Genomic DNA, 565,169 nt, shown 5'->3' on the forward strand with positions numbered 1-565,169 from the left:
CACGGAGGAAGGAAATCAAAGGCACACTCCCATAGCCCATTTGCATTTAATTGCTCTCGTCCTGTCATTGATGTAATTTGTGTTGTAACTTATAATATTTATTCTTTTTTTCTTGGTGTTCCGTGTTTTTTAGCGTAGGTCTTTTGTGGCCTTTGTGTCTTTTATATATCTATATTTTTCAACATATTTATTGTAATTCAAATACATAAGCGTTTTGCTGTGACTTTTGAAATAATAAAAACCATCTCTCTACCGTGACGTGCCACGTCTAACTTTGTCGTGACATATCTTCAGACTAACTGGACCAAAGCTCACAGTGAGCAATCCTATCACAACACTCCGAAGTCGTGCATCCGGGATTGCGCTCTCTTTATAGCTAAGACGGACGCTGGAGGCGCTTTTCCAGTATTTATTCAGGTCTCACGAAACCTTCCGACGTTAATTCACGCCTCTGCGTCTCGTCAAAGAATCGTCATCGTCCGGGCTGTTGCTAGGCAACAGTGAGCCGCACTTTTCATTCAGCTACTAAATCTCACCTTTGGGCTCGGTATTTTTCTTGAAACAAATCGTCAGAAACAATAATATTATATGATTTGAGCGGCTGACCAGTTTCAACAAAAGCAACGTGGTTTTTGTTGCATAGCAAACTGGTGTGCTTTGAGCACCACGATGGGATTACGCCCCCTGGCGTTTCACGCAAATTGAAGCTTCGCCTACCGTTCTATGGTCTCTGGGTTTGGCGTTTGGCTTGAAAGAGCTTCATTGGCCCATAGAAAGGACAAAGATTTGGCCAATGGAGCTATCATTTTTAATAGCTCCATGATAGGCCCAATCTGACGTTATGCGCTGGAGATGCTTGCAACTGTAATAATATAATAGACTGGTATACGTCTGGTAGTCTATTTATCAGTATTGAAGACATTTATCCGACATGTTGTCACCATAGAGCTTCCTCCATGCTCCAACGAACCACACTTTGAACCATTTTGTCCGACATGTTGCCACTCCATCGAACCACACATTGTACCTGCAGTGACGATCACCTGGTACTATTTTAAAGCATGGTAATTGACGGGCCCACAATCTTCTTCAAGATGAGCGCACTGCAGATAAAAATGTATCTAATGGTGATTGAAAACAGCACAACAACCCAAAAACCTCCAGGCTCATCATTTCATTACATACTTTCAAAGACTCGACGAAAACTTCGATCAATAGTTTGCTTTATCTGGTTTAGATTCTAGTACTTTGTTTCAAGCGTTTCGGTGTAGCCTACTCTACTTGCCCTTTTTGCCTTAACGGGCCCCGGGAGTCATACCCCAAAAAAGTACGCTAAATAGATCAGCCGTTGTGGCTATCACGTTTTGTCAACGCACCGCCGCCACTTTGCAGCAAGTCACGTACCACACGGGGAAGTGTGAACCGAGACAAAGAAAAGAAAGCAGATGGGCCAGACTCTACGTCACTCTACGGCTCTTTCATGTTTGTTCGCATTCATGTGATTTGATTTTCATTATTATTAAGGTTCTTGAACTTTAATATTTTGCATTAATATTTTGTATTTATTTGAGCGACGTATTAAAGGAACACGTTGCCTTGGATCGGACGAGTTGGTCAAAACAAAAGCGTTTGTAACCGTTTTGTATATAATGCATATGGTTGGAAAGATGTTTTAAAAGTAGCATACAATGATCCACACAAGTTTGCCTCGAAATTGCGTGGTTTTCCTTCTACTGTGCGAACTATCACCGTCGGCCATTTATGGGAGTCAAAATTTTGACCCCCATAAATGGACGTGTTAGTCGACGAGGTAAAAGGAAAACTACGCAATTTCGAGGCATGTTTGTGTGGATCATTGTATTCTATTTTTACAACATCTTTCTACCCATATGCATTTTATAAAAAACGGTTACAAACGTTTTTCAAAGACCAACTCGACCGATCCAAGGCAACGTGTTCCTTTAACTATTGTATAATGATACTTTAGGAAGAGTTCTCGAAAAAGTGTACGTTTACGATAATTTCATACTTAGCGTGTAAGTACATGATAACTCTCGTGTATGTACATAAAAACTTATCGTGTACGTACACGCTAAGTTTGGAAATATCGTGTACGTACACACAAACTTGTGCATGTACGTACAAGAAAAGTCTTAAACTTATCGTGTACGTACATAATACGTCCAAAAATGGCGTGTATGTACATCAAAAAATTGGACTTACTGTGTTAAGACTATCGTTTACGTACATAGTAAGTTATTGTATACGTACACGACCATTTGTTTTTATTCGTCTGGCGGCAAAACCCTTCCGTAAGAACTTGAAACAACCAAGTTGTTTTTTTCTTTCAAATACCACCCCCCCCCCCCTCCGCATTATAACAGTTTAGATTCATACTAAAAACTAGCTAACCAACTATAGATTGTAATTCAGACAATCCCAGGGCACCATATAATCACGAACTACATCTTCTAGTGCTTAGTCTAATGATCTGGTCCATGATTACATGAGCAGAATCCGTCCACTGCTTGCACCGTCTACTAAACCACGCTCAATCAGAAACGATCTGTCCACACGAGCCCTTTTAGCATTTAATTGTATATTTTAATAATGGAAGCTAAAAATCATTATGGTGGTAAGAAGAAGCAGATAGAGAAAAAAATGATCCTGTATTAATCAGGGAAGAAAATCCCATCAGAGACTAAATAAAACGAGTGCTGATTTGGTTACCTTTCCCCCTCCTTCGGAAAGGGGGGGGGGGGAGTAGCAGGGGGTGGCAAGGATTATTAACTAAAATTACGAGAGTCGAGTGCATGATCGGTTAGTGAACCGTAAGAGCTTTTACAGTGGGCCGTGGATTTATTGAAATGGACGGCCACGCTCTGGCGAGATTAACTCACTAAATTCAGGTCATCTCTCTTCGTAGTTTTGCGGTTTACTTTCATGACATTAAACCCTAATAATGGTGATTTATGAAATCATGCTACGGCAGATTCGCCCCGGCGTGGGTTTCGTTCCCCGTTGCTCTGCGGGTAGTGTATTTAAAAGCGAAGCGGTGTGCGAATCCGATACTCTGCGTGTTGGTTTTTGTCACTACACCGTACTGAAATGAGATGGAGCGAGCAAGAGATAATTCGTATACAAACATTGTCGTTTTACGGACGTATTGATATGGCTAGTAGTGGATGTAATGCAAAAGAAAAAAGTGTTTTGTCTTTAAAGGTATTGTACAGGATTTGTAGAGCTGACATAATACAGACAGTGTTTATGTTTTGTGTGACCGACCACACACGATTCAACAAACCCGGGAAAACCAAAGAAAACCATTAAAATTTACGAATTTTATTTTTTTAATATTTTTTATTAAAGGTAAATGAGTGAGTAATTATGAAATATGAATGAGTGAAGCTTAATGTTGTCATAATGTTAAACAAAGAAAACAAATTGTATCTGTGTTAACGCTGGGCAAAAAACGCAGAGTTTCAAGAAAAGCCTTTAAAGGCAGTGGACACTATTGGTAATTTTCGTTCATAGTTATCTCGCAATTTTGACGACCAATTGAGCTCAAATTTTCACAGGTTTGTTATTGCATGCATATGTTGAGATACGCTAAGTGAGAAGACTGGTCTTTGACAGTTTACCAATAGTGTCCAGTGTCTTTAAGTGAATAGGCATCAAAACAACACTGTGATGTCATACCGAGGACTCATTTTTGTTAACCCGTCACAAACGTGTTTACGTGCAAAAAGCCTCTCTGAAAATTAAGCTGATCAAAATGTCAGAAAGAAGAGATTCGTGATGGGAATATTACAGAATTGATGAGGAGAGGTTTTCTTTTCGTCAAATACTGTGGATGGGAATAACATCAGCTTGAGTGACCAGGGGAGTTCTCGAGAAAGGGGACAGGACACAACCCGATGGAAGGGGCATAGCAACGGCGACTAAAACAAAAACACTAGTTCACAAAATTTGAAAATTGAGCTAGTTTTTCTGGTGACATTGCAGCAACATTGCAACGCAATAAACTTCAAACTTACGACAAAATAATAACGAAACACATAACGACAAAATATAAATGGTCAAGTTTGTTTAAGTGATTTCGTTCAAGTTGATCTTAAATGTTAATATTCTAGTGATGGTGATCGAACAAAAGGCTACACACTTAAAAACAACCAATTGGCAGCCACTCACACTACACCATATCGTGTGTATTTGTGTTGCGCGTCCGAGCAGCTGCGACAAACTTGTGCCGTTTGTGACGATCCACCACCTGAGCGTATGGGTAAACACTATTGACACCGTCTTTGTTTTCGCATAAAAACATCTCATATCTTATCGTAAGTCAACATAAACTTCGTCATTTTTTTTTTATTCATTTTTTTTATTTTTTATTATTGTTATTGTTTTTTTTTTTTGGTTTTTTTTTTTGGGGGGGGGTTCTCTGTCTCTCTGTATTGTGAAAATATCATTTCGGTGTGATATTGTGAGATTAAAATCAGACTATTGGACGATATTGTGTGGAATTATGGTGCAGAAGTTTTTGAAGGGCTAGGGATAAAAAAATAAACTGTAAACCACTGATCGGAGCCAGGTGGACTTTGGTTGCCGTTTTGTATCGCACTTTCTGATAGACGTCGTAGAGGGTTTTGTTGATAAACTATTGACGATAACTTATTGATTGTACAAACAGTGGACGAGGTCAAAGTTAACGAGGTCAAAGGTCGCACTGGCAGAAATCATCTTAAAGGGAAAGTATAACTATTATAACGCTATGCCGAATTCTGGCTGATTTGCTCGAAAATTCTGATTTAAAATATACATGCTATTTTCATACAGATAAAGAAAGTTATAAGCTTTCATTGGTGTTGCAAGAAATCAATCAACAAACAATTACTGGTATGTTGATACAAAGAAACTGGCCAAAATTGTATTAAACCCTGATGATAAAATAAAATACAATGTTTTGTATGTCGATTGTGAAGCTTTCATTGTTACTGACAGAAAGTGTTACAACAAATTTGGTGACCTACATTTGTTCGTCAGAAACGTTTGCGATGCATTGATATAGTCAACGTAATTCCATGGGACAAACTGTTGAAAGTTGACGGCTTAAAGTGTTCTGGTTCATTTGCATTAATACGGAATCGTATTGCCACCACATGAACAACAAAGGTATTTCTCTTATCGTTTACGTAGTATCGTGTACGTACACGATAAGTCCATACGTATCGTGTATGTACACGACAAATTCAATATCGTGTATCATTCTTTCTAACGACGCAGTGAGCGGCCTCGGTGTTTAGGTCTTCACAGCAGAGAAACTGAAACTTCTCCGGATGCAAGATGCTATTCTTATCAAGACACTTCCATTCAAAGATGTCATGTCATGATAGCTCATACTAAAATATTCCCACGCACAAATTGCGCAGGTCACTTTAAATAGCAGTCATTTGTGTTTCAGGTTGAGATAACATTCTTTCCATTGAGCTGTCATCAATCACATTAGGAAGTATAGCTATCAGTATCGTCATATAGCAGACAAACTGACACCATTTTAGAATAAGGTCGCTACCTTTTTTGTATCCACACCTTTATTAGGGGAAGACGTTTGGTACTCACTCCTAAAATAAGGATAAACACAACTTACTTTGTGCAGCAGCTCTCGATAGTACAAAATGTTTGTTTTGACAACCATTTAACTTCGAAGTAATGTGGTTATGGAAAAAGTTATATCAGTTTGTATGCCCCAAATTTGAAATTGAGAATCGTTGCTGTCACAATTGTTTCTCTCTTATCGTGTATTCTAATAATACGGATTATTATCATTCCTGCGTGGACTAAATCACTCCGGATTCTCGGCGATATCTCAAAAGCGCTGCCACATTTTGAAATAAAATGTTCACGGGTTAGTTTTGTTGTGTTGTTTATATTAATAATAATGTGGTTTTAAAAAATCGAACGGTTCCAAAGACCAAGGATATACTTTGCCTTTAGGGCGGTTGCAAGGGGCAGCTAATATAGACGTAAATATTAATGTTAATTTCTTGTCCATGTTCACTGCAATGTCCGTGATGACGTCAATAGTTACTGACGTAACTTATAACGTTGTCGATTGTGGTCAGTGAGTCATAAAACCTGATGTGAAAGTTTAAGAAAGCATTTCAGTCCTGTCTTGAATGTTTCCTTTAAGCAACAGGACTTCGTGGATAGAAATCATTCACAGACGTATTTGGCAGCCGTCACGCAGTAGCAGAAATCCCCCACTTGTTTAATTTCCCGGATGTTCTGTTCTACATCTCCGTTGTGTAAGAATGAGTTAATATAATAAGAACAAAAGCCATGCACCTCCCGCGTTGGATACCCGTGTTTAATTTCCTACCGGAAGTCAAGGGGCCAGTCTAGGATGGTTAAACATCGGTTTAAAGGCTCTGGACACGTTTTGGTAATCACTCAAAAACTATTAGCATAAAAACTTCCTTTTGGTAAAGAGCAATGGAGGGCTGTTTTAGAATAAAACAATGTAAAAAACGACTCCCTCTGAAAAACGTTGTTTTTTGAGAAAGAGGTAATTTCTCACTAAAGTATTTGAATCTGAAAGAGACTTCATTCAACTCAATATAACCGAACCGAGGTTTGAAGTTCAAATAGTCTGACTCCTTTCTCATACAATGAGAAACACTGGTATTGGTATTGAACACAAAGGGAACATGACGAAGATAGTGATACCAATCATTAAAGTTCTCCCCAACATAACGTTTCACTTCATTAAAAACATTTAGCCTTGCTGGAAATTGTTTTTAAAGTAACAAAACAAAAACAGACCATTACAAAAAAACCTCTTCCCCCAAATCTGGCCCGGGCGTACCTACGACACAGTGTCCAATAACCGAGTAAATCGAACTACCAGGCCCGTGGGAAAACTCTTCAACGATCACGCCCCTTCCTTCGATATGCCTGAAATGAACACAAAACAGCAACTTGGGGATTGACTTTGGGATTTCGAACTATACACTGGATTTATCGAAACGACGAGTCGACACGCGAGCGTCTATTTTCAGCGGTGTAGTGATCGGTCACTCAATGGTTTGTAGGCGAAGGTGTTATCGTCGACGGTTGAGGTAAACCATGGTTTTAAACCCCGTCTCTTAAGATGGTGGTGATGCCTTGTCTAGACAAGTCACAGCATTGTAGTTTGTTCCAGTTTCAGGCCTCAGTGAAACCGGGAACACGTCTTCTTCATGTTCTCATCACTCCATTTATTCACAAGTCTCATAGACTACAGTCCAAGTCGCTCAATTACATCCATTCGTTTCATTACGAAAACTAGACCAGCCGGAGACTATACACGTTCTAATTCATCTCTGTAGATCATTATCTCGGCAGATTGGGCCAAGTTTAGGGATCGACAGAGCACGCGACACCGTACGTTAACCATTTAACTTAAACGAGTCGAACAGAGCATTCTGATTCCGCGCTAAAGATTGTACCAACAGACCAGGGGCCGATTTAACGAAACTTTACGCAACTGCGTAAGTCCACTTGCGCAACGTTTATGACGTAAGTTGCGTAAGTCCACTTGCGCAACGTTTATGGCGTAAGTTGCTCCATATACGTTGCGCAAGTGGACTTACGCAGTTGCGTTAAGTTTTGTTAAATCGGCTGCAGGACAACTGACAAATCTGCAGAGCACACGCCACCGGCGTACGTTGACCATTAAACTTAAAGGCAGTGGACACTATTGGTAATTGTCAAAGACTAGCCTGCACAGTTGGTGCATCTCAATCTCAATCTTGAGCTCAATCGGTCATCGAAGTTGCAAGATAATAATGAAAGAAAAGACACCCTTGTCACATGAAGTTGTGTGCGTTTAGATGGTTGATTTCGAGACCTCAAGTTCTAAATCCGAGGTCTCGAAATCAAATTCGTGGAAAATTACTTCTTTCTCGAAAACTATGGCACTTCAGGGGGAGCCCTTTCTCACAATGTTTTATACCATCAACCTCTCCCCATTACTCGTCACCAAGAAAGGTTTTATTCCAATAATTATTTTGAGTAATTACCAATAGTGTCCACTTCCTTTAAACGAATCGAACAAAACATTCTGATTCCACGTAACACCATGTTATCCCAACAGACCAGGACAAGTTTATGGATCTAACATCCGCGGCCATGATGACATCCCCCTCCCGTTTTAGACCGTTAAATTCAACCATCATCAATTATCCCGGATAGAGACAGAAGGAAGAAGTAAGAGAGAGAGAGAGGGAAGAGGAAAAACGTTTTTCATCTTGAGATTAGGTCAGAGTTGCAATCAGAGACTACCGCCAAATATCATCTTTCAATGTTTACTCTCTTTTTTTTGTGGGGGTGGGGGGTCGCGTCAGTTTTGTAATTTCCTGAAGATATTTCGCTGTGGTTATCACAAATAGGTAAATGGTTGGTTTGTTTTAGGTTTGGGGTCTTCTTCTTTTCAATGTTTTTTAATTCCACTGGTCTCGTAAAAGACGGCTGACTAGACAAAATTGCCATTTTCGAAAAATCTTACGAGCGATTTTTCCGGTTTAACGAAAGTGCCTGTATTTCATGAAGGGCAATACGACTTGCCTTTGATTTTTATGTATAAAAAAATATATATATATATATACAGAAATCGAAAACCAAATGCATTCCTCACCGCAATTAGCCGTCGGCAATCAGCTTTTCCCAAAGCCTTCCACCGATCTCATACATCACCACCTCATCAACGTCTCAGGCGCCTTGACCGGGTCACGTGACAAAGCCACACATTCAACTACGGGGCGGTAGTTCGGTGGGTGGGAGGGGGGAGTAGGGGACGTTCACGACCGCGGAGGTTTTAACGAGCTTCGCCCTGGCCTTCTAATGATCACATCTGATGTAATACTAAGAGGACAAAAACTCCACTATGCGTCAATATATCCACACACAAAAACTCCCCACATCACACAGCTTGGCGTCAACATTGCCAAGGTAAGCAGAACGAATACGATTGTTTTAATCCTGATAAATATAGATGTACATGTACATTATATAATATTCATAAATACCTAAGACAGTTTCACTATTCCTATTGGTGGAGAGCGCGTCACGTGGGGGTGTTTAAACCTTATTTCTTTTTACATGATCACATTATTTGGCAGCAAATGTTTAGACATGTCTATAAGGGGTTGGGGCAGGTAGGGCAAGTGCATTTACTAAACCTTCACGAGGGTTATTAAGAATATTGAATATTTTGGTCCCATTTTTAGATCTAATTTGGGAGCCAAGATGGTTAATTTTTCTAAGCGGGGTGCGGGGTGCGTCTGCTCCTCTGGTTACACCAAAGCTATTATCGACGAGCTCATTCTTCATTCGGAGTGAATAACCAATCATGTAGTATATAGTGCCTTTAAATCCTGCATATCACAGTCAGAGTCCGCAACCCGGGTAGTATTGTTATCCTTCTTCACACGTCACGGGTTGTTTCCCTGTATAAACGGGTCAATATTTTTTTTTATCTGCTTGATGGCGTTATAACACCTCCAATTTTAGCGGGGCCTCTGATCGTTAAGACCGAGTTAATGGAGGGGGGTTTTCGGCTCAACGTTTTACGGCTGATGCTCTGGAATCCTGAAAACTCTTGCCCGTCCGAGACATGGCCGCTACCCATGCATAATCCGTGTAGGGTATTAATACCGCGCAAAGCCGGCTCTACCTTCCTGCCGGTAGGTATGTACCCCCGATTAACCTTTGGGTAACGTCAATGTTGTTTTGTTTTGGGATGAATTTCGGTTTCAAGGGAATTTTGTTGTTGGCAAGACTGGTTCTAGTTCGCTATGTAGAGAGCGTGTATTTATTCTCTGTGCGTGTCGTGGCCGAGCGGTCTAGGGTACCAGACTCAAGCTCTGGTGTCGTCAGCAGCATGCAAAGTGTGGTGGGTTCGAATCCCGGTCGTTGGACTTGTGCCCTTCAGCAAGACGCTTGATCATTATTGACTCGTAAAACAATGGGCATTCTGCTTCTCACGTGGTGTATCTGAACACATGAATAAAATAACAAACCTGTGAAAATTTGCGCTCGATTGGTCGTCGGAGTTGCGAGATAACTATGAAAGAAAAAAACACTCTTTTCACACGAAGTTGTGTGCTTTCAGATGGTTGATTTCGAGACCTCAAATTCTAAATCTGAGGTCTCGAAATCAAAATCGTGGAAAATTACTTCTTTATCGAAAACTACGTAATTTCAGACAGGGAGCCGTTTCTCACAATGTTTTATATTATCAACCACCCCCATTACTCGTTACCAACGGAGGTTTTGTGATAATAATTATTTTGAGTAATTACCAATAGCGTCCACTGCCTTTAATACACAAAGACCTGCCATAATCACGAACGCTGTTTACTAAACGCGTGTACGCTCCTTTAAAAGTTTCCTTTTATGCATTGAAAGTCAGAGGTACGTGCGCGGAATGGCATTTCGTAGATGTAAAAGAAGTAATAAAAAATACGACTTAATTTTTTTTTGCAGGGGCCATTACTAAATTGACCTTTGGCCCACGTTGGGCGTTGAGCTGCATTAGTGATAAAGATTTGCTTTTAATAATTCAGCAGTGAATAATCCGTCTATTTAATGCAGCATTTCAGTGGTTCTAGTGTTGCGGTGGCTTTATCGGTGTCTGAAAATGGCTGTGCACGTATTACCGTTCGACTCACCGTCGGATCTTTTAGGACTGTCTGATTTGGATGAACGAAACTTTAAACATGTTTTGAATCCGATTGATGGTTTAAGTTTTCCAGATAAATTTGTTAAAAATAGAGTTTTGTAAAAAGCAAAAGTGTGTCTTTTTGCTAGAAAAAAAGGAAAACTAAGTTTATAGTTGATATGCATTTTGAAACTCTCATTCGGAGGAATAGGGGCCAAATCTGACATTGTAAACTCGTCTGAATCACCACCCCCCCCCCCTCCACTCCCCACCAATTCATTTGGAAAATATTTCCAACCGCAGCATTCCGTGCCCTTGTGTGTGGTTTTCTACATCAATATTTTCTTTCAACCTGTAGAAATTACTATATTATTCATAAGGACCGTCGACATGGCTACATTAATCAACCGCTAAAAGTTCGTACCTTCGGCGGTAAAACAAGTTTTCTTGGAAACAGTACAATGGAAAAGCGCAAATATTTTCCACGCTATTGCATTTAATATTATTGTGTGAGCGACACGGGGTGTCTCGACCCTTTTGTGGTGAATGTTTTAGTTTCTCTCGATGCATCAAAAACCTTCGTTAAAAACGGCTCTTCAAATAGAAAGTAAGCACAGAAAAAACTCACTTAGCAGAACTAGATTACTAGTGAGTCAAACTGCAGCAGTGTTTATACCGTTACCGTGGATAGAGCTACCGACGCACAAAGGTAGCTAAGAAAAACAAAACTATGCTTGACAGAATAAGGTTAATTAGACTAATTTCTGACAGGTATTTTGCCATTTCTGCTGAACAGCAGTTGCTAAGAAGTATTTTCTGCTTAGTACGAATCTATAATTTTGCGCCTACTTTAAAGACACTGGACACTATTGGTGATAATTACCAATAGTGTCAATTATTGTCAAAGACCAGTCTTCTCTCTTGGTGTATCTGAAAATATGCATAAAATAACAAACCTGTGAAAATTTGAACTCAACTTGGTCGGCGAAGTTGCGAGATAATAATAGAAGAAAAAACATCCTTGTTACACGAAGTTGTGTGCTTTCTGATACTTGATTTCGAGACCTCAAATTCTAATTCTGAGGTCTCGAAATCAAATTCGTTGAAAATTACTTCTTTCTCAAAAACTACGTCACTTCAGTAGAGGGAGCCGTTTCTCACAGTACTGTATACTAGCAACCTCTCCCCATTACTCGTTCCCAAGTAAGGTTTAATGCTAAAAATTATTTCGAGTAATTACCAATAGTGTCCCACTGCCTTTAAGGTATTTGGTTTCCTTTTTCTTTTTCTTCTTCTTATTATTTCTTTTTATATCAGTGAACACACTCAGTGACTACAAGGGTTAGCTTAGTCTTTGATTCAGTTCCACGCCTTTACCTTTTCTTTAACTATCGAAGACAAATCCATCGCCACTTGATGCAACTATCCGTTTCATCGCCTGTAAACTAATCCCAAGCGGGGACCCCCTTTATCCCGTGATTTCCGGCGCGAGAGTTAAAAACCCGTACGAGGTTTCAGTGTCCATACAGAGACACCGGCCACGTCGTTCCCTGAATTTCGTCCGCCAAACAAAACCACAAATGAAAAGGGGTTCAGAGAGCAAGGGGAGAAAATTCACCTCTGCCAAGCGGATTTATCCAGTCATCTTTGTTTCAAATTCCCCCCGTGAGGGTCCTCTTGATTTCAGAGGTTGCGTAAAGATCTCTCGATGGTCCGTTTTATTGCCATCATACAAAGGGGTCTTTGCAACCATCTGAGAAGGGAGGGAAGAAAAGCCGCGAAGATGATCCTGCAACGGCTTTGAGGGATTTCAATGCGCATCACTTAAATGTTTCAAGCTCCTATGGTTTCAAACGAAGAAAGGCATTCAAATCTTCAACTACGTATTGCTGGCCAATGTCCCGGAAAGATTATTTTACTGACTTCTTTCTTTCTCTCATTCTTTTGATCAATCTCGGAGAATAGAGGGACGGAATTTTTGGTGAAAAGGGATGGTTCAATTTCGTTTGATATTGATTTGCACCCAGTGAAAGGCGTCATGGGGTTGTTTGCAACACGAGCTCCCGGCTTTGGTGTCCGTAACAGTATCAAAGAATCCCTCCGGCCCGGGGTTTGTGCTGCAATTGAAAAAAAATATCCCCTTTTTCCCTTCGTCTTCTCTTTCTTCTGAGCTATCTACAGCATGGCCGCAATTCAGAGAAAAGAAAGCCGTCAAAATCAATCTGATGTGTAGATATATTAAGCACACTGTATTAATGATAAGCGCACATGAATTGGTCTTTCTGGGAATGGTTTGTGTACTCTCTATGCTTGCGACTTTAGAAGTCAGTTTAATAGTTTAGTCCTTATACGTACGGTATATGCAAACTCTTAGCCAATATTTGAACCGACATGCTTTCTGCAAACCGTTCAACACTTAAAGGCACTGGACACTACTGGTATCACTCAAAATAAAAAATTGTTAGCATAACAACTTACTTCGTAATGAGAAATGGGGAGCTGTTGGTAGTATAACACATTGTGAGAAACGGCTCCCTCTGAAGTAACGTAGTTTTTTTATATTAAATGTTAAGAATACACATAGCCCATTGAGTGCACGACTTGTATAGATGGCCAATAGTTCACGAAATCACACATCAAATGCAACTGCAAAATTGGAGTGGAAAATAAGAACACGATTTTGCAACTCATTGAAGAACTGGTTAATCAAATCTTCCTCCCCGTCCTCTTTATTTGCCGCCATTTTTCACATAAAAGGCATACAATCAAACGTAAATTTTCATCTCCAGCATTTCTAATTAATTTCACGAGATGCATATCTCTGGCCGGTTTCATTGAATTTTGTTTGAAAATTGATTTAATCAATCAAATTGCTCTTTTCCCATTCCAATATATTCGCTTGGAAATTTTAGAGGCACTGCGAGTAAACAAAACAATCACAAGGACACCACAATGGCGGGGGTTAGGCCACGAACAACCACCCTTTGCACCCACGGAACACACTGCCACTGCGCGGTGAAATCCTTTGACATTGAGTTTTCGGTTCGTTGGAGATATCCCCTGTGGTTATTGTGCTTTGGGAAAAAGGGGGGCATTTGTGGCCGAGAATTTAATTTCATTCTTTTACACAAAAATACTTTATTTGATCTTGAGTATTTCCAACATTAAAGGTAATGTTATTTGACAATATATGATTTTACATGTGTTCAGCAATTGACGCTTGAATTTATTTACGGGTTTGAGAATGTCAGACTATGTACATGTTAATCTTCGTAACCCTTTCTTCTAGAAATACCTACAACCAAAAACACCTTTTCTAGATTGAATTGACACATTTCACTATTTCATCGGCACAAGTAATCATAAACAATGATCGTGATGCCGTAGTGAACTGATGGATTCACAACTGAATGCGAACCGTATAATGCAAAATGTGACTTCAAAACACCGCGTGGAAAAAATTGCGTCAATGATTGCGAATGATTCCCACAGATCAGCCCTTCTCAATTAGACAAGACATGCGTCGCAGTCGCTTCAAAAATGTCTTTCGGCTGGACATTTTATCAGAGTGAACCGGGATGATATGTTCGCGTTCGTGCCCCGGTCTCGCCACGTTAATTGGCGCGACTAATTGAAATATGCACACATCATTTTGGGCGGTACTGTATACAGCAATAACTGTAAACGTCGGTTGCGGTACGGGGACTTAAAACCCGTGTTCTTCAATGTAATGGTATTGGTTCATTTCGTCAGAGGCTCCGGTGCGACGTCCATCAAATCGGATGCCTCAACAACATCAAAATAACAAGCAGCACACAAACAGTAAGACGTCCTTCTTGTAAGGAGTCGTGTCTTACGCGCAAATAACCATGATCTTGCTTGGATGTTTTTTTACACGCGAACGTGAACCAATATTGGGCAGCTGTGGGGTGAAAATTGACGGGTTTTTGAGATGTAGTATTTTTATTAAAGAAAACAGGGAACATCTCCAATATGGCTACAGAGTTGAGATCTGACTCTGATACAGCAAAGCTGACGACTGTTGCAAACTACAATTTTGACACAACTAATACACTCTCCCAAAGTATGTATTAATTATAAATATTCATAGGAGTATGCCTTAATGGGCCGGAACTTTGATTATCAACTGAGCGTAGCACACCACCCAGCCAGAGCGGGAATAAAAATGTGTTTCCAGCGGGAGTGAAATCGAAATACGGTTAACCGACCTTGGCCCAATTCTGCGCGGAATGCTGGCCGTAGATTCATGGACTTTAACGGTGACATAAACTTGCCCCTTTTTAGATTGGGTGCGTTCGTTTAGCTTCCCTGGTCTACCCCGCGGTAAACTTGTCCCTTTTTACATTGGGTGCGTTCGTTTAGCTTCCCTGGTCTACCCCGCGGTAAACTTGTCCGTTTTTACATTGGGTGCGTTCGTTTAGCTTCCCTGGTCCACCCCGCGGTAAACTTGCCCCTTTTTAGATTGGGTGCGTTCGTTTAGCTTCCCTGGTCTACCCCGCGGTAAACTTGTCCCTTTTTACATTGGGTGCGTTCGTTTAGCTTCCCTGGGTCTACCCCGCGGTGCTCACTCGGGTGAGCCCCTTGACAAGAGCTAAACGAACGAATACTCACCGCTCTCGTGGTGACGTCGTTTGCATGGGGCCAGCCCCCAAGTAAACCACTCCACAAGCAGATGGCACTGGGGCTGTCTGGGGTAAATCTAGCCGTAGCCGTAACTGTAGTCGCCAATTCGGACACAGCCTGAGCATTACAGCCTCCCAGGGTTCGGTAGAGCTGTCGGGAGCGCATTATGTTTGCACACAATGGGTTTGTGTTGTGTTTTGCACGTTAACATGTTCACGTGACTCGAAGTAGAAACTACACCCCGATGTGTTTCTACGCCGCCTGCAACCGTGGACCTCCTATTTTCTTTTTGGTAACAGCTCCCATTGGTTTTATACACGTTACCCAACTGTGGACCTTCCCCGACCTGTGGACCCGGTTTGAATGTGTATACCTACTCACGCTCACTTCTCTTGTAGCGTTGCCGTGGCGATCATTCGACCTTATGCTCCTTTCGCGCTCAAAATCGACAGGTGTTGTATAATTAGGTTGAATCGTCCCTTACACGCACTGTAGTAATATCCGATGGGTGAACACCACAGTAAACCGTTAATGAAAAAAAATCCCGTTCATGTATTGTTCCAGCTCTTTTGTTCAAAGCTCAATATTTGCTTCTTTTTTTCTCCCTCCCCTTATTTGCTAGTTATTGCCATTTTAAAGCGTGAAGGGTTTGGTCATGAGGCTGCGTGTATAAAAAGACTGTGCGGCTGCGGCACGTTTTTTTTCTCTTCAGGTTTTTCTGAATACCTCTTGTTTGCTATCAGGCGACACTCGCGTATAAAGTTCAGCTATATCAGGTTCTCAGAACGGTTTCGGTGTACAATTCTGTCCTATAATGATATTCAGTATTATAGTGACATTGACACATTGTGAAACTATCGGGTTAATAATCGCCAGGTCGACCCTTGGGGTGTCGAGCTGTCCTGCTTTGACTGACGGGTACGGCCACGCACTGCCCTTGCTAACGGGAGACCCTAGAGTTGTATCTAAACGTGGTATACAGATTACGAGGTGGAGAGGGTCGACGGTTTTTTTTCTCTGTCTTTCTCTACTCCCCCCCCCCCTTTCTTTCTCTCTCAGCAGGTCAACCTTTAAACTGATTGTCCCACTGCGGTTTGTTTATACTATGGGACGTGTACGGACTTTCTAGTCGTACCACACCGAAGAGCCTTCTGTTTCGTGGTTAACCACTGCTCAAACACGGTCCAGCTTTTAAAGTGACCACGCGGTTGTTGTGACTCTCTTTTTGAGGGCCGAACTCGGTAAACATGTGTTTTCGTACCACTCCCTGAAAGTCGAAGGGCACAGAAGTCAGCAACTAACCATTTGGTTGTGCATTCCATTTTATGTTTTTCGATCTTTTTCACGCTTGGGATACCGTAATTTATATCCATACAAATATGCCTCGAAATTGCATGGTTTCCCTTACACGGCATGCCATTTTGTGGAGTCAAGTTTGACTATAAAATGGCCGGCCATGTTAGTTCGCAAAGTAAAAGGAAAACCACGCAATTTCGAGGCATGTTTGTGTGGATCGTTATATTCTACTTTTCAAACATCTTTCTAATCCATATCGATTTCGAAACCAACGGTTTGCGTTGAGCACTGAAAGTTCAAATGTTCATCAAAAACCTTAAAGGGGCTGTGTCGCTGTGGCAGGACTGTGGCTGTAAATGAAATTATGAACCCACCCAACTACACGTACACCCCACACCACTAACACACCCCCTGTCGTATCAAATCAGCAGAAACGAAGGTCACAATTTCATGTACAGCCACAGGCCTGCTTTGGTCATGACGACACAGCCTCTTTAAGTGTTCTCAGAAATGTTTGAGTATTGGAAAAAAAATCCGAAGGAAAACATTTTGGAACATAAAGCATACCCACCTTTAATATTGTATATTACAATTCAATGTAAACAAGATCACAGCGCGCTTATGCAGACGTCGACCACTTATGGGTACAACAAGCACCGAACGTTCCCAACTCTGCCTTTTTTTTTAACCAGCCAAAAGTAGGCCTTTAAGGGTCTATATGTGGAACGGTTTCCTGAAATCCATAATGCCCGCATTCGTAATCAACCCATTACGGAAGTAGTCTTTGTGTATCCACCGGAACTTGAAATTTACCGGTTATTTATATAAACTTTACAAGCTCTCATATTGCGCACGCGCAGTAATACTCGAGGAACATGATCAAAGAGCGGCCGACCTTTTCATATAACAGGTTTTCCAGACCAGGAGAAACAACAAGCGTTAAAGTTGTCATTAAAGGTGAAGATGTAAAATAGCAAATCAATAAAACGTTTACCGTGATAATCTGTGTGTATGAATGAGGGAACCCGGTGTTGGATGAGCTGTGTTTTGTGTATTAGTTAGTTTGTTTGTTTGTTTGTTTGTTTGTTTGTTTGTTTGTTTGTTTGTTTGTTTGTTTGTTTGTTTGTTTGTTTGTTTGTTTGTTTGTTTGTTTGTTTGTTTGTTGTTCTTTTACTGACAGTGTTTTACTGAAAGTCAGTTTTCGTCTGCCCTTTCAAGAACGAACTACGTACGCGTTAGACCTGCATCGGGCACTATGAATTATCAAAGGGTACCCCACAGCAACATACTCTACATTTACCTTGAGAAACCCTCTGGTAAACCATTAAATTCTATGGTAAACCTTCAACGGTCCTTGACGGTCATCGATTAACCCGCAATGGTATTTTGATTGCACGTGCTCCATTTGTAAACGATCAGCGAAAAGATCATTTTTGATACTTTGTTACCACGGTCATAACAGCAGCATGCACTGTACTGTCACATGTGGGGGCTGGGGGACACCTGAGGAGAATTCTGACCCTTTACTTGCTCAATTTGTAAACCACGGGTAAACTGACCAATGAAAAAGCCATTTACTGTGAGTGACAGCCAACCAAGCTCGGTCATTAAAACAGCGGCGGTACTTCACGGTCACAAAGAAACTGGCGAGGAGACTTCGGACAGTACATGTACATGCTCAATTTGTAAACCAGGGGTAACCCGTCCAGCGAATATGCAATATAATGTGAGTGACGGCCGCGGTCATTATACCTGCGGTAATTTACTGTCACAAGGGGGACCTTCAAGGCGAAGTCTGACCGTCCTTGCTCAATTTATAAAAGGTAAACCGTTTTGGTGAAAAGGGCAAGTTTCATGTGAGTGACAGCAGCGGTCACTTTAACAGCGGTACTTCACGGTGGCAAAGGGACCTGCAAGGATGCTCAATTTGTAAACCATGGGTAAACCGTACATTTTATTTATGACATCTACGGTCAATATGTGTGGTATTTTATCATCATTTAAGCAGAGTGGAATATTGATTGTGGCAAACTGTATGCACTTGCCATATTACTGTCAGTGGGAATGTGACGTCACAGCAGGTAGTAGCGCGCATGCAAGTTCAACGTCACCAAAAGCCGTTTTAAAAATTACAAGTGATGACCGCTATAACTGGAATGAGATCATTGAGCTAAAAGTGGGATTAAATGTACCACTGCATTTATACTCTATGACATACCATGTATTTTCTCACTACAATTAACCTGAATTGGGTTGTCAAAATGTTGACTGTCATTCGGCTTTTGCCTGCCAAGCTGTGACCTTTGACCCCCCCCTAACCTTTGACCTTTGATAGTCTATTTCGTAAACAGTTCACGTTGCGTTCACCATGTGCATGATAATACCGAACCACACCGGAGGTAAAGAGCACGCGCATGGCGATTTTAATAATGAAGGCGAGCTGTCAGTGGCTTGTGCATCATAAATGCATAGGATTAATAAAGATGCCGGGCACGGACCCCTTCTTGGTCCGCGTCTGTGGCGGGAGTGTGTAAACTCCCCCGTCCCTGCTTCTTCCAGACTTCCTCTCCGTCTTTTAATGCGATGTGTCATCTCCTTATCTCGTGTCTTGAATAGCAGCAGTTGACACCTAGCAGCTCGGCATTAAAGGGGCGGTTGAGAACGGTTGGTGCCGAGTGGCGGGGGTGGAGCTCCAATCTCTCCCAGAAAAAAATTGTCAAAATATCACCATCTTTATAGATTGGAATTTGCATTGGTTTTACCCTTATACACAGATGTGTGTTAGCACTGTATACTCGGTACTTTCCCGAGCTCTGTGGACAAAAAACACAGGCATATTACTCGGGTTGGATTTGAACCAACGACCTATAATAATACAGTGACGGTGTTATGGGCACACACCACCATCTAACTTTACAGCATGCTCAAGCACACAACACAAACGGAATTGCAACACACCCTCTCCATGACACCAGCAATGCTTAGGACCTTACGACATGAAAGATGCATTATACAGCGCTTGCAGTAAACGGGCAACCAAAACCCAAAATGACGAAGCGCACTTGTGTGAAAACCAGACAGGATCACTTTATGCCGAAGCCGCCAATCACATGACAAGACCCCTTTTTCGATTGACACACAAAAATAATCACTTCTCTGTGTGCCGAGTTGATCTTGTGTACACCCCCGTCACTATGTTTATGAGCACTTTAAACTGCGTGGGAGAGATACGGAACTAAATAAAGGAGTGTGGCCACGTGGGGACGGGTATCCTCATCAAAACTGCACTTTGAAAATTTTCGCACGTACCACCGTGTCCTTTATTGTAATTCACGTTATGTTTGTAGGGGAATGTATGTCGGTTAAACCGTGGGTTTTTAAATGGCAGGAATCCGGTTGTTTTTTTACCTGACCGAGGGCGTCCTCGCTTCGTTTTTGTGTAACTTTATGTGGACTTTATACACGTCCTCAAAACGGAGTCCGAAAATGTCAAAATGATTTCATGAGGGAATTGAAGTGAACTTACACACGGCCACACACAGTACATAACAAAAATGGTCCAAGTAATGTAGGAAATTTAAACACTTTGTGGACTTACACACGTCCACACACACAATTCTGTGATACTGTCACTCTGTGGACATTATTATGTTATGTGGGGTTGAACACAAACAAAAAAATATATCCCGTGCACATAAGACAAGTGTCGTTGCGGACGTGGTATACATTAATACAAGTCACAAGAGTTTATTGTAACTGTATAATAACAGATTATTACCTAAGCACTTGCGAATACGTTATAAAATACGTGAAATATAGTCACCGTTCATCACAATTATATGTAAAAGGTGTGACGTCATGCTGGGAATGACTGGCTTATTCCCAGGGGATGGTTTGCGTGTCAAATACAATACTAACTTTGACTAAAGACAAAAAACGAACCTTAAACAAACCTGAAGCAAAACTGAAAGCCTGGCCATGACAAACATACATTTTGATGTTATCAAATATTTATCTTGGTCTGTTTTTCTTTTCAGCAAAGCTCATTTTAGTTTCTTTGTGTGTCTACCCACTTGTCACATTGAAAGGAAAGAAAATTCATGCTTCTTCAGAATTTATTCTTTTTCTTTAAACTTAGAGTAAAAAAAAAACCGTACATGACAAACTGATACTATCGTTGGTTTGAGTCCGAGGAGGCCGGTAATAACCTGTGCTGCAGCCGACATTGGAACGTTATCAGTTTGCAGTGGGGCGAGATATTATTATCCAACCCCGCTCAGCTCGACCGGATCGATTACCGACCGGCCAGGCAGGTTTTTTTTTTCTTTCCTTTCCCTCTCTCTTTCTCTCTTCACACGCGGTAATAATACCAAGCAAGGTTGTGTCTGCTTTTACCGCATGTAGATGTAGGTCCCTCCCCCTGTCTCGTTCCCTCAGTGGAGCCTCTTCTTTAACGGCGCTAGGTTTTTAAAGCCTAGCCATTGCCGGACCATCCCCCGATGGCCTTTACTGTTTATTAATATCGAGCCATCGTGCCAGAAACCGGGGCTCTGTCCTCATGCAGTCGGCACGCACGCTCTCCCGGTCTCTCTCTCTCTCTACTCTCCCCCTTCGTCTCATGCCATAACGACCACAAATTTATTACTGCCAGGGGCGCTAGCGGAAGTGATGAGCGTGCCATACCGATTGAAGGCAGTTATGTTCGCCACATTGCCGCTATACCGCTATCGCGCAAGTGTCATTGCCACTGCCTTTGCTTCGTATAGTAAGCTCTCCCCCTCTGCATCCACCCGGCCGGCTGTGGAGTGATTGCGCTCAAGTGCTACAATCGATAAACAACAGCCGCAGCACCGTGCGCTCGTCTCAGCCTAGGCTCGGGATCCCTTGGTTGGTCCATGGTTGGTCGAAGCACCGCTCCCGGGCCTGACTTCAAGGAATGCTTTGCGATATATATATCACCAAGCAGCCCGCACTGTTTTACTATAGAAGGGGAAAAAAGAAAGAAATAAGGGGAGAGGGTAAAATGCTGTGTGCACACCGTTCCAACAGTTAGGGAAAGAGGAGATTACGCGCTTTGCCTTAATTCGTGCCTGCAAGGCTCGGTTTTCCCGCGCTCGACGCTTGAGAAGGCCCGCTGGCTCGAAACCTCGTTTACAAATTGATCAGGGCGAATCGAGTTACCAGGCCCCGTGATCGCACCGCTTGGTACCAGGGGACTGACTGATCAAGAGCCGGGACCGCCTCGGCCAAATCCCCCAGGCGACTGGCCTCGGTGAAAAGACGAGACGGTTTTCAAATCCACACCAAGCCGACACAAAATGTGGTCTCCCCCCCCCGACCAAAATGAGGGGAAGAAATAAATGGACTATGGACAGACAGCACACCGTATAACAGCACTGTATTCTCCTGGCTTGTTGACACGCATGACCGGGGACCGCGCAACGAGGGGCCGGTCAAACCACCCTTCAAGTTAACGCCTTCTCTCGTCAGTGGCCATGAAAAGCCAACAAGGCATGCCACCCCCCCCCCCCTTCCCGAGAACCCATGAGAATGGAATCAGTTTGTGCACGAGAAAAACAAACTGTGATGTTTGTGTGTGGTGATGTTACTGTGTGTTTATATAGCTAGGTAACTTGTCGAAACAACTAAAGTGAGAGTACAAAATGGCGACCATTGCGGTAATAATTTTAATTCTGGTAAACATCACAATGTTCAAAATGTGTTTTTTTTAATCTCACATCCTCGATTAACGCAATACCTTATAATATCTCTTTAATGTCCCATTTTAAAAATTGACATTGACGGCGAATGCTCAGACGACGATAATGAGAAGATGAGAAGACCATGAGACCATGATGAGACCGATCCGAGGATGAGCTACTCTAATCACTAAAACTCATGGACAAACAAAACACACGCTAATCTAATCCAGTATTACGCAAAGGTCGAGCGAGTTTATATACAAGCAAGACATACAGAAAAGGACCCCACTTCTGTTTTCCTATCGCTTCCCGTTTATATGCTACCCACCATCAACACTCACCTAGTGTTCAACGCTTATCACTTGTTTTTGTATTTTTTTTCAGTGTGTGTGGGAGCCCTCCTTCTTAGTGATTACATATTCCACATGCAGCGGGGCGAACACGGAATTCACAACATACAGTGAGAGCTAGAGTAAAAGAGAAAAGAAAAAACGGAGGGATCGCAGGGTTTACGGGCTCTCTCAAGTGGCTATCGGCCTAGCGCGCGGGTTCAGTACGCGGTCAATAGAACGTGCTTAGAGAACACAGGCCCCTAGTTCATTGTGTTTGCCTGGCATATCGACTCGTCACCACTATAACAACCGCCTGCCTACGTGCCCATGAAAGCCGAGTCCCCTGCACAAAGGGGACACATTTTATTTCCCCAGCAGCATTGCTAGGCGGATGCGTGTCGCGGCATTATTACAGACCGGCGATTGAGGGACGTACCATTTTGCGATCCAGGGGTGGTTTATCCCAATCACCCGTAACAATTATAACCCGTAAAGCTGCTGTTTATTTCTATGCTGGATACGTGATAGCATGGACCTTGCCTCTATGGTGATAATGTGTGCGCGGGCAGGGGACGGACTTGACAGCATGCACACATCTCCTTGTACTTTGACCTACTAAATAAAAGCACACAGTGTATAGTATTTACATAAGAGGTAGAGTTAGATATCCATGGTATTTATAAGCCGTGAACTTCTACCTCCATGGTGAAATGTATGCATGCCTCCCCTTTGGAGAAAAAAGAGCTGATGTTGTTCCTGCGGTCTGTTGTTTCGAATCGATTATCCACGCATTGTAACGTGACGTTTCTTTCATGTAATCATTAACAAATTCAAGTCACGTGATGTTTTGTAACGTATTCAGTTGATTAATCTACACATGTGCTTTGTTTTTGTGTGTCATGTTCCACGGATGGCAGTTTCTTTAATGGAACATTCTGTAATGAATGCCGCACTCTTCGTTATTGGAGCGTTGTCCCCCTCCAGTTCGTGATGATATTTAAACACCCCTGTCTTGTAATGGTACCGACCCGGCACGTCTGCACGATCCGGTAGTTCCGCAAGAGTACACACGCGCCTAATCACTATTGATGGACCACTTTGGGACTTGGCCAATCGCACGGCGTGCTACATAATCGCGCTGCCTTGCAGTTCACAAACCTCGCTCTCATTTCAATACCGGCTCATGCTGCACGGACGATCAGCAGTGCGCGCAATCCTGACAGAAGTGCGTAATATCTGACGTCATAACTTCCGCGTTTAAAGGATTATCCCGGATTTGGGATCAACCCATTGGAGCTGGATTCTTCGAGATTTATACCCTGTAAGAATTTTTGGAGTGTTCCAAGCGGAATTCCTGCGGCGGTTCGTCAAAGAAAGTGTCTCTTTTTTCTGGAAATCGTTGTGCAGTTAAACTGTAAGGCGATTATTCCCTAACCACACGCCAGAAAAGCCATCGGAGTGCGTCATTTAAGGACACGGACAACACCTTTTCGTGTCCTCAATCTTCTAGAATTTTGCAGGATCTATACTCGTACTATCCAAGTTTCTTCTCGTGGAATTTTAGGTTTATGGGTCAAACATCTCTGCAGTTACGGCCTCTCGAAGACGGGGCACCCGTTTCAGACATCGTCAGAACTGCACATCTACACCCCGTATGTAAACGGTGAATAACTGTGCGTTGAATGTGTGAAGGGGGTATTAACGTTGCCTGCATACAGCGGTAGCAGTTTGCTGGCGCATTTAGACTAGATTTATCTTATCATCTGTTTTCGTGGTGGCGAGCTCGTGGTGTGTCTGTGGCGTGAAATGGTCACGACTCCGAACAAAGTATTGGCCGTGAATGCTCATCACCGAGTGGCCACGACTTGTGTGGCAAAAATCCTCAACCCAAAAATGGATTTCGTACTACCCAAAAAGTAACGCCTGCGTCACGTTAGTAGTATCATAGAGCAAGGACAGACTCTATGGTAGTATCCTACTCGTGTCACAGTCTCAGTTGGAGTGCCCTAGATTTTTATACTCCAGCGGTACCCTCCTTCCAGAGTGAGCACACCTACCTTCCATCCCAGCCGTCCAGCTTTTAGTCGACACGGACCTATATATCAACAGGAAAACATTCTTGCTTTTAGTTTATTTGTGCATAGACAATCGTGTACCAATGGATTTGCTTGAAGATACTTTTCTTGGCTTCTCTCTCTGCATTGATCTTTACGTTAACGTGTGACTCGCCAAAAGTGTCCTCGTAAACAACGGCAAAACTATTAAACCAACCGTTAAAAACCTGCACCGGATCTTTGCTCCAAGTGAAGGCCGACCGAATCAGCCCAAAACACAAACGCAACGAAAGCAGGTAAGTGCTTTTTCCCTTTATCTTTGTTTTTTTCTCTATCAGTTAGCTGTCGGAAGGTTTGAGACAGACAGATGATGACTTGAAATTTCATATACATGGTATTTCCATGGAGCTATTTCTACCTCCATGGTATTTCCATTCGAAGCAGCTTTGTTCACAAACAAAACTGCACATTTCCCCAAACTGCAATTGCTTATGACGTTATTGAGGACTTTATTTATTGTTTATCTGCAAACATCAGTTTCGTTTAGCAATCAAATATTCTGAATGTTTTTGTCTTGATTTCGGACTTTGACTGGACAATTCCTCTAATAAAGGAATAATTATAACGCAATGGAAGCAATACGTTCATTTTTAGGCAATTTCTTGATGGTTTGGAGAAAATCGTTTAATTGTTACTACGTTAATTATATTTAATTTCTGCTTCTGAGACTGACAACTAAATTAAGTGTTATACTATGGCTTACTTTAATGGTTTTGTGAAAGCATTCAATGAAGAAGTTGTTCCTCCTGCTTTGAAATTTAACGCAAGTACCGGACATGGTGAAGCAATACATAACCGCATGGCCTTTGATGTGGGCTGAATGCGGATGAACGATTTCGAAACGTGATGTGAAAACATCGCTTCTGCAAATTTATTCACTGAGAAGGAGACCTAACTTCGTGTCTTGTTAAAGTCTTCCTAGTAAACCATTGCTTTAATTGTTGTGTTGTGCAATTTTCAAGGGTAGTTGTATCATAGAGTTATCTAGCTATGAGAGTTACGATCTGACCGTTATGTAGCGAGAGACAACCGCATATAACGGTATTAAATGAACCATTGTATGACACAAGCCCATTCCAGCATACACTGCGCGCAATATCTAGCATCTACCGATCTAAACGCAAACGGACGATCAAAGTGTTCTATGTATTTTATTTTTAAGGGGAAGGGGGGGGGGCACAAAATTTCAAAGTGGTGTAATCTTTGACATTGCAAAGATCAAGCAGGGACCCAGGCAACCTACATGTCAGTTTGGATTTAACATAAATCAACGTCGTTATCTAAAAAAAAAAAAAAAAAAGGCTACATGAAAGATATCAGAAGTCGCTGAGGCAATTATCATTTTGTATCACCACGGTTTTATCACGCCGCCACTAGAGAACGTCCCCAACCAAAAACAGTAATATAACTACGTCACTGGTTGTACAAACAACAAGAGCGCATCATGAACACACACACAGACACGCCGACAGTACACGTCTAAGTTTTAACTTTATCAAAAAGCCGATGATAATACATAGAAAAAATAAACAAACTCAGAATAACGTGCGATAAACACTTGGTGCGCAGTGCCTCGAATCCAAAAACAGAAAAGCCCGTTGGAACCGCCCCTGTACACTCGTTAAGGGTGGTACTGAAACATAGTGCGTTGCTTAGAACAACAACGCAAGCCAGCCAACTCGGGCGGTCGTTGTAGTTATTAGGCAGGCGCGAACGTGGCCCTGAAATCTACACGAAGAGATACATGATAGTGCGTGGGTGTCGACATTACATCCCCTACACAGTGCCGGGCAAACTGATTGTTTTAGAACGAAAAACCGGGGTGAAACATTTTAAGAGCGCCCCACGGACTGCAATTGACTGTCGTTGTACATGATGAAACCACTAGGCGTACACAGCCTCGAGCGTTGAAATGAATTTAACCAAAAGCTTGACTCTGTTCGTTAGTAGTCGGCGTATGCACAGTTGAGTAAGTCTGGCAGGCGATTGCCTTTTTGGTACACGAGTTATACAAAATGGGACCCATGAATTTAATTGACTTCAAAACGTGGCACCGCAAAGATTTGCGAGCCCCTTTAAAGGTGATCGGGACGCCTGTATGCGTTTTTCTTCCTCGATTCCCCACATGTGAAGTCTGCGTGTTGTTGTGTGTGCGTGGCGAGGCAGCCGAGTCTCGACTGATATAAACTAGGTGACCGAAATGGCCGTTGCGTGGTAATAGCATTAACCGCTTGAGGAGTATAAGCGGGGCGTCTGGTGTTGGGCCCGTGGTTTGCCCACGGCGGGTGTACAACTCCAGTTGGAAAAAAGAGAGGTTTGTTTGGGTACTAAAGGGAAGGAAATGCTATGGGTCGGGTCATGCACGTGCACTGTCCGGGGGTCATAGGACTATAGGTGTGGGACCGTTATAATGTATGTTGAAAGGGAAACCATATTTTTTAAAGAGTTTGATTGCTAGTAATTCTCAGATGGCCTCAGATACTATTTTAAGTATTATGTTGTTTGTTATGCTCCATGGATGCTACATTTTGTTGCTTGGGAATGGTGCATCATGCTTGGTGAAAACAAAATGTCAGCGCTTGTACATACTAGCGTCTACCATGTATTGGTCATCGGGGTTTCTTCTTGAACAATCTATTTCAACGTCACAGATGAAGTATTTCTAATTCGAGGCTATAGGAATAGCAAGGAAATAATAGCATATAGGAAGTTATATACCTACACATGCCACGTGCTGCATCATTTCTTTTTCCCCAGTGGCGTCTTAATGGGGAGTACTTTCGTCTATGCTTAAATCTATGTTACAGCCATGGGCGGGTTCGCAACCATAGCACGTAGTCAGACATTCATTAGAACACAAATTCAATCAAACAAATATATTTCCGGTGCTATTTAAAGGATACAGCGTTCCTGAGCAACGCGGCTGAGTCTAGGAGCGGTTAGCGCTGTCACGTCCGTACTGATTGAGTTCAAAGAGAGAGAGCGAACCAGTTGTTCTTGATCAGATATTTCTGGGAGCGGTTATCGCTTTCACGTCCGTACTGTTTGAGTTGGAAGAGAGAGTAAAACAGTTGTTCTTGATCAGATTCAGATATTTCTGTGAGCGGTGATCGCTCTTACGTCCGTACTGTTTGAGTTGGAAGAGAGAGTAAACCAGTTGTTCTTGATCAGTATTTATAACAGCGGTTAGCAATGTCACGTCCGTAACTGTTGAAGGAGAGAGCCGCAACCTTGGTCCAATTTCACACAGCTGCTGGAAGCACAAAAAATGGCTAAGCAAAAAATTACGCTCACCAGAACAAGGTTTACCTAAAATACAATTACATGTACAATGTGTGACTAGTTGTATCCTGCTCATTTCTGCTAATCAGACAAAACTGTTAAGCAATATCTCCTGCTTACGAGGTTGGGCCCGATTGTTCTCGATCATATTCTTTACGCACTGTTCCCGCGTTTAATATAAAACAAGAAGGAGAGGAAATTCCCTACCGTCTGCTCGGCCCCAACGCCATTACAATTGCCACTGTGTTTGAAGTGACGTTACTTCCGTTCATTCATCCCTGTGGGTCGATTGGGATAAAAAGCCAGATTCATCCTAGCTTGTAGTCCAGACGTTCAGTCCACTTGGCGTGCTATCCTTGCATGAAACACCTTTTTTTAGTCTGCTCAATGTTTTTTGTGGATGTGTGGTGTGTTTGCGATGACTATACGGCTCCGGAAGTAGACCCAGTGTGTGTATATTTAGAAATGCCACATTTTGGGACTTTCGTAGGATGGAGGGTTTGGGATATCTCAGTTGGTGTTGTTGTTGTTTTGTGTTTTGTTTAGAAGAACTTCCGTCGATTGTTATTGATCCTTTCTAGGAAGAAACAATAATAGTCTCATGATGATCTAGTTCGATGGCATGTTACGGAATCCTGTTGCTGTATGAATATGGTAACGATATAGGCATACAGGCTAAAATAGCACAGCGTCTTAAAACAACTTTACAGGGTCTGCCACCCAAAGACAACAGACACTATTGGAGATGACTCAAATTAATTGTTAACGAAACTTATTTGGTGAGCAATGGAGAGCCGTTGGTAGTTAAAACATTGTGAGAAACGGCTCCCTCTGAAGTAACTAAATTTTGGTTGTTTCCCATTACGAAGCCTTTATTAGGCATCTGAAAGCACACAAAGCAAGTCAATGCAAGCAATGGTGTTTTTTAATTTTCTGGCAAATTTGATGCCCAGTTGAGCCCAAAATGTCACAGGTTTGTTATTTTATGCATATGTTGTGATACACCAATTGAGAATACTGATCTTTGAAAATTACCAAAAGTATACCCTGTCTGTGAATTAACTATGTCGTCCAACTGAGAAACTGTTACTAATAACAAAATTAAAGTAACTGGTTTAAAAAAGGGAAGTATCTAGACGTCGTAATGCCAGCTCTTGTGCATAAATATACGGCAAGCATTTACAGATTTATTCACGAGTATAAGTTCAACCGGGAATTATCAAACACGTGCAATGCCCCTAATCGTAATCGATTCGTACAGAACAAACAAACACAGAATATTTTTTCAGACACTAGAGGATAATTTCTCTCAACATCCCCCCCCCCCCCAATCCTGCTTTTGTTACGGAGAATAATGTAATTTTCCCCCTCTCTTTCCCATATACTATCTTGATATTCATTTATTCCACAGGCAGCACGTGGGCAGCTGCAAACCGACAATGCCCAGAAAAACTCCCAACGGGGACCGTTTTTTCCTTTCCGCAAACAGCCAGCCAGGGTATCACAGAGGTTCGCGTAGCCCGCGCAAAAACAGTGGCACGGACAGGGTGAAGAAGAAAGAAAACACAATCAAGACAGAGCTGACGTGTTTTTAGTCCCCTTATTAATGTATTTTTTTTTTTACGGATCTTGCCACTTTCCTCGATCACGAATCAATTTCTCGTCTCTCTCAGATCCGAGGTGGAGGAGGGGGAGAGTGAAGCGCGGGAAAAACAGAAAAACACAAAACTCGTTGATGTCACGAAGCGCACGCGGTGTGTACAAACCGCCAGGATGTTTATTAAATTGTCCCGGCCGAATTACCAAGAGTAATAGTGACTGCTGGAAGCCATGTATTTTTCTCCCCTCTCTCTCTTTCCCATTTTAAAGGGACACGTTGTCTTGAATCGGGAGAGTTGGTCTATGAACAGCATTTGAAATGGCATATACAAATTTGAATCTCCGAAACGTTAACGCTTCTCAGATTGTGTTGTGTATTCCTATTACTCTTCGTCCTACATGGACACATTCATTCCGGATTTTCGGCAAAACTCAAAAACGCAACTACCTTTTTGAATGAAATACTCACCTTTTATTTTGTATACATCTACATTTATATAGGATAAATAAAATCGAACAGTCCATAAACTGAATAATATGCTTTGCTAACGATGACGCACTTGACAGTTTATTACCAACACGCCAACTCGTCCAGAGAAAACACAATATTTACCCGGAAGGACGAGCCACGCCAGCAAAGAGACACGGATGGTGGACGAAGGGGTGTGGGGGGGGGACTCTCATCTCCCGAATCGGACAAATGTCACGGGAACGAAACTATTGGTGTCTGGCCATCAACCAATGACATGACCGCAGTTCGAATGACACATTGAACTTCAGCCAATAAGGTCCTTCCTCCTCCTCATAGACCTTTATCATGGGAAGCCATCTTGAATTTCTTATATTGATATCAATGTAACCAAACCGAGGCTGGAGGAACAAAATAGTCTGGTTCTTATTTGCAAAATGATTATTAGCATTCATTATTGTTATTCGATATGAGAAACAAGACCAAGATGGAGGAAGCATGATTCTCTTTCAACAAGGTGTGCACGACAGCCGGAAGGGCATGAACAATTTGAGGTGCGGAGTTTCAAATTCGAACTAAATAATTAGTTAAACATTTTAACAGCAATTTCATTCATTGAGGGATTCGGTCCCATAACAACATTGTCTGTATTTAGGTCTCTTTAAAATCAGGCTATACAGCCTCACGCCCGAACCATTGTTTACATTCATAAAACAGCCGTCAAGCACGGATTTTGTTTAAATACTTTTTTCTTCCTTCGTCTAGAAATGGTTGCACGACCGTACACGCTCTGTCAGATTCTTTATACATGCCGATCGTGCTATGGGCCCGGCTGAGTGTGAAAGCCCCAGGCAACATGGGGGATGAATAAATCATTATCGGCCAATGTCAAACCCCCTGTGCGTTCGGTTCGAGAGCGCCATGGTTCGAGCATCTATTTCTACCTCTCTACCTCCATGGTTCGAGGTTCTAGCTGGCTGAGCATGGGCCACGTGGCCAAGTAGCCCATAAGCGGCACACAACAACTAAACACCTACATCGAAGCCTTTGGAAAGTCTACTTTTAGCCTTGACAACGCAGTGATTATTGTTTGTGCCTGAATTATTTTAAGTTGTGGAGCGGTGCTTTTGTGTTGTGGGCGAGATTCTGATTTAGTGACGCAGTCAGGTTTTGTTGTGGTTTCTAGACACATGTTGTTGTTGTTGTTGATGTTGTTGTTGTTTTTGTTGCTGTTGTGTTTGGGTTTGGGGTTCTGCAAAAGTTATTAACGATGGTTGATTGGTTTGTCCTGTATTTGAGAGGACTGGTGTGGATTTCACAAAGAGTTAAGACAAGTCTTATCTCGATTTAGGACGAGTTGCTCATCGTAACTTAGGACTAGCCAAACGTTTTTAATATCCCCTAGGACTATTCCTGTAGTTAGGACTGGTCCTAATTCTTTGTGAAATCGACCCCTGGTTTATGACATGTTCCTCATTCGATGCCCACTGCATCGGTGGTAGGCTCAACACCAACCTCTAAAAGCAATTTTGGTTATTCACTTTTGATAAAACCTGTGTGTTTATTTTAACGCGTAATGTTTTATTGCAAAATAAATACAGGAGGATGTTGTTGTACCGTTTTTTCACCGCTTCAAATGTAAACTATGGTTCTATGTTGCCTGACTTTCTGTGTCAGATGTCGTTGTGGCATTTTCAAGGAAGCAACAAGAACAACAAACATACAGTTTTGCTGTAAATAATGTAGAATCTGGGGAAAATTGGAGGGGTATCATTTCCGTGGTGCACGACAAAAGTTTTAATTGCTAATCCAGCAACATTGACATGCACGTAACCCACGCTGAGCAGTCGTAAGTGTTTTTGAGAAGGTGTTTCTTCCATGATGTTGAGGGAACTCTCCAGACTGGGCACAGGGTGGTCTGTGGAGGAGGCAGAAGTGGCAGCTCAAGACCGGTCTATTTGGAAGCTTCTCACCAATCAGGCAGCCGGTGCAGAAATGCATGATGCTAACAGATGATGATGTCACCTAGCACTGAATTCCTTGTTTGTGTCACATTTTGTATACTTCAAACATAGACTATGGAACGAGTATATGCTCTTGCAAAAACCAATGATGCTGTCACCAACTAACAAAACAGCGTGTATAATATCATCAACGACTCTAGACCGACCCTTTAAAAAACATCTACCCGTTTTAAATTTGTATTTGCAGACCGACAAACCAACGAGATAACAAGACCCGGTAGATGCGCCGCCCTGAAATAACTCAAATTTGCTGGCGAATTCAGCCGCCGACGTGACATGGCGAACTGCCAGCGGAATAAACACACACGAGGTGTTCGCGCTCGCTGAAAAAAATCTCCGGTTTGCAATTTTTGTTAAATTACCACACAGTCATTTTAATAATTTCACAGGTAAAAGTGCAAAGTACAACGAGAACGATAACGAATACAGATACAAACACATTGGAGAAAAAACAACACCTTTGATGGATTAAAAAAAAACTAAACATTACTTTCAAGTTAACTGTCGTAGTGCTTTTCAGTGGGAATTTTTTTCTTCTCTTAAAATCGATTTTAAATAGGGAATATTTTTTTGATGGCAATTTTAACTTACAGAAAAAAATTGCCCCGGTCTATCTCGCTGCTCTCTGTCTCTCGATTTCGATTTCATAGTCGGCGTGTGTTGTTTGTGTGCTTGTGACCTTTGACCCCACAGTCTCTCAGAAATCGATTGCTACGTTCGCTATCTTCCCCATGACGACCGCGGGAGTTTTGTAATGTCGTAGTTTTTCCTAATTTCTCATGATTTTTGAGTACTAATTTAAGTAGCGCGGGTCACTGGCTGTAGAGGTCGTATTATCTGACGTTGTTTTAACGTAAATATGCTATTTTTGCGGTTTTTCATTTTAACGTTCAGCAGGGAATTTTAAACTACTGGCCGTTTTAAAAAGTTTCTTTGTGTAAATGTCGTGCTTTGTTCTAAGTGATATGTCGTCTGTTCAATTCATTAAGTTCACCAAACTACAAAACTACAGCGTCAAGGAAGTTGAATAAGTTTCACTCGCGGAAAACCTCCCACGATAGTTCCACACTTTCTAATCCGTTCTCGTTTGCAAATCGAAACAAACAGTGAATTATTGTAAGGTTGTTTGTGTCTCTGGCCTATAGGTTTGGGTTGTTGGGAGTGTTGTATTTTTTTAGGTTCAGAAATTATGTCCGTTTTAAAGTAGTTTTTATATTTTTTTGATCGACTCAGGTCGAATGATTTATTGTAAACTTTCTACTTCAGTTTATTTGGAACCTAAGGAGGTTTATGATCAGAAATGCATTAAAACTAGTTCAAAGTAAAAGTACACGTAACAAAACCACAACCTGTATATCAGTTTCAGGTCATTTCAAAGAATACCATTTGGGTAAAACCGCAAACAAAAATGCATGCACACACAACATGTTTAAAGGGGAATCTACTAGTTTCATAGAGCTGCAAAAGCAACATTAGTAGCTATAACCATAACAAACTAACGCTTTCTAAAAATAAGGTTAGCAACCAAACTACCATATTTCCTTTTTGGTTACGCCCCCCCCCCCAATACACATGTGGCAAATTGCCTTTTTGTGTACTGATAACCATCTTTAATGACAATTATTCCAGTGGAAAAAAAAACAAGTTTACTGTCTGTTGGTGCACCGTGAAGTTCCCTTTAAAGGTATAGCGACTAGGCCATAGAGCAGTTTCGTTGAATTATATTTTTAAAATGACGAATCAAAACAGGCTATTTTTAGATGAGCAAATCGTTGAAATTCTTGGATCTACATAAAATAGTTTTTCGCGCGGTGGGGTGTTTTTATGTTTCCGCCGGTTTTCCTTTGTAAAGAGGTTGTAATAATATTGAACTCATAAAGCAGGCAACTGTATTTGTTTGCGAACCTGAATCTTTTTGGGAAATCGTTTTTGTCTATACGTGTTTGTGTTTTTACAATGACCGGCGGTAGATATAGTTTTTGCAATCTGTAAAAACAAGTTCTTTATTATTTGTTTTCGTCCACAAAGTTTGCCAGTCGTTTTCATTTACCTATCGTTTTGTAAACGTTTTTTTTTAAATGGCTTTCCCTGGCCATTGGGGAGAGGGGTACGAGAAACAATGAACCTGGGCACGGTTCGGTTGTTATGAGGTATGCGTTGCAGTTCGCAGCGGGGTCATCGACAGGGGATCGAGCGAAAAGGACGCTAGGTCGTCCGTAAACACCAAGCCAAAGCCCAGGCAGGGAGGGGGCGTCGGATCGGGTCGCAGCACCCTGGTGTGTTTACCTCTTCACGCCTCCCGAGTCCCCCGGACCGCGCTGTCTGCTATTGCCTTGCCGTGGGTTTTAGGGCCTCGACATGCTAGTTTCACTCCGTGGTTTCACACCCCTTGTCGGAAGAGGCTTAATCCCCCCCCCCCCTTTACAGGATCGATGACGAGCGTGATGTACTTATCAGAAACGTCGTCGTGCTGCGGTCGTTGTGGAGCCTTATGGCACGGCTTTAAAGGGGCACCTCTTTTTGAGGGTTTTCCGATGATGTAGATACTTTTTGTGGTAAATTGTGGCGTGGGGCGTATGAGGGGTTCACATGTAGGCCATTACTTCAGACTCTTGTTGATGTATCACAAACATCATCACTCTTGTGTCTTGTGTTGTTGGTCTTCGTATAAGGGTTTTTATGTGTCTCTTTTACCATTGTTTTTCTTCTTCATTTTTTCCCCTTTAAAAAAAATATTATTTACCTTATTGTAGAACCATGGTAGAACGGTGTTCTTTGCATGCTGTACAACAAAGTAAAACCTTGTGGTATCTTGCGGTCTGCAGCAGTACACGACTTCTCTGTATCATTTTACTGTCATCGAATCCAACAATAAAAGAAATTTTAGAAACTTCTACTATTATATTGCGTGACATTGATCCGAACCGCTGCTTGATAACACCACATTACGTTCGTGATGGATCGAGGATCCACATTCGTTTACGGTCTGTCGGGGTGCACTGTCGTCATTGTCGTCGCCACTAGGTCGGAACTGTCACGGGCTAGTTATTTCAGAGAAAAAAATGATCGTGCTTGATTCACGACTGTACAGATACCTGTTTTAATAAGCGGTTGCTGCTATTGTCTGGATTAAAATGTATGCCACGTGTATCGAGCAATTAAATATTTCTTAACTTTTGTTCCATTATTTCTATTGTTTGTTTATTAATTTAAATTTGATTGTTATTGCAAACTATTGTGATGTGCGGGACAATTAAAACACCCACATGATTTAACGGGACCAACTACTGCAACGAAATAAAAACTAGATGTTTCATTGGCAGCAATTCCATAAACATTTTCACTAAATCATCACAGTTTCGGTTTGTTGTTTTACTCCACTTCAGCGTATGTGCTCCTTTAAAGTAGTGATCAAAGTGGAAATAATTATTAATGACCCACGCAGTATTTGATACACGCTTGCTCTATGGCGCAGACACAGAATGCATTAAAGGTGCAACCTGATATCCTTGCGATGGACACATTATTTTGATGTATTAGTGGTTTACACGCTGTGGGAAGAATGTGTTTATTTGTTATCATACTTCATTTTAATTTCGTAAAGGACCAAAAGTATATACTGCCTTCAAAGTTGAAATTGATTCTTCAGCAAATCGTCGTCAATTTTATTCTGTTCATTGCGGTGAAACGTTTAATAATTCACTTATTTATTGAAATCCAGTTTAATACTATTGATTCACGGGCGCACATAAATTATGAATTGTGGTCATTTAAAAAATAAACACGTTGACCACGCAACGAACTTGAATTTGTTTGCAGTTCAGTTTCGATATCCATAACAAAAATTGTGAGGCTTTTTCCGAAGCTTATTTTGCACTAGGTATAGTTTCAGACTCGTATATAATGATTTTTATTCAACCATGACGTCGTGACCAGTACCGCAAAACACTTGATTTTGTTGTTCTCCCCGGTGTTGGTCTTTGTTTTCCTTTTCTGGAACCTCACACATAAGCTTATGTTAGGCAGTCAACCATAAAGACGTGAAAGGACAAAGGATCAACCAAGCTGGTTGAAGAAGTGTGTCATTGTCGGCACATTTATTCTATACGACCGGGTGTTGAGCCAGTTTTGGAGGCGTGTTTTTTACCCTTTCTGAATAGGCCGACAGATTTTGAAGCTCAACACTTATAGAGAGTGTTATAAATAATAACAGCAGTATGAGTTTCACCGGAAATAGTTGATGGATAAACATATTTCATATTTTTAAGCTGGGGTGAAAGGAGTTTTTGAAAAGTTGGTGATATTATTTGAAATGTTGTTGGGTTTTTTCTTCCTGGGATCGATCAAGAATTGATCCAGTTTCCTCCATTCAAATTATTGTTGAGAGATGGATACATTTAGATTACGGCGGGAGTTTTCACGTTCTTTGCTAAAACAGGAGACATTGACACTTCCATAGCAACATCAACAACAAACAGCAAACAAACAAATAACAACAACAACTGAGATCAGGAACACAATGAATACACGATGATAGAGGGATCTACCTACACCATGCCCCATATTGAGCACTAAATGATAATATTATTGTATGCTCAATATTGCAGATAAGAATAAGTCTACCATTCACGCACTCAAGTCATTCTTTAGACCCAATTACTTATAGCACACCCGTTATTTAACCGCGGCTTTTTCAGAGTGTGCCGTCGGTAAAGAAGTCAATAAATTAAATTTCCTAATAACCTTCGACGTGACAGCACCATTTAGTGTGTTTTGTAGAGTTTCCTCATTAAAAATGGACCAGAAAACGTTTTTTTTTTTTTTTTTTTTTCGCAGAACATTTATCCTCTCGTTCGTATATTAATTCACAACATTCCAACTCACGAAGCTGCCCGGATCTCAAACACAAATCTGTGATGCGCAATTTGCGTGACTGAATTCGGCCAGCCACAACAGTTAATAAACGGGCCGATATGCGTCACTTTAAAGTAAGCGAAATGGAATGTCTCCCAACCATGATATTGTGGCTGATGCTCTCCAAACCAGGGACAGTGCCTCATGTGTGTGCCGCCAATATTAGATACACTCTCTCCCGTAATAAATTTATTTTAAACGCAAATAAATTCTGCAATGATTGATTACAGCGGCCAGAAATTGGAACACATAATAGTCGGTTAGAAAGTTAGGGGGTTTAAAGAGCGAAGGTACGGCCCGAGTACAAAGGGTGAATTTGACTGTCCCTTGGGAAACGGGAAACGTCTCCTCACCGAGCGGCCGTCGCACGCAGAAATTGAGGGGAGAGATTGAAGTAAGGCCAAAGAAAGAATAAAAAACATGTTTAGCGTCTCCGCGCACTTCCTTTTGAGGGGGTGTTTTTTTATTTTTATTATTTTTTTTTCTTTTCAAATCGGTAAAAGGGATATATATTTTCTTTTCCCCACTTTTTTTTTTATTAAAACAAATTAATCGGAAAAGGGGATATATTTTTATGATCTCAGCAAAAAAAAAGGTCATTTGGAAAACTAGCCCACCCGTTTGTATTTTAAAAAAATATGTCGGACGGCCATTTTAAAAAAGTGTTTTAAAAATATGTCGGAAGGCCATTTAGAAAAAACATATAAATAAACAAAAGAAAGAGGTTCTCCTAACCATGTTTTTATTTTTATTTGGCCAAAAGAGAGACCAAAAATATGACGGCATTTCGCACACCGGGAAAAGGGAGAATTACGGGGCTTGACCTCAGTTCAACCGCCGCGCCGTGAGTCTGTCACCGCCGCAAGCCGCGTCTGCCCCCGGTACGACAATGCTCAATCATCCTGTCCCGAGCCCCAGCGGTCTTATAGAGAAAGCTAGCCTGGCACTTGGCTGGGATACATTTCAAAGGGACGTCCCCAGTCAAATGGGAAAGGATGGCTCGCAATAACTACAGAGACTCGATGCGGTCATGTTGAGTTTACGCAACCCACAAATCTAATGATGCGATCCACCCTTGTGACGTCATTGATAAATATTATAAAACATACGTCGATTTCTTGTTTTCACTTCCCCAACCCTGGACCTAGCTGTATAAAAAATAGGCTACGTACAATCCCGATGTGATTCTCGTTCAGAGACCGACTTTTAATTTAGGAATAATTTCTTTTGACTCTAGATGATGAACCACGTTGCCTTTTTTCAGTGGCACACCTTGAGCATGTCGAGTCAAAAAACAGTAATTCGGTTACTCGGTTTTCTGTAAGCGTTTTCAATGTAACGCGAGTATCGGTAGAATTACCCACACGCATTATGTAGTGTTTCAATACATACGTTTATAGTTTACTTTAAAAAGATATAAATAGACAGGGGCAAGTAACATAGCGAGTAAGCCATACAGCACAGTATCTTTTAGTCACCTTTAATCTCTTACCCGACGTCACACAAGCATCACAAAAATACAACAAACAAAACTATCCTCAAAAATACTCAGAAAAAGTCTGACACGACTTTTTATTCCAAGAAATAAATAAATCAATTTCCTAGATGAAGTTACGAGTTTTTCTGTGTCGTGAATTCCACGCAAGAATGTAAAGCAACACTGGGTAGTCGTTCACCGACGGATCGTGTACACACTACGAGACGCGGATTTCTTCTTAGAAGAAGTAAGACGTTTTTCCTAAACCCACTGTGACCTTTTGGAAATCGATTGAGTGAACCATAAAGAAAGTACGTCACACGGGTAATGCCATATTAGAAGAAAAAAAGCGCAAACAAAAAGATTACGCCATGTAATCTTTAAGGAATTTTTAAAACAGATCTTACAATGAGTTCCTTTCTTACGTAGCCGCAACTTACCGCAACTTTCTACTGAATTCAAGTAGATCAAAGAATCACCAGCGAGGAGCCCCTTTAAAATAGAAAGCGAGAGCCCCTTTAAAATAAAAAGCGGTTTGTCCGTCTCTTCTTTATAGACGAGGGAAGGCCGCGACGCTCGAGATTCCACGCAATTTAATTTAGATTTGACGACACACACGCAAGACAGTAAAACCATGAGGCGAATTCACGGTGCACGAAGACGCCAACATTAAAGGCCGGGTCCGGGGGAAATTATACAAGCAGGCCCCGTCTATTGGGTCAATTTAACGGCGGTGGTTTAGAGAGAGAAAGGGAGGGAGAGGTTGTGGGTAGAAAATTAAGTACAGCACGATGTCGGGCCTTGCCTGAGGATATCACCCTAAGAAAATTTACCCATTTTGTCTTCTTCATCGCAACATTGAACGCGCTTTGGTGAATTTATATACTTCCCTTCGCGGTGCTGTGCCATTAATGGAAGGCGGCGTGTGTTTTTCTCAGCGCGAACATGAAAAGAAAAACCTTTGAACATTACGACTGTAGCCCGCGGGGGTATCAGTTTACTCTGGGACATACTGTATATGATAATAATGTGCGAGGTATGTTGGGTTCTAGATTCCGGGGAACAAACACACAATGGTGTTTTAGAAGAAAAAAATGGGTAGGCCTATGACTTTGTAAAGTGATATGGCTTTGGGAACGGCAAGAAAGAATTTTTCGAATTCTCTCTCCACCCCCCCCCCCCCCCTTCGTCTCGTCTCTGGACTAAAAAGCGAGAAGCCGATTTTAAAGATAGCGATCTATCCACCACTCGATCACCACCATCTTAAAGGAGCAGTGTGTGGTTGAAGTAAATCGACCCAGTGTTGATGATTAAACCTGCTAAATGGCTATAGTTGGCAGGGTGCCAGACACAATATAAAGATTTTTTGTTTTTTTATAAACGCTCTTCACTAAAATTTGTCACAAATTTCTGCTTTTGACCCTCGCCTGCATTGGACCCGTGCATTGGACCCGTGCAATCGTTCACATTATTTGTCTTTCACAGATATTATTCACGATTTATGTATATAGCGGTATCAAAATCCACTTTGTTCTACGTGCAAGACTTCAATGTCGTAAACCTTTTAGAGAGCGGTGAGTTTTTGTTCAGCGGGTGCTCTTAGTGAAAACAAACTACACCGTGTAGAATGATGATGGCGAGTAACCGCGAGTTGTAAACAAAACTTGGGTGTTGAAATTGTCACCATGGGTTTTGTCACAACAGATACCAAAGAGAGAAATGATTATCTCATGGTGTTGAAATAACACCAAGGTAATTGTGTTGGCAGACATTAGTGTTATTATAACACACTATGGTGTTACTTTTGATTCCCTATTTCGTGTGTACCGACAACTTTAACACCCCAAATATAGGGAAGGGTCCTCTCCTATGATAAACTTAAATCATGGAGCAATAAACTAGTTTATTGCTCCATGCTTAAATATACAACAATTCTTTCAGACACTCGCCAGTTAGAGATATGGTACAGACTATTAAGGTACAAAACTTGGCGTGTTTACAATTTCTGTTCCAGTTGGTTTGTATGGTTTGTGTACACATCCGTGCGTGAGACAGTCGCTTTAAACAAAAGTCCATAATAGTCGGCTTATTTGAATAAGTGCCAATAGCGCTACGGTTGTTATCAGATAGATTGGTGATACGAACGCCATGTGGCGACCGGTTCTCGCCCGTTAGGCCCAGGCCCGAGTTTCTCAGCAGCATACCCCGGGGGACGTAATTACTCACACGCCACGTTATTGGTGCACCGTACGTGCTTTACGCACTATCACCAAGGGGACGACCGGGCTTTGGCCACGACGTGGAGCGGACCCACGTAGCATACAGCTTTGCATTCTAAAATGGTTAAAGCATAAATACATAAATCAAGGCACGTAGAGTCCGCATCTTCTTCAAGGCAGTAGCGGATGTGAAATCCCCCCTTCTTTCTTGGAGGTATTTGTGAGCCGATGAAAGAGGGAAGAAAACAGATGAGGGAGAAACGAAGATTTTAACATTCATAGGCTGTACTAAACCCCTGAAGCATCACCGAGTCGCATGCTACACATCTTTTACAGTGTTGTGCCACTGTGGTGTTTGCGGTCGAATCTTCAACTTGTACCTAGTTTTACATGAGATCTGTTGGTCTAGAAGTATATGCGGATTACACCCTTTTTTCACACTGTAGCATACATGTTTGTTGGAAAATCTTCTGACTTAACAGTGAGATAGTGCTTAACATAAACGGGTTTTCTTGTACTGTAGTGTTAACATGTGCTCAGTAAATTCTTGTTACGTACGCCATTTTGTGCGCCATTTTCTGGCGTGTTTCCTGCTGTTAGTGTTAATTCTATACACGGTTCTTCTTATAATTTTCTACATGTGACAAATTTACTCGATAATATCTTCTCGACCTAATATTTATTTCGTACGCCATTTTGTTTGCTATTTGTGAAGAAATAACTGGTAGACGTGTTTTGCTAATGCCCTAGTTCGTCATTCAATCCCGCACGTCTGGTGTACATCCAGACTCGGACACCAATTGAGTCGGGCTCTTCAGCAACGCACACAGACCAAACAATGAACCGAGAAACAATTCATTGTCCCTTTCACTCATGTGTATAAAGGGGCTGGACTTCCCTTACCCTCTTGTACATAGCGGCTCAGGGTAAACACAGGGTGACCTGACGTGACCTACAAATCTGCCAGTCGGCTACGAACCACGGTCATATAATATACAGTACAGTGTGTATATTTGAACAGACGTATTTAATAGAAACACTAGAAACACCAGGTGTTTCGCTGTTGAGGCGGCTTGTTTATTCGATTGTGCGTTTATCGAAGTCGGATGGCTACATCTACCATAGAGTAAGCATCTACATAGCGAGGAAGGGTGTCCCAATTCGTCATTTCATTTTGACTGATGACCGTTTGCGTCAGCGTAGTCTGCGCACTACAGAAAGTACCAGTTGCTATGAAAAATAAAGGGCTGCCCGGTCAAGTTTGCATGGTGCAAACACTACATTACGCAACTTTGAGGAAGTTCTTAGACCATGTTAAGACAAAAATAATGTGTGCCATCCACACAATACAGCATTCACGGAAACGAAATTAGGGTATTTAGGGCCAAAACATGTTATAACTATTAGGTTTTTATGGCCCGAAACATTGCATGCGACAGCACTTTGTAGCTTCGACTTGGCATTAACCGAGTTTGCGTATAAGAAAACGACGTTTCGATCACTATAGTTTCACCATGGAGTATGCAACGAAAAGCAATGTTGCCCTTCGAATGCGTTGAGTACACTTCAGCCCCCATTAATGCAGATACATAAAATAGAAACAATTCTCTTTGAGCCACTGTCAGACCCATCCCAACACGATCTACATCGTGTTAAAAAACTTTTTTTCTCCATGAATATCATTTATATCATCGCTCTTGTTTGCAGTCTAGAAGAGAAAAAACACTCTCTGGATCATGAAGCGAGTTCTCACGCAGCGCACGAAGCGGCGTGCTCAGTAATCACGATTCCTGGACCCTAGGCACGACTCGTGTGTTTTGTTCTGTTCAGTTCTGGGGTGTTTTTTAGAGAGAGGGGGAAAAGGGTGGAAAAGCAGTTGGGCCTGAGCGGTTGTTTGCGTCAATTTGCGTGCGCGGCTGCAAACCAGTCGCCCTAGAATACACCGTGTGGTGTCTATAATAACATTGCAATAGTGTTATGTGCGTATACATATATTCTACTAACTAAGTTCTTCGCATCATCGCGGCCTGCTTGATGATTCTATATTAAAGAAAAATCGGCTTTATTTCGGGAGTAGGTTCCTTGGTTAATTTGTGTGTGCCCCTATGACTCACGTTAATCACGTATCCTCTGATAGCCCGTGCATAAGCCTACTCTTTGCAGATCAAAGGAAAGTAAGAAGACACTCTGTGAACACGCACGACGAACTAATATAGTGGTGACATTGAGTGACCTACTTTTAGTTTTGCCCCAGTTTTTCAATTCCAAGAACAAGAGATTGAAACAACACACAGAGTAAATCCCCATGGCTTTCAGACGTATCGTAAGGGAATGTTTGGTACAACCAGAGTGATTGTTGGGTGACACTATAAGTTCGTCCTGTGGAACTAGAAACAGAACTTCGGTTCAGTCCACTTGGTTGAGTTTTATTAATGTTTTTAAATATCAGCGGCCCACGTGTGCCCCTTTAAGGAGTCCAGCGGTAACTGTTTGGCGTTATCCCAACTGCGGCAACGGACAATAATCGATCGGGCGTAAAGTTCTGGATCCATGGTGCGTTGTCTAGATTCCTATAACCAGGATATGGGCAGGTGCGGTGTGATCTAACGGGAATGGATCGTGTGACATTAAAGGGGCTCACTTATTAAAGGGACTGCTGAAAGGGGTTCTAGAATCTGGAATCGTGTCAAGCTCGTTGGTACGTAGGCAGTGACGGTTGTTTTGGGTTAACGCGGTCATGGAATCTGGAATCGTGTCAAGCTCGTTGGTACGTAGGCAGTGACGGTTGTTTTGTCCTTGATGTTATTTTTGGCAAAGAGATTTTGTATAATGGATTTTTCTGCAAGATTCGGGGTCATTTTTATGGGAATCTGAACTATGAATAATACACAGAGTCAATATTTAAAGGTTTTGGACGTCTCTCGAGTCGTGATATCTGACGTTGTAGACACCTTTGCACGATAACCTCATTATCTGTGCTAGCTTTTGGTTAATACAGACTAGAGTGAGGTTATGCATGTTGTATCAACTTTGCTATGACGTCATCAAGCCCGCAATCTTAGAGGTGAAACGATGATGAAAACTCACATTATGATTTACGCGCTGATTGCACGGGATAGACCAATCGCCAACCTTGTTTTGATCACTTTAGCCGAGGGCGCCCTTCTGCAATGACGTCATGTGCATAAGCTGTTTCATCAAACTATGTATTCAACTTGATTTCAAAATATTGGCTGTGCAAGTTTTATGTTTTTAACACCAACCTTTCAAAACCCCCATGAGGGATGTAACACTTTGTATCCAGTGTAGGCCACCTTGTTTTGATCACTAGCCGAGGGCGCCCTACTCAAATGACGTCATAACCTGATTTCAAAATTGACGGTGCAGGTCTTAATTTTGAACATCAACCATTAAAAAACCCACACAATCCTTCTCCCTCCCCCACTGTCGGCCACTCTTGCACCGACCATAGAATAAAACCCGTTTCGTCACGATGACGTCTAGAAATTCAATTACCTATTTCGATGAGGTCGCACCAAAAACAAGCGACAGCATTTCCTGATGGATGAACGGTATTAATTGAACATTCTCTACTACGTGTGATCTGATGGATGGTGCGATTGCAAACAACCACGGGAAATAGTGCCGTGTCTCTTATTAAAGGCCCTAAACACTATTGGTAATTACTCAAAACATTGTTATAGCATACAAACCTACTTGGTAACGAGCATAGGAAGGCTATTGATAGTAGTATAAAACATTGTGATAAACGACTCCCTCTCATGAAATAAAGTATATATTTTTAAAAAGAAGTAAATTCTCACTCAAATAATAAAAGACTTCTGCCGAAGCCTTTTGATTTATGCATCTGAAAGTACCAAAGTAATGCAACAAAGGGTGTTTTTTCTTTCATTATTCTTTTGCAAATTCGATAACAAATTGAGCCAAAATTTTCACTTTGTTGTGTTTACGCATGTTTGGATCAAGTGAGAATACATGTTCCTTGAATACCAAAGGTTTCCAGTGCCTTTAAACCACCTAGTATACAACCATCGTATGATCTTCAATTAATGTTACGTCGATAATAAACCCACAACAGAATAAAGGAGAAATAAAAAACTGCAACAAGAACTATCCGGGTTCAGTAAATAATAAGTGATTGCATATTCCGTTGCACGAAGCCGCACAATTTGTTGTTTCAGAGCTCGATGGGGGAGCACTGTGCCGCAATAACGTATTGACTCAGACGCGAACTCGCTGGCAGAAGGGTCCGATCCCAGACATACTTATTTGATTAATTCCATATTTTTTGACGCGATCCTGAAGATTAAGGTTACTTTTATATTTATCATAATCAGGAAACGGTTAGTTTGAAACAATTAAGTAACACCCCACCCCCTTGTGGGAAACTGCATGGTATTTATAAGGGGAAATCTGTGCGCGTGCTGGTTAACAACAAAAAGCGTAAATCGGCGAACGTTTTTGAAGTGCTAGTGTAGTAATGATAAATGATCATGTGTATTGAATGTGCGTTTTGGCGCTATTTTCTATACCAAGACGCACGTCACGCACACACACAAACATCAGCGGCAGGTGCATATCCCTTCGAGTTAGAGGGGGGTGTATGCAACGCCTACTTTCAGCTCATTGAGTCATGGGTATTTATTTATTCATTAAATATTCTTTGTTCATAATCATAATCAGACTATAACCCGAAGCAAAACCGGTAAACCCCCCTGGATTTTTTTTTTTTATATTTTTGTTTACATGTTTATTATGCAAACCAGCAAAATCAGTTGAATCAACTGGGCTACCGGGTTATATGGGATTTCTTTCTTCCCCCGCCGGGTGGGCACGCACGACGGGCCGTCGCGCACGGGCTTTCGGTTAGGCATTTTGAGGTTCCGTGAGTGCTGAAGCACGAAAGCATTAAAACATGTGCGAGAGATCTCTTATAATAAACCGCATTGCCGACTTAAAACTGCAGGCGCCACCGAATTGCAATTCAAAGTCGTTTGGGATTGCGTAGAATAATAGTCCATCTCAACTCAAGACACATTAACACACAGAAAAAAACTCAGAAGATTTAAGGATAATACTAATGCAGAGGCATTGCAGAGGCGTGACCGGCACTGAGTTTACGCGATTCTCAAATTATTGTTTGTAGCTGCGGTTTATTGGAGCGGAAGATAAAGTTTCATCCCCCATCTCTACTGTCCGTTTGACGAGCCCCCCCCCCCCCCCCCACCCCAACCTCTCGCCCGACCATTTCGATTTCCACGCTAGGTACACCCAGGCAACGCATTTCGGTCGTCTCTCCCTCGCCTTGCTGGCTCCAGCAAGCGGACCCATCGCCAATAATTCCCTCTGATTCTACCCCGTATTTATTGGCTTGATCGTGGCCGACGGCAAGGTAGCCGCGCGATAGCGTGAACGTGATGTGACAACGCAGTTTGGGCGACGACCGTTTCGTGTATGATAAATCCATTGCGTAACTAAAAAGTAGGATTTGGGTCAATAGTTAACCAATAAACCAGTGATGTGTGGATCATTTGAGTGGAGCAAAATCGCGGGATATTTTATAGTGGTATATTATAGGAATCTTTGAAATGTCTGTGCCAAAATCAAATTCAAACTCCCATCAACTTCCCACCGTATGCGAGTACCTTTTGAATAGTTATTATTCAGGAGCCCACAGATCGGGAATTTTGTTTATCTTACCAAAAGAAAATAGAAACATGCCATGAATCAGCCGTCTACATTTCCTATTAGTAACGGGATCGTTGGTGCGAAAAAGCCGTCAGCCAAAACCAATGCTGCAGTTGAGCGCCAGGAATGTGTCTGCCTATCCACCAGCTCATCAGGGGCCTGAAAGCTTGGATTTATGGCTGAAAAAATTATGATTTGAAAGAATATTACATCGCGGCGTGCTCCTCAGCAGTTTAGCAGCGGCTGTTCGAAGACTCTAAAAAACAGACTTTGAAAAATGATTATAAGTACAACTTGGATTGTTATTGCACTATTGTGCTTTCCAAGAATGGAATCAGTCATATTTTACAGCGTGTTTGATGTGTAAAAAAGCTTCGAGACCGCACCGAAAATCGTTTGGCCTGCTGTTTGTGTCACTCCAATTTTCCTCAAAAAGAAGACACTAAAAAGGGTTGATTAAATGATCATAATAGTTGGACGGGTTGTTTATGGGCGCCATAGCAATTAATGTGCTTTCCGAGAACGAAATGAGTAAATAATTTTATTCGCGGTGTGTGATTTGTATCGTAGAAGCTTCGACGGCACCGAAAATGAAATCATCTCACTTGATTTTTGTGTCACTCCAGTTTTCCCCAAACGGATCTACCACCTCATTTTAATACTCTACCTGTGCCTGCTCCATTTCGTACACACTCAATCCCTACCCACCCACCTCTCATAAATAAACTTCATATCAGTTGAATTTAGTACAGGTCAGCCACGTCCACACTAAAAAAAAACCTTTGATACAACGCAATATGATGCCAAATATTTGATCAAAAATTAATAGTTCGCTCCCCTTACGAACGTTGCCTGTCATTTTTGTAAAGGCTCACAAAACAGTCGTCTGGGTGTAGAGTAGATTAAAAAAAAAGGTCCGGAACGACGCGAAAATTCTGCTCTTGTGCCGTCGATCCGATCCTCTCTCCTGCTCGCTGTAGTGTGTGCAGTGGGCTTGAGAGCCGCGCGGCAGCCAGAAAAAAACGGTAATAAGACGATGATATTGCCGCTAACACACGATCGGCGGTGAACTCTAAGCCGGGAACAAAGACCGTGCACGCGCATTTCTGACGGATATTATCATGGGGCGCACCCCCCCCCCTTCTCCCCCGGGGGAGCATGGTGCTTGCAGGCCGTGGGTTAGGTGTGGAGGGAAAGAGAGAGACAGAGAAGGGGGAAGGGGAGAGTATTTGAGGCTTCTAAGGTTTCCCCGCTCCGTCGAGAGACGGGGCTAGAGAAGAAAATGCACTAACGACAGCGGGACCGGCGCTTGATTGTCGCCGGCAGTTTTGCGTTACACTCCGGATCCGCGACGTGTTAAAAATGCGTTGTAGTCACGTCTGTGTGTTTGTGCGTACGTGGATCTAGCCAGGTCACGAGACCGTCATGGAAACTCCACCCCCCCCCCCAACACGCCCCATCCTCCTTACCCGGTGTGGCCGCCACACCGGGATAAGATAAAATAGACCTATATACAAATGCACGTGACCAAAACGAGGCTGGAAGGGGGAATACCATCTGGCGCCATTATTTTTTTGTTGAGAAGATTTATGGGTAATATAGTACAACACATTCAGTGTTCTCACTACAATATTTTGGTGTCAGCGCAAGGCAGGCAAGCTGATGAGATAGGATCTTTGGACATATATGTGGTTAGATAAAGCATGGATATAGCAAGGAGGTGAAGGGTCGGCCGGTTGTCAGCAGACCTACGCTGCACCTGTCATTCGAACGCACTCCCTGTCCGCATGACATTACCCTCATCCAACAGAACAACCCCCCCCCCCCCCTATACAAACCCACACCAGTGCCATAGCTTACGGTGAGGGCAAAATTATCCAGCGTTGCGTAAAAGCGTTAAGTGAGGCGTTTGTTAAATCAGCACGGGCCCTAATGACTGTCATCCTTCCGTCTTTGGGACCGGGGCCTCCGGTGTTGCGTTCCCAATCCCCCCCCCCCCCCCAACACTCTCAGACGTTGTTTGTGTTTAAAGGGATTATTATCACCAGCTCTTGTGGTGGGAATAGCCTTGGTTGTGTTTTTCTGCTGTCTGACCTCATTGTCACTCTTGGGGGTTCCTCACCCTTTTATGAAGCCGAAAAGAACGGTAAATCGTTGAAAAGGGATCCTACTTGGAAAATGCAGAGTAAAGCCCGGTGGAGGAACCTTTGATGGATAATATAGGCGAGTAATGGATAGTACAGTGCAGCTCAAAAATAAAACGCCGCTCGGACGTTATCACTGCCCCGCGTTTCGTTTATCTTTTTTATCGCGACCGTCGCACGAAGAAGTCCATCTGCGTGAAGTGCGTGCTGCACAACATTTTTGTTCCACAATTGGATCATAGTTATTCAAATGACGTCTGGAAAAATATCTTGATGATTTCTTCCAGTTGAACTGCCACCCAGACATGTCTTGCCTTTTTTTACACACCCGTTTGACATTGATGGCTCGTCTCTCTAATGAAAGACTGGGGTAATCTTCGCGTTATCGTCTACTGCATCGTGGCACATTAAAGGAACACGTTGCCTTGGATTGGTTGAGTTGTCTTTGAAAAGCTTTTGAAACCGTTTGTTATAAAATGCATATGATTAGAAAGATATTTCAAAAGTAGAATATAATGATCCACACAAGTATCACTCGAAATTGCGTGGTTTTCCTCTTACCTTGTCAACAAACACGGTCGGCCATTTATGGGAGTCAAATTGTTGACTCCCATAAATGGCCGACCGTGTTAGTTCGCAAAGTTACAGGAAAACACCGCAATTTCGAGGCAAATATGTGTGGATCATTGTATTGTACTTTTAAAACATCTTTCTAACCATTTGCATTTTATAACAAATGGTTACAAAACGCTTTTTATAGACCAACTCGTCCGATCCAAGGCAACGTGTTCCTTTAACGCAAAGCAAAAACGCGGCACATCACTCTGCGTGAGTCTCGTAGTTGTAGACGTTGCTGACGATCGCATTATCCCGTTTCATTTAGGCCATTTAAAAAACATAATGTTTAGCGTCCTTGTCAACTTCTTTTTAAGAGGCCGTCTCCTTTTTTCTTTTCTTTTTTCTTTTTATATTTTTATTTTTCATAAAAAAGGTTTTATTTTAACGATCTCATACAGTTTTTTAAAGCCCTGTCGGTTGTCTGTAAAATGTGTCGTGCGGCCGTTTTTGGGGGAAAAGGTCCTGCTCCTTCCTTTTTTCAAAAAGGTAGGACGCTTAACGTGTTTTTGTTTTGCCCTAACCACCTTCCTTTGGAATTATAGCTGCATCTACGAGGAGGATGCCGTAGCACCCCCCCCCCCCCCCTTCCACGCGATATGTCGTCGCCAGGTTGTCGTAATTGGGCGGTCAGACCAATTGAAATGTTTGCGTTGTCGTACCACAATCTTATTCGGCTACACGGTGGGGAACTAACTCCTCGACGGTGAACTACAATAGCAAGCCCGTATAATGTGATATAGCAAGGGGAGAAAATCTTGCAAATTCGGCGGTTTATTTGACGAGGGATGTTGAGATCGGAGACTTGTCTCTCAATATAAATAATCACTTTAAAAATGTTCTTTACATTGTGCCGCGTGTTGAGCACGATTATTGCTTCATCCTTGAGGTAGCGTAGTTGAGATTTTCTATTCCATCAAAAAAACGCATAAAGGCAGTGTCACAGCAGACAAAAAAAAACGCTGATGAAATTCTTTAGCGGCACTGTAAAAGGTTCGATGGCAAGAGAATTGACAAATTGAGGACGAGGTTTTTCCCCTTCTCAACCTCTATTCAGTGGTCAAAGAGCGGCACACCCCTGATGAACTCATGCCCTTCGTTCCTGCAATTTTTATTGTTGCACACCTAAATTGCCGACGTCGTAGTGCTTTTCAACGGGGAATTTTTCCCATCTTGTTTTTCTTAATCCATTCAAAAAAGGGAATCCTTAAAAAAAACATCAGGACCATTTTTGACGATGGCAATTCTAATGTGCAGAAAAATATTGTATCAATATTCAAGCCCAATGAGACAGCCGCCCCCTCCAAACCCTAACCCCACCCCCATGAACAATGAGCCAGTCACCGTTCAGACAGGGGCGTCCTGACGTATACGTTTCTTACACAAAATTGCAGCTAAATGCACCGTCGGCCCATGGGTGATGAGAAGAGAGTGAACACTCATACGGAGACCTCTCCAGATTCTCCTCCAACTACCCGCCCGAGGCTTAAAGTACTGTTACCCTGGCACCGGGGACCGCGTGTGAGCTAGCGAGCGCGGGAAAAGATGAGAGCGCGGGAAAAGAAGAGAAGGGGAAAAAAGGCATAAATACTTGATATCACTGAGGCTGAGCCGTGACGGATATGACAAGTAGCCGAGTACATCCAGAGACGCTCTTGACCAAAGTAGGGCAACAAACTGTATAGAGAAAGGAAAGCTTTAGAATGGTGATGATGAGGCTGGTCACGAGATCGGCAAGGGTTGTTGCGGCGCGTGCCACATTCGCTCTTATTATACAAAAGTTGAAAGGGTTTATGGCGATACGGGGCATGTACATGTACGTGGGCATTATATAAAGACGCAATGCCCCTTAAACCACAGAGGTGTCTAGGAATAGGCAGAAGCGTCGTGGTGTACTTAAATAGCGGGATCGCCTTTTCGTGTCCGTGTCACAAGCTGAAGATGTCCAGCTGAGTGCATGTAATACTAACAATCCCATAAAGAAATAGGTCATTAAGAAGCTAATGTGCGCTTCCTGCGTGCCTTCCGCAAGGCGTGCGCGCATTAATAATGAAACAAGGGTCCCTTTAACACAGGCAATTAATTGCTAAAACCGTTCCTTCTAGTGTGGACGGCAAACATATTCATATTTTTTGCATTTTATTCACGATGCACTGGGTGTTTTAAAACCTACATACTAAGTGGTGGACCTGAGTACAACAGAAGTCCACATGATGTGGGGAATAGTGGACTTTTTAGACGCTTGGTGGCAGCAGACTTACCAGGTAAAATTAATTGTTCTTGGTAATGTGCGCATGCTCAGAACTACGTAAACAATTGAAATTTACCTGGTAAGTCTGCTGCCATCTAGCATCGCAAAGTCTCCCATTGAAACAATATGTGTGTCCACACAGTTTCATTTACAATGTTGAAGACAAGTGTACAGAACAAAAGGAATGTCCACACAGTGACTGCAACACAGAGAGCGGTGTGTGGGTGTCTGCCGGTCGAAACCGAGAACTTTGACAAAAAGGTATCCGGGTGTTTTGACAGAGCGAGGACGTCATTGCTTCGATTCGTGCACAATGAAAATGGAATTGTCATTGCAGACTTCATTGTGAAATTCCAAACAATGGAAAAACACAAAGAAAATTCATTGACTTTCTGGATCGACAAAGGAGGTCCATACAATCATAAATGTAGGAACTTGAAACACTCTGTGGACTTCCACACGTCCACAAATTGAAGAATAGAAACAAATTGGGAAGCTATCAACTGACGTTTTCTCGAACTCATTGTATTGCCATAATGCTTGAAAACCCTATGTGAGTTTGTGAAAACAAGTATATGGATTAACGCTTTGGTCGAAAGGGAAAATATTTATAATTTATTACATTGCAGTTATTTTTACCTAGTGTTGATTTAAAGGTATCATATGAAAGTGCGACCTAGTATTTCCAAAACAGTTGTAGTCTGGTCCCCGTTGTTACACAACCATGTTTGATACTGCAAAACAGGTGTGAAATGTGTAGGCAGGGACGGGGACTCAGACTATTAAATACTCTTCGATTGTAACTTGACAAAATGTCCGTGTAGCAAAGACCAAAAATAACCAGCACTTCAGAACGTGCGTGCTGCGGTCGCGAGTGAATTTATGGTTGTGTATTTATTTTGGCGCCAAGTCAGTAACGCACTCGAAAAAAGGGAAAGCAGACACGATATTGTGCACCCGTGACTTTCCCATCAGTTTCGGCGGAAATGACGTCACTGTTTCGGTAGACTTGTACTTAATCCTCTAGTCGTATAAGAGGACACGAACGGTTTCAAGCTGTGCCATCTCACTTGGTTGTCGAAGCTGTCTGGATTGATTTTTAGCTCTCGTGGCTTCGATTTTTTCTCTCTTCCCTGGCACAACCTCTTCCCTGGGCCAACCTCTTTCATTGCTGCCAGTCTGGCTAAAGCAATGTTTGGCAACGTTCCATTGTACATTGAGATATTGGATGTTTCAACGTATCAGATGTTGTCTTTATTAGAGAATCTGAACGCACTGCATGCGCGATGTAAAAGTGGATGGTAACAGAAGTGGCGAATCGAGGGGTTATTTTTGGGGTGCGGCTTTGACAAATCGCAATATCGCGTTGTTTATGATTCATTCATTCATGTCAACGGCTTCTACTGGATTTTTGTGATGGCTTTCCCAAAATGTTTCTGTCCTGCATGAAAATTGCCTATGTCCTCACATATCAGTTTAATTGCTTAATGTATGGTTTCAAAGTTAAAACATTTAAAATTTATCTTGGATGTATGTGTGAATATATTTAGCTTTGGGATAAGTGGGAGGCTGACACACCCATCAATGTTACATGTTTCATGAAGTCTTCATCTTCAACGTGGCAAGGATCAATCCTCAAGAAATATTGATATCTTCTTAAGGGAGTGTTTTAATAATAGAATGCGCGTGTTTCGTATACCGATCAAAACAAAATGAGGAGGCAGTGTTTTAACAGACACGTTCGGTGTAACACCTCTACGCCTAGTGTATGTCCAGTGTGACACCTATAACGCTAAGTAACACATTGGTGTTGCACATTATTGGAGCATCGTAGAAAGGTGTGGGTTTTGTATGTATTGCTCGTCCTCCGAGTGTGGTTAAGAGTGGATGGTTTATGTGTGACGCACGTTGGAGCTGTATTCATCTGAAATTATTGCACAATAACAATGAATTATGTATTTTTATTCTCTCGTCGGTGACTGCATATATATCGGTTGGATAATATGAGTGGGCAATTATGAAGGGAAATGCCAGATACATCGCACTGCGTTAAAATTGTATTGATTTCACATTTCAAAGTTTCATATTAAAGGGTTTGCTCAACGTTGTAGAGGTTGAAATGTCACATCGTGCATGTATGTATTATTTGATAAGAGGAGTTATAACAATAACTAGACATAAATTGTTATGTTTTAAATATTCCGCACCTGTGCCCAAGTTCAAGTACATCTTTCTGCGTACAATTCGGGAATTATTTAAGATGGACGATTGAAAGTGTGAATTGGTGGCGGTAATGGTAAACCTCTGAGTATTGGGGTACTTTTGTCACCGTTTTTATTGGGAATAATTTGCTATACATTTATAGACAGATATGACTTCATGTGACTTGGCTTGCCCCCTTCATTGCATCTTATGTATTTGTTTAGTTGTTACCATTTTTGTGCTAACGTGGATGTTACGTGGATGTTACGGGATGAAACAGAATCTTGACTGGCGTGCAAATTATAAAAAGTAAGGTTGCAGATTGAAAATCGATCAAACGTTTTTTATTTTGAATATTTTTTTTCTTTTTTTTCTGAGCTTTACTTTTTATTTATTTTCATATTTTTTGTTAAAAACAGTGGTTTATACAAACCCCTTAACCGTTCACTCTGACTCACTGGGTTGTAACGGGCTGGGTAACATTGAGGCTACGGACCTCCTTTAGGTAAACCAAGGGACCTCTCAATCACGTCTGGTTAACTCACAATGACGTACACCCCCAGGGACACCAGACTACCGTGAAAGGGGGACCCGAGATAAAGGTAGGCCTAAAGTATGCCTGCAGGCCTCAAACTTCTCGCAATTGTGTGGGGGAAATTGTGCAGGTTTTGTTCCTTCTCCTGGCTCGGACAAAGGTTGTGTTTTGATTTGTTTTGTTGGCTTCATACACGTGACAATGTTTACATGTGATTGCCCCAACTCTGGGAGTGCCCCCAATTTCACTCTCGCCAAACGCCCTCACCCGTTCTCGACATCGAAGTCACAGATCTCCTTTAAATTGGGGAGGTTTAGCTGTACGTTCCACGTGAACGTGAACGTGAGCGTCAGAAAATGGTGTCGTTAAAACCTCACGTTTTTAGCATACGTGAAGTTGCCATTTTTCACGTCCGGTACGTACATGTGTGCAGACGTCATACGAGAGCATGCAATGAGCCCAAAGTGGCTACGTCACCCATAAACAACACAATTTTTCGACGTTCACGTTTACGTATTTGATCCCGTAACGTGCCACTAAACCTCGCCATTGTCTACGGACTTTGCCACGCAGGAACTCGTGAAGTAATAACGATATTACGACTTCGAGTAACTGATATCGTCGACGAAATTGCACAGCCATCTTTCTTCTTCTTCGCTGTCTAGTATAAACGGGTCGGTGACCTGTTGAGCTGGGGGAGAAATAGCGCCGTTTGCCCGTCGGCATCAAACGGGGTTGGGTGAAATCTATGCATGGTGAAAGCTCTCGCTGTGTCGTGCCAGTTGCGTGCTGAAATCAGACCGAGGGAGAGAAGGGGGGGGGGGGACCCCATGATTGAGGGTTTTTATCCATTGTGTCAACAACCCACGCGAGGTATGGAGGGCGGATTCGTCAATAATGTTTTTATATTTTTTTTTTTATGAGGGATGAGGGGTGATTGACTGCTACTCAAATGGCCATGTTGAGGGAATGCGTTCTTCCTGTACTGATTAACCCACCAGGCTTTGAAGTCGTGGTATGATAACTGTATAACTAAATAATATTGTGTCACACTCAACATTAGTTCTAGCGAGTTTGACTCACACTTTCTATAGTGTTTCATTTTCACATTAAAAAGAGTGGTGGTTGAATTATGATTTGTAACGTAAAATCACACTAGTTTGTGAGTAACAGTCCATACGTTAATGTTGTTTCATAGTTTGAGAAGACGGAGGGGTCTTCTTCGAAATAAGTGGTCAACATTTAATTTGCTGATTTGGTTCCATAGCAAGGCTACGTTTCGAACACACTGCTTCGGAAAAACTTCGTCATTTGTCTGATGATTGAAGCCAAATACTAAAGATGCATATTGAATTGACCGAGTTTTCGACAGAGGCTGTGATCATTTTGCTGCCATAGACTTCTATCAAGCTTTTAAAGACAGTGGACACTATTGGTAATTGTCAAAGACTATTCTTCACAGTTGGTGTATCTCAACATATGCATAAAATAACAAACCTGTGAAAATTTGAGCTCAATCGGTCGTCGAAGTTGCGAGATAATAATGGAAGAAAAAACACCCTTGTCACACGAAGTTGTGTGCTTTCTGATGCTTGATTTCGAGACCTCAAATTCTAAACTTGAGGTCTCGAAATCAAATTCGTGGAAAATTACTTCTTTCTCGAAAACTACGTCACTTCAGAGGGAGCTTTTTCTCACAATGTTTTATACTATCAACCTCTCCCCATTACTCGTAATCAAGAAAGGTTTTATGATGATAATTATTTTGAGTAATTACCAATAGTGTCCACTGCCTTTAATTATGACTCATATGGAGACCCATGTCTGTAAGTTCAATTGAGGACTTGATCATTTAATTCAACTAGGCTTTGCACGTTCTTATTTGTGTCCATATTCGGCAAATGTTTTTTACTTCTTTTTCATTACCGTCTGTCGCGTGCCGTACGTCAACTGTTGTTAATGCGTTAGCCTCGCTGCACCTTTGCCATTTTGACGTATGACTAAAGCTTCGCTAAACTTTCTCTCATTATTTTTTTTCTTCTCTCCTCGTTTTCTTTGGTCCCGTTTCCTCATCTTTCATCCACTTCCCTCAGTCGTCGACCGAGAAACGGTTCGTTTCTCCCCTTCAATACAACCCCCAGTCTCGCTATTCAGCGTCTCCCCTCCTCGATGTTTCCGTTTCAGCCTGTTTCGATCAACCCCCCTCCACGGCTTTCCTCACAAATTGTCTTCTCCTCCCCCCCCCCCCCCCCCCTCTTTAAAGCTCTCATATTTATCTCCCATGCACCCTTTATTTTCAGCAACGATCTATTTTTCCCTCCCTGCGTCCGCTCCCCACACTTTACAACGCGCTTCCCTCCCCGCCAAGCACGTCCGGCTATTCAACTAAACTCGCCCCATAGTGCAAAGGTGGAAAAAGCGATCTCGCTCGCCCTCAAAGAATCGGGCCCCACGCTGGCAAAATTCAATGGGAGCATTGTGCACAATTGTCGGGATGCATCAGCAGCCAAGCGAGCGAACCATTCACCCTAGAGCATACAGAGAAGGCTGGGGACGAGAACAGAGACGGGAGAGAAATAATAAATATTACAAAAAATCGAACGCTTTTTAAAGTTATAACGAACTTAAAAGCAAACCCTAACATTATGCGTGTTGGGAACAAGGCCCTTTATTTTATTTAAGAAGTCTCACACACTTTCCTTTTTATGATTAATTTAAAGTATAGTCTGATTGTACTGCTAACAGCAAATCCTTTTGACACCAAAAAAAGGTCGTGTTGAATGCAGACGATACGATCCTAGTTTTACAGGAAAGTTTTAGGGTTAAAGGTGTAGGCTATTATTGTTATCAGGAGCAATCATGATACCGCAGTGTCGTTTACTCCGTGTAGACTTCATCTCGTTACTAGGACGCTCCGGTGATGTTCCGGTTGTGTTAACTTTGAATGGCAATGAAGTGTTACCGCCGGAACGCATGGCGCTCATTTTAAGGGAGCAGTTATGCTGACACTATCTTCGTCATGTTTCCTGTATGCCAGGAGCGCCCATATACGAAGAGAAACATCACATAAAATAGCACCAGACTATTTATTTTATCGCTACCTCGATATTCATGGTTAAAAGAGTGGATAACGTGACATAGGCCCTATGTTTAAAGGAGACTATTGGTAATTACTCAAAATATTTATTAGCATAAAACCTTTCTTGGGGACGAGTAATGGGGAGAGGTTGATGGTATAAAACATTGTGAGAAACGGCTCCCTCTGAAGTGCCACAGTTTTCGAGAAAGAAGTAATTTTCCACGACTTTGATTTCGAGACCTCAGGTTTAGAACTTGAGGACTCGAAATCAAACATATAAACGCACACAACTTCGTGTGACAAGGGTGTTTCTTTCTTTCATTATTATCACGCAAGTTCGATGACCGATTGAGCTCAAATTTTCACAGGTTCATTATTTTATGCATATGTTGAGATACACCAACTGTGAAGGCTAGTCTTTGACAATTACCAATAGTGTCCACTGCCTTTAAAGGGCCTGGGTCGTGATGATCAAAACATTTATGCATAATGTTAAGGATACATGAAGTGAGAAAACTGGTCTCTGGCAGTTACCAAACGTGTCTATTGCCTTTAAACCACGAGATATGGAGCCTGTAAACCGCAAAGACAGGAAAATGTGCTGACAAGGTTCCTGACGGTTCTATTCATCGCATGATATCCAACAAACTCATCTATCCATCGCATGATATCCAACAAACTCATTAATCAAAACAAATTTATCCAGATCCGGACAGACAGGTGAACGAGACCTTGACCTAAAGTGCCATTTATTTTTGTATTTATCTTTTTCACAGATTGGTTGCGTGGTTATAGAGTGTCACTTTTTACACAGGAACCGTTGCGATGACAACGTGCTATATTTAAACATTACGTCATCTTCCGAATGGCGTGAACAGTTGGGCGGGGTGTGTGACTGTCACCCCAAGCACGCAAGGGTGTGAAGACAAACACATTAAAAGTAAATTTTAAACGTTTTCTTTGGTGTACCTATATACTTAAGTCAGTTTTTTTCGTAACTTCATCAACTTTGTGTCTGAAATAACTCACTTTAATGCAACACACATCCCAACGACTTAGTCTTGTTTCAGATAATGAACTATACTTCAACTTGTTTTTTAAAACGCAGCCTTCTTGTGTTTCACGTATTTGCTGTTAGACGTCTACCGTAAACTATACCAAAAGACATTGTTGCCAGTCTACCTCCTTCTATTACAAATGCAAATAGGCTTTTATTAGGGCAATATTTGTCTAATGTACTTAAATTACACTGTATAATAGCATGCATTTTACGGTATTGTGGCCTGTTTTTGTCCTGAAATATCTACTTTTGTTACACCGTAAGCTGTCTTGGATTGTGTAGTCGTGTTACGGGAGAATTCTATTTTTTTGTTAATATAAAATTGTTTTCCTCAATGTTTTTTTTTCTTCTTTAAGGTTTCCTGTTTTAAATCGATTTAAAAAAACAATTTCCCATTGAAAGGCACACCGACAGTGGCAGTTTTGATGCCCATAAGAAAGTGTTTACGGGACGGGTTGCTCCGGTGCGAGACACCGGCGATGCAGCGTGACGTGACGCATCGATGATACCACTCACGCAGCATTGTGCCCCGGTCACATCTCACAAACCTCCCGGGGTTCGGGAACGGATCCACCGGGGTCATCTGCTCCCAACAACACCAAGGATGGAAAGAGCGGGCGTAGAAACGCACAGAATAGCTGATGTACGTCCACGATAGCAAACGGTACATTTTGAAGCGCATTCAGCTTTAGAGCGAGATACCATTTTTCTGCGCACAACACAAATAATGTTGGAAAGTGCGTGCATATAATTTATAAACCTAGAGAATAGCTAATACATCCACAAAAACAAATGGTACATTTTGGCGCGCATTTAGTTTGAAAGCGATTTTTTTTTTCCTGTACACCAAAATAAACACTCGTACTGCTTTACAAAAACGATTTTTGTTTTCTTCTAAACCCATTCAAAAAAAGTGAATCCTAAAAATAAAAAAAAATCTGGAGAATACTTGAGGATGGCAATTCTATAATACGGAAATGCGTCCGGATCAGCCCCCCCCCCCCCCAATCCAATTATGAATATCAACGGACTTTTTTGTATGAAGTGTCACCCATTCATAAAATAATTATCAACACAATTTTGCCAACTCTCATATTGTATGCATTTTATGAAAGTCCACATCGCTATTATTAACCCCGATTGAAAACCCACATTACAACGACTACGTCCCGGGAGTTATCCTCTATTCTGTCAACGCACGCACAGGTCCTTAGGTCTATGGCCTTTTGTGATGGGGCAACAATAGGCGACAGATCAAGGACGTTTTGATTATAAAGTGGCACTATGATCGGAGGATACACAGCAACGCCACTGTCCCGTGACCCAGTTTACGGACGCACTCGACGGCCGCGTAAGTGGAGCCTTTTACGGTGACCATGGGTTCTAGTTGGGGAGGGGGGGGTGGTGTGTAGAGTGACAAACCATTTATTACGATGTACGGTGGAAAAGGGGCATCAATAAGCGAGGAATATTTCAAAGGTGACCATTCATTATGAAATCTCATCTGTGATACCTTTTTACAAAAACATGAGTTGAAAAGATTTATAAATTTATATTATATTTTAACAAAATTGAAGTGTCATTTATGTTAGCTTTTACGAAAACATGACCTGTAAAGATATCTTTAACTCATTTAATTTTAAACAGCAATATGAATTATTAATATTTCTTAGAACTGTGTGTGTTCTTGTAAACTCAACAGCTGGTTTTGATTACACTACATCGAGCTGTTCATTGTATAAAACATTTCCACTTCACTGCTTATGTTCCTCTTGGTTACCTGTTGATGTTTGTTGTGTTGTCATTTATAGCCTTCGAGAAAGACTCTGCTAGGGTCGAAACGTCAGGCCATTAACTATGTTATGCATGTATAAAATGCATGTATAAAATATTGTGAGAAACGGCTCCCTCTGAAGTATCGTAGATTTTTAGAAAGAGGTGTTTCGTGCCATTAAGGATATCCCAGGCTACAAAAAAACATATTGATTTGTTTCCTTCTCGTAAATATGAAATGCATTTACGGATTTGCGAACGGCTGCTTTAAGGGTAAAACCGCCAACGCATCTCAGCGGCCAATATCCGGTAGGATTTATACCGTCGATCGGTCCACTTGACAGGCGTGGGTTCATCTGCTTGACGCGGTACAAGGCAAACCCCTCTAGGAACCCTGGAGTGCGTGACACGAGGTGCTCTTCTTCATATCATGCTGAAAATTACTTGGTTCCGCCATCTTTTAAAGGGACGTATATGCAAGTCAACATTTTGGTTTATAACTGGGTAGTCTCGGCTGTATTCAATAGACCCTTCCCATGAAATACGTAAATTGCACATAGCTCGTGCGCACTAACGTTTTGGTTGGCAAAATGAGGGAACATCGCGCTGTTTTGTACATACACGGCTAATGGGTGCGTGACGCAGAGGCGATTGCGCGTCTGCTTAGTGCACAACTCTATGGTGTTTGCCAACCAACAGGGTCTGTACGCATGCGTGAATGTAATTAGCATATTTCATGGGAAGGGTCCATTCATTTCAGATGTTTGTCCATACTGTACAATACAACCGCATTACATATTGCATATACCATGTAATATAGAGAACAGAGTTGTTCAAGAATTTTACAGTCAAAGAAAATTAACAGAATGGAGGCCAATTTGATAAAGATACATAAAACACATAATAAAAATGAGGGTAGGTATAAGACTCGATAAATTAGTAGGTTTAAGACTCGATAAATCTGAATTAAACACGCACAATCGCGCGAAAAGATACCAACGCCAGACTAACATGAGTAAGTCTGCGCCATAACGAAGTCTATGGTGTTAACACTGTCGTCAGTCGGACGAAGCAAGTCAGACTTCAATGTGTGGTAACCTGACGTGCCCGGTCAAAATGTGAACGTTGACTAACGAGACCTTTGCAAGCTCTCTTTCAGGCGGGCTGACTGGCTCGCATATTACCGGATGTTGTTTGCTTTTTGCGACACTCGCTTCAGGCGACATTCGTGATTTGCCTTTCAACGTATTTTGCACTATTTTTCTCTCTCTCTTTCCCCTTCCTTTCTTTAATAGGTAAACTCATGTTCTGTGTGATTCTCGTAGTAGGGCATACTCGCTTTAATGCGCCATGCGTAGGCTGGACCACGGTTGAGTTGACTTACACGAATCCGTTCGTAACGTGAGGACTTTAGAGTTGCACTTTGCTTCCCTCGCAGGACTTTTTCCTCATCACGCCTCGGCCATTTTGTTTGTCCTTTCTGTCACTCAGAAACCTGGCCACTGGTACTTTGTGCCAAATTAAAGGGAAGGTACACGTTTGGTAATTACTCAAAACAAATATTAACTTAAAAACTGACTTGGTAACGAGCATTGGAGAGCTGTTTTAAAACATTGTGAGAAATGGCTCCCTTTGAAGTAACGTAGTGACAAAGAGGTAGTTTCTCACTAAAATATTAAGACTTCTAGCTAGAAGTCTTTTATTTCTATCTGAAAGCACACAAATTCGTCCAACAAGGGTTTTTTTTTTCATCATTTCTTCGCAACTTTGATGACTAATTGAGCCCAAATTTTCACAGGCTTGTTATTTTAATGGTTATGATGGGATACACCTAGTGAGAACACTGGTCTTTGACAATTACCAAACAATAACGGTGCCTTTAAAGGGACACTCGTTTTGGTCCATGTCATATTTGAATCACTTATGAATCAGAAACGATTTCAAGAAAGGCCGTGTCCGAATTGGCTACTTCAGCTACAGCTACGGCTAGGGCGCGCGCGTCTGCCAATCTTCAACACTGACAGACGCGCTCATCTAGCCGTAGCTGTAGCCAAAGTCGCCAATTCGGACACGGCCAAAGTTTTGGCGCTAGATGTAATAGTATCAAGTATATTCGCACGTCGGGACGTCAGGATACCAACGACTGACTGGTCTAGTAACAGACTCTTTAGTCTGCCAAACGTACATCGTCTAGAACTCGTTGTTGCTGTTGTTGTTATGCTCTCCATTGTTAACTACACGTTTCAAATGGTATTGCTTTGGAAATTCATAGAAATGGCATGCGAATAATGCTGAACCACATTGTGAGGTTCGGACACGGCAGGTCCTGTGTGAGAGTGACGCAACGGGTTCACCTCACTATAACCTCGCTAATAAATTCAGGTCCCAATCGCTGGTCGATGCAACACCAATCATCCTGAAAGTGCACGGTGTATCATATTCAGTGACCCTTGTGTGTTTTGTTGCTATGATTTTCAACTCTACAGGGGCATTGAGCCATTTAGCTTATTAACCAATTTAGACACCATTAAGCTGCTATGATATCCGATTTCATCGTGTCTCTGCGTGAATCACAAGGTGAGCTGTACCAGTCAAATTATTACTGAGGTCAGTCAGGTTCTCCGTCTCAGTACGAACTGAAATCTCGTGGAAGTTCATTGAAATGGGACCAGGCTATGTTTGTCATACCTGCCTCGAATTGGTTAAATTGGCGACGCTAGCTTTTGTACAGGTAACCGGTAGAGGGCGTAACATCAACTGGCTTGGAGGGACTTTGAAAGTCTACGAATCTGGATCAAACTTGACAGAAATCTCTATTCCAGATTGATAGAGCACTGGTGTCTTGAGGTTGCGGGCTCAAATCCCGTTTTACAAAAATGCCCGTGCTTACTCAAAATTAAATTAAGTGTACGCAGTCTGTTTCCCTCGGGGTTTCTTACTCGATATCTGAAAAATATGTTCTGGACAAAATGAACACTTTGAACGGTCACCGGTTTACTAGTCGACATACGCCTTTAAGTGACATCGTTTGAATAAGAGTAACACTGCAACATTCTCTAACATAACAAGGAGCACCAAAATGAGAACCAGACTTAAAACCACACGTCACAAAACTGTACCATCCGAGAAGCTCGTTAATATTATTTATAACCCTAGCTTTTCCCCCGCCTCTATCGAGCGGTGTGTGTAGACTTTAAAGCTTGTCAACAGAGAAAGCGCGGGATCTCAACGGGCCCAGCCATGCGTACGTGTCGTGTCGTCTGCATCCAGCGATCTCTCTAACTCTCTCTCTCTCTCCGTGCCGACGACACGACAATCTAAATGCCAGATGCGAATACCTCTTCGTCATCTCTCCATCTTTTTTTTTTCTATTTTGTTTCTCGCGCTGACAGCTTCTACTTCCAACAGGATGGAATATAGACATGGATGGGGTTAAACATAGGCACTGAATACACAATATTACTACGGTGCAAAGTGTAGTACGGCGCCCTGCTTAAAACACACGGACGCACGTCATGACAGTTAACTTATTTCTTAAACCCATTTGTTTTTAACTACGACGATCACGTCCGCAACAACAACCTCGAATTTAGAAATAGGAATGGGTAGACCCTACATTAATAGTTCTGTGTCTTGCACGATGTTGTTGGCTCATACTTCTACATTTGAATATGGACCGATCCGGCCTGTCAATCAAACTGTGCGCGTTCACCCATTTGACCAATCGCAGCAATGATTGTGGTCGGTCATGCGTGCGCGTATATTTGGCACGCGCGGCAGAATCGTGCAGAATGTCATTGGGAGTGCTCGTACACGTGTCTTGCTCACGTGCGCTGTGGGCGGAGCTTAGTGGAACGCCGGAACGGTCCATTCTGCAGTATTTGAGTCTTCTGTTTTTGCATATTCTGTAGTTTCTTTTATCGGAATTTTATCTGTTCTCTGTATTTGAGTTTTCTTTGTTTCAATGTTCTTCAGTATTTGAGACTTCTGAATTTGCCATTTCTGTATAAATTATTAGAATATTCTGTACAATGTGTGTCTGCTGTATTTGAATATAATGCATTAATTGAGTCTTGTGGATTGTAATGTTTGATGGGACTTGAATATTCTGCAGTAGGCCTATTTAAGTCTTCTGTTAAGATTAAAGAGCCTTTTGAAAAAAAATTGGTTTAGGCATCGCAAAAGCCTCTCAGGTCCTCAAAGCCGCAAAGAGTCACTGTCCAGAATGTAAATATAAATCACAATCAAACTGATATGGTTTTGATTTCTTGTTCCCCTGGATTTATGACATTAGCCGATAATTCCTTTTGTCGTTCTCCCATTATGCACGTGTCTGGAAACGTCGGAGAGGGACAAGGGTGTCTTTATGTTTTGTCAGCCGCGCAGTCAAAGATTACTGGAATAAAAGTTTCCGGCCTATGTTTCCCTACCATGGATATGAGTCAAGGGTTTTGGGTTACCCATGCGCCTTGTAACCTCTCCGGTTTGGTCTTTTTTAACCCCCGGTATCTCCAAACGTGCTCCAACATCGAAAATGTCTTTCACACTGCGAACCCATTTTAAAGGCTGCCATTACCGAGGTTAAACAATGGATACCACGCAAGAGTGTACTATACGCGCCCTGCTGCACGACTCTCCGACAATGATAGGTCTGCCCTTTGACCTAAGAGAGGGCGCTATTTGAGCTTGTGACGTCATTGGCAAGGGCCTATTGTTATCGTGACGCCTCTTGTATCTTTTAAATTAGTGAAATTATATCAAACTACCCTCCATGTTACTTTTTGCCGTTTTCACAAAACGTTTGTTGTACAACACTCGAGTGCCACTGCAAAAGCTTGGTGGTAAAAATGACACCATGGGTGTCGTCACATGCAATAGAAAGAAAGAACCCAAATAGTAGTAGTGTTGAAACCACACCATTGTATTTAGTTTTGTAATTAGTTTTGCAGAGGTGTTATTTTAACACCCTATTGTGTAAATTTGTATTTATTGGGGTATCTTTATGTGACAACACCAATGGTATCAATTGTAACACCCCAGCTTTAAACTCTCTCTTTTTTGTAACAAGTATTCTTAAGTATTACAGTCATCTTAAATGATAGTGAAGGGATATACGTCAGTATATACCTCTTCCTTTGACCAGTCAATACGCCGCCGAAAATACTGTTCGTTTAAATCTCTACGCGGTTGCATATATTTTAAAAGGGAAATGGAAGGCTTTCAGACTCAATGCCGCTTTGTTAAATGAACCCGTAATCGTTGGGGTCGACGTTTGATTCCCTTTTACCTTTTTTAGTACCCGTCAGTTGAAACGAAAAAGCCGCTAATCTCGGTGACTTCGCACTGAAGATTTGCCCCCAAGGTTGTGGGTACGTGGGCATGGCTGCGTTAATAAACGGACTTATGTTTTGCATTTTACAGGCTAAATAAAAAAAGAAACGTGTTTAGCGTCCTGTCTTTGAAAACATGAAAAGGAATATTGTTATAAATATATATAAAATGGCCGCCCGACACATTTTGAAAGACAACAACTGACTGAGCTATTTTTATATTTTTTCGATCGTTAAAATGTATATTTTTTTGTTTTTTAAAGGAGAACAAAATAAGAAGGCGTCCTCTAAAAACGTAGCTGGCGTGGACGCTAAACATTGTGTTTTTGTTTGTGTTTTTTGTTTTGATTTACACGTCGGGGGCCTTTTTTCGTGTGGACGGGAAAAGGTGAAAATCGTGTGTGAGATCTTTAACTCTTTTTTGTTCTTCTTTGGTGAGCGAATTACTTCATGGCGCAGTGGTTACGTCATGTTTCTGGCCTGGATTTTGGTTGGTCATGCCATCAACGTGACTCGACGTCACTCAGTGGTGTGATTTGGGCAAATCGTTGAAATTGTCTTCCAGAAGGGAGTATCGGAATTTACAGAAGTCAGACTGGATGGACATGGGTATCAAATGGTTAATTCACCGTAAGTGGGCGTTCGCAGCCGTTACCGTGAGAACAAAGTATTATTTTGCGTTCTGTGATACTTATAAAGAACTGTCTGTGTTTGTAATTATTAGTTAGGCCTATAGCAAAAAAAACACTGTCGACCCTCGCAATGTGTCGATAATGTTTGAATAAAAGGGGTTGCTTTGTCGATGTTCTCGCGTGAACGTTGGACGATTGCTACTATTTATTGATCTAACTCGGCTCGGTTGCTTTCCACGCTGCGGTGTACTGAAAGTTTATATCTATGTGACCCTCTCAATACTTAAGAGAGTCGGATAAGGATAGAGGCTAACGGCAAGTTGTTTTCTTTACACTCGGTGCACCATTTTATTTCCTGAAACAGACGAAGACAAAATACGTGTTGTCAGGTCTTCGCTGGAATCATTATCTTAATTAACTTATAAAACAAATAATCACAGAACAGTATTTATGTACAAACAGTATTAAATGAAATCGTAAACGGCTTTAAGTAAACAGGTATGTCTCAAGATCATGACATGTGATTTTCACATCATGCGCCATCTTGATTATCGATGGAAAACAACAACTTAAATGCAAATAAAACTTGGCCGATGCTCCTGATCGGAAATGTTTTAAAGAACAAATACTTATAAATAGCAACTCTTGTCAAATAAACTACAAGGGTATAGTTCAACAAATAAATAATTAACTTGTATTCAGAAAACTAAACCGGGACAAATCTTTAGTCCGGCAATCAATCAATTCCATTAAATCTCTAATAATCTCGAAATGAATAAAAATAGAATCAATAGTGGTTGAAGATAAACACCAGTTTACAATAATGTACATGAATGATGATTTTAGAGGGAAAATGTATGAAAATAAACCAAAAGATTATTACCTGAAACAGACGAAGACAAAATACGTGTTGTCAGGTCTTCGCTGGAATCATTATGAGGGTGGCGGAAGCGCGCGAAATTGGAATGCTGTCCAAGAGAGGGCGCTTCTCTTGAATAATTAAATGTTACATAATAAGTAAGTGCAATAAAAATAACAGTGGGGGTACAATTTCTATGACCGTCACATCTATATATTGGATATCCAAACTGCTCGGTGAGGCAGGGCTGTTTATTTTCTTCGTGCTCCACTCCTCACACTTTGCTGTTATTGCTAGAGTCAGTTGGACTTTTTTCAAATTACGGTTCTGGTGGCATAAGACGCCATTTCAATTTATATCAATAATAAGAAGGTTTTTTTTTCTTTTGCTGAACATGGCTCGTTTATGTCATCCGGTTGTCTGGTTTCGTGACTGCTTTATCGAGCATTGCCCATCTGTGGTAATTAATAGCTTTGTTGGTCTGGACGACCTTTTCGTTAAATCGTATCTGTCATAAAAGATATTGCGCACTGAATAAAAAATAATACCGCCCGGGCATCGCGCCATCTGCAATAGCGTTAGCCTCCGCTCCAACAGTTAAACGCATTTCCACGTGAACTCATACAGTCATCATACTATTAAAACAGCCACGGGGAAGACTATAGAAGAAAAGAAAAAAACGTAACCCGCGCTAAACCGCTTCAATCAGCCCGTCCCCGCAGTAAACTTTGAAGAAAAAAAATGTCAACTTTTCATCTACACTGATTGTTGATACATCATCTTGGTATTTCCTTCCTGCTACAAGACGCGGGATTACGAGGCGAGGACAGCCCAGAAAATGAAATAAACCGACTTTAGTTTGGCCTCGGTTTTCACTGTCAGTTCGCGGCAAATGTGATTCCTCTCTCGGCAGCAGACGGCTGTTGTGTGTCGTGAACTTGCTTCTACTGAACCGCCGGTCCAAATACTCTCCAAATATACTGATTGCTGAAGAAAAGAAGTGCTTTTAGCATATTGCGTTTTTGATATACCAAGTAGCTTTAAAGGGTTTTGTTCCTGGCCATTACATGAATCCCTACTCATTGTGAATGATGTATAGTTTACCTGTAGAAGTTGCAGCTTTAATGAGTCGTCAAGTTTTTGCGGGAATAAAGGTGAACATCACAGAGCGATTTTTTTTAAGGAGCGATGCGTTATACCATTACTAGTAAATACGTTGTACGTGCTAACAAAATCTCCCCAAAGCGAAAATTATTCTCGTGACATTGTTATACCCATTTTTTCAAAAACTACAGCACCTCATGAAGTAATACTTTAAGGGAAGCCTTCTATCGCCTATATCTTCAAACCGTGTAGGTTTATTGAACATTTGTTGATATAGTGTTTGTGTCCTACACAAAGTAGGGGCCCCTACACAAACCCTTTAAAGAAGGATGGCTCGCCAAATTCATTTGTTTCATTTCCGATTACGCACCCTTTAAAAAACTTCTCATCGGAAGAGGCACGCCGGGCCAGTTATGTCACTCACTCCCTCTGTGGTTGAAAGCGATCCACTCCTAAACGCTCCATGTTATTTAAAGGATAATTTAGACTGACGTCTGATATGACCCAGCGTGATTGGACTATATGTACTACCCCCCTCTCCTTCCCCCTGTCTGTCATCGTCCCCTTCATATTTACCCCCCTTCCTGCTCCCCGTCCCTGGGGGTGACGTGGCTCACGGGGGGACTTCGTGAGGTGATTCAAAATGACATGGTTAAAGGGGTTTGTGTGGAGACAAACAGTGTGTGCAAACTGCCTCAACTACATTCAAACTAAGAAATATAACGGTGTGGGGTACATATTTCTCAAAAGTGCATCCGTGTGTATAGCACTCAGATGTTCTTTCCCTTTTCCCATACTTTGTACACACATTTCCTTGTGGGGCACACCAGTCTTTGAATGCCCCTATGGTTATTATGGACTTCTTATGTTGTCGTTTGTTGTTTTGTCCATGGTCACCAAAAGGTACCGCATGTGCGCCCAATTTGAATCACACGACAGGGAACAAATATCCTTATGCTGACACCATCTTCTCGTATCCAGTAATAGTATAGTTGGAGCTAATATGCACTTGTTCAGACTAAAACTCCATTTCAGCCTCGGTTTTGGTTACTTTAATTTGGATGGAAGAAACCAAGATTGATCATAAGCAGATGAAAAATTACTCCTATGCTACCAAAGTGGTCCAGCCCTGTTACATGCACTGCAGTTGGTTATCTCTATTGTTCCGTGGTTGTCTCCAAGCATGCTCCAAGTTGCCAGTAAAGTTGCCTCGTGTGAATGACAACAAGGCCCTATGAGTTCCGAACCTCTCTTTAATAAGATGCAGTGAACTTGCGGTTATTATTGATAGTCTCTCCTCATCCGGGTTGCGCCTGGAGACGGAGTTTAGGCTTAGTCTTACCTCGGGACGTGACGTGCATTTTTAAAGGGCGGTGTGTGTTTGTGTTGTATTATTCATTGTGCCATGCCATAGTGACGAGTAAATGTTTGCCCCTTTAATGTTATGATTCACAGCCTAATGAAAATACGGGCTCTTTATGTATGATGATGGATTTGATGCATTTTTCCCTTTGCAGTTGCTGTTGTTTTTACTTTTAGCGTCCACAAACAGGCCTGAATATTCTAGGAAAAATCTCCCAAGAGAACTCCATACATTGACGTCATGTAGGCCCCCCCCCCCGTAGTCACCATCACTCGTCTAGGCAATGTATCTGATAGGGAAACTGTCACTGAGCTGTACCTGATAGCACTGACACCACACCTACCTGCAATCTGAACTGCAGGCACGCCGACGCCTACAATTTCCCGATGATGCATTTTTAATAGACCTTATATATACTATTTTTAAAGCTGAACCATAAAGAGAAAAAAATAGGTGTGGAGAAGGGGGACGGCTATTTCATTTAAAATCAGAACCGCCCGGGCTCTATAGTAGACAGTCAACCCTCGTTATAAATGAGCACTGTTGTGAAGAGGTTCCGCTTAAAGGCACTGGACACTGGCACTGGACAGTATTCTCACTTGATGTATCCCAACATACGCATTAAATAAGTACAAACCTGTGGAAATTTGGGCTCAATTGATGTATCAAATTTGCAAGAGAATAATGAAAGAAAAGACACCCTTGTTGTATTAATTTGTGTGCTTTCTAATGCATTACAAAAGGCTTTAGCTGAAGTTTTTCATTATTTGGGTGTGAAACTACCACTTTCTCAAAAACTACGTTACTTCAAGGGAGCCGTTTCTCACAATGTTTGATATTATAAGAGCTCTCGATTGCTCGTTAAGTAAGTTTTTATGTTATCTATAATTGTGAGTAACTAACCAATAATGTAAAGTCCCATATCTCATTTCTGCTTATTTTTTCGTTGTTTTGCAGTCCTCGTACAACGTTCCTGTTTATAACGAGGTAATTGTTGCCAGTCCCAGACCGAAGTTGACTGTTCACCGAGGGTTCCCTTAAAACGACGGGCCCAGCTTGCGGGGTGGCCAGGCTTGCCGCGGCGGTTGACCAAGGCGCGCAGGTGCGTGCTTGGACTTTTATTTGTTTGGACTGCGGATATTCCTGGGTCCCCTGTTCGCAAAAGGCTCAGTCACCAAGGCGTGGACCCGCAGCAGAACGAGTTGACTTGTCGGTCGACGGATTAACGGGTGCAGCGGTGGGGGACTGGTGGTGGTGCTAGAGTAAATTTCCACCCGCATGAGTGGGGCTGGGGATTGGGGTCAATAGGTTACGTTTGGGGTCCTTTCTCTACTCTGGTTATGGTTGGGATTTACGCACGTCATTCTCGCGTTGTGACTGCAAAGTTGGACCATAGAGCGATCCAGCAGAGTTGGCTCAACGACCCTTTGATTTTTTTTAAGCGCGAACTTGAGTTGAAGGTAGTGTCTTGATTACAATTCTGTCATCAAAGTATGCCACCGTCCTAGTGCTCTCAATGGGGAAACAAATGTTGTTTTCCAAATTGATTAAAAGAGGGAATCCTGAAGGACCTGTTTTGAGGATGGCAAACCTATACCACAGAAACAAAAATTGCGTCCCAAATATGTCACTTCTGACAGCGTGTTTTGGGGGCTGTATAAAATAGGACCTATATCAGTTTCGTTAAAATATTGTTTACAATTATTACCGCCTTTTCTGCGGTTGCAATAAAAACCGAACACAATACCACAGCGTCATCAACCAAGAATGCTGAACAAGAAGAACGAAACTGCCAGGCAGTGAGACTCGTGGTTTCTGTTCCCTATATTCCACCCCTCCCCTTCCATCACCACAAAAAAAAAAAGTGTAAAACCGTCTGATTCTATTTTCAGAATTTATCCCCCTGGGTTTTTAAAGCAACAATAATAACAACAACATTCCCCGCAACAACAAGCCCATTGAGTCTCTGCTGCTTGTGGTGATTCCAAACGGTGGTGAAAAAAAGAGGAAAGCAAATCACACTTTCGTTACTGTTTTTTGCGCACTCAAAAGTCGTCTACTCAGAAATGTTTGTGAACTGTTTTTGTTTTTTTTGTGTTTAAAAATTGTCAAGAATATATATTACTTTTGAATGGGTTAGGTTACGGTATTCCTTGCCATTCACGGGGCTTGGTACTGAGATTGTGTCCTTTGGCGCCTATAAAGCGACCGTGGTGGTCTCTCTGACGGTTTAAACATCTTCTCCGGGGAGGTGAAGGTCAGGTCGTGGGTGCGATTCCTGCCTTGGCAGACCGTGGTTCCAATTCTTCGTATGAATGGTATGAAGTACTTGGGACGCAGAGTGTTTTAGCATACTTTAGTGGCTAGAAATGTATTAGTTCAACACGTACACAATGTGCAGAGAACAACAGTTCTTAAACTTATTGTGAGCATGTGAGAACTTAAGCACGTACACGGAAGCGGACAAAAAGACCCTCTCTGCACATGACGTCACTGCAGTAGGGCGCCCTCTCGCGTGGTGGTCAAAGTTAGTTTGGTCCTCTCGGTGTCTTTTATCGGCAAATAAAACAAGCCTCGAGGCTCGAAGAAGTTCTGGCAATAATGGAGGGTTGCTCATTGGTCCATTCTGCGCCGCGCGAACAAATCTATGCGTTTTGAGTGGTCCATCATCAGGAATAACGCTATTAAAGATAATGGCAGATGACGTCAATGCCTAGGTGGGGAGGGGGTCCATTAGAGTTAACAGTTCGACAGTGGTTCATTTCTGCCCAACATTGATGTACTCATCGCGAACCCTCTGGGACCTGTTTATATCCATCACATTGACAGCAGCGATGCCCTTCATCAGCTGATACCCTCTACCTTACCCCAGTTTCTGTCACCCCCTTCAAATCCCATCCTCCCGACCAAGCCGGACACTCCCACTTTTCGGCAATCTACGCACGGTTTTACAAACAAAATAATCTACAAGAAGGAACGTCTAACAATTTTGTTTATCAATTATCTTCCCCTGCTCTTCCGGTAACGATACCAAAACGACATCGACACCTTTCCACTGCGCCGCCTGGTAAATAATTCTTTTCCTCGGGGCCTGGTCCCTACGGCTGTTTGATGTACCATTTCCATGTGGCACACACACTCTCAAAATATGCATCCCTGTGTAAAGACATCTTTTGTTCTTTCCGTTTGTCCCTGTACTTTAAGATTTTCCCTAGACTATGTAAACAATATTCCTTGTGGAGTACCCCGGTCTTTAGAATTTCCCTATAATGAGGTCATTTTAATTTCCCTTTTTTATTTTGTCCTTGGTCTCAAGAAGACTGAATAATAATCACACTTTTTGTGAAGAAGAGCAGAGTATACTGCTTGAAACGTTGAGACCAAACTGTCTTTTGTCAGAGCCAGCACTCACACAAAAGAGTTTTATTGCATAGGTTGTACCCGCAAGTTTACATATATTTATACCTCTCACATTGTGTGTGTTGCATTTTTTTAAGCGTGCGAGCCCCTTTAAAATTGCGGCTCCCCCCCCCCCCCTCTCTCTCTCGCTCTTTTCTTGTTCTCTACCTTTTCCAAGTCGAATTATTGGACGCAGATGGCGCTGATGGATTTCGTACCCGACGGGGTTGGTCTGCCAATAATTTTCACGCAAATGGCAACCGTGTGCGTCGATTGCTACAAGTAGGTATGGCCAGCCATTTACAAAACTTGAAGACGCGGGTTTGGGGCGCGGGGTATCACTGCGGTCGGGCGTGAATGTCTTTCCCGTGTGTATAATCGATGTCTTATGGATGGGGTTGTCGGTCTGTGTCAGAAGAGAGTTTTGCAGACGGGAGGAGCTTTTTCGTCGTTAATGCTCCTAACAAGACGTCTTAAATGCAGTGTATATTTTGCGGGGACAAGAGAGATTGGAAATATAAGTGCCCGTTTAATTATAGAGATCTACTTATGAAAGTGTTATGATGAAGCAAATCATACATAAATCATTTTTATTTATTAATGTGAACGTTGCCTTTATACCAGGCCTCGATTTTACTAAGAGCTATTCTATTAAATCTTGATGTGTTTTATCAATCGCAATGTGTGATATCACCTATTTCATAGAACTGCTTAAGCAGAACCTATTGCTTAAATATTTCTGCTTAGCAAAAGTAATCAGAGAAGCAGTCACAAACTGTGCAGTTGACATACTTTAGCTGGTGACTTTTGTTACCCTCAATTAGTTATGTAATTTTTTTTTGCTAGACCTGCTTTTCTGATTGTAAAAATGGGTGAAAATCAGCCAAATTAATTCTTGGTCGATGGGAAATACGGAGTTTGTGTTCGCAAACTTTGATTGAACTGTCATGGTCATTGTGAAAGTGACGCTAATTTCATCACAAAGAAATACTGCGAGTTGCCACGGGAAGTTATTAACAGAGGCTTTCAACGTTCTTGGAAGAAATATTGATCCGACCCAGAATCGAATAAAAAATTCTTTTATATGTGATTTTTTTTCTTTTCTTCTTTTCTTCTCGTCGTTTGTTATGCTGTCGTGTATTTTATATGGAGCGTCGTAAACATACCCACGTGCAATTATAATGCATTCGCTCGTCACACCAAGGCTAAATTCATCCACTTCTAAGCCATTTTTTTTAAGGACGATTTCATTATTATTATCCTAGATATTATTATTATTTATTTTTTTACTGGTCTCGGAGTAACGTGGCATGCGACCACGGTCTACCGGTCGGCTGTATACTCGGCTCTCTAGCCCGGGTTAACGACAGCCACAGGCTGGGCAAATATGTCAAGGACCGGCAACCATAAATTCCATCGCGAAGGCGGTGTTGGGATGACAAATTGAAGGAGAGTCCGACGCCGTGATCGCTAATGACTTTATCGTGTCTTGTTTTGTTGGACTGCTAGAGCGATTGCAGCTAGCCGCGGTGCGGTGTGTGCGGCATTTTGCCGACCATGATCGGGTTCTAGTTTGTTTTGCGCTGTGTTTACACACTCATCCGTCATAGTGAAGGATGTCGCTGAGGGCGCTATGACACATTAAAGTGCAACTAATTTGTATTCCTGTTTGTTAGGGGAGCCCATTGAGAAAGGACGAGGAGAGAGAGACGATGACGATATTTTTATAATGGGTTTCGTCGATTCAGATTTAAACACTTGAGGCAAAGTACAGTATATTAGTCCTTTTTGGTCAATTGTGTATGGTGCACTATATTGTTCAAGCTGGTGGTTTATTCTATGATTTTGTTATAAATTTTAGGATGTGCCCTACCGTGTCGTTGGGGAGTTTGTCCCATGGTGTGCCCCCTCCCGGTTTGGTCAATAAACATGAATTGTGGAAAGTTGAGTGAAAAGAGTGTGTGCAGATGAAACTTTTAAGTTCTATACATTTCGCCGATTGGCGAACATTGGCCACGACACCGGAACAAGACAATTTTTTAAGAATATGGAGAGAGAAATTGGCAGGACTAGCGGTCAAACACAGACAGCAGCTTTGATTTTAATGAATATTCATTTATTGTTTGCTTTTTTGTCTCTTGTTTATTTTCCAGAATGCTGAAAGCAGGAGAGGGTCAGGCATTTCTACAAATGGCATCCGGGAACCTTGTAGAGGCGCTCATCCGCCGGACATTGCTCGAGGACAACGTCAACACCGACGACAGAGGGCAGTCCGCTGATGAGAAATACCGCCCTCAGTCGACAAAAACAGGCAATTGCCCAAAGAGCGATCCCTGGGAAGTGGATATAGACAACGATGACGTCGAGGTGAGGGTCCCCATGCCGACGAAGACGATGGGTGTGGATGCTGCTTCAGACGGCAAGAGGACCGGGTCCAAGGCCGGTCAGAACAAAAAGGACATCGTGAAATTTGACTCACGGAGGAAAGTGAAAGAGGAGAGCCGTAAAGAGGCTCTTCTGAAGGAGTGGCGAGAGGCAGAGAAGGAGGAGGAGAGTCGGAGGAAGAAAAATGCAGCTGTTTTTAATTCGCGAGTGTCGGAGGAGAGAGACTCTAATGATAACAATACCACCAAGAGAATGGATACAAACGACGGCACCACATTGCCTGAAATACTTGATCAAACTCCCATCAGACACCCGAAGGAAAGAGGGAAAAAGAACTGTTGTGGGAAAAGCAAACAGACAACAAGCTCGACTGACGGACACGCGAATGGCAAGGAAGAAGCCGGACCCACCTCTAAGAAGGAAAAGAGGGAAAAGTCAACGGGGGGCAAGCGAAAGCTTGGCAAGTCGCCTAGAGATTCTCCCGCCGTAGCCGTCGGCGTGGAGCCCGAACCCAAGTACACCAAATTTGATAAAAACTCTAATGCTTGTAGACACAGCGATTCTTCAGTCTCGGAAAATATTGATGTTGGATGTGCTGTGGGGAGCAACTCCATGGCATCATCCCCAACCGATCACAAACCAGAAGTGTTCAGGTATAGCCACGTCGAGGAAAACGGCTCAGAGAATAGTTGTGATCAAGTTGCCAGGAAAGCTGAGCCCAAACCCAAACGGCCGAAACCTGGCTTAGGAATGTCCATGGGTCTCACCATCGCGAGCATGATCGAGAAAACACTAGACGCCGGGCTAGGAGCCTCGTTGAAGTCCTCCAAGGCGGTGCCCAACTCCCCGGGGACATCCGACTCTTCCTCCCGGGACTCCGAGACCAGCAGCTCGGCATCAAAGAGAAAGGAGCTGCGTCACGACGCAAACTCGTCCGCGTTTGGCATCGCAGTCCCGAAACTCCGCTGGGCTTTAACCGGCCAACAACAGCAGCAAAACATTGACCCGAAATCAGGCCCGGAATCGGGCATGGGCGGTTCTGATAGCAGGATATTTCACTCCTCAGGGCGCCCTCAGTCTCTCAAACAGACATCGGGAATACCACCAGCTGGTCCAGCAAGTTCGAGTGCAGGGCAATCTCAGCTCTTCCAACCCATCTTTCCAGTTTCGCGACTCGGATCCTCGGCTCCGATTAAGATCGACATCCCCCGCTCCTGCCCCTTACCGAGCTCCAGTTCGTCCCCAGGCTCCCCCAAGGACAGCTCCATGTTCTCCCCTACCCAGAGTGACGGTTCCCTCTCGGCGAACCAGAGTGACAATGGTGCCTGCAGTCCAGGCAACATGGCGGACGGGTCCAGTAGTAGCGGAAACAAGAAGAAGAAGCGAAAGCGATGTGGAGTCTGCGAGCCGTGCATGACGAAACAGAACTGCGGGGACTGTTCCAGTTGCAAGAACCGTCGAACGGGACACCAAATCTGTAAGATGAGAAAGTGTGTGGAACTTCGAAAGAAAACACAGGTGAGAAAAAAGGAGGCTCTATTTTGGTATAAGTTAATAACCTAAACTTCAGGCTGAAGCTGAACAAATCGTCTGCACAAAGCAGGGGTTCAATTTCATCGAACTGAAAACCACAAAATGGGTTTAACAAAAGATTATCTTGCTTTCCAGAATCTAGCAACCAGTTCAAATGCCATACTGCCATTCTTGCAAGGCAAAATTTACCCTGATGTTTAGTAGAAAGTCTAACTCATCAAATTTATCGGCAAAGTTGAAAGTAGAAATCAAGAATTACCTTAACACAAAATGGTAACCAAACATCTGGCTTTTTAGGCTTCATATAATATTTTCATAGTTAAACCACACGCTTCCAAAATAATGGACAGTCAAAATTACATTTCAGTTTTGACTATTTTGTTTTTTGGGTATCAACATTTTTTTAATTCTAAACCAGCTCTGAAGTAATGATGGGCTCGACCCTTCACCCTCATACTGTCTGACCATTGGAAAACATCCATTGTGGTTTTGATTATTTGAAAGGTGGATAAACTACTGTCAGCCTGCAATGACAATATTAATTCATTTTTGTTGACATCATGGTTCTAATGCATACTAGATACACAGTAGGCATAGTAGGGCCTACACACATGTACACTGTTTAGTTTTGTGCCACCTTACACAATCCCCGCAGTTGAGTGGTTTCTTTTGGTTGGTCAATTCGCTAGAAATGGTACAAAGAGTAGGAGGGTTAAGTTTGTTTGTTTTTTGTCTTGTATTGTTTTAAGTAGGATTTGAAACTTTGCAGGTTGGGAGTATAATAAGTTGAGGTTTGCAGTAGCACCATGTGTAAATCTCTTTTGAATAGTGTTGGTTCTGAAAAGAACCGGTAGTTGACAGTTGAAGGTTTTGATCAGTATGCAGTGATCATTTGATCAGGAGAATGTTGGACTCTGTTTGCTGGATGGTGCCTCATCGGTACTGCCTTTGAGATTAACTGGAAGTTTGGCTTGGCTCAATGGTGCGCAAAGGTGGGAACAGGATGAGCTGGGCTTCAGCTCGGTGAAGAAAAGTTTTTTTAAACAAAAAAGTTTTAATTAGAATGCCATCTTTTTCTTTGGTACCTTGTCATGGGCTTTTTGCTGTTCACAAACAAACATGGTTGAGAGACATGGGCTGTTTGGTGATGAGGGTCGGGGATTTGTTGTGTTTCATGTAGTCTCTACTGGTAGATGTTCTCAATTTTACCTCTTTGCTGTGGAAAATGTTCTTTTATTTCACTTTTATTTTGTAGCGTAAAGTCAGATTTGGTTGTGCAGATTTCTGTCTAGAAGTTTTTTAACTGTTGCCTTTTTTGTCTTTGCATAAGATGTTTTTAACTCTGGCAGAATTGTAAGCTACAAACTGCTGAATTTAAAACCTGCATATAAAAATGTCCATAAGCACACATAAAAAAATAATTGTACTAGTTGAAAAAGGTCACCATTAAAGTTGAATAGCGCCCTCTGTCGTCGAGCTTGACACCTTTACAAAAATAACACTAATCATGAACAGCGCCCTCAATAGTAAAGCATCATACCACCACACATGGTGTGACTTACCCGGTTGGTGGTACTGTTGAGTGTTGGTTTGGGGCTTAAAAATAGTCGCTTTTTGGTGAGGATTTTCTATCTTTTTCTTCCCGGAGAGAGCTCTAAAATGTGGTCTACATGAGATGCTGAAATACACTGTAAGATTATTTCATTATTCTTAGCTTTGTAATCGTATAAAATGTTACCCAAAAAGCAAGTTGAAAATGTGCGACACGGAATTTTTTTACTTACTTTTAATTTTATAGGTTGACTTGTTTTTGTGCAAGTTGTGCTCTAAAGTTTGCTAGTGCGTGGTTGGTAGACAAAAGTAGGCCTCTTAATTCATGTACCATGTGTACTCCTCCATCGTGATGTACCTGAGATTAAGTGGGTGAAAGTGAAATATTGGTGACTGTGTTTATGCAAACATGGCTCTTCTAAAATCTGTCTCATGCTTGTAATAAGAATTTGATTTTGAAAAATTGAAGCTTGACTTTTTGAACAACATTCAATGATTCATTTTCAGATCAATCATCAATCAACATTCAACTTCTCATTTTTCTTGACTGAAATTTCCACAATAACCCAATTGCATAACACTAACCCAATTTCACAATATTAAATAATTTCTTTTTTTCATAACGCCCTATTTTGGCCTTTCGTGCAGTAATAAAAGGAATGTAGAAAGCTCTGGGATTTTTTTAAAAAGTTATTTACACTGATCACTGATTGTGTTTAACTCTTTAGCATGCACGCAATATTTAAACTTAACGCACACGCTCCTCAGTGCGCCATGAAAATTCAATTGATTTCCGGCCGTATCCAGAAATCATCGGATAACTGTTGGTGTGATTATTTTCTCGTGTTACACGTTGAGTTTATTTTGTAGAGGATGTAATTATCTTTTGAATGATTTTCACAGTTGTTTTGTTTGACTTACCAAATTCAAGCTTTCAGGTTGGAAACATAAGAGAGATCAACAAAAATTTGAAAACATTGTTTGCGTTCGAAGTGAAGGTTTGTTTACGTGGAAAGTTGTGCACACAAGTTTTCTCAACTTTACTGTCAACTGACAGGAAAACAAAGCTACGAAAGGGTTAAAAACAAGCACACATTTATTATTTATTTTTAATGTAGGGCCCTAAATAATTGTATTTATACGGTCCTGTTGTCTAATCTCAGATTGTATTGTTATTTGTATTTATGTACTCATACTGAAATGCATTCGTGAAACTTATGCCGACCCCACCATTGAAATTCAGTCTCAAATCACAAAGTAGTTCCCCTCAAAATAAAAAGTAACCTTTTACTTTAAAAAATGTTGCCGATAAACAACACAACATCAACCGTGTATGTATCACTGAATCATGTTTACAGTTCCCCCCCCCCCCATCCCAGTAAGCGTGCCTTTCCTCCCCCTCCCTCCCCCTAGTCGCTATAATCACATTAAGGCAGTTCTGCGTCACTCTTCCTGAAGCTGGTCAGAGCTTCCTGCCATCCACATCGTAATGACTTGCATCAGCTGGTGTGGCCAACTGAGAAATAAAGTAATTGGTTGGTGCTGTTTATCGTCCAATTTGCAAGCTTGGGGAATTTGTTTTTATCTTTCCAAAGATAATTTGTTTTTCTGTTTAACATTGAATAAACAAGAATTTTTTATCTCGAGGCTAAACCTACTCTAGTTGGGAATTTGTTTGGCCGCCAACCAGTTGAAAATAAAGACTGGAAGCAAATATTTTTTGCTTACAATTTGTACAGAGAGCAGCCCTATGTTTCATAACTTTTATCCACTGCTTACCGTAAACAAAGTTAAAGGCATGCTTGATGACAACTCTTATTAAGCAAGAAACTGACCCATCGATGCATTCATTGTGAGTGTGCACATGCACTGCCAGGGCTCTTAATTGTGTTGAAATTACGTATAATAAAAAAAAATGCAAACTGTTCTACTAAGCACACAAATTTGCTTACCAGTAAATGGTAAACATGTAATTTTGCCACGCAGTGTTAGCAAGTGGGTCTGTCTGTCACTTAGACTCGCCACTTTATCTGTCCTAACATGTATGTGAAAAGGTTTAAAACTGAGCCATTCGGAAACTGTTATTTTCTGTTTAGATTCAGACTAACTCTCTGGCTAGACAAGCTGGTAGTCACAGGTGTGTGGGGTGTTTTTTTAGGCACAAAAAAAGCACTGGACATAAATTGGTTTTGACATTTTTTGGGGGGGTGGGGATTTTTGTGTGCGTGTGTCGAGTACGCATGTGCAGTGTTCTTTTTTCAAATAAAATCTTTTCAAAACCCACCTACCTAATATATCATCATCAATTAGATGCTTTATTTTTGTGCTTCTTTTTTCCTAATAAATGTTCCATTTATGAGGTAACAAATATTGTCCTCTGCAAAAGTTCAGTTTCAAACAATTAAATTAAAAATCTAACTTCATTCGTTATCATCTTTCCTTCAAATGAAACAAATCTATTTATTTGAAGATAATGTACTCTCAATTTGTTTTCTCTCAATAAATGAATCACTGTTGACTCACAACCTTACCTAGTAAAAATGGTATCGTGATCCATGTAAGTTTCGCTTAATTACGGAACAGACACGAATCGCTGTTCCAGAATGCACTCCCAATCACAATCCATACACCGTAGTCTTTTGGTAATTGAAAATGAATTCCTCGCTCGACAAACCAGCATATGGCTTCTCTTATCATGGCTTCATTGTTTAACTTACAACACCATCTACACCCCCCCCCCCCTTCTTTCATTGAACATTAAAGGTTATCCCTTAAGCAAAGACGCAATTAAATCCCCAGCACACGTATCCTGGAATCGTGCCTCCTGATACGGCACACGGTCGGTGTTCACGGTCCGGGGGTCACATCACATTCAGAATCTATTCCCTGTTAACGGATCGTGTGAGCGTGTTTATTCCCGTAGGAGACTTCGCTCTCGCTGTGCTGGACCCCGCTGTCCATCGACGATAAAAAAATCGAGAGGAGACTGGGGGGGAAAAGTATAAGTGCTGGTTTTAGAAAGAGAAAAAAATGATATCATTAACATATGAATAAGAGTAGTCACACTTTGTGCATTATAAATGTACCGTGGTCTTTTGTGAGAATTCGGACTGTACCATTTGTCGAACGTAGGGGGATAAGATTTTGTGACTGGGTATTGTGACATGGTTTGTTTACCTTTTTTTCTTCACACAAGCAACTGAATTTTGCGCATCATGAGGCAGATGCCACTATCAATTAGGGGTAGATAACATTTATAACATTTTTTATTTGGGGTTAAAGTTTTCCTCAACTTAGTTTTTCGTTTTACAAACAAGTTTTTTCTAGTAAAGTGTGGGTAGAAGATTGTGTCTCCAAAGTTGTGGCCATGACTTGATTCTCATTGTAATTGGCTGTATAATGTTGCTGTGTTTGTGCGTGCCACTAGCGTCGTCGTAAATTCGCTTCAAATTGGAGATCGTAAAAATTGTTTGAACTCTAATTTGCAATCTGACCTTCAGATTTTCTAGTTTGGGGAATTTCTTGTGTAAAGCTTGTCATCTGTAGGCAAATGAGATCAATATTTTCTTAGTGCTTGTTCCAGAAATAGCTTTGAAACTGTTTTTCTCACATTGATTCACGTATTGTAAAAAAAAAAATGCTGGTCCAGTGAAAGTTTTGAGCTATAAGCCCTGCACTGCTGTAAATTTGAGTCCAAAAGAAATCTGTTCTTCCTCCATGCTGTACATGTACACATCTAGGCTGTTTGGAACTATGCACAAGTCTTGTTTAGTGTCAGTCAGGAGTTAATTAACTTGTGAATGATCACCATAAGAGTGTGGTTAACAATTAGCCCTCAACAAGATAATCATCCAGCCAGGCTACTCTCTAATTAGCCCCCAATGCAACCACTGATCCAATTAACCAGTAGGTTAAGAAGTGCTAGCCTGTATACCATACACCCCCCTTCCCACTTTCCATGGGTCACACTTCATTAACCATTACCAACCACCAGTCAATACAGCCAGTTTGCCAAGCAGAACCCTTCTATTGTTATGTAAATTTAGCTTGGTGGTGTAATGGTGTACAGTGTGTGAATATTTAGTTAGTTAGAGTTAAGGGATCTATCAAGGGATCTCCTAAACATCTATTACTAAATTTTATTTAGAAAATTCTGTTGCTGTTGAAAGTGCTTTAAAATAAAATTTGAAACATGAGGGGCCTATACAAAAAATAAAAGATAATATTAATCACGTGAGCTGCAATTATAGCAATGACTTTTGTAGGGGGTTTTAGGGTTTTTGTGGTCTTTTTGTATTTTTTTCTGAAGGTTACACAACTAAGTAATTAATTGTTGGATATAAAAAATGAAATTGCAGAACTTGCCAAATTTGGGGACAAGCATTTTTATGCCCAATAATTTTGTGTGCATTTTGTGAACCTTTTTACTTAGAGTAATTGTCATTTATTCCATTCAAGTCCCACCTCAGACTGGAGCATGGTATGTGGATTGGGTTTTCATTCAGTCCCTGCCTGACTTGGTTGGTTTGTCCTTCATTCCTTCTACTTTAGCTAAAAACTACTACTTCTTATAACACAAACACTCTGTGGTCGGTTGTGTTTTCCTGTGTTCAACATCCATGAGATTTCACCATACCTGTGGTCAGGTTATGCTAAACCAGAATTTGTCAAACTGTCATGGGCAGATAACCACCATTCACAAACATTTCCTTGTGGTTGTAACTGATAAATTAGCCCCCACCCCAAACCAAGTTTGATTTCTAAAGATAAAAGTAAAGGCCTTATAAAGCGCGGCTACACTGTCACTGTAGAACCAAGGAGCAATAGTTCATGGTAGAACTATGCTTGACCTTTATAAAGGTTCCAACACCGACCTTTTTCAGTCAGGTTTTATTGAAGCTTGGTCTTTATTTGGTCAGGGGTGGGGAGAGCAATGCATGGAGTTTTATCTTTTAAATGGCAAAGCAATTTTCATTTTGCAAAGGGCACTTCCATTAAAATCTTATGAGTCAATGAGAAACTTTTAAAGGGGCACCAAGGCCAAGACCAGGGCAATTCTGCCCATCGCCCCAGTGGCCTTCATGTTATTCCTTACAGGCCTGGTGGACACACTACAAGCCTTGCGCATGCATTAAAACTTCCAAAAACCTGGAATTTCTTGTGTTGACAAAATATCACATTTTTAATAATAATAATAAAAGAGTATTTATATTGCGCCTTATACGCCTCTCTTAATATTTATGCATGACGTCATAATTCTTACCCAAAATGAGGCTATGGACGCACGTCCCCCATCACTAGCAGTGGCTGCGCCCGTCCCCTCGTTTTGGATTGGCATTGTGACGTACCTCATGCATAAATATTAAGAAAGACGTATGCCAGGCCTCATGTGACACTCCCATCGTCTATTGCCGTACCTTTATTCAAAGTCAAAGTTCAAGGACTGTTAAAAAATACAATCCAGAGTTTGATTGAAACTGCATGGAAAAAAACTTTATTTGACCTTGGAGTCCCTTTTTAATCGAAGAATTCTCCCCCTAAACTTTGTCGAAACTTTAACGTTTTTTTTCTACCAGGACAAAGCAGGAAGTTTATTTCATAGTTTAATTACTTTATTCAAAAAGGGGGGATTTACTGTGTCTACTTCCGTTTTCTAAATTTAACCACTCCACATTTAGAATAAGCGGCTTAGAAAAGCTTCCTGTGTTTAGCTAGCATGAGCTCAGGTTTATAAAATTGATAAAATTATGTTTTTAAAGTTCTTGAAATTTGACCTACGCTGTAAACTGTTAATTTTAGCTTCTTTTTTTGGGTAGGAGAGAGGAGCTTCACTTTTTCAAATTACATCCCTCTGTATCCTTCAGTCTGGATTGCTTGAGCCTGATAAAAAAAAAATCCAGTGATCATTTGTGCAATTATTGCTGACAAATGGCCAATGTTTTCTCTCCTTTTGTGTGGTTTAGGTCGTTGGTGACTAAAATACTGCGCAGTGAATAAGCCAAAGTTGAAACAGCTGCCAGTTTTAATGGTGGTGGTGTTTTTTTTTTAACAAGGGTAAAATTTATTGGCAACAGGGACAGTTTCTGTTTCTTGTGGGATTGCCCTCTTTGCAATAAGACAAAGCACATAGTGTTCAGCTCTGGTGAATGTTGTTCTATTTATGTGGGACAGGATTTGAATCCAGAGAAGGGATAGCTTCGATATCGTCTGGAAGTTGTTGTTTTTTAGGAGTGGAATTTGTTGGAGTGTTGGGTGTGCTAAGGTTAATTTCATTTGTGTACTTTGTTTCGTCATCGTTGTTTTTACAACAACCAGTGCTGTTATTTTGTAAATTATTCTTTTGAGGTTAACTTCATACTGTGTACTTTTCTTTTGTTTCGTTGTTGTTGTTGTTTTTTCAACAACCATTGCCGCTATTAGGTAAATTATTCTTTTGATGTGGTCTCTCCTTATTATAGTTGGGTCTCCCCCATGCTCTGAGGGTACTACTTCCCAATGACCTAACACCTCTTTACAATTGCTCTTAAAGGAGCCATGCATTCTTAAAGGAGCCATGCCTCACTGGGGTTCAGTAGTTAGCCTTTCACACTTTTAGTATGCCTGCTCTCTTTATCATGGCCAACTATCCCTCCTTGTTCCAGGACCACATGCTGAACTTTTATATTCACAAAAGCATGGAGGAAAAGTGCACCTTTTGAAGTGAAGTCCCCCTCAGTGGTTACTTAAACCCCCTATGACCTCCAATGGTAGAGTCTGTCTGGTGCTTGACAGGCAGATGAGGCCAGGGCTGAATGGCAAGGAACAAAGCCTGACCAATCAGAAGGCCTGGTATTGTGTACGCTTCCCCCCTCTATTGCAGTCCTTGGACTCCGGGCTGATTATGCATGGAATAGGTAAAGAGAAACCTAGTAGTAGGCTTGCTGAGCGTGCACACAGCCTAAGCCTAATGCAGAGCGCTTTACTTTTTTGTGGTTGAGGGAATTTTCTCTCAGTGTGTTGTGTGTGTATGCACTGTTTGTGTGTACGTGCTATTCTGGACGGCTTTGTTTCGGTGGCAAAGCAGATGGGAGACCCTAACAAGGCCCCGTACCGGCTATAACAGCATTACAACAGTAAGGCACGTTGTGTAGTGTGGGACCCAATGTGTACCCCGGTTCCGGAGCGAGCAAGTCATGTTCCACACCGCCTAAATCGCAGGATCCCCGTCCGCCACTTCAACATGGACATTCAAAAATTCTTGTGGATTTTTAAGTCGACGCGCCCGGTTTCCTGACATTTGCTGTGTTGCTTCTTGTGTTTTCTCTCTCTCGTTTTTTTTTCTTCTGGTCACACGTGGGAGATCAGAAAGCTTTCCGGGACCGTGCTAAGGAAGTTTTCAGCAATGGCAGTACGCTCTCTCAGGAATAATCAACGTTAAATTCTTGACAGAAGAACAAAAAAAGCGCCAACTGATACTAATCGTACACGTGTTTCTCTCGTAAGAAAAAAATTATGTTTTGAGCGGAGCGTTTATCATTCATTCATGTTTCTGCCTGTTTTGGCTTTGGTCCAGGAAATACGTTTGTAGTGTGTCCATGGAAGTTATCGAGAGAACCCACGTGCGTAGTACACACATAATCAGCTGTTGATGTTTAATAATCGCATCAGGCAATGGAAACATAAGGACTACCAACCTCACATGGAATATTTGCCTTTTTCATAGGTGTAATCTATGATTTTGTTCACACCTCGACAGAGACTTTGTTGATTTCTTCAAAAGGATTATAAATTCATTTAGGGTTTTTCGGTTTTTGGTTTTCTTGGTTTGGACAGGGACCTGACCTGGTCAGTATGGATGGCTCGACGAATCTGAGCAGGGCCAAGGCAGGGCACCAGCCGTTTCCGCAGCTTACAGCTCCCCCTCCAAAGGTAGGTATCTGCTGAATCTGTTGTTGCCAAATGTTTAAATTGCTCCCAAACAACCGTCATTTGACTTAGACTTGACAAGATCAACAAGTACAAAGACCTGAAGTCTGTTATTTTGTTTTTATTTACTTATTTGTATACAATTTTTATGACGAGTGATTTTGTTTACTTCTGTAATACTGAGCATTTGATTTGGTGCATTTGTTTTTGTGTTAATACCAGAAATTATTGGAAGTAGGTATCCAATTTTGCTGTAGCCTAGGCTTGAAAAATCAGGATTTACCAAATCGTGTTTTGGCTTTAATTCAAACATTATTGCCAAGAATTCTGTCCATGTTGCCTGAAAAGCTACCCCTGTAAGCGTTGTTTTGTTGTTTAGTGTGTGTGTTTTCTGTCCTTTTTGGTTACATGTAGACCTGGGGCCAATTTCATAGAGCTGCTTAAGCAAAAAATTCGCTTTAAAAGCACGAATATAGCTAGCTCATTTTACATATCTTACTGGCTGAAATTTTATGCCATATATACAATGCTTGTGACTGGTATTTAGCTGTTGTTTACTTAGCATAACAAGTGACTGGAGTCTTGGCCGGTAATCTGATTTTACTAAGCAATGAATTTTTTGCTTAAGCAAAACTTACTGCTTAAGCAACTCTATGAAATTGGGCCCAGTACCTTTGAATGAATAACACTCCATGCATAGTTCACCCACCCAACAAAATATGCTCTCAGTTGAGTTCATTTATTAACAAAGAATTTCCTGTTTGTTTAATGAGCACCCATTGCCATGCTCTGTGATTTCTTTTTTATCAGCACGAAACAAACGGTTAAATGTTTTTAGAGACAGGGTCAGGGTCCTTTATACTCTTCTTGAATGAGAATTTATTGTATTGGAACATGACTGATTTTTGTGAAATGCTTTCTCATATTCATTTCTCATTCTCATATTCTGTTTAGCCTTTTGCTCATTTTCAATTAATTGTTTTGAACAATGACCTCTAGGCTATCTTTAAAACTATTGTTTCGAACAACGTTTTATAATAATATCAACATCTCTCCAGTAGTTTTTACAGTTATCTTTTATGATCGTTAATTTTTGGAGTAATTACCAATCTAGGTAAACCCTCCCGTAATAGTTGGTCCTGCTTCCACAGGTTTGTCCAGCGTGGAGTTTCGGGGTAGTGGCTGGGAGACCCAACCTGGGGAATAGATTCACCCTCTTGTTCAAATGTTGAAATTAGAATTTCCTTCTTGAAAATTCATTAAAAGATAACAATTTGTGGGACCTGATATATCTCGAAGGATATCCTGCAGGAAATGTTTGATAAAAAAGTCAATTCTGCGCACTCCCGTTATCAGAGGCGATGGTTGGGTGTCGATTTGATAAGAATGCTACCGTGGCTACATTGCTATTACTCTCCCTGCTTCTGCAGAAAGTTCACTGAAAATCAACCAATCTTTCCATAGTCTGATTTTTTTTAAGCAAATTTGAAAATGTCCCCGAGTATGAAAACTTTTTCCCTATTTGGTTAAATGAAATTCTATAAAGCTCGTAGTTGTGAAAAATAACTCTACTACTGAAGAATTTCGAACAATTTCGAAGAAAAATTGAAATTCGTTATCACTGACTGCTGAATGGCCCCTACATTTGTAAGTCACTCAGTGTGCCCTTTTGGCTCTATCATAGCTAACTCAGAGAGAGGGGGGGAACTTGCACCCATCTAAATACAACAGTCACCAATTATCGCTTCAGTCTGGGAGGTGTCGCTGGACGAAATGTAACAGGCAGTTGTGAACTTGTCCCTCTGGGGTCTTGTAGGAGCAAACAACCTTTTTGGAGTAGAGGTGTTGCAGACCTTCAACCAGTTAGTGGTTGATACTCATTATGAAAGCGCTCCTTATTTCATAAACAAGGTCCTCATGTACGGGCACGATATTTCCATCGTCTCAACATTTTGAATTCCGAAGTTTTGGTTTTTAGACTTCTGTCAACTGGTCTTTTTGGATTTCCAAACTTGAAAATAAACCAATCTTTCCATATTCTGTTGAACGAGTTGGAAAAATCTCCCTGAATATGGAAACTTGTTCCTTGCTTTGTTAATTAATTCTTAACATCTCTCTGATTGTAGAACAAAATCTCCCTGTTGCAAATGCAAATGTTGGCAGCTCTGGTGAGAGAAAGGGTCGAAGGTTGTTTCCTGTTCTTGTTTGTTTGGGTGTGTTTTTCTTCTCTCTTTCAAAGTTTCAAGTTGCAGATCTGTACTTTATTTTATGATAATTTTTTTGCTTAAATAACTTCATTCAAGGCTCGCTGGAAGTTTTCAGTTTCAAAAAATTTGTGGGCTTGCCGTCGGCTGTCAACACCCAGAGTTGTTAAATTCTCAGGAGGTGTGCCTGGGTGTGTGTAACCGCTACTTTAACAACAGTTGTTGTCATGTTTGTTTCATATCACCATCTGTCAGCCAAAAGAAAAAGCAGTGCCCCTTTGGAACATGGTTGATACTCTGGTTACATGGTATAGTTAGACCCTATTGGGGACTTATTATTTGTGGTACAGTAGTCAAATGTGAACATTTTTAGAAGTGTGCCAGGTTTTTTTGTTTTCTTCCCTGTGGGTTTTGGCCAGGCAAAGGGGAGCATACAGTACTTTAAGGTCTGTTAGGGGAAACATTTAAGTCATTGTTGTTTTACCACAATCCGGTTAACTGTGTTGTGTTGGTTTGTGTGGCCAGCATCATAAATAGCCAGGACATTCCTTGTGAGTTTACTTTAGTGTTTAGTATGAAGTAAGGTGTCTTCTAGTTTGTCCTCAGACACAAAACATTGGACACATTGTAGTACTTGCAATAAATTAATAAATAAATGCTATAAAGTTATATAAGAGCGCCCTAGTCGGACACTACCTCAAAAGCACTGACCAAATTTTAAAAACTAAACAACAGCAGATGAAATCAATTCCAGTATAGAAAAACCGCACAAAATATGAGACATATCTGAAAATGATTACCCTGCTTCCGTTAGTTACTGTTACAAACTCTGAACAAAACAAAAAAGACTTGACGAATATAATCTATACATCAAAATATAATATTACCCTGCCAAAATTTAGATTCAAAAGAAAACAGATACATATGTGCTTTTCAAAGACTCATTTATCATGGCAACAAAAACAATACAGTTAAAACAAATACGATTATAGTGCTGATATATTTAGGAGATAATATAATATTTTGCTTGTTAAATTCAAGCTATTCTTTGCTTGTTAAATTCAAGCTGTTTTAAAAGGCTGTCGCAGCAGGCAATTTTGTTCTGAGATGAAATATCCTGAGTGGCTGTACCCGTCCAGGCAAGAGGGAGATAAAATTGATTTCTTTTTCCTCTTCCCCCTTCATCTTTTTGTAATTTCTAAAATGGCCATCACCTTGCTGGCATCGGTGTTGCAGCACTACCTTCAGGCTAGTGTAGTGTACCCTTCTTGTGAATAATAGCGCTGGGTTAATACTGTCATGAATCACAAAGTAGACTCTTCTCGCGCTATATTTACGCTCCTCGTTCAGGGGTCATGTCCCCCCAAGGTCTCCTCGGCCGAGGCTTGACGTCATCGAGAGTTTATCGAGATCCGATAATATTGTCTTCTCAATCAAGACTCCAGCGCTTATGTTTGCAAGGAACACTTCAAGGGGGAGTTGCAGTCTGTGCAGACCATATTTTTTTTTGGGGGGGGGGGGGGGGGGGTGGTAATGCTCTTTTTCGAATAATGCACAACATTTTAAGGGTAATAACAGGCTTCTTGTCTTGTCAGACTTGGAAACATTTCTTCAGAATGTAATAACCTCCGTCTAATATTTTTATATTTTTTATATTAACGGTCCCAATTCCTGCTATATACAATTATCAAAGTGAAGGATTAAGAAGGTTTTGGACCAGCAGGCCCAGATCACCATTGCTAACCAACAGGGTCAGATATTCCATTAAACAACTCTATGAAATTGGACCCAGCTTTGTGTACAGATCATAAAATATGCAGGCTATTTTTGGCTATTTGACAGCGTATAATATTTACATACAGGCTGTTTACATGTACGGTACCCTCATCTCTCCTGCATGTATTATGAGATTTTTTTTATCCAAACCATAACTGCATTCCTGGAGTAGCATTCCATGCATGGGTGGAGGCAATAATCAGCTCACAAATATGTATCCCTGTTATTGAAAAAAGCCTTCTGCGTCCTGTGGTGTTGAAGTCATTGCTATCTGCTGGTCAGTGGAGTGTAGGGCTATGGGAACGTTTAGTGTGATTTGATTTGGTTTGGTTTGGGTTATATTTTATTTGATTAAATTAAATTGAATTGAATCAAAATCAATTTGAGTTTGAATTTGTTCGGATAAAATACTAGAATTTGGTGAAAATACACACACAGCACCAGGATGTTACAAAGAAATAAAATCAACCACATTTTTTAGAAAACAAGAAAACTGCACAAAATTATCCAAGGATAGCCCTAAAAAGCCAATTACTTAACTTATTTCAACTTGGGTTCTAACAGAAAAACGGTAAAAAAAAACTAAAATAAAAAGAAATAGAAAAAACAGACAGACCCAGTGAGAAAAAAAAATTAATGATTAAAATCTTTAGTTGAGAACATTGAAGAAGCCATCTTTTGGACCTGGAGTCTTTTTTTCCATAGTAAAATTTGTCGTCAACATTGGATGCGCAGCTCAAAAATCTTAAGCGGTATGCTGCTCAGTTACATTTGCCTCCCAAGTTGCAGGCCTGTAAGCTTTGTTTTTGAAAGGGAAAGGGCACTCTACTGGAGCATTTCAAGGGCACCAAGCCATTGTGATCGGGGGCATGGAGGCAATCGCCTTCGTTGCCTCCTTGAAGTATCAGGACTGAAGTTGAATGTAAAACAAATGCATCATGTAACAAGGCCCATGTATTACATGAAGGCCTACATATTGAACCACTCCAGACAGTGCACAGACTTCCACTAACACCCATTAACACCCGGTTTCCTTAGGTACTTACACCCTTTGTTCCCCTGAACCCATCAAGGACCCCTTCGGTGTATCCAGGAGGAACAGACAGACCTTCCTTGTCCTCTGTAAGTTACCGGTTGAGTTCATTTGGGGTCATCATTTAATGGAGCCAGACATTGCGTAATGCAGTCCCTTAAGGTGAATCCTGGGTGTATTAATGGCCTTGTGGTAATGAGAGAAGCTAGCTTAACCCTCCCCCCCTCCCCCCTCCACTCCAGTGACAAGATAATTGTAGCGATATATACATGGTAACAGAAACAGTTTTGTGCTGCATTTAGGCGCAACCGGGACCCAATGCGTGCAGCTTTGTGAAGTTTCTTCTAAACTTGCATCTAAACTTTAGCTATCTGAACTTTAGTTTTAGACACGTCTTAACTGGACAATAAGGTTAATCAGATCAGATAAATGTTTTGTCATGCTAGTAAAGTTCCCCCCCCCCCCCATCAAGTGGGTGGGGCGGTTTAGCATGTACATGTAGAAGAGTTTAAAGAGTTCATTAATTTTAATGCTCTGACAGAGAACTGTCAAAATGTTCTACAATGTAACTCTAATCTTCTGTGTTGTGGTTTTGCAGAGAGAGTACAAAAAAATGGCAGCCTGCCCAAACTATTCCATGAGAATTTGTTATCGGATGTTTCTTTCTTTGCCGTGATCCGTCTCAAAGGAAAAGTTACAATAGAAAGACCGTAACTTCTCCCACATATCGATGACAGAAATCCGAGTGTTTTGACATCTGAAAGGTTCTGCCCTCCATCAGATGGCATTGATCTTGCTGTCTCCTTTTTAGACTCCTAAGACGGCCCTCCAGAGTCGGAGTAAAAAATGTAACGACCCTAACCTCATGTCAGGGTTTTCCCCAAACCTCATATTATTCCAGACAAGGGTTATCCCCCAAACATGCGGTGGCCCTTTGCCAAAAATGTGGGTCGATCACTACCATCAGAGAAAGAGATTCCTGCAACTTGTTGTGAGTCTCCACAAAGTCTGTAACAATCGCTGTGATTCTTTGGCCCAGATCAGCTGATCATCCACGGTCATAGAGATCCCTGCAACTTGTTAAAAGTCTCCACAAAGTCTTTAACAATCGCTGTGATTCTTTGGCCCAGATCAGCTGATCATCCACGGTCATTGATGTTGATTGTAGCTCATCGTCATTTTTCATTAAAGGTGGTCTGCTGGCCAAATGCCACAAAAGACAGTACTCCAAGTAGACCGGCTAGCTAGTTCATTGTTGAAAAGCATCCCTGATGATTATTGACGAGTGCAAAAGTTGACAGACCAGTAAAATGAAAAGCTAACTAGTCCTGCCGGCCAGTCACTGAACAGGTTTAACAGCAAACACTGCTCATACACATGCCGAGCGTGAGCGTTGCTGTGAAGTATGAAAACAATCTACGCCAGCGCAGTGTCTTTGATTACATAATCACATTAATCAAGATAGTGACCAGAACGAGATCGGGAAATCAGCGCGGCTTCGTAAAAGCTGATCCGTCGGGGGTGAAGGTCAGGTTATCAACTCTCAAAGCGCTTGTGAGCAACCTCAGCTAAAGTGGGGGTCTCGATGATTCCGGCAATGAGTTTAACCCGCAGGGAGTGATGTAACCGCAAACGTCTGTCGGACAAACACGTCTACTCCCGATTGTATCCAACATATTGAAGGGGGGGTTTCCCCATTTTGCACGAGCCAGATAAAACTGGGTCATTAATAACATATGTTGGGCGGCACTGTTAGATCAGAAGCGTAGGCGGGTTATTTTGAGACGTTACGTTGTCGGGAAGTATGTGTTCTTGTCGGTTATTTATACCGACTTAAAAATATCTGGGTTGGGAAAGCCCAGCCAATAGCTACGAATTGTGTCTAGCATGACGGACGAGATATTTTAGGTTTAGGTTTACACTGACAACTCTTCTTTTTGTCATCTCCTTTCCTTACTCATATTATTATTAGTTCATATTTTTTACAACTTTTAAAGATGGTTTTAAAACACTGTTAGTCAAGAGGTCATTGTCCATGACATCTACAGCAGTTTTCTTTTTGGGAATGATTTTTGTCTGGTAATCCTTTTTTGCCAATAGAGGTATTTCTTGTCTGAGCTGATTTGTTGGCATTAACATGCACTGAAACACATTTTAGCACATTATGCAAGCAGTCGATCACATTGGAATGCGTTTCCAGTGGAGACAAAGGGCACCTATATTCTATCAAGAATATTTGGTTTGCACAAACAAGGAAATGAAATGCAACATAAAGTTTACAGTTAGTTTAACTATTTGTTCTTGTTTGGATTGTACATTGGTTTCGTTTCTCCAGCTTTACAGTAAACATCTACCTGTACTTTACAAATGAATGTCAGTGGATGATTTCCTGTGTACATAGCAGAGCCAAATTCTACACAAAATGTTTTTCGATTGCTACTCAAAATTCAGGATTTGCTGCTCAATATGAGCATTCAGTGTGCAAAAGAAGTTATGTCTGAATTTTTTGCTATGCAAAACTGCTGGACGAAATAATCCCCTGAACATCAACATTGCACATTTTCACTGTTTTCCTGCGGACTTGTCATGTTGTGCTTTCATGTGTAGAAAAGGCCAAGGATGCATGATGCAATTCATGTGCACTTTGTGCTCCGCTTGTGTCTTATACTTTTTTCAATTTCAAGAGTAATTTTCTAGTCCAGTTATTTGTATTAGCGCAGCATCCTTTCCCTGCCGGCATTGGAAGGCCAATCAATCCAATGAAATTGTAGAGATGGTGGTGGTGAGGGGGATGGAGATGTGTCAGGGCCCAATTTCATATAGCCTATAAGCACAAAGACTTTCTAAGCACAGAATATTGTTGCTTATATTATAGCAGAAAAGGGTTAACATCTGTAGTTACATTGAGTTGGCCTTGATGTGGCTTGTGCCCAACTGAATATTTGCTTAGCAAAGAAATTTGTCAAGCAGTATTTTCTGCTTAACAGCTTTGTGAAATTGCACCCAGGTCAGCCTTTACTCTCAGCCCAAGAACGTACACGATCAAGTATTTGTATTTGCTAAAGGTCGAGGGTTATTAATCAGCTAGCAGGTGTGTTGATGTATAAAACCCGAGGGTTGTCTGCAGCTGACAACACGTTTGTCTCTTTTTGTGGCGCTTAGGCTTTTGGGAACCACGGTGATAATTTTGTTTTGATTGGTGCTGGAGGAAGAGATTGAATCATGCGGAGCCTCTGTCGATATACCCCCCCCCCTTTTCATCCTTAAAGGCCAAGGGCCATGGGTCAGCAGCAGGGCACCAGTGGGTTGTCCCTGTGTTATGCTGTACATGTAGGAAGATTTAGCTGGTAGCCAGGGTGATGAGAATGGTGCACTGACAGTTTCAGTGACTAGCCAGCAGGACAATTTAGCTTGTGATTTCACTAGTCCTCACTCCTCCGTCTCCTTCACTTTGTCCAGCTTAGTATTGTTTTGAAGCTTTGCATGGTGTTGAGACATAAGAAGAAACTACAAATAAATAGTAAACTTGCGGGTACAACCATGTGTAAATCTCTTAGGGTGAGTGTTGGCTCTGAAGACGAGCAGAGTATACTGTTTGAAACGTCGAGATTCAACCGGCTCTTTCCAGAGCCAACACTCACCCTTAAAGAAGTGCACATGGTTGTACCCGCAAGATTACTATTTATTTATATTAGTTTTTTCTTTTGTCCAGCTTTTTCGCTTTCTGTACTTGATATTAATTGGGACATTTTCAAAAATGAGCTAGCCAACCGAATACTTGAAGAGAATATTGACTGGTCCTCGGGTGTTTTAACTGGCATTTGGCCAGCGGACCAGGCACTGTTACAGAGAACACTGGATTGCTGCTCGTTGTTGTGTCTGGTGTAACTGCTGTCTAGCCATCTCGTTAAGGAGAGAATACCCTCCTGGTCCAGGCCAGGGTTGATGGGGGTGCAAGTGTCTGAGTGTAATCTCCCAGGGGCATGAAGCATACATTGTCAGTTGTGGATTGCTCGTTTATTGGTGGTGTGGGACACCATTTTCAAGAAGGATCATGTATAATCTGGATGGGGAAAAAAAGGAAGGTTTTCCAAGAAGTTGTGTTGTGGATGACTTAGGGAGCGTCTCAAAAGTCGGAACGGTAGGAACTTTCTTTTTGGATCGCAAGAGTATCCCCGCCGCTTTTGTCCGTACCACAGGACCGGTCTTTTGGAACGCTCCGCGTATACTTTGTCATGATGTTGCGATCCTGCGGGCATATGCCCGCAGGAACGTTCTTTTGCGCTAGGAACGTGCCCGACTTTTGAGACGCTCCCTTACTGTAAGAACCGTCCAAAGTTGTTCATTATACAAAGAGTTTGGATGGGTGCGGGTTGCAATCAAGTAGAACTTTAAACGTAAGGAAAATATTGATATTTCCGACGGTATTTATTCAAAGAAGGAAACACAACTATTATTACTTACATTTGTGCTTTCTTTGCGTCATGCACTGTTGACAATACTTGACGCCAATTAAAATAACTGTTGGAAAGCCGATATCATCTAATTATTAAAGATGATCCCCCCCAAAAAAAAATTGGTTCTGGCATTTAATATTTTTAAAATGATTAGGCCTACAATAGCTTGTTGTATTTTTTTTTTTTTTCTTTGGGGGGGGGGGGGAGGAGGTGTTTTAGGACAATTTAGGAGAGTTGCCCACAGCTCTTTCAAATTGTACATTTGCGAATTTGTTACATCGCATTTGCAGGAAGTACGAACCAAGCTTTAAGTACAAATACATGTTGTAGGACTGCTCTCCACCAAGAGTCATCACATGACAGCAGTTTAGCAGGTGTCATGTACTTCGTTTTAGCATGGTTGTGACATTTTACAAATTGCACTTAGTGTGAAAGGACAACTTTGTTTGGACTGCCCAAGGTCCCTAGTGAAATCTTCTCACAAACAATCATTAGTCTCTGCCACTTGAAGGTCGCTTTCTAAACCAACAGTAAGTTGTAGCATAGTGCCAACATGCTACAAACACACAATTATGTTGTTCCCTGCACACACACAAACAAAATTTTTTTGAGAACTTAAATCTGCTCATTAGCTCACATGAGTTGCGACCAAACGAACTGCAATACCAATTAATAAGAATGTTATCACTGAATTACATAATCAAAGCATATTTAAAGTTTACTTAAGACTGTTTGTACAAGCTCACTCTTAACATGTACATGTATGCAGTTCATGCAGATATCAGCGTACATTATAAACCTAGTGCACTCCACGGTTTTCCCTGTGTTTTTTCTTTCAGGATTCTGGACACAAATTATGGAAGTTTGGCCTTAATTTTTGCCGTGCTCGCCATTGTGGAAAGTCTTAAATTGAATGTCAAAAATAAAGTCCAAGTAAGCGTGTAGCTGCTGCGTCGTAGTTATGGTTAGAGTAATCCTACTGCATTAACTCCCAAAACAATCACACATATTGTAGGCCTATATTATTTTCATATATTGTATATATCAAAATAAATTTGCTATACAAACAGATGTGGGACAGCAGGTCTTAAAAGTCCCAGTCAATGCTTTCCTTAATTGTTACTCCAAGTCCATCGAGAAGTGTTGTTGCACTGTTGTGCCATAACAGCTGAATATTATAATAATAATGTGAACAATCTCATTATTTTATGTGGTTTTAAAATTTTGATTTTAAAAATAATCGATGGCAGTGCATGGTTGAATATAATTTAAGTGCAATTCGCAATGTGTGTGTTGACCAGGAAGGAACATAGATTAATTCCCTGGCTTGTCCCAACCGGACACAACACTTTTACCGACAGGAAGTTCCTTATTTTCAACACAGCAGTGTCATTTTCAAACATGCACAACAAAAATGTGTGATACTGATAGTGAATTTATAGTACCCTCATAACAGGATGATTATGTTGTGTGTACATTATGCATGCAGCTGGATTGTATTGATTTAAGGTTTGCATTACCTGTGATTGGGAATGACTATCACATCATTTGAATAAATTTACATAACATTATGTGGATTGTACCATGTAGGTCTTTAGGGGTTCAGGATTATTAAACATTGTTTGTGTTATGTACATATGAAGGTCCTCATGTACATGTGTAGTACACTTGAGGCCCATTCACACGAGCGCTGCAAACGAGGGTCCCGTGCGATTTCATAACATCGATGTTATGAAATCGCAAATCCACGTCGTGTGAATGCTATGTATGTTACGAAATTACCTGGGTCCCGTGTTGTTCATAACACAGATCGAGACCTCCTACAAAAAATCGCATCGATGTTATAATCATGGGGAGCCATCGTCTGAACCGAATGCCTGCGATCGTAACGAGGGACCGCTGCGTTGACACGTGTAGAACTATGGAGGAAGAAATGGGCGAACTATAGCATGCATATACATGTACATGTACATACACGTGATGTATATCTGCTCAACGCTGGACAACGATCGTTTGGCTGGTGGGTTTTGTGGCCGGATGCTAGACCAGTCCAAACCTTGAAGCAAAAACATCGTTCAATCGGGAGCAGAATACGTCTTTTGGCAAAGCTTTTCGATGTTTTAATTCACCATTTGTTATGTTTCATCAATAATTCCATATCTACAAAACATTTTCATTCAACAATGTAGCGTTTTTAACGTCAAAAACTCTATTTGAATCGTGAAATTTTGTGTTTTTCTTCGACTCGAACATGACTCGACGTTGCTGGATCGCTGCATTTCAAGACAAGCTCAAACCTTGAAGCAAAAACATCGTTCATTCGGAAGCAGAATACGTCATTTGGTTAAGCTTTTCGATGTTTTAATTCATTATTTGGTATGTGTCATCAATAACTTCATATCTATAAAGCATTTCCATTCAACAATGTAGCATTTTTAACGTCCAAAAAGCTATTTGAATCGTGTTTTTCTTTTTTACGCTTCGAAAACGTAACCCCCTTCCCGCCGGCCGCCGGGATGAGAGTTACGTTATCGCAAATGTTTGTAAAATATTCTACATTTTATGTGACTTAAATGAAATTGATTTCAATGAAATTGTATTATTTTATTCCTTTTAACTGTAATCGCTTGTAGACTTTAGTCCATGCAGTCAAGCCTACCCAAACGAGGGACGTATGTTTACATGTGTGTGTGTGTGTGTGTCGTGTGAATGCTCGCTAAAAAATCGCACGCGGTAAAGGTGACAGACGGCTGGCGCCCTTAACCAGGGACCCTCGTTTGCAGCGCTCGTGTGAATGGGCCTTTTTATTGTAGCCATGTTCAGGTGAGGCTTAAAGCCATTGGACCCTCTCCGTACAGAAAAAAACATAAAAGTTCACAGATTTACAAATAATTTACAGGGTTTACAGAAGGTAATGGTGAAAGACTTCTCTTGAAATATTAGTCCATGAAATGCTTTACTTTTTGAGAAAACAGTAAAACAATATAGATTGTTATTATTATATAAGTTGTGATACACGAAGTGTGGGACTTGGACAATACTGTTTACCGAAAGTGTATAATGGCTTTAAACAGAGGTAGGCTTAATGCTAAAAAAAAAATAATAATAATAATTTTTACAAAATTCATTCTGAGCATAAATGGTTCATTCATCGGTTTCACCAAACTGTACCTAACTTTGGATTAATCTTAGGACTTAGGATGAGTTAAGTTCCTCAACCCATAGACGTTAGGATGCATTGAACCCATCCTAACTTGAGATAGGATTAATCCTAGTTTATGAAATCAGATGCAGGTCCAAAGGATATTGTACAAATGTTTTTCCGTGAATGAACAATCGGATAAAAAGAAGAGGAAAAAAAACATCAACTCTACTGACAGAATAGTGTTTATGTGCAGGACAGCATTGACTTGTAAACCCCAAATTTGCGATAGTCCGATCAGGTTATTATAAAAAATAATATCACCATCATTTACTGAGCACACACATTTGCACTCCCTTCATCCACAGTGCACATATGCAACACGCATCATCTGCGTGGATGAACACACACACATAATGACAACAATTTTCTCTTCTATTTATTATTATATTTTTTAATACCAAAGGTCAACTTGCTAAGCCGACCTCATTATGCGATTCTTTTCCAGCGGAACACACACACACAGCGGCACAGGGGTATTAATAATAGCGTGTTACAGCTCATCATAATCTCTAGATCGGCAGCTTGTTTCGATGGTGAAGCTATATAGCACATGTTTTAATATGAGTCACGGAAATTGCCAAAGGCACAATGACAACAGAGCGGGAGCACAATGAATATTTATATATATTTTTTATCTCCAAGGTCTGTCATAGTAGTGTAAAATTAAGCTGGAGGTTTAGTTGTGTGTGTGTGGTTTTTTTTTTTATCCTTTGTTTTCGGTTTTCCATGTTTCCAGGTTTGGATTGAATAATGTCATTTAAATTGTTTTAATTTTTTTTTCATTTTTCAATTTTACCCCAATAAATGAAACTAAATATTTTTTACACTTTTCAGACAACAATTTTTTGGTTCAAGCTGGATGAGATTTTGTTCCCTTATTTCAGTTTGTTGTTGTTTTTTATTTATCTGTCTTAACGTTCAGATTTTACTGAAAAAAGTGAAAAAAATATGATTACTGATGAAAACAGATCATCTGGAAGTAACAACAATTGTGATTATATACATGTAAGAAATCAAATATCTAACAAAATAAAAACAGTTTAGAATCCAGATGGACTTTTATTTAACGAATTACATTATTAACATGCATAAAGGATCAAACAATTACAATTGAGTACAATAGCAACGTTTAAGAAACCCGCCTATTTAGTAACCCAAGGAAACTCTTACTGCATTTTTGACCATTTTGCAAAAAGATAAACCTTTACATATTGACAACCATGAGTGGAGGATGAGATTCACCGTCGCCTCTTGCCTCTTGCCTCATACAGTCGTTTCCCCTCAAGGCCCTTCTTAAAAAAAAGATAGCAGGTGATTGCTTTGAGAAAAGACGAGCACACAAAACCGATTACTCTCCCCCCCCCCCCCCCCCCCGAACCCAAACCCTTTGCCATTTCCAATCTCATCATGTTCCATCAATATACCTCCTGCCTTTCCACTCTTCTTTTTTTCCTCTCCCTCTTCACTTTTTTTTTTATTTCTTCCCTGGCTCCCCACCTTTTCTTATACCGTCCCCTTCTCCACGCCTGCCCACATTTTAATATCAGTTCGTACTTCTCCGGCGATTTAGCGACACATTATCGATGATATTAATTGGAATTCATGGAGGGCTTAATGCGAAACCCGAGCGTGATCCTGGACTTAAAGGGAAAGAGGAGGGGAGAGTGTGTCGTTTTGAGTGGTTGCACCACCGAAAGGACTTTGAGATGGATAGATTTCTGTTGGGTTTTTAGAGAATTTATCCGTTGCCCTTTTTTTTTTTTTTTTTTTTTGATTGGTTTATCTTGTTATATATTTAGAATTCGGCTGGCCTTAAAGAAAGAGAATGCAGGATTTGTAAATGTCAAAAACAAAACGATTAGATTTAGTTGGTTAGCTCAGTTTTTTAATTTCCAGCAAAATTGGACACCCTTTGACAAAATCCTAGTCCTAAAATTTTAATTGACTTTTTTAAGAATGTCATCCTGGCATATGAAAACAATTGTAAGATCTGGATCCAGTTTTAGACTTTTTTTGTTAGCAGTAACCCTATATTTTACACAAACATTTTGTTAGTGCACAGAGACCTTCAACTAAGATATTTTATGTCTGACCAGCATCTTAAGTCATCGTGGTTGTTTTTAGCCAGTCCCTGAAGATGCATGTCTGCCATTCCAGGAATTTTCTTTAAATTCAATAAAAGATTAGGGACTGCATCTCATGATGTAACTCTGGAAATGTACTTAAAATGTACAACAAATTGCCGCAGCACAACTAAACTATTTTGTCAGATCCATGGGCAAGCAATGCTTTAAATTTACTTTATAAACTCTGGTACTTGGAGTGCTGTTGAAATTTCAACTAAATATCTGCTTTGCTTTTTTTTCTTCCCATGCAGAATGGCCCTTCGGAGAACCACAACTCGCCAACCACCACCCTTCCAATGCACAACAGTACCGCCCCGGACTTCATCAAACAGGACCCCTCCGGCCAACCCGCTCCCAACATGAACTGGCCCCCCGCCCCTCCCCTAGTGAACGGGTTCAGCGGGACCGAAGGCTACCCCAAAATGAACCACTTCCCTCAGACGGAGCTGTCAAAACCCAACGTAGGGGACAGGTTAGGGGAAGGCCGGAGGGAGCCAAAGGAGGCGGGGAGCGACGGACCCCAGGTAAAGAAAGAACCCGGGGAGCCGATGGGTATCCCTGTTCCCGCCCACCCACTTCATCACCACCACCCTCATGCAAAGTACGCCTATGCTGCAGCTGCAAAGCCAGACAATGCAATGACCAACCCGCCATCAGCAAAGGGTCCCAGTTACCCAGTGGCACCCATTACTGCATCCAGTAAGCCCACTGGAAGCCCATCGCCACCCATGCACGGACATTACTTTGACAAGAAGCTCCAGATGCAGAATGCGGCCGCCAAGGAAGCACAACCACCAATGCTGAACAGCGGTCACCCCCGTCCGACCAGCCTACAGTCCTACCCATCTTCCTTCACCTTTCCAACCCTTGGTTCTTCCAAGCAAGCCGAGTCAGCAGCTGCCATCAACCACACTCAGGACAGGAGTACGCCTGACCACAAAGGTAACAGCATCACAACCCCTGTGTTATCGCAATCCCCCTCCATGGAGAGAAAAGCACTGTCTCCTGCAGATGCTGCTGAATCCCTTCTTTCCCTAAGCTCCTCAATATCAGCAAGGCACTTTCCCTTCCCACCCACGCACTTCTCAGGGAATCACGAACCGCGACTGCACGAACAGCGCCCTCATGAAAAGCGCTCACTACCAACCTTCCTACCCAGTAGCGGCCCGTCCTCGGAATCGCCATCCCCATCGGTCTCAGCGGTTCAGACGCATACCAAGTCTGAGCCGTCGGAGAAGAAGCACAAGTCTCACAAGTCGGACAAGTCGAAATCAGAATCCAAGCTTCCCAAGTTGGAGCAGAGTAGACTCGGGGTGACGTTACCTCCGATTTCCATGTGCACCGGTGCCTTCCCAGGCATGCCAGTACCAGGTGTCATGCCATCAACCTCACAGAGCGGTATATCAGCTTCGGCCGGGATGAAATCCACCGGTAGGTCCCTATTCCCTCTTCCCAGCCAAACGCTGTTGGCGTCGTCGACGAAGCCCGCGCCCAGAGAGGAGAAGACGGAGATCAAACCCACGGACAAGGACTTGACGCCGCGGAAGTTGACGCCGGCTGAGTTGCACCGTAAGATGCTGGAGGATGACCAGAAAGAGGAGATGCCTGATTGTGGATGCTTAGGTGAGTTCAACTTACACTTTCTGAATATTCTAATGTTGCACATGATGTCATATCAGTAGGGCGCCCTCACCTAGAGGTAAAAAAAAGCAGCCGTTCACTGGCCAAACCTGTGCGCCCCACGTACACATCTGTGCATTTTATTGTTTTGTTGAATGTTTTACCTTAAACGTCAGAGGACCAGTCAAATTTAATGCATCAAATTCTAGTAAAAACTAGAGGAAAAATCTTTGAAGAATTTTTTATTAGTTCTACATATTTTCTAGATATGCCCGTTTTGAAACAAGAAGCTTACAACCGTGACACTAAACTCGGATTGTGTTTTATTTTGCTACACAGAGAATGATCGCGATGAAGCACCGTACTACACACATCTTGGATCAGGACGGTCCGTTCAAGCCATCAGAGAACTTGTCGAGAAGAGGTAGGTGGTTGTCTCATCTCGCTCTTTCTCTGTGATGGGAACTCTTTTTTCTTTTTCTTTCTACTACAGCAGTTATAGAGAAGTCTCCCGGACTCCAAAGCCTACTCTGCACTAGTATACAAATATTTACTGCTTCAAGTTATTTACTGCTATGGTTAAAACTACGACTCCCGAGGTGATCCCGGAGCGTTCTATTTGGAATGGTCCGGGGATCACCGAGGGAGCACGAGTAAAAGCAGTCAATATTGGTTTTATAACACCCCAACAGACTATTTGGTTTCAGATACACAGATGCACAACTGATTGGGTTCTGGTTGGGTAAAAAGACGTCTGGGTACTGCACGCCGTGTGTTTGTCGTCAGACTATCACACGGCAAACGATGCACTATCACACGGCCGGCGTTTATAGTAAAACTAAGACATCATGTGGCGCGCTGTAAACCAATGAAAAGGCAGAATGTTTGTAAGGGGTATTTTAATAGAGTATAAAGCAAGACAAGTTCTCAAAAGAACATAATCTACCCAGCAAGTAGAAATATATGTGGTATTACCGCAAGCCAAATATACATTGATGCATCACCATGCAGTGCTTAAAATCTCATATCCTTCATTTGTTATCCATTCTGGTTTGTTGAAAGGTACGGACACAAAGGTAGCTGCATTCGCCTGGAGAAGCTGGTCTTCTCTGGAAAGGAAGGCAAGAGCAGTGCGGGATGTCCCATCGCTAAGTGGGTAAGACCAGAAACACGTTGTAAAAATCAACGGTCTGAAAAAATAATACCGAGTTCTTATACAATGCTTCATGATCCCTATAGGTACATCAGTATATATTTTTTACTGCAATGTATGCAGATCATTGTTTTGGGGTTAGTTTATTAAAAACTAGCCAAACAAAGTACTCTTCATAAGCCATTTTGAGATATGGTGGACACAAAGTTAAGACATTTTTAGGTTTGGGTAAATCTGTCCGTGTCCACCCAAACCAAACAGTGCACTCCTATAGTGTCCACCATACCTCAAGAAGGCTAATTGAGGTGAGAGACGGTTCTCTTTCCCAGAAGAGTAAAGAAAGAGAATGAGGATCATCCAGGTAGAAAAAGATGAGAATATTTCTTGATTTACTTTTGCAGATCTTGCGGCGTTCAGGCCCAGAGGAGAAGATCTTGGTCCTGGTGCGGAATCGTCCCGGCCACCATTGCGAGACAGCCTACATCGTCATTGCGCTGGTTGCGTGGGACGGCTGCGCGAGGAAGGAGGCAGATGACACGTATGACCTCCTGACGCGGATGCTACCCAACGGGGCCATCCCGACAGTGCGGAGGTGTGCTGTAAATGAAGAGTAAGTGTTTCATTTTTATCCACAGATGTCTAGCCTTGTTCGTACTCCATGGAATACGAAAGGAATGTTGACGTCAAATGGCTGTTTTCGCTGCGAATGTTTTGAGGAGTTGAACACAGCTCAACTGTTGCGAATTATTTGTTGCGATTTTGTATCGCATTAGCATGACTAGTAGATGATTTGATGAAGGAACAGCACTCTTTTCCGGTCAGCAATGGGATTTTTTGGGACAGATCTTTTTCGTAGTCCAAGCCATTAGTGCGCTTGCTCAGAATTACCTGCTCAATACTGAGCATGTATGCGTAAGCTTAGAGCTGCGTACGCTAAGAGCCGCAAAAAAAAGAACCAGGATGACTGCTTTTGCCAGCGTCTCAAGAGCCACCTGTGTTCGCTGATCAAAGCACACTTCCAAAGCTCATGTTAACTTGAAGCTTCACGTTGCTAATTTATCTATTTATTCATCCTTTTTTTTTCTTCTTCACCCTCATAGGAGAACCTGTGCCTGCCAGGGCTTTGATCCGGAGTCTTGCGGGGCGTCATTCTCGTTCGGCTGTTCGTGGTCGATGTATTATAACAGCTGCAAGTTTGCACGCAGCAAGACTCCAAAAAAGTTCAAGCTGCAAGACAACAATGACAGTGAAAAGGTACAACAGATGAATCAACCTTTGAATCAAAATGTTCTTTACAAATCCCAAAACCATGAATCTGAATTATATAGTCGGCAAAGACAACGAAGGAATTTTAGTCTTAGAAGTGGGAGGAAAATTTCCTATAGGGGAAACCCATGCAGTCAAACCTGGCTTCATTTTAATAGAATGAAGACAGGGAACCAGCCTAGACTGGAGAATGTTTGACTTAGTAGTAGCATCCTTAACAATCTAATTGTTATCAACTTTGGTTTTACCCATGTACACTGATGTGTGTTAGCACTGTATACTCAGTAGTTGGTAAGACACTGCTCTAGATTTGCCAAGGTCGTGGATTCCAATCCCACCTGAGTAATATGCCTGTGATTTTTTCACAGAACTCGGGCAAAGTACTGAGTAAAAAATGCTAACACACATCGGTTGTTTATGGGTAAAACCAAAATTAGTATTCTTTATCCCTAATCCAATTTTAACATCTATTAAATCTAACTGTTCTTCTCTCGTTATCTGGTTTTGTTTTTAGGAGGAAGTACTTGAACACCATTTCCAGCGATTAGCCACCGATATATCCCCGCTGTACAAACAGATTGCACCCGATTCCTACAATAATCAGGTACGTGTCCAAAGTATTCAGTTATATTAGTTTGGTTTCACCCCCACACCAACAAGTGACATTTAAAGACACTGGACACTATTGGTTATTGCAATCTCAAGGGCCCGATTTCATAGAGCTGCTTTCACCACAAAAAGGAGCGAATCGCAAAATAATTATGCTTGCTAGCCAAAATACCATATTACATAATTAATTTGTGATTGGTGTCCTCCTTAATGGTGCTAAGCAGGGATTTTTAAGCAGTATTTGATGCTTAAGCAGCTCTTAAAATTAGGCCCTGGTTTAATTGATGTGGTCCCCAGTTCCCTCATGCAACCCTATTAACTTGAATTATTTATGTATTTTCCTTCACATTTTGTTGTTCTAATAATTTGGTGATTTCACCAGTGGACTTATTTATTTGTCCACTCACTGTTCATTGTTTTTTGTATTTCCTCTTGAAGTTTGATATTCTCAAATAATATGTTCAATGTATGTATGGCGTAAAATTGTACTAACCTCACTGTTCAAGCTCCATTTGTAATGGTACAGGAAGGTTTTACCTTTAGCAGGCCTAAAATTATATTTATGAAGGTGTTTTAGAATTTGCTCTAAATTGTGTCCAGGCTTACTTGCTACAATCTTTTCTTTCTTATCTTACTTGTGTGTCTATTCTTAGTATGTATTTTAGTTGTTTTATTGTAAGGCGCATTTGATCGCTTTGGAAAATAGGTGGTATTGAGCATTGTTTTTGATATTATGAATTATACGGAGGCCACAGTCTCTTAACACATTTCCTCTTCCATTTATCTCAGGTTTTGTTTGAGAAGAAAGGCTCAGAATGCCGTCTTGGAATGCGTGAGGGACGGCCGTTCTCAGGTGTCACATCTTGCATGGATTTCTGTGCGCACGCCCACCGAGATCAGCAGAACATGAACAACGGCTGCACAGTGGTAAGTCTTTGAGCTTGAAGATCACTTCAAGACTAACTTCATAGAGCTGCTTAAGTAGAAAATACTGCTTAAAAAATCCCTAAGTAGAAATGAGCAGGATGAAATGAAATGAGCAGGATGCCAGTCACACATTGTATATGTGACAATATTGCCTGGTAACCTTATTCTGGTAAGACTAATATTGTCAACCACCGGTTCATTTCAGAACCAACACCACTCAAAAGAGATTTACACATAGTGCTACCACAAGCCTCACCTGACTATACTCTCACCCTGAAAAGTTTCAGATCCTACTTAAAAAAGATCCAACTGCAGGAAGCTAATCGCAATCTGAATGTTCCTTTTCTTTGTGCTGCAGGTGGTGACATTAACAAAATCAGAGATACGTGACAGACTGCCTGACCCTGGCGACGAGCAGCTGCATGTGCTGCCTCTTTATTACCTTGACAACACCGACGAGTACGGCAGTGTCGAGGCTCAACAAGAGAAGGTGAGACGTAATGCCATTGAAGTCTTGACACACTATCGCCACAAGGCGAGGATGAGGCCGAAGCAGGATCCTGTCATTCCAAAGGGAGCGCAGGTCCGAGGCAATCGACACAGTCATGGTGATAAGAACAGTCCGAGTAGAGGAAAGGGTGCTGCAGCCGCTGCAGCAGCCGCTGCAGCCGCAGCCGCCAGGGCAGCGACGCCTCAGGGTAGCAACCACCAAAGTAATCACAGTGCGAGTTCTAGTTTCACGCCGACAAAGGAAGCTGCCGAGGGGAAGAGTTCTGGGAAGCCGACCAGCAAGCAAGAGGCGGCGGCATCATCGGCAGCTGTTCAGATCATGCAGATTCCACCACATCTGTGGTCACACTACCAGCAGAGTGTAGAGCAGGTTCGGGCAGCATGGCCCGGAGTGGAGATGACGCCTAGTGGGCTGGCCGCTGCGGCTGGGCTGAGGCCCGAGATGCATGGATTACACCCCATGATGTATGAGAGTATGCAGCGGGAAGCCATGCAAATGAACGCTGCTGCGGCTCAGGCCGCCCAAGCAGCGGCGATGCATCCTGACTGGGCACGAATGTACCCACACCAGGCGAGGATGTTCTTACCCCAGTACGCCCATCCGGGCATGGTCGGGCTAGCAACTCATGAGCAGCTTCAACAGAACCCTGCTCTGGCACGTTTCATGAGCCAGTACGCCAATGACCCGTACATGGCGGGTGTAGCGCATGCCTACATGAGGTATCCACACTATAGCGGACTTCCAATGGAGGATGTGAAACCTGATATGAACCAGTTAGGGAACTTAATGAAACAAGGACGGAGTGAGCGAGACGCCATGTACAGTGCGTATGGTATGAAGTACGGCCCTCAGCATCCTGCTGCAGCTGCAGCAGCTGCTGCGGCTGCTGCAGCATACGGTAGCTCACGGGGAGAGCAATTGGACTTGAGTAGAGACCACCATACACCGCGACCAAATGCAGCCACCTCCTCAGCAGACTCCAAATATTCCCAGAGTCTAATGTCCAACGGTCTGAGGCAGGATCTTGGACATCATCCAACCACCACCCACTCTGGTCCCAAAGATAGCATTTGGAGGCCGCCAGTCTTTCAGAACAGCCCCTCTCGGGAGAGTACCCCTTCCCAGGAGCACCACCCCTCCTACCCCAGCCAGGGGACGCCTCCGTTTGGGTCTGCGTTCCACGAGCGGGGCAAGTCCTCAAGTGATCCAAGAAGTGCATTCCCGCCAGAAGCCAGTCACCAACATCGAGACTATCCCAACTTCAGTCACCGTGAAGGTGGGCAAGCTTCGCAGGGCAGACCGCATGATGCACAAAGGAATTCATCAGACAGCCACAAATACGCAATGTACCAGCAGCAGCAGCAGCAACAGCAACAGCAACAACAGCAAGGTCACCCAGACCACAATAGCGCCCGCCGTGACCTCTCCCAGAGCTATCCACCCCATGATACCAAGCCTTACCCCAGGTTACATGAAGCCTCGGCCTCAGCCTCCGCTTCCCAACAACAGCAACAGCATGAGAAGACCAAGACTATAGCGGAGCATCTCCGGATGATGGAAGCGGGGGGTTCAAACCCAAGCACCCCAGTCCCAGTTGCCTCAGCTCTTCTACCTCAGCCCTCTCCTAAACAGGAAGAGCCCACAGAAGTGGAGTGCACCTCGGACAGCGAAGAGTGCTTCCGAGACCCAACAATCGGAGGTGTGGCTATTGCTCTCACCCACGGCTCGGTCCTCTTTGAAGTGGCAAAGCGAGAGCTCCATGCTACCACGTCACTCATCAAGCCGGTGCGACAACATCCCACCCGCATCAGTCTTGTCTTCTACCAGCACAAGCACATGAACTTCCGTCACCATGGGCTGGAGGAGTACGAGCGTAAGATGCAGGCGCGACAGGAAGAAGCTGAGGAAACGGCGCGTCTCAACGGGGAGACCCCACCCCCGCGTAAAGGTCGCAAGCGGCGCCTCTCCACTAGCGACGACACTGTGATTCCAGACAAGACTAAGATTAAGTACAACACAGACTCCAAGAAGGTACCAACGAAAGGCGCCCCTACGCCGTCCACGAGCACGGTCACCACCCTGACATCGACAGCTTTCCCGACTGTCACGGGTCCGTACCAGAAGTGGGTATAGATAGCTGGAATTGTAAAACAAAATTTGTTACTCCATGCAGTTGGATATTTGTTCAGCCTTCGCCCTATGCACTAACCTTGCAACTTCATTGCTATGCACTTTAGATCTGAGTTCACCCCAATCAGACAAGATTTTTTTTTTTTACATCTGATTTTAGTTATTTGCCTTTAAAAAAAAAACAATTCCATTAATGAGATTGCCAATCCAGTTTCCTGGATAACACACTAAGGTGATTCATCTACCAGGTTTTGGTTCATTCTAACTGTTCACCAACCAAATCTGGCGTAGTTTCTGTGAAAACAATTATTAAAATACTTTTAATCATCAGGTAAACAACACAACTCGCCATTTTTATATCAAATTTTTCATACCTCAAACTGGAAAAAGAAAAAGTACTCTTTTGGTGCTATGTTGTAATTCCAAAATAAATTGTAATGATTTTTTTAATCTGTACCCATCATAGAATATATTACATGAAACAAGATAATTGATGTCTTTATTCCCTTACATAATCCAGAAGGGAATTTTAGAAATTTTATTTTGAAGTAAGGTTTTGTTTTAAACTGGGGAAAACTTTCCCCAGTTGTTTATACTAAGTGTATATTCTCTGTTGGGAATTGTATCACGAGTCAGGACATATGTGGTGTGGGTTGAGCCCCCTTCAAATCTCGGCTATTTTGAACAGCAGCTCTTCCCGTATTCCCATATTTAGCTTTCTGTTGAATAATATTGGCTTGTGGCTTTTTAAAAGGTCTTCAAGATGGCGGGATCAATGGCCGAAGCCTGAGCTATGACATTTAACTGGCCCATTGATTTGGGTTCATCAAAGAATGATTTTGATTGGTTGATGCGCTATCTCACTGCCAGCCAATGAGATTAAATCATGAATATTCAGCTGACCAATCAAGTGACGAAAGGACATTTCCATGAGTATTCTGTCACAAGGGTCTCGCGTGATTGGACCAAGTTTTATAGAGTCTTTAAATTTTATTGGTGTTTTTGCCTGATCTTTTGTTGAGGCAAATCAAAACAATTTGTAAAGGTATTGTATTGTTTTTTTTAAAAGATACAACTGAAATTACCATGACAAATAAATTTTAAAATAATTATTGAATAATTATTAATTAAGTAATTTTTCTTTGGTTTCTTAGAAACAAATGAATAATGGGTTGTACAAAATGTTTTTTAAATGAGTGTAGACAATTAATCACTTTTTTTTAAGTTATAATAGTGTATGTGTGTGAGTAGGCTTTAACATGTTTGTGCTTTCTGTGATAAGCTATTATTTTTTAAAGTTTTTTGTTTTGGACACAATTGTTCCTTGTTTTGTTTTTTAAAATGTTAATATGACATAGAGTTTGGGTTGTTTCTTTTACACGCTTGTTCTTAAACCTTGTTCCTTTTTATTCCTGATTAATCAAAAGGAATGGTTTTGTATATTTTATCTGAACAACAAATTATAACAAATTGTGCAGACCTATTTTTAAATCCCCTCAAACAAAAAATTCAATTTTGTTTTTCGCTTTGGAGAAGAGGGTTGGAAATCTTTTTAATTGTCTCTCAAAAATAATCTCTAAAAGGGAAAAATCCGATTTAAAATATTTTAAAAATTATTCTTGTAGAGTTTGATGAAATTTGAAATGTGTAGAGAAGATTTGTTACTGTCTTGTGTTTTAATGTAAAAAGAAAATATAGAAATTTTAGACAAAAAAGTGTAAATTTTTTCACCCAGGTAGAGTCGTTGTATATAATGTACAAACTAATGTAATTGAGGCATTACAGAATTTGTAGATGATTACATGTATTTAATTTGGATGGTGTATACAAAACTAGTTCTAATGTGTCGAATGTCTCTCTCGGCAAAATGTGATAAAAATTGTCAAAACAAATCGCTGTTGGAGAGAACTATTTCAAATCTGTTCTGCTGCAGTTAAAAAATCATATCCTGATGGTTTATTTTACTAAGAACTTTTAATTGTGAGATGGTACAGCATTCTGATTTTCTATTTAAAAACACGGAAATCATAAAGTTTCAATGTTGAAAGTTTTGTGATCATGAAATGTGTTCATGATTTGTGTAATTTGAAGCCACATCATGCATACTGCATGTACATCATGCATACTGCATGTACATCATGGTACCTTGGAAGAACACATTCTTTCATATACCCTTGTGTTCTGAATTATCTTCAAGTACGTGCTAATCCTTCAATCAGATCTGCAGAATGGAGTGGTGATAAAAACCTATATTGCACGGCTAATATCACTACCTGCGTCTTGTGTGTTCTATGTCACGCGCCAAGTTTACTTGAAGATAAATTTGTTATCACATGCCCGCTCATGGAAATACGGAAAATATAGCACGTCTGCGTACGTCCAATATCCAACTCTGCCTTCGGCCTCGTTGGATATTGGACGCCGAGGTGCTATATTTTTCCGTATTCCACTCATCCTAATACAACCAATCAACCGCTACAAACACAACTGTCCAAGGACTGGCATATTTACCTTTTCATAACTGAAGAATTGTTGTAAGAGGACTGCATAACAAAGACACAGAAAGACGCAGAAATGAGATATAGGACTTATGGGGCCAACTTCATAGAGCTGCTTCAGCAGAAAATATTGCTGATCAATTGTCTGCTAAGCAGAAATGAGCAGGGTACCAGTCACAAATTGCACATGCGACATGGTAGTTTAGCTGGTTACCTTATTCTGGTAAGCATAGTTATGCTTAGCTACTTTTTGTGCTTAAGCAGCTCTTTGAAATTGGGCCCTGAGTGTACAACTTTGTTACAATCCCCTTTATAACAAGTGTCAACTGTAAACCAACTAATTTCAAGACATTGTTGAAGTTTTGTCGGTAGATTTTAGTGAAATATTCATTAAGTGGTCGAGTCAATACCTGGCAATCGAAATAATACCCGAGTGCATGGAGAGAAGTTGTCTCCCACATGACATTGTTTCAGTTGTGGACCATAAGATATTATTATAGTGCCACTTTTTACAAGTCGTCAAACAGTTTTTAAATTCAATCATGTAAAGATTTTCGTGATTTAAAGAAGACAAAATTATCCACTTTTGGAGCATTCTTAAACTATTTTGTGTGAGGTAAATGATGGTAGTAACTACCCTTGTACGTTAACATAAGTTATTCATGTAGCAAGACAAATGTATATTTTTGTGAGTTTCGAGAGAAATATGGGGGGTGAATGATAGCAAAAATGAATTACGTCGTTAATTGTTCAACAAAAGTGTGTACATTTTTTCCATGCAATTTCTAATGTCATATATGATCAGTGATAGATAATTGGTTTTTAAATGCTACTTTTGCAATGTGTGCCGAGGTGTGTTACTTGTTTTTTGTTTTCAATCAATCATGACTTTGGCGTTATGTGCAACATTTAGACTAGTCTTCAGTCAAGGCGATCAAATGCTACACCGCTTGATAACAACAACACAAGTATGCATATAGGGGATTATTGCTCTTCCAGCGTGGTGCCTTGACCAAAGACTACTTTTAGACTATAATGCCATGATAAAATAAGTGTAGAAACTTTATACATACTTAATGTTTATATTATGTATATTAAGTGAATCTTAATCTGTTTTCGTCTTTTTACTTCCAAAAAGTAATAGCAGTCGTGCTTTTGACTTTCAGGTGTCTATTTCTGCCTTTGAAGAAAACGATTTTAAAAAAATATCTATAAGTTTTTTTCTTGACTGTACTCAATCTACGGCAATACATATCACTGAAATATTTATCTGTAGGTGTGCACTGCTGTTGGGTCGGAGACTGTTGATTTTACGACTGTAGAGGGCGGGCTATTAGTCCAGCCGTTCTACGGAGGTGAAACAGAAAACATCACTAAGTTAAAAAACAAAACAAATAATACTTCTTTTTGTTAAGCTGTAAAATGAAATTGCTTACTCGTATTTCTTTGTCATCGGAAATGTGAAACATTGTTAATTTAATAATAAAAAAATAAAAGAGAGAAATGGTTCTCTACTATGTACAATAATTGATATCTGTTGTTTTTTATCTGTGTCCGTTCGTAGTGGTTTTCAAGGGAGGGCAGGCCTTTACCTTTGGTAATTACTGAACAATTAATAACCGTATTATAGCACCATACTTGGAAATATGCACTGCAGCTGTGGATTTTGTAAAACATTTTGAAAAACAATTACCTTCTGCTGAATGTGGTTTTAGCGAGTGGGAAAATTTGTATAAGTATGTTTAAGTCTCTCAATCGGTACTAACATCAGTGCCAAAACATGTTACTTTGAAGTTAATGAGTTTTTGTTGTTTTTGTTTGTTTGCTTATAGTTTTTTTATTTTATGCAATTTCGATGTTTTTTATTGACTATATCGAGATACATTCCTTTTCAAGAACTTTCTCGTTCCAAGGCGCGTTGTAAAGTAAAACAGGAAAATGAGGCGATGGGGTCAAAAGTAGAAAACGGAACAACTTTTGTATGCAAATTACCAACCATGTGAGTTTTCCAGGGTCGTGGATAATGTAGTTGGTCTTCAGGCTGCGTTGACCGCGTTAACACTGACCACTGATTACGGTCAGTGTCTGGTCCAAGGTTCGATCTCCCCTTGGGGGTGGGACGTACCTCGGGACCCGCGGCAGTGATGACCTTTATAGGGTCCATCCGAACAATCTATAACTCGTGACAGCAGACCGCTCCACCCAAGGTCGAGTTGTCTGATTGTGTCTATTTGCATTATAGACTGGTCAATCGGAAGTAACTAGGAACTGAATGGCCGAGTAGAGGAATTTAGGTATCTTCTTTTTTTGGGGTTACTGAAGACGACCAGAGCATACTGCCCTTCCCTTAATCCCCCCCCCCCCCCAAAAAAAAAAAAAAAAAAAAAAAAAAAACTTGTATAATCTCATAGGGTTCTTACAGGAATCAAAGAAGTGACGGAAAATCTATAAGAATCCTATATTTAAATTCTATAGGATGCTATAGGCATTTCACATATAGGACTTTTTTGTAAGAGTGATCGAAACGTTGAGATATCAACCACTGGTTTTCCGAATCAAAGTATTCAGTTAATTATCGAAAGATCTGTAAATCTCTAGATATAAAAAAAAACATTTGTTTTGCACACCGGCCAAGTAGACTTTGCTTCGGTCCGCTCCCCTTGGTTCATGGTCCGTCCTAAAGTATGAAATTTGTTTTTGTATTGTCTAGACCTAAGGAGCAATATTCATGTCAAAGATCAGACGTTATATTTTACTGATCAATCTTACGATGTTGTTATTATTTGGTGGTTTTTGTTTTTAGAAATACATTTTGTTTATAAAGAGTTAATTCGTCGGCGTCATCTTACCACACTGCAGAACCGCTCCGTTTCAAACGTGAACAAGTTTTAAAACTTCGCTGAAAATAACTCATCTGTTTGATTTATTTTCCTTTTCCTGTGCGCTTTAGGACTTCATTGATGAGGTGAGACTATAATAAAACTGTTTATCATTACGGGTTTTCTCACTAGCCAATTTTATCAAAATATATAACTCAGTTTCATGATAGGCACTGGACACGTTGGGTAATAACGAGGAGTTGCGGATAACAAATTACGAGAAACGACTACCTTTAAAGTAACGTAGTTTTTGAGAAAGAGGTAATTCTCACCAATTCTTACTTTATTTGAATATGAAAAGGACTTTCAATGGCATTTGAAAACACACAAAATGTGCAACAAGGTTAATGTTTTACTTCATTATTTTCTTGCGACTTCGATGACCAATTGATCCCAAAATTTTGCAATTACCAAACGTGTCCAACGCCTTTAAAAACGCATTCGAATTAATTCAAAAGGAGTTTCGTTTTCCATTTGGGGTTTGTTTCAGTTGTTCTATTTCATAGGCATTAAAGACTAGATACATTTTCACCATTCCTCAGTTGAGTTTCTACTATAAGTCTACTGTATAGGCCTATACCGTGTGACCTATTTTCTATAATTGATTAAATTGAACGACTGACCAGCCTACCCTTTGTAACTGAATGATAATTTGAATAGTTTTTGGGACCTAATGAGTTTAAATGGTCCTATTTGACTAGTAAATACTAAACTGTTTAATACAGATCACTCTTATAACTGTTGAATGCTGATGGCATTCCTTTGCTACCGAAACTGAATGAGCTTTGTGTTTTTTGAATGATTTTTTTTTGGTGGCCGGGAAACCTAGTTTTACTCAAACCATCCAACTAAACCTGGGCCTAAACGTAACCATGCCACCACGTCCAATGAAACGTTGCGTACATGTTTATTAATTGCTTAAAACATAGTTTTACTTAAAGGCAGTGGACACTATTGGTAATTACTCAAAATAATTATCATCATAAAACCTTACTTGGTAACGAGTAATGGGGAGAGGTTGATAGTATGAAACATTGTGAGAAACGGCTCCCTCTGAAGTGAAGTAGTTTTCGAGAAAGAAGTAATTTTCCACGAATTTGATTTCGAGACCTCGTTTAGAATTTGAGGTCTCGAAATCAAGCATCGGAAAGCACACAACTTCGTGTGACAAGGGTGTTTTTTCTTTCGTTATTATCTCGCAAACTCGACGACCGATTGAGCTCAAATTTTCACAGGTTTGTTATTTTATGCGTATGTTGAGATGCACCAAGTGAGAAGGCTGGTCTTTGACAATTACCATTAGTGTCCAGTGTCTTTAAATAAATTAATGTAGGCATATTTATCTTTTTATGAGCAACTACAGGCCTATAAAATTTCACCCCCGATGAATACTTTACAAGGCTGGTGAAAAGTGGTGAAAAGTAACAACAACTAGCGTCAGGAAAAATAATCTATATGCCTATACATTATCCATTTTCGATATCTATCGAAATAATCAACAGTGACAATGACGTAAACATCTTGTCATTTTTGGTACCATGAGCTTTCAGATTGGAATTTATTGTTCTCAAAATCACCAATGCTGTCATTGATCAAGCTTTAACTATAGGTACAACATTTTTTGGCGTTTTTCTATTGAGACGAGTTCAAAAGAATAAGATTTCTTCACAATGCAGTCACCGAATGTTATCGTAAACACGTATTGTTGACGTTCATTGTGCAGCTGTTAAACGGTCATGGATTGGCCCCTTTTCCACTGGGAGTTCTACATGCCCTTTCGTTTTCGCCTTATTCGGGTGTGGGTTTACAAACAGTGTTTTTTTTTCAATGGTTTATTTTTTACTTCTGACGTCACTCTCTGTAGTTTAGAGATTTGTTTCCCTCTGGGGTTTAGTTCAGTCATGGAAGTACACTATTTGCAACCACAGTGACGTGCCTACTTCTTGCAAATCGGCCATGTGTTTGGAGTTCAAAGTTTGCTGTTCTGCACGTCGGAGTTTTCTACGCTTGGTGTTTAAAATGAAAAAGGGGTATTCTACAATAAAGCACTATAAATCGGGTCAAAGAAAATGTGTCCCCACTCCGGAAAAAGTGCGATAATAATAATAATAATGCCTAGATTTGGATTGCATGAAACGTGCACAGTTTTTAATCGTTTTGTTTTGAAAAGACCATGGTATATAATAGAACAACACCAATGAAAATACCGACAAGGGAAAACTTCGGTGTTTGAACCGCAATTGGGTGCCGTCAAATCGCACCCCCTGAAGGGCACAGCACACTGACCCAGGGGACCTACTTCCCCGGACGAATTTCTTTCCCCGGTATGAGAGCCGCATGCTTTTCACACCCCTGGATTTTACACCATTAGTTGCTGGGTGTTTTGCACGTAGCACCAGATCCTCAAAAACCCTTCGATGTTTAGTGTGTGTGTTTTACACGTTCAAAGTCCGTTGCTATATAGGTTCAAGACCATCGGGTGACCCCCCCCCCCGCCCCCTCCCGACATCTGGTGACGTTATAGGTGATCTGCTGATGTAACGCTCGAGTGTTTGTGTAAATAGACAGACATGATGATAAAACATTGCAACCAATACTGTACGATCTCTAATTATTATTCACCTCCAACACAGATTCTACATAGGGATGATGCTGATACCAATCAGAAACTCATGGGCTAAATTTAAGGGTGGCACAATGGCACAATGTTATTGTTCATTTTTCTAACCGATGACTAAATTAATTTGTTCTTTTTTTCTTCAATGTCATCTGTTTGTTTGTCTTGATGAAACTATACGTGGGGTTTTACGTTGTATTCAAATCAGTTATGTGTCTGCGGTTCGGGGAGTCGAACACATATTAAAACATGACCAAAGTGTGTGAGACATTAAATATTAATCGAATATTGAAAGGAATCAACATTTTTATGAACTTTGTTCAGACGACAGATAAGAAATCTTGGCCGCCAGTAAACCCACACAAACGCCCCAGATTCAAACCACGAGACTTTGTATATACGACGATTGTTTTGTGCATAAGTAACTGTTCTTTTGTAGAACGACCGTTTCATGCATAAGTTTTTACAAACCATTTTTCATGATAACTCGCTATTTGAATATATAAGGCACATAGCACCATTGGTATTTACTCAAAATTATTTTTAGCATAAAAATTACTTGGTAACGAGAAACCCTAACGTAGTTTCTGACAAAGAGGTATAATTTCGGAGGCCTTTTATTATGCATCTGAAAGCTCAAAATTATTACATACCACAAAGTAACGTGTTGCATCATTGTTTCTTGCAACTTCGAATACCAATTGGACCAATTTCTTTGTACAGATTTGTTATTTTAAGGACATGTTGGGATATACACCAAGGGAGCACACTGGTCTTTGACAACTTTTCCAGTGCCTTCAAGATAAAAACTAAACATGAAACACTCGTCGGTTATCTGAGGCACACCTTTTCTCTTAAAAGCTCTGAAACTGCAAAAAGCCACAAAAATAAACTTGGAACACAAGCCTAACTTTACTTGTCCTTGTAACCGATTAGGACACCGTTCAAGTTTTTATTAACCAACCAAGCAGAAACTGAGGGAAGGCATAAGCACGTCTTATGTCGCAATAAGTCCGAGGTCATGTTTATTGAAGTTGGGATTCAGGTTGTTTATTTATGGAGGACAATAAAGTAATCTATAACTCTGTCTTCTGAAAAGGTGCAAGGTCCCGTGTATTGTTTGTTAATTGTATAGTGTTCATTCATCACGTACGATTTTTTGATCTGTCTGGACATTTTGAGAAAAGACAATGGCTATGTTCAGACAGCTTAACAGTTTAGACCTGAATTGGTTTCTTTACGAACGTATGCTTTCTATTGTAGTTTGCTTAAGCCAGGCTGTTGACCGCTATAAACAAGAATGGTGCACGGTTTTTTTGTTTTTAAAAAGATTAAGGTTGGACATGAAGTTGGAAAAAAACTAGTATTTCTGTTTCACATAAACTTCATCGGTTTGATTTGTTTTCCCCTGAGCAATTTATCTGATGTTTTTACGAATCGGACATAATTAATCAAAATGTCCGATTCGTATAGAATTATGAGCCTCCTCCTCCTGAAGACGACCAGAGTAGCTGATCGAAACGTAGAGCCTACACCGGTTCCTTCAGAACCACATTGATCAATAGAGATTTTCACCGGGTGTTTTTATTATTCAATTCAATTCAATTAAATTCGTTTCAATTTGTATTGATCCTACCATGGAGGAAATTCATTGTTAAAGGCAGTGGACACTATTGGTAATTACTCAAAATAATTATTATCATAAAACCTTCCTTGGTAACAAGTAATGGGGAGAGGTTGATAGTATAAAACCCTGTGAGAAACGGCTCCCTCTGAAGTGCCCTAGTTTTCGAGAAAGAAGTAATTTTCCACGAATTTGATTTCGAGACCTCAAGTTTAGAACTTGAGGTCTCGAAATCAACCATCTAAACGCACACAACTTCGTGCGACAAGGGTGTTTTTTCTTCTTTCATTATTATCTCGCAAGTTCGATGACCGATTGAGCTCAAATTTTCACAGGTTTGTTATTTCATGCATATGTTGAGGTACACTAACTGTGCAGGCTAGTCTTTGACAATTACCAATAGTATCCACTGCCTTTTATACATGCAATCCAGGAAAAATTAATAACACACAATCATAAATAAACTACTTGAAATAAATAATATTAATAATCAGAAAACTACATAATACACCACAAAGGAATCATAATGAAACCCACTGAACAACATCTAAGAAGAACGTAAAACAATCGCGGGGGTGTCTGAAAAAATTCCACATCCACAGTTCAAATCCAACTTAATGATGCACCTTGCAAGAATATTGTGAACATTTTAAAGTAAATCATGTATTATCCAATCAAATTATTTGAGAAGTTTGTGGGTTTTTTTCTTCTTCTCAACCCCAAATCCAGTGACCCTAATTTAAAAGGTTCTCCTGTTATATAGGGTGGGTTCAAACAGCAGCTCAAGTACAATCGAACTCAAAAAGGTCATTTTATTCAAGTTGCGATTCTAAAGAATTACTAAACTTATATCATAAATCATTTTTGCTATCTGAAAAAGATTGGTGTGACCGGCCGATATTTTTGAGAGGTTAAAGATCAGCACAAAAGTGGTGATAAATATAGTGACCACAAGGATGGAAAGCAAACACTCCAGCTGGATATATTGTTATTTATCTTTTCTCAGATTTGACCAGTCTAGGTCAAACTGGAGGTGGGTAGCCCTTTTTTAAATTTGAAAACTGCTTCAAGACTATGGGGTGTAAAACCAAGTGTCGAAGCACCGTACACATTTTTTGTAATTGTCAAAAAATACAATGGAATATTTTCACTAAGTGTATCCCAACATTGCATAAAATAAGAAATCCGTGAAAATCTTGACTCATTTGTCATATTATATAGTTGCAAGAGAAATGGAGGAAAAAAACTCTGTTGCCTTTAAGGAGAATAATCCTTTCTGTGGTCTGTGTTTTTTGTTTTGTTTTTAGAAATAGCTGTTGCAAACAACTTACAAACCAACTGGTTTGTTTTGTTATTAAAAAGGATGCTTAACAAGTAATTAATTTGTCATCACTGATTTGGAATTTCTGGTCAATCCATGGGCCAAACCCCTGTGTACAAGAAGTGGTGTTTCATACCCGCTGCTGGGTATAATGCTCTCGATGTCATAAAAGGGGTCGTCACTGAATGTAAATCTCCAGTGAGGTTTTTGAGTCCTAAAGCCCCGATTAGATGCCATTGTTCGTTGGTCATGAATCACATACTCTTGAAGTTCACAGTTAGCCCCACATATAATAGGCACACTCAGTCACATGACGCTTTGTATGTTAATTACTTTTCTGAACTCATTTTAATATGAAAAAAAATTATATGAACATAGGCCTACATACGTCTGTTTTGCTTCGTTTTTGAAAGGGTTAGGGTTAAGGGCATTTTGTTGTCTCCGTGAAGTATAAGGCCTGTACATTTAGTTGGACAAGTTAGTTTGTGCCTCATGCGGTGGTTCTAAATGCCCTTAACTTTTTATTTTTTAGTGTGACAATATTGGCTTTCATTTTCTGCACCTGTGGTGGGACTATAGTCGCGGGCCGGTCCCTATTGTTTGTCATGTTTTAGTCAGCCAGTATATATTTACATCGCTCATTGTCATAATTGTTTTGTGTACAAAGTATTGGAAGTATGAGGAATAATGTGCGACTTGTGGTCAATGTCACTGGCCAGCTGGACATGGTGACCATCGGCTTCAAACGGTCTAACTGGAGTTTTGGGTCAAGCAGACCTTTGGTTCGTGCAAAAGAGATTTGACCATGAACTGTTTTTGTTAAACCAATCCTAGGCATTTATATATATTTTTTTTAATTAAAGGCAGTGGACTCTATTGGTAATTACTTAAAATATTTATTGGCATAAAACCTTTCTTTGTAACGTAATGGAGAGAGATGGTAAGTAATGTAGTTTTCGAAAAAGAAGTAATTTTCCACGAATTTGATTTCGAGACCTCAGATTTAGAATTTGAGGTCTCGAAATCAAGCTTGCACACAACTTCATTATTATCTCGCAACTTCGACGACCGATTGAGCTCAAATTTTCACAGGTTTGTTATTTTATGCATTTGTTGAGATACACCAATTGTGAAGACTAGTCTTTGACAATTACCAATAGTATCCACTGTCTTTAATGACTATCTTTCACAATGAGCAAATTTGGGAAACTTATGTTTTTTTGTTAGTGACCGTTTTTACAATCAGACCTTTTTTCATGAAGAACGCACTGTGGAAAAACAAACAAACTTCCTGCATTATAAGTATTTACCTTGGCGTGTCATTATTTTCTAATTTAGCACAGATGTGTTTTTTTCTTTTTCTTTTTTTCTCAATCACCACAGAGAGGGAGTTTGGGAACTGATGGGTCAGTTTTTGTGCAGTGTACTAGTGTCCCTTATTGTTTGTTATCAGTTTGATGTCCCGTTTATCAAATAGCCATGACCATTGCTAAACAATGAATGAATGAAGACCAGTTCGTAAAAGGTCAAGTTTCCCGGTCTGTAATAGCAAACTGCAAAGGTCATTGTTTAAAGTTTCAAGACATCTGCTTTCAAGATGGGAAACATCTTTGCTTATAGGGCCTATCTTCGAATTTTTTTTAATTATGAACTTGTTTTACACTTTATTTGCCCGTTGTTTCTTTTATATATTTTGTTGTGCTTTTGAAAACTTTTCAATTTCCTCTTGTTGGAGATTTATGCAGTTTTCTTATGTCACGCGGGAAAATGGCCTAAGCCTTTATCCCTTTGCAAGAGAAAATGGGGGGCTTTCAGCTTGTCCCGGGGGGGGGGGGTGGGGGTAGTCCTATGCCATCAAAAGTTAACACAATCAATCCAGTTCTGAAAACCTAGTTTGATGCATCTATGTTTTGCAATCACATCATAATGTTACGCCATAAAATTCATTGTATCTGCGGTATGGCCCCTATCAGATCGCAGGCTCGCCTCTCAAAATAATTTTCCCTTTTCATCACATCATTTCGCAACCATTTTAAAAAAACTAACAATTTAGGCAAAGTTTAACATATCATAATCACGCACCCTCTGAACTTTTGTTGAATCATTGAGGATCAAGAACGGTGGGGCTTGGGCTGGCGGGAGATCGCCCACTCGGCCCCAAAAGCCCATTGTTGAAACCACAAACATTAATCACAATGGACGTGTGGGGAACTTGCTCTTTCCTTTTAAACATTAATATTAATTTTTACTAGCCTAGCCCGGATTATTTGGATGAACAATAAATAATAAAATCCAGTCCTATGTTGCCAAGCGAATAGTATTTTTGTAAATTTGAGACACCGCTTTTTACAATTAATCATAAAGGGAGGACTGGGTAAATTTATATTGTCAAAGAGTACACTCACTTTGTGAAATCCAACACAAGTGCATAACAAAATTATATTCCAAACCTGTGACAATTTATGCTCAATTTGTCATAAAGTTACAAGAAAAAGACAGACTTGTTTGTTTTCGGATGCCTTACAAAACGCTAATATACCTTTTGAGTCCTTGAAAGCGTTCCCTCTCAGATCTAAAACTGTGTCAAAAAAATCAAGTCTTTCTCTAAAACTCTTTCTCATCAGCTCTCCAGCTTTTTACCAATGATATCCATTGTCATTAAATTGGGCTAATCACCAAAGGTAATGCTGCTGTGCGGTAAAGCATTCCAGCTCTGTTTTGTATACTGATGTGTTTGTCCCGTGCCCCCCTTTTACGTAATCACTGCCATTATGCCTGATCCTTTAACCCTATGCTTTAACGCAGTTACATTGATTGTTATCAGGGGTCTCTCACCAAACATAATTGGATATAGGCCTGCCATAATGTTTATCATTGTACGTCTACTGATTTCTAAGAGTGGAAAATAAACTAAACTGAACTGAACTAAAGAGAGGAAAATTACTGAAAACCACGGGCCCTTGCGTTTAGTCAAACATGTCAAACCATAGTTGTCAAACTGACTTTTTTTCTTCAAACTGTTTAATAATGGGACACATTTTCGGAAGTGTGAAGTTATAGGCCTAGGCTCAGACAACTAACAAAATCTTAGACTTTTTGTTTTGTTTTTTTGGTGAAATCAAACCGTGTGTTTCCCCCCTCGACTTGACCTGACCTGGGGTCGCTTCGGGCCATAAAACAGCCATGTGAAGTTTGAACCCTGGATTTGGACGAACACCTCAACCCAGCACGTATATGGGTCGGTACTACGATAGCATGTATGGCCAGTAGTTTGTCAATTTTCCTAGAAACCCACCGGTAATCCGAACACAAGCCGATGAGTGTGTTTTTGAACACCGGTTACTGAACCAGTTTTATGGGGGTTGAAAACCATTTCCCTAGAATTTACGCATGGCTATAATTATTGTGAAACACTTTGGTTGTTTTCGCAGTTGAATGCCTACCCAGAAGAAGTGCATCGCACTGTTGTGGGCATGTGTTTGCAGCCTTCGTCCCCCCCCCCCCCCCCGCCCCACCCCAACCCCGACCCATTTAACTTTTTTTAGGCCAGGTATGATGCCTATCCTACCTTTTCCAAAAGGTTTCGAATTCTCAAAATCTACTGGAAGTGCATCAACAATGGGCGAAATTGGGAAATTGTTCGCTTTTTGGGAGGGGGAACTTTGTCAAAATTTGACAAAGTTGTGTCAAAGCTTTCGAAACCTCCCGAAATGCTTTCGCACAAAAAAAATCATAATCTGCTACATCCATGCTGTATCCTATGCTTTATCTAACACTTCATTTTACTTTAGGAAGTAGAAACAGAAATCCTCTTTTATTTCCTGTTTGCATTTTATTTCATGTAGGCCTATGCTTTAAAAAGAAATTATATCCTACCACAAATTTACAACTACAGCTCTTGCTGCTTATGTTTTCCCGAAGTTTCATTTTTCATGAATACAATGGGCAACCCTACAGTGCATGCAGAGCGCGAAGTGTCAATGACATTCAAGCAAGCTAAAACGAGCAATCCCCCGACTCATTCTTTTCCAGTTATTGTTTATTCCCATCACAACGTACACACAAGGTTTACTTGACGTCAGACACGTAGACCATCATTTCATGCATTTTGCAAGGACAAAGTTCTTGGCTCCCATTGGTCTAAATTAACGTTTGACCTTTATTCATGAGCCGCCTCTCAGATACAGGAATTCATTGCTGTGATTGGTTAATGCAGGGCATTCTATTCTAAGTAAAAAGGAGTGAACTCCGCCCTTTTCACCAAATAAGGAATAATTGATTGGATGACGTCCTTGCGAGTATAAAAAGCCCCTGTCCAGCTGAAATTTCGTGCAGCTGATCAGCTGGTTGAAGTGTTGCAAGACAAACCAGGGTTCGGTGGAGTGATTGTACAACATAATATCACTGATTTTCGTGTACTTTCCGAAGCCACTTTTTCGAGTTTTGAAATTCGGTATCGGATTCCTCGGTATCCAACACACTCGTATCATCTATTCGGTTGAGAGTGTATTTTGCTTGTCAACGTTTAATCGTTCAAAATCATTCATTTCCCTCGATATTCCATGTCTTCTTTGGATGGCGTTATGGATTTGCCAGTGAATTCCAACAACTGTCATCAGCCTGGTGCCTTCAAGATTTTGCAGAAAATTCTCCTTAAAGTTGGTGAGAGGATTGACAGCCGAGAAAACCAGAGGTGTCCAGAGCCTAATCTAGTCATAGAGACAGTTCGGAGGTGCTCAAACGGTTATTTAGGTGAGTTTTTCATAAGCTTTTCCATGCCTTTCTGTATGTTTGCGGTTAATTTTTGTGCATGCACGGTGTACATGGGCTTTGTCAGTCAACGCACGGCCGGGGGATTGCCCAATACGTGGGCAAGTCGTGACTCAATCCGAGCGCCATTGTCCGGCTGTGACTGCCAGGAGATTTCGCAATTCTTGTTCTTTCAGCTAAATTTAATGTTCAACTGTGATTGGGAAACGCTTGAAGAGTCATGAGTTAAGTAGCTAAAAATAGACTCATTATAAAGGTAATATCGTGTTCAATTTAGCGGATATGTCGTCTGTTCTTCTTTTTACGTGGTTCCGTTTCTTCTCCTCGCCCACCACGCATGTATATGTAGTTCACCGAACTTTTTTATGGCACTTTCGTTTGTCAAACTTATTTTAGTCTGAATTATTTGTAGAATTTACCACAGCAGTATACATGTACAGCTAATACAAGGAAATTATGTTAATATTGTGGTTTTTAAAAAAAATTATGTTTTCAGTGTCATGTGGCCACTTCGTGAAATCATGGTAAAAACAAATTTGCACAGAAAAGTGAGGGATATTTTTCCAGAAATATAGTGGGTCCCGTAACCAGGGTGTGAATTTCCTGAAAGTTTGAACCATACAGTTTTCACAATACCGACAACTTCAAATCTGAATCAATAATAATGGGCAAACAATTTTTTTAAACCACCAACCAACCAACTAGATTTAGGGGTGTTTTGAGGTTATTGGTCGATTACTAAATAGAAGTTCTGGACTTGTGATACTGTAGTTTCAAGTCCATGTGTAAAGCGTCGCCATACATGGTCACACTTTTTGTTAGTTAGATAATAATTTTAATCTGAAAAAGTATGCGTCAATAAAGACCTGTTAATGAGTCATGTGGCAGACTTCAAATCATTAAATTTATCGGACAATTTATCTGTCAAAACCTCTCAAACATTGTGTAAATTGAGGGTCGTTGTAATTGGAACAATGTCCTATTATGGCAGAGATCAATATCCAAACGCTATCACATTCGTTAAGATTTAGACGATAATTGCTATCCTGAAACGCTTATTGGACAAGAGCCTGTCTGGCCCCCGATCTTCCCATTTAGCAAACAAGACCTGTGTGGGCCGAACATCGTATGATGTCAAAGTACAGTTGCTGAAGTGTTTGAACCAAACATCTGATTCTGCATTATGTCACTTTTTATACCCTTTTTCTTATTTATTGCTTTGTCACTTGAATTCGTTATAGTATCCAAGACTTGTGCACAAAACTTGTTTGTGTTTCTTTTCTTTTTTTGCAGTTGTGAAAAATATTTTGCTTACAGACCTGTCAATGCTTCTGAAAACATGTTTTTAACAACTCCAAAATAAGTTTAATAAAAAAAGAAATCTCGATAGAACATCAATAAAATGTTACTTTAAATTAATTTTATTCATTGAAAATATTTTGTCCATCCCTTCATGATCCAAATAGATCCGCTCACTGACGAACTAAGCCTACGTACATAGTTTGCATTTTCTTTTAACATTTGAACAAAATACTTGCGTATTAATACCCGCTTTTGACACCACATTTCTGCGAAAGAAATCCATACTTAAAATACTGTTTGTCACATCCCCAGTGACATAGCCTGCAAAAGAAAGTATAATTTATAAAAGACAAAACACTCTACTCTACTTCCCCCTTGACAAAAGTGCAAGATTCCCGTTTCCTCTAAGCTTCCTCTGTACAGACCTAAGTAACTTCGGATGCCATCCCTGGGATTTGTGGATGAGGGGGGAAAATGATAATGATGCTCCCAGCGCCTCGCTGCGATAGGCAGACAAATGCAGACGCTGTTGCCAAGCACTGCTGATTGGCTTACAGGCAGTATACATGAGTGGTTCATTCCAGAAGACTCTGTGGTTAGAGTGTGCAGCAGCAGCTGTTTGACCCTTGTTAATATTGATCATATTATCGCTTGCCTGGATGCTGTGCAGCACATGTTTAGTGTGTTAAAAGAGACATAGATTTATGCTGGTTGAAGTGGAATGCTGCTGATCTAAATAATATGCATATTACCACAATTAACAGTTAGCTCAGTTACCTCCCCACTGTCGCTTTCCGTTGCAATTTGCTTTTTGTATCATGGCACAAAATTTTGTTTGTGGATTGTTCAGAACTTCCCTTACTCCTCCAAAATCATTCTATACATGTAAAGGAATTCAACCCAACTTAAGATAATTTCTTTTTTGTTTTGCCTTTGCACTTTCTGCAAAATTGGCAAAGACATAATATTGAAACCGAATTCCAATCGAAAGCTTGTTCTGTAGTTTTGAGCTTCCAGTGTTATTTTAGTGGTCCTGGATGAGAGAAGCCATGTGTTAACTGCTGTGCCGAACTACAGGAAACACCTGTCCAGACATTCTACTCTGAAGAGAGTGATTCAATTGTTCTGAGTTTGATTTAATCCACTCACAGTGCCCCAGAAAAATGGGGCTTCAAAATTTACTTACTAGACAAGGTCAAAGTATCTATTTTCGTTTCTATTGTTCAAATTTCATGGAGAGTTTACCCTTAAGACTCATTTGAATGTACAGTCAACTGCTTGATAGTTGACTGTTGCATTGTATTCGTAATGAACAGTTAAAAATAAGAATACAGGGCTCAAATTAGGGAGAAAACCCCACAAGACAACAGTGCTTGTTGCAAAAAATGTTCATTGGACTAGAATTTTGAAAACAAAAAAGTCCTGATTCCTGACAACATGCATTTGACTGTTTGTACTGTCCCAACACAAAAACAAATGGCCTCGGGTTTGTCAGAGCCAATTGTTATTTAAGGATTTACCAAAGAAGTTCCCATGAGACAAGTTGTTAAACGTTATCATTTCCAGAGAAGTAGTTTTTCAGGGTGACCAATAGTGCTGGGCGAATAGTGAAATTTTGTTATTCGGATACCGCTGGCCAACTATCCGAAATTAACCGGATATTCGAATAGTTTTTTCGCCGCTAGAGGGCGCTATAAAAAAAATAAAAATAAAAAAATATTTAGAATTTTTTTTTTTTTGTCGCTAGAGGGCGCTGTTCGTTCGTGAATGAGATCTTCTGGGCGGATTGATATTAGTTTTAGACAGTGTCACTCGGTTCATTCATAAAAATGACCGGATCTAATTTAAAGATGGCGATTTGCTTTTTCTTTTGATCGTGGATGACTCTACGTGAAGGAAAACTTTTGTAATCTTTGAACAAATTACGTCAGAAATGTCATTGTTTTGACTCTTCACGGAGGTGAGCATAGTTAAATACTTAATTTATGCTGTTTTATGCTGTCTTAATAGAAGTTTCATTAGGATTCAGACAAAACATTCATGTCAGTTGTCGCCCGACGTCCGCGGATATTCGGATATTAAAGAATATCCGGTTACTTGGTTGTAATTACAGAACTATCCGGTTTATAAATAGCTATTCGCGCCCTATGCGGATATCCGGTTAAGAAAAAAAAGGCATTCGCGGTTACGGATAGGAAAACCTATTCGCCATTAACCGGATATTCGAATTATTCGCCCAGGCCTAGTGACCAATCGAAGAGATTTCATTGAAGCATCCAACATTAAAAAAATCAATATTTGCAAGACCTGTCTGCAATTTGCTTGACCGTCACCCCCCCCCCCCCCCCCTCCCAAGGCTAAAATTTTGAAAAGAACTGAAGTCCAGAACAAAATGACCTCCTCTGAGTTGTTTGCACTCCACATACTGAGTGCTGATTGGTCAGTTAAGTTTATGGTGGAAATTGACCCCTTGGAAAATTGGGGAGGTCAAAAAAGTGACCTGGGGCGCTTGGGTTGGTTCTAAATTGATCGAAGGGGTGATCAAACAGAAAGGACGCAAACAACTTTAAAGACTTTGAAGAACATTTAACAAACAAGTATTGGAAAAACAAAGTTATAATTTGTATGAAGTTCTATGAACATAGATCTACATTCTAAATTAAGTTAAATCCATCTGTGTTTGTAATAAATGTCAATCGTTTTTACACGCTGCCTTTTCATACCTGCATAATCCTTTAAATTTCAACCCTCGGTTCTTTATTTGTTTATAACATCAATATAAAACTCAATACATACTTCATAAAACATTTTGTGTGTGGTATTCCTATGTGATGGTTGTACTGGTATTACAGGACCATACTATCAATCTATTGTCAGTATACTCCGTTTCCAATCCGAAGCCTACTATTTTGTTAAATTTCAAACTTGAAGTACTGACCTTTTGTTTTATTCAAATATTTTTGTTAAGGCTTGCATGCAAACTATCATGTTTATCAAATATGTGCTGCATTAAAAACTAGATAGGAGTTGAATTTGGCTCAAGATTAAAAACAATTCTGATAGTTACTTGTGGCATGTTAAAAAAAAAAAGTAACTGGGATACGTGCACTGCACTGCATGGTATAATCACTTGAGAGTTTCTACAGGTGCAATTTAGCTTTCAGTTTGCGCAATGAACAACACTTTAACCACTAACTTCAGTACAGGATACAACTAACTTCCTATAATTTTCGAGGTTAGTTTGCAAAAAATGTGCAATAACAGATTCTTCCTCTCGACAGCCAGCATGGAAGATCCTGCTTGGCTAAGCTGCTGGCTTTGTGATAGTGCGCTTGTGTGTGACTGTTACTCATACCATAACAGGTACACCACATGCAACCTCTCACATGACCTGACCCTGTGCAATCACATGACTGATGAGTGATTGATCAATTGCATCATAATACTATTCAGCTGATCACTGGAGTGTGTGTACCACTCTAGCTCTGAAAAGTTGACTTGATGCATTCTGGTCCTTGACACTTTATAGTGAGGTTGTTTTTTTCTGGAGTGAAATTTATGAATGGTGGTTTCACAATGGTCTTTTATTATCACTCCCGCAGTGTATTTCAAAGTAAACTGGATGGTGAGTCAATTTTTGCTTTGGATTTGAATTTTCCCTCGTACTTTTCTTCTAGGGTGGAGTTGCAAATTGTTTCTGCTTCAACCTTTTATTTTTGTATATATTCAATTGCAAAATACTTAACATGTGTTTCTGCCTTTGTTTTAATCCCCATACAGATTCAGACACAATGGATGATGACTACGACAATGGAGTGGATGACTTGCAAGAGGTGAAGATGAGTCAGTTTGTTGCGTCCATGCTCCTGGATTGTCTCCGAGTTGCCCGGGAGAAGAAGCAGCCAAGCAAGCTCCTCGTCCCAGAAGATCTACCCCAGAGAGTCGCCGATGACATCATGCGTATGTCACTAGACGAGCCTTGCGGGGTACGTGGATGCACCATCTCGGTCATCTTCGAGGATGGAGAGCTTTGCGAACGTGTCGGGAAGATCACCGTGGATCCATCCACCGTCACAACGTTTGAGATCGTACTAGTGCTCTCTAAAGAAACCCCAAGGTGGCTTATCAGTAAACTTCAAACTTATCTCAGAAACTCATCGGAGAAGCCCACGGTCGTCAAGTCCTCTTATAAACTCATAAAGAGAAAACTGTACCGGAGGGAGTCGCACATCTATGTACGAGAAGGATTGTAGCTTATGGAAAGCTTTTGACAGCCCTTATCAGAACTAAATAGCTCTCAACCAAATGAATTTGTGTGTAAGTAATCGTTTAAGCCTACAGTTTCTCCTAAGCAAGATCCAAAACAAAAAAAACACTTTAGTGGAGCTTTTGTCGGGCGAGTGAGTGAAATGGAAAGTGACGCCAACTTTGGACTCTGGCTGGTTGAAACTGTTTGTGTTATGTTACTATCTGATACCAACCCATGTGCAGTTTAAGTAGACTGAAATCTTCTTTGACAAAAGTTATATGCCAGTTTCTTCCCTTGAGCTTTTTTAAGAAGCCTGCAAGGGATTAATGAAATGTTTTCTACGTTTTTTGTATTTTGACATACGGTTAGGGAACTGTTTATTTGTTTTCTTGTTCTTCAGCCAATATTGTCATCGGTCACGTGTTTGGTGCTTCTTTTTTTTTAATCAGTTCTCCTTCAGAAGAGGATGATTGTTATATTGCAATATTTCTGAAAGTCCCCGATTTTGGTCAATTCTTTCACGGGGTTTGAGCCCGGAATACATCCATATAAAAAAAAAATGCTAAGTACACTATTGAATACTCCACTTGATGAGTCCCCAACACCAGTAAGATAGCAGTGTGAGGCATACTGCTTCAACTGTGCCCCACCCCACATTGAATTTTGCTCAAGAAAGAATTTATTGGGAAATATTAGTTCACAGCTGTGCATCTCCACGGGGTATCCACAAAGTCATATAATTATATTATGTCAAGATGTGAAATTCACCATCCCACTGAGGTTTTGGGGTTTGTTTTTTCTTCTCCTGTAGGATTTTCGTTTTTAAACTAACTTAAAATATACATTGACGCCAAGTTTTCACACTTTTTCATTTGTGTATGCTTCACATTGCGTTTATTTCAACAAATAATTATTGGCACGATACCATTATATGCAAGCCGTTAAATAATATGTTTGTGTTCATAGCATCATTTTGGTCAGTCGGTCTTGGACTAAACAACTAGTGACATTTCATCTCATAAAAATATCATAACTTACTTGGAATGAGGTTCAGTTAATTGTTTAGTCTTATAGGCCTAAAACTAGTGTTCACTTCAGTTTAAGTTGAGATCTTTCATGTATAGATCATTTGCCAAATAGGTCATTTTCTTTCAAGTAACATTTTTATGAGTTAATTTCTCTTTGTGGAACTACTTTTCAAAAGGTCAGTTTTTTTTGTATGGTTTGTCATTGTTTTGTTTTCTTGTTCAAGATTTGTTAAAGTTTGTCTGTTTGTTTCTTTTGTCGTTTAAAAAAAAACAAGTTTTCATTGAAAATTATTTTGATACTCATAAGAACTACGAAGATTCAAACATTGCTGCCATTTACTTAACTGTTAATGAAGTCAACATTGTATTCAGTAACTTTCTGATGTAAAGGGCTGTTCATTATTATTGTTTTGTCAGGGTAGTCAGAGAAAGCTTTTTCAAAGATGTTAAAAACATCACCATCATTCATGATACTCGTGTTAGTTTACTCTACACAACCTCGACAATATTGAAGATTATGGACACCCTCTTAAGAAGGCCAGGAATACTGCTGCATTTGTTTCGTAGCTACTGTAGTTTATGAAGAAGACAAATCTGTGAGCATAGTTTAACAGGTCTGGAAGTTTTTGCAGAGGTCACTTGCATTGCTGGGCAAGAATTCCGAATGATCGCTACAATAATCCAAATGAAACCTTTGTTTCTCCATGAAGGTTGTGGCACTCTAAAATGCAATTCCAGGTGTCTTATTGTTAGAGAGTTGACGATTTGCTGGTCAAATTATCAGTTCTTCCTGTACACATCTTACTAAACCAGGGCACAAATTCATAGAGCTGCTTTGAAGCACAAGTAGTAGCTAAGCACAGAACAGGTATGCTTACCAGAATAAGGTTACCAACCACAATAGCATGTCATATGTACCATTTTGTGATCGGTATCCTGTTCTCTTTTGTTGGTAAAAAGTTGTTTGGCAGCTCTGAGACATTTGGTTCTGTAATTGCTTAAACATGATTCATATTGTGCAATCAATATTAAATACTTGATCATTATTTTCTAGAAAGAAATAAAGTCCTGTTTTGTGGATGACCAACAAACACACTCCCTTATCCACGTCATGTGGTGAGATGTCGTAACTGGCTAGGGCTATTATGAAATATCTAAAGCTAGTTGTAAACTGGTTATATAATGGATTGTCATTTCTGAAACAATGTTGTGTTGTTTTTCCTGCCCAAACAAAGTTGCCAAAATACCAAAGTAATAATGTTTGTTCGAGAAGTGCAAATTTTAAGACCTTATCTGTTAATATCAATTCACATACACTATTTAAAACTAAAAGCTTGGAGTCTTTTGTTTACTAATGAAATCCAATAATAACCGAATACAGAATTTGGAAAGTAAGGGAAATGGATGATTTAACCCCACCATCCATGTTATCATTTTACCACAAATTAAAAAGCTACATTATTTCAATTCAAATAAATTACCTTGTGCTATCAAAGAGGTGCTGGCACCTCTCCCCCCTTTCCATTGTACAATTAGCTCCACTGTAGTTATTTAATACTTTCTTAAGTAATTATACTTTACTGCCAAAGACTCGTGTTCATCTATCATCAGATGCTTTGTTAAAAATATTCACTGTGTTAAATTCATGTGGGCATTTTCAGCAGGTATCCTATACCAACAATAATGTAATGGGATGACCACTCCCCCTATTACAACATCTTATGTTTTTTCCTATATAATGTGTGATCCCATTGATTACTATTAATGCAAACCATTATTCTATTTAAATAAAGAGATTCAGATGTTTATATTGTGATGAATAAAATACATTTTTCATATAAAAAAATAACTTGTGTTGTTCAGTTCTTTGTCTCGGTAATTATCATTTTATACTTTTATGATGCTGCGACCTTACCCAATTTCAAAAAGCTGCTGAAAATACTTCTTATATATACGGTTGACGGGAACAATGTAATTTGCCTTTTGACTGGTAACTTGTTTCAGCTAAGCAAGATTTTACCATGCTTAGCACATTTTTTGTGCTTTATGAAATGGGGCTTTTGTTGTGTTCACCATGTGCAATAGCTATTGAACACAAAGTTTTCATAGCAGTGAGGGCCAGACTGATTTTACCTTGCAATCTTGGTTTGGCTATTTCTACCTCCACTGGATTGGAGAATGACAAGGGCTAGGGCGATTCTACGTGACAAAGAATGCCAACTGTTTTCGCCATCCGGGAGGAATTAATGTTAAGTTCGGTGCACAATTTTAACATAGAGCTTTGATGTTCTTCTAATTGTCAGGAAACCATTGTCTATCTACATGACATGGCGTAACTTGTTCCTGTGAGTGTGAGCAGTCGGAAGGTCTGTACTTTGCTCAGTTGCTAATTCTTGATCTTCTGCATCCTCTTTGAAATCAAATTGGTTTGCGAAATGGTGCCCGTCTTCTAGGAGAAAAATAATAAACATGCACATTGACAAGGGGGCATCCCCATCTATTTTCATAAAGCAAAAACATGACTGAATAACTAGTTTCAAAGACGTGAATGAGTGAGGGCGCTATTTTGTTTATCCGGCACATCCTGCCTGGCATTTTGGGGGTCTGCCCCCGTTGTAAAACATGAAATAGAGCGCCATAATTATGCTGAGTGGAGACAAAGCATGTGTAGCCTATTATTGTAAAATAAAATAAAATCATTACAAAAGTGGATACCCTCAAAACATCCAATAGTACTACCCAAGCTCACATTGGCCGCATAGCAGAACATGAATATGCCAATTGGCATCTTGTTCAAGTCCGCTAACCATAACCGTTTTATTCTTCAACAAGTAGCTTTTTGGAATCACACGTGAAGCCTTAAATGACATTGTAAAAAATAAAAAAAATAAAAAAATAAACTCAGGCTCAAGCTTTTTTAATTTGACAGGTTTATTTAACTGTCCTTATTCTATATTCTTGAGTTAATAATGGTGCAGTCTACTCCAGATTATGTTGTAAACTTATTACGTAAATATTGCTGAACGATGTTTAATGCTTTCTCAAATTCCTTTGATCGGAATGGCCATAGAAACAGGTCCTTTGGCATGGTACATTCCAAGAGTTTATGAGATGGTTTATGCTTCAATTTGAAGTTTTTGATTCACTTTGATCATGGAGGAATAGCTTAGATCTAATTAACTATTCCTCCATGCTTTGATCTACTATTTATTATTGACACTTGATGAGCCATACAGAGGCACCTTGATAGCATGGCAACAAACAGGCGAAACTTTTCCCTTCTGGCATAAATGTTTTGGGTTATAGACGTGAAATCTTAGTCAAATTGTGAATATTTTTGTCCTTTTATTATTTAGTTATTAAAAAACACATACGAGTGTAGGTTCTATAACAGATTGAAGAATTGTTATTTATGGATTATTTATTGTTCCCTACTACCGCTGTATAACGCCAAACTTCCAATTGCAGCATCAATGGATGGTGTAAATGCAGGTAACCCCATCCCACCCATCTCAAACCCTATCAGCATTTTTTTGTTTCCAGAAAAAATTCTTGCAACGTATCGATCTTTCAACCAAACCCTCCATTATCCTTACGCACTGCCCTCAGATTAACATTGGCTGATGCGTGGAACAATGAAGGAATTTCAACTAACCCCTGACTACGCATCCATTGAATCAAAAGAGATGGGGTTTTATAACACAAGACACAATCAAAAATCCCATCAATGACCTCTTTTGTTACAGCGTTTTGAATGAGCGCCCTCTTTCAACCCATCGTTCCACAACCCGAACAAAGCCGGAGATTCACGAATATTCATAAGCTAACGTTTCCAGTCATTCGATTGGTGGATATTTACCACGTGATCCACTCATTTATTATATATTATAAGCGTCTCTTTTTTTGCAGTTTACGCGCGGGCATCTGTAACGGAAGGTTGTTGTACTGAACCAAGCTAGACAAAGATGGTGAGCTAAAATGTTTAAATCCTTTAAAAATACTTGGTAATTTCATGCCATCCGCCCATATTTTTTATGTTAATGTAATCTTTAACACTTATTCTTGTTATTCGTTGTTTTATTTCGAGGGTTTATATGTTATTTACACGGATATTTTACGGACTTTTTGTACCCAGGCAGGAGGCAAAGCAGGTAAAGATTCCGGAAAGGCGAAGGCAAAGGCTGTTTCACGGTCAGCGAGAGCCGGTCTCCAGGTAAGCACACAGTTTGCAGCATTTCTCACATAAAATCATCACTGCCTTCCACAAATTAAATTGTACAATTTACAGCAATTGCTAATAAATGCACCTTCTCTAAAATTTCATGTTTTGTGGGTTTTGTTTTGCAGTTTCCAGTCGGTCGTATTCACAGGCATTTGAAGAACCGAACGACCAGCCATGGCCGTGTTGGTGCAACCGCTGCTGTTTACTCTGCCGCTATTCTGGAATATTTGACCGCTGAGGTAGGTTTGCAAAAGATGCCTTTCTAGACCTGTATTACAGATTTGTCCAAAATGTCATTTTATTGTGTCCATTTATAGAAAATCTGAGATTGTGTGTTGAACCAAAATTAAATTTGGCGCGATAATTTGCGCGTTTGTCCCCCCGCAAAATATTGGCCATTATTATTTGTGGTCAATAATTTCTTTCTTTATCTAACATTCATTTCGTACCCGATTTATGTAAAGTTGGTTAGTTTTACTGTATTTTGTTTATTTCATTCTAATTTTAAAATGTGTTTAGGTTTTGTCAATGTGTTGTTGTCAAGTCGAGGGCCACTTTTGTGTTTACAAATTTTGGCGCGATTTTCAGAAATCGGCGCCATAACAAGGCCAGAGGTCACAATGCACTTCTTGTCCAGTATTGGTTATTCACCATGTCCTTATAAAAAAAAAAATTGAATATTTGTTTTAACAATATGATATGTTAAATATTAATGTATTATCTTGTGAGGTTTAAAAAGAATGAGGTTTTATTCCTAGAAATGTGTAGGCCTAGCTTGGTTAATAATTCTGTTTAGTGTTATTTTTTTTTTGCTGGTGTATGATTATGAATGGAATTTATGAATTTTGAATTTCTTGTTTTGGAAATGTTTGGTCGTTCATTCAGTGGTCAAACATCTTTTAAACTTTATGCTAGGTTTGCATTTTGGTTCTGGTTTATAATTTCATTAGCTCTCCCATTGTGCTAGTGAAAATAAGGTGCTTAAATCTTTCGTTAAATTTACAAACTTACTGCATTCAGTTTCAGTGCGTTTTGGCTCGTGTTGTGGGAACTTTCATTCATGGGAAATGCAGTAGACAGTTTTGAAAATATGTCTCAAAATCTTATGTGCATTTGTTGAAAAATGATTTAAAATTGTGATATCGTTGTTGCTTTATTTTTTTATTTTTTATAATTATATTACATTGAGTGATTTCACTCTAGGGAGTCTAGTGTAGGCCTACTGTCAATACAGATAAGCCCAGCTCTAAATTATTTTTGGTTAATGATTGTTGTTGTAATTGTAGCCTATGTTTCGTTTTTTGAATGAAATATTCATGTTTTTTTTTTTTTTTTTAATTTCAGGTATTAGAGTTGGCGGGAAATGCAAGCAAAGATCTGAAAGTCAAGCGTATCACACCCCGTCATTTACAACTGGCCATCAGGGGAGACGAAGAATTGGATTCACTCATCAAGGCAACAATCGCTGGTGGTGGTATGTATTCCAAAATCTTACACATTTTCTACGTTCTTTCTTTTGGAGCTGGTTCGTACTTCCTGCAAATGCTTCTTTCGAAGTGAATTTCTCTGCGTTATAAAGGGAAATGTTGTGGGGTTGTTGCGTCACCAAAATTCGCTTCACTTTTGCATGAACCGAGTTTAACTGTAAAAAAAGGCGCGTTCTGTTTATTGTACGCATGAAGTATGAATTGAGCTTAGCAGTGGTCCACTGCCAAATTCATAGCAAGTTATAAAAAAACATGGACCTGTAAAAATAATCTCATTATTTTGTCAAAATAACCATTCATGAAAGCAAACTTTTTGTGAAAGGTTTTTCAAGCTCTTTGAAATTTGAGGCCCTGGTCAATGAAGACCCTGGCCTCTCCATTGCAATGATGGGCATGGTATTAAGTTTGATGCGATATGCCTGGGCGAAGCTCTAAAAAATTAGGTCAAACAATGTTCGCTCTGAACAGTGTGGCTGTCAACGGCTTAGGACCAGTTACAATAAGTGTCTGCGATTGTTATAGATACACTTTGCCCCCCCCCCCTTCTATCAATAACCCAGTGGGTCATGTTTTATCTTAAGAGGACATTAACAATGAAATAAATATGTGTTTGCTTTTCATGTCTATAGCAATTTCTCACAAGTCTGTTCATTTAAGTCTGCAAGACTTTGCAATTGAAGTAAACCACCTGCAATAATTAATTTCTTGCTCTACTTGCAGGTGTCATCCCCCATATCCACAAGAGTTTGATCGGCAAGAAGGGATCGCAGAAAGCAACATAGACTCAACCTTCATCAGCACTATACATCATGCCACCTACAACCTCACAATTGAACGTCGCCGCTGTGGTGACCCCCCTTCGACTGCCATCATGGCCTGGGTCAACCGTTGGCAGGCACCGACCAAACGGATCCTGTTGACTTTTTAACCGTGTTCGTTGTATGTTCTATTTGTTTTGTAGTCTTGGTTCCTATATTATCTCAAGAAGTTCGATAATCAGTCATTATTTCTTCAGATAAATTTGTTGGATTTTAATTTTTTTTTTGTCTCAATTATTATTATTATTATTTTTGTTTTTTTTGTTCTGACGTAGGATTTATAGGACTTTGTGAGAGTTTTTATTTAATGTACATGAGTGATGAGTTGAGAAAACAACGTGGGTTTGGCGGGCCCAGTGAAAACGGCCAAATTGTAAATATCGTAAAAACCAAACCTCTCCAAAGTAGCCTGTGGGTTAGTGAGACACTATTTACACGACAAATGTGTGGCAGTTAGCAGGATATACTTTTCAATTACTGTTTTTAGTCAGTTTCTCTTGGGGGGGGGGAACTGTGGGCTCTTTGTCACTAAGTGGGTTTACATCGCACTGGTTCGCAATGTGGGACAGTGTTGTGTGGCTTTCTTGTAATTTTTACACACCCACAAAATACGTAGGTAGTGATTTTTATGTCAATGTAAATTAGCTTTCAATGTCTACATGGGGGATTAATAGCCAAGTATTTTAGGCCAAATTTTTTTTCTCTGAAGATTTGAAATAAAATTAATAATTCTGGTTGCACATGCATTCCTTTTTATATAAGCCCTTAATTGTTCATGATGGAAGTTGTATTCTTGTGTACTCTCCATAAGAAAGTATCACATTTTAACAAAATTAACATGTCGTCAGTTCATGTTATGGGTTGAACACCCGTAGAACATGCAGTTCATTTCGGACAACAAAACTGTTCCTTTTTGTGTGACGTTTTTTTTGGCCAAACACCTTTTGACCATGAAATGCGTTGCTGAATCCACAGAAAGCGGTGTGTTTTCATGAAATCTGATTTACTCCCCCAAAATACATTGTTTTACTGCAAGTGATTTTTTGTATTTGTTTACTTTTAGAGTAGATTGTGATTTTTTGAGTGGGAAATAATAACATTACTGGAGGGTTCTCCGTTTTATACAAAGAATTTGTGTTCCCTGTGATTTGATTTGTGATTTAACTTGTACTGTACATGTGTTGAGTTGTCTTCGTGACAATTGATGATTCATCGTATGATGCCTAGTAGTAATTTGGGCAATGGTTTGTTTCCCAGGGCCTTTGTGTCCCTTCAAAATGTTCTATATTTTGCAGGTTGGTGTCGTTTACAAAGGAAGCATTTAACAAACTCATTGTTGTGATGCAATACGAGACTTGAATCTTATTGCCAAATCCCGTAATACTGACTTTAGTGAAAGATTTTCCTATCTAGACAAAATGAAACATAACAAATAAAACGTGTGCATCCAGTTTACTAGGTTATTGTCAATGATCCTTTATTTAAAGACATTGGACACTTTCGGTAAACAGTATTGTCCAAAGGCCCACAGTTCGTGTATCAAAATTTGTATATAAAATAAGAACCTCTGAAAATATTGGCTCAAACGGTCATCGGAGTCGAGAGAAAATAACCGGAACACCCTTGTTTCCGCGCGTTTCGACGTGTCATAACAGTGTTTAAACAAAATCCGTAAATCTTGAATTGTTTAAATGTTTTCTCATAGGTAACTTTCACCATTACCTTCTGTAAGCCCTGCAAGTTATTTGTAAATCTGTGAACTTTTTTTTTTCTGTTCCGAAAGTGTATAATGGCTTTAAAATACACATTTTAAAAAAGGCACTGTGCACTGCTGTGAATCACTTGTCACACTTTATATCTACCAAATTTAAAATACACAAATGAGCACAAAAAGGAAATAGGAAAGTAATAACTCAAATGAAGTTAGGCCATCAATAATGTATTTTTGTTTGTGTTTATTCAAAGGCACATGAGAATTGTGTTTGGAAATCAAAAATCTTGTTCTCATTTAGATGTTTTTTGTGTACACAAAATTAAATCTGCATTTGTGTGAAAATTACTATGGTGGGTTCTTTAAAACACGCAGCAGTATTGGGACCGGTCTCCGTACTTAGCGTGACCAAACATACATGTACAGAAATAACAAGCTTGTGGAAACTTGCGCTCAATCGGTCATCATAGTCACAAGAACATGGTGGGGAAAACAAAACTTTTTCACTGTTTTCAAATCAGGTGCTGGAATAAATGCAAGATCAAAACTTGTTTCCCAAACAAACTTATTTCTCAAACGGCCTCTGGAAAAAAAAAAATGTAGCCCACACCTTGTAGTGGCCTTTAGGCCTTGTTCTAACTGGTGATTTGCATACAAAAAGATATATAGATTCAATCATACTCTAATGGAAGTTTCCACCATAACCATACATACCATGTACAATATATTAAAGGAACACGTTGCCTTGGATCGGACGAGTTGGTCAAAACAAAAGCGTTTGTAACAGTTTTTTATAAAATGCATATGGTTGGAAAGATGTTTTAAAAGTAGAATACAATGATCCACACAAGTTTGCCTCGAAATTGCGTGGTTTTCCTTCTACTGTGCGAACTAACATGGTCGGCCATTTATGGGAGTCAAAATTTTGACCCCCATAAATGGCCGACGTGTTAGTCGACGAGGTAAAAGGAAAACCACGCAATTTCGAGGCATGTTTGTGTGGATCATTGTATTCTACTTTTACAACATCTTTCTACCCATATGCATTTTATAAAAAACGGTTACAAACGTTTTTCAAAGACCAACTTGACCGATCCAAGGCAACGTGTTCCTTTAATTATGTGCAAATCTGTTCACACTTATACTTTAAAATTTCAAAAACAATGTTATACACAACCTTTAAAAGGAAGGTATTTCATTGTTTTGTAGTCACTCTTTAAAATAATGACCATCAAAAATCTGTTTGAAGCATACAGCAGCTTTCGATAGTATAAAGCAATTTGAGAAAACATTTCACTTGAAGTAATGTGGTTACGCTTAAATGTATACATATATCTTCATTTGTGTAGGATTAAAACAATCAGTTGGTTCCAATAACCAAATGTATACTTTGCCTTTAAAGGGTCTATGTAACTTTTGTAGGACAAAAAACACAATGTCCACAGATTTTCACAGTTTGAAGATAATGATAGTAGAAAGCTTCCCTGGAAATATTACGTGCTGAGGTGCTGTAGTTTTTGGGAAAAGAGTAAACAATGTCATGAAAATAATGTTCGTCTCATGAGACGAAAATTATTTTAATCATTTACAAACGTATTTTCATGATATTGTTTTACTCATTTCTCAAAAACTACAGCACCTTAGTAAATAATATTTGAAGGGAAGCTTTCCACTATCATTATCTTCAAACCCTGTAAGTTTAAAGTAAATCTATAGACATTTTGAAAAGGTACCCAAATCCTTTAAATCAACCGATAGTGTTTGGGTGGCTCACACAAAAACAAGCCACATACATGTAATTAGTGCATATTATTGTTTGCATACACATGTACATGCATGCTACCATCCAAACATTATCTATGTTGCATCATCAATACACTAGTTACATCATCAACTGACAACAATAGCTTTCATTCAGTTTCAGTTTCATAAACTAAAACAAATTAATTTTTAATCAACTGCACAAATAAATCTAAGTAAAAACCTGGAAATTTAAAAAGGGCGTTGATTATTCACTTAACCTATGATCATTTACAAACGAGAACTTAAAACTGTCTCAAAGATAAACAGTTTATTTAAAAAATAACAAATATATAAAAATGTTTGCAGTTTTTTCTTCTAATAAAAAATCAACACATTAAAGTTTTTTTTAAGGCTGTGGCCCGCTATTGAAAGTTATAATGCCAACATGGTAGACCTCTAGCAAAAACTCTATGTCAAAAGTTCTAGCCTGATTGTCTTATAAGATGTAAACTGAGCACCGTTACTACAATTTACGACTTTTAGCGACAAATGACTGGCTTATGGCTAACATAGAGGGCTAGATGATGACATCATCAAAGGCCCTCTCTAGCTCGGTTCAGAATAAGACCAATGATATCTTTGTAGACGTACTCGTAAGCGTCGACCGCCCAAATGAAATCCATGTGGCCGTATGTAGGGATGCTTTTATTGTAAAACAAGTTCTTCAATTTCGGGATGAGCAACTTTACGTCCGTTGGATCGGCCAAGGTGTCTCTCATGCCGTAGAAGAGAGCGACTTTTGTTTCCATGTTTTGAATCAGGTATTCAGGTGGTGTGGTCTGGAGAGGAAAATCAAGAAAATAGTTACTTTTTTTTTTTTTATATGTATGCAAGGTCCCCCCCAAAACAAGCAAGCCTGATACTTCACATAGGCAAGCGGAGGCAACTGCCACAGTTTTTAAGGCAGTAGGCATGGGTATATCCACAAGGAGCCTGGCCAATAGAGCACAATGCACTACCTACCCACCTTACATTTGCGAAGCAACTATGGTTAAGTGCCTTGCTCAAGGGCACAAGTGTTTGGGACTCGAACCCACACTCTGCTGATGAGAACCCTGTCTCAACCTACCTGGTTATAATGTTGCAAGTTGCCATTAGGGCCAAAGTCATACATGCAGCACTTCTTCGATTCCACCATCTAAATAAAAAAAAAAAAAAAAAAAAAATAACAACTTAATTCAATTTCTAAAGAGATAATCCCTGGTGCCCACATTTGATATTAAAAATACACAAATACATAACATAATAGAAAACTTCTTTGGACCATCCCATTCCACTCCCCCCCCCCCCCCCCCCAAAAAAAAAACAACAACCCTCAAACACACAAACAAAAATCACATTCAACTAACCTGGCCCCAGTGGTCCATGTTCCACACAGACGTTCCTGCCGGAGTGTTCTGTACGTACACTGGTAATCTCGTTGCATTCATATGCTCCTTGCTGTACCCGCCGAACATTGACAGGACAAACTCACAAGCAAACACCGTGTCCGAGCAACTACAGACCGTCTGACCGAGGAAATGGAAGAACTCGTTGCTCGGGAAGAAATCATACAGGTGAAGATCCACAAGAACTTCCTAAAAAAAAGGAACAAAATTTAATTTAAATCAACCTGTCTCTAGCTACCAGGCAAGCTTGGTAGTCTAGTGGCAAAGCATCTTAGAAACCCAAATTCAAGTACGAGTATTTTATTACTCAAGTGCATAAGTGAGTACGAGTAACTTTCAGCTGAAACCAAAAAACTTACAGTGAGAAAAGTATCAGGCACATCGTCCGAGAGAAACCTAAACAGAGGTGACGTCATGTAACCGACCGTTGCCACGGGTCCCATAGCAAAGTACATCTTGACTTTTTTCGCTAACTCCTGGTTTCGGGAAAACTCGGCGAAAGCGATCATCGTTCCTTAAAACAGAATGGATAAGAAATTTCATTTAAAAACTTTTTGCAACAGCTTATTTTAATTTTTTTCGACTAACAAGTGGAGCTTTGACGGCGTGTTTAGCATTATTCACAAACTTCAAAGTGATGATGTCTGAAGTTTAAATTTGGGCTAACTACCTTTTACTTAACAAGTAATGAGGATGTTTTGGGCTATATAATAACCTTTACACTAGGAAACAAAAGTCCCCACAACATTTCTTACTGGGTTAAACTGGGACCCCACAAGAGAGGACTCTTTAGAAAAGGGACTAATAGTAAGTCTCAACAACTCTTTGTGCAAAAGTCTGGGTCAAATGTATACCTTGAGAATGGCCAATGTAGTTCAGCTGTTTCTGGCCAGTTGCGTTCAGTACAAAGTTCAAAGAGGCTGGAAGGTCATACTTTGCCATCTCGTCCCACCTGTAATGAGTAAATTTTTGTTAACATAATTATGGTAACTGGATACAGGTTCTGGTGTTTCTGATCAGCAGAGTGTGGGTTCAAGTTCACGTCGTGACACTCTTGCCCTTAGGCAACCACTCACTTTTAACCATTAAACCATACTTGCTGCATCCTTCAGATTGGGACGTTAAGTCGTTGGTCCTGTGTGTTGTAAAAGAACCCATGGTGTCCTGGTTTGATTGGCAGCAATTGTTGCACTACACCACCATGTAAACCATTATAAAACCATCTAAAGGAAAAGGTCCCGCAAGTAAAACAGAGCTCCGCCTACTTTGCAGGAAAAATACTGACTATTGGAGCACCAGTGTCAATGAGTAACAGATCTTGGCACTGTATAATAAGCCACTGTTATAATTACTGTCCTTATTGCAGGGCTCGAAATGAGCACTGTACACTGTTGTGGTTGTATGTAGGTGTGCATTGGTCCTCTCTCTGATGGTTTTTCATATGCTTTATACTTTGTCGTAGGCCCCAGTTCCCCCCCCCCACCCCCAAGTCCTTGACACAGTGCCTACTGGACAATTCGACTCTATACTCACGTCCACTCCCAGAACTTCTGTTGATCAGGTTTCAGTGTCTCATGTTTCAGACTATAGGTGTTTCCGCGTGAGTTACCCATCCACGCATTAGTCCTCTCTCTGATGGTTTTTCATATGCTTTATACTTTGTTGTTGGCCCCAGTTCCCATCCCCCCCCCCAAGTCCTTGACACAGTGCCAACTGGACAATACTCACGTCCACTTCCCAGAACTTCTGTTGATCAGGTTTCAGTGTCTCATGTTTCAGACTATAGGTGTTTCCGCGTGAGTTACCCATCCACACATCAAAACCAGCATCGGCCAGGATATACCCGAGACTCTGACTGGGCTTATTGGTGATCCAGTTGGACGCTGCGGCAAGTAGACCGTGCTGAAGGAAAACAACCTCCTTGGGTCCTGATAACACAGAGTTTATTTTGTATGAAAATGAGTGGGAAAAAAACATTTCACAGCCTTTTGATGTTATGCGACCTCTCATAATTTTATTTTTAAAAATTAAAAAAAAAGGAGCGGCAGTCGGATACAGCATCATACCCTTGCCGAGGACTGAAGTAAACCCTAGCCAAAGTCCATTATTTTAGGCATTGTGCCAAAATAACCTGTTCAGATGTTTCTAATTAGCAGAGTGTGGGTCTGAGTCCCGGTTTTGGCACTGGTGTCCTTTAGCAAGATACTTTACCATAGTTGCTTTGTCCTTTGGATGGGACTTTAAGCTGTGTGTTCCGTGTACTATGAATGTTAAAAGAACCTAGAACCCTCGGTAAAGAGGATCAATTATAGTAAAGCATCTTGCTCAAGGATATCACACACTCCAAAAGCTTGCCCCTTAACCGCCAGAACTTGGATTTGATACTATAAACCACTCTGCCATGACACCACCCAGGTTTCCCCAGGCTTGCCAGCTAGTGACCAAGTTTACTTGAGACCTCCTTGGTTTCATTACCAGATAACAATTAAAACATAAAACATTTTGCTTTCATATAAAAAGTAACCACTTCCTGCTTTCTGTGCTGCTACCATCACAATGACTTTGTCTTTCCTGGGGTGATAAAGAGAAACACAAAATCTCACCTTTGGACGCATTTTTTAAACCGTGCGGAATACGGTGCAGAGTTAAAATGAAACCATCTACAGTGTGGACCTCGTGTTCTTCTACTGGATAACCGTGACTTGCGATAAGACCGCTCTGAAAATCAAAACAAATTGAATAAAACTGAAACTGTTAAAGGCTTGAATTCTCATATTACTGATTGGTTTTCAGTTCTTCTTATATTCCTCCTTCTTAGGAGTCCTTTCAGTTTTAAGCAGTTTCATGTTTTCAAGGGGTTCATGAAGTTCCTTTTTCTGATTACAGTTGGTTTATATTTATCGGCATGTCTATTGGCATCTTGTTTTAAATCTTAATCTGTAAAGTGCCTTGAGGTTTGTTTAGGTGGATTTTGGTGCTATACCGACTATTTATGATTATTATTAAAAAAATTACTGGGACTTTTTGATTGTTATTTTTTTAAATCTGGTTAGAGCATCAACTTGAAGTTCTGATGAGTCACCAGAGGGTGGGCTTGAATCCCCATCATGACACTTAAGTTCTTGGGCAAGACACTTTATTACAATATGCTTCGCATCACCCAGAGGTAAATGGGTACCTGCGACTCCGCGAGGGTACAGATTGTTCATGTGAATGGTTAGCAATCTGTGTGCATCATCTTGGCTGCTGGTACTGCATACTCCAAAGGAGTTGAAATGATTCCAGGAATACTTAAGGCCCAAATAAACCGGGGTAGTAATAAAGTATGGCTGTTTGATACAATGTTTAAAATGTTTATAAGCGCCAGACAAATGCCTTTTTATTTTCATGCAAAAATGAAACCAGACGCCCTGTGGACTTCATGCCTGTCTACCTGATAACAATATTAATGCATGATGCTCCGGAAAAACAACAATAAATCAATATTGATATTGCAAAGGCTAATAAAACATAGCCTCACCATAATTTGCTTTCCTCCTCAAAAATCCGATATGTAAAAAACAAAAACAAAGCTCCTGGAAGAGTTGTTGATCAGAGAGCTTATCTATTTTTAAAATCAATCCGTTGAACAAACAAAAACAAATAAAAAAAGTCATAAACACGAGGACAAATTGCCAAAAAAACAACAATGCTCTTCGTGACTCATGTTTAAACTCCCGATAACGAATGATGGTTTGATCAAGAACTTGGAGGAATTACAAAGTAAATTCTTCGTTTTAAAAATTCGCTTTGAAATATCAAAATTCCCAAACACATTTGAAGTTGCATACTGCCCTGTGAGTTTGGCTTTTGGCTAAAAAAAAAAAAATGGGTCAAGACCAGTCTTCTTATTTATCTCAGATGAATAAAATACTTTATTGTGCAATACCACATTGGCTTCACAGTAGAAATTAACATTAACAATTTCCTCATAAAGTGCCCTTTACCAAAAAGAAAATGCCTTGGTGCCATCACCCTTCCAAAACGACTTGGATGCATACAGGCCTGAATAAATAAAATGCAAAAGAAATGAAAGCTAAATTCTCTTTTGCCTTTACACTCACCACATTATACTTAACATCTTGGTCGTGATTCAGCCCTGATTTACAGAAATCAAAGCCCAGATGAGCTTCGTTGAACTTCTTCTCAATCTCATCTGACCCAAATCTTTTTAGAAGGCCCGAGATAAACTTCATAGCTCTTTCGCAGTTGCTCATTTTATCAGGGTGGTCTCCTATATCACGACCCAATAGGCTAAGGATGTCTTTTAGTTCATGTGAATTGTTGATAACTTTTTCCATTGAGCTTGACGAGGCTGCATATTGGAGCCCAGCACAAAGGATGAAGAGCCAAATGTAGATCTTGGAAGAAAACATCTTCATCTTGAAAGAAAGGATGAACTAATTAGAAAGAACAAAAAAACAAAAATACATATATCATTGGGAAAATATCACCAAATACAAGTGTTTCTGTTATTGTAAAGTCAGGTCTGGAAGTACCCAGAGGCAATATTGGCCATTGGCATTTGGCCTCTGTTGCCTCTGGTCTTGGCCTTGGTGTCCCTTCAAAGGTTCCCAATAGGCCTTCAGATTATCCAAAGGATTGGAACTTAAAGTGCCCTTTGTAGAAAATAAAAATGACCATGCCCTCTCAAAGTCAAAGATAACATTCCAGCCCTGTATAAAAAATACAAGTGTAAAATATTGTAATAATTAATAAATTGAATAAAATCCATAATCAATAAAAACTTCCATGAACAGAATTTTGAGAATAACTATAATTTTTATGTTGCAAATGAATTTAAAAGGGATCACACTCACAGCATGCTTACATGCTCAAACAGAGAGCACAACAACGATGGGGCGGGCCGGTTGTTTACAAGAAGAAGGGGTGTGGTCAAGGTGTGACAACAATGTGACCATGGCATCAGTTCAATTCTACGTTCTTGCCAACAATTTATTCATAAATTGCAGATCAGCAGATCAGGGCTATTTGTGTGACTATTGAATGCTCACCTACTACCTTGTATATTTAAAGTTATTTATTATTTAAACCACCACTTTACAATTTTAGTCTTGGTCTTGCTCCTTCTTCTTGGATAGATATAGAAGACGGGTCTTCATTTTTAATGTTTTTATTTAGGTTTGTTGTAAACATATTTAATCATGTTTCCCGGAGGAGAGTAAATACAAAACTTACCTCAAGATTTGCTGTTTAAAAACTGTGTTATTCGGTCCAGTGACCAGGGAAACAAACAAATAAACTTTATGACAATACTAGAGCGGCTTCCTAGCAAAAGCAATTCCTGCGATCGATAACCACACATTGCCGACGACTCGACTCGACTCGACTCGACTGCCAATGTTTACAGTTTTATATCTAGCTGCTCAGACCACAGGATTATCACGTGCATGCATCAAGTAATACAACAGGTTTGGAGTCCAGTCTAATTTGTAGAGTAGCCGCCAAGTTTATCTGAAAGAGGCGGGGTCTAGATATGATATAGGTCTAAAGTCATAGGTTGGCAACTTGGCCAGCTTAATTCGTCTTTCACCTGAAAAGTTTCAGCTACATTTTTTCAACCTTTAGGACTGTCCCAAAATAGTTACTTGTATAACTTCTTCCTTGTTGTTTATTTGTGTACGCAGACAAATCTGTTTTTAAACAACCCTTTTATAACCCAGAAATGGTATAGAGGTAGAGGCGGATACCAGTGCAACCCTTTAGGCGTAGTCTTGAGTCGATCGCGCGAAGCTTATTTTGTAAACATAGAGCAAGTACGATTTACTGGAGAAGAGATAGTATTACACAAACATCTAGCTCAACGTTATTTCGATCCAGATAAAATAGACTTGTCCAGTCTCTCCTGGAAGTTAGCCTTCAGTGCTACGCCCTCTACTGGTGACATACGAAAAACAGCGTCGTCAGTCAAGACTAGCGCAACCCTAAATGGCGCTTACCATACGTGTACTAAATTTACGTTGAGTTTGCTATGCGTTATTTTATTGCATCGCAAAAAGCTACTTCACACATTCGCAATGGTCATGGAGGGAAATCGCGATGAGAGCATTAAATGTATCAAAATAGCCCAGAAATGTATCGCTGCCGGTGACAGAGAAAAGGCTATTAAATTCCTCAATAAAGCACAGAGATTATTTCCTTCACAAAGAGCGAAAGGTAAGAGAAATGTGGCGTTTTTCGGTAATTATTTCACTTGAAATTTTCACGAATCATCGGTTGTCGTGAGTTGGAAGAGCGCCCCCACTATACACACCGGTAGAAAGTTCACCGTCATGTCGACTATGCAAGTCCGCTAGTGCAGTAGCGAATGCATGACAGTACACATTTATCCTACGCTACAGCTATTCATCAAGTCTAATTATCAAGATTATTGTCAAATATGTTGAGCTTCAGTTTTCTTTGTAAACTGAAAAAAGTTCTCCAAGTTTTCATAATTAATTTGATGCAAAATTTGTCAAAATCATAAAGTCATTTTGTAATTTTTCAGACAAAACAAAATCAAATGGCCCAAATTCTAAGACAAAAATTCACAAAACCTCCACCCTGTACACTGTAGTAGAGCAAGGAGGAAGACTTCCTCCATGAGTAGAGCAAGGAAACTGCTAGTGCTACACCCAACAACCATGGAGGACCAAGTTCGAAATCATCATAATATAATCTCATGAATTGTAGGCCTACTCAGCCAATTTGAAATAATGAATTAGGGCATTCTTAATTGTCATCTATTAATATTATAATTTAGTGTTATCTTCTGGATCATTTTGCTACAGAGTTAATAATAAATATAATAGTTAATACAAAGAATGAAATGAAATGGGTTGGTGTAGGACTCGACTGTAGGATCATGCAAATCTAGTTTATTTTGACCCCTGAGAAGTATTCATAGCATTTTGTTCTCTTTCTCTCTGGTCTCTCTCTCTCTCGTAGATATTCTATACCGACTTCAGAATCCATCAGACGACAGTGCAACATCATCCTCATCATCGTCGACAGAATCCACAGAGCCCACAAATACAAAAGAAAGACAACGTCGGCAGTCCAACGGACCAACCCCCACCACAAGACAGAGACACACATCGGGTTCCAGGGAGAGCAAGGCAGAGAGTAAAGCAGAGACAAACGGTGGTGTCAAACATGATTATACGGAAGAACAGCTCAAGGGTGTAAATAGGTGCGTGCTACAAAACCACTTATAAATTATTGTAACGTCTTCAACAAGCAAACATGAAACGTCAATAGACCGATGCATTAAGCTCCGCCCCATTACGTATTGACCAATCACAACCGATTGCGCAACCAAAAGGCTGACAAATAAAGTTTCACATGCATGCACGTATGCTTGGTGCGTGCGGCAGAGTTGAGCAGAATGGAAATGGAGAGGCTCACATGTTCTTGCTCACACGTGCGCCGTGGGCGGAGCCTAATGGATCGGTCTATTCTGGTTGGTTGATGCAAGAAGCAACAACAGCGTGATATAAACCTACATAGTATAATCTCTCCTTGCCTTCCAAGTCTAGAACCCTGACTTGAATCACGCCAAGGCACTTGTGTGGATTGTGTTTTCTGTCCCTACCTGACTGCATGGGTTTTCCCTGGAATAGTTCTCTGGGGTTTTCCTCCCACATCTAAAACTGAAACTTCCTTCCTTGTCTTGTCTCCATTGGGTTCTTGGCTGGTACAGTGATTAAGTTTGCTTGTCTGAGCATCTGGGCTTCACAACCAGAATAAATGAAATGAAATGATAAGGGTGGGTCTTCGAGCTTATAGCATAAGGATTACGTATTGTCAGCGTTGCTTACTCACAATTTGTCTCAATTTTTTTTCTCCCGCTTCAGAATAAAGAAATGTAAAAACTTCTATGAAATCCTCGGAGTAGTCAAAGATGCAAGCGAGACGGATGTCAAGAAAGCATACAGGAAGTTAGCGTTGCTTTTTCACCCGGACAAGAACCACGCCCCAGGAGCAGGGGAGGCGTTTAAAGGTAAGAGCAGGGCCCAATTTCAGAAACCTGCTTAAGCAATATAAAGTAGCTAAGCACAATAAAAGTATGCAGACCAGAATAAGTTCACCAGCCAAAACACCATTTCAAAGGCAAAAAGCAGGACAGTTCTTTTCAGGACAGTTCAAAGACCAACAATCAACAACAAAGTAGCTATTTACATGGTGTTACCGCAAACAGAGTACCCTTTAAAGCCTCAGTGCACAGTGACTATGCAATTCCTCAAAACATATACAACTGTAAGTTTTCTGTCTGTTTTTTATTCATTCTTTCCAGCTATTGGAAAAGCCTTTGCCGTGTTGAATGATTCAGACAAACGGAAGAGATACGACCTCTACGGGGATGACACGAACGAGGTCAGTAATTCCAGGAGCCAACATCGGCACACCCATCGTCACCACCATGGGGGCTTCTACTACGAGACAAGGGGATTTGATGGTAAGAGTCTGGGCACTTGACGGGGTTGACTCTATGGTCCTTTTCAAATCCACTGCTTAGGCTTTGGATTCGGCTTCAGGCTTCGTTCTCTTTCCCCTGAGCATGTACGCAGAACACGTACGCAAAACAACCGCCAAGCTAGCATAATTTAGTATGTCACATGATTGGAGAGGCTCTTTTGCGTAGTTATGTAAGAGACGTCAAACACCCATACACAATTCTGAATGAATGTGTATGGCACAATGGCACCAGGGTTTGCTCATGTGGAGGTTGCTATGCAAAGGCTTGCCACGAACCGTTTGACATAGCAAATGTCTCTGTGGTCAAAAGAATTTAAATGTAAATGGTAACTTGTGAATAAGCCTATAAATCGGCATTTTGTTCACAAAATCCAATCTATGACCAAGTTAACCCTACTATATCGCTTTCCTCCTACCACAACCAACCTTTGACTGTTCCCCTCTCCAAACCATCTCGTGGCTGCGTCCACCCCCCCCCCCCAACCCATCCACTCTCTTACCTTACCTTCATATATTCTCTTCGCGCCAAGTGTTCCATAAGGCTGCAAAACCACTCTCTGGCTGTGTCCATTTCATTAGCCAGAGTCATAGCCATCATCCGTACAAATTTCAGTTTGTTGACTTTTGTTGTTGTTTACCAACAGATGAGGAATTTTCACCGGAGGATCTATTTAACATGTTCTTCGGAGGGGGTTTCCCCCAGGGGAATGTAGCCAGACACAGGAGGCAGAACCGCCCACGTCAGGACAACAACTCAAGAGAAGAGGTTCGTTTCTCTACTCTTCCTTCATGATTTTGAGGTTGCGTCACTTTTTCACATCTTACCAGGGCTTGAAATTAACACTGGACCACAGGCTCGAGGCCTGTGGTTTTAGTGTTGGGCCAGTAAATACACAATTGGACAAGCCTGGTGGTCTGGTGGTTTTTCAATGTCATAGAGCTTCATAAGCACAAAATATTGCTTAAGAATTTCTGCTTCTGCTTAGCAGAATTGAGCAGGATACCACTCACAAACTTTCGAGTGACATAGCAGTTTGGCTGGTAACCTTACTCTGGTAAGCACAATGTTGTTGTGCTTTGCTACTTTTTGTGCTTTCAAAAGCAGTACCTTGAGGCAGTCTGTGCAACCTGTTTAGGGTAGGCACGGTTGGCTTGTGCGTAAAGCGCTCGCCTCTCACCAAGGTGACCCCGGTTCGATTCTTGGTCGGGGCCATATGTGAGTTGAGTTGTGCGTTGGTTCTCTGCTGTGCCACGAGGGTTTTCAAGACTATCCGGTTTTCCTCCCTCAGGATAAATCAAACACTTTTGATCTTGGCTGTGCTCCGTGGTCATAATGGGTTGATGTGGCTGGCAGCTGAATGCGCCCTTGCATGTCTGCTTCTCGAACACGTTGTAGCCGCATTCTTCGCAATTCAGCTCTTAGCTGCGAGTAAGGATGATTAGCCCCCCAAATTATTATTATTATTATTATTATTATTTACAGGAGGGTGTTATTGTATAGTCACACCTAATCTACTGTTTATGTTTATGTTACAGGCGCGGTACACGTTTCTGCTTCAGCTGTTACCCATCCTCATGCTTGTAGTCATCTCCCTTCTATCAACTGCATTTATTCAAGAATCTCCGTACAGTCTTTCAAAGAAAGCGTGAGTTTAACCCCTCCCTCCCAACCATCGGCAGGGTCGTGGTCGTGCGATAAAGGACCGAGCCAAAGAGGAGGGCCTTTATAGCATGGCCAACTTCCCTGCTGTTTGAGACTGAGTCATCATTCAGGAATACCTTTGTTACAGAGGTCTACAACCTTTTTGTTAATTACCTCTCTTGACATTTATTTTACACTAATAGAAAATACAAGTGCAAGGTTAACACATTACAACTTTGCAGATACACATTACATGAATTTGATATTATGTTGTACAGAAAAATCACTATTATTGTGTATATCCTGTCGGTATATAGAAAAAGGAAAGACACTCTTAGAAAATTTTAAAAGATTAGAACAAATCTAACAGTTCAGCCTTAGCTTACCTCGACTCTGACTTGAATTTATATCCATGTTGATTTCCAAGTAGCTCCTCGTGCGGTTTTAAACTTGGCCGGTTATGATTCAAACTAATGCACCCAAGTTTCTAACTTGGGCAATCCAAAATGCGGCAGACCATATTAAACTGGGCTGTGAAATTTGTGCGCTCTACGCAATCATCTGATAGCGCCCTCTTATGACTCAATTTCCTTAGGTCATGTTTAAACCACTCCTTACGTTGTTTTGAAAATGATGAATAATCAGATTATGTTTTTGTATCTTTCCAGAGGATATACAATTGAAAGATCGACACATGAATTAAAGATAAAGTATTACGTTAAGGTGAGTGCCGCTGGGATGACAAAGGCTTATGAAGGGAAAATTCCTTCTATGTGAATATTTATTAGATGTTAAATTTGCATCAGAGAGAAAGGATGTTAATTTCGGTTTTACCGTTACACTGATGTAAGCCATTAGATTGTGCTACGTAAAATGAGTCGGTCTCATAGTTCAAACATAGTCCCACATACCGTGCAGGAAAATATTGTATGTTATAGTATAGCGCCTTTTATTATTTATGGGCAGGTTGAATTTGTTTGCTATAAGAAAACAATTGGGGGTTCCTCCTCAGCCTGGCTTTCCCAACATCTTATGCAATATTGAACACATTTATTTTTCGTCTGTTTTATGTTTGTGTTTTCTGAGAAAACCTTTTTTTTTTCTTTTTTCTTTTTTTTTTAAGAGTCAGATAAATAACAATAATCAATCATTATTTTTAATTGTTTACAGAATACATTTAGTAAGGAGTATTCTGGTCGGATAAATCTAGTGGAGCAACGAGTGGAAGCAGAGCACATGGATAATTTAAGAAGTAATTGTTACCGAGAAAGATTGAACAGTAAGTTTAAGCCAGTTTTTCCCCAAATCCCGGTTACTGTTTTGTAAGTTAACATGCACCACTTCTAATGAGAAGCCCTTGTCCACTTTTATTTATTTATTTGTTTGTTTGTTTGTTTTATTCTCCGTCACAGAAGAGGCAGCAATGCAGAGAGCCCGCTATTTCGGAGATAAAAAAATGTACGAGAAAGCCCACAAGATGGCTTTACGGACTTGCGATCAGTTGGAGGAAATCAGAAGATTATCGTGAGGTACCAGGGGATTGTAGTTGGGGGGGATTTTTTTTCTTGTTAATTTTTTTTTAAAACAAAATAATAGAAGTTATGTTATTTAAAAATGTGTTTTTAAATTTGTAATTGTGTATAAGTTTTAACCAACTTAGTGATTTTGATTCCGTTTAATATTTGGCAGCCTCCAGTGTCAGTCCTGGGACTTTTGAGAGGGCAAGACCGTTTTCATTTTGAAAAGGTTACTTCACATCTTGAAGTTGTTTTCCACTGTTTAAAATTAGCCCTGACAGGCCTGGATTTTCCTCTTTGGGAGGAGGACAAGGCCATTTCCATTTCGTAAAAGGCATTTTCATGTGGAAAATCAAACTGGAAAGCTTTTGATGGGGCATCAAGGCCAAGACCAGGGGCAACAGAGACCCTGGCCTCCGTGTAATTTTAGAACTGCTCTAAGACAACTTGGGGCCTTTTTGTATGAGGTTAGTTTTTTTACAGGCAACTTAAGAGTTAGCGGCCTGCAGCGCTGCGGCTTGTACCTCGGTAGTATTCAAGATTTGGTTCTGCTTGCCATAGATTAGGGGTTATATTTATACATTATGACTTAAAACTTTGCACGGTGGGAATACAATATAGTAAGGTTTCCGTTCACACCATATCTGCAGGCTCGATTAAGCAATAGTCACTGCCAAAGTTGTCAATTACCAACCTATTCCATGTATAATTTGTCTGCTATGTTTTCATTTGAATCATAACCAACATTATCTTGAACCATGGACTTGTGGAGAGTGGATTATATGCAATGCACCTTTTGTACCTGTATGTGGTACTTTATCGTGTACATTATCATAAATGTAAAAGTTCCAGTAGAAGAAAAGACAGTTCTCTAAAAACAAACTCTACCTGGCAAGTAGATACATACATGGTGTTACCGCAAACCAAATATAATACATATTCAACTTACAATAGCCCTCAGTATGCATCAATGCAGTTTGGCTCTCGGAGTCAAAACCCCAAAACTATACTATTTGCTATGATAATATATTTTGTTTGTCTCCCAGCATAACAAACTCTTAAGCACAGGGTTGATTGAGGACCTTACAAATATTAGCCTGAGCGACTAGTATGATAAGTGTTGAAAATCTGCTTCGTTGATCGGCTGCCAAGACTGCTACAAAAATTGTCAAGTCTACCTGCTTGGCTAACCAATTGTGTCGCTCACGACTATTCACGACAACATGATTTACCTACGAAACACAATCAGACATCAGTGTCACATTCCTTCAATCTTTTTAGCATGAATTTTACCATATTGCGCCTGCGGCAAACAATATGCCGCAATGCAGCTTCTTAGGGATTAAAAAACTAGTCGCAACTATTGTCAAAGTCGTGACTATTTGAGGGATGACTAGTCGAGTAGTAAATTTCACTAGTCGCCAAGGCCTAATTACAAACCACTTATTTTAGGTCAAGGTCAACTATTTCTCCCCTCTGTTCGATTGTTTTCTTAAATGTCTCTACCACAATCCTGCATTTAATCTTGAACCATGGACATGTGGAGAGTAATTATATGCAATGCACCTTTTGTACCTGTTAGTGGTACATCATAGTGTACATAAATGTAAAAGTTCTAGTAGATTTCTACCCCAATCATCAAGCAGAGACACTGTCTGTATTGACCCAATTCACCTGACGTCATCATCAAAAAAATCTTGAATGCGCCATACTGTTGGGCAATTTCACTGTGCGTTTTTATATATAACTCTATGCTGTTACGTCATGCAGTGAAGTGCGCATTTTAGGCGACGCAGCGTTAATACACGTAAGCCTAACCAACTGCCCACCAACATGGTGAGCGTGGCATCAGTCGCCCCGTGTGACGTGCGTGCAAGGGGTCAATACTCCACTTTGCCGTATGTAACGTTCGGCTTGTGCATTGTGTCCGAGACACGTGTTTATGTATGTGCTTGGTTTTTTTTTCCAGCAGGGGGTCAATTTTGTGATGCCATAGTGGTTATTTTTTGAATTACACTGCATTTATATTGGTGTGGGGCCTGATATGTGTCAAGGCAAGGTGGATTTTTGTATCAGTAAAGGGCACTTCTTAAGTGGTTTGTCAAATCACTTGCCAGGGGGCTAAGTCGGCCATTGAGGTCAGTAGGACATGATTGGATTGATTTTTGCCATGGGGAGGGGAGGAGGGAGCCCCACTCGACCCAATTTCTCTGCCACCCTACCCATTCCTGTGAATTTGAAATACACTACTAGCCGCAGGAATGTTTAGAATTGTTTTTATTGTATTGTCGGCCGACTTTTCTATTTACTAACGTAACCCCCGTGCTGCGGTACCTTAAGGGTACAGCACCACAGTAATAATACAGCTGATGTTTTTTTACGAAAACTTTTACGCAACTGCATCAGTCCACTTGTGCATTATTCATTGCTAAAGCTGTGCACCATTTGCACTTGAAATCTTGCGCAAGCGCTGCAAATGGACTTGTGCCGTTGCGTAAAGTTTTGTTAAATCGGCTGCGGGAATATAATGTACAAATTTGAGTAAGCTGTTTGTGAATTGTACAAATATTTGATTGTCCTTTGTTGATGTTTTCGTAAGATTTTTTTTATCCCGGGAAATTCTGGTAATTGTTAACAACTTCTGTGTACTTAGTGTCAGACCCATAAACAAATTTGAACTACTCCAGGGCTGGCAGCTCACCCAGTGAAGAGTCAAATTCATGGCTCTGCTTACCTCCAAATTCTGCGCTTACTATCACAATTCTCCGCTCATGTGTAAGCACCAAATTTCAGCGCTAGCTGTGTAAGCAAAGAATGCCCAGTGACATGGAGTAGGCATGCGCACAAGTCAAAATTCCCCACTTACCCATGATAATGGGTGCGTTCGTTTAGCTCCCCTGGGTCGACCCCGGTGCGTGGCGGTTGTTTTTACCAGGACGAACGTGGGTAATTATCTGCACACACTTGTCCTGGGAAAAAAAAACGTCACACACCGGGGTCGACCCAGGGAAGCTAAACGAACGCACCCATAATATGCTTGGCGTAAGAACAGAATTCCCTTCTTCTTCCGTAAGCGCCGATTCTTTGTTTACTGTAAGCAGCGCCATGAAATTGGGCGGTGGTTGTGCCCTAACACTGAAGCCAACGGGTGACATGTTGCCACTCCTAGTTCCAAGTAGTGTACATTTGGATTTCTTTAGTATTCTTTGTTAATGAAAGTAGCCAGATGGCCCCGTAATGATACCCAATGAGCCCAATGTGCCCTTTTCATGAAATATGTAAATTGCACAAAGCGCGTGCGCACTAACATTTTGGTTGGCAAAAACGAGGGAACATCTCGCTGTTTTGTACACTATGTGCGCGACGCAGACGCGATTGCGCGAAAAGTGCAAAACTCTATGGCATTTGCCAACCAACAGGGTCTGTATCGTGCGTGAATGTAATGAACATGATTCATGAAAATGGTCCATTTCTTAAGGCCTGGGGGGGGGGGTAGGGTCTGACATCACAAAATATGCATTCTATATTTCGCTGTAGACAATTTCCTCACATATAAAACATTCATAATAATCATTGCATTGAGAAATTCTATTGTCTTTTTTTAGAAAATTTAAGAGAGAGAGAGTGGTGGTTGTTTATTTCCTCTGTCCTCGAGCGTTTAAATCCTACCACTTATCGAAATACTTGTTTAATTAAACATGTGTATGTAAAAACAAATAATATGAAATAGATATTAATTTGATTACTATGTAAATAATGGTGTGACGGAAATATCAAAATAAGACTTATGCACAAATGAGCCACACTCTTGTCTTGTGTTGGCTCAATCTACCATTTTAATGTTTTCCCCTTGCAATTGTTAAAGATATTTTTCCCTTGTTGTCAATCAATTTACAAATAAATTCCAGCATTTATTTGTGTATTACCTTTTTGTATAAGGAAGGAAAAGTACTTCAGAGTTTCTGTCTAAAGAAAACACAACCATTTCAAAAGCAAAAGTTAAAATGTTTGGAATTTGACTCAATTTGGTGATGTGGTAGTTTCGTTTTCAAGTTGACAAATATTCTGAAAGCGAAGGATCAATGTTCATAACTACGGAAACTGAAAGTGGATGGATATATTTGTTTTTAATTATCTATTAACACAGGGAAGTAGACCCCTTTTATTAACTTGAAGGGTCTGTTAATGTTGGTAATGACTATGAAAATCATTTGCAATACAAACCTACTTGGTGAGAATTACAGCTTTGGAAAATTCCATTCATTTAGAGAAACCTTTTACTGTGAAGTACAGCGGTTATGGGAAAAGTTACACTTTTTCTCTCAGACATTTGTAATCTGAGAAGCGTTACTGACAGTTACGTTGTTGAGGTTGTGGTTTCCAATCGCAGATTATTTTTCCTGCATGGATAGTGGACATAACCGCTCAAAATATTCTGCAATATCTCAAAAACATTTCCACCCTTTGAAATTAAATTTGTCTAGGTTAGTTTTATGGCATATATCTTTGGAAAACTAATTAGCGATGAAACAAATAGTGGATCCCAATTACCAAACATATAATTCCTTTGAATTGATAAGCTGTCCTTTTTTTAAATATTTTTTTTTACATCTAGTCCTGTGAACCCTATGTTGGGACTTGAACCCAAAGCGCGTTAGTTCCACCCTGGAGGTAGAAGTGCCACTGTTTCACCCTTCACCCAGGGAATGGGGTCCGATTGGGCTCCATTGATTTTCTCACTGGGGGAAGGTAACCCAGAGTGGGTATAGATTATCACAATTGTCTCAGTTGGGGTGACAGCAATCCAGTCAGCCATGTTTGTATAATTCGTAATTTATTGTATATGTAAATTTGTTATTTTGGACTGTATAGTGTAATTGATTTAATCCTCAATTCGCGATTGAATCAGAAATTCCATTCTGCTTAGAATACCAATTTTAATGAGAACATTCATCTGAAAATCAAGGACCCTTTTTGTAGAGCTTTGTAAACTGAAACTATTTTGCTTAACAAAATTGATTTGCCAAGCAAAAACAACATGTGTATGGTACAAGTCACAATCAACATCACATGGCATTTTGGCTGGTAACCTATCCTGCTAAGAACAATAACGGCAAAAATTGGGAAAGTTAACTATGAAGAAAAAACACCCAAAGCCTTTCACCCCTGAAATTATTTGTGGCTTATGGTCCTTCTAGTCATAATAATATAAATCTGAAGGAAAAAATACTTTATCAAATGAATGTTCTCTTAGTTATTTATATTGCAAAGTTTTACTATACACTTAATTGAATATAAATTATATAAGTGGACAAAAGTTGGGTTCTTTTCCCAGCAAAATAAAACTTGGGGAGTTGTTTTTGGTGAAATCATCCACGGTGTCTGTTTCATTTATTCAAAGAGTGTTAAAAGTGCCTGTCCGAGTATTGGGCGACGGCTCTGATCGTCTGATCGAACAAGGGTTGAAGCATTCCCGTACTTTCTAGAAATAGTTGGGGTTTTTGAAAATTGTGTTTCCCGCAAGTTTGTACTGGTCTTAAATGGGCTGTGCTGTCATGGTCAGTGACTCACCCACCTGCACGCGCTCGCCCTCAAAATCGCGCGCTGTAATTGGGTGATACAGCCATAGTTGAGGCCTGATGTGATCACAGACATGGGTTCGGTTTGGTTTGTATTTTAGCTTTCCTATATCCGAATCCCACGCACACACTTCCCTTGCATGCAAAACTGCAGACGACGACAGACTCTATGAAGCTCTCCACGCAGTTGGCCGGCTTTGGTTGCTTTCAGGCTGCCTTAAAAAAGGCAGGATATTGCACGCTGTTTTTTTCGTACATGCTGTTGATTCGTACTGGACATGACGGTCTGGAACATGAACACCAGATCCGAGTGTGGTTTACCGTTGACCGTAAGTTTCTGTTACAAAGTACCGTAATGAGAGCCGTGGTAGTTCGTAAAAGAACCAGAACATGTACAGGTGTCCAAGAGAAACCGGGCCACCGGATATTCTGTTCCCCTTATGGGCAATTAACGACGACTTATAAAGAAACTGTACACTATTGGTAGTTGTCAAAAACAAGTCTTCTCACTTGGTGTATCTCAACATGCATAAAATAACAAACATGTGAAAATTTGAGCACAATCGGTCGTCGAAGTTGCGAGATAATAAAGAAAGAAAAAACATCCAATTTGAATGTGATATTACCGTTGGTCGTAAGTTTCTGTCACATTTTACCGTACGGGCGCATCGGTTGATAGTCCGTAACAAGAACCGGAAGGGTTACAGTCATGGGCCATGGCGAATCTTGGAGAGGACGGGTGGACATCGGCAACGGAGCATGGACCGTAAGACCGGTTTGAAATGTGGGTGCTTAGTGGCGTAGATGAGTGGGTTGATACAGCTACTCACGAACAACACCAATCCACCGTAGAGCTGGTATCGGTTATTCTTAGTGACCACCATGATGGATAGCGGGGTGAAGCAGACGACCAGAGCGCACACCACCACGAAGAGGTTTTTGGTGATCTCCAACTGATCGTTGCGTGTACGGTTAAGGCTTAGCTTACGGATGCTCTCAGCGTGGTTTAGGGAGGTACCTGACCGTGGTGCAGGGGTCGGTCCATCGTCGTCAAGCCTAGTCGCGGATGAGGCTGGAGCTGATGCGATGACCATGGATGACTTGGGTGTAAAAGCTCTTCGTGTCTTCTTGAAGTGTCGCCGGACATGTTTTAAGATTAACACATACGCGATTATGATCACTAGGAAAGGTACAGGATACAGTGTTGCGAACTGTATCTTGTCGTAGAGACCAGCTTTCGGATGGCCGTCGATGTCGCTGCAGGTCCGGCTCTCGATGTCGAAACCAACGTCACCGATTCCGAGAGATGGAGGTAGGACGATGCCAGTCGTGGGGATCAACCAACTGATAAAGACCATCACAGCGATCTTCCTGTGTGTGTACACCGATCGGTAGGTCTCCATGGGCTGGGTGATCAGCACGAGCCTATTGATGGCGATGTTGGCTAGGGTGTACATGCTGCACCCGACGGTACTAAAGACGATCGCTGCGGACGCCACGCACGGGAACGCGAAGGGTAGCGGGTAGCCGGGGGTTCTGCTCACCATCCCGGGTATGCTCCACAGGAACGCGAACCCCGTGAGGCAGTCAGTCACGCTGAGGTTCACCACGAAGACGTTGGTCGCGTTCTGGAGCTGCCTGTGGCGAGCCACAGCGATTAAGACAAGGCTGTTACCGACTAGGGCTGTCACTGACAAAATTGCGAAGCCTGTAGCACAGAACACAAGCTCTGGGTACGGGTATAAAGTTTCAGACGAAGTGAAGAATTCATCAGTAATGTTGGTGCTCGTCTCATCAGTTTCCATAGTGAGAGTGCTGATAAATTAGCGGTAGATGTGTTCTTTACACAGTTGTTTTTAATGCAGTAATCCCGAGGTTTAGTGAGTAAGAAATGTGTCATTGACAATGACATGCACAAGCAGCTGGGTGTTAAAATGGCTTGCAGAAGAGTGGAAGCTCCCAGTGTTGAAAACTAAAACCGATAATGAAAGTACTTTTCATTTCCAAAAGTGGCATACATGGTCTGTATGAAACCCAAAGCCAATGAACCGATCCGGCCTGTCAATCAAACTGTGCGCGTTCACCCATTTGACCAATCACAGCAATGATTGTGGTCGGACAAACTCGGTCATGCGTGCGCGTCTATTTGGCACGCGCGGCAGAATCGTGCAGAATGTCATTGGGAGTGTTCGTACACGTGTCTTGCTCACGTGCGCGGTGGGCGGAGCTTAGTGGAAAGCTGGAACGGTCCAATGCTGCAGAAGGTTCCCTGAAAACAAACCAATCTTACACTGTTCTTGAGTCTCCTAGATTATGGGAACAATTTCCCTATTATGTTGAATTTGATTCTAACATCTGATTGCTGTACATGATGTCTCCCTGATTGCAAGATGCAAATTTGGCAGCTCTGTTAATATTGCTTATTTTGAGGATTAAAGTTGGGGTCATAGATTGTTTTTTTTTTGTCAACAGCGAAATGCTGATTAATATAGGATACAATAAAAGTCGTATGTGAAAGTTTCAGCTGAACGGTGTCTATTTGCTGAGAAACGAACAACTTCCACTCACAAGAACATCGAATCCTTCCATAGTATAGTGAGGTGACAGCGGGTACAGTTTGCGCAACACAGTCGGCCGGGCGTATTAACAATTTGACACTTCGAGCCGGATGTTGGTGGTCGAGCATTACTGCAGTCTCTCTTACCAAGTTTGTTACCGTCCTTTTTGATAGTATTGTATTATCAAAGATTGCAGGGTTTTCCCGATAAGATAAGTTTTACTTTCGGCCTGTATTTGATTTCAAGTATTCCCGGAATAAAACCGGCGAATTTGCTTCTTTTCGGCAAAACTAAAACAGCTGGGCACTTTTGGCTCCCAACACACAAAACTTGTCTGAAAGGGAAGCGTTTGTTAATCACGCTTCTCATGATTATGTATTCCTATAGAAAATATCGGTTATTTTTACTGCTTAGACATGTGTCCACTGGCGATATAATATAATTATTTGCCTTGTCCCAAAAAATAGGACCCGATATTTTCTATCAAACAGCACTGAAGATGTATTTCTACCCTTCAAACAATGAAGGATAACTGTGTTAACCAGAATTAATAAGCTCTGATTTATTTTGGGAAAACAAATAATTTCTTCACCCCTAAACCACCAAATGGTGGTTTTCCCCCTTTTTAAAATATAAGGTTAGACAGAAAACAAACCAGGTAGAAACAAGAAAGATCAACAAAGGCCGAGTTTCAGAACAACACGAGAAACAGAGAGAATGCAAAAACCTTTATTTCATCAAGTTTTACTTTCATCAAGTGTTACTTTCGGCCAGTGTTGGTTTCCAGCTCTCCACACACATTATGATGATTCGGGATAGATATCAAGTGCTGTACGAAACTGAGGTTGCGCCCTCTGTTGATGTTTGCATGCCGTCCAACCCTGGTCCTACCTTTTCTCCGTAAAAGTGAAAGAGAGTCCACTAAATGTTGCTCTTGTGTCTCAGTTTTGTTTCATTGATTTGCATGGGAAATGGCTGCCCCTAAGGAGAGATGTTTAATTAAAATGTGATAGCTTTTCTGTTATGTTTTTGAATTTGCTGAAAGAGAGCATTATTTTCAAGTTGAAATATTGTCCACAAATAATAAGGCGAGTCTCTTTGCAGAGAAAACTTCATACGAATTGAAATTGTTGTGTTTTATTCATGGAGTTAAAGGTCCGCCCCTACCTAAAAAGGAGGCGAAAAACTTTCGCTTATTATGAAACGTCGCTGCCTATTGGTCCAAGCGCTTTCCTATGTAACGTACAGGTGTGCCAGACAGACCAATGACAACACACCTTTCATTCGATCACGGTCCACTGGTTTCGAATAGTAAAGACGGGATTTAAAGGTGAACAATGGCAGGGCTTCAGATATCAAAAGGGTCGACTTGAATGGGTTATGGGAGGCCTCTAAAGGTAGCAAAGCAATATCAACAACACAATGTCAGCGGGCTTGGGTTATTCAGCATGTAATAATGTACGTTTTTACGTGGGCTAAGTTCAGGAGAAACGAAACTACCGTGCACCAAGCCCTAACTGTCACCCGTTTATACGCGTCGCCAGCCTAGGTACGCGACCTTGGTATCCTGAAACGCCAAAGTGTGAATTTCCCACGAGCGGGTGAAGAGAGTTTGCGGTGGTACCAAGCGGGACAGACAGATATGGGACTTTATGGATTTAACATCATTGTCTAACTCAGGCTTTCCCAAGATAGACTTCAACATCGTCATCGGCGCATGAGTTTGTCTTCTTTCATGACCTGTCAGATGACATAATCCCACACTTTAGTGTTGAATAACACTGTTTTCCACACACGAGTTCACCCGACTGTAGTCCCTGTGTGTTGATGATGTAAATTACCGAACATCGTCAGGATTTATGTTCATCCAAAGTTTTAAGCATTTTCTGGTTTGATTGTTATTGCATCACGGATCCATCTTGGAGTCAATGGTTAATTGGTGATTGGACTTGTGAAATTTGGTGAGTAGATAACTAAACACTTTGTATTTGCCTTTTACAATAACATAATATAAAGTTATGTTATTGTTAAAAATGAAAAGCACATCTCATGTTTACAGAAGTGACCACTTTGATGTCGACTTTTGAGAAACATTGAAACCAAAACAATTTGCTGTATCAATGACCAACATAAGCAACAAAACAATGGGTAAAATGAGATCTTGTTTGGGTCATGTAAACGTCCATATAAACAAGTAGAGGTTTCAATTACTGACAAACTGCCAAGAGATGTCAAACCAAAAATGCTAAACGTGTGGTCGTGTTGGCATAGTAGTATCTTTATACACGAATACACCCTCCATCTATGAACAACCTGCCGTCGATTTCACAAAACTCTTCCTAACTTTAAGACTAATCTTAGGACATGAGACGAGTCCCAACCCTGTACTGTAGCATGCAGACCTTAAGATTAATCCTAAGTAAGAACGAGTTACTCGTCCCAACTCAAGATAAGACGAGTCCTAACTCTTTGTGAAATCGACCCCTAACTCTTTGTGAAATCGACCCCTGGTTCGAATCACGCTAGGGCACTACGATGGATTTGGTTTTTCAGTCCCCACCTGACTGCGCCTGTTTCCCTGGAATAATTCTCCTGGTTTTTTCCCCCCACAACCCAAACTGAAACTTCCTTCCTTATCCTCTAGAGTGGGTTCTTGACAGTACAGTGATAAAGTCGCCTTTTTCTGAGAGTATTTGGGGGTCACAACCAGAATAAATTAATTGAAATGAAACCTTAACCGACTGAGAAAATTTCTGCTTTTAAAAACGCAGGGAGTTGTCATAAAATTAGTTGTTGCCCAATGGACGCTTGTCTAGTTCTCAGAAAAATATACAGCCCTCCGTATATCGATTAATTATTCAATCTGTCTATATAGCACGAGAAGGGCTTTGACAAAGGTTCATAAAGTCGATTGGAAATCGTATCTGGGTCTGGATATATTCTCAACGCTCTTATTTAGAGCTAAACTGAAAAAGAGAAGACAATGAGGAAATATCAGTTTTAGATGTGGAAGTGGAAGGTCACCCAACAGAATAATTCTAGGGGAAACCCTGACGCAGTCAAGACTGAAAACCCAAATCCACATGGGTTCACCCGGTGGGATTCGAACCGGGGTCCCAGAGGTTGAAGGCGAGGCAAGACACCACTACACTTAAACCTGAAAGCTATCAGTGTTTTATATAGCACCGTCTTTGGTTGGTAATCCCTATGGTTTCGTAAAAAGTTATTTTGAAATAAAGGGGTCAACTTCACGTTTTTTCAAGAATAATAATTATTTTCTTTCGTTAACAATGAGAGCACTTTTCATGCGTGTTTTTAACTCAACTTTACCGGAATCTCGTTTGTTGTAACATTTTAAATGGAAGGTCGACTGGCCTGTGTTTTCTGTAATTCATCAAGTAAGATGGCGAAACATGGCATGAATATTAATTAATATACTTTCTCGGTTGTCAAGCAATATCCATGCAGTTGTTTTCGAATAGATCGATAAATGATTGCAAAGAGCATGACGCCATCATCAATACCAATCATCCATAATCTTCGGCGTGGGTTCGAATCCCAGTCGTGTCACTTGTGCCCATGATCAAACTACTTCAAGTAAACATGGTTTCGTTAAAAGTTGTGAAGATGGTGCACTGTGCTCCATCAGCCAGGCTCCGGATGTTACCCATGCTTACATTCTTATGGACTGTAAAGGGGGTAATCCTGTTTTGGCCCCAAGAGTAGGTGGCAACGTGGCCGTGCTGCATGTTTTTTAACTTTGGCCGAAATCTGTTAAGTGTAGCTCTTACTCTAACCTAAAGTGGCTGCCCGGCCTCGTTATATTTTAGACGAAATCTCATAAAAAAAAAATCAAAATCACATACTATGAGCAAATGAACCCATTTTTAAGTTTTGGCTGGAAAGGCCTGGTTTTGGCATGAAGAGAGACACTGTTTTAGTAAAAATGCGCATTTTCAAAGAACAACTGTTGATGACTCAGAAAAAAGTTGACTTAGAAATCCCTTCATGGAACATTGTTGGACCATAACGGTGGACGGTTGATCCCAACCATTTAACCTAAAAAATAACAATGGGGTTTTCTTGAAAGGCCTGTTTAATTTCTTCTTTTTTTAAGCTGTGGGCCTCAAAATTCTGAAGACGAATGGCCAATTACTCGAAGTGAAACTAATTGATTTCTTCTTGCACATGTATAGTTACTTAGGATATTTGACATAATACTGGTGCAGGCCAGTTGCTTGGTTCTTGAAAGGGTAAGGGCGCCAAGACATTTTCTCCTTGGTAAAGGGCACCCTATGTGTGGACATTTCTACTGGAGAATTTCAAGGGCACCAAGGTGCATGGAGGCAATCGCCTTCGTTTCCTCCTTGAAGTATCAGGCCTGCTGGTGGCTTTTATTTTAAAGTCAAAGGAACACATCCAACGCCCCAACACCAGAATTTGCATAATTGGCCGACTCGAAACTCAACACGTTTCGAAATTTTAACTATGGGTTTTGCTGAGGCTTCTTTCAACTAAAACCAATGATTGAATCAATAAAACCAACACTGATTGTTGGCAAGTCGATTCCATTGCTTCTGCCCATACAGAGCCAAGAATTAAGAGAATATACATCAAATGATTGTTTTATTTGTTTTTAACATGAAAGTAAAACCGGTGTGCATTGTTGTATGACGAGTATAACGAATGTCATTGCTGAATTTGTCCTTAATCTTGAAAGCAAACTGCTCGAAAAAACACCCCAGAAACGACATCCCTTTATACTGTTCTTCATTACTCACTTTGCGTGACACATTTACCAAACTGTGACAACAACTCATGGGAAAACATAACCTTTTCAATGTTGCGTCAAGCATGATCTGGTTTGCTCAATGTGTATTTTCTGCGTAACATAGCTGTGTTCGGCTTTATTTAAACCCGCGGTTATGCAGGCACCTATTATGCTTCTGGTGTTATACGCGTTAACTACGGGTAGCTCAAACAGGTGCAATGAGCTACAGCTACTGGTCTTACGCAGGTTTCAACATTATTGTTGACATGATGAACAATTACAATACTTCAAAAACAAAACACAATACTTTCATTGCATCGAACTTTTTAATTATTTTGTTTTGGGGGTGGGTGGGGGATAAATCGATCGCGACACAAATTAATCACGGGCGGTCGGACGAGGGCAAAAAACACAAATCTTTTGTTCTAAGCGTAATTATGATGTTCTTAGTTGTGCTTAAAGACACTGGACACTATTGTTAATTATTCAAAATCTGTGAGCACACGAACTTACTTGGTAACAAGCAATGGAGAGCTGTTGATAGTAGGCCTATAAAACATTGTGGGAAACGGCTCCCTCAGATGTAACGTACTTTTCTCAGAAAGAGGTAATTTCTCGCTCAAATATTAACAGACTTCAAGCCTGAAGACTTTTTTAGGCGCGCATCTGAAATCACATACAATTTTGTGCAACAAGGGTGTATTTTCTTTCATTATTTTTTTGCAACTTCAATGACCAATTAAGTCAAAACTTTAACCAGATTTGTTACTTTATGCAAATGTTGGGATAATACTCGGATCGTTGACAATTAATTATCCAAGGTGTCCATGAGATTTGGCCCATCACTGGCCATGCAGACACAGGCCTCTTAAAAGTGACAGATGCATAAGTCAAGTCTAGTTTTCACTTTTGTGGATATACAAAAGACCCCCCCCCCGGTTATAAATGCTATAAATGCTTTCTACGCAGCTTATATGCTTTTTTATTTTTATAAAAAGCCATTCATCACTCGTCATACTTTCTTTTGACCTTTTGTTCCTGTTTGTGAACACTGGATTATAATATTGTTATTCACTATATTTTGAAGGTGGAGTTTTTCCACAGAGTTGACCTTTATTCACCCTAGCTTTTGAATGGCGGCGGGGAGTATGATTTCAAGAATACTTGTATTTTTATAGGGAAGTTATATTGTGTTTGGAAATCGTTCTTCAAATAAATACCAATAAAACACACGTAGTTAGAAGTATGGCAGTTTTCGACACTATAATGCATAAGAAGAACTACAAATAAATATTAAACTTGCGGGTACAACCATGTGTAAATCTCTTAGGGTGAGTGTTGGCTCTGAAAAAAGCCGGTTTGGGTCTCGACGTTTCGGACAGTATACGCTGCTCGTCAATGCATATTTAGTATCGTTTCACTGCAATAGTGTGGTTATGGAAAACGATAGAAATGATTTTTTGAGAGACAATTTCTCAGCCAGGGAGGTTTCTCAAATTGTGTGTATCATATTACGAATTAGAACATAACCGCTCCAGATATCTCAAAAACTCTACCACCTTTCGAAATAAAATGTTCACATATGAGTTTTGTTGTGTTTATCTACATTCATGTAAGTTCCTTGCTGGACATAAACCCAACACTCACAAACTGTTGGACTCAGATTATGATGAGGTGCCTGATCACAGTTTTTAGTTTTCCTATACCAGTTTTTAAGTCTCCGAAAACAAATAAAACAAACTGGGTTTTACCCGTTGTATGTTCAATGTACATGTAACACCAATTACGTCATATTATTACATAACATCATTGAAACCACATCGAGGCTTGGAGGACAAGTCTGAACATGTTCAATCAATACTGCTTACGAACACTTGGAACACGACAAACATGGCAGTACATACAATGAGACAGTCGGGGTCTAAACCCATTAGAGTAATGAGACGTCAAAGTAGCAACTCAGACTGAGTACTCACTGAATCAGACAAGTTTGCATTGAATTCAATGCCTAGTGGAATGTAGCTGGTGTTTATTTCCAACAAACGTACGTCCTAGTTCCTTTCATCGAGACCACGCTTCAGTGGGTGCGAAAAAGAGATTTGCTTTTAAAGCAAACATGGGTTGGTCGACAGACCGAATGCCTTGCATTCCCTACTGGTCAGGTTTAAACCATTCAAAAAAGGATTTGTTGGTCCTTTTGGTGGATTTAGAAAGTTAACCCCTTGTAGAACGTCACACTAATACGAGAGTCAAACCTTTCTTCAGGGGATCAATAGTTAACCCTTCTTGTACAAACGTAACATTTTGTCTTTTTTGGGAGTCACAATTTCACTGCGCACTGCAATGAGTTACACATGTTCTGACAAGATTTGTTAAATTTCTTTGTAATTATTTATACCCAGTCAGTTTCACTAATGGTTTATTACTTGAATTAGTTTCGAACGGCACCAGACTATTTTTACTTACAGTTTCGGTTTGGTACATTGGTTTGCCTGGGCATGACGGATAAATTTCTACTAAAAATAGCCTGCCAATAAGATTGGTCATGCCATGCACAAACTTTATCGTGTCTCAAGGTTCATTACAATATCAACCATACACCAAATACACCACAACGGGACCAGACTATTTTACTCCCAGCCTCGGTTTGGTTACATTGGTTTGCCTGGGAAAAGTAATATGGCTACACCATCACGTCGATAAAGTTCTATTAAAAATAGCTAATCTATAAGGGTCTGTCCTAATTACCCACTTTTATTCGCACTGTAAACATGTGACGCTGACCATACGTTCTGTTATTTATTGTTTTCCCAAAACAAAGCAAAACACAATGTCTCGAGGCAGCACCATACGTCAAACCTATGGTCAAACAATATTTACTAAAACACTATTTCTTCCCCTCTTTCTTCTCCAAATACTGCATTTCAACCTTGTGATGATTCAGTGCTGACGTTTTCAAAGAAAAACTTATTTCATTTCCTTTAAAGAGTTGTAGCATGTCCGTCATAATGAGTAACAATTACATCCCATTACCAAACAAATAAAAACAACAAAATAAATCAACAAACTCAAAAACAGTGCTTTCCAGTACCTATCTCAATCCATCCCCGCATAAAACACAATCAAAATTATCATCTCTAAGGGCAACAGAAGATCCACTTTACAAAACAACTCCCCCAATCTCAACATCTCTCTTTTGTGACAAATTTTCCCATGGATAGGTTTCATAAACATCTCTCAATTGTCTAGCATGGCCTTGCGTCCACCTTGCTTTGTTTGTGTGATTGAGGATGGGTGTTAAAGTTTAGATAGCCCAGATAGATTTTGTTGAATGTATTATAGCCGGAGATGAACGTTTCTATACTTAGGTAGAGTCAAGGTCTAACGCTGGACATTCTAGACTAGTCTTTCGCTGTCGCCTTTGGGAACCAAACCACAAACCGTACACGGTTTAAAACAAAATATTCTAAACAGAACCATAAAATAGAATTTCAACCATGCAGCTCATTTTGTTTTATTTAAGTTAATGTCCGTTGTCTTTAAACTTGAACAAGTGTGTGGAATTTATTTTGTTTGGTTTAGAATAATCTTCGTGGAAACGACTTTAGACACGACTACGAACAGATCTTGGCGCAATTTTTAAAAATTCGCGTGGCCCGGTTTTCGCTGAAATAATTTTTACTTTCAGTAGAATTCTTTTGTCTCTGTTGACCAGGACTGAAAACCCAATCCACACGCAAGTCTTCGGTCCGAAATGGGATTTGTGGATGTCCACAGAGGGACAGAAAGGCACTTAGACAAACTGACAAAATATACCTTTGGGTTTTGTAATTGTTTATTGTTTGAATCCTTTTAATAGAATAAAACTAACCATTGAGAGTTTCTTTTCATAGCGTTTTTGAGATCTCGCCGAAAATTCCGGCCGGTTATTTGTGTCCACTTTAGGAAGACTAATCCGTAATTGGAATACACAATCTGAGAAATGTTTGGGAATAAAAACTGATATTTTTCCATATCTTACTTCAACGTGAAATGATTCTCAAAATGCTTTACACACTATCGAAAGCTACTGTATTAACAACGTATTTTTTATATTGCCATTAATTTTTAAAAAGATTTATCATCATCATCGTCAATCCCTTGATCCATCAAGGGGGACGAAGAGCCGCCCAACCAATGCGTTCTGCTGCGGATTGCCACAGCTGCCCAGCCCGGGACTCGAAGTCTGCTCCTAGTTGGCCCACCCACTGGAAGCAGATTAAAAAGATTACCAAGCGTCATTTAGCCAAACCGAATGTCAATTACACTGGGTTCAAAATACAATTTCTTAATGAATGTACCCCCTCTCTCTTGCCCCACCTACAGGTAGACGGTGTCTTTCTCACCAGCATGTCTACGAGACCACTACGCAAACAGCTCTCTTGGCTGCTTCTTGGAATCCTTCTTGCCACAACGAGTACCTCACAAGCTCAAAATAATCGTAAGACAACTTTATCAATCTGTGAGGAGAAAGGTTGCCATCTAGTTGTTTTGAGATCCTGAGATAATACTGTACGATGATGACGTCATAAACGTAAGATGACAACATCCTGAGATGATTCCCCAAGATGACGACATCCTACAGTAAAAACCGTCTTCCCATTGTACTTATCTATAACGATGTCGACTTCTTGGATGTCGACTTACCGAGATGGATTATCTCAGGATTATAATCAAAATATCTTTTCGATTTCTGAAATAGTAATAACAATATCTTGATTGATTTATTCTTAATTGTATTAAAGAAACGTTGTTAAAAATGACACAATTGGTGTAGGTATTGTCACGTGTATACAGAACAACAATCAGCGTTATGTTTTGTTTTAACACCTTTTATTCCCACTGTTGTTATTGTTTTGAATAGCTTGCCAGCAGTCACAACAGCTATGTCTGAACGGTGCGATATGTCGCCCGGCTTATCTCCAGCCGGGGTACATCTGCGAGTGCCAAGGGAGTTGGCAAGGACAGAACTGCGAGCTGAGACTCCCGGGATTATCACCGTCAATTCGTAGGACATCTTCCTCCTTTTCCTTAAATTTAACTATTTGAATTGTTCAATCTAGCAATTTTGTGCACTCTTTTATTACAACAGTAAATAAACATACCCTTTATATTGTACACACGAACAGTTTTTTGTTTTATTCTTAAATAAAGACACATCAAAAACAATGTTTTATATTTTTTTTTTACAGATTCTGTGTCAAAATTACCCAATAATTCGAGGAAAAACTCGAACAGTTTCTGAGTTGGAACACCTTTCTGACACTGTGTTTCTATAATTTTTGTTTACAAAATTGTTCACGACGAGTGTTTAGACATGTCGAATTGTGTCTGTTTTAGCAGCGGAGTTCCCATTCAAATGAACTCTTGTAGATAGGTCAAACTACGTCATTGACAGAGCTATATAGGGAACAAATAAAACAAATTTAATGTTTAGTTTGTTATGAGATAATCAGCGTTAAAATACCTCTTCAATTTTTTTTATTATAAAAATACAATTATTTATACAGCTAAAGAGTGTGGCAGTAATTTCTACAGTGACTCTGGTGTCATTACCACGACCAACTTCCCACAGCCGCCGAACGACAACGAAGACTGTTTCTACATCGTTCGGATACCTTCGGCCGAGTCGATTACTTTTTTCTTTGACGTCTTCCTTTCTGAGAATCATAAAGATGGGTTGATCATCTATCCTGGCACCACAGTGAACGATCAATCATCAGATCTACGGTGAGCAAGCAAGTTGACAAACTCAAGATCAGTAGGATTTGAAACTCAAGATTACGAAGTTCGTGATGGGGACTAAAGATAAATTAAAATGACACCATCGTGGTCCAATTCGCCTTTTTGATGTTTGGCAGACACTATAGGATTGCACTGTTTGGTTTGGGTGTATTCAGACAAACTTTACCCAAACCCAATAGTGATGAATGAATGTGTCCACAATACAAATTATCTCAAAATGGATTATAGACTGCATGACTCATGGTTGTGGGTTCGAATCCACCAAGCTAACCTTCCGATTGCACAATGACTAGAATAAGTCATTTTGCCGTATAGAATGAATCCCTTTCTTGAATTTGTACAATTCATAATCATAGACGTACATAATCACAAACTTTGAAAATGTCGTATGAGAGGGATTGGCTATTGTCATCTTGGTATCCTCCCCTTGGAGTTTCTGCCGAGTTCCCTTGGCGGAAAGATCATCTTAAAAACAAAACAAAACAAAATCTAGTATTTGGGGAAAGTAATACTTTCAATTTTACATTTTGAATGAAGATGACAATACACCCAACCTGGAAAAAAGACTACACTCATTGTCTGCCAAGAGAGCATAATTGATTATTTTGCACTCAAATTAATAATTGCCGACAAAAAATAATAAAAATGTGACTGTGCTCAAACTGAACAGAGAGGCCAGAGCAGACAGACAGAGGAACGATCTCTGTTGACAGAGGTCAGTAGAGGGCGCTGTTATTGAACATTAGTTTATTTTTTGCTGGATGTCGGCTGCTATTCTTGACACATTTGTATTTTCTTGTGCTTTTTAGGACGTATATTGGGACTGACCAAATCGCCCCACAAATATTCGACACTAACCAGGTAGTGTTGTACTGGTATACAGACTTCAATGTTCCAAGTGGAGGCTTTTCAATCAGATATGAAGCCGGTAAGTCAGCAACAATTACTTTCTCTAAACAAATGTTTCCGTTTGATGAAGAATGAAGTTGACGGCACTTGTGTGCACTGTGTTAGTGTGTAAAATCCCCTGCCCCAGTTATGATAGTTACACGCCCAACACTCAACAGTCTTGTAAACTGATGAGGGTAGCCCCATACATAAATTGTTGGAGGCCGACACTATATTGGGCTAAACCATGGGCTAACCAGCAGAGGGGGTTTATGACGAAAGCATTGTTTGTTTGTTTGGTTTTTTTTTTTTTTGGGGGGGGGCAAAATCGTTGGATCCTTTTTTTCACTCTTCCTTAATTTTAATATTAATTAGACCCATCCCAAATAGGCATGAAACTTGAAAGGACAATTGGGGAAGCACTGGTTCTTCCTGAGCCCATTGCTGGTGCATTACAGTGAACACAATTCAGATAGTATGCATTACTGCCTAGTCACAGTGCTCTGCACATGCACATCGTCTCTTTTAAAGTCTTTTAAATTTAAATAATTAAAAATATGCTATTTTGCCACCGTATTGTATGTAATGAGAGTAACTAAAACGACACGCTTTAGTGTATATTTTTAGTTTATAACTTCATTGTGAAAAAAAAAAATCAAATTTTAAAGATCTATGTGTTATAATGAAAACAGTTAAATTTACACACTCGAAACAATCTGGATCTTTTTCATTTAACTTGGCTTCGGCAAGTGAAATGGAGTTGGTCCAGATTATTTGACAAAAATGCACTCTTGAACGTTAGATACTATTGATTGGCACTATTGAAAAGGTCACCTGCTGTGCGCCTAATTATTTGTATACTCTATTTTTTATTATTTTTACTATATTTTAGATCCCGATCCTTGTTGGGTTAATCCATGTCAAAATGGGGGTTTTTGTAGTAGAATCGGCAGCACTGGGACCAACGGGTACCAGTGCAACTGTCTCCAAGACTTCAGCGGAGACAACTGTGAAAAAGGTAGGAGTTTGCACTCGTTATTAAATGGATGATTTATTTACAGTGTTATTTGTTGTTTAAAAAAAAAAAATTCACTGGTGAGATAAATCATTAAAAAGAACTGTCCGTAAAAAAAAAAAAAAAAAACTAATGTCAACCCTTTAAAAAATGCAGGGGGAAAAAATAAAATAAGGTTGATCATTGAAACTTTTACCCGAAAGCTTACATATTAATATACGGCACCAGACTTATTTTCTCGCCAGCCTCACTTTGGTTACACTACAAACGAATGTTAGTTGGTGGAAACAGGCATGCTTGCGGTCTTGTAACACTCCTTCTCTTTCTCTCTAGGCACCGTAATCGTTTCACAGACCACCATCAGTGTGAGTTCCGGGATTCCAGTTATTCAGGGTCGTCTCAGTCAGAGCTTCACCTTTGACCTGACCTTCTCACCGGGTCAAACCCAGTTCCTCCTCATGGGAACTGGTCTGTGGAGCGTCACGTTGCTCTTGAGGAATAACGTAGGAAATCAAGTCGCAACACAGGTAAATAATTTTTGGGGGTTTTAAACCATTCAGTGTTTTAAATTGTCACTTGTTTTCTTCTGTCTAACCCGAATTGCAGCAAAAACAAAGGGTTTTAAGAGGGGTTCCAAGGTAAAATTTAGTTTTGTGATCCACTCATTTTCCAATAGATGGCGGTCCTTATGACATGATGGGGAGGGGGGGGGGTTTGGATTTTAACATCACATTAAAATGGTTTAAAAAGCCACTTTGATACTCAAGTGATGCTCAAAAATAAAGTGCAATTCTTGTCAACATCAAAAAATTATGGTCTATACATTATTGCGCAAAGAATTTTACATTCTCAGTTCTTTCCTGAGTTCTAGTGATATTCAATCAAAATGGCATTGAATTTGGGCTTATTACAGGCGAAGAAATTCTTCTTTGCTGTCTGATGACGTCATGTTTCAAATTTTGCCCTGAAAGAGGAGTATCAAATAAAATGATATATTTGCACCATTTTTTAACAAAGCAACTCTTGCGAAGTGTTTTGCTCAAAAGGACACAAGCGCTAAATTAACCTAAGAAGTAACCCAAAATATGCTCTTTGTTCATAACCTATTTTTGTTTTCTCTCTTCCAGAATGTCAATCTTAACAAGGGGTTTTAAGAGGGATTTCAAGTTCAAATTAGTTTTGTGATTTACTTCCTTGCTCAAAAGGACACAAGTGCCAAAGTAACCTAAGTAGTAACCCAAAATATGCTCTTTGTTCATAACCTATTTTTGTGTTCTCTCTTCCAGAATGTCAATCTTAACAGCCAGCAGGGCAGCGTACAATGGCGCCCACCAGCAGCATCCACGATCTTCACCTTACAGTCTACGCTGAACACCAACTCCTTGTCCTGTACGCAGGTGGCATCCGTCTGCGGCGTGATCGGGCAAGGTCAGAGCCCCTCCACACCCTTCACGATCCGTGGGGTTCAGGGAAGTCCCTCTCTGGTTGGATGTACCTCAGTCCAGTGCAGAGGTGAGTTCGAACCCTTGCTCTCAGCATTTCTTGTTTGTAATTCTACCTATAATATTTTCAAAGGACAAAATCCATGTAGCCCTGTAGCTAAATATCTTTCTGATGACATAGTTGCGATCGTTTGCCCAATTCCAGGCTTGTATCACGTCATTCTCCCTTAACAGTGGCCAAATGGCAATTAAAAAACATAAGGGCCAGTCAAAATTCACTCTAGGTGGTCCGGCTGGCTACTTCAGTGTTGAAAATCATCCCTAATAAATTTAAAATATGGACTGGGAAAAAGATGGTGGACTAGTGGGATGACAAGCTGACTGGTCCTTAAAACGTTCAGAGCAAGCCCTGTCATCAGCTTTATGCCATACCTTTTTGTAGACATCCTAAAGAATGGTCAGAATCAATAATTTTACTGTCCTTCTATTTGTTCATTGCGTTATAATTCTATAAATGTAAACACAAATGTACAAAACAGAAGATGGCTATTAAAAAAAATTCAATGGATCAATTTGTTTTCCCAGGTCTTGAAATCACCCGGGTGGATTTTGGGGGTAACCTCCGAACTCTCCGCGAGGGCGTCAATAATCAGATCATTCAGTTTGACTTCACTGCGTACACTAACCCCCAAGCAGGCCTGGTGTCCGGCACCAACCTCTGGAAGTTCACCCTCTTCGGGAGCACCCAGTCCAACGGACAAGGCCCCAGGGTCTTGACCAGGACACTGATGTTGAATCAGGGCCAGTCGAATGCTGTCCCAGGACTTAACGGGAACATTCAGTTCTTGGGGTTGGAGTCGACGCTCAGTTTGAACGGCCTGACGTGCGCCCAAGTGCAGTATATCTGCGTGACTCTCAGCAAAGGGGATAATCCTTCGCCAGATTTCTCGATGAGCGGAACGCCGTCGGATGCGGTGCTCACGGTCTGCCAGCCTACTACGTGCAGAGGTTAGTTTGGTTATTGTGGGTCTGATCTACATGGGTCGAGTACAAAATACTGCTCTGCATTTTTCTTTGCTAAGTCAACACGTGTGGATGATGGCCCAGCGTTTTAAACCACTGCCAGGCTTTTGAATAAGGGTACAGCAGGGGATAAAAAATTACCCTAACTTCCTTGTTAAGGTTCCACCAGTTCCCCACTCGGGTGGGAAAGAAGTATATACTTTTATAGAAGGAGCCTGAACAAGAAAGTTAGGCTATTGTTTGTTCCCCAAAAGTCACTGTGGTCAAGTGTTTTAGAACGATTGGTCATCTTCTAAATTTAGTACTGAGGGAAGGAGTGTTAGGCCGTGTCCGACTTCGGCTACAGCTACGGCTAGATCACGCACTTGTGCCTATTCTTCTACAGATACACTGATCTAGCCGAAGTCAAAGTTTCGGAACCATAGAGTTTCCAACCATCAAACTGCCAACCATAAACCGTAACTTCAAGAATTTCTTTTTTTTTCTCTTAGGAGTGCAAGTCACTGACACCAGCATATCAGTAACATCTGGTAACACTCTGCTTGAGCGTCAATCCAACACGATCGGGTTCACTCTCTCCATCTTCACCAGCTCCTCCGGGGGCAGTGTCAGCGGTCAGAATCTCTTCAACATCCACACATTCGGCAGTAATACCCCGACGGGAACCAGCAGTAGGATTTCCGAGCGTGACGTTCCGGTAAGTTCGGAGGTGGCAACTGTGCTTTGCATTCGAGCAAAATGAGTCATTTGTTAATTTAAGCATATGTTGGGATACACCAATGAGAGTATTAGTCTCCGACAATAAGCAAAGGTGTCAAGTGCCTTTATTACTGTTCAAACTCTATGTTTGATACCACATTTGGTTCAAAAGTTATGACAGTAGAAACACTAAGAGATGAGAGAGAATGAAACTGAGAATAAATTTTAACTGTTTTCTACTCTCTTCTTTTTCAATTTGCCAGGGCAACATTGGCATCACAGCAGGTGTGGTCGCAGTCATCCCAAATCTCTCCACAATGGTGGACCTGAACAATCTCCTGTGCCAACAGGTGGTTGCCCTGTGCACCGAGTTGTCTAAGGGCCCCAACGCCAATCCAGACTTCACCCTGGAACCCGTACAGTCCACAGACGCACTGCAAGACTGTGTCAACATGGAATGCAGAGGTGAATGCTTTGAATTCTTAAAGAGTTTCTGAAGACTCATCGCTCAATCGTACTAGCTAGGTCCAGCACCTTTGTATAATTGTATCGCCAAAGGCAAAGACCAGACCCATAGAATTGTTCTCTTTAATCCACAGCAAGACAATCTACTCAGCTCTCTCGCACTCATAACCATACAGTCTCTTCTTATAACAACAGAGTACAGTCTCTTCCCATAAGTCGCTGCGTTGCAATAATTTATCAATCACAGCTACATGTATAGGAAAGACAGCCTCACATTGACCTCTGACATTATGTTTATTCATTACCATCCTCCTTCCAAGGTGTGTACATCAGTGGAATGACCCTCAACCCCACGGTCAACAGGCAGCTCCTGTACGGCAACAGGAACCACGAGTTGACCTTTAACCTACGCATTCAAGCTGACTCCCCTAGTGCCAGCATCTCTGGATCTAACCTCTGGCAGCTCGTAATCTTTGCCAATAACCAACTCAACGGACTGGGTCCGAGGAGGGGTCAAGCTGTGGTCACGCTGACCCAGAGCCAGTTGAACACGGCACTTACTGAAGGGGGCCAGATTAACTTCAATAACTTACAGGTAAAATGAGGTGCCCACTGCATTGTTGGTTCCCAGCAGAATTATTGATACACAAAAACTCTGGCATTCATGAATACATTTTGATAATATTCAAAATCGTTTTCTCAGGTTACGATGGATCTGAGTTCTGTGACATCCTGTGCTGAGATCATCTACTTATGTGTGCAGCTTCAAAAGGGCCAGGCGCCCAACCCTGATTTCACCTTACAAGGCAACACAGTCCAGTGTCTCAATGTTGAATGCACAAGTAAGTCACTCTTATGAACTTTTGCAATAAGTGACAATTTTTGCGTCACTTTTAAGTAAGTCACTTTTATGAGATTTTGCAATAAGTGACAATTTTTCGTCACGGTTTGACTGTTGTTATAATGTTGGTTTTCATTTAGCTTTTGAGAAAGACTCTGCTAGGGTCGAAACGTCAGGCCATTAACTATCTTTTTGCATTTATACCATCGGTCCATTTGGTTGGTAGGTTGTTTGCATCAGGTAATTCTATATTCTCTTGAAAGGGTTTCAGCATAAAGGGGGGTTTATAGTCGGTCCCTCGATGGTCGGGCGATGGAAATCTCGACACTCGATCAAAAAAAGACACATTTTTAGGCCTCAGCGAAGACTATAAACTGTGTCTCGCGTCCAAATTTCCATCACGTGACCATCTCGTGACCGACTATAAACCGGCCTTTAGGGTTTGTGTGAGAGTCCAGACAGAAACAGTACACCTTAAGAAAAATGCATATATATTAGAATTCATGTTTTGTTTTTCTTGTTCTGTCCCTCAGGCTATGATCCCTGCGTTTCCAACCCCTGCCAAAATAATGGAATCTGCAGCCAAAATGGAAACTCATACACATGCGCTTGCAGCAATGGATGGTCCGGTACATTATGTGGAACAGGTGAGTTCTTTTCTGTGGTAATTGTACCTTTTGTTTAAAAAAAAGTTTTGTTGTTGAGAAATTGTCTGTCATCACAAAACCTGGCCGACAACTTCAAGGTTTTGCTACACTTTACTGATTTGGACTCAACTAGTCAGCATGATAAAGGTCTATCCTGGTATAACATCTTCTATAAAATAATGTTGGCCATATTTAAAGTGGTTTTCCCTCCATTATTTTCATTTTTGCAGCTGTAAATGCTTGCCTGAACCACCGGTGTGAGAATGGAGCAGTCTGTATAAACAGACAGTTCAGCTATGACTGCACGTGTACGTTCGGATGGACAGGAAACTTCTGCCAGCTTGAAGACAGTGGTAAACAAAACATCTTTTTATACTACTACCAGGCATGCAACTCTTCTCCGTTTCCACGGAATTCCGCGTTTTTGGGTTTTTTTTTAATGTGAAAAAAAAAAAAAAAAGGAAAAAAAAAAAAAGATTTTATTTTATTCAGGCTAATATATGCCTGGCATTAATAGTGTACAACTACATTCATGTAAAATAAGCCTAGTACATGCTAAAAATGCACCTTTGAAGAGCATAATAAACCTCAACATTTTCTAGGGTACCATTGTGGGTATCATGTCCCGTGGCGTTTCAGCTGCTTCGCTCGGCACTTGCCTTGTGCCTTTGAAAATTTTCCTCTTTTTTTTGCAACGGGCAGTTGCATGCCTGTACTACTAATAAAAATAGGCCATTATCAGGTGCCTTCGAACATAAATAATAATATTAATAATAATAACAACTTTAGATGTAAATAACGCATAAGGGTTCTTGGCTAGTACAGTGGCTAAGTTTGCTTGTCTGAGAGCTCTTGGCTTCACAACCAGAATAAATTATTAAGAATAAATGAAATGAAACTCAGATGAAGTCAAACAGCAGACATTTGTGTGGGGTTTCCTCCCTCATCTAAAACTTAAACTGTCTTCCTTGTTATCTATCCTTTTGGGTTCTTGGCTAGTACAATGATTATGTTTGCTTGTCTGAGAATCCTTGGCCTCACAACAGATTGTATGAATGAAATAAAATTAATAGATTAATAGAGGTACCTTAGAAGTGGTTGTCTCTGATCCTGTAAAGGCTGTAAAAAACACCTTAAATCAAAATAATTTTTCTTTCTTTTTCAAGGAGTCATTCTCTCTGGTATTCAACTCTTTCTGGCCAACCTCGGCCTCCGAGAGGGCACCACCAACAACAACCTCAACTTCAATCTCATCCTATCGAGTGACGCCTCGGGGCAGACCATCACAGGCACAGGTCTCTGGTCCTTCAACGTCTTCGGAAGCACCCAGCTGGATGGAAGCGGGCAACGCTACGCCTTGTCCACAGCACTGTACAACTCTGTCCTGGCCACTCAGTTGACCGCCGGTGGCACGTTGGCCATCAACGGGGTGCAAGTCGGTCTGGACTTGAGCCAGGTGGTTTGTAGCCAGGTGCCCTATCTCTGCGTTGAGGTGATGCCAGGGGCGTCGGCGTCACCAGCTTTCCGGCTGAGCGGGGACCGGGTAGAGTGTGCCCAGATCAACTGCCAGGGTGAATTTTTTTTTTAAATGAAAAAAATAAATTATTCAATTTTGTTTGACCACTTAAGAATGTAGCGGAAATTCTCACAAAAGCAGGAAGCTTTCTGTAAACCCAAACACTTTTGTGCACACAACCATGGTGCTTCATAGGTGCTTGGCATGTCAGGTCTGTTGTTTACATTTATCTAAAAATGAATAGTGGAACAAACTACAACAATCAATGTTTTATCTTTCCCTAGGTGTTGATATAACCAACACACAACTTCAAGTCACATCCAGCAACATAGTCTTAGAACGTGATTCCAGCAATGCGCTGAACTTAGACATGACCATCACAACGAGCCCTACGAGCGCAGGAGTCACCGGCCTCCGTCTCTGGAGAGTTACAACCTTCCTCAGCAACCAGCCGGACGGTGGTGGAACCCAGTTTGGTCAGAGCATCATCCAGTTGTCCGATGCACAGTCTGGGCTCAATCTCGTACCCGGTCAAGCGGCCGTCATGTCGGCGCTGAGAATAAACGCCAATGCCGCCAGCTTGATGTGTGGTCAGTTCGGTTATATATGCGCTCGGCTTGAGAAGAGCCCTACTGCTACCATTGACTTCACTCTCAACAGACCCTCTTATACGGCTTGTGCTCCTGTCACTTGCAAAGGTAACTATTCTTTGTGTATCTTGGACTTTGGGGAAAAAAAAGGTTTAGAGGGCTGGAATTTCACGGCTGCACCTAGGCCATTGCTGTCGTTGCCCTTCAAGTGGCCCTGAAGCCCCTCGAAAATAACCAAACATTACGGCCAAGTTTGCCGCGCTCTTTTCCCCCATGGCTGTAGTGCCCTTTTCCCCTTTAAATCTGTCTATACTATTTTTATTATCCTATAGGTGTTGAGATCACTGACGTTGTTGGAACCATTTCATCCGGTGTTCCCGTTCACTCAGACACCCCCAACAACGTCGTTGAGTTTGACATCACAGTTTCTTCTAATCCGAATGGGGCCAGCATCAATGGAGCCAACCTGTGGGAGGTCCTAGTGTTCAGCGACGCACAGGTAAAGATAAATTCAAGACAAGTCAATTTTTATTTTATACTGCTCTTTCAAAATATAACATTTGATTGAGTGATTGATTGATTTTGTTTATTGCTATTTATATACAAGTATACAATAGAAATTGCCTTGGATCTCGTGCTTAAAAAGACATTTGCAAAATATTACATAGATAATCAAAATGATAAGCACATGGACAGGAAAAAGTTAATCTATATAGAACAAAACAAAGGAGAGTGTACATGCTGTTGTAGATTAAGCCTTTCCACACACCGTGCAAAGCTTGGAAGCTTCAAACACACCTTACAATTTTTTTTTTTGATAGCTTGATGGGCAAGGCCAAACTGTCATCCAGCAAAGCGCTAACCTCCCAGGCAGTTCCGGCAGCATTTTCCTACAAGCTGGGATTGACATGGTCATCCGAGGGGCTCAGGTCAGCCTGAACCTCAATGGGATCTCCTGCAACCAGATCCCGTATATCTGCGTCCAGCTTCGGAAGGCGCCCAATCCTAGCCCGGATTTCACCTTCACGCCTGTACCTTCGGATGATGTCCTGGTGCATTGTCAGAGATTAAATTGCAATGGTGAGATGTAAAAAGAATCAAAGAATTTTCAACTGTATGTGATGGTCTCTGTGAATTTAGTCACAGTACAGGAAGGGGGACAATTAACTTTTTGATTTTCATGCCTGGCTGAAAAGAGCATTACACTTATCTTACACACTTATGTAATTTTGTGTCATAATCTGACAATTACCCGTAAGAGAGCATTTATTCTCAAAAACTACAGCCTCTCAGCAATTAATATTTTAAGGGAAGCTTTCAACCATCATTATCTTTAAAAGTTTAATGTAAATTTGTGGACGTTTGTGTTTAACCACAACTCTTTAACATGTATATTTTGACTTTATTTGATTCCATCAGCTTGTCGAAGCCAGAACTGTCTGAACGGCGCTGTGTGTGTAGACATTGATCCCGGTCTGTTTAGATGTGAATGCACACCAGGATGGACTGGAACGTACTGTGGTATAGGTAGGTTTTGATATAGCCCACAGAGGCTGGGTAGCCGTCCAATCATCAGTGCTGTACCATTCGCCATTTAAAGCTTGGTTCACTGCTACTTGCTTATGTTTCCATCCACACCCAACCCTCCCACCCCAACCCTCCACTCCTCCTTAACACTTAACAATTATCCCCTACCCCTTCCCCTCCCCGTCTTTTTCTTATTCCTTATTTCTATTGATAAGCTTAGTTATGATCATGGTTCCATTGCTATTAAAAACAAACTGTTTCAAGAGACCACCTGAGGTCAAACAAGATAGCGTACACACTGAACGTACGCAGCGTACACACCAAACGTACGCACCAACCACGTCTCTCGGCCAATATTAGGTCTTTCTTTAACCTCTGTGGCAAATTGCTCACAGTGAGATTGTAATTCCCAAGGTTTTTTTTCCTGGAATTAGCTCTGTTGTGTGAACCGAGCTACATGTATAGAGAGATTAGTTGCAATCTAACCTTTCAAAATGAGCAACTCTCGTTAATCTCCAAGGCAGTACTTAAGCGCCATCTAGCATTACAGAGTCATCTTCTGAAGACGATCAGAGCATACTGATTGAATGACCACCGGTTCTTTTCAGAACCAACACTTCTCAAAAGAGATTCACACCTGGCACTACCGCAAACCTCACTAATCATACCACCACCGTGCAAAGTTTCAAATCCTATTTGTTGATTCTGTTTCACTTATTTTGCCTGTGCTTTAACCTCCTGTTCTGCTGAACAATTCCACGGCAATCTCCTTAAAGCTTGTCTTAAAGTTGACCGTACTGTACCCTGTTGTTTGTTGCCATGCTATGTTTCTGGTCCTTTTACCCCGTCTAAATGCAGTTGCCGACTATTGTCTTACTACATCACCCTGTCTGAATGGTGGACAGTGTGTCAGCCAATCTAGCAACACCTACCAGTGTACATGTCCGCAACAGTGGGTTGGTTTACGCTGCCAAACAGGTATTGTTCAATATGTGTTTCCTTTCTTTGGCATGTTTGGGGTCGAAGGGGGGAGGAGGAGGGGCTGGGACGTAGTGGAGCAGGGGTTGGGTTGAAAAGGAAGCAAGGTCGGAGGGAGGGCGGAAGTTGAGAAGGGGTGAGGGCAGATTTCCAATAATGGTTGTTCGTGTAGCCTTATCCTTCTAATAAAAAAAAAATGATTTCATCATCCTTAACCCTCTCCATACAAGTTTTAAAATGTTCCAGTTGCAACTTCAAATAGTTTTGAAAATTTTCAAATAAATAAATCTCAATGCCCAGATAGCAATTATTAATGACGCTTTGATTGGAATCTTTTCATTGTCTATGGAAGTTTGATGTATGAAAATTGTTGACATTTTTAGTGACTTAAATTAATCTGGCTTACTGTCCCAACTGGAAGTTCAAATAAAATACATATTGTAAAGCTCTTAATGGTTTATATGGTCATCAATGATCTGTCATCATTCCAATGCCATCTTTAGACCTATATTTCAATCGTTCATTTGAATCAAAGTGATTTTCTAGCGACCGGTGCCTTTGAATGGTCCTACCAGATACTGTGTGCCATATTAATTCTCTGTTATTAATTATAATATTATATGGAAAGATTTGCGGTAACACCATGTAATGACTATCTCTAATGAGTTGGGGTGGTTCTGAAGACGATCAGAGCATACTGATCGAAACGTCAAGTTGAAACCAACGGTTCTTTTCAGAACCACCCCAACTCATTAGAGATAGTCATTACATGGTGTTACCGCAAACCTTTCCATATAAATTTCCACCATGCAAAGTTTCAAATCCTACTTAATTAAAAACCCAAACACGACGCTTTTGTGATGTCACCAAAGCTCAATATTTAGTTTTGTTTACTTTCATGGTGTCAGTTCAGTATGCTCCTTTTTACACCCTGATAAAGATTTTTCTTTACACTCTTAAAAGCAACTCCGAAATCATTTTGTTCTTGTACACAGTCCCCTCTTTTTGAAAGCCTGTATTTGATCATATTCTGCTTGTAAATCATTGCTTTCTTTGTACATGCTCTTTGCAAATCACTGCATCATCAAAGCATTCACTTAAGGAAAAATACAAAAATTCTCATCTTGCAAATCTTGTCTGCATCAAAAGAAATTCCTGAAGTCATCTAATGTCTAACGTCTTTCGCAAAATTCTTTTGTAACACGCATTATAATTCTTTCTTTAGACAATCCGTGCCTACCGAACAATCCTTGCCTGAATGGAGGTACCTGCTTCACTGATCAGAATGGAATCTACACCTGCACCTGCATCAATAACTACATCGGACAAAACTGTCAAATAGCACCAAGTAAGTTTTGTCTTGTTCATAAATCACACTCTAAGACTAATAAGACAAATTTTCCCCTATGAAATGACACTCCTTAGGACCCTCCAATGAATCTACATGTAACTACCCTATAGATTCCCTAACAAGTGAGAGTATGACCTCCCCTGACCTGTTATGACCCTCAGAACGACCCTTTAGAGAGCATGAATGACCCTCAGTATAACCTTTTAATGATCCTAGGGAGCGTCTCAAAAGTCGGGCACGTTCCTAGCGCAAAAGAACGTTCCTGCGGGCATATGCCCGCGATCCAATGGATCGCGGCCATATGCCCGCAGGATCGCAACATCATGACAAAGTATACGCGGAGCGTTCCAAAAGACCGGTCCTGTGGAACGGACAAAAGCAGCGGGGATACTCTTGCGATCCAAAAAGAACGTTCCTACCGTTCCTACTTTTGAGACGCTCCCTTACAATGACAACCAAATAAACATCCAATAGCCATGTAATGGTTGCAGCCAAGTGCAGGGCGAATCTGTCCAGAATTTATACAGTTCTCCCAGCACTCTGAGCAAAATACAAAATAATTCCCCAGATTGCACTTAAGCAATGATAGTCTCATATCTAAACATGGATAACTTTTTTCAACTGCCCTCCCTCGGTGGACTTCAATAGGTCTAGCTACAACACTGCCAATGATCCTCACTATGACCTTTTAATGACCCTAAAATGAACCTCCTCAGAGCTAGACTTGGTTCCAAGTCTTTGATCGTGGCTTTTTAGTCGTCCTGATAGCCGCTACAAACAGCGCCCTCTTGTGATCAACCTTCGTCATTTAGCCTACGATAGCTAATAATGTGGGGGCGTTTTTCGTGGCTGAGATGCAGAAGAATAACCGCGATCTGAGACTTGAATCAAGTCTGCCTCAGAGCCTGAATCGACCCTCCAAAGATTTCTATTATCTTTGTGTTTGTGTGTGCGGTGGGGCTTTTGGGATGTGGTAATTGGGATCTCTCTGGAGCTATGGAGGCATAAGCCTGACAGGTGGGGGTTTCAGGGTGGTAGATTAGCTTTGTTTTGGGGTGTGGTTCTACTTACAGGTACCCTAGTTTAAGGTCAAGCTTTATATACTCCTCAATAGGCCCAATGGGGTTAAGTGATAAGGGATCGATTCCAAAAGGCTCGAAAATTCGTCTTAAAATGAGTTGTCAAAATCGCCATAGTGATTTTGTGTTTTGACATCACACTTTGCTAAGCAATTAACTTGTACAAATTTGTGACTGTTTTAATTTTGATTAATTCAGTGTTGAACAAAGAAAGCTCAACTATGAGAGCTAGATTTGAACTTCTGATCTCTGGCGGCACATTCATGACAGAGAAATCCCACTCTAAACAACTTGTCTTTGTTCAATCAAAACTTATTTAAAATCTACCAATCATAAGTGATTTCTTTGAATAATTTAACCACTTATTACTGTGTGATTACTTTTTTGTTACATTTTGGGACGAGATGGATTACCGTTTTTCCTTCACTTGCAGCCCAGGCTCAGCTAATTCATGAGTTCATTGCATGGTAGTATTGAATCCCCTACCACCCCTCTTACCACTCCCACTCCCCCTTCCCTCAAACACACAGACACCAACCAGATAAATGCTAGTTAACATTATTACCTTTAACATTAACCCCCCCCCTGTACTACAGCTCTGATAAAGGTCATCTGACACCAATTGTTTATCTTCCAGTTTAGGAAACGTAATGCTGTTGGTTTTTGATGGATTCATTGGAGAGGAAAAAATACCACAGGGGATATGATTAATATTCTGTAGCCAGTTCTAACAATTTGGTGCTTTTTTATCTCTTCCCCAATTCCTTCCCTCCCCCTTGTTTCATTGGCCATGGTCCCGCCCCTCCCTGTTCACTCTCTTTCTCTTTCGTTGCTTCTATTCGCTTTCTTTTCACTTTCCTTCCCCCCAAAAGACCCTTGCGTTAGTACCCCTTGCCAAAATGGGGGTATCTGTGAGCGAATTGGCCTAGGGTCCAACTATGAGTGCCTCTGCACGTTTGGCTTTGAAGGACAGTTCTGTGAAACTCTACTAGGTTGGTGTTCATTCATGTTTGTAAACAAAAAAAGGCTCTTTTGACCAATCTTAGCATTCAACTTGTGTCACATTGTTTCCATTTTGGCCAATGAAAGGCAAAAGTCACTAAAAAACTACTACATTTGGGGGATTACCCCCGCACATGGTTTATTTTTTTAAACTGCATTTATTTTACTTTGTATTTATCTAGAAAAAAAGCCACAGTATATTCAAAATTTATATTTGAAATTCTCTTTTTTAAAGATCTCACTTCAGTAGTGATTTGTATCAGCTAAATACGTTTTTGATTTAGTTTTGTTTAAAAACTCAAAAAAACAAAACAAACCCAGCCCCACAAATATTGTAGTTACTCAAAACTTATTGCCATAAAAATCTCAAAAATTATCAAAAACATGGAAGGTTCAAAGCACAGCGTTTTTTTTCTACAAAAGACAAAACCCCACAAGTTCTATATTATGTAAATACAAGATTTGAAAAATAACTCTTGAAGATGACAAATTTTATAATCCTTCTTACTTCATCTTCCTCTACTCCTTTGTTCCTGGTTTTGAAATCTTCCTTCCATCAATTCTACAATCCCTTCTGTACCCCCTCTCCTTGGTTCGCCTCAATCCCCCTCCCCTTGCTCCCCGTTCCATCGCTCTTTCTTAGATCCCTGCGTTAGTAGCCCATGCCTGAACGGAGGTAACTGTAGCGGAATTGACATGACCTATGTCTATGAGTGTCAATGTACCGAGGAATACGAGGGCATCAACTGCCAATCCAGGAAAAGTAAATTCCCAGAGAGAATTTCTGTGTGTAAAAACCACCGCCACTGCTAACCTATCCATCTACATTACAAACAAAACAAATTGCTTAGAGAGGTTTGCGGTTGCACCATGGGTACATGTAAATCTCTTTTGAGTCGTGTTGGTTCTGAGAAGAACCGCTGGTTATTGACTCAATGTTCCGATCAGTATGCTCTGATTGTCTTTAGGACCATCCTCTCCCTGAAGACGATCAGAGCATACTGATCGAAACTTCGAGTCATAACCACCGGTTCTTTTCATAACCAACTTAACTCGGCAGGGATTTTCACATGGCATTACCGCTAGCCTCTCTCAGGTATACTTCCACCATGCAAAGTTTCAAATTCTACTTAAAGCAAATCATTGATTGTTGTTAGCATCTTGTGTTCACATTGCACTCAATTCTCAAGTCTGTTGTCATACATGTATTTCTGCCACCATGGTGTTGTACCCTGTGTCCTTGATATTGGTGTTTGTTGTAACGAAAAAGCACCAGGGGTTGACTTCACAAAACTCTTCCTAACTTAGGATCGATTCCAGGATTTATAATGAGTCCCAACCATAAGATTGATCCTACGCGCGATCGATCCTCAAGGATCGATTTTCACAAATCCAGTTTAAGCAATAAATGTGTTCTTTGTATTTGGAAACAATAGACCGATCCACTAAGCTCGGCCCCATTGTGTATTGACCAATCACAATACAACGAAGGTCCGACAAATAAGGTCCGACATGCGTGCGCATATCTTGGCAGAGTTGTGCAGAAAGGCATTGTAGAGCCCCACGTGTTCTTGCTCACACGTGCGTCGTGGGCGGAGCCTAATGGATCGGTCTATTGTTTGTATCTCTGCACACTTTGATGACTTTCACTGCACCCTTCCTTCCTTTTTACCAATTAAACAAATTTATTTTAAAATTTATATATTTAATCTGCACCATCTGCTAAAGGTTTACTTGCTTCACTCCTGTTTCATTTCTCAATGCGTCCAGTCAACCGTTTGTCAGCATTCATGCATCGTGCATCTCAACCGATTTTTGTTGGTGATGGAAATGTTCCCAACAGTGCCAACTTATGTTTGATAGTAATGTGTGTGGCGCCCAGCGGGGTGGTGCGATAGTTAAAGGATTTGGGTACTTTTTGTACCACAAAACACAATGTTCACAGACTGAATAACAGATAGTAGAAGGCTTCCCTTAAAATATTACTTACTGAGGGAGGGGAGTGGAATTCGATGGGAGTATCATTGGCGTAACAAGCAGTGTTCAGAATGTTGGTTCGAATCCCTGTCAAGGCGCTCTTTAAGTGTGTAACTGTCAAACTTGTCATGTGAGGAGCTGTGTTTTTGGTGATGGGGAAAATTGACATTTGTCATGGTTTGCTGTGAAGTTGTAACTTTGTTTCACATTAACTTCAATTAACTTCATTGGTTTTGTTTCACATGTGTTTTTGATTTATGTTTCTCTGTGGAGGGTGGCATTGTTTGACATCGTTTTAGCTTCAGCGTAATTTCTATCTTTGCTAATATTTATTTCATTTTCTTCATTCTTTCATAAATTTTGTCCTCGCTTACACATCCACATACATGAGTTATTGAATTTTCTGCACCCTGAATATTGTGTTGTAGTCGTGAAAAATTGTTTCTTTTTATTACTATTTTATTTCCAGAGCAGTGGCATAGCTATTTGTGGAACCCAATTTGCATAATGCATGTAAGCACAAAAAGTTGCTTAGCACAAACAACTTTTTGCTTAACCAAAATGTACTAGAACACCATATAGCAGAATTTTCTGCTTAAACAGTTTTATGACAATTGTAAACAAACTCACTCACTGAAAAAGATTGTTTCCAAGTTTTGGTGGCCTGACTCAAAAATTATTGAATGGTGCTTTCCCATAGTTTGAACTTTCATTCAAAATCTTCAAAATAAGCCTTTTAATGTCTGAGGCTAACAACCACTCCAGTCTTTCAGTCAATCATGCTTGTGCTTTATTAGCAGCATTCTAAGTCTAGTTGGAATTACAAAGGTCATAGGTTTGAACCCCATCGAGATATATGCCTTTGATTTTTTACACAGAACTCAGGAAAGTACTGAGTATACAATGCATACACATATTTTAGAGTAAAGGGTTAAACCAAAATGAGTATTCTTTATCCCTGATGCAAATTTGTGACTATTCTAATTCTTGACTGTGTTTTCTTTTACATTCAGATCCCTGCGCCAATAATCCTTGCCTTAATGGTGGAATATGCAACCGGATCGGAACAAACTACCAGTGTGCTTGCAACGTAGGGTACACTGGAACAAACTGTGGAATTCTAATCAGTAAGTTTAATATAAACAGGAAGCAAACAAAAACATAGCCCAACATACCTTCCAGGAAAAATACTGAGCCTCGAACATCACTGAGTGACGGAGATGAGCGCTGTTTAAAAAGCCACTGTTATTTAATATTATTTATAGATATAATTCTTTTTCCCTCTACCTCATTCAGATCCTTGTGACAATAACCCATGCCTAAACAATGGTCAGTGTTTCTGGGGTGGTTCCAGCTTTGTGTATCAATGCCAGTGTGCTTCGGGCTACAGTGGAGACAACTGCCAGATATACAGTAAGTTAATATCAAGTTTAGAAATCAAAAATTACATTTAAAGGGATAGTATGTACCTTTGGTTTGTGGAACCATTTGATTGTTTTAATTTTATATAAGTACAGATAATATATACAATTAAACTAACCTGTGAAAGTTGATTACAAAAAGTTGTAGTGTTTTTGAGATATCTCTAAAAATCTGTAGTGGTTATATACGCAGGAAAAATAACCTGTAGTTGGAAACAGTTGGAACACACAATCTGAGAAACATAGGTGACAGTAACATTTCGCAGATTCAAATTTTTGGGAGATACAAACTTATTTATTTTTCCATAACACATTATTTTAAAGTGCAAAGATTCTACAAATGCTTCATTCTCTCAAAACCTGCTGTTCTCCTAGCTAAGTAAATTTGTATTGCCTTTAATTTTAAACAGGAATATGCACCTCTGAGTCTTAACCATCATTCCTCTTGAAACCTTTTTCTCTTGAAGATAAATATTTATTTGTATTTTTCTAGATTTGTGTCTAAACTTCCCGTGCCAGAATGGAGGTGTCTGCTCCCAGGCTGGTTCCTCCTTCACTTGTCAATGTGCACCAGGTTACACTGGTAACACTTGCTCATCAGTAATAAGTAAGTATTAAAGACAGTGTACCGGCCAGTCTTATTACAGTGCGCCCTCTATAGTTTACCTTCGAAGAGGCTGTTTTCTGCCAAATTGTAACTGTCGCACTATCTTTTCTTTTTGACAGATTTTTGCCAGACCAACATCAACCCATGCCAGAATGGAGGCACGTGCTTATCTGTTGGAACTAGTTACCAATGTCAGTGTCTTGCGGGTTACACTGGTAACCAATGTACTACTGTCATAATAAGTGAGTATTCAAACCCAACTACCAATGGTACTTGTTGAGGCCTGGTTCTCAATAATTTTACCAAGATGAAATCTGAGCTAGAATTATCAAGAACTGGGGGTGGATTTCGCTTAGAGTTAAGACTCGTTTTATCTTGAGTTAGGCTGAGTTAGAGGAGCCTTAAGTCTGTAATAACTGCTAGGATTGGTCATAAGTTAGGACTACCTTTGTGAAATCGACCAAGAAATGTGATTTTGTTGTTTGTGACTACTTACCTGCTGTTGTTTGCTCAGTAAGTTCAATTTGTCTGACCCTCTTTTTTAAGACTTTTTTTTCTCTCTTGAAGATAAATATCTATTTGTATTTTTCTAGATTTGTGTCTAAACTTCCCGTGCCAGAATGGAGGTGTCTGCTCCCAGGCTGGTTCCTCCTTCACGTGTCAGTGTGCACCGGGTTACACTGGTAACACTTGCTCATCAGTAATCAGTGAGTATCAAAGACAGAATACCAGCTACCCTGGAGAGGTTATTATGGGCTCCACATAAAAACTTTACACTTGCAACTCAACAGAAAAATTGTGATCTGAAAATATTTGACATAAATGTGAAAAAAAAACATTTGCCAGCCTCGTTAAAAAAAAAAACTCCTGAAGTTACTAACGCAAAGGATTGTTATTTTTCTCTTTCTTTTTGACAGATTATTGCCAGACCAACATCAACCCATGCCAGAATGGAGGCACGTGCTTATCTGTTGGAACTAGTTACCAATGTCAGTGTCTTGCAGGTTACACTGGTAACCAATGTACTACTGTCATAATAAGTGAGTATTCAAACCCAACTACCAATGGTACTTAAAGACATCTTGGGTAGTTGTCAAAGACCAATATTCTCACTTGGTGTATCTCAACGTATGCAAAACAACAATTCTGTAAACAATTTGGACTCAAATTGACATTGAAGTTGCAGGAGAATAACGAAAGGAAAAACACCCTTGTTGCACAAATTTGTGTGCTTTTAGATGCCTAAAAAGAGCTCCAGGCCTGAAGAAAATTACCCCTTTCCTAGGCGATACTGTTCATTTTGCTTCATCATTTGATGGTCTTTTGGTGTTTTCTTTGTGTAGATGCGTGCGTAAGCATTCCGTGTCTGAATGGTGGTTTGTGTTCCCAGTTTGGCTCAGGGTACCAGTGCCAGTGTCAGCCAGGCTACAGTGGTCTAACTTGTGGTATAGTACAGAGTGAGTATATTGCTGTAATGCATTGTGAATTTTATTAAGTGTGTCCGGAAAACTGGTTACCTGTAACCTTTATAAAATGTGTTTAGAAAACGCTAGGTTTTATTAAAAATGTGTCCTGAAAACTAGCTACCTTGAAGTTTTAAGAAACGTGTCCAGAAAACTTGTTACCCGTGAGTTTTATAAAGTGTGTCTAGAAAACAGTTTCCTGTGAGTTCTTAAAAAATGTGTTTGGAAAACTAGTTACCTGTGAGTTTTATTAGATGTGTCCAGAAAACTAGTTTAAAATTGTGAGTTTCATAATGCATTCGGAAAACTTGTTACCTTTGAGTTCTGAAAAATGTGTCCAGAAAACTAGTAATCAGTAAGTTTCATATATTGAGTCCAGAAAACTATGAGTTTCATAAAATGTTCCCAAAAGTTGAGTTTTATGAAATGCGTCCAGAAAAAAAGTTACTTTTAAGTTTTATCAAATGATGAAAGAAAAAGAAACCAGTGAGTATTATAAAATGTGTCCAGAAAACCAGTAGAACCCGTGAGTTTTATTAAACCTATCCAGAAAACTAATTACCTGTAGTTTGTATTTAGTGCGTCCAGAAAACCAGTTAACTGTGAGTTTTGCAAATTGCATTGTGGGTTTTATTATGGAAGACTTTAGCCAGAGGTTAGGGCATACGCAGAAAGGGGCGTAGGGGCGAAGACTACATTCTTGAATCTAGCTGCTCACTTGTCACGCTACCTTTTCTTTTTGACAGATGTTTGCTTCACCAGCAACCCTTGCCAGAATGGAGGCACGTGCTTATCTGTCGGAACTAGTTACCAATGTCAGTGCATGGCAGGTTATACTGGTAGCACGTGCGCTAACATAGTAATAAGTGAGTATTCAGACCCTTTTACCACTCGTACTTTGCGTGCGTTCGATTAGCTTTCAATGACAACCCCGCGGTACTCATTTGGGTGAGCAACAACAGCTGACAACAGCTAATCGAAACGAGGTCACACACCTCGGGCCAGCCCTAAGTGACCCGTTCCACAAGCAGGGCACTTGGGGATTGGAGCATGTCAGTTGACTGTGGGATTTTAGTGGAGGATTGTTTGCTAATACAATAGTGCAAATGAAATATCCATGTTTCTTTTTATTACAGATCCCTGTCTGAACAACCCATGTCAGAACGGTGGTGCATGCCAGAGTGGGACTGGGTCAACTTACACGTGCCAATGCTTGATCGGGTACACAGGACTTAACTGCCAAACCCAATTGAGTAAGTTTACAAAAAAGAGCAAATAGTCATCACTGCAATAACTATCTTTCTGAAAGTTTATATATACTCAGCGCCTTGAGTACCTCGTTTAGTAGATGTACATGTGTATACTATGAATTGATATTATTTGTTGTATGAATGGAAAACAGACAAACGAACAATAAAACAAACAAACAAACAATACCTAAACAAACACTATTTTAACAATTGGTTCTTTGTTGTTTTGTTGAAATAAAGCCGGATGTGCAAGCAACCCATGTATGAATGGAGGCAATTGTTTACAAGTTGGATCCGGATACCAATGTCAGTGCTTAGCGGGTTACACAGGAACTAGGTGTAGCATATCGCTAAGTGAGTATTTCAAAAGCAGTTGTTTTTTCTTTATCTATCGACCAGTAGCCTAGGCCCAATTTCATGGCTCTGCTTACTCTACTGCCAAATTCTACGCTTGCGATCACCATTCTCCACTAACAGGGCAAGCACCAATTTTTTTATAAAGAATATTTATTTTGGTAAAAATTACTCATGTACACCAAGGTGGGATTCGAACCCAAGACCCTTGCGATTCTAGAGCAGTGTCTTATCAACTAGACCACCGAGATAACTCGTACGGGTATGACCATCTGTTTCCATGATTCATTTTATTAATGTTTTATTGTCACACGTAAAATTATACAGTGAAAGTGCATTTCGGTTTTGTTCAAAACATGTTTTTACTCAAATACACACTAAAAATTACCATATAAAAATACATCGATACCTTGGATACAGACTTCAGGTGATTTTTTTTCTTTGACTTTTTTTGATTTTTTTTCTTTGACTTTACAGACCCTTGTGACAGTAACCCGTGTCTGAACAATGGGAATTGTAACTGGTTTAATCCAAGCTTCATCTACCAGTGTCAGTGCCAACCGTCCTACACCGGTGACCGATGTGAAATATTATTGGGTGAGACTCTCTCGTTTGTTTCATAATATAACCTATACACTCTGTCTTAAATGAAACAGATATTTTAGATCAAAGGTCACAAAGATCAATTGTTTTCAATGGTCTCCTTGACTTAAACAAACAACTTTGAAGTTTAACAATTTTAGCAAGTGAAAAAGCAGAAGGCAATGGAAGTGTAGAATGGTTGACTTCCAAGCGAGTTATTAGAGTGAGTGCTTCACTGCGCATGACTGTTCCTAGTCAGTTGTCAATCATGGGTCGTCTAAAAAGTGTGCTTTCGAACTTGCTTCAAACTGTTCAACGTGAAAACAAGACTTTGTTGTTCTGTTTCAGATGGCTGTATCAGTTCTCCATGCTTCAACGGGGCCACCTGCCGCTCACTGGGCACAAACTTCCAATGTCAATGTGCTCCAGGCTACAGTGGCGACTTCTGTACTCAGCCTATAAGTACGTACAACAAGCAAAGTGTTTTTCTTAGTTAAGATTTATCGTTAATCACTTTGTCAATTAGTTTAAAAAAAAAGTTCTTTCTGGATGTCTCATAGAACCTTTGTAATGATAATGATGACGTCTTCTATAGTGCCAGTATCCACAAAACAGTTCCATTTTGGTTGTCCTCCAGAGGTAGTGCAAAGATCAAGAAAAATTGAAATCTAATGTATATGGAACATTATTACTGAAATGTTTTTTTAAAAAGAGTCTTCAGGATTGATTTGAAAGTGTCTATTGTCTTGATGGCTCTGATGGAATGTGGTAGACCGTTCCACACCTTCCCTGCTGCTACCTGGAAAGAACAGGATCCCCATGAATTATTACATAAAACTTCAAGTCGTAGAACTTCAAGTCGTAGAACTTCAAGTCGTAGAACTTCAGCGCATAGTGACCTCACAGTGATATGCTCTATATAAGAATGAGTATGAGTAAGTGCTGAATAACAGTGCTAACACACATTGGTGTATATGTGTAAAAACAAAAATTAGTATTCTTTATCCCCGATGCAAATTTAACATCTATGTAAGAGTGGTTTATTATTATTATTATTATTATTTTCGTCGTTTTTGATTCATTTTATTCGACAGATCCATGTGGTAGTAACCCATGCCTCAATGGAGGTGTGTGCAGCTGGCTGAGTCCAAACTTCATATATCGTTGTCAATGCTCGCAAGGGTACACTGGTCTGAACTGTGGTAGTGTTATTGGTGAGAAGCCCCCTACTTTGTCTTTTTATTTCGGGAAAAATAATAATAAAATAGCTTTAAACAAAATCAATACCTGTACATTTCCATGTGATTTTTCTCTCCGTAGACCCTTGTGCGAGTAGCCCTTGTTTAAACGGAGCCACGTGTCGTTTGCTGGGGACCAATTTCCAATGTCAGTGTGCAGCAGGATACAGTGGAAGCCGATGTAGCACAATGCTAAGTGAGTTACGATAGACGCTCTGCAAAGTCATCAAATTTTCTACTAAAAAGTTCACCTCTGTTTTCCCAATTTATATGCCCATAAAACATATTATATGTATGTTTTAACATTGACACTGCTGAATTTCCCCTAAATGTCTTCATCATTTTTTTTCCTTTGAATCATTTAACAATTAATACCACCATACCCATCTTCATTAAAGTTTAACCCATTTTTCCTCTAACATTTACATTTTGTCAGTGCTAAAAGTCATACTCCATTAAAGAATTTCAAAGTTGCCACAAAAACTCAGACAAAGTCTACATCCTTTTGAGTGAATGAGTGTCTTTACATTGAATTACAGGCCTGTATGCTTCATTTTTGAAAGGGCAAGGGCACCAAGGCATTTGTTTCTTGATGAAATTGTAAATTTCCACTGGAGTATTTCAAGGGCACCAAGACAATGACCAGGGGGCACAGAGGCAATTGCCTTTGTAACCTCCATGATGTATCGGTCCTGGAATCACTCGGAATGTCTTTTGTGGAGCTTTCCCGTAACAGGCACCAAAATACAAAATAAATCTTTTTGCACTGACTCGTTTGTCCAATCTTTTCACCGCACCCTGTCATCCTTTTTCATTCATCATCCTTTGCAACCCTCACGCTATCTCTAACAGATCCATGCGATGCTTTCCCCTGTCTGAACAATGGTTTTTGTCAGTGGTTTGGCGTCGCGAATGTCTTTACATGTCAATGCACCCTTGGGTTCGTTGGGCTTAGATGTGATACACCACTGGGTAAGTTCATGAAACGGTAACTAATATTAAAGGCACTGGACACTATTAGCAATTACTCAAAATAATTGTTAAAATGAAAACTTACTTGGTAACGAGTAATGGGGAGCTGTTGATAGTATAAAACATTCTGAGAAACGGGTCCCCCTGAAGTAATGCAGTTTTCGAGAAAGAAGTAATTTTTCACTAAAATATTTGAATTTGATTTTGAAACCTCAGAATTAGATTTTTTGAGGTCCCAAAATCAAGCATCTGAAAGCACACAACTTCTTCCATTATTATCTCGCAACTTCAACGACCAATTGAGTTCAAATTGTGACAGGTTTATTATTTTGTGCCTATATATGTTGAGATACACAAAGTGAGAAGACTGGTCTTTGACAATTACCAAAGGTGTCCAGTGTCTTTAAACCTTCATGCACCATATATTTAAGTAAGTGGCCCGTGGTTTCAACCCTAGCAGAGTCTTTCGAGAAATGCCTTTGAGAAAGACTCTGCTAGGGTCTAAATGCCAGGCCATTAACTATTTGTTTGCATTTTTACCAAGGGTCTTTTTGGTTGGTAAACAGTTTGCAAAGGCCAGTTTGATTTTCTCATCATATATTTCAGTGATACATTTATCAGATGGACAATACTGGTTTACTAATTTTTTTCGGCAAATGGCGCTGAAAACTGTGTGGTTGTGCGATGAGAAATTAATAAAACTAATTTCCCGTTTGGAGTTTATCGCTTAGTGAGTTTATTCATACTTTTATTTAATCAATGTCATGCAAAATATGTATTCAGTTTTCCACATTTTTCTCGTGATCCAGATTGTCGATCGATTTTAATTTAAACTTCTACGGGTTTGTCAGTTTATGTGTTTAGTGTGTATAGTTGCAGTGCCTACACTGCAAACAACTGTTTTGTCAGCAAAAACACATTTTGTAATGTTCCTTCAACAACAAAAATAACTTAACCTAAATTTGTAGAAATTGTTTGAACATAAATCTTTTTCCGTCCACCAGATCCTTGCGATAGCAACCCATGTCAGAACAGTGGTTTCTGCAACTGGCAGAGACCCAACTATGCCTACCAGTGTCAATGCCCATCGACCTTCACCGGTACCAACTGTCAAACTCCGATTGGTAAGAGTCTAATAACATAGATGTTAAATTTGCATTGAGGGTAAAGAACATTCATTTTGGGTTTCTACCCATATACACCGATGTGTGTTAGCACTGTATACTCAGTATTTTCCCGAGCTCTGTGAACAAAATCACAGGCATATCACTCGGGTGGGATTTGAACCCACTGCCTTTGCAATTCTAGAGCAGTGTGGAATGTAATATTTTAGCAGTGGGTAAATGCCTCTAGCTAACCGGCAGAGATGGTTCTTGTGATTGATTAAGCTTATAGTGGCAGCACAAGCTGTATACTCTCAAGGGAGCTGAGATGGTTTAAGGAATAAAATAAATGGCCCAATGACCAGGGGTAATATTATTAATTATTATTTTTGTTAATTTTTATTTTTTTGTTTTTTTTACCGATATACCGATGTGTGTTAGCTCTGTATACTCAATACTTTCCCGAGTCCTGTGTAAAAAATATCACAGGCATGTTACTTGGGTGGGATTTGAACCCACGACCCTTGCAATTCTAGAGCAGTGTCTTACCCACTAGACTACGGGTAATATTGTTTGAAGCGCAATGACCATTTTTGGGAATATTATTATTATCAAAATGATTATATTGTGTTAAAATTTTTGTAGACTTTTGTTGGCCAGACACTGACTGATCCCGGTGACTGCCGATTCACATTCTGTGATATGTAGACCTGTAATGGTTTATGCATGTTCTTCTTCTCTCTCTCTAGGTCCGTGTTTCTCTAATCCATGTATGAACGGAGGGCAGTGTTTCACCAGCAGCTCGGGGGCCGGCTATTTCTGCAATTGCTTGGGGAACTACAAGGGAATTAACTGCCAGTATCCAGGTATGAATGACTTGTTGCTGGGTTGATCTGGATTGTTTTTTCATTTTCAAGAAGTTAAAATTTCTGTTCACCATGAAATCGGTCGGACCTTCAGTGTCGGTCATGGCCCTTAATCTCGGCATAGCATGCTTGGGACAACCCCCCCCAGACCAAGAACAACAAAACACAATCACTGCAGCCTATAGATCTCTTGTCATCCTTGTTTATCGAACAAAATGACAAAGGTCTGTAATTGGTGGTTACGCAATGCTCCTCAGTAAAATGGAGATTATGAGCATAAATTCCAGTACCTTTTGTATTTCCTGGGGTGGATTTCTCAAAGGTAGTCCTAACTTAGGACTAGTCCTAGGCAATGCTAAGAGATAGGACTGGTCCTAAGTTAGGACCAGTAACTCATCCTAACTTAGGACTGGTCCTATCTCTTAGCATTGCCTAGGACTAGTCCTAACTTAGGACTACCTTTGTGAAATCCACCCCAGTACTCTTTGTGTTTGTCCCAAATTGTTTTTGTGAGCCCAAAACAAGTTCAGTTGTTATTGGAAACTTTGTGAGTATTTGTTTTATTCTACTTGTTCTCAGAACCGTGTTCCTCCCAGCCGTGTTTAAATAACGGCGATTGTAACTCACCCCTCACTGGATCCAGCTATTCTTGCACCTGCTTAAGCAATTACCAGGGACCAAACTGCCAGTATCCAAGTAAGTATTGATCGACATTATCACTCCTCGGCCATGGCCAAGATCTGTCTGTCTGTCTTATGATCTTCCCATCAAGGGAACTCGACAAACTCCCACAAGGGGATATAAACACCAAGCTGGCAACAGCCAATCTCTCTCATACAGACAATGGTTTAACTTATAGGATTATTAGTTGCACAAATCAAGAAGTTGTGGTTCAGTAACCAGCCGATGGTACTTATTCTAGTCATTGTGAAATCAGCGATTAGCTACATGTAGGTAGGATTCAAACCCACAACCAGGTGAGTGCAAGTCCTACAGTCTATTGATTTGCATTGTTACGTCTTTCATTTTTGTGCAAAATGAGCTCCGTAACGTTAGCATGCCTTTTCATATGCTTACAGTTAGCATCACTATGAAATGGAAATCGCAGTCAATAAGTAAGCACAAAATTGGCCAGTAAGCAGTTATATTATACTATTATTTTATTTTATCTTTTGTTAACCTCAGATCCCTGTAGCTCACAGCCATGCCAGAACGGAGGGCAGTGTATATCCAGTTCATTCGGGACGTCATTCCAATGCAGTTGCCTTTCGAACTACTTGGGCGTCTTTTGCCAAATTGGTAGTAAGTATGAGAAGGGATTGGGGTGGGGGGGGTGGGGTGGGTAGGACATGATGGATGGGACATCACTCCAATGCAATTGCCTCTCAAACTGCTTGTGAAACTGGTTGTTAGAAGGGGTAAGGGTAGGGTGGGGGTAGGGGATGACGGATGGGGGTGTATGGGGTAAGTCTGGTGTTAAGGTTGAGACGAGGATATGGGTTTTTAGCAGTGTTGTAACCAAGTCATTTTTCCTCAAATCAAGTCGCAAGTCATCTGTGCTCAAGTCAAGTCAAGTCACAAGTCAAATTTTGGAAGTCAAGTCAATTCGGAAGTCACATAATGTCCCAAAATAAGTCCACTCTCATGAAGTTGTGACAAACTTAAGTGAAATCAAAATTTCGTTGAATACCTTTGTTTCACCCCTTGTTGGGGGGGGGGGGTAGTGTATTTTTAATAATAAAAATAATAATATCAAAGTCTTATAGCGCACATATCTACCAAACAAGGTACTCAAGGCGCTGAGTATATACAAACTCTGAAAAAAATGGGTTATTGCAGTGATGACTTCTGAGACCCAATTATGTAGCACCTTATAAGGGTTTACAAGATGCTACGGGGCATCCAGCAGCCACAGCCAGGAACACCGGGGTGAACCCCTTCTCTTTTCGATAAGTGCACTGGGTTCTTTTACATGCGAGGACAAAAAGTCACAGACTCTGGATACTTTATATAGCTTGTGTATTTAGAATCTTGTAACGAAACCCGATGCTATCTTTGATTGATTCCAGATCCATGCAGTTCCAACCCGTGCCTCAATAATGGAGTGTGTAGAACAGACACAACCGGCTCAAGCTACTTCTGCAACTGTGTCAACAACTTTATCGGATCCCAGTGCCAGTTCACAGGTAGGTCAATGGGAAAAGAAACGAATGATAACAGAAAAAATCCAAAGAATATCAACCTTTAAAAGTGAAGTGGTACTAAAAACTTTTTTTTTAAATACTCAAATTTTGTCGAAAATTTTGTACAAATATTGCTGTATCCCGAAGTAAACTTTTGGAATATAAACCTTTTCAGTGCCCACTTTTTGATTTGTTTTTCTTGAAACTCGAATTTGATATTCATTCTTGTGTTTAGATCCATGTTTATCAAATCCATGTCAGAATGGAGCGATTTGCTCGCAGGCAAACAGCGGGCAAACCTACACATGTAGCTGCATTAATGGATTCTTCGGAGTCAATTGTGAAACTCCAGGTGAGTGAAAATAACAATACCATCATGTTTCAAATCCTACTTAAAATAAAACAGGGGGAAAAAGAGACACTTTAATAAGAAAAAAAGCATTACATGTTGTTCTCTAACCAATTATCTTTTTTTTCTTTCTTAGATCCATGCAGATCCTTTCCGTGCTTGAACGGCGGTAACTGCATCATTACCAATGGTGGCTTTAGCTACAACTGCAACTGCCCACAGCAATATATGGGAGTAACCTGTCAATACCCCAGTAAGTCATTCAAGCTCACGTTCAATAACGCCCGTTTCAGACAGGCGTTCAAGAGTCGTGCCAACCAAGTTATTGAATTAAGCGCATGAAAAATTTGATGTCTGAAACAGTTAGGAGCGACTGGATGTGGTAGGCAGTCATTCGTAACAACTCTTGAGCGCCTTGGTTTCAGACGTCGATCTTGTCATGAGCCGAACATAATGTAAATTCGCCAATCCAAAATTTGATTGAGTCGACCCAGAGTCACTCCTAATCTATTTGGTTGGGCGCAACTCTGGAGTGCCTGTCTGTACAGGGTATAAGACATTTATTTCACATTGACATCCTCAATGACAGTGAATACAATTTGTAAGGACAATGTTAAACCGTAGTTTGAAACAGAATCAATATAACATGTTTACAGTACGTAAGCTTATAACAAATTTTACTAGAGGAGCACACTAATTGACTGTAAACAAAATCCCTCTATATCTGATAATTAAACTCTTACCATGTAATATTTTAAATCCTACAACAATAGTTTCTTTATGTTTGTTTTTCTCTGTGAAGATCCGTGTTCCTCCAATCCGTGTCTGAACGGAGGTTTCTGTGAGTCCCACCCCCTGGGAATCAGCTACACATGTAGCTGTCCAGCAAACTTTCAAGGCGTGAACTGTGAAATCAGAAGTAAGTCCCAATATTTTTGCCATCCAAATCAACTTCTATTAAAGGGAAGGTACACGTTTGGTAATTATTTAAACAAATATTAACTTTAAAACTGACTTGGTAACAAGCATTGGAGAGCTGTTGGTAGTATAAAACATTGTGAGAAACGGCTACCTCTGAAGTAGCAAAGATTTTGAGAAAGAGGTAGTTTCTCACTAAAATAATAAAAGACTTGAAGTCTTTTATTCCTATCTGAAAGCACGTTTTTTTCTTTCATCATTTTCTCGCAACTTCGACAATCAATTGAGCTCAGATTTTCACAGGCTTGTTATGTTATGCTTGTGTTGGGATACACCAAGTGAGAAGACTGGTCTTTGACAATTACCAAACGTGTACAGTGCATTTAAAGGGGATTTTATACGTTTGATAATTGGAACTCGCTGCTTGTTTCAATCCTATTATTGTTCTAAAGATGTACCATAACAGTAACTTTGAAACGTTTTTGATAAAATGCGCTTTGTAAGAACTATATTTATGAATATTCTCCATCATCCAGGTAAATATAATGTTCAAAAATTGTATAATCTAGACAATGTGACTTACTTGTTTTGTGACGTGCGACAGTTTTACACCCTATCCTGGGTCACCAACCTTTTGCCGCTAGAACATCAGTCAGCCTGATGATGCACCCAGGATAGGGTGTGAAACTGTCGTCGGTCACAAAAGTAGTAAGTCCAGTTGTCTAGATTATAAAATTGTTCATTATTATATAAGAACTAGTTATTATTATTATTATTATTATTATTATTATTATTATCTGCCCTTGTCTTCCATTACAGATCCATGCGACTCCAACCCCTGCCTTAACGGCGGAGTTTGCCAGTTGGGTTTGAACGGTAATTCTTTCGTCTGCAATTGTCAACAACAATTCATGGGACTGCGCTGTGAGAACCTAAGTAAGTGCCAACAGATATCATCGAATATCTTTATGCTAAATTTCCATGATTTGCCGAGATGTAGAACTATAACCCATTCCAACAAGTTATTAGGCAGTGTCTGAAATGGTCCCTTTGGCTACAGCTACGGCTAGATCACGCACTTCTGCCTATTCTTCAACACTGGCAGATGCGCTGATCTAGCCGTAGCCAAAGTCGCCATTCCAGTTACGGCCTTACACAAACTGCATCTCTTTGGAACTCTGCCTGGTGCATGTTACCCCCCATTCTACAATCTAGACTGTTTGAAGAGGAATATCAATTCCTATGCCTTCAGCTTCTCTTAGTTATTTAGTAGTTGTTCTTCTTGAAGCCCCCTTATACCAAGAGTGGCTTTTAGCCTCGATTAGGCCAAACTTGAACCAAAAAATAAAAACAAGTTTGTGAGTTGTGAGTTCTTTTCACCGAGTAAGAGTTAGTGGTCATAATGACTTTGAAATAATAAGTGTCTGTACCAGTGCAATTAATTACTGAAGTAGACGCCTACATTTATATATTGAACACCACAATCTTTGCAAGATACTAGAAAGAAGAGTTTCGTGGTAGTGCAGGTGACATGACCCCTTTTCTTATGGGTGGTACTGCCGGTGTTACTCGTGAAGGAGTCCGATTCCCTGATGTGTTGTTTACAGACGACGCATTTGGAGATGTTGGAACACCTGAATGTTCCCTGTAGTAAAGGGGGGCTAACATGGCCCCATGCCTAACGGCTGCTACTATTACAATTTTTGTTCTTCGTTCTTCTCATTCTTAGATCCCTGTCTGCAGCAGCCTTGCCTGAATGGTGGGACGTGTACGGCCTTATCACAGGGCTTGGAGTATCGGTGCAGCTGTCTGCCTTCATACTTCGGGATCACCTGCGAGATTAGAGGTGTGTCTAGAGACTGGAGCAACCTGGGGCTCTAAGGACAAAATAAGGATTGTATTCCAGTAGATAGAGTCTTCATGGAAATAGAAAAATACAAATTATAAGTCTCTAACCTCCCTATAAAATGGCGTATAATTTTTATTATTTTTATACACTGCACCTGCAGCCTAATACCCAATCAAAAAGACAAAGTGGTGGTTCATGTTCTGCTCTACTAAATTTTTCTAAGTTATTAAAATTTTACCAAGCCAGGTTTCCTTGTAGTTTATTACTTTTATTTATTATTAACTGCGGACTACGTTTGTTATTGTAAACTAGATCCTTGCAGCTCCAGCCCGTGTCTGAACGGAGGAGTTTGTAACCCAACGGCATCCGGCTACCTCTGTATTTGCCCTTCAGGTTTCAATGGAATCAACTGCAACAATATGAGTAAGTAAACAAGATTGTACCCAATGGCCCCCAGTTGGGTATTCATCTATACCCAGTTTGGGGAGAGTGGGTACCAATCAGGGTAGAAAAGTATACCCTAATAAAGGGGCCTTCAACGGAATCAATATGAGTAAGTAAAAAACAAGATTGCTACCAAGGGCTCCTGGTTGTGTAAACATCTTTACCCAGTTTGGAGAGAGTAGGTACCAATCAGGGTAGAAAGGTATACCCTACTTGCGATAAGGGGGCTTCAACTGCAAAACTATGAGTAATAAAACAAGATTGCACCCAAGGGCTCCCAGTTGGGTGTCCTCTATACCCAGTTTGGGGAGAGTGGGTACCGATCAGGGTAGAGAAGGGGTTGGAAATGACCATGTGAGTATTGATAATGTAGGTCATCTTTAAAAATAATGTATATCCCCTCTTATTCTGCCCTCAACCCAACCTTGTACTACCCGTTTAGATCCATGCGGTGGGAACCCGTGCCAGAATGGCGGATCGTGCTTTGAGAGCGCTTCACAAAACGGCTTCTTCTGTCGTTGCACCTCTGCCTACATCGGAGACACCTGCACAATTCCTGGTAATATAAATCTCGCCCAGCCCTCAAACTGTAGATTTGACCCCTCCCCTCTAGATTGACCCCTCCCCCTCTAGATTGACCCCTCCCCCTCTATAAGGAGGGTGGGGGCTGTGCTCATCTTTGCCATTTGCAGTTCGCAGTAGTTAATATTTATTCATAAGCTGCCAAAAGACTTTGCCTTGTACAGTTTTTGATACATGTAGGTACAGTTTTATCAAATGAGTTGTTTCTCAAATGAAAATGACAAAAAAACTTAGTTCTGATTTTCGTTTTAACGATCCAAATCTTTTGATTTCTCAGCTGAGCCAGGCACTTTCCTGTGTTTAAGGCACTCATCAGTAGAGTACGTTTGTTGCTCAATTCCTCGAGAAAGTGTTGTAGGTTAAGAACTGATCTTCTGGACCCAATTTCATGGCTCTGCTTACCGTAAGCAAAGAATTTGTTACAACAGGGTGTTTCATGCTTATATATATTTTGTATTAAGTATTTTTTGTGGGGTTAATTTTTGCTTGTACGGGTGCATACTCCACATTACAGGTACTCTTTATTAACACAGCTAGCGCAGAAATTTGGCGCTTGCACAGTAAGCGGAGATTGGTGATTGTAAGCGCAGAATTCGGCGGTAAGCTGAGCCATGAAAATGGGCCCCAGTTCAGTAGCTGATTCACAAGAGAAATTGTTGTAGCTATTTTATTCTAGGTTGAGAAATGATGTTCAGATCTGTAGATTGAGTTTCTAGCAATGATATGAACATCAGGAAAACATACATTGAGTAGTAGAAGATGCGTTAGTTGAGCAGTTTCTTAACACCTTGAGAATTACACATTAGCATAGCGATTGTGGAATCAGTTTAGCCACATTGACGATAACTGTAGAATAACTTGACAAAGGCGATTATACACAGAAGTGATTGAAAAATTAACTAAGCTACTTTTTGAATGAGTAAAAGATCCTAATGTAATTCGGCTTGATCCCAATTTCATTTTAAGCAATTCAGCTTAAAAGTTTTCTTAGCTAAGAAAACTCTTACTTAATCAACCTGCTCGGCCACAATACCCCAAGGTTGAAACGTGAGGTCACTACTGAATTTTGTTATATTACTTCTGTGTGTGGTTGTCTTTACATTTTAAGATTATTTTCAGCACAGTCACGTTGAAGATTTATAGAGAGATTTATTCTAACCCTAGGCCTGTTGACAATTCATTAGTGTTGTAATAGTGTAATACACTCAGTAGCTAGCTTTCTGCGATTGAAGACTGCTCTCGCGAGATCACTGCTCTCGTGCAAGACTGTTGGCCCTTGCGAGATCATTGCTCTCGTGAGAGGCTGCTGGCTCTCACCTGTGTATTCGCAAGAGCAGTACTCTTGCGAGGAAGGCCAGCAGTGTCATGAGAACAGCGCAAGTGTCGCAAGAATCGCAGAGAGTGTCAGAACGCAATCAAGGAGACAAACTTATAACGACTTGTCCACAAGACTATTCTAACTCTAACCTGCTACTTTGAACTTTGAACTTTGAACTTCCCAACAGACCTGTGTAGTTACCAACCATGCCAGAATGGGGGTACATGCACCAATAACCCAACCGGCACGGATTACTCCTGCGAGTGTCCGTTAGGATATATCGGCGTCCGATGCGAGGAGTTTAGTAAGTTGGTAGTCGTAGTAGCACGGCCGCCAATGCTGGTAGACTGTGCGCACATGCCGCGGGTTTTTTTTCCACTCGAGAATGTTTTCTGTCCACCAGTCCATTTATTATTATTTTTTGAAAAATTTATTTGAAATGCAACAAATGTGTCCAAAGTTATTCTGTGAAATAATGTAACATAGTTATATATTTCTGCCTGTCGCCAATTATTTTTGTGATTTATCTTTATAATTTTGTGTAGACTCCCTAGTAAGTTTGACTAAAACAGCTAAAAAAAATTATAAAGAAATTTGGGAGAGATAAATATTCCAAGTTTTTTTTTTTTTTAGTAACTTCATGAATTTTGATTTCCAGATATGACAACCAAGAATTTTTTTTCATTTTCCTCAAACGATGATGTAGACATTTTCTTTTGAACTCACGTAAAACTTGGGTTTTAGACCCATGACTGATTGACAGAAAACAATGAAAACCCCCGGCTGTGTTTTAAATGCTTTAGTATTGTTGTTTTTGTTGTTGTTTGTGTTTTTGTGTTGTCATGTGCTGTCGTGCAAACTTCCTAAAACATTGTGTAACTTGCTGCCACAGTCAGTATTTGCTTTCCTTAGTTGAAAGCTGTTGAATTTGTTAATCAAACATTCCATTTTGCAACTTTAGAAGTTTCATGGTAAGTTACTGGTAAGTTTCTTTTGCTGTAACCTTGCACTCAGGGAAGGGTTATTGTAGTTAGTTCAACAATTTAGTCACCATTTAAGTCGGCACACTGTGAAACTAAATCAGTGGTTTGATTTTGAACGAGAGTTCGAGGAAAAGTATACCTTTGGTTTTTAGAAACGTTTGAACGATTATGGTCCTTTGTAAAGGTAGATTTATGCAGTAGAACTAAGCTGTGAAATTTCAGTTGAAAGGTGGTTGAGCTTTTGAAATATCAACGAAAATCCAGAGTAGGTCCACGCAGGAAGATTTATCTTGAATTGGAATACACATTCTGAGAGACTTATCTGACAGAATCTTTTCTCAGATTAAAAATATCACAACTTGATACACCAAGTGCTATAGTACGAAAATCATTGACACATTTGACAGTATATCTTAAAGCCATTGGACACTTTCGGTAAACAGTATTGTCCAAAGGTCCACACTTCGTGTATCACAACTTATATATAAAATAACAAACCTGTGAAAATTTAGGCTCAATCGGTCATCGGAGTCGGGAGAAAATAACGGGAAAACCCACCCTTGTTTCTGCATGTTTCGCCGTGTCATGACATGTGTTTAAAATAAATCCGTAATTCTCGATATCGAGAATTGCTAATTGTTTTAATGTTTTCTCAAAAAGTAAAGCATTTCATGGAACAATATTTCAAGAGAAGTCCTTCACCATGACCTTCTGTAAACCCTGTAAGTTATTTGTAAATCTGTGAACTTTTATTTTTTTTTCTGTTCCGAAAGTGTATGATGGCTTTAAGATGAAACTTAGCGTTAATGTTAAATTCTTTCCTTGAACCATCTAGATCCTTGCATCTCTAATCCGTGTCGTAACGGTGGTACGTGCAACAGAGACAACCAGGGCACCATCTATTCCTGTATCTGCCCCGTCGGGTACGCAGGGACAAACTGCGAGTTTGGTGAGTCCACAAAGATGTAGAATTTTAAAGATCAACTTGAACGACATGACGCAAATTTATTTTTCTGTTCACCCTTGTGTTTATTTATTGTTGTGTGAAGTTTTCTTCCCTGTAAGTTTGATCAGAAAAACTGAATATGGTTGTTTACACAAAACATAACACTCTCTCAAAATATTTTGTCTATTTACTTAAATCCTGTAACCAGGGGTGCGTTTTGGTGGTCGTAACCAATAACTGTTTCAGTCATCGGCCAGTGCTTAACCAATGGGCAACTCAACCGGAACAGTTTTTGGTTACGACCGCCAAAACACACCCCAGGCCTTGAACTTCGCTCTTGGCGGGGCGTAGCAATTTTCCACTGGTAAGGGGCATCTCTTGGAGGGAAGGGTAGATTGGTTTGGAAACCTTGCAAAGGGCACCACTGCAAAAGCACAGGGCACCACAGCATTAAGCCTTTTTGAGGTATGGCAGACGTGATTGGAGTATACTGTTCGGTTTTGGGAGTATAGGCACAAATTTACCTAAACCTTATCTAGCATTGTGTCTGCCATATCTCAAAAAGGCTTATTGGTGTGTGTGCCGTTTTTTTTTTGAGACCTACATGAGTGCATAATACCTTCTTAGTTGTCTTTCCTCTTCTTTATGGTCAGGTCCTAATTGTTTCTCTGCGAGTGACTTCCGATGCGGGAGCGGCGAGTGCATCCCTATATCCCGTCAATGTGACAGCAGCTTTGATTGTCGAGACGGCTCGGATGAGAATAACTGCCAGATGGCCTGTACCTCCCTGGAGTTCACCTGCGCTCCGGGCGTCTGCATCAGCCGCAATCTGATCTGCAATGGAATTAACAACTGCGTTAATGGACTAGATGAACAGAACTGTCGTAAGTGTATATTATTAAATTTCATAATTCTTGTGTGTAAGTGTATTTACTACTGAAACTTGAGCTTTATTGACTTATTTTGGGTCTTTTTTAAGGGTAGCATTAAATGGGTCTTTAAAAGTCTTAAACTTGACCATGATCATGGTTGTGCTGAAAACTGGGCGTGGTATTTTACCGGCTAGTTTTACCAGGACGATGCATCCGCACTGGACTTGATGTCTCGGTTAGTTTGCCCGGGATAGTTTACCTGGGCAGTAGGTGACTGACATCTTCAATAAAAAAATTGGAGCATTGTTCACACTTGAGAAAACAAAAATCCAACGCCATAATAATATTGGGTTCAACATTCAGAAACAATTTGTCCCTCAAACCTGACAAAGCTTTCATGGGCCAAGATTTACAGCCTAAATATTAACTCACGTTTGGGTGAATTTTTTCAGAGAAAAAGGCAGGGTTCAAATTACTTTGAAGAGTGAGTTGTTTCTCAAAACGCTTTATACTATTGATACAAACACTGTAACAAATCTAACCAAAGGCTTTTCTTGCATTAATTCCAATAAAGATTACCCAATGTAAACCTTCCCTTTAAAGATATGTTTCTTGGAGGCTATTTTTTTTCTACAAAGCTAGCAATTTTTATAGTCTGGCCAAAAAATAAAAAGACCCTCATCCTCTTTTACAAAAAAAACCCACCAGGATATGATCAACTATTTTATTTTTACCTGGTCTTACATGCGTATCAATCAATCAATGAATTACACAGAGTGTGACAGTTAGTTTCAATTCACAGTCACTGATGATGAGCAATCATTGTGCCCCTTCATTTAAATATCAATAGGACTTGGGGATCCACAGAGAGAGGGGGGAGATAAAGGTGAAGTTAGAGTCAAGCACCCCCATTGGGTATTGAAATGGTCCAATCCATCAATAGCTTGTTACATGAAATGGGAGGGATTAGGGACAATAGACTAACCCCACCAAGGGGTGTTTCTGTGGTGGCTATCTTAGTAAAAAAAAGTTGTGTTGCAGTGAGGTCGTTTGAAAGCTTATCGCTTCAATTCTTTCCTATATAGTCTACGAAGGTCATACACTTATATACTCTACACGCAACACTAAGTTCTTGTGTTAGCTTTCCCTTTAGATTGTAAAGTCATACATTTCAGAGTGTGGGAACAAACTTTCTGTACGTTTAGTGTGGGGTGTTACTTACACTGTTTGCCCCGGAAAAACAATGACGACACAGGACCGAGTGTGAGCCATGTTTGTCCGGCAGAGCGGAGATCTTTGTCATGGGATGTATCCTCCGCTGAATCACTAGGTTTATTATTGATTGGTGGGAAGTTATCGTCGATGTGGCATGTGGATTTAAAAAACAGACGGAAACAGTTCACCACGGAAAGAACAACAGTTCCCTTGGAAGATCGTCTTTTTGCTTCTGAAGCTGAACAATGATTGAAAACACTTATTTGGGATTCGGAGTCGTGGTGTTATGACGGTGAAAGAGTTGTCATTGTCACTACTGTGACACCATGACACACTGTGACATCATGTCACTGTCATCCGTCCGCTTTCTGTGCTATGTCCTGATTATTTATTGTCTGTGTGATTTAATCGCAGCGTCACCGTGTGATTCGGGGCCGTGTCTGAATGGAGGGGCCTGTCGTAGTGTCGGAACAAGCTTCATCTGTACTTGCTTGTTTGGATGGACGGGAGATAGATGCTCTTTACGTAAGTTTTTTTTTTTCAATGTTCTTTATAAAAAAACATATTTTTAAAAATAATCATTTATTCTTCCTATAGTGTTTTACCCTAAAAACTCAAAACGCTGTGCAGGAAGTCACAACAAGATACATGTCTACAGTAAACTAGTAAATCGGTAGAAAAAGTAGTTAATTGCTTTACCAACCGGACTCCAAGTCAAAGTTTTAAAGAAATATTTAAAAAATGTATTTTCAGAAAAATTTGAATTCGATCAGTGGTAATACCTTTCAAAAGGCATTGTCTTTAGTTGCTTTCTTGGTTTTAAATGCCCTAATTTGACTCTGTAGCATTTTAAATGGTTTATCTTGATTATTTTTGTAAAATTTGAAAGAAAAGAAAAGAAATGTGCACATATCGGCATGCAATTCCCGCAAATCAGCCCAATACACAAGCTTGTGCATGGGGGAAAACCCTAATAATAAAAATTCTTTAGAGAAATATTTCAGACTAAAATAAAATACAGATACCATCAAAGTTGAGTAAACAACATTTAAGAAGCTTTCAATGTGCTCTCATTCCTGATATACCCCTTTACAAATGTTATAATATGTTGGTATGATAACGAACAAGTTTCACAAAGTTTCAAATCCTTTAAGAAGATAAGATCAGCTTTGAGCTGAAGGATTTAATCCTAAAGTGTATCCATGTGGTCAATCTTTACAGAGAGAACTCCTACCCCCCCCCACAGTGACTTTAAAATAGAAGACCGTCAATTAATTCAATTTCGTGCTGTTTAAACCCTTACTGCTTTTTTTATGCGACTGCTTGTGAGAAAATATAACGACATGATACGTAATTTTTAAGAAACCAAACAAAAGCATCCACTTGTCAAAGCTCTTCTTTTGTCGCAGAACAACTACCGCATACCCAGTGCTTATTCATATGTGAATTGGAAGCTATATAACTTAATGAAGCGTATTGCTTCATTATTGTGAATTGGTTGAGTAAGAGTTGATGCGATGTCGGTTTTCTGTGAAGAGGGGCTCCAAGGTCAAATTCAGTTTTGTGATTCACTAAAAAAAAAATTAATTACAAGTCTCTAACCTGTCATGCAAAAATGTTGTACAAGGCCACCATTTTTTATCCCCTTCGAGTGCATTTCTTGTCAATAACCAAAATGTTTGATGACGTCAAGTTTTAAGAATATGGTACATTTTTGTACAGAGAATTTACAGCTTATTTCCTGAATTCTGATGATATTCAATCAAAATTGCATTGAATTTGAGTTTAAGACTAGTACATAATAATCTTTTTGGAATGTACAAATGTACAGACACAGATTAGAAAACACAAAGTTGTTGATTGTTGTTATTGGTCTTGTTGTTAGTTAATTCAAGTTTATACAAAATGTACTTTCACTTTATGATTTTTTCACAAAAATGTTATCGCTTTCTTTACTATTACAAAAATATAACCCACAAACAGCAACATTTTCCAAATAATTGGTCGTGTTTAAGAGTTAAAGACAGTGGACACTATTGGTAATTGTCAAAGACCAGTCTTCTCACTTGGTGTATCTCAACATATGCATAAAATAATAAGCCTGTGAAAATTTTGAGCTCGATTGGTTGTCGAAGTTGCGAGATAACTGTAGAAGAAAAATCACCCTTGTCACACGAAGTTGTGTGCTTTCAGATGCTTGATTTCGAGACCTCAAATTCTAAACTTGAGGTCTCGAAATCAAATTCGTGAAAAATTACTTCTTTCTCGAAAACTACGCTACTTCAGAGGGAGCTGTTTCTCACAATGTTTTATACTATCAACCTCTCCCCATTACTCATTACCAAGAAGTTAGATTTTATGTTAATAATTATTTTGATTCATTACCAATAGTGTCCACTGCCTTTAATTCCCACAGTTTTCTTTTAAAGCTCTTTACAAGTTGTATTTAACAATTAGTTTTTTTACTTGAACAGAACTTAAAATGCAAACAAAACTTCCTTCGTTCCGGAACATAAAATACATTCACCCTTCCATCACATAAACATTTAGCACTTGTTTTGTTACCATTGTTGTCGTAGTTATGGCCCTATAGTTTCCTGATTGTTCCGCATCTTTTGAAGAAGAAGAAACAGACCCTACTCATAAATTGGATTTGTGCCTTTGTGTGTTTTATCCTGCGGCCATTTCCACCATCCCAAAGGGGTGAGAATCAATAGTTTTTATCCTACAAGGGAAAATCTGTTTTGTCAATAGGCTGTAATCACTTGTATACAAATTTGTGATGGAAGTCGTTTTTAAATGAATGGACTGTACAAGGCCCATTTCATAGAGCTGCTTAAGCATAAAAAAGTTGCTAAGCCAAGGAACGATTTCGTCCAGAAATCACTGGTATCACTGTTTATTTTTTGCTAAGCACACAATTTGTAAGCTAAATTGTCTAAGCAGCTCTATGAAATTGGGTCCTAATTAGCAGCAAAGACTGAGTAGTATTTTATTTTGGAAAAATATTCCTGGGTGATCTTAATCCTGTCACTGAGAAACGACCTCCTCCCCCCCCCCACACACACAACATTGCTCCATTTCTTTACAGTTTCATGAACTTTGACGTTTTTGACATACACCGACCAAAGAAAAAGTGTGTTGAACGTGCGTGTTCAAACTGTTTTACAGTCTAGCCAAATTGGATTTTGATCGGAACGCGGCAAACCGTTTTGTTTGTTTTGCCCCGGGGCCATTTTTGTTATTGAGTCACTACCCGGAAAAATCCATACACTTTGCACACTTCATATTGTTCATTTCATTCAAAAGGGCTGTGTCGTGAAGGCATGTCCCCAGAAATTCGCAATTTCATTTGATCCGACAATGTAAGAAGAATTATGGTTTACTCCCACCAAATTAGATTGCGTTATTTGTGAACAAAACAAAACTAATCCTAACTAACTTTAAGTAGCCAAAACCTAGTGTGAACAGTTAATAGACGTTTATCTTCATGTAACATAACGGCCCAATGCTCAAATTAGGCCCAAATTTCCCAAAATTTCTTAGACTTGATTCAAAATTTTACAACCGCCCTAAAGATGAAATTTATGAGTGAGTCTTGTGAAATCTCTTTTTATAAAACCAAGGAGGATTAAACCATATTAAACCACTTGCAAACTTGTTCCTGGTAAATTTACACAGTTCAACAAGCGCAAGTGTCCACAAAAGTTTATGTACATTATATAGACACAGGGGCTGAGTTTCAGGATTGTTACAGGTGAAATGAAAGTTAAATACCCACCAATCTATTGTGGGGCTTTCAATGCTGAGTGTCTATTTCTACCTCCATGGTTTGTGTCAGTGTATCATTAATGTTTAATGTTTGTTCTGTATGGGGTTGTTGGGTACACAATGGACATAATGAGGCAATGTGCTGAATGTTTTATATGTCTGGTAATTGAGTACGGGTGTTGGCTGTATTATTAGCAGCCCAACGACGACAATGTACAACTTAAATGCACTAAATGTTTTGTTGCATAAAACTCACATGTGGATAAATCATAATAATAGTGGCCATTTATAATGCGCCATGTCTGTCTAAAAGACACTCCTGGCGCAGGAGAGATGCAGTTCTAAGCAAGTGGGCCGACAATAAGTTACAAAACTGAAAATTTAAGCACAAAATAAGTTTTCAAATGAGTTTTGAAGCTGGTATTTAAAGGAACACGTTGCCTTGGATCGGACGAGTTGGTCTATAAAAAGCGTTTGTATCCCTTTTTTATAAAATGAATATGGTTTGAAAGATGTTTTAAAAGTAGAATACAATGATCCACACAAGTTTGCCTCGAAATTGCGTGGTTTTTCCTTTTACTGTAAGAACTAACACGGTCGGCCAGTAAATGGCCGACGGTGTTAGTCGACGAGGTAAAAGGAAAACCGTGGAATTTCGAGGTATGTTTGTGTGGATCATTGTATTCTACTTTTACAACATCTTTCTACCCATATGCATTTTATAAAAAACGGTTACAAACGCTTTTCAAAGACCAACTTGACCGATCCAAGGCAACGTGTTCCTTTAAGTATAGTGCCTTGTCAGATCCGCATCATTGGAACAAATTGTTTCAAAACTTAAACTTGTCCACCCCCCCCCTTCTAAAATCTCTAAAACCCCTTCTAAGTAAACAACTTGGACGACTCCATGTAGACACCAACCTCATCTGCCAGGACTCTGCCCTGTTTATGACAGGAATATGACAGGGTTTTTGCCCTTACTTGTTCAGTGACTGTCCAGCAGGGCCAGTCAGCTTGTCATTTGTCACTGGTTCATCAAGTTTATCGTCAGTCAATATTTCATATCGCGATGCTTTTTCAGAACTAGCCAAACTAATTGGGAAAACTTTGAGAGAATTCTGACTGGTCTTCGGGTGTTTTAATTGGCATTTGGCCAGCGGACCATTTTAGGGTAGAACGCTGCCCAAAACATCAACACATCATCATTTTATTTACCGTCCCAACTTTTTCCCCCAGGGCATCAATAAATTATTCCTTGTCACTTCACCAACATCCTTGAAGCTATACAAAAGTCCGCGCTAATATTACCTATTGAATCGAGCCCCGATCAATTTTGTTATTCCCTAATTTCTTTGTGTCGTATTTGGATTACATGAGCTGGTCGATGATTAAAGATTTATAAAAAGACTCCAACAATTCATCTCTTGGCCTGATGAGATAATGTACACACGAAAATCCAGGGATCGAATTTGGGAGGAAAATCTAAACGACCACAGGGCTTGTATTCTCAACTATTTTACTGGACCTGAATGTGTTTTACAAGACCAAGAATTTTTTTTTTTCACGCATTAAAGGGAAAGTATACCTGTGATTTTTTTAACCGTTCAATTGTTTTAATCCTATATAAATGAAGAACCTTTAAAATGTGGTAGCAGTTTTGAGATATTGCTGAAAATAAGGAGAGAATATGTCCACGTAGGAAGAATAATCCCTAACAGAAATACACAATTTGAGAACATTACTCAACGTCTCAGATTTTGTGTAAAAAAAATTATATCTTTTTACATCATGTAACTTTGCAGTAAACATGCTTCTCAAAACGCTTTATAGTTTTGAAATGCCATTTCATTCAGGGGAAAAAGAAACAGTCTTGACTCAAAGGCAAAGTTCCTTGACAATTTGAGTCGCATTCTTTTGCTCGGTAGAAAAACTTTCAAATGTTGCACCCTTGCTTTTTATTGATCAATGGTTTTATAATGACTAGATAATGTCTGGTAGTGCCACACAATAACACACTCCTAGTATAAATCAATAGTGTTAACCAGAGCATTCCTGTAGTGTAGTTCTTTGTCAGGAAGGGACGAGGTGGGGGGGGGGGGCTTTCTGCATCTTGGCTTAATGCCATTATGTTAAAAAAACAATAATTAATCCATGTTTTTGGTACATAACAGCTGCATTAGTGTTAACGAGGATCGTTAGACCTGTATAAATTGCAACGATTGTACAAGTTATGTTTTCGGACGTTGACCTGTTAGGTCCAACTGCATGCTGGGAGGTGATTGGCAGCTGGTATAAACTGCGAGATAACAAATATATAATGTGGTTTTTACAACACTTGTATTTTACTTTGTACTTTCCCAATTTCTGTGAGTGTACAGTCTTAAACTGTCAAAAAAAAAAAAAATTGAATAATCTTCAATAAAAGAAATAAACAGAAAAATTAGGTTACGTTCCGTCCAAATTTGAGGTTGGTTTATTATTTGTTTAAACAATCAAATGAACTTTTAATAATTATTTGCAGCACAAGCAAGTGTAGACATCAATTGGGGGGGGGGACATCCCCCCTCCTCCATGCCACCTTTAAAAAAACATTTTTCAATAACCGTCGCTCAGGTTGTTAAAACAACCCACACAAATATTTACTCACAAAACACTCACAATACCAGCCACGGAAACCCTTCACAGTTTCAATGCTCTAAGAATGAAACAAACCCACTCTGGTCAATTTGTCTTTCAAAACATCCAGCGCCCACAACAAAAGCAACCCCTGAAAACAAAAATCTATATTACACTCAGTGTTGCATTAGAACTCTCCAAGTTACAAAAGGCCTATATAACGGTAGAGGAGCCCATCCTGTACTGCTTGTTTTATTCAAAGGGGATTACAATTGGGTGTTTAGGACCTATCTTTAAGCTTATGAATCCCATTTTAAGCTAATGCCTGTACTTAAACAAAACAAACAGAGGGTCCACCACATAGCAAGATTGTTAAAGTTTTCCCTTATTAATTATGCCTTAAGGGCAGAGAAGACCTTCAGTTTTTGGATCCGCTCGATTGTTTAAACCCTATGTAAATATAGATGTGCACAATAAAATTAACTGTGAAAGTTTCACTTAAAAAGTTGGTAGCGTTATTGAGATAATTGCCAAAATCCTTTGCCGTTATGTCCACTCAGGAAGAATTATCCGTAAAAACTAGTAAACACAATCTGAGAAACGTTATTGACTGTATTGTTACTCAGATTCAAACTTTAGGGCAAAAATACTGATATCTTTCTACATAACCAGCAGATTACTTTGAATTGAAATGTTTCTTAAAATTAGCCATTGGACACTTTGGTAAACAGTATTGTCCAAGGCCCACACTTCGTGTATCACAACTTATATATCAAATAACAAACCTGTGAAAATTTAGGCTCAATCGGTCATCGGAGTCGGGAGAATATAACGGGAAAACGTATACCTTGTTTCTGCACGTTTCGCATGTTTCGCCGTGTCATGACATGTGTTTAAAATAAATCCGTTATTCTCGTTAGCGAGAATTGTTAATTGTTTAAATGTTTTCTCAAAAAGGAAAGCATTTCATGGAATAATATTTCAAGAGAAGTCTTTCGCCATTACCTTCTGTAAACCCTGTAAGTTATTTGTAAATCTGTGAACTTTATTATTTTTTTCTGTTCCAAAAGTGTATAATAGCTTTAAAATGCTTTTACTAACGAAGGCTACTGTACTGACTTCTCTACAAAAGTTTTTTATTGCCTTTAATTTTAAGTGTGATTACCAAACGGTTACCTCCCCTTTAAGTCTGGATTGAGGCAACTTCCATAAAGTAATGAGGGGAAAATTACCTATAAGATAAAGACAACTTTGATTAATCCGATAATATTTGTTTTATTTACAGAAACAAGCGGCTCCAATGACCCTCCGCGTTTTGACGAATCCTCCATCGTTATCAACATACCGGAAAGCACTTCTGCAGGTAGGTGGAAGAAAACATTTTGAAGAAAGGAAATTATTATTTGATATCTGAAACGAAATGTTGCATTCCCACTTCTGGGGTTGTATCTTAAACTTCGGTGTGATCCCTGCCTATACGGCAGTTAACAGTTTTATGGCTTCTGATTGGCAACAAGAATAAAATAAAACTTTTAAAATTAAAATAAAAGTTTATAATAACACTGAAAGCATTTTTCACCCATTGGTTCTGAAAAGAACTGCTGGTGTAACAAATCAATTTTTTGGTCAGTAGGCCTTTATGTGCTGATCATGTTCAGGAAAAAGAAATTAAGTATTCCTAGTTTGTTAAAATCTCAACAATTTAAACTATTTTTTAATAACATTGACTATTCTGAATTGCCCGTAAACCTTCATCAAGTTTCTCTTTTTTCCTCTATCCACCATTAGGTAGCAATGTCTTCCACTTGGATGCCATTGACCCTGACAGCGCGTCGTTGACCTTTAACCTCCACGATAACGTAGCGCAGCAGCTGTTTATCGTCGTTCCAGACGGTCCGAACGGAGCATGGCTGACACTGAAGCAGCAGTTAGACAGAGAGGTACGGAAGACATTTTGATCCTTTTCAAATGTTGTTGTGGTGCAGCAATCTTGTGCTGTGTTTATATTCACTTGACAATGTAACTAACTGGTCATGGAATCAAGCAAAATGAATCGTTTGTCAACCCAGGTCATAATATTTTTTTACATTTGAACAGAGCACAGTCTCTGCTTAAATACTGTTGAATACCCATGTTGGACCGTCTTTGGCAGTTTAAAAGTTGTGAAAGTAGAAGGCACATTGAGCACTCTTTTATTCCCCTGTTGTACTTCGGTCTAGTGTTAAGGGCGAGCCCTCGTGTTCCTGAATTGTCCAACTTCCATTGATGTATATTGTCCTTTGTAATTAATCAAAACTTGATCGGTTTGTCTTTTTCACAGGAACAACACATCTACAACTTCTTGGTGTCAGTCACGGATGGTTTTAACGAGGTAACGTTTAAAATTGTGGATAAAGAGAAAATCAATTGAGTTGTTGCAAGCTGGTTGTACTAACCCCTGTACCTTTTCATCTGTATCAATATAAGATGATGCTTTTGCCTTGACGCAAAAACATTATTTCATTTTTTCTTGCAGGTCCAACAAAGTGGAACTCTTCTACTCTCTGATGTCAACGACAACGCACCGGTCTTCGTCAACCTTCCCAATACGACGACGGTTCACGAGAACGTCAACTTCGGATACAATGTTTTCACTGTCATGGCCACTGATGAAGACGCTCTATTGGCTAAGATCGTCCAGTATTCCATCTCTGAAGTAAGTTTCCAGTTGCTAAGCTTGGGGCAGGCAGGGGGGGCACATACATGTGGCGTGTCATGGCCGAGCAGTTAAGAGCACTGGATTCAAGCTATGGTGTTTGATCAGCCGAGTGTGGGTTCGAGTCCCGGTCGTGACACCTGTGTCCTTAAGCAAGACACTTAACCACGATTGCTTCGTAAACATTGGGGAGGTAGTGCTTTCTGCTCTACCAGCCAGGCTTCTGATGGATGATACCCAAGCCTAGTTAACATGGTGCATGCTTCCCTCGGTCCTAAAATCTGGACTGTTTTAAGAGGAATGTCAATTCCTACCTTCAGCTCCCCTGAGTTATTTTTTTGCATTCAATAACTTTTCTTCCTTAGTTTTTACCAAGAGTGTCAAGCCATGTTTGGAGTGAACTTGCATACAAAAACGTATAAAACAGATTTTATTTTGTATTACTTGTTTGTGAACTTCAGGCCTGTTCCCCCACATCTGACTATATTAAGAGATGGACTAATGTAAATTTTTATCCATGTACTATGTTTTTTAACACAAAACCTACCTTTACTTTTGAAATTGTTTTAAAATTTCAGGATACACCCGGACCGTTTAGCATCCACCCAGTCACGGGCGTCATCACTGTCTCAGGCAACTTGGATTATGAAACAAACGAGGTCTACAATATCAAGATCATCGCAAGAGTAAGGCTGTCTGTCTGTCTGTCTGTCTGTCGGTCTGTCTGTCTGTCTGTCTGTCTGTCTTTCTGGGCGTATAAGAGCTACAGTGAGGGATTTTTGGGGTAACAAAAACATAAGAAATATTACATTGTGGGATTAGTGCACCGGACTCGAGCTCTTGTGTTTCTGATCAGCTTGCTTCCCCGTCTTGACACTCAACTGTTATTGCTTTGTCCTTGGAGTGGTAAAAAAGCCATAGGTGCTGTGCAGTAGGAGCACGCGTAAAAGAACCCAGAACACTTATCGTGAAAGAGTTGGGGTTAGCCTGGTTTTTTTCTTCACATAGCAGGCACACTTGTTTACAGGTTTCCTTAGGCTTGCGAGCTTCAGTGATTTAGTACACTTATGGGGCATCACCAGGGATACGTAAAAAAATAATGTTGGTATAATTTTCAGTGAAGCTTTTGTATGCAAGTGATAATGGTTTTGATCAATAATTATATTGTGTCTGTATTTTCTTGTAAACTCGCTGGCTTTCAGGATGGAGTATTGCCCTTTTTGGAGGTTTGTATTTAAACAGTCACCGTGTGTATTTCGACAAAGCACCGATTTTCCACTGTTTTGTATTGTAAAATCATCACATCCTCACGCATGTGATTGCAGAGTGTTTCCATGTTTGACAACTTAAGCCTGGTTCATACTTCCTGCGAATGTGGCGTCGAATTTGTTTCGTGCAAAGGATTCACAGGAAGTACGAATTGTTAAATCAGAGACTGGCAAGGCGCCAGGTGGCAGCAGACTTCATTACCCTTTCTCAACAACCTTGGTTTCAGCTTTGGTTCTGCCAAAAAGCTCAAAAAAGTTCTGAAAATTAATACTCAAGTGGACTTGGAAAATTTTGTAAAAAACATGATGGAAGTGGTTAAAGCCAAAGTCATGGTTTTAAAGAGGTTTAACACTTGAGAACCAGCGATGAGAAAAAGAAGTTTTGAAGTGGCAATTTGTTACCTGACTTGTCTGCTGCCAGCTAGACTCTATTAGTTTCTCAATGTTTTATTTAAATATGTTTTTGTGTTAACTCATTTTGAGTCATTTATTGTTTTGTTGCTTAGTTGTAAAGTTGTCCTCCGTTTGACGTGTCATTGTTTTTTAAAGGGAGGATATACATGTACCTTTGGTTATTACTCCCAAAAAAATAATCAAGAACTTACTTGGTAAGGAGTACAGTTGATAACCCAGGTCAAAATTCCAGCTGAACCTAGTTAAACTGGGTTTAACTGGAACTAGTTGAAACCAGTTGATAAACTAGTTAAACACAGTTAAAACCAGTTGGTTAATATGGAAAATGGACAGAAACCAACTGGTTTATAATTTCAACCAAGTTGAACACAGTTAAACCTAGTCTAAACCAGTTGGTTAATATGGAAAATGGACAGAAACCAACTGGTTTATAATTTTAACCTAGTTGAACACAGAAGTCCAAACCAGTTGGTTTATATGGAAAATGGACGAGTTTGGTCACTATCCAGTTGAACCAGTTGACCCCAGTTAACTAGGTTTAACTGGAATTTTGACCTGGGAATGTTTAACATTTTGAAAAACGATTCCCTTTTAAGGAATGTGGTTTTAGGGAAACGGATATATCAATCAATCTGCGTGAAACGTTTCTCAGAAATGATTTCCCTTCTAAGAAAAGTGTTTTTAGAAAAATGGATTGAAAACAATCAATCTGAGAAGCCTTTCTGCATGAAACTTTATAAATGTTATTATTGGTGTTGTCTGATTTTAACATTTGAGTCTCTCCTTCTGTTACCAGGACTCTGCAACCAACAGCCTCAGTTCAGAGAGCTTTCTGACCATCAACGTAGTTGACGTTCAAGATGCTGGGCCCGAGTTCCTCAACACACCTTATGATAAAGCCATAGATGAAGGCACACCAGTGGTAAGCAAACAAGGGCCCATTTTCTAAAAGCTGTTAAGCAGAAAATACTGCTTACCAAATTTCTTTGGGAACCAGGGGTCGATTTCACAAAGAGTTAGGACTGGTCTTATCTTGAGTTAAGACGAGTAAGTCGTCCTAACTTAGGATGAATCTTAAGGCCTGCATGCTACAGTGCAGGTTTGGGACTTGTCCTAAGTCCTAAGATTAGTCTTAAGTTAGGAAGAGTTTTGTGAAATTGACGGCAGATGTAACAATGTTAACCTTTATGGAAATTTGGCTGGTAATCGCTTTCCGGTAAAAAGTTGTATAAAAATATATCCCTGTCTCCATTGTGTGACCCTAGCAATGGCACCAGATCAGATGCATGGGCTCTGTTAATGAATTACTTTTTCTTTTTTTTTGGGGGGGGGGGGGACGGGGACGGGCTGGCTGCTTGGTGTTATCAGGCATGATATTGTTCCTCCTCTTTTCCTTTTTTTTTTTAATTAGAAAAGGCCTGAGAAGTCTTTTAAAGCGCACATCAATATGTAAATATAGGTCAACTCTTGTACTTGATAAAATAACTCTAGGACCAAATATCATGCCTGTGTTTTATGAACCGCATTCCTATTACAATATTAATCTTTGATTCCATTATTTCCAACAGAACACCGTTATTCAGCAGGTGGTGGCTATGGACAGGGACACGCTGAATCCCAACTCCATTACCTACGACATCATCTCAGGTCAGTTATCATATCTGGATTCACGCATTCCGCAAATTCATGGTCGTTACAGGGAACTTGCACCGAGTGACAAAAAACATCAAACTGAATTTTATTAAAGTATTAATGAAGATTCTATAATAATGATTATATCAATGAGGTCTTCTATAGCGTTGATATCTACAAAAGTGCTAATGGCACTTGCTAAAAAAAAAAAAAATTTGCTCTGTGGAGATATTCCAATGTTACCAAAAACAAGTGTGCTGATCTTGTGTGTTTTGTTTGTGTGTCTTCAGGCAACCAGGGGTCGTTCTTTGCACTGAACCCTAATACGGGTGAAATCACAGTCATCAGAGAGTTGGATCGTGAGGATCCAAACCTACCCTCATCGGTGGAATTCAACATCAGGGTAAGGTTTTAAGGCCTCATTCAAAATTATCAACAATTTTTAATTTCATGGTTTATTTTTTTTATATTTTTTTTGTACCCACTCATCGACCCCAATAGCCCACATGCCTGCTTAGTAGTCTTAATGCCCATGATCGGTGTGCAAAGCATTTTGGATGAAATCTGAGTCCCAAATAGTATAAAACATGGCATTATTAAATGGCAACTGTACTCGTACAAATGATGCAAATTTTTTGTTATGGTCATAACAATGTAAACATGATAAATATTATATATATAAAAATTTAATAATACAAAAATTAAAACAAATATTTGTGGTAAAGTGCCTCACTTCCTACCCATCCACCCCCTTTCCTGTTTTGCTATTCCTGATGAGTTTAGCTCAAAGTGGTTCTGGCTAGATATTTCTTGATTTTAAACACACTTTTCATCTCATTTGGAATCGGCCCATAATTTTTAAAATGTTGTTGTAGCAAAGTTTTTAATTGCGCTCCTTGGACAAATGTTGGAGTTTAAAAACATTTTCCCTTCCTTGCCCTTTTTACAGGCAACTGAAGTCGGTCCGGGCGGTGGACAATCTGCCTTCACCACCTTCAGCATCGTCATCAATGATCTGAACGATGAGCCTCCGATGTTTGACCAATCGGTTTATTCAGTCAGTGTTTCAGAGGCTGAGCTTCCAGGATTTATCTTACCAGTCAGCATTCTCGTTACTGACGGTGAAGCGGTAAGTATTAATGAATTTCCTGGCAGGACGACAGGCTCTTAAAGACACTGGACACTGATGGTAATTGTCAAAGAACAGTCTTCTCACTTGGTGTATCTCAACATATGCATAAAATAACAAACCTGTTTCTGTAAAAATCTTCCGTTCATGTACATGATGTAAAGTTTAGTAGTAAACTGATTCATAGACAAATTAGTTATTTTAAGCATACATCTTCTGGCTGAAGATTCGATCCTAGACTGCAGGATCTAGAAGTAATCTCGAAGGCCAGTAACTAACTTTTATTTTGTTGCGATTTTTTTATTTTATTTATAATCACAGATGATCCAAGGGAATTTCCGTATCACCCTCCAAAACGGCAACACAGTCCCGTTCTCTGTCTCCCCCTCGTCAGCAGTGGACCAGGCCAGTGTGACCTTGACCCTCATTCGTCCATTGGATTATGAGTCAATTAAGACGTATAATCTGCAGGTAATGATAGGAATAGAATTTGTGTTACTAAAGGAAGGTGATGGTGCAATCCAAGAATCCAATACCTTTTTTTTTTTTTGCCACCCTTGCCAAATAAAACACTTTTTGTTTTTTTAAAGATAAAATTCATAAGAAAATGAAGATAAAGCCATATATTAACTCCCAAGATAGCAGAGAAGGGCTTTTAAAACCAAAGATAAAGGTCAATATTTGGCTTCATGCTCGCATGCTTTCACGCTTTGCGTTCACGGTTATTTGATGCTTTAGTCTCCTTATTCCTAAATATAAAACGAGTCGTTTTTGAAATGTCATGTTTTTACAGCTCTTCGCTGAAGATTCTGCTACCAGTAGTGCCACCGTGGTTGTCACGGTAACTGACGCTAACGACAACAACCCACTCTTCAGCAACCGTGAGTAAAACTAGATTGAGCCTCTTACCCATTTCTCACCAATAATGGTATTTATCTGAGTTTACCCCAGGGAGCTTAGAAAGATTTTAGGAATATTGTTGGCCCAATGACCAGGGAACTAATTTAAAGCACATTGAATTTTCTTTTTTTAAATGCACTATATAAGAACTCAATTAAAATCAATTTCCGTCTTTTGACAGAGCTTCAACCAATAACGTTGACAGAAGGCTCACCTCAGAATACGCCTGTTATCACGCTCTTCACGACTGACGCAGACGAAGGAACCAACGCCGTCACGAGATACAGGATCACTGGTGGAAACCAAGGCGTGAGTCCTTTGCGACAATTTATTCTAACCTTATCAATGGCAGTTAAATAATTCAAATCAAGGACAAGAATATCGGGGTTTGGAATTCAATTCCCAAAAAATTAAAATTTCAATTCAAAAATATGATTATTCCATACTCTTGTTGGGAAAAAAAAAAAAATTATGAAAATTAAACAGTACATAGAAATGTAACAAAATCAAAAGTGCGTAAAATTTTACAAAAACAGTAAAATGTTAAAGCAAATAATAAATAAATAACTAGGAATTAACTATGTACAAGAGAGAAGGCCGTTAAAAAAGGAAGACAGTTATAAGTTTCAATCTGAAAGCTCACTAAGTTTACAGTTCAAACTTTCCCTTTAAAAAGACATTATCATGTGAATGATTTTTTGTCTCTTTCTCAGAATTTGTTTTCCATCGATCCAACGACTGGCGTGATCACGACGACGTCCAATGTTGATTTTGAGAACTCAGCGCAGACTTACACTCTAACCATCGAGGCATACAACACTGCACCCGCCGTGCCACCAGCGTAAGATTTTATGTTTATATTCTTAGCATAGAAGTGTGCATTGTGGCCTTTGTGTTATGGAAAAAAACATTCATGCTTCCCTTCATACGGTTATATAGGTCCGTGAATTGCTATCCTAAAAGTTAATAAATTGGGTTAACGATGGTCAGAACAAAGAGTTAAACAAAGAAGGATCCCTGATTTGAGGCCATTACGTACTTGGGTGAATTTTTGTTGTTGTAATTAATGACAAATGTGATTTCATTTTCACCACCTTACGGAGACCGAGAGTAAAACATTGAAGGGAACACCAAAAGTCTACATAGGGGAATTCCAAAGACTGGGGTGCTCCAGAAGGAATTTGATCTAAGATGTCTATGGGATGGTCTTAACTACTGGGCAAAGGAAAGAAAGATGTCTCCACAGGGATGCAAAAAGCGTAATGTGTGCATTGTTGCATTAGTGTCCATGAGCATGACCATTAAGTGCTTACTGGTATGGAGATAAGTGTACGATACAGTTTAATGGCTAGGATTCTATTTCTTCACCCAACCATCATGATCAAACTTATAAGAACAATTGGCTATTGTTATTTTTCCAGGACTGGCGTCAGTGTCACTACGTTGGTGGTATCCATTGAAGACATCAATGATAATCCACCCATATTTCAACCATCAGTCTATGACAGGACGGTGTATGAGGTAACGATGTTCATTGCAATTTTTTTCACATTAGCCAACAAGCTGTATCAACTATACTCCACTCAGGAGTTGTTTCTAAAAAAAGGGACCTTACTGCACAGTTGCGATAATAGCCTTTTTCACACACTGTATCTCCAATTCCTGTGGAATACATCTCTAGGGCCACCCCACGAGTTTTGTTACCCCACTGTTGCCCCGGCACTCTTTCACACTTTCCCGCCTAGGTCCTTCCTTATTCCACAGGGTTCCAGCTGCAGGTTTCAAGAATACCCCAGGGTTTTACTGCTTACCCCTGGGTAGGGGTAGTTATTTCCAGGGGTGTGTCCATTTGCCGGGGTAGATTAAAGTTAAAGAAAATCCAAGTGTGAAAAGGCTGTTACAACCCCGGGGAATAGAGTAGTTTTTAAAGGGCTATTGTGGCAAAATAGTTTACTCTGAATTGGTCTAATTTTCTTGAACTCTTAATGGGATCCCAAGAATGTGCCAAAACGTATGACTCTAAAGTTGTCTAATTCTTTTGTCTTCTGTGTTTTCAGGATGCCGAAACCGGTCGTACAATAATCCGAGTGTTTGCCACTGATGCCGATGCCGGACCTGCAGGGGAAATTAGGTACTCCATCATCGGAGGCAACGTAGACGGTGAGTTTGGCTTTCTCAATGGTGACCCAAATACTTTTCTTAAAATGAAGGATCGGCAAAAAAGTTTATCAAGAATGTCAATCTTGATGAATTATTTTGTGAGTAATAGATGTTAAATTTGCATCGGAGATAAAGAATATTTATTTTGGTTTTACCCTTATACACTGTATACTCAGTACTCTCCCAAGTTCTGTGGAAAAAAACCCCCAGGCATATTACTTGGGTGGGATTCGAACCCACGACCCTTGCAATTGTAGAGCAGTATCATACCAACTAGACCACCGAGATTGCCAGGTAGTTAGAGGCAGTTCGAATCCTATGTTTTATTAAAATAAAAAAATTGCTGATTGTTTTTAGGTTCATTTTCAATCGACGCTCTAACCGGTGACGTGATCCTCCGGAATCGACTCGACCGAGAGATCTTGGATTTCTACGACATCATCATCCGCGCTGAGGACAACGTGGTGCCCTCGCAGTCTGCGACCGCTCACCTGACGATCACGGTTGGAGACTCTAACGATAACAGTCCACAGTGGAGTCAGCTTCAGTATATGACGTCCATCTTCGAAGGACTGCCGGCGAATACTTTTGTCACTCAGGTAAAATATTCAAGTGATAAACCCACAAGAGAAACTGACGGGTTATATTTTAGATAATTTTGGGTTGAAAAAAAAAAAAGATTAGTATCTGGTGCTCTAGAAGCTGAGCTATCTAGCGTCGATGCTGAAGGTCCCTCTATTTTGTCAATATCTTTGTCTAGGGTGCCAGTCAGAAGTCATTCAACTTCTAACTGCCTTGTAGCCAGGGATCACACCAAAGTATATGATGTACAACCAAGGAAGGTGGTAGCAGAGGGATCACCACCCAGGGGATGCGACCTTTTATTTCAACAACCTTTTTTTAGAAGCTCTATGAAATTGGGCCTAATGTGCTTGACCACTCAGCTTCAGTGTCAGTTGGCATCATAAAGAACTAGAGGGCGCACTGGCCTATATACGCGACCCGGCATGCGCGCAGGCGGCCATTTTCTAAGTTGACAAACAGGCATCGCACAGCGTGCGCCCTCTAGTTCTTATTATATATATAACTCTTAGGTTGGCATGTAGAACCATGTAGTCCGGTTACCTTAATGAGCATTGTATGCTTACACACCTGTTGTATTCAAGGAATCAGACCGTTATTCTGTCGTTATTTCTGATTAGGTGTCAGCATCGGATATCGACCTGGGTATGAATGCCAAGCTGCAGTACTACCTGGCTACACCCAGCCAGTACTTCTGGATCAATCAGACGACGGGTCAGATCTACACCAGTATGCCACTCGATCGAGAACTGATGGAGTCTATAACACTCAACGTCATGGTTAGAGATTGTAAGTATACCCCAATGTTTTGTTTCCTTTTCACTGGATATGTGTTGTATCACCAAGCTAATCCGCATCCACAGTACTTAAGCAGCATGCAGCATCAGAGTCCAGCTTTCTCCAGAAGACGATCAGAGTATACTGATCGAATTGTTGAGTTGAAACGGTTCTTTTCAGAACCACCCCAACTCAAGAAGAGAAAGTAATTACAAACCTTTCCATAATGTATTGTTTTGTTTACACTGTCGTCTTTTCAATGTCTTGAACATCTCTTTTGATTGATTTGGCACTTCATAAATACCTTAGATAAGACTTACATGTAAGGCTATGTATGCTTGAAAATGCTAACTAAGTAAGGTTTGCGGTGACACCATGTAAAAATCTCAATTGTACTGCTCAACAGTTCAGTCAGTGTGCTCTGACCGTCTTCTGGAGAACACTTTCAGAGCACACTGACCGAATCGTCGAGCAGAACAAATCGACTCTTCTCAGAACCACCTCTACTCACAAAGGGATTTTTACATGGTGTCACTGCAAACCTTACTTATAAATACCTATTATTATTATTTTAGTTGTTATTTATATCAAAAGTCTTTACTTAAACTGAGCTGTATCTCTGATGGTTGTTTTCTACTCAGTGGGTAATCCACAACGCAACTCCGCCCAGCCTGCCATGGTCATGGTCACTGTACTTGATGTCAATGACACGCCCCCAACGTTCACTGGTATCCCGTACAACTTTGAGGTTGCTGAGAATAGACCGTTTGGTACCTTCGTAGGACAGGTAAATATTTCGAGTTGCTAAACAAACAAAAACAAAAAACTATTGAGAGAGACATATCCATTCTTCAGGGAGAGTACTTTATTTAGTAGTAACTAAAAAAAATTACTGACTGTTAAAACTTACTTCATAAAGAGCAAGGGAGATTGTTGATATTATAAATCATTGTTGGAAACGACACATGGTGTTTCCGCAAACCTTACTATAATTCTATTTTCCCAACTTAGCAATTCATAATACATTAATATTTGTATTGCAGGCCTCCGCCATGGACCCCGACACCATCGGCACTCTAATCTACTCAATCACTTCCCAAACGTCAAACTTCTTCATCAACCCGGCCAACGGCCGCATTACCACGATCAATTCCCTCGACCGTGAGCAGCTGTCTAGCTACGAGTTTGAGGTCCAGGTGACCGACGGGATACACACGGTGACAGAGGTTGTCTCTGTCACGGTAACAGACGAGAATGACAATGATCCAGTGTTCACCGAGGGTAACTTGTACGAACTGACCGTTGAGGAGAATATGCTCTCTGGATTAATACTCAGACTGCAAGCAACAGATGCTGATGAAGGTGAGACTTGGATCCCATTTCATGGCTCTGCTTACCGTTGAATTCTGTGCTTACAATCACCATTTTCCACTTACTGTGCAAGCGCCAAATATCTGCGCTAGGTTGTGAAAGCGAAGAACGCCTAGTAACTTTGAACGCACACAATCAAAAATGACCTGCTATCCTGTGAAATACGCATAAACCTTCCCTTTAAATCGCTTTAAATTTGTCTCTTTTTTTGTATACCTCCTTAAGGTCTAAACAAGAAGATCGTCTACCAGTTTGACCCGACCAGCAACCCACCCTTGGGTCTCTTCTTCCTTGACCAGGAGACGGGGGAGCTACGCACCACGGGGTCTCTGGATCGTGAGGTCCAGGGTATGTACACGCTGATTGTTGTTGCCAAAGATCGTAATGGCGAGGCTGGGGGGCGCTCCAGCATTGCTACTGTCCTCGTCACGGTGAGCGACACCAATGACAACAGACCGTACTTTGATCTGCAGAGTTACTCGCAGTCCGTTCCTGAGGATATACCGCAAGGTGGTTTTATTACAAAGGTGGGTAGATTAGTTAGACTATTGAGAAACTATTTAATCCTTTCAGCACCAGTGGTGACTTAGGTTGACTGTGTGCACTACATACCCTGCTTCAGCCCCAACGGCGACTTAATAGTTGCCCAAGATAACATACAAAAAACACTTGAGCCAAAGGCCATGCACTTTCAAAAAGATATTATTTTGGCATTTTCATCCTTCATGCCCGATCTTGCCATCATTGGAAAGAGAAAGATTTCTCCAATGATTGTTTAACAAATTAGGTTTGCTATTTTGCAGTTACTTCAAATTGGAGTAGAAAAATGGTATACACCTACGGAGCCCTTTTTTTTGCATAAGAGTGTTTATGTTTACAGAAAACACTAGGGAAGCTAAGTCCAAGAACTTGGAAGTTTAGTGGCTGATTTCATTTTTTTATTTATTTTGTGCATGCCTTGAATTAGAGAGACACAATATTTATTTATATATATTTGTTAAAAAGTTGTAAAGACATTGGCCTAAAACCTTGATATGCTGATTTTATAACGTCCTCCTCTTCCCATATCTCACCAAACCAGGTCGAAGCGATTGACAGAGATCTTGGCGCGAATGCCGTCATCTTGTACCGCATCATCGCAGGGAATGAAGAGAACCACTTCAGCATCGATGCCAACGGGACGCTCACACGAGGGCCAGTGCCGCTGGACAGGGAGACTAAGACGTTCTATCAGCTGACTGTAGAGGCGTACAACGCCGGCGACTCACAGCCGAGAAATACCGGTAAGAAACTTGACAAGATATCTTTACTATCACAGACAAGGAAGAGGACAGTCAGAAACAAATGTGGATTTCAGCAATTTAAACATTTAGTTTTGAAGGATGCAACTTTCAAACTCTATCATTTCTTACCTTTCTCTGCAACTCGTCTGGGCTCAAGTTTATGGCTATGCTTAACCCAAGCAAAAACTCTGAACATAAATATTTCCTTGCGGAGCGCCCCAGTCTTTAGAGCTTCCATAAATGGAGTCCTTGGTCTCCATATGGAACGAAAAAGGAGCACACTGACAGAGGCTTGGAGATTTGGGTATTTGCATGGCGTTTTCATAATTATTAAGCTATTAGTTTTAATTGTCACTTGCAAAAATATAAAACTGTAGAGTGAAATGCATCTTAAGCTTTAGTGAAGAGTGCTAAGTATTCTTTTGATGAAAATATAGACTGTGTGACTGATGTGTTTTGTCTCATTTACAGCAACCGTCACCATCACAGTAACCGACGTGAATGACGAGGTACCAGTCTTTACTCAGAATGTCTACCTCCGGCCTGACCTTAGCGAGAATGCCCTCGGAGGGGCGCATGTAGCGACTGTGTTGGCCAATGATCCCGACTTGGGGTCTGGAGGACAGGTTTTATACAGCCTCACTGGAGGTGAGTTTTTGTCTTCTTAGTATGTTTTTAGGCCCCGTTGTTGGCGATGGCACCGAAGGGGCTATACGATTTACTATACTTTTTTGTTTGTCTTGTTTTTCAAACGCAATTGTAGTAATTGCATCAGGGATACAAAAAAACATTGAATATACTCTTTCACTGATGTGGCATAAGTACTGTAAACTGCACCTCCAGAAGTCCTAAGGGGCAAGTTTAGATAGTGTAGATGTCTGAATTTTTTTTGTTTTTGGGTGGTTTTTTTTCATTAAAAAAAAAAAACAAAAAAAAAAACCCAAAGAGTACCAGCAATGATTTCACTTGGATATTACAAAGTTATACCATTTGCTGTCATTTGTAACATTTGTTTATTTTTTTAATACTTATTTTCTAGGCAATACCAATTTCTTCTTCATCGACTCCCAAAACGGCATCATCACGGTCCAGGGTTCACTTCCCGGCTATGACGTCCAGCAGACCTACAACCTGACGGTCACAGCGACCGATCAATCTCAACCATTCCACACGTCTACGTCCACTGTCATGGTCCACCTGGTTGACGCCCAGGACGACCCACCAGAGTTCACCACTGACAAGTATGAGGTGCACTTAAATGAGAACACGGGTCAAGGGTACCCATTTTTACAGGTAAGAGGTTTCTGTGAAATACCCACCGGGTTCAGGGGTGTGTATGGTCGTACATCGTTAAATACATAGTGCACTGGATAGGGTTAAGGGTTTTACCGTTGGATATAAAAACTCATGGGGCCTCCCCAGGGCTGTATTCACAAGGATAAGAGATCTAGTGTGAACAGTTTTTTTAATGTTTTTAAATGCCTGCGTTCAAATAACCCACCTATAGGCCGAGAGCCATTTTTGCTTTACATCTGTTCATCAGAAAGTCAAAATTTTGTTAAACCATTCCTCATTATCTGAACCAGTTTCTTAAAGAATACGATTTAGCATGGATAAAAACTTGCTAAGCAGAAATACATCACAAACCATGAAACTGACATTGTGAATGACCGCTTCCCTGCTTACTTTTGCTTTGCACAGGTAATAACTTGCTAAGCAGAAATACATCACTGGCCAAAATACCATGAAACTGGCATTGTGAGCGCCCGCTTCCCTGCTGACTTTCCCTGAGCTTAGCAATTTCTTAAACAATGTATTGATTCTAACTTCAGATTGATGCTTCGATACCGGGCAAGCCAAACATACCGGTGACGTACAGTCTGGGTCCCAATGTCAACCCCATTATTTTGGAGCTGTTTGAGTTGGATGCCACAACGGTAAGTTGCCATATTGTTTTAATGAATACACCTCTCCAAACTCCAACCAGCCCCAACTTCCAATTCTACAATTTTTTTTTTTTTTTTTTTTTTTTTGTAATGCAAGCTTGCCCCAAACAAGGCTAAAAGCTACTCTTGGTGTGGGGCTACGAGAAGAATAAAATTTAAACGTGAAAAAAAACTCAGGGGAGCTGAACGTAGAAATTGATGTTCCTCTTAAAACAGTCTAGATTGTAGGATGGAGGGAAACATGCACCAGGCAAGGAGTTCCAAGTTGGCTGGATAGTTTAAGAGTTTTTGAAGGCATATAAATATTTTTTCTGCTCAAGGGTTTTTGTGAAACTTTGTATATTTTTATTTTTATGCAAGTCCCATGACACAAAAGGACTGAAAACCACTTCAAGGTGTTGCCTACAAATCAACTATTTTTCCAGGGGCTTTTGCCACCTACTCCTGGGGCTGAAACAGGGTTACTCCCTTTACAGTCCATATTGATGTAGATGTATTTCATAATTTTATAAATCAATGTTTGTGTGTACAGGGTATGCTGACTACTAAGAGACCGATTGACTTTGAGGCAGGACAGAATCTTTATACCTTCACCGTCTTGGGAGAAAGTGACGGAGTCCTGCCAGGCTCCTCTGCAGTAAGTTATTATTATACTATTAATGGTATGTTTTGTTTAAATCAAAAGACAACCAAAAGGTTGACACAATTCAAGTTCAGAAAGTTTTTACAAAGTTAAAAGAACCATGAGCTCAAACTTATAGCAATACCTTACTTTTTCAGTGACTGGTTCGGTTGTTTATGTTCCCAAAAATTCCTAACTTGTTTAGGTATTTTTGAAGAAAAGAAAAAAATATATATATTTTAAAAGTCTTTTCACGCAACAAAATCTTTGTTGATTTGTGTTGCCTTGGTACTGTACATTTTGAAGTCAGTAGTATTTCTAGAGTGATAATGCCCTCTCTTGCTATCATGTTTATTATGCATACATGTAGGCCTGTACAGTTTATGACGTAAAATAGATCTAGGGGAGTGGCGTTTTGACCGTTTGGGCAGGACCGATGTTTTTGGAAACATCTCTGCAGGGAACTACACCATTTTTTTTTCTTCTTCGTGTCATTCTAGGTTTGGGTGTACATCGATGACGTGAATGACAACGACCCGGTGTTTGTCAACCCCCCGACGGATGTCACCGTTACCGAGAACGCCAACCCTGGATTCATCTTCACAACAGTGACTGCTACTGACGCAGACTCTGGACAAAATGGAGAGGTAAATATTTTTAGACGACTCCATTCCCAGTGGTGTATGATCTTGCCTCGCCGTTTGTTTTCTTTATTCCTTTTCCAAACAGTAGACTTAAATATGAATAAACTATAATTAATAGTAAAGTTGCAGGTAAAACCATGTAAGAAATCTCTTTTAAGGGAGTGTTAGCTCTGAAAAGAGCCGGTTTGGTCTTGACGTTTCTAATAGTATACTCTGTTACTCTTCAGGAGAAAAAAAACCTGAAGACGCGCAGAGTATACTGATTGTACCTGCAAGGGTACTATTATTTATAATTTATTCTTATTCTTTTCACCATGCAAAGCTTCACAGACATCACTTTGTAGACTTTAATCTTTAGTTTGGACCATGAACAAGCCAGTAGGGCTACTGAATGCCTTAGGTGAATTAACTGCTGATCCATTATTTTGTCTCAAGCACTGACAATCCTGAATAGGATGTATAGTTTCCGAGTTTTGGTGGCCAAACTTGGAAATTCTTTAATTGAGCTTTCTCGTAATGAAGAGTTTTATCATTTTATTTCGCAGTTGATATACACCATCACCGGTGGGAACCAGCAAAATCACTTTGATTTAGTGACCGATGTGAACGGAGCGACGCACATCGCGACTTCAACATCTCTGGATCGCGAGACCATCGAGAACTACATACTGACTGTAAGTTGAGACTGAATGATCCTTTGTTCAATATGGCGGCTCGTGACCACCTCGTGAATAAGATAACTGGACTCAAGCTCTGGTGTTTCTTATCAGCAGGGTGTGGGTTCAAGTCCCAGTCGTGACACCTGTGTCCTAAAGCAAGACACTTAGTATTGCTTTGTCCTTCAGATGGACCGTAAAGCTTTAGGTCCTGTGTTTTGTGTGATGCATGTAGCAGAACCAAGTGCACTTATCGTAAAAAGGGGTTGCCCCGGTGTTCCTGGTTTGACTGGCTGCTTATTGCGCCACAATACTATTGCATGGTGCTATAAAGGAAAAAGGTCTCCTTCTCCAAAAGTGTAACTTCACATACATGTATCTTACAGAAAAAACACCTGAAAACTTCAAAGACCTGTCCGGAAATAAATGATGATAAACGCTCTGAGTCGCAAGTATATAAAGCACTAAATATAGAACTAGTTATTCTTCTTATTGTTATTAATAATGTCCTACCTTTCAGATCACGGCTGCAGACAAGGGTGAACCTACACGCAACTCCTCAATCGACATCACAGTGAACGTTGGAGATGTTAACGACAATGCACCGATGTATAATCAGACGATCAACTCTGCATCTGTGACAGAGGTAAAAAAGAATATTACAATGAAGCTATGTGTCGTTGGTTCTCCGTCTAGACCCTCTCCATCATTTAATGGGCAGTTAAACAAACATCAAAAATTTCTCTTCACAAGTCGTAAGATTGAGATCAGAAAATGGAATTAGCTGTAGGAAACTGCTTATCTACCAAAAGGGCCTAGGTATGAATTCAAATTAATAGTTTATTTCCTGACGTTTCAACACTAGCAGAGTCTTTATCAAAAGCTACATGTAAATGAGAAAGATTCTGAGGGCCGAAACGTCAGACCATTAACTATGTTTTAGTAGATAAGATAAATATAAGCTTCTTATTAACTTTATGTCGGGTTATCTTCTTCTCAAAAGAATACTTTTTTGAATGTTCCTGTTGGCACCATCGTGTTCTCCGACAACGATCTGGCGTCTTCCAACAACATCGAGTTCTACATTGACGACACGTCCAACCCCGGCGGGATCTTTCAGATCAACTCCCTGGGGCAGATCACAATGACGGGGCCGCTGGACCGAGAGCAGCAGGCGTTCTATGACCTTGTGGTGGTGATGAGGGATCAAACGTACAACGCAGGATTTAGTGTGAGTGCACTTTCTTATGCATATGCATGTCTTAAAGACACTGGACTATATGGGTAAACCTCAAAGACCAGTCTTCTCATTCGTTGTATCTCAACATATATGCATAAAATAACAAACCTGTGAAAATTTGAGCTCAATTGGTCGCCGAAGTTGCGAGATAACTATGAAAGGAAAAACAACCTTGTCACACGAAGTTGTGTGCTTTCAGGTGCTTGAATTCGAGACCTCAAAATCTAATTCTGAGGTCTCAAAATTAAATTCAAATATTTTAGTGAGAAACTTCTTTCTCAACAACTACTTTACTTCTAAATCGATTAAATCATCCAACTATCCTTGGCCCTTTCACCCAAAAAGTTAATCGATGACCTTTGACATCCCTCAAATTCAGGAAACGTCTCACTTCTATATTAACGTCACGGACCAGAACGACAATCAACCGATATTCCCGCCCCAGCCTCCTGTCATCGTGACGGAGGGTCCTTCGTCGACCGGTAACATTTTTGTCACTGTCACGGCCGACGACAATGACTTTGGGGAGAACTCCAACGTCATCTATACCATCACTGGTGGGAATGCGGACGGCATCTTTGGAATCCATCAGAATAATGTAAGATCAGAGCCCAATATTATAGACCTACTTAAGCATGAAAAGTAGCTAACAAAATACATACATGTAACATGCACCATTTCAGACTTGTAGCAAGCTTTTTTTTGGCTTAGCAAAATTGTTTACCCAAGAAGTTCTATGAAATTGGGCACAGGTTCGGAGCACAGTTATCTGTTTGCTCAGCAATTTAACAGACACTTTTTTTCCATTGAAAATTATGCATAGTGTGTGTTGTTACAAAATTTAGCAATCTAGTTCCTCTAATTACGGGCGAGTTCCTATCTATCTTGATGGAAACATTGTTTGGAGAGTAAAAATTGACACTGACAACAAAATCATAAATTATTCAACAGTGCTTGCTTGTTTAACCAATGATTAATAAAAATCACCAACCAATTTTAAGTTTGTATTAAGGAATCACAAAGTGGTCCCCTTACACCGATGTGTATGAAGCAATGTATACTCGGGATTTTCCCGAGTTCTTTAAACAAAACCCACAGGGGAATCAGGTGGGATTCCAACCCATGACCTTTGCATTGCTAGAGCAGATATCTTATCACTAAACCACCGAGCTAGTTCGATTTTTTCTCTAATTATCAAGCAGGATTAATTTTCATAATTTAATTTTTTTTACTGGAATTGTGTTTTTGTTATGCGCTCTAAAACAGGCTGGTCCTGGAGAGAGCGCAATATAAGTTCAATAAATTATTATAAATTAGTACTGTTTATCAGCCATGTGATTGTGTCTATTGTATCCTAGGGGTCGATCTATGTCATCAAAGAACTGGACTGGGAGACTACTAAGAACTATGAGCTGATTGTCACTGCAACGGACCAGGCTGGGAATGTCAATGACCGAAGAACTGGAACAGTCACTGTAAGTTCCAACTTATTTCTGTCTTCCCCCCTCCCCTCCTCCGTCCCTCCCCCTGCCCCCAAAAAGGAAAAACAATAGGGCATTATGAAATTGGATCTTGATCCCTAATTCACGACTCTTTTGATTACATGGTGAGCAACAAATTTCTGTAATTTTTTTGTTTTTTGAAGGGAGGAACCCCAAGTTATGTGGAGGACACACAGGCAAAAAAACTTCTACCTGCAAAACCTAACTAGTACCTTGGTACTTTATAGTAAAATACCATGCTGAGGGATACAAGTGTTATGACCTGGACTCAAACCCACACTCTGCTGATCAGAAACACCACAGCTTAACCACTTGGCCACGCCACGGCAAAAAAATGTCAATGAATCCACAAATATCGAAGAATTTTGATAAATCCAGGGACAATTCTTCCACCCAATCAAAACCATTATAACAATTCCATTCAATTTCCCTCCTTTTCGATCGCCAGGTGACAGTAAATGTTGAGGATATTAACGACACACCTCCGGTTTTCCCCTTGGATTACTACGGGCCGTACAGCTTCTTTGAAGGAGTGTCAGGCACCTACATTGGTACCTTCGTAGCTTCGGACTCTGACAGTGGTCTGGGTGGAGAGATTACATACACTCTCATCGGAAACTTGAGCAGTAAGTTCTTAAAGAAGACGATCGGATCATACTGATCGAAACGTTGAGTTGAAACTAATGGTTCTTTTCAGAATCACCCCAACTCATTTAGAGATAGTCATTACATGGTTTTACCACAAACCTTTCCATATAAGTTCTTATTTCCTAGGGTCAAAACGTCAGGCCACTAACTATTATTTTGCAATAGAGTAAAGGTTTGCGGTAACACCATGTAAAGACTATCTCTAAATGATATGGGATGGTTCTGTAAAGAACCGTTGGTTTCAACTCCTCACAACCAACCCCAACTCATTTAGAGATTATCATTACATGGTGTTACCGCAAACCTTTTCATTTAAATCTTACAGCTTGGTCCTTTTGGTTGTTAAGCAGTTACTAATTTTATTTCTCAATTTCTTTTTAACAGACCTGTTCTTTATACATCCGGATACTGGTGTTCTCACTTTGAAGCCAACGGCTGAATTGGACTACGAGTTTGTCTCAGACTTTAACCTCACAATCATTGCTACGGATGCAGGGACGCCCTCTTTCAGTGGAAATGTAAGTCATCGTGGACGAACTCTTGGGATACTGTTTTTCCGATTGTATTTTGTTTATATTTTTTTACCCGAGTATTAACATTAACTCATTGAAAAGGAAGTATACTTTCTGAGTTTTTTGTTTGTTTTTTTTAAGTTATAAACACTTAAGAAGTAAGATCAAATCCATAAGGAAATGGTGATAAAACCATGTGGAACACCCGAGATTGCAAAGTAGACACCGCCTAGGAATCAGACTAACTTTTATTCCACCGTCTCTCATCTACAGACCACCGTAGGAATCAACGTTCTCAATATCAACGATCACAGCCCTCAATTCATCGGTACCCCATACAGAGTCAGTATCAACGACACCGAAGCGGTAGGATCCTTGGTCTACAATGTAGTGGCCACTGATTTAGACAGTGGTCCTGACGGTAACATCACCTACAGTATCTTTGACGGGAACACGGGGGAGATGTTTTGGATTAACCCTGTGGTGAGATTTTTAATTTATGATTTTTTTTTTTTTTTTTTTGGGGGGGGCAGGTGGGGGTACCAAGTCTTGGGTATGACTGAACAGTACATTCAGAGAACTAAAACCTTAGACTTACTCCAAACCTGGAGGTCCAAGTCTGAGACCAAGCCATTGACAATGATACCTTAAGGTCTGAAATGAAGACCTGAAAGTCTGAAACTTAGACCTTAGAGTCTCAAACTAAGACCTGAAAGTCTAAAGCTGAGATCTGAAGTTCTAAAATGAAGACTTGAAAGTCTAAAAACGAGCCCTGAATTACTAAAACTTCACCTTATGAGCTGAAAACTTTATGGTCTGACATTTAAGGCCTGGTACAGAGACCCAAGGCAGTAAAACTAGGAACTGGTCTAAAACTAAGACCTGAAAGTCTGAAAATTAAGACCAAAGGTCTAAAACTAATACTTGAGGTCTGAAACCCAGACCCTGGTATCCATAACATTGATTGTAGCCATGTATCAAATATCAATTCATTATCTCAACAGACTGGTAATGTCTACGTCAACAAAACCTTGACCAACGGCGTGTACACACTCATTGTCAAGGCCAAGGACAACCCACTGAACCCACAGAACTCTAAAGAGGTAGGATACGTATAAAATATCAAAATGATGGGAGGGAGTTCCACAAGCGAGTAGCAAAAAAGGGAAATTATCCGGTCTCCATATCTCTTGAGATGAGTATTTGCCATCTGCAGAGTAAGGCCAGGGCCAAATTTCATAGAGCTGCTAAGCACAAAAAATTTGCTTAGTATGAAATTTCTTCCTTGATAAAAGCAGGATTTAATCAACCAAATTTGTCCATGTGATTTTCAGGATAAGCAAACAACAGCTGGATACCAGTAACAAGCAATATGCAACAAAAGGAAATTTGGTTGGTAATCCTGTTTTTATCAAGGAAGAAATTTCATGCTTAGCAAATTTGTGTGCTTAGCAGCTCTATTAAATTGGGCACAGATGAGAGAAGATGCTGCTCAATTAAAGATGACAACTCAATTAAAGATGACAACTCTTTGTTCTTCTTTGTTTCTAGAACCCTTTTTCTGTTTTTTTTTGTTGGTTTGTAGGTAACCGGAACGTTGACTATTCTTGTGACTGACTCCACTAGCACCATTCCAGTACTCATTAACAACGGCTTGTTCAATGCAGATGTGTTTGAACACTCGCCTGAAGGGACCTACGTCACGGTATACCTTCAACTACTTGTTACAAATTGAATGTGGGCAATTATTTACTTATTTATTACACATCCAAACCGCCCAATTAGCGCCAAAAACAGGATGCACAGGAAACTCAGTTTTAGATTTTGGAACAAAACCCCAATAGGGGAAAACCATCGCAATCAGGTATGGGACTGAAAACCCAATTCACATGTAAGGCTTCGGTCTGAGGTGGGATTCGAACCTGGATCCACAGAGGTGAAAGGCAGGGGAAAAAAACCACTGAGCCAACCTGATTATGCCTTTAAATACTGGTTACAAATTGAATGTGTGCCATCGACCATCCCCGCCTCCCAGGGGAGGTATTGGGTTTTAATGTGACATCTTAAAGGTGCAAACTGTTTTCTTTACGTATAAATTTGTGCTTTGTTTCAACAGACTGTAGCTGTGGCCAACCCGGCCGATGTTGGTCAGCTGAGGTATAGCATCAGTGGACCAGACGCCGCTCCATTCTTCATCAACCCTGTCACAGGTTGGCCCCATTTTTTTTCTTCTGTGTAAACATACTCAGTTAGTTTGAGAAAAAAAGTAGTAATAAACTAGACATTGTGTTTTAAGAAAGACATCGCAGGGATCATAACAGTTATTGGTGTGCTGGACATTGAAGTCAATGACAGACATGTACTTATAAAACATACTCAGTTAGAAGAGGAAGAAGAAAAACAAACTAGAGATTGCGTTTTTACAAAGGCATCACTTCACCATATTCTGACAGGGATCATCAGTGTGCTAGACATTAAGCTCAAGGACAAACATGTACTTTTTGAACATACTCAGTTTGAAGAAGAAGAAGAAAAACAAACTAGACATTGTGTTTTTTATAATAGCATCATTCACCATATTCTGACAGGTATTATAACAGTCAGTGGTGTGCTAGACATTGAAGTCAAGGACAATCATATCTTTGAAGTCACTGCCATTGGTGCAAGCGGAGTCAGCGCCACAGGAACTGTGGATGTTACCATCCTCAACATCAACGACTACCCTCCCGTAATCGGTCAGACATTCAACTTCTCTGTTCCAGAGGATGCTACGAACGGTACGTTTTTGAAATCCATTTCTTTCGAATCATTGCTGAGAGAGGGAATTACGCAACTTGTCAATCCAGAAACTATGGAGCTGTTGCACAAAAGTGTACAGTTGTAATAAAATGTATGTAATAAAGAGATAATCCCTGAGTTGTAGCTGAGTGTACATAGTAACCGTGTCCTTGTTCCTCCCTAGATCATTTCGTGGGTGTGGTCACGGCCACCGATCAGGACTACGGCAGCACCACCTTCCACTTCTCCATCGTCAGTGGCGGCGAAGATAAGTTCGCCATCAACCCTGACGACGGCACCATCACTGTCTCTGCCGTCTGTCGCGGTGACGTCTGCGACGAAACCCCGCTCGACCGTGAGATCCAAGACCTGTACACCCTCAACGTCCAGGTGTCTGACTTAGGGAGTCCCTTGCTCAGCACTCAGGAGGTCGTGTACATCCACGTGACGGACGTCAACGATTTCAGACCGGCGTTTGACTTCACCAATATTGTCGTCAGTGTGGAGGAGAACGCCATGTTGAATAAGCCCATCACAACGGTTCAAGCGATCGACCAGGATCTGTCGGCTAATTTGATGTACATGTAAGTCTTTGCAAAGTTTCATTCTGAAGATATGCTTATGTTTTTAGATGTGGGAGGAAAAATGTATGTACAAAAAGCTAACATGTGAAAATTTAATTTCAGGAAGATGGTCGCGTTTTTGAGATTATTTCAACGAGTATGTCTGAACAGGAAGAATAATCCCAAATTGGAATACACAATCTAAGAAACGTTACTGACAGTAACACTTCTCAGATTCAAATTTTGGGACAAAAAAAATGATATAATTTAACATAACCACATTACTTTCGATTTGAGTTGTTTCTCAAAATACTTTATAATTTCTAAAGCTGCTGTTGGCTTTCTAACCCAAGGTTCTTATTGCCGTTAATTCTGAGAGTGATTATCAAAATGTACACCTTTCCTTTGACACAATCTATTCTGATTGTCAATCTTCCAGTATTGAGTCCGTGACAGCCACTGACATGTTCGGCAACAGGCCGACCATAGACGTCTCCCAGTGGTTCAGCATTAATTCAACAAGTGGGGTGGTGTACGTCAGCGGTCAGCTTGACAGAGAGAATGCATCGGAGGTTATCTTGACGATCTCCGGCACGGACTTGGCCTCGAACGATGCGGCTACTAGTACCACAGATCCTGATGGTATGTTCAAAGAACACCTCAACTTGAAAGATTTTATTTTATTTGTTCACACATCCAGCAGCACAATAACTGCCAATAACTGGATGAATAGGAAACAAGATGAAATGTTCAGTTTTAGATGTGGGAGGAAAACCTCAAAGGTAGGGACTGAAAACCCAACCCATATGTAAGGCTCTGGGGCCGATTTCACAATGATCTAAGATTGATCGTAATTGCAAATCAATCGTAGTTGCTTAGTAAAACGTGATGTCACAATACAAATCACTATGGTGAAACTGAAAATTTGTCTTGCGATGAATTTTATTGCTTTGTGAAATCGGCCCCAGGTCTGAGGTGGGACTCGAACCAGGATCCGCAGAGGTGAAAGGCAGGGGAAAGAATTCACTGAGCCAACCTGATCCCACAGTTAAGGCCATCTTGAATTCAAGACACAAGACAAAATAAAACTTTATTGATCTCCAAAAGAAAAAATTGCATTGCTCACACAAATTTAAAAAAAACACCACAAAGATAAAAATGAGACAACAGGCAGATACAAAAACAGCACAAGATACAACGCACAAGGATTTAAGAATAAAACACATTAAAAAACACACATTTAACTATTTAGTGAGGCTGGAAAAGACTGGTAGTCTGGCCCCTCTCAATCTGCAATGAAAATCACACTTTATGTTTGCCATTTCACTCTGGTTACAAAATGGGGTGGGGGTATGGTTATTGTCAGGTTACTCAACTATTCCGGCTTTTATTGTGGTATTTTAACTTTATTATGTGTTCACTTCTATCACCAGCCACTGTGACCATCACCATCTTGGACGTCAATGAGCATGGCCCGGTCTTCCAGCCCGATGGGACGACCGTCATCTCCACATCGGTCCAGGAGGAGTCCAATGTGGGTACGATCATCATCAACACTGTAGCCATCGATCCAGACAACCCTATCAATGGAGTGGTCACCTACGTGTTGACGGGAAACTTCTCGCAGTACGCCGAAATCAACCCCACCACGGGTATGTGTTTGTTTGTTTGTTTGAATAGTTTCGTTTTTCGCTGTGTGTCATGCTTTTGTTGCTGATTTATCGTTTAAACCTTCCATGCACCATTTCTTTTAGTGATGAAATGATCATATGGACGCATTAGTTGTTTAGTTGTTTTTTGCAAATGGCGGCTCCCAAAAAACAGGTCAAATAGCACCTTCAAGAGTCCTCTTTCCCAGTCTGAAAACTGCATGGCCGCGTGTGACCTTTATTTTTTGTTTTACAACTAATATTCTATAGAGATTTTAACTAGTCACTAGCGAATAGTTGGCACAAGAACGAGTTAAACTACAAAAGAAGAGCCAAGCTTTTATAAAATTATCAAAATTTAAGTCTAATGAGTTTGTCTTTACTTCCCAACCTCCCAACTCAGGACAAATCACCGTGAACAAGAACATCGACAGGGAGTTACTGGAATGGCTGAATTTCACCGTCGTGGCCACAGACAGCGGCAACCCGTCCTTATCCACCAGCATCCCAATCAACGTGCAGGTCCTGGACGTCAACGACAACAACCCTGTCTTCAACCAGTCCGAGTATGTGACAACTGTCACAGAGAACACTGGGTCGGGGACGTTTGTCATTATCACACCGGCGACTGACAAGGACGTTGGGCAGTACGGCAGCATTACCTACAAGCTTACTGGTGGAGATGGATTCTTCACCATTGACTCAACGACTGTAAGTTTTTTTTTGAAAAACCTATAGAAGGATTCCCCTTAACTTTAAAACAAAAAATCAATTCCCTCAGATTTTTGCTCTTTTCCGATACCCATAACTGGAAAGCTTCATTAAAGAGTTTCCAAGTTTGGCCGCGAAAAACTTTAAAACAAAAAAATAATTCACTCAGGATTTTGCTTTTTTCCGTTACCCTCTACTAGAAAGCTCCACTAAAGAGTTTCCAAGTTTGGACGCAAAAAACTTTAAATAAAAAAATTCATTTTCCTCTTTTCCGATACCCATAACTGGAAAGCTTCATTAAAGAGTTTCCAAGTTTGGACTCAAAAACTTTCAGTGAGTGAGTGTGGTTTACATTGAATTACTTTGGTCACTAAACTTAATGGATGAGTTTTTAATCTGCCTGGTGCAGTCAACAGCATAACTAGTTTGTGCATGATCCAATTAGGTACACTTTTTGGAAGAGCAATAGCAATGAGATAACAGGTGTGAGTTGCAAGACGAAAAGGATGTGTCTTCTAAGCCTTTCTTTTAATGGACCATTCCCGTAATCCTTTTTCTTTTTCTCTTAATTTCAGGGTGAAATCACAACGTTGCAATCCTTGGATCAAGAAACGCAAGGAATCTACACGCTAACGGTTACAGCGACAGACAACGAGGGCGGTTCAGACAGCAGGCAGAACACTACAACGGTGAGTCTTCAACCTCCTGAATCCTTAATTTTAAGAGACAGAGATTGGTCTTACTTTAAACTTATAAATTATCGTGTGAAATCAGACTTTTTTGCTTGCTAAGTTGACAGTTCTTTTGTTAGTATTTGTCAAATAATTTTATTTTGTAAATATTTCTTATTTTCAAACCGGTTTTTTATAATAATTTAGATTCAATTTTTTTATTTTTTTTTATTCAGAAACAATGTTTGTGGAACTGTCAGTAAACATAATTTAATTGTAAGAGCAGCTACTATGTTAAGATGGAAAATGTAAAAAAAATATTGGCATTTATTTTTTAAATGAATCATCTTCGGCTCTGCCTGTTAGCCACAGCCAAAACTAGCCACAGCCACTTACCACAGCCACTACTGAAGCCATCAAACCTTGACCTTAATTTGAACTTTTGAATCGACAGGTTCTTGTGTACGTTGGTGATGTGAATGAGCATGCTCCGACGGTGAGTCCAAACTATTACTTTGATGTGGAAGAGAACTTGCCGAACCGCACACTGGTCGGAATCATCGATGCAACCGATGCTGACAACCCAATGGAGACCTTCAACTTCACTTTCACCTTCGCCAATCCCTCAGGTGAGAACCCCCCCCCCCCTCGTTTTGTTTTTCATTTTAAAATTTTTCATTATGCAGATGAAGTGAAGACCAACTGAAGTTTTCTTTATTAGCTTGTGGATAATATATTTGGTTTTGGTAACACAATGTGTGTATCTACTGGCTAGGTAGATTATGTTCTTTTGAGAACTTGTCTCTGCTTTATATTCTACTACCATGGAGTAGATTTTCGGAATTCAGGAGATTTCCAAGTTCCTCGTCATGAGACTGTAGATACACACATGGTGTTACTGCAAACCAAACATATAGTGATACTTCACCATGCAAAGCCTCAGATCTCATTCTTTCACAAATTTTTATCCAACTTTGTCTTTGTCATGCAGATGGAAACGGCGTGTTCTACATCGACCAGAATACCGGTGAAATATTCACCAATCAGCAGATTGACTCAGACAGCACCTTGTTTGCCGAGAACTACACGTTTACTATTCTGGTAAGCTAACCCTCCTACCCTTGTACTCTCTGATCCCAATCAAAGTACTCGGATCAACCGACATTCAGGTCTTTTCCCTGCCCTGACACCTCCCTGTCCCCCTACCCATTCTCCATCCCTGATCTTACATTCCTGTAAGTGTAAATAACAGACATTATACACTTGTTCAAATACAAAACAGTTCTTCACTGTTCCCTCGCACCCGAGCCTGTTTCTAATTGTACAAATGGGGTTGAAATTGACCAACGGTGGGGATGACCGAAGTTATGTACACAGGTTAACAAGACTCATGTTACACTCCCCGCTGTGCGCCATGCGAAGTGCACATCCTCAGCCATGTAACATGCTTCTTTGTAATCACATCAAATGATTTGTTCTCGACCAATAAAACTTCGCAATCTGTTATCGTGGTACAGTATGTATAATAAGAATATTTGTCAACCCTGTAGGTTTCCGATAATGGCAACCCGGCTAAAACTACCGAGACGATCACCACCATCTACATTAAAGACTTGAACGACAACAACCCGGCGTTTGTCAACGCTCCGTATAACATCACCATATCAGAGTTGTTTACTGGTAACGTGATGACGGTCGAGGGCCAGGACATCGACAAGAACTCTGTCCTGACGTACTCAATTGTCAATGGGAACATCAACGACACGTTCTTCATCAATCGTGAGTTTAGTTCCATTCCATGTTCTTCTCTCTATGGTCTTTCCCCTCAAGACTTGGACCATTTGGGGATATCTTGCCATAAACTGCAGTGAAGTCTATCCACAAGATGTCCTGTATTACAACAAACCAAACTGTGCCGACGACAAACTTGGGGAGTGAACAGTTTTCCACAAGATCTTTCTTTTATGATCAAAAGTTCTTGAGGCATAAACCTGTGGTTTATGGTGTCACTGGCTCAGTAATCTTAGTTTTAAGAAGAATGCTGTATAAAACAATTGATTAATCTTGCTACTCTTTTTTATCCCCCCCCCAGCATTGACTGGAGTAATCACCATCTCCAACCGCTTAGACTTTGAGTCCAGAAAGAAGTACAACCTGACCATCCTCGTTGAGGATCAGGACGGGAGGAGCTCAACCTCCCACGCTGTGATTAACATCCAAGACGCTAACGATCAGACCCCGGTGTTTGTCGGCCCCCTGCCGTATCAATTTAACATTGATGAGAACGTGCCACTCGGTAGGTCATGAATATATTAGAATAGTATAATCAATCAATCATGAAGAATTTTTAAAGTGCCTAACTTAAAGGTTTGCTTAAAGGTAATGAGGCACGGAAGAAATAACTAAGTCATTGATTGAAGGCATCCTGAAACAAGTGGGTTTTTAGAAGTGCCTTAAATATGTTGAGGGATGTTTTGTCCTTGATGTGAATTGGAAATTTATTCCAGAGTTTGGGTCCATAGACTGAGAAGTTTCTGTCAGCAAAAGTCACTTCGCTTGTTCTACTTTTGCCTTTGAGAAAGACTCTGCCAGGAAAGAAACGTCAGGGCCCAATTTCATAGAGCTGCTAAGCACAAAAATTTGCTTAGCATGAAATACCAACCAAATTTCCATTTGTTGCATATTTCTTGTTACTGGTATTCAGCTGTTGTTTGCTTATCTTGAAAATCATGTGAAAATTTGGTTGGTTGCTAAGCAAATTTTTGTGCTCTGGCCATTAACTTTTTTTAGATTAGATTAAGCAAGAATAGTAACCCATCTATCAGATACATTAATCTCTTCCTTAATCCACCCTCTAATCCCATTTTGTATCCTTTCTTTCTTACAGGGACCGATGTAGGCATGATATTCGCCACTGACGCAGACTCCGACCCGACAAACTCGCAGCTCACCTACCACATCACAAACGTTGTACCTTTCACGATCAACGAGATGACTGGACTGATCCAGACTAGCGGAATGCTGGATCGTGAGACTCAAGACCGATACCTGCTGGATGTGCAAGTGAGGAACCAAGGTCACACGGTAGCTACTCAGGTAAGCTTGGCACCCCAGGGGTCGATTTCACAAAGATAGTCCTAACTTAGGACTAGTCCTAGGACTCCTTAAGAGTATAAGGCTATAGTCCTAAGTTAGGGTGAGCAACTAGGGTCAAAACTTCTGCGCTAGAGACAGAATTCTGCACCAACGAAAAAATGTCGTAAAAGCGACTAATTTTTGCGCTAACAACAAATTTCTGCACTAGTGAACATGTTTTTGCAGGGGCGACAAGCTTCTACACTAGCGACAAACTTCTGCAACAGTTGTTTAGGTAACCTCTGGGAACTGACTTTATGCTTAAGGCTCTAAGATTGCCAAACCCTTTTCTCTGTTGTATTCTCAGGTTCTGATCAACATACTTGATGTTAACGACAACACGCCAACCTTCGGAGGGGAGGATAACATCACCAGAAGCTTCCCAGAAAACTCTCAGGGGAATTTCCCGATCTACCAGCCCACGGCGACGGATGCGGACATCGGAGAAAATGGACGGATCACATACTCCATTGTTTCTGGGAACGTTGAAAGTAAGATCGTCATTGAATTTGAATTGCTTCTAATGTTTTCAAACAAATCAACTTTTAAGTGTTTTTTTTACAAGTTTACTGCTGTTATAGAATTTCTTAGACTCCTTGGTTAATTACTTAGATACAATGTGTTTGGTCTTAGCTTTGTGTAGCGCCTGGAATGTCTTTTAGGTGGACTTTTGCGCTAAATAAGTTTATTATTATTTATTATTATCAATATTTGAGAACTTATTTGCATATAGGCAAAATTATTGAAAATTAATATTGTTTCTCCACAGACATCTTCAGTATAAACCAGAAGACAGGGGCCATTGTTCTCTCCCGACCCATCACGACCCTGACCGACCTCGTCCATAACTTCAAGCTGATCATTGAGGCCCGGGACAACGGTACCAACCAACTGCACAGCAACATTACACTGAACATGGTGGTTGGAGATTACAATGATAACGGCCCAGTGTTCATTCTCCCTAACACTACCATATTGACGTTGCCTGAGGTGAGTTTATGATTTTTTTGTTTTTAGGTCTTTGGTTAAAACCCTGCTCTAGTCAATTGTTCTTTGTTCAACCCCAAATCATTTAAACCTTTACCCAGTCATTTCCCCTTGCGGTTTATATTTGTTACAAAGATTATTATTACTGAAAACTCCCGTTAATACTTAGCATTCAACTCTTTTTTTCTGTTTTTGGGGTTTGCTTTTTTGCAGAATCAACCCATAGGAACTTTCATCAGCAACGTCCTGGCCACGGACAAAGACACCGGAGCCAACGGCGTGGTCACTTACGGATTCCTGAATGAAGATGGAACGCACTTCACCCTTCAAGTTAACGGGGATGGGGCGCTCCTACTCTCAAACTTTGTTGCGGACAGAGAGACACAGGATCGTTACACGGTAAGGAGAAAATATTTCAGCGTATTTAATTTTTAATTTTTAAGGTTTTTTTAAATCAGATAACATCATTTCCAGTCATGAACAAATTGTTTTTACAAGTTAATACAAAGTTACTTCCCAGGTTGTATCGTAAACTTAATAGAAAAATCAACCTACTTCTAGGGCTGAATAGAATTGCTTACTTTGCTTTTTTCATTAGGCTGGTCCATACTGGACAAGCTTTGCTTTGTATGGGCACCGTCCATCTCCATCACCATGTGAAAAAAAAATCACAGGCAGAGGGGTGGGATTTGAACCCTTAACCTTTGCAATTCTAGACCAGTTTGTAACCAACTAGGTAAAACCAAAATTAATATTCTTTATCCCCGATGCAAATTTCCATCTATTAAAACCTGTATTATTATTATTGATTATAACTTACGTTTTTTTGGTTTGTGTTTTGTAGCTTGTGCTACTTGCAAGTGATGGCAGTGACACCAACAGAAGAGAGACGCCACTAGAGCTGACTATTCTCATCACAGACGAAAACGATAACGAACCCTTCTTTTTCAGATTTGTAAGTCTTTTCATTATTAAGTAGGATTTGAAACTTTGCATGGTGGAAACATGATAGGGAAATGTTTGCAGTAACACCATGTAATGACCATCTCTAGTATGATTATTTCATCTTATCACAGCATCAAAACTTATATCTTTTTAACATAACCACAATACTTCAAAGTGATATATTCCTCAAAATGCTTCGTACTATACCGAAAGCTGTCTTAGGCTTTTAACCAATAGTTGTTATTGCCATCAATTTTAAGCGTGATTACCAAACGTATTCCTTCCCTTTATGAAGACTGTTTGTTACATTTATGATTTATTTGTGCTCAGGATGATAACACTGGCATCGTCCAGTTCCTAAACATCACAGAGCACAGCAGTTCTGGGACCTCGACCGGTATCGTCAATCAGGCATCAGATGAAGACCTTGCACCTTTCAATAACGTCTATTACTACATAGTCGGTAAGTTTTGCACTCTGGAACTTGTGTCCTACCATCTCATATGGGATTTGAGGCATTACATGGTCAGGTATCAATGTATATTTGGTTTGCGGTAACACCATGTGTGTATCTACTTGTCAGGTATGTTCTTTAGAGAACAGTCTTGCTTTATATTCTACTACCGCCGAGTAGATTTTCGGAACTCGGGAGACTTCCTACCATAATGAATGTGGCACTCCCAAATAAAGACATTTGACAAAATGAAAAAAATTGCTAACATTCTGACTAGGTAGCTCAATTGGTAGATTCTGTCCCCCCTTACGGAGATCGTGCTCCTCCAGCCCATGTTCATTTCCCATATAAGAGTTGGAATCTCCGGGGACAGATTTCTCTAGGAAACCGGCAACGTTAATCAAGAGACTCAAGGTTCATATCCCATTCTAGTAAATTTATCTTTGTTCACCCCGAAAATTGCAAACTATCCCAAAACTTACTTTTAATTTCTTTGTTAGTTTTTTTCCCCACTGTTTTCCGTGAATCTTTGCTCTGTTGAAATTAATTTACTCTTCCCCAAAACAATGGTATCTTTTCCCATTGATGAATTTTTATACATGTCTTGTATACTTTTTGTCTTCAACCCAATTTCAGGTGGGAATGGCAATGGAAACTTCAGGATCGATAAGAACACAGGGGAGATCTTCGTCGTCGGAGATTTGGACCGTGAGACAACAGGCTTCCACAATATAATCATCAAAGCGACCAACAACGCCAGCTACGTCCCGTCGGGCGTCTACAACGTGAATTCTGACGTCACGCTCAAAGAAGTCCAGATTGAGGTGAAGGACATTAACGATAATGGTCCGCAGTTTGGTCAGAAGATCTACATATCAAGTGAGTTGAAAGAATAAACTATAAATAATAGTAAACCTGCGGGTAATAAATCTCTTTCGAGGGAGTGAATGAAAGCCGTTTTCGTCCTGACGCTTCATACAGTATACTCTGCTCGTGAGTTGCTTTTTAACAGTCTGGGCCCTTTTAGCCGCTGGTACCGCAATGATTTGATGGATGTTAATTGTAAAAAAAAGTATCTATTGGATTATTAATATTATAGGAATTAATTATAAAAAAAATTGTTCCTGGTCTTTCTCTATTGGAAGTTTTATTCACCAAATATTACACATTGTCCTGTTCGATTCTTCTTTAAGGCATACTCACCAACGCCGAGGAACAGACCCAGATCGCATGCATCAAGGCAACGGACGTCGATCTTGGGGATAGCGTCGACTACACCATTCAATCCGTCAGCTACACCCTGGATGGAGAAGTAACAACATTCGACGACACCTTCTACATCGAGCAGGACACCGGCTGCATCAGGAGCAACAAGATTTTGACCGGCGTTGGCGCTGGTGGATTCTTTGACATCTCTGTGGTGGCTACGGATAAATCCGGGAAAACGGACAATGCTAATGTTAGGGTAAGCATCAAATACCCATTTCGGTTAAGGGAAACAGAGTGCAGTGAATGCGTTTTTAATTAGCTGTTTAAACACGCCGAGGTCTAGTTCTCAATCATTATATTGAGACAAAGTTGAGGTAAAATTATAAAGAACCAGGGGTGCATTTCACAAAGAGTTAGGACTAGTCTTGTCTTGAGTTAGGACCAGTTACTCGTCCTAACTTAGGACTATCCATGCAATTTGTATATCTCCTAGGACTAGTCTTCCTAACTCTTTGTGAAATCCACCCCAGGGCCCAATTCAAATTTTGTGCTGAGTAAAAAGTCAGAAGTGTTGTATTTGACATGATATTTTGGATGGCAGTCTTAGTCCCTATTTTTGCGTGGACATAATATTTGCTCCAGATTTTCTGTAAAAAACGCAACCACCTTTTAACATGTTTGTTTTATCCTAGACATGTTACATGCATATGGAATTAAAACAATCAAATGGCTCGAAATTTGTCTTGGAGTGGTGTTCAATGATGTGAAATTTAAATAAACGGTATAATAACATGTTTTTGTGAAATGCTGTGCAGGTGTTTACGCTCGATGATAAACAAAAGGTGGTACTGGTCGTTGACGGCGCCAGGGAAGACGTTATCAAACAGCAAGCAGAACTCATTGAGTAAGATTTAACTTAACATTATTTGCCTTCTTCCTTTCTGTTATGGTTTATTTGAGGATCTTGGTCAAAAAAAAATTGTACAATATTCTGGAATTTGTGGATTTTAATTGTTTTTCTATGGATTTTCTTATTGTAATTTATAATTATGACGTGTTTTCTCTTGTGCTTTCGTACTTTAAGTGTAGTTTCTGAGTTTTGGTGGCCGAACTTGAAAAATCAAAACAACTCGTAGTAATGTCTTGCTGTTTTTTATTTCTTCTTGCTATCAGGATTTTAAAGACCATCACCGGCGGAGAAGTCGTCATTGATGATGTCACAACCCTTATCGATGAGAATGGCGTCTTGGTCCCCGGTCAAACGAGTGTCACGTTCCACGTCATCGATCAAAATACCAACTCTGCTATCGCCGCAGCGGAGATACTCAGGTGAGAAATGGAATTTATTTTTTCTCAGATTATTTCCGAAGCTGCTCATGGATACAGCCCAGATTCTAATTAATTACTCTTCTATATAACATCTTTTTATAATTATTGTCTTATGTATTTTTTTACTGAATTATCCAGATTTATTATATGATTTGAGGCATCTGACGATGACTAGAGCAAGCTTGTCAAAACTTTGAGACCAATTCAAGAACTGCCTTCGCGGTAGTGAAGTTAATTACGATCCTATTAGCTAATTTTCTATACCTTCCGCCCAGGTCGTAGTTAAAAAGCAGGACAGTTCTTTTTAGAACTGATCAGTCTCTTGAACATCCGAGAAATCTACTCCGCGGTAGTAGAATAAAGCAAGACAGTTCTCGAAGAACAAACTCTACCTGGCAAGGAGATTCACACATGGTGTTACCGCAAACCAAATATTTATCCAGATTTTGTTATTTATTTTTTTTATTTATTTTACATTGCACTGTAGGGTGCGCTTTGGCGGTTGTATCCAATAACTTATTCACTTATTGGCCACTGGTTAACCAATGGCCAATTCAACCAAAACAGTTATTGGTTACGACCGCCAAAATGCACCCTAGTTTAAAATTATGATAGTTTAAACCTAGCCATTTCCTGACCAGCCTTTGAGTTTGATCATACAGTCCTAGTAAAACCCTTCTTCAGCTTTGTTAGACCTTTGCAGAAAAACTCTTGACATTGATGTGTGCTTTTTGTTTCTCCGTTCATAGGTTGATTGATATAAACAGAGCGACCATTAGCACTCTCTTCCAGAAGTATGCAGTAGTCGAAGCCTTCGTAAGTCCAAATTTTATTTGAAACTCTGACATTCTGTAATGATAATGACAAAACCTAGTTCTTTTGGGCCGTCGGCTGGCAGTGAGGTTTCATTTCCACCTCTCCCACATCTCAAACTGAAAGCTTTGCTTCACCCTATGCCTAGATGTTGTCCTGTTTGTCATTATCTACTCAACTTCAGTGTAAATTGTTATTGTCTTTACTTCATCTGTGGTTTGCCATTATTTATTCATTACCATGTATATTAACTTTAATGATGTACACAAATGTAACTTTATGGCAACATTGAAATAAATGTGTTGAAATGAATGAAATGAATGAAACTTCCTTCCTTGTATTCTATCCATGAAATTCTTGGCTAGTACAGTACAGTAAATATTTATTCTTTTCTGAGAATGCTTTTCTTTGCAACCATAATAAATAAAACTAAATCAAATTATTTCTTTGAACCCACCTACAATTAAAAAAAAAGAGAGAGAGAACTATTTGGACATTGATTGTTCTGACAAACCCTTACAACCAAACAAATGTTCTTGATCCCAATTATCACCTCAATATGGTTTCTTCTTCTTCTTTCGTCCTTCGGATGGGACAAGCCGTTGGTCCCATGTGTTGTGTAACATATGTTAAAGAACCCAGTGCGCTTATCGAAAAGAGAAGGGCTTCGCCCCGGTGTTCCTAGCTGTGGCTGCTGGATGCGCCGTGATAGCGCCTTGTCAACCCTTTAGAAGCTGCTACATAATTGGGTCTCAGAATTCATCACTGCTACAACCTATCTTTCTGAAAGTTTGTAGATACTGAGCGCCTTGAGTACCCGGTTTGGTAGATAAGTGCGCTATGTATTACTTTGATTTTATTATTTTTCTTCTCATCTGATAACAGGCTCTAGGAGGAGGAGCGGTAGGTGCACCATTCGGCATCTTAGAGGCAGCCCTCTTAGCGATAGCTCTACTGCTCTTCCTAGGTGCTCTCATCTTCATCATCATTCTGTGCTGTTTGCAGAGAAGGTAACTTACCCCGACCGCTTCCTCTTAATTTTTGGTGTTGTTTTTTAAAGACAGTGGACACTATTGTCAAAGACCAGTCTTCTCACTTGGTGTATCTCAACATATGCATAAATAACAAACCTGTGAACATTTGAGCTCAATTAGTCGTCGTTGTTGCGAGATAATATGAAAGAAAAAACACCCTTCTCACACGAAGTTGTGTGCTTTCAGATGCTTGATTTTGAGACCTCAAGTTCTAAATCTGAGGTCTCAAAATCAAATTTGATGAAAATTACTTCTTTCTCGAAAACTGCGTCACTTCAGAGGGAGCCGTTTCTCTCAATGTTTTATACTATCAACCTCTCCCCATTACTCGTTACCAAATAAGGTTTTGTGCTAATAATTATTTTGAGTAATTACCAATAGTGTCCACTGCCTTTTAGCAAAAAACGATAGATATTAACGATCTCAGACAAAATCTCAGCCGGTTGTTAACCAAATGAGTTTTCAACTCACTCTGTTTCTGTAATATTTTCTTCTTGTCCATTCAAGATTCCTGAAAAAGATCCACGGTAATAGTCCAGCAGTGATCTACGCAACGAGAGCAGACGCCGACGTCAAAGAGGCGGCTGCCTACCAAGGGTAAGTAATAAATATCTCTCTCAAGAAGTCTGGGAACGGAGCTCCACATTCCAATGCAAAAATTAAGCTGTGTCAAATAAGGTAATTTATGGGGAAAAATTGCGAAATCGTACGTCACTGGGAACTAGGTTGATTATTTGATTGATTGATTGATTGATTGAATGATTGATTGATTGATTGAATTTATTTGGATAAAAACATGTCAAAAATATTTACACAACAACGGGAGAAACGACAATGGGATAAGAAACTTCTTGCGTCAAGAAAGAAACTTCATCTGATGGTTTTTATTTTTGGTTACAGGTCCAACCCCCTGTGGCTTGATACAGCAGATAGCTACCCAGATGATTGGCCAGACAGCATCTCACTCCTAGGAGGAGGCGTTAACAGAGAGTATGAATCTCAGGTATGACTTGAAAAGAGAAAGTACATCATTGTTTTGGGAGGGTTTTTCGGAAGAGTGAACTAAATTCATAAACACACCATTAAAAAAATCGGTGAAAATATCATCAGATTTCATTGTCACATTTGGTGGTAATGAGTTTGTTATGTTGGAACTATAACTTGTTATGTTTCTACTATAATTAATACATTTAATATTACTTCTTCTTGTTTTTAATATTGCAGGAGGCCAGCATGGATTTCTTCTCAGATATGCAAACTGAGGTTGCCCGTGACGCTCTTGTCATGACTGCATTGATCAATGATGGTTCCGTTCACGGCCAAGCTGGAGCAGGGCATGTAAAGACCCTCTCCAACGGCGCTGTTGCCAGCAATGGTAGAGTCGCCAGCAATGGTCGAGTCACCAGCAACGGGCGGTTAGCTGGTAGCGGAGTTGCAGTCAGCAACGGAGGGTATGGTAGTGGCGCTGGAAGGTCCAGTGCGGGAATGGCTGGTTCAGGACGGTCCAACACGGGAATGTCCAGCACCACTACAACTCAAATGTCTTCCTCTGGTGCTCGAATGGTGGATGGCATAGATGGCTCGGGGGGCACTTTGGCAAACCGGCTGAATCGAGACGGTTCGGTGACCGCCAATCTGAACAGCGGGGTTCAAGATGGTGGATATTCAGGCTCAAGTGCCAGCTATACTTACTCCACGGTAGGTTTTGGTGGACCTGGACCGTCCGCCAGCGGCAGTCAGAGACTGACAAATGAGAAGGCCCACGAGATCCGTCAGATGCTAGATGAGGACGAGACCGTGGAAGCCACATTCCTGGATGGAACGATGTACGGGAATGGCAACAACTCGGCCGGCATGGCCGCTGCCAGGGCAGTCTACAGGGAGGACGTAGAGTTTGAGAATCAACTCAGTCCAATCACAGAGGAGGACACCACCTCTTCTTGGTCCTCTTGGACGCGAGACAGCGATCGATCCGGCGGTAGACATCCTGGCGGCACCCTGGAGAGGAACCGCACTACAGGAAGGTCCTCTAAGGACTACCAGGACCCAATGACCAACTACACAACCTCTACCAGTGTTGAGGAGAGCTACACCCACTCCATCAAGAAGCCTTCCCAGACAGAGACCTCCTCATATTCTCGCCGGGCCAACTCCAAGACCCACTCCGCTGGGGTGCCGACAAGCATCGGGATGGTGACCCTGACTGAGGAGACACCAGAGATGATCGATCTGGGTCCAGACGAGGATTCCGAAGCTGAATCATCCATCGTGGACGGAAGGACCTACACCTACAACGTCATGGGTGGCGACAACGAGAGTAACCACTCCCTCTCTGGGACGTCCTCTGGGCACAGTAGCTCCAGGAGGAAAGAGACCAACATGATCACTCAAGAAGATGACGATGACGATGATGAAGATGGTGATGTCATCGAAGAGACGGAGACACGAAGATCAAAGAAGACCACGAGGGCATACACCAACAGCGGGTACAATGACTACATGGACGAAGAGTCTCGCTTATAAAACGTCAACATCCACAAATCAAATCATCTTGAGCAAGCTACTCCATATTGCAGTTTAAAAAACAAAATGATTCTTGAATTTTTGAAGAGCATTTCTCATGTGGCAAATAAAAATGTCAAATTATATTTTATATACTTAGGCTGTTGATGTTTGCTGGCGAACTTATGAAGTTTCTAAAAATCTGTCTTTCGAATTCCGATTTGTTACCAAAATTTACTCTGCCTGAGGGTTTTCCCAAATATGCTTAGTGTTTATTGCAATTTTTCTCTCTCTAATTGTAATTATTTAAAAACAGAGTACACGTATGTATTTTTTGAATTTGTATTGTTATATTAATTAGTGCTTACAAAGTACTTGTTATTGGTGTGGGAAACCGTGAAAACTTGATTTTGAAGAAAAGGCAAATATTGAATATGAAATGAGATGTTCAATTTGCCGTTTTGTTTTTAACAGGGATGGAACAAATACGCAGATTAAGAAAATACTGTGACTTTAAAGTCTTTTTTGTTATGTATTTGGACTATACAAATAAATTATTATTTTGGTATTATTTGGTAATTGGACTATGCAAATTAATTATTATTTAGTTATAAACCAGGCACAAATATTGGTCTACGTGGATAAACATTGTGATATTTTTGAGAGTCCTGTATCTATTATATTTGGCATAGTGAGTATTGTATAAATATATGAATAGTTGTACAAAAATTTATGCATGTATTTTGTTGTATAGTCTGCAGTAAGGAATATTTTAGTCACTATTTTTTTTTTTACGCTTGTAAATTTGTACGAAATAATGGTTTTTTTCAAAGTGCTGAGGCTTTGAAAATGTCTTACTAATTCTTGTAATGGGAATTATTTTCTTTTAGAAGTCAACACTAAAGTAATTTTTACGATGGGTGTTGACAAAAAAAGGTGATGCTTTTAGCTATTTGTGGACACATGTTTTTTCCAGGACATGGTATTATTCATTCTATTAAACTAATTCAACTAATTACTGACTTTTTGTTCTATGCGGTCTTAAGTCAGAGACCAAAATTAGTTACTTAAAAGAAAATTGCATGACTAGGAAGAAAAGGCAAAGCACATGCTACGACCATGACCAACCATTGACTAGATTTTTTTTTTTTTTGGGGGGGGGGGGTGGGGTTCTCGATCTACTTGACCTTTTGAAGTCAAAAGCCTCATAATACATCCGGGGTACTAATGCATAATTTCTGTGAGAATTAATGTTCAATTGAGCTTTTTTTTTAATTGTAAAATTAGATTATTATAAAATCTTCACCGTTTATTTCAATGCAGATTTCTCAGAGGTGCTGTAGCTTTGTTTTTACACAAGTTAATACCCTATTTGAGTTTTATAAGATTTGGAGTTGTAAAAAGACAATATTATGTCACATTGTTTTCAAAAAGGAACCTTGTAAATTATTATGTCACACGAGGCAATTTACAGGCAACCAGTTCCAGGCAATCTCCAGTAAGAGAATCTATTCACGTTTGAATGTTGACACATACATGTACTTTTAGGGATCGTTAAAAAAAAAACATCGTTTGGAAAGTCACTGTACACGTTTGGTAGTTACTCAAAACCAATATTAACTTAAAAACTGACTTGGTAATGAGCATTGGAGAGCTGTTCATGGTATACAACATTGTGGGAAACAAGTACCTCTGAAGTAACGTAGTTTTTGAGAAAGGGGTAATGCCTCACTAAAATAATAAAAGAAGTTTCTTGCTAGAAGTCTTTTATTCCTATCTGAAAGCACACAAATACGTCCAACAAGGGTCTTTTTTCTTTGAACATTTTCTTTGATGACCAATTGAGCCCAAATTAGGCTTGTTATTTTATGCTTATGATGGGATATACCAAGTGAGTGGTCTTCGACAATTACCAAACGTGTACAGTGCCTTTAGGTTGTCCTGTAGCATGCACTGTAGTTGGTTGATCAAAAGTGCCTGTGTAACCGAGACGCCTCTTGTGACGAGGCCTATTTAGTATAAGCAAAAAGCAACTCAAGTTTTAATATTAAATTTTCAACAGTGTTTGGAAAACGTATTTTAAGTAGGTGACATCTTGTTAGAAGTACCGTATAAATTTATTGAGGCTTTTAAAAGATGGGGATTGTGGTAGGTTTTACTTTTTGTTTTCTCTGTGTTTATTAATTAATGAAATTAAAATGCTGTACAATTTTTAGAGGAAATAAAAGTCCCTCCTTCAAATTGCAGTTGGCAGTGAATAAATAATGGGGCTGGATTATGCAGGCCTGTAGATGCTGAAAGATGACAAACTGTGTCAGTTGCCCATTATTAATAACTTATTCTTAAATGAAAACTTGTATTATTTTCTTTTCTTAATTTTTTCTTTTAAGTTTTTTGTTTTTTGGGGTGGGTATTTTTTATGGATTACCGTATGGGATTAGGCTATAGGCCTGTTATCTTTTTTTAAAATACATTTTTGTGTGTGAGTGGATCAAGGAAATAAACTGGGATGTTCAGATGCCCTAAATGTTATTCACACAAAAGAAATGTTCACAACTGATATTATTGAATTGACAACCATCAGTAGCCATGACATTACAGTTCAAACATTAGAAACAGTCATGAACTTTCTGTCTACTTTAGTCTGATTTCCGGTTTTGCTCTTGGAAAAATCTGAAACTTGCGATTAAACAGCCTGTGAAAAGTCTGTTATAAAACCTACACAATGTACATGTAGGTCAGCTCTTGCGTACTCTATTTTCTTTTTTTCAAAGAGGACCAAATTTCATGCCTGAAGAAAGCATCAGTGAACCCAAAGTTCGCTGATCCGAAATGCTGCAAACACTGGGCGGGAAACCCCAGTGTGCATGCACACAGCTCTCGCCCTCCTGTGCACGTAGGCGTTTTTTGCGGTGAGAAATTTTTTTTGCACGTAGGCCAATTTCTGCGGTTTCCAGGGTCGGCCTACTCCACTTTCGGTGGTGGTGGCATTTATTTTTATTTTTAACCAAGCTCTTTCTATCGTGTTAAATTAAACTAACCAGTGTGTACGTGACCAAAACAAACGCCTCCAGAAATGGGCACACATCGTTTTACCATGGATAGGAGGAATTCCTCCATGGTTTTACTTGAATAAACTACAAGCCTATGTAAATTCTGTAAGACAATGCCGCCGCAGTTTGCAAAAAAATCAAAGACTGCATTTTTATTTGCGTGATAATGCTGTAAGACCCTTTTTTATAAGTCTAGACAAGGAGGAGGGGAATTTAGCCTACGTTTTTTAAATTATTAATTATTAAAAGTTAATAGGCCTATATAGAAGTAGAACATAGAGATCGTTTTGCATTGTCAAGTTCCACACAATAGGTGCAACCGTTTCATGTTTCATTCAAGTAGAATTATGTTGAACCAAACTTGTACCCCCCCCCCCCCCCCGCTCCCAACCCAACCTGTTTTAAAGGCAGTGGACACTACTGGTAATTACTGGAGTAATGAGGAGAAGTCGATAGTATTAAACATTGTGAGAAACGGCTCTCCTCAAGTAATGTAGATTTCGAGAAAGAAGTAATTTTCATCGAATTTGATTTCGAGACCTCAGATTTAGTTGAAGTCTCGAAATCAAGCATCTAAAAGCACACAACTTCGTGTGACAAGGGTGCTTTTGCTTTCATAGTTATCTCGTGACGACCAATCGAGCTCAAATTTTCACAGTTTTTTTTTTGTTATTTTATGCATAATGTAACCGTGTTGAGATACACCAAGTGAGAAGACTGGTCTTTGACAATTACCAGTTAGTGTCCATGTCTTTAACCAAAGATCGTATATTAGGTCAGCTACAACCTCCTAGTACTATTGAGGTTCATTTGGCTATCGTTCGATCGTATGACCATGTTTCTTCCTCCATGGTACGACGAACCTCATTAGTTCTTCTTGGATCTGGAGGAGTACACAACCACCCGATATCGATATCAAGGGACGCGTGACGACGCCGGCCGGGGGCGTGGGTAGGGGGAGGGGGGGGGGGCAATGCGCACTCACTCACGCGCAGTATTTCTAGGTCAAGTATATGGGGTCATCAACATTGCACTACGCACGTACACACAAACTGCCATGCCAATGTCATCAACACTGTTGACAACATCAGCTATATTTACATCAGCGTTTTGTGCATTACACTTCCGGGTCCACAAACGAATTCCGAGCTGTGAAACTTGGTTATGTGTGTTCATGGTGTGTGACGGTCCATTCTTCATTCAGTAGATGACTTCTGTTCGGTAGTTATATAAAAGCTGTGTTTTGCGGTTGAATACGGTCGGTTCTATTGCCGATTTTGAGGGGAGCCCAAGTCGGCCAACCAGAACTTCACACTAGCTACACTCGTGACAACACTGACTGACTGTTACTGACTGGCACTAGAGAACATGTTTACACACTAGTCATTCCGTACAACTAAGCGGGAGTGCATGGTCATGATGGTCATTCCACTTTCTTTTATAAAAGTATTTTAAAGTCTACCTCAACGATTTATCATATGAAAACTTGCCAACACAGCCCTACTAGTTCTGGAGAAGTTTGTTATTTAATAATTTATGCTGTAAAATTGAACCATGGTCGGATATTGAACTGACAATGACACCGAACGGTCAGCAGAAGTCGGAGCGGAATTTCTCTTCCATGAAGTTTCGAGACTACCCATTACCCCTGGACGATATACCCAGACTTCACGTAGATGATCCGGACGTAAGCAGATATATTGCTCAAACGGTAGGTCGCTATTCCAAACCACTCCTTCCCCCGCTCAAGTCAAGTCAAGGGACCCCTACGAAACTCCTAGAACTATGAGGTTTGTTCTGCTATCCGTTCCGCTATTGTCTCCACGATAGCGAAATGACGAACCTCATAATTCTAGAGGACCCCTATCCCATCAGTATCAACAGTATAATAAATCGACAGCGTATTTGTATTTCGTCTGTTTGTTCGACTGAGTTTTGGTCAATGCTTTGAAAACTGAAATTGAATGCGAATCGTGCGAATGCAGCATAGGATAACTTTCCGTATGGCGCCACCACTTTTTCACTCTTTTTTTACAAAAAGGGATATCTCATTGAAGTAAATTAGATACTATATTATTTCATATCGAATGAAAAAGTGGTGGCGCCATACGGAAACTTTTCCGCAGCATATGTGATACACATTTTGACGTCACACATTACGTGTTGTGCACACCCTTTTTTAGCTATTAAAGATCGACTGCTGTTGTTCGAAACACTGTGTACTTGTTCAAATTAGAACAGTTTCTTTTGACTAGTCTTGTTAAAAAACGTCTTGTCCCTGTAGTCTTGTTTCCATAAATTTGAGCCCTGTTCGGACTCGATGCACATGTAGGAACACCTCAGACATGTCAGAGAAGTCCCTTCCAACATTCCTTATCCCCATTCCCATCTCTACCCCATCCCCTCCCCCATCTCTACCCCATCCCCACCCTCATCTGGGCCATCTCTACCCGAACCCCCACACAACAATTGACTCTTTTCATCTTTGCTGAGAGATCACTTAAATTTTCTGTCTGTTCCTAATTCTGTGTTCATTTTTTTCAGAGGCCAGTGGTGATAACGGGTACCAAGCTTGCAGAGCCAGCATTGAAATGGGACCTAGACTACCTCCAAGAAAACATAGGTAAAAAGTATGGAATACCTCTCTGCGTAATATCTTTAAAAAAGAAATAAAAGTAAATATGTTTAAATGTTAACTTTGATTTTTAAACTTTGATTTTGATAACCATCTTTCAATTCTGTTGAGTATGAATTTTGTACACCCGCCAATAATACAAATAAGAGAAATTCTTGAGTCTTGAGTAGATTAATCCCACAGCTCACGTAGGAAGCTAAACTGCGATGGTGCGTTGGTGACGTCATTTGTCGATGGTGCAAGGTGCGAAGAAAAATAAAAAAAGGAAAAGAAAAGGTTGTGCACTGTTTACATTGTGCAAGAGCCAGACTGGGTTAACATTATCATAGAGCCAGCCAGAGGTCGAAGGACTCTAATCTCAAAAGAACTTTCCAGTAAACATTTTTAGCTACAAGCCCTGAGGTCTTGTAGGTTTCCCCTCAAATATGAGCTTTGGATAGTTACTGATGCCCTTCTCAATTCTTTATTTCCCCCCAAGGCTCAGGAATGTTCAATGTATTCGAGGCCAAAGACAGAGGTCATAAGTTCATGTACTACGACCCCAAGAAGGCCCAGTCCAATAAGGACTTCAAGCCACAGATGCAGTCAATGAACATGAGTTTTCCAGACTTTGTACATCGCTTGCGAGCTTCGAGACCGGGCGACAACAGGTGAGTCTCGAGTCACATTTCATGTTTTCTTTGTGCTGACTTGTTAGGGTGATATTCACTCCATCAGCCTCTGCATCTGAAACAGATCTCTTTTGATTGATTAAGGCCAAATAACAAAAAATACCAGTTGATCGTCCGGATTTTTCAAAAAAGAGGAGGATGAGGGCCTTACTATTTACTATTTACTATTTTTTTTTCAAGATGGCTGCTAAGTATTTCAAATCAAACAGGCCACCAATTCTTCAGTTTGAATCAACCGCAAACTTATTTATACCTATTAGTTGCATGAGGACCTGTGTTAACACTAACACTAACAGGGTCGGATAACACTAAAAAGATTTGCTGGTAGGCATTCACAAATTTTGTTTTATGAAACAGACGGTTCAAGTTATTTTTTTTTATTTATTTTTTTTAATACAAAAATCGAAAAATAGTAAATAGTAAAAAAAAGGATGCGGCCCCAAAAAAGGATGTGGGCGGGGACGATCAGCTGGTATTTTTTTTTATTTGGCCTAATATTTCAACTCATTTTGATTCTGGTCTTGTAAAATAAATTCTGATCCCGTAAAAAATTAAAGCCCCCAAAAAAAAGCCCTGCAGTCTTGTAGATTTTGTTGCCCCAATTTCAAGCCCTGGCTGATCAGAAACAACAGGGGGCGATTTTACAAAGAGTCAAGACTAATCTTAAGTGCAAATCACTCTTAATTGCGGAGCAAAGTGTGTTGTCACGATACAAATCACCATGGCAATATTGACAACTCATCTTTTCAAGATGAATCTTCGTGCTTTGTGAAATCGGCACATGGGCTTGAGTCCAATGTCTCTCTTAAAAGCACTGGACACTATTGATGATTGTCAAAGACCAGTCTTCTCACTTGGTGTATCTCAACATATGCATAAAATAACAAACCTGTGAAAATTTGAGCTCAATTGGTCATCAAAGTTTGGAGATAAAAATGAAAGAAAAAAACACCCTTGTCACACGAAGTTGTGTGCTTTCAGATGCTTGATTTCGAGACCTCAAATTCTAAATCTGAGGTCTCGAAATCAAATACATGGAAAATTACTCCTTTCTCGAAAACTACATTACTTCAAAGGGAGCTGTTTCTCACAATGTTTTTACTATCAACAGCTCTCCATTGATTGCTTGTTACCAAGTAAATTTTTATTTAATTTTTTTTGGAAGTAATTACCAGTAGTGTCCACTGCCTTTAAAAGCACTATTGGTGATTACTCAAAATATTTGTTAGCATAAAGACTTACTTGGTAACGAGCAATGGAGAGCTGATTGATTTGATAGTATAAAACGTAATTATGAGAAACGACTCCCTCTGAAGTAACGTAGTTTTTGAGAAAGCCTTTAATTATGCATCTGAAAGCACACAAAGTAATGCAACAATGGTGTTTTTTCTTTCATTATTCTCTTGCAAATTTAATGACCAATAGAGTCAAAATTTTCAACAGTTTTGTTAATTTATGCATAAGTTGGAATCCACCAAGTGAGAAGACTGGTCTTTGACAATTACTTAAAGGTGACCAGTGTCTTCAACCGCTCAGTGATGACACGTCTCATGCTCAGATTATAGTGTGTTATCAGAAATGTTCTTTCAGATCTTTTCAAAGTTTACTTCCAATGTTCATTTTGATCCTTTGTCAGATTATATCTACAGCAAGCGCTGAACGACACCGTTGGACCAGCTTTAGTTCAGGACTTTGTTCATTTTAATTGGTCATGGGTCACTGCTCAACAGAGGAAGTACAACTGGGGCCCACTGACGACGAACCTCCTGCTGGCTTCAATGGCAGGTATGGAACTGGGTGTCGGAATATTATTCAAACACCCTTATTTGACTAATAGAAGAGTCTCTGAAACTTTATTTCCTGTAACCCAGTAGTGCTCGATCAGCTTTCTGGGTTGACCCAGCCCTAACCCAATAGACCGATCCACTAAGCTCCGCCCAATTGCGTATTGACCAATTACAACGCAAAGAAGGTCCGACAAATAAGGTCCGACATGCGTGCGCGTATCTTGGCGAGTTGTGCAGAAAGGCATTGGAAAGCCTCACGTGTTCTTGCTCACACGTGTGTCGTGGGCGGAGCCTACTTGATCGGTCTATTGAAGCACAGGAATGGTGGGCATTTGGTGTAGTTTTGGTGTAGGTGTTTTCCAACACCAAGTTGTGAGTGGTGCTGTTTATAGCCACATTGCGAATGGGTGGCCCAAGCATTTTGCCCGGGATTGTAGCGTGCTCTGATCATCATCAGGAGATTGATTGATGTTCATGGATAGAGCCAAACTCCAAAGATGTCTTGCCTTATCGCATTTTGATTTCCTTTTTGTGTTTAGGTAACGTGACGCCAGCCCACTATGACGAGCAGGAGAACCTGTTTGCTCAGGTACAAGGTTACAAGAGGGTCATCATGTTCCCACCCAGTCAGTTTGGGAGCCTATACCCATTCCCGGTCAACCACCCCTGTGATAGACAGAGCCAGGTAAAAAAGTTGTCAGCATTTATTATTTTGTTTTTATACAGACCTACCTGAATTGTTTGTTTGTTTGTTTGTTTAGTTTTTTAAGTTAGTCTTTCCTTCGAGAACTCGGCAAACTCCCACAATGGGATATGAACTCCAAGCTGGCAACAGCCATGTCTCTCTCATACAAACATTGGTTTAACATCTATGATATGAATTGCTCAAATCAAGAAATTGTGATTCAGTAACTATACAACAATACTTGTTCTAGTCATTGTGAAATCAGCGTTTAGCATAGAGGATTCGAACCCACAACCTTGTAACTGCAAGTCCTGCAGTTTAAGCACTGGACAAGGGTGAAATTCATTGAAAGTGCCAATGACTGTGCTTAGTTCTAGCTGAAACACAACATCTTCACTCCAGCTGGGGTTAACGACATTGAGTGGAACATTACTCCAGCTGGGGTTAACGACATTGAGTGGGGGAGCGAGGAACAGGGAGGGTATGTTTATTGTCACCTGGCCCAAGCATTTTGCCCGGGATTGTAGCTAAACTAGCAAGAGTCGTCAAATGGTACCCAGCCTTCTTTTATACTTTCCTATGCTCTGTAACAGGTCGACTTTGAGAACCCTGACTATGAAAAGTTTCCAAAGTTCAGAATTGCGAAGGGTCTTCAGACGGTCGTTGGACCCGGCGACGTTATCTATATTCCAATGTATTGGTGAGTAGAAGAATTTACTAGCTTTTTTGTAGACTGGCCTCATCAGACCGTGCCAGAAACACTGAGGGCAAATTTTTCAGTTTTTGGGTCAAAACTTGTTTGGTGATTTGATGGTTGAGAAAGGATACAGAACAGACTACTGAAGACATTTTGCCCGTGGGAAGTGTCTAAATTACCCAAACTTTTGAGATATTTTGTCAAAAACTGTAAACAATTCATCTAGGCACAAGTGTCAAACCATGGGCCTAATTTCATAGAGCTGTTGAACATTTACTGCTTAGCAAAATGGAGCAGGATACAAACCACAGATAGAGCACGTGTACTATGTAAGATGGTAATTTGACTGGTAACCTTATTCTGGTAAGCAAAATTTTCTGTGCTGAGCTACTTTTGTAAAATTAGGCAGCTCTATGAAATTGGGCTGAGGACTTAAGCATCCCAGGCTCTGCTGATCAGAATCACCAGAGCTTGAGTCCAGTGCTCTTGATCGCTCGCCCTTGACACACCAAGAGAGATGAGTCGAAACTCAAGTTTATAAAAAAAGAAGCACACGTTCCCTGTTGTTCCTGAAACTTTTTTTATTGTTCTCAAAATTAGGTGGCACTACATTGAATCCCCTATCGATGGCGGAGAAACAATTTCAGTCACATTTTGGTACAAGGTAAGAACACACTTAGCACTGATAATTTCACACTGTTTTTATAGGGTGACTTGCACAAAGAAAACAAGTTTAGACTTTGTAGCAGGGATGAGAAGTTTCAGAATTTTAATGGAAATCAGACTTTTCATGTCTTCGTGGTGAAAACATAAGTTGTATTTCATCAAATCTAAAGAGATCCTGCTTCAAATATTTGTTGTCCTTAAACCAAGGGATCATTAAAAGCAACTGGTACTGTGACCTGTAGGCCTACACTCCACTAGGGTCAAAACATCAGACCAGTAACTACTTTGCATTGATACGATAACGTTCAGTTAATTAAGCAGTTTGTAATAGCTAATACTATTTGTGCAAACTTTTTTGACTAGATCTGATTTTACATGCCTGTCTTTTCAGACCACACCTATCTCAAAGACCATATCGTATCCGCTGTCGGCTCAGCAGAAAGTCTGCATCATGAGAAATATCGAGAAGATGCTTGGAGACGCCCTCAAAGATCCTGAAGAGGTAAGCATGGTGGTGTCAATGCGAGCGGGGTGTAGACCAATCCAACGCTGCCATGGCTACGCCGCCTTGGCAGAGTGCAATACCTGCGCGTTTGGAAACCAAAAGCACATCAAATTCTGCTTAGCAGTCAAAATATTACATCGCACCATCTGTCGCTGAAACAAGAAAGTTATTGTGTCTCCTATCAGGGTGTTTGAGCGTGAAACCAGGCTTTCTGCTTCTACTCACCCATACACTCTTGCTTTGCTGAGGTGTAAAAAAAAGAGCCATTCATACAGCTTTATTCTACGTAATCCCTTTGGAACTCCTTGCCTGGTGCTTTTTCCCCCCATATCCTATAATATAGACTGTTTTTAAGAGGATTTTCATTTCCTACAACAAGCTCCGTAAGCCTTTTTGAGGTATGGCGGACACAATGCTACAACACTGTAAAGTTGTGGTAAATTTGTGCGAATTGACCATAGAAATAGAACGTATGTTATTCAGGACGCGGCGTTTACATGAAAACCTAATGACCACCAACATGGTGAGCGTGGCATCAGTCGCGGCGTGTGACGCGCGTGTATCACGTCTGCCATTGCTCAAAAAGGCTTATTGAGTTATTTTTGTTTTAAATACTTTTTCATGTAGCCCCAAGAGTGTCTGTAAGAGTAGCTGTAAGCCCTGGAACGAACTTGCATAACAAACTTGTTCAGCCTTCCTCTTGCCAGATACACTGTAATTTCAAAATCAAGATACATGTTTTTGCATTGAAACAACAATAAGTAACACAAACATCTATTTTTATATTTTGTTTAAATATTCTTATTTTGCTTTAGATTGGTTCATTACTGCATACCTTAGTGCAAGGTCGCTATGAAGACAGCCATAAACTAATGGACCAGACATAACCAGCCGTCGTCGGGAACAAGAAGAAAAAGCCACTTTGCCAAAAACTGTAAATATGCCGGAAAAGATTCCGTTTCTACCTTTCCAAAATTGCGCGTCGTATGTCCAGTGTTTTTTCTGTAGTATTTAAACTTTGCCCGAAGGGTTCTAAAAAGTATGATGACATTGTTTTATAATTGCCAATAACTTATTGTATGACAAGATGTGGCAGTCGACTTGGTGCAGCTGAAAAAAAAATAGAGTCGCAGACAATGTTCATGTTTTTTGTGATCAACCATAGACATGAAATAACTCTGTTCAGATTTTGGCTTGCGTGATGTTCATGAAAATGTCATGGCATCATACAGTCCTAGACTTTAGCTGCATGCTAAAGTTGTGGTAGAAATCAGTAGCTAATCGTAGGGGCCGATTTCACAAAGCAATTCAACTCATAGCAAGACAAATTTTCAGTATCACCATAGTGATTTGTATTTGTGACATCACACTTAACTTAGCAACTACGATTGATTTGCAGTTGCGATCAATCTTAGATCTTTATGAAATCGGCCCCAGGCTTTTTTTATAAATGATGTAATTGTCGATTGTAGAATTCAAACCTACCTCTAATCATCAGTTCTCAGCCATCGGTGTACATTTATAAGGAGATTTACATTTACAAGGAGTTTACATTTATAAGGAGACTATCTGCGTACATGTTCTTAAATGTGGGGTTTCAGGTTTTTGAATGTTGGGTTCGAATTTCACCCCAAATAGCCAGTAATTTCAATTTGATAAGAATACATTCTGTGTACATGTTCTTGATTGTGTGGTTTCAGGTTTTTGAATGTTGGGTTTCGAATCCCACCTCAAGTAGCCAGTAATTTCAATTTGATAAGGATACATTCTGTGTACATGTTCTTGATTGTGTGATCACAGGTTCTTGGGTCTTGATATCAAATCCCTTCCGAGAAGCGAGTAGAATCAATTTAGTTACAAATTTACATTTATATGGATACTTTCTGTGTACATGTTCTTAAATGTGTGGTTTCAGGTTTTTGAATGTTGGGTTCGAATTCCACCCCAAGTAGCCAGTAATTTCAGTTTGATAAGGATACAGTCTGTGTACATGTTCTTGATTGTGTGATCACAGGTTCTTGGGTCTTGATATCAAATCCCTTCCGAGAAGCGAGTAGAATCAATTTAGTTACAAATTTACATTTATATGGATACTTTCTGTGTACATGTTCTTAAATGTGTGGTTTCAGGTTTTTGAATGTTGGGTTCGAATTCCACCCCAAGTAGCCAGTAATTTCAGTTTGATAATGATACAGTCTGTGTACATGTTCTTGATTGTGTGATCACAGGTTCTTGGGTCTTGATTTCAAATCCCTTTCGAGTTAGCTAGAAGAATCAATTTAGTTACAAGTTAACATGTATAAGGATACTATCTGAGTACATGTTCTTGAATGCGGGCTCTCAGAACTCTGAGTGTTGGGTTCGATTCCCACCTCAAGTAGCCAGTAATTTCAAGTTGTAAGGATACATTCTGTGTACATGTTCTTGATTGTGTGATCACAGGTTCTTGGGTCTTGATTTCAAATCCCTTCCGAGTTAGCTAGAAGAATCAATTTAGTTACAAATTTACATTTATAAGGATACTATCTGAACACATGTTCTTGAATGTGTGCTCTCAGAATTCTGAGTGTTGGGTTCGAATCCCACCTCAAGTAGCCAGTAATTTCAAGTTGTAAGGATACATTCTGTGTACATGTTCTTGATTGTGTGATCACAGGTTCTTGGGTCTTGATTTCAAATCCCTTTCGAGTTAGCTAGAAGAATCAATTTAGTTACAAGTTAACATTTATAAGGATACTATCTGAGTACATGTTCTTTAATGCGGGCTCTCAGAACTCTGAGTGTTGGGTTCGAATCCCACCTCAAGTAGCCACTAATTTCAAGTTGTAAGGATACTATCTGAGTACATGTTCTTGAATGCGGGCTCTCAGAATTCTGAGTGTTGGGTTCAAATCCCACCTCAAGTAGCCAATAATTTCAATTTTATAAGGATACATTCTGTGTACATGCTCTAGAATGCAGGTTCTTTGGTCTTGGGTTTGAAGCTCATCTGAGTAGGCACTGGTTTCAATTAAGTTACAATTATACAAATACAATCTGTGTACATGAACAATGGGTCTCTGCTTTTTGTGTCTTTGGTTCGACTCCAAACCCAAGTAGCCAATAGTTTCAATTTTGTTCAACAATTATACATGTATATGTAAGGATACAATCTGTATATAAGTATACAATCCGAGTGCGGGAACTCTGGTTCTTGGGTTTTGGGTTTGAATCCCACCCAAGTAGCCTGTAGTTTCAATTTAGCTACATGTATTGCGGTTTAATTTAGGTACATTGTTCAAGTTATCAGTTGCTTTCTGGTAGTTTTATTGAACGTAGTTTAAACTTAGTTAATTTTAATTTGGTTTGCAGTAGTTGAGCTGTGGACAACTCTTGTGAATTATTTGTTGCAAACTTGTTATGTGAAAATTTGTTTCGCATTCGCAGGAAGTATGAACCGGGCTTAAGTATTAGCCACTCACAGACACCAACATTTTAGGGTCATTATTTTCAGGAATTGCTGAAACGTGGTCCAAAATTGCGCCTGGTTCATACTTGCTGCAAGTGGGAATGCGATCTGATTTGTGACGTCAAAGGGGTGTTTTTGCAGCGAATGTTTCGCAGGAGTTGGTCAAAGGGCACTTCCCATTTGTGACGTCAAAATTAGCATTGCATTTGCATTCACAGGTATGAACCAGGCTATATATTGACTAAAGATTGTGGGTATTTTGGGTGGGTTAGGTACTGGTAAAGTTGTGGTAGAAGTTGGTAGCCAATCAAAAAATAAGCTTCGTTCCCGCTCGTTCTTGTTCAGTTTTAGTCGGCAATATAATTGTCTATTTCAGAGTTCAAACTGATCATCTGTTGTGCTCAGAAGCATTGGTTTAGAGGTCTACAAGGTGGTGCCGTGGGTTCGAATCCCACCAGTGTATCATGTTGCAACATCGAATCCACTGTACTTAATGTCACAATAGAATTAATAGTTTACGCTTGTGATTCTGTTTGTTGTGGTTTTATGTGTAGTGTTGGCAAGACTTAGGTACATGGTAATTTCTTTAATTTCTAGGTGTTATCTTTTCGAGCTCCTTGAAAGGTCAAACTACTTAAGATAATGAGACAATTTTCAATCAATAACTAAGATGTGCAATTATTCAATACCAAAATGTATCAAGAGCAATGCTTTGTTGTAAATGGTTTTTAAATTAAAGTGGTTTGAAGCCACAGCAACTCCTGTGCATTTTAGGTTTGTGTAATGTAAAACTTTGTTTGAAAAGGTGGCTGAAAAATTGACAAGGCCTTGTGTACATGTAAATGTCAAATTTTTGCTGAGTGTACAGCCTTGTGAACTTGTCAAACTTTGACTGAAAAGGTGTACAAGGCCTTGTGAATTTGTTGAATTTTGGCTGAAAAAGTGTACAATCCTACAGCCTTGTGAATTTGTCAAATTTTGACTGAAAAAGTGTACAAGGCTTGTGAACTTGTCAAATTTTGACTGAAAAAGTGTACAAGGCTATAGCCTTGTGAATTTGTCGAATTTTGACTGAAAAAGTGTACAATCCTATAGCCTTGTGAACTTGTCAAATTTTGACAGAAAAAGTGTACAAGGCTTGTGAATTTGTTGAATTTTGGCTGAAAAAGTGTACAATCCTACAGCCTTGTGAATTTGTCAAATTTTGACTGAAAAAGTGTACAAGGCTTGTGAACTTGTCAAATTTTGACTGAAAAAGTGTACAAGGCTATAGCCTTGTGAATTTGTCGAATTTTGACTGAAAAAGTGTACAATCCTATAGCCTTGTGAACTTGTCAAATTTTGACTGAAAAAGTGTACAAGGCTATAGCCTTGTGAATTTGTCGAATTTTGACTGAAAAAGTGTACAATCCTATAGCCTTGTGAACTTGTCAAATTTTGACTGAAAAAGTGTACAAGGCTATAGCCTTGTGAATTTGTCGAATTTTGACTGAAAAAGTGTACAATCCTATAGCCTTGTGAACTTGTCAAATTTTGACTGAAAAAGTGTACAAGGCTTGTGAACTTGTCAAATTTTGACTGAAAAAGTGTACATGTGAATTTGTCGAATTTTGACTGAAAAAGTGTACAAGGCTATAGCCTTGTGAATTTGTCGAATTTTGACTGAAAAAGTGTACAATCCTATAGCCTTGTGAACTTGTCAAATTTTGACAGAAAAAGTGTACAAGGCTTGTGAATTTGTTGAATTTTGGCTGAAAAAGTGTACAATCCTACAGCCTTGTGAATTTGTCAAATTTTGACTGAAAAAGTGTACAAGGCTTGTGAACTTGTCAAATTTTGACTGAAAAAGTGTACAAGGCTATAGCCTTGTGAATTTGTCGAATTTTGACTGAAAAAGTGTACAATCCTATAGCCTTGTGAACTTGTCAAATTTTGACTGAAAAAGTGTACAAGGCTATAGCCTTGTGAATTTGTCGAATTTTGACTGAAAAAGTGTACAATCCTATAGCCTTGTGAACTTGTCAAATTTTGACTGAAAAAGTGTACAAGGCTATAGCCTTGTGAATTTGTCGAATTTTGACTGAAAAAGTGTACAATCCTATAGCCTTGTGAACTTGTCAAATTTTGACTGAAAAAGTGTACAAGGCTTGTGAACTTGTCAAATTTTGACTGAAAAAGTGTACATGTGAATTTGTCGAATTTTGACTGAAAAAGTGTACAAGGCTATAGCCTTGTGAATTTGTCGAATTTTGACTGAAAAAGTGTACAATCCTATAGCCTTGTGAACTTGTCAAATTTTGACTGAAAAAGTGTACAAGTGAATTTGTCAAATTTTGACTGAAAAAGTGTACAAGGCTATAGCCTTGTGAATTTGTCGAATTTTGACTGAAAAAGTGTACAATCCTATAGCCTTGTGAACTTGTCAAATTTTGACTGAAAAAGTGTACATGTGAATTTGTCGAATTTTGACTGAAAAAGTGTACAAGGCTATAGCCTTGTGAATTTGTCGAATTTTGACTGAAAAAGTGTACAATCCTATAGCCTTGTGAACTTGTCAAATTTTGACTGAAAAAGTGTACAAGTGAATTTGTCAAATTTTGACTGAAAAAGTGTACAAGGCTATAGCCTTGTGAATTTGTCGAATTTTGACTGAAAAAGTGTACAATCCTATAGCCTTGTGAACTTGTCAAATTTTGACTGAAAAAGTGTACAAGGCTTGTGAACTTGTCAAATTTTGACTGAAAAAGTGTACAAGGCTATAGCCTTGTGAACTTGTCGAATTTTGACTGAAAAAGTGTACAAGGCTATTGTGAACTTTTTGAATTTTGACTGAAAAAGTGTACAAGGCTATAGCCTTGTGAACTTGTCAAATTTTGACTGGAAAAGTGTACAAGGCTATAGCCTTGTGAACTTGTCAACTTTTGACTGAAAAAGTGTACCAGGCTATAGCCTTGTGAATTTTTACTGAAAAAGTGTACAAGGCTTATAGCCTTGTGAACTTGTCGAATTTTGACTGGAAAAGTGTACAAGGCTATAGCCTTGTGAACTTGTCAAATTTTGACTGGAAAAGTGTACAAGGCTATAGCCTTGTGAACTTGTCGAATTTGGACTGAAAAAGTGTACAAACTTGTCAAATTTTGACTGGAAAAGTGTACAAGGCTATAGCCTTGTGAACTTGTCAACTTTTGACTGAAAAAGTGTACAAGGCTATAGCCTTGTGAATTTTTACTGAAAAAGTGTACAAGGTTATAGCCTTGTGAACTTGTCAACTTTTGACTGAAAAAGTGTACAAGGCTATAGCCTTGTGAATTTTTACTGAAAAAGTGTACAAGGCTATAGCCTTGTGAACTTGTCGAATTTGGACTGAAAAGTGTACAAGGCTATAGCCTTGTGAACTTGTCAAATTTTGACTGGAAAAGTGTACAAGGCTATAGCCTTGTGAACTTGTCAACTTTTGACTGAAAAAGTGTACAAGGCTATAGCCTTGTGAATTTTTACTGAAAAAGTGTACAAGGCTATAGCCTTGTGAACTTGTCAAATTTTGACTGAAAACTTTTGACTGAAAAAGTGTACAAGGCTATATCCTTGTGAATTTTTACTGAAAAAGTGCACAAGGCTATAGCCTTGTGAACTTGTCAAATTTTGACTGGAAAAGTGTACAAGGCTATAGCCTTGTGAACTTGTCAAATTTTGACTGAAAAAGTGTACAAGGCTATAGCCTTGTGAACTTGTCAAATTTTGACTGGAAAAGTGTACAAGGCTATAGCCTTGTGAACTTGTCGAATTTGGACTGAAAAAGTGTACGAGGCTATAGCCTTGTGAACTTGTCAACTTTTGACTGAAAAAGTGTACAAGGCTATAGCCTTGTGAATTTTTACTGAAAAAGTGTACAAGGCTATAGCCTTGTGAACTTGTCAACTTTTGACTGAAAAAGTGTACAAGGCTATATAGCCTTGTGAACTTGTCAAATTTTGACTGAAAAAGTGTACAAGGCTATAGCCTTGTGAACTTGTCAACTTTTGACTGAAAAAGTGTACAAGGCTATAGCCTTGTGAATTTTTACTGAAAAAGTGTACAAGGCTATAGCCTTGTGAACTTGTCAAATTTTGACTGGAAAAGTGTACAAGGCTATAGCCTTGTGAACTTGTCAAATTGTGACTTAAAAAAGTGTACAAGGCTATAGTCTTGTGAACTTGTCAAATTTTGACTGGAAAAGTGTACAAGGTGAACTTGTCGAATTTGGACTGAAAAAGTGTACAAGGCTATAGCCTTGTGAACTTGTCAAATTTTGACTGGAAAAGTGTACAAGGCTATAGCCTTGTGAACTTGTCAACTTTTGACTGAAAAAGTGTACAAGGCTATATAGCCTTGTGAATTTTTACTGAAAAAGTGTACAAGGCTATAGCCTTGTGAACTTGTCAAATTTTGACTGAAAAAGTGTACAAGGCTATAGCCTTGTGAACTTGTCAACTTTTGACTGAAAAAGTGTACAAGGCTATAGCCTTGTGAACTTGTCAACTTTTGACTGGAAAAGTGTACAAGGCTATAGCCTTGTGAACTTGTCGAATTTTGACCGGAAAAGTGTACAAGGCTATAGCCTTGTGAACTTGTCGAATTTTGACTGAAAAAGTGTACAAGGCTATAGCCTTGTGAACTTGTCAAATTTTGACTGAAAAAGTGTACAAGGCCTTGTGAATTTGTCAAATTTTGACTGAAAAAGTGTACAAGGCTAGCCTTGTGAACTTGTCGAATTTGGACTGAAAAAGTGTACAAGGCTATAGCCTTGTGAACTTGTCGAATTTGGACTGAAAAAGTGTACAAGGCCTTGTGAACCTGCAAATTTTGACTGAAAATGTGTACAAGGCTTATAGCCTTGTGAACTTTTCGAATTTTGACTGAAAAAGTGTACAAGGCTATAGCCTTGTGAACTTGTCGAATTTTGACTAAAAAAGTGTACAAGGCTATAGCCTTGTGAATTTTGACTGAAAAAGTGTACAAGGCCTTGTGAACTTGTCGAATTTTGACTGAAAAAATGTACCCCAAGGCTATAAATAGCCTTGTGTAAAAATCAAATTTTTGCCTTACATTTTTTAAAAGCAAAATTTGGAAGAAATAGTGGGAAAATGCAAGGCTGTTGCATGAAAAAATGCTAGGCAGTTAGCCTTACACTTTTTCAAAGCAAATGAGTGAAGAAAAGGTTGAAAAACGCAAGGCACAAAAAAGTACAGCCAGGGTAGGGCCAACTCTTGTCTTTTGCCTTTTGAAGTACAAGTATACAGCCAGCGTCCTTAAAACATCCCAAAATAAAATAAATCAGCAGCTCATACGGTCACAAAGCTTTAATTATTACCACAGCTTGTACGATACATGATAATCTACAATGACATTGCACAGTGCACATTTATGGTTGTAGTAACATTTTCTTTGACCCACTAAAGTGTTCATTAAACTATTAGGTTCAAGAAATATGGTAAATGTATTTCAGGCCTGATACTTCACGGTCGCAAAGAAGGCGATTGCCTCTGTACCCCCCTGACCATTGCCTTGGTGCCCTTAAAATGCTCCAGCAGAAATTTAAAATCCAAGTGCATATGTAAGGCTACAGAGACGCGTGTACATACATAGCAAGTCCATATTGGTCTTTTGACTTGAGTATAAATTCACGTTCTGTTAAAAACCAGGAGTAACACAGGTCTGTCTTCTCTTAAAGATAAACAGAGTACATTTGAAACGCTCAGACCGAAGCCCATTATCATGGTTTCGCTTAATGCAGAATGCTGCACTCACGGCCCATAGAATTGTGTGTTTAACAGGGCTAAATTCTGCCATAAACACCTCCAGAAAATCATTACTTGATGTACACAGCGTCACCGCAAACCCTTACTATGTATCTCTGAGCTTCAAACCCTACTTTTCAATTACTTAATTAGTACATTGGTTTACTTTGTTCGACAAATCTGTACAGTGAAACGATCTGAAAATTACACAGGCTTATTTCTTGGCATATATTTTGGCACTGACAGGCGAATTTGAAGACTCTTACTGCATAGCATTCAAACTTAGAGAGTTGTGTGTATAGACCGTATTGAATATGACGTCACTGTTCAAATTTCTGACCTACAACATGGCGTCTGTGTGCGTGTGCGTGGGTGTGTGCGCGTGCATGTGCCGTAGAAATCAAACTGGGCCTCATTGATGTATGCATTTGGACGCGCATACGGTTTGCCCAACAAGATGGCGACTTTCATAGCAAAAAAGGGGTTATTCAATACGGTCTATAGGAACATAATGAAGGTACCTGTTACACATTGCCCAGTCGGAGAAAACAGTAATCACTGACCACCTTTTCATCCAAGCTTACAGTTCAGGTCAGTATAAATAACTGTGAAGATACATTTAAAGGTTTTGGGACCATCCAAAGCTTTCAACATTTTCTAAGTCATACAGAGAGAAATATATTTGAGGACCACTCCTCTCCTAAACGTCTCCCTCACTAACACAGGCATGATATTCTTCCTTTTTGTTTTTGGACAATTTTGAAAAGATTGCAATTATATAGCCTGAAGTTGAAGCCTACATCACGGGTATATGTATGTACATTAGCCCTTGTACTCGATTAAAATATTTCTACATTATTCAAATGACTAAATTTCATGCCTGTGCCCAATTTCATGGCTCTACTTAACGTAAGCACAGAATCGACGCTTACGGTAGCGGGTTAGCGGCAAATTTTGGCTTCTGCACGTGCGTACTTCACATTACTAGGTATTCTACGCTTACAAGGCTAGCGCAGAAATTTGGCGCTTGCATGTAAGCAGGGAATCGTGATCATAAGCGCAGAATTCGGCGATAAGCAGAGCCATGAAATTGGGCCGTTATCACCATTGTTCTTCCAAAACGGATGCATATTATTTTATTACGCATCAACATTTTACAGTCATACTTGGTCTAAAACACCCCAACCCTCCCATGTCACACTCTTTGCATGGCTGAAAATGTTGAAAACTGGACGTCCACTTATATTCAATGGATAATTAAATTACTTTAATTAAGATGGTACACTATCGTTTACTTAAACAGTACACTCGTTTCAATCATAAAGATTTCAATTAATGCTTTCTATTAAATCCTGAGATTTGTTAAGCTTTTTTTTTTACCCCCCAGTGTTCAGTTTAAGTTAATTATTTCAAGGGGGTCATTGCTGTTATCTGAAAAACTGCCACTCAAAACATCCTTATCCCCAACTTTTCACCCCTTTTCATTCATTTTTTTTTTTCAGTTTAGATTAACTCAAAATAAACACACTACAATGAGCATAAAATCACTGACAAAACAGTCAACATTATTTGGCAGGTTTCTTCTTTCTCTCTGGAAAAAGTAAGCAATCGGTTTTCGGTTGTCAATAGAAAATGAATAGAAATGCACTCTTCAAATAAACCCTAACTGTGTAATTATTTAGAAATATTATATTCACTTTTTTCTTGGCAAGATAATTTTATATCCTCACACACTTTTACCTTCACACAAATCCCATACGTGTTATGAGAGAAGATTCGTTAACACGATCGTCCAAATTTTTATAAAATATTTGTTCAAGGCAAACTTATACCGCTGGTAAACCTGTCAGATCGTGCTGTTGTGCTTTTTGACTTGATCAAACAAACCAAAAATCCTAATCTCTCTCTGATTAGTAGTGTAAGGTTTACTGATCCCAATTTCACCTCCACCCCCCCACCCCCCCCCCCCCTAAGATAAATCATGTTTGCGCCATTGTGGAAGTCAGCTCTCAGTGCTCATTTTAAGCAGTACCCAACCTTATGTTTCTGTTTTAGAATAACCAATGGTTTGCCTTTCCTGATATTTGTTTGTTCGAATGACAGTAGATGTTATTTCCCTGGGAAGTATCAAATATTTTCCAAACCTACTTCAGAAATATCAAAGTCTCTCTCCCACAGAAAAATCAGTTATTCGTCTGTGATGTATGACTCTGCGTTTACAAATTCTCATCATAGGTTTGATAATAATTTAGTTATTACATTAATAAGTAGATATTTGTGACTTTTTTCTAGTCAATAGAGCATTTTTCAACATAAAATTTACATAATTTTACAACTTTACAAACACACCCAGCAGCAATACGGTTTTGTTTACCATATGTTTTGTTGTACATTTTCATATATTTACAAAATAGCAGCTTTGAAAAAGTGACCTTTACAAAGAACCTCATCCCAAATATCTAGGATCGTCTGGTTCCCGAACTTCCATTCAAAGTTTTACAGTGAATAGAATCACTGACAAGAGCCTTGAGACTTGTGTTTTAGCAAAACATGGAGAACCAGTTTGATACACACTCAAATTATTCTAAAATCTAACATTTTAGTCACATGATTTTAAAATGACGGAGAGATATTCCAAAATCATCAAATGTATCAAGTTTTTTCTTCTTCATCACTTATGTCCAAACATTAATAATACATGTCACATGATAATTATGAGGAATCTCCCATCGGCCCCATTTCATGGCTCTGCTTACCGTAACCAAAGAATGCGCACTTGCGGAAGCAAGAAATTTCGCGCTCACGTCAAGCGTACTTTTACGGATCAGCATGGAGTTTTCACTTGTTCGCTTATACGGTTTGCGCACAATTTTGGCGCTTGCGCAGTAAGCGGTGAATGGCGATCATAAGCACAGAATTCAACGGTAAGCCGAGCCTTGAAAACGGGCCTTGCTGGGTCCAGTTACCGCTCAAATAGTATTCGGGACCAGCCCAACCATAATTCACATTTTCATCGTCTGATGATGAACAAAAATCGCCACCCCATTCCTCTCAGAAAAATACCTAAGACCTTTAGAGCAAATACTTTGTCCATAAAACATGTTCCATAATTTATACAGAAAGTCCACAAAGAGGGCTAATCGTTTTTTTTTGCTATTTGCAAGCAGTCAGCAAAGTTCGAAGAATGTTGTTTCATCAACAACTGTCAAAACACAAGTAGTTTATAGATTTGTGCAAATTCCGAAAATTAATTTTGTTTATTATGGAAACAAACAAACAAACAAATAAACTTGTGCCAGTTTCCCCCAATAATGATGCACTTTGCCATCCAACCATAACGCAGATTTCTGCAATTTCTTTCTCTTCAAAATTACGAAATAATCCTCAATGTAAAAAACATAAGCTGGAAGATCAAAAAGTGGTGGGCTTTAAACACAAATTTTGGGGTGATGTTTCCCTCCAATTTTTTGTAGTGCGGTTAAATTCTGCAAAGATGGAATGTTTATGTAGTCATTGCAACAAGTTCTGATATTTACAATCACACCACCTTGGTTTAGAACTGTTTACAAGATTCATACACAGCAAAGAGATTTATAGAGTTTGGCAAAGTTTGAATAGTTTTGGGGTAACACAGTACAATATTCTTATTTTTTATCCATCGATGTTTTCTGAGAAGTAAAAAAAAGAAAAAAATTAATAGACCCCTTGCATATGATGTCAAACGCAATAATAATAATTTTAAAAACTCACTGACGCCGAAAAAGCGCACTAGCCGAAGCCTTACTGAAGCCAAAGGAGCCAAATCATTGGACGATAGCTGCTCTTTGTGGCTCAACGCCCTGTAGCGTTTCACAAAGGGGTCAATGTCGCTGTTACTATTTGATGATCATGCATGTACAGTATGATCTCTGGACATTGTTAACTTTTATAACCTTATTACCTTTATTTGACCTCTGACCTTTTTAAGAGTTGTTGGTTCTCCTGGTAGGAATCCCTTTACCCCTGGGAAGCCTACTGGATCCCCTACCCCTGACTGGAAGGGCGATCTTACTGCTCTGCTGCCCCCTGGACCTTGGGGACGACGGCGGGGAAGGTTTCTCATCCTCCCCGGAGCTCGCCCGCTCGGGCGATTGCGACAAACAAGAGTTGGCTGAAACCGGGAGCTGCTTTATCCCGCAAGGAATTTGGACAGGCATCGACTTCAGTTGGGAATCGGACTGCTCTTCTACTGCCGTCCTGGTTGATGTCTTGTGTGAGACGCCATTCTGCTGTGGGACTGGGTTGGAATTGGCGTCGATGAGCTGAGGTGGTCTGTTGGTCAGACCTCTGTGATTGGTCGGGATCTCCTGCTGTTTCGTTTGGGGCGTCTTGGACATCCGGAGGAGCGATGGCAACTTTGTCGACAGGCTTCCGTTATCTCTTAGATCGTCTTGCGAAGAGGTATCCTGATTCTGAGTGCCTTTCTGCAATAAACTCTTCCCCGATTGCTGCTTGACCGCCATCATTCGGATCTCCTTTGGTTTGGAGAGTCCATCTGAGCTGCCGTTCATGTTCTTCTGTTGAATCTCTTGCCGGCCTGTTGGTGGTTTAGGCGAACTCATCGCGCTTTTGGGCTGCTGTGAGTACACCAGTGGGCGCTTCAGTGGCCCACCTCTCCGTTCTTCTGTCGGCTGCCTCCCGTCATCTGTCAGGGAGCCATCTGACTGAAGGCTGTCCTGAGAACCTGACCCTTTGGACTTGTAGGAGGATGGCCGTGCCAGCTTAGACTGGCTCTTCTTGGATCCAGTAAGCTTCCTACTCTGAGAGCCACCTGTTGGAGGCTTTCCCTTGCCGATCACAGAAGCTTCAGCATACTTTGGTATTTCACTCGGTTCATCATACCTCCCAGGATTCTGGGGCGCTGCTGGTTCTATAATCATATTGTCGCCCCTGGTCGGACTCGAGGGAATCTTACTCTTGCTTTTCTGGGACCTTTTGCTGGTTCTACCAGACTCTGGAGAGCCTCGACCATCTGGGGAACCTCGATCAGACGAAGGACCTTCTGCACTCTGAGGACGTCTTCTACTCGGCGAAAGTTGACTCGAGGATGGCGCCTCGACACTTCGAGGGCGGCGTCTGCCTCCGGGTGGGGACGTCTCCATGTACTGGATGTGATTGGCAAGATCGGTCGGAGGTTCCGGTGATGTTGGGGAGAGGCCCACCTTAAGGGGGCTGTTGTGACGAGATGTCATATTGGAAAGTTTCTCTGGCGAGTCACATCTCTACATCAGGAAAAAAAAAAATGAAGATTAGCAACTTGCTTATAACATGAGTCAAGTAATCTTATATAAGTTCAAATGTTCAAAAGTTTAAGTAAAATTTTGCTGATCCCATCATGTGATTTATTCATCCCCATTTCGCATACATTATTTCACTGTCAATTTAAAATGTGTACTTTATCATTATTGTAAAATGCAAGAAAAATGAAGCCAAAGTCAAACTAACAAACAACTAAAGTTTTACAAATTAATATTTGAAGATCGAACACTAGATAATCGACCTCCATTTAAAACTTGTTAGTTTGAAGACAAACGGCAAGCAAGCAAGCTGGAATCAATGTTAGTTCACACACCAAGAATTGATAAAGGTAGATTAAGTTTGATCAATAATATAATGCCGGCAAAAGAATCTAGGAGGAGAGAGTCGTCATATTAATTACGGTTTTGGCCATACACCGATGTTTAATAGCACTGCACTTTCCCGAGCTCTGTGAAAGCAATCACAGGCGTATTACAAGGGTGAGATTCAAACCCACAACCTTTGCAACTCTAGAATAGTGTCTTACCAACTAGACCACCGAGTATTCCTGGTAGCTAGAGGCAGTGCGAATCTTATACAGTCATCATTATTTGCAGAGGGACCTTTTCAGTGGCTTGATGATAAGTGTTTGAGAAGCAGGCACGCAAGGGCGCCTTTGGCTGCCAGCCAAATCAACCCGTTATGACCACGGAGCACAGCCAAAATCGGAAGTGTATGATTTTTCCCAAGGGAGGAAAACCGGATGGTCGCGGCACAGTAGAGAACCACGCACACTGGAAAACCCTCGTGGCACAGCAGAGAACCAACGCACAACTCAACATTGCCCTGGCCGGGAATCGAACCGGGGTCACCTTGGTGAGAGGCGAGCGCTTTAACACACAAGCCAACCATGCCATGATCATAGCCATCAGAAGAAAAAAAAAGAGAGATCTATGGTTTCTATTGATGCAGTCCAACACTATTTGCTGAGGGGTCACATCTGGACATGCCTGTACAATTTTGTGCATTAAGTATATGAGTAAAAAACATCTGGGATCTGATTCCCCTCTGGGATAAGTGGAACAGTCCAGTCTTGGATATCAATGACTTTGACTCCCCAGGGCATTGCACTTTGGAGAAAACAGCATGAAATAAATAACATGTCTACATTTTTACATATTATTAGCTTCACCCTACAGATAGATATGAAAATAAAAGTTTGTATGCATTCAAAACCATTGATGAATCTCTATATTTCCAATGATAGATAGCATTGCACACACCATGCGTTTTGATTCATGCTTCATGTGAACCGATGTTTTCAAATCTGTCCTCTCCAAAATAAATTGAACAATTTTCATTTGTATACATCCATCAGTTTAAATAAAATGTCCCATAACCAATACAAGTAGTGTTACTATGCCCTCACTTAAACGTATATTAAACCATGGAGGAAGATTTTCTTCCTCCATGATTAAACTAACTTCAAATAAGATAATTTAATATAATTCTATCATATTTTTTTTCTGCAAGACAAAAGCACCTGTGCACAGCCTCCTTAATAAGTAAACTCAAACCATGCAAACTGCACTCTCCTACATGTCTTAAATAAATGCAATCGTAAATCCATAGATGGAAATGACTAAATGTTAATAATTCCACTAAAAATGGGAAAAGGTCATGATGATGTATGGACAGGATGGATGAAATATCAAACCAAAATGACCCCAACTGGGGTGACAACTTACGACAATGTATAATCGGACGTCATGAAATCTTCACATGGAATGCATAAATTACATTCTGCCTGAAACTGCACACATAATATACGGCAAGACATGAAAATGGGTTTAGATGGGGCACATTGATAAGAGGCCTTTCAATTGGAGTGATTTTTTTTAAAGCAAGGAACCATGATACATGTGAAGTACAAGCCAATTTTGATCGCTATGGTCTCTAAAGGGCTAATATTTAAAGACCTGCTTGAACGAAAATGTCAAGTCGTGAACTTTGCTGGATTTCATTTAAAATGTTTTCAATTATTAAGAAAATCTAGTAAAAAAAAAAAAAAAAAAAAAAAATCATTGCGAAAACCCTTATCTGGCCAGCCCTTTTCTGAAAAATTCGCGAAAAAAAGCTCCGTTTTGTAATCATTCATATTACGTCATAGTTGGGAGCTCCAATGTGTAAAGTCGCTTTGTTGCAGCCTGGAGGGAAACAAAGCAAACATCCACACATGACGTCAAAGCAGTTGTCATTTTGACGCTCGCAGTCAATAGCTTGAAGTTGGGGCCTGATTTTTTAATCGCTTATTACAAAAATTCAGAAGTTTACACATATCAAAATAAATTACATTTAAATGGTGAACAAAGGCATTATAACCAAGTTAAAATAGAATTTCTGTTAAAAACACTCCGCTCAAGTAGCTGTTTAAAACGGCCATCTCATATTAAGAGAAGAAATTCCTGAACATGAAATAAACCGAGGTACAGACATTTTTTCAAAGTTGTAATAAGTTCCTTATTTCCTAAGGGGGAACCGGACTGTTGATACACAGGGGGAAAAAAACAGAGTAATTTTAATAACCTTGAAACTTAGGCAGACGTTCCATGATTCTTACAAACTATGAAATTCTACAATCATATCAGGAAATTGAAATTTCATGTGGAAAGGATGTAGGATGATTCTCAACTATGTCAATCATGAACATCCCTTTGAATCCCCCCCCCCCTTAAAAAAAAGTGAAAAATTGAGTGTTCATTCATGTCATTACCTTAGAAAGAGTATAATTATACACGTAAATGTTCACAGATTTGCACACAACTTATACAGACGTTCATGGTGGGAAATTTCCAGTTTTGAAAATTGAAGCCTGGGCAGAAATAGTTTGTAGGTTAAACAGCTCTATACACCCAAGTTTATAAGAGGACTTTGAGAGCTGAGACTGTACAACTTTACTTCAAAGGGGTTTCTTTAGTCTTAGACATCTTAGATGCCATGAACATTGGCTGATGAGGATTGGAGCCTTATCAGAGCTTACTGATATTCGATTGATAATAAATAGTTTATTCCGGATGTATTTATATGAAAGTGGTTCAAATTAAAGAAAGAGGGGAAGCTGAGGGGGGAGGGGGAGGTGAAAGTCCTGAAAGTGTTGGTGGCTAATGTAGGGAACTACTTTTGTATGTCAGGAAACTAACTACTGCCATAAGCCCATGGTTCTATGATTCTAAATCCTCTCACAGTGCAGAAGGAATTGATGTACAGTACATACACGTATGAGATATCTATAGCTTAGACTATGGTGTCCTGAAATTGACATTAGAACATTGCAGATGCTTCCCTCAAAGGACATAGAGGCTACGGTGTCCCCAACAGGACATTTGTGCACACTGACTCAAACAGATGAAGAGTAAAATACTACGGAGTCCTCTACAGGACAATGGTGCATTAAACCTTTGAGCAAACAAACAAAACCAGACAGAGGAGTGCGGATCTATCATTGGTATCCTATACTATAGTATAGGACACCAATGACAAAAGACAACAAATGTGCTCACATTATAACATCCAAGTGCCATGCCTAACACTACACAAGTCATTGTGATGCAGAACCAAACAGAGACCTCAGCTTTTGACCACGGCTTTCAGTTCCACCAGCCATTTTGGAAGCATTGTGCACTTAATGGCTCATGAAGCCTAAGCCGCATCGTGGACCCAATTTAACTGAGCTGCTTAAGCAAAAAAAATTAGATATGAAGCAAAACAAAAATATGCTAACCAAAATACGGTTACCAGCCAAAATACCACGTCACACTCAAATACAACTTGTGACTGGTATCCTGCCCATTATTGCTAAGCAGGCATTTTTCAAGCAGTATTTTCCGCTTTAAAGCAGCTGTATGAAATTGGACCCATAGCTGTGACTCCGAACTGTCCCACAGAACAAGGTGAAAAACAGTGACTACCTTGGCGATATGAAGTCGCATGTATTCCTCGTAAGCAGCCTTTATCTTACTACTGAATCGGAAAAATGCATTCAATTCAGACGGGGGGAGAGAGAGGTTGGGAACAAGACGTTAATGGTAAAGAAAGCATTGAATAGTCAGTTGTTTGGGTTTTAACGATGCGGGTTTGACAGACATGGGATTTAGTTTTGGAAGAGCATTTTGGGTTCGTGCAGAAATCAGGATGGATTGCATGCAGTTACTGTCAACATGTACATGTACCTTCGATGCTCCAAAAAAAAAAAAGTAACAAACTTTGGGCAAAATGCATCCAAAAATTCACAATAAAATGTTTTTTTTTTTTAGAAGAGTCAATAATTTTTGTAGAATATATAAATTAATGGTTACTAGACAATAAAGTGATCATTATGTATGTACAGTACAGTATATCATTCAAACTTAATCACTACAAACTGATTTTGTTGCTTAATGCAGGCTCTGTGACAAGTGTAAAATATTCAAGTCATTTGCGAGATAAATTTTGAATTGTGTCTGGTAAATTTACTTGCTTTGTCACGACTAAGAAAGCATGAATTTGCCCGACTACTAAAAGACACCTGCTATCTCACATGATTCAAGATATGGTTTTGATTGGCTAGGTATGAGATGGCTCACACCCATACAAACGTTTTGCCTATCTGGAGGTCAAATATGGCTTTTTCATTTTACTCCGCTTTGCCTCGTGATTGGAATTATCCAGATTTCACCAGGCATGTTTGGTCACATGATACATATATTTTTTCTTTTTTCTTTTATGCAAGTCACCTGACACACAAGGCCTGAACGCTTCTTCAAGGTGTGGGCTACAACTATTTTGTTTCCAGAAGCCGTTGCCACCGTAATCCTAGGGCTAAAACAGGGTTACCCCTTTTCACAATCCTTAGGGATGTAGGCTTTGGTATCATCAATCCAAAGCCTGGCCGGTAGAGCAGAAAGCACGACCTCCCCAAAAAAAACAGCAATACACTGGTTGAAACTTATCATGCTCGTGAGCATGCTTCAATCAACTGACATCATGTCTCAACTGGTAAACACATCCGTGTAGAAATCTTAACAAGCATTTAGGATAAATCAAAACTTAATACGAGTTGGGGTGGGGTCTTTGGGAGGGGTGAGCGAGGCCGGAAGGGGTGGGGTATAAGATTACGGGTACAAGTCTACAAATGTACAAATTCTACATGCATGTCTTTCTCACAGGCAAACAACTTTCTTGAACTGTATTAAATACGAGCACGAAAGTAAAAAATGCAGTTTTCTGACCGTACAAAAAGTCACATCAAAGAAAACGTAACTCTACACTCACATAAAAAAAAAAAAATCTACTTTTTGCTGGGAGGGGGAAACAAAAACACATTCACATACACCGAACCTTAAATTTATATTTTTTTGGAAAAGGAAATACTATATAGTTCTTCTCACAGAATGTTTTCGTGCATTGCCTGAAGAGGCTGATTTTGGACTGATTTGATAGCTATCGTTTGTTCCATGAGGATTTTTAAAAATAAACTCTCATTTTAGACACATTTCAGGTAGAAACCCTAAACCCCAAATAGTCAACGATTAAATGGGGTCACTTGACCCTTTATCCCACCATCGGTTAGGAGTATCCAGGGGAGGGGGGAGGGGGGCTCAGGCTGGGGGTAATGACCTGCTAATCCTTGAGGTCATTGAATGAACAGGTTGAATGATAAAAGTCTTATTTAATTTCCTTTATGGTTACAGATTGCTGTCAGATTGGGCTCGACAGACGGAATGAGAGAGGTTGGACAGTTAATGTCTGACTGCAGCAAAAAACAAAAAAAGGATTTTGGTTTCGATGATAGTTTTCAATGACACTTCAAAAAATCTAGGGTTGCTCAAAGTAGACTTAATGATTTATGAGCTAGATTTGAACAACGGCTGCTGTACAATGACTTGCTGAGTCACAAGTTACCGCTTAAAGCCATTATACACTTTCGGTAAACAGTATTGTCCAAGTCCCACACTTCGTGTATCACAACTTATATATAAAATAACAAACCTGTGAAAATTTAGGCTCAATCGATCATCGGCATCGGGAGAAAATATCGGAAAAACCCACTCTTGTTTCCGCGCGTTTCGCCGTGTCATGACATGTGTTTAAAATAAATCCGTAATTCTCTTTATCGAGAATTGATATTGTTTTTAAACAGCTTAATAATTTCTCAAAAAGTAAAGCATTTCATGGAACAATATTTCCAGAGAAGTCTTTCACCATTACCTTCTGTAAACCCTGTAAATTGTTTGTAAATCTGTGAACTTTTTTTTTCTTTTTTTCGTAAGTGTATAATGGCTTTAAACTTGAATTCCTCAGACTATAGAGGTAGTCGCTTTAATCGTGTTCATTGACGTTGATGTTTACCAAAGTTACTGTATGTTAACTTTACACACCACTTACACTGGTCTACGACAGAAATGAGATCACGAATTGTCACTGATTTTGTTCTAACTGAAGACTGAATCATCTTCAAATCTATTCTTAGGAATGGAAACCATCTCATACGTCGAATACCATCTGACTGTCTGTCCGTTTAAATCAGTCGTCATTGTACACCTGTTCCAACCGTTTGTCACTTCAATTTGTCCATGACACAAACGACTTCACAATCGCTCCTTTAAATAAAATCTCCCTGAACCTGACCCAACTTTCCCGATGTCTTTCAACTTAAATGTCTGTTCACTGAATAAGACTTTTTGTCATCGGCGTCACCATTTGTCATTAGTGTCATTATGAGCCGAGCGATGACAGACCGCTAGCTTGACATGACTCTTGACCCAGTTCGTCTCAGCATCCAACTTTCATTGGCAAATTGTATTGTAACTTAAAAAAAAGCAAATTTTAAGCCGAATTTAGCAACCACCTTTTTGTTGCAATTCACAAAGAAACATAGCGTTAATGAAAGCATAATTTACTTGGCAGATCTTAAGTGGTACAAGCGTAACTTACATAAATATTTAGGTGTTTTTTTTTTACATTTTCTTTATTTGGCAAATAACATTAACTATAATAAGGCGTCAAGGTAGTAATTCGAACCCAACGAAAAACACACTGACCACAAAAGCAAACTAAAAACAAGAATACATAGAACATAAATAAACACAAGGCAATGTAATAGCATGCTACATGGGCTACTCCGTGATAACTCATGCCGAGTCGAACAAAGAAACGATTTTCACGACTTGATAATTCTCACCTCGCTTTTAAAGCAATCTCAACTTCATTGATTTCAAAACTCTTGTTAACAATATTCTGGTCCAGTACAAATTTTTAACTGCAGTTTTGAAGATTCTCAAAATCGAGCCTTGAAAATTAAGGGGTTGTAGGTTCGAATCCTACCAGATTATCCTGTGAATTTGTTTTTCTGCAGTTCTGGGATACCACACAGTTCAAAGTGCTTACCACAAAATGGTATCAAGGGTAATATAGAAAGATAATTTCAAATCTCAACAAACCAAGTCAAGAATATCGTTCAGCATACCACGGGGTGCATTTTCGCAGTTGTAACCAAAAACTGTTTCCATTTGTATTGGCTATCGGTCAATCGATGGTCCAACAACCGAAACAGTGATTGTTACACCCACAAAAAAACACCACCCCCATATTACAGCTATAATGTGACTAATGTAACGCAAGTCACCGTTTCATTCGCTCACAATACACATTTCTCATGCTTGGTATAACATTAATTTTATTATCGTTAGTATATTTAGCAGCAAGCATTATTTTTGGTTGATGATTTTTTTTTTTTTTTTTTCTTTTTTTGCATGGCTTCATTTACTTGGTTGTTCATTTACCTGACTTCAGCCCTGTATTTGCGATGCGTCGGACTGGAGGTGGGCATGGCTTGGGCGGAGGAGGTAACATGGACAGACTAAGGGTGTGGGATACAAACACAGAGAGAGAGAGATACACAGCAAAAGAGAATAATTTGAAGTCTTTGATTCATTCCGGGTTTTTTTGTTTTTTGTTAACGTCAACTTAAGAGTTGGGGGGGGGATCGAGGTGGAAATTAAAGGGATTAAAGGAAGATGATCCCTTTGGATGGACAATCTAAATTACATGGAAAATAAAATAATGACTAATTTTCCAAATAATTTCACCCCTCCCCCCCAAAAAAAAAAAATAATAAAAAATATAAAAAATAAATAGTAAGTTGACTGGTGTTTTGACCCGACCCTAACAGAGTCTTTCTCGAAGGCTAATTAAACAGCAAAACTGAAAGAAAAAAAAATCTTCATGTATGTCACCCTAAAACAAGCTTTACCAAAAAACAAAAACAAAAAAGGGGACAAAATAAGGACAAAAATTAGTTTCTTTTTGGATAAACCACAAATGATACATGTATAATATACAGTGTTTGAACAGCTTCTCGCTTATTTCCGCTTAGCAGAAAAAGGTTTAACAGCTCTATGAAATTGGGGCTGAGTCATGACCTGCTAATCTGGGCCCAATTTCATGGCTCTGCTTACCATAAGCAGAGAATCAGTGCTTAGGGAAGCAGGGAATTTTGCGCTACATATGTAAATCAAGCTTTCACAGGCATACATGTATTCCACGTTACTAGGCCTTCTTCCAGAATGGTGATGGTAAGTGCAGAATTTGACGGTAAGCAGAGCCATGAAATTGGGCCCTCTTTCTTAGCATCCTTTCACTGCTTCACAGCTTTGTGAAAATGAAGCTCAGGATACAGTGGCCACATCATCCAATGAGATAAGCAATGACCGAAACGAGGGGGAGAGAGTAAAGTCAATCAGGTCTTTCCGGCAATTGAACGCCAAAGGAAAAATTTTGAGAAGGGGGGGGGGGGGTTTAACGTGTAGACCGGTCAAAGTGATAGAAGAAAGGTTCTTAAAATGATGACTCGTTAATCACGGGAAGGTGGTTAATACCTATAAGATCTTTATCTTGACATTGAGCTATTGACAATTATCGGGGATTATAATAAGTGTTTCCCCCTTTCTTTCTCTCTCTGGCGTTACTTTGTGTATGAGCTTGGTATGGTTTAAGATGCCACTTAGATATTAAGCAAGTAGAGAGGAGATTATTGTGCAGTAAACCTCGGGGCTTGAGTGTTACACAAGACTGCAGGCCTGAGGCTGATGATTTAAAGTGTTGGGCCAGTAAACAAGCCTCTAGCAGTCTTTAAGGCAAAGTCACACTGCAGCGATAACGAAAACAATAACGATCACAACCCAAAGAAAACACATTATATTGGTTGAATACGCCCATGCTCATTCAACCAATCGAGGGCGTGCATTGTTAACATTCTCGTTGTCGTTCTCCTTATTGAGGCCTGTGTGACCGGGCCTTTACCTCAAATTTGAGCCCTGAACCTGTTCCACACACTTCTGTTCCATCGAGTGGGGGGTCAAGTTTGGCATAGTGTACGGCTAAGCTTTGTTGGGCCATTGAACGTTTCTTGGACATAGGGAAGGAAGGTGGGGGTGTTGGCTGGCCAATGCTGCATTTGAGGGTCTTTAGACGTTTCCAGACCATGGACGTAGGGGATGGGTTGGGTACAGCATGGGACTAGCAACAGGGTAGTGTTATCATGGTTGTGTCTACGACTACAAGTTTGGGTAAGGTTTGGATTGGTGTAGGATGGGTGACGTGATCTTGTCGGGTCAGTCATCATTTATTGGACTTCAAGAATGAAATTGGAATACTGGCTGGTGTAGAACATTCATTATAGGTTTGTTTGCCTGCAGAAGTTGGTTTGACTCAGGGAATTGGAGGTCAAGTTTAGGACGGGTCGGGGTGGCACAGGACTAGCAGAAATTGTGGGCCCTCACGATAAAGTTGGGTTAGGATTTACAGAAATGTACCAGTCTTGTCAATGAGGTGCTGTTACGACAACTTTAGACTTCTACAATTGAGCGTTAGGATAAAAAAAGAAACGCTCTTGAAAAATAAACAGCAACTGTAGTGTAAACAAACTGAAAACGTCACACGCAACCAAAAAGGAAATCTCCAGTTAGATATCCCCTCCTTTAAAATGTTATACTACTAATAGTAGTTGGCACATGAAGCGCAACTTCCATCCTCCATAGGGAACACCTCAGAAGTCCGAACGGCAGGAACGTTCTAATTCATAATTAGGGATTCTCCTACTGTAAGGACAAGCTAGCGTGTAAGGCCGATATACACCGACACAAACATTTATAAAAATCATCTAGATTTTACAGTAGGACTTATAAGCCTCAAGCACAAAACATCCATGAACCTTATTTCAATTCAGTGTGATTTTTTTTTCTCCGTTTAATTTTTGTTGTTTAGAGCAAATTCTAGTACAGTAGTAGTGCTGGGCGAATAGTGAAATTTTGTTATTCGGATACCGCTGGCCAACTATCCGAAATTAACCGGATATTCGAATAGTTTTTTCGCCGCTAGAGGGCGCTATTTAATAAAAAATTAAAAAAATATTTTTTTTTTCCGCTAGAGGGCGCTGTTCATTTGTGTCACTCGGTTCATTCATAAAAATGACCGGATCTAATTTAAAGATGGCGATTTGCTTTTTTTCTTTTGATCGTGATTGACTCTACGTGAAGGAAAACTTTTGTAATCTTTGAACAAATTACGTCAGAAATGTCATTGTTTTAACTCTTCACGGAGGTGAGCATAGTTAAATACTTAATATATGCTGTTTTATGCTGTTTTAATAGAAGTTTCATAAGGATTCAGAGAAAACATTCATGTCAGTTGTCGCCCGACGTCCGCGGATATTCGGATATTAAAGAATATCCGGGTACTCGGTTGTAATTACAGAAATATCCGGTTTGTAAATAGGTATTTGCGCCCTATGCGGATATCCGGTTAAGAAAAAAAAGGCATTCGCGGTTACGGATAGGAAAACCTATTCGCCATTAACCGGATATTCGAATAATTCGCCCAGGCCTATACAGTAGGCCTATACATTTTTAGCTACAGACCCTTTGCGATGGTGTTGTTTCCCTACCCATCCCCCGCCCCCACAAGCCCTGACTGTTTGTTGTTGTCTATTCCTTCCAAACTAGCAACCCTCTCATCTTTAGTCAACACATCTAGCAACCCACCTGTGATAATTCCATCAAATCCTACAAGACGTCTGTTGAGCATCCTCTACATGTACGTCTAGGTTGCATCATTCGATGCCAGAGTGTCTTCATTTAAACATAATCCAATAAACCGAGCAGCCTTGGATAAATACTACAGTGTTACAAAAACAACTGTGGGTCCTTGAAGAACACTTTTATTTTTTCATGACTTAATTAAAATTGGGCGTGGGAATTTCACAGGATTGGCATTGCCTCGGTTAAGGCCTTTGTGATATTCCCTCAGATTTTCAATTCGATTTCATAATGGGTTTTTTCCAAACTGAATTTTACTCTTGAATATGTTTGGAGCTTGGAAAATTAATCTCATCAATTGTTCATCCTCTACAGGAAGGCAGAATCAAAAATAATTTTATACAAAACCAAAACAACTCCTCAATACATGTATATCCCTCATTTAGCCACTTTCACACACAACACATAACTTTCTGTAGAGAAACTTTAGAGACAAACTATGAGATATGCCAGCTCCAAAATTGCAGGTTGTTTACCCTCATGTAAAAACTCCCCTATGGGGGAGGGCTGCCACACAAAGAGCTTGGTATACAGTGTTACTCCTTTAAGGCAGTGGACACTATTGGTAATTACTTAAAATAATGATTAGCCTAAAACCTTACTTGGTAACAAGTAATGGGGAGAGGTTGGTAGTATAAAACAATGTGAGAAACGGCTCCCTCTGAAGTGGAGTAGTTTTCAAGAAAGAAGTAATTTTCCACGAATTTGATTTCGAGACCTCAAGTTTAGAATTTGAGGTCCCGAAATCAAGCATCTGAAAGCACACAACTTCGTCTGACAAGAGCGTTTTTTCTTTCATAGTTATCTCGCAACTCCGACGACCACTCAAGCTCAAATTTTCACAGGTTTGTTATTTTTATGCATATGTTGAGATACAGCAAGTGAGAAGACTTGTCTTTGACAATTACCAATAGTGTCCACTGGCTTTAATGATAATAACAAACTCAATTCCCTTACTTGCAGTTATCCATGACACATTTCACAGTACATTAAACTGACACGTACATCATGTATGCATCACTATAAGGCACAAGTATCAGACACAGCGAGTATGACGAGAGGGGGCTCTTAAAACACCTTTGTGTAGCGGAGAAGCCCTGCACCCGCACATCACTAATCAATCACTACAAATAGCGGCTGAACTAAAAACTTAAACAAGCTACATCCAAACCAAAGGAGAACAGAGAGATATCTTAGTTTTACTGTATCCATTAAGCAGTGTTGAATCACTTCACAAAATAACATCAAATACATGCACAGTACATGTTCAGCAACTCAACATAGTTGCTCCATGTATGTGCAAGTAATAAATGTTCAGCGCCATGAGCGTCCAAAATGGTGGAAACCTACCAGCACTATATTATTATATTTTATTTATATTATTTATTATAATATTACTTTACTAAGCACCAAAGTAAATTCCAAGACTGACATCAGCTTGAAGGCTCATGGCATAACAGGAAAGACACCAACACTGACACGACTTTGACTATTTCTTGTCTTTGCGGTTAATAAGTTACAGCTCTTCTTATACATGTTATACAGTGAATCAATTTAGCCGGATGTTATAAAGTAAACATTAAATTGATTAATCAAAGCTTCTAAGAAAAGGACCCTCACAGACCAACCACCTCCTCAAAAAAAAATATATATAACAAAAACCATCCTTTTTTGGTTGGAGTAAACTTTAAATGGGGTGAAGATGACATGAACTCATTTTCCATTAGTCAGATGACCAACAATGAGAATTTCATTACATTTTTCGTTGTTGTAGGATTTGAAACTTGGTGGGAGTATAACTCTGAAAAGAACAAGTGGTTGACATCTCAGCATTTCAAAAACTGTACTGTGCTCTTTCTCCTGAAGACGTTCAGAGCACACTAATCCTAGAATGTTGAGTTGTTAACCACTGGTTCTTTTCAGAACCAACACTACTCAAAGCGATTTACACATGGTTCTCCTGCAAACCTCACTTAATAATATATTTGTTTGTCAGCGATAAAAGAAAGCTGAGAAATATCAGCTACTTACATGTGGTTTGATGAAAACTTGGAGGGACTGATCTTGTGTGAGAATCACGCACTGTGTACTGGCGTCTTGCTGCTCCGCTGTGGTGTGTACATTCTGGAACGAAGCAACACGTTTGGTAAAGCACTTTATCATATATTAGCATAAAAACTTACTTATTAACAAGCAACGGAGAGCTGTGTACATTCTGGAACGAAGCAACACGTTTGGTAAAGCACTTTATCATATATTAGCATAAGAACTTACTTATTAACAAGCAACAGAGAGCTGTTGAAACGGCGGCCTCTGGAGTAACAGAGTTTTTGAGAAAGAAGTAATTTCTCCCTAAAATATTTGAATCTGGGTTTTTTTTTCTTTCATTATTTTCTTGCAACTTCGATGACCAATCGAGCCCAATATTTTCACAGATTTGTTATTTTATGCTTGTTAAGATACACCAAGTGAGAATACTGGTCTTTGACAATTACTAATTGTAACTTGTAATTTGTTTCCCACTCAATTGAGGACTCTATCTGTTGGAAAATGAGTACATATCACAAAATTCTATTGTCATCAAAGATTAAGGCACTTTTAAAAGCTACAGTACTTTGGCTCTGGCTTAGCCCTGGGATGGGATCTGGCACAGACTACAAGATGATCAACAATAAAAACTGAGCTCAAAAGCAAGAGGTAGTTTTAAACTTTTTGACTACACCCAACCCTAAGAAAAAGGGGGAAACCAACCCCCACCCCCACCCTACAAAACTTGATTGAGTTAGCCGCTCCGTTAACTTATCAGTGAATCACTTCCCATGAGATTTTGATCTTGGTGTGAATAGATGTTAGTTTGGATTTCAATGAACCCTTGGGGTTCACCTCATCAAACTCTTAATAACACAGAGCATTATCTTGAAGGATAACGTCTTAAGGGTGTGTCGTGGTCAAGAGGTCTTGATCAACGGGCCCAGGCTCTGGGGACTGTTTCACAGCGCTTGCTACTTTATTGGTAAGCAAATTTTCGTGCTAACTATAGCAGAAAAATTTGCTCGAGCGTAAGTGTATTTCAAAAAAAATTAGGCATGGATTAGCATTTTTTGTCATTCCTTTTTATACAGTAAGCATGCATTTCATGCGTCTACAGTTAGAAGCGCTATGTAATGAAAACTCACGCAGTAAGCACATAGAAGCTCTATGACTTTGAGCCCTGGGCCCAATTTCTTAGAGCTGGTAAGCAAAAAGAATTTGCTTAGCATGACATTTTTGCCTTGATAAAAACATGATTACCAACCAAATTTCCACGTGATTATGAGGATAAGCAAACAACAGCTGAACACCAGTCGCAAGCTTTATGCAACAAACATAAATTTAATTTGTATTCCTGTTTTTATCAAGGCAAGAAATTCATGCTAAGCAAAATCTTGTACTTAGCAGCTCTATGAAATTGAGCCCTGGTGTTGTCTGAAGCTGAGTGTGGGTTTGAATCCCGGTCATGACACTTGACTCTTTAGCAAGGCACTTATCTTAACCATTAAAGTTGGGATGGTAGTGCACTCTGCTCTACCAACCAGGCTCCAAAATGGATGATACCCAAGCCTGCACCTTTAAGGACTTTGAAGAGTTACACCCTGTTTCAGCCCTAGAAGTAGGTGACAGATTCCCCTTGATGACAGTTTATATAGGGAAATGTTTCTGTGGAAGATTGGTACCAACATGAACCAATAATTCAACAAAAGTGAGATAGATTTACCTTTTGTAGTTGCAGTTCTTTTAAATTGTGCTGTGTGTCCGCTAAAAGTTCCTGTAAATTCTTTACTTCCTTCCGAAGAACATGGTTTTCCTGGTAGGAAAACAAATATGCAGTTAGACAAAAGAGGGCAAAGAAAGGAAAGAGCGAGAAGAGGAAGTGAGATCAACGGATGCTTTCATGTAACACAGGAGGTTCACTTCAGCTGTAATTTATACATGTCAGGAGTGAAATAAAACAGAATGTTTTAAGATGACGCAGCGTTAAGTAGATGTTGCGAACAGAAGGGATGCTACAGGCCTTAGGGGTGCACCCCACTTAATAAGAGAAAACAGAGCATCAGACTCATTAATTTTGTGTAGGCCCTCAAAATATTTTATTTTAATAGACAAATTTAATAGCCCTAAAAAAATCGACGGCCCCAGGGACTCAACATGACAGGGACAAAGTAAGGTATTCTAATGGTTTTATCTTCATGTTTCGTGGGGTTTTATTTAGGGTAAAAAAAAAACCCTGAATTTTCAGTTAAAAACGGAGAAATCACATCTCTATTCTTTTACTAACACAGTGAGGTGCTATTGTTCAATTGAAAAACATAAGACTGCCGGACTCCAGTCATTAGTTTCCAGGGCCCGACTCTAAAACTACTGGCCTCGAGCCTGCGGCCCAGAGTAAAATTCAAGCCCTGGGGTGGATTTCACTAAGAGTCAAGACTAGTCTTATCTCAATTTAGGAAGAGTTACTCGTCCTAACTTAGGACTAGCCTTAAGTTTTTTAATAACTCCTAGGACTAGTCCTAAGTTAGAACTAGTCTTAACTCTTTGCAAAATCGACCCCTGCTGAGGTCGACGAGTTCTTACCTCTTTCAGATCGTCGATGATTACTTCCTGTATAGGGTTATCTTCACTCATGGGACTGGTCAACGGACTGACGCAAGGACTCTGCGGAATTAAAAACGGACATCGTCTTATCTTAATAATTGATAGCTAAGGACGACTATTAATAAGTGCGTACAACTTCTAGGTAATCTGATTGGCTTAGGGCCCACCCAAAGTTCACATCATCAGGTTGTACAAAAAAAGAGCACTATTTTTTTAGTAACCCCCCCCCCCCCCAAAGTTATTTTTTGGAACACATTCCCAATCAATATCAGGAACTGATAGGAATATTTACAAACACTTTGGTGCAATGGCAGAAAAAAAAACTTACCAGAAGTGCTTGTTCAAACGGGGACGATGTGTTATCAACCTATACGGGCAAACAAGAACGAACAAAATTTCCTCAACTTGAACTTGCAAAGAAAAGGTTTTTTTTAAGGTTACCAGCAAAATTGTTATTGTTTTCCAACTGGTCACTACCCATTTTGTACAACTGGTTCCTCAATATATATTTTTTGCAAAGAAAACAAAAACAAACGTGGATACCAAATTTATGTTTTAGCAGTTTAGTAAAGATTGCTTGGAGGCCCCAAAATTGGTTACCCAGTGGACTGTTTCCAAGCTGGCCACCCCTCCTCCCCTTCCCACCCACTTCAAGTGGGGTTTTTGTTCCCCACTAATAAAGTGGAATGTTGTGGTCAAACGGTCTTGGGCAGTGTGGTTGAATCCTGGCCTGGTCAGTCATGATACTTCTTTCATTGCGCAAGGCACTTTGTCATAATGGCTTCTCTCCACCCAGGAGTGCAAATGGGACCCAGGGAGAGTTGGTGAGTATCCTGCGATGGACTTACATGCTGTCCACATCGTCCGGGGGAAAAGAAATATCCTCAGTTGTTTTAATCCCACGTATAAAAACACTGACCCGATGAGCCATATTGGCTAAGGACAGACTTTAACTTTACCTCCCCTTCCCATAAACCCAACATTTTTGCGGTACTCACAGCCTGAAGAGCTCTCTTGAGTTTGAATAACATCGTCTTCACTGACGTCATATCCTGTATCATGTGTCTATAGACCACAGCGTCCACCATCACCGTCCCTTCTTCTTCAGGGGGAAAGCTGGGCCATCTCGGGGGTCGTAGCGGGTGGTTGTTTCCGCCGCTCTGTGACCGCACACGGGTCGTGGACGAGCTGTTGGCATTGACATTCTTGTTCCTGGATTGATTTGAGAGAAAATACCGTTAAGAATTTGACGTGTTGGGAGTATATCAGCCAGCTTTGAAATATACATGTAGGTCTCTGATGTGGAGTGCTTTATTTATCATGGGGAGTTGAATTCACTGTACATGTGGCATGTGGTGGCCATGTCGTTGTGAGCACTGACGTCAAGCTCCGGTGTTTCTTACAGTAGAGTGTGGGTTCGAGTCCTGGTCAAGACACTTGTATCTTTGAGCAAGATACCATAATTATTTGTCCTTTGATTCTGGGTACAAGGATCCAAAGTGCACGTAAAAGAACCCATAACACTGATCATCATGAGAGAGTACATGTAGAGGATTACCCTTGTGTTTCTGGTTCACAGAGCAAGCATCCTTGTTTACAGGTATTTTCCGACTTGCGAGCTACAGTGATCAAGTTCACGTATGAGGCATCCTTGGTTTCACAATAGACTTGACCATAAATGTGCCGATGTGCGATTAGTTTGTGCAGTGTTCAACAAGTTAACAACTTGAGAAGAAATTGTAAAACTGGCGTTATTCGAGATCGCAAAGGCTTATACCACTTAAACAGTTATCCGGAGGTCCTATTTGAAATCCCCCTATTGTCAATGTTTCTTTGTTCAACCCCAAATCATTTTGGAAAAAAAAAACCTAGAACAAACTAAAGAATAACTGAAGTGGAATTCCATCATTCAGGAGCATGCAGATGGGTCACCGTTATCACTAAAAAAAAACTATAAAGGTCAGCAAGAGTTACGTACATGTACATGTTCATACAACGCGAACATGTAGAAAGCGAAGAAAAAACACAGCATGAAGTACGGCAGTATGTCAGATCTACATGGCAGGCAATAACGGTCGACCAGTGTTAAGTTTAAAAAAGGCACACTCCAAAAGCAGCAATAAACAACAACTTTTCCCAGTCTCGCTCAAAATCAAACTATTATCTCAAAACCTTACTACAACAATCAGTAAAATAAAATGAAAACCTTCCTTTTGTTTATGCTGTTTATTTTGTCTGGCGGCCTCTTTTATTATTCTCAAATTATTTTTGTTTGGTTTTGATGGACACATGCCACTTCCGTTAGTCACGCTCTAAAAAAACCATACCTCTATGAAAATGAGTCGGCACCAACCTTGGAATTGTCAAGGGAAAAAAATAGAGTAATTCTATTGTGACATGTGGTAAACATTAACCATCAACATCGAAAAAAAAATCCCACTTTTATAAATATAACACCATGAGTACATGGAGTTTGTGTTTCTGTCTGCGTCATACAATATATTGATGTTTTAAAAAAACATGGTTGGTTTATTTTTCCATTTTAATTTTTTTGTTATTGATGTGCTCAACTCAAGCGCGAAATAAAAAGTGAAATATCTCTCCGACATGTATTTCTGCCATCTGGGAAAGGCTTTAGCTTTCAAATTATGGCCCGCCCTTACTTTATTTGTTAAAGTGTGTAGTAAGTCACATTATTAGTCCATGGAGGTAGAATTAGTTTAGTCCCGCATTCAAGTTTACACCAAAGCACACGGTAAATATACATTTATGTCGATCAACCTGTTACAAAAATGTGAAATATGGACTAATAGTTAAAAAACTTACGGACCAGTTTAATGCTGCGCTAACTGGTCCCACTTTTAAAAAAAAAGTTAAAGGGGCAAACCCTGTTGTAGGTCACTGACAAAAGTAAAAAGGCCAACCCTGCTATAGACAAAGTTAAAGCTGTGGTGTTAAACAACTTTAAAAGCTAACCAAACCATGAATCTGCTCAACCATTTTTCATTCCTTTTTTTTCCTGCAAAAAAGTGCAGCCACTTTCTGACCGATTATGCTCAAACTTCCAGAACTGGGTTGTGAAAGTGAGTTTTACAAAAAAAATGATCCTTCTTTTATTTCCATGGATAAAAACCAGCAATTTTTTTTCTTTCTAAAGGGAATTTCAACGAACTGTTTTGGTTGGCTCCCAGGGTGTAACTTCCAGGGTCGCATTAATGTATGTGTCAGTTATCCTGGTTCTGACTAAAACCCAATGTAGGTTATCTCTTAATCCCTCGTCAGCTTAGTGTTTATGATCAGTCTGTTACGACTTTAGAAAGCTTCAGACAGGTTCAGCCGGGACTTTGCAGAAAAAAAAGTGTAAGCGGTCCCAAAGGTTTTCATGGTTTACGGACCTGGATCTACACTGTCACTATATTTGCCAAGTTCAGACAAGTTCAGACAGGATCAGCTAGGACTTTGCAAAAAAAGTGTAATGCCCCACAGAATATAGGCTCACATAGTACATTGTATTATAGACCTGGGCCCAATTTCATAGAGCTGCAAAGCACAATTAGCAGTTAAGCATCAACAACATTACGCTTGCTAAAATAAGGTTACATGCACCATTTCTGACTGGGGGCCCCTGCAAATTTGGCTCAAAATTTGAAAGCAATATTTTCTGCTTGAGCAGCTCTGTTTTGTCAACATCCCCACAAAAATGACACAGCAGTATATGTAGGGTGTTACTATTAAAGTGAGAATTCATGGTGCCAATGTAGGCGATACATTACATACAAATGATCTACACACGCCCACAATCTCCTCTCCCCACCCTACCTAACCCTGTCCCCAACCGCACCCTCCCAAACCACAAGAAAAAAAATGACACAGCAGTACACACGTATGTAGATCTCTACTGAAATGCAACTCAAGGTGCCAATGAAGGTGTATATAATTTACATACATAGGATCCACACGCTCACCATGCCGCTCCCCAGCCCTGTCCCTACTCCAACCTCCCCATCCCCACAAAAAAAATGAAACGGCAGTAAAAGTACATCTATAAGGTGTTACTATTTTATGATAATTCAAGGTGACAGTGTAAGTGAGATAAAGCACAAGAAGTTAATATTATTCAACCTAGTTGTACTCACTGTACAAACAGGCACAAGTGTTTCACAAAGCACCAAGGTTCATCTTATGACGAGTCAGTATCACCATGGTGATTTGTATAGTGACATCACACTTTGCTTAGCAACTAAAATTGATACACGGTCAAGATCAATATTAGCCTCTGTGTCAAATCGGCCCCGTGGCTGGATTTCACAAAGCTCTAAAATTCATCTTAAGATAAGTTGCCAGTATCACCATGGTGATCTGTATTGTGACATCACACTTTGCTTAGCAACTAATAGTGATACACAGTTAAGATCGTCTTTATGAAATCGACCCCAGGTAATTTTGCCATATATGCAACAAGAAAGCAGTAGGGAATCTGTGAAGAAAAAGAGTGTTGTTAGTGCAATCAAAGACATGCAGCTAAGCAACAAGTGAGGTGCGAAGACCCAACAAAGCGAAACCACCAGGTGCTGAAGATTTAAACACTCAAACTGTTCAAACTATCAAGGAAGAGAGGAGAAAAAAAGCAGAGAATGAGTGAGATGTGAGGTGATAATGCCAAGCAAAGACACGGCCGAGTTAAAAGGCAGGGTTATACTCTTGGTAATTGTCAAAGACCAGTATCCTCATTTGGTGAATCCCAACGTATGCATAAAATGACAAGTCTGGGAAAAACTGTGAAAATTGGTCTTCAAAGTTGCAAGATGACCCCCAACAAACCCACGTGTGTTGCTTAGATGCTTTCAGATGCCTATTGAGGTTATTGAGAAAGTCTTCATGCCTGAGGCCCTTCTCAGATTCAAATTTTTGGGATGAAAAATTATCTTTCTCCAAAACTAATGATTACAAAGGGTGTTGTTTCTAATAATGTTTTATGATATCAACAGCCCTCCATTGCTCTTTACCAAGTAAGTTTGTTAAATGGTCGTTAACTTGTGGAGTGCACTAATTACCAAAAGTATAACCTGCCTTTTAACAGTGGGTTGGCAAAGCACTGATCAGTGGAACTGCTGTCAGTTGGTAATACTGCAAGGACATGTACCTGAGCTTAAAAACGGCTAAACTGCTAAAAGAGATTGCAAAGTGAACTGCAAAAAGAGTAGAAAATAATCTACATAGAAAGTTACTTTCTAAAGCAAAGCAGAGACAAAGGTAGAATCAATTCTCCCGACTAACAAGTCAGCCATTTTATCTGGCCTGGAATTTCAGCTTTGAAGAGGGCAAGGCCGTTTTGCAAAGGGCACTTCTTCTGCAGGAAGCAAATTCACTGAGAGTGGTTGGGAAAATTGCAGTCTCATTTTCACCTCGAGACATGAACGAGGCAAACAGGTTACAGTAGTTGTTTAGCGAAGGGGCAACATGTGTGACTCATCCTGGGGATAACTCTTGTGTAGGTAGCAAGCTCTCCACCTTCCAGCCAAACCCACCTTACACAGAGACCAATCAGGCCAATAATATTGATGATTTTCGAGTAGCAAACTTGATACATTTTGTGTAGCATTATGCTGTGACTGGGCTCGAACCAACAGACGGCATCTACAGCAATTGTCAGGGTGCCCTGTGCTTTTGCTGTGGTGCCCTTTGCAAAGTTCCGCTACAACTTTCTATTTTCCTCATCTGAAGAGCCCTTCACCAGAGGAAAAATTTGCATGCCCTTCGGGAACGAAATTCAAGGCCTGTCCTATACCATCTACATGTACAAAGGAAATACTGTTAACATGTAGCAGCTGACAGATAAAGAATGTTAAGCAATCCAGCACCGAAAACCCGGGAAGAAAACATTGCAAAGCACCGCACACAAAGTGAGAGAAAAAAACTACACACTGCAAAGTGTACCTGTCTGAATCACGATAACTAGAACTGTTAATGAGAAACTGAAGCTCTTCCACAGGCGACGTGCATCCCTCGTCCGGCACTGGGTGGGCGGGGTAGTTCCTACTACCCCCTCTCCGTCCAGGGGGTAACCCCAGGGGTGACGGTGCCAGACCCCTGGTCACGCCGACCCTAGGGTGAGAAATTAGATGTAAAAACATGCAGGAGGAGAATGGTGTTATTGATTTTTAAAATTAAAAAACATGAGAATAGTTGTTATACAACTTAATGCATTCACCACCCCCACACATCATGTACAAATACATGAACTAACAAAAATAGCCTACATGGAAGACCACTTTTGTTGCAGCTGCTAAATTATCATAATACACAAAATATTGATTCCTCGGTAATTAGCAAAACAATTACTGGAAACCTATTTTCAAGGACACTACTACAATATTGATTCGGTTAAATGCAGATTATATAAAACGAACACCTACATGTAGCCTTGGATTTGACTCAGGGTGTACAGTACAGTTCCTTTCTCATTAGGAAATTGAAGGACCGTGTCATTGTTTTGTAATGTTTCCCTAAATCTTGGAAACGATTAAAAAAAAAATGATTACATACGGTCTACTGTACAGTTTAGTTTCTATTTAGGTTGAAGGGTTGTCACAACTACACTCAAAATCCTTACAAGTACATCCACATTTAGAGCTATCATTCTAGACGAACAAACACGTTACGTACACAGTCTGACATGCAAAATGATGACATCAATCAATTTTAACTGCCCACCTCTTGTTGAAAACGCTAACAGGTACAATTGTATTTTGAATTATTTATGAATAATTCATAACGCACACTACCATAATATGCATGGGGCTATTGTAGGGAAAAAACATACTATGTACGCTCGTACAAGTGAACCCAGGTTGTAAAATCCGTTCTCACGGAATAACAAAAACAAAATTCTCATGGTTACATAAATGTCTTCATTACGCCTACAGTCTACACATATTTATACAGTGTAGACACAAATTAATGAATGCACTGTACAAAGACTCTGCGGTAGCTTCATTACAATTTACATTACATGTAATTGTATTCCTTTTACTAATCATGACAGAATACAAATTAAGTGCAGCCACACCAAGTACAAACACATCACCACTGACTCAGGTTGTCCGCAGAAAAATTAACATAAGAGTGTATGTTTCTACGTACAGGACTAATTTCTGTTTTAACATGGTTTTTCTTTTCTTTTCGCAGGCGATAAGGAACCAACTTATAGGCCTAACAAAAGATCATCAAATCAACTCTGTTGGGACATGGTCTTGAATTCCGCGAGTACATGTCTCATGACACATCACGTACGTGTGCTAAAATGAAGATCATTCTAGAACATTGTACCCTTTCCCTGCCTCCCACAAGTGATAACATTGAACATGGTGGCAGAACAAACAAAATTGTACACTATTTCGCACTTAAAACACAAAAAGGTGGTGCATGTAAGGTCTGTAAGGTCTCATGTTTCAAAGTCTGTGTTTACTGCATGCTGAGCATATAACTGTATAATTGTTTACAAGTTGAGATAAGTGTATTAAGAATAACATTAAAGGGAAAACTACAGTGTAGTGTAGTTTGCTGACAGTGCCCTTGTGCTCTCTTGTGTGTCATTGCACACAGAACAATCAACCCATAACATAAGGCTATAGAAAACACCTGTTTTGGTGCATCTGTAAACAAGCCAAGTACATGTAGGGTTGTAGAATGTAACAATAATGAATCCCATCCATGATTTTTTTGTTCACAGAGCTCGGGTACATGAGCACTGAGTATACAGTGCTAACACACTATGGGCAAAAGGTAACTAAATAAATAATATGATTAACAAGCAGTAGTACTGCTTGTTAATTGTATTATTTATTTAGATAATGTCATTCATCACCTTCAATGCCTTATCTTGCTGGCAAACGCAGGGGAACAAAAAAACATCTTCAGATCATGTGTCATAAAATATTGTAACCAACATCAAAATTTTCCTTTTATAAATTTCATCATTTTGTTATTTGCACCCCATCAGGAGAGATGTTTCACGGTTCTAAATGTGTACTTAGTTTCCAGAGTACTTGTACACGTCAGACTTGTATGGTTTTGCTGGCAATAGTGTGGTGAATTTGTCTCTTTTTTTTATGTGTCATAAAAATATTATAATCAATATCAAAAATGTCTCCATAAAATTCCTCATTTTGTTAGTTGCACCACGTAGGACAGATCGTTCATGGTTCGTTTCCTAATTTGTACTTGTACAGTGTACTTGTTTGAATAATGGCGTAGGTTAAAAAACTCTTTTATTTTGATAAATGTGTCATTAAATATCAATACAATCAACATCAAAATTTTCTCTAGATAAAATTCCTCATTTTGTTAATTGCATCCCGTAGGGGCAGATCTTTCACGGTTCGTTTCCTAGTTTTCCAATGTAATTCTAAGAATAGTGGGGAAAAAAACTCTTTTATTTTAACAATGTGTCATGTAAAATATTGTTATCAACATAAAAATGTCTCAATACATTTCCTCATATTGGTAATTGCATCATGGCAGATCTTTCACGGTTCATTTCCTAACATGTACTTTTTTCCAGTATACTACTAAAAACATCTACATTTTTCAGACTATTTGGGAATATCAACTGTACTGTAAGTAATTGCCGAAGCATATGGCGCAGTGAGTCAGGGCTGAATGCAGTACTTATCGGCTCCTGACGTCACTGGGTAGCATAGCGGCCCAGCCTGTGTGGATTAATAATGAACAGTCATTGGGGAGGGCTGCAAGTTCAGCTTATTGTACTGGATGTACATGTACATCATACACATGTAGGCTTACAATTCCTACAAGGCCTACATGTACAGTATGGGTACTAACTATACAAAGTAATAAACACAAATATGTCACACACTGTGTTGTTATCAGTATACATGTAGTATAATAATTAACTGTACACAACTGTTCCCTTTTTTCATCTATTATGGAAATTACACACTGTGTTTTGTACACATTGTACTCACTATGTCATGTATGTCAAATACGAACACACATGTACAATAGTGTAATTTCATTTCCTTTGTCATGTTTGTCAGCTAAATAAAAGGAAAAGGTTGTGAAAATCTGCATGCATGAATTGATATGATACACTGCACTTCATGGTTGGTCATAATATTTCTTTGTATCTGTGTGTGTAGAAATGAAACACTTCAAATACAAGTGAAACAAACTATGCTTTGTTGTCTGCGATTTCCATGCTTCCTGAACTGCTGCGCTGATCACTGCTTCCTAATGTGATAGGCCTACATTGTTACAATGTATCATAATGTACACTACAACATGTGTACAGCTACATACAACAATGAACTTGAAAATTTTGCCACAAGAAATTTGTACTGATATAGTGATACATTATAAAATTATGCTTTTGAAATACCTAATTCATTGACATACTGTAGCAAAATGAAATTCTCCTGTAACAGTTGGTCTGCTTGCCAAATGCTTAGTTTTTAAAAACAACTGAGCACTATGTGGTCTTAAAGTCTATATGAAGGAAACTGCTGGAGGGGCAGGCCTGATACTTCACGGAGACAACGGAGGCAATTGCCTCCATTGCCCCTTGTCATTGCCTTGGTGCCCTTGAAATGCTCCAGTGGAAATTTACAATTTCCTCATAGGGTGCCCTTTTTCAGAGAGAAATTGCCTTGGTGCCCTTGCCCTTTCAAAAACGAAGCATACAGCCCTGGAGGGGCATCAATGCCAAGACCTCTGGGTAATCCCAGGCCTGTCCTCAACCCATGAAAAGCAATTTATGAGTGCAGTCTTCAGTACAACAGAATCAAACAAAACATGCAGTTGGATTTTGAAGGAATAGAGAATGGTAACAAGTGCGCCTGAATACACCTGGAAGGAGAAGAAGGTGTTTAAATGGGCACCCTGAATTATAACTGTAGCCTACTTATTAAAAACCGACGTGCACTTTTGGAATTTCATGCTGGTCAGTTTACAGGGGTGTTCAAAATGCAAAGTTCGCCTGTAAAACATTTACAATACCAATAAAGGCAATTGGGAGTGTCTGTTTGTTATTTTAAAAGTACATTGTACCGTACATTATAGTCTGACAATTTAAACTGGAAAACAACAGACGTAGCGCCTCAACACTAAAATGTCAGACTAAACCATTCTGACAGGGAAATTACTCATTCTCTCATTCAAACAGCGCTGGAGACCTAATCCAACAATTAAAGGGCCCAGACTTACTCAGACCTGTCCTCCCTATTACACATAGCAGATTTATTGAGTTAGGAGAAAGAGGGGCATATCCTGTGTGTAGTTTTTATGACCCACCTTTTTTCCAGACTGGAGTTAGTCGGCAACTGATCTACGCTGACGGCCCTGGCTCGACCTGACCAGCTGAGTTGTGCCCTGTGCATGGCCGCCGTTTCCTCCACGCTCAAGCTGCTACTAAGGTGACACGACTCGTCTCTCGTATCAAACATGTCGTCATCCAGGTACCGGCTGTCGCACATGAGGTCCTCTGAACACAACGAGTCCAGTTCGCAGGAGTCCAGGGACTCCGAACAGTGCTTTATGGCACTGATGTGGGGGTTCCGGAGGTGCAGAGGAAGTTCAACTGGTCTTGCAGGCGTGGAAAAAGCATCCGCGGACGACTGGACAGCCCCCATAGTGTTTGAGGTAAGTCGATGTCTTGGCGATACCAAAGGATCAGTATTTTTAATGCAAGCAAACACCGGATTGATTTCTTTCGGGATATCTTGGGCTGGGCTAGCAGCCCTCGGTAGGGAAACGTCTTGCCTCAGCAGAGTGACTTTATCGAGTGCCCTGGACTGAGATCCTGACTCGCATGGCGCGTCACCGTCCTTTACTACTGCTGTACTGATTGGAGGATCCCGAGCACAGGAAATTGAGTTTTCCTTCCTGACCACCCCGGGAGAATCTTGAGGTAACTCCTGCTCGACAGACGTTCCAGTGTTCTCAGCACTGTAGTCTCCGGGCTCCAGCTTGAAAGTAGTGTTCACAATACAAGTCGGTGATTCTTCGATAGGATATGTCCGATCATGAATACTGGGATTAACGCCACCACCGCTGTCTTCTTTGCTGAAAGTTCTGTTCATCTGAGTCAGCCGCGATATGCTTTCAGAGTTATCAACATGGGTTGCTGCACTTCCAGCAGTTCTCAGTTTATCATGCAGCGGGGATGTGGAGCTTGACAAGCTTATCCCACTGGAGTTAAAACCCTCCGATTGGCTGCTGCTGGCCTGGCGTTTAAGCCCTCTCGGCTCTTCACTGAAGACACTTTTGTACAGCATGGGCTGCCCGTAGACTTTGAAACTACTGTTTGAACTGCAAGAGCTTCGATCACTCTCCGGCGTTTTGACGCTACTCGTCGACTCCCCGTCTGGCGGGGATCCGTGGGGTAATTCCAGGTCCAAACTCAGGCTTTTGATGTTAACCCTAGCTTGCTGAATGTTTGCATTCAATTCGTCCCTTTGCTTTTTTGACTCTGTCTTTTTGCCACTGCCGTTCTCGAAAGAAGAGATTTTCTGCCAGGCAAAACCGAAGCCAAACCGCGAGGATTTTTGGGTTGTCGTTGTGGTAGCACCACCCTGCGGACTTCGTTTCCCGCCATTGTCCACAGGAGATGTTTTTCCATTTCCATTCTTTTTACCATTAGTTCTGCTCTCTTCATCCTTCAGATCACTCAAACGCTTCTCGTAGCTCGCGACAATCGAAGACGTTTTGGACTTTCTCTTCACGTTGTCATCCTTGCGATTTTTGACCTGGCTAGGGGGCCTTATCTTCACACCACCATTCAGGTCCTCCTCTGCACTCCTTAAGTGCATATCAAGTTCCGACTCCTTAGCTGGAGTATGTTTTTTCTTGCGGAAAGACGGCAGGCGGGCGATAAAGGACCGCTTACTTTTCGGCTGGCTCCCTTTGCTCAGGGACACATCTGCCGAGGCAGACATGTTTGCTGGCGAACTCTGACAAGTTCTCCCTCCTCTTTAAAAATCTTGAAATGAATTACATCGTATAGAGACATCGGAGAGAGTATGCCATTTCGGCTCCAGAGAATCTGGTAGGAAAACAATGGATTCAAATTATTCATTTAAGAAGTTTGATTTGATTTGTGGAATTGTAGTTTTTCACAAATTATTTCACAGTAAAGCAATTAATATCCTACACTTTGGTGTATCAAAACGAGTTTCTCCAGTTGGTGACCGAGTTAACTTGGTAGACTTTCTAGTAAAATTCCCGTTGGTGACTGAGTTAACTTGGTAGAATTTCTAGGAAAAGTGAGATGGTTATATAAAAATTCTCGCAAACTTAATGTTTCATGACCCTCAATCCTCCCAACGGTCCCGGACCCGAGGTTTACGAAACATTGAACCATTGGTTAAAATTTGGCAAACAAATTGTTAGGACTTCAAAAAGACGTTGACAACATTTTACAAAATGTTCCAACAATGGTTTATTGTTCGTAGTCCTTCGTTCTCCATGTTAAGGAACCTGGCTACATCCAGTAACTGGTGCGCTGCACTTCTTTTTTCGAAATTTGTCATTTTATAGGCCTAGCTAGTACGACCGATAGGCCTAACGACAAATTACGCAAAGAGGAGTATACAGCGCCCCAGTTAGTTACTGGGTCTAGGACCTGGCCAAGTAGTGTGTTACTGTGTACATAGATAACATGTAGATGTAGTAGGACTTTAGGAGCATGGAGGAAGGGTCGCAGCTAGTAGTATCACTCTTCCTTCCTCCATCATGTCCATGGTACATGTACATGCATGACCTCCATGACCATGGACGAGTTGTTCGACGGACGAATGTCTGGTCTCGGTACATGTAATAAGGGCTTGCAGTCTATGTACTGTAGTACATGATGTAGTGCAAAAGTCTCCCCTAATAAAGACTTTATAGTTAATTAAAACTGAAAAGAAATTCACATGAAAGTGCCTGCCCTTTTTGCAAAGTTAACACTATGGCACTCCAACACTATAATGTAAGTCATGCTTGACCATCCACAAAATGTTCGCTGTCAGTATCCCCAGTATGTCATTTGTCAGCCACGATCCAAACAAATTGGAACAATACCAAATTGATCATGCAATTGAATTACGACCAGATGACAAATGAGACAACTGTTTAAGAAAAAAATGGCAAACTAAGCTCGAGTCATAGACTAAAGCAGAGAAATGTAAATACGTTGTTAAATTGCCCTAGAGAAAAATACCAAGCAGTTTGACATTAGGATCAGAGATGTCAGTCTTTACGTTTTGGTTGATTCGCGATTTTTCGACTGCTAAGTACGCAAGCCGGAATTTACCAATCACTTTTTTTTTTAATCCGACAACAGGAAAATTTCTCTTGCGGCTATGTTTTTGACGAAATATACCATCAAAATAAACATTTTTAAACAGTTCGATAACACACAGGGATGAGGTATATATTTTGTAACATAAATGATTCAAATACTTACTTGAAAATTCTTAAATGTGTGAAAATAAGGTAGAAATCCTGGCCGCTTCCACGTAATGCCAGTCTTTAACACGTCTTGAAAATTTCTATATAATATGTTTTGCAGTATCAACATGTACAACAAAATAATTCAAAACGTGTAGACCGTGTTCAACTATTAAATAAATTCCAACATACATTTCAGTTTTTTTATTTTTTCATTTTATTTTCAGTTTGATTAGATTTCTTCTTCGATCGAAATGAATCCACACATATTTACAGGTGAAATGAAATTTTGGGAGAACCGAATAAAATTACTCACTCCAACTACATGCTGCGTGCTTAGTGCCTCTGTTAATTTTTTGCGATACTTAGCATAATAAAAGTGGGCGTGTCATTTGCCGTGATCAATCAGTGGGGGTTGGGGCGGTGACAGGTTAAATAAGAAGACGTTCTGAGGGTAAGAGTTTTAACAGCTTTTTAATAACCTAAAGCGGGTCAGCTCTTTTGCCGATTGGTTTTAACAGAAGAATATTATTGTCGTGTTCCAGTTGTTTCTGAAAATAAATTGTCCATCTCCCTCATCCATACCTAAAACCCCATTTGGGATGGTCCAATCCACTTTGTATCATCATAGAGAAAGACCCCACTTTATATGGTGAAGATGAAACCCTACTTCTATGGGTGAAACTTACCGATCGATTTAGGGCCGTGGGGGTGCTGGCATTTGAAGAAAAAAAACATCACACGTTTTGGGTGCAAGTGAAATGACTTTCGAGAGTGAACTTTTGAAACTATTTTAATGATCTTTAAAAAAAAAAATGGGGACAAAATTATTATTTTCTTTTCGGGGCCTCTTGCCTTAATCTTTTAACACCACTGGCTAGCATATTGTGTCACACATAAAATACCATGCATCCATGAAATGTACACTACAACACGATTGCATAAAGTATTCGTCCCATTAAAGTTCTTTGAACTCTGTTTAATAACAAAAAATATCAACACTGAATTGAAATTTTAAAGCATAAATTCTAAAATTATTCCTCACCCTGTTTGTTAGTAATAAAACAATATTAAGTGACAATGGCTTCTCGAAAATAAAATACATCAAATGCTGACATATTTGGTGCTGCAACATTATTAGCCAAATTTCATAGTTCTTTAAGAAGAGATGATGCTTAAACAATATTCTGCTAAGCAACACAAGCAGAATACCAGCCAAATTGTACATGAGATATAATATTATAACTGGTAACTTAAATCCAGTCAGCATAACTTTGTTGTGCCCAGCTACTTTTTGTGCTTAGCAGCTCTATGAAATTGGGGCCTGGGGTGGATTTCACAAAGAGTTAAGACGTTCTAGTCTTATCTCAAATGAACTACTATGGCAGTCCCTTTTTGTTAATAATAATGGATATCAATATTCATGAAGACAGGATTTTGAAAATCTTCTTTCAGTATTAAAACTTGTTCTAAAACAAATAATTTCTACCTAATTCTACTTCTTTTAAAGATCGATGACATTTAAACAAAGTCATAAATAAGTTCTAAACTAAAATACTTCAGAAATCGGTTTTCAACTAGTGGTTTAAACCCGCCGGGGCCTGGTTCTTGATAATTTACCTTGACTTCGTCTCGGTAAAATTATCAAGTCCAGGCCTCTGCGCGGGTTGAAACCACTAGTTGAAAACCTCTTCACTACACATTGATTCCCTTATTCAAATTGCTCCTTCACTTTAAAACATGATTTTCCTTTGAAGAATACAGAAGACAAGAAAGTTTTAGTGGATGTCGTGTTTTCTTAACAAAACATGCATAGATAACTTGATAACTTTTTCAAGGAATTTTGTTTAGGTGAACTAAAAGAAGATCATTATATAATGAAATAACAACATATTACCATTTGTTTTGTTTAACAAAACATGCGTAGTATGAAAACAGAAGTAAGTTAGCAAATTGTTTCCTGGAAAGATTTTTAGGGGTACTTAAAAACAATAGACAATTTAAGCAGCTGCAAATACAATAAAGCCCGGTTCATACTTCCTGCGAATGCAAATGATACAAATTTTGACTTCCAGCACACAGCCCTATTTTCACAGCGAATGTTTCACATTCCAATTCTTCAGAATTATTTATTGTGAATAAGTGACAACAAAATCTGTATCATATTTGCTTTCGCAGGAAGTATAAACCGGGCTTATCACTAGCAATGCTTTGACAAGATAACGTGGACAATTGGAGAAAATGCTTTTAAACCAAAAACCTTCCATTTTACTGTTTCATTACTGCAGAAATTTTTTTAAAGTTTTTTTTTAGTTTGTCCTTTTGATGGTTGCGACAAAGGTTCTTATCTGCATTGGTGTCAGAGAAACAGTCAACGTTGATGAGGGTACGGGATCAGGCTTGACAGCTGTGAAAAAAATGAATAATAATCATCAATGTATTCATGATCATACTTAAGTCTAGTTTAATTTTAGTTGAAGATTAGAGACTTGTACTTTTTTCCCACTCACACGAGGATTCTATCGATTGGAAAATAATTCCATCACAAAATTTAATATGTCATTTTGCTTATTTGTAATTTGTAGCTTTCTCTCATTGTATACTTTATTGTTCTCTTTATGCGCTTAGAGGCTTTTCGCATTAGACGCTTTACAAATGTCTTATTGTTATTATTATTTAGCAGGATTCCAACCAGGGTCCCAGAGGTGAAAGGTGAGGTAAGATACCACTACACCAACCCGACCGTCCCTTATACATACCTGGCGGTGTAGGCACAGGGCTATCGTTGATGTTCCATTGTAGGCGTTTTTCATCACTGAGTGCCTCGTTTGCAGATAGCGTCACCTCGTTCAGACTGGTGACACCAAATGGCTGAAATAAGCTCTGAATAAAAAAATAAAAAAGAGTGCACTGGTTTTGTTAAAGGCAGGGTGTTCTTTTGGTAATGGGAGACTTTGGAACGCTAGGTGGCAGCAGACTTACCAGGTAAATTTCCATTGTTTACGTAGTTCTGAGCATGCGCACACTAGCGAGAACAATGGATTTTACCTAGTAAGTCTGCTGCCACCAAGCGTCCCAAAGTCTCCCAATGTCAAAGACAAGTATCCTCACTTGGTGCATCCCTACATATGCATAAAACAACAAATCTGTGAAAATCGAGGCTCAATTGGTCATCAAAGTCTAAAGAAAATAATGAAAGAAAAAACAGCCGCGTTTTCAGACAATATTGAAATCGAGAGGCTGCCAACATTAGGCTAGAAAGTTCAGCTGTAGAGTGCCAGCATGTAAATCCGGAGGTCGCAGGTTCAAGTTCCACTTCAGTAAATTTTTCTTAAATTTCGGTTTCCCTTGTGGTATGTTACTTGGTATTTGAAATAAAAAAAGTTGCATCCCCTTCAGGTAAATTTGGGTTTCCCTGGCTACACAGTTGAAGTGCTTAAGCCTGGCACCCTAGATTTTATTGACAAACATTAGGGCTAGCTAGCTCAGTTGGTAGAGCGCCAGCATTTTAATCCGGAGGTCACAGGTTCAAATCACACTCTAGTAAACTTCTCAATGTTTAACAGACCGTTAAATTGAATATTGAATATTCCCTTTTTTGCTATGAAAGTCGCAATCTTGTAGGGCAAACCATATGCATGTCCAAAGGCGTATATCAATAAAGCACGCAGCATTCTCGGTTTGATTTCTATGGCACATGAACAGACAACGCACACGCACACACGCCATATTGTATGGCAGATATTTGAACAGTGACGTCATATTCAATACGGTCTAAACACAGTTTATTTAAATATCCATTACATGCCATACCTTGAGCTGGATTTTGACTTTTTGCGAGAGTGTTGGATCTTCGCCGATTTCAAACTGATGTTCTACACGGATAAGCACAGTGTCTCCTGTCCATTCCTCCAATGTTAGAAGATGTACGTTGGATGGAAGAGAGGCAGACACCATTGACTTCTGCAAAATAAAAATTCAATTAAATTTAATTCAATTCAAGACTTAATAATAGCATAGTGCTTCAGTTCCAACTTCACACGAAGTCTCAGACTTTGTGATAAGGAAATTTTTTAAAGAATCATCAAAAGAAACTGAGTGTATATGAAAATCCTCATTATAACAAAAAATTAGTAAATATTCTTAAAATTTAATTAAATGGAATTTTTAAATTGTTGTATATTATTTAATACTAATAAATTATTAACAATAATAGAGGCATTTATTAGCCGCTTTTAAACTTACAATCAAAGTGTCTTACACTATTTCTGCCCGTAGGGGCAATTTAATAGAGCTGCTTAAAGTTTGCTTTTTCTATAAATCATAGACAAAACTTCCACTGGGGTAAAAAAAAAAAAGTAAAAAAAAAACAAGGCAGCAAAAGGACACAATAGCCGTTGAAATCGCCGGCGCTTCTGGACAACTCTGAGTCTAAACTCACCATTGTGTTAAACTTAGTCGCCCAGTCTGGTTGCCATTTTGAAAATGACAACAAGGGTGCCATGAAGATTTCCTCCCCTAGGGTCCTGTGGGTTGCGGCTGCCGTGGCTACAGAGGTAAAGAGGACGCTGTGCTTACCCCGCACAATGATCCCGTCACCAAACTGTCCGGTCTCATTCAGGGGCTCACCCACACCTCGACTGTCGTCATGCTGGGTGCGCCTTTGGACCTTGGGTCAAGATAGAGAATCAAAAATGGTTTTATTTATTATTATTATTTTTGCATGATATATCATCCAACTCACAAGGTTCAATCACATTTTGTCAGTGAAAATGTCAACAGAAATAGCATGAAACAAAAGTTTAGTCTTGATTTTAAGAAATTGGATACTAAAGTACCATACTACATTGGAAAAAATTATATCTGGACACTGGATTACTTTGGCCTCTTTATTTGAATGGAAGTATTATGTCTAACTGCTTGTGTCCGCTATATAAGCACTTTGGTACAAGCCGTGTGTGACCGCTATGGTCTCTAAAGGGTTAAAGACAGTGGACGCTATTGGTATTTGTCAAAGACAAGTCTTCTCACTTGGTGTATCTCAACGTATACATCAAATAACAAAGCTGTGAAAATTTGAGCTCAATCGGTTGACGAAGTTGCGAGACAATAATGAAAGAAAACACACCCTTGTCACACGAAGTTGTGTGCTTTCAGATGCTTGATTTCAAGAACTCAAATGCTAAATCTGAGGTCTCGAAATCAAATTCGTTGAAAATTACTTCTTTCTTTTCAGAGGAAGCCAAATCTCACAGTGTTTTATACTATCACAACAGCTCCCCATTACTTGTTACCAAGTAAGGTTTGATGCTAATAACTATTTTGAGTAATTACCAATAGTGTCCACTGCCTTTCAACAAGAGGATTGGTTCATTTTGTCATTACCATAATTTCCAAGGATCCATCCTTAAGGCTGCTTCCTCCGAGGGATCTATCAGTCAAGACTGTCAACTGCTTTGTATCATCCTGTGAAATATATCAACATTTTTAGTCAGATATGGAGTAAACGTTGTGCACATGACGTCAATGCCCAGTGCAGTCATTTCGGCAATCATCAATGAGTGACAAGTTTTTACCTTAATGTAGGCTCGGCTGTTGATTGGATAATAGTTCCCAGACGTTGGGTCTGAATTGACGTACACCCAGTCAGCACGGTGATTAAGGCTAAAACAAATAAAGATACAGTAACAAGGTAAATTGTGAACAAAATCTCTCTAAAATGAAAAAAAAACTGAAAGAAAATAACAATCAGTCAATGCTCCGAAAAAAAAGACTATGGTCTAGTTTCATAAATCCTGTAAGCATAATAATTTGCTAAGCACACAAAAATATTGCTCAACAGAAACTGGTATACTTTTCCATAACCACATTTACTTCAAAGAGAAAATGATTCTTAAATTGCTCTATACTATCGCAAGCTGTTGTAGGCTTCTTACCAAGTAAGATTTTATTGCCATTTATTTTAAGAGTGATTACCAAACAATATAGGCCTAGCTTCCCTTAAACAGCTTTATAAAATTGGTCCCACATGCCCTTTAAAACTCACATTCTCTTAAGCATCTGTCGGCCATTTGCATCGGTGTAAAATGTACTGTTTGTCTTTAGATCCGTGTCGAATCGTGTGATGATCTCCCTCCCTATTTCATCCCTGGTAAACAACACAAATCAACGGCATAGAATGTCATGACATGGACTAGTATTTTGGGTTTGAATCCCGGTTGTGATACTTCTGTCCTTGAGCAAGACACTTAACCATTGCTTCTTTCTACCCAGGGGTAAAATGGGTACCTGCGAGGGCAGAGATGGTTTATGTGAATGATTAGCTTGGAGCGCAGTAACTTACAGCACCGGCTGTGTACTCCCCAGGGAGCTGAGATGGTTTAAGGAATGATTTAATACCCAGTGCACTGCAGTGACAAGGGGTAATAATGTTCGAAAGCACTTTTTGAGATGTCCTTCGGGCTGTGATAAAGTGCTATATACAAATAGATTCTTATTTTGACTGGTTCCCTGCATGTTGAGGCTGTACAAAAAAATGCTCTCAAATATTTTGTACAAAGCCAAGTTCCAACTGATAAAACTAAGCAAGAACAGGCCCTACCACATACAGAATTAGCAGGAAGATTTAAAATAAATAAAGAAGTCACCTTAATTGCCAAGCCAAATGTAATGTCAAAATAAGAATCATTTTTACACCAGTAAAAAGTTCATCCCCAGACAAACCTTAGCTCTTTTGTGAAATAATCTGTTTATAGTTTTGTTTTATAACGCAAGACCAAACCAAAACAGAATAAGTTAACCTTACAAACAAACTAAAGTTTGTGTAAAATAAAAAATTTAAAAAAAATTAAAAATTGGGACAGACAGACTTCCCTAAATTTGGTGCTCTCTCAAAAAAAAGATTCTGGTTAACTTTAAAATTTTGTTTACTTTTTGAAAAGTCATTTCCCTAACTCACTTGTATGGAATCGGACCGACGGTCCATTCAAACTCAGCAAACTCCTTGTTGGGGTAAAGTCTGATAACCTGACTCAACCATGGCTGAAACTGCTGCCGTACTTCTGTTACAACAGGACCCTGTTAGTTGTTAAGACAAAAAAACAATGAAAAAGACAGTTGCAGTTAAGAACCAAATAATAGTTAATAATTATAACACAGCATTTGTAAAGACACACTGAATCTAATATAAAATCATTCAACGGCGCCGGTCAAGATGGAAAAAGAGGGAATTCTCAAGTGGTAGGTAAAAGAAAGTGTAAACAGGTGTGTCTTCAGTTGCTGCTGTAGAAAGGAGATGTTGTGCAGTGAGCTTAAGAAGAAGATATGTTTATTTTTTGGTCCTTGGAAAAAAGTAAGAACATTTCATCAAGTACATGCTTACTTACAAGAACACACAGTATAGGCTTTAATAGACTTTACAGGCTTTATTAAAAGCATTTTTTTCTAATCTATCCAAGGAAAAACATATCGGAAAACAGACTTAGGTAGGAAAGATACCAAGCCTTGCCACAAACAAGACATCTTACCTTAATGACTGTCATACCAACAGACGTGCCGTCAAACAAGGGCTTGGGAGTGGGTTGGGTCGGCCTAAAGATATAGGCCCCTGACGCTTGAGGGGAAAGAAATGTTCCTGTGCTGCTCTCGTACCAGTGGAAAGACTGCGATACCGCCATGGATGACTTGGTCCTCTTGTCTGTCATCGACTTCAAAAGTCCTGTACTACCGTCAAACGTCAGACTGAGAAACTGTTAAGGCAAAGATGTTTAACATGTTAAAAAAACATTCCAATAGTTTACTTTTTGGTATACAGTGGTTAATACACATCCCTGTAAGAGTAAAAAAAGTTATATTCTTTATCCCCAATACAAAAAATTAACATCTATTGTATCCTACCTGGTTTTCAACCACTTCATCCGACTGAGGTTTGTACACTTTAGGAAGAATTGATGCCTTGGCTTCCCCTGTTGAGCACAAACATCAAAAGACATTTTTTTAATTTTCTGAGAAAAAAAATGGAGCTTCAAACTTCCACGAATCTTCTGTTTTTCAGTTTAAAGGGAGGGTCTCCAAAGTCAGGTATGTCCAGTAAAAAAGAACATTCCCCAGGGGTGGGTTTCACAAAGGTAGTCCTAACTTAGGACTAGTCCTAGGCAATGCTAAGAGATAGGACTGGTCCTAAGTTAGGATGAGTTACTGGTCCTAACTTAGGACCAGTCCTATCTCTTAGCATTACTGGTCCTAACTTAGGACCAGTCCTATCTCTTAGCATTGGTTAGGACTAGTCCTAAGTTAGGACTACCTTTGTGAAGTCCACCCCTGGGCACGCACCCACAATCCATTGGCTGTCAGACGGTTTCGCTTGACTGCATCACTGTGCTTAAGTGCGGTAGCAAAACTACACAAGTGAATACATGCATTAACATTTTGAGCATTCCAATGGAACGTTCCGGCAGTTCCATGGAACGGTCCATATGTCAGACTGGACCATTAAAACGATCCAACTAGAGTGTTTTTACCGTTCCAACTGTTTGAGATGCTCCCTAAAAAGACCATTGCACACGATGCTCGGCAAACATCAGAGAACAAAGTTTCTAATTGATTGAGCTTGCTCCTCTTTTACAGTGATACATTAACCTTTCATACATAATTGAGATTTTTTTTTTTTTAAAGATAGTTTTTACCTTTTTGCAAGACTTTGAGGATGTAGTTACTGAAACCAAGTGGGGGTACGGTGATCGGGAAAATCAACTCCTTGGATGCGTTGCCATGGGATCTCCTGACTTCTTTAGTTCCCATTGAAACGTCTTGCAACTGTGAGAATTATATCCACAAAACAGAAAGAAGGCAGAGTAAGGCTGTATTCGACAGGGATGAGAGTCACTGCTGACACAAAAGTCTGAAATTGGGATCCAGATCATAGAATGTACATTGAAATGATCACATTTCCACCTTTTGGTGACCCCTGGAGCTATAGATTCCAAGGAGCTTTTGGGAGTAGCCTCCTCGGAGCTAGAGTAGATCAAGAGCAGGATTTATTTTATTTTTGGAAAAATACAGCATTTTTGTTTACCAGGCAGACTTTAAAAAGTCTTAATTCAAATAAATGGCTGAAATTTTCAAAACAATTATGAATGGCCCCTTACTCCGGAGGTCGCAGAATCAAATTATGTAAATTTTATCTTTTGTTCACCCCAAAACTATCTCAACCTTTTTTTTTACGAACCTGGCTTGTAACTGGTTTTCCGTTTGGGCCAGTTACAGCGTAGTTGAAATTCACTGGTATCCGTACAATTGTTGTCACTGCTCGTGCCAGAGGGTTATACGCAGTTACAATAAACTGAAAGAACAACCAAAAAAGGCAAAGATTAATATCAAATTAACCACATTAATCAATCCTTAAACCATTTTGATGATTTAATAATCATAATTAATAGACAATGCGATCTATGGCGTCATGGCCGAACAAACACATCAATTTTGGTGCGACCCCATTTTGAAAAACGGCTCCCTCTGAAGTAACTTAGTTTTGGAGAAAGAAGTACATTCCCACAAATTAGATTTTGAGACCTCAGAATTAGATTTTGAGGTCTCAAAATCAAGCATCTAAAAAGCATACAACTTCGTGTGACAAGTGTGTTTTTTTTTCTTTCATTATTATCTCGCAACTTTGCAGCCAATTGAGCTCAAACTTTCACAGGTTTGTAATTTTATTTTTATGCTTATGTTGCGATACACCCAGTGAGAAGACTGGTCTTTGACAATTAACAATAGTGTTCAGTGTCTTAAATATAGAATTATGACACTTATCAATGGTTTACCTCAGGCGAGTTTTCCGTGATAGGACAAACGCTAACATTGAGATAGTCACAGAACTCGGGCGTTGGTGCCGGAACGGAGGAATTTTTCTCCATCAGGTTACCGAGAACACTGCCAATAAGGCTCTACGACAACAGAGAGCAAAACAATGAATGAACAGGGGTGGATTTCACAAAGGTAGTCCTAACTTAGGACTAGTCCTAGGCAATGCTAAGAGACAGGACTAGTCCTAAGTTAGGACTACCTTTGTGAAATCCACCCCAAGTTCGCTAGGCTACATTTCAATACGCATGCGTAAAGGTAGCATCATAGATTAGTACCTACTTCACAAAAGTAATGACCATAAAATTTGTGTTTAGTGAGAAGCACTGCAGCTGTTGATAGTATAGACTATTTTGAGAGTTTATTCCTTTCGAAGCAAACATGATTTGAACAAATTTTCACCACAAAACAGTAACTCAAATTTCTGAGGATTGGTGTCTTTCGTAAATGCTGAAGCCAAAAATGGGGTTGGATAACCGCTGTCTCCTCACTAAACATACCAAAACAGTTGTTTGCAGTTTTCTTGGCAACATTCAGTTGAAACTTGCACATGTGACTTCTACTGTACCTTTCTGTATAATTATGCCAATAAATCAGCATTTTGTTGCCAAAAACCATTTTTTGTGACTGAAAGTAGGAAGGTTAAATTAACATCAATATTATGAAGAATAAAAGTGTCCCAACATCTAAAATAAATTTAGATAATTAGTTTGAATATTTAGTTGCATTTAATTTAATTTAACTTGCCTTGCATTGAGTGCGGCCAATGTAGAGCCTTTCGGCATAGTCATCAGCAACATGTTGTTTTGAAGTACCACTAAAATAAAAAAAATTAAAAACTTCTTTAAAGACACTCCCTAAAAAGGAGACATCAGAGAAATCTACTCTGAGTAACAAAATTTTTCTTTGGAAAACTGAAGAATTACTTACGAAACAGCGTCATGATGCTGAGCAACAGCCTCAGCTTTTTCTGGAAAAAAAACAAAAACAAAAATAAAATAAAAAACCATGAAAACCAAAGCTCACACACACAGCAGAGTCCACAAACTCCATAAGACAGTTAGAGCACACTGATCGAAACGTCAAGCTCTTCCCAGAGTCACCACTACCCACAAAAGAGATTTTTCCATTGTTTCACTGCAAACCTTACCTACTTATAATAGACCCTTCCCATGAAATATGTAAATTGCACATAGCGCGTGCGCACTAATGTTTTGGTTGGAAAAATGAGGGAACATCGCGCTGTTTTGTACACGGCTAATGGGTGCGTGACGCAGACGCGATTGCGCTTCTGCTTAGTGCACAACTCTATGACGTTTGCAAACCAACAGGGTCTGTACGCATGCGTGAATGTAATTAGCATATTTCATGGGAAGGGTCCATTGTACTTACTTAGATAATCTGAGTTTGTTTGGAGTTTTAAACCAGGAAGCACTGATCCCCAAACTTCTAACTGTTTACAAATCTGAAAGTAAAACAGAAATTGTCTAAAAACTGTGCAGTAAGTTTTTGGTTTCAGAACTGTGGATAAATATTTTAACTCCTCAGGGAAAAAAATCACAAATCTTGTCCTAGTTCCAGTTTAGGCATTCATTTTGCATGGCATATTCAACAATTTCAAATAAAACATTGTCATTCTTTGGCTCTGCCAAGGGATTAGACTATCAACACAAAAAGATTGTTCCCACTTGGCGTCATACTTGGGCATCTTTGTGGGCAGTGATCATAATTGTACAACTATTGTCAATTAATCGATATAAGCAGTGATACTTTTGACAGAAATATTTGTTGTCTGTGGCTCCTTTTCACATCGGAAATATAAACAAGAGATTCGGAACTCAGAAAATAACTGCATCAGGGTAAGAATGCTCTCAGTTCAAACATTCTTGTATGAAAATTGTCATGGTACCTGAAGAAGGGTGTTGGTTTCTCGGACGTAACCCTTGAGTGCTGACCGACTGACGAAGTACCCAGTCCAGAAAGCATGCGGGTGATCAGCATAGGGGAAGAAGTCGTCACTTTTTGTGGTCCAGTTCTTGGCGACTTGATTGACGTTTTTTGTGTAGCATGATGGGGTCGAGTACAAAGCATGCACACCTGTTTCGTTTTGCTGCGTGCATCAGAACAACAAAAAATAATATTTTTTTTATTATTAAAGTCTCTTTGACCTTAAAGGGAAGGTACACGTTTGGTAATTGTCAAAGACCAGACTTGGTGTATCCCATCATATGCATAAAATATCAAACCTGTGAAAACTTGGGCTCAATCGGTCATCGAAATTGCGAGAAAATGATGAAAGAAAAAACACCCTTGTTGGACGAATTTGTGTGCTTTCAGATAGGAATAAAAGACTTCTAGCTAGAAGTATTTTATTATTTTAGTGAGAAATTTCCTCTTTCTCAAAAACTACATTACTTCAGAGGGAGTTGTTTCCCACAATGTTTTATATTATCAACAGCTCTCCACTGCTCGTTACCAAGTCAGTTTTTAAGTTAATATTTGTTTTGAGTAATTACCAAACGTGTACCTTCCCTTTAACAAGCAAAGTTTGAGTTGCAGTTGCACAGTGATTTAGTAAATATCTACATCATTCAGGCTTCAAATTGACTTTTTAGTGATTTCTTTTTAGTGAAGGCCCTAGCCAGGCCTTGCACTTCTTTTAAAAAAGTGGCCCACCAGGCTAGCAATTTATGAGCCCAAATCTCAAACATATATTGTCAAAACTTTATCATTATGATTTTTACTTAGCAGGAATTAAGCCGTATTTTCTGCTTAAGCAGCTCCATTATTGGGTCCTAGCCTGAAACAATGAGTGCTTAAGCAATAGCTGATTAAAAAAGAACTGTTTCCCCACTCAGTTTTGGTTCCTCACCTTGGCATTGACGTATTTGATAAGTTTGTCCAAATTCTTGTACCACATGTGTGCATTGCTGTACTGGAAGTCCGACCCCATGGTGAACATAATGTGGTTTGTTCTGTACGTAGCGTTCTGAAAAAGAGCAGAAAATATTTCTGTTAAAAGTAGCTATCCCAAAATGAATTGCCATTGGGTGGTTGACGTAGTGGTATATTTCCTGGCTTACCACCTTTAGAACACCGGCTCTAATCACACTAGTGCCACTATGTGGATTGGGTTTTATTTAAGTCCCTACTTGACTGCGAGGGTTCTCCCTGGAATAATTCTCTGGGGTTTTCCTCCCACCGCCAAAACTCAAACCTCCCTACTTGTCTTGGGTTAGGGTTAGGGTTATTGGGTAAAACAATACATTCACAGTGATTAAGGTAACTTTTCTGAGAGTCCTTGGCATCAAAAACAGAATGAATGAAATAAAATGAAATGAAACAATACATTGCCAAATTTTAATTAAAGGATGTTGCAAAACATAGGTCAGAATAAAAAAGGTCCACAGGTTTGCATATAATTGTATTTGTGAATGTGAATTGAATTGAATTGATTTTTTGACAAGACCCCTTACCTGTTCTTTGGCAAGTTTTACAAACAGAGCAACTCTCTCATCTACATTGTAGTCAAACATATTGGGATCATCCTGTAAATATTAACAGAGAATTCAAAATTAATATTACAGCCACTTTTGACAGATTGGTTTTAAGGTTTGGGAAGAGTCCTGAAAAAAGCCGGTATCTCATTGACTAAAACTGCAGGCCAAGCAAGGCGAGATTTACTAATTTTGGGTGTCGTACCATGATGGGAGGGTCATTGCAGGAGGTATCGAAGCAGAAGCCTTTGGGCGGGCCATAGTGAGCAAATAATGCCCCGAAGAACAGGTCCGAGGTACTGCCAAGACTCTGCGATGTATGCCACACTTGCTCCATCCTGTCCTTTGCAATTCTCGTTGCCTTATCGACGTAGTCCAGTCGAGCAAAGTACAGACTGTCAAATCCCATCTGTGTGTCCAAGAAAATAATTATAATTATAATAAAAATAATAAATGGATTTATAAAGCGCACATTCTAACAATAGTCATAATAATCATGTTTTGTATATAGCGCTTTATACACCCAAAGGGCGTCTCAAAGCACTTCCAACATTTGTACCCCTGGCCACTGGGCCATTTCATTCATTCCTTAAACCATCTCAGCTCCCTAGGGAGTATACAGCCTGTGCTGCCAAATATTCAGCGCACTAAGCTAAATCAATCACAAAAACCATCACAGGAGTTTTTTCTTTCATTAGTTTCTTGCAACTTCGATTGAGCCCAAATTTTCCCAGGTCTGTTATTTTATGCATGTTGGGATACACTAAGTGAGAATACTGGCCTTTGATAATTACCAAACATGTCCAGTGCCTTTAATTGAAGAGCACTGTCTAAAGTTCTGTTTTTACCTGGGCCACGAGAGAGGCATACTCCCTCGAGTGTCCGAAGGGGTCAATCTGCCACGCTGTCCGTGGCTTTGCGCAGTCTCCAAACGTCTCCTTGAGGAATCGTAAGCCAATGGTCATCTGATCAATGATGGCGTTGTAGTGGGTCGCAGCTTCATCATTCATGCACCATCCCCCGTTGACAAACTCCAATCTCCCTGAAAAGTACAGCGATGGTGAAATATTTCATTGGCATTGACAAAAAACTTTTGCTCTTTGGGTCGTTCTGTAGAGATTTGGCTATAATAATAATAATTATAATACTTTGGGAAGCTCATGATCCTTATATTGGATTTGAGGCCTGGTAATAGTTATAAAGCAGGACAGTTCTTTTCAGACTTGAGAAGTCTCCCGAACCTCCGATTTTCTACTCCACGGCAGTAGAATAAAGCAAGACAGTTCCCTAAGAACAACTCTACCTGGCAAGTAGATATACACACATGGTGTTACCGCAAACCAAATATATACTCATGATCCTTAATCGCAGCTGAGGAGCTGGATTGTGAAGCACCCGTTGTCAATGACTCTTTAATCACCAGCTCTTTCTCAGAACCAATACTACTCAAAAAGAGATACTCATGTGGTGTTCCGAAAACCTCTTATGGCTTCCACCAAGTTTCAAATCCTACTTACCTTCATTAACAAGTTGTTTGACAAGGCCCTTCATCTTGTCCGTTTGCTCGTTCCACCATCGCTCGAAGAAAGCAATTTCAACATAGATGAAACGTTTGGCTGGGTCCTTCAACAACTCGGACACGACTGTGTCAAGAATGTATTGAACCCCTGCATGTTGGATGTCATTCCGGTCTGTAAATAATTAACAAAATCAATAAATAAGTACCCCCTAAAAGATGGGTCCGAGTACAAGCAGATTACAGGTGTATCGTGGCTAGGGCCCAATTTCAAAGAGCTGCTTATAAAAGAAAATATTGCTAAACAATTTTCTGCAAAGCAAAAATTAGCAGGATAACAATCAAAGATTGCAATTTGGCTGGTAACCTTATTCTGGTAAGCATAATTTTGTTGTGCTTAGCTACTTTTTGTGCTAAGCAGCTCTATGATATTGGGCCCTGGTGATCTTGTGCAACAGACTCAAGGTGACTAAGGCGGCTGCTTCAAATCCCTGGCCATGACATTGAATTAACCCACACAAGGGGGAAACATTTGGACTGTCCTTTTTTTACAGTTCTCGCCAGTAGTGCACATGCTCAGACCTGTGGGAGCAGTACTGTGCATAGACCTTTTCGCAAATACTGGGGTGCGCGCGTAAAGCTTGGAATTAGGTGCATTGTGGTCTAGCTGGTGATCAAATTTGATCCATATCTATCCCACAATGCACCTCATTCAACAGTCTGCGCTTGCGCAATGGTTTTTGCGAAGAGGTCTATGTTCACCTTAGGGGACCATTATGTCTGCTGCCACCAGCGTCTCAAAAGTATCCCATTGCTGTGGTGCCCTGTGCAAGGTTTCCAGACAAGTTTACATTTTCCTCATAGAAGTGCACCTTTATCAGAGGGAACTTGCTTTGACCCTTCAAGAACGAGTTCAAGGCATGTTTAAGTATGATTGCTTCCGTTCATGGTAGACAAGAAAACATCACTTTAAACCATGATTTAGTGAGACATTTTCTACATACCTCCATAATAATACTGGTCAACGGTCTTGAGCCATCCGACGTCATCGTGGGTGTGAGGAACAAGATGAACATTCAGCATGCCGGGCACAGTGGCTGGACAGCTCTACAATCAAATGTTTAATATTATTTTTACAAACTATATGAACAATGTCTCGCCTTCCATCATGCACTCTAGGACCCTGCCTTGTAACCCCCCCCCCCCCCAATTACAGAATGGTTTAGTCCAACCAAAAAAGATTCAAACTTTCAACCTGGGTAATTTTTTACTCTTTCGCTCGGGGATCTGGTAAGTTTTTGTCCCTTTTCTTCAAACTATTTCCTCAATAGTGTTTTAAGTGATATGGTAGGATTCATTAGCCATTGTAGCCCACCTTGTTGAGCTGTTAATGGCTCCGCTTTTAACATCCGTCTCATCACTGGCAGTGATGAGACCGATGTTAAAAGCGGAGCCATTAACAGCTCAACAAGGTGGGCTATAGACATTGAGGATCACGTTCGTGTTCCTAGAATTTGTGTCATGATTTTAAAAAGTTGTAAAAATAGAGCAAATCTGCTGACTAGCTGTCGATATTGTATGTTTTTAACTATTTCGCCCTGCACACATTGTGGAAGCTGTGTAACCCTCTGGCCTGTGCGGCCGTCGGGAGGAGGGTTACGTTATGCTATTGCAACTATATAGATATTGAGGAGTAAGTTCCGTGCCTTTAGAATTTGAGTCATGATTTTTGAAAGTGGTAAAAATGGGGCAAATCTGGTGACTAGCTGTCGAAATTATAGTTGCGATAACGTAACCCTCCTGTCGACGGTTACGTTATCGGAACTATCAAAATTATATGTGTTGGACCAGATTGTCATTTGCCGATCAAAAGAATCTTGTAACCCTGCGGCCTGGCGCCGGGCCTTCAGGGGGAGGAGGGTTACGTTATCGCAACTACTTTTAGAAATCGTGAATTATGTCGTGCGCCTGAGATATTATGTTGTGACTTTTAGAAATCGTGAATTATGTCATGTGCACAAGATAATATGTCATGCGCTCGAGATAATTTAGAAGAAGAAAACAAATTCTTCAAAATGTCCCTTTACTAGGGGCTCCGTACAAATCTAATTCTAATAAAGTTAGAAATATATTTATACTTCTAAATCTCGAAACTATCAGCTATTCTTCTCTATACTGCTAGAGTGCTAGTGCTTGTTGTAGTTTAGTAATAGTAGTTGTACTGTAATCCTGTAGAGTGTAGTCTGTAGTGTTATGTAAGAATAGTATATTATATATAGTCATTTGTGTAGGTAGTGCTGTAGTTTTGTACTGCTATTGTTTTGTTACCTTGTAACCGCATGTTGCTTGTGCAAAATCTACAGATATAACTGCAATGAAAGACAAAGTGATGAAGAGAAGCATCCGAAACATCATGATGAGTGTTACTGTCACTCTTCTTGAGCTTAACTCTTGTTAAGCTGGAGAAACAACAACGAACAAGATTTATTGTTGTTCATTCATGGACTTGCCGAACACCCGAAAAAGTCACATGAGCAGTCACATGTCCCCAAACACAATTTCCGGCCTGGATTGTTTCTGACGCTAGAGGCCGCCCAAACGAAAGTGCGTTTGCTTATTATAGCCTTTATTCAAAGCGTATTTACAATATTCAATGAGTTTTGGTTTGACACTGTTTGGACCAGAATTGGTACTCTTTACTTAGTGTCTTGAATCAAGGCCACTAATAGTGGCACTATTCTCTTAGCTGCTGTGTGTGTGCACACAAACGGGTTTGGTTGTTGTTTATCAATGATGCATGCAATGTTCCACGTAAGCAAGACACACTTCTTCCAAATCGATGCAGTTTTTGCTGGCATGATCGTAGTATTTGAAACAGTTTAAGGGGATTTCTGTTGCGAGAGTCACCTGTGAGCAGTGTGGTCATCAGACAGTGACATCATCAAAGAGTGTGTTGTGTATGTAGTGTGGTTGTGGTAGGCCGCGGAACTCTCCCAGCTACTCAACTTTTTAAATAAATTTTAGAGTTGGACTAAAAACAAGATTTGTCCTTGATCTTTGGATGGATCATGATGGATGTACATGTATTAAATTAGTAGGAATGTGATTTTGTTGTTGTGTATTGCTACCCCTTCAACTTGTCTTGCCTTCATTACAGTAAGCAGTAATTCAGACTGTCAAAAGGAACTATAAAAAATCAAGTAAATAAGAAGTCTCGCAAGGACTTGTTCAGGCCGACTGAAAATTGGACAAACTACCAGTCCAGCATCTTCATCATTGTGTATTCGCATCATTATTCATCATGATCAGCAAAGGACCAAGAAGTATTATGAACATTTGCCACATAATAATTGGCACATCATTCTTGCTGTTGAGTACGCCGCAGCTTGACGTCACGGAAGCTTTACCTGTGATCGATGGGAAAGATGTATTTAAACTTGAGCAATGTGGAATTCCTTCACCGGTGTTCTACCTGCCCTCGGATTCCACAAGCAAATCTCCATTTGACAGTGTTTGCAGCCCAATCAATAATTTGCCCATTGATAAATCAGTTTGCAAGTTGTTCAAGCTGTTGGCACTTAACGCCTGCAGCAAAGAGGGAGACCCACAAGCAGAGTCTCTTAAGTATTACAATGTATTCTCCCAGGAACGATCAACCAAGGAACGCGTATGTGCCGATTTCAACATGATCTACCAGACAGCCAAGACCTACTCTCAAGTCGAAGGTTATGAACTGATAGGCCAAGAGAGCACCCTTACCACTCTGTATTTCCTAGCCGGACAACCGTCAGAAGGTTCCGTTTGCAGCCTGTTTTGTGGCTTTAGTCAAATGAATCTTGTGATGTGCCAGGGACTTGATTTCCTACTGATGACGTACACACATGCGTACCAGCCTAATAAGGGTTAGTTAAAAGGTAGTTGCGATAACGTAACCCTCGTCCCGACGGCGAGGAGGGTTACGTTATCGCAACTAGTTTTAGGGGTGGTGGTACTTTTTTTTGTACGATACAAAACACAAATGTCTACAGATTTACATTAAACTCAACACGATTTAAAGATAATGATGGTAAAAAGCTTCCCTTGAATTATTACTTGCTGAGGTGCTGTAGTATTTGAGAAATGATTAAAACAATTTCACAAAAGTAACTTTTGTCTCAGTGAGACAAAAAACTATTACTTTTTGCATACATGTACAATGGGGTTAGGCGACTCTCCTGAAAATATTGTTCTGTGATTTTCACTTTTTTCTTAAAACTTTTCGGCTAATGAAGGTGAAACTTCTACAGGTAAATTATATTACATACATCTTCATTCACAGTGTGAGTAGGGATTCATACCATGGGGTATTTAAGGTATTAAAAAAAAAGATTCATGAATGGACTTTTCAGCGTGTCGTGGTCGACGTATCATACACAATTTAAGTTGTGGTGGCTGAGTCAAAGTGGGTTCGAAACTCAGTCGCGGCACTTTTGTTCCTGAGCAAGACACTTAACTGATATTGTTCTTTAGATTTATCCTATCCCTAACTTTATGGACTAAGTGATTAGACTCATTTCTGCCAACAAGGATCGCAATTGGGTGTTAAAAATTAAATTCTGCAATTAAAAAGAAAATTATATAAAAGGACACCATTTTCTTTTCGTTGACTTTTTAACATTTGTTACCCCTCCCCTTTTTTTTTCATAGATGATCAACCACAAGTAGTAACTCAACCAGCAGTAGTGGATCAACCAGACGTAGGAGATCAACCAAAAGTAGTGGATCAACCACAAGTAGGAGATCAACCACAAGTAGGAGATCAACCACAAGTAGGAGATCAACCACAAGAAGGAGATCAACCAGACGTAGTTGATCAACCACAAGTAGGAGATCAACCACAAGTAGGAGATCAACCACAAGTAGGAGATCAACCACAAGTAGGAGGTCAACCACAAGAAGGAGATCAACCAGACGTAGTTGATCAACCACAAGTAGGAGATCAACCACAAGTAGGAGATCAACCAAAAGTAGTGGATCAACCACAACTAGGAGATCAACCAAAAGTAGTGGATCAACCACAAGTAGGAGATCAACCACAAGAAGGAGATCAACCAGACGTAGGAGATCAACCACAAGTAGGAGATCAACCAGGAGTAGTAGATCAACCACAAGAAGGAGATCAACCAGACATAGGAGAGCAACCACAAGCAGGTTATCAACCACAAGCAGGAGATCAACCACAAGTAGGTTATCAACCACAAGTAGGTTATCAACCACAAGAAGGAGATCAACCACAAGAAGGAGATCAACCACAAGTAGGAGAGCAACCACAAGAGGGAGATCAGCCACAAGTAGGAGAGCAACCACAAGAGGGAGATCAACCACAAGCAGGTTATCAACCACAAGAAGGAGATCAACCACAAGTAGGAGAGCAACCACAAGTAGGTTATCAACCACAAGTAGGTTATCAACCACAAGAAGGAGATCAACCACAAGAAGGAGGTCAACCACAAGTAGGTTATCAACCACAAGTAGGAAGTCAACCACAAGTAGGTTATCAACCACAAGTAGGTTATCAACCACAAGAAGGAGATCAACCACAAGTAGGAGAGCAACCACAAGTCAGAGATCAGCCACAAGTAGGAGAGCAACCACAAGAGGGAGATCAGCCACAAGTAGGAGAGCAACCACAAGAGGGAGATCAACCACAAGCAGGTTATCAACCACAAGAAGGAGATCAACCACAAGTAGGTTATCAACCACAAGTAGGTTATCAACCACAAGAAGGAGATCAACCACAAGTAGGTTATCAACCACAAGTAGGTTATCAACCACAAGAAGGAGATCAACCACAAGTAGGAGATCAACCACAAGTAGGAGATCAACCACAAATAGGAGATCAACCACAAGTAGGAGATCAACCACAAGTAGTTGATCAACCACAAGTAGGTCTCTACCCAGACTACCAAGATGATACAACAACTTCAACGGAAGATGGGAAAAGCAACTGGAAGGGACCTGAGGAATTCAGCGATGAGGAAGAGTCAGAGTACAGCAGTGAACCTGATGGTGGACAAGACTCGTTCAAACAGGTTAGGCTAATAATAATAATAATGGTTAGTTTTTATATAGCGCTTTTCACACCCAGAGGGCGTCCCAAAGCGCCTAACATTATTACCCCTGGCAGGCCTGACACTTCAGGGAGGCAACGGACGCGATTGCCTCCTTTGCCCCTTGCCATTGCCTTGGTGCCCTTAAAATGCTCCAGTAGAAATTTACAGTTTCCTCATAGGGTGCCCCTTCCCAAAGAGAAAATGCCTTGGTGCCCTTGCCCTAAATCATTTCTTAAACCATCTCAGCCAGCTCCCTGCGGAGAGAATACAGCCTTGTGCAACAAATGCGCTACTCAGCTATAAAAAGTCAATCACAAGAACTATCTCTGACCTCACAGGTCCTCATTTACCCCCTGGGTAGAGAGAAGCTTGTGGTTAAGTGTCCTTCTCTGGGACACAACTGTCACAACTGGGATTTAAAAACCCACACTCTGCTGGTCAGACACTAAAGCTTGAATCCGGCGCTCTTAACCGCTCAGCCACGACATCCCAAGAGGATGATTAAGTAGTTTGTAGGGTGTCATGGCCGAGTGGTGATGAGCATCCATTTCAAGGTCTGGTAGTTGAGTCATCTGGGTGTGGGTTCAGGTCCCGGTCGTAACACTTGTTTCATCGAGCAAGCTACTTTACTATAATTGCATCTCTTCACCCAGGTGTATAGGTGGGTTCCTGTAAGGTTAGAGGTTGATATTGTTTATGAAGTTTCACAAAATATGTGGTGTAATGCACGTAAAGGAACCCAGTGTACTTATATCACAAAGAGAAGGGGTTTACCACCCCAGTGATTCCTGGTCTGACCGGCTGCAAATTGTGCCACAGCACCCTGTAAACCGTTACATGGTCCTGTTAAGGAAAAGGTCTCATACTTCAAAACGTAGCTCCACATACCTTGCAGGACAAAATACTGAGGGCCTTGATACACCCTTAGAGGTGTGATAACCAGAACCTAGTATTATTATTGTTATTATTTACTAATTTGTTTTTTTTTTTTTCCAGATGTTTGACTCAAATAAGCAGACTGACATAAAAGAGGAAGAATTAGATGGTCGAAACAGTGATGGTTACGTGGAGAACCTGGAGAAGGAGAAGACGTTTTTTAAGATGCCCGAGATCAGCTCTATGGATCTCGATAAAGAAGAATCGAGCAGTCATTTTATGGCGTACTCTCTGATTGCCATCATCATCATCATGGCAACATACATCATGTATCACAACAAACAGAGGGTTGGTTCACCTTATTTTTTTATATTTTTTTTATTATCCTCCAGAATTTCCTCTTTTTTAAAGGCACTTGACACTATTGGTAATTACTCAAAATAATTGTTGTCATAAAAACTTACTTGGGTACGAGCAATGGAGAGCTGTTGCGAGTATAAAACATTGTTAGAAATGGCTCTCTCTGAAATGATGTAGTTTTTGAGAAAGAGGTAATTTCTCACTCAAATAATAAGACTTCAGCTGAAGCCTTTTGTTATGCATCTGCAAATTCGATGACACCAAGTGAGACCAAGTGGGATCAACCATGTGAGAATAGCATACTAGTCTTTGACAACTACCAATGTCAGGGAAGGTACACAGTTCGGTAAATTATCACTCTTCAAAAAATGGAAATAAAAACTTATTGGTTAGAAGCACAGCAGCTTTCGATAGAGTAAGGCATTTTGTAGAAACATTTCACTTTGAAGTAATGCGGTTATATCTCCCCAAATTTTGATCTGAAAAATGTTACTGTCCGACACGTTTCTCAGATTGTGTATACTCCAATTATGGACGACTCTTCCTGTGTGAACATGATCGCTTCAAATTTTTCGCCGATATATAAAAATGCTACCATCTAATTTTCACAGTTTACTCTTATTGTAGGGTTTATATACTTTTATGTAGGATTAAAACTATCGAATGGTTAAAACCAAAGGTATACTTTGCCTTTAACACCAGTTTACCTGCCATCTTTCATGACCAGCATGAGTTATTCATGAGAAACTGATGCATTATTCATGACTCTTTTCCTTCCAGATCATTGCTGTCATCATCGAGGGAAGAAATGCCAGCGAACGCCGGAGACGCAACGACGACGGGTATCAGAAACTAGACCAGAACCTCAGTGACGTAATGCCGTCACTCCAAAAGAGCAAGGAGTACAAATTCTAAACATTCAAATAAGCTTTCCTCTTGTTTGTCGCATAAAAAATAAAATCTGAAAGGCACTGGACACCTGTGGTAATTTACTTTGTTATTTCAGAGGGAGTAGTTTCTCACAATGTTTTATACTATCAACAGCTCTCCATTACTCGTTACCAAGTAAGTTTTATGCTAACAACTATTTTGAGTATTTACCAATAGTGTCCAGTGCCTTTAAACAGAAACAGATACTCTTTTATATGAAGCAAGGTGGATAGACAATTTGAGCTGCTTAACAAGTTCTTTTCTGCTGAGCAAAAGCAAGCAGACATGAGTTTGTGTTTTGGCTTGTAACCTTTAATCTGGTTAGCAAAATTGTTTAGTGCTAAGCTACTTGTTTTTTTAAAAAGCAGCAGTTTGAAATTGGGTTCTGTTTATTGGTGAAAAGGTTAATTTCTTAACATTTTGCACGCAGAACATTTAGGTAATTCAAAGTGTTTTCAGACATGACGCTAAGCAATAAATCAATTACCACTTAACAACAACTGGGAGCTTGGGGTTAAGTTTTCTTTTGTAAAAAGCAGCAGTAAATGATGTACTTAATGATCAAGTTGTACTTATTGACTGATGAAGCTCTGTTGGAATATGGTAGAGCAGGAAAAGCATTATAAAATGAAATTACATTGTAAGAAGTTGCCATATTGTGGTTTTTGTTTTCAAAGGTGTGATGTAAAAGGATAAAATGTAGTGGAACTTTAGGCATTGCATGGCGGGGTATCGAATTGCTGTTGCAAATATCTGTTATGTATTGTTCTTCCAGACATTTCCACTTAGAAAATTGAGTCGAAAACGTTACAATATTAGCCATTTTGGTCTTGTGATTAGTGTTCAACAATTTGAGTTGTCCTTGTAAACAACAAAATCAAGTTTATGAGTGCTTAGAAAATTGCCTGTGTACATATTTTTGTTTGTATTTAACGTTACATTTCACTATCTATAGACCGTATTGAATAACCCATTTATGCTGCTATGAAAGTCGCCATCTTGTAGGTCAAAGCGTATGCGCGTCTAAACGCGTACATCAAAGAAACACGCAGCATGCAATGTTCCCGGTTTGATTTCTACGGCACAAGCATGCACTTACACACACGCACACGCTTGCAGATACCATCTTGTAGGGCAGATACTTGAACGATGACGTCATATTCAATACAGTTTATACATGGTGTTGTTCAAATGCTTTCAAATTCTGCAATTAATACTTTTAGAAAGAGCAAGTAAAATTAGTAAGCTTCAAAATTTTGTTTAGTTATATTTCTTTTCTATGTCTTGAAGTAAATTCTTTATAACTTTGGAAGAAAATTATTTGAAAAAGAGTGAACTCTTTTTTTTGTGTTTTTTTTTTATATATATTTTTTACTAAGCCTATGGTGTTGATAATTGTTGTAGAAGTGCATTATACACATTGGCCCAATTTCATAGAGCTAAGCAGTAAGCACAATCAAAGTATGCTGAGCAGAGTAAAGTTACCAGCCAAATTACCATTTCACATAGACCTTATCGCAAATACCAATGCGCAAGCGCAGACTGTTGAATGAGGTGCATTGTGGGATAGATATAATCAAATTTTGCTACCAGCTAGACCACAATGCACCTAATTCCAAGCTTTACGCGCGCGCCCAAGTATTTGCGAAAAGGTCTATGGTCCATTTGTGACTGGTTTCCTTCTCATTATTGCTGAGCAGGGATTTTTAAGCAGTATTTTCTGCTTAAGCAGCTCTATCGAATTTGGTCCCGTGGGCCAAATTTCATGAAGCTGCTCAGGCACAAAAAGTATCTAAGCACAACCAAATTATGGTTAGCAGAGTAATTACCATTGTCATTTCACATGTACCATTTGCTACTGGTACCCTACTCATTTTTGCTTAGCAGGAAATCGTTAAAGCAATAAATTCTGCTAAGAAGCTTTATAAGATTGGGCACTGGGCTTAATTTCAAGTGTTTAACTTTGCACACGGTGGCTAATGTTACTCAATAAATAAAAACATATTTCTTTAGCTAGATGTATGCAGTTTGTTTTTTAATTTTAATAGGTTGCTTTAGTTTACATGAAATGTTGGACACTTTCGGTACAGACAAAAAAATTAAAAGTTCAAAGATTTACAAATAACCTACAGGGTTTACAGAAGGTAATGGTGAAAGACTTCTCTTGAAATATTATTCCATGAAATGCTTTACTTTTTGAGAAAACATTAAAACAATATCAATTCTCGATATCGAGAATTACGGATTTATTTTAAACACATAAAATTGAGCCTAAATTTTCACAGGTTTGCTATTTTATATAGAAGTTGTGACACATGATGAGTGGGCCTTGGACATTACCGTTACTGGAAGTGTCCAATGGCTTTAAAGTGGAAACCTTTACCCAAGCATTGAGTTTCTTGAACCCAGCTGAACCTGCTGGTCATGACGCTTGACACCCAACTGTAAATGCGACCTTTTTTTTTTTTAAGGATAAGGAAGACCTTTTATTTTAGGATAAGGAAGACCTATAGTCTAACTGCCCTACGGTATATCTCACGATATACAAGACTTTTAAGACACAAAACCATTGTAAAAGGACGTCACTAAACATAGATGCAAAGAGTAAGTGTACCGCCTAGTTTTAAAAGATCCAGTTAGGTTATAGGTTTGTTTGATTGTTTGAACAATCTTCCCATCGAGGGAATTCGGCAAACTCACACAGTGAGATATAAACACCAAGCTGGCAACAACCAATCTCTCTCATACAAACATTGGTTTAACGTCTATGATTATGAATAACACAAAAGAAATTTTGATTAAGTAACAAGACGACAATGTTTATTATAGTCATTGTGAAATCAGCAGTTACCTGGGGGATTCGAACCCACAACCTTGTGATTGCAAGTCCTGCTGTCTAACCACTTGACCACTTCCTTAGAAAAAAAACAAATGAAATTTTTACAACCTACTTTGATTATATACATACACATTTAATAATAGGATTGAAACAATCAAATGTTTTGAAAAAACAAGGAATCCTTTTGCCCCTTTTCTTTAAAGCAATGAAATGAAGAACAAAAAATGACAAAAAAGAAGCAGATCAAGGAGCCAAATATAAAGTACTGTGATGAGGAAACAACATCTCATGTTGATTCTAATATTTTATTTGCAAAATTCAATGTCCCTGATGCATAATGTTTATAGTAGAAAAATAAAACAATATTTTATCAAGAAAGTTATCAAGATAAATATCATAAATATATAACAACAACAAATGAATTCAAGCAACGATTGTAACACCATACATGTATTAAGTAGCCAGGAACTTTTTGATCAAAATAAACTTTTATAAACGTTCCTGCATTTTATCCTTGAATAGCTTTTGCGAAGATGCCTTACCAACAATAAGTACTCTTCAATGTCATTAATAAACTACAGTCATATAATGGAAAATAAAAATCCTAACACCTTTTTTTAAAACAAGATGAAAAGATCAAACTACAATATTTACGATCATTACTAAAAAAAAAAAAAATAAGAGGGGCTCAAAAAATTCAATTTTCAGTAGATACACTCGGTTGCCATTGGACCCTTTCGGTTCAGAAAAAAAAATCAAAGTTCACAGATTTATAAATAACAGGGTTTACAGAAGGCAATGGTGGAAGACTTCTCTTGAAATATTATTCCATGAAATGCTTTACTTTTTGAGAAAACAGCAAAACAATATAAATTCTCGTTAACGAGAATTACGGATTTATGTTAAACACATGTCGTGACACGGCGAAACAAGGGTGGGTTTTTCCGTTGTTTTCTCCCGACTTCGATGACCGATTGAGCCTAAACTTTCACAGGTTTGTTATTTGATATAGAAGTTGTGGTACACAAAGTGTTGGCCTTGGACAACACTGTTTACCGAAAGGGACTAATGGCTTTAAAGTGATACCAATATTGCCAATGTACATGCATGTGATACCCTCCAAGTGCAAAAGTCAACGTCCCAAATTATACAATCCATCACATCTAAATGTCCACAAGACACAGTTACATTTCAAGTTACATCAGGTTTCAAACGTTCGCTCAAATGAGTATAAATAAACTGTCTCAATAGATTTTGCAAATTGGAGATAAAGAATGTTATTTGTTACTCTTACACCGATGTGCATTAGCTCTGTGTACTCTCCCCGAGTTCTGTGGAGAAAAAAAAATCCACCGGCGAATCGCTGAGGGGGGATTCGAACCCACAACCTTTGCATTGCAACTTAATTTTACACTATTTAACACAAGAATCTAGAGATTTGCAATGTCTTCTCCAAAAGGACTCTATCTATTGGAAAAATGAATGTAGAACAAAATTGAATTTTACCATAGGGCCCCTCTAAGTTAACTTTCCATAATAACCCTTCGAGCACTGAAAATGTTTCTTAAACTAAAACATTGTTAATGTCAAAGTATACACCAGGAATACTGTACGTGTTAAATATACTATTACTACCAATAAAAATAAACCAATACAAATTTTGCGTATCCTTCAAAAAGTTAAAATAAATGTTGTATAATTTTAATACTTTAAGTTCAAATAAGCGTCCGTTGTTTTAAAGGGTGGGTATACCTATGGTAATTCCTCTAAAAATACTATAAACACTAACTTTGAGATGTAGAGATGTGTTCATTCAAAACAATCTGATTTAAACTCATTTGCGAAAAGAAAAAGTTTACTTCTGTGACCTTATTGAATACAGTGTGGTTCTAATCGTTCTTAAAAATGGTGGACAAGTCGCCAAGCTGGCTCCCCCCACCACCCCCTCTCAAATAAAAGTCTTCTTGACACACTACCCGGGTAAACAAAATACTATCAAGATAATTTTCAATTTGGCAAATTGCCCTCTAGTTTTTAGCTGACATTCTTTTATGATATGCGGGACTGGACAACAACAAAACACGTTTAAAAGTAAACTCAGTCAAAATAGAAAAAATCTGGTAAAATCACATTTGTAAATCTGTTACATTTCAGTGTCAAACGAATGAAAAATTATTTTTGTGACATTTATACAAAAAAATTAAACATTTTAGCAAATGATGCAGTGAACCTTGTGCGAAATTAAATGAAATTGAGTTGTTAAACAGGTCAGAGGTCATACATGTATGTTATGTTTCAGCCACATTATAGCCCCTTTCCAATCACTACCTGTGACCACACCCTCCTACCATCCCTTATAAATAAATAGTTTGGTGACAAACAAACTTGTTTCTGAAAAAGCAAAATAATTTACGACAATTTTCTAGCTGTGAAACCCATTCATATTCCCGGTTGCTGGAGCTGTAGAATCCTTACTTGTTGATACACTGTCCACTTCGCCATTGTTTACAATCCTTGCCTGGTACTTGTCGTACGTGTACCAGCTGCTACCCAGCGTGTTCATACAGATCCCGATTGTGCTCAGTAAAGTCACTGGCACCCCTCCGAATGTAAACATCCCAACTGCCACCACAACGACACTTTTGATGACCCCCACGACACTCGTGGTGAGGGCAGAGGTCAAGATAGTGCATAGGAAGATGGCGTAGTTTAGAACGCACCCCATTGAGACAACGAGGGCGAAGATCACGAGGAACCTCGTGGAGGACAGGTCCTCAAAGTCCATGATACCCGAGATCTCTGAGGATAGGAACAAGACGGCAAAAAGCGGCAGAAGGCAGTTGAGACAGTTGAGGTACATGATGCCCGCCGGGGAGAAAGCATCTTGCTGCATCCCGATGCTCTGCACGAGGGTTAGGTAGAGGGACTGGGAGACTACGCTCAACATTCCGTAGGTGTAGGCTTGGAGGTCAAAGGTCAGATCTCCCATTCCTAGATGATGGGTGTGAAATCAAAATCACAATCAAACAAAATGACATTGCTAAGAGAGGTTTGTGGTAACACCATGTGAAAAATCTCTTTTGAGTAGTGGTCGTTCTGTAAAGTTCATCGAACAGTAAGCTCCAATCGTCTGGAGGGGAAGACAATCAGAGTATTTCTTCTGAAGAACTTTCCCCTGAAGATGATCAGAGCATACTGAAAGAGATATTCTCTTTGTTAAATACTTCGGCCCCCTTCCACCATGCAAAGTTTCAAATCCTTAATTGAAACAGTATCAAAACTGACAGCCTATTTCTGTAGTTTCCTTAAACCACACACTGATAGAACTACATGTACGGTACTATTACAATCATCCACATTGCAATCACGAAAGAGATATTGAAAGAGATATTCTCTTTGTTAAATAAATACTTCGGCCCCCTTCCACCATGCAAAGTTTCAAATCCTTAATTGAAACAGTATCAAAACTGACAGCCTATTTCTGTAGTTTCCTTAAACCACACACTGATAGAACTACATGTACGGTACTATTACAATCATCCACATTGCAATCAGAACCCAACCTAATGCATAATGCCTCTAGGCCTATAATTATTATTATATTCAGCCAATTAACACAACAATACAAAACACTACAATACTTCCAGATGGGTGGGAGAGACAAAAGTATCTAAAGGCCTAGCAATTACTGCGATCGATCCATTGGCTAGGTAGATGCTGCCCAACATCTGGTTGTAAAACTAATAATATAGAGTAGATAAAGTAACATTTTATGTAAAAATAACATTAAAAAAACCTTAAAATACTGTAATATCAATGGTTTCCTAAAAAAATAAAATATCACATTTTACAAATAAAAGTATGTGCGAATAGAACAAGTTTTAAGGGGGGGGGGGGCGGGGGGTAAGTGGTAAACATTTTGATGTCATGCATTATAAATAGTGAAAACAAATCATATAACCAAATCAGTTTTATAAGCAAATAAATGTAGACCAACCCATGATCCTTGAAACAGTTCTGCATACTGATATGAAAATTATCTCGAGACATCAAAGCAACAACTACTGTATAGTAGAGAATCTATTTTCTAGAAAAGCAATGTAAATTTCTGCTGGAAATGTTTTTTAAGGGGCACCATGTCCATGGCAAAGTATATGGGCAAAGAGGCAACTGCTGCCTCTATAGATAGATTGCACTAAGCGTCATCGACGCCAAATTTGATGAAATGTGCAGGCATACAAGGCTATCATTGGCTGAGAGTTGTGTGCAGCGAGTACACGCAAGCACTTTTCCATTGTTTCATCTCAAATATGGCGATCGATAACGCTTTTAGTGCTATCCATTATTACAAGTGAAGTAACAGCCCCTTCCCTTACCTGCAAAAAAGCACCCAGCAGTCATCATCAATACAGAGCCCACCACAGCCAGCCTTGGGGTTCCTTTCTTCATCAGTAAAGGCGTAAACAACAGATTCATCAGAGGCACACATCTTTTTAGTACGGTGTACATGGCGATGTTCATCCCGCTCAAGGCATGTAGGGCAAGTACGGCGTGGAGCAGCCAGAACAATGACGGAAGACAACAAATCTTGAGGTTGTGAACGGAGGCGGTCGGTAGGGAAACTTGACTGATCTTTCCTAGAAAGGTCAGCAGAGTCACCGTGAAAATCTGAAAAAAAGAAAAACAATAGATGGATGTTAATAAAAGTTGTGAAAAATAACACTTTGAAGGTAAAAATAAAATATTTGTGCTGCGGTAAAAATCAAATATTTGTGTTGCGGTAAACGTAACCTCCTCCAAAAGGCCAAGAGGAGGGTTAAATGTTATCGCAACTAACTAACATCACCCCAAAATAATAACTGTACTTAGTAAAGCCTGGCTTTTGTTTGAATGGCAAGTTAAATTGCCTATCTACTATAATATTAATAAGTACTATAATTTAGCAATTTTTTGTTAGTGAACTTTCCTTTTAAGCAATTAAATTAATGCTAAATCTGACATACGTTTACATTACATAATTAATGTTGGTTGACCCCCTTGGAGGACTTCTCCTTATTGTCCCATTAATATTTATATGTTTATTTTGTCTGCCGTCTGGACACCTGCCCCCCCCCCGGCCCCTCCCCCAGCAGAGTGCGGCAGCATACACAGCTAAACCACAAAATAAATATAACAGCAATTAATAAAATACTCATTTCATAGTAAGACTTACCATCTGAGAAAACATGATAAAACACGGGAAATCAAAGTCGTAAGTGGTAAGAACGGCCTTGTTGATAAACGACATCGAACCGGAGCAGACGCCGTAAAACACGGCGGCAGCAAGACCGGTCACACGCTGCATTTCGAGTTGCTGTTTTTGGTTGTGGGACTGGGAGGAGGGGGCCGTCATTTTGACAGACTGCAAATGCCAGGCATGAGTGAGACAGTTTAAAAAAAACTCAATTCGATGGTCCAAATGGTAACTGTATTGCATCAAATTGAGCTACACTTGGCGTACTCCTAGAACAATTTCGGTTTCGTCCGGCTATCGTCTCCCGTACGGGAGAGACGAAACCGAAATAGTTCTAGGACTATGAGTACAGTTCATGTATCCCCTTTTCTTTAACCCCACTCAATCAACAACCACGCCACACGCGGACCCGACACTACTGCAAGTTTCTGTTTTTTGTGCGAATGTGTTTTAAAACACTTGAGGGCGCAAATCTTTTCACTGCATTTCTTTTTACACCGCATAGTGTGCTAGGGGTTTGCTATTAAACTGCCAATTCCTGTTTTGGGGATACTACGTTGCATTGCAACGCTATTTGAAATAATCCTTCCATGAGGAGGTGTCGTGCATAACGTCGCAATAGACTTTCTATGGAATTCGGCCTTTCTTTTCCCTTTTGAAATAATTCTCCTAGAGGGAACATCTGCATAACGGCGTTATTAGAAACGTAGTCTCTTGGGAGGTGGTGCACCACCCCCGATAGGCTGACAATGCGCGCGGTCTTCCAAGTTGTTTTTTGTCGTAGGCCTGCGCAAGAACCTAAAACACAGCCAATAATTATTATTATTCTGGAAAACAAGACATGGGACCATAGTGGCTATACATTTTTGACATTAAAAACTGTAAAGTTTAATAGCAATTGACTGAGTGGTTCAAATAAAATTTGATACCATGTGCTACTGCCTACTGTTGTATTAATGTCAAGAATAAAGTACACGAGTGCATATAGTTTTTATGCCCCTCAACAAAAATCTCTGCGACCCGATACCCCTTTACGATAATGTGGATGATCCAGTTTAGGATATCAATAAAATATAACTCCCAAGTTCACACTTTAAATTAAGAAGACTAGTAGAGAAGTGGCTTGATTACCAGTAAGTCATGCTAGATTGACTATGGGTGCGTTCGTTTAGCTTCCCTTGGTCGACCCCGGTGTGTGACGGGTTTTTTCCCAGGACGAACGTGTGCAGATAATTACCCACGGTTGTCCTGGAAGAAAAAACCGCCACACACCGACGGGGTCGACCCAGGGAAGCTAAACGAACGCACCCTATGGGTTGCACGTCATCGACTCCGCCCTTACTTGATAAACAATGGAAAAGTGCCCGCCTGCATGCGCTCCTTTCAATCAAGGGTGCGTTCGTTAAGCTTCCCTGGCTCGACCCCGGTGTGTGGCGTTTTTTTTTTTCACAGGACGAACGTGGGTAATTATCTGCACACGTTCGTCCTGGAAAAAGAAAACGCCACACACTGGGGTCGACCCGGGGAAGCTAAACGAACGCACCCCTTATTATTATGGTGGTCAATTACGTCATGTGCAATCCCCCTATTTGACTTTTTTTTGTTGGCGAAATTTATTCTGGTATAATAGATTTACATAAGAATAATAATAGTGACGTCTGCCAAGTAGCATTCAGGCCATCCTAATTTTGAACTGCCGCTAACCTCGAGTAAGTGGTGGCAAAAATCATGTTTTGAGATGAAAAGTACCAAAAATGATGAAAAGTCTATTATTGGTTGCAAAAAAATGCCACTAAAAGTTACGCTTGTCGCGGATACTTAGCAAGCATCGAGATGCTGTCAAATTTAACATGTCCACACGTCCCAATGTCCGCAGCAGCAGGGTTAACTCCCGGCATCCAGACAACATCTTCCACATCCCCGATGTAAGTGTACAGCTCGGCCACCCTTTTCCTTAGGTCCGACGGGGCGTGGTTCTTGTAGGAGCAGTAGATAATGGTCAAGACAACGACCAGGAAGAACGCCAGCGCGCCTCCTACGATGCCAGCCACCACGGTGGGGTTGGCCGGTGCTTGGCGCTGCTGCTTGTCGTCGCAGTTTTTCTGCTGGAGACTGGGTTTGGTGTCGTGTTTAGAAAGTTGCAGTTTGGAGGTTTCGCGACGTCGTTGTCGCCTCCTGTCGACGACAAAGACTTGCTGTGGCAACTTAGAAGTCGGTGTCTCCGTGTGACGTAGAGACTCCTCTGTCGAAAATAAAATTGTGTTAAAATGATTAATTCTATTCATTAACTCAAGTCAACATTTATTTTATTATTCAAAGTGCCGAGTAATGAAATGAGTCTCAGTAAGTAATTTACATCAATTTAAACTCTCGAGTTTAGAAGTAAAAAAACAACTCAGACTATTTTACCTGAGGGCTAGGAAAACTTGATGCACACTTAAAAAAAATGTAACTGTGCCTACGGTCGTCGGGGTCACGTCAGTTTCAAAACGCACTGTCAGTTCTTCATGGTGGCTATAGATTTTGTTGACTGTTTAGTCCATAGCAGTTAGTTAACTATGCATAATAGATAATCAGTTAAAATCAATGTGTTTGTACAATGGAACCGTTAAACACGTTGACTAACCTGGTGATAACGTTAATCTGCCTGTCATTGTCTGCTGTGCATTTGGCGGTCCATGATGAACTGATGTTCCTGGATGATCCTGAACATGAAGTAAAAGCAATTATGGATTAAAACCAATCAATTGAGGAACAGTGATATTCTACAACTTGTGCTGAATGTGTCTTTATCGATAAATGAAACAGATTTTTTTGCGATTTGACCAATGACCCGTCACATGTTTTTATCTGTAAACAACAACACAATAGTTTATAGGCCCTCTGTAATAATAACCATGATCCTCACCATAACCATAACAACCATATCCATACCCATAAGAATAACCGAAACTATGTTGTATAACCATAACTATAACCATACCAATAATTTCAACGACAACCATAACCATGCATAACCTTACCATAATCATAACCAAAATATAGCCATTACCACAACACAACATAAACATCAAAGAAGAACAAGAACAACACAATACAACAAGGAACTTAACAACAACAACAACAACAACAACAACAACAACAACAACAACAACAACAACAACAACAACAACAACAACAACAACAACAACAACAACAACAACAACAAAAAAAAAAAAAAAAAACAAGAACAACAACATTAGCAACAGCAACAATCATATCAATATTCATAATAACCAAAACCAATAAAGACATGAAATTGTGCCTTCGTAGCGAAGACTTCCCCCAAGTGTCAACTTAAGGGGCATGCACGTTTCATAATGACAGCTTCTCTCTGAACGAAGGTCAAACTTACTGAAAGTTGAATATCCTCCAACAAAATTAAACACTTCCCCCAGATGATGGTTAAGGGTGTCACTAAACGGACCATGGAAGGGTACATTTCACCCCTCGGTTGATGTTGTTGATTTATCAATTAAAATGACCTTTCGCTTTGTCAACTGGGGACAGCAAATCAAGCGAAATTTTTTGACAAGGATTAGCCTCGACACAAGGCTCCTTAAGCGTGCATGCATATAGTACCAGCTGGTTGGATTTAGTGCTGTGCGTTATTACAGTTAAGCAAACTGAAACACGCAATATAGACGTATAACGTCTTGAACCAAGACCACAAACAGAGACGTATAACGTCATGAACCAAGACCACAAACATAAATTTATTATACTTTAAGTTTGAAAGCGCGGGCTTATCCGTCGAGAGCCAAATCACTAAATATCAATTTATTCTACCCTGCGTCCATGCTGATAGAGTTATTGTAGACGGCACATGACGTCATTGACCGCCATCTTTTGGTGCACGCGTGTAGCACGACTCTCGACCACGACTCTTGGTCACGTGCACGCATTGGCCGGGCCATATGCGTGCACGTTTCATGAAATATGGCGGCCAATGCAATGGGTATTACAAGAAAGCTTCAACAGGGAAAGAGCTCCGGGTGTAGCATGTTTTCTCTGCCCTCTCAAAAAAAACCAAATTGTTTTCATGTTTTTTGATTACGCCATAAGAGTGAAGAATTCCTAGGAGCTGTTGGGGCTCAGTGTGCCAGGGTTCTTGATTCATGGCATCCCGTCGTCGTTTCCGTGTCTTTAATGAAGACCTTCCGAGACCCCATTGAGTGACATGCATCTGAATTACACATCCACTCAATGTATGACAGAGAGTTTGGGGTAAAGGGGGGGGGGGGGTAGGGATAGGGATAGGAGAGGGGGGGGGGGGAAGTATGCAGTTTTTCAATTCGTAACACCACTCGAAAGACATTGCTCATTCTAGTCTTGAATAACAAGCAAACAGGTTCATTTTAATACCAGAGTGGTGCAATGGTTAAAACTGCATGACTTAGAATCACAAGGTTGTAGGTTCGAATCCTACCAAGCTAACCACTGATTTCAAATCGTCGAGTTACTGAATCACAATTTCTTGATTTGTGCTATCACATAGTCATAGACGTTAAACCAAAGCTTGATGAGAGAGATTGGCTGTTTCCAGCTTTATCTTGTGGGAGTTTGCCGAGTTCCCTTATGATGATGTGAAGATCATCTTAAAGCAATCGCACAACATCAGTAAACAGTATTGTCCAAAGGCCCACACTTCATGTATCACAACTTATAATATATAAAATAACAAACCTGTGGAAATTTAGGCTCAATTGGTCATCGGAGTCGGGAGAAAATAACTGGAAACCACACCCTTGTTTCTGCACGTTTGCACGTATAATTGCCGTTATTCCCGATATCGAGAATTTATAATTGTTTCAATGTTTTCTCAAAATATAAAGCATTTCATGGAATAATATTTCAAGGGAAGTCTTTCACCATTACCTTCTGTAAACCCTGTAAGTTATTTGTAAATATGCGAACTTTTAATTTGTGTTCTGTTTTTCAGAAAGTGTCCAATGGCTTTAAGTTTGTTTACTTACTGTTAAGAACACAAGATTAATGCCCACATTCAAAAAAAAGAAAAATTGAAAGTTGTTTTTCCTTCGTCCCTGTTTTAAAAGTCAGTCCCCTTGGCAGTGACCTTGAGAGGGCGTTGTGCTTTAGCTTACTTTCCCTTCGCTATAATCTAGAGTGGCTTGGACATCAACAATCATTAAAGGCAGTGGACACTTTTGGTAATTGTCAAAGACCAGTCTTCTCACTTGGTGTATCTCAACATATGCATAAAATAACAAGCCTGTGAAAATTTGATCTCGATCGGTCGTCGGAGTTGCGAGATAACTATGAAAGAAAAAAACACCCTTGTCACACGAAGTTATGTGCTTTCAGGTGCTTGATTTCGAGACCTCAAGTTCTAAACTTGAGGTCTCGAAATCAAATTCGTGGAAAATTACTTCTTTCTCCAAAACTAGGTCACTTCAGAGGGAGCTGTTTCTCTTAATGTTTTATACCATCAACCTCTCCCCATTACTCGTTACCAAGTAAGGTTTTATGCCAATAATTATTTTGAGTAATTACCAGTAGTGTCCTTTAAAAAATAATTAATGGGTTTGGGGGAAAATGAGTAGGGGCCTACATGAAAGTAGGTCTATCAACAAGTGGTCAATAGTCTCAATTTATCATTAGACGAAAAATAGGTCTCAGCTGATGTCTCGAAATCAATTCAAATATTTTAGTGAGAACTTACTTCTTTCTCAAAAACTATACGTTACTTCAGAGGGAGCCGTTTCTCACAATGTTTTATACTATCAACAGCCTACTATTGATCATTACAAGTTTTCATGCTGTCATTTTAAGTAATTACCAATAATTGTAGTGTCCTAGCTGTGCTCAACGGATTACGTAAATTAAGCAAAAGTTTTTGCTTAAAGGCACTGTACACGTATGGTAATTGTCAAAGACCAGTGTTCTCACTTGGTTGTATCTCAACATTTATGCATGTGACAGGTGAAACCTGTCATGGTTTTGTTTTCTCTGCTTAATTGGTTAATTTCCTTTGATTTTAACAAAGAGGTGATCTCCATGGTTTTACTATATTATATATACTTACTTCGTTCAGTCATTGTATATTGCATCTGTGGGAAAGTTCTTCTGTTCTTCAGCCAATCTTAATCTTAATCTTTGCACCCCATGGTCATTGTTTATTGGGACCTGAAGTAGCACTAGTCTCATTTGCATACTCCTTGTATTGATAGTTGTTTTATGTTTATTCATTAGCTTAGTCATAGCCCAGGAATGCAGTACACTGGTTCCTGTGGGTCTTTTTTCATAATCTTAATTCAGTTGTTCATAAGACACCATTCTGTAAGGAGCAGTTTTTATAGAGATAGTTTTGTACAGCGCTGGCTGCGCGCGGTTTCCACTGTTGGAAAATAAAACACATTATCTTCATCACAATGTTGTTTCCAGACTTGATAAAGAACTCTCTGTGTCACATTTTCTCAGTGTCACATGCATAAAATAACAAACATGTGAAAATTTGAGCTCAATTGGTCGTCGAAGTTGCGAGATAATAATGAAAGAAAAAAACACCCTTGTCACACGAAGTTGTGTGCGTTTAGATGGTTGATTTCGAGACCTCAGGTTCTAAACCTGTGAGGTCTCGAAACCAAATTCGTGTAAAATTACTTCTTTTTGTAAAACAATGTCACTTCAGAGGGAGCCGTTTCTCACAATGTTTTTTACTATCAACCTCTCCCCATTACTCGTTGCAAGTGAGGTTTTATGCTAGTAATTATTTTGAGTAATTACCAATAGTGTCCACTGCCTTTAAGCAAAAGATTTTGGTTAAGCAGCTCTATGAAATTGAGCCCTGACTGAGTCCAATTTCATAGAGCAGCTTCCGGGTCAGCTTGACTCAGAATAGCGTGCCAGCAGACCCCCTTGGGACCTGAAGTCCGGGTCAATTTAGAGTGAAATTAGGGGATGCACCCTGTCAGTAATAAACAGTAAATAGTTATACCTATGCGAACAGCAGATGTATGTCACATGAAAGCCGGGTTCTCCCATAAAGTCCAAAATCAAATCTGGAGAAGATTATTGCCTTTAATTGACACTACAAAAAATTACAAACGAACGCTGGCCTCTTAGCGAATTTTACGTTCCTATCTACGTTTCATATACTTAAAGGCACCGGACACTATTTTTGTCATTACTCAACAAAGTTGTGAGCATGAACAATATTACTTGGTAACAAGCAATGGAGAGCTGTTGATAGTAAAACACATGTTGTGAGAAACGGCTCCCTCTGAAGTAACGCAGTTTTAGAGAAAGGGGTAATTTCTCACTCAAACACTACTAAAAAGACTTCAGCTGAAGCCTTTTATTATATGCATCTGAAAGCACACTAAGTTATAAAATTTACAACAAATGTGCTTGTTCTTTCATTATTCTCTTGCAAATTCGATGACAAATTTATATATATCGTTGGGATACACAAAGTAAGAGTACTTGTTTCTGAAAACAACCAAACGTGTCCAGTGCCTTTAAAGGCAGTGGACACTATTGGTTATTACTCAAAATAATTATTAGCATAAAACCTTACTTGGTAATGAGTAATAGGGAGAGGTTGATAGTATAAAACACCGTGAGATACGGCTCCCTCTGAAGTGATAAAGTTTTTGAGAAAGAAGTAATTTTCCACAAATTTGATTTCGAGACCTTAAATTTAGAATTTGAGGTCTCGAAGTCAAGCATCCGAAAGCTCACATCTTCGTGTGACAAGGGTGTTTTTCTATCATTATTATCCGGCGCAACTTCAACGACCAATTGGGCTCAAATTTTCACAGGTTTGTTATTTTATGCATATGTTGAGATACACCAAGTGAGAAGACTGGTCTTTGACAATTACCAATAGTGTCAAGTGCCTTTAACTTAAATATTAGCATAAAACACAGAACCCTCATTTGGCAATATCATGGTTGTGCCTGTGGCTCCCGTGGTGATTGAGCTGAAAAACCGGTTTGTTCGAACCCGATAATAACTTCATTTAAAAGATGACAGCTAATTAGTCAACCGAACATAAAAACACAAACTCACGTTCGAAAACAGGAAATATCGTTTCAGTAGTTGGTCCATAAGGTCCCAGTTGGTCTCATTCAGCAGGGGTATCATTATTGGTGGCATTTCCACATGACATCCAAAAATTACAGGTGGAACTGTGGGCTATACTGTGAGTACTGAGAATACAGTGCTAACACACATCGGTGTATGGGTAAAAACCAAAATTAATATTCTTTATCCCCGATGCAAATTTAACATCTCTTATGTGGGCTACTTCTAATGTTTTTTTTTTACACGTTTTTTGAAGTTCCGACATGTGGGCCCAATTTCATGGAGCTGCTTTAGCCCAAAAACAATAGGCTATTAAAAAATAAATAAAAGTTAACATATACAAAGTAAAAAAAAAAATAAAAAAAACACATACAAAATTTACAAAAAAAAACAATAAACATATATTATATATTTTCTGCCATATAATTAAAAAAAAAAAAAAAAAAAAAAACATTGCACAACATTAATTTGTGTGTACGTTGACGTATAGCCATGTTCATTGGTGAGTTATGCAGGCGGGAAAGAATAGCAGAAGTTTGGAGGCTGTAACACCTCTCAAATTTCTGTTCTCGATTCTTTGGCAAGCCTCCAAATGGTAACCCCGTTGTTCTCCTTCAAAATAACCTATGAACACCCCTACCTACCCCTGACTTTCAAGATTGCTGTAAGCCTTCATAAACAGAAACTTAAAGTTTATTCCCAAGGCTCTGAATTAAGAAAAAAATCTACAAGACCATGCCATACTTGGAGTCTTTAGTTTAGTGGTCCGACGCTAAAATCATTGGCCTCGTGCATTTGCTGTCTATGGACCTTTATCATGGTGCAGCCATCTTGAATTTTCCTCATTGATATCAATGTAACCAAACCGAGGCTGAAAGAACAAAATAGTCTGGTTCCTATTTGCAAAATGATTATTAGCATTCATTATTGTTATTCGATACAAGGAACATGACCAAGATGGAGGCAGCATGATAAAGGTCTGTGTGTGGGTTCCAAGCCCCAATTTCCACAATGGACCCTCACAGTAATACCAAGAAACGACTCACCTTACTACTGTCATTGTTTCCACTCTCAAGTATAAATCGAACATCATTTTCTTCCCGCGTTAAAGAACCAGCAGACGACAATATCACGAGCACGTGTAGAAGAAGCGCCAACAAAAACAAGGTACAACCGAACACGCGTGCCATCACATTGCTTAACAAAAGCTGTGTGTAACAACTTGATTTGATACTCGGACGAAACCAAACTCTCAAAAACGCATTGGCCTGTGGCCAACCAACCACAATGTCCCTCTTTTGCTACAGTCGTCCTTGCTGTTGAACAATTACTGTATTTCTTTCATATTTATATATAAGTGTATATATACGTGATGGTTTGACTTGGGGAAGAGGCTAACACAACGTTTCCCTATCGGGTGATACCATTTATGAGCATTTCCTCGTTTTTGACAGGTCTGAAGTGTTAGACTGGCACAGTCGCTTGGTTGATACCTTTTTTAATTTGCGGTTGATCTTGTTTAGCCTTTTAGAACACACGCAAGGAGACACCTACATGGGCCCAATTTCAGAAGATGTTTTGCTCAAAAAATTTCTACATGTGACATGGTATTTGGCTGGAAAGCTTATTTTGGTAAGCACCATTTTGTTTTGCTTAGCTATTAGTTTGTGTGCTTAAAATCAGCTTGAAATCGAACCATTGTCTCATTGTCCAAACTTGTCTTCGAGTAAATTCGTTCACGTTCACGAACCAAGACGAGATGCAAAATAAAAACGCAACTTTTCATGACTGTTGTACACCCCGTTCGTTTGTAGATCATAGATGATAGGCGATAGGCATATAAATTCTTGCGTCTTTATTTTTTTCAGAATGAAACCATATTATGTCAAGTCATGTATGAGCGGTTTCTGAGCGGGGGCTCAACGTCCGACTTGTTCCCCAGCGTCACTCAAGGTTTGTAAGCGATTAGGGGATAAGGAAACGGTCTGAATGGCAGTCACTGCACAAGTTACACCCCTGGCTACAAACACTGACCCCCCCCCCCCCTCCCAAATTGTGTAGTATTATTGTCATAAACGAATAGAGTTGAAAACAAGTCGTTCTGCGTAAACCAACTGCCGTCCTGTAATGCACAGAACGACTTGTCCGCAAGTCTATAGCTGCCAATAACGCATGCAGGAGACAACAGTGAGGAACATCATGCGTCAAGTCTCGTGAATAAACAAATTGTAATTCCATGAGTTTTTCTGGAAATTTCTTGAAGGTCACAGTATTTAAGGACTGTTAAAAAATGGTCCAATATTGTGCCATAAAGCTCAGGTTGTGGTATTTCAAACTGAGACATTTTTTGGAATACACTAAAGTTGCCATGTTTTGCCACCCGAAGTTGGAAAACTATATGGAAAGCCATAAATGCAAAGCAAAGCCAAGTTCGTAAGCACAAAACAATGAGTTGAATTTGTTGAAAACAAAGCAACCAATCATGGAAGGTATTTTACTCATTGACAATTTTGCAGAAAATGCTGAATTTGTTCACAACACTTTCGGTAAACAGTATTGTCCAAAGGCCCACACTTCGTGTATCACAACTTATATATAAAATAAACAACCAGTGAAACTTTAGGCTCAATCAGTCATCGGAGTCGGGAGAAAAATAACGGGAAAACCCACTCCTGTTTCCGCACGTTTCGCCGTGTCATGACATGTGTTTTAAATAAATACGTATTATCGATATCGAGAATTGATAATTGTTTTAATGTTTTCTAAAAAAGTAAAGCATTTCATGGAATAATATTTCAAGAGAAGTCTTTCACCATTACCTTCTGTATACCCTGTAAGATGTTTGTAAATCTGTGATTTTGTTCTGTTCCGAAAGTGTACAATGGCTTTATTACAAACACTGAATAATTTTTGCTAACGTCGGTCGTCCATGCCGACTAGTGCAGTTTGTTTATCACCAATGAAAAGGCCGTGATTTGTTTGCAAACCACGGCTTGAGTTAGAGTCTAGAAGCCTACGACTGTTTAGTGTCTTGACAGGAGAGGGCGGATCCGTGGGCCAAACTCTGAGGAGGCTGATATTTCGTGTGTGCTTCGCGGATGTGGTTATTTATTCTCTAAAGTTAGGGATAAATATTTGACTATAGAAAAGCTTGGGGTCACCCATAGCAGGGGGACTTTAACTATTATAGTACAAGTACTGGGACACCTTTGGTAAAAGTGTTAAAGGCACTGGACACCTTTGGTAATTGTCAAAGACCAGTATTCTCACTATATATCCTATCTATGCATGAAATAACAAATCTGTGTAAATTTTGACTCAATTGGTCATCAAAGTTGCAAGACAAATTAAATTAAAAAAACACTATTGTTGCACAAAATGTTTGTGCCTTCATATGCCTATAATAAAGGGCTTCAGGCCCGAAATCTTTTATTATTATTAAATTTAGTGAAAAGTTAACTCCTCAAAAACTACGTTACATGCAGAGGTAGCTTGTTTTATAATATCAACAGCTCTCCATTGCTCATAACAAGTATGTTTTTATACCAAATATTGTATATAGGGCGGTCGAAAGATAAAGAGAGACTTGGCAAGTCTACGGCGCTCGTTGCCTCCCACAGGAAGAAACGCCCGGAGCCTTAGCCCAAATTTTGAAGGCGCCCCATTAATCAAAATCGACACTTAGAGGAGTAATTTAGACTCCTTGCAGATTTTACGCACAGTCCCCAATCTTGGAGCTATATGATTGTTTCAAAGATATAAAAACGATTTCGGTTGTTCCGTTTAAAGGCAGTGGACACTATTGGTAATTGTCAAAGACTAGCCTTCACAGTTATAGTGTATCTCAATAACATAATTATGCATAAAATAACAAACCTGTGAAAATTTGAGCTCAATTGGTCATCGAGCTAATAATGAAAGAAATAGACACCCTTGTCACACGAAGTTGTGTGCGTTTAGATGGATGATTTCGAGACGTCAAGTTCTAAATCTGAGGTCTCGAAATCAAACTCGTGGAAATTCTTCCTCGAAAACTATGGCACTTCAGAGGGAGCCGTTTCTCACAATGTTTTATACCCCCAACCTCTCCCCATTACTCGTCACCAAGAAAGGTTTTACGATATTAGTTATTTTGAGTAATTACCAGTAGTGTCCACTGCCTTCAAAAGAGAATTATTCATAATTTTTGGAAATACGCCAGAGAGGCATTTCTGAACCATTTCTGAGGCATTTCTGAATCTCCCTGAAATATTAATCTGTTCCGAGGAAATTAATCTAAAGTGGTTTAGGGATGCATGGAATTATATTTAAATAAAACTCCATCCACTGACGTCACATGCAGCACGTGATAAAGACAGGGGACCAGTCTTTCCATGGTATCAAGATTTATCAGAGTCGACTTTCACTGTAAACAAGTGAACCAAATCGTTGCTGTATATGTTTTCTATGTGTTGTACTCGGGGTTTTTTTGCGTTTTCTTTGGGTTTTTTTTTTGTGAGTGAATAGGCCTGTATGTGAAATTTTAAAAAAAGTGCTTGAACTTGAACAAAAAAATAATAATAATGAAAGTCAAGGTAAACGAAAATTGCTTGAAGGTGTTCTCCATTATTACCGAACCATGTACCATTCTTTGTATTAGTAAGTACGATTATAATACATTTATCACGATGATAAAGTTCCCTGGTTCGTTTGGAATTAGTAAAAGATGGTGAAGATTTAATTCAGTTGGAAGTTTTCAAAATACCGCCTAGTTGGACACAAAGAGGGCGCTGTTTGCAATGGCCATATTAGTTTTTACGAACAATTTCCTTTCTCTCTCGACTAACAGCATTTCATACTATTAACTAACTTTTCTGGATAATTGGCAGGCCTATTACATGCAATGGTTTAGCAATACAAAGTGATTTTTAGTTAATTTTTCCCGAGAAAAAAAACACCCCAAAACATACGGAGTTCTAGAAGTGCCAGCCGACATGTCGACATCCAACTTATTTATCTCGTTTTTTTTTTTAACTTATTTGTCTTTAGCATGTCGTCATTCTGAGATAATTATGTCAGGATCTCGATATGCCAGATGGCACTTCCAGAGCTCCGTTCAAACAAACCCTTTTCTTGGTCTTTAAAAATTGTTTAAAGTGAACATGGTCAGTGTTTATTTTGCTGAGGGAGCTAAACGCGGCTTTAATATGTACATAACTTTCCTGTTACCAAAATATATATCAGGAAGGTCATTCTATAAAGGAACAACTTATCATCACATTCAGTTGATCACGAACAATAGTGTGTATAGCTCGGTGTGGCTCTGCCATCGTCATAAAAAAAAAATCAGAAAGGCGCATTGACGGGTCACAAGTGTCTCACTACTGTAGTGTTATAAATGTTTCGTGAAGACATCTTGTCTGTGAATTCATTGACAAAACAGCAAAATGTCAACCTCGTACAAGTTGTATTACTTTAACGGCAAGGGGCGTGCTGAGTCTATAAGAATCATGTTTCGACTGGCCGGAGTGGAGTTTGAGGACTGCCGGTTCGAGGAGGCTGAATGGCCGGCGATTAAACCATGTAAGTTTTCGGGTTAAAAATTATTTAACTTTGTACACATAATATTATTCTACATTCATAGAAAATACCCTCTCTGAAATAATGTTGTTTAAGACGTCGCAATTTCTAACCCCAAAACTACAATATGACTCAAAGTCTTTATAATCTTTCTCAGGCATCTGAAAGCACACAATATTCTATATTCTAATATTTAAATTTTGCTGCAAATTTGATTACCAATTGAGGCAAAATTTTCACAGATATCAGTGTTAGTTTATGCATAATGTTGGGAAACACCTAGTGAGGATACTGGTCTTTGACAACATTTATACTAAAATTCAGGCTTGTTCGATACAATGGCTTCATAGTTCTATACCTACTGCGTTCGACCATTACTTGCAAGTTTCGAGAAGTTACCTTGACCCTATGCGAGATGAACACAGCCTTCAGTGCATACTGAAGTGCTTTCGTTCTTAAGTACGGATGGAATGTTTTTTATTGTGCGCAGCACAAGAGAGCTTGTTGGAAAAACTGTATAATTGAGGGAAAGTGTTAGTCATGCGTTTTTTTAGTTGCTTGGGTGAATTTCTTTTGCTTTGCTTAATTTATATAAAAAGTGGTTGTTTTGGCCCTTCTTTCGACGCTGGAGAGGGCAGTTTGAATTACCACCTTAGTCAAGAGTCTTGTGTTGTGGACTGCATGGCTTTTTAAAATCCCCTTTTGCGTTGGTTTTCCACATTTTATAGGGTTTTCCTCCCACATCTTAAAAACAACAACATTTCGTCACCGTTTACAACAGTATTCATGTTAGTGTTGGGGCTTTACTTTTGGATGTGTGTGTAATAAAACACTTATTCGCAAATTACAAAATAAATACATCTCTTCCACTGAGATTGATGACTTATCTGCACTTTTCTTTCAACTTTGTTTTTGTAACGTCTGTCAAACCATGGAGCAATCTAGTTTATTGCTCCACTGTCAAACCATGGTCAAACTATCGTTCTTTGTTATCATTTTAATTTCCCGGTTCATCGCGTCGTTTTCCTGTTCACACTGACCTTAAACTAGGTCAAGGAGAACACCCAAGTTTTATTTCTGCTACTGAAGTTTATAGAAAGGACACGTTGGTGTTAATAGCCATTCATAAATGCCTGGGAAAGTTTCTCCATTCCAGTTGGGGGACACCACGTGGGGGTGTTTAAACGGATGATCACAGCCAGAAGTGTTTATACGTGTGTAGCCCCTGAATCAGCATAATGAGTACGGTACACGACCTGGATTTCTTACATTCTAAACCCGTTCATCAATTTGTATTTTAACCAAGCAAGCTGAATTAGCTCAAATTTTCACAGGATTGTTATTTTATGCATATGTTGAGATACACCAAGTGAGAAAGCTAGTCTTTGACAATTACCAATAGTGTCCACTGTCTTTAAACTTAAGGCATTATAGCTTAACAATTTTCCACAAGCAAAAAGAGCGAGATACAGTCACAGAAGGTACACGTGAAATGGTATTTTGGCTTATATAAACTTATTCTGGTCAGCATATTTGTACCTTGCTTGGGTGCTGTACTTTTGTTATTTGTTTCATTCCATGCAGTACTTCTTCGGTGAAATTCGGCATAGGTCGAAGTGATGACAAAATCTCTAAACCATTATGTTTGTTTTTTAACGCCCAGCTATTCCGATACTTCAAGTTCCTATGCTGGAGATTGATGGCAAGAAATGTGGTCAGAGCAAAGCCATCATACGTTATTTGGCAAAAAAATATGGTAAGAATCTTTTGTAATCGGTTTATGTTTCCCCACGCACTGTAAAAAAGTATTGGCTGAAATTCTTTCCTTTTTTAGGTTACGGGAATATGGTTGTCAGTTCAATAGGGTGGCCTAATTACCAAACTACGTATGGGTAGGAATTTACTTAGCACTGTGCAAATGTTTTACCCAATAATAATGAGTCTAGTGTTTATCTACAGAAACTCTGTTCCCAGCTAGCATGACACAAAAGTCGGGGTAAACCTTACCCAACCCAAAGTTTACCCAGGGGTTGTGTAAAGTTCAATTTACCCCAATATTGGGTAATTTGATCTTACCAAACAACACCGATGTGAGATTCTTTTAGTCTGATTGAGCTAGTTATAAAAAACCGTGGGGGCGTTGATGTGTGATAACAGGAAAATAAACACCGACGTAGTATACATGCACAAAGAATGGTTTGCCTTCACACTTACGGTAGCCCCGACAGGACACAACGCGCGAAGTGAACACGCACATTATTTGCAATGTCGAGTGAACGTAGTGTCGAGTTAATATAAACAGACATAATTTTATGCGACTTCACAAATTTTGTTTGTATAAAATATTATCTTAATGAAAAACTCATGGCATCGTTTATGTGCACATAACATGATTTTGCGATTTTCGAGTACCATTCGACCGTGTCACCATACACTGTTGTTTATCTAGGCTACTTCCACTGGTCACTTGATATGGCTTAAATTCAACTTTTGCTTTCCTTTTAAATAACCAGTTCCTGGTTCAATTACCGCGTTATCTGACCACTAGGCCAAATTTTGTAGAGCTGCTAAGCACAACAATTTGCTTAGCATGAAATTTCTTCCTTGATGAAAACAGGATTACCAACCAAATTTCCACGTGATTTTCAGTTTAAGCAAACAGCAGCTGAATACCAGTACCAAGCAATATGCAACAAATGGAAACATGGTAATCCTGTTTTTATCGAGGAAGAAGTTTCATGCTAAGCAAGTTTGTGTGCTTAGCAGCTCTGCGAATTGGGCCCTGATAACACAAGGTCACAAATTCATTTATTTTGTTGCATTCCCGTCCTCGTCTTCAAGAACAAACTAACTCGGTCGTTTTTTATGGCAGGTTTGTTCGGGAAGGACGACCTTGAGGCCTTCTGTATCGATACTGTAATCGACACGGCTGATGACATCGTACCACCCTGGGATCTAATCTTCTTTGCCACATCCGAAGAGGAGAAGGTGATGACTATTAAAATGAACCAAAATGTTGGGGAGGGGGGTCTCAAAAAACCTAGTGGAAACAGGCCCCCAAAATAGGAGGGGGTATAGGCCTCCCCTAACCTCTCACGAGGGCCGTGCCATCAGTGAGGCAGGAGATTCTGTCGCCCCCAGGCATTTATATGGCGATCTTTGCACAAACTTCTTATAATAATAGCTAGGCTCTTTTGTATCATCCTCCCACAGTCCATGCTCCCAAACTTTCCCAAACTTCATCCATTTTTTATGATTCACTTTCTGGCAGGCAAAACACACCAAGAACTTCAAGGAAGTGGAGGCGCCCTTAATCTATCAGCGACTGACGCGGCTGTTGGAGCAGGACCACGCAGGAGACTACTTTGTGGGGGATAAGGTGAGGGCTGGGCCAATTTCATGAAGCTGCTTCAGCAGAAAATAATTGCTTAACAATTGTTTGCTTAGCAGAAATAAGTAGAATACCGATCACACACTGTACATGTGGCATGGTGGCTTGGCTGTTAACCTTATTCTGGTAAGCTAAATTACTACTACTATGGTCAGAATGTTTCGAGTCTGAGTCCGACGCGGGACCTGAGTCCTAAGAACTCCTGCACAAAATTTCCATGAAATCGATTTCAGATAATTTCGACCGTCATTAAACATTTTGGAGACACAAAGTTACAAATGCTTTTATGTCATTGGCAAGATCTTCGCAACGATTTGTTGTTCCCAAAGTATAATGATAAAAAGTATAATGATCAATATGTTCACTTCAACACCTCTCTCCATTCCAGTTGACCGCGGCAGATGTACATTTCTTCTCCATGGTTGACTTTGCTGAAATCTACTTCCCGAACTCCATGGCAAAGTTCCCCAAGCTGCAGTCCCTTTTCGACCGAGTTGCAGCGAACCCGAAAGTAGCCGAGTGGAGGAAGATTCGCCCCGTGACATCTTGGTGAAGAAGTGCACCATCTTTATAATATATGTTAAATTTGCATCGGGGATAAAGAATATTAATTTTGATTTTTACCCATACACCGATGTGTGTTAGCACTGTATACTCAGTACTTTCCCGAGTCCTGTGAAAAAATATCACAGGCATGTTACTCGGGTGGGAGTAACACGCCTGTGATTTTTTTCACAGGACTCGGGAAAGTACTGAGTATACAGTGCTGCACCATCTTTATTTCCTTTATAAGGGATCAGAATATAGCCACTTAGTCTTCACACTACTGCTTTTCACTACAGAACTCTCAACAGAATATAGTTTTTTGAGAACACCTTTCAATTTCTTGGGGATACAGGGATCAGTTACTGCTCCTTTCTGACTGTACCCTGCAAAGAAAGAATTTCGGAAGATTCGCCCAGTGACATCTTGGTGAAGAAGACAGTCTTTAGTTCCTTATAAGGGATTTTTTTTTTTTTAGAACACCTGTCAATTTCTTGGGGATACAGGGATCAGTATCTGCTCTTTTCTGACTGTACCCTGCAAAGGGGGACTCGTTCGAAAGAATTGATCAATATTGAACAAAAAGGCTCATGATTGGGGTTATACATTTTGCAAGGTAAAGTTTGGTGAGGTTTGCGCAGCTATGTTTTAGCACCAAAAGAACCGCCAATTGACAACTCAACGTTTCGATTAGTATGCTCTGATCATCTTCAGAAGTCTCCTCGCTTAATGCTCATGGTATTTTAAGTAAATTTCTTGTAATTTAAAACAAAAAGGTGTGGGTGGGATTTTGTTGGGAAGAGGTGTTGTCTGTTTTAATACAAAATAACTGTTGCCTGAAATTAAATCTAGAGCCAATAAAAAATAAATATTTTATTACAAATACATATCTTTAATGTTTGTAATTTTTGGGAGATGGTGTTTCAATTGTCTTGTGTGATGTTTACACCTGTGCATAGATAGTTGATCCCGCGGGCTATGAAAGTTTTCAAGAGGGCGCCCTAAATATTAAATAATATAAGGGGGGTCTCCCCCTGCTGCCCGCCAGGAATTTGTTTTTCTGTTCATCAAAATTGCCACCCTAAAAAATGTTCCTGACGTTGGTTAATGATTCGCTTTTCAAATCAATTTCGAAAAAACATTTCCGCATTGAAAATCACTACGACAGTGGCCGTTTTGAAGTTCACAAACAAGTTGCAAACCACGGGGCCGCCAGTGCCATGGGGATCATTTTGTACCGGCTTGTGTCTTGTTAATAAACATCAACTGATTGAATTTTGATCAATTTTGTCCGATCGTAAGAGCTTGACATCAAAGATAAACAAATGTAAATTCCCTTTTCATCCTTCAAACGACACTAATGGAAATCATGGAGGAAGAAATGTCGGGCAAAGACGTGACTCGTCACTTGGCCAACGAACACCATAATGCGGCCAGCAACAGCTAACAGTCGCTAACAAAAAATAGCGACCTCTGTTGATTGATAAAAACTATTGTATATACCCCAGACTTCATTGTTGTAATACACGCGCAAAGCAAAATAGTCAGGGGCAGCTGAAGAGGTTTCATGCGAAAGTTGAGAAAGAGTTCGAATGATGGTTGCGCTTCGTTTGTTGTGAAAAAAAACCCGTTTTTCTTGGAGATTTTAATCTACAGGTAAATAATTATTGCGAATTATTTGTTAGTTGCAATTGCAAGTCCCCATGATCGGGCAAACATACCCACACGGTCCTAGAACTTTGCATATGGAAAAGGTTCGCTCCGCTAGCTATCGGTGAAAGTGGAACGACGAACTTGCATTTGCAATGCAATTTCAAGGAGCAGCAGTGCTCACTCACACTGTCTCAGCACTCAACTAATAAGTTTACAAAAATCAAAGAAGACCGTTTCTTGAGGGAATCCAGCGTATTTGGCAGTATGTATGGGCCTAGTCCATACTTTTTACATTCCAGTTCTGTACGCTGACAATATTTTAATAGTTTGAAATAAATAATATGAATTAATAAAGGTTTTGAAATTTGAATAACTGAGTACAAAAGTCCAACCATTCGTTCTCAGTCGTGATGTTAGTTTTCTTTTACTGGCTGCAACTGATACGTGCAATAATAAAACAACGGCTTTTGGTTTGAAATTTATTTCTCTCGCTTTCCTTTCTGCAGGTGTCTGATGATGGCAAAACATCTGATTCTCGTTTCCATCTTTATGGATGATGAAAACAAGCTGAAGAAAAAGACAAGCGTCAAAAATGTCAGAGAAATCCAAGACCAAGCGAGGACCATGTACCCTGTTGGAGGAGCCTACTTAGAGCGCTTCATGGTCTTCTGTAAGGACTTTGAAGAGTTTGTTGACGTAGACAACAGCCACAGAGTTGAGGCCAAGGAAAAGTACCAACTCCATTTTAAAAGTCTTAACAAAAAATCATCAGCGCCTGAACTTGAGGGTGCACCAGGTAGTAGTAGCGCTCCCCCCAAACCAGTTGAGAGTATGACCAAGCAAGAAATAATGGAAGCAGCACAAATCTACAAGAAAAATCTCACAAAGTACCGCAGAGGCATCAACAAGTTTGCCCGCAACATTGCTGTTGAACATCCACAGCTTCTTAAGAACAGGGACAAGCTGATAAAGTTGGCAGATGAGGCACTTGCTCTGAGTGGTTATAAATATGCCGGAAGAAGCAAGACAAAAGCAAATATAAAAGTTGAAATGATTCCAAGAGATAATACTCTAAGCGAGCACTCGTACTGTTTACAAACTTATTATCTGACAGAGGCATCGGAGGCTCAACCTGTAAACGACCAAGAAGGGTCAGAAACACCGCAGGAAAATCCAAGTGACTTGACTAATGATCAGAGTGTTGACTCTTCCAAAACGGAAGAAGCCGTCGTGAACACACTGGTCGCAGATGAGAGACGCAAGTTAAGTGCTACCTTGATCTCTCCTCCAATCCAAGGAGGTGTTACCCAGCAATGCTATCCCCAGGCAGACCCGATTATGGAAAGTGCCGATATGGCAGCACTGAGAAAGGCCACTATGGTATTCGGACGAGAGAAAAGTTTTCAAATGACCAGCTACCAACTTGCAATGAACGAGATGGCATTCAAGGCCGCCTTGGAGGACCCGAGCTTGCTGGGTAAAAGAGGCAAGCTCTTTCGAGAGGCTCAGAAGAGGCTGTACTACAGCGGCTACAGGTACACCAAACAAGAAGCAAGTTGTTCCTACCGGGCGGCGGCATCGAGAAGGATAACAAGACAATGTCAAAGAAGGAAAGAGCGAATCGCATCGCAGATATCGAAGTTAAGGTGACCATTCTGAAAGAGCAGGTGGCACTCATCACCGCTGAGAGGTCAAAGGTCGAGTGGCAGGACCGAGCGGAGCAGTTCAATAAGCAGATCGAAGAGCTGCAGGAAAAGATTGTCGTTTTGGAGGGGGAAAAACGCGGTCATATCAAGAAAGGTGAAACGATGAAACGGAGGTGGGCTTGGGAACTCAAGTACAGGGAGAAATGGAAGCGCCCGAGTTCAAGGAGGAGCATTGCTGCAGAACAAGGTGACTCGGAAACCCTATCGGAAGCCTTACCACCTGACATTGTGTGAGCGATGAAGTTTCTTGACCACCTGAGACTCATAACACTCTAGACCCTTTGTCACATCAGTGCCTCAGTACATTCACTAAAACAAGAGGAACATTTTGATATCAACATTACTAAAAAGATAAGAATTTTAAATGAATCCCAACCGAGTATTTTGCCGGTGATTTTTGTTCTCAGAACTCGGGAAAGTAATGAGTAATTGCTTATCAAATACATGTACACATAATAATTATGTGTAAGGGTGATAAAACCAAAGTAATTTTCTTTATCCCTGTAAAAAGAAAGTATGAATTTAAATAAGCATATAAATTAAATTTATTTAGGGCTTGAACTTCTCGGAGGGGAATCCAAATCCACAAGACCACAGGACTGGTATCTCAGAATCTTTACTGGATCGTGATTTTATTTACAAGACCGAAATCAAAATGAGAAGAGACTAGAATCAAAATGATAACACAGTTTTTATTATCAGAACTGTCTTATTTGAACAAGATAAGACTAATGTTTTCTGTTTTATGGCAATACTCATCAGGATTGAAAGATATTTGTGAGACTCAAACTCAACATTTGAACATCATTATTTTGAGACAAAGATTTTGAATTGAAGAGAAAAAAAGACCACCAGACTTTGCCCGTCTTGCACTTTTTGTGCCTGACACTATTATTTATAAGAAGCGTTACCGCGGTAACATTTCTCACATTCAGATTGGGTATTCCTAATAGAGATTTTCTTTCTACCTAATTTTCTCCGCGACAATCCTTTGAAATTATTTTTTATATGTTAGTTTAATTGTACATTATTTTGCATTTATATGTAAGATCACAACAATTGAGCGTTTCTAAAAAACCAAAGGTATGCTTTGCCTTTCAAAGTTTAACAGTTCAGAGTTGAAAACTTTGTAGATTTTGTCAAAAGAAAGCAATGCACAGGCCAGATCAGAGTTGACTGTTTGACGTTTTAAAATGTAGAAATACATTTAAAGATTCTAAAGTAGTTTCCTTGTCTTGATTCTTATATAATGTGTGATTTTTTCTTCCTTTTGTCAGGGAGGGGTAAGGGCTTTGGGGGGGGGGGGGGGGTGGATTTCCAATAGATAAAGTCCTTATGAAAATGGGGAAGAAATTTAAACTCTCTAACTTCGTCTTAGGAGAAAGTCCTTATTTTTATAAATAATCATTGAGATTCTAATTCATCAAGAATGAATTGAATTTTGTGATGCACCCATGTTCCCAAGAGATAAAGAAGTCTTGAAAGTCAGGACAATTTACAAGTCTCTGACCTCACTTTAAAAAATAATGAAACAAATTATTTGATAATCAACAAATGGGTCTGATTCCAAAGAGGAACTTTAAAAACAAATAAAATAGAATTTACTGCCGAGTGACCGAATATCATCAAAATTCAGGCTACAAGTATTTTGAAGCAACAAAATTATCTTTACAAAAACGTACACTTTACAGACCATGTGTTTTTAACGGGCGTCATGAAAGGTTTGGGTTTGTGACAAAAACTCGACATGGTGTTATCAAAAAGTTATAAAAAACAAACTATTTTTGTAGTAATTTTGTGTTCACCTGGGGGGGGGGGGGGGGGGGGGGCTTGGTTTTCTGGAAATGCTTTGTTGTCCTGTACTATAGAGCTAAATCCCCTGCACCCATGTCTAATTGAACTGTCTAGTTATATTAATTAGGTTCACAAGATTAATATAACCCAAGCTTCAAACTCTGGCCATCTTTAAAAAAAATGCTTGATTCAAAGCTTCTAACAACATACCGTACCCGATATGGCAGGGATAGGGAAGGTTTGTGGGTGCCCCCCCCCCCCCCCCAAAAAAAAAAAAAAACGAAAAAGAAAGATCAAAGTTCATTTCCCTAACAAACATACAGAAACCATGAACATGTCTCCCTGCACACGTAACCCCTAAAAAAAATACAGTGAATGATAAATAGCGACCTCTATCGTCTGATATTAATAATAAGTCTACATCCCAGACTTCAAATGTATTATCTACGCACAGAAAGTCGGGTACCATGCTTTGAGTCCCAAGGACGTTTGAAAAGGTTTTGGTTTTCTCGCAATTTAACGTTTTTTGAGCCACTTATTTGACGAAAAGGCTTTTCTGTTAAGAGTGTGTATTACAGGTAGGTAAATGCGGCGAGACGTAGATACTTTCTGTTCGTTTTCTATCTCGTTTCTTCATTCTAAACCTGTATTTTTTCCTGGGAAAGATGGCGTCCATAAAATGACGCAAAATGTGACCCAATGACGGTCATGCTATAGCAATCACGGGGCAAAGGTGCGTCAATCACAACACATGGAAACAAATGTCGTACGTTTTGGTTCAAATGCGGCCTTTTGAGTAATAATGTTTTAGTGTCGAATTGTTCTTTGATCCATGCGAGAAGTAGTTTATCACGGTTTTCTACTCAATCAACGAACAAATGATATAAGTTTTAAAAAGCCAAATTTATGACCGATTTCAAGATAAGATTTAAGACATTTGAAGATTGCTTGCAGATATCTCCAGATCCAGACATGATTCATTAATATTTGATTTACATTTTACAAATTACAGCATGTTTGAAATTAATAAATGTGTTGGTTTATTTATTATAAATAATTATTAACAACTTTTCTGAACCATGGTTGTCGGCAGGAAGAGAACCTTGTCAATAGCTTCAGCAATTTTCTTTTTTGATTAAAAGTAGGGGAAATATCCATTGTCAACTTAACTTTTTATCACAACACTTTTTTTATGACAACTTTGCATCACCACAATTTTGATGAAATTGATGCACTTTATTTTTCGAAGGTACTCGACTCATCTCCAGTCCACTGTGTTAGTGGTTCAGTTTAATAAAACAGCTGCAGCACTGAATGTCATGCTGTAAAGTTTAAGCCAAAAGGAGATTTTTTTTGGCAATTGAACAATTGTTTTTTATTGGATGTTAGTGTTAAAATTGTTAGTAAATAAAAAAGACTATGCAACTTCGGTATTTTTTCTGACATTATATTAATGCGATGCAAGAAAGGCTTATATAATCCACATTTTGTAATATAAGCTAGCCACGTTATGAACAATTCAAGTCTTTATAAAGTATTTATTTTGAAACTTAATTGAGTAAAGACATCAATTTATGGCATGCATGATGGCCATCAGTTGGTGTATCCATTTTGTTCTGGATAATTGATTGACTTTTTATTTTTATTTGGTTATTTTTTTTTTGGGGGGGGTGTCACTGATTGCTGTCTCAGTGTCTGCCTTCCTCCATGTTTGAATAGTTTCGTCCTTTGACCAAAAAAACCCCATTAATTTTATAATTATTTGTTTATCACAGGAATTACATGCAAAAGATGGCAAAGCATTTGATTCTCGTTTCCATCTTTCTTGATGACCAAAACAAGCTGAAGAAGGCAGTGAAGGTCAAGAATGTCAAAGACATCCAAGAACAAGCCAAGAAGTTGTACCCTGTTGGCAATGCCACCCTGGATCGCTTCATGGTCTACTCTAACGACTTTGAGGAGTTCGTCGATGTGGACAAAGGTCACAAGGTTGTAGCCAAAGAAAAGTATGAATTCCATTACAGAAGTCCACAGAGAGCAATTAAGTCGGAGATAACATCTCCCAACGACATATCTCCAACAGTGATCGGAAGGTTGAGAGCCGATCCCTCACTCTTCAACAAGCGCACTTGTATGACCAACCAAGAAGTGAAACTTGCGTCGCAAATCTTCAAGAAAAATGTCACCAAATACCACAAGGGAGTCAACGAGTGGGCCCACAAGATTGCTTTGGAACATCCAGAGCTTCTTCAAGACAAGGGAAAGCTGCTGAAATTGTCCCGTGAAGCGCTGACTCAGAGCGGCTACAAGTACTCCACAAAAAGGGTGGCCAAAACACCGAAAGTAGTCCATGCAGTTGAGGTGGTCGTGGTGAGAGAGAATACTTCAAATGAGCAGTCGCAAAGTGCACAAACTTGCGATGAGGCTGGTCCATCTGAGACGCAACAGGATGACCAACCAGGGTCTCAACCACCAGAGCAAAGTTCCAGCGAACAGGTAAATGACAAGACGGATGACTCCTCCCAGGTCGTTGCTAATTTGGAAGCCCTTGTGGACACCATGATCGAAGATGAGAGGCGTGAGCTGACTTCTGCTTCATCTCCAACCCATGAAGCTGTCAACCAGGAGTTTGTATTGCTTGAACGGGGGACCCTGGTGGAGGACAATCCCCTGGAAGACTTAAACGAGGCAGAAGTTGATTTGGCAGAACTGAAAAAGGTCTCCAGGATATTCGGTCGGAACGGGAATATGAACCTAACAAGCTACCATACTAAAATGAACGAAATGGCATTCAGGGTTGCTTTGGAGAAGCCCCACCTGTTAGATAAAAGAGGCGAGCTCTACACTGAAGCTCAGAAGAGGCTGTACTACAGTGGCTACAAGTACACCCGCTGTAACCAAACAAGAAGTAAGTTGTTCCAGCCGGGTGGTTTTAAAAGAGAGAAGCATCAAACGAAGAAGGTGCGGGAAAACCGCATGGCAGAAATCGACATCACGGTGAATACTTTGAAGGAACAGGTGGCCCTCATCACTAGCGAGAAGACGAAGCTTGTGATATCGGAATGGCACGAACGAGCTGAGCAGCTCGACTTGCACATTGGAGATCTGCAGGACAAGATTGTCAGCTTGATGTCAGAAAAACGCCAGATCATTAAGAAAGGGGAGTGGTCAGAGCGGAAGCGGGCCTGGGCAGCAAAGCGCAGAGAGAAGAAGAACAAAAAGCAGCCAGTATCTTGGAGACCGGTTGAACAGGAAGCGGCTCAGGCCAGCCAGTTGCTTGAGGAGATGACTGAATGAGGAGACTTTAACAAAACTTTCTTCAAATCTTCCCTACTTTTCACCTTTTGAAAGCTCCAAAGAAATGAATTATGTTCAAGGTTTCCTTGGATTGATTTCGCAAAGAGCCAAGATTGATCTTAACTGTGTATAAGTCTTCATCGCTAAGTAAATTGTGACAATTATGGCAATTATGACAACTCATCTTTAAGAAGAGTCTCAGTGCTTTGTGAAATCAAGGCCTGATGCCAAAACTAAGTTTCTTGCTTCACTCCAACCGACAATAAGTCTTGAAACTGACTATCCTTAATCTTAAAATTGTGGAAGGCCTGGATAAAGGTTGCATAATTTGATGGGCTGGTTTTTGCTAAGACTGTAAATACTAACTCACTTTCCAGTGTTTGTTTAAGGCGTTCAGATTTACTGTTGAAAATCAACTGATTTAACAAAAATGCCACCTCAACTGTTCTTGGCCACCTCAAAAGTCCTACCTAAAACGCTGTAAAATATTTACACTCAAGTTTTGTATAATATGTAAATAATGTGGCCTTTAAGCTGAATGAAACCTAGTTCTGTAATCTGTGAGTCATGTTGTTTTTATAGCATGTTATTCCACTAGCAGGGGGGGGGGGGGGGAAGCAAGTTGAAGTTAAGTCAGGCATGGGGTAATAATATTAAAGGAACGTCTAGAATTGGTAAGGAACAAAGTTCGTGAAGATCACAGATTTACATAAAACTTACACGGTATAATGATGATGATAGTAGAAAACATCCCTTGAAATATTTCTGTCTGAAATGTCATAATTTGATGAGAAATAAATAATCTAACTTCGCGTTTGGAGTTTATCGCTCAGTGAGAGTTTTATTCATTTTTAATTTGGCATCGATGCAATGCAAAATTTGTAATCGGTTTTTCACTATTCTCTCGTGACCCAGACGGCCGATCGATCTCAAACTTCTACAGGTTTGTCAGTTTATGTATATGGTGGATTACATTAAGTGCTTACCCTGCCAGCAACTGTTTTGTTAGCAAAAACAAATTCTGTAATGTTCCTTTAAGTTCTTTACTCTGGTCTTTGGCACCCCTTAAAATGTTCCCAATAGACTGAGTTTTTTCACTGAAAACGACGGTTTTAGAACAACAAATAAATATTTCACTTACTTAATAAATGTTTTCTTTTTGCCAAACGAATGCTTTGAAAACCACTATTGTTAAATAATCCTGGACTAACCAGGAGCTTCAAAATATGCAGAAGTAGTTTTAAAACAATGACCTTTTAATAGATGAGCAGACGTTTTAAAGTTAGCCCAACCTGTTGGGCTCCGATTGTTATGTCCTACTCGATCCCAGGTCAAGCTTAACAAACAACATAAATCAACCAAAACAAAAATACACTGAAAATCCTAAATAAATATTTTGCAAACTAACTTTGAAGTTTCATCAGAGCATGCTTGTATCTGAATTCTGAAACAAAATACTTTAAAAATGTAAATAATATTCAAATGTCTAAAACATGAACGTTGTATTTTAGTTCATTTTTCCATCAGGTTGAAAGGATTTCCCGAGACTGCACACAATTATAAAAAAAAATTATTTCATTTTTTTTTGTGGTGCACTGACTATTTTCTCTCCAATTTCTTTGCTTCTAATTTAAGGAAAGAATGAACTGCATAGAAGAATGCAATTTAATTTTCATTTTGAAAATCTTTCAACAAGTATTTGGTCATATTGGTTTTTAACAACTTAAGCAGTAGGGATTCATTTTTCTTTAAACGTCAGTTGGATATGATTGATTATTGACTATTGATTAACTGATTTGTATGTTTATCGATTGATTGAGTACTTGATCGGTGACTGGTTAATTAATTAGAGAATAAAATATTGACTGATGGGTCGGTGGATAAATAGATTGATTCGTGATTAATTATTGGTATAGATTCATTTACCAAATTGAGTAATTGATTGGAAGACTATGGTTGATGGATTGATTTATCGATTTTCCTTTTGACTTTTTTATCAATCTTGTTATCATACACAAAATGTAGAGAATTTACAAAACAAATAATTAATTGGGCAACGAACAATGTTGTTGAAAACAGTATGATAATCGGAACGGAGTGACATGGAAATTAACGGAACTTCATAGATGCAGTGTTGCATAAAAGCACACAGCTTGATTGATTGATTGGTGGACATATCGACTGATTGAAATCGATTGATTGATTGAAGTTTCTTGACTGTCCACAAACGATGATTTCTATACAAATAATTATATTTACAAATCAAAACAAACCGATTTCATTAGGCCTATGCAGAAATTTAAAATTGGTTTTATGATTATGAATTGCACAAATCAAGAAATTGTGATTCAGTAACTAGGCGACAATATTTATTCTAGTCATTGTGAAATCAGCGGTTAGCTGGGGGATTCGAACCCACAACCTTGTGATTGCAATTCATGCAGTCTAACCACTTGATTTAATCTCATTTGAACACCATTTTCTTATCGGTTAAAAACATTGTCAAAGGAGTTTCAGCAAAGATCACTAATTTGTTGCCGTTTTCGATCAAGTACAGTATTCAAGCTCAAAAATCCAGCCTTTGAATTGGGGCGGGGCACTTTACATCAATGGGAGGGGGCGTTGCCCAAGGGTGCACCCACTAAACAGGGAGAAAACGAGAGTGCCTAATTTTGAATTTTTTTAAAGGCCCTCGAGATATTCTAGACCGATTTCGAGAGCTCAATAAGATAGTCTGTTTTGCTTAGAGGTATAGGGACATTTTCCTTTTGGAAGGAGAGTAATGGGCACTGGGACCTCCCACATACTTTAAGCAGTGGATAAAAGAGTGCAAAAAGAGGTGACACTTCTCAATTAGTTTCTAAAACTGTTTTTGTTAGCATTGAACCACACTCAGACAAGCCTGCCCTCAGGGCATATTAGGGGGGGGGGGGGGAGGGTACCTTTATTATGCTAGAACCGTTGTAACACGTGTGACGTGTCGAGGTTGAACCCTCCGTTGCTGCAGCTCCAGCTGTTGTATCGTACAGAACCGTGTATTTATCAGCTAAGAGTATTGCTGTAGACTCCACAGTGCTACTACAGCTGCGCTACCCTGTTATACCAGGACTACTCGTCTCAAGCTGTCAGACAACATGCCGCACTACAAGCTCAAGTATTTCGATGGCAGAGGTAGGGCTGAGACAATCCGGATGTTGTTCAAGCTCGGCAAGACTGAGTTCGAAGACTCACGGTGCGAAATGGACGAGTGGCCACAGATTAAACCAAGTAAGATTCTTACCAAGAATAATTATATAGCATGACAAATCAAGGGATTCGCATTTGGGTTCAAACACGCCACAGTTATACAGGATGTGAGGCCTTCTGCAATGGAGTGCTGTCGTCTCGGGGTTTTTTGTGAGCAAAATCAAACAAACATGACCAAAACGAGTCTGGGAGGCCCTTGAGTGTGTCAACCGACATTTTTGTTACACCATGCTGCTCTTTTCCGTTACTGCAAGCATCCGCTACCGCCTTTTTCACGGAATTGGAGGTTAATGGTGCTGAACATGATAAAAAGTGTGATTCGACGTACCAGGTGGAACTATACAAGGAAAACTATTTTTTACAGCCACACAAGGAGCAAGGTTCATGCCCTTTACAAAGGAGCATGACTTTTCCGCTTCCGAAGGGAATTTTGTAAAATATACCCTAGAAACGTATGGCAATACAATTTTTTTTTAGAAGCTAATACAGCAGCGTTTGATAAACTTTAATTTTTTTGAGAAACATTTCACTAGTAGTAAAAAGTAAATAATGCAGTTCTGTAAAAAGATAAACAGTCTATACATGCCTTAAAATTTTAATCTCAGAAGCGTTACGCGGTAACGCTATTATAAGGGATTTTGTTCCTGCGTTTGGATGTATTCGCACCGGCCTAATACCAGATTCGGTATTTCAAAAACGCGCGCATTCAATTGTTCATTATGTTTGAACAAAACATTGCATAGTCACGGTCCCGAAACGTAATATTGGTCAATGCTTTTATAACAACAGCTGAGTAGTGGTCCGGAACCACGGTGTCAGTGTGTAACCGTGTAAGAGCTCGGTCTTATTTGTTGTTTTTTAGATAAGGTTGTGATTAGAAATTTGCAAACCCCTATACTGCATGAAGTTAATGATTGTGTATTAAAAAAAAGTACATTGCTCTTTAATTCGTCAGCGGTCCCACTGCTTTGGGATGTTTGAACAAAAAGTGCACACAGTCTCGGGCCGTACACAGATCACTTGAATGTGTGCGTGTTAATGTCCGGGTATAACCATAGAGGGGGTCCTTCCTCTATGGTATAACTATATCAAGAAGAAAAAGTGGCAAGAAATACACTTTTTAATTGCTTATGCTTTTGTATTTTACAAAGTGTCTTTTTAACGATGTGTGATTGATTGGCTATTATCATGCGGTTGCTATTAGATCACTTAATTTTGTTTTTACTGGGTTTATTTTATTTTATGAAGTTGTATAAAGCCTTAAAGGGTCAATAACTTATCAAAAATGGCGAACTTTTGTAATTCAGAGAGGTTTTTGGGATATGTGTCGCAAATGGAATGTGTGCAATCAATAAATTATAATTATATAATAGTTGCAAAAATGTAACCCTCCCGCCGTCGGCAGGAGGGTTACGTTATCGCAACTAATAACTGCCATGATGATATTTTTCCTTTACAGCAATTACAACCAAGCAACTTCCCGCTCTGGAAATCGACGGCAAGCAGTACAACCAGAGCAAGTCCATCATAAACTACGTGGCAAGAACGTTTGGTGAGGGCAGTCATTTCTCGTATCGCTGTCACGGCCCAACTATAGAATCGTCCCAATTGTTGTTGGGACCGGTCCCAACTTGAGTGTTCACAGTTGAAAAGGCCCATCTATGGCTCTGGGACTGGGATTGCCCGATAGCGCGGATTCATTGTGATTACACTTTTTTTGAGACCGGTGGTAGGAGTGGCCCACACAATCAACCCCAGTTTCAAAAGCGGCAAGAATAATAAAACGCTGTAAATACGGTACAAAGACCCACACAACCCTTTGTATTCGATATGGGAGAGACCAAGGTCAAAACAAAACAAGGAAAGCAAGTTTAGTGTACTCCACAAGGATATTTGAGTCAAAAGGCTATACTTGTTCGGGAATATCTTACAGGGCTATGGACAAAATAGAAAGAACGAACAACTTGTACACCCAGGGATGCATACTGTAAATTAAAAGTTGTGGACTTAATACAGTGTGTTTAAGACTCTGAAGACGAGAACGTCAAACCCAAACCGACTCTTTTCAGAGCCATCACTCCCCCTCAAAAGATACATGATTGTATCCGAAATTAAGTTTACTTTTATTCTCATACAATAATTGTAGTTTGTTTTATTGTCTGCTTGTGTAGGTTTCTTTGGCAAGAATGAACTGGAGGCCCTGTGTATCGATATGGTGATTGACACCATTGATGACGTGGTGCCGCCATGGGATGTTGTTTTCTATTCCACCAACGAGGAGGAAAAGGTACGAAAGGAAGGGTGCGAGAAACACAATGGGTTTTGGAATGGGGTGGGGTTCACTTGTAAACTGTCAGTCCTATCACTTTAGGGGGGTTATTGTCAATTGATGCTATATATGAAAAGACGAACGCCGAATCCATCAAAGATTAGCGAGTTTTGGCAGCGGGTATCAACCGCATTTTAGGCGGCAGCTTTCGCGAAAGGACACTCGGTCAGCCATTCCTTCCAGTCTACGACCGCTCTCGGAGATTGTGGTTAAAAATATGGCCTCGAAGCCAAGTCATTAGTTTGAATAATGATTAATAAGGCCTCGAATCCCATTCAGAAGTTTGATTATATTTATTGACTGTTATTTATGAATACTCGTTGTGTTGGGTTTTCTTTATTCGGAGATATGCACGACCGGACATGGATTGTATACACCCCACTAAATCCATTGCGTTTTGGTATGACCCGATTTTCTGATAAATTCTTTGGAAAAAAGTTAAGGCATACAAAGTTAAATTAGTTCGGGCCATCAGTGCAGAATTCTGATGTTTGGTGTCTGTTTTTATTTTTCTTTGATGAAAACACAAGTACAGTATCACCATATTTTATTTGGTAATTAACCTTCAAAGGCGAAAAACATCAAGCACTTCAGCGAAGTTGAGATTCCAGTAATCTATGACCGGATGGTGAGCCTGTTGGAGCTGGACCACGCAGGGGACTTCTTCTTTGGAAATAAGGTAAGCCTTGGACGGCAGGCAGACGGGTATTCAGGCAACGACACATTACGTTTTATGAGGGTGGGGCACACAGATGTTGTTGGTGCACTTCTAGCCAATTGAAGCTGTCCGCGGGCCGCGTCTTCCGTGGAGGCTCGTGGGGGACGGAGCTCTGCTGACCCCCACAAGCATTGGTAAGACGATTGTAGAACTCGTCGCAGCCACGACGTATCTTCGGTGCGCGACGCATCGCAAACTCTACACGATGCATTGCTTCTTGCGATGAGTTTGATGAAATCGGGGGCTGGTTCTTCTCAGAACCATCACCATCACTCAAAGAAATTTATCTACCGCAAAACAAAACATTTATTACTTTTCTTACAACATGCAAACCATCAAGTCTTAATCGTCACAATGTACATACTCATGACTGATTTTATGTAACAAAGTTGGAAGTTGTCCAACTGCCAGCGTCCACAAACTCTTCAACTGCTTATTTCCTTCTTATCTCGAACCCTCATACAGATAACAGCAGCCGATGTACATTTCCTGTGCATGGTCGAGGTTGCCGACGTCTACTTTACCAATTCCTTGGCCAAGTACCCGAAGCTGCAGGCCGTGTTCGACCGCGTGGCGGCCGACCCAGTCATCGCTGAGTGGCGGAAGGTTCGTCCCGTAACCGACTGGTGATCAGATTGCTAGATCATTGCCCCTTTCAAATCCACGGATTCGGCTTCAGTCTTGTCTTAAGTCCTGAGCGCGAATGCAAAGCACGCGGAATTAACAGTCAAAACAACCACGGAGCCGAATCTGGAGAAACCGTGAATTCGAAAAGGGCATTAGATGTGACGGCGTGTCGGTCGCTTTACAAGTAGTCTCGATTGACGTCGCTGGTTGTTGTATTGGTGACCGGTAGAGGGCGCAACATGGACTGTTTTGGATGCCGAATCGGATAGACAAGGCAATTACTTTAAGAATAAATTTGTTTCAAGACACTTTGGGGCTAAAGTAGTTAATCTAGTGTGATTACAAGTAAATGAAACGCTGAAGAAAATATTCAGCAGTTACCCTTTCCTTGCAATTTACACGATAAGTCCTGCTTAAATGGGCCACAAAAGGTACAGACAATGGTGTTGGGATTAAAGATATGAATTTATGTTCACCGAATTAGTATAATGATGATGCTCATGGTGAAAAAACTTCCCTGAAAATATTTTTGTATGAAATGATATAGTTTTTAAGAAATGAATAAAACAATTTACTTTTATCTTGCGAATTCAAATCTCTATGTTCAAAAACAGTGATGTGTCCATATGTCCATATATGATAAGGGTTTTCACTATTTTCTCAAGATTTCAGAGACTGCTTTCATAGGTTTGTTTATATTTCATGTTTGGCCACATAAATACTTTGGTATTGACCAATTATTGTCCGCATGTCTTACACACAATGACCCTATGCAGACAGAAGGTAGATGTGTATCTGTTTATCTCATAATTCCACTTACTAGAAAGAACGTTTAAAAATAATTAAAATAACCCTTAACTAACATTAGTTTCATACAACTCCCTAAGAATACAATGTACATGTGTATATATATATATAAATTATTTGCTTTTACTTTCTTGATGAAAAACATCCTCTTACCATGGTCTCTCCAATCGAGACGCTTCTTCCAGTCCTACATTCTGAATAATTCATGAATCAATAATTAGCACAATAGTGACACTGTCCAATGAAATGCTTCCTTCTCACTCAATTCAGCTCAAAATGTATTTCAGACAAGGAACTTATTGAATACTCATAGAAAATACCTACTGATATCCAATCAGTTTCTTAAGTAATAAATATTGCTTTGAATATTCATCAAAAAAAGTTTCTGATCCAGTCATACTCTATACAAAACATGAATATTACTCATCTAATATTCATGAAATTACCAAAGTATTCTGCATGCAGTGATGATAACCATCCACTTGTTCCCAGCACCAGTTGAATCAGTCTCCACTCACATAAATATTCATCACGTTTTTTATTCATATTCATCATGTTTATTATTCATGAGGTTACTTATATTCAGCGTTGAGGGCTCGACCAATGATAAGTCTTCTAATCTCACTGGTTCCCGCCCCGATCTCATACAGCTTAGCGTCTCTTAGTAACCGCCCGGTTGGGTAATCGTTGATGTATCCATTACCACCTGGTGTGTAAAAAGAAGAAAATGGGAAAACGCAAATTCACCTCTTAAAACATTAAGTGACAACATATCTCCACCATCTTCCAGTTCAAATGATGATGAATCAACGGAAAACGGACATCTATGAACGCGCAACGCCCAAGATTGGCCAATGAGCAACCTACTATTGCCCTCTAGTTGAGGGCGCCCAACTCAAAGGACGTAATGTGCATCAGGTCTACAAAGTGAATCTATGAGCCTCTCACACCACAGCGACTGCCCAGCAATTAGTGCTCACTATTACAATTTAAGCAAATCATCTTGGCCTGGTTTACAGTCGTTAGGAGACGAGGGTTTGTTTCCAAGTAAAAGTATAAGAGATTTATACATGGGGTACCACACAGCATTAAATGCACTGGACACGATTCGTTATTCTCAAAATCTTTTGTACTATCAACAGCTCTCCATGCTCATTACGTACATTTTTATGCTAACAATTATTTTGAGTAATATTACCAATATAGTGTCAAGGGCCTTTAAATAACTACATCTCCACCTCAAATCCTAGATGTCCTATCAAACAAAATGTCTTACCAAGGCACTGTATAGCGTCAAGCGCTACTTGCGTAGCATTCTCAGCTGTGTACAGGATGACCGCAGCACAGTCTTTTGCGCTGACGAACCCCCTGTCTGCTGCCCTCGCTACGTTGTACAGGTATGAGCGACTGACGTTGAGTCGTGTGTACATGTCGGCCATCTTACCTTGCATCAACTGAAAAATTAAAATGAAAGAGAAAATCATTCAATCTAAGATCCACTTTTGGGTATATTTCCACAAACTAAATAAAATTTACTAGAGCTGTACTTGAAAGCGCACTCAGAGGGCACATTATTTTCTTCGGTATTATAATTTCTGGTATTGAAACCAAGGATGCCTCATAAGTGAACTTAATCACTGAAGTTCATGAGCCTGAGGAAACCTGTAAACAACAAGGCTGCTTGCTATGTCACTGTGGAAAGAAAAAACAGGGCTAACCCCTACTCTTCGATGATAAGTGTTCTGGCTACTTTTCCATGCACTATCAAGCCTAGTACATGGGAACTGCTGGTTAATGTTCAATCTTAAGGACATTGCAATTACGGTAAAGAATCTTGCTCAAGGACACAAAAGTCAAGACTGGGACTCAAACCTAAACCCAGTTGATCAGAAACACCAGAGCTTGAGTCCAGTGCTTTTAACTTTTTGACCACAAAACCCAACACCGCCTTGCAAAGTGTCAGATCTATCAGAAGGTATAACGTTTTTGTTCACCTGGAATTCGCCGATGGGCCTACCGAATGCTGTTCTAGTCATCAGGTACGGAACAGTAATGTCCATACACGCCTGCATAATGCTGGAACAAAAATGGAATAGTTTTGTTAAAACACATCACAAGACTGCATTAAATAAAGTGACTTATCACACATCGGTAAGTGTGGGGTAAAATATTAATCTTTAGGCCTATCCATTATGCATTTTAATAGTACATTTACAATAAAAAAAATAAAAAAATCGAAATCTTCTGCCATTATGCATTTACTACAATTACTATTACAAAGCAAAACTCGAAATCTTAATCCCTTATACATTTACTACATCTACATTCAAATCATAGTAAGTAACAGCCTTTTTTGAAAAGTGTAGACACTTTAACCATTTAAGAATACGAACAGATGCAGTAACAATGTAAAGAAAAATGCATGGTAATTCTAAGGTAATTCTAAGCTAATCATCAAGAGAATTACAACGACATGATGATTAACATATGAAAGTGAAAAGGGGATTTGTTAATAACATGAACCTGTAAAAGAAACATTCAATATTGAAACATCAAAAAAAGAAAGTCAGGTGTTCGCCAAGGTAAACAAACGAACAACAAACTATCAATTCATAAAGATCCATAAAGTAAACTGACAGTTCTAAAACACAGTTTCCATATGTATTATCTGATGTTCAAATGGTTACATATGCAAACAGCTAAATATGCAAATAATTATATATGGAAACGATTAAATATGCAAACAATTGAATATGCAAACAAGCATATATACAAACAATTAAATATGCAAACAATTAAATATGCAAACAATTAAAAATGCAAACAATTAAAAATGCAAACAATTAAAAATGCACACAATAATATACACACGTATACAAACAATTAAATATGCAAACAATTAATTAGGCAAACAATTAAATATGCAAACAATTAAAGGCAGTGGACACTGCTGAGTAACTGAGTTTATAGTGCTAACACACATCGATGTAAAAAAAAAAAAACAACTTCAACAATGATGAAATTCTTAACTAATAAAAAAAAATGTTTGAACTCACCCCACCGGTCCGCCAGATAAGATCAACCTCTCCAAGTCCAAACCACTCATGAGGACATAGACACCTTTATTTAACGGCCCCATCACATTCTCAACTAGAAAAAGGTAAATAAAACATGGACTTATCATCAGAAACGTGAAGGAAAAGAAATGGCACCCTCGTACAAAGATATTGAAAAAACTAGGGAGACTGCAAACATAAGGCTAGCTCTGTTTGCCCTGCATGTTAATCCAGAGGTCGTTGGTTCGAGTCCCACTCAAATACATTTTTCTTTGTTCAACCCCCAAAAAATAAAAGAAAGAGTTGCTCTGTGTAACATGTGTAACATGCGATCAAGCAAAAGGAAATGTTTGTTGACCCAGGTCAATGAATTTTTTGTTTTACATTTGAAAAGAGCAAAATCCTTGCTTCAAGTTTGATATTGGGGAAAAACTACCATGGACTCAACGCCAAAAACAGAAGGACTTGACCTACCTGGTACCCTGCAGTTATCAAACACCAGCTCCGAGGTGTTGGAGCCGCGCATACCGAGCTTGTCCAGCTTTGGTGATGTGCTGAATCCCTCAAAGTCCTGTAGGTCAGAGGTGAAAGGTTACCAAAGGGTTGATCAAAGGTAAAAGGTTACCAAAGGCTTGACTTCGTACATGTACACAATTATAATATGTAGATTCATTCATTTAGTACGTTATATCATAACCACCGTGGACAAGATTAAATGGCACAACAGTTGGAGGGTTGACTGTGTTACCACTAATTTACCTCTTTACCCGTAAGCGCGGAATTACCTGCTTCCAAAAGTGCTAATTCTTTGCTTACGGTTAGAAGAGGCATGAAAAAGACCGATCCAATAAGCTACGCCCAATTGCATATTGACCAATCACAACCCACTGCACAGCCAAAAGTCTGACACTGCAAAGTCCGACATGCGTGCACGTATGCTTGGCGCCCGCGGCAGAGTTGTGCAGAGTGGCGTTGGAGAGGCTCACGTGTTCTTGCTCACATGGCGCCGTGGGTGGAGCCTAATGGATCGATGTATTTGGCAAAGAGCATTTGCTTTTCCTACCTTTTCGATGATGAACGTCGTGATACCGTGTTTAGCTTCTGCCGCAGCGTCTGTCTTAGCATAGACCACCAGGACGTCGGCATCTGGCCCATTTGTAATCCAAAACTTGGTGCCATTCAGTACATAATGATCTCCTATAAATAAAACAATACAGATTTGTTTATGAATGAAATCGGATACTATGAAATAGACTTCACTGTTACAACTAACCAGACAGAGAAAATGGTGTAGTGAGTGCTGTGGCCGACAGTCTAGTGCACTGGACCCAAGTTCTGGTGTTTTCCGAGGATGGGTTGAGGTCCTGCTCTTGGCACTTGTGTCCTTGAGAAAGATGCTTTACTATAATTGCTTCTCTGCACCCAGGGGATATAAATGGGTAAGTGCCAGGGTAGAGGTTGATATTGTGTTTGAAAAAGACACTGGAGCGCCACAGCAGCCCAGGCTGATACTTCCCAGGGAGCTGAGAAAGATTACAGGAATGTTATTGGCCCAAGGACCAGGGCACTAACGTACGGTGCATTGATATGATATTGTAAAATGTGCTATATAAAAACTATTTATATAAGGACTAGCTATTACAGTTGGCTCTCATTATAAAGAGTACTGTTAAGAAGAGGTTCTGCTTATAATGAGTACATTCTGAAGTCCTGAATCTCATTTCTGCTTTGTGTTTCTTTATTTTGCTGTCCTCATCATTCCTGCTATAAAGAGGGTATTTGGCCAGTCCTAGTGATCTTGGCATAACGAGAGTTGACTGTGTTAAACTTTTTGTCAAAGTGAACCATAAACGTACCTTTCTTTTCTGCCTTTAGTCTCATTGAGACAACATCCGATCCACTGTTTGCCTCACTCATGGCCAAGGCTCCTATATGTTCACCCGAGATCAACTGCAAAGAGTATAATAAAAACCATTCTACATCTTAGATGTAACACTTATGTAACAATTAAGTGATAATCACATCACTTCATACTTTGGCAGGCTTGAACTTCCCAATCAATCAATCAATCAATCAATCAATCAGTCAATCAATTAATCAATCAATCAGTCAATCAATCAATCAATCAATCAATCAATCAATCAATCAATCAATCAATCAGTCAATCAATTAATCGATCAATCAATCAATCAATCAATCAATCAATCAATCAATCAATCAATCAATCAATCAGAGGAAATTTGTAAAGCGCCAAAAACAACCAAAGTTGTTCAAAGGCGCTCAAGACAGACGAAATTAATTTTGATACACTTGTTTAAAGTGGCACAGCAATTTTCATCTGGTAAGGGGGCACTTCTACTGGGAAAATGTAAGTTTTTATTGGAACCTTGCAGAGGGCACCACAGCAAAAGCACAGGGCACCTCGTATTTTACGAAAAGGAGGACTGAAATGAATTGTTTTAGTTAAAAAAAAAAAAAATTAAATAAAAAAAAACATTTAGGTTGCAATTACCTTTGGAAGGTATTTTGCTTTCTGCGCATCGTTTCCGTTGCGTACAATTTGATTCACGCAAAGGTTTGAATGCGCTTCGTAGCTCAGAGCGATTGCGGCCGACGCCCTGGTCATCTCCTCCATGACTATACAATGATCCAAGTATGAACCCCCGGTACCTCCCAACTCCTCTGTGAACAAGAACAGTTTTTAAATTTGGTACAATTCTTTATTTAAAGCCATTATACACTTTCGGTAAACAGTATTGTCCAAGTCCCACACTTCGTATATCACAACTTATATATAAAATAACAGTCCTGTGGAAATTTAGGCTCAATCGGACATCGGAGTCGGGAGAAAATAACGGGAAAACCCACTCCTGTTTTCGCGCATTTCGCCGTGTCATGACATGTGTTTATAAAAAATCTGTAATTCTCGTTAACGAGAATTTATATTGTTTTACCGTTTTCTCAAAAAGTAAAGCATTTCATGGACTAATATTTCAAGAGAAGTCTTTCACCGTTACCTTCTGTAAACCCTGTAAATTATTTGTAAATCTGTGAACTTTTTTTTTTTTTCTGTACCGAAAGGGTCCAATGGCTTTAATAAGGTATTTAAACCACATAGAAAATTGACTAGGTATTAAAAATTTGAAATAATGTGGCGTTGAACAAAGTAGAGTTGACTAAGACTTGGGATTTGAAACAACAACCTTTCACTTAACAATCTGGCACTCTACCAAGAATTAATCCTTAGTAGGGATTCGCAATTTTAAAACGCTTCTTATAAATATTCAAATTTTGGACGCATACTAACTGATATCTTTTTACATAACCATTCTACTCTGAAGTGACATGTTTCTCAAAATATTTTACACTATCAAAACCTGCTGTAGGCTTCAAACCAAAATTTTGATTGCATTTAATTTTCAGAGTGATTACCAATGGAACACCTTCCCTTTAAGATCAAGCACGGTAGTGACTGATGCTAAATTTTATGGCAAATCTAAGGAAATTTGACGTGTTTCTCCGTTCAACTCACCTGGCACAGTCATCCCAAGCAGTCCAAAATCACCCAGTTTCTTCCAGAATTCCTGAATTGAGAAGATAAAACAACAATTAGCAATTGTGGTTAAGTGGCTTGCTCAAGAGCACAAAAGACCGATCCATTAAGCTCCGCCCCATTGCGTATTGACCAATCACAACGCAGCGAGGGTCCAACACTAAGGTCCGACATGCGTGCGTATCTTGGCGCGCGCGGCAGAGCTGTCCAGAAAGGCAATGGAGAGCCCCTAGTATTCTTGCCTGCCTGTGCGTCGTGGGCGGAGCCTACTGGATCGGTCTATTGTCATGACTGGGCATCAAATCCACACTTTGCTGCTTTTAATACCGCAGCTTGGGTCCTGTGAACTAGATCGCTGGGCCACGACAGTCACCATATTTCTAGGTTCTGGTTTCTACAATTTTACTTGTGTTTGTGAAGCAAATACTAATGTACTTCAAAAAACTGTTGGAGTGCCATATAAAAAAATACCATAAGTAGTAGGCCTACAGATTTGTTTCTTTCTGAGTCCTCTTTGGTCTAATATTTATATAAAAAAAACATCTGAATAAAATTGAAAGATAACAAAAACACTGGTGCAGCTTGGGTCCTGTGAACTAGACCACTCGGCTACGACAGTCACCATATTTTTAAGTTCTGGTTTCCACAATTTTACTTGTTTTTGTAAAGCAAATTGTAAAGTACTTCAAAAAACTGTGGGAGTGCCATATAAAAAAATACCATAAGTAGTAGGCCTACAGATTTGTTTCTTTCTGACGAGTCCTCTTTGGTCTAATATTTATATAAAAAAAACATCTAAATAAAATTGAAAGATAACAAAAACACTGGTGCAGCTTGGGTCCTGTGAACTAGACCACTCGGCTAAGACAGTCACCATATTTCTAGGTTCTGGTTTCTACTGTTTTACTTTTGTTTGTAAAGCAAATTGTAATGTACTTCAAAAAACTGTTGGAGTGCCATATAAAAAAAATACCATAAGTAGTAGGCCTACAGATTTGTTTCTTTCTGAGTCCTCTTTGGTCTAATATTTATATAGAAAAAACATCTGAATAAAATTGAAAGATAACAAACACACTGGTGCAGCTTGGGTCCTGTGAACTAGACCACTCGGCTACGACAGTCTCCATATTTTTAAGTTCTGGTTTCCACAATTTTACTTGTTTTTGTAAAGCAAATTGTAAAGTACTTCAAAAAACTGTGGGAGTGCCATATCAAAAAAAGTTTCCATAAGTAGTACAGATTTGTTTCTTTCTGGTCCTCTTTGGTCTTATGTTTATCAAAAAAAATCTGAATAAAATTGAAGATAACAAACACTGGTGCCAGTTCTTACTTACCCTCTGTCCATCAAATGTATTCTTGGCGTCAATCTCAGCAGCCTTGGGGGCAAGTTCATCTTGGCAAAATCGGAACACTGATTCCCGAAGCTGTAATTAATACAAACAAAATTTTGTAATTATTTCTAAAATAAAAATCAATCATCAGAACCTCAAATTATTTCTTTATTTTTAAGATTAAGAAGAGGGCAAGGCCATTTTTTATTTATCAAAGGGCGCATCCATTGGAAAATCTATATGATGAGAGACTATTGAACTTTTTGAAGGGACACTAAACTAAATAAGGCTAAGACTAGGGCATGCAACAGAGGGCCAGAATCACACACAGATTGTGTAGATGTTTCAAGTGGCTGTACCGACCGTACAACTTGTACGGTCGGTACAACTAAGTTAAGTAGTAGTAGTGTAAATTCTATCATCTAGCCTATTCTATGTATATGTTTCTACAATAAGACAAAATTCTCGACGGTGATGCCAAGACTAACAAATTAGTCTTATTTAATTACTAAATCAGGTTTAACGTAAACTTAACAAAAAAGACCTCATTAAAAATTAAAGTTCCAAGCTTCTTTCTCCAGATTGACTATATTTAAAACAAAAAACTTTATTATCTATATTTTTTTTATTATAGTAAACCAAGGTTCATGAATCAGGGTACCCAAAAATAAGCATGGAGTTTTCTTCGTCATAAAATAAATAATGCCGAAAACGCGATATTTTGCTTTATTTTCCCTAAAATTAAAAAGTAAAAAGTAATGTCCGGAAACTAGGCATCCATAAAAAGCTCCGGTCTTACCTGTTTTTGTTCGTCAGTAAGCCCGGATATGTTGTCATCAATGTCGACGTAAGTCCCCTGCCGTCTGGAAGGCACACTACCCTGTAACGGAGCCGATACTCTCGAAATACATGGCAAAATCCGCCGGGATAAATTGCTAAAATTCTTCACTAGTGCCGCCATGGTGTTTTGCATGCAGTTTCTTTGGAGTCTACTGTGGTATAGTTACTTACCTCCTCTTATCTTGTTTAGTACTACCGATATTGCGTAAGGCGAGATACCCGACTATGTTAGATAAGAAATATTGATTGGTGGCGCTATTTATTTCACTTTGCAAAAAGCTGGCCGGTGTCGCATGCAATACTATCCGGAGGACATTATTGCATATGCAATAATGTTCGCCGGACGGTTTTGCATATGCAATCATGTCCACCCGGACGCTGCTGCATAATGCAGCTTGCAGTAAATTAAACGCCCTTGGTCGACGGAACAAGTTCGCCATTTTTTTTACAAGCTAAGTGCTTGTCATGGATGACATGGGAATTTTTCGGCCGTTGGGTATTCGCTGCAATTATGCTGCATATACGTAGGTGCCATGCACGCTCGCTTACCCGCGCACTTTGTACAGTCATGTAGTGTCCGCCGGACGGTTTTTGCATAGCCCGGACACGATTGCATATGCAAAAGTGTCCGGAGCGGACAGTATTGCATGGCGGACACAATTGCATCTGACACCGGCTTCCAACACTCAAGTTCCCACCAACTTGAATGTGTCAAAATTTGACGATTTTGCAGCTGTGACATCGATAGGACCACCATCCTCGATAGTCTAAATTATTTTTTAATTACAGCATGAAAGTCCACAGGGAAATCGGAGGAGAATCTGTACCGATCCCCTGTGTGAGATGGATTCAATAGAGGGCGCTGTCAGAAGAAGTTTGTCTTATGGCGGAATAGAATCTCCAGAGACAGAACCCCCCCCCCCCAACAATTCGAGAAAAAAACAAGTATTAAACAAAAAGGGGAAAAAGGAAGTTCGCACGGAATTTTAAAACTCTTATTCTGTGGCTTACATTTTGCTTACCAAAAGCCACAGTAGGCTTGTCAGGCAAGATACGGCCGGTGTCGCATGCAATTATGTCCTCTATGCAATACTATCCGGAGAACACTATTGCACATGCAATAACGTCCGCCGGACGGTTTTGCATATGCAATCGTGTCCGCCCGGACGCTGCTCTGACGGCTGCTGCATAGTGCAGTTGTGTCCACCCCCGTGCAAACCGTCCATGCAGTAAAACGCCCTTTTGGTTGGTCGACGGAACACGTTCGCCATTTGTTTAACAAGGAAATAAGTGCATGTCATGAATGACATGGGAAATGTTTGGCCGTTGGGTATTCGCTGCAATCATAAAATAATGTGAATACGTAGGTTAAGTGCATGCACGCTCGCTTACACGCGCACATACATGATACAGACTAGTCATGTATGTCCACCGGACGGTTTTTGCATAGCCCCGGACGAGAGTGCATATGCAATAGTGTCCGGAGAGGACAGTATTGCAGTGCGGACACAATTGCATCTGAAACCGGCACGGGTCACCTTTCCTTTGTAGTTGAGTATTACCCAGGCAATGCAATCTCCTGTCATATGTTTTCTTCCGTTTGTGCAGCAAATCATGCCCGCAGGAAGTAAAGCTCTATGTAAACATGCTCTATGATTTTTGGGGTTGAACAAAGAAACATGGTCTACATACATGTTTGGATTTTGTGTCTGTTTATGATGGTTTATGTTTTGGATAGTCTAGTTTTCGCTCAGCCTAGCGCTTCATCAAGTCCAAATGAATGCAGGCCTGTAAACACGTTCAAACCAAGACACATTCTGGTACAGAGCTCCCCGAGTCCCCACCATAGTTCCTTCGTGGAAGGCACTAAAAACTAACCTCTACAGCGGTTCGGAACTTTTCGTGTGCTTTCGGAACATTCCGGCACGGTCGCGACGATCCCCCACGCAGCAGGTTTGGGGAGTTGTTACATAAGAGTGGACTAACCACTAGGACCTGGTTGTTAATGATTTCATGTCTAAAAGATGCAAGTACTGCTTCAGACCTCTTTATTCAAGTACATTTGTAGCAGCAGGTTTGGGGAGTTGTTACATAAGAGTGGACTAACCACTGGGACCTGGTTGTTTATATGTTCATGTTTAAAAGATGCAAGCACTGCTTCAGACCTCTTTATTCAAGTACATTTGTAGCAGCAGGTTTGGGGAGTTGTTACATAAGAGTGGACTAACCACTAGGACCTGGTTGTTAATGATTTCATGTCTAAAAGATGCAAGTACTGCTTCAGACCTCTTTATTCAAGTACATTTGTAGCAGCAGGTTTGGGGAGTTGTTTCATAAGAGTGGACTAACCACTGGGACCTGGTTGTTTATATTTTCATGTTTAAAAGATGCAAGCACTGCTTCAGACCTCTTTATTCAAGTACATTTGTAGCAGCAGGTTTGGGAGTTGTTACATAAGAGTGGACTAACCACTAGAACCTGGTTGTTAATGATTTCATGTCTAAAAGATGCAAGTACTGCTTCAGACCTCTTTATTCAAGTACATTTGTATCAGCAGGTTTGGGGAGTTGTTACATAAGAGTGGACTAACCACTGGGACCTGGCTGTTTATATTTTCATGTTTGAAAGATGCAAGCACTGCTTTAGGTTTGGGGAGTTGTTACATAAGAGTGGACTAACCACTGGGACCTGGTTGTTTATATGTTCATGTTTAAAAGATGCAAGCACTGCTTCAGACCTCTTTATTCAAGTACATTTGTAGCAGCAGGTTTGGGGAGTTGTTACATAAGAGTGGACTAACCACTAGGACCTGGTTGTTAATGATTTCATGTCTAAAAGATGCAAGTACTGCTTCAGACCTCTTTATTCAAGTACATTTGTAGCAGCAGGTTTGGGGAGTTGTTTCATAAGAGTGGACTAACCACTGGGACCTGGTTGTTTATATTTTCATGTTTAAAAGATGCAAGCACTGCTTCAGACCTCTTTATTCAAGTACATTTGTAGCAGCAGGTTTGGGAGTTGTTACATAAGAGTGGACTAACCACTAGAACTTGGTTGTTAATGATTTCATGTCTACAAGATGCAAGTACTGCTTCAGACCTCTTTGTTCAAGTACATTTGTAGCAGCAGGTTTGGGGAGTTGTTACATAAGAGTGGACTAACCACTGGGACCTGGCTGTTTATATTTTCATGTTTAAAAGATGCAAGCTCTGCTTTAGGTTTGGGGAGTTGTTACATAAGAGTGGACTAACCACTAGGACCTGGTTGTTAATATTTTCATGTCTAAAAGATGCAAGCATATGCAAAATGACGTCATAAGGTCATTCTCGCTCGGGTATTCTCCGATGGGCCGAACCGCTGTGGAGTTTATAGTATTTAGTGCCTTCCATAGTTCGTAGTGCGGGTTTATATAGGCGCCTACTTGAACTCGGCATATCCAACATTCTTACCAGGTTCCTCGTTGTAAATATTTAAGTTGAATTGGCGGCAACAGGACACATACTAGACACACACACCCTATTAATTTCTGTCCGGAATGTTGTTTCACAGATAGACCTCAATATTTACGATAGGCTCAAAGTTCAAGAAACACTTCCCATTGTTTGAGCGTGTGACGTATAGGCGCAGGCTAGCTCCAACGATTGTTGTTCTGTACTCCAAAAATTGTCACTTTTGTAGTTTCAATGAGGAAATTTGTTTTTTTGTCAATCGATTCAAAAAAGGAAATCCTTAAAAAAAAATTTTGAAGCCCAAGCCTAACAGATAAGTGATCACAATTCACATACATGACAGTGAACTCGTATGATTAAAAACCAACGCACCACAACCCAACCTTGGTCATGCTTTTAGTTTCGCTTATGGTAGGTTATGTGACTTGCATACACTCATCAATCATTTCCCATCTGTTAAAGCGCTCTCGCTTGTGGAGAACCATTATTCCCATTTCCCTTATAGATGTTATTTTAATAATAATATTATTACCAAATTGGAATCTAGGTTATAGAACGGAAACGAGACTGGTGTATCATCATGTTATTTTTTCCGGTGGACAATCTGTCAAGATACGGCTCACAGACAAAAAGCAGTTTATGTTTCGGGTAAAACAAAATCCACGTGCACATTGGGCTGGAACCCGCGCCTTTTTTTGTCAAGCTTGTTAGGTTACTTGGAGGCCAAAGGCTCGATGCCATCATAGAGCAAGAGCCAAGATGGTTTCCCATTGGTTGGCCTCCAAAGATGACTGCCATGGGACTTTTGGGTTCTCCTAAGGTCAATGCTTTTGTAGGGCAAATCAAGCCATATCGGAAGGACATTGTAATGAAGAGGAACTATTTTGTCTTTCAAAAAGCTCAAAGTTTTAATGATTCTTTTTTTCTTCAGAGAACACAGAGCCAAGATGGTTTCCCATTGGTTTGCCTCCAAAGATGACTGCCATGGGACTGTTGGGTTCTCCTAAGGTCAATGCTTTTGTAGGGCAAATCAAGCCATATCGGAAGGACATTGTAATGAAGAGGAACTATTTTGTCTTTCAAAAAGCTCAAAGTTTTAATGATTTGTTTTTCTTCAGAGAACACTTCCTCTATGTTTCTGTGCGATGTTTTAAGTCAAAAATTATAATTTGGTAGCGAGGATTCTCTTGATCGTGTAGTGATGGCACGAACAACATCACACTTCAATTTTGAAATAATATGACCGTCAAAAGTAAATCAGAATTACGTTGACACAGACAATGAGTTATGCCATTGACCTTTTTCATGCTGCCTCCATCTTGGTCATGTTCCTCGTATCGAATAACAATAATGAATGCTAGTAACCATTTTGCAAATAGAATCCAGACTATTCTGGGTTTTTTTGCAGCCTCGGTTTGGTAACACTCATATCAATGGGAGAAACTCGAGATGGCTGCACCATGATGAAATAATATAGATAATTGTTATTAATCACAGTTTGTGAATACAAATCAAGACAAGAAATTGACACTTGTGACATTATTTTGTTTAAAATATTGCGATGCCAGTTTGCCATTCTGACTAATCACCACAATAAACCTTTAAAAATATGCTTTACTGTGTACAATATTCAGCAGTTGGGTTTAAATATATAAATAAGAACAAATAACATATTAAACTCTTGGAGTGGAAGGAAGAATTCTTGACAAGGATTATGGCTTCGTATATAGTTCTTAAATTTAAAAAGATCGATGGTGCTTTGAAAATACACATTTTTGAGCAAAACCCATACACAAAATTAATAACACATTCCATAAATTATAATATATTATATTATGGCCAACTGGAAGAGCCATGTGTATTGCATAGCTATTTTGTCACTCTCTAAATAACCATTTGTTTGAGTATTTTTCCGGTCATGGTTTAAAAGCACTGGACACCTTTGGTAATTGTCAGAGGCCACCAGTATTCTCACTTGGTGTATCAAAACATAATATGCACAACATTTTGACTCAATTTGGTCATCGCAGTTGCAATTGGACAATAAAAGAAAAGAAGAAAAAAAACTTGTTGCACAGATGTGTGTGCTTTCAGATGTCTGATAAAAGGTTTCATCCGAAGTCTATTATTTTAGTGAAACATTATAGATCTTTCTCAAAAACTAAGTCACTTCAGTGAGAGTCGTTTCTCACGTGTTATACTATCCACAGCTCTCTATTGCTCGTTACCAAGTATGTTTTTATGGCAACACTTATTTTGAGTAGGCCTATTTACCAATAGTGTCCAGTGCCTTAAACCTTTTAGGAGTCATTCAAACACCTGATACTTAAAGGAACACGTTGCCTTGGATCGGACGAGTTGGTCAAAACAAAAGCGTTTGTAACCGTTTTTTATAAAATGCATATTGTTGGAAAGATGTTTTAAAAGTAGAATACAATGATCCACACAAGTTTGCCTTGAAATTGCGTGGTTTTCCTGTTACTGTGCGAACTAACATGGTCGGCCATTTATGGGAGTCAAAATTTTGACCCCCATAAATGGCCGACGTGTTAGTCGACGAGGTAAAAGGAAAACCACGCAATTTCGAGGCATGTTTGTGTGGATCATTGTATTCTACTTTTACAACATCTTTCTAACCATATGCATTTTATAAAAAACGGTTACAAACGCTTTTCAAAGACCAACTCGACCGATCCAAGGCAACGTGTTCCTTTAAAATGTCACATCGAGTTATATCAATCATCAACTATAATTAATGGCAAGAGTAACATTGGTCGAAATAACTGTATACCAAGGATATTTAATATGTTCAGCTGAATTTGATATCAGGATTAAAAATAATTCACTTAAGGATTTTCGGTCTGAAATTATACCATTTGGGGAGAAAAATTGTAGCCGACAAACAATCTCCTATTTCGACATTAAAATTGATATTTCACCGTGTACTTTACTTAGTCAACCCTTTAAAAAAAATATTCGATTTGTAATAGCGAGATAGTTATTTCTACCATAAAATAATAGTGCCCTCTTCGTTTAGAAATGGTAAACACACATTATAAAGAAACAAACTGTGGTCATAAGGCATACACAATTTAAACTAACTCCCAATCTATAGAGCCAATCAAAAAATGGCACTGCCAATAATGTCGAAACAAATTGGGCCGATCACAGGGAGTTAATAATATTAGTTATCCGTCCTATATGGGAAGCCTATAGTTGCTATAACTCCTAATGGTCCCATATGACTGGTCCTTAGTGAGTGAGTGAGGACTATCTTTGTGATGTCTACCCATGTCCCATGGTCATTGTGACCTAATATTCCACGTCGGCAAACGAACAACTAAAATCCCTTCCTCGTGTTGAAACAAGCTATTGCTTTGGATGACATAAAGTATATTTTTATTGGATGACATAAAGTATGTTATTGTTGGATGACATAAAGTATATTATTATTATCTATAGACAACGTACGGGAATGGTCGATTTTTGTAGACACGTCTATAATGGATGTCGCTCTAATATAGCAACAGAGCTATGGAAGTTGCTCTAACATAGAAAAAAGTTTGATTAAAATCATAATATTTATGTGTATAAAATCATCCACAAAAAATACGAAACTTGTTTCTAGTATTGGCTTATAGTCTCCGGCTTTGACATTCGGGGACTCCGTCATCACTTTCGGAGCAGTGCACATTTTGTATACCATGCTTCAACATCAAACGGATAGGGAGCCGGGGCCTAAGCCGATGTTAAGGAAATTTAGCTTTTGCCTAAATCTCAACTTAGGCTCCGGTTCTAGACTGGGCTCCGAGATAACCATTGAAGCAGTGTAAATTTTGAGCGATGCTTCCAACATCAAACGAAGCCCAGCGCCAGGCATGGAGACTAAGCCGAGGTTTGGAAAAAGCCCCTTCGTTTTCATGAAAACCTGACCACCTAGTTTACTGACATATTTTAGGTTATTAAAATTTTCGTTGGAAGCTACAATAACTGTTTCTGGCATACGTATGCACTCTTAAAATAAAACCTAGTTTATACTGTACTATTATAAAGTTTAATAAAATTTAGTTACAGCTAAGCTCAAACACATAAAACTCCAACTCGTCAAAACAATTGCCTCTATTTATTATTGCGAAAGATAAACTATAATTAGACTTATTTGATTATACAATTTGCATATTATTTGCAGGCATCTTTCGAGATTTAAGTTTCATTTATAAGTTAAAAAAAAGTTAGATTTTGTTTTTACTCATATCATCATTGCAGCTTATTATGCAAGCCGCTTTCTCTCTGCATACAACTGCCTTGTAAAAAATATCTTGCGTCCAAAGCACCATGACCTTAAAGGTCAACCGTTAATAGTCAAGGTCGGAGGTCACGGCAGGTCATTCCTCCCCATAAGCAGTCATGCGTGGAAAGGCTAATACGTTTGTTGTTTTCATAATGACAACAGTGTTTGTAAAGGTAGATAAGAAATAATTTAGAGTAAAAAAAAACAGTTTGAGATATTTAGTCTACCCATAGTTCGTGAGGGGGTATCGGAATAGCAATCTTTATAGCGTGTTCAGCCTCGACAAGTCATGGGGGCAAAACCTCTCCAGCCCACTACTAAAAGTGACAGCGGCACGCTCGAACAAATTGAGCCGTTAGCTGCTGCCCAAGGCTTAAACTACGCAAAGATCGCTACCCATGAAAACAATGTGACTTAAATTTATCAACTGGAGCAAAATTCAAATGATTATACTTTCCAGTGTCATTTACCCAAGCCACAAGTTATCCCCCTAACCAGTTTATTTCACGATATAAAAACAAAATTGAAAACAAAAACATAGATAATATTAATTAAAAATACATAAAAATAGTATAAAAACAAACGTTGGTACAGCGTAGCCTTGAAACAAGGCGCACATGAAATCATGGATTCAGCATTTCATGCTTGAAAATTATTAGCCTAGCATTCAGCAATGGTTATAGCACACTTTTTTCCAGCCCCACGCCATTTCTGCGAGTTTTCGCGAGCTGCCTGCTTGGCCAAAGTCTAAGTATACCCTACAGTTTCTAATCAGCTGAGTTTTACATTTGTTTTATTGTAGTACTATAAAGGGGGTCAGGGTCACGGGTTCCGCAGGGGTCAGTCTTCGGTCCTGTTCTTTTTTCTCTGCCAAAGCTTCGACGGACAGCGCGGCCAGGAGATGGACGGGATCCGGAATGGCCATTCGTACTCGTTGGGTACCACGCCGTCTACCTTGGCCTCCAGGTAGTGGAAGAAAGGGAACCAGACTCTGACCTTGTAGAGGTCACGGTGGAGGTAGGCCCTGGTGTTGGCCAGTGTGTGGTAGTACAGAAATAAAAGTACAGTGACGATGATGGCGACCAACACGTCGACGGTGTAGTGCTCATGCGCGGCTACGATGAAGAAGATCCCGGATGCGCCGGTGACCCACACTAAGAAGTGCATCAGACGGCACTTGCTTGGCGTATCTTTGGGGGGAAAAGAAGGACAAAATTGAATTCAAATTTTCCAACGGATCGGAAACAAGAATATATTTACAAAGGAGCTTGGTTGCTATTAGTTAACCAACCTCGTTCCCACGGGAGAAGAACTCAGCAACTGAAACAACATTTTTTTTGCGCGTATCATTTTGATCGTCGCGGTAGTATTACAGTACTATAACGTTGTTCCAACACATGACGTCAATGACCGCCATCTTTGATGTCAAGTACGCTATGTGCATGACTCTCAGGCAATGATAACCCTTCATACGTTTTAGCGAAGATGGCGGCCAATGCAGGATTCTACGGCTGTTGGGTGGTACACAGTTACTACTGAGACGGTTTCAAAGGGAATAGACCGGAAACAGCCTATAACTCAAGGGTTCAAAGGTAGTTCACACCGTCAAAACACGGGTAGCATTTTTTAAGTTAAACACTTCACATAAAGATATCACGGTAGGTGGAATGTGGCAAGAATGCCGGCGGGCTAGAGAAACAAAGGAATTCGAGAATTCCCACCACCGGGAAACACAAAATTCGTAGCCAAGTCCCCATTTACTGTAAAACGTCAACAGCGGTCTTGTGTGCTGCCGGTTGCTCGAGGACAATGCAAGAAAACAGGTCGATCGTTAAACCACGGGTGAGATTCAAGTTTGAACTGTTATTCAATTCAAACAAAACCGTTGCCCCTTCTAAGTACGTCGCCCTTTTCATCAAAGACCTCCCCTGTGGGGACTCATAAACTGGGGAAAGGTATCCTTTCAGCCAAAGCAACCTCTGTTGACAGCCACCGTGAAAAAACTCTAAAACTCCGGGCGAGATTGTCACCCCTTGGAGTCATTGTTGGTTCTAGATTTCGTGCACGGAGCTTTAGAACAGATTGTAAAGTTTTTTTCCCAAGGGCTTTAGTGTTACAAAGCCTAGTATTATGTACGTTTAACGTGTGGGCACCACTATTTGTCCAAGACTCAGCGGCCATTATGTTTAAGATGTATTTTTTAGCAATAATTATTATTTTTTTTAAACAAAATTAGGCAGTGTCCGAATTCGCGTGAAACATCATAAAATATATTAATTACAAATTTAACGAAACTTACATTCAATAAAGAAGAGGCAGAACGCAGTGATCGATACTGTATGCCCGCTGTACATGTAGTCACCACAGAGCTCTTCCCTGACCCCAGTCACTGTCATCCCCATACCGATAGAGACAGACACAGCCCGGCCGAGCTTACTCCAGACACTGTCGTACATCTAGAAAGAAAATCATCATTATAGCAAGAAGGGGTTAGCTTAGCAAAAAGGGTGTTCCAATTGCTGGAAATTTAAAAGCTGTGAACCCATATACTGTTTACTTATTATATTTTAATGAGCCTTTTTGAAATGTATAGTGACACACTACTGTGACACAGGTTGGGGGTAAAATACATTAAACCAAATAAACAGCGCACTCCCACACAGTGTCCACTATTTCTCAATATTATAGGCATTAAAATGGCGTAAAACCCAAACCATGGTGTCCAAAAAACACCCACACACGCCTGTGGCTAACACTATGAATATCAAGAAATAAGGTGGGTAGGCAATAGGCATTTATATTGATTGTTTATATGTTTTATACTGTTGTACATCTAGAAAGAATAGCAGATATCAACAAGGTTTTAGACAGGGTTTTGTGTAAAGGGTTGAAACACTTTGCTGGAAATGTAAAAACTGGGTGTCCAACGGTTATTCACTCTCATGTTCTACTTTGATAATTCAGAGGTAGAGGGGGAGCCATGATGTGTCCTCCTCCTTCGTCCGCTTATTAATTAAAGTAAGGATGCGCTGAATCAAGTTTAACTTCAATTAAAGGAACACGTTGCCTTGGATCGGACGAGTTGGTCTATACAAAGCGTTTGAAACCGTTTGTTATAAAATGGATATGGTTAGAAAGATGTTTTAAAAGTAGAATATAATGATCCACACAAGTATCACTCAAAACTGTACGGTTTTCTTTTTACGTCGCAAACTATCACGGTCGGCCATTTATGGGAGTCAAAACATTGACTCCCATAAATGGCCGACCGTGTTATTGGACGAGGTAAAAAGAAAACCACGCAATTTCGAGGCATATTTGTGTAGATCATTGTATTATACTTTTACAACATCTTTCGAACCATATGCATTTTATAACAAACGGTTACAAAACGCTTTTTATAGACCAACTCGTCCGATCCAAGGCAACGTGTTCCTTTAAGTGTTCATACTGTTTATTCCTCGACTTCCAATGTAGGAACTATACACACACTGACACAGTAGTATGGTATCACAAAAATAAAGAACCCCAAGCACCAGCCAGATAGAGATACACCAATCTCGATGTTATTTAAACACCCTTTTTCATCTTATTGATGGACACCAAATCACACCAAAAGGCAAATATCAGCAACAATAAGTCAGCTATCTTTCAAAGTAACAACCATTCTCCACAATAATCGCAAAGCAAGAGCCCTTCTCGGCTCTCTGCCAAGAACCACTTAACCTCTCGTAAACACTACGCACTGAGAAACCCCCAATAAGCCAACTAATAATTAATCAAACTACTTTCTGTTGAAACTTAATGGAGTTTCACAGGGTATCAAAAATACACAAATTCTTGTTAATTCCCTACCAAAACAATTTAAATGAGAATATGACATGAACTATTTTGTATCGCGGAGGGACTCATCCTGAGAGTGATACAGCACTAAGCCCGCGAAACGTTACGTTAAAGGGACGCTGTATGTAAAATGGTACACTTTGGAAACGTTGATTATATGGACGCTGTATTTAAATACCTCAAAGGCCGTTTCCCCACAATAACATCTTTCCAACCATAATTATTGGTTTCATGGCGAACACTTTCATAGCCCAAAACGCCCTATAAGCAGAATGAAATAATTTATGTTCAATTACGCCACCTCAATTCTTCAGCCTATACCTTTCTACCACAATGCACGTGGTAACCCGTAACGGAGAGTGACGTCACCAACATGGTCAGGCACCGCATCGTCATAGTGAATCCGATAATGACCAAGCAACGTCTCAGGATGATTAGTCTGGTGACAAAATGGGGAGAAAGTAAATACGCATGAATGTTCGGTTCCCACAAAACAACCACTATTCTATTATTGGGATAACCATAATGGAGTCCTCTGAAATGTGGACTAAAATTCTTCATTTTGACACAAAAGGCAAGTAAAACATAATTTGATAGTTCTAAGAGAATACGCTTGAGAAACAAAGTGTAAAATTTGAGTGGCAAGGTGAAGGTCATTTACCCGCTTGACTTTTTACAACATAGACTGCTCCGCTGTCTCAATGGTATTCCCCATTGACTCGTACATGAACGAGCGGTTACGAGCCTTAGTCTGTCATGTAGTAATAACATTGGTTGACATACTTGACCCCACCCGTGCAAATACTCATGGGTACTTAATGGTGAAGTACAAACTCTAGACTATTCGGAAGACATAACAGTGGGATTGTTGTCAGTTAGCTTATCCCTCCGTACATTTATGATTAGATATTGAGATAAGCAATGCCGTGCAGTCTTCAACTGCTATAGGGTTTCAATGAACTTTTGCGCACTTGAGGGGTAAACCTAGACGGAAACTGACTACAACTTCCATTGTATGAGCATGATATTTCCTTGAGACTTTAAAGTCTCGGTAATGTCTTGCGGGTAGGCACAATCCTTCGACAATGTACGGAAAAGGGTGAACTTTTATTCGCCTAACAATGACGCGCCCCTGGCATGGATTCAACAACATCAACCCACCACATTTGAATACAATACCAATATTGTGTACTTTGAAGATACAAAACAAAATCGTTTAGCATTCGCAAAAAACAAGAAAAAATGTGAGGCAACTTTTTCTGCATGTGCATTCAGTTCTTTGTAACATAATAAATTCAATTGTGTTTAAAAAAATAAATACAAAATAAAGTTAGTTATAGCCTGACGTCTTGACCCAAACAGGGTTTTTTAATTTATTTCATTTCTCGGGAATGTCTCTTTTTCTAGTTTTCTTGATTGATATCTGCATTTTAAACATTGTTTTATTGTTTATTTCATAGATGTTACCCCCTCTCTCTGTCATAATGTGTTTTTTGTTTGAATGGTTAACTATTTTAATTGTACATTGTCATGCCCCTTTGAACAGCTTTGTCTGGACAGGGTGCATTATACATCACTTGTAATTATTATTATTGGCAAGCAGACAGTATATCACTACACTGATTCTTCTTCTTTTTTTTCATTTCGATAAAACCCAGTGATCCATGTTGGAGGGACATTCTAAAGTTAAATCCATACACCCGGGTATCATTTCCCCTGAGCTCGGTTTTTAATCTACTTTTTGAGTGATTGGGGTCAGTGAAGATTTTGCTGACTTCCTCAGCAGTCGTTACCCCGCGCGCCCGGGTAATTTTCCACGTATGTCCGGTTCGTCAATAATTCAAATCAGCTTGACAAACCACGTGGAAACGGCTGCTCACAATCCAAAATGAACGCCGTGCATTATGACCAGGCATCACGAATAATAAATGACATTGTGGTATGGGACTGGAGGCATATATTGCTTGGTGAGGTATCAGTATTTGGTTTGTGGTAACACAATGTGTGACTTTTCGGATTTTCGGAGACTTCTCAGTTCTGAAAAAGAACTGTTCTACACACTAATGGTAATTACTCAAAATAAGTGTGGAGATACACTAAAGTTAAGAACTGATTACTGTTGGTGTCCAGGGGTCGATTTCACAAAGAGTTAGGACTCGTCTTATCTCAAGTTAGGACGGGTAACTCGTCCTAACTTAGGATTAATCTGAGGGTCTGCATGCTACAGTGCAGGGTTGAGACTCGTCCTAAGTCCTAAGATTAGTCTTAAAGTCACCTGGAAATATAATTTTGTTTCTTTCAAACATAAGAGTATATGCTTACGAACAATAAAACAATTTTTTTAGTAATTGTTTGTCACGATTTATATGTTTAAAAGATATATAAAGTTGTTTGGGGGCTGACTCCGCCTACCCCTTTTGTGACGTCAATCGAGGCAGACTTTGCCTGCAATGCGTATAGTAAACACAAAGTACAAAGTATATGTACGTCCAAGTCGTGAGTTGGTACGTTTCAAAAAGTGTTTTTCTGCATTCAGCAGCAATACACCTGGTCGGCATTGCCGGGAAAAAAACAAAAAAATCTTTTTTTGAAACGTACAAACTCACGACTTGGTCCGTACATGTACTTTGCAATTGTGTTCACTCTAAGCATTACAGGCAAAGTCTGCCTCGATTGACGTCACGAACAGCGCCCTCGCGGGTCGGGGGTCTACTCTTAAATTTGTAAATAACATAAGAACTGATTTTTTAAAACCTTATTTAAAAACTTTATTCACATTCCACTCATCAAAACACATATATTAGTGACAAAAGCTTTATTTTGAAAAAATACCACTTCCAGGTGACTTTAAGTTAGGAAGAGTTTTGTGAAATCGTTGGCTGCCGATTTAAAACAAAAACTAAACATTGGAATTTTTCTAAAATGAAATGGTCGCGACTTTGATATCGTTCATATAGTCTGTACACAGGTCCACAAGGCATGGCCATGGACCCTGAATAAAACATCGCCCCCAGGGGGTCGAGTAAGCGTGCATACAAAATGCAACATCGGCTGCTGCCAACTTGAGAAGGAGTGCGGCAGATGCGAAAGTCTGTTGACCTTTGGTTGACCCACATACGAGCGGCAAAATGTGTGTCTCGCGCTGTTTACGGATCGGATATGTTGTACATGACCCAGACACTTTCTCTTAAAACAAAAACATTAAGTAAGTGGGGTTGGGGGGGGGGTCCGGGGGTGCTTAGCCAATGACACCGGCCCTTTTTATTTTCATCATGTCCCAACAGTAAATAACGGGACTTGAATCAAGTGTAGCATGAACCGGGCTTAGCGACCCCGTTTTCATATACACGCGGCTCGGTAGTCGACATTTACGAGTTCGACGTACTCAATAATAAGTTAACCTTTCTGCAGGCGGGAATGAACAGGGAGAAATGTTAATCAAATTTCCTCGAAGATGGAAAAATGGATTAAGTTATGTAAAACGTTAGAGAGCGATCTGGAACACGCTGTAAACACATCGTAGAGTGAATGTGGACTCACTGTGGAGCACAATGTTGTCAGCTAAGAAAACACGCCACCTTAGAAAGGTTAACCTATTTAAAAAAAAAAAATGTAAGGAGCTCTTGACTAAATCATTGCTACCGAGATCTGGAAGTGCCATCAAAATTGTTAAGATGTTGGGATAATTGACAGTATGACAATGACATCAATCAGGTATGATGACGACATCCTGGAATGATTTACATCTGGATGACGGCATCTTGCTTTTGTGTCGACATCCGTAAGATAAAGTATAATCAGAAAGATGTCTTGTTACTTTAAGATGTTTTCATACTGAGATAAACCACCCGAGCTGCACGTAACACACGTTACGCACGGAACACACAGTTTAAATGAACACGTTGCCCTGGATCCGTCGAGTTGGTCTTTGAAAAGCGTTTGTAACCGTTTGTTATAAAATACATATGGCTAGAAATATGTTGTAAAAGTAGAATACAATGATCTACACAAATTTGCCTCGAATTGCGTGGTTTTCGTTTTACTTTGCGAACTAACACGGTCGGCCATTTACGGGAGTCAAAATTTGACTCCCATAAAATAAATGGCCGACCGTTTAAGTCGACGAGGTAAAAGGAACAACGCAATTACGAGGCATAATTTGTGTGGGTCATTTCTACTTTTAAAACCTCTTTCATAACAAACGGTTACAAACGCTTTGTATAGACCAACTCGTCGGACCCAAGGCAACGTGTTCCTTTAAAGAATTACCCACAAAAAGAATCAATCAGTGCACTTATCTGAAAGAGAAGGGGTTCGCCCCGATGCTCCTGGGATTGGCTGCATGTTGCGCCACAGTACTCTGTAAACCGTACATACAAAAGCAGCAGTATGGATTGCTCAAAGAGTTTTATCTCGAGAAAAGGACGAGTCGTCCTAACTTATGACCCTTAAGTTTTAATAACCCATAGAGAGTCCTAGGACTAGTCCTAATTTAGTACTATCTTTGTGAAATCGACCCGGGTCTAATAATTCAAACGTAGTCCCACAAATCTTGCAGGAAAATACTGAAAAAAGTATGTCACTGAGTGAAGTATATGCGCGCTGTTATAAGAAGGCACTATTATTACTACCATCATCATCTTACAAACTGTCATCATCCTACACTAAATTAATTTCCGGATCTCGACATGTCGGATGGCACTTCCAGGGCTCCGTACATCACCTATCACATGACAGCTAGAACACATTAAACTAAATCTTACACATCATTCAGCACAAGGCTATGTGTGACCTTGTATAGTCATATTATTTGAAGAGTAAAATGAACACTAGTCCTCCTACCTCAAGATTGTGTTACATTAAAGTATGGCACAAACAAACTACACTGAAGTAACTTAATATAATATGCAAACTTCATTCATTCAAAATGAACTGAGCTTGCGTAGTAAGACACGCACCATCCAATAGATGGATACCACATGACGTCATCGACGGCCATCTTGTATGAAACGTGCACGCATGATCATTGGCTGAGAGTTACGTGCACTATTCCGTTGTTTATCATCAAATATGGCGGTCGATGAAGACGCTATATGCAATCCATTTGTCTCGTCATGCAATTTGAATCCCAAAATGGCCAGATCATGGGCAGGGCAGACGGTATACGTAAAAACCGTGTGTGACGTCAAATCAATGTGTGTCAAACGTCTCTGTTCTCTTTTGACATGACGATGCTGTTGAGGCTAATTAGTCTGACCTCCTTATGGCTTCATTGGAATCTGTGTTAATAATTCACATGTCACACACAGGAAACACTACTACGGAGACGGTCTCTACTACTGCGTACTAAATTAATACCAGATCCGACAATAGTCGACATGCGTTTCACAAAAACAAAGGAAGCAAGATTAAGATTGAGCTGAGCCTTTTTGGCTTGTTACGGTTTGACATTTCTAAGAATATCGCCTCCCCACATTGACACGCCCCTCGTCCCCCGCGTATAATGGCGTTGATCCGGATCCTCGTCCTCATAAAAAGTACATCCAGGGTGTGAGTTAATTACACGAAATAATCTGCTACTGGCCAAATAAATAATAATAATAATAATAATATAGTACGAGAAACCTAACCAAGCGTCCCGCATGCCTGGGAGACACACCGAGCCGTCTAGCCGGTGAATTCCACCGTACGCCTCCGTCGCTTTTCACGCTCGTAATTCATGAGCAGATGGGTCCCATGCGTTATTTAATCTCATTCCGATCTATGAATAATACGCAATAATATTATCCGAATGAATAACCAATTCATAACTTTAAGCAGCCTCTTTATCGCACTTGGTAATATAATGTGATCACCTGTGACAGCTGCTACAATACTTCTTTGCAAGTGGGTCAAGAAACTATCATTTTTATTTTTATTGCTTTGAGATCAATCTAAATATAATACCTTAAAATAATATATTTATTTTAACATTTGTTATAATACATCTATTTTGATGATTGGCTGGCCTATACACGGTCCGCCATTTTGCCTAACGCTAACTCAACAACATGGCGGACCGTGTTAGCTCATGAAATAAAAAGAAAACACAATTTTGATCCATATTTATTTTGTGCAGATATTTTATATTCTTAATTTAATACATATTATTTCCAAGCATATTATTCATTTCATAACGGGCGCTTTCTAAAGCCCAAAAGCACCCCAAAGCAAGGCAACGTTTTATATAATTATTAAGTTATTATACTAATTATTCAATTTTTTTAAAATTCTAACGTGAAGAAAATGACTAGTTTTATATTCAAAGCCACAAAAACCAACCTTTCGATCGACAACGGTATTTTATCTTTGTTTGAGAATGCATATTATTTATAACTATTCTGGTCACATGGGACCACAATCATGACGAAGATGGTTCCCATGGATAACGGTTCTCAGCAGACCATCAGTGACTGGTTCGTAATGACAGACCTGCTGGGAAACTGTGGTCTGACGTCAGAGAATAATTATGGGCGATTAATTACACACGCGCCACCGATTGCATCTCTGCTGACGGGTGTATATTATTTGTTGTTTTGTTTTACAGAAGGCAAGGGTACCGCACTATAAAAGAAACTTAACAGAGCGTCGCGGCCACATCATAATTGTTTGTTTACAACTTACAAGGCACTCAAAATATTCTATTCCAGACGGCGAAGCCCAAGAAAAGGGGACAGAGTGTAAAAAATGTTGCCCAAATTGTGACCTAGATGTGGATGTTGACTTCCAACTTGAGGTATTTTGGATGACCTTAAATCGGTCTTATCTGCCGAGAGAGGTGTAGCGAAATTTTTCGAAACTGATGATCGGACGTTTGGAAAAATACAGCGGTGCGGAGGTATTTTTATTTGGAGTTCAAGAATAATTATGATCATTTTACATAAACTGTAAAGTGCTGAAATACTGAGTATTTTTTAGTGTGAATTTTTAATTAGCATTTTACACTCTGGTATGGGAGTTTCTATTTACGTGATGCCCCCGTAAGGTTCACACACAGTTCAAAAACCAGCACGGCATATCTAATGGGATCGTGCTATTGATGGAGCTGAAAGGCAGACCTCCTGTAATATGTACGAGGTTGTAACTCATAATCGTACCCGCGGCTCTGTTCTGAGTCGCATGAGGCCGAGATGAACAGGGTGGGGGCGAGGGGCTTCGAATAATACGCACGAGGTTGAATTTTGTAATCGTACCCTCGGGTCTATGTTTTACTTTGTATACCAAATGAATAGTAAGGCCCCAGCGCTGGATCAAAATAAGATGAGTAACCACTTGTCTCAATGGGCAAAAAGTATTAGAAATTGTTGTGACGTTCCTTATGGTGTTGCATGCACCTTTTCTGTCACAGGGAAATTAGTTATTTGTTTTTAAAGTTTTAACATTGTATACGGAATGTTCCCCAGCCCGGTGTCACTCAATTCAGCCTTTGGTTGCCGTGTGAATTTTTAATAAATCTTGAATGAATGAATAAGGACAGCATTCAGATATTGGCACTAGACCAATAAATCTCCAAGTGTTGAGTCGTATGATCATGACCTATGGTATGATCATGTATGCACGACATGCTAGACGATCGTTTACGGACCTTAGTGGGGAAATCCCAAGCAGGAAACGGATTTATAACAATGACTTAAAGTACCTGTATAATAAATAGCTTTATAGCTTGTGCAACTTCCCCCAATGTGTAAAATGGGTAATAATTGGTAATAGAGGTGTTTTAATGTTCACTGCAATTTTAGAGTGTGTAATGTGTGAATTGTTACCCTTTTTTATATGCAATGTTTTGGAGGGCACATCTTTTTTGATGACATTTATGTTTTATTTTGGCCCGTCCCTGGACGGTCTCTGCTTGTTATAGTTGTATTAGTCCGAGGAATAAATACAAATAATGAAAATAAACTTATTTCCAGTCTCTGTTTTGTTTCCCGTTCAGTGAGGTCACTGAGCAGTACTATACCAACGATTCCAAGTCATTTCTTTTGAGGATATCAAAATATGAAACATTATTCCAACCCCTGGCAGACCTCCTTTCCTAATGGAACAAAAACAATTGAAGTATGTATGGTCTTGTTTTCCCACAGTGTAAAGTGTCACAAGTCCTACTTACAAACCAAAACCGACACACAGTGTCACACGAACCATGTTAATATCAGTTTAAAGACAAAGGGGTCGATTGCGCAAAGAGTTAGGACTCGTCTTATCTCGAGTTAAGATTAATCTTAAGGTCTGCATGCTACAGTGCAGGAAGAGTTTTGTGAAATCGACGGCTGGACACTGTTGGTAATTACTCAATAATTGTTAGCATAAAAACTTACTTGGTAACGAGCAATGCAGCTGTTGATAGTATAAAACATTGTGAGAAATGGCTACCACGATAGTCTTTTGAGAAAGAGGTAATGTCTCACTCAAATAATAAAAAGACTTCTGGCCTGAAGCATAAAGTTATAAGATTCCCTTGTTACAAACACAAAAAGTGGCATCAACTTAAAGGGGATCCCCCGTCTGCTGAAGCTTCCCAGGTTGCATCGTAAACTATGTATTATAGGGTGTGATCCCTGGCTATAAAGTTACATGATTAATGGCTTTTGACGGCACCCAAACAACAATTTACAAAGTGGGGGGGGGGGGGGGGGGGTACAGGCGACACTTGTTTTGGGGCTAGCTAAGTTGCCATGCACGTAACAATCCGGAGGTCGCAGTAGATTAAAATCTCGCTCTCGTTAAGTTTTTCTTCGGTCGACCCAATTAAAAAAAAAACATTTAGCCTGTCAGTTTCCCTTGTGGTTTATCACTTGATAATAATGACATAGTAAATCAATATATAAAACCACATTGTGTGAAATACAGCTATCTGTATGCATTTAAAGTAGCGATGATTCATTACAATGCCATGTGCATACACGAAACTTGGGAGTCAGTAGGGATTCGAGAAAACTTATTAATATTCATAGATCCACTTGATATTTACATCAATTCTAAGCTGTTAGAAAAAAAGCTTTAGATCGTACATGAACAACAAGTTACTTCTGTTTTAAATCTTCCCCACAGCAGAGATTTTCTCAACCAATGTGCACCTTAAAGTATCTTCGCCAAAATGGTAGGCCTGTGTTACACACAGTCACGAGCAATTCAAAATGGCGCTGCCATGTAGTTTGTTTTTTTGTAAACCGTTGTCTGAGCTCATCCAACCAAGTTATTTCTGTTTTAACTCCTCCCTACAACATTTTTTGTCTCAATCAATATGTACATTTGAAGCTTTCTTTTTAATCTAGCCAAAATAGTAGGCCTATATAGGCCTATACACAGTATAAAGCAATTCAAAATGGCGCTGGCGCAGTTGCTTGTTACTATCAATCGTGGTCTGGGCTCATGCAACCGCTGCGGGTTCGCAGCGTGTCGCATCAGTCGCGTCGATGATTTCTAACCCCATAAACCCGTTATCAAAAGGGCACCTAATGATCTGGAATGCCTATCTCACACCAACACGCATTCAGCCAACCCCCCCCCCCCCCTGACTTGAGAAATCGCAAGTTAAAAGCATACTTCACTTACAACATGATATGCTAGTTAGTTTTAAACTTTGAAACTGAAATTTAAACTGATGTTTGAAAAAAGTCTGAACCCTTGTTATGTTACGTTGCTTTGAACACTTGGGCAAATAGGGGGTCAGACTGGGATGATTGAAGTCGGGCCATTTTGCTTGTCATTGTAACACGAAGTAAAGTGAACTTTCGTACTTTCGTAATTATGCACCCGATGTCGTTTTCAGGGCGCCTCGGCTAGAGTTCTAAAGGAGGTTGCTCATATTATTATTGGTCCATCCGTCCCGTGCGTCGCGCCTGTTGTACAAAAATGTGCGTTTTCCATTGGTTCATCGTCGCTTTACCTCTAAAGATGGCGGCGTGATGACGTCATGCATAAGGTCGTCAATAGGAGATCAATGATAATTGGTAATATTAGATAACATTTTGCAAGTCTAACAAATAACAATGTTTAGGTCTATTCCCCACTATTATACAAAGGGGTCATCAAAGCACAGCGTATAATTGACATCTGATTAGTTCAACGCACCTTTGCGATGCGCAAACCCTGGTTATCATGATTACAGGTCAAGATATGTTGAGTGAAGGGGAACTCAATCCTGCAAGAGACCTTCAAGACAAATTGAAGGAAAAAAATCGACTATATTGGGCGCTACGGGCCGGTGTATGAGGTCAATGTATGCACAGAAAGCCAGACCGCACCGGGCATTCTTGTACGGGGGAATCGACGCGCACGCACGGCCGGATCCAAGGCCCCGCGGGCAATCGTTTGACTGACCGTGTATTAAAGTCCCAACCCAAACACACAAGAGCGGGAGACCCATCCACCCCTAGGCAAGGTTCACCGAGGAAGCTATGAGCTCATTCGGGAGCTATTATAAGCGACAACTGTATATTGATATGGCACCGTAACAAAATGGTAAAGGCTTCTTTTTAAAATGTGTTGAATCTTGAGTTTCAGTCGGTGAAGACAATTACCGGTTCTCTTATGGAAACCCGGTTTCACGTTTTCCAGAAATAAATAGGTTTACCAGTTGTTTTACCAATTGATTCGCAAGCCTTTGCTGACCATGTTACCATTTCCAAAGCTTGTTAACATTTTTTTGGATAAATAACGAAGGTATTTTATATTTATGTGCATACAAAATGGCGAGTAGGCATACGTCTTTTAACGGCCTGTGAGGGAAATTATCTAAATCTCGTCCGGACGCCGACCATCACCCCCCCACCCCCCCCCCCCCAAAAAAAATAAAAAATCTGTCCCGAGGTTGGGCCATATTTCTTCATGTTGATGTTTCTACGAAATCCCCCGCTATACTTTCAGGGTGACGTATCGGTGTACTTTGCGTATTAATCACGCGGGTTAAAAATAGCGGTGACTGCAGTCAGGATACACCCCATGTGGACCAGACTAACCACAGTACATAAACACAGTGTCTGCCTGTGTAGGGCACATTGCTCCATTTAAATAAACATTAATCATTAGGTCTACGTGTGATACGTCCAAAAGAATTACAGGTAAGAAAACCAAAATTATGGAGGTTTTGATCAATCTCAAATTGGGGAAAATTAATAAAAAGAAGGGAAAAATCATCACATTAAAGGTAGATTTACATAATTTTGTTCAACCCCGGTCTTCAATGATCTTTATGACTGCTCTACATCCCGACACCCCTATAATGTTCCGAAAACCCTGTTCCTAAAACTCCCGGTGTGACTTGTTCGCTAGATAGGGGATAGAGTTTGGGGTTAGGAAAACAAACCGCGGATGTCGGATAATGTTTCGAAACATTGGAGTGTCATCGTAGAGGTCACACACAATTTGGAAACAAAAAATACACAATAACATAAATGAAAACTCAACTCCAGCTTCTCGGTCAAGGCTAAAGTAACAAGGTAAAATGTAGGCCTACATCGGTTTCGGTGTCAAGCGAAAGGGGGTCTGTTTAGACACATTCAATCGTCCCAGATGTTAAGGATTTCACAATGGCATTTTGTAGATTTTGTAATTTGTATATTATTAGGGCCGATATATAATTTTATTGTTAATCCCAACGGGTATAGAGAACGTGATGATAATGATGACAGCGATGAAGATGACGATCTGTATCGTGCTCCCTGTGTCCACTCACAATATGGAATATCAATTATCATAATATAAAACGGGACCTGACTTTTACCAGATGTTGCCTTGCAATAAAGTGCCATAATCTTTCAAAGATACAGCATAATTCAAATTATTTAAAAGCAAACATTTATACAATGAACCCATCCATTAGGCAAGCGATTTCGCCATTACCCGTAACTGTTCAGCTACATTTTCATTTGGTTGACATATTTAGTGGATTTAAATTGACAGTCACAAAGCTGACTAAGCTGCCGAAAATATTAATAACAAATAACTTTAGCGACTGGAAACTGGCAGGGAACCTAACAGTATCAATACACAGGCATTATAATTTGGCTTATTATTATAACCCAATTCTGCCCAAAACATAATTTTGTCCGCGCCTTAAGCAACTTCAAGATCATACTGTAATTGGACCCATGTGTGGTGGGAGATGCATGTCATAGCTTTGGAATCTGACAGACTACACTTGTCTAGCCCAACAGCTGTCTAATACATTTGAAATTCAAGAAAGCCCTACTTACATAGAACACAACCCGACGAGTCACCGTATAGACATGACAAGTGAACTCGACCCCCAAGTTCTCCCCAAAGGGCCTTACGAACGAAAGAAGGGCTAACGAACCCAAGTCTGCAATGAGCGTGAACAACAAAAACAGACACGTATCGCGTGCTCTTGTTTACATGCCAAAAAACCAAAATGGCGACCCTCTTTTAATTTCTCTCAGTCGACTAAAATATGATATCCGCCCACGGACGGGTATTTTTGTTATGGTCGCCGAGTGTGGATTTGAAGATCAGTTTGGTTGATTGTTTGCAGACGGCCATTTGTGAGCGATTGCGCGAGAGTGCGCGTGCTATTAAATTGCAAGACATCGGTTCATGCATGTGGTACCATGCTGTGCTCAGGAATGTTTGAAATTTAGAGTCAGAAAGCTGACATTGTCAACATCCATGTGGGGTATGATTGTTAATGCATTGTCCAATAATCCATGCACAAAAAACATCACCAGAAACTTGTTGACGGATATTGTTGCTATACAAGTCCAAGCAGACAAGTTCATTGTCTGGCCCTCTGTGGCAATTTCACTTTGTAGATTATAGACTTGACTGTTGATACCGTTAGGTGAACCAGTATCAGATCCGACTTGACATGAACTATACACATGCCTTATGGGGATTCGGGTTCAATGTTTGAAGTTTATCGACCTCTATGCGGCAGTCCACGGTTGCACCCCAAGGCCGTGCTTACACTGTTGTATAGCTTAATAGATATTGATTCACTGTTATACCAGTAAGGGGACCAGACTGTTTATACCCGTGACGTCTAGCTACGACTTGTTTGCGTCTGATTGAAAAACAAAATGGCGGCAAGGTGTTTATTTGCGCGTATAGGCTAAACGCTACATGGGTTTATAGCATACATTTTGGCTAGCATAACATAAATTATGGGCTAGCATGTTATGACGAAAACACTTGCAAACGCTGACCTTTTGTTTTTACGAACATTTCGGGTCAATTACGTGACGTTTTGATTTGGTGATTCATTGTTTTACAGGGGGGGGGGGGCTGTACCCGGTCAGTCACCAGAATGTTAAGGTTAAGTTTGTTTGTCTAGACCTTTTGCTGTAGGCCCTTATTTTTTATTTTGTGTGCGGTTTTTGGGGGTTGGGATTGGTTCGTAACTTGCCAGCAGTGAGCAATAAACTCTTTTGAGATTTGTTGTTTGTTTCCCTGTCTTGTGGTTATAATAGGTGAACTGTGGTCACAATCTGCATCAGTTTATTTAAAACCATTTCTGGGTAACTTTGACCATGAGGTAGCTTTGACACAGATCAGGCCTACACAGGTCTATGACCCGTAATATTTAGAGTGTGGTAGGTTAGGGTACAAAAGCCAAGCTTTCACCCAATCCTATGTTTTTGCCCCTTCTGACTTATTGATAATGTTAGCTACTGTTTATAACTGTCACTGCTAATATTTATGAAACATTATTTGGGGGCATTACCGAAATAAAAGTTTGAATTTAATAAATTGATGTAATTGACTACACATTAGACGAATCGAAACAACATGTGTGTCGCGGTTGTGACACATTTCCAACACTTTTTACTTCAAAAGTACTAATAAGCAAACATCATGACAAATATAGGAACTAAATAAATTGGTTGCTTTGTGCCAGCTGTAATTCCAGACCACTTTTCTGCAATTATGGGTTGGGCACAATGGACGCTGTATTACGTCTTCCTTTCCGTGTCTGGTTTGACGGATCCGGGTTCAGACTGCGTGCGGCTCGCCCTCAATTTCACAGAGCTGCTTAATCAGAAAAAAAACTTTTCAGTTTAACTTTTTTTTCTGCTTAGCAAAGTTAAGCAGGACCAATCACAGATTGTGAAGTGGCATGGTATTTTAGAAACCTTATTCTGCTAGTTTTATGTTTGGTGATTAAACAATTTATATATTTTTGGGGGGAAGATTAACTTAATGAAATATTTCTTGCATTTGTCTTTGTACAACACAATGATGACATGATCAACAACCTGACAGAAACAGAAACATTATTTAAGCCCGCACCCTTTTTACTACAAATAGATAAAAAATAGATATGATTTTTCTTCAACCTTTTCTTAGTCATGTATCCTCCCTCCACTTTCTATAAGCTAAATGGGACCAACTTTCAACGCCAACAATTATCAAGTCTCTTCAAAAGTTGAAGCAATGACCTTTATGATAGCTGATCACAATAACACAATCTATTAATATCATGCATTTTTAAATATATAGTAACTGTAAAAGTATTCGATAATGTTCAATTTTAAACCACAGCTGCGCTTTCCATAAATCTTTTTGACCTGACTTTAGTGCCCTCCTATTTTCATAAATCTTGTCTGTATTCATAGTTTCGAATTACGCTTTTATTTTCGCTCTAGATTAAGCCTGGCTCTTTAGTTCATGGCGAAGGCCGCCTTGTTTGTCAGATTTTATTTATGAGCAAATATGTTTCCCCGGCTATCTTTGATCCCAAGATATGTTCTACAGCGTTAAGAAAGGGGGGGGACGACAACAGTACAGTTTTATTATGATATTTTATGAAATTGACTTTGAGTGGTTGGGCACATCTCTTAATAATAATAATAATAATAATAATATGAACACTTATAGTGCGCCGGTATCCACCACAAGTGATGCTCATGGCGCAAGGAAGAAACACAAAATTAATGAAAAGCAGCTGTGAAAAAGTGGGTTTTGAGGGCCTCTTTGAACTTATGAATAGAGGACATGTTACGGATATTAAGAGGCAGATTATTCCAAAGTAAAGGACCAGCATGAGAAAAAGCCCTGTCACCCCAACTGTTGTGGGTGTGGGGAACAACCAGTAATGACGAAGTGGATGATGTAAGACATCTGGAAGGATTGTAACGGGTAATTAATTGACAATTATACTGAGGAGCAGAACCATGTAAAGAATTAAAAACAAGCAGAAGTAATTTGTATTGAATGCGATATTGAACAGGGAGCCAGTGAAGTGCATTTAAAACCGGAGTGATATGGGTTCTCCTGGAGGACAAAGTGACCAGCCGAGCTGCAGTGTTTTGCAGTCGTTGCAAACGAGAGATTTGATTCTGTTGTAGAAGACAGAAGAGAGAATTACAATAATCAAACCGGGAAGAAATCAGAGCATGAACAATCTTTTCTGTGGTAGAACGAGTTAAGTATTGACGGATAAAGCCCAGATTTCTTAATTGATACCAAACTGATTTACATATGTTAGAAACCTGGTTAGACATAGACATAGCAGAGTCAAATGTAACACCTAGATTTTTACAGACTACAGAAGGCTTAATTTTACAATTACCAATGTTGATATGAGAGACTTTGACCTTGGCCAGATGAGCTACAGAACCAAGTAAAATCATTTCAGATTTGTCATTGTTTAACTTGAGTGAATGGGATCCCATCCATTGTATGACATCAACTAAGCATGATTCTAGTTTGTGGATGGCACTATAGAAGCATTCTGTTGATTAGGAACAAAAGAAACATAGATTTGAACATCATCAGCATAGCAATGGTATCTAATGTGATGGCGATCAAAAACATCCCTGAGTTCACTCAAATATATAGAAAATAACATTGGCCCACCAACTGAACCTTGTGGGACACCACAGTTCAAGGAGATAGGATCAGATTGAGTCCCATTTATGTACATGACTTGCTGGCGATTAGTCAGGTAGGATTTAAACCAATCTAACACAACGTCTTGAATACCAAGGGATGAGAGAATATTTAAGAGAATGTCATGATGAACAGTGTCGGAAGCGGATGAAAGGTCTAACGAAACTAAGACAGTTATCCGCCCAAGGTCCATCTCCATGAGAATGTCATTAGATAAGTTCACGAGGAGTGTCTCAACACTGTGGTGTGCCCGATACGCAGACTGTCGACTATCGAGAAGATTGTTTTCACGGAGGTAGTCTGACAGTCTTGAGAAGACCACTCGTTCGAGTACCTTGGATATGTATGGAAGATTCGAGATAGGACGGTAGTTTTTGAGCAATTCTGGATTTAAAGACGATTTTTTGAGTGTAGGATGAACGTGGGCTAGCTTGAGAGCTGCAGGAACAACACCATTGTTCATACTCAAATTAACAATCTCCGCAACAATGGGTGCAAATATATGAGAACAATCCTTCAACAACATAGTGGGGATGGGGTCCAAGTCACAAGATTTCGCAGGAGTGTGACGAATGAGAGACTCAATTTCCTCTGTAGAAGTAGGCTCAAAGGAATCGAAAACTGTAATTGTTCTAGAAGGTCGTTGCGAGATGTCAGGAGATAGGCTGGTGCATATAGCATCGATCTTGTTTGTGAAGAACTCACCAAAGAGCCGAGCAAGAGATATACTGCAACTGTGAGTAGGAAGTGGAGAAGCTTGCTTGCGACTTGCAACTTTGTTTTGACCAATCGAGCCCAAAATTTCACAGGTTTGTAATGTTATGCATAATATGTTGGGATACACCAAGTGAGAATACTGGCCTTTGACAATTACAGTAGAAATGTGTCCATCACCGTCCAATGCCTTTGAGCAAGTTCAATGATTGAAGCCGCTCATTGACGGTGCCCGAGAGGGCGAGAAAAAAAAAGTTCGTCAAAACTCTACTTGACATTTCAAACTTTGCTGACTGCAGCAGCTGGAGTCAACACGCTTAGGCCTATTCCCTCGCGGCGTCCAGACCAAAGGTATGTATTAAGTCTGGAAGGTCATTCACTAGTAACAAATTCCCAGAGAAGTAAACACTTTTGAAACCCCGTCAAAGACCATAGTTTCCACATATAAGTTCGCTTATTTTGATTGTCGCTGAAGAAATAAGCCCAAGTGAACTTCAACAAAATACATTGATATAACAACAAAGCTTTATAAATTACTATAATGTGTAGCATTTTTAAACTATGAGATGTCAAGATAAAACGCAAGTGTCTTCAATCAAAAGATCTTTCTCAAAATTGTCCACTATAGTTTTTTTAAATCATTCTTTATAAACGTAAACAACCGTTGATTTACATTTAGCTAATCATGTCACACGAGATACTTTACAGGCAAACAAGGCTTTCAACAGAACTTCAATATAAAAATTAATCATGTGTTTAATGTGTGTCAGTTATTTTCAGAGGGATTGTAATTGGTTTTACAAAGTGAAACACCGATCTAAAAGAGACAAAAGATCCCCGTTGTTTGTATAGCGAAGTGTCCTTTGTGCACGCAGCGTTGTGGGCGTCTTTAGTTGTCATTTAAAGTGTGTTGTACCTATAGCTGCTTCAGGGAAAGGGAGAAAGGGGGTAATTTGATGTGAAAATTTCTCACCTGTGTTTGTGAATGACAAGATTGATAACATTCACTGCTGCCAAAGAAAGCATACATATTTCACACGCCAGGAAAGCCCATTCCATTCTGGGCACAAGTTCAAAGACAAGATCTGGTAGGGGCGGGTTGACGCTAACGTCCGGCGTTCTGTCATGTGTGTAGGTGATCGTGAAGGCAGATAGGAAAGAAACTGACATCCCATAGACTATGGCCATCACCGTCTTGAAGGGTTCCGTTTCGAACTTGGGTTGGGGGTGAGCAATGGTAGCCGATGCTTCGGCAATCTCAATTGCGATTTTGGTAAGGGCCGAATGTGGCAGTGGTGTCCCGTCCGGAGACAGCGTCCCGTTGGTGGTGCATAGTGCCCCGTTGGGGACGTGATTCCCGTTCGCCACCGACGACCCGATATCAATGACCGTGGTGTGACCGTTACCTATCGCCATCACTCCTTGCGTCGCCGGGGATGATCTGCTGCCGTATGTTGGTGAGATCTGCCGGCATGGCTTGTCCATCAACTCGCCAAGACGTTCCGTTCTTCCCCAGAGCCACCGTTGGTACCCGTGTCCACTGTCTAAGGAGACTAAAATATCCTTCATGCGCCTTACAACCTAAGGCGGTCTTAAAACTATCCACACACGCGGTGGAGTGCATCAGCAAACCTATAACAACATATGCACAGTTTGGGGACAACCTTATTACTAATTCGGTTCTCTTTCGTTGTGACCTTAAAGCTACTGTCATTAATACACAGCGCAGTGTGAACACGAAATTCACTGTGCAGCTCGGTCACCCGCTCAGTTCAGGAAAGTCGTGTAACTGGTAGGCCGTCTCATGAATTTCTTACTTTTTAAGTAGACCAAAAGTTGGGCAGGGCTCCAACCTTGGATATAATGTTGCTTTCATTTCCTTTGATTCAAGGGGATAACACTTTTACAATATGGGGTGAAGTGTACAGGGTACCAACTGTGCACGTGATGCGCATGGAACTAACATAATCGTCAACTTTGAGATCAATTGTTCAAGTCGAGATGTTATGACTTCAAAAATGGAATCGGATATAAACAATTTCCTGCAAGAAGGCATTGTTGCGTGGTTCTTATCTGCTAGTGTTTTAATTTTGTCAGAATAATCTAAAATGAGAAACGTCAAACCAATGAGATATATACATTTCTGTGGCTTACTTATGTTAGAAGACGGGGGGGGGGGGGGCATAATAGCAGGGTTCTCCAAAGTAGCAGGCCTTTAGTCCCTGTGGACAGTACCAGTTGAAAAGTGCCATGGAACTTTCGACAATGTTGAGAGCTACTCTAATGTCAGGCTGACACGGGCGCTTGTTTGAAAATGGATTTTAGCCGAGATTCTGCGGAAAATTGATAAACTTCTGTGTCATTTTAGAACGGAATCCGGATCACACTGAGTGGGCCTCCTTGGGATCGAACCCCGACGTCAATTCTAACCTGGATATTGTTTGACCCATTATAGACTGCCCCCGTGTCTTTTTATGGGGAGCAACTTTGACCAAGTTTACCCGCTCCCCCACTGAGCTACCCGCACTTAGACTTGTCGACAAGTCGTTACATTTAAAAATGAATGTCTTCACACAGTTGGAATGTCCCCGGCCAAACTTCGTCACAAACGAGTCGAGTATAATATATCATTCAACGGCACAAGTAATAGTTCCGTGTTTTATACGTATACATACCTCGATAACGGACATATGCAAATATCGCGGTTAAATAGCAAAAAGGGTTTGGGATCTTTTGGTACGCCACAATATTCTTAAAGTCCATCGGATTGTCATCAAACTTACACGGTTCGAAGATCATGGTAGTTGAAAGCTTCGCTTTAAATATTACTCGTTGAGATGCTGTAGTTTTTGAGAAACGAGTAAAACCAATTCCACAAAAATAATGTTCGTCTCGGAAATGTTACAGCCATAAGGGTACAATGTATTTACGCGCCGACTCTTTGAAACCATTCCTCTGCTCTATGATTTTCACTTTTTTTTCTCTCACTCAAAACTTGACGGCTACTGAAGCTGAAACTAATACAAATAAAAATTATATACACCTTCATTCACAGTAAGTAGGGATTCATGTCATGGCGAAAAACATTATCTACAAAAAGGTATCAAAACCTGCGCCATTGCTGCCAAGGTCAAGAACCTTACAGCCAAACTTTATGGGGAAGTTACTCATCATAATTGCCAGCAATGCAGCTTGCCAAGTCGGGGAGAAACACGGCAGCTTGTAAAGGAGCGTCTTGGCAGGCAAGGTCGTCCTGAAATTAAACTTGTCGACATGCTCAAGGTTCCAGCTCTAAATGATTCAAAGAGCTAGGGTCACACGCACAGGAGAGCCGTGGACAGATGGGTGCGCCAGTTCACAATACATGGTGCGCGCAAACTGATACCCCCGAAATGGTCACACATCCACAAAATAAAACCCAGTCTGAGAGTCATGCAATTGATTGTGTATTATCAGTTAATATCACAAGTTCTTTGTTTCAACCTGTGGGGAGACTTGAAACAATTTTGCGTTAAAAGTTGGTCCTATGGTCCTATGGTCCTATGGTCCTATACGCTTGGAACTACTATGAAAAGTGGCAGCAAGCAGGTTTCTGGATGGGGAGAACCATATTCTTGGGGTGTTACTTTCCGGCGGCGTCAACTCCTCGGGCAGAAATTGGTCTAAAGATTTGAGTCGTCGTAGGACATCCCGCCTACGAGAACAATCATAATACGATTTAAAAAAAATATAAAAAAAATATCAAAGATAGACTATGGTTGGTTGACCATAAATTTATTGGTATTTGTGGTTACTATTGAGTATTTTGTATACAGGGTATATGGCCCAATGTGTGGAAGTCTGACGGCCCAATACAACATAACAACGAACAATAAATGACATGAATGAAAACCAAAAACCACTCTCTGCGAACTCCACAACTCCATCGAGCATCTCGTCTGGTATTTTTTTCCGAGAGTTCATAGCTTTGCTAAAGTGTAACCAGGCAAGCAAGCAATTATCTCCACTGTAACCTGCTTCCCACCTGATGTGTGACGGCAAGTGACATCGATGTGCAGCCTGCCAGATGATATAAGACATGCTCTAATACACTTCGCTAGCTTCAGTTTCAGCTAAGCGTTTACTGAACGGAAACTGCTCTTTATTCCAACATCCCAACTCCGACCCCTCCCTAGCCTTGCTCAAGGCAGTCGCATTATTCGCTCCGAAAAGACGCAGCTGTAAACCCACCCGCCGTATACCCTGTGCATGGTGTGTGCGATCACACCGAATGACCCACCCGTATACACACTGTCACATCGCACGAATACTGTTCACACAAGTCACGCACTCGTACACCACTAACCGCATGCGGAGGCCGTCAGGCCGACAGCCTTGTCGGATCGGTATCTTCCCGTTTTAATGTGTTGTATTGAAAAAATTCCAATAGTGGACGAAATTGGGGGGGCTCGAGGATATGCTAGTATGCAGCTCATGAATATGTATATCGTTCGTCAGACCTATCAGACAACACAGGATGTGAGGCAAATGAATTATTCATTTTGACGTCCAATCACGCACTTCCCTTATCACGACTTTGGACCCTATCATGCGTCCGTGGTGGTGGTGTGTGAGGTAAACATGTCTCGTCTTTCGCGGGCATTATGGTAATGAGCTGACCGTGGGAACTCTTCGCTTATTATAGTAATGAGGTCAGTGGCTTCAACACTATGGCGTGTCAAACGTTGCATTATTCGATAATGTACAAATTTTTGCCTTTTTGTTTGCGGGTCATTTTTGACGTTTTGTTAATGTTTTTCACTTTTTATAAATTATTTTTTTAATCATGTGAAGCTATAAAATTGACATATTATCAATTAACATATCTAAATTATGCTAATATTGCAGAATTCGTTCGAGTAAAACAGATCTTCACCTTCAGATTTGAGCAAAATGCAACATTTTGTCACCTCCCTGTACTGTATGTGTTCTATTATCCGAATACGCGGCTGGCTGGCTATTTCGGAAATACGCTGCTCGAGTCTCGTACCCTGACCATCACTATAAACCCTACGCCAATCTCATTGAACCATAGGAACCATACTATACCGTCAAGAGTATAGTCTGGCCCGATCTAAAACATTACGGATACGGGGATCAAGTGGACAGGAAGTCATACTATATCCCACAATTCCGTTTTCGCACATATATAAGAACGAACATCGCCCACATGTATATTAAATTATCGCATATGTATATCGTCACAAAACATCGCATACAAATGATCGCATATAATAACTACTACAAAATTTTCAAACATATATTAAAAATTATCGCATATATATTGCAAATTATCGCACATATATTGCAAATTATTGCACATATATTACAATTTATCGCACATATATTACAATTTATCGCACATATATTACAATTTATCGCACATATATTACAATTTCGCACATATATTACAATTTATCGCACATATATTACAATTTATCGCACATATATTACAATTTATCGCACATATATTACATTTATTGCATATATATTACATTTATTGCATATATATTACATTTATTGCATACATCAAATGAATATCGCACATATGTGACAATTATCGCATATATTATGAGAAACATCGCACATATATTGTACATTATCGAATAATGCAACGTTTGACACGCCATACAACACAGATCCTACAAGGCTGTCGGCCTGACGGCCTCCGCATGTGGATAGTGTACGGGGGCATCGTGTCGTGCGATGTTACGCACAGTGAATACGGGTGGGTTTTACGCACAGTGAATACGGGTGGGTTTTTATACAGCGGCGGTCTTTTTTTCGGAGTGAATAATTCGACTGCCTTGAGCAAGGCTAACCCCTCCCCCCCCCCCTTGATGATTTACACGCTAGAGGGTTGCTAGGGTATGCCTAGCCTGGGCCCCTGTCTTAATATCCGCAATTCACGAGCATCGACGTGTGATGTCAGATGTTCAGGCTAGGGTTTGCCCGGTTCATACTTCTCTTCTTGCGAATGCCGTATACGAGTTTTGACGTCACGAATTTTGACGCAACGAATAATAGACTGTGCAAGTCTCGCACGTAGCGAAAACGAGAACTTAATTCGAAAAAAAGTATATTTTTGTACAAAACCAAATTGTATTGAAATTGTTATTTGTTTAAAAAATTCTTAAAGATTATTATTTTTAACGTACTTTTTGTATAATTATTATTTTAATTCGTGTACATAATAATTGTTTTGTTTAAATTAACGTAAATATTATACATTTATCGGGACGAGGATCGCTGTTCGACATCGACCTGGATGGTTATTCTAACAAACCCCGTTTGTGAATCACGTCCAATTGGTGCGATCATCACATAGGTTCAGCGATAATGGGAACGTCAATTGGGTAATATTCTTAATTGTTTAGAGTAAACCGGAAACTGCAGGTCAAGTTTTTTTCTTTAGTTTTCTTCGTTAATTTGTTGAATTGATTTTACTTTTCTGTTTTTTAATCACTTATTTTTACATTCCCAAGAACATATTCACTTTTTAGAGTCATAACTTATGTTAAACTAGAAATTATTGACAGAACAAAATCTCCCCAATGTAAAACTCCATTAGGTTGGGACCACAATGGTCCGGAAGTTCAATTTCTCGCGAGACTTGCACAGTCTATTTGCACGGATGTGACGTCAACATTCGTAACTTCGCATTCGCAGCATGTATAAAACGGGCTTTAGGGTTAGCGTTTAGGGTCAGCAGAATACACTGGACATGCCCTGATACACCCAGCTGACCTCAGTTCCAGCCGTCGATTTCACAAAACGCTAAGATTAATTTTATCTCGAGTTAGGACGAGTAACTCGTCCTAACTTGGGATTAATCTTAAGGTTTGCATGCTACAGTGCAGGGCTGGGACTCGTCCTATGTCTTAAGATTAATCCTAAGTTATGAAGAGTTTTGTGAAATCGACGGTGGAATACCCCCCTCTTTAGAAATAAACAACTTAAGAAAAAACCGCATTAGTTTTATAGGAAGTTTATTAGCTCGAATCTAAATTATTTCATTTAGAGTTCAAACAGTAATCAAAAGCGTGTTCTTCCTTGTACACACGTGTCAAATAGTTCAGTATGGTACAAAATCGAATTATATATATAAAAAATACTTGTAAAAAGATTATTAAATCGAAGGCATTATTTAAAGTGTAGTATGTAGTTAAATATACATTTAAGTATGCTTGGCTTCACCCACTTAAGGGGATTAGTTCTGACATTGTTTATAATATTGAATGACACCAGGCACCTTTGGTAATTGTCAAAGGTCAGTTTTCTCACTTGATGTATCTCAACACATGCACAAAATAACAAACCTGGGAAAATTTGAACTCAATTGGTTGTCAAAGTTGCGAGATAATCAGGGAAGAAAAACACCCTTGTCACACGAAGTTCGGTTATATCTCAAAAAACAAATTAAATGAAACTTTTACTGGTGATTTTTTTGGTATATATCTACGATCATATATAGACGATGTGACCTCTGACGTCACACGAAAACCATAACATGATTCGCGCGCATACCGCCGGGCAAAACCTTTGTGTTTTGCCTGCCAGCCAGCTAGAAATTGTATGCAATCTTACCATGACTACGTGTCTTTTTGCCCGGCGAAACATGACGTATACAGTGCTTTTCAACAGAGGGCGGTTTGAATGTATACAGTGGGTTCCAATTATCAAATCTTCATCCATTTGCATCCTGTACTTTGAAAAAACACCATTCTACCAACTTGTAAAAAAATAACAACAATGTTTTTAGTTTTTAAAAAGACAGACAAAAGTAAAAACAGTTTGTCTTGTCAGAGATTTTATTATGTTTAAAAGTATCCTCACTTTTGTGGACTGAAAAAGGATAAAACAATGTAAAACTGATAAGAAAGTAGTTTAAAATATTATAATGAAAAACAGCGTTTGTCATAAATTTGGCACTCTTCACCTGCAGTCTATTTGTTGTAGGTTTCTTTATATCTGAAGAAAAAAGAACAGCAACTTTTTGTCAACCAGGTGGAAGTTAAAAACATTCTGAAGTCAGAAAAGAGTCTGACATTTCTTATCTCTGAATTTGATGAATAAGATGTTTTAAATTAGTTTAATTTAAAAAAAGTTACTGGCCTGACGTTTTTCAACCATAGCAGAGTCTTTCTCGAAAGTCATATTAATTTTAAGATTCCAATTGAAGCCCCTCTTCATATCACATAAGCCATTTTCAAACTCTATCACAATGATTAGTCTTCAAAACAAAAGTGTTAACTGTGAACTTCGATCTCATTTTTGTTTATCTTTCTTCACTTTTCTTCTCTGCCAGAGTCTGCTTGGCGCCGGTAAACGAGGCATAGAGAGCGGCCACTCATACTCATTAGGCACCACGTTATCCACCTTGTCTTCAAAGTAGGAGAACATGGGGAACCAGACCTTGGTCCTCCTGTCGGCTTGTTGGAGGGAGTGGGTGTTGGCGAGGGTGTGGTAGTACAGGAAGAGACGTGAGGTAATGCAGAATGCGATGACCACATCGATGGAGTAATGCTCGTGGGCAGCAAGAACGAAGAAGGCCCCGAAGAGGTTGAGGACCCAGGAGATAGTGTGGAGGTAAGTCATACTTCTTGGCGAATCTATCGGGGAAAAGAGATGAGGTACTAATAATCTGTGATGTTGTGAGGCAATCAAGGAGGTACTAGTACTACAGCAGTTTATTTCTGTCAAGCTTTATAGAGGGTAGTACTGCTGCAGTTTTTGGGGTAGGTAAAGTTTGAGGCAGATTGTTGACTGTATTGTTTATGACTGATTGGCCTGCAAATTTTTTGCTTTTTGCTTTTTGTCATGAACATTTCCTTGACATAGATTTTCAGATTGGGACTAGATCAAAGCATACTCACATTCCGTTATGAAGAAGTTAAACATAGTCAGACATATGGTGTGTCCACTGAACATGTAATCCCCACAGGTATGGACACCTGTTACGCTCATGCCTAGACCAGACATTATCTCTAAGGCCCTCTCCATTTTGATCCAGTAGTTTCCATAAACCTGCATGACAGTGAGAGGAGGGGGGGAGGGGGGTAAAGTTAATATATACACCTCAAAATATAATAAGGGTTCTTACCAATACAAGATGTGTCTTAAGAACTGTACACTCGGTACTTTCCCCCAGACCCTGTGACAGCAGGCATATTACTTAGGTGGGATTCAAACCCACAACCTTTGCGATTCCAGAGCAGTCAGTTTCAATTTGAAATCCCTGTCAATGTGCAAAAGATCATTTAAATTCTGCTCCAGAAACTACTGAACTTTTTCCCTTCATTTGTTTTCCTTTTTTTAGTTGAGGTTTGCCAGGATAGACGTACCTTGCCACTGCACTGCAGATGGCTGCCAGGGACGGACATTGACGTGACGAACATAGTGAGACAACGAAGAAGAAAGCACGAGCCCGTCAGGGCAAAGAATCTCCGCAGTATTATGGACCTGAAATAAAGAAATAGCTTCAATTGTTGTCGAGTTTGTTAGCAGCTCCTAATCTATCAAATATCTATCTAGTGCTTCAAATTTTCTATTAGTTTTACTCAAAGTATATATTTATATTTGTTTATTTTATAGTATCTAATAGTATCTTTTTATTTTATTTTTATACTCTATTCGAGGATTGGATAAGCAGGCTTTTGAGTCATAGTGTACTAGTACGCTTTTGTTTATCCTGGCCGTCTTAGAATGGATTGTTGTCCCTTCCTCTTCCTTCCTCCACATCCCGTACCTGTCCTGTACCCTTTTGTCTAATCCCGCTCCTCTAGTTACCCTGTATTTAAGTTACCTTTTTTGAAGTCTTATTATCCTTTGTTCTACTTGTATGTATATGTTTGTGACACTGGCCGAATAAATAATAATAATAATAACAATAACAACAACAACAACAACAACAACAACAACAACAACAACAACAACAACAACAACAACAACAACAACAACAACAACAACAACAAAAGTCTCTCATTGGGTAGAGTGAAGAACTTCGGACATGTCGTTAAATGTTTGTTGCGGTGGTAGCAGGGTTTGCCTTTAAAACGTATTTAGTACCAATTACCTTTTCATTGCACTAGTCCATCGGAAAATAAATCGCAAATGAACAAGAAACATCACCTCATATTGGGGATTACAGACCTTCATTTTGGTTAAGCATTTGTCGTCCCTCATTGAAACCAACACTACATAACGAAGTAGTCAGGTTCATATTTGCATCATGAAAATAGCAGTCATAATTGCAATAATGGTACACAGGGAACACGATTTACCTGTGTTTATGAAGAACTAAGACGATTACAAACATGGAAGCCAGAGTGATGGCGCAAGTTTCGCAAGCCTCGAATGCCCACTCTATCCTAGGGACGCTGTCCAGAAAGACGTCCGGCAATGGCGGAAACTTGGTCATGTCCGGCACGCGATCGTGAGCGATGGTCATCACGAACGCGGTCAGTAGCGCCACCGAAGACGCATATATGAAACTGAGAAGCGTCTTCCCGTACTCCGGCTGGAACTTTGGCTCAGACGATCGTCTTGACTGCGGGCTGGAATGAGAGCTTTGGTAATCTTCATCGTCACTGAAACTGAAAGCGTTCAGTTGCTGGCTGATGTGACCCAGCTCTAGGCTGGTCTCCTTGCTTAGGTAGTCGGTTAATTTGGATGATCCGTTGCTGAAGTACGTCGACCCCCTCTCTCTTTCTTGCAGGTGATCGATCAGCATCATCAACCTCTTAATATGTGCCAAGACGGGGACGGATATCGGCGGAAGACGGAGGTCCAACTCCTTGAGAAGCAGCAAGACCTCGCCATCAATCTCATTGTGGATGCACAACAGCTCCGAGTACTGGCCCATCCCATTTGCATGCAGGAACTCGGCAACATCGTCTGAGGTCCAATGATGTACACTCTTATTATTGGGCAAGTTGACAACAACGGCTCTCAGTCTTTAGGTATGAAAGATTTGTAAGATAGTATTAAAAAAAGGTTAGTTTACAAGATTATAATTTTTGAAAACAATCCATATCCTGCCACCACTTATCCCACTCATTGTTACAAAAGGTATTTTTTAATTAAGTTCACTTCAGGTTAACTTAGATACTATTTATTTAATAATGAATGAACAATGTAAAGTTTCTGTATCCCGCAACCAGACAATTTTCCTTAAACAATGAACAAATATTTGGGGTAACAAGATAATATTGAAATTGAGGATCCATAAAGACCGTCCATGGGACCTTATACCAACTTAATTTGTTTGATTAAGAAGAATGTCGATGTCATTCTGAAAATTTTAGTTTGTTTTGGAACTTGGCAAAAAGGGCACCACAGCAAAAACACCTCTTCACTCTCTTGTGCGGTGATCACTGGCAGGGGAGAGGGGAGAGGTAGTTGCGATAACGTAGAGGGTACTCCAATGGGATTTGTCATGGGCAAATGATGGGAGTAGGGAGAGGGAACCACGGCAAATGCGGTGGTGGTGAGGGCCATGTGTCGTGGGTCATTTTTAAGCCTGAGCTAGTGAGACTGCACTGCTGAGCTGAGAGACCATATAGCTCCAACTGAGACCATCTGAGACTGAGACTGATGAGGAAAGCAGTTCACTGTTCTGAAGTGTAAAGACATGCCCTTATTGTTTGCCATCAATTGACACAGTGACAGAGTGACCCGCCCTCTCTCTCTCATTCTCAACCTCAATGCATGGATTGAGAGGGCCGGGGCCCGCCGAGGTCACTCTGTCACTGGTCACTCTGTCAATTGATGGCAAACAATAAAGGGCATGTCTTTATACTTCAGAACAGTGAACTGCTTTTCCCCTCTCAAAATATATATATAATAACCAAATGAAAGATTATACCTCTTTTTAGATTGTCGTGTGGCCTTCATCTTTCAATCATCTCTTTGCATTTAAGCCCAGTCAGCTGACAGGGGAGGAGTCCTTGCGAAATCACAACAAACGGTACTCTTCGACGAAATTATAGTTTAACTGTTACGTGTTATTCGTGGAGTCAGGGAGTACGACATGACGAAGCTCTCAAACTACAGAGGGCGCACTCAGCCATTTTCGCCTTTTCGAAACCACGGTTTCGGCTTTCGATTCTGATGTCAAAACACTCGCGATGCCAAGCTTGCCTGAGCCGATACTGGAGCCGAAGCCGTGGTTTCGAAAAGGGCCATATGGAATTCGGGCTCCCTCCCTCTTTATTTCCTTTCTCTCTTAATTTGTAGGAAGGCACCCATACTAAACTCCACAGCGGTTCGGCCCATCGGAGAATACCCGAGCGAGAATGACCTTATGACGTCATTTTGCATTTATGCTTGCATCTTTTAGACATGCAACCAAGTCCTAGTGGTTAGTAGTCTTGGTTCCAAGACCATTGGTGTTGCGCGGTCACACACAACCAACGTTCCGATTATGCACGGCAAAAACTGTCCACGCTTGTAATGAACGAACGCTAGCGGGCGCTCTGTTGTGAGCACAGGACATAGACCTTATCGCAAATACCAATGCGCAAGCGTAGACTGTTGAGTGAGGTGCATTGTGGGATAGATATGAATCAAATTTTGCTACCAGCTAGACCACAATGCATCTAATTCCAAGCTTTACGCGCGCGCCCCAGTATTTGCGAAAAGGTCTATGGTGAGATCCGTAAATCAGAGAAACAGAGCGCCCGCTAGCGTTCGTTCATTACAAGCGTGGACAGTTTTTGCCGTGCATAATCGGAACGTTGGTTGTGTGTGACCGCGCAACACCAATGGTCTTGGAACCAAGACTAAGTGGTTAGTCCACTCTTATGTAACAACTCCCCAAACCTGCTGCTACAAATGTACTTGAATAAAGAGGTCTGAAGCAGTGCTTGCATCTTTTAAAAATGTAAATAATAAACAACCAGGTCCCAGTGGTTAGTCCACTCTTATATGTAACAACTCCCCAAACCTGCTGCTACAAATGTACTTCTTGAATAAAGAGGTCTGAAGCAGTGCTTGCATCTTTTAAACATGAAAATATAAACAACCAGGTCCCAGCTGTGGTTAGTCCACTCTTATGTAACAACTCCCCAAACCTGCTGCTACAAATGTACTTGAATAAAGAGGTCTGAAGCAGTGCTTGTATCTTTTAAACATGAAAATATAAACAACCAGCCGTCCCAGTGGTTAGTCCACTCTTATGTAACAACTCCCCAAACCTGCTGCGTGGGGGATCGTCGCGAACCGTGCCGGAATGTTCCGAGAGCACACGAAAAGTTCCGAACCGCTGTAGAGGTTAGTTTTTAGTGCCTTCCTAATGGAGCCCCACTTGTGTGGCCAAGGCTAGGGATTCCCTAGCCTTGGCCATGGCCACACAAGTTGGTCTATCCCTTTTGGAGGGGCGTTATATTAATTTATATATGGACTTTGGGCTTTCTTTCCTCTTTTGAAATAATCCTTTTGGAGAGGGCATATAAATAGCTTTTTAAAAAGTATTTCAATGTTAGATATCAGTTCGGTAGAGGGCGCCCTTCCTGTTCACTGTTAAAATTTTGAGGCATACAACACGACGTATGAAGCTAAACCACGGATGTTGTGATTAAAATACGCATGCGCAAGTTGTGATTAGTCTCTTGCAGTCGTAATGTTGTGTTTATTTTTGAGCCAATACTATTTTCTGTATTAAACCATCTAAAGTTCAACCCCGTCATATTTTGTAACGTAACTGCTTTGGGTAAACTGTCTACTGACACCTTTTAATGGTTGGATCATGAATGGAGGTTTTCTTACCCTGTGTTCGCACTATTTCCCAAATAAACAGTGTGATTTGCATATTCATGAATATGCATTTAGGCATAAGTTCAACCCAGTGTTTTGCATCTCAGTTTGTTAACACGGGAGGGCGCCAAAAAGCTCTAAAAGGTGCTCATAGATTCATAGCCGCAACCAATGCTTGTGCTAATTAATATTCAAAAGTTATTTTAAAAACTTTTTTAAGTATCTGAACCTCTTGAAAACCAATCAAATATATTTTTGTACAACTAATAAAACATCTGATTTCTTTTCAATTTTTGGCAGGTCAGCTTTTCGGAATTTTTGCTAATTAGGCCATACCCCGGAAAAAAAAACACAGACAAATAATGTGTTTTTTCCTAAACCGCTGCAAGTATGATCACTTTTTCACTTCCCAAGCCAAATAGGACCAACCTCAAAGCCTAAATTTATCACATCTCCTCAAAAGCTGAAGCACATAGCACCCAGGTTGTGATAAATTGTTATAGCATGGAATGATAACCCTGTTTTGCGCATGACTTTTGGCCTATAGTGGCACCCTGACAACTAATGGGGCTTATTCGTCTCTCGTCACCTCTTGGCTATTGTAAAAATATATTCCATCAAAGATAATTGAGCTAAAACAGAACACGAACAAGCATAAACAATAATATAAATTCCCCCTTTTTAAAAACCTTTTTCTTTTCAGAAGAAAGCAACAATAATAAGCCCAAATACTGTGAACAGAAACCGAGACACAAAGTCATTTATTAATATTTGGTCCGTTCCGGCCACGCCCTTCTAATTGTGTTCTTTTTAGATCATGATAGTTGTATTAGGGGGGCTATAGTTCAAATGAAATGTAAGTCATTATTGTGACTTTTACTTGAATATTTATAAGATGTAGGCTTTGGAAGTAATTATTGTTACGTTGAATTACAGTTTCTTTCTTTCCTGATAATTAAAAACCGTTTGTACAGTGTTTAACCTTTAGCAAAGTGTTGTCATGTCAAGCAATAACTCAATTGCGACTTTAAGCAGGGCTTCGGTGTAATAGATGAAAGGAAATAGATAGGGCTTACCTGTTTTAAATAATATAAATCAACTCAACTTTTAAATCACCACACTGGATAATGTTTTAAAAGCATTTTCAACTCGATGCGCTTTTCAGTTAGAAGAGTCGTCTTAGGTAAATGTATACAAATTAAAAATGACACGGCATGAATTAAACTTTACTTTACTGGCTAACTTAAATCCATAAATAAATTGAGTTTATATCAATATTGGTTTGAAAGTTTGTGAGTTGTGGAAACTTTTGAAAAGTTGTCACTGAAGCAATTTCATTGAAACCACGCAACTATTTACCGTGACATTGACATTCTTACCGACCCATAATAATCTCGACAGTAAGGAATGTTTCGTGTATGTTGAATATCTTCAATCTATCTTAAGTTTCTGTTGTATTTGTTGGTATAATTCACTCTCACAGGCAAATTGTAAGAAACTCCAGCGCATCCCCAAAAAGGCCAGCAGGATTATTGGAGCAGACACTATAAGAGCATGCAAGAAATCATGGAAGATTACATTATGACTCAGTTTAATAAGTTTTAACCATCAATTTTTCAGAACCACTCAGGCAGGGTCCGACCACTATGTTCTTTAATAATTTTGATCAAGATTTTTATCACAACCATGGATGAAGGAAAATACAATATTTCCTGCCTCCATGTTACATTTATGCGGAGTTCCTTTGCCCTTCGAAATATCAGTCAACTTAATGAGTGCTGTATAAAACAAACAAAGTACACTGAACATGGAGATCCATTGGTTGACAATTTGCATCGAAAAATTTCATTGAAAACTTTGATTGGACAAAATGTCTCCCTTCCTCCACCGTTGACAATAACCTTTGCCTCAAAAACTTAACTCTAGAATGTGAATGAAATGAAGATTCACACACGAAGTTGAAAATAAATCAGAGGAAGCTAATATTGCATTTGGTGCGTCTATTCGCACAATCTTTACTTCTTTAATGATAGGCAAATACCGTATTATTCCATTGTTGTTTATAAAAAACATTGTTAATTTGCAGTTGGAAATACGTTGTACAAAAGGTTAAAATGATGCAAAGAAACAATCCCTCTTCAAAGTTGTGGTTGAAGCCATTTTAGCTATTATTTCTGTAATGTTGAAATTTGATTATAACGAGGATTATAAAACCATACTATATTGCTGACATATCTTTGATGATGAGTTGTTTTATTTGTTAAAAGAAGTTTAAAAAAAGTGAAAGTGGTACCAATCTCCCTAGACGCATTTTTTCCACCAAAGGTTATTTCAACAATTCAAAGTACATACATACATCATAAAAGTATGGAACTTTAATCTAAACATGAGAAGAAAATGTATGCATTTGTACAATTCGTTTTTACAACAATACATAGCAGTACAACATTGTCCATGTCCAACTTGTATAATCTAGAAGAAATTGCACATTATTTTAATATATAAAGGTTCATGTAAATGATACTACAGAAACTGCTTTAAAAACAACCAAGCTTCTTTAACTGTTCCCTTTTTCCACAAATAGAAACGATAATACCACACAAAATTGTCTTGAGCCATTAATGAAAGCTGAACTTTGATGCGTTGGAAGGATGAAATCATCTGCTCTGCAACTTGGCCTTCTATCTTGAACACCCATCTGTTTGTATCCAATGGAACAGGCCAATGAAAGAATACAAAAAGGAAATACATACTTAGTTGAAATTAATAAAATCATGTAGAAATTATTAGATGAGTGGCTGTGGCAAATATTTGTTTTGTTTCAAGGCAGGGTAACACACAAGTACATGTCAGAAGACTACACATTCATTTCTCATGTGTTTATTTTGAATAAAGACAAAAAACACTGTTAGAAAATTATTGTTGGTATGCCAAAGCTTTCCTTCGGCTTACATTGTCTGTAAACTTGCCTCAAAGTTTATAGTTGTAATTCTCTTTTTAAGCTATTTTATGATACAAACCTACTTTTTTATGAATGTATGTATTCAGGTTTTTAATTGAATTGTGTAGTTCCCATTGCATTGTGTATGGTTGTGTAGTTTCCCATTGACTTGTGTATGGTTGTGTAGTTTCCCATTCACTTGTGTATGGTTGTGTAGTTTCCCGTTGACTTGTGTATGGTTGTGTAGTTTCCCGTTGACTTGTGTATGGTTGTGTAGTTTCCCATTGACTTGTGTATGGTTGTGAAGTGTCCCCTTGACTTGTGTATGGTTGTGTAGTTTCCCATTGACTTGTGTATGGTTGTGTAGTTTCCCGTTGACTTGTATATGGTTGTGTAGTTTCCCGTTGACTTGTGTATGGTTGTGTAGTTTCCCATTGACTTGTGTATGGTTGTGTAGTTTCCCATGCATTGTGTATGGTTGTGTAGTTTCCTATTGACTTGTGTATGGTTGTGTAGTTTCCCATTGACATGTGTATGGTTGTGAAGTGTCCCATTGACTTGTGTATGGTTGTGTAGTTTCCCATTGACTTGTGTATAGTTGTGTAGTTTCCCATTGACTTGTGTATGGTTGTGTAGTTTCCCATTGCATTGTGTATGGTTGTGTAATTTCCCATTGACTTGTGTATGGTTGTGAAGTGTCCCATTGACTTGTGTATGGTTGTGTAGTTTTCCGTTGACTTGTGTATGGTTGTGTAGTTTCCCATTGACTTGTGTATGGTTGTGTAGTTTCCCATTGACTTGTGTATGGTTGTGTAGTTTCCCATTGACTTGTGTATGGTTGTGTAGTTTCCCATTGACATGTGTATGGTTGTGAAGTGTCCCATTGACTTGTATATGGTTGTGTAGTTTCCCATTGCATTGTGTATGGTTGTGTAGTTTCCCATTGACTTGTGTATGGTTGTGTAGTTTCCCATTGCATTGTGTATGGTTGTGAAGTTTCCCATTGACTTGTGTATGGTTGTGTAGTTTCCCGTTGACTTGTGTATGGTTGTGTAGTTTCCCATTGACTAGTGTATGGTTGTGTAGTTTCCCATTGACTTGTGTATGGTTGTGTAGTTTCCCATTGACTTGTGTATGGTTGTGTAGTTTCCCATTGACTTGTGTATGGTTGTGTAGTTTCCCATTGACTTGTGTATGGTTGTGTAGTTTCCCATTGACTCGTGTATGGTTGTGTAGTTTCCCATTGACTTGTGTATGGTTGTGTAGTTTCCAATTGACTTGTGTATGGTTGTGTAGTTTCCCATTGACTTGTGTATGGTTGTGTAGCTTCCCATTGACTTGTGTATGGTTGTGTAGTTTCCCATTGACTTGTGTATTGTTGTGTAGTTTCCCATTGACTTGTGTATGGTTGTGAAGTGTCCCATTGACTTGTGTATGGTTGTGTAGTTTCCCATTGACTCGTGTATGGTTGTGTAGTTTCCCATTGACTCGTGTATGGTTGTGTAGTTTCCCATTGACTTGTGTATGGTTGTGTAGTTTCCCATTGCATTGTGTATGGTTGTGTAGTTTCCCATTGACTTGTGTATGGTTGTGTAGTTTCCCATTGACTTGTGTGTGGTTGTGAAGTGTCCCATTGACTTGTGTATGGTTGTGTAGTTTCCCATTGACTCGTGTATGGTTGTGTAGTTTCCCATTGACTTGTGTATGGTTGTGTAGTTTCCCATTGCATTGTGTATGGTTGTGTAGTTTCCCTTTGACTTGTGTATGGTTGTGTAGTTTCCCATTGACTTGTGTATGGTTGTGAAGTGTCCCATTGACTTGTGTATGGTTGTGTAGTTTCCCATTGACTTGTGTATGGTTGTGTAGTTTCCCATTGACTTGTGTATGGTTGTATAGCTTCCCATTGACTTGTGTATGGTTGTGTAGTTTCCCATTGACTTGTGTATGGTTGTGTAGTTTCCCATTGACTTGTGTATGGTTGTAAAGTTTCCCATTGACTTGTGTATGGTTGTGTAGTTTCCCATTGACTTTTGTATGGTTGTGTAGTTTCCCATTGACTTGTGTATGGTTGTGTAGTTTCCCATTGCATTGTGTATGGTTGTGTAGTTTCCCATTGACTTGTGTATGGTTGTGTAGTTTCCCATTGACTAATTGTGTATGGTTGTGTAGTTTCCCATTGACTTGTGTATGGTTGTGTAGCTTCCCATTGACTTGTGTATGGTTGTGTAGTTTCCCATTGACTTGTGTATGGTTGTGTAGTTTCCCATTGACTTGTGTATGGTTGTGTAGTTTCCCATTGACTTGTGTATGGTTGTGTAGTTTCCTATTGACTTGTGTATGGTTGTGTAGTTTCCCTTTGACTTGTGTATGGTTGTGTAGTTTCCCATTGACTTGTGTATGGTTGTGTAGTTTCCCATTGACATGTGTATGGTTGTGAAGTGTCCCATTGACTTGTGTATGGTTGTGTAGTTTCCCATTGACTTGTGTATGGTTGTGTAGTTTCCCATTGACTTGTGTATGGTTGTGTAGTTTCCCATTGCATTGTGTATGGTTGTGTAGTTTCCCATTGACTTGTGTATGGTTGTGTAGTTTCCCATTGACTTGTGTATGGTTGTGTAGTTTCCCATTGACTTGTGTATGGTTGTGTAGTTTCCCATTGACTTGTGTATGGTTGTGTAGTTTCCCATTGACTTGTGTATGGTTGTGTAGTTTCCCATTGACTTGTGTATGGTTGTGTAGTTTCCCATTGACTTGTGTATGGTTGTGTAGTTTCCCATTGACTTGTGTATGGTTGTGTAGTTTCCCATTGACTTGTGTATGGTTGTGTAGTTTCCCATTGACTTGTGTATGGTTGTGTAGTTTCCCGTTGACTTGTGTATGGTTGTGTAGTTTCCCGTTGACTTGTGTATGGTTGTGTAGTTTCCCATTGACTTGTGTATGGTTGTGTAGTTTCCCATTGACATGTGTATGGTTGTGTAGTTTCCCATTGAGTTGCGTACGGTTGTGTAGTTAATTTGAGTTGGAAACTTACCATAATTTTATAATAATAACATACCTCGATAATTTGCTGACTGAGTGAAACTAAACTGATGCCAATGCATTATGTTGGTGATGTTTTTAGCAATCGTCTCCCCCCCCCTCCCTCTGCTATTTACGTCCGCAGCCGCCTTGAAGAGAAAACGCCACTGGTCGTCGAAATAAATTAGTATAGGTAACAAATATTCATGATTCTCATCTTGACTGATGAAGAGGATACGACACGGACAAGAGACTAAGCACGCACTGGTTCCAACAGCACATGCATTGTTCATAAACCAAATGATAAACAGGGAACCAGCGGCAGTTACCATAGAACGTGCATGGTTGTAGTTCGTGGTTTTACATGGATTTGTTGTGTGTGCATTGTTGCATGCACGACCCGTTTCCTGCTGGTAAAGTAAACTTTTTCCAACCATCATGATCCTCCAAAACACGTTCTTAGAAGTGTTAGCAATTGTATGTCTACATCTTTCTTTCACAAAGCAACTGAAAGCAGCTAGTAACAACCATGCTGCAAATGACAAACGTTTCGGGGAGTATATGAATGATTTTGCGACCATTGCCGACAATATTGCATTGGGTTTGAAAACGGCTTCCAAAGCCGCCAAAATCGTAAGTGGACAGAATGACATCGGAGGGGAGGTGGACGAATGCATCTTTACTTGTAAAAATGGTGAGTATTTACGGATTTGAAATACCGGTAAACTTTCTGTATCCTGCCACCACATTTTCACTCATTTTTACCGAGAGAAATATATCATCTGATTCTGAGTTAAACAAGATAAAACTTTAAACATCTCGAGAAACCACCCCCCCCCCAAAAAAAAAAAAAAAAAAAACCAAGGTCGCCAGACTTGTCCTGCCTCGATCGAGTTGAACAGGCCGACACTAAAATCACTGGCCTCGGACTTGTGTGGTTGTACAGTGTACAATTTGAGCCCTTGGTCGGCCAACTTAGGCCTTGCTTATTAATTAGTTGTAATGTCTTGTCAGAGGACTCGGCTGAGCCTAGCCTGACATGTTATTGTTATAACTTAAGCGAGGCCTATGTATGTTTGTTATGTCATAGCTATAAATAAGTGAAGCTAGACCGTAAAAAAAACTTACTTTTTTGTACAGGTGGGACAGCAATGAAGAGACCTGGGTACAGTCCTGAAGTTAATGGCTGTGGTGCTTACGGAATACAGGTAAAATTTCTATCCCCCCCCCCAGGCACCATGTGAGGAAATACCCTTTCACTTTGAGGAAATTGTAAGTTTGTACTTCAAGGGCTCCAAGGCAATCACCAGGGGGCGTCAAGGCAATCGCCCTCGTTGCCTCTGTGAAGTTTCATGCAGGCTTGTTCTCTTTTTTAACGTGTAAACATAGGTACCTGTGAGGACTGAGACAGTTTCAAGATGAATTCTCCCCCAGAGATACATGTATCTTAAGTTGCTTGGGGTTGACAAGGTTACACAAAGATGATGTGTTCTTATTATTGTTGTTATTGTTCCCACCCACCCTACAGTTTGATCTGTCTTCATTGCCCGGCGTGGAAAAATGCTGCAATAAGCACGACCGGTGTTATGGACAGTGTGGCATGCCTAAGCTGACGTGTGAGGATCAATTTGCCAAGTGCCTTGATGGGGTGTGTGATGTCATGAAAGGAGTAATGAATTTCAACAGTGAAGAGCTTGAAGGTAAATTACTAGACTAAAGATCAGACTTGGGCCTTGAATTTTCTTTGCATGCATTACACAACACACAGGACAAACGGCTTTACGTCCCATCCAAAGGACGAAGCAATGGTGAAGTGTCTTGCACAAGGAATAATGACACAAGTGACTGGGACTTGAACCCACACTCTGCTGGACAGAAACACAAGAGTTTGAAGTCTGTGCTCTTTAACCGCTCGGCTCGACACTTCCACTTAATTTTATTTTATACTTGTTTACTTTCTCTAAGGTTGTCAGATGACTGTTCAGATGATGGTGATGGCCGTCTTGGAGCTGGGGTGCCAAACATACATAGACACACAAAAGGAAGCGTGCATTTGTCAAATAGACAACAGAACGGACAGGATGAAGTCAAAGAGGGAACTCTGACCTGTCACATGATATTGTAAATCTAGCGCCGAGAAAGCAGCAAGGGACCAGGGCCCAATTTCATAAAGCCAGTAAGCACAAAAATCTGCTAAGCCAAGGGAAAGCCTCGTGAGGAAAACAGGTTACCAGCCAACATTCCATAAAGTTAACACTGTTGCGACTAGTGCCCCACTAATTTTTTGCTTAGCAAGGACATTTTGTCCAGCAGTATCTTCTGCTAAATAGCTTTATGAAATTGAGCGTGGGGTTGGATTTCACAAAAAGTTAAGACATAGTCTTATCTCAATTTAGGACAATCAGGTACTTGTTATAGCTGAGGACTAGCCTTCAGTTTGTTATAAAAGGTTGCCCTAAGTTAGGACTATCTCTATGAAATTATACCCCTGGGTCTAGTTTAAAAAACTGTTATGCAGAAAATACTGCTCAGCAAATTTATTTGCTTAGCAAAAAATGAGTGGGGCACCAGTTGAACAATGTAAACTTTATGAAATTGTGGCTGGTAACCAGTTTCGGTTTAGCCAGAACTTTCTGTGCTTAGCAAGTTGTTATGCTTACAGACTTCATGAAATTTGGGCACAGATTGTTGGCAATGCGCCTATGGTTTGTTGTCAGCACATAATAATAGTAATAACAAATTTTTATATAGTGCTTTATTACAGGCATCTAAAAAGTGCCGAGAGAAGCTTTTTTCTATATTTTAAAAGTAGGTTTGTGCTGCCTTTTTTGAAACGTACTATGTTGGGTTAATTTTAAGCTTAAATGTTTGCTTACCTTTAGAAGTAAATTATATAATTTGATTTCATCTGCCATTGAAAATTGACATACCACTTTTGTACACAAAGGATACTAACAACCTGCAACTTAGCCTCTAACAGTACTATATATTTTACTTTACTTTTCTTTAGAATTTAAAGAAAGCTTTTCTGGAACTTTTAATATTTTTATTTTGTGTTTATTAGTTTGAATTAGAAAACTTTTGGAAATATTTGAAGTATATAAGTTTGCTTTTCTATAAAAGTGTAGACAAGTGTGACAGTCATGCCGCCTCCTGAAATCCAACTGTTCGTAAACAAAGTTTCTTTTTGTTGACAATTCCGAAGCATCAGCCATAATAATAATGTGATGGGATGTCTTAACTCTTAACTAGTCAGGTTGACAAATATTTATTTTGTATGAGCCTAAATTAAATCTGAAAGCTTTTATTTTCATCTATTTGATGAAAACAACACTCATTTTGGAGTTTTGGCGTAGTTTGGGCACATTGTGTGCCATCTCATTGGGACTAATTGCATGATTTTATGAAATCCCGAATTTGTAATAAATAGTTTGTAAAGATTATATTTTTGTTTGGTGTTAAAATATATTTTTAAAGGTAAACTTAACATGGTTTTATTTTTGAAGAAAATAAAAGAAACATTTTAATGCTAAAACAACAGTTGAACTCTCCATTAAAATTATGTTTTTTCTTTCAATTGTTTCAAACAAATTCACTTTGAAAATAGTCCAGGAGAAAAAAGCATTCGCCAGGCAGTATGTATGTTATGCAAATTAAACAATGAATATTCATAATATTTTGCAAGAAGTTGTCTTGGTTGTCTCGTGAGAGAAACAAGTATTTTCCTCCATGGTTGGATGCAAGTTTACAAAACGCAAGTGCAGTTCAGAATAGGACATTAACAAGAGGGGTCTAATCACTGTAAGAAACAGTACAACGGAAGGGCCGGAAGGGTGTGTTTTTTAAATTTAGTTGCTGCCGACTGCAATTGTTTTACATTGCCCTCATTTGCCACTAGGGTAAAATATAAGAGGTTGAACATTTGTTGTTCATTTTGTTCTCCCTATCAATTTTACTTTTCATCCTTGTGGGTTTTTCTTAGTTTTTTGTTTCACTTGATCCTGACCAATAAAGGCCAATAAATGAATCATGGAGGAATTGTGACAACGACTCTCTACGTGCTACTATTTTGTTGTAATTAATTATTATGCAATCGCCCCCATTCATCCACTAGCCTAGCGCACCGATTGCACCCCGCCCCATCTCCCCATCTCCCCATCATCCCATCTCCCCATCTCAGCCGGCCATGCATGGTGCGATTTTACAATAAAAGAAATGTTCCAGTCCACTGAACAGACAAGATTACTGAAGATGGGTCTTAAAAAACATCAACAAATCACATTGCAGTACTGTTATATCGTGGCAAAATTAGTCAGGTTTCCTCCCCCTGACGATAATTCAACCTCGCTCTCATTTAAAAGAAAACATCGACTCCATACGTTGTATCACGTACGTGCAGGGTTGACCGCTGGAACAAGGCAGCTCAATATTAGTGGAGATCAATGCAGAAAAAAAAATAACAGTAAACACCCACACAAACTCTAATGACGTCTGGAAACTATATCGTTATTTTCATTAATTTTTGTTGACCTGTGACGACCGATGGATGCGTCGAAGAAACGTCGCTTAAAATAGCTGTTTTTGTACGGCAGAAAGCGTTTTTGAGACGAAAGGATCCTCTATTAGGGTTTAGGAATTGAGCCACAATGAGTGAGTTACGGCATCGGGAAGGCCTGGGTGGAGAAAAAGCGGCAAACGAGGGGGAAAATAAGACGGCAGTTGTAGCCGAAGAGAAAAAAGACCCGCAATCATCGGCTGCTGAGGAGATGAAGCCTGTGGCAGAATCAGGAGAGGTATGTAAAGACGTTGGGTGGGATGATAAACAAATAGAGTAGAGCTTTCACACCAAGCAAATCAAAGACATGACATGACGATGGAGTGGGGATTCGTTTATTATGGAGATGAGAATAATATTATTGCATTATTATAATGTGGTGGTCTGTTGTGAATGTTCAATATTTCTGGTGCATAAATTAAAAAAGATGTTTTTGAAATTGAAATATATAAATATAATAATTATAATATTTTAATATTTTAATAAGATAGTCATCACATGATGTTACCGCAAACCTTTCTATATACTATTAATAACATTAATTAGTAAATAATATTAATAAGGAAATTTTTATTCACTCATTCATAGTTCATTCCTCAATTTCATGCTTACTTTAATTTTGAAGGTTTATTCAAAATCACATTGAGGACATTGTAACTAAAAGAAAGGCTGAATTTAGATTTTGAAGAAAGATGCCAATTGCCAAAGATTCTTTGAGTTTGAAAGAACATCTCAAGAACATTAAAACCAAACTATTTAATCTGTTTAAAAGAATGTTATTGTTTATCCTAGTACTTATGACTCTGTTATTGTTATTATTATCATTATGAGGTAAAATTTAGTTCTGACTCATTTTTCAATCGAGTCCTCTACCATGAAAGTGGAGAAGTTTCTCACCCCTTGTCGTTTACTTTAATATTCAGAAACCCGCCTCTGGATGCACTCCACCTGAAGAGATTGGTCACCCACAGATTGCAGATCCTCCCATCGCTCCGCAGAAAGATACAGTACCGACTATCCTTAAGGGATTATCCCCGCGGTAAGGATCGCACACTCCCTGAACAATAATCCTGTCACAAGAAGAACCCAAGACTCGATATTGACACTGGACTGAGGCCAGTGGTTTCAGCCTCGGTCCAGTACACTCATAACCTAACAAAAAAAAATAACAAATCCGGCAATCTTTGTGTTTTTCAATTGAATAATAATACCAGTATGGCAGTGGACACTATTGGTAATCACTCAAAATAATTATTAGCATAAAACCTGACTTGGTAACGAGATGTGGAGAGCTGTTGATAATATAAAAATTGTGAGAAACGGCTCCCTCTGATGTAACGTAGTTTTGAGAACTGTAATTTTCCACGAATTTCATTTTGAGACCTCAGATTTAGAATTTCAGGTCTCAAAATCAAGCATCTGAAAGCACATAACTTCGTGTGACAAGGGGTTTTTTCTTTCATTATTATCTTGCAACTTTGACGATCATTTTCAGCTCAAATTTTCACAGGTTTGTTATTATATGCATAATGTTGAGACACACCAAGTGAGAAGACTTTGACAATTACCAATAGTTTCCAGTGTCTTTAACAGAAAGCAACTATATTCAAATGTTGACTTTGAGTCTAGTAATACAATTCTGAACTTGAGTATCAAAATATACTTACCCATCAATTTAACACAAATGTTTTCCTTAGCAAAGAAGTTCAGATCGCGATAAAATTTAGTCCCATGTTTTGTGCGCTTCTTCAAATGGTGATGTACTACAATATATTTCAAATTTTTATTTAGTACTATTGTTATTCCCGTTTCAGATGGCAGAATTGGTTTATCCGTGGCGGTTTCTCCATCATTATGGTCATGGCGTTTTCGTTAATCATATATGTGGGCCCGGTCGCACTGACTTGTCTGGTAAGTTAATGCCTAAAAAATGCTTCTTAGTAGTTAAAATGAGTGTGGTACACGTAGGTAAAAATTGATAAACTAGTCAGGATACTTCATGAGAAAGATGTTTGGCTAAAGGGCCAATTCAGATTTGAATTTTGAGGGCAAGCTATTTCATTTTGCAGAGGGGGCTTCCAGTGGCAAATCGTAGAGTCTATGGGAAACTTTTGGAGGGGCACCAAGGCCAAGACCAGAAGACCAGGGGCACTGACCAGAGGAATTGTTCTCATTACCTCAAGCTACACAATACCTCGGAGGAAATTGCTGAATGTTGAAGCGTCTTGAGCCTCACTGAGTGATGGATATGAGCGCTATATATAAGAAGCCACTATTATTATTGTAAGATGTTATCTCTAATGACCAGATGGAGTGATACTGATTGTTCTTGTCGATTGTTTTTTGTTTTACTTCTTGCTGCGGGACACAGGTGCTCTTAATAGAGATGATGTGCTTTCACGAGATCATCACCATCGGGCATGCAGTCTATCGCTCCCAGGATCTTCCCTGGTTCCGCACCCTCAGCTGGTACTTTCTTCTCTCGGCCAATTACTTTGTGTATGGCCAGAGCATGAAGGACTACTTTGGGATAGTTCTCCATAGGGATCTGGTGGGTGTTTTTATCCAACTTTAAATCCCTTTGAATAATTTCTCCTCCAACCTACTCCATCATCCACCTCAATCCGTCCTCCATCATACCGTGGTTAAAATCTACGGGTGCAAAATTCAGGCAGGTGCAAGGAACAAATTGTGTACTGCCGTATTCTCTTTGGAAAACCATGTGTCCATCATAAGAAGCCCCTGTTATCATTATTTGGTGCATAATGCGTATGTGTATGCGCACGTGTATGCGCGATACGTTTTAGGATGAAAATACACACCAAGTAATTCACATAAAGGACAATGCTGCAGTGTTGTCCCGTAACAGTGGTTAACTGGCCAAATGACAGTAAAAAAAAGCTTACTGGTCCTGTTTGCCAGTCACTGAACAATTTATGAGCCAACTCTGATGCAGTTCGCAATGATACATGGAATTATTTGCGATAATGCATGACGGAAGCATAGTTTCCTGGCCAAAGTGTGATAGAATCCCAAAGTAAACCACACTCCCTTCTTACAAACTTGCTCCAATAGTTATCTAGAATCCCATTAGAAATGTATTGAGCTAGTGTTGCTTTGAGGAAAGACGGTTTCTTTTATGTGCCATTCACACTAACTTATTGCAAGTGTGACACAAAGACTTAGCAAACTGAACTTTATTTCTGTTTTTCATTTTACAGGAGTTTTTGCAGCCATTCATTGACTACTATCGCTTCATTGCGTTCTGGCTGTACATGTTTGGTAAGTGAAATGTTTTTTAATTGTTATAGATCACCGTACCCAACTCATTCCAGACATTCAAGAGTAAATTAAAAGCGCATCTACTTTTTCGTAGCTTCCTTTATACCAGCGCAATGTTTCTTTGTAAAATGCACTTTATAAGTCTTATTTATTATTAACTCTTAGTAACGATAGCCAGCGAGTTTAACAAACTCCTTTTCCTTCTCTCCCATGGAATGCCCCTGTAGAAAGAAAAAACAAATATCCGAAACGGAAATTCCCTTTAGATGTTAGGGTAGTAACATTCCCCTTGAACCTCATACCTATACAAACAATTTATTGTGGATTATTGTTTGTTAAGTTTAGTGTGTTTTTAATTGTGATATTTGCTTTTGTTTTCCAGGTTTCATCATGTTTGTACTGTCCCTTAGGAAGTCACAATATCTTGTGCAATTCACGCTGGTAAGTCATGAAGGGTTTGCATTTTATTAGTGATCCCACAAGCGCAATAGGAATACAGAAATATATAGTCCTGCTCAGCATTTTATGTGCAACGAGACTGAAGCAAACTAGCAACAAAAATAACCTTTGTTCTCTTTTTTCCCTCAATTTTGTTAACCCTTCCCAACTTAAATCTCTTTGATTTCCTTGTTCGTAGTTTGGATGGACGCACATAGCTCTGCTGATTGTGGTCACACAGTCTAACCTGATCGTGCAGAGTATGTTCGAGGGTTTGATTTGGTTCTTGCTCTCCACGACTGCGGTCATCTGTAACGACATCATGGCATACATGTTTGGTAAGAAGGATTTAAATTTGTTGGTTTTACCCAAATACAAAGATGTGTGTGTAAGCACTGTATACTCAGTGCTTACCCGAGCTCAGTGAAAAAAATTACAGGGATATTACTCGGGTGGAATTTGAACCCATGACCTTTGCAATTCTAGAGCAGTGTCTTACCAACTAGACCACTGAGATTGCCCCGGTAAGCACAGAGTATAGAGTGCCAACACACATCGGTGTATATGGGTAAACAACAAAAAATAATATTTTTTATCCCCGATGCAAATTTTCATCTGAGAAAGAATTTAAAACCCACCCCAACAAAACATTTCAGAATTCATTACTCTTTTTTTTATCCCAAACCCTAAAGTGTACACCCAACCCCCACTTGGCGGCACCTTGTAAATGACTTTTGAGTGATTGATTGATTGATTGCTTTTTTTCTTTTCTTCCGTACAGGATTCTTCTTTGGGCGGACGTCTCTGATCAAACTCTCTCCCAAGAAGACCTGGGAAGGGTTCATCGGAGCTTGCTTCTCCACTGTCATCTTCATCGTATTTGTAAGTTTGTCGATTTTATATTATTTTTTTATTTTTACCCATATACACCGATGTGTGTTAGCACTTTATACTCGGTACTTACCCGAGCTCTGTGAACAAAATCATGGGTATATCAGGTAATTCAAACCTACGAGCTTTGCAATTCTAGAGCAGTGTCTTACCAATTTGGAGTTAAAGGAATACAGAAAATAGAAGCATTAGGAAATATTAATTGTTGTTTCTCTCTGTTTCCTCAGCTTGCCAGTCTCTTGAAGAGATATGAATTCTTCATTTGTCCACCTGAGGTGAGTACAATTAATCTGTAGGATTTGAAACTTTGCATGGTTGAAGTAAAACTAAAAGAGGTTTGCAGTCTTCCGATCAGAGCATACTGATTGAAACGTTGAGGCGTTAACCACCGGTTATTTTCAGAATTAACACTACTCAAAAGAGGTTTTTACTTGGTTTTACTGCAAATCCCTCTTAGTTCAATTTAAACAATAATAAAACACAGTTTGTATGTAGCGCTTTGTCTACCGCCATCTTAAGGCACTTGTCTTAACGGGACCAGATGCATAGAGTTGCTATAAGACAAAAACTAGCTAAAGTCAAAAAAATTATGCTTTGTAGAAAAAGGTTATCGGCCACAATACAATACAGTGTACTGTTTGTGACTGACTTTCTGCTCATTTTTGCTTAGCAAAACACTAATTAATGACGCTTAAGTTGTAGAATAATATTTAAAGTAAAATGACCTAACACTGATTGGTGATATTAGTACCAACAACAACAAAACTAAATAACTAACAATAAACAATCAACAATTGAGGGGGGTTGATGATGAATTTTTTTTGCAGTTTAACGAGGAACGAGGTGTGTTTGTGATGGAATGTGAACCTTCTAGTACGTACCAACCAAAAGAGTTCAACGTACCCATGGTTGTTCAGGCAGCTCTAGGCCAGGTAAGGCTTAACTTCTAAACTTGTTGATTTTGTTGTTGTTCGTTTGTTTGGTTACTTCCTTGCATTTTTACATAATAACAATAATATGCAGTTCTTATGTTTATCAAACCCAGGGGCTGATTTCACTATGCAATAAAATTAATCGCAAGTATTCCTTAAGAGATTTGTATAGTGACATCCCAATTTATTTGCAGTTACGATCAATCTTGGCTCGTTTTGAAGTTGGCCCCAAAGAGGTTTCCAAAATTCGGTACTGCCTTACTCTCTCACTTTCATTGAATCTCTATATATTTCAGATTGGCATCCATTGGGAGACGTTTACCACCCTGCCGGCTTACTTACATGCGGCTATGATTGGCCTCTTTGCGTCACTGGTCAGTCCTTTTGGAGGATTCTTTGCAAGCGGATTCAAGAGAGCCTTCAAGATCAAGGTAGGTTACAAGACGTGCAGAAGTCCAAACATCTGACATCATACTCTAGCCCTTTTCACATTACTCTGGTTGGCCCCTGGGGAATAATGGCCAGCCCTTTCACACTTGGATTGCTCTACCCCTGACCTACCATGGGCATGCCCCGGGGAATAGCCAGCCCTGCTCTGGAGTAATAAATAATATAATAATAATAATTACAGATTTATAAAGCGCACATATCTGCCTAAAATGGCACCTAAGGGGCACAGGGAGTAAGCGATAAAACCCTAGGGTATTCTTGAAAAGTGCCGCCGGAACCCAGTTGAAGAGGGACCTAGGCGGGGACAATGTGAGAGTGCGCCGAGGTTACTGTGGGGCCAAACGAATTCCGGGGCCTCCCCAGAAGAGCTGTGTTCCATGGAGATCAGACACAGTGTGAAAAGGGCTTATTTGAGCCAGGTGAATCATGCCAGATTTGGACCTTCAGAACCTGTTGGTTGCCTGCCAGAGGATTTGACCCACTTAAGTTTTACATGCCTTAATGCTGTGTGTATAGTACAGAGCGGCTAAATCTCCCCGAATCTGCAGAAAGTTCTGCTTTGTTGGAAATGGTGACAAACTAAGTGCTTTATTTTGGTTGTATATTTGAAGGACTTTGGTGATGTGATCCCAGGGCATGGAGGAATCATGGACCGTTTTGACTGTCAATTTCTCATGGCATCCTTCTTGTATGTGTACCTACACACCTTCCTCAAGTAAGTCAATGTTTCTGTCTTTCAAAGTAGGGTCAAAGGTTGGTTTTTGTCAACAAAATGCTGATATAATATAGGCAACATTATAAAGAAACATGCAATAAAAGTCAGATATTAAAAGATTATTCTTCCTGCAAGGACATAATTGCTGGTTTTTTTCGGGAATATCTAAAAAATAAAACGCGCCCGCTTTTGAAATGAAATTGTCACAGGTTAGTTTTGTGGTGACATGAACATTTGTGTGCCTTTTAATATTTTTACTACTTGGCACGCCATACCATTTGGAGTGTCAGAGGTCACAGGTTGGTAACAACACAGATAAATACCAGTGGAGCGTGTATCTAATATTTATATAGGATTAAAACAATCAAGTGGGTACAAGAGAGCCTGGGGTTCATTTCACAAAGGTAGTCCTAACTTAGGACTAGTCCTAGGCAATGCTAAGAGATAGGACCAGTAACTCATCCTAACTTAGGACTGGTTCTATCTCCTAGCATTGCCTACGGTCCTAAAGTTCGGACTACCTTTGTGAAATCCACCCCTGGAGTCTTTGTCAGGTGGAAATAGAGTTGTCCTCTGACCACATGTCTGCTGTTGTGTAAGATAACGTGCCTCACGCATGACCAGTCAGACAGTGCAGTAACCAGTGGTTGGTTTAAAAATTTAAACAGTTTGGTAGCGAGAGGGTAAACATAGGATTCTCACTGCCTCTAGCCACTGGGCAATCTCGGTGGTGGAGTTGGTTTGACACTGCTCTAGAATTGCAAAGGTACTGAGTATACAGTGTTAACACACATCAGTGTATATGGGTAACAAAAAACAAAATGTAGGGTTAACATAATTTCCTTTTTGGCTCCAGATCTTCCCATTACCAGAAACTGGTGCAGCAAATTTTCCAGTTGGAGGCGGAGGACCAATTGTTAGTGTACAAACAGCTCACAGATCATCTCAATAAGACTGGCCTGCTACCCGACATGTGAGCGCCAAAACCCATACATCACTGCAGAGATCAAGGTATAGAGTCAGCAGGAAGTACAGGTACCAGATCTTGTTCATTCGCAATACGTTAACATACAGGGTGAGGAATGCCATGTACTTACTACCACCCTTAAACACTTGCTTGTGCTAAATAATGTAATACCTGATACTTTGTCCACCAGTCTGTATGTAGACGAAGTAGTCTTAAAAGATACAATGTTAAAAATCTATCTTAGATGTCACCAACCTGTTCCTAGATTTTCCCTGATAAGAGTAAAGCGTTTGTGAAAGCTATGTTAGAGATACACGACGTAGACTAACTTGTTGGTTTAAACGTAGACTCACTCACCTTGCTTGATATACACTGCTGTTGTACTGCCCTCTGTTGGCATTCTGCACAACATTTGGGTCAACGCATAGAGGGCCTCATTCATTGATTTACAGGTAGGGGAGCTCCAATCGAATGAAATGAAATGAAAGTCTTGTAATCAAGACTAATACATGTATATAGTGGTGCTGAGTTAGGAAGGGAAGATATTTATAACCCAGAAGTTCTAAGCGCAAGCATGTGTAGTGCGGAAACAGAAATGTTCATTCGAGTTTGTTGCAGTGTTTCAACACAAATGTTTAAAGAACTGTTAAATTAAGAACTGGAACTGTGTCGCCGTTCACTTAAGTTAAAATGAAAAAAAAAACCTTGACCAAAAATTATATTATGTAATATTTTTGGAAAAAGCTAATAAAGTTTTTAAAATAAGGTAGCTACATGTAATGTTAAACATGCTCTCAAAATGTTTTTGATTAAAGTTCATTTTCATTCATTCAAGATCTAAAGGATTTTTTACATTTCCTAGAATTGTGGTTTGATCAGTGTTTCATCAATTAAACCTCGGGACCTTTTAGCGGTCCTCATAATCAGTTGTTTGTGTTTCGTAGCTGAATGGTGTGTCTTTAAATGCGGCTAATAAAAACACTATCGGTGACGTTTGCCACACGAGCCTTAGTCAAAATTAATTACCACTTATTATGATAGCTTTATCATTTTAGTATTTTAACATTAAAAGTGATCACTTTTTAAAAATTAATTTGGATGTAAGTACATTTATGTTAAAACTATTTATGTATTTTAGGTGACCACTTGATAAAATATTATCTGTATTATTATTATTATTATTGAATATTGGTTTTATGAGTGTGCAATAGTTCCGTCATTATATCAGACAGTTGTTGTATTACAGAGGTTTAAGCCTAGATTATGCTGCACATTAGCGCGGAGTGAACTTCTTAGTCATTGTCTTGACGCTCCTTCAAATGTTCCATTAGAAACAGAAACTTCCCTCACAGATTTGCTTTTGAGGAAACACTGCCTCGCCCTTACAATCATCATTCTGTACTTACTGAGTAAGTGGGGAGTTTCTGCGTTAGCTGTGTAACGAAGAATGCAGAGTAACGCAGAGTAGGCATGCCCACATTCACAAGTAAAACTTCCCTGCTAACCCGTGAATAACACTTTCTGAAAAGCCAAGGACATAAGCGTTGATTCTTTGCTTACGGTTAGCAGAGTAATGAAATTGGGCTCAGGTCCCCAGAGGCTAAAGGTTAGTTTGTAGCCACATCAGTTTTCAGCATTTGATGGTGCCATCATGTTCCGGTAGGGCCTAGTAATTTAGTTATTCATGAAGACTCACTATATTGAGCGCCAGTAGAGCCTAGTAATTTAATTATTCATGACGACTCACTATATTGAGCGCCGTGATCTAGCTGGAATGGCGCTATACAAATCTGGTTATAAATGATTATTATGACTATTTGTCCTCTTACTGACGCACTGAAAGATACTGTAATCTAATAAACCAGAGGTGGATGTCACAAAGAGTTAAGACCCTAAATATTCTTAAGACTAGTTCTAAGTTATGACTATCTTTGTGAAATTGACCCCTGGCTTAATAGGCATTGTTAATCACTCTAAATCCATAAGTAGGTCAGGTTTCAGGAAACAAAATGTCAATTAATATGTATTATGGATGTTCTATTTGGGGACCAATGCTAGACTTGTAGAAAGAGAGGCTGGCCCCTTTTTCTGTATTGAGGTTTTGGCACTGGTATTACCTTGATTATTTAGGGAACCAAACTAGATAGACAGTGTGGAGTCTGCGCTTAGATTTAAACTGTACAACGGTTTACCATAGCTTAAGTATGATTACTACTGTTATTAGTGAGTAAATCCAATGAGACGCAATTCATATCACCTTGCCTTTCAGAATTGAAGCAAATAACATGTCCTTATGTAGTCTTGGTGCAAGACGTTCATGTTGAGTTGATAAAACCTCTATGGCAATACCATAGGCCCAGGGGTGGATTTCACAAAGGTAGTCCTAATTTAGGACTAGTCCTAGGCAATGCTAGTAGATAGGACTGGTCCTAAGTTAGGACCAGTAACTCATCCTAACTTAGGACTGGTCCTATCTCTTAGCATTGCCTAGGACTAGTCCTAAGTTAGGACTACCTTTGTGAAATCCGCCCCTGTACACTCAACGCTAAACTTGTGCAAGTATTCCACCGTTAGAGGGCGTTTCTGTAAGCTGCAGTCCAGCCAGCAAGAATATTTTGAGTGTGGTGATCTTGAAGTTTGCCTGCTATCGTTCTATAGTAATGTGTGGGGTGAGGAAAAGTGGATCAGGATCATGATATAGTTGAGTGGTCGTGAATAACAAGGTCTTGCACTTAGACCAGCCCCGATGAGATGATCGGGAAAAAAAAAAGTAAAGCAGAAGTATGCACTGCACCTCCTGGGCATTGTACTTATTCAGCTCATTTCTTTCTCATTGACCAAATCTTTTCTTAGAATAAATCGGGTATTAAAAGGATATTTATGCGTAAAACCAAAATTGTTAAAGGATACTATTTAACTTACTAACAGAATTAAAGTGCATCAAAGTGTGGAGCAATCCTGCAGTGAGGGAAGACATGATAAATCCTGCAGAATAGTGTGCAATTGTAACAATTGATTGTTAAGAGATCTTGGTGATTTAAAGTCTTGCTGCAAGACGTTTCTTGTTTACCTTGCACGCATCCGCTCATTCAACTCGCACAGTAGCGTCCGCCACAAACCTATGGTATAGCACTCGAACCATTAGTAGAGATACCACCAAGAGAAACATCTTGGACCATTTCTTGCTGGGTGGTAGCGGGCACTATTGGTGAGTTGGTTGCGCTGTGCGTGAAAGTTAAACAAGGAGCACCTTGTACCAAGACTAGGTGATTAGCTGTCAGTACTGAACATACCCCCAACCTCCCACCTATCTAATGCAATACATGTACATCTGAAAATTAAGCTAAAAAGTAGCTTACCACAAAACAACGGCTTACCAGGACAAGGTTACCAGTGAAAATACTTTATTACTCAAACTGTTCTTCACTGGTTTCCTGCTTAGTTTGGCTAAGCAGGAAATTGTTAAGTAAAATTTTGGCTTGAAAAGTAGCAGTTCTATGAAATGTAGGTCAAGCAGTAAGAATGCAGGAGGAGGCAGTGTCACAAGGGGTTGGTGTTGTTGCTGTTATTTAAAAATTGTATCTGATGAAAAAAAGTTCTGAGCAGATTTCCCTCTTTTGCATTTTTGAAATATTTTTTAGTTTTTCATTGAATTTGATACCCAGCATTCTTATAAAGTGGATTTAAAATGCCTAAATTGTTGCTGTACATATTTAATTTGGGAATAAGAATTACACTCTGAAATCTGAACCTTGTGTTGATTACTTAAAGACAGTGGACACTATTGGTAATTGTCAAAGACTAGCCTTCACATTTGGTGTATCTCAACATATACATAAAATAACAAACCTGTGAAAATTTGAGCTCAATCGGTCATCGAAGTTGCGAGATAACAATGAAAGAAAAAAACACCCTTGTCACACGAAGTTGCGGGCGTTTAGGTGGTTGATTCCGAGACCTCAAGTTCTAAACCTGAGGTCTCAAAATCAAATTCGTGGAAAATTACTTCTATCTCGAAAACTATCAGTTTTAAGGCACTTCAGAGGGAGCTGTTTCTCACAGTGTTTTTACCATCAACCTCTCCCCATTACTCGTCACCAAGAAAGGTTTTATGCCAATAATTATTTTGAGTAATTACCAATAGTGTCCACTGCCTTTAAAGGTCAATGATTTCACCCAGGAATGGGGCCTTTCTCCAAACCTTGACTTAGACTCTGTCTCAGGGACTCCATTTGGTGTTTGAAAACCGACAAAATGTACACAGCTCCAAACTTGGTGACAAAGTCCAAGCCGAGGTTTGGAAAAAGGACTAGGGCCCTATCTCATAAAGCTGTTTAGCATAAATACTGCAGGAAAATATCTTTGCTTAGCACAAACAATAGAATAAATATTGTCATCTAGTTACTGAATCACAATTTCTTGATTTGTGCAATTCATAATCATAGAAGTTAAACCAATGTTTGTATGAGAGAGATTCGCTGTTGCCAACTTGGTGTTTATATCCCCCTTGTGGGAGTTTGTCAAGTTCCCTTGATGGGAAGATCATAAGACAGACAGACAGATCTTGGCCATGGCCAGGGAGTGATAATGTCGATCAATGACTAGAATAAGTACCATCGGCTGGTTACTGAACCACAACTTCTTGATTTGTGCAACTAATAATCCTAGACGTTAAACCAATGTTTGTATGAGAGAGATTGGTTGTTGCCAGCTTGGTGTTTATATCCCCTTGTGGGAGTTTGCCGAGTTCCCTTGATGGGAAGACCATCTAAACAAACAGACTTATCGAGTGGGGTACCAGTCACAACAATGTAAACTTAATGTAATTTTGGCTGGTAACCTGTTTCTGTTAAACAACACATTTCTGTGCTAGAGTATAAGCCTATATTTGTGCTTACACGCATTGTGAAATTGGGCCCTGGAATTTTTATTTAACCATTGACAATAGTCTGGTCCCTGTTATGCTTTGAGTAAATGTCCTTTGGGAATGGGTCAGGAGATATGACCAAGATGGCGTTAGATCATCTCGTGAAGTATGCACGGTGTTGCTTTGTTTACATGTCCGACTATTATTTTAAAAACAAAATATTATTCAATAAATTTGGTGTATGAAGATGTTTACTAGACTGTTTTAATTTTAGTATAATTATAATTAAAAGCAATGTTCAAAAGTCTATCTAATGTAACATCATTATTTTTAGCACATTGCTTAAGATAGATATTTTTATCCAGAAGATGTTTTAACTAATTACAGGTGAAGGCTATAGGTAAACAAATATAGTGTCGCCAAAAGAGGGCTTGTGAATTAGGTTTAAATACAAAAACCTGACATAATTTTGATGAATCTGAGAATAACTATTGAGCAAATTTTCAGTTGAGCAGCTCTGGCCCAGGTTTTCACTTTTCACCAATAATTACCATTTTCAGAAAATTTTCAGAAAAAACATTCGGGGTACAAGATTGCATTCAAATAACGCATGTAAATGTTTTATTTTAAGAAGAAGTTGTAACATGTCAAGTGTCATTTCACTTTTAGAGTTTATGTATGTGAAATAAAATAGGCAGTTCACGCTAAATTCACATTACTGCTGTTGTATGGACTCCTTTTTGTCACATTTTGTCTTTATTTTTTAAAAGATATTATCTTATACAGGGTCATAAGTACAGCTAGTATTCAAAGACATTTGCTGGCAGTGTTAAGATAGTCTCGGTACTTCTTTGAAAGGCATCGATTGCATTATAGGTTGTAAACAGCGCCCTCTCGTCACTGAAGTCAAAGGAACACGTATCGCGCATGACTTCCCTGTGGTAGCTGGAGCTGGATATGGAGTGTCACATTATAAAAATGTAAGGTAATGAAGACAATGCGATACAAAACTTGAGTGTTTGTAATTTGCACCCCCAGGCTTTCAAGTTGGGGGCCTTTGCATGGGAAGTGGAGGGATGTTACATGAAGAAAGTCAGCATGACGTCAATTTTGGCTCCAAGCACCATTCCGATACAAATCGAAAATAAATCCGAAAGTTTAGTTGTCCGAAATAAGCATTAAGTTTCTTGTTGCCGCTGGGGAAAGTTTATGAATTTCAAAGTGTGGCGCATCGTCTTGGCGCCAATTTCTTCCCGGAATAATCCGGAAACTACCGATCACATACGAGTCGAGGTATATGCGCATGCGCACTAGCGGTTTTTAACGCATTGAGAAAATAAAAAGCCACGCTGAAATTGAAAAAAAAGAAGCCGGGAGGGGAAATAGGTATGTACGTTATTTTTGGTAAATTTTACGTTTGTATCGAAATAAACCAAAGTTTAATATAATATTAATGATAATATGAATTTGTGTATATGCATGCATGTTTTTAAGGGCGGGAAGGGTGTATATTGAAGTGAAAATTGGTTGACAAAATCACCCCGTTGTGGACGCTTGCCGAGCACCGAGTGTGAAAGGCGATTTCTTTGTACGCACGATTAATGTGGGTCCAGTTTCCGGACAGCGGGGCACTCGCATGTTGTGGCACAACACAACTTGTGCTGTTGGCTTTCTTATTGTTTATATCGTTGATTTTGACTTCGTTATTTAAATTTTGGCTGCCTGCCTTGATCGAGTAATTCTCGTATTTTCCCCCTGTTTTAAATTAAAGGGATAACTTTCCTTATTTTTATGGCGTGTCATTTTTGTGTGTGTGGCGCCACCACTTTTTCACTCATTCATTTTTACAAAAAGCGGATAACTTTCCGTATGGCGCCACCACTTTTTCACTCATTTTTACAAAAAGGGATATCTCATTGAGGTAAATTAGATACTATATTATTTCATATCGAATGAAAAAGTGGTGGCGCCATACGGAAACTTTTCCGGTTGGAAAACTTTCCGTATCCTGCCACCACCTTTTGTATTTCTCTCATTTTTACAAAAAGAAATATTACATTCCAGTGACATAATGATTTGCTTGGTATGATAACCTACTTGATTTAGGGATCATTCCAAAATAGTTGCGCTCTGCTTAGTTTTTAGTAAACGTCAATTGAATATTTTTTACTTACAAATTAGGAATGTAGGCCTATTATTTTTTATAAACATCCAAAGGCAATTCCAAGGAGAGGTGGAGGTACTTACATGATTGTATTGTAGGGACTAAAGTGGACACATTTTAGCTGGTTTAAACCGCAAACTTCCCGATTTAGCCCCAATCAGGACCCGCTTAGAACCTGTGTTTTCAGCTTACCAAATAAAAAAGTTGAAGGCTCCTGAGTCCTAACTCCCTACAGCTTTGGGCAGTTTGGCAGAAAAGTATCCTGTCACCACTCTTTCAATCATTCATTATGAAATTAAAGAATCAAAATAAAATAGTATCTTATATACCTGAGTATGAATGGCATATTCCTTTTTCAAAAAATGATTGAACGATCTATAAAAAGGAAAAGCTAAATACAGAATCCTGCATTCGCTCCTACCTAGTTGGATTAGCTGACTTCATCCATGTTATTGTTTCCAAATGTCTCAATTTTCTATCTTGACATCCACAGACCAATCAAATCATATCAACAGACATCATGAGCGCCGCACCAGGAACAGAGGAAGAAGATGGCTTTGTCGTCAGAGCGAGAGGACTTCCCTGGTCCAGCACAGAAGAGGACATCTCAACATTTTTCGGAGGTAATGCCTCTGTCCCAGCCCCCTTGGTACCCTTTACCATGGCTCTTTACCATGGAGAAATGCCTTGGTGCCCTTGCCAATTCAAAAACGAAGCATACGTACATGGTAGATAAAGCAAAGTCCAAGCTGCCATCTTTGCTTAATTTTCTTCGAATTTATAATCACAAAATTTCCCAGATTTGTTAAATTGATACATACATATGCAAACCTTTGAATGAAAATAAAAATCATTAGCTTTTAAAGGGTCTGGGTACTTTTTTCTAACACAAAAAACAATGTCCACAGATTTACATTAAACTTGCGCAGTTTGAGGATAATGATAGTAGAAAGCTTCCCTTAAAATATTACGTGCTGAGGTGCTTGTTTTGTGTTACAAGAAGTACCCAAATCCTTTAAAGATGGTTGAATGTAAACAAGATTCTATTGCAGACAATGCTGGCAAACACTTTATATTCTTGAACTTGGCAGAAAGCAACATCTTAAATGGCAAAGATGGGATTCACTTCACATTCACACCAGCCGGCCGTCCCAGCGGGGAATGCTTCATAGAGTTTGAGACGGAAGAGGACATGGAGAATGCAATGACCAAACACAAGAAGGACATGGGACAACGCTACGTTGAAGGTAAGCACTCCAGTTGGTAAGGCCCAGTTTCATAGAGATGCTTAAGCAGAAAAGTTGCCTGCAATTGTTTGCTAAGCAATAAGCTTGGGCGGTTCCAGAAATTTGGGGCTCGGTTCCGGTTCCGAAAAAAAGCTCGGTTCTGAGACATACCCGGTTCCAATTCAATATAAAACATAAGCCGCCCGTCCCGAGCTCACACACACACAATTGAGCCGATCTATTTTAACTGAAAATAACCAAGTTAATCAGACATCGGTTCCGAGCTCACACACACACAATTGGAGCCGATCTATTTTTAAAGAAAATACCAGAATACCCACCCCAATGATCAGACATCGTGCCACCGAGCACCTATTTTCCCTGCATTTAAACAAGTCTTTGATTTAGCCGGCAGTACGATCGTTGTGTAGCAGTACGTCCGTAGTGCAGTACATCCGTAGTACATACAAGTGTACTATGCCTTTACATGCCTGTACATACATACATACAGCACTGTGTGTTTTGTGCATGGGGCAAGCTTTTATGAATATGGATATATCGGCAGCCAATCACAACATGCTGTCTATACATGTACATGTATATGCATGACATGTACATGCATACATGTGGTGGTTGTAGAAGATGCCTGTGTGTGCACTGTGTATGCAGCAGCCACATGTGATAGTTGATACTCATGTCGGCTTGAAGCCTTTGCACACTGTATCTGCGGTCACCGCTTTCAACATCAAGCCTCAATTTCTAGAGCTGGTTCGTCGCAGGATCGGCTTCACAGAGCCTTTTATAATTGGGACTCGGTCTTTTAAAATCGGAACCGACAAAAGCGGGTACCCGGTTCCACAGAAGAGTGGAACCGCAAGTCCGGTTTTCAATTTGGAACCGGGTAGAACCGGGTAACCGAAGGGACCGCCCAAGCTTACTAAGCAAAAATAAGCAATACACCAGTGACAGATTGTACATGTGAATTGTTAGTTAACCTTGTAACCTTATTCTGTGGCTATTGCTAAAAGTGTTGCCATGGGTAATAGGCACATGAATATTAAGACACAGTCGCTATTACAACGCTGGGTTTCTACATTCCCAAAACGGGGGTTTTCAGTAGACGCCTTAACACCCCCTCATGCTGACATTTAGCCTTATGTGCAGTGACCCAGGCAGTAATTTATAACAATTTATTCCCTTCCTCTCCCTCTCAATACAGTGTTCCGATCTAAGATTGGTGAAATGGAGTGGGTAACCAGGCGTAGTGGCGCAGCATCATTCAAGGACAACGAAGGATGCATAAGGATGCGTGGCATACCCTATGAATGCTCCAAAGAAGAAATTATGCAGTTCTTCCAAGGTACGTCTCACTGCCATGGCAGATTGATTACAGAAACAGTCCTCTGTGACTTTAACCCCCCCCCCCTTCAGAACTTCTCGTTTAGAGGTAGAATCTAGATGGGTAAACACTCAAAACAAAATTAAGATCCGCAAAAACTTACTGGTGAGAAGCACAGCAGTGGCAAGAGAGGCTGTCTTTTTTTCAAAGTTTTGCCTTTGGATCAACACTGCCTTGACAAATCTATGACCCTACCTTTAACTTTTGCATAAAATTCTCATAAAGTTCTAGAGAGTGATGACCTAGAGATGAGAAAGAGTAGATTTTTAAACTAACAGGAATTTGATTTTTTCATTGAAAAAAACAAGAGTTGCATTGCAAACCTATTGAAGGAATACTGAAAAATACATTTCGTATTAAAATTCTGAAACACATTCTCAAATTGTACGACTGAACTCGAATTTTTTTGAGCTGGTTGCATTATTTTCTGATGAAAGTGCTCTCCTCATGGGTAAAGCCTCTGGTCGCTCCTCCATTAAAATTACATTTTTATAATTGCATTACCTTATGTCTGGACAGAATATGTGTTTTTCTTCATGAAATATGACTTGTTTATTTGAAATGAGCTTTTGTGTATTTAATTGTACATTCCTATTTGAATCTGAAATACTACATTTACTGTGACTTTTTGCCCAATTTTGATCAGTTCTGAAAATATTATTAATATAGAATAAACAATGATATTGGTTGTTGTCCTTGCAAGCTAAACAGTGTGGAGGGTCCCCATGGGTCCTGAACATTGTAAGTAATTTTGAAGGGACATTCTGAGAATTTTCCAAGGCGGTTTCCTGTTTTTTGGGGGGCAATTACATGAGCATTGTGTGAACATTCAAGCATTTTTCCCTAAGATCCCGGGCAAAGTGCCCCAAGATTTGGTAAATTTCTAAAGCAGAAAAGCGGCCGAGGCTATAATGTATGGACTTCTAGAATCCAGCATGTACTAGTCACCAGGCAGATATTTAAAACTGTTTGGGCAGAAAAAACAGCTTGCTTTTCTTCGACGGACAAAAGTATGTTGATCTGAAAACAGAACTCAGTTGGGTCGAAGAGTATGAAGCAAAACATCACCAATATGCTTGGTTTGGTGGTTTTTAATTGTAAAAAAACCCTAAGTGTGTCGCATAGTTTGACTTCATTATGGGGATAATAGATATTTGTTGCTTTGTAAGTTGCTTTATAAAAATATAAACTACGTGTGTGCTTGATGTTAACGCCATTTTCCCAACAGATTATGATCATTATTGATTTGTGCCTCCTATCCTTTTTTTGTCTCCTTCCCTTTTGGGTTCTTAATCGTCGGGGTGGATCTGGCGGGTATGGTGTGTCCCCCCTCAATTTGGGTATCAACTTAAACCGACCGGGTTTATCAACGGGTGTGGTTCCTGACCGGGTGGTAATCGGGCAACGTACTGGGGTGGCGTTGACAAACGACAGGGTTGGAGATAGTGGCGAACGGTGTAACCCTGCCAAAAGACCACGAGGGGAAGTGCACCGGGGATGCCTTTGTGCAATTTGCAACCAAGGATCTGGCAGAGCAGGCTTTGGGAAAGCACATGCAAAAATTGGGTCACAGGTGGGGCTTGGAAGGGCGGTGGGGTAGCTACCGTTACCCTTGTTTTCTCATTATTTTGTGTGCTTAAAGATAATCTTAGGCTGTTTTTAATTCCCTTAAAAGTTACTATTTTCACTTCAAATTTGTTGAATTTATTTTCTTTATAAGAAATTAAATAGTAGGCTATCCCAAGTCATATTTCCCTTTAAAGCTTTTTTATCCGTTAACACTTGGTTTTATTGGTTGCCGTAGTGATGTATATCACTTCTTGGTGAAGTGTTTGCGTATGCTGAAATCAGCTAAAAACTTTCAAGTGTGACGGATTGGTGTCCGCATGAAGGTTGAATGCATCTTAAAAACAGGAAGGGAAATGTCAAATTCAATTTTGTGATGTACTCCTTCTCCAGTAGATAGAGTCCTAATGCTTCTGGGAAACACTCCAAAACTCTAACCTCACTTTAAATGGTATGAATTGCTATTGTATTTGATACTCTACCTGGGCAAAACATCCGATAACTTTTTAGAAAAATAGGTCTGTACGTTTTTGTAAAGGAATGTTTTTGTGCGTTCCCGATTTTTTTAGAATGAAATTTGTAACATTTTATGATGTGTGTTGGTTTTAGGAAAAAAAAAAATCAACATCTTTGTGGGGAAAAACTACAAACCTTGAAATGATGTGATGACTACAAAGGGCAGTTATTTCTGTGGTTACAATTCATTTGTTGTCATTTGTTGTCATTTGTGTCATTGTTTTGTCATGTCCATGCTATCACGTTTCAGTCACTCTTTGTCATTGTGTGTCACAGTAGTCATCCTGTGTCAATGTTTGTCCTTTTTCAAAAAGGGGTTTTTGTCCCTTTCTTTTACCTGTGGCGATGTCATATGTCTGTCAATGTCCTTGTCAGTGTCCTTTTCCTTGTCAATGTCATTGTCCTTTGTTTAAAGGCCTCCCCTATCTGTTAACTGGTTTTCCTTTGGTCAACTTCCACTTTCTACACTGCATAAGGCCTGGAATAACGTAGCGGCTGTGGCATCTGATGCCCTTGTGTTGGCCTTTGTGTCCCATAGTCTTTTAAGATTTTCTTATGGCAGTGCCCTTGCAAAATGAAAATGGCATTGCCCTCAAAAAGATGAAATTCCAGGCCTGCTGCATGAGTATTTTTGTGTTTTTAAATGTTTTAGTTATTTTTCTTAAGGTTGACACAATCAAGGATCATTGAAAGATAACAAGTTTGTGTTAACATTTCTTAATATTTATTCACTCTTTTAAAATCAACAATACTAGCACTTAAAAAAACCCACATAATTTTCATTGAACCACAAACATTTGCTGTTTTATTTTGGCCACATTACAATTTTTCCAAACAGTTTGTTGTGTTTTAAATAGCTTTTAAAGGTTGCAAAGTTTGTTCTGTCTTTTTCGGTAGTCCTGAATTCTGTATCAAACAAAAAGAAGTAATAATTACATTACCCTTTGTTCATGGCTTTTGGCCTTCTTGGGTCTACTTTAATTGTAGCTTGCCTCTTCAGGGTTAGTGAGATTGGGGTCACTTTATGGTGGCTGCCTGCTTGTTTGTTGAAGTTTGTAAATAATCGCAAGCAGTTGCTTTGTTGTTTTTTTGTTCACATGTTTGTAAAAAAAACAACCATCCATATCTTTTCACGAAGGGCTGTTTAAAAGTTGGTTAGTTTTTATGAAATCAAACTTGAATGGAAGGATTTTGAAAGGATTGTGAAATAATATTTTGCAATGGAAATAATTTTCTGCATGAAATGACCAAGGACATTATTGCCATTGAAAGAAAGACATTTTTTGACTAGTGTAGAATAATTGTCCACGATTCTGGCTCTTTTGTTTTTAAACTGCGATAGTGAGCGTCTCTAATCAGAGATGCTTCAAGGTTTACTCTGTCGCTAACTTTGACGTTACCGCTTTGTTTTCCTAGATATGTAGAGATCTTCCGCAGTAACGTGGAGGAGGTACGACGTGCGTCAAATGCTGCTAAGCGATCCTTCCCTAGACCTGGTCCATACGATCGCTTCGGAGGAGGAGGAGGAGGAGGAATGGGCAATATGAGGGGCGGAAGGGGACTTGGGAGCTCTGGCTTTGAACGTCGCTACAGATTCGATGGTAGGTGTTGTCTGAAAGACGTTTAATTTTATCTTGTGAGAGCAAGAAATCTGTATATAGCAGGATGAAGTGCTAATAAACTTAGAGGGTCGATAGGTCAGGTGATTTCACAAAGAGTTGAGACTAGTCTTATCCAAGGACTAATCTTAAGCTTTTAATAACTCCTAGCACTAGTTCTAAGTAAGGACTATCTTTGTGAAATCAACCCAATGACTTTCTTTGGGATAGGATCTTATTTTGAATTGATGTAAACAAAATTAAAAAAACACTGACTTGAGAATAGTAAGAACTTAGATGGCCTCAACTGTCCTGTCCTAAGGGAAAATATAAACCGTCTTTAGAAAGTTTAAGCTTTGCCTCAACGACCACATGTTTTGCCCATGACGTCATTGGCCGCCATCTTTGTTGATAAACAATGGAAGTGCGTGTAAGCACTGCGCACGTCTCTCAGCCAATGACTGCCTTTCACACTTGTATGTTTAGTCAACAATGGCCTCCAACGCAAGGGGTCTATTATGTCTATGTCTGAGGTATCTCAAGACTTTTTTTTGATGGGTTTGACAGGCGGCTACGGAGGTGGAGGTTACGAAGACAACATGTATGGGATGGATAGCTACGGAGGCTTTGGAGGCATGGGAGGTATGGGAGGGGGGATGATGAACAGACGGGGACGAGGCATGAGGGGCGGGATGATGCAGTCCAGAGGACGAGGCAGTGGAGGAGGTGAGTGTAGTAGGAACGGGCGGAGTAGTGAATGGGGGAGTTTTCTTAGTTGGGTTGTTGAAATTGATGTGGTTTAGTAATGACATGTTTTAGTAAAATGATGTTTTATTTGTGGATTTTTATTTTTGTTCCTTTACCCAACCTTCATCCTATTTCATCATGCAATGTGTCCATTATCCATTAATTGCTTTTATATGATGAACTGAATTATTTATACTTGCTTTGTATATTACCTTTATTTGCTTATTATAATATTGAACATGTTTCTAAGTGTAATTTGATTTTATTTCAAATTGTGCGTTCTTTGATTTTGTGCTTTCCGATTATATTTGTATGAACAGTGTATTGATAATCAGTGCACATTGGGTCTGTGATTTTGTTCGGGCGTTTTAAGTTTTGTTGTAGATTTTAATCATATTGCCAAGTGTAAAGTTTGCCATCTGTAGTGGTTTTGTAGGTTGTTGTGCAGGGGCTTATTCTTTCGTTCTTAGTATTGTATGACAGGGCCAACTAGCCTTCAGTGGCCAGTTGTAGTTTTAGTTTTTGTAACTATGTGCAACCACACACCCCTGTCAAATTTCCATTAATAATAAACAAATAAATTCATTGAGAAGGGTTTGGAGTATGTTATAAATAATGTGTTATTATATTCAACCAACGAGAGGCTTATTCTCTCATTCTATTGCATTGTATGACATGGCCTATTTTTGTAAACTTGTTTTTTTGTATTTTGGCGCTGTTGCCCTGGTTTTACTAAATAGTCTATGGGACATCATCACCATAACGCTTAGGAACCTAATATAAAAATATCTTATTATTATTATCTTACTATTTTTTATTTTTTGTAATTTCTGTGCAACGAACCTGTGGAATTTCCATTCATAATAAATATAATTGATTACAATCCGAACAGGTGGATATGGAATGAGAAGCAGTGGCAGTGGATTTGGTGGTAGCAGCAGCAGTGGGGGTGGCGGGAGTTACGGAGGTGGCTTCGGGGGTCCCGGGGGTGACAGCATGTCCCCAGGATTCGTCAGCAGCACGGGGCACTCTGTGCATATGAGAGGTCTGCCGTACAGCGCTACCGAGGAACACATCATGGAGGTAAGTAAATCCAACCGGGCCGATGCAACTTTTCTTTATCGTTTTATCGCCTATGATACCATTACTATAGCAGGCATGATATTCTTCGTACTCTAATTTCAAATTTTTGTGCCCTTGGATAAAATCAGAAAAATTGGGATTAAACAGCCTGAAGAAAAGTCTATAGAAGCCTACTGGGTAGGAACATGTAGGTCAGCCCTTATACTTGATAAAATGTTGCTACTTTTTTGTGAAGGACCAAAAATCATGCCTGATTGAAGCAGGCTTGGAGTTACGTAGAGGTCATGGCCTCTGCTGCTCCTGGTCTTGGCTTTAGTTCCCCTTCAGAAGTTTCACATAGACTTACAGATTTTCCAATGGAAGAAGTGCCCTTTGCAATGAAAATGTCTTGCCCTTTCAAAGATGAAATTCAAGGCATGCTTTGGCAAAAGCTCAGTGGAATAGGGAATTCAAGCAAAAAAAGTAAAACAAAATTGTTCTATATTCGCTTATTCTCCTTTTTCTCACCGATAATGTACAAATAAACTTTGATATTGAATTGAAATTGGCAGTGGTTTGAAAAGAAGGCTGTCCCATGTCGGGTCGTCATCAAGTTCAACAACAAAGGTCAGCCGTCAGGCGAGGCCGACGTGGACTTCACAAGTCACCGGGATGCAACGGCCGCCATGGGCAAGGACAAGGAGCATATGATTCATCGCTACATCGAGCTTTTTTTGAACTCCGAGGAGGATGGCGACAATGGGGATGGGGGCGGATATGGAGACGTCCCAAGTATGGGAGGCATGGGGGGTAAGATTCCTTTTCATCTGTCGGTGATTAATGTCTAATGATGTATACAAGATGTATCACAAATTTTAGAACAGTACAATTTAGTATGAATGAGGGTGATATCCAGAGAAGAGTTGGCTATCTGTAGTAGAGCACTCGATCAGGTCAAAATGTTTTCCTGATTTTGGGAATTTTATTGGATTCCGACAGGGATTTGTTTATCTCAACTCTTTCATGCACAGACCAGTTGCTAGTAAACAGTTTTTTTCACCAGCCCTCTTTACTTTCTCCGTTAATTTCAATCTTTACAAATCAAGTCAGTTTAAATCCCTGTAGAAAAATAGTTGTAAAATGAAAGAAAAAAATGATTGCAAGACCACCCAGTTTTCTGAATGGGAAAATGGACTCTTGATGGTGCTATGAATAAACAATTACTAATATGTCCATACAATCAATTTATCACTAACATAAATGGTGCTTGAAAGGGTTAATTCAGACTTTTTAATATCTTCTTGGTGAAACAAACGGTCATCTGGCCTTCCAAGAGGTGCCTTTGGATATTTCAGAGATACACATTTAGTTAACGATATAACACGGTCTGGTACCTTTCCTCAGGTGGTGCAGGAAACTATGGAGGTCAGAGTAGTCAGGTGGGAAGTCAAGGCTTTGGTAGCCAAGGCAACGGCTTCGGTAACCAGGGAGGTGGAATGCGATCGGGCGGCGGATACACCAGCTTCGAGAACCAGGGATCAGGATACCAAGGTAAAATACTCACTGAAAATTGCTTAACAATTTTGTGCTTGGAAAAAAATCAGGATACAGGTCAGACATGGTGGATGTAACTTTAAAATTAAATGATAGTTTAATTGTTTACAGCTACATTTAGATAGGATTAAATAAATTATAGAAACCATTTTTTTCAACTTTCTTGAATTAATTTCAGGAAGCCACGGAGGCGGTAGCAGCGGTGGGTTCTACTCGGGCGGGTCCAGTGGTGGCGGCTTCAGCCAAGGATTCTAAGAACTCTTTAAGAACTGTCGGATCAACAAGGAAATTTAACCCCAAGAGATGCATCTTCTTCTTTTTGTATTTCCACATGTCTGCGGGAAGTTGTTTTGTATTTTTTAATGGCCACAGAATTTAAGTAAATTCCATGTACATTTTGTCACATTTTGCAGTTGGAAAGTGACTGATTTTTGGGGAATATTCTTCTTGACCCAAGACTGCAATGCAGTGAAACTGAAAAGCAAAGCTTTTTGGCAAGATTGTCTAGTTTTGAAGAATTGACGACCCGTTAAAGGTAGGGTCATACTTTGGTAATGACCCGGTGTATTTTGGTAATGAGCCGGGGTAATTTTGGTTTTCTTCCTAAATGCTTACTCTTCCATAAAGACTAGGTTTGTATTGCATTGTGCGAAATTATTTTATTTTAAACGCCCCTGTTGATTAGACATTGATTAAAAGCTGAAACTTTCACAGGTGACTTAAAATGTATCTTTTTGACAATTTGGCTTTTAAATCGGCAATACGTTCGTCGTTAACAAAATCAGCAATACGTTCGTCGTTAACAAAAAACAATGTATAACCCTACCTTTAAGACTAAGTATATGTAGTGTGGAACTGAACTACTCCTCTGATACTAAACTTTACCCCAACACTTGCCCCTCCCCCTCCCTGTTCAAGTTTCTTTTTTGTGTCTGTTGTTATATACATCATAACGTAGTTGAATGTTTTTTTGTTTGATTTTAATCATGTGCATGTTGTAATAGTTGGAACTGTAAAGAAATAACACGACTTTATCATTGGACAGATTATAGCCTGTAGCTTCCAGTATTAAAAGTAAGTCATAAAGTGTAGCACAAAATATCCAAACTTTGTGGGAAAAACCCTTAGATCAGGCATGACATTTCCCCCGCTGTAAATAATCATCAATGGGACTTAAAAAGTATAGGGCATGTTTTGGTGCGGCTTACTTTTTATCTGACAACGTCCTTTTTCTCGTCCTGTACCTAGGGAAACATTGGATGTGGATTGTGTTTTGAATGTGTTCACTATATTTCAATAGCAGTAAAAATTGTTCCATTTGACTGTAGGAATCTTTTAAAACTTTGTTGACATGTTTTAAGTAGTCAAGTGTGTATATGAAAGCAAAGAAATAGTTTTACACATGTTACTTGTACACCAACTGTTGTCATTTAGTGTTTGTAACAAGTTTTTCATTTCTGTTGAAGAATAAATAGTCTGGAAATCGAGTCATGGCTCATGGTCTGCTTTTACCAAAATGTGGTTACATGTACATGTACACTATAACTCTAACTGGCACCTTGAACTTCATTTAAAATGAAATCGCGTCAAAATACTTGCAGTTATACCGAGTGTCTTACAAGCGCTCAAACGTTTGTTCAAGCATGCATGCCAAATAGTCGCCCTTGGGAGCCAATCAGCATTGTTTGTCTAGTCCATTACTACTAGGGGTTAGTGGCTAGATTACAGACAAATTTACCCAAACTTTATAGTATTGTTTTATTGCGTCCGTGCCATATCTCAAAATGGCCTTTGTAACTCTGCTGCCACCTAGACTAGTCCCTAGGGGTGATTACTTGGGGCAAAATGACATCGGGCTTGGGAGCTCTGACCTCTGTTGATGTCTGACCTTTATATAGGAAGCACCAGCAAAACGCAAACAAAAGACAAAACATGAATGCAGCTGTTAACATGTGAAATCAATGGTAGTGGTCGAAAACCGTTTAATTACATCTTTATTTTCAAATATCAAAAAAATATACTTGAAATTACAATGATTACAGGTAGGCCAGTACTCAGAAAGTTGATTTCTCTGGAATTCAACAAAGACTAAAAAGTTTAAATTGACATGAGGACAGATAAAGACGGGAGTTACATCAAAGACATTACAAACTGGATTTCAGTGACTGTCAAGTTAATACTCTCCAATTCTTTTAAAAATTAAAACAAAATTTAAACGAAAATTAAAAATTACTCCAGCTTTCAAAGACGACTCGATGAATATCGTGGGTTGTGTCAGTAAACTCGACAGGGTACTTACAGTGATTCTCTTAAAAATTACTTTGCCCCCAACCCAAATGAGGTTTTAAAAAATGCTCAATTGAATACATGTAATAGCCCCACTAAATTACGTCCCAATGTGTTGCAGCCACATAGAAAAATATGTGAACAGTCTGATGTGAATGCCTTTTCTTCTTTGTGGTTGCCTTAACCTGGGCCCAATTTCATGGCTCTGCTAACCGCCGATACCATTTGTCGCTAGCTGTGTAAGTGAAGAATGCCTCAAGGAGTACGCACAAGCAACAATTCCCTGCTGACTAGTAATAAACGCTTGACGTAAGCGCCGATTCATTGCTTACGGTTTAATAGCAGAACCATGAAATTTGGCCCTGGTTGCCCTCTCGTGTTAATAGCAGAACCATGAAATTTGGCCCCGGTTGCCCTCTCGTGTTGCAATGCCTCGAGTGACATGGCCCCAAGATTCACTGATTGTTTTAAAACTATTCCTTGGCAGTTGTATCAGGGCCTGCTGTGCCCATGCGCTGTGGATCCTGCGAAGGATAATGTACCCCTTGTCCCTGAGGTCTGTTGCCCATTGGGGGTCGACCGGCTGGTGGAGGCGGCCTGCCTGCTGGTGGAGGGGGCCTCATGCCCGGGGGCCTCATGCCTGGGGGTGGAGGGCGTCCCCCTGGAGGTGGAGGGCGGGCGCCGGGGTGGAAGGGAGGTCTGCCGTGGAATCCAGGTGGTGGAGGGAAGGGTGGCGGCGGTGCAAACCCAAATGCTGCAGAGAGAGAGAAAGAAGAAATGTTCAATTAATGCTATGCTAAAATCTCCAGTTGGAACAAGTCAATAAAGACAAAAATTAGTAAAAACTTGACAAACATACCTTGGTGCTTGTTATAAGTACATAACAATAAAACATGTTCATGGTACATGCAATAGAGTGCAGGTGTCAGGAAATGTTTTCTTCTCATTTTGTTTCTTGGTCTTGTGAGAACATTTTTGGTCCAGTAAACATTTCTAGCTACAAGCCCTACAGTCTTATGGAGTTTCCAACCAACTTCGAGCCCTGTTTTTGGCTTTCAGGATCATATGAAAAGACACTCAAACCTACCTCCTGGAGGGGGCGGTTGCTGGTGGCGCATCATATGGGGCGGTGGACCCCTCGGCATTCTACCCGGTGGCCCTCTAGGCATACCACCACCCGGGGGTCCCATGGCACCAGGAGGTCCCATGGCACCTGGTGGTCCATGCGGCAACGGGGGCAACTGGTGTGTATCCTCTTCAAGGTTGAAGAAGTTGTTGCTTGATGATCCGTCGGCTGGGACGGGCGGCAACGGTAAAGCTAAAGGAGACGATAAACGTTCAAGTTAAAGATGAAATCATTATGAAGCTTTTTACAACAATCAAGGCAACTTGATAAAAGTCTTCGTATTCCCATAACATGTTCAATACTGACTACAATCAACATTTCGTCACTAAGTAATAATAAATATTGCAATATCCATTGGCACTTGGTCAGCCTAGTCTTTATTCCAGCTCCAAACACTTTGTCCAGGACATCCAGGGCCAAATTTCATAAAGCTGCTTAAGCAGACAAAACTAGCTTAACAGATAAAATTGTCTGCTAAGCCGAAAGAAGCAGGATACCAGTCACACAATGTGCATGCAACACGGTAGTTTAGCTGGTTTCTTTATTCTGGTAAGCATAACTTTGTTGTGTTTAGCTACTTTTTTGTGCTTCAGCAAGATTAAGTTGGGCCCAGTTCAAAGTCAGCCTAGTATCTTCCCAGCCACAATCACATCAAAAAGTCTGGCCCATCCAGAGAGATGCTAGCCTAGTCTCCTTTCACCCCCAACTTACCCCCAGGCAGTCCTGGTACAGGCTCGTAATGCTGCTCGGCCATGCCCTTTAGTGGCATCTTAGCCACAGTGCCCTGCTGACCTTGTGACTTGCCCCACTTGACATTTAACCTCCGACCTTTGAGGATGAGTTTCTGAAAGGACAAGTCGGCTGCTTGCTCTGCTGAAGAGCGGGCTGTGAACGTCACAAAGGCACACTGCTGCTTCTGGACTACGTTGATTGAGCGGATCTCTCCAAATTGGTAGAAGTGGTTTCTACAAAAACAAAAGAGACAATACAATTCAACAAAATGTTTTAAACCAATGTTTTCTGACTCATTGAAAAATAGCTTGGATTTTGTTCTAAAGAGACTTTTTTAACAAGGGTTGTTGCTAAGATTTTGTAGTTTGATTTCTGCTCAATATCTATTAAATCGATGCTGTACCCACTGCACATAGGATTTAAACTGCCTCTAGCCACTGGGCGAGCTCTATTGGTATAGTGGTTAGACATCTGCTCTTGTGATGCAAAGGTCATGAGTTCCAATCCCACCCAAGTAGTTTGCCTGTGGGATTGTTTTCACAGAACTCGGGCAAGTAGAGAGTATACAGTGCCTGTTACAAATCGATGCAAAGGTCGAGAGAGACCATTTAGAGTTCTGATCGAGGGTGACTATTTTTACAATAAGTTTTTTTTGTTATTATTAGAGTATTTCAAAAATTCTGCTACATTTTGTGATGTGATTTTTTTTCTTCAAAATCACAAGCCCTGCCCTGGCAAATAAATATAACACCTCACCTGAGATTTTCTTCAGTGACTTTATCTCCCAGACCACCGACGTACAATGTTGTAACGTTCTTATCGTCTGGTGGTTCCAGCTTCGGCATGGCATCAGCACGGCGCATCAGCTTCTCGGCCACCGGGTCGTTAGCTCCGTAGAAACGGTCCTTGATGTTCTGATCGGCCAGGGGATCATCTGGGTCGGTTGGCCTCTCGTGTCTGAATGTAAAGGTTGATGGCAAGGTTAATCATACACAGGTGTTGCTGAATAAATTCTTAGGGATGTAATTTGTAATGAAAATCATTTCTTGAAAGGTAGAATCTTTGACATGGCATGAAATGCCATGATATCATTGTGGTCGAGTGGATAGGAGCACCGAGCTCTGGTGTTTCTGATCAGCAGAGTGTCGATTCAAGTCCCGCTCGTGACACTTGTGTCCTTCCTTATTTGAGACAATACTGTTTTGTCCTTCGAATGGGATGTAAAGCTCCACAATACCGTGTAGGTAAATACTGACAACACATAGGGACCTCACGGTGATATGCGCTAACTACACTAAGAATGGTTTCTTAATTTTTATTTTTGAGGTTCATTTTTAACACATTGACAACAAGTTCTACCCTTCGTTCCTCTCCAAGGCACCGGACTAATTTTAGCCTCAACCCTTGGTTTGCTTTCCATTGAATTCCATGGGAAAAACAAAAATAAAACAAATAAGATTGAGGAGGGGTTCTTACCTGTACGGGCACTCCTCTCCTCTTCGGCATTCTCCTTTGACCCAGAAGGAGCAGATATGAGGTCGGTTCCTCTTGTAGTAGGGTGTGGTCCGAGCGAGCTTCATCAGCAAGTCACTCGGTGCCTGTGACTTACCGACGGCCCCAGGTGCTGCAATGCCGTCAACGTTTGCAATCTTAACATAATATACAAATAAAGAGTGATTACAAAATTCAAATTCCACTCCAGTTACTATAATGCCGAAATATCTGGACAGTGAAAAAGTGTTTGGAATCAAACTGCCGTTTAGGGATCTGCAGAAGCCCTGTCTATTGATCAGGGGTGAGAGTCCCTGCTGACAAAAAAGTCTGAAATTGGGATCCAGCTCTTAGGATTTACATTGAAATGACGACATTTCCACCTTTTGGTAACCCCTGGACCTGGAGCTATAGATTCCAAGGAGCTTTATGGAGTAGCCTCCTTGGAGCTAGATAAGTAGATCAAAGTGCCCGACTTATTCAATTTGGACGGAAAAAAATGCAGCATTTAAAAATTTATACCCAGCAGACATAAAAATGTCTGCATTTAGATAAAAGTTCTAAAACTTCTCATCTCTGAATGATTAGACTTACCTGTCTTTCAATGTTTTGTGAGTAGTACTCCTTGTTCACCTCCGATTTGGGCATTTCATCTTTGATGTTCAGTGCAGCGTCTCTTACTTGTATAGGCAATCCTGTGTTTAGGAAAAATTATAAACAATAGAAACTTTTAACAAGGTAAATTTGTGTTGCCAAATGTGATGACCAAGTGTAAACCTTTCCTTTAAGATCAATTCGCACTTTGCAGTTATAAAGATCAACCTTTCCTTTGCCAAATCGACCCCTGCTAGTTCCTTTATCTGTTTCAGGCCTGGAAATTCATCGTAGTTAGGGCAAAGGCCATTTTCATTTTGCAAAGGGGCAATTTGATTTGCAAATCATAAAGTCTTTAGGAAACTTTTGGAGGGGCACCAAGGCCAAAACAAGGGCACCTCTGTGTGTGGCCTCTGTGAAATTCCAGGCCTGTTGTTCCCAACTTACCATACTCCAGATCCAGGAGGCATGTTTGACAGACATTCTTGATCTTGCTACATGTTTGACACACTTCTGTCTTCTTGAATCGCATGCGGGCACCGGGACACCAACGGAAGATGGTGAAGGGACGATCGCAAATCTTACATTCCCTTCCAAACTTCTCTTTGGTCTGTGACAAAAAATAAAACAAGACATTAGTCACACATCAAGACAGGTAAAGAGTAAGACAAACTTCAAATTATTTAAACCACATATTGATTTGATTTTTACGGTTACAATTGATTTGTATCTATTCTTACCATGCGGATGTATGGGTTGTCTCCGAGACATGTCTGGCAAAGAATCGGAAAGTCCTGAATAAAAAAAGTAAAGAAATTATTTATTAAAATTAAAATGATCAAAATAATCAAATGATGGGAGTCAGATTTATTCAAATTCAAAATAAAAACAAAGAATATAATTTTATTTATCTTGACTACTTGATTGGCAGTCACAGTGTCCAGTATTCTCGGACTAGGCTAGGGCCAAGAAGTGGAGGGAGTCCAATGTATTGGGCTAGGGTTGAGGTCGAGGGGCGACTTTGCAAGGGCGAGATGGACTGGCAGTAGTAGGTGGCGTGCATCCGCCACACGCACAACAACCGCATCCTCCGTCGTTGTGCATTTTTCAATAATCGTGCATGGGGTTTTGAGTCCCATAGGGAGCACGAATCCATTTTGTCATTAGAATCAAACATTAATTACTCCACGAAACGTCAACAATAATTTCGGAGAGTGGGGGTTTAAGACTCTTAAAACCCAAACTAAACTTACCGCTTCTTCCCAGTTTTGCCGGTTGTACGTGTTCGTGCTTTTGCTCGCCGCCATGTTTTGTGTGGGAATGATTTAGAGCATAGCGCCCTCTTGTGATCACACGCAGGCCACATGCCAAAAAAGGAGGGCCCCAAAAAGACAACTTCACAACAAAACTGGATGTTAATGTTTCATTCAGTCGTGAATTAAAACAGATGTTGTGGAGTGTTGAGCTAGAGAAGAGTTACATGTAGAGGTATAACTTGTAAGTAATGATTGATACTAACAAAACTAGTCATATTCATTGTTTTGACATGTAGAGATGAGAATGAGAGGAGATAGCTTCTTCTTCATTCATTGTTCATTGACCTTGATTGCAAATTTGCATTGCATTGTATTCTATTATTGACATTGTAGACTTTGCAAAGACCATTGGTGGAGCATGGAGGAGGTAGGAATTAGGATTACCTCCCATGGATGGAGCATGGAGGATACTATTTCTTCCTCCAGTCCAAGGATGGGAATCCCAAGGATGTAGGAAGAAAAAGCTCAGACCATGCATGGAGGAAGGAAAATTAATTCCTCCACAGACCGAAAATTTGATTGGTCCATATATTGGAAATGTTTTTGAAGTAATTTGATTATTTGTCAATAATTTAATAGGGTCTAATTAGCATTAGACCAGTAGTACTATTTAAGACAGTCAGTATACATCGCTTTGATTTGAAGCGATATGTGTATGGAAAATATAAGTTTGAAAACTCTGCTGCCAAAATGCAAGAAATCCAACTTTTCGGGGGTAAATCTTTTAATTTTTATGCAATTTTTGTTTGTTTTTTTAGTTTTTTTTCAATGAAAAAGGTTATTTAAAACGATCTCAGCAAAAACAATCTGCTTGCCTAAATGTCTCGACCAAAATGTTTCATTTATGTATTGTGTGTTTAGCAGTAGAAAAAACAAAGGATATTTGACATTTAAACAAAAATGGCGGCCATCTTGAAATAAAAAATAAAAAGCCCCTCCTCCCTTTTTTGAGAAACCCGGATGCTGAACATATTAATTTTTGTACTCGTCCTAATACAGAAAAAGAGAGAGAGAGGCGGAGCATCAATATGAGCATCCTAATCCCAGTCTTTCTAACAGCAGCTGCGGTGTTCACAGTGTATTATGTTCTCATTCACCTCGTCTACGGACCATGGAAAAGGTTCCAGTACTTCAACAAGGAAATCCCAGGTCCTCCTGCCCTTCCGATCGTCGGGAATGCTCATCTGTTTGACAGAGACCCTGCCAGTAAGTCATAATGCGTTATGGTTTTCACCTCATCTTTGTCTCTTGACCTGTGACCCAGGCTATGGGGAATTACTGAAATGATAAGCTAGTCAATGCAAAAGTTAAGTTCTGGTCTCATGTTGGTTATAATAATAAAATGGAGGGTGATATTTGAAAACAACTTTCAGTTTTTCTCGTCCCATAACCAAAGAAGAACTTGTAAGCTTTCCCTTTATACTTTAAAATATAAGTAGCTGGTGCTTTCAGGATAAACAAAGCTTCTCAAGGGGTACAACTGACGTCCCACTTCCAGGCTCGTGAAAAATGCACGAGAATGGCCTAGGTCAATCCCCTTCACCTTTCACCTACATTCACAGACAATCGAAAGTGCAGACTACATCTCAAACCAATCAAAGCACTTAATAGAAAGCTTACGTCACTGCACCAATAAAATCACTGGTTCTAAAAAGCACATTCCTAGAGGCTAGACAGCCGGGGCTCAGTCTTCTCAATGGGGGTAACTGTGAGGCCTGACATAAGGTGGCAGCCGACTTGCCAAGTAAATTTGTTGCTCTGAGAAATGTGCAATGCTAAGGTCTTATCTGAATTAGCGGCTACAGCTACGGCTACGGCTGTTGCTAAGGATGTCCTATAGTTCAATGCATGATGATGTAGCTGTAATGCATTCATTATGTAGTTATAGCCATTAAATCAGACACGTTCCTAGAGCTATGGACACAATGGGCTGGTAATATCCGCATTAATAAAACGTATGCCATATTAATTTTTGTGTATAAAAATGAACTTTTTCCTTTTTTTTATTTTTTTTTAATTTTTTTTTTTTTAGAATTCTATCAGCAGGTCTTACAATTTTGCCGGGACTATCCCAAAGTTTTCCGGATCATGCTCGGACCAACTTGTATGATTGCCATTCATAATGCGAAAGATGCTGAGGTAAATCATTTTTGTTTTCCCCCTTGCAATTTACAGTTGTCACTGGTATCTTGCTAATTGTTGTTTACCAGAAAAACTCTAAGCTATGTTTCTGTTGCTTATAGGCACTGGACACTATTGGTTATAACTGAAAAAAATTGTTAACAGAAAATTTTATTGGTAACGAGCAATGGAGAGCTGTTGATAGTATGTAGTAATACTATTATTTTTATAAATTATTGCTGAGTTATTTTATTGTTTTATAAAGGTCCTGTTTAACAGTACAAAGCACATCACCAAAAGCTTTGTGTATGACTTCCTTCATCCGTGGCTAGGAGCAGGCCTACTTACAAGGTAAACTCAAAATATCTCTATACAGGGACGCATGGAAGTTAACCGGGATTGGTGATGTTTTTCAAAACAGACAAATGACACTCAAAAGTTCAGTAAAGCATATAATTTAAGAAGCACTCTCTCCTGCTTATTAGAAAGAAAAACAAAACAATTTAAGAAATTGATCATTCCTCATTTTGCAAGCTGTCCAAGGAATACTTGACAAAACAATTGAATGTTTAGTTTATACCCTTTGCTACTTAATACTAAGATGTTTAGAGTCAGTCACACAGCTCGAAACTGGACCCAATTGCCACAGGTTTCAAATCCTGCACCATGTTTAGAGTCAGTCACACAGCTCGAAACTGGACCCAAGCCACAGGTTTCAAATCCTGCACAAATACAATTTTCTGGAACTCTTTATTTTTCCAGTAAAGGGAGCAAGTGGTTTCATCGTCGTAAGCTCCTGACGCCAACATTCCATTTCAGCATCCTGAACAACTTTCGGGTTGTGTTTAATGAGAAGGCTGACATCTTGGCAAGGAAGCTGTCGACAATGGCAGACGGCCGAGCGTTTAACATATTCCCAATTATAACGCAGTGTTCTTTGGACATTATCTGTGGTAAGTATAATTTGCAAATGGGATTTGAAGCAATGCATAGTGAGGTGTCAATATATATTTGGTTTGTGGTAACACCATGTGTGTATCTACTTGCCAGGTAGAGTTTGTTCTTAAAGAGATCTTGCTTTATATTCTACAACCACAGAGTAGATTTTTTTAATTCAGAAGACTTCCGAGTTCTGATAAGAACTGTCCTGTATTTTAATCACTACCTGGGCGGACGGTAGACAAGTAACTGCACTTCTGCAGAGTGAGTTCTTATTTGGTCTCTTTAAATTTAAATTTTAACTTTTGCAGAAACGGCAATGGGGAAGAACATCCACGCGCAGGAGAACGAGAAGAGTGAATACGTACAGTCGGTCATAAAGTGAGTTGGTAAAATGAAAATTTGGTTTACTTCTCTATGATTTACCCGCAGACTAATATAAGTGTTCACAATTTTGCGGAAGCAATGTAAATTTAATTGCGTCACAGTTGGAAAACAGTTTGTATTGATTGTTCCTAATGCCCTTGCCATGCGTTTACGCATGAAGTTTGAGCGAATCAATTTTTTCATTTCTTTATTCGCTTTGGTTCCTTTTTTTGCTTTCCTTTGGGCAGATTAGTTCATTGCATTAAGTGTTATTAATGCTCTTCATATTTCTCATCATCATTCGGCAAAGACTTGTGTCCCTGGCCGTGACCGTGGCCGCCTTGTCCTCAAGTTGTAAAGGCGGTGCACTCCTGGAGTCGCCGCCATCACCTGGTCTCTTTAAATCACTGCTCTTCTCAGCTCTCCTCTCTTTATATTTGATCATTGTTAATAATATTTGTTTTAGAGTTAGGATTATGTTTTTTTATTGATTCCTTTTCTAGAATGAGTGAGTTGATCCAAGAGAGACAGAAGTACCCGTGGTATTGGTTTGACGGTCTCTACTCGGTGTTACCGAGCGGTAAAGAGCACGCTCGATGCTTGAAAGTCCTTCATGATGCAACGAGCTCAGTAAGTTACCTTCCAAACCTACAATTTGTAAAAGAGGACAGGGATGGTTCAGATTGAGTCTCAGGGGGTCGATTTCACAAAGAGTTAGGACTAGTCCTAACTTAGGACTAGTCCTAGGAGATATTAAAACGTATGGCTAGTCCTTAGTTAGGACGAGTAACTCATCCTAACTTGAGATAAGACTAATCTTAACTCTTTGTGAAATCCACCCCTGAACCTCTAGCTCTTTTCACTCTATTCCCCCGGGCTGAATGAATAACCGCTGGCCCTTTCACACTATGGTTGCTTTACCCCTGGTCTGGCAAATTGGCACAACCCGGGGTAGCGGTAACACCCTGGGGTAATGAAATGTGCAACTGAAATCCCAAGGAATTAAATGCGAGCATTTGAATGACCCTTTTTGGGATCTAATAAAGATTAATTGAATTGAGTTGAATAGGGACACAGTTATAAAGTGCGCCCAGGTAATTGTGGGGTAAGAAAAGTCATGGGGTCTCCCTGAGTCTGTATTCCACGGGGATAAGACAAACAGTGTGAAAAGGGTGTCTGTCTCCTCGGTCATTAAAACCCTGCACTGTGCCATCGCGCCAAATTGTTCTGTAGGCTTAAAAACAATATCTCTCGGTTAAATTCGAACACTCTGGTTTTCCCCCTTTGAAAAAAAAACCCCAAAACACAGTAACTTTCTTTTCATCTTCCTACTTTTATTATTTTATTATTATTATTTATTTGACTAAAACAACACTAGGTTATTAAAGAGAGAAATAGCAAGTTCAGTGAACTCTACCCCAGAGGGATTGATGAGCAATCGGTGGAAGAGCCCAAGAAGCGGCGTCTGGCCTTTCTGGACCTCCTGCTGCACATGCACCGCGACGACAACAGCTTCACGTTCGAAGATATCAGAGAGGAGGTCGACACCTTCATGTTCGAGGTGAGGGTTTCTGAATTTCAAAAGCCTGTTTCACACAAGATCTCAAAACGTTGGCTGTTACTCTGAAAATCGCAAATTTGTGTGGTGTGAAATGAATCCTTGTGTTAAAATTGTCACGGACCTGCATTATAAACAACTGGGATCAAGACCTCCTCCAAAAATCACATTCCTTTATTTGAGTTGATCCGTCTCTTACCCCATGACAGTTACAACGACTGACTAAATAGCCATACGAGCTCGGGGTCTGCCTTACTCTGATAAGCAAATACATTTTGTGTTAATAGTAATTTTGTTCTGCTTAAGTAGCTCTATGAAAGTGGGCCCTTTTACTATTACGTAGGTTTTGCTAGATATTTGTATGACTGGTTTTTGTTTAGGGTCATGACACCACCGCTGCAGGTGCATCTTGGTGCCTGTACTTACTGGGACGACATCCCGAGATTCAGCAAAGGGTCCACGAGGAGCTGGACGAAGTCTTTGGTGAGTAAAATCATTTTGTGATTTTCCATTTTTTTTTTGGAACAAACAAATAAATAGTTCTTATATAACAAGAACATTTCATTAGTGTTACCAACTGCTGAAATGTTATTGCTTGACAAAATATATTGCTTGACAATTTTCTGGTAGGCAAAAATAAACAGGATACCATTCATAAATATGTTGAATGGTATTTTGGCCGGTAACCTGATCTGGTAGGCACAATTTGATTCGATGGGCCAGTAACATTGCTGTTATCCTGTATACGGGGAGTGAGTGTGTTAACATTGTAATACTTTAGTCATTAAACTCAATGGATGAGCAGTTAATCCACCTGGGGCAGTTAGCAGCCCTATTGGTTTGTGCATGATTATTCCATTGTTTGGAAAAGGAATTACTTAAAGATAACAGGTGTGAGTTGTCAGGTGAAAATGATGTTTTTATTTCTGACCTTGTTCCTGTAATGCCCTCCTAGGTGACAATGATGAGCCAGCAACATCTGACCAGCTGCAGAGTCTTTTGTACCTGACCCGTGTCTTGAAGGAAACTCTCAGGATTTATCCCTCTGTGCCTTTCATCGGACGCACCCTTGAGGAGGATTGTGTGATTGGTGAGTGGAAAAACTTCCCAACCTCACAGGGGGTTCTTTTTTTTAATAATCCATTTGTGGCATGACAATGAGTCGCTACACACTGTGAATAAAGATGGACATGTATGTAGCATAATTTACCTGTAGTAGTTTCAGCTTCATTAGTTGTCAAGTTTTTGAGAAGAAAAAAAGGGAAAGCACTGAGCTTCTTTTTTTTTTTAGGAGAATCCGTTGCGTAAAAACATGCTAAAATAATTTCTGTCTCATTGAGACGAAAATTGTTTTTGTAATTTTTTTTTACTCATTTCTTAAAGTCCACAGCACCTCGGCAAGTAGTATGAAGAAAGACATAATGAAAGCCACATGTGAAAGTATCAGCTGAATACAGTGTCCTCTTGCTGAGAAAATGGTTACAAAACTGTCGCAATATTTTTGAATCCATCCACTCTTAGCGAGGGTACCAACCGCACCTCTGGCCGCAGCATTCACCAACGGACACACCAACCCTCAGAAACCTGAGGAAATAATTCATTGCTGAATCTTTTCTCAGATTCAAAGGTTTTTTTATACTGAAAAACTATCCAAATCTGATTACCTTTAGGCGAACTCTTCCTCAGAATAATTAATACCATCAACAGCCTGACGAGCGCCTCTCAATATTTCTTATACCCAAAGGTGGATACAAGTTGCCCAAAGGGGTGAATGCTATCGCCCTGATTACTGGGCTCCACAGAGACCCTGAGGTATTCCCCAACCCCGAGGAGTTTGATCCTGACAGGTTCTTGCCGGAGAATTGCGTTAACCGTCACGCCTACGCCTACGTGCCTTTCTCAGCCGGCGCAAGAAACTGTATCGGTGAGTTGGATGCACAATTTTGTGGCTATTGTGTTTTGTTTACAGAGTCATTGTCTAAAGATTGGGTGATTTTTCGGAAACATTTCTTCTCTTAAACAAACATGTCAAACAAAAGTTTTAATAACCATGGTACTTTCGAACAGAATCAAAATGTCGTGACCACACCTGATCTTCTCAGAGCCATCATACCCACAAAAAAATTAAATACATAGTTGCACTTGCAAGTTTACTACTTTTAGTAACTTCGTATGACAAAATGAATTGAATTTTTGAAAAAAGAAAAAAATGTTTTTGATCAATTTTTATCTGTTGTTTTTAGGTCAACGCTTCGCTATGATGGAAGAGAAGGTGATGGTGTCTGCCGTCCTGAGACGGTTCAACATCCAATCCCTGCAGACTCCAGACGAAGTCTTGCCACTGTCGGAGCTGATTCTACGTCCCAGCGGTGGTATTCAGGTCAAGCTTACACCGAGGTCATAAGTCCACAAGGTCAAAAGGTCGTCAAGATGGTAATGTATAGACCTTTCCCATTTTTGCTAAACGGGCGGCTGGATGTTAGCAAAACATTCAGTTGTGTTAACAAATGTTTTAGCCAAATTCAATATTTGCTGCAAACTTTTAAAATTCAATTCAATACCACCTATGGCTGGTTGCTTTATTTCCAACAAATTCAACACCGTTATTATTGGAATGGATGTATCGTGTCTTACAGTTGTTATTAACTGTGGCTACTTGTTTTTGCATTTGTTGCTTTCCATAGTTTGCCAAACTCATTAGGCAAAAACTTGAAAGGTCTATACAATAATCAGATTGTACGACTTACCGACAGGCCATGTTGGTGCCATGCTCATTAGCACTTTGAATGTTACCAACTGCTCATAGTCAGAGTACCAATCATAAGGTTGTGGGCTCGAATCCTACCAAGCTAACCATTTCACAATGATGGCGAGAATAAGTTTTGTCGTTTAGTAAAACTGAATCATAATTTCTTGATTTGTGCAATTTATTATTATAAAACCAATATTTGTATGAAAGAGATTGGCTTTTGCCAGCTTGGCGTTTAACTACCTCAAAATCACCACAGCAGATGATATTTAAAGGATTCGGGTACTTTTTCAAAATGTCCACAGTTTTACATTAAACTTACAGGGTTTGAAGATAATGATAGTGGAAAGCTTCCCTTCAAATATTACTAACTAAGGTTTTGTAGTTTTTGAGATATGAGTAAAACAAGTCACAAAATAATTTTGGTCTCATGAGACCAAAATTATTTTAGCATGTAAAATCCCTCTTAACCAGTTATGATATTATACCAAAACCATAGCATTTAACTGGTTAATACGTTTTTACATGCTAAAACTGAGACGAAAATTATTACTTTTACTCATTTCTCAAAAACTACAGCACCTCAGTAAGTAAAATTTCAAGGGAAGCTTTCTACTATCATAATCTTCAAACTGTGTAAGTTTAATGTAAATTTGTGGATATTGTGTTTTTTTTCAGGAAAAAGTACATAGACCCTTTGAGAACACTCATTTTTTGAGCTTTCTGTTCAGACACCAAAGTTTCTCAATACATATAAACGAACTAATCTTGGAATTGCTATGTTATAAAGGCCATGTAACATTTGTTAACAAAAAGAGTCACCTCACACAATGCATTACAGGTGCCTTTCTCTAAGCTTGGCTTGGGCTTTCGCTTAGGCTCTGCGGGCTGTGTTTGCAGCTCCGTCTTTGACCTGCATTTTTGATCAGTGCGTATTGCACGAACATCAGGGCCCAATTTCATAGAGCTGCTTAAGCACAAAATTTTGCTTAAAGCCAAAAAAGAAAGTTCACAGATTTACAAATAACTTACAGGGTTTACAGAAGGTAGTGGTGAAATACTTCTCTTGAAATATTATTCCATGAAATGCTTCACTTTTTGAGAAAACACTAAAACAATATCAATTCTCGTTAACGAGAATTACGGATTTATTTTAAACACATGTCTTGACACGGCGAAACGCGCGGATACAAGGGTGGGTTTTCCCGTTATTTTCTCCAGACTCCGATGACCGATAAAGCCCAAATTTTCACAGGTTTGTTATTTGATATAGAAGTTGTGATGGGTCTTGGACAATACTGTTTACCGAAAGGGTCCAATGGCTTTAAGCAAAAAAATCATTGCTTAGTAAAATCAGATTATCGGCCAAGACTCCATTCAATTGATATGCTAAGTAAACAACAGCTAAATACCAGTCACAAGCAAAGTATGTTGCATAAAATTTTGGCCAGTAACATGTGTAAAATAAGCGAGCTATTTTTGAGCTTAAGCATTTTTTTTGCTTAAGCAGCTCTATGAAATTGGCCCCTGCATGCAGAGCCTGAGCTGGGGCCCAAGCCGGGGTTTGTGAAAGGCCCCAGGCCTCGTTTTAGGAAACTTTATTTTTTGTGTCTAAACTTCCAAATCAATTCTCATGAGTTGTAAAAATACATCAGTACACACATCATGTACAAGGTTTGAGATGTGCCCTCTTTCTTCATATTTAACAGTTTATGACAGTGCCATCTCAATGAAGATTTAAATGTTTGGTTCTTTTTGTTAACATGATGACACATTACATAGTCTGCACAATGCAAAACAGTTTTGTACGAATTTGTGTCTGAGAGTGTAATATTTTTGTTTTATTTGTAATTTTGTTGTTCAAATTTTCAGCATTCAGTAATATATTTTGATAATGTTAGTCTATAATGATATCAGGGTATATAGTATAATTTTTATAAAATTATATACATATTGTGCTTAGTAATTTATACCTAAATTCTGAAATTATGTTTCTGAAGGGAAATTCACACAAATTGCAACAAATAATTTTGTTTAATGTACTCAAGTGACAAATTGGATTTAAGTCAACAGCACAAGGGTTCACTCATGCATAAAATTTAATCTCCTGTCGTTTGGCATGTCATGGTCCAGCAGAACATTTTAACAATGCACTGCAACATTAGTTGGTAAAACATCTTCTCTTAATTGCCAAGGCTCAATTATATATGCCTGTGAATTTTTTTCACAGAACTGGGTAAAGTACCGAGTATACAGTACACACACCGGTGTATGGGTAAAACCAAACAATGTCCTGCCATGCCAAACTTGTGAGTTCTCCCTTAAAACAATTTACAAAAGTGTGGAAACTACAAAGGAATAAATTATAATAACAATCTCATTAGCTTTTATTCAAAACCAACATTGACATCAAACTCATATAATACTCCATACTACTGAGCAATATGGAAAATGATTAACTTTGATAAAATGCAGACGGGTGTAAAAAAAAAAAAACTATACAGAGCGGCAAGCATCTCCTCTTTTCTAAAAAAAAAAAACCCAAGAAAACTTTCCTTCGTAAATCTTGTTTATTAGGGGAAGATTTTTAGATTTCAAGATTTCACCAACCATAAACAACCAACGAAACTTCCCACCTTAGACAAAACCAGTATACATTTCAATTTATACAAATTAACTTTTTTCCGTCTTGACTGGTTGTTGGTTGCGCTGCTCATGTTCGTGAACTTGAACCAGTTGTCAAATTAAGCTGTAGAATGTTTTGAGCCACAGCGTAGCACTTTCCAAACTTAAAGGTAGGCTCATGAATTGGTTTTTGTCAATGTTATGCTGATATATTGGTAAAAAAATTAAGAAAAACATAATAAAAGTCACATGTGAAAGTTTCAGCTGAATACAGTGTCTAATTCTTGAGAAAACAGTTCAAAAATGCTATAGCAGTATTTTCAAGAACGTCAAATCCATTCACATTAGAGAGAAGTGAGTATTAGACTTGTTGCTGGCCGCATTATTCATGAATCGACAACACAGAAACTCAAATTTTCTTTCAACCCTCAAAAATTGTTTGAAAGCATAAATCGATTCTCAGATTCAAATGATTTCCGAGTGAAAACTTCTCAAAACTATAATACTTCAAAATAATTCATACTCTCAAACAGCTGCAGTGCTTCTTACCACGTAAGTTTTTATGGTCCTTAAATTTTGGAGTACTTAGCAATCTATCATCCAACCCTCAAGAGCTATTTACAATGTAATGAAGCGTCCCTTGCTACATGTACTTGATTTGGTTTTTATCTATACAGTATATTACAAAACAAAACAAAAACTTATCTGGTACATAATATTAACATTAAACAAATTCAAACTTCTTCAACACTGCCTCCACAAGAAATACACTCATTTCTTAATCTTGGCATTCTTGTTGAAGACCTTTCGCGGCGGCGCCCATCTCAGACATGTTGTAATGACAGTCAAGCGAGGGCGCTTGTACTGCGCACTCTTTAGATGCTCCTCGACGAGTTTGGGCGTGACGCAGATGACGTGTTGTCCCTTCCAGTACTTGACCATGTTGAGCGACTGCAGTGTTGTGATGATGTCATTCTGAGCAATGCTGGTCATGTTACTGTTGGGGGAAAATAAAAAGTGTAGAAATTGTATTTCTCCGACAACCCGACAACCCAGGCTTGGAACTTCCCCTTCAAGAGGGCAGGCAAGGTCATTTTGTAAAAGGGCACTTCCATTTGAACAGTCTTTTGAAGGGGCACCAAGGCTTATACACGAACAATATCGGTTTGCCTGGCCGTCGCGTTCAAGCAAAATCTTTGTAAGATTTGTAAGTATAGTTTGAAGCTTTGCATGGTGTGGATAAATAGGAAGAAACTACAATTAAATAGTTAACTTGCAGGTGCATTCATGTGTAAATCTCTTTTGTGCGAAAGTTGGCTCTGAAAAGAGCTGTTGTGGTCTCAACATTTTTGAAAAGTATACTCTGCTCGTCTTCAGGAGTAAGATTTGTAGTAATTGGTGTAAAAGTTGTCGTACCTTAGATCTCTGATGGATAAAGTTCCCTTGAAGTCTCGCAAGATTTCCAGCAGCACCCAGGACCAGTAGCTTCTGTAGCTGAGCTTCCCCAGATCCGATAACGGTTTCTCTGGCGAGCCTACAGCCCCCTCTAGCTTGGACAACTCATAACCTGATAATTCAAGACAAAAATACAGGATTGGTATGTATTGAAAAAACAAATCATATATATGACAACTTTAAACAAGGACCCAATTTCATAGAGCTTTTCAAGCAGATAACAATTTCCTGCTTAGCAAAATAAAGCAGGATACCAGTCACAGATGGTACACATGAAATTGTATCTTGGCTGGTTACCCAATTCTGTTGTGCTTAGCTGGTTTTTGTGCTTCTGTACATTGTACTCGCATTGTTTTCACAGCCAGGGAAATAACATCGGAGGACCTTTCAAATCACTGTGGCTTTAAGGCCACAATTGTAAAAAGTCAGACCGGAAAAGCTGATCCCTCACGTTACCATACCTTCCAGGCTAGTATTGGGATATTCTATTTGTACGGCCGTACCATGTGGAAACTCCAGTTGTGAACAGAGCCAGTCGGGCAGAAGAGTGCACCAACAGTGAGAGGGTTAGCTTAAGTGCTTAGTGTAAAGGTGACAGAATCATCACTACTTACTGAACGCAATGAGGAACTTGCCGTAGCCCTTCCTCTGGAATGGTGGTAGTGTCAAGATACATGCTACGTTGTTACCGTCAGGAGATTCCTTTTCCTAAAAAGAAAATTGCAAAAAGGAAGATTTGTATAAGTTTCTGAGAACAGTTTGTAATACAAGATATGCAGAATGTGAACCGTGTATGGTATCAGTCACCTACTATCAATCACCTTGCAGGGCTGGCATAGTTCATCTGTCAATCAAAACCACAGTGGATGAGAATGAACGTTCAGACAGGAGGGTTAACTGTGTACTGTATAGATGCATTCATCACATGGTATTAATCACCTCGCAGGGCTGGTATAGTTTATCCATCAATTAAAACCACAGTGGATGAGATTGAATGGTCACACAGTTAAAGAGGGTTGACTGTGTACTGTTTAGATGCTCACACCACATGATATCATTCAGGGCTGGCATAAATCATCCATCACTCAAAACCACTGTGGGTGACATTGAAAGGACGGATTAATGTAAGTAGAACATAAACCATTGCAGAACAAGTTTTCCTGAACTTACTTTTGAGAAGTAGCCGACTAAATGAGCACCGTGTCGATCCACTTCAGTGAGGACGTAGAAGAGAAATGGCTCCACGTCGAAGTACAGCGTCTTGTGATCCAAGAACAGCTTGGCCAGTAGACACATATTCTGGGAGTAAATCTGTACGAGACGATGTTAAAAGAGTAGGTAAAGAAATATTTTGTTGTTGCCCAGCACACTGTCCAGAAAGAACTAAGAGAAGGAGTTACGGCTGCAGCTAAACCTAGCGGCTACCGCTTTGGCTATGACCATTTGTTTAAAGACTCTGGACACTATTGGTAACTGTCAAAGACCAGTCTTCTCACTTGGTGTATCTCAACGTATGCATAAAATAACAAACCTGCGAGCTCAATTGGTCATCAAAATCGCGAGAGAATAATGGAAGAAATATTCCCCTTGATGCACAAATTATGTCCTTTCAGATGCTTGATTTTGAGACCTAAAAATCTAATTCTGAGGTCTTGAAATCAAATTAAAATAATTTAGTGAGAAATTGCTTCTTTCTCAAAAACTACGTTACTTCAGAGGGAGCTGTTTCTCACAATGTTTTATACTATCAACAGCTCTCCATTACTCGTTACCAAGTATTTTATGCTAATAATTTTGTTCAGTAATTACCAATAGTGTCCAGTGCCTTCAAGTGACCACAATCATTTTCAGCAATCAAGCCACAGCCACTGCAGAAACCATCATCTTAGACACAGCCCAAGGCCAGTTCTAAATTGACATGAACAAACCTTGTGATCTTTGCCGTCCACTTCATAGACTGAGATGCTTCCCTTCCGATAGATCTCTCTCCCTGGAGGTTGTCTCAGCAAACACTCGCCCTGAAACAAACACAAATTTTCATGATGAGGATATTTTTTCATTTCATTTATTAGTTCTGGTAGTGAAGCCGAGGAATTTCCTCTTATAACAAAGTTCCTGTTATAGACCAATCCGACGTGCACCGGGTGCGCAGGTGTTTAGCACCGCGCGCCATTTGCTGCGGTGTCTTCAATACCTAGATTGTGCACAAAAAGACAACGCAGTTGGTAATTTTCAATTGAGGGCGCTACCAATTTTGTTTCGTCGGATTGGTCTATAAAGAGTCAATGTGGCTTGTCCCAACGACTTTGTTATAGCGATAGTCGACTGCATACTCTCTTGAAGATAATCAGAGCATACCGATCAGAATATTTGTCAACTTACTAGAGTTGTCAACTTACTAGATGTCTCTTGAATGTCTTCTCAAACTTCATGTACTTGAGACAGTATTCACAGATCCAGAGCTTCGGTTGTTTGCCGTAGTCCTCGGGGAATGGCGAGAAATACCACGAATCAATCTCATAGCGACCAATCTGTACTCGGTCAACGTACTTCACTTTGGTGATCTAGATGAGAGAGTCAAAAAGAAAAACATGGACGATAAACAATTTGACTGTTGTAGAAGTCTTCTAAAGTTTTCTGTGTTTAATTTTATTTCTGAAAAATTAGTACCGCCATTGTCTTAACTTGGGCATACCCAAAGTACATAAGGTGGGACAGGCCCACGCAAGAGGAAATGTCTAACTGGCAATCGCTGGGACACGAGGGCATGCCCAAATCTGGGATATATTGTACCGTTTATCTTTAAACCAATGATTTTGATATGAAAGGGGGGATTTTATCGATAAATACTCACAGCTTCGTGTTCTCTTTCCAGAGCGGCGGTTGTTGGATCCATCTCAGCAAAACTCTTAAGGGAAAAAAGAAAACAAGAAAAAGAAAAGAATGACATACAGGTAAAACTTTGTCCTTGATAAAGTGCACCTCTACGTTAGGGAACAATAAACAACAATTTGAACAAGTGGTTTGGAAGGCGATTGGAGATGTTTGATAATGGTAGGTGGCAGCACACTAGCCATGGCATTCAACCGATATAAGAAGTGTGCGCCATACTATGGGAACAATGCAAAATGTGAACAAGAAGTCCAGGGCTTGAACGAACCAGTCGCCAAATGCGAGTCAAATCCCTTTCTTCGCTTCTAGTCCACTTGGTGAGTCAAAAAAATGTGTCCTTGTTTACCATAAATGAGGGGTACGGTGGTAGATTCCCAAAGAGTGTTGGTTTTAAAGTCTTAAAATGTCTTGACAAGTCTTGCCATTTGCTAGGATTATAGTGGCTACGAGCAATAAATCATTCATAACATTATATTCAGGGGAGTTGAATGGTTTTAAAAACAAAATGCCTTTCTCCTCGAGTCAACAGCAAACAAGGAGCACCAACTGCAGATCTCCACTATATTGATCAATTCTTTGTTTACCTTTTGCACATGGTTAATTTCATCGTGTTTTCTCTTCTGGTTTCTTGTGATCTTTCTGTCTGGCTGGTCCTCAACGACGACGGCGGCTGGGTCGCTGATCTTGGTCTCGCTGTGTTCCTGTACGATATTCAGTCTGTCCTTCCCAATCCATTCATCCATACGACGATTCACTTAGGAGGGAAGATAATTTAAATCAATTAAAGCCAATCCATCATCACAATAATCTTGGTTGCGATGTTTTGGGTGTCAATTTTCCATGTGTAAAAAAAAACATACTTAGCATCCTCTTTTTTGAAAAAAGAAAAGAGCCCTTTTTGTCTTAGTTTTATTTTAAATGGCAGGGCGACACATTTGTAAAGACAACCGACTGGGCTATTTTTCAAAAATTTCAAAAAGAGGCGGCCTCTAAACATGGGATGCAAAACATGTTTTTGTCTTTATTTGGCCTTAGTCAGGGACGAGAGTCACTGCTGACAAAAAAGTCTGTAACTGGGATCCAGATTATAGCAGGTCATTGAAACGATGACAAGTCCACCTTTTGGTAGCCTCTTGAGCTTCTTGGAACTGAAGGTGTCCAGTGCCTTTAAACCATTCTGTACTTACGGCCTTTGTAGTGGACGTAAAACTCTTGTCTTCCCCCCTCTAGCTCGTTGCTTCGAGTCTGCACAATCTCAGCATTATCTGCAATTTAAAAACAAAAATTAATATTAAAACAAAAAAAAAATGAAAAAAAAAATTGAAATCTTGTGGATGACGTTATAAATATTAAACAACAGAAAATAACTACTTACTTTGTAGAGTTATCAAATGTTTGCCCTCATGCTAGCTCCAAATGTTTTTGGTGGCAGAAATTCATTCAAATTTCATACTTTTTATTAAATTGGAATTATCATAACTACCTGCATTACATTTTCACACAATGGTTTAATTGCTATACATTTCGTTTGTTTCCAACCACCACACATTTACAAAACTTTAAGAGAAAACTGCTTACAATCTCTTAAATTCAAATTTTAAATAAAATGTTCAATTGAATATTATTTACAACTAAAAAAATTGTAATGTACAAAAGGCATACAATTAAAATAAAATTTGGTTTGAGTCTTTAGTGTAATAATAATAATAATAAGACTTGTAATGCTCACATATCCACCCTGCTGGGTGTTCAAGGCGCAGTAAAACCAAAAACAAAAACAAAACACAACACAAAACAAACAACAGTGTTTATAAAAGGAAAACATTATTCTCCACTAACAAATTCTTGGCAGAACCTTGGCTACTGTTTGAGTTGGGTGAATTTGTCTGTAGTATATATGTACTGTAGTGTATACACCCAAACATAATAATGCACTTAAGTGTTCAGTGTCCACCACTATCTTAAAAGGCCTGGTACTGGTTTTGACAGACAATGCTCTAGGGGTTCCACTTTTGTGTACTCTGGGTGTTTTCACTTGGGGGAAATTCCACAAGGGTAGGCATAGAACAGCTGCCCATTGTCCTCAGTGGAATGCCCATGTATCCAAAGCCTAGGACATTCTCCAAAGTATCATTATAAACAAAGGAATGTCACTTGTGTTTCTTCTAAACGGTTTAAAAGCTATCTAGAGCACCCAGACATAGGAATGATTTAACAAAAATGTGATTTGTAAAGTGACATACCACTGAAGAGTACAACACTAAAGCTCAGAGCACAGTCAGTAATCCTTTTGTCTTTGTGCACGCTGTGAAACCACTTGGACTCAAAAACTATGTGAATACACTTCATCCACACAAGGCATTTCTTATGGGTCTTGAGGCATTTGCCCACTTATTTCTGACCAGTGGTGGCTGGAGGCACACCTTTAACACTAGCAAGTAGCAGTCACCAATGCATATAATGGTCTTTACTCGACAGTGACATTTTGTACTGCTGTTGTACATTAAATGGCGACAGGAACTGAGTTAGTACTCAGTGACAGTGTACATATGTAGTATTCCTACCTAGTCCTAGTCCCAAACCATTGGATGTAGGACAGAACTCTTTACTTGTGATAAGTCCATCTAGTAACAAGGTTTATTTGACAATTTGGAATAATGGAGTGGAGCTGAGGGGACCAGCATTCAATGCCTACCTACATGTACACAACAACTGCTAACGGAACATAAATTATACCACGACACTAGAGCTAGACTAAACTGCAGCTTCCAGACTCTGAATCTGACTGACCGCATAAAAACAAGGTAAGAAAGAAGGACATTTTGTTCTGCTGCATCCAAATGCCACTCTTTTGACTCCATAAATAAAATATTTGACAAGAAACAGGGGTTAGCAGATTCTGCAAAAACGACAAGACTGAAGATTATTTCCAAATAATGTATATCGCGATTCAGAACCACAATGCGTTGTGGGTAGGCAGTTGGGGCAGTTTGCTATGCGGTGTATGTTGTCATTCACGACTCGCGCATGCATTGCCTAGGCTATATATATTATATATCTTTGTGTGAGTTCAACAGCGCCTTCTCTTGATATCTTGCTATTGGCGATAACATAAGCCTTATGGAAGGTGGTGAACAAAGCTCCAGGGATCACCTCGGGAGTCGTAGTTACAACCATAGCACTTGAAGCAGTCAATATTTGTGTACTATTACTATTAGTATTACTACTAAGTATAACTATAGTAAGCCTAGTCAAGTGAATAGTGGTATTTTGTCAGTTTTTTTAAAAACGATAGCAACTAGGCCCTACTAAAACATTTATTATACAAAAAATGAATATAAATAGGCACTGCTGAAACTTGAAAAACGTTATTAACCATGCGTTTAATCATAGAGAAAGGTCCCACAGACTATCGTTTAAACACAACGCTGCACTGTGCAGCCGACACACGCTGTACAACTAGTCACACGTCTAGCGTCTCTCTCAATTGACAAAAAGACATTACAGTTTATACACAACAAACGAATACACACACAACGCGTCGATCGAACGACGAACACAAAGTAAGGAAAAACACACTTACGCCAAGCGTTGTTTGTCCTTCGTACCATACACGTTTCCCCAATTTTAAGGTCTGAAGCTTCTTCCCCTAACTCGAAGAGTTTGCCACCGCCGTTTTGGTTTATATTCTCCTTCCCGTCTGCCATATTAGGGCAGTTTATAATCTGGTTTTCCACCTTGTTTTTACTGCTCGCTTCGCTTTCGGCCATTTTGTCTGCATGCGTCTCGTCCTCGTTTCCAGTGTTTTCACGGAGTTTCAACTTTGTGCATTGTGTCACCTGTGACTAACTCGAGAGATCGACGCTGCTTACGCCTCCTGGAAACGAAGTTGAATTAAATGCACAATGCGCATTTGGGTGCGTGTATTGTTCTGTGTGAGGGTATGAGGCGCGCAAAAAATAAAAAATAAAGGACTGTAAACAAACACAGTTGAAAACTATTATTTTTTTCACGTATCGAAAAATTGAACTCTTTGTCTTCAATTTTGGCTTCGTAAACATGCTCAATTTAAATTGTATCATTAATACAGCTACAGCACTTTTAATTCAAGACTAATGTCACTCAGAAAAATACTTTTAAATTGTAGTTTTATTTTTTATTTTGCCGAGTTTAATCAATATTCTTAGATAAAACTAATTTTATATTAAAAAATAAATTACTTTAATTTAAGCTCGCCATCGATACCAAATTCCAATTGTGATGACATTGTCAAGGTATCGGTTACAATCTGATCCCATTTTGTAAAATAACAAAATAAGCAAAACGTTGCCTTTGTAAGGATTTGGGGTATAAAAGCATTTGTCATAAAATTAATATGGTTGAAAAAATGATGTTTTAAAAGTATAATGATTCACATAACTATCCCTCCTTTTACCGTCTGAACTATACGTACATGTAACTGTAATACTGTCCACCATTTTGTGGAATCACATTTTTTTACTCTACAACATGGTGGACCCCATTAGTTCATAAAGTAAATGTAAAACCACACAGTTTCAAGGGTCAGTTGGGTGAATCATTACATCCTATTTTAAACAAATTTGTACTACTATATTATTTCATAACAAATGCTTTTTAAAGCCAAAAGTGCCCAACCCGGTTTACTTGTCCCTTTTCCATCATACTGATCTTTCATAATAATGGGTCTTTTTAGCATAAATGTCACTATATTGTTTTATTTTTTACTAAGTTAGCACATGCATGCGCATCTACTACAATTGGACAGTCATCATTTAATCATTTAAGGCTACAGCATTTCTGACAGAAACTCGACCGTCTTTGCGAAATGATAGTTATAAAGAATGGCAAGACAAAACTTTCCCTCCTCATTTTTCTACACAGGAAGCAGTTCTAAAATTTTTAAGGAATCTGCACATTACGGGAAGCTCCATTAAAGAAAGAGGCTCAATTAATACACCCTTTTCATCAAACAACTCCACCTGTTATCTCCATGTAATTGGTTACCAGGGCCCTATTTCATAGAGCTGCTAATTTAAACACAAATATTTGCCTAGCATGAAATTTCTGATAAAAACAGGTTAACCAACCAAATTTCCTTTTGTTGCATATTGCTTGACACTGGTATTCAGGTGATGTTTGCTCATCCTGAAAATCACATGGAAATTTTGTTGGTAGGTCTAATCCTGTTTTTATCAAGGCAAAAATTTCATGCTAAGCAGATTTTTGTGCTTAGCAGCTCTATGAATTGGGCCCAGATGTACAAACAGAAGAAACCTGGGGTCGATTTCACCATATTTCACAAAGAGTAAGGACTAGTCCTAACTTAGGACTAGTCCTAGGAGATACACAAATTGCATGGGTAGTCCCAAGTTAGGACGAGTAACTGGTCCTAACTCGAGATAAGACTAGTCCTAACTCTTTGTGAAATCCACCCCTGTGCACTCAATGCTTGCCTGGAAGGTATGGTACTTCGTGGCAGTCTGTGGTACATGTGTGTATAGAGAAGGCTCTTTTAGTCTTACTCAGCCGAATAATCAAACCACTATAAATTTATGAGTCATTCTTCTACATTTACGAAGGATTTACAGTCAGCCAGAGCTTTTACCCTGGTGTTTCTGTGTCACTAGCAATCACCTTTGTTTTAAGGTTTCCTCAGGCTTGCCAAACTACATAGAATAGTTCACTTAAATAGGCATCTTTCGGTTCATTACCAGAAATATATAATACTATAATAATACCAATTCATCAATACAAAATATGCAGTGTTAAAAATACAAAAACAAATTCAAATACACAATTGTTCTCACAATTTCTTTCAGAATTTAAGTATAGCCTTTTATGTATTACACAGTAAGTGTTCTTATGGTTTATAACAAAACTGTCCTAAGCAGACAAATGCTGAATTATTGCAACAATTAACAACAAAAATGAAAAACAATACAGAATTTTTTTGAAAAAATGGTGCGGCGAGATCGTACATCACTAAGAACGAGGTTGTTGATTGGTTGCCCGAGTAAAGGCAACGCCACAGTTTTAGTCGTCCACCTAAATCTTGACGAAGAAGTTAATCTTGAACATGTAGTAAGCGATGCAGACCCAGAGTGAAGAGCACAGTAGACTCATGGAGAGTAACTCGGCGTGAGTGCCGTACACAGGGCTCCAGCTGAACGGGAAATGTCCCATCAAGATTTCGTGACCGCAGTACAGTGTGATGGGGTTCATACCTAATGAAAACAGGGAAAAGAAGTGGTGTTTACTTTGGAATGAAAACACAACCATAAAAACTTTGCACGGTTTGCAAACAAAACCACAAAACCAAAACCAAAACCGAATCCAAACTAAAAGTGGAAATAGACAGCTACACAAGGTATGGTCATAGTTTGCTGATCATAATGTAATGCTGATTTAAAGGCACCATTTTCAGGAAACATGTACAATGAGAGTCGCATATGAAAATTTCTGTGAGAAAAATCTTTCTGTGTGGTTCAAGTCGTGTATTTACCATTATGAAAGATCTGGCCTTATGATATTTGGTCCTTGGAAAATTGTAGGAATTTTTTTTTGAGTACGAAGGCTGACCTACATTTACACAAAGTGTAGGCTTTAGTAGACATTCCAGGCTGTTTAATCACAATTATTCAGATTTTAGCAAGGGACAACATATAGGAAATCAGAGTAAAGTATGAAGAATATCATGCCTGTTTTGACCAAATTAAGTTACTAACTTTGCTTCAAAGGCGCGCCAAATGGATCCCTTCGCTTTTATTACAGAAAGATAAAAAACAAACAAAAATGCAATAATATGTGGCACTACTAACCAGCGAAGAAGAATGGCACCCCAGACCACCACTGTTTCATGTCGATGACGATGTAACAAAACGTCAGCAATAAGAATGACGTGCCGGCAAGAGCCAAAACAAATGACAAGGACCTGTTGACAAATAAATCATCTTGTTTATTCTTACGTTTATTTATTTATATATAATAAATCACAAGGGAAACTCTATGAGTATCACATGTACCGACACAAGGTGATCCCCCTCCTGCCACTACCCAGGTTATATAAAAAACTTGGCAGTTTATGATTGTATGGCTTCCGACAGGTACCCCCGAACAAAGATATTGACAAATAGGGAGAACGCCAACATATGGCTATATATTTTTTAGCTTTAGATTCTGCTCTTTAAAAACAAGTTTTATTCAATCCCAATTTAATTGTTTTACTTTATTTATTTATTTTCCTGCAGAGAAATTTGGCATGAAAATGTAACCCTTTCGTTTCTTTCCAAATGTTTTTTTCTCCTTAGGATTTCAGGTTCATAAATTTGTTTACAAACCAATCATTGCTGATAGTAATTAATGGCAACCAACAAAATGTATCTTGTGGTAGTTTTGTTTGTGAACAAGAATTTCAAACGCCAGATTGTAAGAGTTTGGACATCAAAATGGACAAAGTTAAGATTCTGGTGAAGAACACATTTTTCTCACCAGAGGTTTTTGCTGACCGGGATCCATCCATCTTCTTTTGATGCCTCACACAACAAAATGGCTGGTCCACCCTGAAATTATAAGTAGGAAAAAAAACATGTTTGAAATTCAGTTATGATAATAACAATAGCAATGTTAAGTTTTTATTAATTTTACTACTAGTATGCAGAGGTTTAAGTGAATTACCACTGATTTAGTGTCTTATTCATTTTGTTACCCACACCGATATGTGTTAGCGCTGTATACTCAGTACTTACCCGAGTTCTGTGAAGAAATCACCTGCATATTACTTGGGTGGGATTCAAACCAATGACCTTTGCAATTCTAGAGCAGTGTCATACCAACTATTCAGTGTCATTGTGGTCCAGTGGTTAAACTGCAGGACTTGCAATTACAAGGGTGTGGGTTCGAATTCCCCAAGCTGACGCGCTTTACATTAGTGCCCTGGTCATTGGGTTAAAAACATTCCTGTAATCTTTCCCCGCTCCCTGGGGAGTATACAGCCCTGGGCTGCTGTGGTGCTCAAAAGGTTTTTTCAAACATCTACCGTTTTTCAAACATCTACCCTTACAGTTACTCATTTTATACCCCTGGGTGAGGCGAGGTCATAGTAAAGCATCTTGCTAAAGGAAACATGTGTCATGTGTCACTCGGCCATGACATACACATCTCCGGTAAACCATTTACAACTTCGGTAAGACCGCAGTAAAGGTGGCGGTAAAGAGCGGTAAACTCACGGTAATTAGACTCCAGAGTAGAAGTCGCTTGATCCTACTGCCATGGAACTGATGAAGAAGCAAAATCTTGCCGGCCTGTCCAAAAAAATACATTATTTAAAAAATTACATTATTATAGTTCATTTTTTGTCCCTTAAAAAGGCAAAGTATACCTTTGGTTTTTGAAACATTTGGATTGTTTTAATCCTATATAAAAGTAGTTGTATGTAAAATGAATCTGTGAAAATTTCATTTTTTAAAAGGTGGTTGTGTTCTTGAGGTTTCGTTTCTGGTATTCAGCTGTTGTTTGCTTATCCTGAAAATCGCGTGGCAATCCTGTTTTTATCAAGGCAAAAATTTCATGCAAAGCATATTGTTGTGCTTAGCAGCTCTATGAAATTGGGTTCAAGATGGTTTATTTACCTGTAGTCCAAGAAAGGTAATGAAGATTGATGGAATCGAACCCAGGATTCCCTCGGGGTCATAGTTCAACGTGGTGTGATACACCTTCTGACACGTTGGATGCGAGTAAAGATGGTTCTCACCAAGAATCCACCTGTCGATGTAGCCCGTAGCTCCTCCCGTGCAGTTTGTCAACTCACCGTTTTCCCCCACAAGAGGGCCTCCTGGTCCAAAGTAGCCACTGGGAAGCCCAAACGAGCGAACAAATTTTATTAATTTATTTTATCAAAATATTTTTTTTTACACTTCACACTGGCAAAACACTTTGAGGAATACAAAAAATACAGTCCTATAAACAAAAAAATAGAACAGAATGAGAAATTTAAAAATATATACAAATATTCAAAAATTGAATAAAAATCCAAGCCAGTGAGTGGCAAGGAGGAACAGCTGACCAGAACCTTAAGGCCGTCAACCCACATGAACATTTGGTGTAGGCTGTATCACACTTCTCAGGCTATCCAATCGCAATTTTTCTGATTTTTTTCAAGGGACAAAAAATCTGAAATGCTTGACTTGATCTTTACTTACGTTGGACAGCCAGGAACGGGTAAAAAGAAAACCAGAAAGACGTACAGGATCATCAGGGATGTTATGAACAGCCACTCGTACCAATAGTCAACAAGGTCTCGGAACATTTGGTGATATTTGTTCTGTGTAGGAAGAAAAAGGCAAAGAAACAAAAAAGTAGAAGCATCAATAATATTCAAAAGGTGTACATTCTTGGTAATTGTCAAATACACCATGGGCAGTTTGGTGGAGGAGTGCTTAACCTTTTGAAGGCGACACCTTTGGTAATTGTCAATGACCAGTTTACCCACTTGGTGTATTAACCAAACATGCATAAAATAACAAAACTGTGAAATTTAGGGCTCAATTGGTCATCGAAGTTGCAAGAAAATAATGAAAGTGGAAAAGGAAGATGGTAATAATTTATCTTGCCTTAATAATTGCAAGTCAATGGGAAAACAAATACTTTGCTTGAAAATAGCGTTTTATTTGAAAGAAATTCCCTACAGTTTAACCGTGTCAACCCCCCCCCCCCCTCAGTGAAAAGGGAGAAAACAAATGACCAAGTTACAACGAACAGCCTGTAGCCTTCAAACTGTGTTTTTGTTTTCCTCTTTGGTTCATAGACTTACAGAGACGCGGTACTCTTCCAAGGTTGGCTTTGCTGAAATCAAGTGAAGCATTGCGACGACGAAGTAGGACACGGCAAATCGCTGCAGAACGCCAGGCACACGGAAAGTATTGAGTTCCAAGCCTCCTACAACAATCAATTTGAAACGGAAATCGGTGAGTATTTCATAACACTTAATTATTCTACTGTCTGACAATTAAATATCATCCACTGTAGTTTGGAAGGCTAGATGCGTTTTGAAATATTTTATATGTATGCAGTGAAAGCATTTACAAAATACTCAAGCTAAACAAATCAAAAGTTATTATTAGGGAGGTTTAGCTGCACGTTACGCGCGCAAAAACATGAAGGTGAACGTCAGAATATTTTGTTATAAAAGTCTCACGTTTTAAGCATACGTGAAGTTATTATTTCTCACGTCAGGTACGCATGGCAGACGTCATATGTGAGCATGAAATGAGCCCAAAGTGGTGACGTCACCTAGAAACGACACAAGCTTCTGACGATCATGTTCACGTTTTTGCTCGCGTAATGTGCAGCTAAACCACCTCCCTATCATTAAAACCCCCAGACTTACCGTCTAGCATTATCCCAAGAGCAAAGAGAATGACTGTCCTTCGAATAATTTTCTTGACTATGGAGGCGCGAGATACATTGTGTCGGATCAGACCGCTGAAGGATAACGCCATGGATGTTCCCATGATGAACACAAACCTAGACGGACAATAAAGAAACTCAGTTTTAGTTAGAGTTTATGCCGGGGCTGCATACTCCTAAGGAGTTGGTTTCTTGCTGCCGGGGCTGCATACTCCTAAAGAGTTGGTTTCTTGCTGCGGGGGCTGAATACTCCTAAGGAGTTGGTTTTTGCTGCCGGAGCTGCATACTCCTAAGGAGTTGGTTTGTTGCTGCCGGAGCTGCATACTCCTAAGGAGTTGGTTTTTGCTGCGGGGGCTGAATACTCCTAAGGAGTTGGTTTTTGCTGCCGGAGCTGCATACTCCTAAGGAGTTGGTTTGTTGCTGCCGGAGCTGCATACTCCTAAGGAGTTGGTTTCTTGCTGCCGGGGCTGAATACTCCTAGAGTTGGTTTTTGCTGCCGGAGCTGCATACTCCTAAGGAGTTGGTTTTTGCTGCAGGGGCTGAATACTCCTAAGGAGTTGGTTTGTTGCTGCCGGAGCTGCATACTCCTAATGAGTTGGTTTTTGCTGCCGGAGCTGCATACTCCTAAGGAGTTGGTTTCTTGCTGCCGGGGCTGAATACTCCTAGAGTTGGTTTTTGCTGCCGGAGCTGCATACTCCTAAGGAGTTGGTTCTTGCTGCTGGAGCTGCATACTCCTAAGGAGTTGGTTTTTGCTGCGGGGGCTGAATACTCCTAAGGAGTTGGTTTGTTGCTGCCGGAGCTGCATACTATTAATGAGTTGGTTTTTGCTGCCGGAGCTGCATACTCCTTAGGAGTTGGTTTCTTGCTGCCGGGGCTGAACACTCCTAGAGTTGTTCTTTTGCAGCCGGGGCTGCATACTCTTAAGGAAATGGTTCCCAACCATTCCTGTGACGACACATTCTTCTGTTACAAAAAGTGGTCACCGTGGTCCAATGCCAAGGGCTTGCAATCACAAGGTTGTGGGTTCAAATCCTACTAAGCTAACCGATGATTTCACAATGACTAGAATAAGTATTGTTGCCTAGTTACTGAACCACAATTTCTTGATTTGTGCAATTCATTATCACAGGCGTTAAACCACTGTTTGTATGAGAGAGATTGGCTATTGCCAGCTTGGTGTTATTCCCCAATTGTGGGAGTTTGAAGATTTCCCTTGATGGAAAGATTAACAAAAAGAAAAAAAAGAAAAAGTACTATAGGCTATTGCTTTAGTGTAGAGTGAATGCAAAATAACAAAAACACTTACCAAGGAAACACAAGATCTGCAACAGTTAACCCTGAAAATAGCAAAGGAGAAAGATAAAACCACAATGTGAGAAAAGATAAAGGACTTCAGAGGTTTAACAATCCTAAAGAAACAAATGAAACAAATTTGGTCTCTGCATCCCATATTGTTCGGATGCTTCAGTTTAAATTTACCTTCCACGTAAGCAGCCCCATGAGATTCGGCCCTAACGACTGAAAGCAAAATGTTCTCACCGTTCCAACGTGCGTGTTTGAAGAACCAATAACTGCCCCCGCCATGGTTGACAAAAATCATGATGACAATGGCAATGCTGTCTCAGAAGGAATACAAATAGAACAATTTGTTATTGCATATACAGTAAATTTTCTTAGCCCCAAAAAAAACAATAAACCAATTTTAAAACAATAGTTTTTTCACCTGCATTTTGTTCCTTCTATCTTTCTAAAACACTGTGGGAATAGTAACTGCCAATGACATTGACAAAACAAAATTGTATAGACAATTCACAAACTATTTATGAGGTTGTCAGTTCTGTCAAGATTTTTGTTTATATTTAAAATTTTCTTTTTACCCTCTGAATGTATCCAGGGATTTGAGTCGCTTCGGTCGTTTGCGCTCGTTGTTGAAGTTCAGCTGATTGGTCACTGGTTGCCTAGAGGGTGGGGCACCAAGATCCTGAAAAGTCAACAACAACAACAACAACATTGGATTGACATAACTTACAGGTATGATGATATATCAATGGTTTTGAACGTCGCTTATGTAGACTTGATTTGTTGAGGGATTGATGAGAAACAGGAAAATATTTTTAACTTCACTGCAACAAAACCTACTCCATCCTTGCAATCAAGTGTAGCGATCACGGCCAAACCATTCAGAGCACTCAAACTCTGGTGTTTCTGATCAGCAGAGTGCTGGTTTAAGTCCCGGTCATGGTGTCCTTGAGCAAGACACTTTACCATAAATGCTTTGTCCTTCAGAGGGAACATTAAGCCGTAGGACCTGTGAACTACGATTGGTAGTGAACATAAAAGAACCCAGAACACTTATTGCGAGAGTGGATTGGTACTGTATGAACTTTGCAATAAGCGAGCTTTATGAATGCAACAGGTCAATTTGATTTACCAATTCCATACTTTCAAACTTTATAACACTTACGTTGTTGACGACTCTTTCTGTTGCGCACCAGTTGGATACACTGCTAAAAGCACCCGACCTGCCAACAAAAAAGGGCACACCAATAAACATTTAATTTCGGCGTTTGACATTTTAATGCATAAGTTCAACTCTTGGAAGGGTGGGTTGTTGTCGTGACCAAGAGGATTAGGGCGGTGGGTTCGAATCCTGGCCTGGTGGTCAGTCACGACACTTGTGTCCTTGAGCAAGGCACTTTATCATAATTGCTTCTCTCCACCCAGGAGTACAAATCGGTACTGGCGAGAGCTGGGGAGTAACCCGCGATGGTCTGGCATCCTGGCCAGGGGCATATAATTCCCAGTCCTTAATACAGGTTGAATGGCTTCTGACTGGCACCCCCAAACAAAGATGTTGACAAAATAGGGAGACCGCAAACGTAAGGGTTAGATAGCTCTAATCTAATTTTCTTTGTCCAACCTTTAAAGGAACACGTTGCCTTGGATCGGTCGAGTTGGTCTTTGAAAAGCGTTTGTAACCGTTTTTTATAAAATGCATATAGGTAGAAAGATGTTGTAAAAGTAGAATACAATGATCCACACAAACATGCCTCGAAATTGCGTGGTTTTCCTTTTACCTCGTCGACTAACACGTCGGCCATTTATGGGGGTCAAAATTTTGACTCCCATAAATGGCCGACCATGTTAGTTCGCACAGTAGAAGGAAAACCACGCAATTTCGAGGCAAACTTGTGTGGATCATTGTATTCTACTTTTAAAACATCTTTCCAACCATATGCATTTTATAAAAAACGGTTACAAACGCTTTTGTTTTGACCAACTCGTCCGGTCCAAGGCAACGTGTTCCTTTAATCAGGAAAATACCGACAGATCACAAACCTGATCAAGGGTCTTTCCTTGAAGCCTTTCATGTCCTTGCCAACTACACAGTGTAGGTTTTTACTTACATGTATGCAAAGTTCAGTATTCCGTACACCACAGCCAGAAATGCGTAAACTCCGATTGCAACATAAATAGCTACAAAAACAATAAACAAAAGATAGCATTGGGAGACTAGTTGTATTGTAAAGATCCATTCACCAATTGTCATATATTGCAGGCTGGCACAGTGCTTCTATCATTCAAAAACCAAAGTGGATAACATTGAATGGTCAGACAGTAGGAGGGTTGACTGTGTACTGTGTAGATGCATTTATCACATGATATCATAGTTTGTGTTGCCCGCTTGCACAATGCATCCATCATTCAAGCTCTATTCAAACGCCCCCTCAATGTACAAAGAAATTATCTTACATAAAAAAAAACCAAATTTTTGATTTTGGTTTATTTGCCACGGAAGGGATGTGCTGCCCCCTAGTGCTTTAGGAAAGGCCTCTGATCAACTGTTACTTACGAGTATATGCGTTGTCAGGCTGTTTATTTATGACCATGAAGCAGACGTCCATGTCAGATTCTGCCGTCTTGTTCAGATTTATGAAGAAAGAGTAGTTCCCGTTCTCTCCAAAATGATACGGGTACTTGTCTGGGCTAGACAAAACGAAATAAAAGACAAAGAACAAAATCAACGCATCGGGTTCCCAATTTCATAGAACAGTCTGGCAGAAAATGCCACTGAGCTTAATTTATTTTCTAAGCAAAAATTGACAGCAAAACACCAGGGCCTAATTCCATAAAGCTGTTCAGCAGGAAAAAAAAATGCTTAGAAAATTTCTTTGCTAAGCCAAAAAAATTAGTGGGGCACCAGTTACAAAATGTAAACTTTATGGAATTTTGGCTGGTAACCATTTTCTGTTACAGCAAGATTTGTTTTGTGCTTAGTAAGTTTTTGTGCGTAAGGGTCCCTGAATTTCATTACCAGAATACTTACTTGCAGAGTGCGGCGCTTTTGTTGAAACTCACAACATTCCTGTGGGTTACTGCCAAAGTAACACCCCACCAAGTGTCCATCAGTAGCAGCTTAGATGTGTTCCCCGTCACATATCCCATATCGATCATTTTACACTGCGGAAAAGTTAATCAGACAGAACGGTTTACTGATAAATATTTCAGTGTTTTACAAAACACAAGGATGAGAAATTTCCAAGAAGCTCCTTGCAACTTCAAAGAATATACACCATTAGCATAAAAACTTACTTGGTAATGATAACAGAGAGCTCTTGATAATATAAAACATTCGTGAGAAACTACTCCCTTTGAAGTATTGTAGTTTTCGAGAAAGAGGTAATTTCTCACTAAAATATTTGAATCTAAGAAAGACTTAAAAACTTAAAGGAAACGTTGCCTTGGATCGGTCTAGGTGGTCTTTGAAAAGCATTTGCAACAGTTCTTTTAATAAAATGCATATGGTTAGAAAGATGTTTAAAAGTAGAATACAATGATCCACACAAATTTGCCTCGAAATTGCGTGGTTTTCCTTTTACTTTGTGAACTAACACAGTTGGCCATTCATGGGAGTCAAAATTTCCTATTAAAATCATTCTATTACCTTGTAGCATTCATCCGACTGCATCCATAACTTCACGTCATTCGGCATATTGTTAGTGACGTACAGCGAGGCGGTATCAACTCTCGCATTATGGAAATGAAACGCATCCCAGGTGCTATGCAAGCTCGATGGAGATGCATCCCCAGAAGACGCGATGGGAGCGGGAACGAAGCTCTTGGTATCTTCCTTGAAACCTAGGACACTAACCGATGGTGAATCGACGGCATGGACTGGACCAAGAATGACGATAATATCACACAGTATGAGAAGTAAAGAGGAAGACAACAAGTCGTAAGTCAAAGATTGGCAGTTATGCATTGTGGGGTCATTGCAGGCCTGATACTTAACAGTAGGCAACGGAGACGGTTGCCTCCGTGCCACGGTCGCCTTGCAATGCTCCAGTAGAAATTCACAATTTTCTCATCATAGGGTGCCCGTTACCAAGGAAAAATGTGTGTCCTTGTTGTTTCAAAAACAAATTTCTCGTTTACATTCATGGGTGATTTAAAAGTGAGGCTGCTATCCTAAATAAACTCCCTTTCCCCACCCTGTAGCTTCCATACCTCTAGCCCTTTAATTAAATAGCCCTGGGGAATAACGTTTAACCCTGATCTATTCCGGCGAACGGGCATACCCCGGGCCTGGAGTAGCCACCCCTGCTCTGGAGCTGTAAGTGGTAAAACCCCCAATCTTTTTGTTTTTGTAAACACTACAGACGTGCCCAGTAGTCATTCAGGCACCACTTTTTTTTTTTCCTATAAAAGTCAGTATTTCATCAATCTTATTTTATGGTCTAATTTCTTACCAACTCAAAAATATTATGCAGTCACATAGTTGCAATAACGTAACCCTCCTCCTGACAGCAGAGCCGGAGGCTTGCGGCCGTTGGGAGGAGGGTTAGGTTATCGCAACTAGTAACTAGCGCCACATTGAAATTGAAAATGTTGACATGCCATTTTAATTGAATTTGAACTTTGTTTTGAAGATTAAAAATGTCGTTTTGTCATGTTGAATTGAATCTACTGAAATAAATGACCAACATTCAATGAACCTAACAAATTGAAAGCTTTGGAAGGCCCCTCTCAACTATTAAATTTGGAAAAACAATTCCAAGGCCAATTTCCTTGAGGAAGTAGTATAAAACTACATAAACAGCAGCTGAACAACTGAGTTATTGGAAAGATTAGTCCTGCAAACCAATTTCCTACTATTTAAATAGTACAAGCCTACTCTCAACAAAAAACATTGGGTGCAGAAGGAACTTCTTTTCACAGCGAATCATTCATTAATGATTGGAACACAAGTCTCCCACACTAAGTGAAGTAGTAAATGCCAAAACAGTGTCAACAAGAAAGAGCTGGATGCCTATCATAAGTATAATTGGAAGGGGAAAAGTTTCCGTATGGCGCCACCACTTTTTATTCGAAATAAAATAATATAGTATCTAATTTACCTGATTGATATATCCCTTTTTGTAAAAATGAGTGAAAAAGTGGTGGCGCCATACGGAAAGTTATCCTCTAGGCGTCGTATATAGTGTCGTGGTTTTGATAATAACTTTTTTTAACTGTACCACTGCTGTGTGTGGTGTAACTGTGTGTACACTGTGCTGTGACAGATATTACACGAAAATGCAACCCTACTTGCTTAGCACAAAATGTTGTATGCCATGTCCTTACCTGCATTAAAAAGCACCGATAAAAACAGCAATGTTGACAGTGAAACTGACGGTGACAGCGACATTGTCCACAGGAAACTACAGCTGCGGTCTATTTTTCAACTTGAAAAGAAAAAACATGAATTCTTTCATTGAACTTTAGCCTACCAAAACAAACAAATCAAAGATGGTATAGAACGCCAAAGTGACAATTAAGCCGACCAGTACATCGATTGGTCTTTTGGATCGATCGATCGGTAACAAGGTGACTACCCCAACTTCTATGTACCAGATCACAGTGTAATGAGAAGAACTACTTTGGTGGAGGTGGCCGGTCCCTGATTAAAATCCTGGATGGGTTGCTTTTTAATTTAGGTGTTCGGCCAACAAGTGCACGAACACGTCTTGAATTTTAGTGTTAAGATTTGTTTCCCCTTCAACTTCTTCTTCCGTGGAACTTATCAGCAGCATACATGTAATTCAAGATGAATTATGAACATTTAACCTCATGAGACAATCATTGAACATCAAGACGGCACAAATCCTAGCCTACGACATAACTTCTTGGTCGGAATTTGCCTTTGTTTTTTACCCTTATAAATAAAACCAAGATACTATAGTATCTTTAATAAAACTGACGCATTGGTTTAAGTTCGTCAGGCCGGCGCGAGGACGCTGGGCGCAACGCAGAAACGCGCGGACGCAACGCAGGCACGCGCATGTGTCTTTACATGATGATGAGAAACAAAAGAATGCGAGACGAGTAGCCACACTATTTACAGGTACACCGTTGACCGACTTGCGTTAAATTTTGGCTAACAATATCAGACACAATTGAACTCTTTTTGGCTAGTCCGGTGTTCATTTCGATTGAGAAAACTGAAAAATGGACAACGAAGTGCAAGAACGTGAGTATTACAATTATTATTGCATTTAAAACCTCTAATGTTTAGTATTTAAGTCATTCACAAGGGCCACAGTAACAGTTCCAGTGAGGTTTTAACGTTTTATCATTATTTTACAAATCACCGTGGTCATAGTGGTTAGACTGCAGGACTTAAATTACAAAATGTTGTGGGTTCGAATCCTACCAAGCTAACTGATAATGATCACAATGACTAGAATAACTATTGAGCCACAATTTCTTTAATAAAAAAATTGTGCAGAAGAATAGTCATTAGACTTCAATTTAACCAATGTTATATGAAACTAGCTGTTGCCAGCTTGGTGTTTAAAGGAACACGTTGCCTTGGATCGGTCGAGTTGGTCTTTGAACAGCGTTTGTAACCGTTTTTTATAAAATACATATGGGTAGAAAGATGTTATAAAAGTGGAATACAATGATCCACACAAACATGCCTCGAAATTGCGTGGTTTTCCTTTTACCTCGTCGACTAACACGTCGGCCATTTATGGGGGTCAAAATTTTGACTCCCATAAATGGCCGACCGTGTTATTTCGCAGAGTAAAAGGAAGACCACGCAATTTCGAGGCAAACTTGTGTGGATTATTGTATTCTACTTTTAAAACATCTTTCCAACCATATGCATTTTATTAAAAAACGGTTACAAACGCTTTTGTTTTGACCAACTCGTCCGATCCAAGGCAACGTGTTCCTTTAATATCCCCTATGTAGTGAAATTTTACCGAGTTTGATTGACGGGAAAATCATATAAATAAGCAAACAAATATTTCTTTGCGTTTATCTACCTCTACAGCTGATGTAAAACTTCACTCCTCATTACAAGTCAGCCGGCACGTGATGGGATGGGAAAGCGGGAATGCGTCCTTCAATCTAGCCGAAAGCTTTACCCACAACCCCAGACTAATGTCCCCATCAAACTTTCGATCTCCTTCTGACGCCGAGATTTCATCCTTCACGGACGATCTTATCTCATTCCGGGACACCCTGGCACTCGAGATCCTTGGCCCGGGTCAGAATGAGATTTCCCCCCGGTCCACTACCGGGAAGACCGTCGACAGTGTGGAAACACTGGAATACAGCCTTCCGGTACAGGTCCAGGAAGCAGATTCCAGCCCACAGTCACTCTCACAGATGCTGAACAGCGACCAGCAGTTGATGCTTTTCCCGCAGACAAAATTCATCACAAGCACCGATGACGAGGATGATGATGAGGTTGACGCCTCCGACAGTGCCTCTTCCAAGCTTAACTGGTCTCTGAGTGCCAGTTTCTCTAGCCTAAAGAGCGATGCCAGCACGAGGTATGGAAGCTCCAGTAGCGATGGGGATAGCGACGGCAGTTCCCCGGAGGTGTTTCCAAAAAGACGGCGCAGCAAGAAAAGAAAAACAACTCTCCCATCCAGCCAGTCACTATCAAGTCGATCCAACCGGGGAGAGGCTCTCCCAGATACCCAGCCAGATAGTCAAAGACTAAGTCAATGTTCGGAGGAAGTCTCCTGTATCCTTGTGAATGCACCCACCACGCCGAACTTTCATGATTCAGACTCAGAGTGCTCCTCCCGGTCTTCTCTGACCACAAGCCAAGACTGTCCCACTGGTGAAGACAACATTCGCGGGCCTTTATTTCAGCCGTTAACAACCAAAGTCAAGTACGATTACTGTCCAACTTTCCGCCAAAACACTACCATTCGTGATTGCCGTAAACCCAAACCAAGACGGTTAACGGAAAACCTGACTCAAGACAAACCTTATTCATCCTGCAAAAATGTGCAAAGTGACAAACTTTTCAAGAATTTCACACGGAGGGAAGGAATGTGGGAGAAAGAAAATGTTAAAGGTTCCTCATTTCGTCCACAAAATCCTTGTTATTTAACTAGACAACGCATACCAGTTAGGGGATGTAACTTCAATGAGAAAACAGACTCGGTCCTGAATTCCACGACTGAAATTAATGATGCGTGGCCAGCTTTACTGAAAACAGGTCAGTGCACCACCAACCTCAAGGAAAGGCTACTACGAGACCCTGCCGTACTGACGGTAGGGGAAGTCGTCCAGCGCACCCAGTGGCCAAATAAGAACCGCAACTCTTCCAATAAGGCTTGGTTCCGCCTCGAGAACGTGTCAGACCTCTTCAACAGCGGCAAAGAAACACCCTCAGCCGTGTTCCAGATGAAGTTGGAACAGCTCTCGAGGAGCAACAACAAGTCTGCGTTCGGCACTTTACTGGAAGATCCCGCTGTTCTTTATGCCTGTCGAGACAACGGACAGAGCACCGTCGATCACCACCACCACCAGCAGCGTGCGTCACACCACCAGGCGACGCCAGGAAACCACCCGTTTAAGGAGCTTATCGTATGGGCAGCGTGTGGCAATACTTCCTTACCAAACGATCCTGCCATAATCGCCGTTGGTAAAACCCTCCTACCCGCCAATACTGGTGTTACAACATACTCAGTCCAGTTCTGATAATCAAACTAACTTCGTTGCGAAATTTGTAATTTTGTTTCGATCCATAGTGACTACTCAAACTGAACTTGATAATGTTCTTTCCAGTGAAGAAAAGAAACTAAATCAAACTATGAGAATTGCATGAAATACTGAACTTTGTAAAGGTATTTTTGTTTAGGAGTGGATTTCACAAAGAGTTGAGACAAGTCTTCTCGAGAATAGGACAATTTTACTCGCCCTGTAGACATTCATCAGGGTACAGCCATCTTGAATGTCTCCAATTGATATCAATGTTATACCTAACCGAGGCTGGAAAAACAAACTAGTCTGGTTCCTATTAATTAACTGATTATAATATTAGCATTCATAATTGTTATTCGCTACGAGGAACATGACCAAGATAGAGACATTATGATAAAGGCCTAATAGGACTAACTGCTTGAGTTTTTAATAGGACTAGAAATAGGTTTGGACTAGCTTTGTGAAATCGACCCCTGGCCAATTAACATTGCCAGTGAAATCATGATGTTGATAACTCGATAATGTTTTTTTCCTGGTGTTGAAAAGAAACTAAATCACCGTGAAAAATCTTATAAAACTTTGAACTTTTTCAAAGCGTTTTTGTTCAGTCCAATTTACATTGCCAGTGAAATCATGCTGTTGATTTGTAATATCGTTAATTTATTTTCCCCAATCTTTATAAAATTATGTAACAAAATATGGGAACTGGGAGTTAGGCCTACAGCCAGGAAAATAGCTCAGTGTATGCAATCTATGTTTAACTCAGATAGAAAAAAAACCAAATTTGTTTCAATAAAGCCCACTTCAAACACGTATTGAATGCCTTTTATACACTGGCCTGGCAATACAAATGCCATACACCAGACATTACAACTTTTCAAGTAAAGTTAACCTTTTGTTTTGGATAGCAAATTGTATTTACCAGTAGTATTGTGATTTAATTTTATTTGATAATTATCGGTCAGCAGTGAAGGCAAACCAAGGGAGTGCCAAATCTCGTGTCTGTGACGTAAAACATGGAATCACGGTGACGTAAAACATGGAATCAAACCATATATCAAACGGACTTTATAAGTTCGCGCGCATTCAAGCTTGTCGGGTCGCTGAAAATGCCCATAGATCCCTTGCATGTGACGTCACATTCCCAAGCTCAATAACGTTTCATTCCATTGTTGAATGTGTCTTTCAACTTTTAAAGGAGTAGCGACCAAATTGGCCTAAACTGCGCAGGTTATTTACGCTGTGGAATGTTGCGTGCCTGGCAGAACCGGTTCGATCCGGATGTTTGCCCCATTGTACTACTGTAACCGACGGCTAAACAACAAAAGACAAGTTCGTGGGAAAACTTGCGCTCTTTTGACTTTGAGCCAAGAGGTACTCAACTTATTGTTTTATGTGAGAAATACCAAAGGGTGAATTCAGCAAGGAAGCATTGAATTATTAGTTGAGAATAAATAAATCAGTGTGTTTCACACGGCATCGAAGTTGCTGGCTGGTTTTCTGTCTGCGTTTGGTTGCAGAGTGATCTACACGTTCCGGGCGGACAAGTAATTGATTCAAAGCGCAAAAGGTAGGCGAAACTTGTTTCTCAAAATGCTTTATATTATCGAAAGACGTTTAGTTGGCTTCAACTTAACGTTTTTTTTTAATGCCATTAATTTTAAGAGTGATTACCACTCATGGCGCTTTTGGACCGTTAAGAAAAATCTAGAATGTCGATATTTGGGGATGGATGCGGGTCGAAACCAAATTCGGAAAAAAAAATCGAAATTTATAAACATTGTCCTCTTAGGTCTTTCGGGCGAGCAACTGATTTCTTTAACTAGCAAGTTGTCGTTTGCAGAAACGTTAAGGCATTCAAATTCGGTGGAAAGAATGAAACTCTGGTTAATTGTGACAGTTAGGCCCTACATATTAAAAAGGTAAAACGTAAAACCCTTGTTGTGACAGTATTTTGTGCATGTTCTTATTTTGATTTAATGAGATAGGATCAATAGGCCTACGTGATTGGACCATTTAGGGAATATTAACTACTATATTTTCTTGAATTTGACAGACAAATTTACATATTCAATGTCTGTCTGGAAGAATGGAAAACATTTATCATCTTGTTGATGACATTTTTATTTTCAATTTGAATACTTTCTATGACGGTGCATGTCAAGGTGTTTTTAAACGAATTAGACTTTTAAAGTTGATTCTCACCTCATTGCCATTATAACTGGCAATTTTGTGTTTTTATTATCATCCGAAAAGAAATGTTATTATAAGTCACGGCGATGTACTATTTAAAAGCATGTATTGAAGCGTAATTTTAGAACAATACTTATGAAATGATTTTTTTTTTTACCATATCCACCTCCCCCCCCCTTCAATCAAGATAATAACTTACAAGTGGTCTTAGAATATTTTCCTTTTGGTTGTGATTGAGGCCAAATTTGGTGAGAGGCAATTGTATATCCAGTTGGGCAGAGAATAATCTTATTTTTGGGGCTTACCAAATCACCCATTTTATGTTCAAAAGCCTTTAGTGTGACAAACACTTCATCTTTGTCCAATTAAACTTGGTCGAAACCTAGGCCGTCAAAAACCAGGATTTAAATGTTGCTGAGCAAGTCTGATAGCACCATGTAATGTTGAACCAGTCAGTGCAGTCGAGTGAAGCGTTATTGTGTATTGAGCCCCACACGCTCATGTCAAAGGCGGAGTACGTGATAATTTATACTCTTAGTTTTCTCTTTTTCTTTTTTTTAAGAAGCGGGAGATTTATTTTTTATAGGCCTGGGTTTTTTTCATCTGTAGTCTTTTATAATAAACAAATCCTATATAAAGGTCTTTGTAAGTTTTGCTTAAGGCTCGTGTAAATTCTGGAATGAGTCACATGATAATATTTTGTTAATTCTGGTGACCCAAAACCATCCCCATCACCATATACGGACCTCGATGTCGATGCATTTTTAAACAGAATCACTGTTATCTGTTCCCTTATTTTCTTTCTTTAATTCCTTTTGGCTATGTTGAAACTTGGGCGTCTATAGAACTTATAACAGTTGAAATAAATTTTGTTTCAATCTTTTCCCAGGTCAAGCCTGTATTTCTGATTGACCGGACTATATAATTTACATTGTTTGTACATTTTGCTCAAAAGCCCCAAATAATACATGCTAAAATAATTTTCATCTCACTGATACAAAAATTATTTTGCTACTTGTTTACTTGTTTCTCAAAGACTACAGCACCTCAGTAAGTCATATTTGAAGGGAAGCTTTCTACTATAATTTTCTTTAAACCGTGTAAGTTTAACGTAAATCTGTGGACATTTTGAAAAAGTACCCGAATCCTTTAAGCAAAACACTTTGTAATCTGGGCCCAATTTCACCGTTTTGTGCTGGCGGAGCGTCCCCTAGCAAAAATTATCTTCCATAAAAGCTGTTTACCGTAAGCAAGGGTAAAAATGCAGTAGCACACAGGTGACACAACAATACAAATCCATGCTGAACGTGTGCGCGCTTAGAAATTTGTTGAGTACTTGAGATGGTGAACGTTCCTTCTACGCACATTTTTTTTCCTGCTACAGCAAGCACCAGTTTTGCTGACGGGTAAACAGCTTTAAATCGGGCCCTGGAGTTTGGAGTGAGTCTGCTTAGCGAAAGTCTCCGATTGTATCGCCTACGTTGAACAAGTGCGCTAACACACGTGTGCTTAAACGCCTGCTGAGCATAGACCCTACTGTTTATGTACAGCCAATCAGATGTGGTGTTCAGAAAACTCGAAGAGATACACTGACAACCATGTTGTGATCGTCCAGGTTGTTTTTTTTATTTGCCGTCTGAATAGTGATTTTGGTGTCTTTATGAAAATGTGGCATTTGTCTTATTTTGTTGACAGAAAAATGGCGGGCAAGAAATCCGATGCTGAAATTGCGGCTGTTTTAAGCAAAATCAGCAAGAGTCACTTAGAATGTATCATCTGCCACGAGAGATACAGTGAACCCAAAATTCTAGAGTGTCTCCACAACTTCTGCGAAAGATGTCTCGCAACATACCAGAAGTCTTCCGGAGATCCTTCGATCATCAAATGTCCTGTTTGCCGTAAGACAATGACATTTGCTCCCGGCACGGATATTGTCGCTAGCCTCAAGACCAACTTTCACCTCGTCAGCATGGTTGAAGACTTCACTCTCCAAGAGAAACTCACCCAGCCAAAGGCTAAGGTGATTTGTGAGCTGTGTACCGACCAGCAAAAGGCAAAGTCCAGATGCATGGACTGCCCGTTCTTCCTCTGCACAAGTTGCCAAGCCATCCATCAACGCATTTCTGCCACAGCCGGTCACTGCATCGTGGCGCTGGACACGCTACGGTCAGGTAAAGTGAGCCTCCGGAGCAAAGCTCAAGACGAACCACCTTGTGACAAACACAGAGGAGAGAAGAAGAGGTTCTACTGTCTGACATGCAATCAGCTGATATGTAGAGACTGCACCGTTGTTGAGCACCGTGATCCAGCACACAAATTCACTACCGTGGACGAGGCTGCTGACCGTTTCAGGAAAAACACGAAGGAGTTCATTCAGAAATTTGAGGAGAATTTAGCAGGGTATCTGGAAGCAAGCACGGAGTTAGCAAAGATGACGAAGAATTTAGAGAGTTCGATGCTCCTAACTCGTCAGTTCGTGACCAACCAAGCTACTGAAGAAGCAGGCAAGATCGCGAACAGAGAAGAGAACTTTTCCAACGACATTGCCAAGCGTCAGATGCTTCGAACAAAGGTAATGAACAAAACCGGTATAAGGATTAAAAAGTCCCTCGCCACTACTGGTGAGACAAAAGCTGCCGAGCTGCCACCCATGAAGGATGGTGCCATGAAGGACGAAAACAAACAGAAGTATTCTAAAACAATTAATGAGAAGTTTGCAGGGCTCGACAGCTCTCTCGCTGCGGTTGGTAAAGCAGCCGAGTCCCTACGTAAATCACACGATGAATTCAAGGACCTTAAGGTCATTCTTGAATCGGAGGCTGCAAAGGACAACGAGGAAGACAGGTCAAAAGTGGCCACCAACTGTGACAACTTTTTGAAGTCAATCCAAGGTACTTTTAAACTTCGGACATCCATGATCAAGGAAGCCGTTAAAATAGCGAATGCCGAGATCGCAAATATGCGTCAGACCCTGGAGACAGCCTCTGACGCTGTAAAGTCAAGCTCCAACGTGGATTTTCTTAATCTCCACCTTGTCGTCGACAGCCATCTGCGGGTTCTTCTTGCACAGAGCCCCCCTAGGCTACCTCTTGGATACTCAAAGATGGTGTTCAAGAGTAGCGATAACACGGCACTCGGCGAGCTGATTCTGGGAGCAACTTGGAATTTTTCGAGGGAGATCATCACCGGTGCTAGCATAATAAGTATGGCTGCAGCTTTCTCGAATGTAATACTCGTTTCTGTTTCAAATCCTCACGGCGGTCGGGACTATGGTGGTTTATCACAAACCTATCTGACTACTGGTGGTTTACAGCAAAAAAGCAGTCAACAATATGGTGAGGATTTTTTTTAAATTTTTTTTTACACATTTTCTTTTAATATGTAACAAACCGTTTAAAGCTCACCCTGATTCATTAGTACCCCGTCACGATAAATATTAATCATAATAATAAAGACATTGATGCGCAAAAACACATCCGGCCCAAGGCGCTAACAAGAAGAAAGATTATTAAAAAAAAAATGAAGTTCATGGTTGGCATTACAAGCCTTGCGTTTCAGGTTGAGGTGTCTTGCTATGCTTAACCCATTGCCTGTCTTTCAAAAAGTTCAAAAATAGTTGTTTGCAAGGATGAAGGTTAAATATAGATTGTTGGTGCAACTGATCTCTCGCCTCTAAACAAACGTTGAGATAAAGTTTTCTCCTTTTTTGAACAGGTTGTCTAGCAACATTTCGGAATGGCGGAACTCCCTTTTGCGCATTAAGCAGTGGATCTGTTAGTATGTTATCAGAGTCTCTTTCAACTTTGAGAAGTTATACCATTCCGACGTCCGTCGAGCAGGATGGCTCACAAATCAACCTTGGCAACCCTGTCAATATGGCACACTACAGGAATCAAGAAATCATCATTAGCTACTCTAACTGGCAAGGGATTGTCGTTTTCGATACGTCCAACGGCTCCACTGTCCGCAAGATACCAGTTGATATCAAACCTGATTTCCTTGCATGTACCACCAGAGGGCGCATCCTAGTCGCTTCAAGGAGGCCAGCTCGTGTCGAGTGTTTGGACGACAACGATGTCAGCTCTTTGATCATCCACCCGACTGTGGCAAGATCGACGACGGAAGGTGAGAAGGAAGCTCCAGTCATCTGCTCTGGCCTTTGTCGTGACAGCCGGGACATCATCTACGTGGCCGTATCAATAGAGGGCGCTCAGGAGATCCACATTCACCAGTACACTTCGTGTGGAAGCTTCATTGGGTGTTTGACAAGTGGTTACATCTCCCAGCCTGTCATCGACATCGGGGTGACTGGGAATGGCACACTTGTGGTCGCTGAGCGAAACAGTCAGAAATTGAAGTTGTTTGAAACGCTGAAGGAGGAGGTTGCCGTGACATGATAAATCTGCCAGCTAGAGGAAGCTACGACTTCGAATATCAGTGATCAAGGGTATCGAGTCGTCGGTTCACTGTTCTGCTCGAAGAGTACACAAGAAGTAGAAAAAAGTAAAGTATGAAGTCATGCGTTTTAAAAAGAGGCTCTAAAGTCAAATTCGAATTAAAACGGTCTGAAATGCGACTATGTCTGATAAAATTGTTCAAGTGCGAAATCCAAAACCGAGTTGATGACGCCATACTTCAAATATGGAGCTTCTCTTTAATATAAAGTTAATTATCATATCTGGTGTCCATGCAGGAGAGGTAAGCCTCAAGCAAGATCCTGATTGGGACCGAAATCTTCAGTCTTAAAGAGGACCATTTTGTCGGGTGAGTGGCTCACCCAAACCACCCAAAATTGTGAGTTAGTATGCCCCAGGATACAATAATGGGCCATTATTTCAACAATCTTTGAAAGTTTAGGCCCTCAAGTTTGTCATTTACAAAATTATCAATGAGGCTTGGCGCATTGATTCAGTCACTATTTAATGGGGTGCACCCTGCAAGCTCGCCCCAGCAAAGTCGCCCCTGACCGGCTCGCCCCGGGACTTTTCAAAGTCGCAACTGACAATGTCGCCCCAGTGGCCCCTAACAAAGTCGCCCCTAGCAAAATCGCCCCATAACAAAGTCGCCCCCTGACATAGTCGCCCCAGGTGTATTTAGTTTGGAAAATTATGTTTTGGAAGGGATTTTGATTGAGCCTATAAAGTTTAGTTTGTGTTTGGGTAAAAAACGTCAATAAATAACTCAAATAACAACTCAATTTCTAAAATGTACATTATTGGCAGTGTTTTATTAACGTCGCTCAAGAAACAAATAACAGTGATAACTAATATTAGATAATTTAAATAGTTTAAGTACAGGCCTACTACCGACGGCTTGACAGACTGACCAGAAAGTGGTGTTTTCGGAGTTTTATTTCATGTTTAGTATTTGTTCCTTTTCTCTGTAATGAAAATGATTTTGTTTATAATACTCGGATATTGTGTGTTTAAAAAAAACCTAAATTTTGTGAACGCAATTACATTGGTGTTGGACATGTATAGAAATGTGACAACACTCATGGTGACAACCTTAATACCCCTGTTTTGCAGTTTAAACCAAATTATGTCACACGAATGACTTTTTTGTAAGTGATTGTTTCAATAACTTATAATAATCAAAATCAGTCTTGAAATAATGCCTTTTGGGCGCAATGTGTCAGCAAACATACACGCTTTATTTCAATCGTGTAGTTCTTCTAAGTATCGGTTCTTATTTGTCTGTTTTATGTTTGTTAATGGTGTTTATATGTTTCTGGTTTTGGATTGTTTGGTTAACATTTAAACGCCAGTTAAAAACACAAATGTTCTGTTAATTATGTTTTTTTTTTTTTTTCCTTTGCTAATTATTTATTAGTGTTTTGCTTTGTCTATTTTTCACAACTTTTGTGTATATAAATGTTTTCGTAATGTTTCATTGTAAATCGCTATGATCAGGCTTTTTAGCGCTATTTAAGCACTGTATATTATTATTGTTAATCAGGGGATTGATGAGTGTAAAAACGATGCGAGTAGCTTTAGAATAGTATTGTATAAATATTGACCATTACTTTTGCTTTTACATATTTCTGAAAAGGAAACCAAGTATGCATAATAAGTGAACTTAACTGCAGCGTGCAAGCCTGAGCAAACCTGTACAAAATTGTGCCTGCTATTTGAACGAGAAACACTACAGGGTTATTACAATATTTGTAATAAGTGCCGAATCCCTCACTATACAGAGCCGTGATAGGGTCCGAGATATATTATTATTTTGTTTAATAGCAGACAATATAATAGATGATACATTTGCATCGGGGATAAAGAATATTATTTATTTTTTATTTATTTTTTTTTTTGGTTTTTACCCATATACACCGATGTGTGAAGCACTGTATACTCAGTGAAAAGGGACTTGGGAAAGTACGGAGTATACAGTGCTTCACAAATCGGTGTAAATAGCAGACAATATGTTACTCAAAACAAAATTTCTGTTTAATCAAGCATGCTAGTGTCATAACATTTAGCTTTTATCACCTTTTAATTGACGAAGTTTTGGGACACAAAACCCGTTAAGGAATAAACACAATCTTACGGCTGATGTGTAGCCTAGGCCTATACTTTGCGACTGGAGTGTGATGTTGAATAATGTCAAGTGTTTACACAAGTGTCAATAACAAAGTGTATTTCAAACAATATTTCTTTAAAGGCAGTGGACATTGGTAATTGTCAAAGGCTAGCCTTCACAGTTAGTGTATCTCAACATATGCATAAAATAACAAACCTGTGAAAATTTGAGCTCAATCGGTCATCGAAGTTGTGAGATAATAATGAAAGAAAAATAACCCTTCCCACACGAAGTTGTGAGCGTTTAGATGGTTGATTTCGAGACCTCAAGTTCTAAACTTGAGGTCTCGAAATCAAATTCGTTGAAAATTACTTCTTTCTCGAAAACTATGGCACTTCAGAGGGAGCCGTTTCTCACAATGTTTTATACTATCAACCTCTCCCCATTACTTGTAATCAAGAAAGGTTTTATGATAATAATTATTTTCAGAAATTACCAATAGTGTCCACTGCCTTTAAATCTTTTCAAATTAAGGTCATTATGGAAAAACAGTCCCTGCAATGTTTGCACATTATTATCAGTATAAACGTTGAGCTTGATTTTGACTGAAGTTATGTAGCCTGTGTATTATTATCCAATCTTTCTGACAAGTCATGAGTTCGCAAAACCTACACTAGTAATGCTATAGCACAAGTAAGCTTTACAGTTGGCCCACACTATAATGTGTAAAGGATAATGGGTGTGGCATAGCACTGCAATAACCGTATTATAGGTGCAGCCACGTGCTGCGTACGCTATATAGTAACAGCAGCGGAAGTTTATGTTGTTTTCCGAAGTTGCAGAGGAGGGCGTTGTGCGTCCGTTATAGTCACCAAATCTATAATAATTGCTCAACCCCCATACAAATAATTGGAAAAGTGTATAAGGCCTACTCTATCAATTTTCCTAATGAGGTTTATTACTTGATATTTTAAATAGAAAAACGCATCCCCTTATAATTATAGGGACACGTTGTCTTGGATCGGGCGAGTTGGTCTTTGAAAAGCGTTTGAAACCGTTTGTTATGAAATGCATAATATGGTTAGAAGGTTCAGAAGTGGATTTCACAAAAAGTTGGGACAACTTTAACGTTTCATTCCATTGTTGAATGTGTCTTTCAACTTTTAAAGGAGTAGCGACCAAATTGGCCTAAACTGCGCAGGTTATTTACGCTGGGGAATGTTGCGTGCCTGGCAGAACCGGTTCGATCCGGATGTTTGCCCCATTGTACTACTGTAACCGACAGCTAAACAACAAAAGACAAGTTCGGAGGTACTCAACTTATTGCTTTATGTGAGAAATACCAAATGGTGAATTCAGCAAGGAAGCATTGAATTACTAGTTGAGAATAAATCAATCAGTGTGTTTCACACGGCATCGGAGTTACTGGCTGGTTTTCTGTCTGCGTTTCTGTCTGCGTGTGGTTGCAGAGTGATCTACACGGTCACCGAGCGGACAAGTAATTGATTCAAAGCGCAAAAAGGTAGGCGACATTTGTTTCACAAAACGCTTTATATTATCGACAGACGTTTATAGTTGGCTTCAGCTTAACGTGTTTTTTATTGCCATTCATTTTAAGAGTGATTTCCAAACGTACACCTTCCCTTGATCATGACTTGAGTGTGTGTGCACTCTGACGACATTGTCATGGCGCTGTTGGACCGTTAAGAATAATCTAGAATGTCGACATTTGGGGATGGGTGCGGGTCGAAACCAAAATTCGAAAAAAAAAATCGAAATTTATCACGTTGTCCTCTTAGGTCTTTCGGGCGAGCAACCGATTTCTTTAACTAGCTATAGTTGTCGTTTGCAGAAACGTTATGGCATTCAAATTCGGTGGAAAGAATGAAACTCTGGTTAACTGTGACAGTTAGGCCCTACATTATTATAAAGGTAAAGGTAAAACGTAAAACCCTTGTTGTGACAGTATTTTGTGCATGTTCTTATTTTGATTAAAGAGAGAGGATCAATAGGCCTACGTGATTGGACCATTTAGGGAAAATTAATAACTACATTTGCTTGAATTTGACAGACAAATTTACATACATTTAATGTCTGTCTGGAAGAATGGAAAACATTTATCATCTTGTTGATGACATTTTTATTTTCAATTTGAATACTTTCTATGACGGTGCATGTCAAGGTGTTTTTAAACGAAACAGACTTTTAAAATTGATTCTCACCTCATTGCCAACAGGCAATTTGTGTTTTTATTATCATCCGAAAAGAAATATTGTTAAAAGTCACGGCGATGTACTATTTAAAAGCATGTATTGAAGCGTGATTTTAGAACAATACTTATGAAATGATTTTTTTTTTTTACCATATCCACCCTCCCCCCCTTCAATCAAGATAATAACTTACAAGTGGTCTTAGAATATTTCCCTTTTGGTTGTGATTGAGGCCAAATTTGGTGAGAGGCAATTGTATATCCAGTTGGGCAGAGAATAATCTTATTTTATTGTGACAAACACTTCATCTTTGTCCAATTAAACTTGGTCGAAACCTAGGCCGTCAAAAACCAGGATTTAAATGTTGCTGAGCAAGTCTGATAGCACCATGTAATGTTGAACCAGTCAGTGCAGTCGAGTGAAGCGTTATTGTGTATTGAGCCCCACACGCTCATGCCAAAGGTGGAGTACGTGATAATTTATACTCTTAGTTTTCTCTTTTTTTTTTTAAGAAGCGGGAGATTTATTTTTTATAGGCCTGGGTTTTTTTCATCTGTAGTCTTTTATAATAAACAAATCCTATATAAAGGCCTTTGTAAGTTTTGCTTAAGGCTCGTGTAAATTCTGGAATGAGTCACATGATAATATTTTGTTAATTCTGGTGACCCAAAACCATCCCCATCACCATATACGGACCTCGATGTCGATGCCTTTTTAAAACAAAATCACTGTTATCTGTTCCCTTATTTTCTTTCTTTAATTCCTTTTGGCTATGTTGAAACTTGGGCGTCTATAGAACTTATAACAGTTGAAATAAATTTTGTTTCAATCTTTTCCCAGGTCAAGCCTGTATTTCTGATTGACCGGACTATATAATTTACATTGTTTGTACATTTTGCTCAAAAGCCCCAAATAATACATGCTAAAATAATTTTCATCTCACTGATACGAAAATTATTTTGCTACTTGTTTACTTGTTTCTCAAAGACTACAGCACCTCAGTAAGTCATATTTGAAGGGAAGTTTTCTACTATAATTTTCTTTAAACCGTGTAAGTTTAACGTAAATCTGTGGACATTTTGAAAAAGTACCCGAATCCTTTAAGCAAAACACTTTGTAATCTGGGCCCAATTTCACCGTTTTGTGCTGGCGGAGCGTCCCCTAGCAAAAATTATCTTCCATAAAAGCTGTTTACCGTAGGCAAGGGTAAAAATGCAGTAGCACACAGGTGACACAACAATACAAATCCATGCTGAACGTGTGCGCGCTTAGAAATTTGTTGAGTACTTGAGATGGTGAACGTTCCTTCTACGCACATTTTTTTTCTGCTACAGCAAGTACCAGTTTTGCTTACTGGTAAACAGCTTTAAATTGGGCCCTGGAGTTTGGAGTGAGTCTGCTTAGCGAAAGTCTCCGATTGTATCGCCTACGTTGAACAAGTGCGCTAACACACGTGTGCTTAAACGCCTGCTGAGCATAGACCCTACTGTTTGTGTACAGCCAATCAGATGTGGTGTTCAGAAAACTCAAAGAGATACACTGACAACCATGTTGTGATCGTCCAGGTTGTTTTTTTATTTGCCGTCTGAATAGTGATTTTGGTGTCTTTATGAAAATGTGGTATTTGTCTTATTTTGTTGACAGAAAAATGGCGGGCAAGAAATCCAATGCTGAAGTTGCGGCTGTTTTAAGCAAAATCAGCAAGAGTCACTTAGAATGTGTCATCTGCCACGAGCGATACCACGAACCCAAAATTCTAGAGTGCCTCCACAACTTCTGCGAAAGATGTCTCGCAACATACCAGAAGTCTACCGAAGATCCTTCCATCATCAAATGTCCTGTTTGCCGTAAGACAATGACGTTTGCCCCCGGCACGGATATCGTCGCTAGCCTCAAGACCAACTTCCACCTCGTGAGCATGGTTGAAGACTTCACTCTCCAAGAGAAACTCACCCAGCCAAAGGCTAAGGTGATTTGTGAGTTGTGCACCGACCAGCAAAAGGCAAAGTCCAGATGCATGGACTGCCCGTTCTTCCTCTGCACAAGTTGCCAGGCCATCCATCAACGCATTTCTGCCACAGCCGGTCACTGCATCGTTCCTCTGGACACCCTACGGTCCGGTAAAGTGAGCCTCCGGAGCAAAGCTCAAGACGAACCACCTTGTGACAAACACAGAGGAGAGAAGAAGAGGTTCTACTGCCTAACATGCAATCAGCTGATCTGCAGAGATTGCACCGTTGTCGATCACCGCGAATCGACCCACGAGTTCATCTCCCTGGACGAAGCTGCTGACCGTTTCAGGAAAAACACGAAGGAGCTCATTCAGAAGTTTGAGGAGAATTTAGCAGCGTATCTGGAAGCAAGTACGGAGTTAGCAAAGATGACCACGGATCTGGAGAGTTCCGTGCTCTCAACTCGTCAGTTGGTGACCAACCAAGCTGCTGAAGAAGAAAGCAAGATCGCGAAAAGAGAAGATAACTTTTCGAAGGACATTGCTAAACGTCAGAAGCTTCGAACAAAGGTAATGAACCAAACCGGTATAAAGATAAACAAGTCCCTCGCCACAACTGCTGAGACAAACGCTGCCGAGATGCCACCCATGAAGGACGATGCAGTGAAGAAAGAAAACAAACAGAAGTATTCTAAAACAATCGATGAGAAGTTTGCAAGCCTCGACAGCTCCCTCGCTACGTTTGGTAAAGCAGCTGAGTCCATACGTAAATCAGACGACGAAATCAAGGACCTTAAAGTCATTCTTAAATCGGAGGCTGCAAAGGACAACCAGGAAGACATGTTAAAAGTGGCCATCAATTTGGACCACTTTTTGAAGTCAATCCAAGGCACCTTCGAACTTCGGACATCCATGATCAAGGGTGTCGGTAAAATGGTGAGTGCCGAGATCGAACACATGCGGCAGACCCTGGAGACAGCCTCCGACGCTGTGAAGTCAAGCTCCAACGTGGATTTTCTTAATCTCCACCTTGTCGTCGACAGCCATCTGCGTGTTCTTCTCATCCAGAGCCCCCCTAGGCTGCCTCTTGGATACTCGAAGATGCTGTTCAAGAGTAGCGATGACACGGCACTCGGCGAGCTGATTCTGGGAGCAACTTGGAAGTTTGCGAGGGAGATCAATACCGGTTATAACATAATCAGTATGGCTGCAGCTTCATCGAATGATGAAATCCTGGTTTCTTCTTCAAATTACTTCCCTGCAGTCTTTCTTCATGGGAGTCGACAGCGATGTATCAGTCAACAATACCGTGGTAAGAATGTAAAAAATAAAAACAACATTTTCTTGCAATAGGTAATAACAAATAGAAAAAATAAAACCGTTTAAAGCTCACCCTGATTCATTAGTACCTTGTCACAATTAATAATAATCATAATAATAAAGACATTGACGCGCAAAAACACATCCGCTACCAAGAATAAAGGTTTAATAGATGTTAAAGGTTATTTAAAAATTGCGTGTGGTGAGTTTTCAATTTGGTCTTAAAACTATCAATAGTCCCACGACGTCTTCACTGAGTTGGGAACTTGTTTGTTCCACATGCGAGGGGCGGCGCAATTAGCTTGCGAGTAGTTTGGGAGGGCATCGAGTTACTTTTAACTCGTAATGAAATCCGTGGCGTTTCGCATCACAAACTGCTGATCGACAATAAATCAGTCGATGCCTGTCCGGCAGTGTATCGCTCACACTGGGTGGCTACCGGGACCAACAGAAGGCAGCAAAGTTTACACGCAGTTCTAGTAAACGTTGTACATGCTAAAATAATTTTCGTCTCAACTGATACGAAATTATGTTCGTGACAAATTGTTTTACTCATTTCTCAAAAGACTACAGCACCTCAGCATGTAATATTTTAAGGGAAACTTTCTACCACCATTTTGTTCAAACTGTGTTTTAAGTTTAAAGTAAATTTGAGGACAGTGTGTTTTATGTTACAAAAAGTACCCACAAACCCTTTAATTCAATTGTGACAATTGGGTGTAGCAGGTTTTTGCTAAGCTGCAAGGTATTTCTGTATAAGACACAGTGTCTACAAATGAAGGGTAAATATAAATTGCTGGTTCCGAAGTCGTCTGCTGCATCTACGAAAAATGAGATTACACACCTGTTTTTTTCCTTTATTGAATAGGCGGTATCGTAGCAACACTTGAAGACAGCGGAAATTCCTCTTGCACAGCAGTTTGGATATACAATATGGTTGTTTATCTTTACTCAAACTCTTGTGCACTGTTGAAACAAATCGCCGTCCCTGCTTCCATCGTGCAAGATGGCTCAAACATCAGCCTTGGTCAGCCTGTCAAAATGGCACACTACAGGAATCAGGAAATCGCCATAAGCTACTCTAACTGGCAAGGGATTGTCATTCTCGACACGTCCAACGGTTCCATGGTCCGCAAGATACCAGTTGATATCAAACCTGATTTCCTTGCATGTACCAGCGGAGGGCGCATCCTAGTAGCTTCAAGACGGCCAGCTCGTGTCGAGTGTTTGGACGACAACGATGCCAGCTCTTTGACCATTCACCCAACCGTGGCAAGATCGACGACGGACGGTGAGAAGGAAGCTCCAGTCATCTGCTCTGGCCTTTGTCGTGACAGCCGGGACATCATCTACGTGGCTGTATCAATAGAGGGCGCTAAGGAAATCCACATTCACCAGTACACTTCGTGTGGAAGCTTCGTTGGGTGTTTGACAAGTGGTAACATCTCCCAGCCTGTCATCGACATCGGGGTGACTGGGAATGGCACACTTGTGGTCGCTGAGCAAAACAGTAAGAAATTGAAGTTGTTTGAAACGCTGAAGAAGGAGGTTACAGTGTAGACCTTTATCACGGTGTATAGTCATCTTTATTTCACTCCATTCCCACTCATTGTAACCAAACTGAGGCTAGACGAAATAATAGTCTGGTGCTATGCGCAATGAATGTTGGCATTCATTACTCCTATTGAAAACAGGGAACAGAACAAGACAGCGTGATAAAGGTCTATAGACATTTCTTTTGTTGATAAACAAACCGCCTTGGTTGGCATGGTCGGCCAAATGTTAGTAAAACATTCAATCGTAATAACAGATGTTTTAACAAAATTCAACACTTTCTGGCAAACTTCAATTAAACAAAATACCTCATATAATTAGTTGTTTTATTTTAAACAAAATCAACAAATTTGGTTAGATCGTTACCAAAAATAGCGATCTTTTCTTAAGGCGCACTTTCTTTGTATACCCATTCAAAGGCGCCGGTCCAGGTCAATAGAAGAAATCTCAGATGTGTTCAAAGGCCAGTCTGGCAAGATGTATTTTATGGTAGTTTTGGAAGTGAGAAATGTCATGTGTATCTCTTAGACTTTGAGGCAGAGAGTTCCAGAGGCGGCAAAGAAACCACAAGCCGAACATTAAAAGAAAAATAAAAGTCACATGTTAACGTAAATTTAATCTCTACTTGTTGATAAAACAAACACAAATTGTAAAAGAAAATTGTCACTGGATCTCACAAGAATGCCGTATCCATGAACATTTAGCGAGGTGATGATTCATGCTCAGATTAAAATAATTTGAGGGGGAACATTACTATCCGAAGGGAAATCTTTCTCAAAATAGTTTATACTATCAACAGCTGCAATGCCTCTCACAAAAAAAAACTTAAATTTTGTTATAGTCTTTACCAATATTATTAACTTCCTGAGTAAGTTTTATGGTAATTTCTTTTTAGTTTATACCAATGTTAAAGACTCTACCCATTACTAAAATTGTACTGTCTTTTTATTTTATTTTAGTATACCAATGTAGGATTCTTCCGTATTAAAGTTTTATGGTAATTCATTTGTAGAGTATTTAGCAATTTAGAAGTGTTGCTCTAAGTAAAGTTTTATAGTCATTCATCTGTTGAGTATTAATATAACTCTTCCTTTAAGTAAAGTGTAACTCTCATTCATTTAAGTAGAGTATTTACCAATTTAGAACTCTTCCTAAAAGTACAGTTTAATGGTCATTCATTTGTTGAGTACTAACCAACTTAGAGCAGTTCATAATTATGTAAAATATAATGGTCCTTCATATGTAGAGTACTAACCAACTTAGAGCAGTTCATATAAGTAAAATATAATGGTCATTCGGATGTAGAGTACTAACCAACTTAGAATGGTTCATATAAGTAAAATTTAATGGTCCTTCATATGCAGAGTACTAACCAACTTAGAGCAGTTCATATATGTAAAATATAATGGTCCTTCATATGTAGAGTACTAACCAACTTAGAGCAGTTCATATATGTAAAATATAATGGTCGTTCATTCGTTGAGTACTAACCAACTTAGAATGGTTCATATAAGTAAAATTTAATGGTCCTTCATATGTAGAGTACTAACCAACTTAGAATGGTTCATATAAGAAAAATTCAATGGTCATTCATTTGTAGAGTACTAACCAATTTAGAACTCTTCCTTTATGTAAAATTTAATGGTCATTCATATGAAGAGTACTAACTAACTTAGTCGAATGGTTCATATAAGTAAAATTTAATGGTCCTTCATATGTAGAGTACTAACCAACTTAGAGTAGTTCATATATGTAAAATTTAATGGTCCTTCATATGTAGAGTACTAACCAACTTAGAACGGTTCATATAAGTAAAATTCAATGGTCATTCATATGTAGAGTACTAACTAACTTAGAACGGTTCATATAAGTAAAATTTAATGGTCATTCGTATGTAGAGTACTAACCAACTTAGAATGGTTCATATGTTAGTACAATTTAATGGTCATTCATTTGTAGAGTACTAACCAATTTAGAACTCTTCCTATACGTAAAATCTGATGGTCATTCATTTGTAACCAATGTAGAGATCTTCCTATATAAAAAGTAAACTTGTATGTTTAATGTTGAGTATTTAGCAATGTAGAACTTTTTCTATAAGTAAAGGTTTATGGTAATTCATCTTGTAGAGTATTTACAAGTTTCGGATCTTCCTAAAAGTAAAGTTGTATGGCCAATTCATTTGTTAAAGGAACACGTTGCCTTGGATCGGACGAGTTGGTCCATAAAAAGCGTTTGAAACCGTTTGTTATGAAATGTATATGGTTAGAAAGATGTTTTAAAAGTAGAATATAATGATCCACACGAGTATCTCTCAAAATTGCACGGTTTTCTTTTTACGTCGCGAACTATCACGGTCGGCCATTTATGGGGGTCAAAATTTTGACTCCCATAAATGGCCGACCGTGTTTTTGGACCAGGTAAAAAGAAAACCACGCAATTTCGAGGCATATTTGTGTAGATCATTGTATTCTACTTTTACATCATCTTTCTAACCATATGCATTTTATAATAAACGGTCAAAAAACGCTTTTCAAAGACCAACTCGACCGATCCAAGGCAACGTGTTCCTTTAATACAAATTGGGTAGTTACACAATATTTACCGCTGCAGTGCTTCCTTTAAACCAAGTGAGTTTTTCTGGCCGTTTTGTAAAAGAAAATACAAAGGCAACGCCAAATCGACCTCGAAAGGTCTTTTTTCTTTGTTTCTTTTAATAATGATTTTTACAGGCTGTGGACTGATGAGTGACGAGGGAGTTATCCTTCCCCTCCTCACCCCAGGGGGTGGGGGGGGGGGGGGGGGAACACAAACCATAGCTACACTAGCCACACCACTGGAGGGCGCTCTAAAAGTAACATGTATCACCGTATTTCAATTAAATGTATTTGCATATAACGAGCTCCTTTAAAAATGCCTTCAAATTGGGCGATTTTAGGCCATAGCAAGCGTTTGTTATGAAATGAATGCGGTTGGAAAGACATTTTAAACGTAGAATGTAATAATTTACATACATGTTGTGTGGGTTTTTGTTTTTTGTTCGGGTGTGTGTTTGGGGGGGGGGGGGGGGGGTGGGGGTTTGCAGGACCACATTTTTCACGTGGTCCGTCTGATCCGCTCGGGGCGTATTTCCAGAGACAAATTTATGTATTTTTTGTTGTCACTCACCTCAGTAATTATATGTATTTTTAGAGCATGAAAACATTTAAAAGGGATAAGAAGCAATTCCAAACAGCGAAGGTTTACTAACGATGTTCACCCTTTATTACGTTCCATTTTTTTCTGTACCGAAATTATATAATTATGATGAGATATTAATAATTATCAATTTTCATCGCAAAACAATAACCTTCTTTTTTATCTATACGTAGCTCATTAATCAGCTTTTTGTTTAAAGTTTCGATAAAATGCCGCTTTCTATAGGTAGTGCTTTTTAGAGCTGAATATTGTAAAACCGCAATTGTAATAAAATTGATGTGAATGGCGCTCTTTCATGTCTTCCGTTGTAACTCAATCGGGTTGTTTTCGCACACTGCATAGCCGCTCTATCGACCCGCAGCTCGCCATAATGGCTACAACACACATTTCTCATCACACCTTCGCGCACGCTATTATTATGTACCGTAAACCAGACTCTCTCACACACAGTCGCAGCTGCGGCCACGTGACCTTTCATGCTGTTCTAAAAATAGCTGCCTCATTGCTGTGGGATAATGACATGCACGAAGACATGAGAGAGGGGGAGATTGCATCTATGCACAGTGAGTAGAGAGGATGGAGGTCTTAGATGTATACATGTAGATGGTGACTTGGAGGAGCCCGTAGTTTTTCTCCATCTCGTCTTCTGAGTCGAGTGTACTCCAATATTGCCGCATATAAATACACAGTGTTTCTTGCGTGCGGAGAGAGAGGCGGTTTTACGTGCCTCGCTATTGCAAGCCGTGCAGTGCTGGATATGACAGGTGAGGGATAGGCTATGATGATGTATTGTGTTATATTGTGTAATGAATGGAGTCTAATTGATGGAGATAGTAAGGGTGTTTTACTGCGTAGCACTCGAGATTCAACTCTGATATTCAAAAGTCTCGTTCACTCAAGTCGTTTTCCAACAATAATTTGAAACATCACTTCTTGAATATGTATTTGTAGATCTAGATACTAATTATACGAAGACTGTTGTTTTGATAATTATTTTTATTGACTAGTCTGGTCCGAGTCATTGTTTTTGTTGTTGTTTTTCCCTTGTCGTGTCCAAGTCCTTGTCTGTCACAGGGAAATGTGTAAAATCAGTATGCCTTTAAACCCTTTTTCCCTGCATGATGGCTATTAATTTTTTACACTCGATATTCTTTGAAAATTTCTATACATTTAATTATTGAATTATGTGGCATCCATGTCACCTTTTATTTATTAAACTCGTTGTTATATTTTGTTGTCAACTGATGTTTTATTGCCATTTTCAACATGAAGAATACAAGTGCATCGAGTTGAATTGAATTGACTGTGTGCTGCATAAATGAATGACCATGGAGCACGTTGCCTTGGATTGGACGAGTTGGTCTATAAAAAAGCGTTTTGTAACCATTTGTTATGAAATGCATATGGTTGGAAAGATGTTTTAAAAGTAGAATACAATGATCCACACATTATTTGCCTCAAAATTGCGTGGTTTTCCTCTAACTATGCGAATTACGCAATTTTGAGTGATACTTGTGTGGATAATTATGTTCTACTTTTAAAAATATCTTTCTAATCATATGCATTTTATAACAAACGGTTACAAACGCTTTGCAAAGACCAACTCGACCGATCCAAGCCAACGTGTTTCTTTAAGTGTGAACATGAGCATTATTTTGCTCAATTTCGCGCAGTGGTAGTTTGGTTAGTAACTTATTCTGGATAAGCAAAATGTATTGTGCCGTATAGCTACTTTTGTGTGATTAATAAGCAGCTATCCCTTACAAAAAAAAAACTATAAGAATCTTATAGGAATCTTATAGGAATCAGAGAAGTGACGAAAAAACTATAGGAATTCTATAGGAATCCTATATAAATCCCATAGGATTCTATAGATATTTCGCCTATTAGATCGGACTTTTTTGTAAGGGATGAAATTGGGCCCGGTCAATATTCTGACCAGGAATTTCTTATAGAGAGAAATACCAATGTTTTAGTCATTATTGTGGAATGTTTGTTGTGGTTGGGACACCACAAATTGGTTGCAGTTTTCCCTCAATGGCTTTCATGAAGAGTGCGTGAGCGAATCAGACGTGTTGCTAATTTGATTATACGATGGCATGGCGGTGTATTGCCCACGGCCCCGAGCAGACGACAACAACGTGTGTCATTTAAATCTGCATACGTTTTTTTCCCCGCGCAAAATGAAACCCAACCGTTCGCCGTGCGCTGTGATGGACGAATCGTGGAATTTTGCTTGAAGCAATGCGTTAATTGAACAAAATCTTGTTTTCCCTGTGGTGGTGGCCGCGGTATGCATCCGTAAATAAGAAGATATTATAATTTCTGGCGGGCAAATGATGGCGATCATTTAACTGCTTATTAAATTAATTATCATGGGACTTAAAGGTACAGGAACATTTATACATTGCTCAAAAAGGTAGAGCAGAGGAATCCATCAAGGGAGTCCTTTAGAGTTTGTGAACGTTGTATTTTGTCAGCAGCTAAAGACACTGGATGGACACCTTTGGTTGTTGTCAAAGACCGGTATTCTCAGTGGTGTATCCCATCATTTTGTGCATAAAATAACAAACCTGTTGAACAATGAATAACGAAAACAACACCCGTTGTACAAAATGTGTGTGCTTTCAGATAAAAGGCTTCAGGGATGAAATAATGCCCTAGAGGTGCACGTTGCCTTCGGATTGGGCGATTTTGCCTAAAATAAAATTGCGTTTGTTATGAAGTGAATATGATTGGGAAAGATATTTTCAAAAGTTCAAACTATATTTGAAATAATATCCCTTGAAATTGTGCGTTTTTTGTTTCAATTTATGGCAGAGTGGTCCGTCGTTCTAATTAATTACTCCACAAAATGGCCGTTTGTAGCCTATGTTTCGCTGCTGTATCTTACAGCTGAGGAACATTTAAAGTTTTTGTTTTAATCACTACTCACCGTAATTGCAACACACAGTGGGTGCCTGAGTGCAGAACAATATTTCTCTTTACTCTTTAAAAGGATAAGGAGCAGAAGTTCCAAACTACAAAATTTGACTACATTAATTTTAAGGCAAGAAAGCCTCTTTAAAATCTTTTTCGAGTGGCTATAATATGCATTGCACGGAGAGTGTGGCACATCAATACGGTGTGAAATCAAATTAGATGGACTAGTTTGGGATTCGCCGAGGCATCGATATGAAGCATGTACTTGCTTCAGTGTAACATAAAGGAGGATTCTATATCACCGTTATGTTAATGTTTTGTACAATGTGTCCATGGCTTAAGCCAACAGCCGCCATTTTCTTTTAGTCGCATACCCTGCGTGCTGTGTTGGAGAAGTACTGAATCCTTCAGCTATACCAAAAAGGCGACAGACTATAAAGATTATAATATGCGTATAGGATTTGAAACTTTTCAAGGTGGAAGTATTACTAAGAGAGGTTTGCGGAACATCATGTGAAGATCTCTTTTGAGTAGTTTTCTGTTCAAGAACCAACATTGCTTTAAAGAGATATTAACATGTAGTGTTAACAAAGGCACTGGACACTATTGGTAATTACTCGAACAAGATTTAAGCATAAAAACGTACTTGCGTAACGAGTAATGGAGAGCTGTTATAAAAGTATAAAACAGTGTGAGAAACAGCTCCCACTGAAGTAACGTAGTTTTCGAGAAAAAAAGTAATTTTCCACAAATTCGATTTCGAGACCTCAGAATTAGATTTTGAGATCCCGAAATCAAGCATCTGAAAGCAAGCAACTTCGTATGACAAGGTGTTTTTTCTTTCATTATTATCTCGCAACTGCGACGACCAATTGAGTTCAAATTTTCACAGGTCTGTTATTTTATGCATATGTTGAGATACAACAACTGAGAAGAATGGTCTTTGACAATTACCAAAAGTGTTCAGTGTCTTTAAGGTTATTAGTGCGCTAATTCGATGGAGCGGCAACCATGTCAAATATTCACTAGTTCTTTGTGATACTGAAAAGGTACCAGACCATACGCATGAAATTAAAAATAAACGAGATATTTTTGCCAACATTATCATCAGCAGCAGAACATAATAATCGGGGAAAAAAGGAAAAGCAAAAATTATTCTGTGAAACAAAACTTGTTTCGGTTTTATTTGGTCAAAAATTCGACAATCTTATTTTAGACATCATTCCAACAGTCTTCAATAGGTACATACAGTAGGCCTAGTAACAACATTCAAACTGTGCATCAATATACAAAAATGTTGGCGTAAAAAATTATTGTTATTTTGTTTCTGACATGTACTTACTTCATTCACTGCAGGTGGCGACATCGGGACGTACAGAAGCTGCACTATGGCCAGTGCGACCGTGTTTATGTTATCCGTGGCTGCTCTCGTCCAAGTTTCAAACTGTGGTATGTACTTTTTCACTCTGTCCAGAGTTTTGATCACAGCTTGTTTAATACACCAAGTTGGAATAAAATTATGGTCATTTTCCGATTGCCAATTTTTGTTTACATTTCTTACCAGGAGTGGATAGCTTTTACTAGACTAAGAAACATTTTTTTTGAAAGTCACTGGCCCGCATTTTGGTTGGTGTATAATGGAAACTTATTTTAAAACTTAAATAGCTTATAAATTATTATGCAATGATGCTTTTGCTAAAAAAAATTCTTTCTTTCTTATTTCTTGTTGTCGGGGCGGGGGAGCGTCTGGGCCCAATTTCATAAATCTGCTTAGCAGAAAATACTGCTTGACAAATTTCTTTGCTAACTTAGCACAAATTGAGTGGAGAACCCGTCACAAAAATGTCAACTTAATGTAGTTTTGCCTGGTTACCTAGTGTTTATGTTAAGCAATACTTTTCTGTGCTTAGCAAGTGCTGTGTGCTTATACAGGCTTTATGAAATTCGGTCCTGATAGCTGGGGTGCTCAAAACCCTCGTCCTCCCATCAATATAAAATAACTTTTAGGTTCAGAAACTTTTCATACACTATTACACAGGACACAACAATCACGGAGTTTTATTATGCCGTTTTATAGTATTTCTAAAAGCATGTGTGTCATTAGCATTATCATTTCTATTTTGATCACACCCTTATCACTGTTTCGTAAAAAAACCACTCACTGCGCGTTTTCCTCCCTATGTTTGTCAACCTCTTTCTTAGATCAGTTGGTGTATAACAGCACCGGTAGGTTAATCCGGAGGTCGCAGGTTCAATCCCACTTAAGTCGTTGTTTTTGTTCAACCCAAATTCAAATAAACACTTTACATACAAAAAATTGACAAACACTCGTACCTAGACCACTTTTTTCTTCTTATTACATATCAGATTTAACCATTCACACAAAGTACACAAACATTATATTAATATTTTGTCCTTGAGAATTATTTATTGGATTTGGAATGGACATTGACACTTCAATCTCGGTGAAATAAAAAGATTATGAAATAAGAAGGTGAGGATTATCTTCCTCTGTCCAAACTGACGCTGAAAATAAACCAATTTAATTAAACTCTGTGACGTCAGAGTTGCCTTAACACAGGACTCACGCAAATTGTTGTCCCATCACTGAGTTTTAGAATTCAAGAGTGAAACATGACGCCTTGTGAGAGTAATTAAAAGACACTGACTACATGTAGAAAGTTCATTGCATGCATGCAAAGTGTAATTGATTTAATTGAAAATGACACACGAGGAAATTTACAGGCAAACAGTTCCAAGCCAACTCCTAACATTTTTATTCGCATTTTCAGTTTCCTCATAATTTTCCTTTATGGCCATAGTAAGTTATTAGCGACAATAATTATTTCCACAATATTTTCAACTATTGTAACATTACTTCAAAACAATTATTTCATCGGCAAATTTGCTGATGAAATCGTTTTTGTTTTTTTACGAAATTAATTTTCTTTTAATTATGTGCAAATAATAATTATAAACTAAACTTCAAAAAACAAAAACCTTTGGGGAGTCATATTTTTTCAAACATTGAGGAACTAAGAAACATGAGTAGGCCAAGCAGGCCTGTATAAATATAAATGCTTTGTTTTTGAAAGGGCAAGGACACCAAGGCATTTTCTACTTGGTAAAGGGCACTCTCTAATGCAAAGGAGTGAAAAGGCACTCTTTGAAAAGCCGTATGAGGGACACATCTTGTTCGAGTGGTCTTCCACTCGTTAAGATTGAAGTTAGCATCTTGTTCGAGTGGTCTTCACTCTTAAAGATTGAAGTAAGCATCTTTTTGAGTGGTCTTCCACTCTTTAAGATTGAAGTTAGCATCTTTTTGAGTGGTCTTCCACTTTTTAAGATTGAAGTTAGCATCTTGTTCGAGTGGTCTTCACTCTTTAAGATTGAAGTTAGCATCTTTTTGAGTGATTTTTCACTCTGTCCTGGAAGGAAACCCCTCTAGAAGAGTGAAATAACCGCCACTCTTTTTAAAGAGGCATTATGAGGGACAACTCGAAATGTAAAGAGTGGTGTTTTTCAATCCTTCACACTAGAGAGCACCCTAATATTGAGGAAATTGTAAATATTTCTTTAAGGGTCAAGTCAATGACCGGGATCACTGAGGCAATCGCCTCGCTTGCCTCCGTTACATGTCATCAGTACCCTTGTCCCATCCAGCCTTGTGATAATGTCATCTTGTCAATAGAAAACAATCCCTTTTTTCCGGGCAGGTCATTTCAGCGGACAGTGTCACCCAAATTTCTACAAGACGCCCACTTGTTTGGACACACCGGGAGCGTATTTCTGCGAGTGTGGGGCCGGGTTCGACTGGAACAGCCAGCAATGCATAGGTACGTATTAAACACCTTATTGGAAATGAGTAAATCACAAAACTGAATCGGACCTCGAGTCCCCCTTTAAGGTCCGGCAAATGAGCTGAATTTTGGAACCGTTTGGTTAATCCAATGTTGTCCGTCAGGATTGCACCGCCGCGCCCGGCCCGGCCGCATTTTTTGCATTTGAGACATTTTTTTCTTCCTCTAAATCGAAAAAAGGGTATCCTTAAGCAAAAAAATCGGGATTTTTTTTCGCAGATTGTAATTCTATACTATACACAGAAAGAAAAAAATGCCGCCTGGACAACTTCCGCAGCTACCACATAGGCTAATTAAAGGAGAGTACGGGCCGACTTCTGACAACCCCTTAATGCCAGACGAGGCTGGCAGCTGCTGCTGTGGCCGGCAGGGTCTGGGTTTGTCGTCTAGCTGTATTGTCAAAATATTGTGATTATTTATTTATTTTAGATCGGCGGACATTATTTTTCACTTTAGCGGCATGTTTACGCAGGCTTACTTTGTTTCTGAAGAATGTAAGCGTGTTTCTCAACTAATTCTACAATAATTTTCTGAAATTTTGCGGGAACTGTTAGAAGTTTGCATTACGATTGTTCTTTCTTGGTCGTGCGAGTCAATTTTTTTTAGTGTACATTTTTGTCCCATGAAATCCTTTTTCGTCAAAAAGTCTACTTTAGCAATGTTTCTGGTTCTTTTTGTTATTGTGTTTTTCTTTCCCCAAAGAAAATAAGCGATACTCAATTTGTCCAATCTTATCTATCGTTATGATTTTTTGTCTTCGGAGGGAAATGTATTCGTGAGGCTTTAAAAGAGAAGTTAATGCTCGGAAAACAAAACATTGCTAATTGATAATCTTCATTTCGGTAACTTATAAAGAACAGCGCCCTCTTGGGCTAAAAAAACCCCCAAAACACCAACACAGAAGTCAATGTGGCGACGACTTGGTCTGGCAGCGCGACATCCAAACCAAAATTCCTGACCTCCAGTATACCAAAATGAACTAGCCCGACCCGAGCAAAAGTTGAACAACGGAAGACTACATCAATCTAATATTAGTTGTTAAAACATTTTAACGGTGAGCAAAATTTCTATAACTATGCGAAAAGCTGTGGGAAAAGCCTCCGAACCGAACTGCCACTGAACTGCAATGGAATGTCTCCCATTGTTTGTTTCACTCAAGTCTTCGTTTGGCTGGTGTGTGGCGGCTGTCATGAATTAATTTAATGAGATCACAGTGTATTCTGCCAGCACTTTTTACGAATAGTTATATTTACAAAATGGAGTATCTCATTGAGATGAATTTATACACTGATTTAGTTTATTATTATTAGTTTTAGAAGTATTTATTTCAATTTCAAGAATGATTGACAAACTGGTGGCAGGATACAGAAACTTTTCATTTTGGAGTGACTTGGGTTGTCCGGACCGGGTTAGTCTATGGTCTACCTTGCTGTAAATTCGGTGCTGGGCCCGATTTAGTGTTTGGCCCAATTACGGTGTTCACTTCGGAAATATTTCCGTATGGCCACACCACTTTTTCACTCGATATGAAATAATACAGTAGTATCTAATTTACCTCAATGATATATTCCTTTTTGTTAAAATTAGTGAAAAAGTCTTTGAATATCAGTCTACTTTATTATTATTAAATAAGTCTAAACTATGGTCTGGATAAGATCAATGATACTGTACTTATTTATGTATTGTATGGTAGAACTAAGGAGGGTACGAACCCTCGAGCTAGGAGTAGCCATTAACAGCCCATTTTTTATAAAATCTATTTAAACAAATCATAGTTCTATTCTATTTTTATTAGTTGGGATACCTACTAGAATAGTTACTTCTAGAAACTATAAGGCTCCCCCGCTCACGGGGGAGCCTTATAGTTTCTAGAAGTACCTAGTAAAAGTAGTAGTAGTGCTGAGCCCATTTGACACTTTTTTCTTTGTAACTGTATAGCCTTGTCCATAGACTCGCGTCTCGACTACACAAACATCAGCAACAGCGCCCTCGTTAGCTATGCCGTCCTCCTCGGCAAGAACTTCCCCTCCCTCCAGGCCTTCACGGTCGGCCTTTGGCTCCGCCTCAACTCCGCCAACGAGGGGGAGAGCGGGAGGAACAGCAGCATTCTCTCCTACGGCTTCTCGAGTCGGAACAGCGAGGAGCTGTGGATCGGACTCGGAAGCAGCTTCATCATGCGGATAAGAGGGAAGCAGACGGCCGTTAAGCTGAGGCAGCGACTACCTCGTGACCAATGGTTTCATTTCGTCTGCACATGGAATAGCGAAGGTATTGAAGACAGTAATCCAGACCATTATCATGCTGTAGTTTTCAAACACTGAAGATGTGCCCCTGTAGTTTTCATTTAATGTTTTTTTTTCTTCAACGCATCAGGCCCTCTGGGTGAAACCAAACATTTTCGTTTGGGGTGGGGGAAAGACATTGTTTGGGGGATTATTGGATACCAATCATTTTAAAATTTCAATGTACTCTTGTACAATTATTGATGTAATATGCATTGTAGTAAATGTCAAAATTACAGTACCCCAAAACACATCATGTCCACTTAAACTCTTTTGTGCTCCTGAGTTTGATCAAAAGGTGTGATCCACATTGATACTGACTAATGAGCCTGAAACCGTCATTGTATTTCACAGGTGGTCTTTGGTCGTTGTTCGTTGATGGGCGCCTCATCAGCGAAGGGGAGAACCTCGCGACGGGCGAGACCATCCGAGCCGGCGGGGAGCTGGAAGTCGGCATTCGTCGCGACCGCAACTTCACCGAGAAGACGGACAAGACGATCGGCAACAAGCTTGTCAACTCTTCCTTCGACAGGGCGGTGTCGTTCAAGGGCGAGATCAGCTACTTAAACATGTGGAAGGGTGCCCTGGAGGCGAGTCATATCGCTGACATGCACCAGGACTGTACCTTCAACTACTGCGGAGACGTGGTGGAATGGGTGGATTTCAGGATTGGGACCAGAGGAAGTCTGAAGTTGCGCTGGCCGTCTGGGGTCTTTGGTAAGACTGGGCTCGATTTCTCAAGAGCTAAGACTGCTCTTTAAGGCTCGTGTATCAAACGTGATTGCTGAGCATAGTGGGTTGCCACAAAACAAATCACTACATGCTCTGTGAAATTGTGCTCTGTGATTTCGTTGTCCTGATGAAACTAGCTAGAAAAACACCACGTCCTTATGCTGCACAGCCATGATGACATAACACATGGAAAGATGAATGTTGTTATGGAAAGGTTTGCGGCAACACCATGTAATGACTATCTCTAAATGAGTTGGGGTGGTTCTGAAAAGAACCGTTGGTTTCAACTTGACGTTTTGATCAGTATGCTCTGAACCACCCCAACTCATTAAGAGATAGTCATTACATGGTGTTACCGCAAACCTTAGTTACATATCGTATTTCCACCATGCAAAGTCCTACTTATGAATGTTGTTGCTGCGGCGGTACACATAACTTAGAAATGGCTTTTCCTACTTTTATTTGATGTGCTTCTCTTCAACCAATGTTTACAAGTTAGCTCATGTATTTGGTCACATCCGGTTAAAGGTCACTGGCATAGCGCCCTCATATGTCTATGTTTAGTAAAGTAGTTTATTTCACCATCATCTTGTTTACTTTACCTAGTTCAAATACACCAGTAAGATTGACCCATTTGTCTCGTTCATCAAATTATATTCAATGCAAACACGGCTTTAAGGATCCATAATGTGTCGGCCAAAGTTTTGAATGCATGAAGGAAAAAAACCCACAAACTTTGTAAGGAGTTTGTCAAATTTTGTCTTGCATTCCAGATTCCTGCATTCGAGACAAAGAGGAAGGGTGCGACACTTATTGCACTAAAACAATCGGTAAGTACAATTACCAAATCAGGCCTGGGTATGAAAATTACCACAAATTCAGAGGTGTAATAGTATCAAAATTCCAATTTAATGATAAACAAACACATTATACACAAATTTATAGAAAGAATTTTTGTTATAAATTGTTTCCGTTCAAGTAGCCGTTTAAAAAGGAAATACATCTGAAACATATGAATTACCTATAAAAAGTAGTAAACCTGCACTTAATGTTCTCCTAAAGACGAGCAGAGTCTTTTAGAAACAGTGAGAACAAACTGGCTCTTTTCTGAGCCAACACTCCCTCAAGAGAGATTACATGGTTGGTATGGTACCCACAAGTTTACATCACTTACCTTTGCAACAGTTGCAGAAATTGAGTAGAGCTTTTGAAACCTTTGGATGCAAACCTTTTTCCATATTTTCAGGACCCCAGTGTAAACAGGAGTTTGCAGAAAATATCGAGTGGAACCACACGCCTGTGGGTAAGCGAGTTTCCATGCCGTGCCCAGGTGACTTCAATGGGCCTCTTGTGAAGGATGCCTCGGGGACGTATCAGAGTGTGGACAGTAAGTTAACAAGATCAGGGATGTGATGTCTCCGTTTTCAATAGGGAAACTTGTTTTATTAACACCCCCCCCCAACCCCCCTTCCCCCCCCAAAAAAAAAAAAAAGTGAAAAAAATAAAATAAAAAATAAATTAATAAATTAATAAATATTTAATAAAAAAAAGAAAAAATATAAGAAACAAAATAAATGATAAATAAATAAATAACAATTTAACAAATAACAAAATTCAAGCATACTGATCGAAACGGCGAGTTAACCCAACGGTTTTTTTCAGAACCACCCCAACTCTTTTATAGATTGTTATTACATGGTGTTACCGCAAACTCTTCTCTATCTTATCTCCACCATGCAAAGTTTCAAATCCTACTTAAAATTCAATTTATTTTTATAACTAAGATCAAATTCACCAGAAAATGTAGGCAAAACCTTATGGAACACCCCAGGTTGCAGAGTAGGACTGTCAAAACCAAAGGTAAATGTATGTAAGCAGGCTTCACACTTGAAATCTTTCGCGCTCACAACCTTTCACGCTTTGCACTTTAATAATAATAATAACATAACATTTAAAAGGTGCACAGTATCTGGAATGGTACCATTCAAAGGTGCCGGAAGCTAGCAAGCAGACAAATTGAACAGATGAGTCTTGAGGTTGTGTTTGAATGTAGATAGATCAGGTGTGTCCCTCGGCTCATCTAGGCAAGGAATTCCAGAAACGCGGTGCACAGCTGGAAAAAGCACAGTCTTCGTAATTTGCCAGACGAGTTTTGGGAACATAGAGTATGTGTGATGATGATGACGATCTAAGGCCTTGTCTGATGTATCGTTGTTGTAGAAGATCAGTAAGGTGGTAATCCATGGAGGGCCTTGAATGTAAGAAGCAAGATTTTTCATAGCTTTGCTTCTCTGGCTGCAGCATTCTAAGTATTTGTGAGGTTTGTTTTGCCTTAAATTCAAAACCTATAAGTGCCTTTTGTTTTTTACCCCCACAAAGCCAGACGAGGTTATCGGAAGTGCCTGAATGAGGCGGGACTGTGGGGAGAAGCGGATGTTTCTGAATGTCTCGGAGAAGACACAAGAAGGCTGAATAATAAGGTAAAGTAGACAACAACAGCAGGTGGTGCTTGAAGCTTTGCATGGTGTGGAAATTAAAAGAATCAACTATAAAGCAGTAAAATTGCAAGTGCATCTGTGACCATTTATAGTTCAAGTTTACCAACGTTGTCCACCCTACCTTATTTAAAAGAACACATTGCCTTGGATCGGTCGTGTTGGTTTTTGAAAAGCGTTTGAAGACGTTTGGTATGAAATGCAAATGGTTAGATAGATAATTTAAAAGTAGAATTTAATGATCGACACAAACATGCCGCGGAATTGCACAGTTTTCCTTGTACGTCGCGAAGAAACACGGTTGGTCAATTGAAGGAGTCAAAATTGACTCCATAAAATGGCAGATCGTGTTAGTTCGCGACATAAAAGGAAAACCATGCAATTTCGAGTTATACTTGTGTCGATCATTATATTCTTCTTTCAAAATATCTCTTAACCATGTGCATTTCATCAAACGCTTTTAAAGACCAACTCGTCCAATCCAAGGCAACGTGTTCCTTTAAGATACAAATGTACCATTAACAGTAAACTTGAAAGCATAACCATGTTTAAAATTTCTTTTGGACTAGTGTTGGCTCTGAAAAAAACCCCAGAGTGGTCTTGACGTTTTGAAGAGTATACTTTGCGCGACTTCTGTTCTAAACGTTGAGACAACACTGGCTCTAAAAACCAGCTCAATTGTCTAGTTGTAAGAAATCTGCTCTAGCAATGCAAAGGCATTTTTTTTTTGCACAGAGCTTGAGGTAGTACTGAGTATACAGTGCTTAATTAATACAAAATCAACATCGGATTAGTTCTTGATTAAAAATAATTCCTCACAGCCGAGTGGTATAGCCAATAACTGTATTTGATTGTTTATTTTTATTTATTTTTAAATCTAGATTAAAATGTTGTTTAACAACAACACCGAGGAGGGGCCGCCATCGAACCGGTCTAGGCTTATAGAGCTCTTAGAGGAGCTTCACCGTGATGCGGTCCAGTATCGCTCCAACCCGTCCGACATCACGGCGGATATAGAGGGCGTCCGCATGCTCTCTCTGCTCCAGAATGCCTCACTGGACCTCGAAGACGACGGCATCAACGCATCGATACGAGAGGGCCAGGGTTATACGAGCATGGAAGAGACATTGCAGTTTGTCACGGTAAGACGAGTGAAATTACTGCACGGCATTGACGTGAATCTCTGGATAAATATTGATTCTAGTTAGAGCCAAACACAAAGAGGAGATGATGAAGAAATTTCAGTTTAAGACGTTAGAGGAAAACCACAGAGAATCATTATTCCAGGGAAAACCCACGTAAGCTTGGGCGATATCTCGATATAATCGAAAATTGCGATACCATTTCTTATACCTCGATTTGTTTGGATTTTTGAAGTATGAAAATTGGGCATAGTAAAATATGAGAATTTTACACTTCAAATATAAATCGCGATTAAATTGAATATCGCGATACTTCTTTGACGATATATCACCTGAGCTTAAACCCATGCAATTGCGTAGCAACTGAACACCCAATCCACATAGTGCCCTCGGCGTGATTCAAACCGGGGTCACAGAGGTGGAAGGCAAGGCAAGACACCACAACACCAACTTGACCCCCCTGAATCTAAATTCTCAAAATTCTGAGTTCAATTAACATAGCCAATCACCAAGCAAGATTGCAGTGAAGACTGGTTCTGCACAGTGGTTTTGCTTTTAATAAATACCTTCAAAAACAGAAAAAAACAATTAGTATTCAGAATTTGTGCTTTTTCACAAACATAATTTGCGAAAACAGATCCATTTTCAATTCTCTTAATCTCCCCAAAGGTTGCGTGCAACATCTTTGACATAATCCTGGACGAGAGGAACAACCCTGGTTGGCGTCGGACGGCGCCACGGGGAGCCGAGGCCATCAAGGTTCTTAAGGCTGTCCATGAGTTCACTGACATGGTCGCTAACAGCTTGTTGTTACACATCAGAGCAGAGACCTTAAAACCGAGCGAATGGTCCATCACGCGCATCGGTTCCAATTTCGGTGAGCAGAATATTTTGTTTCAATTTTTTACGAAAATTTGTCCAATTATTTAAAGTTTGCCCTTGTTAAAACCTGTCAAAGCCTACAAACATTCGTGGGTGTAATAATAATAATTTATTGAATTACATGTATATTGCGCTGTCTCCAGGACTAGCCTGTTCGAGGGCGCATAATATTAAAAATGCCATAAGAAAAATAAGTAGGATTTGAAACTTTGCATGGTGGAGATAAGATATAGAAGAGTTTGCGGTAACACCATGTAATAACAATCTCTAAATGAGTTGGGGTGGTTCTGAAAAGAACCGTTGGGTTAACTGGACGTTTCGATCAGTATGCTCTGATCGTCTTCTGGAGAATGCTGGACTCTGATGCTGCATGCTGCTTAAGTACTAGGCGGTGGATCAGCGGTGATGCATGAAGGCGGGAAATGTAGGCAGGAAGTGAACTCGATGATGCGTGGTGAAACCTGTTGTGGAGCCTTGGGGGTTGTGTGGGGGGTGTGTGCTCACTGAACCGTGTCAGTAGGAACAAGCACAGGGGACAGTGAGGGTGTGGGGCCTAGGTGACTGAGGGTATAGATGACCCAAAGGCAGTCTAATAGTTGGGGCCTAGGGGGTGACCGTGGATATAGAAGATCCATTGGTCGGGAGAAGACACCGTACCCCAAGACATCGGCTTCCACATCAGTGACATCTGGCTCCCTCTTCTCCCGACCAATGGATCTTCTATATCCACGGTCACCCCGAGCGGTTAAGAGCACCGGATTCAAGCACTGGTGTTTGATCAGCAGGTTGTGGGTTCGGATCCCGGTCGTGACACTTGCTACATAAAATTGGGGAGGTAGTGCTTTCTGCTCTACCGGCCACTCCGAATTGATGATACCCAAGCCTACATCTGTGTGGACTGTAAAGAGGTTAACCCTGTTTCAGCCCTAGGAGTAGGTGGCAACGGCCTCTGGAAAAAATAATTGTAGCCCACACCTTGAAGTGGGCTTCAGGCCTTGTGTGTCAGGCGACCTGCATAATTTTTTTTTAAAAATCACAGGCATATTACTCGGTTGAGATTCAAACCCACTACCTTTGCAATTCTAGAGCAGTGTCTTACCAACCTGACTAAATGATGCTCTTCTCTGCAGCATTTCACATTCGAATCGTGAAGCCAGAGAGTTTCGAGGGCCTTGTGTTACCGGACAGCTCGCCCGGTATGGCGTCACTGAACGACAAAGATGGATACATCGATCTGCCAGAGACACTGTTTGAGGAAGCACCACTAGACGGCTGGCCTGGTAAACAGATTTTTTTACTCATCTTTCTAACAGAGATTTACATTTACTCCACGAAATGCCTGGGGAAAAATAGACTCTGTTAATTTTGACTCTTCCCCAAAAGGGTCTGCGAAGACCGAGTATTTCCAACAGTTGCATCTAAAGTGTGGAAATCATTGACTTATAAACTTGGACAAAAGTTGTTTATTCCTTTCTTGTCCGTCCCTTAATGTTTGCATTTTTTTCTTTCCTGCTTACAGAACATGTGGCCATATCCTACACCAGGTACAACACTACCTTGCCCGAGTACTTGCCAAACCATCCAGAGTAAGTACTTTTTGGGAAAAGTTTGTGGATCATCCATTTGGGCGAGTGATCCATGTGGAATGATGGGTGTTTATTTTGAACACTAGGTGTTTCATTTTGCATACTTAATGTTCCATTTTGTACATTAGGTGCTCCGTTTGTAACCCCTAAACCTAGGTGTTTCATTGGACTGATGGGTGTTCTATTTTGACTGCTACAAACCGTGGCCATATCTCGCTCTGCCCCTTGTTCAATGTTGGCTCTCATTACGCAGTCAGCACTCCAGCTGGGGTTAACAACATTGAGCGGGGAAACGAAGAGGGTATGTTTATAGACCTTATGCACATGACGACATTTCAGTAGGGCGCCCTCACCTAGAGGTCAAAAGGAGGTTGTTCATTGGCCAATCCTGTGCGCCGTGCATACAAATCTGTGCGTCACCATTTTTCCACTAAGATGGCCGCTGGATGACGTCGATGCATAAGGTCTATTGTCACCAGGCATTCCATTTGGAACACACCATGCTTTCTTGAAGGAGTCAATGCCCCCCCCCCTCCCCATGATTTCAAAATACCTCTCTCACCATTTAATTTGGATTTCTTTCAAGGCCTGTCATTGTGAAGTTCTACCGCGACAAAATGAAGGAGCACCTTCACAAACATGACAACTTGAACAGCGTCGTCATGGCAACCAGGGTGCACACCAAGAAAGGCCCCATCGTCTTCAGCAACTCCTCGGATCCGATAAGTTACGTCATGAAATTCAGAAAGGTGAAGAGCACAAAATTCTTTTAAGGATTTTTGTATCATTAATAATCATAAAAAAACTGCTCTTGTATAATTTTTGTTCTAGTAGCACCTTTGTTCACTAGGCCTTCTTATAAATACTTGTACACACATTTTGCACTATGGAAATAAATGTCGTCAATTTGAACTGAAATGAATTTTTATACAAATATTTTAATTTAATTTTTACATTCCTTTGTTTCAGCTTATGAATATCTCGAATCCAGAATGCGTCACCCTGGGGAGTAATCCTTTGTAAGTACGGTGTATATATTTTTTTTGTGCAACTTTATGTTCTATTTGAGTTCAGAACTGACCACTTTTGGTGGGTAGTCCCCCAAAAATCCATGCCTCTGCTAAATATCAAATGTATTCCTTTTGCCAACTCAGACCCAACGAGTGGGAGTGGGTGCAGCAAGGCTGTGAGGTGACGGAAAGCGAAGAGGATCATGCTCAGTGCAGCTGCACCCATCTTGGGGTCTTCGCCATAACGACCGACATGTACGACACTAAGGTTAGCTATGCTCGTTTTTGCTTTCACACTTAACCCCCTTTACAAGTATTAACAACAATAACAACATTAAATGGTGTTTGCAGCTTTGCATGGTGTGGAGAAAATATGAATAGTGCACTTGCGGGTACAACCATGAGTAAAATCTCTTTTGAAACAGTGTTGGCTCTGAAAAGAGCCGATTTGGTCTCGACGTTTCAAACAGTATACTCTGCTCGTCTTCAGGAGAACAACAACATATTACCAAACCGAAAACTACAGACTCGGTTTTTGATAGACAAATGGGTGATTCACAAAATGGAAAAGTCTGACGGGGTACTGAGGTTCATTTTGACGATCATCTCCCCAATGACTCAGTGTCTTTAATGTTGATGGAGAATAATGTTTTGAAACCTTTTTCCTTTCTCAGTGGAGGCCGCAGGACCCGCCACGCTTTTCGCTGACCGTAGCGTCCTACATCGGCATCTTGGTGTCGCTCTGTCTCTTCACAACATCTATGGCTGTCTTCATATATCTCAGGTCGGTACAACAAGTTTGACTTGTTAATACAAAGGTCAGAGATTCAAGTAGCCCTCTGGACCACCAGACAGAGTCCAAGGTGCTATTCAAACGACATCAATTTAACCGGGGTCCCTTGCTTTATTTTTAGCATGGTTGTAAAAATGTAGCAATGTTTGACAAGATTTTTGCAAGAGCACTTGGACAGTAAAAACAAAGTTGATGTCCTTACGCACGAGGTGCATTTTGTGAAATTTTATAAGCATGCTACAATTTAGCAAGGGACCATTGCTAAATTGCTCTCATGTGAAAGGGGCTCAAGAGTCCAGTTTTAGCATTGGGCCAGACTAGAGAAGTATATTCCATTTTGAAACCCTTCAAAGTGGACTATTTTGAGGTACATCATTTTACCAAAACGGCCGCCCACAATGAGCAACTCAGATGGGATTTGAAACCCACAACCTCTGCATTTCAGAGCAGGGTAAGAATCAAAAAGAGAGTGAAGATAAACAAGCAAATTGATAAAGTTATTTTTTGTCCAATATTGACCTTGTGTGACCTTTTTATTATAGATGTGAAACGGACACCGTCGCCGTGCATCGTAACCTCGCTATATCCATGATCTGTCTACAACTCTGTTACTTTATTGGAATCACACGTGATGAGAATGAGGTAAATTAACTTTTTTGGATCTAAATAATCAGCAGTGGGCTGTAACACTACCATAAATGGGTCTCATAGTACAAAAACCTGTATGGAAATAAATAATAATAATAGGGACATTGCCAACATAGGGCTAGATAGCTCAGTTGGTAGAGCGCCGGCACGTTAATCCGGAGGTCGTTGGTTCGAATCCCACTCTAGTCAATTTTTTGTTAAACCCCAAAAAGAAAATAATGATCAGCCCTTTGAGATGCCAAGTTGTTATTATTAGTATTTTGTTTTAATCAAATTTTTATTAGTATTTGATACCTGAAATAAAAAGTCGCATCCCCTTAAGGTTATCCCTGGCTGCCCATTTCCAAGTTGCACTTTGGTGCGATCACTGGCTACATGGCAGTTATTGGTTGTATGGCTTATGTCTTGCACCCCCGAACAAAGATATTGACGAAAACGGAAGACCGCCAACATAGGGCTAGATAGCTCAGTTGCTACAGCGCCGGCACGTAAATCGGGAGGTCATTGGTTAAAGTCCTACTCCAGTCAATATTTTCTTTTATTGTTCAAATTCAAACTGTTTAAAAACTTAACCAGTCAGTTTTCCTTGTGGTTAATTACTTGATATTTTGTTTTTCCCGATTTAGACGGTCTGCAAGGTCTTCGCCATCTCTATCCACTTCTTCTTCCTGTCCACCTTTGCGTGGATCTGTAACGAGGCGTTTAACCTCTATATGGAGGTGGTCAACTCCATCCATGCCGACACACAGCAGCAACGTCCTATGCTGAGGTACTACATCATAGGATACTGTAAGTTTCCCTAAACTTTTTTTCGCATATCTTTCCCTTTTGTTCTCACACTTTGTATTTCGTTTTATGTTAGGCTTTTAAGTATTGACCAAATTCAGGGCTTGAAAATTCAGTACTGCAGTGCTTGCAGTTAAAAACAATTCCAGACCAGAATTTGTTTGTACAAGACCTGAACCAATAAATGGGGTACTGTAAGATCTCCTAGATGGGCGGGGGGACTTTAGGGGACTCTAAGTGGCAGCAGACTTACCGTGTAAACCCATTGTTTTTGGAAATGTCAGACTGACAGTAGAATCAATGAAATCACACAGGCCCCGATAACGAGAACGAAAACGATAACGATAAAAATGCACGCCCTCGATTGGTTGAATGAGCGTGGGCGTATTCTGCGTGGAGCAATTCAACCAATCGCGAGCGTGCATTTTTATCGTTCTTGTTTTCGTTCTCGTTATCGGGGCCTGTGTGACCGGACCTTTAGTCGGCTGCCACCTAGCATTAAAAAGTCTCCCATTCTTCTTGCTTTCCGAAAGTTTCTTTAGATTTTGTGTATAAAATTATATCCGATTCGGGGCTCGAGTTTGGGATAAAAATCCACAAGACTGCATGGATTTATTGCTCAAAATATTTAATGGACCAGAAATTTTGTCTACAAGACCAGAATCAAAATCAAAAAGAAACTTCCTGAGTCCAGGGCCCAATTTCATAGAGCTGCTTAAGCAAAAAAATTTGCTTAAGCAAAAAAATCATTGCTTAGTAAAATCACATTACAGGCCAAGACTCCACTCAATTGTTATGCTAAGTAAACAACAGCTAAATACCAGTCACAAGCAATGTATATGGCATGACATTTTTGCTAGTAACATGTGAAAAATAAGCGAGCTATTTTCGTGCTTAAGCAAATTTTTTGCTTAAGCAGCTCTATGAAATTGGGCCCTGACAACATGCATTTAACTGTTTAGAGAAGATTTTTCTCATCTTTTTTGGGGGGGGATATCAAGTATATTCAACAGAACTCTAAGGTATTTTCCAATTTTAAGGTAAATATTTTTGACTAGCTCGCTCTGGGCTTCTTCTCAGCTGGTCAAAACTACACCCCCCTGGAAAAACTCTGTGCCTCCCACCCCTGGTGTTTCCATGAAACAAAGATAATTCTGATGGCTTACTTTTTTTTTCTTTTTTTCTGTTGATTTCTGAAGTGTTTCCGGCTGTCCTGGTTGGCGCTGTGGCAAAGGTCAAATGGGATAACTATTTCTCTTCGGATGTGTAAGTAATTAAACGGATTCTTAGCGTCAAATTCTAAAGGTTGTGCCAAGCGCACTGGACTCTGGCTCTGGTGTTTCTAATCAGCAAGATGTGGGTTTGAGTCCTAGGATTGACATTGTGTCCTTGCGCAAGACCGTTAAGGTACTGGACACTTGGTAATTACTCAAAATAGTTGGCAGTGGCTGCTGAATGCGCCGCAGCACCTTGTAAACCTTTTTAAGGTCCTACATCAATCATTCTCGAAATAATAGGTAGAAATATCTTTTAAATGTTTCTTTTTGTTCAAGCGCCTTGAGTACTTCATTATTAAAATAGTTAGTAGGGTAGATGGCCTTAGCTTTGGATCCAAATCGGACCTTCTTCAGAGGCATATATTTCATCTAAGTCATTGCATCTATTTCTCTTTCTCTCCAGATGTCTGCTGGATCCTGTGCATATCTGGTATTTGATTGGACCAGCGTTGGGGCTCTCCGCGGTAAGAACGTAACATTTCAATCTTCGTAAACCTCAAAATTACCTGTTTAAAAGATGGCTCAAATTTCATAAAGGGGGCAAGTTCAATGCAGCTTACATGAAGCAAATTTTCCTGCTAACTATTATGAAACAGTTTGCTTAAGCGTAAGCTTGTTTCACAGGTTAGCATGAAAATTAGACGGCCAGCTTACATGTTTACCATGAATTTGCAATGATGCGTCATTCATTTTCATACAGTAAGACCTGGAAGACTTTCATGCCTTTTCAGTTTCAGTTTAGCAGCAAGTTGCTATAGTAGCTAAAATGTCAAACTGCCCAAAACTGATAACTTAACACGCAACATTGTTCGGATTCTATTTCTATGGTTCGCACGAAAAAAAAAATCTCTTTAAACACTTTTGAAGGAAACAAATTATTGCCCTTTGAACTGTGTCCATCGCACTAGACTTGACGCAGTCCGTTTTGTTTACTACAAATTTGGAGTGTTCATGTTTTGTTCATGTATTGTTTTGCTGATATATTGCTGATTGTAATGTGGCCATCTATTCATCTGATTGAAATGTTTACTGTTTTATGAGATGCTTTACATGTATCTCAACCATGAAAGAAGTGAATTTGTTTTGATATTTGCAACTTTTCTTTTCATAATGCTGTGATATTTACGATTATGTCTGCCCATGTTTTCAATGTCTATGTTATCTTTTACAACTCCTTGTGACATTTTTCAGTGAGTTGATTTTTTTTGTACGTGTTTTTTTTTCAGAACTGATTGATTGCTGAAGATATGTTTACTTGATCCTTTATTGCTTTTAAATTGATCACATTTGTGGATCTTATTTGTTATTTTTTCATGATTTCACTTTTCATGGTTAACTGTTATAGGTTTTCTTATTTATATTGTAAAGCGCATGGGAGCAGTTTTGCAATGGATTCAGCGCTATATAAATGTGTCTCCATTATTGCTTCATTATACATAATTTGTCTAATTGCTTTGTTTATTACTGTTAATTAATTGTTCTGATTAATTTTGATTTACAAATTGATTAGTTACTTGTCATCAATAGGCCTATAATGAGCTAGATTTTGTTTAGACTTTATCTCTTGGTTCAAATTAGTTCTCTCATTTTTTTCCTGGAGTGTATTTTTTTGTCGTCAAGTTTTGTAGAACTAGCTGTATTGTGTCAATAAATAATCGTATTTGCCATTGTGTTCAAATATGCTCTAGACTTGCACAGTCTGAAGGCACTATAATATTATTGTTATCATAACAATAATTCAGTATTATCCTTACATGTTATATAGTACATTGTTTAATAATAATAATAATAATAATAGGTATTTGTAATGCGCCAAATCAATCTAAACTCTAAACAGTTGTTTAAGGCGCAGCAGAGACAATGTAAACAAAACTTTTATGAACATGAACATATCCAGTGAATGCAATTAGAACAACAATAATCAATAATCACTTTTAGTTTCACAATGATTTAGGGTTAAGTAGGCTTATCAAATGAGTATGCAATATCAATAATTAATTAACAGTAGTTATACAGTACATAGTTAGCGATAATGTTAACTCTTGAGACTGTTTTCTACCCTTAGGTGACGGTGTTCGTCTTGGTGTATACTGGTAAAGCCATCATGGAGAGTTCATACTCGAAGGATAGAGAGGCAAATAAAATCATCGGGTAAGTGAACGGAATCTGGATTCACACTCAGGAAACGTTAAGAGTATATTATTTGTTTTAACCTGTAATCCTGGTAGACCCACCGCACCAGAAAACGTAACAGGTGAAGCTCTGTAGGACTGTGGTGACTAGATCCAACACCACACAGAATCCAAACAGATATGGTTTGTCGTTCAGACGGAACATGTATGCTATCTCTTCACCGACCTGCAAATGCGAAACGAAATTTTGACATCACAGCCCTGTTTTCGCTGCGAATGTTTCGCAAGAGTTGAACACATTTCAACTGTTGGGAGTATTCGTTGCGAGTTTTTGACGTCTACATTCGTAAGGCATTCGCATTGCAGGAAGTATGAACCAGGCTTAACACTAAGCAGTGTATACTCGGCCTAATAAATGTTTTTGTTATTATTATAAAAATGTATGTATATTTTGATTGATTGACTTTGTTTGGATGGTAGGAATCACTGTAAAGGCTGCTGGATTCAAGGAGTTCTGATGTTGATAGCCTGGGCCTTTGCCATCCTCTCCATCATGATGTACAGCATGATACCTCAGATACTCTTTGCCATGTTCAACATACTACAGGTAAAGAAGAACCAAGCTAGCTCGACTAGAATGTTTTCAGTTAATATGTGACTTTTGAAGAAGTGATTATCTTGAATCCACATTTCAAAGGTTTGTGTTTAAATGAACACGTTGCCTTGGATCGGACGAGTTGGTCAATAAAAAGCGTTTGAAAACCGCAAATCTTTAATATTTTTGTGGACTATTCTTGTGTTATACTTTCTTCTTGCTGAATTTGTATAAAAGAAAAGTTTTGTAGGAGTTTACAAACAACATCCTTACTGTTGAACCCATTTTTAATATTTTCTCATTACTTGTTTATTTCTGTTGAAGGGGGCGTTTTTCTTTGTGTTTTTCTGTGTACTGAACGGGGAGGTCGTAGAGATTCTTGCGGAACGTCGCTCGACGCTCGGCCTGACCGTTACGCCAAGCATTCCGCGCTCTACCAAGTACAGCGTCTACCGTCGATACGTTCCAATCAAGGCTCTAGGTAATGTACTTTAATTTGGAAAAAATTATTGACGGCCTGATGATGTTTTGAACCCTAGCTGAGTGTTTCTCGAAGGCGAAGACACAGTTTGTGTCTCTGGCTAGAGAACAGTAGCGTAATCAGACAATTTTATTGGGAGGGGGAAATGGCAAAGACATAATTTTGGGAGGTTGATTAATTTTGGGAGGTTGATTAATATCACATTGGGGTGGGGGGGTGGGTGGGGTGGGAAGGATTCTGAGTGTTGTTGGGGTCGGCTTTCGCCAACTGGTTACACCACTGGGCTAGAGATCAGGGCCCAATTTCATAGAGCTGCTTAAGCAAAAAATTTTGCTTAAGCAAAAAAATCCTTGCCTAGTAAAATTAATTTACCGACCAAAACTCCACTCAATTGTTATGCTAAGTAAACAATAGCTAAATACCAGTCACAAGCAATGTGTATGGCATGAAATTTTTTGCCAGTAACGTGTAAAATAAGCGAGCTGGTTTCGTGCTTAAGCGAATTTTTTGCTTAAGCAGCTCTATGAAATTGGCCCCATGACTCTACTGTAGTCTTTGGAATAAACAGCCTCTATAAAGCCACAATATGTCCCTTTGGCTTAGGATTCTGTCTATATTTTGTATCTCTGTGTATGTTACATCTTGTGCCCTTCTAAACGTCACCGATTGTATGAGAAATTGGGCCCAGGTGTAAATCTTTTCCCGATTTCAAGCTAAAAGTTTTCCTTTCACATCGCTCAGTAGGTACAGGAAAATCAAAGAGGACCCAGCCTGTACCCCCGGCTGATACCCCAGCCAGCCCCAAGGAGGCACGGCACCGCACCCCCTCCAGCGGTGACACCTCCCCCGACCTCAGGAACGAGGAGATGTTAGGAGTCAAGGGGCACCGGTTTGTAGCGGGGACCAGTTCGGGCCCAGACTCGCCGCTGATCGGCATGAGTAGTGCACAGCTGCAGAGGAAGTTTAAAGGGAAGAGACCTCGAAACGAAGAGACGGTGAGTATTCACTGACAGGTTCCCAACCTGCAATGGTGATAAAGTATCCTGATTGTCTTTATACCCGAAAGGGATCTGACTATTTTTGTACAATTTTGTACAATTCTGACTTCTTTGTGTCATTTATTTGTCATATATCTGTATTATTTACAGAGTTTGGACGTCATGGCCATCCGGCCACCAAGCGGATCCGTCACAGAGATAGACGCTGGCGACATTGTCACGACAGTCTGATCAGCAGTGACGTTAAGTAGCATTTTGATCGAAATAGAAATTAAATTTTACTAAACATAATTTCATCACCCTAACTTAAACTGTCCCCTAACACACCATCAAAATTCAACCTCATGTTTCACTTGATTTTGTTGGACTGAGCACTGCACTAGTATTATGATTGTGCTTTACATAGGATCAGGCATACCGTCCGCCATAAATCAAAGTCCAACAGTTTGGATGTTGAGTTACTGAATAGTGTTGGACTGAGGACTGCACTAGCAAACATATCATGGTATTTTACATGGGAACAGACATACCACCATAATCAGAGTCCAACAGTTTGGGTTGCTTGTTTGGTCCGGATCAGTACAAGTTCTTTAAGAACGAAACAGAAAGAGCTCCATGCAGAAATAAACAGGGTAAGTTCCTATCAGAACTGAACTAAATGATACAAGTTCTTTAAGAACTAAACAGGGCAAGTTCTTTAAGAACTAAACAGGGTAAGTTCTTTAAGAACTAAACAATACAAGTTCTTTAATAACTAAAAAACCCAAAACAAGTTCTTTAAGAACAAAACAGGAAATTATTCAGACGTTCTCAAAATCATTCCAAAAAACTACAGAAATTTTAAGCGTAGATAATTTCTCAGGTGATTCTACTCCATATTGAGTCAAATAAAACTACACCGTAGAGAAAGTGCTTCCTGTCTGAGGGCCTGGCCTTGAACCTGCATTTATGAGCAGCACGTATTGCACGAACACCAGCATGCGGAGCCTGCGCGGGAGCCCAAGCCGCGGTTTGTGAAAGGCCCTAGTTCACAAAAACCTTGAAACTCCACAGAATGCTTGTAGGTACTGTCTGAACATCTTTTGTTCTGTGTTGGTCCACACTTAGTGATGTAAATTCAGTACAATACAATATTATGTGTAGTTAACGACTATGTTTATTTAGCACCAAAGAATTGTATACCATTAATGTTTTTTTTAACGCAACAACTGAAATTGAACTTCACAAGGAAACGTCTAGTGCTCAAGTTTTTTCCATTTTGTAGTCAGGCCTGATAGTACTTCACAGGGGCAACAGAGGCAATTGCCTCCATGCCCTGGTTGTTGCCTCGTTGCCCCTGAAATTTTCCTGTAGAAATGCCCCTCATAGAGGCGCCCTTTTTAGTAACGAAAAATTTATTTTGCCCCTTAATGAGCTTATGTGTTAGGCCTGTATGTAGCTTTCCTGGGCACTGCTTCATAGAGCTGCTTAAGCAGGAAATAAGTACTTACCAGTTTCCTGCTGAGCAAAAGTGAACAAGGTACCAGTCACAGATGCTTCATGTAGCATAGTATTTTGGTTGGTTACCTTATTCTGATAAGCACACTTTGTTGTTGTTAGCTACTTTATGTGTTTAAGCAGCTTCATGTACTTGGGCAAAGAGGCTCAGTTTCATAAAGCTGCCTTAAAGCAGAAAATATTGCTGAGCATTTTTTCTGCTTAGCGAAATTGTGTAGGACACCAGTTAGAAATGGTACATGGTAGATGGTATTTTAGCTGGTAACCTTAATCTGGTAAGCATAATTTGCTGTGCTTGGCTAGTTTTTGTAAAGCAGCTCTATAATAAAAATATAGGCCCTGGTTTGAAAGTGTATTTTGTGTTTAGAGGTGGGGTATTTTTTAATGATGTACATGTATTTAAGCATAAACTGGTACTTACTTTAGAGGCTTTGCAGATGTATATATAGTTTAGCAGATGAGACCATTTCTATGGTGTCTGACTGTTTTTGTACTTATGTGGCAGAATATAAAATTGTCCAATAAATTTCGGCTCAAATTGTCCAACAATCTTCAGCTGAAATATTTAAATGGAGAGAATTTTTTTTATATTTGAAGGTAAAGTGTAATATGCGTATTGTATGCACTTTCTTTTGGTCAATTGCATTGCATGTTTGTTTTATCTTAGAGATGTACATGTGCTAGGAGCATTCGAACTTGGGTTTACTTGGTGTTTGTTTGTTACGTAGATGTTTCCATTGGAAGGAACACACAGGGATAGTAGATTAAAAAAGAGGTAACTTGGCTTCCATTTGATCGTACACACACTTGAAGAAACTGCCAGGGCATTGAACACCAGTTGTACATGGTCATTACTGGAACAACAGTCTGCACAACTGTTTACAGGGATGAGATTGTTCAGACTTTTGGCTGAATTCAGACTTTTTATGTCGGCCTAGTGAAGAAAATCAGACAATATTTTTTTCCACAAATAAAGAAATCCTCTGGTCTACTTATGTAGTGTTTTGGATACTGTTTCCAAAAGCTCCTTGGAATCTATAACCCCAGGGTGTACCAAATGGTAGAAATGGCATCATTTCAACATAACATACCTTTGAATTTAGATCCAAGTTTCAGACTTTTTCGTTAGTAATGACTGTCACCTTTGTGTTTAGGATGTTTCATTTTCCTTTTTTTTATATGATTATTTGTATTATTTTTTATTATTGATATCCAACAGCGGATAGCCGCCACTTACAGGTATCATGAAACGAACATTACAGAATTGGTTTTTGCTAACAAAACAGTTGCTGGCAGTGTAATCACTTTATGTAATCCACCATGTACATAAACAGACAAACCTGTAGAAGTTTGAGATCGATCGGCCATCTGGGTCACGAGAGAATAATGAAAAACCAATTACAAATTTTGCATTGCATCGATGCCAAAAACTCCAAACGCGAAGTTAGATTATTTATTTCTCATCAAATATGACATTTCAGACAGAAATATTTCAAGGGATGTTTTTCTACTATCATCATCAGACCGTGTAAGTTTTTATGTAAATCTGTGATCTTCACGATTTTTGTTTCTCACCAATTCTGTGACGTTCCTTTAATAAACTATTCATTCATTTATTCTGGTTGTGAAGCCAAGGATTCTCAAAAAAGCTAAACTTAATCACTTTACTTGCCTAGAACCCAATGGAGAGAAGACAAGGAAGGATGTTTCAGTTTTAGATGTGGGAGGAAAACCACAGAGAATTATTTCAAGGAAAACCCTCGCAGTCGAGTAGGGACTGAAACCCAATCCACATAGTACCCCCGCTGGGATTCGAACCAGGGTCCTAGAGGTGGAAGGCGAGGAAAGATACCAAGAATGTTGAAATTGTTGTTTATTTGTTTATGTTCACATTGTTGTAAAAAAAAAAAAACTTTGGAAATAAAGTGGCCAGCTGAATATTCAATAATGTTTAAAAGAAAGGGTATGGTTGTTTCTGTTTGTTGCGAGTTATTGGACACGATGGCGGTGTATGGCCAAGCGGCTCGCGTGCCAACTCTTGAAAGTACTCCTCGATGTCATAAACAACAACTCATACTTCAAGATCCCGGCGACAGAGGGTCTCCCTGGTGGTGCTCATACTAGGGATGAGAAATGTCAGACTTTTATCTGAACTGAGACTTTTTAAAGCCTGCTTGGTGGACAAAAGTGCTGTATTTTTCTCTGTATAAACTAAGTCGTGTTCTTTGAGTTTTCTCTAGCACTAAGGATACTGTTCCAAGAAGCTCCTTTGAATCTATAAAGGGATAATTTCATCATTTCAATGTTCCTCCTAAGATCTGGATCCCAGTTTGAGACTTTTTGTCAGCAGTGACTCACACCCATCTCAGAGACCACTTGGAAGACTCTTAACTGGTTGCGCACAAGAGTCAGAAGGTGCAAAGCACAACAGGGTGCCATCTCGCAAGTAGAGACATAATTATTTTATGAAAACCAGATTGTATAGTTTGCGTACACACACATAGTGCTCAATTGGAGTCACTTAAAGTGTTGATGCAATGGCACCAAACCACGTGGGAAATCATACACTGGAACTTCAAGTTGAAGTTGAAGAAGAAAAAAACATTAAACGTAAATCATTGCGGCCTGTGATGGATCTGTTCCAAGGTCAACTGAAAGGTCAAGTTGAAGGTTGAAATCTTTTACTACAGGGACATATTATTCAAGCTGGTGATTTAGTCCTTAAACCTTTTTATTACCCCTTCATGGAGATCTTTAGTCCCTGTTTGAGTGTTCTTCTTTTCTTGTACTTATTTTGTTCTGCTGTTTTCCCATGTTATGATAGGGTCATGTCACACGTGGCGATTTACAGTTGAAAGCTCAAGGCAATCTCCAGGAAAAAGTACAATAGTTTTTGTTGCACATAATTTGGGGAAAAATCCACATCCACATAACCACAGGGCTTGCAGCTCAAGAATGTTTACTCAACTAGGATTGTTTTTACAAGACCATAATCATAATGAGAAAAAATGTTCTGAATCAGGCAGTTTAGAAAAGACCTTTCTCCGTTGTTTGTTAAGCATGCGTTTAAAGAAGTTGCGAGATAATGATGGAAAAAACGCCCTTGTCACACGAAGTTGTGTGCTTTCTGATGCTTGATTTCGTGACCTCAAATTCTAATTCTGAGGTCTCGAAATCAAATTCGTGGAAATGTCCTTCTTTTCTCAAAAACTACGTCATTTCAGAGGGAGCCAATTCGCACACCATTTTATACTATCAACCTCGCCCATTACTCGTTACCAAATAAGGTTTTATTCTAATAACTATTTTGACTAATTACCAATAGTGTCCACTGCCTGTAATTGGTTTTATTTGAACAAGCAGCAAGCACTAACACACACTATTTCCCCTTGTACAGAAATAAACTCTCGACAAATTTCCACATGGTTTGTTTATTTGTGAATAATGTTGGGATACATCAAGTGAGAATACTGGCCTTTGGCAATATTACCACACATGTCCAGCAATGAATTTCACAAAGAGTTAAGACTAGTCTTATCTCGAGTTGGGACCAGTTACTCGTCCTAACTTAGGACTATCCATGCAATTTGTATATCTCTTATAGGACTAGTCCAAACCTAACTCTTTGTGAAATCGACCCCTGTTCATTGAACGAAATGCCGACTATGATGTTTATGTCATGTACCGGTATGTTGAACTGATAATGTTGCCATGGGGAACGGCGTCCTTGAACACAACTGAGGGCGTTGTCCGTTTTCGTTGAAAAAGTTTTTGTTTGTGTTTGTCACAATGTGGTGCGTGTTGACGACTTGTTGATTGTTGTTATTTAGGTGAAAGTTTATCCCACATTTTTGGTGTGGAAATTAATAATGTTTACATGAAATAATGATTAATAGGACATCTCAAGGTGAAATACTTATGCAAACTCTGATGCTCTTGTATCTTTACCTTATAAAAACTGTTGAGAACGGAGAGGGCTTTGTCATTTTTCGGTGAAATCGTTGCGTGTTTGTGGTGCGTGCGTTGCTTGTTTATTGTTGGTGAAAGTTAAAGGAACACGTTGCCTTGGATCGGACGAGTTGGTCAAAACAAAAGGATTTGTAACCGTTTTTTATAAAATGCATATGGTTGGAAAGATAATTTAAAAGTATAATACAATGATCCACACAAGTTTGCCTCGAAATTGCGTGGTTTTCCTTCCTTCTACTGTGCGAACTAACATGGTCGGCCATTTATGGGAGTCAAAATTTTGACCCCCATAAATGGCCGACGTGTTAGTCGACGAGGTAAAAGGAAAACCACGCAATTTCGAGGCATGTTTGTGTGGATCATTGTATTCTACTTTTACAACATCTTTCTACCCATATGCATTTTATAAAAAACGGTTACAAACGCTTTTCAAAGACCAACTCGACCGATCCAAGGCAACGTGTTCCTTTAACGCCATATCTTTCTTTGTATATTATACAGTCTGATACTAGAGAAGGTATAGCGTTTACCTGAGTTAATGATTCACCCTTGAACATTTCAAGGTGACATTCTCCTGTTATTGGTTTGATGCTCTTGTATTTTCATGAAATTCTGGAACATCTGAGTCAGAAAATGAGTCAGTATTTCCATAAAACTTGACCGCCAAATAAAATTAGTTTTACGTTCACTCAATAGTCAACTTGACTTGACAATGCATTAATTCGGAATAAACCGCGCGGTTTGATTGGCGGTAAACTGGAACGCAATGTGCGTTCAAGTTTTGCGAAGAGCCAAGAATGATCTTAAAGATAGTGGCTGAACTTAAAGATAGGGGCTTCGTTTGTGTTAGTTTCATATGATTGCAGTGCCTATAATTGTTGAGAAAACAGCGTTACACTAAATTGCCTCGTGAGAAATGACTGTTACCCTACAAATCACTCTCTGGTAATTTTAGCAACATATCTTGATGGCTCTTGTAATAAAATTGCGGAATCAGCTACCCAAGTACGTGCGGAAATACACCGTACATCCGCCCCCGTCCAGTCGGTTCGTGGCACGGCCTGCACGTCGACCTCTCCCCCTCTCTCGTTGAGTTTCGAACACCATGAACCACGTCCTGAAATCCGGCACTAAGGTACATGAATCACCAGACACAAAATAAGTCAGAAATAGAGATCAAATTTTAAGAACATCAAGACTGTGGGTTAGATTCCGCTTTTCTTGGTATAGGGCCTAGACGTGTGTGTTGTAATTCGTTAAAAATAGGAATTGTGTAATAAAAAAAAATTGTGCAAAATAGCAGCCAAACACTAAAATCTTTGGAGAATGATTTCGTAGGTCTATAAGTCGATGAGAGGATGATGATTTAACTTGACCGTATACGGCCACCAATTTTGTTTTTATCCATACAGACTTTTTACAAAAACAATTGTCTTTTATACTGTGGAGAGTGGTCGCTATATACGCAGGTTTGACGACTCGTATTGATGTGAAAATTAATATGAAATTTTGTTCGGTTAGGCCTACTTTATTGTTGCGTATCTTATTGCTTGAGGGCTACCCACCGTTACTTTATACTGTTGTTGGAATACTTTGTTTCGGCGCCAATTATTCAAACTTGGTTTTTGAGCCAAACTATTCAAACTTGGTTTTTGAGCTACCTCTCCATTGGTTTTCTACATCAAATCTAAGCAAAGGGCGTCCTCAGCGGTGGACGGGCAGACACGTTTACATCCAAACACAAAAACATACAGCTCTGTGTCGCAGTCACAGTGTGTGGACATTAATTTGTTCTGTACACTAATTAAGTAACATCCTCTTCTTAAGATCTACAATACTGAGAACGCCAACGCAAATACATAGACTTGAAATCAAGTTTTCATATTTTACAAAATATTTCTGGTAACTGCCCTCTCACCCCACGACACATAAGTCATGCGTATAATAACCCTCATGAAATATAATATATTGTGGCACACTTGTCTCATCAGAGGGGAAAACTGGTAAAAACAGACTTGGTTCAAGCCTAAAATAAAATAAAAAACGCTTCCCGCTTGCCTCCAGAGGAAATTCGTTTTACGTGGTTTATAAAAAAGAGAGCAGAAAACTTCTTCGGGATGCTTCGGGATGAACATCCGTTCGGTCATTGAACGTTTGGTCCCAGTCGCCCCTGTAAACACACAGTTATGGGTGGGGCTTGGTATGCGGGGACGACGGAAGTGTGATGATATTCCCGATAGAGTCAAAGTGTGGTTCGGTGGGAACGATCCCGTGGGTTGGTCACCTTAGGGATAACGGCCAATAATGTAATTCAGGGCGTACCCCCCCCCCCATTTTTTGCTGGGGGGGGGGGTATGTTTTTCTGTAATTCAATTTAAAAGACTCACCTTTTGTTGTGAGTCGTTTACTGATTTTGATTGGTTATTGATTCTTCTATTGTTTAACATCTGACTGGATTAGTTTCTTTAATTAATATTATTGTAATAATATTATTAATTATGTTTTTAAGTGATTACTTTTCACAATCGGCCGTTCGAAGAAATGTTGTTAGCGTATTTTCTATAATTTTACAAAAAATAAGCAAATTTGCAATGTTCTATACTTTTGCTTATTATTCAATTAGGCGAACTGCGAGGAAAAAAACAAAAAAATCAAAGATTTATTTAAAAAAGGTCCCAAAGGAAAAAGCCCCCGATTGAAAACTTAGATCATCAAATCAGTTACTTCTCGACCCCATTATGTGCCAACCAAGGAGGCAAACATGTGCCAACCAACCCACTGCATCCCCCTACCGGAGTTACTTTGATATTAACGCCAAACAATAAACAAACCAAAACCCACTTGACTTAAGGCTACACACCGCGCCACCAGAAAGTCTACCCATAGTTATGAAACTTTCTCCAAATTTCACCGAAAACATCCATGTACACCGGTTAAAGTCTGTGTTTACTTTCCCCGAGCGATGTTCAACATCCCTACCCCCAATCACACGTTCCCTTACTCTGGCCGCTAAAGCTTCCGCCGGGCCCTCCAAGGCGTCCCTCCAACTACCCACAAAAAAGGGACGCAAGCCGAAGAGAAAGTGCGAGGCACTTCCTTTCTCCAGCGGATTAGAAGTCCACAAACAAACGATGTTTCGCGGCGGTTCGTGTGTTCTGACACTCAACCCGACAATGTTATAATTATAGAAGACTGTGTTTATTTTTGGGTGAGAAAATATCGTGTAATACGATTTGTTATTTATAAGTGAGCGACGATTGAGACGCAGTTTATATTGGGAGACTTTAGTCCCCACTATTTTGTACTATCTTGTAATTCTCCCTAAATTTGAATTGAATGCGAGACCTCACCTGCTGAGGTCTCGAATTCAAGACATCTGAAAGCACACAACCTTTGCGACAAGGCTATTTTTTCTTCTTCCATTATAATCTCGCAGACGACAAAATTGAGTTCAAAATGTTCACAGGTTTGTTATTTTAATCATTATGTTGAGATACATCAAGATTCACTGGTCTTTGACAAAATAACGATAGGTGTCCAGTGTCTTTAAGCTCTGTTTTCTCTCCCTATTTAAGTGTGATGCACCCGTAACATGGTTATGGCAAGTAATTTGTTCTGCTATACAACATTAGGCCCTCTTGTTCATCCCAGACAAACCTTTCTTAAATTTAATAGTCTTTATGAAGTTGGCAGAGGTCGAGAGAAACATAAACTTCCCAGGCACCTCGATAATTTTGTTGTACAACTCGAGATACTGTGAAGTTCAGAGGTCAATGAAAACAAAGGGTGGTTCTATTGTTTCAGCTTGAGTGATATCAATTCATTGGTAGCCTTATGGTATTTAATACGTGCCGAACCACGGGGGGTGGGGGGGGGGGTGGGGGGACTGGGTCAGAAAGACTAGACGTTGCTCAATGAGTTTATACAACCATTCAAATATGCGCCGAACCACGAGCCGCTGTTATTACTTTGATCAACCGGTGCGCTTCTGACCAATTATTTCATTATGCATTATCGAAAGCGCACACATTTGTGCAGCAAGGGTGATTTTTCTTTCATTATTCTCTTGCAACTTCGATGACTAACGAGTCCAGATTGTTTTATTTTATGCATATGTTGGGAAACACCAAGTCAGAATACTGGTCTTTGACAATTATACCAAAGGTGTCAAGTGTCTTTAAACCCCAAACTCCCTGAACTTAGTATTGTCGTATCTTTTAAAAGATTGAAACACCGATACCAATTTGATACGCCGGTCCAGTTCTTCCTGTTCAAGCCTTCTCTCTTCCCCTTCTATAAGTTGGTGTTTTCACATCACTGCCGGTTGTTTACAAACCACAGCAGACGTGTTGATAACTCCAAGATAAAAAGACCGTCACGTTATCAAAATGAATTACATCATACAGTCAACAAGCAGATGTAATAACTCCATAATAACAAAGCGACTGCCAACCCACGCACCCGATACGGATTGTGCTAGATCTTTGTGGGTCATGATAAGTAGAATCGATTTCTTTTTTGTATAAATAAAAAATTGAGGACCAAACAAAACTTGTAAAATTTTCAGTGCACTTTTTGTTCACCCAGTTACAGTTTTGAGTTAGACGTGCTTTACATCGACATTTACGATCCAGAGGGGCGGGGCAATGCCCTCCCAAAACAGTGGGGAAAACTGTCGTAAACAGTGGTGAAAACAGTGGTCAACACAGTGGTGAAAACAGTGTGGTGAAAACAGTGTGGTGAAAACAGTGTTTGGGCCTAAATATGTTCTGAAAAGTTTACACAGAGCAGATTTGAGTGTGCAGCGAAAATTACACGTGATTAGATTGTAATTTGAACTTGTACATCCCTTCAAATCGGTGCAGCCATCTTGAATTTTTCCCATCGCTATCAATGTAACCAAACTGTGAGCCTGGAACAACAAAATAGTCTGGTTCCTTTTTGCTAAATGATTATTAGCATTCATTATTGTTATCCGATACAAGGAATATGACCAAGATGGAGACAGCGAAGGTCTATACCTTTGGCTGTGGCTGTGGCTTCGGTAATACGCGTTGAAGCTTATGGGAAGTCCCTACACCCTTGGCAACTGCCGTAGCTGTAGCCACATCAGCCAACTTCATAACTTGCTGGGTCAAGAGTCAGGGGAAGATGGTTCAGAAGAAGGCGGCCGAGGGGGGGGGGGGGGGGGTTGCGGGATGGTTGGATGCATGCACATCTCCACACAACCTCAGATGCAACAATTTGCATTCTTGGTTAGTTATAACGTAAACTTTCCTGAAAGTAAGCTTGTCCAGTTTCCGGTATTTGTCGGCGGTTCCTTTCAGCCGACTTTGCGGTGAGAGTTGGGACAAAATTTACACTTCCTGTGTTGCGTATGTTCCTTTAGAGAGGCCGCCGCCAGACCTCGCGTATGTACCAAGGACTTGATGAAGGCTCGAATCTAACGAGTAAATCTGATTGCTTTATTGTGTAACGTCTGGGCTTTTTTTATAAACCGTTAAGTGTACACAACTTCGGCTCTTCTTACACGCGTGCCGACATCAAGGGCAGCTAGCTAAGCACAAAAAGATATTTCTTAGAAGAAAAAGATTATCAGCCAAAATTACATTAAGTTTACAATGCTGTGTGATTGCTGCCCAGACGGGCATAAGACAAGTATTGACAATGTTGGCCGCGTTTACTTTGATCTCCTAGCGCGGCAGTCGAATTTAAAGTGTTTGTGATTGTACCGGGGGGGGGGGGGGTGGGGCACATATTTGCCCCTCGTTTTTACAATAACTACTTTTCTTCAAGGAAAATTTGCCATGTGACTATATTTTGTTCATGGCGGGGGGGGGGGTACTTCTGAAAATAATGTGGAAATAATGTTCTCGTTAGGATGGGTATGAACTTTATAATCGGTGAGCTTTTAAATCCAAACTATAATCAAATTATTTCCTCGATAGCTCCCACACCTGTACTCTTGCAAACTTGAGTGCTAGCTTCGACCAATTACCGAATCTTAAAGGCGCTGGACACTATTGGTAAACACTCAAAAACAATTGTTAGCATACAAAACTAACTTGTTAATGGAGAGCTGTTGTTAAGAAACGGCTCTCTCTGAAGTATTAACGTAGAATTTGGTAATTTCTCACTGAAATATTAAAAGGATGCAGGTCTGAAACCTATTATTTTTTTGCAAATTCGATGACCAATTGAGTCCAGATTTGTTATGTTTTGCATATGATGGGATACACAAAGTGGAAATACTGGTCTTTGACAATTACCAAAGGTGTCCAGTGCCTTTAAGTTTGGGGTGGGATCATGGCCTCCGTGACGGTATGCAACACCGAGTAATTAACACCCGGCATGTGTGCTGAGCGGCAACCCGTCCACACTAAGAGCCCCGAGACGGAGCCTAATCTAGCGCGGTGTTCTCTTTTTACTTGCAGCTCCGGACTTCGGGCGGGAGAAAAAAAGAAGACGGACAAAAATGCTGATTTAAAGGCATGGACACCTTTTGGTAACTGTCAAAGACCAGTATTCTCACTTGGTGTATCCCTACATATGCATATCATGGTTATCGAAGTTACAAGAAAATTACTAAGAAAAAAAAAACCAGCATACTTGTTGCACAAGTGTGTTTTCAGATGCCTGAGAAAGGCTCCAGGCCTGAAGACTTTCTCGGATAAACAATTTTACTGAGAAATTACCTCTTCCTCAAAAACTACATTGAAATTACTATATAAAAGTTGATAGACTACAACACTTTGTTCTGTTAGTGTTTGGTATCAAAAGGATGTGGGAACCCGGTGTGAGTCGTTTTTCCCCCTTATAAACGGCAGTTGGTGGAGGCAATAATACTCCACAAAGCGATGAGGGAACGGGTACTTAAGCATTTACACGCCGTTCTAGAACCATAATAGGGTTATTACATTAAGTCTCTTGTGGAATTATTGGCCAAAAGCCAACGGATAATCCCGCCGTACAAATCCCTACACGGCAATCTTGGCTTTTGATGATCCGTTGTGCCCACGGATATACGAAGTGACATGGTTTGCGGAGCTAAGTGTGGTGAAGCGACACAAAAGAAAACCAACTTCCGATTCTTGCGGGTGCGGTGTGTGTGTAAATGAAAAAAACCACAGTCTCGAAAATTGAAGGTCTTTTAGAACTTAACAAGTTTATTTGGTTGAAGGACTTGTCTTTTTTGCTTCAAATTTTGACTATAAGAACATTTTCTCCTAAAATACCTCCTCTCTGATAAGGTATTTAACATGGCCCTTCACCACAGTCTCGAATTATTATTTTTTTTTTTAGAACCTTAATTTGTTGAATGACTTTTCTTTGGCATGACATTTTGACTATAATAAGAGAAAAATGTTCTCTTAAATGCCCCCTCTCGTTTTACTTAAATCAAATTTTGAATTCTTGTTGGTAGGCCTAGTGTTTTAACGCACCTCTGATGAGAAAATCCAGATTGTTTTTATCTGAATTCAGACTTTAAAATTTTGCCTGGTATACAAACACACGCTGGTTTATTTTTCTTCATTTTTGACATACTTCTTTTTGACATACTTCTCAGGCACCGAGGACACTGTTCCTAAAAATAGAAACCCATTGGAATCCCTTTGTATAACTCTATCAAACTGAGATGGAAATGGTGTCAATTAAATATAGATCTGAAGACGAGTTGAATTGTTTTGCAGGCAGTGCCTGCAAAACTCTAAATTTTAATAACAACAAATTGCATTTTTGTCACGAGTTATTAAAACAAACTGATAGTGTATAACATTCCTAGGTATATAGCTCTCGCTTGACACTGAAAAGAAACTAACCATTGAGTGAGCAAATCAAATAAACATACAAATAGTTTGATAATAAAGGAGAACAGCAACACCGAGTTGCGAAGTCTTTCTTTCACACTTGCCTAAAAATCACAATTACTCAAAGTTATTGTTCTGCCAAAGAAATTGATACCAAAACATCTTGGCAATTGTAACTTAAAAAAAAAATACATCACTTTCAAAAAGTAATTTCTCGCATAGATCTTAATATCGGCCGCTATGTGATCTTTCATAAAAAAAAGTTCACATTCCCGCAATTTAAATTAAGTGGAAAAGCTGGTTCTTATTTATAGCTATCTTCCACTTCTTCCCACGGAGTTATGGGGTGGTATCTACCGACCGGACGACCACTAGGCCCTTGCCCCGCGCTCGGTCTATCTTTGGGGTGCGGGGGGACACCCCCTCCATCACGAGCCAGTCACTTGGTGACTCAGACTATCGTCATCTGGCTTGAGGGCCATGGTAGGTCCCCACCATACCACAGTCCGGTGTATTACAGTCATCAGCTCAATTAGATAAACGACCAGCGGCACTGTTTTGTTTTGATAATTAGAGGGACAGGGTGATTAATTTCAAGGAAAAGTCTTATTCCCAAGATTGTATTGACCTTGGCTTGATAGTTTGTCATCATTGTTATTATAGCCTAGTTGTGTTCAATCGAGAAGAGAATATTGTATCCTCAGGCTCAAGACAATGGACACATCCTCAAGACACTGGACACAATTGGTAATTACTCGAAATAATTGTTGCTATTAACTTGTTTTACTTGGTAAACAAGCAACGGAGAGCTGTTGATAGAATATGAGAAATTGTGAGAAACGGCTTTCTCTAAAAGTAAAATAGTTTTTGAGATAGAGGTAATTTCTCACTCAAATAATAAACGGGACTGAATCATTTTATTATACTGCTGAAAGCACACACAAGGTTGTTTTTCATTCATGATCCCCTTGCAACATGACCAATTGAGCCCAAATGTTCACAGGTTTATTATTTTATGCATGTACACATAAAGTGAGAATACTTGTCTTTGACAATTACCAAAGTGTCTTTAATTATTTTCTGGCAGGGTTTCTCTTAGCTGCGTGTTCTAAGTCCCATGTGTATTGAACACTGTCATGAAGAGCTGTCATTTCTTGTTAGATTCTTGTGTTGCGTTTATCTGAATTGACTTTTTATAGTCCCAATGCAACTATTTTGTTTATCTTATCATTGCAAATCTATGGAACCAAACCGAGGCTAAGAGGGGAAAGTAAGTCAGATCCCGTTTTGCATTGGAGGCTATACAAATCTTTTATGGCTAATGCGCAAAGAGAACAAGACTAGACGATAGCAGTGAGGAAAGAGTCCATTTCGAATTATGTAGCCAGCTTGCTCAAAATGAGAGGTGAAACAGAGCAAAAGCTATGATGCCTGAAAGCTATTGTTAGGATTATCTACGAATCTCGTTTCTATAGGAACATCTCTAAAAGTAAATTAATGCCCTATACAAAGCTAGAGCATTTCTTTAAAACCAAAACAGAAGTAGGATTTGTCGGGACCAAATTAGGGGTTCAGTTAAAACACGGACCTGTTTAGTGACGAAAGCACCTCACAAATCGCGGAATTCCTTACA

The 565,169-nt window shown here is 39.8% G+C and overlaps 30 protein-coding genes and 1 pseudogene across 37 annotated transcripts; 19 read left to right on the forward strand and 12 right to left on the reverse strand.

Moving 5' to 3' along the window:
* Positions 1 to 23,841: 23,841 nt before the first annotated feature.
* LOC139952891 (uncharacterized) lies at positions 23,842 to 112,757 on the forward strand. Of its 2 annotated transcripts, XM_071952177.1 has the most exons (11): positions 23,842 to 25,023; positions 74,980 to 76,729; positions 86,108 to 86,203; positions 101,253 to 102,624; positions 102,961 to 103,045; positions 103,684 to 103,777; positions 104,176 to 104,384; positions 104,875 to 105,028; positions 105,555 to 105,644; positions 106,439 to 106,576; positions 106,935 to 112,757. In XM_071952177.1, the coding sequence occupies exons 2-11, from the start codon at positions 74,981 to 74,983 to the stop codon at positions 109,218 to 109,220; spliced, it is 6,273 nt and encodes a 2,090-aa protein (XP_071808278.1). In that variant the 5' UTR covers positions 23,842 to 25,023; position 74,980; the 3' UTR covers positions 109,221 to 112,757. The 2 variants fall into 2 exon arrangements, with proteins under 2 accessions (XP_071808278.1, XP_071808279.1); XM_071952178.1 differs by lacking the exon at positions 86,108 to 86,203.
* Positions 112,758 to 124,498: 11,741 nt separating this feature from the next.
* LOC139953327 (DNA damage-inducible transcript 4-like protein) lies at positions 124,499 to 131,947 on the forward strand. The gene is made up of 2 exons (XM_071952824.1): positions 124,499 to 124,908; positions 130,009 to 131,947. Exons 1-2 carry the CDS (start codon positions 124,719 to 124,721, stop codon positions 130,479 to 130,481), a joined length of 663 nt encoding a protein of 220 aa, XP_071808925.1. The 5' UTR covers positions 124,499 to 124,718; the 3' UTR covers positions 130,482 to 131,947.
* Positions 131,948 to 135,390: 3,443 nt separating this feature from the next.
* Positions 135,391 to 139,163, forward strand: LOC139953328 (histone H2A.V). Its single transcript, XM_071952825.1, has 5 exons — positions 135,391 to 135,473; positions 135,641 to 135,718; positions 135,853 to 135,966; positions 137,072 to 137,201; positions 137,935 to 139,163. Exons 1-5 carry the CDS (start codon positions 135,471 to 135,473, stop codon positions 137,994 to 137,996), a joined length of 387 nt encoding a protein of 128 aa, XP_071808926.1. The 5' UTR covers positions 135,391 to 135,470; the 3' UTR covers positions 137,997 to 139,163.
* An 809-nt stretch (positions 139,164 to 139,972) lies between these two features.
* LOC139953330 (gastric triacylglycerol lipase-like) lies at positions 139,973 to 148,346 on the reverse strand. The gene is made up of 10 exons (XM_071952826.1): positions 148,173 to 148,346; positions 147,038 to 147,373; positions 145,538 to 145,652; positions 144,669 to 144,862; positions 144,468 to 144,472; positions 143,789 to 143,886; positions 143,294 to 143,448; positions 142,896 to 143,123; positions 142,616 to 142,684; positions 139,973 to 142,325 (listed from the first exon to the last, which is right to left on the reverse strand). Exons 2-10 carry the CDS (start codon positions 147,353 to 147,355, stop codon positions 142,080 to 142,082), a joined length of 1,428 nt encoding a protein of 475 aa, XP_071808927.1. The 5' UTR covers positions 147,356 to 147,373; positions 148,173 to 148,346; the 3' UTR covers positions 139,973 to 142,079.
* Positions 148,347 to 148,949: 603 nt separating this feature from the next.
* On the forward strand, positions 148,950 to 157,520 carry LOC139953151 (dnaJ homolog subfamily B member 12-like). Its single transcript, XM_071952579.1, has 9 exons — positions 148,950 to 149,150; positions 149,922 to 150,165; positions 150,830 to 150,975; positions 151,270 to 151,431; positions 152,096 to 152,217; positions 152,988 to 153,097; positions 153,762 to 153,816; positions 154,264 to 154,372; positions 154,506 to 157,520. Exons 1-9 carry the CDS (start codon positions 149,012 to 149,014, stop codon positions 154,619 to 154,621), a joined length of 1,203 nt encoding a protein of 400 aa, XP_071808680.1. The 5' UTR covers positions 148,950 to 149,011; the 3' UTR covers positions 154,622 to 157,520.
* Positions 157,521 to 160,115: 2,595 nt separating this feature from the next.
* LOC139953153 (alpha-1D adrenergic receptor-like) lies at positions 160,116 to 162,119 on the reverse strand. The gene has a single exon (XM_071952580.1). The coding sequence runs from the start codon at positions 161,992 to 161,994 to the stop codon at positions 160,897 to 160,899; it is 1,098 nt and encodes a 365-aa protein (XP_071808681.1). The 5' UTR covers positions 161,995 to 162,119; the 3' UTR covers positions 160,116 to 160,896.
* Positions 162,120 to 164,189: 2,070 nt separating this feature from the next.
* On the forward strand, positions 164,190 to 260,151 carry LOC139953154 (uncharacterized). The gene is made up of 117 exons (XM_071952581.1): positions 164,190 to 164,708; positions 171,884 to 171,998; positions 172,422 to 172,565; positions 173,068 to 173,287; positions 174,112 to 174,230; positions 175,083 to 175,208; positions 175,539 to 175,732; positions 176,492 to 176,717; positions 177,233 to 177,655; positions 178,162 to 178,367; positions 178,633 to 178,834; positions 179,155 to 179,429; positions 179,538 to 179,676; positions 180,209 to 180,322; positions 180,553 to 180,675; positions 181,489 to 181,893; positions 182,123 to 182,536; positions 182,761 to 182,927; positions 183,250 to 183,508; positions 183,848 to 183,955; positions 184,814 to 184,933; positions 186,159 to 186,281; positions 188,236 to 188,355; positions 189,009 to 189,128; positions 191,356 to 191,469; positions 191,639 to 191,755; positions 192,257 to 192,370; positions 192,490 to 192,612; positions 192,964 to 193,077; positions 193,288 to 193,410; positions 193,714 to 193,827; positions 194,580 to 194,699; positions 194,970 to 195,086; positions 195,324 to 195,437; positions 195,915 to 196,034; positions 196,368 to 196,481; positions 197,114 to 197,233; positions 197,340 to 197,453; positions 199,234 to 199,353; positions 200,082 to 200,198; positions 200,778 to 200,894; positions 201,384 to 201,500; positions 202,268 to 202,384; positions 202,617 to 202,733; positions 202,867 to 202,983; positions 203,533 to 203,649; positions 204,468 to 204,584; positions 205,378 to 205,494; positions 205,810 to 205,920; positions 206,384 to 206,500; positions 208,029 to 208,145; positions 209,660 to 209,773; positions 210,424 to 210,654; positions 212,272 to 212,382; positions 219,530 to 219,607; positions 220,033 to 220,184; positions 220,565 to 220,615; positions 220,760 to 220,939; positions 221,518 to 221,625; positions 222,142 to 222,165; positions 223,418 to 223,543; positions 224,190 to 224,268; positions 224,544 to 224,656; positions 225,203 to 225,382; positions 225,704 to 225,853; positions 226,176 to 226,263; positions 226,464 to 226,591; positions 226,996 to 227,123; positions 227,704 to 227,803; positions 228,340 to 228,442; positions 228,800 to 229,041; positions 229,645 to 229,813; positions 230,443 to 230,588; positions 230,845 to 231,163; positions 231,398 to 231,699; positions 232,254 to 232,455; positions 232,927 to 233,103; positions 233,495 to 233,748; positions 234,288 to 234,392; positions 234,934 to 235,038; positions 235,524 to 235,670; positions 236,213 to 236,341; positions 236,844 to 236,969; positions 237,327 to 237,554; positions 237,943 to 238,161; positions 238,922 to 239,038; positions 239,514 to 239,691; positions 240,098 to 240,231; positions 240,499 to 240,708; positions 241,230 to 241,328; positions 241,811 to 241,930; positions 242,342 to 242,435; positions 242,814 to 243,002; positions 243,188 to 243,587; positions 244,006 to 244,208; positions 245,000 to 245,218; positions 245,619 to 245,926; positions 246,502 to 246,615; positions 247,052 to 247,226; positions 247,589 to 247,698; positions 248,148 to 248,376; positions 248,690 to 248,893; positions 249,485 to 249,693; positions 250,040 to 250,223; positions 250,502 to 250,722; positions 250,933 to 251,118; positions 251,564 to 251,674; positions 251,995 to 252,127; positions 252,755 to 252,997; positions 253,312 to 253,583; positions 254,143 to 254,231; positions 254,501 to 254,656; positions 255,406 to 255,472; positions 256,355 to 256,479; positions 257,011 to 257,100; positions 257,404 to 257,506; positions 257,728 to 260,151. Exons 2-117 carry the CDS (start codon positions 171,908 to 171,910, stop codon positions 259,024 to 259,026), a joined length of 19,299 nt encoding a protein of 6,432 aa, XP_071808682.1. The 5' UTR covers positions 164,190 to 164,708; positions 171,884 to 171,907; the 3' UTR covers positions 259,027 to 260,151.
* Positions 260,152 to 263,123: 2,972 nt separating this feature from the next.
* LOC139953079 (hypoxia-inducible factor 1-alpha inhibitor-like) lies at positions 263,124 to 273,925 on the forward strand. Its single transcript, XM_071952483.1, has 9 exons — positions 263,124 to 263,769; positions 264,603 to 264,681; positions 265,172 to 265,343; positions 267,001 to 267,149; positions 267,691 to 267,836; positions 268,430 to 268,536; positions 269,134 to 269,197; positions 269,591 to 269,701; positions 270,520 to 273,925. Exons 1-9 carry the CDS (start codon positions 263,635 to 263,637, stop codon positions 270,589 to 270,591), a joined length of 1,035 nt encoding a protein of 344 aa, XP_071808584.1. The 5' UTR covers positions 263,124 to 263,634; the 3' UTR covers positions 270,592 to 273,925.
* Positions 273,926 to 280,893: 6,968 nt separating this feature from the next.
* On the reverse strand, positions 280,894 to 313,519 carry LOC139952987 (uncharacterized). 3 transcript variants are annotated; one of them, XM_071952344.1, is made up of 11 exons: positions 313,436 to 313,519; positions 310,282 to 312,031; positions 305,908 to 306,075; positions 300,969 to 301,182; positions 300,299 to 300,337; positions 299,950 to 300,030; positions 299,093 to 299,182; positions 297,370 to 297,462; positions 292,027 to 292,103; positions 288,175 to 288,226; positions 280,894 to 284,190 (listed from the first exon to the last, which is right to left on the reverse strand). In XM_071952344.1, the coding sequence occupies exons 2-11, from the start codon at positions 311,922 to 311,924 to the stop codon at positions 282,892 to 282,894; spliced, it is 3,756 nt and encodes a 1,251-aa protein (XP_071808445.1). In that variant the 5' UTR covers positions 311,925 to 312,031; positions 313,436 to 313,519; the 3' UTR covers positions 280,894 to 282,891. The 3 variants fall into 3 exon arrangements, with proteins under 3 accessions (XP_071808445.1, XP_071808447.1, XP_071808446.1); XM_071952346.1 differs by lacking the exon at positions 305,908 to 306,075; XM_071952345.1 differs by lacking the exons at positions 288,175 to 288,226; positions 292,027 to 292,103.
* An 842-nt stretch (positions 313,520 to 314,361) lies between these two features.
* On the reverse strand, positions 314,362 to 330,815 carry LOC139953096 (lysosomal alpha-mannosidase-like). The gene is made up of 24 exons (XM_071952507.1): positions 330,622 to 330,815; positions 329,298 to 329,400; positions 328,295 to 328,468; positions 327,626 to 327,819; positions 326,983 to 327,186; positions 326,757 to 326,828; positions 326,153 to 326,269; positions 325,190 to 325,390; positions 324,673 to 324,745; positions 324,211 to 324,250; positions 324,028 to 324,097; positions 323,241 to 323,363; positions 322,646 to 322,759; positions 322,104 to 322,233; positions 321,316 to 321,383; positions 320,946 to 321,167; positions 320,378 to 320,496; positions 319,466 to 319,567; positions 318,996 to 319,083; positions 318,805 to 318,885; positions 317,861 to 318,088; positions 317,233 to 317,382; positions 316,179 to 316,302; positions 314,362 to 315,826 (listed from the first exon to the last, which is right to left on the reverse strand). The coding sequence occupies exons 1-24, from the start codon at positions 330,706 to 330,708 to the stop codon at positions 315,729 to 315,731; spliced, it is 2,982 nt and encodes a 993-aa protein (XP_071808608.1). The 5' UTR covers positions 330,709 to 330,815; the 3' UTR covers positions 314,362 to 315,728.
* Positions 330,816 to 331,028: 213 nt separating this feature from the next.
* Positions 331,029 to 338,567, forward strand: LOC139952900 (uncharacterized). The gene is made up of 4 exons (XM_071952187.1): positions 331,029 to 332,195; positions 332,980 to 334,364; positions 335,382 to 335,609; positions 336,402 to 338,567. Exons 1-4 carry the CDS (start codon positions 331,595 to 331,597, stop codon positions 336,534 to 336,536), a joined length of 2,349 nt encoding a protein of 782 aa, XP_071808288.1. The 5' UTR covers positions 331,029 to 331,594; the 3' UTR covers positions 336,537 to 338,567.
* A 135-nt stretch (positions 338,568 to 338,702) lies between these two features.
* Positions 338,703 to 345,015, reverse strand: LOC139952901 (uncharacterized). Its single transcript, XM_071952188.1, has 3 exons — positions 344,603 to 345,015; positions 343,767 to 344,058; positions 338,703 to 342,381 (listed from the first exon to the last, which is right to left on the reverse strand). Exons 1-3 carry the CDS (start codon positions 344,864 to 344,866, stop codon positions 341,813 to 341,815), a joined length of 1,125 nt encoding a protein of 374 aa, XP_071808289.1. The 5' UTR covers positions 344,867 to 345,015; the 3' UTR covers positions 338,703 to 341,812.
* A 618-nt stretch (positions 345,016 to 345,633) lies between these two features.
* On the reverse strand, positions 345,634 to 353,926 carry LOC139953225 (uncharacterized). The gene is made up of 3 exons (XM_071952688.1): positions 353,758 to 353,926; positions 347,250 to 347,328; positions 345,634 to 346,865 (listed from the first exon to the last, which is right to left on the reverse strand). Exons 1-3 carry the CDS (start codon positions 353,899 to 353,901, stop codon positions 346,423 to 346,425), a joined length of 666 nt encoding a protein of 221 aa, XP_071808789.1. The 5' UTR covers positions 353,902 to 353,926; the 3' UTR covers positions 345,634 to 346,422.
* A 4,060-nt stretch (positions 353,927 to 357,986) lies between these two features.
* On the forward strand, positions 357,987 to 363,063 carry LOC139953149 (hematopoietic prostaglandin D synthase-like). Its single transcript, XM_071952577.1, has 5 exons — positions 357,987 to 358,273; positions 359,934 to 360,026; positions 361,143 to 361,258; positions 361,542 to 361,649; positions 362,050 to 363,063. The coding sequence occupies exons 1-5, from the start codon at positions 358,138 to 358,140 to the stop codon at positions 362,212 to 362,214; spliced, it is 618 nt and encodes a 205-aa protein (XP_071808678.1). The 5' UTR covers positions 357,987 to 358,137; the 3' UTR covers positions 362,215 to 363,063.
* Positions 363,064 to 363,771: 708 nt separating this feature from the next.
* LOC139952986 (uncharacterized) lies at positions 363,772 to 366,784 on the forward strand (annotated as a pseudogene).
* A 1,025-nt stretch (positions 366,785 to 367,809) lies between these two features.
* LOC139953150 (uncharacterized) lies at positions 367,810 to 371,479 on the forward strand. The gene is made up of 2 exons (XM_071952578.1): positions 367,810 to 367,935; positions 369,133 to 371,479. Exon 2 carries the CDS (start codon positions 369,140 to 369,142, stop codon positions 370,652 to 370,654), a length of 1,515 nt encoding a protein of 504 aa, XP_071808679.1. The 5' UTR covers positions 367,810 to 367,935; positions 369,133 to 369,139; the 3' UTR covers positions 370,655 to 371,479.
* A 2,208-nt stretch (positions 371,480 to 373,687) lies between these two features.
* Positions 373,688 to 378,154, forward strand: LOC139953161 (hematopoietic prostaglandin D synthase-like). The gene is made up of 5 exons (XM_071952589.1): positions 373,688 to 373,921; positions 375,360 to 375,452; positions 376,072 to 376,187; positions 376,801 to 376,908; positions 377,413 to 378,154. Exons 1-5 carry the CDS (start codon positions 373,789 to 373,791, stop codon positions 377,575 to 377,577), a joined length of 615 nt encoding a protein of 204 aa, XP_071808690.1. The 5' UTR covers positions 373,688 to 373,788; the 3' UTR covers positions 377,578 to 378,154.
* Positions 378,155 to 378,295: 141 nt separating this feature from the next.
* On the reverse strand, positions 378,296 to 387,299 carry LOC139953160 (isovaleryl-CoA dehydrogenase, mitochondrial-like). The gene is made up of 11 exons (XM_071952588.1): positions 387,121 to 387,299; positions 386,325 to 386,414; positions 384,970 to 385,021; positions 383,950 to 384,119; positions 383,294 to 383,387; positions 382,501 to 382,634; positions 381,912 to 382,008; positions 381,438 to 381,531; positions 380,376 to 380,457; positions 379,658 to 379,835; positions 378,296 to 379,087 (listed from the first exon to the last, which is right to left on the reverse strand). The coding sequence occupies exons 1-11, from the start codon at positions 387,292 to 387,294 to the stop codon at positions 378,954 to 378,956; spliced, it is 1,299 nt and encodes a 432-aa protein (XP_071808689.1). The 5' UTR covers positions 387,295 to 387,299; the 3' UTR covers positions 378,296 to 378,953.
* Positions 387,300 to 393,273: 5,974 nt separating this feature from the next.
* On the reverse strand, positions 393,274 to 417,118 carry LOC139953021 (sphingomyelin synthase-related protein 1-like). The gene is made up of 4 exons (XM_071952410.1): positions 416,317 to 417,118; positions 399,066 to 399,183; positions 397,201 to 397,357; positions 393,274 to 396,091 (listed from the first exon to the last, which is right to left on the reverse strand). Exons 1-4 carry the CDS (start codon positions 416,910 to 416,912, stop codon positions 395,742 to 395,744), a joined length of 1,221 nt encoding a protein of 406 aa, XP_071808511.1. The 5' UTR covers positions 416,913 to 417,118; the 3' UTR covers positions 393,274 to 395,741.
* Positions 417,119 to 422,356: 5,238 nt separating this feature from the next.
* On the reverse strand, positions 422,357 to 427,422 carry LOC139953295 (sphingomyelin synthase-related protein 1-like). The gene is made up of 5 exons (XM_071952776.1): positions 427,249 to 427,422; positions 425,666 to 426,337; positions 424,727 to 424,844; positions 424,259 to 424,409; positions 422,357 to 423,994 (listed from the first exon to the last, which is right to left on the reverse strand). Exons 1-5 carry the CDS (start codon positions 427,275 to 427,277, stop codon positions 423,651 to 423,653), a joined length of 1,314 nt encoding a protein of 437 aa, XP_071808877.1. The 5' UTR covers positions 427,278 to 427,422; the 3' UTR covers positions 422,357 to 423,650.
* Positions 427,423 to 435,448: 8,026 nt separating this feature from the next.
* LOC139953006 (group XIIA secretory phospholipase A2-like) lies at positions 435,449 to 439,102 on the forward strand. Its single transcript, XM_071952391.1, has 4 exons — positions 435,449 to 435,790; positions 436,237 to 436,304; positions 436,625 to 436,796; positions 437,062 to 439,102. Exons 1-4 carry the CDS (start codon positions 435,535 to 435,537, stop codon positions 437,199 to 437,201), a joined length of 636 nt encoding a protein of 211 aa, XP_071808492.1. The 5' UTR covers positions 435,449 to 435,534; the 3' UTR covers positions 437,202 to 439,102.
* A 533-nt stretch (positions 439,103 to 439,635) lies between these two features.
* Positions 439,636 to 452,911, forward strand: LOC139952950 (phosphatidate cytidylyltransferase 2-like). Its single transcript, XM_071952287.1, has 13 exons — positions 439,636 to 439,889; positions 440,575 to 440,690; positions 441,466 to 441,562; positions 442,023 to 442,202; positions 442,873 to 442,933; positions 443,316 to 443,374; positions 443,571 to 443,709; positions 444,153 to 444,253; positions 444,490 to 444,537; positions 445,090 to 445,194; positions 445,491 to 445,625; positions 446,256 to 446,359; positions 447,216 to 452,911. Exons 1-13 carry the CDS (start codon positions 439,743 to 439,745, stop codon positions 447,334 to 447,336), a joined length of 1,413 nt encoding a protein of 470 aa, XP_071808388.1. The 5' UTR covers positions 439,636 to 439,742; the 3' UTR covers positions 447,337 to 452,911.
* Positions 452,912 to 453,505: 594 nt separating this feature from the next.
* Positions 453,506 to 465,512, forward strand: LOC139952962 (heterogeneous nuclear ribonucleoprotein F-like). Its single transcript, XM_071952306.1, has 11 exons — positions 453,506 to 453,579; positions 454,851 to 454,980; positions 455,449 to 455,604; positions 456,803 to 456,943; positions 458,417 to 458,555; positions 460,481 to 460,665; positions 461,230 to 461,388; positions 462,302 to 462,492; positions 463,044 to 463,281; positions 463,876 to 464,022; positions 464,204 to 465,512. Exons 2-11 carry the CDS (start codon positions 454,878 to 454,880, stop codon positions 464,278 to 464,280), a joined length of 1,536 nt encoding a protein of 511 aa, XP_071808407.1. The 5' UTR covers positions 453,506 to 453,579; positions 454,851 to 454,877; the 3' UTR covers positions 464,281 to 465,512.
* Positions 465,513 to 465,970: 458 nt separating this feature from the next.
* Positions 465,971 to 471,561, reverse strand: LOC139952955 (pre-mRNA-splicing factor RBM22-like). Its single transcript, XM_071952292.1, has 9 exons — positions 471,508 to 471,561; positions 470,995 to 471,048; positions 470,702 to 470,864; positions 470,255 to 470,355; positions 469,646 to 469,818; positions 468,926 to 469,126; positions 468,149 to 468,402; positions 467,399 to 467,629; positions 465,971 to 467,065 (listed from the first exon to the last, which is right to left on the reverse strand). Exons 1-9 carry the CDS (start codon positions 471,559 to 471,561, stop codon positions 466,785 to 466,787), a joined length of 1,512 nt encoding a protein of 503 aa, XP_071808393.1. The 3' UTR covers positions 465,971 to 466,784.
* Positions 471,562 to 471,618: 57 nt separating this feature from the next.
* On the forward strand, positions 471,619 to 482,209 carry LOC139952959 (cytochrome P450 4V2-like). The gene is made up of 12 exons (XM_071952301.1): positions 471,619 to 471,751; positions 472,570 to 472,776; positions 473,603 to 473,709; positions 473,957 to 474,042; positions 474,454 to 474,644; positions 474,942 to 475,011; positions 475,500 to 475,626; positions 476,375 to 476,557; positions 476,935 to 477,037; positions 477,510 to 477,644; positions 478,299 to 478,478; positions 478,798 to 482,209. Exons 2-12 carry the CDS (start codon positions 472,599 to 472,601, stop codon positions 478,956 to 478,958), a joined length of 1,521 nt encoding a protein of 506 aa, XP_071808402.1. The 5' UTR covers positions 471,619 to 471,751; positions 472,570 to 472,598; the 3' UTR covers positions 478,959 to 482,209.
* LOC139952960 (histone acetyltransferase KAT8-like) lies at positions 481,663 to 490,075 on the reverse strand. The gene is made up of 10 exons (XM_071952302.1): positions 489,859 to 490,075; positions 487,463 to 487,540; positions 486,860 to 487,029; positions 486,238 to 486,291; positions 485,783 to 485,947; positions 485,312 to 485,401; positions 484,554 to 484,694; positions 483,998 to 484,091; positions 483,345 to 483,495; positions 481,663 to 482,925 (listed from the first exon to the last, which is right to left on the reverse strand). Exons 1-10 carry the CDS (start codon positions 490,043 to 490,045, stop codon positions 482,700 to 482,702), a joined length of 1,356 nt encoding a protein of 451 aa, XP_071808403.1. The 5' UTR covers positions 490,046 to 490,075; the 3' UTR covers positions 481,663 to 482,699.
* A 348-nt stretch (positions 490,076 to 490,423) lies between these two features.
* LOC139953167 (heparan-alpha-glucosaminide N-acetyltransferase-like) lies at positions 490,424 to 503,881 on the reverse strand. 2 transcript variants are annotated; one of them, XM_071952595.1, is made up of 18 exons: positions 503,808 to 503,881; positions 503,325 to 503,425; positions 501,646 to 501,875; positions 501,028 to 501,161; positions 500,554 to 500,687; positions 500,108 to 500,177; positions 499,165 to 499,222; positions 498,578 to 498,681; positions 498,240 to 498,316; positions 498,007 to 498,037; positions 496,681 to 496,817; positions 496,105 to 496,229; positions 495,494 to 495,615; positions 494,924 to 495,143; positions 494,522 to 494,596; positions 493,785 to 493,855; positions 493,115 to 493,227; positions 490,424 to 492,520 (listed from the first exon to the last, which is right to left on the reverse strand). In XM_071952595.1, exons 2-18 carry the CDS (start codon positions 503,386 to 503,388, stop codon positions 492,342 to 492,344), a joined length of 1,944 nt encoding a protein of 647 aa, XP_071808696.1. In that variant the 5' UTR covers positions 503,389 to 503,425; positions 503,808 to 503,881; the 3' UTR covers positions 490,424 to 492,341. The 2 variants fall into 2 exon arrangements, with proteins under 2 accessions (XP_071808696.1, XP_071808695.1); XM_071952594.1 differs by lacking the exon at positions 503,808 to 503,881 and having other exon boundaries at positions 503,325 to 503,470.
* Positions 503,882 to 504,075: 194 nt separating this feature from the next.
* LOC139952939 (uncharacterized) lies at positions 504,076 to 507,922 on the forward strand. The gene is made up of 2 exons (XM_071952276.1): positions 504,076 to 504,210; positions 505,021 to 507,922. The coding sequence occupies exons 1-2, from the start codon at positions 504,189 to 504,191 to the stop codon at positions 506,688 to 506,690; spliced, it is 1,692 nt and encodes a 563-aa protein (XP_071808377.1). The 5' UTR covers positions 504,076 to 504,188; the 3' UTR covers positions 506,691 to 507,922.
* Positions 507,923 to 508,164: 242 nt separating this feature from the next.
* Positions 508,165 to 514,666, forward strand: LOC139952937 (uncharacterized). The gene is made up of 3 exons (XM_071952274.1): positions 508,165 to 508,263; positions 510,582 to 512,221; positions 512,601 to 514,666. The coding sequence occupies exons 2-3, from the start codon at positions 510,586 to 510,588 to the stop codon at positions 513,281 to 513,283; spliced, it is 2,319 nt and encodes a 772-aa protein (XP_071808375.1). The 5' UTR covers positions 508,165 to 508,263; positions 510,582 to 510,585; the 3' UTR covers positions 513,284 to 514,666.
* Positions 514,667 to 516,786: 2,120 nt separating this feature from the next.
* Positions 516,787 to 524,742, forward strand: LOC139952938 (uncharacterized). Its single transcript, XM_071952275.1, has 3 exons — positions 516,787 to 516,930; positions 519,263 to 520,881; positions 521,758 to 524,742. The coding sequence occupies exons 2-3, from the start codon at positions 519,267 to 519,269 to the stop codon at positions 522,447 to 522,449; spliced, it is 2,307 nt and encodes a 768-aa protein (XP_071808376.1). The 5' UTR covers positions 516,787 to 516,930; positions 519,263 to 519,266; the 3' UTR covers positions 522,450 to 524,742.
* A 1,448-nt stretch (positions 524,743 to 526,190) lies between these two features.
* Positions 526,191 to 553,687, forward strand: LOC139953176 (adhesion G protein-coupled receptor L2-like). Of its 4 annotated transcripts, none has more exons than XM_071952612.1 (25): positions 526,191 to 526,405; positions 529,920 to 530,012; positions 532,280 to 532,399; positions 534,362 to 534,691; positions 535,060 to 535,422; positions 536,211 to 536,267; positions 536,684 to 536,824; positions 537,817 to 537,917; positions 538,814 to 539,074; positions 539,744 to 539,951; positions 541,087 to 541,236; positions 541,476 to 541,542; positions 542,129 to 542,291; positions 542,512 to 542,561; positions 542,697 to 542,820; positions 543,227 to 543,336; positions 543,888 to 543,987; positions 544,620 to 544,782; positions 545,979 to 546,045; positions 546,460 to 546,520; positions 548,122 to 548,207; positions 548,669 to 548,795; positions 549,108 to 549,264; positions 550,006 to 550,259; positions 550,413 to 553,687. In XM_071952612.1, exons 1-25 carry the CDS (start codon positions 526,399 to 526,401, stop codon positions 550,491 to 550,493), a joined length of 3,441 nt encoding a protein of 1,146 aa, XP_071808713.1. In that variant the 5' UTR covers positions 526,191 to 526,398; the 3' UTR covers positions 550,494 to 553,687. The 4 variants fall into 4 exon arrangements, with proteins under 4 accessions (XP_071808713.1, XP_071808714.1, XP_071808715.1 ...); XM_071952613.1 differs by having other exon boundaries at positions 550,009 to 550,259; XM_071952614.1 differs by having other exon boundaries at positions 534,374 to 534,691.
* Positions 553,688 to 565,169: the final 11,482 nt, after the last annotated feature.

The sequence above is a fragment of the Asterias amurensis genome, chromosome 21 (assembly GCF_032118995.1).
Source record: "Asterias amurensis chromosome 21, ASM3211899v1".
In the NCBI taxonomy this organism is placed as follows: domain Eukaryota; kingdom Metazoa; phylum Echinodermata; class Asteroidea; order Forcipulatida; family Asteriidae; genus Asterias; species Asterias amurensis.

Excerpts from the sequence above, each read along its gene's own strand:
- LOC139952891 (XM_071952177.1), top strand. The coding sequence starts at position 74,981 with ATGCTGAAAGCAGGAGAGGGTCAGGCATTTCTACAAATGGCATCCGGG. Across the intron at positions 76,730-86,107 it reads AACTTCGAAAGAAAACACAG|GGACCTGACCTGGTCAGTAT; the intron begins GTGAGAAAAAAG and ends TGGTTTGGACAG. Across the intron at positions 105,645-106,438 it reads CCGATTCCTACAATAATCAG|GTTTTGTTTGAGAAGAAAGG; the intron begins GTACGTGTCCAA and ends CATTTATCTCAG.
- LOC139953327 (XM_071952824.1), top strand. The coding sequence starts at position 124,719 with ATGTCTTCTTTGGATGGCGTTATGGATTTGCCAGTGAATTCCAACAAC. Across the intron at positions 124,909-130,008 it reads GTGCTCAAACGGTTATTTAG|ATTCAGACACAATGGATGAT; the intron begins GTGAGTTTTTCA and ends ATCCCCATACAG.
- LOC139953328 (XM_071952825.1), top strand. Across the intron at positions 135,719-135,852 it reads CAGCGAGAGCCGGTCTCCAG|TTTCCAGTCGGTCGTATTCA; the intron begins GTAAGCACACAG and ends TTTGTTTTGCAG. Across the intron at positions 135,967-137,071 it reads TGGAATATTTGACCGCTGAG|GTATTAGAGTTGGCGGGAAA; the intron begins GTAGGTTTGCAA and ends TTTTAATTTCAG.
- LOC139953330 (XM_071952826.1), bottom strand. The coding sequence starts at position 147,355 with ATGAAGATGTTTTCTTCCAAGATCTACATTTGGCTCTTCATCCTTTGT. Across the intron at positions 145,653-147,037 it reads AAGATGTTAAGTATAATGTG|AGCGGTCTTATCGCAAGTCA; the intron begins GTGAGTGTAAAG and ends TTTGATTTTCAG. Across the intron at positions 142,326-142,615 it reads ACTTGCAACATTATAACCAG|ACCACACCACCTGAATACCT; the intron begins GTAGGTTGAGAC and ends TTTCCTCTCCAG.
- LOC139953151 (XM_071952579.1), top strand. The coding sequence starts at position 149,012 with ATGGTCATGGAGGGAAATCGCGATGAGAGCATTAAATGTATCAAAATA. Across the intron at positions 152,218-152,987 it reads ACAACAACTCAAGAGAAGAG|GCGCGGTACACGTTTCTGCT; the intron begins GTTCGTTTCTCT and ends TTTATGTTACAG. Across the intron at positions 154,373-154,505 it reads TTACCGAGAAAGATTGAACA|AAGAGGCAGCAATGCAGAGA; the intron begins GTAAGTTTAAGC and ends TCTCCGTCACAG.
- LOC139953153 (XM_071952580.1), bottom strand. The coding sequence starts at position 161,994 with ATGGAAACTGATGAGACGAGCACCAACATTACTGATGAATTCTTCACT.
- LOC139953154 (XM_071952581.1), top strand. The coding sequence starts at position 171,908 with ATGTCTACGAGACCACTACGCAAACAGCTCTCTTGGCTGCTTCTTGGA. Across the intron at positions 183,956-184,813 it reads TGGAACGTACTGTGGTATAG|TTGCCGACTATTGTCTTACT; the intron begins GTAGGTTTTGAT and ends GTCTAAATGCAG. Across the intron at positions 251,675-251,994 it reads AACCCTTCTTTTTCAGATTT|GATGATAACACTGGCATCGT; the intron begins GTAAGTCTTTTC and ends ATTTGTGCTCAG.
- LOC139953079 (XM_071952483.1), top strand. The coding sequence starts at position 263,635 with ATGACACCGAACGGTCAGCAGAAGTCGGAGCGGAATTTCTCTTCCATG. Across the intron at positions 264,682-265,171 it reads CTACCTCCAAGAAAACATAG|GCTCAGGAATGTTCAATGTA; the intron begins GTAAAAAGTATG and ends TTTCCCCCCAAG. Across the intron at positions 269,198-269,590 it reads CAGTCACATTTTGGTACAAG|ACCACACCTATCTCAAAGAC; the intron begins GTAAGAACACAC and ends CTGTCTTTTCAG.
- LOC139952987 (XM_071952344.1), bottom strand. The coding sequence starts at position 311,924 with ATGTCTGCCTCGGCAGATGTGTCCCTGAGCAAAGGGAGCCAGCCGAAA. Across the intron at positions 306,076-310,281 it reads AACTCCAGTCTGGAAAAAAG|GGTCGGCGTGACCAGGGGTC; the intron begins GTGGGTCATAAA and ends TTCTCACCCTAG. Across the intron at positions 299,183-299,949 it reads TCATCGACGATCTGAAAGAG|GAAAACCATGTTCTTCGGAA; the intron begins GTAAGAACTCGT and ends TTTTCCTACCAG.
- LOC139953096 (XM_071952507.1), bottom strand. The coding sequence starts at position 330,708 with ATGATGTTTCGGATGCTTCTCTTCATCACTTTGTCTTTCATTGCAGTT. Across the intron at positions 328,469-329,297 it reads TGACCAGTATTATTATGGAG|ACCGGAATGACATCCAACAT; the intron begins GTATGTAGAAAA and ends AATTATTTACAG. Across the intron at positions 322,760-323,240 it reads TCACGGAAAACTCGCCTGAG|TTTATTGTAACTGCGTATAA; the intron begins GTAAACCATTGA and ends TTGTTCTTTCAG.
- LOC139952900 (XM_071952187.1), top strand. The coding sequence starts at position 331,595 with ATGATCAGCAAAGGACCAAGAAGTATTATGAACATTTGCCACATAATA. Across the intron at positions 332,196-332,979 it reads TGCGTACCAGCCTAATAAGG|ATGATCAACCACAAGTAGTA; the intron begins GTTAGTTAAAAG and ends TTTTTTTCATAG. Across the intron at positions 334,365-335,381 it reads GACAAGACTCGTTCAAACAG|ATGTTTGACTCAAATAAGCA; the intron begins GTTAGGCTAATA and ends TTTTTTTTCCAG.
- LOC139952901 (XM_071952188.1), bottom strand. The coding sequence starts at position 344,866 with ATGCAATACAGTTACCATTTGGACCATCGAATTGAGTTTTTTTTAAAC. Across the intron at positions 344,059-344,602 it reads TTATCATGTTTTCTCAGATG|ATTTTCACGGTGACTCTGCT; the intron begins GTAAGTCTTACT and ends TCTTTTTTTCAG. Across the intron at positions 342,382-343,766 it reads TGCTGGGTGCTTTTTTGCAG|GAATGGGAGATCTGACCTTT; the intron begins GTAAGGGAAGGG and ends CCCATCATCTAG.
- LOC139953225 (XM_071952688.1), bottom strand. The coding sequence starts at position 353,901 with ATGGCACGCGTGTTCGGTTGTACCTTGTTTTTGTTGGCGCTTCTTCTA. Across the intron at positions 347,329-353,757 it reads GAAACAATGACAGTAGTAAG|GATCATCCAGGAACATCAGT; the intron begins GTGAGTCGTTTC and ends CTTCATGTTCAG. Across the intron at positions 346,866-347,249 it reads CAGATTAACGTTATCACCAG|AGGAGTCTCTACGTCACACG; the intron begins GTTAGTCAACGT and ends TATTTTCGACAG.
- LOC139953149 (XM_071952577.1), top strand. The coding sequence starts at position 358,138 with ATGTCAACCTCGTACAAGTTGTATTACTTTAACGGCAAGGGGCGTGCT. Across the intron at positions 358,274-359,933 it reads ATGGCCGGCGATTAAACCAT|CTATTCCGATACTTCAAGTT; the intron begins GTAAGTTTTCGG and ends TTTAACGCCCAG. Across the intron at positions 361,259-361,541 it reads CCACATCCGAAGAGGAGAAG|GCAAAACACACCAAGAACTT; the intron begins GTGATGACTATT and ends ACTTTCTGGCAG.
- LOC139953150 (XM_071952578.1), top strand. The coding sequence starts at position 369,140 with ATGCAAAAGATGGCAAAGCATTTGATTCTCGTTTCCATCTTTCTTGAT.
- LOC139953161 (XM_071952589.1), top strand. The coding sequence starts at position 373,789 with ATGCCGCACTACAAGCTCAAGTATTTCGATGGCAGAGGTAGGGCTGAG. Across the intron at positions 375,453-376,071 it reads CTACGTGGCAAGAACGTTTG|GTTTCTTTGGCAAGAATGAA; the intron begins GTGAGGGCAGTC and ends CTGCTTGTGTAG. Across the intron at positions 376,188-376,800 it reads CCACCAACGAGGAGGAAAAG|GCGAAAAACATCAAGCACTT; the intron begins GTACGAAAGGAA and ends TAACCTTCAAAG.
- LOC139953160 (XM_071952588.1), bottom strand. The coding sequence starts at position 387,294 with ATGCAAAACACCATGGCGGCACTAGTGAAGAATTTTAGCAATTTATCC. Across the intron at positions 384,120-384,969 it reads GCTTGGGATGACTGTGCCAG|AGGAGTTGGGAGGTACCGGG; the intron begins GTGAGTTGAACG and ends TCTTGTTCACAG. Across the intron at positions 382,635-383,293 it reads ACTAAAGGCAGAAAAGAAAG|GAGATCATTATGTACTGAAT; the intron begins GTACGTTTATGG and ends TTTTATTTATAG.
- LOC139953021 (XM_071952410.1), bottom strand. The coding sequence starts at position 416,912 with ATGAAGGATATTTTAGTCTCCTTAGACAGTGGACACGGGTACCAACGG. Across the intron at positions 397,358-399,065 it reads ACGTGCATTGTGGTAGAAAG|ATGTACGACAGTGTCTGGAG; the intron begins GTATAGGCTGAA and ends TTTTCTTTCTAG. Across the intron at positions 396,092-397,200 it reads CTGCCTCTTCTTTATTGAAT|ATACGCCAAGCAAGTGCCGT; the intron begins GTAAGTTTCGTT and ends TTCCCCCCAAAG.
- LOC139953295 (XM_071952776.1), bottom strand. The coding sequence starts at position 427,277 with ATGAAGGCCACACGACAATCTAAAAAGAG. Across the intron at positions 426,338-427,248 it reads ACACGACAATCTAAAAAGAG|ACTGAGAGCCGTTGTTGTCA; the intron begins GTATAATCTTTC and ends TCATACCTAAAG. Across the intron at positions 424,845-425,665 it reads TTAGTTCTTCATAAACACAG|GTCCATAATACTGCGGAGAT; the intron begins GTAAATCGTGTT and ends TCTTTATTTCAG.
- LOC139953006 (XM_071952391.1), top strand. The coding sequence starts at position 435,535 with ATGATCCTCCAAAACACGTTCTTAGAAGTGTTAGCAATTGTATGTCTA. Across the intron at positions 436,305-436,624 it reads GTGGTGCTTACGGAATACAG|TTTGATCTGTCTTCATTGCC; the intron begins GTAAAATTTCTA and ends CCCACCCTACAG. Across the intron at positions 436,797-437,061 it reads CAACAGTGAAGAGCTTGAAG|GTTGTCAGATGACTGTTCAG; the intron begins GTAAATTACTAG and ends ACTTTCTCTAAG.
- LOC139952950 (XM_071952287.1), top strand. The coding sequence starts at position 439,743 with ATGAGTGAGTTACGGCATCGGGAAGGCCTGGGTGGAGAAAAAGCGGCA. Across the intron at positions 444,254-444,489 it reads CTGTCATCTTCATCGTATTT|CTTGCCAGTCTCTTGAAGAG; the intron begins GTAAGTTTGTCG and ends CTGTTTCCTCAG. Across the intron at positions 444,538-445,089 it reads TCTTCATTTGTCCACCTGAG|TTTAACGAGGAACGAGGTGT; the intron begins GTGAGTACAATT and ends TTTTTTTTGCAG.
- LOC139952962 (XM_071952306.1), top strand. The coding sequence starts at position 454,878 with ATGAGCGCCGCACCAGGAACAGAGGAAGAAGATGGCTTTGTCGTCAGA. Across the intron at positions 454,981-455,448 it reads CATCTCAACATTTTTCGGAG|AAAGCAACATCTTAAATGGC; the intron begins GTAATGCCTCTG and ends TGAACTTGGCAG. Across the intron at positions 464,023-464,203 it reads CCAGGGATCAGGATACCAAG|GAAGCCACGGAGGCGGTAGC; the intron begins GTAAAATACTCA and ends AATTAATTTCAG.
- LOC139952955 (XM_071952292.1), bottom strand. The coding sequence starts at position 471,561 with ATGGCGGCGAGCAAAAGCACGAACACGTACAACCGGCAAAACTGGGAA. Across the intron at positions 468,403-468,925 it reads GTCACTGAAGAAAATCTCAG|AAACCACTTCTACCAATTTG; the intron begins GTGAGGTGTTAT and ends TTGTTTTTGTAG. Across the intron at positions 467,630-468,148 it reads TGTACCAGGACTGCCTGGGG|CTTTACCGTTGCCGCCCGTC; the intron begins GTAAGTTGGGGG and ends CGTCTCCTTTAG.
- LOC139952959 (XM_071952301.1), top strand. The coding sequence starts at position 472,599 with ATGAGCATCCTAATCCCAGTCTTTCTAACAGCAGCTGCGGTGTTCACA. Across the intron at positions 474,645-474,941 it reads TTCTTTGGACATTATCTGTG|AAACGGCAATGGGGAAGAAC; the intron begins GTAAGTATAATT and ends TAACTTTTGCAG. Across the intron at positions 478,479-478,797 it reads CGGCGCAAGAAACTGTATCG|GTCAACGCTTCGCTATGATG; the intron begins GTGAGTTGGATG and ends TGTTGTTTTTAG.
- LOC139952960 (XM_071952302.1), bottom strand. The coding sequence starts at position 490,045 with ATGGCCGAAAGCGAAGCGAGCAGTAAAAACAAGGTGGAAAACCAGATT. Across the intron at positions 487,541-489,858 it reads AAGGACAAACAACGCTTGGC|ATAATGCTGAGATTGTGCAG; the intron begins GTAAGTGTGTTT and ends TTTAAATTGCAG. Across the intron at positions 484,092-484,553 it reads TAGTCGGCTACTTCTCAAAA|GAAAAGGAATCTCCTGACGG; the intron begins GTAAGTTCAGGA and ends TTTTCTTTTTAG.
- LOC139953167 (XM_071952595.1), bottom strand. The coding sequence starts at position 503,388 with ATGTCGCTGTCACCGTCAGTTTCACTGTCAACATTGCTGTTTTTATCG. Across the intron at positions 498,682-499,164 it reads CAGAAAGAGTCGTCAACAAC|GATCTTGGTGCCCCACCCTC; the intron begins GTAAGTGTTATA and ends TTGACTTTTCAG. Across the intron at positions 496,818-498,006 it reads GCAGATCTTGTGTTTCCTTG|GTTTGTGTTCATCATGGGAA; the intron begins GTAAGTGTTTTT and ends TTGTCCGTCTAG.
- LOC139952939 (XM_071952276.1), top strand. The coding sequence starts at position 504,189 with ATGGACAACGAAGTGCAAGAAC. Across the intron at positions 504,211-505,020 it reads GGACAACGAAGTGCAAGAAC|CTGATGTAAAACTTCACTCC; the intron begins GTGAGTATTACA and ends CTACCTCTACAG.
- LOC139952937 (XM_071952274.1), top strand. The coding sequence starts at position 510,586 with ATGGCGGGCAAGAAATCCGATGCTGAAATTGCGGCTGTTTTAAGCAAA. Across the intron at positions 512,222-512,600 it reads AAAAAGCAGTCAACAATATG|GTTGTCTAGCAACATTTCGG; the intron begins GTGAGGATTTTT and ends TTTTTTGAACAG.
- LOC139952938 (XM_071952275.1), top strand. The coding sequence starts at position 519,267 with ATGGCGGGCAAGAAATCCAATGCTGAAGTTGCGGCTGTTTTAAGCAAA. Across the intron at positions 520,882-521,757 it reads TATCAGTCAACAATACCGTG|GCGGTATCGTAGCAACACTT; the intron begins GTAAGAATGTAA and ends TTTATTGAATAG.
- LOC139953176 (XM_071952612.1), top strand. Across the intron at positions 535,423-536,210 it reads CTGGCCGTCTGGGGTCTTTG|ATTCCTGCATTCGAGACAAA; the intron begins GTAAGACTGGGC and ends CTTGCATTCCAG. Across the intron at positions 536,825-537,816 it reads GACGTATCAGAGTGTGGACA|CCAGACGAGGTTATCGGAAG; the intron begins GTAAGTTAACAA and ends ACCCCCACAAAG.